The sequence below is a fragment of the Homo sapiens genome, chromosome 2, assembly GCF_000001405.40.
Source record: "Homo sapiens chromosome 2, GRCh38.p14 Primary Assembly".
Taxonomy (NCBI): Eukaryota; Metazoa; Chordata; class Mammalia; order Primates; family Hominidae; genus Homo; species Homo sapiens.
Window position 1 is genome coordinate 189,877,890 of NC_000002.12, and position 526,256 is coordinate 190,404,145.

Consider the following 526,256-nt stretch of genomic DNA (forward strand, 5'->3'; position numbering starts at 1 on the left):
ACAGATTAGATGTTGCTGTCTCTTTATTATATGGTAATTATTGGATTTGGGGGTCAACTTTTGTTGGAATACATGGGAAGACCTAGATTTTTAACAGAAAACTTAGGGGAATTTTTTTTTTTTTAAGACTCTCGCTCTTGTCACCCAGGCTGGAGTGCAATGGCACAGTCTTGGCTCACTGCAACCTCCACTTCCCAGGTTCAAGCGATTCTCTTGCCTCAGCCTCCCGTAACTGGGATTACAGCCGTCCACCCCACACCTGGCTAATTTTTGTATTTTTAGTAGAGATGGGGTTTCACCATGTTGGCCAGGCTGGTCTCGAACTCCTGACCTCAGGTGATCCATCCACCTCAGCCTCCCAAAGTGCTGGGATTACAGGTATGAGCCGCCACACCGGGCCATTAGGTGAAAATTATCTATTGTACATATGCCCTTTCAAAAACCAGGTCCCACAGTGCACCAAAATACCTTTATAAAAAGTTGAAACATGATTTTTAATGAACATATTTGTTGTGTAAAATAAGACATGTTATTCTGGATACGATGTCCCCACACTCACACCATCTCCCATAACTCTCAAAGATCATCTTTAAATTCCTAAGATCCTTGTGTTAAGTACAAATTGTGAAACCTGGATTCTGCCTTTTCTTCTGCCAATATCATCCTATTTTGCATGACCCAAAATACTGCTTCCCCTGACTCTCCATTTCCCCTTTTATAAATGTGAGGTCCTGCTCTGGGAGAGCTTTCTGGGAGTAATCCTTTTAAATTAACTGGGTAAACTGAGGGAAGAGAGGCTCACAGAAGCTATCAAAGATGAAATTTGCATCATACATTTGCACTCACCGTAAGTAAAACTGTAGACTCATTTTTTAGCCAATATAGTCTGTACTGGTCTTACAACTATCTTGTAGATGAAGAAACTCATTTCTCACCAGTTATGAATTGTGTCAAAGCAGGTTGGTAGGAATGGCAGTAGGTATTTACCACTTATTTGCTAGACAGGTTAAGCACTTACCTTGGCTAATCTCATTTAATGTTCACAGCGAATTTAAATTTGTAGTTACTGTTGAGATTCTAATCCCAGAGCTCCTGTTCTTAACCACCATTATACTGCCTGCCATGAGAAATGGGCCCTAAAGAGTTATTTGGGTCAACTAAACATAGGTAGTTAGGGAGTATAAAACACTCCCTGACACCACTTTAACGAATGCTGGAGTAAATCAACTTTAGGATGCAACTTTTTTTTTGAGACAAGAGTCTCGCTTTGTCGCCCAAGCTAGAGTGCAGTGGGGCGTTGGCTTCCTGCAACCTCCGGCTCCCAGGTTCAAACGATTCTCCTGCCTCAGCCTCCCCCGAGTAGCTGGGATTACAGGCGCCCGCCACCCGCCACCACGTCCCGCTAAATTTTGTATTTTTTGGTAGAGACGGGGTTTCACCATGTTGGCCAGGCTGGTCTGGAGGTCCTGACCTCAAGCGATTGCCCCGCCTCAGCCTCCCAAAGTGCTGGGATTACCCACCGCGCCTGGCCGGCAACGTTTTCCTAACGGTGACTGGAGTAGCAGACTGGCGTGAACAGGAATGGGCTTCAGGTGAGGGTCTAGCGTTGCCCCACGGACCAATCCTGGTTGACGAGGCTAAGGGAAGCCTAGCAACCACGCAGAAGCCCGGCAATCTTCCGCAGCGCTCCCATCCTCCACAAGTCCTTACAACAGCCCCAGCACCACCCGCGGGACCAAATGCTGAAGCTGGGAGCGGCGACAGGGAAGCGCTGGCTCCCAGAATGGAGGTAACGGCTGCTGCGGCCTGGGAGGCTTACCCGGAATTAAGGGCGAGGCGAGGAGATCCGAAGGAAAAGGAAAGCTTCACCCCAAGTTACCCATTTGCCTCTTTAGGCTGGGTTGCCAGAGCCCTTGGCCTGGGAGAAGGACTTTTAAGGTATGAGTTCTAAAGTGCTCTTTACACCCAAGTATGTTGCTTAGGATCCCAGCCTTCGCTATAGCCACAGGGCTGACCCAAAACCCTACGGAAGTCAGACCTGCAGGCCCCTCTTGAACATGTTGCTGAGAAGGTAGCCATCTATGGTCTGGCCAGACCTAGGAGGTTTTAGATATTTAACTTATCGAAAAATGTTAGACCTGTATTCAGATGAACGGATTTTTGTTACTTTCATTGGCTACGTGATTCTCTGTGATTTTATCCAGATTTTGTGGCTCAGTTTGTAGGAATTGCAACCCAACCCAGCACAGCCCGCATTTCTCAACTAAAAGTGTAAATAGGAGCCACTTTTCCCTCTCCAAATTCTTACCTGTTTTATTTTCATCTTATGTTCTTATGTCTGCAAGCTTCCTCCAGCATTTTTTGGTGGTTTTTTTGAGGGCAGGAGGGAGCAGAAGCCACTAAATAAACTTGGGCTTGGGTCTACACTGAAAACCAAAAATAGATTTAACTTTTGCAAACCAAAAAGCATCTGAGATAGGTCTCAATAAATTTAGAAGTTTATTTTGTCAAAATTAAGGACATACCCGGGAGACAGGTCTGTATGCCTTTCTCCAAAGATGATTTTGAGAGCTATTTAATGGTGAAAGGCAGGCTGGAAGGGAAGGAGGGAGGATATGGTCACATTACTGAATCCACATGTTGCAAGAGAAAAGGAGCAGGTAAAGGAATAGTCAGTGTATTGTCTGACGCTCAGTAAATTCACACTTCACGTAAGATACTGTGAGATGTTTAACCTTTTATCTGTAGCTATCTGCTTAGGAACAAAGGAAGGGCAGTTTCTTGGATGACTCAGCTTTCAGCTTAATTTTTTCCTTTTGGCATAGTGAATTGGGTCCCAAGTTTTTATTTTTGTTTCACACTCTTTACAGTACCTAATTAATGCAAAGGAAATAATACATTTGGGGACCCCAAATGTTGATCACTAACTTAAACCAAAGTTACCAGGCAAATTAAAATACCAGTAATGATACTAAAATATTTAAATGACTAGACTTGTTCTTGGAGTGGAGCATTTCGGGCAAGCCAATGTTCATGGATTTATAGTGGCTAAAAATAATCTTGAGGTGAGCCAACTAATTTTACAGATGAGAAAATAGAAGGCCAAAGTGACATACGTGACATACATACATGACATACGTGAGCACACACAGCTAATCTAGTGCTCTACTAGTTCCACTTTAAATGTTTATATTACTGTAAACAAAGATAAGTACTGAAAAAAAACAAATTTTACTGCAAAGCCAAATGAAAAATGACTTGAGATTGTCACCTTTCTCCCTTTACAAACATAAATAATCAAGAGTTAACTGTTAACCTTGTGAAAGGAAAATAAATCTTGGGGCTCCTAAATCACTAAGCTAAAGGGAAAAGTCAAGCTGGGAACTGCTTAGGACCAACCTGCCTCCCATTCTGTTCAGAGTCACCCGTCTGCTCACTGAAATAAATGCATATCTGATTGGCGTCTCCAAAGGATTGTTCTCCAAATGATGTTTTTTTCCTAGATGAGTAGATCCTGAGTTATTAGGAAAGCTCATTTTAGCAGGTTTGTGAAGTCTCATGTCCTATGAAGAGAAAATAAGGGGAGGAAGGCAGAAAAACAATAAACAAAAGAACAATCCTGGAAAATCTATATAGGCCACATTGTTCTGAAGTCCATAGATCTGTAGGCAGGTATGAAAGTGGCTTATGTATGTAAGTAGGTTGCTGTTATTTTCTTCTGAAGTTTAAGTTGTCTAGCTTCACTTTGCAGGGCTTTACGAAAGCACAGCTTAGTTTTCAGTGACTGAAAATTAGGAAAAATGGGGAAAAAGAAGGAAAAAAATTGAAAACATTATTTTGCAGTCTTGTAGCCTGCAAAATAGAAAGATTAGAATTCAGTCCAAAGTAGAAAATAATAAAAATTGAAAAACATTAGGCAAGACTAGAATCTAAGAACAGATGTACTACAGTTTTTGAAACATAATTTTTCTCCAGTTTCCCATTTTTATTAAAGACAAATCATGGTAGAACTGATTCACTTTATTAAACTTGTTCTGACTATTTGTATACAGTGCAGCAAGAATAATTATTTGTTTTTACATAGGCTTTTAAATTGGCTTTGATGGAACTTTGTTCCATAGAAGGAATCTCAGATAAAATTTTTTTAAAGCCAAGCCCAGCCATGGATTTGTACCATCAAATACCTATGAGTTGGGTGAATTCCTCTCTGAAGTTCCAAGATAAACTTGGGGCTCCTGGGCCTGTCAGAAAGTGACATTCTTTCTAAATTAACTGAGACCTGTCTCAGATTTTCGGAGTTCACAACTTTATTCTAGAGCTTTCATTTAATCTCACCTAAACGTGATAAGTTTTATTTTTAAACCCTTCTTCACTGTTTCCAGTAATAACTAGTATGAACCTGAGAACATATCTCAATCAATTTAGAAAGTTTATTTTGCCTAGGTTAAGGATACACTTGTGACACAGCCTCAGAAGGTCCTTACGACGTGTGCCCAAAAGTGGTCAGGGTACAGCTTGCTTTTATACATTTTAGGGAGACATGAGACATCAATCAATATGCGTAAGATGTATATTGGTTCAGTCCAGAAAGGCAGGACAACCTGAATCAAGAGGCTTCCAGGTTATAGGTAGACAAGAGACAAAAGGTTGCATTCTTTTGATTCCTTGATCAGCCTTTCATTGAATACACAATTTAATCTGGCTCAGTGAGTCTCAATTTTTATATAAACAATAGGGCAAAGGAAGCAATCAGGCATTTGTCTCAGGTGAGCAGAAGGATGACTTTCTGTCCGAAACCCGTGAGGATAAGCTATCAGTTTACATTGCCAGGGTGAAATTCAACAGAACTGTTTTAGGGTAAAGATCTTGAGGCCCACAAGGAATTTCCTTGTGGGCAAAATATGAGGGAGGTACATAGCTTTTAAAAATCTTTGTAGCCATCTTATTTAGGAATAAAATGGGAGGCAGGTTTGTCTGATGTATTATAGTTCACAGCTTGACTTTTTCCTTTGCTTATTTTGGGGATCCCAAGGTTCATTTTTTTTTTTCAGACTAGCAACACACTATTGGACTGTCACAACTGCTCTCAGAGGTTTTCTCTGCTTACCTGATTTTTGGTCACAATTCCTATTCCTCCTTAAAACACTACAAATTAATGTAGAGATATTTTCTCTAGCTTTTAAAAATTCTGTCCCAGTGGTTATCAACTTTGAGCATAATCAGAATCACCTGGAGAGCTTATTAAGCGCTGATTGTTAGACACTGTGCCCACAGTTCCTAATCTTGAGAGTCTGGGGTGGGACTGAAAATTTTCACTTCTAGTAAGTTTCCAGATGATGCTAATGCTACTTGTCAGGGAGCCACACTTGGAGAACCACTGCTCTATCTCATGTATCAAAGTTCCCCTAACAGTCAATCTCAAGTCAATTTCTATAAGCCCGTATTTCTTACTGACTTCTACTAAAATCTGCCAGACAAAAAACAAACCAGGGCTTAGAAGATCTCAACCTGACTATGCTGTTATAGACATCCATTTCTTCATCTCTGAAATCAAGATGCTGAACTTGATCTCCAAGTACACAATCGTTTCTAACATTCTGTTATTTTGTTTCTTCCTGTTTTTTTTTTTTTTTTTTGAGTGTCAGCAGGATTTGGAACAACCTTTTTCCCCTTACTTATGTCTACTATTAAACATATTTAAATACCTCTGAACTAGCTCACTTTTTCATAAAATCTTTTAAACTAAAGCCGGGAGGGGTAGACTTCTTCCACTCTACTTTAGTTGGACACAAAATCACTATAACAAACTCCTTCATCTCTATCTCCTTTACTTATAGCTACATTTCTTAGTTTATTCAGTGATATTTATTATTACAGCACTCAGTACTACTGAACAGAGAATATAGAGAGAAGACATTCCTTGCCCTCTAGAGGAAACAAAATAAGAGCAATATAATATAAATGTTTTGGTGAGGTTTTGTAGTATTGTTAATCTATATGGGTCTGCAGAACCCTCTTGGAAACCAACCTAAAGTTTCTAGTTGTTCCTTAAATTAAATAGTTTTTTAATTTATAAAGAACTTAAATATTCAGATAGAATTTTCTAGTTAACATTTACACCCAGATGCTTAATAAGACAAAGTAATGACTGGTAATTTAAAATGATCTTTAATTTTGAACTTATTTGATATTTAAGAACTTTCTTATAGGTATTTTAGTTATGTTTTGTAATTTAGATGATAGAAATGAATGAGTTAAGAAACAGGCAAGAAATTGTGAATGGAGCGAACATATTTATGGGGAAAAATGGTATGTTTTCATGTTCTTTCTTTACAGAGGCATTTTTGTTTTTAAAGTGGCTTTAATTTTACTTTAGACACTGGTAAATTACAGCATCTTAACTTGCAAGATGGTGATGCTGTACTGTCAAAAATATATTTTAAGTAATTCACTAATAACAATAGCAAAAAAAAATTCTACATTTTTACATGTAAATTACTAAATACGTATGATACTCGTTATCTATTTTGAAGTTATTTGCACTCTTTTTTGGTCTTTTCTCCTTAGTTTTCTTAGTCAATAGCTGTTGTAGAAGAAACACTTCCCCATATACATAGTAATAATTCTTGATCCCAGATGAAAACAAGATTCCCAGCCACACACACACATTCAGCTTTTAAATTGTCAAAGACTTTATTGAAGCAATTCAGTTTTAGCTGTATTCCCCCATAAAAAAATAAAATAAAATGTCCAATCCTCTGCCCCTAAATTGAAAGGACAGTACTTCATGTTTTGTAGGTTTCTTTGTTATGAGTTTGAGGATACTCTGTTTATGCTAGTATATGAGTATGGGACTTCTCCAACTTTAATGTGCATATGAATCTCTCTGGGCTTCTCTGATTAAGTAGGTCTGGGGTAGAGTCTGATATTCTGCATTTCCAGCAAGTTCTCTGGTGATGCTGATGCTGCTGGTTCAGGGATAACACTTGGATTAGCAAGAGTGCACATAATCCTGAAGCGCTAGATTCCTGAAATAGAATACAGATAGATTTTTAATGCAAATATACACTGAAAATAAAATAATCAGATTAATGAATCTGCTTATGGCTCTCTATTTGGGAAGTCAGATTTATGTTTTCTCATGGGACATCATTCTTTATTTAGAAAATCAGATTTATATATCTCAAAAATGTTATGAGGTAGCTGGATCTGCCATCATTTCTTTATTGTACACATAGGCATACCCCCCATGAAGAGGTGGGATCTGTTCCTCCACTCTCGAATCTGAGCTAGTTTATGATTACTTTGCCCATTAGATTATAACAGACGTGATGCCATACAACTTCCAAAACTACGTCATAGAAACCTTGCAGCCTTCCTGGCTATCTTGAAATGGTAACTGTGGGGAAGCTAATCACCTTGTGAGAAGTCAGTCTACCCTGAGTCTGCCATTGTGTAAAAAGTACAAGCTAGCCAGATAAAGAGACTATGTGTGGAGAAAGAGATATTTGACTAGTTCCCAGTTGTTACAATCATCTCAGCTCTGGTGCCAGACATTGAGTAAAGACATCTTTGGATAACTTCACTCTCAGCAGCCATCTGATTACAACTATATGAGGTAGCTCAAGTGAGAACCACCCAGCTGAGCTCGTTAACCCCCAGAACCATGAAATAAAAATTGCTGAACCATTAAATTTTGTGGTGATTTGTTTTGAAGAGATAGATAAGCAGAACACTTACATTATGCTAATTTGAGGAGTTTTATTACTGAAAGGCCTTTTTGGTCTTCCAGAAAATGATCAGTATAGGGATTGGAAATTCATCTGACGTTTTCTACAAATAATATTATGGTCTTGATTTTTTACATAAATATGTAGCATTTCATTTTTTAAATTAAAATGTTCTAGCATTAATTTTTATTTTATTTTATTTTATTGAGATGGAATTTGACTCTTGTCACCCAGGCTGGAGTGCAATGGTACAATCTCGGCTCACTGCAACCTCCACCTCCCGGGTTCAAGCGATTCACCTGCCTCAGCCTCCCCAGTAGCTGGGATTACAGGTTCCCACCACCAAGCCCAGCTAATTTTCGTATTTTTAGTAGAGACGGGGTTTCACCATGTTGGCCAGGCTGGTCTTGAACTCCTGACCTCAGGTGATCCACCTGCCTCAGCCTCTCAAAGTGCTGGGATTACAGGCATAAGTCACTGTGCCCAGCCTAAATGTTCTAGTATTAATTTATGTATGAGTCATGTCTTATGATGCCTTGGAGATTGGGGATACCAGTATTTTTGAGGCTTCTTTATAGATCTAATTTGTTGCTTTGTCACACAACCACTAGGGTTTTCCATTTTCACCTATCCAGGCAATCAAACTAGGAGTGAGAAAACAATTAATATACTTTATTGAACATTAGCTTTTCTTTTAACTTTGATCCATGTCATGTTTTGTCTAGATATTGCTCCCCACAGTAGTTCTTGAGGCACTCTCCTTTGAGCATTACTTCTTTCATAAGGAATGATTTAGTCCCATTTATAAACTTATTTAGTTACTCAGTATTTACCAAACATCTATCATAAACATCCTGGGAGATTGAAGACACAGAGCAATTCAAAATTAAAACATAATCTGTCCTCAAGAAGATTTTGGTCTTAAGTGAGAAAAGTCCACAAATAACCATAATAAACCAATGTTAAGTCGGAAGAATAGAAATGCAGGAGGGATCAGAATAAATAAACGTCATATCAGCAAGGTGATCAGCTTCATGAAGAAAATGGCACTTGAGCTCAGCAATGAGGGCTGGGAAGGTTTTCTTTTTTGTTTCTTAATTAGAAGTTAAGGCATTCTAGACATAGGGAAGAAAAGGATAGAGGTACTAGGTATGAAACATTCAGAACTGTGCCATAGCAAACATTCAGAACTGTGCCATATGTGCCATAACAAAGCTATGGCAGCAAGGTGTGAGGGAGAAACTCAAGTCCAGTTAGAGGCCTGTTGCAGTAGTTAGAGCACACACACAAAAATGCAGGCCCTGAAAATTAGAAGGAAGAACAAAGATTAGTGGAGATGAACTCAATAAGACTTGTTCTTGCTTTTTTTTAAATTTTTTTTATTATTATACTTTAATTTCTGGGATACATGTGCAGAACATGCAGATTCGTTACATAGGTATACACGTGTCATGGTGGTTTGCTGCACCCATCAACCCATCATCTATTTTAGGTATTTCTCCTAATGCTATCCCTTCCCTAGCCTCCCACCCGCTGACAGGCCCCAGTGTGTGATGTTCCCCTCCCTGTGTCCATGTGTTCTCATTGTTTAACTCCCACTTATGAGTGAGAACACGCAGTGTTCCTGTGTTAATTTGCTGAGAGTGATGGTTTCCAGCTTCATCCATGTCCCTGCAAAGACCATTAACTCATCCTTTTTATGACTGCATAGTATTCCATGGTGTATATGTGCCACATTTTCTTATTCCAGTCTATCATTGATGGGCATTTGGGTTGGTTCCAAGTCTTTGCTATTGTTGACAGTGCCGCAATAAACCTACATGTGCATGTGTCTTTATAATAGAATGATTTATAATCCTTTGGGTGTATACCCAAAGTAATGGAATTGCTGGGTCAAATGGTATTTCTGGTTCTAGCTCCTTGAGGAACTGTTCCACAATGATTGAACTAATTTACACTCCTGCCAACAGCATAAAAGCATTCCTGTTTCTCCACATCCTCTCCACCATCTGTCATTTCTTTACTTTTTAATGATCTCCATTCTAACTGGTGTGAGATGGTATCTCATTGTGCTTTTCATTTGCATTTCTCTAATGACCAGTGATGATGAGCTTTTTTTCATGTTTCTTGGCCACATAAATGTCTTCTTTTGAGAAGTGTCTGTTCATATCCTTCACCCACTTTTTGATGGTTTTTTTTTCTTGTAAATTTGTTTATTTGTAGATTCTGGATATTAGCCCTTTCTCAGATGGATAGATTGCAAAAATTTTCTCCCATTGTGTAGGTTGCCTGTTCACTCTGATGATAGTTTCTTTTGCCCTGCAGAAGCTCTTTAGTTTAATTAGATCCAATCTGTCAATTTTGGCTTTTGTTGCCATTGCTTTTGGTGTTTTAGTCATGAAGTCTTTGCCCCTGCCTGTGTCCTTAATGGTATTGCCTAGGTTTTCTTCTAGGGTTTTTATGGTTTTAGGTCTTATGTTTAAGTCTTTAATCCATCTTGAGTTAATTTTTGTATAAGGTATAAGGAAGGGGTCCAGTTTTAGCTGCATCTGGCTAGCCAGTTTTCCAAACACCATTTTTTAAATAGGGAATCCTTTTCCCATTGCTTGTTTTTGTCAGGTTTATCAAAGATCAAATGGTTGTAGATAGGCGGGATTATTTCTGAGGCCTGTTCTATTCCATTGGTCTATATATCTATTTTGGTACCAGTACCATGCTGTTTTGGTTACTGTAGCCTTGTAGTATAGTTTGAAGTCAGGTAGTATGATGCTTCCAGCTTTGTTCTTTTTGCTTAGGATTGTCTTGGCTTTTCAGGCTCTTTTTTGAAATTTAAAGTAGTTTTTTGTAAATCTGTGAAGAAACTCAATGGTAGCTTGATGGGGATAGCATTGAATCTATAAATTACTTTGGGCAGTATGGCCATTTTCATGATATTGATTCTTCCTATTCATGAGCATGGAATGTTTTTCCATTTGTTTGTGTCCTCTCTTATTTCCTTGAGCAGTGGTTTGTAGTTCTCCTTGAAGAGGTCCTTCACATCCCTTGTAAGTTGTATTCCTAGGTATTTTATTCTCTTTGTAGCAATTGTGAATGGGAGTTCACTCATGATTTGGCTCTCTGTTTGTCTGTTATTGGTGTTTAAGAATGCTTGTGATTTTTGCACATTGATTTTGTATCCTGAGACTTTGCTGAAGTTGGTTGTCAGCTTAAGGAGATTTTGAGCTGAGATGATGGGGTTTTCTAAATATACAATCATGTCATCTGCAAACAGGGACAATTTGACTTCCTGTCTTCCCATTTGAATACCCTTTCTTTCTTTCTCTTGCCTGATTGGAGAACTTCCAATACTATGTTGAATAAGAGTGGTGAGAGAGGGCATCCCTGTCTTGTGCCAGTTTTCAAAGGGAATGCTTCCAGCTTTTGCCCATTCAGTATGATATTGGCTGTGGGGTTGTCATAAATAGCTCTTATTATTTTGAGATATGTTCTATCAATACCTAGTTTATTGAGAGTTTTTAGTATGAAGGGGTGTTGTATTTTGTCAAAGGCCTTTTCTGCATCTATTGAGAAAATCATGGGTTTTTGTCATTGGTTCTGTAAATGTGATGGATTACGTTTATTGATTTATATATATTGAACCAGTCTTGCATCCCAGTGATGAAGCCGACTTGATCGTGTTGGATAAGCTTTTTGATGTGCTGACGCATTCGGCTTGCCAGTATTTTATTGAGGATTTTCGCATTGATGTTCATCAGTGATATTGGCCTGAAATTTTCTTTTTTGTGTCTGCCAGGTTTTGTTATCAGGATGATACTGGCCTCATGAAGTGACTTAAGGAGGATTCCCTCTTTTTCTATTGTTTGGAATAGTTTCAGAAGGAATGGTACCCTCTCCTCTTTGTACCTCTGGTAGAATTCGGCTGTGAATCTGTCTGGTCCTGGGCTTTTTTTGGTTGGTAGGCCATTAATTACTGCCTCAATTTCAGAACTTATTATTGGCCTATTCAGGGATTCAACTTCTTCCTGGTTTAGTCTTGGGAGGGTGTATGTGTCCAGGAATTCATCCATTTCTTCTGCATTTTCTAGTTTATTTGCATAGAGTTGTTTATAGTATTATCTGATGGTAGTTTGTGTTTCTGTGGGATCAGTGGTGAAATTCCCTTTATCATTTTGTATTGTGTCTATTTGATTCTTCTCTCTTTTCTTCTTTATTAGTCTGGCTAGTGGTCTATTTTGTTAATCTTCTCAAAAAACCAGGTCTTGGATTGATTGAGTTTTTAAAGGGTTTTTCGTGTCTCTATCTCCTTCAGTTCTGCTGTGATCTTAGTTATTTCTGGTCTTCTGCTAGCTTTTGAATTTGTTTGCTCTTGCTTCTCTAGTTCTTTTAATTGTGATGTTAGGGTGTCAATTTTGCATCTTTGCTGCTTTCTCCTGTGGGCATTTAGTGCTATAAATTTCCCTCTAAACACTGCTTTAGTTGTGTCCCAGAGATTCTGGTACTTTGTGTCTTTGTTCTCATTGTTCAAAGAACTTATTTATTTCTGCCTTAATTTTGTTATTTACCCAGTAGTCATTCAGGAGCAGGTTGTTCAGCTTCCATGTAGTTGTGTGGTTTCAAGTGAGTTTCTTAATTCTGAGTTCTAATTTGATTGCACTGTGGTCTGAGAGACAGTTTGTTATTATTTCTGTTCTTTTGCATTTCCTGAGGAGTGTTTTCTAATTATGCGGTCAATTTTAGAATAAGTGCAATGTGGTGCTGAGAAGAATGTATATTCTGTTGATTTTGGGTAGAGAGTTCTGTAGATGTCTATTAGGTCTGTTTGGTCCAGAGCTGAGTTCAAGTCCTGAATATCCTTGTTAATTTTCTGTCTTGTTGATCTATCTAATATTGACAGTGGGGTGTTAAAGTCTCCCACTATTATTGTGTGGGAGTCTAAGTCTCTTTGTAAGTCTCTAAGAACTTGCTTTATGAATCTAGGTGCTCCTGTATTGGGTGCATATATATTTAGGATAGTTCTTCTTGTTGCATTGATCCCTTTACCATTATATAATGCCCTTCTTTGTCTTTTTTTAAAAATCTTTGTTAGTTGAAAGTCTGTTTTATCAGAGACTAGGATGGCAACCCCTGCCTTTTTTGCTTTCTATTTGCTTGGTAAATATTCCTCCATCCCTTTATTTTGAGCCTATATGTGTCTCTGCACATGAGATGTGTCTCCTGAATACAGCACACTGATGGGTCTTGACTCTATCCAATTTGCCAATCTGTGTCTTTTAATTGGGGCATTTAGCCCATTTACATTTAAAGTTAATATTATGTGTGAATTTGATCCTGTCATTATCATGCTAGCTGGTTATTTTCCCCGTTAGTTGATGCAATTTCTTCATAGTGTCGATGGTCTTTCAAGTTGGTATGTTTTTGCAGTGGCTGGTATCGGTTTTTCCTTTCTATATTTAGTGCTTCCTTCAGGAGCTCTTGTAAGGCAGGCCTGGTGGTGACAAAATCTCTCAGCATTTGCTTGTCTGTGAGGGATTTTATTTCTCCTTCACTTATGAAGCTTAGTTTGGCTAGATATGAAATTCTAGGTTGAAAGTTCTTTTTTTTTCCTTTTTTTTTTTTTTTTTTTTGAGACAGTCTCATTCTGTTGCCCATGCTGGAGTGCAGTGGTGTGATCTCGGCTCACTGCAACCTCTGCCTCCCGGGTTCAAGCGATTCCCCTGCCTCAGCCTCCCAAGTAGCTGGGACTACAGCCCCATGCCACCATGCCTGGCTAATTTTTTGTATTTTTAGTAGAGACGGGGTTTCACCGTGTTAGTCAGGATGGTCTCAATCTCCTGACCTCATGATCTGCCCACCTCGGCCTCCCAGAGTGCTGGGATTACAGATGTGAGCCACCAAACCCGGCCGAAAATTCTTTTCTTTAAGAATGTTGAATATTGGCCCGCGCTCTCTTCTGGCTTGTTAGGGTTTCTGCAGAGAGATCTGCTGTTAGTCTGATGGGCTTCCCTTTGTGGGTAACCCGACCTCTCTCTGTGGCTGCCCTTAACATTTTTTCCATTATTTCAACCTTGGTGAATCTAATGATTATGTGTCTTGGGGTTGCTGTTCTCAAGGTGTATCTTTGTGGTATTCTCTGTATTTCCTGGATTTGAATGTTGGCCTGTCTTGCTAGGTTGGGAAAGTTCTACTGAATAATATCCTGAAGAGTGTTTTCCAACTTGGTTCTGTTCTGCCCATCACTTTCAGGTACACTGATCAAATGTAGATTTGGTCTTTTCACATAGTCCCGTATTTCTTGGAGGTTTTGTTCATTCCTTTTCACTCTTTTTTCTCTAATCTTGTCTTCACACTTTATTTCATTAAGTTGATTTTCAATCTCTGATATCCTTTCTTCTGCTTGATCGATTCAGCTATTGATACTTGTGTATGCTTCACGAAGTTCTCATGCTGTGTTTTTCAGCTCGTCAGGTCATTTATGTTCTTCTCTAAACTGGTTATTGTAGTTAGCAATTCCTATAACCTTTTTTCATGGTTCTTAGCGTCCGTGCATTGCATTAGAACATGCTCCTTTAGCTCAGAGGAGTTCGTTATTACCCACCTTCTGAAACTTACTTCCATCAATTCGTCAAACTCATTATCTGTCCAGTTTTGTTCCCTTGCTGGCGAGGAGTTGTGATCCTTTGGAGGAGAAGAGGCGTTTTGGTTTTTGGAATTTTCAGCCTTTTTGCACTGGGTTTTTCTCATCTTCGTGGATTTATCTACCTTTGGTCTTTGATGTTGGTGACTTTCGGGTGCGGTTTCTGTGTAGACATCCTTTTTGTTGATGTTGATGCTATTCCTTTATGTTTGTTAGTTTTCCTTCTAACAGGCCCCTCTGATGCAGGTCTGCTGGTATTTGCTGGTGGTCCATTCCAGACCCTGTTTGCATGGGTATCACCAGCAGAGGCTGCAGAGCAGCAAAAATTGCTGCCTGTTCCTTCCTCTGGAAGCTTCGTCCCAGATGGGCACCTGCCAGTTGACAGCCAGAGCTCTCCTGTATGAGGTGTCTATCAACCCCTGCTGGGAGGTGTCTCCTAGTCAGGAGGCACAGGGGTCAGAGACCCACTTGAGGAGGCAGTCTGCCCATTAGCAGAGCTTGAGTGCTGTGCTGGGAGATCTGCTGCTCTCTTCAGAGCTGGTAGGCAGGAATGTTTAAGTCTGCTGAAGCTGCACCCAGAGTCACCCCTTCCCCCAGGTGCTCTGTCCCAGGGAGATGGGAGTTTTGTCTCTAAGCCCCTGACAGAGGCTGCTGCCTTTCTTTCAGAGATGCCCTGCCCAGAGAGGAGGAATCTAGAGAGGCAATCTGGCTACAGCAGCTTTGCCTAGCTGCGGTAGGCTCTGCCCAGTTCCAACTTCCTGGTGGCTTTGTTTACACTGTGAGGGGAAAATCGCCTACTCAAGCCTCAGTAATGGCCGTCGCCCCTCCCCCTACTGAGTTCAGGTGTCCCAGGTCGACTTCAGACTGCTGTGCTGGCAGTGAGAATTTCAAGCCAGTGGATCTTAGCTTGCTGGGCTCTACTGAGCTAGATCAGTTAGCTCACTGGCTTCAGCCCCCTTTCCGGAGGAGTGAACAGTTCTGTCTCATTGGTGTTCCAGACACCACTGGGGTATGAAAGAAAACTCCTGCAGCTAGCTCAGTGTCTGCCCAAACAGCCGCCCAGTTTTGTGCTTGAAACCCAGGGCCCTGGTGGCGTAGGCACCTGAAGGAATCTTCTGGTCTGCAGTTTGTGAAGACCATGGGAAAAGCATAGTATCTGGGCCAGAGTGCACCATTCCTCATGGCACAGTCCCTCAAGGCTTCCCTTGGCTAGGAGAGGGAGTCCCCTGACCCCTTGCACTTGCCGGGTGAGGCGATGCCCTACTCTGCTTCAGCTTGCCCTCCATGGGCTGCACCTGCTTTCTAACCAGTCCCAGTGAAATGAGCCGGGTACCTCAGTTGTAAATGCAGAAATCACCTGCCTTCTGTGTTGATCTCACTGGGAGCTGCAGACCAGAGCTGTTCCTGTTCGGCCATCGTGCCAGCCACCTTTGTGCTTGCTTTTATCTGTACAGCTGGCCCTCTCTAACCATGGGTTCTGCATTCGTAAGTTCAACTGACTGCAAATCAAAACATTTGGGGAAAAAAAGGCAATAAAAAAATAACAATATAGGAGTATGTACATATGTTATATGAAAATACTCTGCCATTTTATTATAAGGGACTTTAGCATCTGTGGGTTTTGGCATCCACTATGTGGATTGGTCCTGGAACTAATCCCCTGGGCATATCAAGAGATGACTGTATATATAAATTTCCAGACATCATAGGCATTACGGGTGACTCAATTTGCATCTATCTGCATACATTATAGTACCATTAGGAAAGGCCACATTATACGGATGGGCACTGGTGGAAGGGTCTGGCTTCAATAAAAACAATTATCTCAGAAAATGTGTTTACCAAATATATATCCTTGTACATTAGGTAATAGACCAAGAATCTCTTTAGATGCTGCTTTTAAAAATAAAAATTAGTGTGATATTCATGTCTTAGAAGAGCAGAATGAATACTTCTACTATCAGATACTTATATACAGAATCTTTGAAAGATAAATGAACTTTGCAGCTTAAGGGTAGATTAAAATAATTTTCTTTATATTATAACACATTTATGAAGTAATATTCAGTTTAATCTCCCTGATCAAATGCCCCTTTCTCTTAGAATGGATATCTGAAGTTGTTTTTCTATCTTACCTATTTCTTCCACAGGTAGAATTTGCATCCACATCTTTTGGGCATCCTCAAATAAAATCTTGTTTATTATTGAGTTAGAAACAAGAACTAAAGCTCACTGAACTCACTGAGTTTCAATAATGCTTGAAACTACCTAATCAATTTTAGACTTTTTTCTTCTCGGATCACCTCATCTGGTCTCTGTCTTCTCATGACCATATCAGACAATTAAATTTTATTTACATAAGTTTCTTTCTACTTTTAGTTTTCCTCTTAAATATTATTATATAGTATTGTTATTTGTTACTACATTATTATATAGTATTAAATGTTAATATATAGAAAAATTAATACATATCATTATGTTATATAAACAATATTTCTTATGCTTGAAATAGTCTCATTTTCTTAATGTGAAAGTTTTTGATGTCTTTTCTTAAAATGCCTCTCATAATATCTTATTTCAAATATCAGGAAAGATTTGTTTTTGTGATTTATATATTTAAAATGTAAAGGCCATACTTAAAAACCTTAACCAAAAAGTACCAATTACAATTTAGAAAATTTAGAATCAAATATAAAATATTGAGTATTAAACATTAATATTAAATATTTAAAACTTCTCAGTACTGAATTCTAGACAATTGAAAGAACAACACTAATGAAAGAAAAAAAACAAAAAAGTGACTTGAACACTATTTGCAAAAAGGACATGCAATTGGTTACAATTAATGAAGAAATAAAATTAGATCACAACCATTAACATAAAAGAAAATATTAAAATGAAAGAGCAAAGGAAAGAGAAAGTGGAAGAAAACAGTCTGATTAGAGAAGAAGAAAGGGAGTGAAAAGGAAGATCACCACGAAACTTCCACCGTTTTCTCCTCTACTTGCATTTTATAAGGTTCTGCACTAGTATGTAATCCTAATGCCTGGATACTCCAGCTGGCCAAAATCTCCTATTTTTATTTTTAACACTGAACTCCTATACCCTAGCACTTGTGTTGACCATTCATTCAGTGCTTATATTAAAGTCAGTAAGTATTGTGACTTTTCTTATATTGCTTCACTTCTCTTTATCTTTATTGCCTAGCGATAATCAAACTAGTCTCTTCTAGTACTACTGGAGCCTAACCCAGAAGGCAATCTATTAATATTTGTATTTTTGAATAAAATACTTTATTTAGCTCTCTTTTTCTCCAGTTCTAACTCTGCAGGTGTTAATGTACCAATACTGGTCTTACTGCCCTTGCTCTCCAAAGGAGAAGCATCATGGGAAATAGGATTAATGTTTTATTTGGGACCAAATATTGAGGGGACTTGAATATCAGGCTAAAGGTTTTCAACATTGGAAAGAGCAACTAAATGTTTTTGAATAGGAAGGTAACACAATCAGAACTATATATAAGGAATATTAGTTTAAAAGCATGCTTAAGATGAATCAGAATGAATAAGAAGAGAGGTGGGAGATCAGTTTAGAAAATCATAGTGCTATTACCCAGTCACGGTGGTACATGCCTATAGTCCCAGCTACTCCAGGGGCTGAGGCATAAGAATCAGGAACTCAGGAGACGGAGGTTGCAGTGAGCCAAGATCGTGCCACTGCACACCAGCCTGGGCAACAAAGTGAGACCCTGTCTCAAAAAAAAAAAAAAAAACATACTGCTAAAATTTCATTTATGTATGTTTTAGTCATCTCACATTCATTGTGTTCTTTCAGTATATTAATAGAAGTTTCTTTAGAAGAACTTGAAGAAGAATTTGACTTTCTTGAGATATACAAATATATTATTTCTAAACTTAAATTCAATCATAGTAAAATTTTAAAGCATATATATTTTTTCAGTTTTCTAGTTCTGATACTTGCCAGTAAAATGTGTTAGTGACTTTGGAGGATGACAAAGATGGAACTTAACAAGAATGTTGAGTTTATGCTATACATGGACAAAAAGATGCTTTAAATTTAATTTTATCTTGATTTTCATAACAACAAATATTCTTATATTTGCCTAGGGGAAAATGTACATTTTGTTATCTTTCTTTGTGTCATGGCTTTCTAGGTTCCTTGTACTTATTCCTGTCTCTGTACTTTTTCCCGCGTTCCATATGGGCCTAAATGTTTCCAGATTATCTCTTATTTGTTCTTTCCCAACTACCAAATATACCTCCCTTTTTCTGAATTTGGTTGATCTTGGCTAAACGTTAAAGGAAAAGGAATCAGATAGAAGTGGTTTATATCAATGCAAATGATATAAAGATGCATTCTATCATAAAGGGAGAAAACATAATATGAATGACTGGAATATTTGGATCTTAAGATTCAGTCTCTAATTAATTGAATTTTAGGCAATATAGGGATATATTTTTGCTGTTTGGAGAATATTATCTACTTTCATATGCATGTAAGATGGGTCCTCATATTACATTTTTCTTTCCCCAAAGGATAAAGAAAGAGAAACTATAAGTGAAGATGGTAGTTCAAAAGAAGCACATGATATGTCAGTGAAATATATTTAATATATATTTTTTAATTTTAACTTTTATTCAAATATAAGGCATATATGTCCTGAATTTCAAAATCAGTAATGCAATATGATGTAAGACTGTGGACTTTGAGGCAGGATAGCTTCAGAACTGAATTCCAGCTCTATTCATTACTAGCTGTGTTACTGTAGACTGTTAACTTTTCAATGAATGTACTTCCTCTATGTTGAATGGGGATAATGTTTACTTTGAAGAGTTTGTAAAGACTGAGAGAAAATGTAAAGCAACTAGTGCAAAGCTTGGGATATAGCAGATACTCAACAAATATTACTTCGTATTTCTTATTTCTTTTTATCTATTTCTTAAGGGAATTTTACAATTAAAAAGCAAATCATTTTTAAAACACAGAGTCTGTCTCTGTGCACCTAAGTATAACAAACCTTGTTATATATAATTTTTGGTAAGCTATTCATCATGACAGTGTTTTAGAATTAGGTACCATCTTAATTATTAGATATTGACAATAATTTGATACTGTAAATTACAGTTAACTTTCTATTAAGCTAATGAAAGCCCCTTTTTAACTACATAGTTAAAATATTATGTATTCTGTGAAGTTTGCTTTAGAATATGAATATTTTTGGTCTGATTTTTTACAGTTCTTCAAAGACAATAATAAGAACATTTTGGAGACCCATCTTAAGCAAATCTGGTAATTTACTGAATTTCTCTATCCTTTCTTCTTAGATCCTTCTCTTACAAATCTATTTTGGAAATAGTTTGCATCAGCTTTCAATGGCATAAAATATCTTTCTAAGGTAGATCTGAAAAACTATCAGTGTAATATCTACTTAGGTTGGTTAAGTTTTATATATTTCTTGGGGCAAATTAATTAAATTAATGAAAGCTTATCTTCCAACTTCTCTTTGTTTTGAATAAACAAATAATCTTTATTTCAGCAAAATGCTCTGAATGGGTAACAGTGTTGAATAATTTAGAAGTTATATGTACCCCAGACATTTTACTAAATCCTCTCTAGAACTTATAATTGAATGAAATAGAAAAGTGAGAGTAGGGCTGGCCTCAGTGGTTCACACTTGTAGTCCCAGCACTTTGGGAGGCTGAGACGGTGGATCGCTTGAGCCCAGGAGTTTGAGACCAGCCAGGGCAACATTGTGAAAACCCCATCTCTACAAAAAATATAAAAATTAGCCTCCCATGGTAGCACACATGTACTCAGAAGGCTGAGGTGGAAGATCTCTTGGCTTGAGCCCTGGGAGGTTGAGGCTGCAGAGAACTGTGATCATGCCAGCCTAGGCTACAGAACAAGACCCTGTCTCCAAAAAATGAAAAAAAAAAAAAGTGAGAGAATAGGAACTAAAGCAGCTTTTGGATGATTCAGGGTAGTAATATAATAGCTAACATCCATTGAAAACTTACTATTTACTAGACACCGTTCTAAGCCCTTTGTATAAACTCATGTAGAGAGCTAGGCATTGCCTGAATTTTAAGTACAGCTTATTGGTGATTTGAAATGAAAATAAAGGCTTCTATTTTTTTTTAAAGCATCCCCACAAACATAATTTCCCACCTACTTTCATCTTTTCTCTCATCCACACATTATTTGTACTGCATTTTGCATATTGCCTTTTTCATTTCCCAGTGTGCCCACATGCCTCTCTACTCATATCTTCTTTTGGCATGTGTATATATGCTTTTAGTTCACATGCACTTATATACACATAATCACCATTATAGAGTCCACCCAAGCTCTCAAGTTGGGAACATGGGAACCATTTTAACATCTCCCTGATTATCTTGTCAGTTCTACTTGAAAGTTTTTGAGTCTCTTTCCTCTTCTCAACCTATACTGCCACTGCCCTCATTCAAGCTCTAATCACTTCTGGCCTCAGTCATTTTAAAAGTCCTCGAACTAGTCCCTTCTAGTACTACCCAGGTCTTGTCTATATCCCATATTGCAACGAAAGAACCTTTCTCAAATGCAAATCTAATCAAATCACTCTCTTGTGTTCCTTGTTATAGTCAACCTTCTTAGTATGATATATCAAGCACTTTATAGTCTGACCTCCATATACATTTTCAGCCTTATTTCCAAATACTTTTTTATCTTCTACATGAACTTTGACATGTTAAGTTGCTTGAACTTATCTAAAATAAGCCTTGTTCTTTCCTGCTTCTGTATACATTCCTTGCTTTAGAATATACATATCCAATTTCCACCTACCTAATCCCTCCTCTACACCATGTCAGTTCTAGAGCTACCCAGCAAACTTCTATTTATCTTACAAGACTCAGAATTAATATTACTTATTGAGAATTCTTTCTTGATTTCCCTAAACAAATTGAGCACCCTCTTCTTTATGTTTTATAAGCTAGTTATTGTTCTGGGCTGACCTCAGTAACACAGTTTTTATAGCTTAGTGATAATGTCACTGCTGTGACTCTTAGCAGTTTGCAAAGTATTTTCATATGAATCAGCTAGCTTAGTAATTCTGTTTTGTATTACCTTTATGTGATCTCCTCTCCTTCATATAGATTCCTTGGAAAATATTAACTCTAATGTTTCCTAAGCTACTCTGTTATTATTTTCATTGAGATAATTGGTAACCATCTTGTCAGAAATGGGGTAATAAATGGTTGTTCAGCCTCCACTCTTTCTTGCTGCATGGTCTCCTTGAGGATCTTTGTCAATGGATTCAAACTTGTTTCTGTAATAAATTTGATTTTTTTTCCTATGGCCCAAACAGTGTATGAATGTGCATACATAAATGTGTGTTTTTTCCTTCATTTGGCTGTTGCCCTTTTTCATCTCTGTTGTCTATGCGACTACTGTCTGCCTTTTGTTTTTTTCCTCATAGATTACCCCTTTGACTATTACCCTCTTTCCTTTCTTTTATATTCTGTTATTATAAAAGTATTATCTATATTTCTTTACTTTTTACCTACTATTTAGTTTTTAGATTAATTCATGAATTGCAAAAATGTTGCTATTTATTTTAGAAATGGTAGAAAATTTTAAAGGAAAACAAATCTAAATCCCTACCTAGATACAATTTCTATCCTTTAAAAAAATTTTGTTTCTGTGCACATATATAGTATTCATGGAAATTATAATAGTATTAAACATCCTCGTCTGCATATTGCTTTTCTGGTTTGTCAATAAACATGAACAGTAAATATAGTCATATATTTTCATGTCATTAATATAGACTAGAATCACTATCTTGCTTGCAGCATATTATTTCATTATATGAATTTGCTAACAACTTAAAACAGTATTGAATTGTTGCAATTTAGTTTGTTTCCAATATTTTTAATTATAAACAATTGTTTATAATGAAATGCATTTTTCAAAAATATATGCCCATTTGTTTGTTTCTTCGGGATAAATTCACAAATGTGAAATTTTTAGAACAAAGAATGCGACTTTTTTTCAAGTCCAACAGAGCCTAAAGGTTAAAAAAAAAGGAATGTGACTTTTTCAAGAAGATGTTTTGCATATTATCACATGTATTCCCCCCCAAAATGATAGTTCTTAACGGTCAGTGGAGATTTTCTTGCACCTTTGCCAACACAAGCTATCTTTGCTCAGCAAGCAAATAAAATATCCAAATAAAATATCTCAGTATTATTTTAATATGCATTTCTTTGATTACTCATGAATATGAAAATATTTTAGTATGTTAATTAGTAATTCTATTTTTCTTGTGAATGCTGTGCTCTGTCTTTACCAGTTTCTTTTTTTTCTGTTTAGAGTGTCAGTATTTTATTATTTGTTAGAACTACTATACTGGGGAGTAAAACTTTGTCCCATATGTTGTGGGTGTCGACTCTCTGGGGCCAATGTCATGTGGGCAGTAAAAAGAATTTACCAAGACAGTTCCAGATAAAGAAAGGCAGGTTTATTAGAGAAAGTATGAAAATGCGTTGCAAGGGCAGTGGGCAAATGGGCAAGACAGGAGCTGACTGCAAGGAGACAAAGGCTTGCTGGGGATTTTATGGGATGATACTTGTGCTTTGTGCTGGAGAAGGCTACGTACGCTACTGATAACACCAAGGTTGCAGTGAGCTAACTTGCATTTTTCTATCAGCCAATGGTCTGGTGATAAGTCAGCTGCAGGACGATTGTGAGTTATTTGCACGGGAGGTCTGTGTCCTGGACCAGAGGAAAGGCAGACTTAACAGCTTATCTGCTTTCTCTTTTTGCTTTCCCCTGCTCCTGTCAGCCTGACCCCTTTTCTCTTATTAGGACTCTACACTATATTCTGAAAAAAAAATTACTAATTTATTATGTGCATTGAACTTGATGGTGGTATATTTTGCCATGTAGATGTTTTGGGGTTTTTGTGTCATCAAATATATTAGAGAGTTTTTTTTTTAAACGATTTTTGCTCTTGGTGTCCTTCCTAAAGAGAATAATCACAATTTAAAATTACGTAAGTAGATATTTATGTTTTCTTGTTCTTCTTTCTTTTCTTTTTTCTGAGACAGAGTCTCACTCACTTGCCCAGGCTGGAATGCAGTGGCGTGACCTTGGCTCACTGCAACCTCTGCCTCTGGGTTCAAGCTATTCTCCTGCCTCAGCCTCCCGAGTAGCTGGGACTACAGGCAAATGCCACCACACCTGGCTAATTTTTGTAGTTTTAGTAAAGACGGGGTTTCATCATGTTGGCCAGGCTGGTCTCAAACTCCTGGCCTCAAGTGATCTGCCCATCTCTGCCTCCCAAAGTGCTGGGATTACATGTGTGAGTCACCATGCCCGGCTGCATTTTGATAAAAATCTTTAAAATTCATATGGAAATTCATTTGGTATAAGAAGGAACATGGGTATTTACCTTTTTTCCCCAAAAATGTTAGCCAGTTGTCCCTCAAACTTAATAAATAATTCCCATTTACTTGAAATGCTACCTTTATCTTATGCTAAATTATTATGTACACTCAGGTATATCTGCTGTTAGCTATATTCCCTTGACTAAGTTACTGTATGTTTGCATTTTTCTTTCCTCATCTGTCAAATGGATATAATAAACTCATAATTTATTATAAGTACTATGTATGAGTCATTAAAATGTAAATATGAATAAAACACATATATCAACATTTAGCACAATGATTAGCCTAGGGTATATGCTCAGTAAATGAGAGTTATTACTGTTATTTATTTTTATTATTAACATTGATGAGTCTATTATATTAGAACCATACTTTTTATAATTATTGCTATGTAATAAATTTTAATATCTCATAGGGCAAAATTTTCATCTTTATGTTTCTGTGAAGACTAGGAGATTATATTCATCTTCATCTATTAAAATTTTATGTATCTTTATTTAGTATTCTCCACAAGGTATGTAGCTATCTGATGAGATTCTAAATCTTGTTCTTAATTATCCTATCTGTTTTTTTTCCTCCTGAGCATTATTGCTAGGCATAGTCTCTTCTTTGTTTTTTTGTTTCCAATGTTATAGTTTCTTAAACTTAGAAATGTTTATTTTTGTATTTTTGGAGGATTAATATGAGAATTAAGAAGTTTGGCATAATTACAAATGAATTCAGAAAACCTCCATGAACTTCTTGGTAATTTCTGCTTTTTTAATTTAAAAGACGTTTTAAATGCATCATTTTGGAATATTTTCTAAGCTGCATAATTAGAAATTTCTCAGAGAGCTTTTCCTTTCTTATTTTTTCCTTAAAGCTTTGGATTCAGTATGTCAACTGGTATGTGGTATCAGTATTAAAAGTATTACATGAGTGCTAATATGCTGTTAAAGTAAACATGTATAGGATATAAATACCATCTATATTAGGTCTCAGAAATTATTCCTTTTTAGTCAAGCCATATTTAGAACTATATGTAAAAACTGTATACTTCGCTTTTCAAATAGGTGCTCTTTTTTTTCATGATTCATTTTTTTTTGCTTGAATTTAGCCAATAGGAAAGAGTAGAAATAAGGAAGGTTATCGGTTTCACTGTACAGCTCGGTGGCATATATTTTCCTCCCCTTTCACTGTTAAAGTGCATTAAATAAAGTAAGTCTTTATTAATAATCTCTTAAAGAGATGATGAGATAAACTACAGAGGAAAAAAAAACTGACTAGCCAGTGGGAGATGTAGAATGAGGGAAATAATTTGGATTAACAGGATAGATATTAGAGGATATCTTAAAATAGTTTTTTAAGTGTCTTCCCTATAGGAAAAATTTGAATTGAAAGCCATCGAGAAATTATTTATAAATGGAAAATCAGAGAGTAAAAGATGGGCAAGATAGCTATATACCTTATATAACTACACATTTTTCTGAATAATTTTTCTTGAGAGGTATGAAAACTTTAAATGCTGAATATGTTATTAGGTTAATTTTAATTATAGTAGCAAATTACTGGTTGAAAAACCAAAATAATATAAATAATATGAAAAATAATGATTGCCATGTATTTAACTTATATTAAACCTAATCTGTAAATTTCTAACCACTAAGCTTAGATAACAATTATTTTTAAAATACTGCACAGTAATTTATATTCATAATGATGATTCTTAGAACAAGGCAAGGTCTTGAGGATTAAATTTTTTTCATTGTAGTTTAAGTATACCTTAATTATTATATTTAGTTTTTGTAGAATCAATAATGAACATTGTTATCACCATTAGATTCAGTAAATATTTGAATGCCATTCATATGTAAACATTAAGTGAATTCAAACTGTTAGAGCATTCCATTTTGGAAAAATGGGATGATACATTGCCTGTAAAGATGTACTTTATTTAAATTTTGACTTTTATTTTAGATACAGGGGGTATATGTGCATGTTTGTTACATGGCACTATTATATGATGCTGAGGTTTGGGGTATGGATAACATCACCCAGGTAGGCAATATAGTACCCAATAAGTAGTTTTCCAACCCATGTTCCCCCACTACTTCCCCTGATCTAGTAGTCCACAGTGTCTACTGTTCCCAAATTTATGTCCATGTGTGCTCAATGTTTAGCTCCCACTTATAAGTGAGAACATGTGGTATGTGGTTTTCTATTCCTGCCCTAATTCATTTAGGATGATGGCCTCCAACTGCATCTATGTTACTGCTGATTATGTGTATAACTTGTAGAAAGTAAACTTAGCATTTTATAGTCATTTTTGTGTGGAAAAATTTGAATTTGCAAGTTTTAAATGAGAGTGTTTAAAAGATTATTCAAAATTTACTTTCTTTGATTTATGTACAACTTTTAATAACATTTGTATAGCTTGAAATAAGTTTAGTTACATATGATGAGTAGTAGTATCTACATCAAGAAATAGAATGAGCAAATCAATAATTACATTGCCTTATATTTATGTAGTGCTTGATGCCTTAGAAATTGCCATCATATACATTTTTATATAATCCTCGCAGCAATACTGTAGGTCAATACTCTGTTTTGCAGATGAAACACAAAGTGCGTAAGTGACCAACCCAAGGTTAGGCCCTTGTAAAATCCCTTTACTCTTGGTTTAGTAGTTTTCCCACCATGCCAGCATTATACACAGGTTCTTACAGAATTATGGTGCCAATTATACTTTGTCATACAGGCAAATTATATGTTTCTTGTTTATCTCTAAATATATTTAAGCTGTTAACACAGAATGGGAAAAGGGTACGTTACTGGATTCCTTAATGTGAAATGCAAAAACAATTTTCTAGGGAGTCATCATCATTATCGTTTTGAGGACAAAAATCTGTTTTTTAAAGTCACTTTTGTGGTAAGATATTTGAAAAGCAATTGTTTTCCAAATTTTTATGCAGTTATTGATGTTAATGAACATCAGTCTTTAATCCTTATGTTTACACAGCCTATCTTGAGAGAAAATATGGCACAAAAGAGATAATTTTATGTATTACAAAAAATACTGGCTCTAGAGTGAAAGAACTATGTTCAAACTCTGCCCTTGGCACTTAGTGACCTCAAGAAAGTCATTGATCTCCTTTGAACTTTAGTTTCTCACTTAAGAAATGAAGGCAAAAATACCAGTTATCATCTGACAAGAATATTCGGAATGAAACAAGATTATATATGTCAAAGTTCTATATAGTTATTTTCATTTATTACCACTAAGAGAATGTATATTTATGTATCTCTTCACTTTTCTATCCAACAGAGAAACATGGGGTTAAATAGGCCCTTTGATTCTAAAATTCTATATTCAATAAGTAAGATTTACAAATAAATGTATTACTCAAGTTTTTACCTAAAAGAAAACTTGTTAAAGTCTTTGATAAAGGTAAGACATGTGTAATACAATTATTTCATAATTTATTTTTTCTAAAATATTTGGATTTTTTAGTCTTTTGAACATAGAGACAGCTACAGTTGTATTTCCTAAGAAGCTGACGCTTTAGTTGCAAACATATAATGTCCTATGTTTCCATTTGTATGAAGCTACTTAGAGAAATATTTTGAGCTTTATTATTTTATTGTAAAGATATGAAAATGAGGAAGTTTACCTCATATTCAACAGCTGACTGAATAAAGGATGTAACAAGAAGTATGTAGTTGGGACAAGTTTGATATTCATAATTTCCCTACCTGCCACACACATTGAAGTCTGAATCTCATAGTCACGGGAAAAGTCTGTAGCAGATAAGGTAGTTTTAGATTCTTATAGTGAAAGGAAATTTTATCCTTTTGTCTTCAAGGTCTGCAGTCTATAGATTACCTTGAATTCATTACCAGTATTGAAATTTTATTTAGTATGTTAAAAAATGCTTCCTCCCCAATCTATAGTCAGTTTTTAGTTACCTGTTTGAGGCAGTACTGCATATGAATTTCCAAGCTCTCATTAGCAGTACGAAGCTTTCATATTTTCCTATTTGGGCAAAAGAAAGCTTGGGAATTTCTCTCTAGAGTTTACACTCAGTTTTAGGAAGATAATTTTTACAGTGCAATTTGAAATTTTCTTTCCATGTTAGGGAAGTCTTTAGGCAAGAAGATACCCCAAGGCCGGAAGGTAGCAATTTGGTTTGCCTTTTACATTAATTTTAGAATGGTACATTTTCCTCTAATTTGAATTGGATTGCAGACAAGAGTGAACAGGGTGAAAGAGTGAATGGCACAGTTTTCATATCCTTTTGAATTGGGTATTCATGGTAGACTTTGCATTTTACCTAAAATATGAATTTAGACTGTCACATTTTCACATTCGTTTAAACAGATTTACCAAGCATTTAATATGTCAGGAACTATGCTGAGTAGCCTCCTACTTCTAATCTTAAGTCATTATGTGAGGACAATTATCCTTCTTTTAGAAGGGAGGAAATTGATATTTAATAGAGAAATTAGGCTAAGAAAGAGCTGGTTAGCAACATGTCAGGCATTTGAACCTATATCTCAATTCTGCAAGTTCCTTAACTTTTACAAATACAAAATTATTTTTAAATTATAACATTAATTCCAGTTCACTGTAGAACATTTGAAGAATACAGAATATAAAAGGAGAAAATGAAAATAGCTATAATCTCACCCCCTGGAAATAGTATTTTTAGATATTTTCGTCTAGTCTTTTTGACATATTTTACATAACTGGGAACAGTTATGTTCTTTCTTCCAGAAAGTAGGAAGTTTTCAGATTTACCTGTTAGGACAAAAGAAAGCTTGAGAATTTCTCTCTAGAATTTACACTCAGTTTACACTCTAGAATTTACACTCTCTAGAATTTACACTCAAAAAGAACAAGACTGTGTGTACAGTGTGTATTCCATTGTATAAGCATTACCCCATGTTTTAAAAATAATTTTGTGTTATTTTAACTAGCTGCATAGTATTCCAACATATAGATATACAACTATTTATTTAAATATTCCCTTATTTTTGAACATTTCAGTTGTTATAATATGTCTAACTTTTTGGTTTAAAGTTTCTATGTATCATGCAACACTTAAATAAATTTACAAGCATAAAAAAAACCAAGAAAAGTATTTGCCTGATACATAATTGCTACCTCTTATGAGAATTTTAAATTACATGAGAAATTTCAATTTCATGTGAAGATAGCAGGGTACTAAGCTGTACATATTTTAAAATCCCAATTATGTTAATTATACACATGCTCAAATGCACAGGCAAAAAGACTGGAGGGAATTACATAAAAGTCTTAAGAGTTGCCCTCATCTCTCACCTAGGTTATTAAAATAGCTTCCTAATTGACCCCTTAATTCCACTTTTGCTTCCTTCTATTCCATTCTTCACACAGCAGCCAGACCAATCCTTGAACTACAGAAATCATTTTAAGTCATTTCTCTGTGTAGACCTTCCAGTGACTTTGTCACAGTGAAATCCATAGTCCTTGCCATGGCCTACAAAGTCTTACATATATATGGGTCCCACTCCCCAACTTTTATTTTCTCTCTGATTTTAATCCTCTACCTCCGATCCCATGTTTCATTTCTCTAGCCACACTGGCTCCTTGGCTGTTCCTTCAAGGTGTCAAGCATGCTCTTTTCTTTTCCAGTTGCTATTCCTTCTGGAATGCTCTTCCTCAGGATACCTGCAGTATTTGTTGACTCACTTACTTGAAGTTTCTGCTTGAATATCATCTTATCAGAAAAATCTATAAATGCTATAAAATCTATCATTCTGTAAAAAAATGCATCATTCTATACTATATAATCTACGTTATTTTATTTTTAGCACACACCTACAGTACGTTTAATGGTTTGTCTCTACTCACTAGAAACTAAACTTCATGATGATAATTTTTTTTAGTTATTGCTGAATCCCCAGAAACCTCAACAGAGCAGGGCATGTAGTAGGCACTCAATAAATATTTGTTGAACAATAGTGATTTTGTCTGAGTAGTAGAATTATAGATAGTTTTAATTTAAAATTTTCATTATATTAAGCAAATATTATCATATATATATAAAACCTAAAACTTTAATACATTACAGTTATTCTCTGGGAATTTACCCATTACCTCTGGGTTATCCAACTTATTGGCATACAATTGTTCATAGTATTCTCTTAGAATCCTTTGTGTTTCTGTGGCATCAGCTGTAATTTCTCATCTTTAATTTCTGATTTTATCTGAGTTTTTCTTTTTTCTGAGTCTAGCTAAAGGTTTGCCAATTTTGCTTATTTTGTCAAAAAAATCGTTCTTAGTTTTGATGATCTTTTCCATTGTCTTTCTAGCCTCCATTTCATTTACTTCTGCTCTAATCTTTATCATTTCCTTCCTTCTGCTAACTTTAGGCTTAGTTTGTCTTTCCTCTTCTAGTACCTTAAGGTGTAAAGTTAGGTTGTTTATTTCAGATCTTTCTATTTTCTTCATGTAGATGTTTATTACTATATACTTTTTTTTTTTTTTGACAGAGTTTCACTCTGTTGCTTAGGCTGGAGTGCAGTGGCATGATCTCGGCTCACTGCAACCTCTGCCTCCCAGTTTCAAGTGATTCTCCTGCCTCAGCCTCCCAAGTAGCTAGGATTACAGGCACGTGCCACCACACCTGGCTAATTCTTTTTGTACTTTTAGTAGAGATGGGGTTTCATCACGTTGGCCAGGCTGGTCTTGAACTCCTGGCCTCAAGTGATCTGCCCACCTTGGCCTCCCACAGTGCTGGGATAACAGGTGTGAGCCACTGTGCCCAGCCCTATATACTTACTTCTTAAGACTACTTTTGCTGCATCGAATAAGTTTTGACATGGTGTGTTTTCATTTTTGTTTATCTTAAGATACTTTCTGATTTCCTTTTGATTTCTTTGACTCATTGGTTGTTCAGGAGCATGTAATTTAATGTCCACGTATTTGGGGATTTAAAAATGTTTGTCCAGTTATTGATTTCTAGTTTCATACAATTGTGGTTGGTAAATATATTTGATATGATTTTCAATTTCCTTCAATTTGATAAAACTTTTGTTGTGGCCTAACATATGCTCTGTCCTTAAGAATATTCCATGTGTACTTTGGAAGAATGTGTATTGTGTTACTATTAGATGGAATGTTCTATGTGTGTCCCTTAGGTCCACTTGGTCTACAGTGTAGTCCAAGTCCAGTGTTTCCTTATTCATTTTCTGTCTGGATGACCTATCCATTCTTAAAAGTGAGATATTGAAGTCTCTCACCATTATTGTATTGCTGTCCATCTCTCCCTTCAGATCTATTAATAGTTGCTTTATATATTTACATGCTCCAATGTTGGGTGCATGTATATTTACAGTTGTTGTAGTCTCTTGATGACTTGACCCCTTTATCATTATATAATTATCTTCTTTGTCTCTTTTTACAATTTTTTAATTTCAAGTCTATTTTGTCTGATAGTAGAATAGTCACACTACGTTCTTTTGGTTGCCATTTGCATATAATATATATATATTTTTTCTTTGCTTTTAGTCTGTGTGTTCTCAAAGCTAGAGCAAGTCTCTTGTAGGCAGCTTATGGTTGGGTCTTGTTTTAATAAAAATTTCAGTCACTGTATCTTTTGATTGGATAATCTAATTTATTTACATTCAAGATAATTATTGATAAAGACTTATTGTTTATCATGTTAATTGTTTTCTGGCTGTTTTGTAGATGCTTTGTTTCTTTCTGTCTCTCTTGCTATCTTCCTTGGTGATTTGTTAATTTTCTCTAGTGGTTTGCTTTGATTTGTTTTTTCTTTATCTTTTTGGTATCTATTGTAGGTTTTTGCTTTGTGGTTACAATGAGGCTTACATGAAACGTGTTATATTTATAATAGTCTATTTTAAGCTGATAACTTTCATTGCATACAAAAACACTATGCTTTTACTTCTTCACCTCTACATTTTATGTTTTTGATGTCATAGTTTACACTTTTTATATCATGAATCCATTTACAAGTTATTGTAATTATAGTTACTTTCAATATTTTTGTCTTTTAAGATTTCTTAATTTTATTAGGCAAAGAAGTCAACGCTGATATGGTAAGGTGTAATATTTACTGTACAAAACATTTGAATAGTTATTTTATTAATGGTCATTTGTATGTTTCTTGTATGTATCATCCACTTTGATGATGAATAACTACTAGTTTCGATAGTGATAATTATGTATCAAGGTGTTTTTTTTCAAGTATAAAACTGATTTCTTTAACACAGGTCACATGTCTATAATGAAGAAATATGCTTTGCTTTAATTTGTGCTTGGATAGGCTTCCTATGTATAAGGTCTTGTGTTATTGGATATATTCTGAATTTAGCTTGATTTCATTCAGTAATTTATCATTTGAAATTGATGGGGCAGACATTTACCTTTGTATTATGAAATTACTAAATAAACAAATGTGCAACTACAAGTGAAAGAGTTATTTAAATTACTTTAGAGCAAACATTAAAAGCCATATTTGCATAAAAGTCATGATAATTTATAACACCTACTTTTTATAAAGGAAATCTTGTAGAACAGGATACGTGGTTTTAGGAACTAGTTTGATAGGCATTAAGGATAACAGTTGCAGCCTTATATCAGCATTGGGTACAGTGTATTACTTTATTGTGGTTTGTTGTTTTGGCTTCACAGTATCACAAAAATCTTGATTCACAGATAGCAGTATTGTTGCTCTTACCCGAATACTTTCCTGAGAGTGAATATGGTCAGGCCAAACTACTATAAACCAAGAGCTTCATGCAAAACTATACTTTCCTAATCAATTGTAGTATCATAAGAATTTGGAATGTGTTCAAAGATAGAAAAAAAAAAGATTTTAAGATATATTCTCTTTTTCTCTTCTTTCTTTTTCTCTCTCTCCCCCCACCACCATCTCTAATTGTAAGAGACAAAGCGTAACCATATTTTTTTGCTGATAATCAGTATTTAAAACTAGAATCAAATTAAATTGCTAATATGGTGCAATATAAGTCACTTACTTAAATTCTCAATGAACGCAACGACACAGCTCTTAGGATATAAAACAAGGTGATATGTAGCATATGTAAACTTTTAAAAGGGTGTTTATAAGGACTATTTTGTAACTTATTACTTATACTAGAGATTGGATGTTATTTGACTTAAGCCAAACCTCAGTATCTATTTTCTTTTTAAGCACTGTTCACATTTAAAGGAGAGGCATAGTTTATTCCATGGATTTAAGTTAAGCTTTTAACATACTTCTCTAAAGGAAATTCCCTATATGTTATTTCTTTCTATGGATTTACATATTGATAAAAAGTTTATTTGAATTGTTGGAAACTAGAAAATGTACATGAGGAAGAATTTTACTCCATCTGAGGAAAGAAAGGTGGAAGGAAAGAAGACTACTTAGGCTTACTACTTAGTGTCTTTAGAATTTACCATATGGATAACCACATCTTGGTTGTAAGAATTACGAGTAACACTTTGGGATTTTTGAAGTTTTATGGGACACAAAAAGCTGAGATGTGTTACTCTTCGTACCATTTTATTAGGACCCATTTGAACATATGGTTATAATTATGTATTTGTTACTAATTTTGGAGGATGTATGTCAGTTTTTGAAATTGAAGTGGAGGTACATGCATTAAGATTACTGAATTTTGAAGGGGATTTCTAGATTTTACTGATCTCTTACTTTCCTAAAATTTTTCAAGCCACAGCTGTAATTTATTATTTGATAAGTGGTTTGTAGTAGCTATTCAAGTACTCTGTAATGTCAAACACTATGCCAGTATTTATCTCATGATTCTGATCATATTTATGTGTGGTAGAAAAATAGTCAAATGTTTAACATAGAAATTTGACCAAATTTATAGTTTACTCTGGAAATTTGACTAAATTTATTGTATACAATATGAATTAGAAAAATTCAGGAAAGGAAAGCTTTTGGTTATTAGAAACATCTATCCTGTAGTTTCTTTAAAGGCTGATTTTTTTAAAAGCATTAAGCAGTCATTCTTACTGTCTTTAATGACAATTCATTTTATCCCTTGGTTACCATTTTGCTTTATTTTCTCTGACTTATTTGGATTAATTGCTTTAGCAAACATTGTTTAAAAATTTTAATTTTCTAATATTTCTTAAAAAGCTCTATTTGTTTTTTTCTACTCCTAGTTTTTTTTTCTATAGTTACCTCAATTGTTTCTTTTAATAATACAAACTGGTTGATTTACCCTTCCTTATGAACATCAGAATAGAAAATAAATATGTAATTACTTTAATATATATGTATATCCAGTTATGGCAACAATTGAACAATTTAATATAATTTTGCATGTTAAGGGAGCTTAGAATGTACATTGTACTTTTTGTAAGTTGGTATACCACACAGCATGTACATAATTACATATAATAAGCCTTATTATTTGTTTTTTTCAGTTGTTTTTGTTTGTTTTTCATAGAACCAATTCAGTTTTTTCTTGATAAACATTCTAACTTATGCTGTTATAATTAAATATGATAAATATTAATATAGCCTGGATATGGCTGGGTGCGATGGCTCACACCTATAATCCCAGCACTTTGGGAGGCCGAGGTGGGTGGATCACTTGAGGCCAGGAGTTCGAGACCAGCCTGGCCAACATGACGAAACCCTTTCTCTACTAAAAATACAAAAATTAGCTGGGCATAGTGGCTCAGACCTATAATCCCAGCTACTGGGGTGGCTGAGGCTGGAGAATTGCTTGAACCTGAGAGGCAGAGGCTGCAGGGAGCCAAGATCGCAACACTGCACTCCAGCCCGGGCAACAGAGCGAAACTCTTGTCTCAACAACAACAATAACAACAAAAAGATAGTTTGGACAAATGGTCACATATAGTAATTTATGAAGGCCAAGGACTTTTGTTTATATAAACAACTCAAATTGATGTATCATGTGATTTATTATTGTCTCTATGCTTTTGATTAATTTATGAATCAGTCAGTCACATAGTTCATGGTAACATGTCATGGTTAACATGTCAACATTTTACTGCATGTTAGGCAGAATTAAGCTTTATTAAATTTTGCAGTAAAATTAGTGTTTTTCTTGATTCTTTTGACGTGAAAAGTTACTTCCTATGTTTCTTTTCAAAACCTAAGCAGCAAACTAAGAATTTTCATTTGTCATAGTTGATTTCCAAAAGGACCAGAAAAACTGTTGTAACATAATAGCTTGGCTGAGGACACTGTACCGCAAAGCTGTAGAGTATTTTATTTTAATTTAAAATCATCTATACCTGAGCTAAAGAGAAAAAGGATCTACTGGGAGAAGATCTGATGCTTTGTTCATCTTGAATAAGCAAATGTATATATTACACTTTACATGTTTTTCCTCATGTATATATTAAAATATAGATATAGTCTCAATGATGCTTTAAATGTACATGTTAATGAACTTCTTTTTCTAAACCTAATTTGACAAATGTCTTTAATAAAAGAAAAGAAAGCAACTGGAACACCTTTGACTCCTTTGATATTCTCCCTTACCTTTTCCTTTCCAAGTTCTGTAATTAAAAGTAAATATAATGGCCAAATTAAAATATTTCACACTGTTCTTTCTCATCAATTCTTTAATGTTTTCATCAATATTGGTTTTGTAATTATTTTTCACTGTCACTTCTGTAATTTATAGATTAAAAATTATCCAGATTTATTAAATTACTAGAATAGTTCTTTTGCCCAAAACACTTTAATATATTTTTTAAAAAAGTAAACAAAAGCCCTCCTAAAACTATATGTTACATTTATTGTATTTGCCAATTTTGATTACTTTGTCATGCTGTAGGGAAGTGATTACTGATCATTTATTATTAAAATATTGGCTTTCCTCTTGGTTCTCTTGGATTAAATACATATGGCTATAGGTTAGCTGGAGCACTGATGAAAATAAATTGTAAGCTCAAACTTCATTATCATTTGTAGCTTAAACATAGTGAATTTGATACAGTGTTACCTCATAATTTTGATGCTCTTTGCAGTAAATTTGATATAGAACAGTTGCTAAAGAAACCCTGTTCAAATGTGTGACCATTTTTATGGAAAACATCTGGGGTAATTATAATTAGTTCAGGATGTGTACTGTTTAAAAATAATCTTGAATTCATGGAGAATGAAGCATATCTTTTCCTTAGTGACTACAATAATCCAAATTAATATGAAAAAAGCCCTTTAGGTTATTGGTAGCTATGCTTAGACTATGCTTTAGAATATTCCATACGGAAATGAGGAGTAACTTTTATGTAAAATGCCAAATTGGCACTTTACACCTGTTAGTGTGTTTCGTTTAGAACAGCTGTGTCTTTTATTATCAGTAAACAGATGCAGAAAGTAATGGAATGTTTTAAAGCAATATGTTAATCCTGTCTTCCACTACTGAACTGTCTCACAATATAGTGATTAAATATTGACTGTGCAGCTGTTACGTACAATTATAGAATTTCTTAGTTAATTTCTCCTTCCCAAGCTCAAATGCTTTAATATTTAGAGATCTAGTTTCTAATCTTAAAGTGTTTCATAATGTAGTTTATTTATTACAAATTGATTTCTGAAGAGAAGTTATTTGAATACTACAGAGACAAATTCATGTTCTTAACATTCTTATTAAATGTTTCTATGAATTGACGAATGTTCTTGGTAGGATAAACAATTTAAAAATTTTATTTGTTTATTTTTCTTCCCTTGTTCATGAATATGAAGGTGATTATTGAATATAACAATTTTGTATGAAACTGCCAGCAGTAAGCTAAATAGGAAATTATGGCTATTTCATGAGACATTTATGAACCAGAGTGTATAATACTTTCTTAGAATGATGAGTATGCAAGTTATTTCAATTATAATAGCCCTTTTGCAGTTTAATTATGTTTTAATTCTTATATTTACCTTGTCAGAGAAGATATTTAAAATGTTGCTTCATTAATTATATGTATTCTTAAGCTTGAGGAACAGTTCTATTAGCTAAGATTGTTATTAATATCTAACATTTATTGTACTCTTAGTATATGAAAGGTATTGTGTGAGGCACTTTATTATAATATTCCTGCCCCATTTTATAGATGAGAAAATTGAAGCTTAGAGACATGAAGTAAATTGACCAAAGTCTTACAGCTAGGAAGTAGTAGAGCCTGGATTTAAACCCAGGCATTTTCACTCTCAAGCCTCTTGTTCTTAACAACTTTACATTTTGCCTGCCATTGGCATCTAATATCAACATTATACTGAGGGGAAATTACGTGCGAAGTAAATTTTGACTGTTCTTTTTTGAAGCCACATTGTTCACTGCAATGTGATTATTAAATCGTTTAGGCAACTTGCCTAAAAAGAAAACGTAATTAAAACATGCATGGAAAGAGAGCTTCACTTCTTGGTATCTCCTCACACAATTACTGTGTTGGTAGTTGACAGTCTACACTAGAACTGTTTTTTTTTAACTCCCTTTATGATTTTACTCTCATTGTACTACTTGCTCAGACAACTCCAGCAATTTATTTGTTCCTCTTCCTAAAAATAACCTTTGCTTCTTTGCCTCAAGAGTTTTAAAAGAGCAGCATGATGTAGTTTTTACCTATGTTACGTTATTTATGCATTAACCAGGCAATATCAGTTATTATCAAAACTTTTATTAAATGACATTCCTCTGTCAGGATAGTCATTACTAACTACTTCTATATTCTTAGTTTGTTATATCATTTGTCATAGGATGTAACCCCATTTTATATATGAAAAAACTGGGACCTAGAGATATTAAGTAAATTGGCCAGGATCCCAGCTAGCAAATGATGTTTGTGTCAATTTGATTTTTTTTCTCAAAAGAAAAAAATTTGAAATTTAAAGTGTACAACTAATCATTTCTTAGAGGGTTTTAAGACTTCAAATTTCACCAGATGGTTACTTAAATATAGTTTCCCTTGACACTGATGAGAATGCTTATAAGATTAACTAGGATCAGCAATGTCATGAGGTATTGCCGGGGGAAATTTAATATATATTAGAAATCCATTATAAGGTAATTCTTAAGGGGCACAATGTTCTTGGTTGCAAGCTGTCTAAAATATAAGAATAGATGTATCTTTGCATGCAATAAGATGAAATGTCATGTTTATAACAGATTTTAAAATGAAAAATATATTTTTTGCTCAATTTAATTAGCTATTCTGTACTTATTCAGCATTATCATTTTATTTAAATTTTTATTAGTGTCTCCATCAAAACTAGTTACCCAACACATAGAATATAAGATAAACAATTAAGCTATCACTTTATAGTGTGTAGCATAGAGCTTTCCCAGGCAGATATAATTATTTGGATTTTGTTTTTGTTTTACATTTTTGAAGTCTTTTAAAAAATAAAACTTTTACTTTGGGATATTTGTAGATTTACATGCAACCATAAGTAATAGAGATCTTACGTACTTTTCACCCAGTTCTCCTCAATGGTAACATATTGCAAAACTATAGTACAATATCATAGCCAGGACATTAGTGTTAATATACTAAAGACAGAATATTTTCATTGATCCCTCATATATTATACTTCTATAATTTTCTATAATTTTCTTCCTTTTTCTTTTTCTTCTTTTTTTTTTTTTTTTGGAGACAGAGCTGTCGCCCAGGCTGGAGTGCAATGGCAGGATCTCAGCTCACTGCAACCTCCACCTCCCAGGTTCAAGCAATTCTCATGCCTCAGCCTCCTGAATAGCTCAGATTACAGGCATGCACCACCATGCCCAGCTAATTTTTGTATTTTTAGTAGAGATGGGGTTTCACTATGTTGGCCAGGCTTGTCTGGAACTCCTGGCCACAAATGATCCACCCGCCTCGGCCTCCCAAAGTGCTGGGATTACAGGTGTAAGCCACTGCGCCCAGCCTATACTTAAATAATTTTCATATGCCTGTACTAGAAGTCTATAATTTTGTTATTTCAAGAATGTTACATAATATGGAATCATACAGAATGTAAACTTTTATGATTGGCTTCTTTTAAACTCATTTTAATTCTCTGAATTGTCATCCAGGTTGTTAAATGTATCAGTAGTTCATTCTTTTTTACTCCTGGGTAGTATTCCTTTGTATGGATGTACCACAGTTTGTTTAGTCATTTATCCATTGAAGGACATCTGAGTTATTTCCAAAACAGAGTAAAATCTGGTTTCATTCACCGTATAATTTATAGTTTTCCGTTTTACTCTTCAGTTCATGATTGATTTTTTGTTTTGTATGAGCTTTTAATTTTTTCATTGGAACAGGATTTGGGGGTGGGGATACTAAATGTGGCAGGGTTCAACAAATTTACATTTTATCAAAATAAGGTTCTTGAAGAATATAATGATAACATATACTGTAACTCTTATAGCACAAACCCTCATATTAATTGAAGGTCACAGAAAAATACTGTAATGATTTAAACAAAAGTTTTAAAATACATCAATGATGCAAGTTTCAAACAAAATGCAGTGATCAAAATACTTAACTGTCCTTTCATCAAGCTTTTACAAACACTGTCTTCGCTGTCTGAGCAAATCAGTTTTGGTTTCTTCATGGTCCTCCATCTGTCTTTTAACATGACACTTGTCCGGTTGTTGAATTTATAATGCAATAGTATTTTAGATCAGTTTCCCTCTCCATATTTCCTCATGCCAGATCTCAAATTCTTGTCTTCTTCTCAAAACCATGTCTGTTTTTTTTCTAGCTCGATGTTTTTCAGGAATTACTGGTTGACTCTTTGAAACAGATATTCTGCTTTCAGGGGCTCTTCTGCTTTCTTTTTTCTTTTTTGCACTTTGAAGAGCTCTTACTCTTCTTTCTTTCTTATTAAGGTCTTATTGCTGGGCTCCACATTTCAACTTAGATAAGAAAAGATTCTTGTGAGACCTTTTTCTTGTATCCAAGTTAGCTTCAGTTTCTATTTCGGTATCATTACCATTAGGTTGATCTTGAGAAGTTATTGTTCTTATTCTTTTACTTTCTACTACTTTTGCTGCTGCCTTCATTAGAAAGGTTGATGAATCCACTCTGCCAATTTGTGTTTTTTAATTGATGGAGTAGGACCATTTACATTTAATGTAATTATGGGCTTTAGCCTGTCATTTTAGATTTTTTCTGTTTCTGCTGTTTTTTATTTATCTGTTTTATTTTTTCTGCTTTCCTATGGGTCATGTCAAAATTTTTTAGAATTCCATTTTGACTTATCTTTAGTGTTTTTAAATATCTCTTTGTATAGTTTTTTAGAGGTTGCTCTATATATTACATTATATATACATAACTTATCATTGTCCACTAGTGTTGTCATTTTACTAGTTTTAGTAAAGTGTAGAAACCTTACCTCCCTTTATGTTTTTTTTACCCTCTCCTATTTATAATTGTCTTAAGTACTCTACATATGCTTAGAGCCCCAGGAGACAATATTATATAGATAATAGACAATATTATACTTGTTGTTTCATCCATTAAACATAACTTACAAAACTCGATAGAATATATAGTATTTATCTATGTTTTTTACTTATCATATTTCTTTCTTCCTGATATTCCAAGGTTTCCTCTTTAATTGTTCTTTCTGGTTAGAGAACTTTAGCTATTCTCATACAGTGGGCCTCCTAGTACCACACTCCCTTTTCCTTCATCTGAGAATGGCTTGATTTACCTGTCATTCCTGAAGGGTATGATTCTCAACATCCAGTAAAAACACCCTAGACTCAATTATATTGACTAGATATCACTTCACACTCACTAGTATGAGTATAATTTTTAAAAGAAAATAAGTGTTGGTGAGAATGTGGAGAAATTGTAACACTCATACATTACTGGTGGGGATGTAAAATGGTACAGCTGTTATAGGAAATACAGTTTTGAGTTAAAGAGTTAAACATAATTACCATATAACCCAACAATTCACCTCTCCAGTATATATCCCAAAGAATTGAAAATGGTAGTCAAATATATAGTTGTACACAAATGTTCATAGCAGCACTATTCACAATGGCCAAAAAGTGAAAACCTAAATTTCTATCAATAGATATGTTGTCCACAAATGTAGTATATCTATAAAATGGAATATTTTTCAGCCATACAAAAGAATAAAGTACTGGCACATAGTATAGTGTGGATAAACCTGAAAAATATTATGTTAAGTGAAAGAACCCAGGTATAAATATCACAACTGGTATGATTCCATTTACCATAGTCCCCCCTTATCCACAGTTTTACTTTCCATGGTGTTAGTTACCTCTAGTTAACCATGGTCCAAAAATATTAAATAGAAAATTCTGGAAATAATTCATAAGTTTTAAATTTTGGCACATTCTGAATAGTGTGATAAAATCTCGAAAGACTATACGTAGGGTTTGGTACCCTCTGCAGTTTTAGGCATCCACTGAGGGTCCTGGGACATATCCTCTGTGGACAGGGGGGACTACTGTATATGAAACTTCCAAAATAGGCAAACCCATAAAGACAGAAAGCAGACGAGTAGTTGCCAGTGGCTGGGGGAAGGGATAGATGGAGAATGACTGCTTAATGGGTGTAGGGTTTCCTTTTGAGCATTAAAAATGTCTTGGAACTAAAAGTGATAGTGGCACAACAGTATAGTGGATGTACCAAATGTTAATTAATTGTGTACTTTTAAATAGTTAATGGTTAATTTTATGTGAATTTTTACATCCTTTTTTTTCTTTATTCTAAAAAAAAAAACAGGATACATGTGCAGAACGTGCAGGTTTGTTACATAGGTATAGGAGTGCCATGGTGGTTTACTGCACCTACTGACCCATCGTCTAAGTTCCCTCCCCTTACCCCCACTCCCCAACAGACCGTGGTGTGTGATGTTCTCCTTTCTGTGTCCATGTGTTCTCAATGTTCAGCTCCCACTTATGAGTAAGAACATGGGGTGTTTGGTTTTCTGTTCCTGTGTTGTTTGCTGAGGATGATGGCTTCCAGCTTCATCCATGCCCCTGTATAGGACATGATCTCATTCCCTTTTATGGCTGCAACATCACTTTTTAAAAAGCTGCTAGAGAAAGCTTCACTTTATGTTGTCTCTGTAGAGTCATCTCTAGCCTGAGTGTGAGCCTGCTTGTGTACATTCCTTATCCCTTCATCTTGCCCCTCCTCCATCCTCTTCCTCTATCTGCCTTCCTTCTTCCTTTTTCTCCCTTCCTCCCTTTCAGGGCTTTGATATAAAGTGGCAAGTAGCAGCCTACACACACAAACATTCTGAGTTTTTCCAACAAATTTCACTACACCTACAATAGTCTATCTTCCATGTTATTGTAGGATACAGTTGTGCCAGATTTGCTGTGGCTTAATCAGGATAATTTACTTTCCAATCTACCATTTCTATGCCCTCACCATTGCTGGTCAACCATATATTCTCAGTTTGGTTCTGGTAACACCCCACTTCCAGTATTGTATTTTATATTAGATTTGTTTACTATAACATAAAAAATATAAGTGTATTCTTCTCTCATGGAGTCATCAATATAGGACTGATATGGCAGTTTGAAGATGTCAGATTCCTGGGCTTCTACACTTTTCTTGCACTATCATTCTCAATATGTAACTTCCATCTCATGGTCTAGGATGGCTGTCCTAGATCCTGCCATCACATTTACGTTCCCACCAGTAGGCAGAAGAAGAAAGGAAAGTAGAGAGCATTATGTTGTTTTCCTTTAAGGCACAAATAGAAGTTGTACACCATTCTGCTCACACCCAGCAGCAAGCAAGGCTAAGAAGTGCAGTTTTTATCTGGATGGATATGCCTAGCTAAAATGTAGTGTTCTATTCCTAAAGAAAGAGAGATGAATAGAGATCTTAATGGATAAGAAGCAATCCTGCCCCAAGGCCTGAGGGTACCACTATTCAATTTATACATTTCTGCTTAATTCCTGTTTTCAAGGCAACAGTTCAGTCCCACTTTCTTCTGTGTCTTGTGTCACAGTGTCTGAAACCTTTTTTGTTCAAATTCTCCAGCCCACAAATTTCTAGCATACTACAGGAGAAAGAAGGAATGGAAGAATAATGACCTGGCCAAGTGGTAGAAAGAGGAAAGATCTTGGAACCCAGTTCTCAGCCTGCCCACTCACCCTGTCTTCCGGTACTTGATGCCTTCAAGGGTTAATGCTTTCTAGGATTTTCAGGGTGTATTGTCTTTCTTCTCATCAGGATAACTTATTCTGGCCCCTTCTGTTGTGCAAAGTCAATTGCTACACCTCCATCTACTTTATATCATCAGGAAATGTGAACTTTCTCACCCACTGATAGACCTTTTTTCTTTTTTCTTTGTCTTTGTGGAATTATACCTTTATGATTCCTTAACTATCATTTCAGCGGAATTTCTGCTAGAAGAAGAAAAAAGCATATGGTCAATTTGCCGTGTTTGCCTGAAAGCTTTATATTTACTATTTTGTGTGAAATGTGTTTTGTAACCACACCATACTTTCTGTTGGTACTGTTTGCCTTAGAACTTTAGTTTTAAAGGTGGTTAGAGGAAGACAAGCAAAGAAGGCTGATAAGAAATAGTTAACAAGAAAAGTCAGGAAAATGTTGTGTCATAGAAGTTGAAAGAAGAAATTATTTCAGAAAGAATAAAATGGTCAGCTGTGTACAGTGCTGCTGAGAGGTCAAATAAGATGAAGACAAACCTGTGACCATTGGATTTGACAACATGAAGTTATTGGTGAATTTGTCAAAAATAATTTCATTGAAGTGATGAAGATCCCCAATATGGTGATTTGTAGAGATTAGGAGGTGAGGGATTAAAGGCATAAACTATAGGTATCCCTTAGAAGATTTTTTTAAAGGAGCAGAAAAATGGATGATAGTGAAGAAAGGTAGAGAATTATGGATAGATTCCATTCATCCTTCCTATTTTTAATATGGGCAATAAATAGCATGTGTATGTGCTAATGGGAATGTTTCAATAGAGAGGGAGTACTTCACAATGTAGAACAGAGAACAGAGTAGACCTAGAATTAGTTTGAGTAAAAGAGTAAGATCATCAGAATTTGTGTAGTATGATCAGCTGGCAGTCAGGAAGGTGTGCAGACATATCACCTTCTCACACATAATGAAGAACTATTAATTTGTTCACCTGACATTAAACAGATATTATGAACACCTGGATATGCAAAGTACTGACTGGGTTAGGCTCTGGGGAAAGGGTGATAGTTGTCTCTGTCCTCATGGAACTAGCAATTCATTAAATAGAGAATTTAAAATGAATTGGTAAGTATAAAGAAAGATAGGGGAAGTATAGGGTGCTGGATGAGCACATAGCAGAAAGGTTCTGGAAGAGGTAACAATAAAGTAGAAATGTGAAGGATTAGTGTGAGCTAGCCAGGTGAAGAGGGAACAATGAAATTGGCAGAAGAAATAGCATATACAAAAGCCCAATAATAAGAGAAACCTTAAAGAAGTTCTGTTTGGCTGAAGCTCACTAGATAAAAGGGTAATAGCAAGAAAGGAGACTGAAAAGACAAGGATCATATCATTGTAACTTTTGTTAAAGTGTTGGCTTTTGCTGTGGCTGGTCATTGAAACATTTTAAACAGGAATTATATCAGATTTTAGAAGAAAAACAATTCTGGCTACTGCTTGCAGAATACATCAAAGGAGAGCCAGAAACAAGGAGACCAGTTCGAAAGCTATCAGCTTAATCCATAACCAATATGAGTTGTCTAAACTAGACATGGGTATAGAGAGAAGTAGGTAGATTCAGCAGATACAGTTGATCCCTGCTGGTGAATTCTGTATTTGCAATTATGCCTACTCACAAAAATTTGCTTGTAACCCCCAAATCAGTACTTGCTGTACTTTCACAGTCATTTGTGGACATACACAGAGCAGCAGAAAAATTTGTGTTGTCCAATGCACATGTTCCCAGCTGAGGTTGAACAAGTCAACATCCTGCCTTCTTTTAGTTCTTATACTGTAAACAAATATCTTTTTTACCTATTACTTATTGCTATGTTTTTCTCATATCTGCACTTTTTATTGGTAATTTTAAAGTTTAACCTGGCCCTAACCATATTTTTAAAGTACTGTCTATATAGTGTTCCTCAGTGCAAGAAGGCCATGATGTACTTTATGGGGCAAGTATGTTTGTTAAGATAAGCTTCTACTGGGTGCGGTGGCTCATGCCTGTAGTCTTAGCACTTTGGGAGGCTGAGGCGGATGGATTGCCTGAGCTCAGGAGTTCAAGACCAGCCTGGACAACACGTTGAAACCTTGTCTCTACTAAAAATACAAAAAATTAGCCGGGTATGGCAGTGTACGCCTATAGTCCCAGCTACTCAGGAGGCTGAGGCAGGAGAATTGCTAGAACATGGGAGGCGGAGGTTGCAGTGAGCCAAGATCGCACCACTGCACTCCAGCCTGGGCGACAGAGTGAGACTCCATCTCTAAAAAAATAAATAAATAGGCCATTTTGTGAAGAGACGAAGACTGAGCGGTTGCGGCCGCGTTGCCGACCTCCAGCAGCAGTCGGCTTCTCTACGCAGAACCCGGGAGTAGGAGACTCAGAATCGAATCTCTTCTCCCTCCCCTTCTTGTTTTCGGCTTTGTGAGAAACCTTACCATCAAACACAATGGCCAGCAACGTTACCAACAAGACAGATCCTCGTTCCATGAACTCCCGTGTATTCATTGGGAATCTCAACACTCTTGTGGTCAAGAAATCTGATGTGGAGGCAATCTTTTCGAAGTATGGCAAAATTGTGGGCTGCTCTGTTCATAAGGGCTTTGCCTTCTTTCAGTATGTTAATGAGAGAAATGCCCGGGCTGCTGTAGCAGGAGAGGATGGCAGAATGATTGCTGGCCAGGTTTTAGATATTAACCTGGCTGCAGAGCCAAAAGTGAACCGAGGAAAAGCAGGTGTGAAACGATCTGCAGCGGAGATGTACGGCTCCTCTTTTGACTTGGATTGTGACTTTCAACGGGACTATTATGATAGGATGTACAGTTACCCAGCACGTGTACCTCCTCCTCCTCCTATTGCTCGGGCTGTAGTGCCCTCGAAACGTCAGCGTGTATCAGGAAACACTTCACAAAGGGGCATAAGTGGCTTCAATTCTAAGAGTGGACAGCGGGGATCTTCCAAGTCTGGAAAGTTGAAAGGAGATGACCTTCAGGCCATTAAGAGGGAGCTGACCCAGATAAAACAAAAAGTGGATTCTTTCCTGGAAAACCTGGAAAAAATTGAAAAGGAACAGAGCAAACAAGCAGTAGAGATGAACAATGTTAAGTCAGAAGAGGAGCAGAGCAGCAGCTCCGTGAAGAAAGATGAGACTAATGTGAAGATGGAGTCTGAGGGGGGTGCAGATGACTCTGCTGAGGAGGGGGACCTACTGGATGATGATGATAATGAAGATGGGGGGATGACCAGCTGGAGTTGATCAAGGATGATGAAAAAGAGGCTGAGGAAGGAGAGGATGACAGAGACAGCGCCAATGGCGAGGATGACTCTTAAGCACATAGTGGGGTTTAGAAATCTTATCCCATTATTTCTTTACCTAGGCGCTTGTCTAAGATCAAATTTTTCACCAGATCCTCTCCCCTAGTATCTTCAGCACATGCTCACTGTTTTCCCCATCCTTGTCCTTCCCATGTTCATTAATTAATTCATATTGCCCCGCGCCTAGTCCCATTTTCACTTCCTTTGACGCTCCTAGTAGTTTTGTTAAGTCTTACCCTGTAATTTTTGCTTTTAATTTTGATACCTCTTTATGACTTAACAATAAAAATGATGTATGGTTTTTATCAACTGTCTCCAAAATAATCTCTTGTTATGCAGGGAGTACAGTTCTTTTCATTCATACATAAGTTCAGTAGTTGCTTCCCTAACTGCAAAGGCAATCTCATTTAGTTGAGTAGCTCTTGAAAGCAGCTTTGAGTTAGAAGTATGTGTGTTACACCCCCACATTAGTGTGCTGTGTGGGGCAGTTCAACACAAATGTAACAATGTATTTTTGTGAATGAGAGTTGGCATGTCAAATGCATCCTCTAGAAAAATAATTAGTGTTATAGTCTTAAGATTTGTTTTCTAAAGTTGATACTGTGGGTTATTTTTGTGAACAGCCTGATGTTTGGGACCTTTTTTCCTCAAAATAAACAAGTCCTTATTAAACCAGGGGAAAAAATAAATAAATAAATAAATAAATAAAAATAAGCTTCATTATGGTATGAGTTATACTGCTGTTAACCATGAGCTCAATGTTAGTGAATGAAAGGTGTGTTTAAACAGAAACACACTTTCTGTCCTAGACAATAATCTCTTCTCATTATACTCATTTAACCTTGAGGGAGGGGGTTTCGCCTCACATTTCTGGCTTCAGAAACCACGTATTGCACATATGAAAGTGAACCCAAAGATTATCCTATCCTAAACTGTTCCTGAGATTCATTCATACCCACAAACAGACCTATGAACATGTCCAACTGGATGTCTTTTAGGAACATCTAACAATGTTGTGTGTTGACTGATTGCTGAAAATCTGTGACCAGAGGCTCACAGGAATGTAATCCTCGGTGGTTTAGTGTTCACTAATTCAGTATTCATAGCAACTTTATAAAATATAACTTATGCAAATAATAATAATCTACTCAAGTAATAGAATATACTAGACTTAATAGTTCCTTAGATGGAGGTAATGATGAATGAGAAATAAAAGATAATTCCCAGGTTTTTGTCTTATACAAGTGATAGTGACATTTATGAAAAGAGGAAGAGCAGTTTTCAGGGAGGCAGTAACCATAGGGGCTAGAGATAATAAGTTTAGTTTTTGACATGTTGAGTTAGATGTTCCTGAAAGACATCCAACTGGACATGTCCATAGGTTCATTTGTGGGTATGAATCTCAGGAACAGTTGAGGATAGGATGATCTTTGGGTTCACTTTCATATGTGCAATACATGTTTTCCGAAGCCAGGAATGTGAGATGAGACGCCCTAACCCAAGGTTAGGGTATAAGATGAGAAGAGATTATGGTCTAGGACAGAATTTTGAGAAATGTCAGTAAAGAGATGACTAAAGGAAGAGGGCATGCAAGGATACTAGAAGCAGAGTAGAGAGAGAAAAAATCAAGAAAATATACATTATCAAAGCCAGAAGAAAAGACCATTTCATGAAGGAAGGTGTTTGTATTATCAAATGTTATCAAGAGATTAAGGACTAAAAAGTATTCATTGGATTTAGTGAAAAGTACATTTATAGATCTTTCTGAGGATAGTCTCATGAAGTAATGATGGAAACTTAATTATACTGGATTGAGTAGACTGTGAAAAAGAAATCTGATTTGAAATTAATCTAGATACTTTTTCTTTAGTTTCTAAGTTTTCTGTTCAACTTTTGCATTATCATTGATATTCGGTTGATCACATATAAGCAAGAGATATAGGCATTTTTTCTTGACTATTTTCCAAGGATGAACCCACTAAATCTCACTGTTTATGGAGCTTTCCATTTCACTCTGTGGAAATGACACAATATGTTCCATCTCTGCACAGATAGAAAGATGCGCAATGATTTTTACACTTTTTTTGTTTTGTTTTGTTTTTTGTTTTTTTGAGACGGAGTCTCACTCTGTCACCCAGGCTGGAGTGCAGTGGCGCGATCTAGGCTCACTGCAAACTCCGCCTCCTGGGTTCACGCCATTCTCCTGCCTCAGCCTTCCGGGACTACAAGCGCCCACTACCATGCCCCGCTAATTTTTTGGGTTTTTAGTAGAGACGGGGTTTCACTGTGTTAGCCAGGGTGGTCTCGATCTGCTGACGTCGTGATCCGCCCGCCTCGGCCTCCCAAAGTGCTGGGACTACAGGCGTGAGCCACCGCGCCCGGCCTTTTTTTTTTTTTTTTTTTGAGACGGATTCTGTCGCCCAGGCTGGAGTGCAGTGGCGCGATCTCGGCTCACTGCAAGCTCTGCCTCCCAGGTTCACGCCATTCTCCTGCCTCAGCCTCCTGAGTAGCTGGGGCTACAGGCGCCCGCCACCATGCCCGGCTAATTTTTTGTATATTTTTTAGTAGAGACGGGGTTTCACTGTGTTAGCCAGGATGGTCTCGATTTCCTGACCTCATGATGCGCCCGTCTTGGCCTCCGAAATTGCTGGGATTATAGGCATGAGCCACTGCGCCCGGCCTAATTAATTGTTTTTCTAAGAGCAAGGATCTTACTTTGTTGCCCAGGCTGGAGTCCAGTGGTGTGATCATAGCTCACTGCAGCCTCAAACTCCTGGATTCAAGTGATCCTCCTACCTCAACCTCCCAAGTAGCTAGGGCTATAGATGCACACCACCATGCCTGGTTAATTTTTTTTATTTTTATTTTTTGTAGAGACAGATCCCTGTCTCTCTGTTGCCCAGGCTGGTCTTGAACTCCTGACCTCAAGTGATCCTCCCACCTCAGCCTCCCAAAGTACTGGGATTACAGGCATGAGTTCCCATGCCCAGCAATGAACTTAATTTTGCAATACCTTTGCTACTTTAAATATTCAGTACTCAGGCTGAAATCTCAGTTCTATGCTCTTTCTTTTCTGCTAACTATAAAAGTTTAGAATAGCTTAATATATTATACACTTTTGGTCAGAGAGTGAATAGTTTATAGAGTATAGAGGAGTTTTTTTAAAAATGAAATCGAATTAACAGTTGAACATTCACATTTCAAGAACAAAGTGAAAAATAGTGTACAAATAAGTTTTAGTGAGAATAATATTGATTTTATGCAGCTATTCTTTTCTTTTTAACTTTTAATGTGCGATAATGGTAGACTTACAAAAATAGTATGAAGAATTCTGTATACACTTCACCCAGATTCTCAAAATATTAACGTTTTACCACATTGCTTTACCATTCTTTCTTTTCTCTGAAACATTTTGAAGATTTTAAGTTGTACACATGATGCTCCTTAACCTCTAAACAGTTCAGTGTTTTTTCCCTAAAAATAAGGATATTCTCTCGTGTAATCTTAATACAGTCATCAAATCAGGAAATTAACATTGATATAGTACTATTGTCTAGTATATAAGCCTGTGCTGTTCAGTCTGGTGGCCACTAGCCATATGTGGCTATTTAAATAAATTAAATACATTAGAAATTCAGTTTCTCATTTCAGGCACTCAGCAGTCCAGTGGTTATTGTATTGGAGAGCATAGATATAGAACACTACCATCATTGCAGAAAGTTGTATTTGTAATGCTCTAGACATTCAAATGTTGCCAGTTGTCCCATTAATGTCTTTTGTAGTAAGTAAAAGATGATTTTTTTCCTGTTTCAGGAATGATTGCGCAATCAAGTGACATTTAGATTTCATGTCTTTTTAGTATTGTTTAATCTGGAATTGTTTACAGAATTAATTTATCTTTCAGGTCCTTAACATTTTTCAAGAGTTACAGGCCTGTTATTTTATGAAATGTGCCTTATTTGGAGTTTGGTGTTTCCTTCAGATTAGTATCAGATATTGGATATTCAGGAACAATACTACAGAAATGCATTTGTGTCTTTTTCAGTGAATCATATTTGAAGGCCCATTGTATCAATTTTTCTTGTTACTGGTAATGTTAACATTGATTTATCAGGTTCATTGATCTATTTCCATTGTAAAGTTGGAGAAGCTTTTTTTATTTTAAAAAAGTTCATTTACCAATTTTAACAATTGAGAAAAAAGTCTGACTATAATACTTGATGACATAGACATCATGTTTAAGTAGAAAACACAAGAATAAAAAAAGCAATTATCACAGATAATATTTCACAACTTCAGTTGTTTCCTTCAAATTTGCTTTATGTAATTGGGTGGATATAAATTAATAAACAGAAATTTAAGCAAGATACATGTAACAATTTAACACAACTTGATACTCTAATTTCTTTCAATTTTTCTCAAATTCATCTTTAAGTCTTTCCATCATGGGGCTCATAAGGAAATTTAACCAACATATGGATACTATAGTTGAATGTCAAATCTTTACAAAGTACTTAAGAGATACTAAATTCCTCTATATTGCAATTATGAAGAAGCTTCATGACACTGTGTTTTGCATGTAGAAAAATGTTAGAGTCCAATATGCAGCTCAACATAAAATAATAAGAAACATTTCTGATTTCTTTGTTAGGTTGAGACCACTTTTCCTTTTCCTAATGAATGATTTTTCTTTACTGTTATGTCACTGAAGTGAAAAAGTAGGTCACCTAGGAGTATATACGAAAAAATAAATACATTAAATGGATAAAACATTACTACTATGTCTTTACCTCTAACACTTCAGAAGCCTAGAGATTTAAAGTATTCTTACATTAAATGGAAGAAAAAATGGAGAAATTCCTTCTTTTTTGAGATCACAACTATGAAGTCATGTGGTTATACAAATTCTGCATTTGTGTGCAAAATGTGAAACACACTTTTTGCTTCTACTTGCTTCATTTTGTCAGTTAGCTAGCAGGACTTAATAGATACCTTTCCAAGAAACAGGGACTGAGATGTGTTTTATGTAACTTCAGTAACCTCAGCATTACAGTAATGAGGGATGCAGTATCTTTTTGCTATGGTTCAAGACAAGAGGGAAGGAGGTCACAGGAAACAGAATAAATCAAAATTGTTACAGCTGAGTAACTATTTCTCATGAGGTCTCACCGTGGTGCCACCTTCATTTTTCATAAACATGGTGGCATAATTCAATCTCAATAAATCAGAATTCTTAATATTTAAAATTTACCTTGATTTTCAATTATCACCATATTAACAACCAAAATAATTAGATAAAACACACAGGAAAGTGTAATATTAAACCCCACTGTAATAGAGTTGGTTTATTGACACTTTTTTTTTTTAATAGAAAAGGGATAGTACATCTCAGTTTGCTTACAAGCTAGGATATCACTTTGAATTCTGCATTTCCTGACTGCAAACAGAATATAGCACTTATAACAGATTATAAATAAACTGGTTTTCAAGCATAGAACTAGCCCAATGATAATAATACACTATTTAAAAGGACCTAAGGCAATGAATTCCATTTCTAATGGAAAAAAATAACTGTGCAAACAAGCTTTAAACTACTTTTTTTGTGTGTGCCAGTGTTATAAAATGCAGCTTTTAATAAAACCTTGACCCAAATGCCAGTAACATCAGAAAAGAATTTGGGGATGGGGAGGGGGAAGAGAAGAAAGTTATTTCATTTAGGAAAATAACTACTATCTTTTGCTTATCTTCAGTACATACAATTTAAACAAATACAGCTGCTGTAACACTTTACACAATTCCTATGTACTGGAGCAATAACAAGGTCTAAATACAGTTATATTTTTGAACATTGGGTCAAGGCCTTACATAAAAATACCATCCTACTTTTCTCTCTAAGTTTTGAAATATCATGTACTTTCCCCCAACATCTGCAGCCATCCAGGAATTTTTAGGAAACTTTTGTGCATGATCTTAATTCCTAATCCCTGGTTCTTTGGGCTTAGTGACAACAGATCAAAACCCCCCAACATGATGGTTCACTTGAAGTCAGATGAGACACCCTGGCTCAATAGTCTAGGTTGAAAGCAGTGCTGCATCAACTGGCTCCATGGAGGAGGGGCACGTGAAGGATCTCATCTACCAGTCATAATACAGTCCAGGTGGTAGATGTACATGCACGGTAGAAATTGAATTGGGGCTGGGCGCGGTGGCTTCACGCCTGTAATCCCAGCACTTTGGGAGGCCGAGATGGGCGAATCACGAGGTCAAGAAATCGAGACCATCCTGGCCAACATAGTGAAACCCCGTCTCTACTAAAAATACAAAAATTAGCTGGCGTGGTGGCGCGCCCCTGTAGTCCCAGCTACTCCGGAGGCTGAGGCAGGAGAATTGCTTGAACCTGGGAGGCAGAGGTTGCAGTCAGCCAAGATCGCGCCACTGCACTCCAGCCTGGGTGACAAGAAGGAAACTCCCTCTCAAAAAAAAAAAAAAAGAAATTGAATTGGGTCCCCATAAACAAAGTCCATCATACAGATCACACACTCCCAGATCTGTTTTACTGATCCATCTCTTCCAGGGTCATAAACTCCTTTAGGCAGATGTTGTATAAGGCCTATTCTTTGAGCTATCCTAATTTGTTAGGATAGGTGTTTGCTAGGTGTTGGATGGTAGACTGGAGCTGGAACCTGTTCCTGATATGGCAGCGGCTCCTGATACGGCTTAGTTCCCTCGCTAAAGCTAGCCCAGTCGGACTGAGACTCCTGAAGCAGGGAGATGTCATCCGAGGTGGGGGATTTGAGGCAGTTCCCCATCTTCTGGGGCCAAGGGGTGGGTGTGTGATCTGTGCACTGACAGTCTTCTCTATTTTCTACCTTGAAATTAATAAGTATGTGGGATACTTTGAGACTATGTAAATATATTGTTGCTCATACTTTCCTCCACTAGTTTTAGCATCTACTGATGATGACTCTTACTTGAAACAGTTATGGTGGTTTGTGAAATGGTGGTTTTTTTTCTTTTTAAATTTTATTTTGAATTAATTTACATTTACAAAAATTGTAAAAATAGTACACCCTTCACCCCAAATGTTAACATCTTACACAATCATAATATAATAATTGTACTGTGTATAGAAAACAGGAAATTAACTTTGATGCAATATTGTTATTATTATTATTTTGAAGACAGAGTCGCACTCTGTCACCCATGCTGGAGTGCAGTGGTGCGATCATAGCTCATATTAACCTCAAACTCCCAGGCTCAAACAGTCCTCCTGTGTCAGTCTCTCTAGTAGCTAGGACTACAGGTACACATCACCACACCTGGCTAATTAAAAATTTTTTTGTGTGTGGTGACAGGGTCTCGCTATGTTCCCCAGGCTGGTCTCGAACTCCTGTCCTCAAGTGATCCTCCTGCCTCAGCCTCCCTCCTCAAGCAAACTCTTGTCCTCAAGTGATCCTCCTGCCTCAGCCCCAAATGTGCACAATCGTGGCTCACTGCAGCCTTGACTTTTGGGCTCAGGTGATTCTCCCACCTCAGCCTCCCAAGTAGCTGAAACTATAGGCACGCACCACCATGCTCAGCTAATTTTTTGTAATTTTTTGGGGAGAGATGGGGTTTCACCATGTTGTCTAGGCTGGTCTCGAACTCATGAGCTCAAGTGATCTACCCACCTTGTCCTCTTAAAATGCTGGGATTTACAGGCATGAGCCCCAGCCCGATACAATATTATTAACTGATTTACAGTCCTTATTTAAATTTTGCCAATTTCCCAACTAATGTCCTTCAAAGCAAAAGAAAAAAGTTCTAAATTTTGCCAGACACCTCACTGTTCTTACTTTGGTCCAGAATCCCTCATCGTGTTTAGTTGTCATGGCTTTCTTATGTGATGAGCAGAGATTAACAGATGATCATCTTTATCCATGTGACCAACAAGACCAAAAAGGGATAATTCCTCAGTCTTTCTTTTTATGACAAATGGTCGTTAAAAAGTGAGGTCAGGAGTTCGAGACCAGCCTGGCCAACATAGTGAAATCCCGTCTCCACTAAAAATACAAAAATTAGCTGGATGTGGTGGCACGCACCTGTAGTCCCAGCTACTCGGGAGGCTGAGGCAGGATAATTGCTTCAACCTGGGAGGTGGAGGTTGCAGTGAGCCGAGATCGCACCATTGCACTCCAGCCTGGGCGACTGAGCGAGACTCCAACTCAAAAAAAAAAAAAAAAAAGTCATTCTATTCATGATAAATGCTGATTCTCCCCCCACCACCACACATGCACACCACTTCTAATATATATACCACATTTATTAGTTGGAATTCTATTTTGGGGAAGAATTATCCCTTCTCCTTTATTTACTACTATTGGTAGGAACTCGTGCACCTTTAGTCCCAGCCACTCAGGAGGCTGAGGCAGAAGGATTGCTTGAACCTGGGGACGTCGAGGCTGCAGTGAGTCAGGATAGTGCCACTATACTCCAGCCTGTGCAACAGAGTGATACCCTCTCTTTCAAAAAAAAAAAAAAAAGAATCCATTACTATCATTAGTTATTTTGATGCTACATTATCCTAGATTTGACCAGTGAGAGCCTTTCCAGCAGGTTTTTATTGACTGAATATGTCTCCTGGTAAAAATGGGATTGTTTTACATTATTGGTAACATTTAATTAAAAGCCACATGGAATATGGCTTTCTCTATCAACTGAGTATCTTAAAGATACTTAAAATATTTGTATCATTGTTAGGGTCCGAAAAAGCAAAGATTACTGATCATATATTGCCGGTAGCTCATATCTAGATTATCCTATGTCTCATGCCCATCACTGAGAACATTATGTCATCACCAGCATCACTTTATTAATGTTTAATTTGGGCAGATACTCAGTATCTTCAGTTTTCAGATTTGAGAAAAAACTTATATAATCAGCATTTAGTTATTAATATTTTCTTGCTTGTTAAGTGCCTTTACTAATGCCAGTGCTTGTGAAACTAGGTTAACACTATATTTGGGTTGAAACTGATAGTTTACTCATGTAACAGAAGTATCTCTCATAAAGACTTCTACTCCTTTTGGGAGGGAGATGTGAGAGTGGGGGCAGAAACAGTGTCTTAGAAAATCAAAACCGTGTACCTAGTGTCTAGCATTATGTTTGTCACACTTAATACTCAGTAAATATTTGTTGAATAAATGAATAATACCCAAGGAAGGGCCCACCTTCCCATTTCTTTTATTTTCAATTCTTTTAGATGATTTTTAAACAGTCATTTTTCATATGTGGGCCATTTTTGTTTGTCACATTTTACTGCCTAAATATCTAAAATTATCAAAGCCTTTCCAAATTGTCTTCTGTGGAAAAATATGTGGGTTGAAATTTTCAAAAAGGGGTAGAGATTTCATCTACAAAAATTAAATTGCTTTCTTTTTTGGACTTAGCTCACAGAGCCTTTAATATGTTAACTACATACCATGAATCTCTTAGAGATGGGAGAATACCCAACATTTTTGAAATTTATTAATGATAATAACCTATTTTTCTCAGTTTCTAAGAGACTATAGGAAATGCTTATCTGATTTTTTAAAAACCTGCTTAACTCTCTTTAGGCTTATTTCTTTGTTAATATTTGATATTATTTTGTCACTTTTGGACTACTTGATATGCCCCAAATGAATTTTCTTTCTCACTAACCTGGACAGCCTTTTCTCAGCTAAATATGGCATGTCCTAAGAAGTCCATTGATTGCCCAAAAAGCTGATCCCATGGATTAGAAATAGCCTTAAGAAGATTACTCATCTAAACATTTGCCACACATTTATCAGAGAAATTTAATGCAATTTTTCTAAGTCATCTAAACTCTTTGTAAGCCATTCTGTACACCTTGGTAGGAGATGTTTCATATTTGTAGAAATTTCAAATATTCAAAGAATGTTGAGTCAGTCTCTCAATTGGCAAAATTATACAGAGTAAGAAAAATGTCCATAGAAATAGAACCAAGAGAAGTCTATATAAATAGTAGTGTGAAGAAGAGTGAATTCCTTTGTAGCTGTAACATCACATTTTTTGCATGTTGCACACATTGTTTAGCCATTTCTGAACACATTTCCATTTACGTCATTTGTAAAAACTGCCTAGCCTCATATTCTGGAAAACTGACAAAATTTGTAATGAACAGATGCAGATTCCATAATTGTAATTGGCCTTTATTCTAAACTAATTTTTGGTTCATGCATTGTTAATGATTTCTATTTTTCTCCATTTTTACCTTAAAATTGGAAAGAGTATATTTTAGAGGGAAACATTTTTTGTTGACTTTTAAAAATCAAGACTTACTACATTATGACCTGTAGGTTCTCCAATTACCTATATTTAAATCTAGAATTTTAAGGGTGCCCTTTTAATATTTCCTGTTATACTTAGTTTTACATAATCTTTTAAATTTTTCTTTTATAATTCCCAGATAAACACATCAGTTTTAAATGAAACCCCTTTTTAATTTTTTTCTATAATTAATACTATCTTGTTTTTAAATAATATATAGATCATTTAGAATATAAAAGATTATAAAGAATTTATTTTATCTATTTTATGTTTTTACAATTCAAGTCTTTCTTAAAGTGAATAATAAATATTAGTAGAGCCTCAAACAGAAAGAAAAAGATATATTCTCATATTGTTTTATTATTGTATGATTTTCTAACAATGCCATTTAAAAGACTGACTTTCCAAAGCAGGACTAATTCAGGTGAATCTCTGATTGTCTTAAAGGGACTATATGATCTGGCTGCAAGCATAATGCATGTAGCGTTTTTAAATAAGATGAGATAAACCTGAAAATTTCTGATCTTTGAACAGCTCCTATGACAGCTTCTGACTAGTGCCAAATTTTGTCAAATGAATGGGGAACATGATATTTATTAATGAAGGAATGGGTTTTTAAAATAATTTTTTTTAGTGTTTATACATCCTTTTTATTAAAGTATGAAATACAGAGCAAGTGTTTTGGCATATTGTTGCTTGTTATAAGGAAGATTTAATAGCTTGTTTTGGACTATTAATATGAAGAGAAGTCATTTGGAGTTCAGACATATATTTAGAACTAGCACGTGTGCAAAAAGATACAAAGTGAATCAAGAAATTCTGGAAAAGATAGTTTGAAGAAAAGAAGTTGCTATTTTCAAGCTAACATTGGTAAAGTAAATATCGAAAAGATAATTAAATATTTTCTTCATTTTGAATATTTTATTAAGGATCCCAAATAGAAACTTAGAATTGACAGAATTAAATCAGTGAAAGTATGAAACTCGTTTTCTAAAATAATAGGTACATAAATATAATTTTCAAATGGAGTCTAGGAAACCCAAAATGCTTACTGCAGTTAGGTATAGGAGATGATTACAAACTTAACAGCTGTCTGAGTTTAGTAACACAAAGCTATTTGTTACTGCTTGTAGCAAATTTAGTTATGTTATATAAATTAGTTTTCTCTGATTTTGAAAATGTCTTTATCATGATTTTTGCATGAAGAGAAAATCTTCACATTTCACATACTTTTTCAGCAAATATTAATAGGAATTCAATGACTTGTTCTTTAACTTTTAATTTGTTGATCAAAAGATGTGTATAATATTAAAAAATACATGCCAAGTAGGTTTGCTTCATGAATTTTACAGCATATAATAAATGAAAACCCTGGTGACCTTTTGGCCTTGTTGGTCACATGCATGAAGATGATTATCTGTTAATCTCTGCTAATCACTAGTACATCCTTTTACAGAAGACAGAACAGTTTTTGGTTGTGTTTCATTTGCTCTTTTGAAAAGTGCTTTAACAAGAAACTTTAGGAAATCATTTAATATTGTAAGATTATAAAATAATGGATATTTTCTATCTAAAGATGGTAAATTTAAAATGAGAATTAGAATTCTATACAGGAGTAATATTGAAAAAAAATTCAACATGTATATGTCTCCATATTTTATTTGGGTATTTTTATGGGTTTGTTTTAGATGCCAATAATAGTTTTTTGAATGTCATAGACTTGAATGACTCTGTTAGACTTGTTGATACACACACACACACACACACACACACGGCTATCTCTCACACACTTTCACATATGCAGTGCATTATTGTTATAACTGTAAAATTTTAAAAACTGTCAGAGAAAAACAGTGCCTCTCATACTTTGATATATGTATGATTTACCTAGGACCTTGTTAAAATCTAGATTCTAAGTCAATAGTTCTAGGGTAGGTTTTGAGAGTCTGGAATTATAGCAAGTTCCCAAATCATGACTATTCTGCTACTCCAGGGTCAGAAAACTTTTTCTATTAAGGATCAGGTAGTAATATTTTAATATTTTAGGCTTTGCAGGACAAGAAGCAAAATCAAGGATATTCTGTAGGATATTTCCTACATTATAGGATAAAGAAACAAATGTCCACAAATTTTTTTATTGATGAAATCCAAGAAATAATTGAGAAATTTTTCATGGTATAGCTGTATACACTACTTAATAAAAAGGAATGATCTGATACACACAACAACAGAATGAATCTCAAAAACATTATGCTGAGTGAAAGAGACCTTACACAGAAACTACATACTATGTGATTCCATTTATATGAAGCTCTAGAAAATACAAACTGGGCCACGCACAATGCCTAATGCCTGTAATCCCAGCACTTTGGGAGGCTGAGGAGGAAGAATCACTTGAGGCCCAGAGTTCAAGACCAGCCTGGGCAACATAGCGAGACCCCTGTCCCTGTCAGTGCACAGAAAATAAAAAAATGTATGTGGGCATAATGGTGCATGCCTGTAGTCCCAGTTACTTGGGAGGCTGAGGCAGGGGTATGGTGTGAGCCCAGGAGATTGAGGTTACAGTGAGCTATGATCATGCGACTGTACTCCAGCCTAAGTGGCAGAGCAAGACCCCCTGTCTCTTCAAAAGAAAAGGAAGAAAGAAAATACAAACTAAAAAACAATAACAGAAAGCTGATGATGGTTATATGGAGACAGGAGTGAAGGGATGGACTGACTACAAAGGAACCTGAAGGAACTGTTTGGATGATGGAAATGTTCTGTATGCTGGTTGTGGTAGTGGTTATGCAGGTGTATATGTCCTTCAGAACTTATTGAACTTGGGAAAGCCAGCTGACATGTTGTGAGGACACTCAAGCAGCCCTGTGGAGAGATTTTATGTTCCAAAATGGTGTAGAAGCAAGTTGGCTTCACTCCCCTTCACAGAAAACCACAAACAAGAGAGCACCGAGATCATCACCAGCAATATCCCAGCACTCAAATATTAAGATAAAACAGTTTGTAGAATCACAGGGAAATCAAGAACAAAATCTTTGAGCAAAACTCTATAGGAAAAAAATCTAATAATCCAATTGAAAAATTGGCAGAAGATTTGAATAGAATCTGAAAAGAAGACATACAAATGGCAAACCGATATATGAAAAGGTGCTCAACATCCTTGACCATCAGAGAAATGCAAATCAAAACAACGAGATATCATCTCATGCCAGTTAAAATGGCTTATATACAAAAGGTGGGCAATAACAAATGCTGGCAAGGATATGAAGAAAAGGGAACCCTCATACACTGTTGATGGGAATGTAAATTAATATAACCACTGTGGAAAGCAGTTTGGAGTTTCCTCAAAAAACTAAAAATAAAGCTACCATATGACTCAGCAATTCCACTGCTCTCTGTATACCCAAAAGAAAGGAAATTGGCATACTGAAGAGATACCTGCATTCCCATGTTTGTTGCAGCTCTGTTCATAATAGCCAAGATTTAGAAGGAACCTAAGTGTTTATCAACAGATAAATGGATAAAGAAAATGTGGTACTTAGGCCAGGTGCGGTGGCTCATGCCTATAATCCCAGGACTTTGGGAGGCTGAGGCGTGTGGATTGCCTGAGCTAAGGAGTTCGAGACCAGCCTGGGCAACATGGTGAACCCCGTCTCTACTAAAGTACAAAAAAATTAGCTGGACATGGCGGCATGTGCCTATAATCCCAGCTACTTGGGAGGCTGAGGCAGGAGAATAGCTTGAACCCAGGAAGTAGAGGTTGCTGTGAGCCGAGATCATGCCACTGCACTCCAGCCTGGGTGACAGAACGAGACTCCATCTCCAAAAAAAAAAAAAAAAGAAAGAAAATGTGGTACTTATACTATGGTGTACTATTCAGCCATGAAAAAGAATGAGATTCAGTCATTTTCAACAACATGGATGGAACTGGAGGTCATTATGGTAAGTGAAATAAGCCAGGCACAGAAAGACAAACATCGCATGTTCTCACTTACTTGTGGGATCTAAAAATCAAAACAAATTAAATCATGGAGATAAAGAGTAGAAGGATGGTTACCAGAGGCTAGGAAGGGTGGTGGGGATGGTTAATGGTTACAAAAAAATATTTAGAATGAATGAATAAGACCTAGTATTTGCTAGCAAAATGGTGACTATAGTCAATAATAATTTAATTGTACATTTAAAAATAACTAAAAGAGTATAATTGGACTGTTTATAACACAAAGGATAAATGCTTGGGGGAATGGATACCCCATCTTCCATGATGTAATTATTACACATTGCATGCCTGTATCAAAACATCTCGTGTACCCCATAAATACATATATCTACCCACAAAAATTAAAAATATTAAAAAATTTGAGTAGATAGTAATAGAATTGGACTTCCATATCTTCAGTGCCCTTCCCCACAATCGGTCCAGCACCAGGCATGTGGAACATTTCTCCTCCTGACTCATGGTTTCTACACTGGAAAAAGTGAGGTTGAGATGGATAACCAGCTTCCCCACCGTCTTGGGTTCCTGACAGGAGACCTGTCCCTGCTTCAACCCACAGGAAGCATTGGGAGTGTGTGAAGGAAGAAATATTCCTGAGGACAGCCAGAGACAAAGCAGGGAGGTGGGACTATCATCCCCAGCCATGGAAACTCTGCTCTGTTACTCCACCAAAGGAGATGCCAAATCAATCAGTGTGGCCTTTCAGTGGCACCATGCTGTAGGAGGTTTGTTCCATCGTTCCCGTGGGCAAAAACCCCTAGCCAGACTTTCTACACGTTACTGGAATATCTCCTGCAGGACCTTCCCAATTTGGGATGGGGAACACTCTGATTGTTTACTAGAAATGAGGCAAATCTGTGCTTAAGGTACCATTTAGTGCCAAAAAAGAGTCTACAACCTAGCAGTGGAAAAAAAAAGTAAATTGCAAAGAATCTCTAAGTAAAGGTATCTAATAAAAACCAAAACATGCCAGACAGAGAACACTGGCATAAATAACCTTCCATCCAAAGACGCAGACATACAGGAAGCAACAACAGAGAACCTCCTCTAATGGATAAGGCAAGGAACCAGTGACTGACTTTAACAAGATGGTGATGTGTGAACTCTATGACTAATCATTCAAAATACAGTTTTAAAAAAACTCAGTGATCTTCAAGATAATACAGAAAAGCAATTCAGAAACTTATGAGATAATTTAACAGAGAGATTGAAATAATTTTAAAAAATCAAATATTGGAACTGAGAAATATATTAGTTGAACTGCAAAATTCACTAGGAACTCTTAAGAGTAGACTGGATCATTCAGAGGAAAGGATCAGCAAGCTGTAAACAGGCTATTTGAAAATACACAGTCAGTCAGGCATGGGGGCTAACACCTGTGGTACCAGCAATTTGGGAGGCCGAGGCAGGTGGATCAGGCTGGTCAGGAGTTCGAGACCAGCCTGACCAACAAGGCAAAACCCCATCTCTACTAAAAATACAAAAATTGGCCAGGTGCGGTGGCTCACGCCTGTAATCCCAGCACTTTGGGAGGCCGAGGTGGGTGGATCACAAGGTCAGGAGATCGAGACCATCTTGGCTAACATGGTGAAACCCTGTCTCCACTAAAAATACAAAAATTTAGCCTAGTGTGGTGGTGGGCCCCTGTAGTTCCAGCTACTTGGGAGGCTGAGGCAGGAGAATGGCATGAACCCAGGAGGCGGAGTTTGCAGTGAGCCGAGATTGCGCCACTGCACTCTGGCTTGGGCGACAGAGCAAGACTTCATCTCAAAAAAAAAAAAAAAAAATTAGCCAGGCGTGGTGGCAGCTGCCTGTAGTCCCAGCTACTTGGGAGGCTGAGACAGGAGAATGGCGTGAACTCAGGAGGCGGAGCTTGCAGTGAGCTGAGATTGCGCCATTGCACTCCAGCCTGGGCAACGGGGGGGAAAAAAAGAAAAGAAAATACACAGTCAAAGGAGAAAAAAGAACAAAGGAACAAAGATTGCCTACAAGATATAGAAAATTACTTCAAAGACCAGGTTTAAGAATTACTGGTGTTTAAGAGGAAGCTGAGCAAGAGCAAGGGGTAGAAAGCTTTCAAAAAAAAACACTCACAGGAAATTTTCCAAAACTTGAGGAGATAAATATTCAGGTATTGAAAGGCCAGAGGGCTGGGCACAGTGGCTCATGCCTGTAATCCTAGTACTTTGGGAGGCTGAGATGAAACCCCACCTACACTAAAAATACAAAAAATTAGCCAGGCGTGGTGGCGGACACCTATAGGCCCAGATACTTGGGAGGCTGAGGCAGGAGAGTGGCATGAACCTGGGAGGCGGAGCTTGCAGTGAGCCGAGATCGTGCCACTGCACTCCAACCTGGGCGACAGAGCAAGACTCCGTCTCAAAAAAAAAATTATTGAAAGGCCAGAGAATACCAAATTTGTTCCAAATCAGACACCCATGGATATAATAAACCCTCAAAGGTCAAGGATAAATGGAGGATCTTAAAAATAGCAAGAGAAAAGAAGAATATAACACATAAAGGAGGTTTAATTCATTGGGCAATAGACTTCTCAATAGAAATCAGGCCAGGAGGAAGTGTAGTGACATTTTCTAACTGCCATCCAATAATACTGTACCCAGCAAAGTTTTCCTTCAATTATAAAGGAGAGATAAAGCCTTTCCCAGACAAATAAAAGCTGAGTAAATTCACCACCATCAGACTTATTTTACAAGAAATGCTAACTTCAATCTTAAAAAAACCAAGCTAACACGTGAAAAGAAAGCATTGAAAAGTATAAAATCCACTGGTAAAATTAAATACACAGACAAACTTAGGATGTAATTGTGGTGTGAGATCCACTCGTAACTCCAGTATGAAGGCCAAAAGACAAGTGTCTGGAAAACAATAATAGCTACAGCAACCTGTTAAGAGATAAGCAGTATAAAAATATGTAAACTGAGACAACATAAAGTCAAAATGTGGGAGGGTGGCGAGAATTTAAACGTAAAGTTTTTGTTTTGTTTTTAATTTTTGTTTTCACACTTTTCTTTGAGATCCAAAGTAAATATAAAATAAAATAACTTTGAGATCCAAAGTAAATATAAAATAAAATAACTTGTCATATCTATAAGATGTTTTTTGTGAGCCTCACATAACCACAATGCAAAAACCTGTAATAGATTCCCTAAAAATAAAAAGCAATGAATTAAACATACTAACAGAAGGAAAAATCACTTAACCACAGAGGAAGACAGGAAGAAAAGAAGAGAGGAGTTACAAATCAATGAGAAAATCAACAACAAATTGGCAATAGTAAGTCCTTATCAATAATAGCACTGAATATAAATGGACTCAATTTGCCAATTAAAAGTCATAGTGTCTAAATGGATAAAGAAACAAGATGCAACTATATGCTGCCTATGAGAAACCCAGTTCACCTATAAAGATGTACATAGACTGAAAGTGAAGGGATGGAAAAAAAGTATTCCATGAAACTGGAAACCAAAAAAGAGCAGGGGGAGCTAAATTTAGATAAAATAGACTACAAATCAAAGACTGTCAAAAGAGACAAAGAGGGTCACTATAAAATGACAAAGGGATCTGATATAGTTTTGACTCTGCCCAAATCTCATGTTGAATTATAATCTCCCATGCTGGCGGGGAGGCCTAGTGGAAAGGTTTGGATCATGGGTGCAGATCCCTCATGGCTTGGTACTGTTTTCATGCTAGTGAGTTCTTATGAGATCAGGGCATTTAGAAGTGTGTGTCACCTCCCCACTCAACTCTGTTTCTTGCTCCTGTTTCATTACGTGATATGCCTGCTCTCCCTTTGCCTTCTGCCATGATGGTAAGCTTCCCGAGGCTCCCCTAGAAGCCAAGCAGATGCTAGCATTGTGCTTCCTGTAAAGCCTGAAGAACCATCAGCCAATTAAATCTCTTTTCTCTATAAATTACCCAGTCTCAGCTATTTCTTTATAGCAGAACAGCCTAACACAGAAAATTGGTACCAGAAGTGGGGCTTTACTATAAAGGTACCTCAAAATGTGGAAACAACTTCAGAACTAGGTAACAGGTAGAGGTTGGAAGAGTTTGGAGGGCTCAGAAGAAGACAGGAAGATGAGGGAAAGTTTGGAACTTCTTAGACACTGATTAAATTTTTGTCACCAAAATTCTGAAAGTGATATGGACAATGAAGTCCAGGCTGCTAAGATCTCAGATGGAAATGAGGAACTTATTGGGAACTAAGGCAGTCATATGTGTTATGCCTTAGCAAAGAGCTTGACTGCATTCTGTTCATGCCGTAGGAATCTGTGGAAGTTTGGACTTCATAGTGATGATTTAGGGTATCTGGGAGAAGAAATTTCTAAGCAGCAAAAGGTTCAAGATGTGGTCTTACTGCTTCTAACAGCCTATGCTCAGATGTAGGAGCAAAGGAATGACTGAAAGTTGGAACTTATATTTAAAAGGGAAGCTGAGCATAAAAGTTTGAAAAATTTGCATGCTGGCCCTGTGGCAGAGAAAGAAAAAGCTTTTTCAGGAGAGGAATTCAAGCAGGCTGTGGAGCAACCACTTGCCAGTTATTCATGCAGCTAAAAGAGAGCCAAGTGCTAATATCAAAGACAATGAAGAAAAGGCCTCAAAGACATTTCAGAGACCTTCACAGCAGCCCCTCCCATCACAGGCCCAGAGGCCTAGGAGGAAAGAATGGTTTTCTGGGCCAGGACCAGGGCTCTGCTGCTCTGCACAGCCTCAGGACAGTGCTCCCTGCATCCCAGCTACTCTGGCTTCAGCTTTGGTTCAAAGGGCCCCTGGTACAGCTCAGGGTGCTACTTCAGAGTATGCAAGCCATAACCCTTGGCAGCTTCCACATGTTGTTAAGCTTGTAGGCACATAGAGTGCAAGAGTGAATGAGGCTTGGCAACTTCTGCCTAGATTTTAGAGGCTGTATGAGAAACCCTGGGTGTCCCGGCAGAAGCCTGCTTCAGGGGCAGAGCCCTCATAGAGAACCTCTACTACAGCAGTGCCAAGGGGAAATGTGGGGTTGGAGCCCCCACACAGAGTCCCCAATGGGACACTGCCCAGTGATGCTGTGAGAAGGAGGCCATTGTCCTCCAGACCCCAGAATGGTAAATCCACCAGCAGCTTGCACCCTGAACCTGGAAAAGCTGCAGGCACTCAACACCAGCTCTTGAAAGCAGCCATGGGGGCTGAACCCTGCAAAGCCACAGAGGTGGAGCTCCCAAGGCCTTTGGAGCCCACCCCTTGCACCAGTTTGCCTTGGATGTGGGATATGGAGTCACTGGAGATTATTTTGGAGCTTTAAGATTTAATGACTGCCCTGCAGCGTTATGAACTTCCGTGGAGCCTGTAGCTCCTTTCTTTTGGCTGATTTCTCCCTTTTAGAATGGGAATGTTTACTCAGTGCTTATACCTCCGATTGTATCTTGAAAGTAACTAACTTGTTTTTAATTTACAGGCTAATAGGTAGATGGGATTTGCCTTGTCTCAGAAGAGACTTTGGACTTTTGCATTAATGCTGGAATGAATTAAGACTTTAGGGGACTATTGGGAATGCATACAAGGCGGGCTAGTATTTTGCAGTGTGAGACGGACATAAGATTTGGGAGAGGCCGGGGCAGAGTGATATAGTTTAGATATTTGTCCATGCCCAGATCTCACGTTGAATTGTAATCCCCAATGCTGGAGCGGGGGCCTGGTGGTAGGTGTTTGGCTCATAGGGGTGGATCCATGAAGGCCTGGTGCTGTCTTTGTGATAGTGAGCTCTCATGAGATCTAGTCATTTAAAAGTGTTCCTGCTCCTACTCTCTCTCTTGCTTCTGCTTCACCATGTGATGTACCTGTTCCCGTTTGCCTTCCACTATGTTTGTAAGCTTCTTGAGGCCTCCCTAGAAGCTGAACGGATGTCAACACTATGCTTCCTATAAAGCCTACAGAGCTGTGAGCCAATTAAACCTCTTTTCTTTGTAAATTATCCCACCTCGGGTATTTCTTTATAGCAGTGCAAGAACAGCCTAATACAAGATCAATTTAGCAAGAGGATATAATAATATATATGCACCCAACACCAGAGTTCCCAGGTATATAAAGGAAACATTAATAGATCTAAAGAGAAAGATAAATTGCAATACAACAATAATAGGGGACTTTAACACCCCACTATCATTAACGAACAGATCATCCAGATAGAAAATTAACAAACATCAAAGTTAAACTACACACTAGACCAAATTGGCTTAACTGACCTTTACAGGACATTTCACCCAAATGCTGCAGAATACTCATTGTTTTCATCAACACATGGAAAATTCTCCAGAATGGACCATATCTTAGGCCATAAAACAATCTCAACAAATTCAAAAATATTGAAATCATATCAAGTATCTTTTCTGACCACCATGGAATAAAACTAGAAATCAGTAAAAAAATGAATGTTAGAAAGTATGAAAACACATGGAAATTAAACAATATGCTCCTAAATGACCAAATGGTCAATGAAGAAATTAAGGAAATTAAAAAATTTCTTGAAATAAATGAAAATGGAAACATAACATACCAAAATCTATGGGATACGGCAAAAGTAGTACTAAGAGGGAAGTTTATAACAATAAGATCCTATATCAAAAATGTAGAAAGACTTCAAATCAACAAACCAACAATGCACCTCATGGAACTAGAAAAGCAAGAACAAACTAAACTCAGAACTAGTAGAAAGAAAGAAATAATAGAGATCAGAGCAGAAATAAATGTAACTGAGACCAAAACAAAACAAAACAGTTCAGAAGCAGCCTTATGGAGAGGTCTATGTGGCTAGAAACTAAAGGCCAATAGCCAGCAGAGAATTGGTGCCTTCTGCCAAGAGCCAGGTGAGTGAGCCATCTTAGATGCAAACCCCACTGCCTCATTCAAGCCTTCAGATGACTTTAGACCCTGGCTGACAGCTTAATTACAACTTCATAAGAAACTTGAAGCCAGAGTCACCCAACTAAGTCATTCCTGAATTCCTATTCACAAAAACTGATTATAAAGCCAAAGACTAAAAAACTCTTCAAACTATTTGCTTTAAATGGATGTACTTTAGTTTCTTGTTTTAAAATTATACCTCAATAGAATGAATTTTTTAAAAGCTTGATTGAGACCATGAGTGAAGAAAATATGTGAAATTACATTGTAAATTATAGATTGGCATTCAAATATGTTATTATCATTGTTTTAAGTACTTCCAGGGGTCCTTTATGTTATGTTATAGTTATGGCAACTAATAATCTGCACCTCTTTCATCAGGAGACTATTTATTCTGAAGTTATACCTACCTGGCCAGTGTACATTTAAGTTAATATTAAGTAGTCATTGCTCTACATATATGTCTGGACTAATTTCTCCAGTAGAAGAGTGGGGACTTCTGAACTGTTTGCTTGAGAACTCAGGGTTTAAACATACTATAGTTGCTACTTGACACTTTCAAAAATGGAGATAAATGAAGAAAGTATGATGGTATAATGTAACAAGTTTTGGACTTTATATCAAGGAAGCTAGGGTTCAGTCTCCACTCCAGCACAAATTCACAAAACTATCATGGAGAAATTACTCAAACTTCCCAGGATACTTTATAAATTTCTTCCTTTATAAAAGTGAAGTTATTAGACTAGGTGGTCTTAACTTCAGAATCCTTGATTGTATGAATTAGAACCCTAAAGGATTAGGGGATTATAATATATAGCGTAAAATAGCATAAATACAGCGTTAAAAGATACTTTTGTTTCTGATCTTATATGAATCTATCTCTTAGGTACTATGAAACTTCAAAGATAGAAGTTTAAAGCTGGGAGCAGGCTCATGCCTATAATCCCAATGGCTTGGGTGGCTGAGGTGGGAGGATTACTTGAGGCCAGAAGTTCAATATGAGCCTGAGCAACATAGGCCCTGCCTCTAGAAATTTTTTTCTTAAAGTTTAGTGCTTTCCTATGACCCTAGTTTTAAAAACAAGTATATTTAAGAGTTTAACGACCTGAAAGTAGCATTGGAACATTGTAGTACCAAAAAAAGAAAAATAATATGATTTTTAGACACTTGAACTTCCTGTTTCTCCTTTTAGCCATTAAAACATTTTTAGTCCCCAAATTCTGAAATTATCTGAAGTTATCTCTTAGATTACTAGATTTTTAGTCACAGTAAATAGGTACATGTGTCATAGGAATATATTTCTTTCTTAAATCTTCAAATAAAGATTTTAAAACAAATGTTTTTATACTTTTTCAAATGCTTTTATTCTTTGGTTTTGCATTTCATACCAGAAAGCTAGCTTTCCCTGATATATAGTTACATAAGAGTAGTAATCAGTGATCAGTACACATAAAAATTATTTTAAAATTTAGCTCATTATTTTCAAATTGTGCTTTCCTACACTGACATTAGCCTATGCTTAGTGCAGCTTTGGGATCATTTAGACCTAGATTCAAATCTCAGCTTTGTCACTTATCGGCCATATATAAGTTGTTCAAACTTTCTAAGCCTCAGTTTCATTTCTTTCTTTTTTCAAAATGGAGTGAAAATATCTGTCTTATGAAATTGTTCATTAAGGATTAAGTGAGCAAACACAAAAGTGCCTAGCACTGATAAATTTTTCTTTTATTCCTAAAAGTTAGCAAATTTAACAGTGCACTATTAGACCCAACAATTGGGTTTTCGTTTTAGCCCATATGAAGAACTAGTAACAGAAAGAAGATCAGTTTGCTCTCTTAATTTCCATCCTATTCCATTTGCACATAAAAGAATGGAAATAACCCACCCATTTCTTTGGCTTGATATATGGCTATTTTATATTTTTTCACATCGTTGGCACTGAATAGTTTTCATACATGGATTATTAGGTAGTCAAATCATTTTTATAAGTATACAATTTTAAACTATTTCACTAGTGCTTAAATTATTTCCATTTATTCTAGCACTAGTAACTAAATTTATAAAATATTTAATGAAAAGGCAATAATGACACTTTGTCACCAGAAAGATGCAGGTTTGAATCCCAATACTGGATGTGATCTTGGGCTAGCTGCATAATCTCTAAGCTTAAATTTCCTCGGCAATTAAATGATGATAATAATTATTTAGCATGGTACATGGAACATAAACACTCAAAAAAAGTTGTATATCATCATCATTATTAAGTGATAATAATATATTTAACCCTATATGGATTATGTATGGATTAACCTTATATGGGTTAAATCTGTAACCCATATAGATTACTCTTGGTGATTTCTAATTCTAACCACTCTAGCTGACTTTTAGTGATTTCCGATTCTAACCAGAGTTTTCAAATCTATGTGAAGAATAAACCTATTATTCAAAAGCACATACTTTGTTGATGGCAGACCAATAATATTATCTTTTTGTTACATGGAAATTTGAAGCAATAGGTTTATGTTACTAAGATTCTTGACAAACAGCTTTACCAAATTCATCATCAGTGTTGGGCTATGCCAGTCTAACTTGGTGGAAAATTTGAATCATGAAATATTTAACGTATAATAAGTACATTTGTTTACCTCCTGTGAGACTTATCACAGCGGTAAGTACATTGTAGGCAGTGTACTAATTACTTTATTAATGTTGACTTAATTTCTATATGTTGGGAGAATTAAAAATGTATAGCATTCTTCATGTACTAGCAAATGGTATTCTGAAAGTTAATAAGAAAGAAATTAATTCATTTTAACTTCTTAGAGGGTCAAAAAATTAATTCACAAATATTAAAAATCATTTTTACCAAGCCTTGTTACAGATTCTGAAAATGAGATTCAGATGAGAAGAATAATTTTCTTTGTCTCTGTTTAGCTTAGAGGACATATGCCTGTTTTTTTTGCATTTAATTTTTACACTTAGCTTTTTAAAAAATAGTTTTTTCCTTAGTACAGTAACGTGTACCTCCCTGAAAAACTTCAGGCAATTTGGAGAACAAAATAAAAATTACCCACAGTTTTGCTCCCCTGCATTACCCACTGTGAACATTTCAGTCTGTCTCTTCTAGGCTCTATTTTTTAACAATGTATGTACATCCACCCCCATAAACATGGTAGGACCATGTCTGTCTATGTTACTACATTAAACTTATAGCGCCACTTTATCAATTGCCTTATGACTTTTTCTATTAGGGTCTTAATTTTTTAGCTTATTTTTAAGTGTTCTTTTATGTCAGACATACATAACATGTCAACATATATATAGCGTATACATAACAAAGTCCTGTGACACTTATTTGTGGTACTTTTTTCCTGTCATACAAATTTTCAATTTTTATTTAGTAAAATCATTTTTTTTTCTTATTTATATGTTTTGGTATTCAGCTTAGAAAGACCTTTCACCTCAAGATTATGTAGGTATTTAAACTTTTTTTTTTAAGTTCTTTTGTGATTTTTGTTTTGTTTTTCTAGTTCTTATGTGGTTTTATTTTACATTTAACTCTTAATCCTTTGCTAAACGCTTAAAGTACTTTGAAGGCCTAATCTAGGAAGTAGGAAAATACAGTTGTCCCTCAGTATTCACAATGAGGATTGGTTCCAGGGCATCCCCCACCTCCCAGCAGACAGCAAAATCTTTGCATACTCAAGTCCCACAATCCTGTGAAAACCAAGTATACAAAAAGCCGGCCCTCAGTATCTGCGGGTTTCACATCAGACAAATACCTCATTTTCCATCTGCCTTCAGTTGCAGATGCAGAACCCGTAGATGTGGAGTGCTGACTGTTTTTATTGAGAAAAAAAGCCGGGCGCGATGGCTCACACCTGTAATCCCAGCACTTTGGGAGGCCAAGGCGAGTGGATCACGAGGTCAGGAGTTCAAAACTAGCCTGACCAAGATGGTGAAACCTCATCTCTATTAGCCAGGCACAGTGGCGGGCACCTGTAATCCAAGCTACTCAGGAGGCTGAGGTTACAGTGAGCTGGGATCAGGCTACTGCACTCCAGCCTGGGTGACAGAGTCTCTGTCTCAAAAAAAGAAAAAAAAAAAGGAAAAAAGAAATCCAGATATAAGTGGATCTACACAGTTCAAATCTGTGTTATTCAAGGGTCAATTATGTATGCATAGGTAAACCCAATAGTTGTTACCTACTTTTTCTTTCTTTTTTTTTTTTTTTTTTTTTAGAGATGAGTCTCACTCTCACCAGGCTGGAGTGCAGTGGCACAATCTCGGCTCACTGCAACCTCCGCCTCCCGGGTTAAAGTGATTCTCCTGCCTCAGCCTCACGAGTAGCTGGGACTACAGGTGCATGCCACCATGCCCAACCAATTTTTGTACTTTTAGTAGAGATGGGGTTTCACCATGTTGTCCAGGATGGTGTCAATCTCTTGACCTCGTGATCTACCTGCCTCGACCTCCCAAAGTGCTGGGATTACAGACGTGAGCCACCACGCCTGGCCTGTTACCTACTTTTAAGTGTCCTGAAATGTAACTCTTCCAAGGTTTGAAAGTCTAAAGTTACAGAATCAATCATGTTATCTTAGTTTTTTGGTTTTGGGTTTTTTTTTTTTTTTTTGAGATGAAGTCTCGCTCTTGTCCCCAGGCTGGAGTGCAATGGCAAGATCTCAGCTCACTGCAACTTCCATCTCCCAGATTCAAGTGATTCTCCTGCCTCAGCATCCCAAGTAGCTGGGATTACAGGTGCCTGCCATGATGCCCGGCTAATTTTTGTATTTTTAGTAGAGATGGGGTTTCACCATGTTGGCCAGGCTGGTCTCGAACTCCTAACCTCAGATGATCCGCCTGCCTCAGCCTCCCAAAGTGCTGGGAGTACAGGCGTGAGCCATGGCGCCCAGCCTTTTTTGTTTTTTTTTTTTGTTTTTTTTTTTAAGGTTAGGTAATGAACCTTAGGTGCAGTAGTGAACATGGGAGCAAGAGAAGAATAAGGAGTTCAATCTGTTAACTGATTGTGAAGAGTCAATTAGGATTAGGATAAGTCTCTACCTTCAGACCAGGCTTATCTTAGTCTTTAGTGTCACCTTTGCTGAAAGTAAGAGAGGGGCTAATGGTAGAAAGCCTTCAGGGTCTGAAAAAGATTAAGGAAGACCACCAAAGAGCAACAATTTACATCTTAATTATTACTTTTAAAAGCTAGCCTTTGTTTATATTTTCTAAAGTCATCACACTACATAAACAAATATTCCAAGACATGTAGATATGAGAGATAAGTATATTGCCTATGTATATAAATACATAGAGTTCTCCTCTATTTTACATTACTTTTCTTCCCACTAATGACTTAAGTTCCCCCAAAGACTTTACATCTTGTCCTGCCATTGAGAAAAGGATTGAGATCTCAACTATTTCCTCCTGTTAACTAGGTCCCTTCTTGGTTTAGGGCTGCCCACTTACCAACCTTTGCCATTTGGCTCTCTATCCCTGTTATTAGAATAAATCCCTGGCTAGTGTACTGACTTAATTTTCAACTTTCTTTCATGCCTGGAGGGTTGGGGTGGGGGTAGTAGCAGAATATGGGGAATTTTTCTGGATCGTTTCTGCACTTTCCTGGAGATAAGGGAAGTTTTGGGGTTGGGTTTGGAGGTATTACCTCAGACCTCTTCCACCATTCTGTTGTGACAATCAAATCAGACTTCCTAGTACCAGTATTAGGTTTTTTCCCTCTACTTCAATAGAAGAAACCTTAGTTTAGTTCTCTGAATCCTCCTTTTTTTTTTTTTTTTTTTTTTTTTGAGACAGAGTCTTGCATCTTCCCCCAGGCTGGAGTGCAATGATGCGATCTTGGCTCACTGCAACCTCCACCTCCCAGGTTCAAGCAATACTCCTGCCTCAGCCTCCCAAGTAGCTGGGATTACAGGCATGTGCCAGCGCACCCGGCTAATTTTTGTATTTTTGGTAGAGACGGGGTTTCACCATGTTGGCCAGGGCTGGTCTCGAACTCCTGACACCAAGTAATCCGCCCACCTTGGCCTTCCAAAGTGCTGGGATTATAGATGTAAGCCACTGCGCCCAGCTGAATCTTCCTCTTCAGTATCTTTGTGGCACTGTTTTCTTCCCTTTCATCAGTTGGTAAATGCTTTAAGTACTTTGAAAGCCAAATCTAAAGCTTTCAAATAAGGAAGTAGAGGTATGGGTCAACACAATAGCCATTACCTATTTTCATTGTCCTAAAAATATTTCTTCACTCTTCCAATACCTAAAAGTCTAAAGTTAGAGAATCATTTAGCTCATCTTCGTTTTAGAATAGCATTTGCTGAAGGCAAGTATAGGAGATCAGAATATGCCACCCCAAAATATGTCACTCTGGCATAAGAATTATTTTGAGCTGAAGGCACTCGAGAAATAGCAAATGCAGGAAGAACTCTGTGACCTCTCAAATGTTCTTATCTAAAAGCAGGTTATAAAATTTCCCATGAGAAAAGTGTTCTTCCTGAACCAGGAATAGAAGAACATTCTTAACACTGGAGACTGGGAGTTACTGCCAAAAGAGAACTAAACAAACAAACTACACAAACTGAAAACAATCCTTATCTTCCACTGGTTTCCCCCATATATTTCCTGGTCACTGCCTCACAATGTACTGCCCCTAGCCTAATACCCTTTGTCTTGTATCCTCACAATTTATCATTCTTTGTTTTAAAAGGTATACACACTTTTGAGCCTAACTGCTTTTTCAGACATTCATTTTCCTTATGAGGGCTCCCATGCATGTAAAAATATTAAATAAAACTTGTATGCTTTTTCCCTGTTACTCTGTCTTATGTTAGTTTAATTCTCAGGCCCAGCCACAGAACCTAAGAGGGTAGAAGAAAGTTTTTCCTCCCCTATACAAGAAAGGGGCTTATTTCGTCTCCTGCCTTAAGCTGGTCAATGGTACTTCACACAGCTTGAGCTTCCAGTCTTCCAAACCAGACCTTTTTGGAACTGAAACAAAATCATATCATTTTTTTTTTCTCCTTGAATGAGTACCTAGATCTTAGAAATAGAAGTCATATTATGAAGATCTTATTTTGGAATTCTAAGCAAGAATTTAGCTCTTTTATTTTAGGTTTTATCTGTTCTCCTATATGAGAACAATATTTATAAATTAGGAGAAATGGTAAAAGAAAGTTAACAATGGGGAGTAAAAAGATCAACGTTTCAATATCTAAAAATATTCTGTTACAGTTGCTTTTATGATCATTTTGAAACAGGATACTTCTACTGCACTTACTGTGTGCAACTGTAGGAGAATTACATGTGACGTATCCTTTTAAGAACTTCTACTTATTTTTTGATCACATCTTCGATAACTTTGAATGTATAGTCTGAGGGTGTTTCCTTTTTATTTTGGCTATTTAATGAATTGGTTCTTATATAACTATAATGATCATGAATCTTCTTTGTAAATAAGTTACTTTCAGTTACACTCATTTAGGACTTGAAAATTGCAGACTGTAGTGATGGAAAGGGGGAAGTGAGAACTAGAGTTAAACAAAACAGAACAAGATTATGGTAATATCAACAGAAATTAAAAATAGGAGGTCAGGTGGCTTTTGTTATCTATGCCAGTTGTAGGGATTGTGTCTTTTCTTGCTGGTTTAGTAATTTTGGTGCCTATTGTTAAATGTGATAACATCCCTGGCCAGATTTTTGTTCAGGGCCCACTTACAAGTCTGCAATAGGGAAAGTGGGGACAGGCTGCATCTAAAAGGGCTTTACTCAAGGCCTTGTCCGTCGAGTTCACTAATATAATCCGAATATGTAGTAGAGTGGTTGGCATATAGGTGCTCAAATAATGATAATAATAAGATTAATAATAAAATCAGCTGACAGTTATATGATTCTTAGTACATATTGAGCACTGTTATAAGACTTTTAGATATAGGCCGGGCATGGTGGCTCACACCTGTAATCCCAGCACTTTGGGAGGCCAAGATGGGCAGATCACCTAGGTCAGGAGTTTGAGACCAGCCTGGCCAACATGGTGAAACCCTGTCTCTGCTGAAAATACAAAATTAGCCAGGCATGGTGGTGCATGCCTGTAATCCCAGCTACTCAGGAGGCTGAGGCAGGAGAATCTCTTGAACCTTGGAGGCGGAAGTTGCAGTGAGCCCAGATTGCACCATTGCACTCCAGCCTGGGTGACAAGAGTGAAACTCCATCTCAAAAAAAAAAAAAAAAAAAAAAAAACAAAGACTTTTAGATATATTGATTCATTCATTTCTCCCAACAATCTATGAGGTGATATTGTTAGTACAGTATCAATATCACCTCATTTTTACAGATGAGGAAATTGATGCACGTAAGTTAAGTGATTTTCCCAAGTTCTAATGGCTAACAGCTGGTAGAACCAAGATACAAACTTAAGCTGTCTGGCATTGGAGTCCACCTCTTAACCACTAAGCTGCATCTTTTGTTTGTTTATTGTTTATGATATTGATTGAATGAATGAATGAAGCCTGCAAGGGTATTGCCAACATGAAAACATTGTCAGAGAGAAAAGAAGTCAAGCTGATAGTTGAAAGAGATGAGGATGTATGTTGAGCCAGACAGGTCAAGTGAAGATGTAGTAGTAAAATGAACATCAAGGTTGGGGAATCCCTGTCAGTGGGAAGGCAAGAGAAGGAGAAAGAGAAGGAAAGAGATACAATCCAGATCAGGTATTTCTCAAAGAAACATTCCGCAAGTCTTTTTTCTTACCCTGTTGGTATAAACAAGTGGCACACCTACTTTATCAGATTATAAGAAAACAGCTATTTTCTCATAAGAAAATTGTTTAATGCATCCACATCCTTACACAATAGATTCTAAGTGGCATTATGATAAATTTGCATATGTACACACACTGTTTACTTAAATTTATGGTAACTATATTTTGCAAATGAAAAGATCAGAACATATGATAAGATCAGAACATATGATAAGATCAGAACATGTGATATGACCAAACTTCTTCTGGTTTGGTGACATGTTTATATAAGAAGTCTTACAAATACATACACATTAATATGCCTAGTGTTCCATTAATGGAATGCTAAGCATGTGGGAGTCATTTATATCCTACTGCTCAAGGTCATCACCAAGGTCTGACTGTAAAAATTCAAAAAATTGCAACCTCAGGCATAAATGGGTTAAATCACATTATGTTTGAATGTTATATATATTTAAAACTATGTTACAACTAACACATTTTTGCATCATTTTTATCATAAGTGACTAATTTTTTCCCAACATTTGTTGGCATATGTCAGAGTAATTTATTTGGAACACTGCAGTTTTATTGACCATCAGTGACTTTTCTGATATTCATTTATCAGCAAAAATGATCTCTGCATCCTTGCTCAGAATTAGACCAGGCAGTTGTACATTTTTGCATACTACTGATGTTTAAATTACCACAATATTTACATGCCCAATATCTTTGACCTCTAAAAAGTTTATCTTTAAACTATTCAGTTAGCAAATTCTTTTTTAAAAAAATATTTTTTATTTATGGACTTAGGGGTACAAGTACAGTGGTGTTACATGGATATATTGCATAGTGGTGAATGCTGGGCTTTTAGTGTACTCATCACCCAAATAGTGTACATTGTACTCCATAGGATCATGTTTCATCTGTACCTGCCTCCCACCCTCCCACCTTTTGGAGTCTCCAGTGTTCATTATTTACTCTGTATGTCTGCATGTACCCGTTGTTTAGCTTCCACTTATAAGTGAGAACATGTGGTTTTTAACTTCCTGAGTCATTTCACCAAGGATAATGGCCTCTAGTTGCATCTGTGTTTCTGTAAAAGACGTTCTTTCTTTCTTGTTTCGTATTTTGTTTTTGTTTTTTGTTTTTTTTGCTAGTATTCTATGGTATATATGTATACCATACTTTTAAAATCCAGTTATCCATTGATGGACACTTAACTTGATTCCACGACTTTGCTATTGTGAATAGGGCTGTGATAAACATACAAGTACAGATTTTTTTGATACAATGATGTCTTTTTCTTTGGGTAGGTACCCAGTAGTGGAATTGCTGGGTCAAATGGTAGCTGTATTTTTAGTTCTTTGAGAAATCTCCATACTGTTTTCCATAGAGGTTGTACTAATTTACATTTCCACCAGCAGTATATAAGTGTTTCTTTTCTCTGCATCCTCACCAATGTTTACTGTTTTTTGACTTTTTAATAACCGCCATTCTGACTGGTGTAAGATGATATTTTATTGTGGTTTTAATTTGCATTTCTCTGATGATTAGTGATATTGAGCGAGCAAATTCTTATTGGGATGTAATTTAAGAACACAAAATTTACCATAAACACCATCATGTGACAAAGTGGGAAGAGAAGTTTCAAAAAAGATTTGTATTTTTGCTAAGTCATCTCACTCAGGGTTGTTTAAAAACCAAATCCAATATAAATATCTTAAAAGTTAAGATAACTCAGAAAATTAACATAAAACTGATCTAAGTCACAGTGAATATTATTGTTTAGCCATTTGTTTTTTCTGGGTTTTTTTGCCTTCACCAAAAATTGTAAGTTTTATGTTCTAAATTTGGGTGTAAGAACAGATATTCGCATATGCTTCTCTATTTTGGAAATAACAGGATCCACAGTTTATTTAAAGATTATCAAAAAATATTTAAGAACAATGGGTCATTTTCAAATGATAATGCTCAAATCTTTGAACTTATTTTTACTAGTATATTTTCTTTTTTTTCTTTTTTTTTTGAGACGGAGTCTCGCTCTGTCGCCCAGGCTGGAGTGCAGTGGCGGGATCTCGGCTCACTGCAAGCTCCGCCTCCCGGGTTCACGCCATTCTCCTGCCTCAGCCTCCCAAGTAGCTGGGACTACAGGCGCCCGCCACTACGCCCGGCTAATTTTTTGTATTTTTAGTAGAGACGGGGTTTCACCGTTTTAGCCGGGATGGTCTCGATCTCCTGACCTCGTGATCCGCCCGCCTCGGCCTCCCAAAGTGCTGGGATTACAGGCGTGAGCCACCGCACCCGGCCTACTAGTATATTTTCAAGAGCACTTAGACTCCCAAATCTTATATACAAACATGAAAAAACTAGTGCTGCACTATAATAAAATCACAGATTTACATCATATACATATAAGAACATATTAATTTTTTTTTGAGATAGGGTCTCACTCTGTTGCCCAGGCTGGAGTGCAGTGGCACAATCATGGCTTACTGCAGCCTTGAACTTCTAGGCTCAAGCAATCCTCCTGCCTCAGCCTCCTGAGTAGCTAAGACTGCAGGCACACACAACCATGTCTGACTAATTAATTTTTTAATTTGTGGTAGAGATGGAGTCTCACTATGTGGTCCAGGCTGGTGGCAAACTCCTGACCTTAAGTGATCCTCCCATCTTGGCCTCCCAAAGTGCTGGGATCACAAGTGTGAGCTACCTCACCTGGCCAGTGTTAATATTTTTATGATAATTTCAATTCAGCTTGAAGAATATCAGACATGCTTTCAGTTATTAAATTTAATTCCGAGTTCAGGAGTTCAAGACCAGCCTGGCCAATATGGTAAAACCTTGTCTCTACTAAAAATACAAAAATTAACTGGGTATGGTGGCCTGCGCCTGTAGTCCCAGTGACTCAGGAGGCTGAGGAGGAGAGTTGCTTAAACCCAGGAGGTAGAGGTTGCAGTGAGCCGAGATCGCGCCACTGCACTCAGCCTGGGCAACAGAGGGGGACTCCATCTCAAATAAAATAAAATAAAATAAAAGTAATCCATGCTCACGATATAAGGTTCAGATGTTATAGAAAGTTTGGATGTGAGATGTTTAAACAAAATCTATTTTCTCTGACTCTTACTTCCGTTACATAGAAATTTTCTATGCTATACATATATATTCCTTTTGGTAGACAAATGACATCCGCTCCATTATTAACTTATATTTTGCAGATGTGTGCTTTGCAACCAATCCTCCCCCATATTTTATTACAGTTAAGACATAAGTTATAGAAAAGTTTTCAGAAATCTATGCCTTTTGTAGCTCTAAGATTTATCATTAGCAAACTAATTTATTAGTTAGTCAGCTTGCCACCAAAACCAGAGAAAACAGCCATTTAACTAGCCATTTGTCTCAACCACAATTTTTCATATGTAATTCTGTAGTTAAATAAGAAGATATTATTATATGATAGAAACCACTATGACAGTTTCCCAATTTCTATGATATAGCTTTTCTAGTTCCTATAGTAAGACTTTTTCAATTTTGATAACAGCTGTGAAAAATAGTTTTGAATAAGGAAAAGATGTTTGAGTAGCATACATTAAAATTAAGAACTCTCATTCATCAAAAGACAAAAAGAGTGAAAAGACAAGCTACTGTGAAAATATATTACATCTCACTCTGTCACCCAGGCTGGAATGCAGTGGTGCCATCTCAGCTTACTGCAACCTCCGCCTCCCAGGTTCAAGCAATTTTCCTGCCTTGGCCTCCCGAGTAGCAGGGACTACAGACGTGCACCACCACACCTGGCTAATTTTTGTATTTTCAGTAGAGACGGGGTTTCACCATGTTGGCCAGGCTGGTCTCGAACTCCTGACCTCAGGTAATCCACTCGCCTCAGCCTCCCAAAGTGGTGGGATTACAGGTGTGAGCCATTGCGCCAAGATATTTGCAACATGTAATTGACAAAGATATTTGCTACGTATAATTGACAAAGGATTAGTGTCTTGAACATATAAAAAATTCTTACCTATAAGTTAGTAAGAAGATGAGCAACACCATAAGGAACTGGGCAAGAGATTTGAAAAGCACTTCGCAAGTGGTTACTGATAATGGCCCATAAACAGTCTAAAAAATACTCAACCTCACTGTAATCAGAGAAGTGCATATTAAAACTACAAGTAAACTTAGCTGCTTGGCTTAAATTTAAAATTCTGAGAATATCAAACATTGACAGGAATATGGAGCAATTGGAACACATATACTGCTGATGAGCGTATAAATTGGTAAAAAGCACATTAGAAAATAATTTGACATAAATAATATAGTAATATTTAATTAAGTAATATTTAATTAAATATATATACACACATAACATATATATATATATATATATAACATTGAAGATCCCAACATTCCACATCTAAATGTGTGTGTGTATATACACAGACACACACACACATCCATTAGAACCTCTTGCATATGTGCACCAGGACAGTTGTGCAAAATGGTTGTAGTAGCACTGGGTAATATAAAGAACCGAAAAAAAAACCTCCAAATGTTCATCAACAGTAAAATGTATAAATATATTGTGATACCTTTATATAATGGAATGCTACATAGCAATAAAATGCATGAATTACAGCTGCATGAAAGAACTTGAATGAATCTCAGCAGTACCATGTTGAACAAAATAAAAGTAAATGAATACTTAAAGCATTATTTAATTAATACAAATTTCAGAATGTTCAAAAGTAAACATAAGTTGAGCTGCAACTGTATGTGGTACAGTTTTTCTTTAGTACCCTAAAGAAAAGCAAGAAAATAAAATACACAAAAGTGAGGAAAGTGGTGACCGCTAAGGGACAGAGGTGAAAGAAAGAAGCTCAGGAAGGGGTACACAGGACTTCAATTGTGATGTTATTTTTTTTCTTAAACTGGGTGATGGAATATAAATATTCATTTTTTGTTATTCATATGTTATATACTTTATAAATATTCTTTCCTGCCTACTCAACATTTAATAAAAATTATAAAAATAATTATATGAAACAAATTTAAATTTAACTTTCTAATATAATCAAAAAACCTGAAAATGATTATCTTGTAAAATTATACATGCTTTCCCTTCCTTAGGGATAGTAGCTACATTTCCTAGAAATAATGCTGTAAAAATGAGTTAGATAACCAACTGCTATTTCAGAAAGATGTGGTTACTTCCTTCATTAGAAATATTCCAAATAATTAGACTTTATTTAACAGATCAATTTATTCTTTGCCATAATTCTTAAATGTACACTGATTTTTTTTCAGAATTATAGTGGTATTTATACATTTCTCATTAGCAGTCCTAAGCATGCTTTAAATCATTAAGAAAATATTTAGAAATTGCCATTCCCAAATACTGATATTTTTCAAAAGTAAGTGCTACTATTGATACATTACTAGATTTTGCTGAGTAAAGCTCTTTCTACACACAAACATGTTGGCCACCTGCAACTGTTTGTCAGTGGACTTGGTTTGAGAACACTAGTAGTAATTGTAAACTTAGGAATGTGTGACAAGCTAACAGCCAGCTGTGCATATCCTGACTTTTCCCAGGTGTTAAAATAAATATGACCATTTGGTTCACTTGTAACTCAACAAAATATTTCATGATTCATTAGCTTGAAAATCCACTTACAGTTTTTTGAGTAGGTAATGTTATATTCATTTGAAATGAAAAACATATACCCAGAAATATTTGTGGTATTATTACTTATAATATTAAATGGTCTTTTCATAAAATGAAAATAATGTAACATTTATGTAGGTTTTTTTCATATTCTTTGTATAGGGAAACACCAGTGAGCCACTTCTGCCTATAGGCATCAAAAAGAATGAAAATGTGTTTCATATTCAATTAGAGTTCAACTTGCCTTGGCAGAACTGAGTTCCAAACTGATCTTACATTAATTACTATCTTTGTTACATATCACGTGTTTGATCATTATCTGATAACAATTATTATTGATTGAACACCGGCTGTTAGGTTGTTAGCTCAAGAGACCCAGATGCCTAAATCTTTCCTTGACTAAACTACCCATCCTTATAAGGTTTCTGAGGGAGAATATACATACAAAAGACAACTGCAACTGGGAAATACAAATCCATTTTACTATTAAATTATCATTGATCTGAAACTCCAAAGCTAGGGTTCCCAGATAAACTGGAGTGAAATACGTGGCTTAGGCAGCTCCTCCCCTCTTCTCCAAATTAATGAACTGAAGAACAGCAAAGAGGATGTAGTGAGCTGAAAGAGAGAAATGAGCTAATAGAGCTCCCTTGCCTCTGCCCCCTTCTATTACACACTTTTATTTCTTATCTTTTAACACAGTGATTACTAGGACCCAAGCTTATGATAAAGCAAGAGTGACTCTACCCCTTGAAAGAGAAGATTCATTCTGGCTTTTCTCAGATAAGAGGATAAGTTATCATAACTGGTCAGATTTCTGGCCCTAATTAAGCTTCTTTAATTTGTGGCAGAGACACACTGTATTTTTTTTTTAAAGATGTACACAGATGCAGCCTGCTTTCTTTCTCTTGAGTGAGATCTGCCATGTGGCTAACCAGAGGATAGTAAGGTCAGGGGAGTAAGGTCCCTGACCCCACCTTTGTGTACTTAACTCCCTTGTTAGTTACCACTGCTTTTTATAAAAGTATACTGGGCCTACAGAGATTCCTTTCTTGGAATCAATTAAAAGAGACTATTGGTTAACTCTGACTCCAGACTAGAAACAAAATGTATGCCCATTCTACTTTCCATTCCAAATATTGCCCAGCTTCACACTCTAGCCTATACCAGATTTTAGAAGTTGGCACTAGGGTTTTGCCCAGTCTTTGAGCAGTATTGTCTTTGATCAATATTTAGAAGTGCATAAATTCTGCCTCATTAGGTTTCAGGGGCAGTATAACATATAAGACAAGTGCGAGAAACAAAGTGGATTCCTTCTACTCCTTTTAATCAGGTCTTCATACCAGTTCCAGCCTTATAGAAGAGAAGGGAGGAACCCACACCCGTGTTCTTTGCACACATACATACCCCAATATAGAATCAGATTAATGTTTATTCCCTGGGAAGTGGGTGGAGAGGGCCAGGAGAAGGTGGAGGGAGCTCAGATATGGTCTCTACCCAAAAGACTAACTCAGTTATGCCAGACACTGCCAAATACACTGGCTTCACAGCATAGGAGTGCACTTATACTAGTTTATTGGTCTCAGAAATATACTTCAAATAAGACTGCCTTTACCATACAGAGAACAGTTTTTATTTTTTTAATACTAAAAGATACACCATTCCTGTTTCTGGGAAAAATCATATATAAATCTTATATAAAGCTCTTTAAAACATATATTTTATAGGTCAAAATTATGGTTTAATTTACCTCATAAGTCCCAGGTTCTTGACATTTTAAGGTGCTTTGTGACCTTAAAGTATCAGACTCGGCTGGGCATGGTGGCTCACACCTGTAATCCCAGCACTTTGGGAGGCTGAGGTGGGTGGATCATGAGGTAAGGAGTTCAAGACCAGCCTGGCCAACATAGTAGAAACCCTGTCTCTACTCAAAATACAAAAATTAGCCAGGCATGGTGGAGCACACCTGTAGCCCCAGCTACTCGGGAGGCTGAGGCAGGAGAATCACTTGAACCTGGGAGGTGGAGGTTGCAGTGAGCCCAGATCACACCACTGCACTCTAGCCTGGGTGACAGAGCGAGACTCTGTCTCAAAAAAAAAAAAAAGTATCAGACTCACCGAGGGTATATTTAAAACCACTTTGAAATTCAATGTATTTTCATACAAATGAATGGCCATTATTCTTGTTACAGAGAATTTTATCAATCTAATGGAAACTGTGAAAACCATATTAAAATACAGTCATGTGACACATAATGCTGTTTCAGTCAACAATGAACAGCATATATAATAGAGGTTCCATAAGATTATAATACATATTTTTACATATTTTTAAATATTGAGATATTTTTAGATACATAAATACTTACCATTGTGTTATAACTGCCTACAGTATTAAGTACAGTAACACACTGCACAGGTTTTTAGTCTGGGAGGAATAGGCTCTCTCATATAATGTAGGCATGCAGCTTATACCATCTAGGTTTGCGTAAGTATACTCTATGATGTTTGCCCAAAGATGCAATCCCCTGATGATATATTTCTCAGGATGTATCCCTGTCATTAAGTGACACATGGCTATATATGAATATGTTACTGTTAGAAACACTAAAGGCTAGAATTAATGATTATCTTCATTTTCAATATCATGATAAAGGAAGAAATGTAAAAAATATTGGAAAAGAAAAAACAAGAACTATTACTAACAGATAACGTGAGTTCTCCTAAACAAAAAATAATCAATTGAAAAACTTTTAGATCTGACCAAATCTAAGATAAATATATACCTTACACTATTAACAGTGGTTACCTCTGGGCAGAGAAGAGAGATGTTGGGTTGGGGGATAAAGGCTGACAATTACTTTTTAATCACTGTATTTTGATATTGTTTGAACTTTTACCATGAGGATGTATTTGTAATATTAAAAACTAAACTAGGTTAACTCTTTACATAACATTTATTTTTAAAATTTTAGCAAAGCACTATGTAAGATGCTTCACTTTGTGTATTGGATATTTTTTATAACTGGGACCCATTATAATACATATATATTACATTTATATGTATATATAATACAATATAGAAGAAATCACATTTTACATTATTTTGGATGCTGTTTGATAGCATTTTACCTGTAGTAAAACTTCTTTCAAAATTGGAGTCAATCTTCTCAAGCCCTGTTACTACTTTATCAACTAAGTTTATGGACTATTCTAAATCCTTTGTTGTCATTTTAGCAATGTTCATAGCATCTTCACCAGAAGTAGATTCCATTTCAAGTACCCACTTTTTTGCTCATCCATAAGAAGCAAGTCTCACCTGTTCAAGTTTTCTCATGAGATTGCAGCAATTCAATCACATCTTCGGGCTTCACTTCTCTTTTTTTTTTTTGAGATGGAGTCTCACTCTGTTGCCCAGGCTGGAGTGCAGTGGCCGCGATCTCCACTCACTGCAAGCTTCACCTCCCAGGTTCACACCATTCTCCTGCCTCAGCCTCCCGAGTAGCTGGGACTACAGGCGCCCACCACCACACCTGGCTAATTTTTTTGTATTTTTAGTAGAGACAGGGTTTCACCTCGTCAGCCAGGATGGTCTCGATCTCCTGACCTCGTGATCTGCCTGCCTCGGCCTCCCAAAATGCTGGGATCACAGGCATGAGCCACCGCGCCCGGCCCAGGCTTCACTTCTAATTGCTATTGCTACTTCTCTTGCTGTTTCCACCATATCTGCAGTTACTTCCTCCACTGACATCTTGAACATCTCAAAGTCAGCCATGAGGGTTGGAATCAACTTCTTCAAACTCCTGTGAATGTTGAGAGTTTGATTTCCTCCCATGAATCACAAATGTTCTTAATGGCATCTAGAATAGGAGGTTGTCAGTTTACTTTGCCCAGGTCCATCAGATAAATCATTATCTATGGCAGCTATAGCCTTCTATAATATATTTCTTTTTTTTTTTTTGAGATAGGGTCTTGCTCTGTCACCCAGCCTAGAGTGCAGTGGTGCGATCACAGCTCACTGCAGCCTCGACCTCCCAGGATCAAACAATTTTCCCACCTCAGCCTCCTGAGTAGCTGGGACTACAGGTGCATGCCACCACACCCAGTTAATTTTTGTATTTTTTCTACAGACAGGCTTTTGCCATGTTGGTCTCAAACTCCCAGGCTCAAGCCATCCACCACCTTGGCCTCTCAAAGTACTGGGACTGCAGGCATGAGCCACCAAAGCTGGCTTTAAAATGTGTATTTCTTAAATAATAAGACTTGAAAGTCAGAATTCCTTCTTAATCCATGGGCTACAGAATGGATGTTGTATTAATGGGCATGAAAGCAACATTAAGTGCCTTGTACATCTCCATCAGAGCTCTTTTTTGGGTGATGAGGTGCATTGTCAATGAGCAGTAGTATTTTGAAGGAAGTCTTTTTTTCCTAATAGGTCTCAACAGTGGGCTTAAAATATTCAGTAACCCATGCTCTAAACAGATGTACTGTTATCAAGGCTTTGTTGTTCCATTTATAGAGCACAGGGTAGATTTAGCATAATTCTTACAGGCCCTAGGATTTCAGAATGGTAAACGAGCATTGGCTTCAACTTAAATCACCAGCTGCATTAGCCCTTAAAAAGAGAGTCAGCCTATCCTTGAAAGCCTTGTTTCCAAGCACTGACTTCGCTTCTATAGCTTTAAAAGTCCTAGATGGCATCTTCTTCCAATAGAAGTATTTTTTGTTGATATTGAAAATCTGTTGTTTAGTGTAGCCACCTTCATCAATGATCTTAGCTAGATCTTCTGGATAACTTGTAGCTTCTACATCAGCACTAGCTGCTTCACCTTGTACTTTTATGTTATGGATATGGCTTCCTTTAAAAAAAATATGAACCAACCTATGTTAGTCTCAAACATTTCTCCTGGAGCTTCTTTATCTCTCTCAACTTTCACAGAATTTAAGAGAGTTAGGGCATTTCTCTGGATTAGGCTTTGGCATAAGGGAATGTTGTGGCTGGTTTGATCTTCTATCCAGACAACTCAAACTTCCTCCTTACTGCAATAAGGCTGAATCACTTATTATTTTTTATGTTCACAGAAGTAGCACTTTTAATTTCCTTCAAGAACTTTTCCTTTGCATTCACAACTTGGCTAACTGTTTGCCATAAGGGGCCTAGCTTTTGGCCTGTCTTGGCTTTAGACCTGCCTTGTTTACTAAACTTAATCATTTCTAGCTTTTGATTTAAAGTGAGAGACATGCAACTCTTCCTTTCACTTGAACAGTTAAAGGCCATTGTAGGGTTCTAAATTGGCCTAATATCAATATTGTTGCATCTTAGGGTATAGGGAAGCCCAAGGAGGAGAGAGACAGGGAATGGCCAGTTGGTGGAACAGTCAGAACACACACAATATTTATTAATTAAGTTTGCCGTCTTATATGGGCCCAAGTTGTAGCATCCCAAAACAATTACAAAAGTAACCTCAAAGATCATTGATTACATATCTCCATAAGACATATAATAATAATGAAAAAGATTGAAATACTTAGAGAATTACTAAAATGTGATGTACAGTCAAAGTGAGCACAGCTATTAGAAAAATGGTGCCAATATCCAGAATCTACAAGGAACTCAAACAAATTAGCAAGAAAAAAACCAACAGTCCCATCAAAAAATGGACCAAGTACATGAATAGAAAATTCTCAAAAGAAAGTGTACAAATGGCCAACAAACATACAAAAAAATCCTCAACAGCATGAATGATCAGGGAAATGCAAATCAAAACCACAGTGTGATACCACCTTACTCCTGCAACAGTGGCCACAATAAAAAAATAAAAAAAAAAATAGATGTTGGTGTGGATGTGGTGAAAAGTGAACACTTCTACACTGCTGGTGGGAATGTAAACTGGTACAACCACTATGGAAAACAGTGTGGAGATTCCTTAAAGAACTAAAAGTAGAACTATAATTTGATCCAGCAATCCCACTACTAGGTATCTACCCAGAGGAAAAGAAGTCATACAAAAAAGATACTTGAACACACATGTTTATAGAAGCACACTTTGCAATTGCAAAAATGTGGAATCAGCCCAAATGCCCATCAATCAATGAGTGATAAAGAAATTGTGGTATATATGTATGTATGTATGTGTGTGTGTGTGTGTGTATGTGTATATATATATGATGGTATACTACTCAGCCATAAAAAGGAATGAATTAATGGCATTTGCAGCAACCTGGATGGGATTGGAGACTATTATTCTAAGTGAAGTAACTCAGGAATGGAAAACCAAATATTGTATGTTCTTACTCATACGTGGGAGCCGAGCTGTGAGTATGCAAAGACATAAGAATGATACAATGGACTTTGGGTACCTGGGGGGGAAAGGGTGAGAAGGGGGTGAGGGAAAAAAGACTACAAATTGGGTTCCGTGTGTACTACTCAGGTGATGGGTGCACCAAAATTTCACAAATCACTAAATAACCTACCCATGTAAACAAATACCACCTGTTCCCCCAAAACCTATGGAAATAAAAAAAGACAATTAGTGCCGATAGACTTGCTCGATGCAGGTTTGCAATAAACCTTCAATTTGTAAAAAATGCAATACCTTCAAAGGACAATAAAGCAAACTACAAAAAATGAGATATGCCTGAATATAATATTTTGAAATGACACAATTTTAGAAATGAAGAACAGATTAGTGGTCACCAGGAGTTTGGGATGGGAAGAGGAGGCAAGAGGAAGGTGGGAGTTGTTATAAAAGGATAACATGTCTTCTTGTAAAGCAACTGTTCTGTAACCTGATTCTGGTGGCGGTTAGACAAACTTACACATCTGATAAAGAAACTAAATACATACACAAATAAGTAAACCTGGGGAAATCTGAATAAGATTAGTAGATTGTATCAATGTCAATATGGTATGCTGGTTTTGATATTGTGCCATGATTTTGCAAGACAGTTCCACTATTAGTGGAACGTGCATAGAGATATATATTACTTCTTACAATTTTATGTGAATCTATAATTATCTCAATACAAATTTCAATTAAAAGGATAGCCAAGAAGTTAAGAAAAACCAATGCACAGACTCAGGTAGCTCAGCTAATCCCTAAGTGAAATAGTAAAGAAAACCTGCAACTAGAATGGTAAGACAGCTAAGTATTCATTCATTAAATTGCAATTTCCCTTTCTGCATAGTAATAGAAGTACCGATACATGGCTTCTCAAATACTCTACATTCTTCATTCTTCCTTATGGGTAAGTGTGACTTTGTACATAATTTCTTACCATTATAATGCTTTCAGCTGGGACCTTGTTTATTTATAAGCTATCTCCATTTTCCTTCCTCCTCCTATAAACCAAAGCAAGAATATGCCTGTGACCTGGTTTTCACCGTGGGTGGCAGAGAAACAAGATAGAAGAAACCTGGGTTCCTGGATAGCAATGTGGACCATAGCCACCTATCAACCTGGAATAGGGAACCTAGGTTGTCATTTTGAACTATTGTATTTTTAGCTTTCCTTGTTGTATATCTACAGTTTCCCTGAACTTGTACACCTAGACACATCAGGGTGTAACTTCAAAACCAAAAAGAAAAGGAAACTGCTAAAGGAGCTATGTTTTTCTGTCAACACAGACTTTGGAATGATATTTTTAATGAGCTAAAATAAAATCACCACAAACCTAAAATTCTACACCTGATGAAAAGATTCTTCAAAAACAAGGGTGAAATAAAACTATCGGACTAAAATAGAGATTATTATGAGAGAATGTCACCAAAAGAAATTCTCACAGATATACTTCATTTAGAAGCAAAATGATCCTATATAAAAGATTTGAGATGCAAAAAGAAAGCAGCTGTGCACAGTGGTGCACACCTGTAGTCCCAGCTACTTGGGAGGCTGAGGCAAGAGGATCACTTGAGCCCAGGTGTTCAATGGTATAGTGCACTATAATCACACCTGTGAATAGCCATTGCACTCCAGTCTGGGCAACATAATGAGACCCCATCTCTAAAAAAAATAAAAATAAAAATTTGAAATTAAAAAAAAAAAAGGAACATTGTCTAAAGTCATAATAAAGTTAAATGGTGAAAAAAGATACAGTTAAAATATTGGAGAGCAATAGCATATAAGTTGGAGGAAGCAAATGTTCTGTGTAATTCAGGAAAAAAAATTTTGATTAACATAAAGTGTTGATAAATTTGCACGTTGTGTGGAATATCACAGTTACCGCCAGAAGAATAAGGAACAGTGTGTTGTAAGTTGAGAGAGAAAAACAGAATGATCAAAAGTACTTAATTCAAAGGTAGATAAAAAAGGAAAGAAAGAAATATAGAAGAAGTGGGACAAATATCAAAGTGATAGATATAATTTCTGAGTTATAATAAGTGTGAACAGATTAAATGATATAGTTAAATATTCTATATTTATTTACTTATTGTAGAGACAGGGTCTTGTCCTGTTGCCCAGGCTGGAGTGCAGTGGCCTGATCATAGCTCTCTTTAGCCTCAAATTCCTGGACTCAGGCAATCCTCTTGCCTCAGTCTCTGGTGTAGCTAGGACTACAGGCAAGTACGACTATGCCTGGCTAAATTTTAAAATTGTTTTGTAGAGATGGCATCTCACTATATTGCCCAGGCTGGTCTTCACCTCGTGGCCTCAAGTGATTCTCCTGCCTTGGCCTCCAAGAACACTGGAATTATAGACATGAGCCAGTGCGCCTGGGCTAAATGCTGTAGTTACATATTTTTTACTGTACTTAAGCAACAAAGATTGTCTGGGATAAACAAAACATAGCTATGCACTACATACAATAAGCACATCTAAAATAAAAGGGTGCAGAAAGGTTGAGAGTAGAAGAATGAAAAAAGAAAAATTTTGCAAATACAAAGGCCCCCTTCATAAGCCCCCACTCCAAAATGTTTAAGACAAGAGCATTACTAGGATTGGAAGGTTTCTATCTAATTTTTAAAATTTCACTTCACCAGGAAGAGTAAGTTTCTTTTATATACTCTAATCAAGAAAGTTTTTTATAAAAATAGATATTTGTTTATTATACAAATAATACAAATTTATCATACAAATAATATTTCCTATAGTATAATACATATTATAGAAAAAATTAGAAAATACTAATATCTAAATAGGAATTCTTTTTCTGTTATCCAAATACCTGCAGAGTCAAATAGTATGAATATACTTAAGGCTTTCAAAACATATAGCACATGTATCATATACAAATATTTACTGTATAGGCAAATATACCATAAAAGCAGTACCAATTTGCCTTTTTACTTTCTTGCCCAGATCCAACTATGATCTAAGTGTTTTTTTCCCCAAAATCATATGTTGAAACATGTCAGCCCAAGGTGATAGTATTAAGAGTAGGTCCTTTGGGAGGTGATCAGGTCATGAGGGTGGAGCCTCATGGGGTCCCAGAGAGCTGCCTTGAGCCTTTCATCATGAGTTTATAGTGAGATGACTGCCTCTATGAAGGAAGCAAGCTCTCACCAGACGCTGAATCTGCTGGCACCTTGACCTTGGAATTCTCAGCCTCAAGAACTGTGAGAAATGTTTGTTGTTTGTGAACTATCTGGTTTATGTTATTTTGGTATCACAGCTTGAACAGACTAAGACACACCCACTCTACCATTACTAAAAATGATAAAATTTCTTGGGAGGCTGAGGCGGGTGGATCACGAGGCCAGGAGTTCACGACTAGCCTGGCCAAGATGGTGAAACCCCGTCTCTACTAAAAAATACAAAAGTTAGCAAGGCATGATGGCGGGCACCTGTGATCCCAGCTACTGGGGAGGCTGAGGGAGAAAGTTGCTTGAACCCAGGAGGCAGAGGTTGTGGTGAGCCAAGATCGCACCACTGCACTCCAGACTGGGCGACAGAGCAAGACTCCATCTCAAAAAAAAAAAAAAAAAAAAAGATAAAATTTCATTGAATTAATGTTATAAACATTTTGACCTAAGTTTTAGAATTATAGGTCCTTCCTTCCTCTTCTCTTCTCTTTTTCTCTTTCTTCTCTTTTTCACTTTCTTCTTCTTCTTTTTTTTTTTTTTTTTTTTGAGACAGGGTCTCACTCTGGTTGCCCAAGCTGGAGTGCAGTGGCACAATCTCAGCTCACTGCAGCCTCAATCTCCCAGGCTCAGGTGATTCTCCTACTTCAGCCTCCCAAGTAGCTAGGACTACAGGTGTGCATACACGGCTAATTTTTTGTACTTTTTATAGAGATGGGGTTTCACCATGTTCCCAGGCTGCTCTTGAACTCCTGGACTCAAGAGATCCACTTGCCTTGGCCTCCCAAAGTGCTGAGATTACAGGCATGAGCCACTGAGCCCAGCCATCAAGATACTCATTTCTATAGACATATGTAGTATATGTAGCATATGTCTATAGAAATATGCTATATGTCTAGCATATAACACAATGAATACCTATATATTCCCTCACCCAGCTAAGACATAAAACATTGCTAATGTTGAAACTCTGTGTAATTTTCCTGGATTATATTCCCTTTCAATCACTTCTCTAGGAGTTACCATTATATTTTATTTGATATTTATCATTCCCATATTTTTAGAATACTTTTATTAGTTATTTATCTCTTAGCAAATGATATTATTTTGCAAGTTTTTAAACTTAAGGTAAATGGCATCACAATGTATGTATTCTTCCACAGCTTGCCTTTTTTCATCAATACTGTGTTCGAGATATATATATATTAAAATGCATAACCCTATTTCATTCATTTTTACTACTGAGTAATAGTCCATGGTAATTTCATAATCTGTTTTTCTGTTGATAGCAATTTAGCTTATCAAGAACACTGCTATGTTAAACAATAATTCTATCAATATTTTTCCACAAATCTCCTAGGCAAGAGTATCTTTTGGTTAATGAGTGGAAATACTGGTCACAGGCTGTACGTATTTTCATAGAATGTTGCCACAGTATTTGTAGCAATTTCCATTCATCAGCATATAAAAGTTTATTTCTATACATCCTCACTAATACTTAGTATCGTCAGACATTTACAAATTTGTCATTTTGGCAGGCATAAAACAATATCGCCCTATGGCTGTAATTTGCATTTTTTGATTACTTATGAGGTTGATCATCTTTTTACTTGTTTATTGACCATTTGTTTTTCTTTTTTATTCTCTTTTTTTATTATTATACTTTAAGTTCTAGGGTACATGTGCACAATGTGCAGGTTTGTTACATATGTATACGTGTGCCTTGTTGGTGTGCTGCACCCATTAACTCATCATTTACATTAGGTATTTCTCCTAATGCTATCCCTCCCCACTCCCCCAACCCCACGACAGGCCCCAGTGTGTGATGTTCCCTGCCCTGTATCCAAGTGTTCTCATTGTTCAATTCCCACCTATGAGTGAGAACATGTGGTGTTTGGTTTTTTGTCCTTGCGATAGTTTGCTGAGAATGATGGTTTCCAGCTTCATCCATGTCCCTACAAAGTACATGAACTCATCCTTTTTTATGGATGCATAGTATTTCATGGTGTATATGTGCCACATTTTCTTAATCCAGTCTATCATTGATGGACATTTGGGTTGGTTCCAAGTCTTTGCTATTGTGAATAATGCTGCAATGAACACATGCGTGCATGTGTCTTTATAGCAGCGTGATTTATAATCCTTTGGGTATATACCCAGTAATGGAATGGCTGGGTCAAATGGTATTTCTAGTTCTAGATCCCTAAGAAATCGCCACACTGTCTTCCACAATGGTTGAACTAGTTTACAGTCCCACCAACAGTGTAAAAGTGTTCCTATTTCTCCACATCCTCTCCAGCACCTGTTGTTTCCTGACTTTTTAATGATCGTCATTCTAACTGGTGTGAGATGGTATCTCATTGCGGTTTTGATTTGCATTTCTCTGATGGCCAGTGATGAGCATTTTTTATTGTGACTTTTGGCTGCATAAATGTCTTCTTTTGAGAAGTGTCTGTTCATATCCTTCACCCACTTTTTGATGGGGTTGTTTGATTTTTTTTTTGTAAATTTGTTTGAGTTCTTTGTAGATTCTGGATATTAGCCCTTTGTCAGATCAGTAGATTGCAAAAATTTTCTCCCATTCTGTAGGTTGCCTGTTCACTCTGATGGTAGTTTCTTTTGCTGTGCAGAAGCTCTTTAGTTTAATTAGATCCCATTTGTCAATTTTGGCTTTTGTTGCCATTGCTTTTGGTGTTTTGACATGAAGTCCTTGCCCATTCCTATGTCCTGAATAGTATTGCCTAGGTTTTCTTCTAGGGTTTTTATGGTTTTATGTCTAACATTTAAGTCTTTAATCCATCTTGAATTAATTTTTGTATAAGGTGTAAAGAAGGGATCCAGTTTCAGCTTTCTACATATGGCTAGCCAGTTTTCCCAGCACCATTTATTAAATAGGGAATCCTTTCCCCTTTTCTTGTTTTTGTCAGGTTTGTCAAAGATCAGATGGTTGTAGATGTGTGGTATTATTTCTGAGGGTTCTGTTCGGTTCCATTGATCTATATCTCTGTTTTGGTACCAGTACCATGCTGTTTTGATTGCTGTAGTCTTGTAGTATAGTTTGAAGTCAGGTAGCATGATGCATCCAGCTCTGTTCTTTTGGCTTAGGATTGTCTTGGCAATGCGGGCTCTTTTTTGGTTCCATATGAACTTTGAAGTAGTTTTTTCCAATTCTGCAAAGAAAGTCATTGGTAGCTTGATGGGGATGGCATTGAATCTATAAATTACCTTGGGCAGTATGGCCATTTTCATGATACTGATTCTTCCTATCCATGAGCATGGAATATTCTTCCATTTGTTTGTGTCCTCTTTTATTTCGTTGAGCAGTGGTTTGTAGTTCTCCTTGAAGAGGTCCTTCACATCCCTTGTAAGTTGGATTCCTAGGTATTTTATTCTCTTTGAAGCAATTGTGAATGGGAGTTCACTCGTGATTTGGCTCTCTGTTTGTCTGTTATTGGTGTATAAGAATGCTTGTGATTTTTGCACATTGATTTTGTATCCTGAGACCTTGCTAAAGTTGCTTATCAGCTTAAGGAGATTTGGGGCTGAGATGATGGGCTTTTCTAAATATACAATCATGTCATCTGCAAACAGGGACAATTTGACTTCCTCTTTTCCTAATTGAATATCCTTTATTTCTTTCTCTTGCCTGATTGCCCTGGCCAGAACTTCCAACACTATGTTGAATAGGAGTGGTGAGAGAGGGCATCCCTGTCTTGTGCTAGTTTTCAAAGGGAATGCTTCCAGTTTTTGCCCATTCAGTATGATATTGGCTGTGGGTTTGTCATAAATAGCTCTTATTATTTTGAGATACATCCCATCAATACCTAATTTATTGAGAGTTTTTAGCATAAAGGGCTGTTGAATTTTGTCAAAGGCCTTTTCTGCATCTATTGAGATAATCATGTGTTTTTTTGTCTTTAGTTCTGTTTATATGCTGGATTATGTTTATTGATTTGTGTATGTTGAACCAGCCTTCCATCCCAGGGATGAAGGCCACTTGATCATGGTGGATAAACTTTTTGATGTGCTGCTGGATTCGGTTTGCCAGTATTTTATTGAGGATTTTTGCATCTATGTTCATCAGGGATATTGGTCTAAAATTCTCTTTTTTGGTTGTGTCTCTGCCAGGCTTTGGTATCAGGATGATGCTGGCCTCATAAAATGAGTTAGGGAGGATTCCCTCTTTTTCTATTGATTGGAATAGTTTCAGAAGGAGTGGTACCAGTTCCTCCTTGTACCTCTGGTAGAATTTGGCTGTGAATCCATCTGGTCCTGGACTTTTTTTGGTTGGTAGGCTATTAAGTATTGCCTCAATTTCAGAGCCTGTTATTGGTTATTCAGGGATTCAACTTCTTCCTGGTTTAGTCTTGGGAGGTTGTATGTGTCCAGGAATTTATCCCTTTCTTCTAGATTTTCTAGTTTATTTGCATAGAGGTGTCTATATTATTCTCTGATGGTAGTTTGTATTTCTTTGGGATTGGTGGTGATATCCCCTTTATCATTTTTTATTGCATCTATTTGACTCCTCTCTCTTTTCTTATTAGTCTTGCTAGCAGTCTATCAATTTTGTTGATCTTTTCAAAAAACCAACTCCTGGATTCATTGATTTTTTGAAGGTTTTTTTGTGTCTCTATTTCCTTCAGTTCTGCTCTGATCTTAGTTATTTCTTGCCTTCTGCTAGCTTTTGAATTTGTTTCTTCTTGCTTCTCTAGTTCTTTTAATTGTGATGTTAGGGTGTCAATTTTAGATCTTTCCTGCTTTCTCTTGTGGGCATTTAGTGCTATAAATTTCCCTCTACACACTGCTTTAAATGTGTCCCAGAGATTCTGGTATGTTGTGTCTTTGTTCTCGTTGGTTTCAAAGAACATCTTTATCTCTGCCCTCATTTCGTTATGACCCAGTAGTCATCCAGGAGCAGGTTGTTCAGTTTCCATGTAGTTGAACGGTTTTGAGTGAGTTTCTTAATCCTGAGTTCTAGTTTGATTGCACTGTGATCTGAGAGACAGTTTGTTATAATTTCTGTTCTTTTACATTTGCTGAGGAGTGCTTTACTTCCAACTATGTGGTCAATTTTGGAATAAGTGTGATGTGGTGCTAAGAAGAATGTATATTCTGTTGATTTGGGGTGGAGAGTTCTGTAGCAGTCTATGAGGTCTGCTTGGTGCAGAGCTATGTTCAATTCCTGGATATCCTTTTTAACTTTCTGTTTCGTTGATCTGTCTAATGTTAGCAGTGGGGTGTTAAAGTCTCCCATTATTATTGTGTGGGAGTCTAAGTCTCTTTGGTCTCTAGGTCTCTAAGGACTTGCTTTATGAATCTGGGTGCTCCTGTATTGGGTGCATGCATATTTAGGATAGTTCTTCTTGTTGCATTGATCTCTTTACCATTATGTAATGGTGTTCTTTGTCTCTTTTGATCTTTGTTGGTTTAAAGTCTGTTTTATCAGAGACTAAGATTGCAACCCCTGCCTTTTTTTGTTTTCCATTTGCTTGGTAGATCTTCCTCCATCCCTTTATTTTGAGCCTATGTGTATCTCTGCACGTGAGATGAGTCTCCTGAATACAGCACACTGATGGGTCTTGACTCTTTATCCAATTTGCCAGTCTGTGTCTTTTAATTGGAGCATTTAGCCCATTTACATTTAAAGTTAATATTGTTGTGTGTGAATTTGATCCTGTCATTATGATATTAGCTGGTTATTTTGCTCGTTAGTAGATGCAGTTTCTTCCTAGCACTGATGGTCTTTACAATTTGGCATGTTTTTGCAGTGGCTGGTACCAGTTGTTCCTTTCCGTGTTTAGTTCTTCCTTCAGGAACTTTTGTAGGGCAGGCCTGGTGGTGAAAAAATCTCTCAGCATTTGCTTGTGTGTAAAGGATTTTATTTCTCCTTCACTTATGAAGCTTAGTTTGGCTGGATATGAAATTCTGGGTTGAAAATTCTTTTCTTTAAGAATGTTGAATATTGGCCCCCACTCTCTTCTGGCTTGTAGAGTTTCTGCTGAGAGATCCCCTGTTAGTCTGATGGGCTTCCCTTTGTGGGTAACCCGACCTTTCTCTCTGGCTGCCCTTAACGTTTTTTCCTTCATTTCAACTTTGGTGAATCTGACAATTATGTGTCTTGGAGTTGCTCTTCTCGAGGAGTATCTTTGTGGCGTTCTCTGTATTTCCTGAATTTGAATGTTGGCCTGCCTTACTAGGTTGGGGAAGTTCTCCTGGATGATATCCTGCAGAGTGTTTTCCAACTTGGTTCCATCCTCCCCATCACTTTCAGGTACACCAATCAGGTGTAGATTTGGTCTTTTCACATAGTCCCATATATCTTGGAAGCTTTGTTCATTTCTTTTTACTCTTTTTTTTCTCTAGACTTCTCTTCTCGCTTCATTTCACTCATTTGATCTTCAGTCACTGATACCCTTTCTTCCAGTTGATCGAATCGGCTACTGAAGCTTGTGCATTCGTCAAGTAGTTCTCGTGCCATGGTTTTCAGCTCCATCAGGTCATTTAAGGACTTCTGTACACTGGTTATTCTAGTTAGCCATTCGTCTAATCTTTTTTCAAGGTTTTTAGCTTCTTTGTGTTGGGTTCAGACTTCCTCCTTTAGCTCAGAGAAGTTTGATCGTCTGAAGCCCTCTTCTCTCAACTAGTCAGTCATTCTCCGTCCAGCTTTGTTCCATTGCTGGTGAGAAGCGGCGTTCCTTGGAGGGGGAGAGGTGCTCTGATTTTTAGAATTTCAGCTTCCTGCTCTGTTTTTTCCCCATCTTTGTGGTTTTATCTACCTTTGGTTTTTGATGATGGTGACGTACAGATGGGGTTTTGGTGTGGATGTCCTTTCTGTTTGTTAGTTTTCCTTCTAACAGTCAGGATCCTCCACTGCAGGCCTGTTGGAGTATGCTGGAGGTCCACTCCAGACCCTGTTTGCCTGAGTATCGGCAGCAGAGGCTGCAGAACAGCGAATATTGCTGAACAGCAAATGTTGCTGCCTGATCATTCCTCTGAAAGCTTCGTCTCAGGGGGGTACCAGCCATGTGAGGTGTTAGTCTGCCCCTACTGGGGGGTGCCTCCCAATTAGGCTCTTCAGGGGTCAGGGACCCACTTGAGGAGGCAGTCTGACCATTCTCAGATCTCCAGCTGCGTGCTGGGAGAACCACTACTCTCTTCAAAGCTGTCAGACAGGGACATTTAAGTCTGCAGAGGTTTCTGCTGCCTTTTGTTTGGCCATCTCCTGCCCCCTGAGGTGGAGTCTACAGAGGCAGGCAGGCCTCCTTGAGCTGCGGTGGGTTCCACCCAGTTCGAGCTTCCTGGCTGCTTTGTTTACCTACTCAAGCCTCAGCAATGGCGGGCGCCCCTCCCCCAGCCTCGCTGCTGCCTTGCAGTTCAATTTCAGTCTGCTGTGCTAGCAATTAGTGAGGCTCTGTGGGCTTCGGACACTCTGAGCCAGGTGCGGAATATAATCTCCTGGTGTGCCGTTTACTAAGATTGTTGGAAAAGCGCAGTATTAGGGTGGGAGTGACCCAATTTTCCCGGTGCCGTCTGTCACAGCTTCCCTTGGCTAGGAAAGGGAATTCCCTGACCCTTTGTGCTTCCTGGGTGAGGCGATGCCTTGCCCTGCTTTGGCTCACACTCGGTGGGCTGCACCCACTGTCCTGCACCCACTGTCCAACAAGCCCCAGTGAGATGAAGCTGCTACCCCAGTTGGAAATGCAGAAATCACCCGTCCTCTGCATCGCTCACGCTGGGAGCTGTAGACTGAAGCTGTTCCTATTTGGCCATCTTGGAACTGCCCCCAACCATTTGGTTTTCTTCCTTGATAAATTGCTTTTTATCCCACATTAGTATTTCATCTTCAAAAGTAGACTGAAAGGCTAGTACAAATTTGTTCATTTAATTAGCAAATAGTTCCTGAGTGCCTTCTATATGTCAGTCACTGTGCTGAATATATAATGTAAGTAACATAGCCACTCTCCTTGCCCTAATAGAGCTTACAAAGTGAGTTACTTTTTTTCTTTTTCATCTTATGGTGTTGAAATATAATTGAATATTTTCCTTTAGACAAACTCAGTTTGATAACCATCACTTTCATTCAAATATCTACTTTTGGCTCCAGGCATCCAGTAGGGTTTCCTAGAATAAAGTCACCTCAGACTGATATTACAATTTCAAATATTGAATGCTGTTCTTGAAAATGATGTTTTTCTAAAAAATGGTGTCTGATATGCCTATTAGGCACCCAAAGAGATAAGCAGTTGACCACTCAGGTCTGGATTTAGAAGATAAATTTAATTTAATTTTGGTAGTCACATGTTTCTAAATGATATTTAAAACTATAAAACAAGATGTAACTGCTGGAGTGGTGTAGGTAGAGAATAAAAGAGGTCTTGGACTGAATCTTGGGGTACTTGAACATTTTGAAGTTGTGGAGATATTAAAAAAGAGAGTTGACAAGCTAAGGGTTATGGAAACACATACACATATTTACAAAGTCCTTGACTTACAATGATTTGAATTACAAATTTTCAACTTTTGCCATAACAGTACACATTCAGTAGAAACCATACTGCTAGTCTTCATACAACCATTCTGTTTTTCACTTTCAGTACAATATTCAATAAATTACATAAGCTGTTCAACACTTTATTATAAAATAGGTTTTGTGTTAGAAGATTTTGCCTAATCATAGCCTGATTTAAGTGTTCTGATCATGTTTAAGGTGGGCTAGGCTAAGCTATCCTATTTGATAGGTTAAGCATATTAAATGCATTTAAAAAATACACTCAGAGGTACATGTGCTGGTTTGTTACACGGGTGTATGGTGTAATGCTTGGGGTTTGGGCTTCTAGTGAACCCATCATCCAAATAGTGAACATAATACCCATTAGGTAGTTTTTCAGCCTTTACCCCATCTCTTCTTCCCTCCTTTTGGAGTCCCCTGTTTTTATTATTTCCATCTTTATGTTCCTGTGTACACATTGTTTAGCTCCCACTTATAAGTGAAAATTTGGGCTGGGCATGGTGGCTCATGCCTGTAATCACAACAGTTTGGGAGGCTGAGGCGGGCAGATCACTTGAGGTCAGGAGTTCAAGACCAGCCTGGCCAACATGGTGAAACCCCATCTCTACTAAAAATACAAAAACTAACTGGGCATGGTGGTGCATGCTTGTAGTCCCAGCTACTCGGAAGGCTGAGGCATGAGAATTGAACCTTGGAGGCGAAGTTTGCAGTGAGCTGAGATTGCACCACTGCACTCCAGCCTGGGCAACAGAGTGAGACCCCATTTCAAAAACAAAATTAAAAAATAAGTGAAAACATGGTATTTGATTTTCTGTTTCTGCATTAATTCACTTAGGATAATGGCCTTCAACTACATCCATGTTGCTGCAAAGGATATGATTTCATTCTTTTTTATGGCTATGTGGTATTCCATGGTGTAGGATTTCCATACATCAATAGCATCCAAGCTGAGAACGAAATAAATAACTCAATCTCACTTATACTAGCCAAAAAAAATTACCTTGTAATTAACTACCTGGTAAAAAGTTACCTGGTAATTACCAGGTAATTAAATGTATACCAAACACTGATGAAAGAAATCATAGATGACACAAATAGAAAAACATTCAATGCTTATAGTTGAAAGAATCAATATCATTAAAATGACCATACCACCCAAAGCAATCTATAGATTCAATGTCATTCCTATAAAATTACCAAAGTCATTTTTCACAGAAGTAAAAAAAAAAAATTCTAAAACCCATGTGAAACCAAAAAAGAGCTCAAATAGCCAAAGCAAATCTAAGCAAAAAGAACAAAGCTGGAGGCATCATATTACCTAACTTCAATCTATACTACAAGGCTATAGTAACCAAAACAACATGGTACTGGCACAAAAATAGATGCATGTATTAATGAAACAGAAGAGAACCCAGAAATAAAGCCCACACCTACAACCAACTGATCTTAAACAAAGTCAACAAAAATATACAATGGGGAAAGAACACCCTATTCAATAAATGGTGCTGGGAAAACTAGCCAGGCATATGCAGAAGTATGAAACTTGATTCCTACCTCTCATCATATACAATAATTAACTCAAGATGGATTAAAAACTTAAATATAAGACCTCAAACTATAAATGTCCTAAAAGAAAAAGTAGGAAAAACTCTTCTGGACATTGGCCTAGACAAAAAAATTATGACTAAAATCTTAAAAGCAAATTCAACAGAAACCAAAATAGATACATGAGACTTAATTAAACTAAGGCATCTCTGTATAGCAGAATCAACAGAGTAAACAGACAACCTACAGAATGGGAGAAAATATTTGCAAACTATACACTTGACATAGGAGTAATACTTAGAATCTATAAGAAACTTAAACAAATCAACAAGAAAAAACTAATAACCCCTTCAAAAGTGAGCCAAGGACATGAACAGACACTTCTCAAAAGAAGACATAAAAGCAGCCAATAAACATGAAAAAATGCTCCACATCACTAACCATCAGAGAAACACAAATTAAAAGTATGATGAGATACCATCTTCTACCAGTCAGAAAAGCTACTATTAAAAAGGCAAAAAATAACAGATTTGGCAAGTATGCAGTGAAAAGGGAACACTTATACACTGCTGGTAGGAATGTAAAGTAGTTCAACTGTATGGCAAATAGTATGGAGATTTCTCAAAGAGCTTAGAACTATCATTCAACCCAGCAATCTCACTAGGGGGCACCTACCCAAAGAAAAGGACATCATTTTATCAAAAAGACACCTGCACTTGTCTGTTTATCACAGCATTATTTATAATAGCAGTCATGGAATCAACCTAAGTGTCCATTAATTGTAGACTGGATTTTTAAAATGTGGTACATATACACCATGGAATACCACACAGCCATAAAAAAGAATGAAATCATATCCTTTGCAGCAACATGGATGTAAATGAAGGCCATTATCCTAAGTGAATTAATGCAGAAACAGAAAATCAAATCCATGTTTTCACTCATTTTTTAGTTTTGTTTTTGAAATGGGGTCTCACTCTGTTGCCCAGGCTGGAGTGCAGTGGTGCAATCTCAGCTCACTGCAACCTTCGCCTCCAAGGTTCAATTCTCATGCCTCAGCCTTCCGAGTAGCTGGGACTACAAGCATGCACCACCATGCCCAGTTAGTTTTTGTATTTTTAGTAGAGATGGGGTCTCACCATGTTGGCCAGGCTGGTCTTGAACTCCTGACCTCAAGTGAGCTGCCCGCCTCAGCCTCCTAAAGTGTTGTGATTACAGGCATGAGCCACCATGCCCAGCCCAAATTTTCACTTATAAGTGAGAGCTAAACAATGTGTACACATTTTGTACGTTGATTTTGTATCCTGAAACTTTACTGAATCCATTTATAAGTTCCAGGGTCTTCTGGAAATCTCTTGATTTCTGCCTTAATTTAATTGTTTACCCAAAATTTATTCAGGTGCAAGCTGTTTAGTTTCCATGTATTTTTGTGGTTTTGAGAGTTCTTCTTGGTATTGATTTCTAATTTTATTTTATTATGGTTCAAGAAGATGCTTGATATGATTTGGATATTTTTGAATTTATTGAGACTTCCTTTATGACAGAGCATGTGGTCAAGTTTAGACAATGTTTCATGAGCAGATGAGAAAAATGTATACGCTGTGGTTTTGGAATAGAGTATTCTGTAGATGTTTGTTAGGTCCATTTGATCAAGAGTCCAATTTAAGTCCAGAGTTAGTTTTCTGCTTCAGTGAACTGTCTAATGCTGTCAATGGGGTTGTTGAAGTCCCCCACTTATTAATGTATGGCTCTCTCTTAGGTCTAGCAGTATTTGTTTTTTAAACCTGGATGCTCCAATGTTGGGTGTATATTTATTCAGCAGAGTTAAATCTTCTTGTTCAATTGAACCCTTTAATGTTACATAATACCCTTCTTTGTCTTTTTTTTTTTTTTTTTTGCTGTTGTTGGTTTGAAGTCTGTTTTATTTGGTATAAGACTAGCCACCCCCACTTATTTATATGACAGATCTTTCTCCATCCTTTACTTTGAGCCTGTGGGTGTCATTACATGTGAGATGGATCTCTTGAAGATAGCAGAAGTTTGGGTCTTGTATTTTAATCCAATTAAGTACTTGTGTCTTCTGAATGGAACATTTAGGCTGTTAATGTTCAAGGTTAATATTTACATGTGAGGTTTTGTTCCTGTCATAGTGTTGTTTGCTAGTTGCTTTGTGGTCACAATTGTGTAATTGCTATATGGGATCTGTGCATTTTGCACTTATGTGTGCTTTTATGGTAGCACATATCATTCTTTCATTTCCATGGTTAGAACTATTTTTAGCATTTCTTGTAGTTTCAGCCTGATGAATTCCATTAGTGTTTGCTTGTCTGAGAAAGACTTTATTTCCTCTAGAATATGTTTATGAAGCTTAGTTTGGCAGGATATGAAATTTTGGGCTGGCTTTTTTTATTCTTTAAGAAGGCTAAAGATAGCCCCCAATCTCATCTGGTTTGTAAGGTTTCTGCTGAGAAGTCTACTGTTAGTCTGACAAGATTTCCTTTATAGGTAATTTGGCTCTTTTCCTTAGCTGCCTCTAAGATTTTCTTCTTTCACATTGACCTTGGATACTCTGATAACTACATCTCTTGGGGATGGTCATCTTGCATGGCATCTTGCAGGTGTGCTTTAAATTTCTTAAATCTGGGTGTTGAACTGTCTACCCAAGATTAGGGAAATTTTCCTGAATTATTCCCTAAAATATATTTTTGAAGTTGTTTTCTAGCTTTTTCTTTTCTCTCAGGAATGCTATTACATTATAGGTTTGGTCACTTTACATAATCTCATGTTTCTTGGAGGTTTTGTTCATTTTTTAAAAATTATTTTTCCTTTATTTTAGTGTGGGTTAATTCAAAAGATTAATCTTCAAGCTCTGAAATTCTTTCTCTGATTTAGTCTATTGTTAAAGTTTTCAACTGTATTTTGAAATTCTATTAGTGAATTTTTCAATTCCAGAAGTTTTCTTTGTTTTTTTCTTAATATTATTCTCTTGTCTTTCATATCCTGAATCATTTTTCTGGTTGGTTTGTATTGGATTTAAACTCTCTTGGATCCTGTTGAGTTTCTTTGCAATCCATATTTTGAATTCTTTATCTGTCATTTCAAACTTTTCAATCTGGTTAGCATCCATCGCTAGAGCTAGTGTGATCCTTTGGAGGTGTCAAGACACTTTGACTTTTTGTACTGCCAGAGTTCTTGTGTTGATTCCTCCTCATTCAAGGTTACTGTTACTTCTTATTTTTGAATTTGCTGTTGTTTGGATGGAACCTTAACTTTTTTTTTTTTTTACATTTTTTAATCCTTTTTTCCCTTGAGCATATGACTGTAGTTTATGTTGTATATGATCATTCAGATTCATTCCTTATTGCTTTTAGGGGGCCAAGGCTCTGTAGGGGCTCTTTGGTTCTGGGTAGTATCTGTGTGATGGCTTTCTCAGATGCTGCTTGTTGTAGTGGTGTACTGGACATATGAGCCAACGTACTGTTGCCTAAAAGGCTGACAGTGTGGAGGTCTCAGGAAGATTATGGACTAGCATTAAGCGCCTCTGATAGCAGGTTTTTTGTTTAGTGGTGCAGTTCAGCCTGTAATCCAGTAGATGGCACTGAAGAGTAAGAGATAGCTTACCCTGGGTTAGGCTAATGTTGAGTGGAAGCACCCACCCTGATTGGGGCTGACGGGTGGAAAGATATCATGTTGGGGTGCATTGAGGTCTTAGGATAAGGGGTGAGGGTGCACAGTTCCTCATCCTGAGCCAGCAGGAACCTAATCTGCTTCCTTATTATGCTCCTGTTGCAGGGCTCACAACCTTCGGTACATAAAGATTTTGTTCTTTGGATCCTGGCCACAGTGTTGCTGCATGCTACAGATGCACCCTCTGAGGGCTACCATCAAAATGGGCTTGTGGCAGCGCCTCTTTTCCCACTCCAGAGCAGGCAACTCTTTGACTTGTCTTGCCTCTATTACCAGGATGCTGCCATTCTATGTAGGGAGGGTGAGTTGGGCCCTACCATTTGTGGAAGCCTAAGCTACCAGGGCTCACTTTCAGCAGGGGTAGAGCTGGCATGAAAAGCATGAAAACACTTTCTCCACGTGCATGCATGCTGGTCTTTAGTGAGAAGAACAACTGCTGTATCTGCAACAATATGCAAGGAAACGCAGTAAATAACCCCTTCCCCACATCTGTTCCCAGGCATAGGTGCTGCCCACTTCAATGATTGGTGCTGCACTTGCATTTCCTTTGTCCCAAGGGAGCTGTGCTCCACCGTCTTTTATGGGTGGCCCATCCTGAGGGTTAGATCTCACAGGGTTCTGCAACTTCCTGGGAACCCATTGGTCCCTTGTGCTTGCAGAAGTCAGAGTGACTTGAGTATGTTTTTGGTTTTGGGGGAACTGCCCCGAAAATCATGTAGGTTCTTTTCTATTTTCCTAAGCGTTGGCAGGCTTGTGAAATAAAGGGACAGAGTACAAAAGAGAGAAATTTTAAAGCTGGGCATCCAGGGAAGACTTCACACATTGGTAGGATCCGTGATGCCCCACAAGCCACAAAAACCAGCAAGTTTTTTTTAGGAATTTTCAAAAGGGGAGGGAGTGTGTGAATAGGTGTGGGTGACAGACATCAAGTACTTAATAGGGTAATAGAATATCACAAGGCAAGTGGAGGCAGGACGAGATCACAGGACCACAGGACGGAGGCAAAATTAAAATTGCTAATGAAGTTTCAGGTACCATTGTCATTGATAACATCTTATCAGGAGACAGGGTTTTGAGATCAACCTGTCTGACCAAAATTTATTAGGCAAGAATTTCCTCTTCCTAATAAGCCTGGGAGCACTATGGGAGACTGGAGTCTATCTCACCTCTGCAATCTCGACCATAAGACACAGGTACACCCTGGGGGGGCCAGTTCAGAGACCTACCCCTAGGTGCGCATTCTCTTTCTCAGGGACGTTCCATGCCGAGAAAAAGAATTCAGCAATATTTCTCCCATTTGCTTTTGAAAGAAGAGAAATATGGCTCTGTTCTGCCCAGCTCACCGGTGGTCAGATTTTAAGGTTATCTCTCTTATTCCCTGAACAATTGCTGTTATCCTGTTCTTTTTTCAAGGTGCTCAGATTTCATAATGCACAAACACACATGCTGTACAATTTGTGCAGTTAATGCAATTATCACACAGTCCTGAGGCGACATACATCCTCCTCGGCTGACAGGATTAAGAGATTAAAGTAAAGACAGGCATAGGAAATCACAAGGGTATTGATTGGGGAAGTGATAAGTGTCCATGAAATCTTCACAACTTATGTTTAGAGATTGCAGTAAAGACAGGCATAAGAAATTACAAAAGTATTAATTTGGGGAACTAATAAATGTACATAAAATCTTCACAATCCACGTTCTTCTGTCATGGCTTCAGCCGGTCCCTCTGTTTGGGGTCCCTGACTTCCTGCAACATTTTGGGGGATCTAGTGGTGCGATGACGCAAAGGCAGAGAATCTCCAGGAAGGGCAGAGGCCCACCAAGAGTACACAAGCAGAGTGGCACCCACCATCTCAGTTCAGCTCTGAGAGGAGTGCAGACACACCTATGCAAGCTGGCCACTCTCTGTCCTTGGGAAAATCTCAAATTGCCACTGATAATGTTGTCCTGGGTCATGAAGGCAGAGGACCTCCCCAACAGTTTGGCAGTTTGGCAGATTGTCAACAAAGTAAAAGGAGCAGAGCAGCAGTCCAATCCACCCTTTCTGTAGGGCTCCAAGTTCTTTGGGGTCAATCTCTTCCAGACTCACTGCTTTTCTTTTCTGCATCCCAACTTCTTACTGTGGGCACTCCAACAGATCCTGGTTCTGTTCCCTCAGTTTTCCATACAGAGCTTGTCCATTCACTTGTATGTTTGAGCTTTTTTTTCTGAGGAGAACTGGCATTTGATTTCCTTAGTAGCCATCATTTTCCATCTTCTTGCATTTTCAACTTACGATATTTTCAACTTATGATGGGTTTATTGGCACATAACCTCCTCATAAGTTGGCAAGCATCTACATATCTTTCTTCAGCTGGTTGCAGAAGAAGAGTCAGAGAGACACTCTCTGGATAGTCGGGAATGCATATGTCCGTTGCTTTGAACTGCCTGTGAAGGCCATGTGGAAAGAACCTGAGAGTGGCCTCTAAGAGCTGAGAATGGCCTCTGGATGATAGCTAACAGGGAAAGGGGAACCTTAGTCATATATCCCAAGGAACACAATTCTGCCAACAAAAAGAATGAGCTTGGAAGCAGATTCTTCCCCAGAACTTCCCTGATAAGAACTCAGTCCAGCTGACAGCTTGAGTTCAGATTTGTAATATTCTGAGCATACCCCTCTGTGCTGTACCAAATTTCTGATCTACCGACTGTAAGCTAATGAATGGGTGTTTTTTAAGCTGCTAAGCTTGTGGTAATTTGTTATACAACAATAGAAAATGAATATAATACAAAAAAGGTACACATAAATTGGCAAACATGTAGGTAAATCTAAACAAACATTGTATAAAAATAAAAAAATTATCTACTTGGGTGTCCTCAAAAAAAGATGAAGTAAAATTTGGAGCAAAAAAATATATGTACAACTTTTATGAACCCATAAAAATTAAAAAGCAATTTACAAAAGCAAAAAAATTTGAGAGAGGCTAGCCATAGTTAAAATATTCTAAGATCTTTATATTTGGGGGGCAGGAATTTGCGGGTGTGGTATCTCCTAAAATCTAAACTACCCTCCTTCTTGGGCAAATGGCCACCAGCCAGAGACCACAGTTCCCTGCCTCCCATTTTGACTAGGTGTGGCCATATCTAAAGTTCTAATCAATGTGAGTTGGAGTCATGTTTGTGACCTTCGCTTTTTTTGCTTAAAGGGAAATTGCTTGCCATGGACTTTTCTCTTCCTCTTTCCTGATGTTTGAAACATGAACAATTTTGACTATACAAATGCAGCCTGTAAGGGATGGGGGAGCAAAAAAAAAACAAAAACAAACAACAAAAACAAAACACAAAAAAGAAAAACAAAAAAAAAAAGGAATCATCTGGGTCCCTGAATGACTAAGTAGAGCAGAGGCATACTGCTAACCTGACTGGATATCCTGGAACTGGAGTGCTACAATCACAGAAATCTAAAATATAGGGGCATTTGGCTTAGCAAAATTTAGGGCTTAGTAGTGAGGCAGTAGCTCTTGTGTTGTTTAGGATACAGAAGCAGTTGGCTTTTCCAGCCTGTAAGGCTCAAATTTCTGGATTCTCTATCCCCTTACTTCTCTGCTTGCAAATTGGCATATTTTTGCCTTAGCTCATCTTTTTCTTATAATACCTTGCTAAAAGCAGCAAGAGCAGCCATTCATATCCTTGTCACTTTTAGTAATGTATTATAAGAAATAGCATGAGATAAGACTATGGCTCAAAACCTTTCCTAAAGCCTCCTTCAAGAAAGGAAGAAAATTCTTTGCAAAGGTCAAATTAAGGATGTTGCCTTCCAACCTAAACCTGTTGTTTCAGATGGCCTCAAAGTAGCCGTTATTAGAATGAGAAAGAAGGAGACAGGAAGCCAAGAAGTCAGGAAAAAGGCAGGCTTAGAAAACATGTCCAAAAAACCCCGTAAAACTTTGATGTAGTTACTGGCATATAAAGGAACAGGAAATGAACAGAAGCCTACTGATATGGTTTGGCTGTGTCCCCACCCAAATCTAAGCTTGAATTGTATCTCCCAGAATTCCCACATGTTGTGAGAGGGACCCAGGGGAAGGTAATTGAATCATGGGGGCCGGTCTTTCCATGCTATTCTTGTGATAGTGAGTAAGTCTCACAAGATCTGATGGGTTTATGAGGGGGTTTCTGCTTTTACTTCCTCATTTTCTCTTGCTGCCGCCATGTAAAGAAATGCCTTTTGCCTCCCACCATGATTCTGAGGCCTTCTCAGCCATGTAGAACTGTAAGTCCAATTAAACCTCTTTTTCTTTCCAGTCTTGGGCATGTCTTTATCAACTGCATGAAAATGGACTAATATACCTACTAAGGTTTTTGGGGAATTACACTGCCAATGGGTCTATAAGTAAGATCTTGTGAGAGGCCATGATCTTTCAGTCCTTAAAGCAACCCTCAGCCTCCCAAATCTGCCTTAGCAAAGAAGTGGGCTATTAAAATAGTGCATTCTCCTATTCCCACTCTGTCCTACCTAAACTCCCTCCAAAATCAGTTATGGCCACAGAAGATTATGAACAAGGATGAAGCTCTAGAAGGCAAAAGGAGATGCCATAAGTAAGGGGATTTTTCTAAAATATCAGACCAGATGTAACCAAGAAATCCTCTCTACTATTAGATCAAGGGGATCTTTATAATTTCTGCCCAGCATAACTTTCATTATGTCTATGAATCAGTGACTCTTCTGTATTTCCCATTCTTCCTTTTGTAACCACCCAAGGGGTTCACCTTGCCCGCTGCCTAGACAGAGCAAATTTATCAGGTCAGGGCAATTGCAATACAGAAAGAGTAATACATGCAGAGCTGGCTGTGCGGGAGACCAGATTTTTATTATTACTCAATTCAGTCTCCCCAAAAACTCAGGGATCAGAGTTTTTAAAAACAATTAGGTGGATGGGGGTGGTGGCGGGGGGCAGTGAATTGAGAGTGCTGATTGGTTGGCTCAGGGATGAAATCTTAGGGAGTCAAAGCTGTTCTCTTCTGCTGAGTCAGTTCCTGGGTGGGGGCCACAGAACTGGTTGGCAGGTCCAGGTGGGGCCATCTGGTTGTTAGAAATGCAAAAATTTGAAAAGATATCTCAAAAGGCTGATCTTAGGTTCACAATACTGATGTTACCTTCAAGAAAAGCCAAGAAGTCAGGAAAAAGGCAGGCTTAGAAAACATGTCCAAAGAACCCCGTAAAACTTTGATGTAGTTACTGGCATACAAAGGAAGGGGAAGTTGCAAATCTTATGACCTCCAGAATGATGATTGTTAATATTTAGAATTCCATCCCCTCTCATTTAACTTGGTGGCTGGTGGCCTTTCATTTGTTTTACAAGAACAGTTTAGCCTTTTGGAAAGGGCTATTATATAAACTATACATTAAATTCTTTCCCAAAGCTAGTTCAGCCTATGCCCAGGAATGAACAAGGACAGTATATTGTTTCCTCATATGAGAAGCCTCATATGGACTCAACAGAGAGAATCTTGCATCTTCTAGATATCTTGGACTTTGGACTACATGGAATATTACATTGTGTTCCATAGAGAGGGAGCGAATCTTTTCTATGTGTGGGACAAAGGTCTGCATGGATATTTGGATGGCCAGACTTCTAGTTTTCCACAAAAGACTGACTCTCCTTCTTCCGAAGTATATAATCTATTTCCCCCTCCTTCCTTGGTACTGGCAAGAGACTACATTTCCCAGTCTGACTTGCAGCAAGGTATTGTCATGTACTAATTTCTCTCTATTGGACAGAAGTTCTTTGTGCAACTTCTGCCTCATTGGCTTTTAAGAAAATTATTTGTACTGATTTTCTCTCTTTCTTCTTCCTTTGGAATATAGACAAGGCAGCAGTCTAGTTTTGACCATGGAGATGAGGACAACATCCTGGCATATGTCAATGCAATGAGATGGGCTAGGGCCCTGAGTAATCTAATGGAGCAGAACTGTCATATTTGCCTAGACTGTTCTTTTAGATTGTTATGTGAAAAAGAAATAAACATTTTGTTAGCCACTATATCTTTGTTAGAGTAGTTTAGTCTTTTCCCTAATTAATTTAGAGGGCTAAGATAGTGTCTAAGCTTAGACTTTATTAAGCATGCATGAGAACATCTCAAGGATAACTACTGAAATAATAGAAATAGTGTATCTAGCTTCTAGTAGAAACAGCTTAATCCCTACCTTCCCCGCAAAAAAAAAGGAAAAAAAGGAGTAGAGCAAAGGAAAAGCAGAACAAATCACACAAAGTAAGATGACAGAAACAAATCCAGAAATATAAGTATTTTCAATAAATGTAATGAACTAAATTCATCAATTAAAACTCCTAAGAGCACAGAAAGATTAAAAATTAAAAAAAAAGAAATGAAAAAATATACTAGGCAAATAACCAAAATGAAGTTAAGGTAGTTATATTTTTGTCAGACAAAATAAGGTAGTTATATTTCTGTCAGACAAAATGTTCTGTCAGAACATACAAAAAAAATTGGGGGTAGAAAGGGTCACAACATAAAATGTTAAATTTTAAAGGAAGATATAACATTTCTAAATGTATATTCTCCTAATAATACAACTATGACAAATATGGAGATTATTTTAAAAGAAGTAGAACCCCATCTGGAAAAGTCTCTTTGATTCAGGATGTAGAAAATCTCAAAGAATCCTCAAAAAAGTTCTGGAATCCTAAATAAATTGAGCAAGGTTGTTCAATAAGTTTAACAAAAGAAGTGCAAGAGTTGAATAGTAAAAATTTTAAAATATTACTGAGAGAAATTAAAGATCTAAATTAGAGAGACATTCTGAGTTCACGGATTGGAAGACAAAATATTGTCAAAATGGCATTCTCTCTGAACTGATCTACAAATTCAATGCAACCCCTATTAAAATCCTAGCAGGCTTTTCCCTTTTTTCCCAGAAATCGACTGACTGATCCTAAAATTTACATAGAAATCCAAGGACTTGGAATAGCCAAAATAATTTTGAAAGAGAAGAAAACACAGTTTACTTTTTCCTTTGCAATCTGATTGCTTTAACATCTTTGTTGCTTGTTGCACTAGCTTTTAGAACCTCCAGTAAAATGTTGATAGAAATACTAAAAGCAGACATTTTTGCCTTGCTTTTTTTGATTTTAGGATGAAAGCATTTACTATCACATATGATTTTACCCTTGAGTGTTTTATAAATGCCCTTTATCAGATTGAGGACACTTTCTTTATTTCTGATCAATCCTTTGCTCCTATTCTTTATTCCAAATCATATTGGATTTTGTAGGATGTTTATGATACATCTACTGAGATGGTTGTGTGGTTTTTGTCGTTTATTCTATTAGTATAGTATATTGCATTAACTCATCCTCAAATGTTAACCAACCTTATATTCCTGAGATAGATCCCCCTTGGTCAGAGTGTATAGTCCTCTTTATGTGTTGTTGGATTCTACCTGATAAGGATGTTTGTTTTAATATTTTTAAGGAATATTTATCTCTATTTTCCTTGTGATGTCTTTACGAGGCTTTGGAATTAGGATAATACTGGCCTCATAGAATAAGTGGAGAAGGGTTATTTCTCTTCTTTTTTCTTAAAGAGCTTATGAAAACTGAGTATTATTTATTCTTTTTAAAAATTATTTATTTTATTTCAAAAGTTTTTTGGGGAACAGATGGTGTTTGGTTGCATGGAAAAGTTCTTTAGTGGTGATTTCTGAGATTTTGGTGCACCCATCACCTGAGCAGTGTACACTATACTCAATGTGTAGTTTTTGATCCCTCACCATCCTTCCACCCTTTCTCCTGAGTCCCCAAAGCCCATTATATCACTCTTATGCCTTTGCATCCTCACAGCTTAGCTCCCATTTATAAGTGAGAACATACAATGTTTGGTTTACTTCACTTAGAATAATGGTCTCCAACTCCATCCAGGCTGCAGCAAATACCATTATTTTGCTCATTTTTATGGCTGAGTAGTATTCCATGGTATTATATATACCACATTTTCTTTATCCACTCATTGGCTGATGAGCATTTAGACTGGTTTTATATTTTTGCAATTGCAAATTGTACTGTTATAAACATGTGTATGCAATTTTCTTTTTCAAATAATGACTTCTTTTACTCTGAGTAGATACCTAGTAGTGGAATTGCTGGATCAAATGGTAGTTCTACTTTTAGTTCTTTAAGGAAACTCCATACTGTTTTTGATAGTAGTTGTGCTAGTTTACATTCCTACCAGCAATGTAAAAGTGTTCCCTTTTTACCATATCCACTGCAACATCTATTATTTTTTGATTTTTAAATTATAGTCATTCTTGCAAGAGTAAGGTAGTATCTCATTGTAGTTTTGATTTGCATTTCCTTTGTAATTAGTGATGTTGAGAATTTTTTCATATGTTTGTTGGCCATTTGTATATCTCTTTTGAGAACTGTCTATTCATGTCCTTTGCCCACTTTTTGATGGGATTATTTGTTTTCTTTCTTGCTGATTTGTTTGAATTCTTTATAGATTCTGGTTATTAGTCCTTTGTTGGAAGTATAGTTTGTGAGTATTTTCTCCCACTCTGTGGTTGTCTGTTTACTCTGCTGATTATTTCTTTTGATGTGCAGAAGCTTTTTAGTTTAACTAGGTCCCATCTATTTATCTTTGTTTTTGTCACATTTGCTTTCGGGTTCTTGGTCATGAATTCTTTGCCTAAGCCAATGTCTAGAAAAGATTTTTTGAAGTTATCTTCTAGAATTTTTATGGTTTCAGGTCTTAGATTTAAGTGTTTGATCCATGTTGAGTTGATTTTTGTATAAGGTAAGAGATGAGGATCCAGCTTCATTCTTCTACATGTAGCTTGCCAATTATCCCAGCACCATTTGTTGAATAGGGTGTCCTTTGCCCAGTTTATATTTTTATTTGCTTTGTTGAAGATCAATTGGCTGAGTCTATAAAAATAGATGAATTTTTATACTCACCTATTAAATAGATTTTTTTTTTTTTTTTTGAGATGGAGTCCCACTTTGTTGCACAGGCTGGAGTGCAGTGGTGCGATCTCTGCTCACCACAACCTCCACTTCCACCTCCTGGACTCAAGCAATTCTCCTGTCTCAGCCTCCCGAGTAGATGGGATTACAGGCACCCCCCACCATGCCCAGCTAATTTTTGTATTTTTAGTAGAGACAGGTTTTCACCATGTTGGCCAGGCTGGTCTAGAACTCCTAACCTCAGGTGATCCACCTGCCTCAGCCTCCCAAAGTGCTGGGATTACAGGCGTAAGCCACCACTCCTGGCCACAATTTTTATACTAGTATAAAAATAACGTGTATGTAGTATAAAAATACCATGCTGTTTTGGTAACTGTAGCCTTGTAATATAATTTGAAGTCAGGTAATGTGATGCCTCCAGTGTATTCTTTTTGCTTAGTCTTGCTTTAGCTATGTGGGCTCTTTTTGGTTCCATATAAATTTTAGGATTTTTTTTGTAGTTCTGTGAAAAATGATGATAGTATTTTGATGATAATTGCATTAAATCTTTAGATTGCTTTTGGCAATATGGTCATTTTCACAATACTGATTCTACTCATCCATGAGCATGGGATGTGTTTCCATTTGTTTGTGTCACTGATGATTTCTTTCAGCAGTGTTTTTAGTTTTCTATGTAGAGGTCTTTCACCTCCTTGGTCAGGTATATTCCTAAGTATTTTTTTTTACAGCTGTCATAAAAGGAGTTGAGTTCTTGATTTGATTCTCAGCCTTGTTGTTGGTGGTGTATACCAGTGCTACTGATTTTTGTACATTGATTTTGTATCCTGAAACTTTACTGAATTCATTTATCAGATATAGGAGCTTTTTGGATGAATCTTTAGGGTTTTCTAGTTATACAATCATATCATTGGTGAACAGTGACAGTTTGACTTCTTCTTTACCAATTTGAATGCCTTTTATTTCTTTCTCTTGCCTGATTGCTCTGGCTAGGACTTCCAGTATAATATTGAATAGCAATGGTGAAAGTGGGCATCCTTGTCTTGTTCCAGTTCCCTGGGGGAATGCTTTCAACTTTTCCCTGTTCAGTATAATGTTGCCTGTGGGTTTTTCATAGATAGCTTTTATTACTTGAGGTATATCCCTTCTATGCGGATTTTGCTGAGGGTTTTAATCATAAATGGATGCTGGATTTTGTCAGATGCTTTTTCTGCATCTATTGAGATCATATGATTTCTGTTTTTAATTCTGTTTATGTGATATATCACATTTATTGACTTCCATATGTTAAACTATCCCTCCATCCCTGGTATGAAACCCACTTGATCATAATGTATTATGTTTTTGATATGCTATTAGATTCAGTTAGCTAGTATTTTTGCATCTATGTTCATCAGGGATATTGGTCTGTAGTTTTCTTTTTTCGTTATGTCCTTTTCTAGTTTTGGTATTAGGGTGATACTGGCTTTATAGAATGTTTTAGGGAGGATTTCCTCTTTCTTTATCTTTTGGAATAGTTTCAGTAAGATTGGTACCAATTCTTCTTTGAATGCCTGATAGAATTCAGCTGTGAGTCTGTCTGGTCCTGGACTATTTTTGGTTGGCAGGTTTTTTTATTTTTTATTATTGTTTCAATCTCATTACTTGTTATTTGTCTGTTCAGTTTCTATTTCTTCCTGATTTAATCTAGGAGGGTTGCATATTTCCAGGAATTTATACATCTCCTCCAGATTTTCCAGTTTGTGCACATAAAGGTGTTCATAGTGGTCTTGAATGATCTTTCGTATTTCTGTGGGGTTGGTCGTAATACCTCCCATTACATTTCTAATTGAGCTTATTTTGGATCTTCTCTCTTCTTGATTAATCTTGTTAATGGTCTATCAATTTTGTTTGTCTTGTCAAAAAGTCGGCTTTTTGTTTCATTTATCTTTTGTATTTTTTTAATACAATTTCATTTAGTTCTGCTCTGATCTTTTTTTTTTTTTGAGTTGGAGTCTTGCTCTGTTGCCAGGCTGGAGTGCACTGGCGCGATCTCAGCTCACTGCAACCTCCACCTCCTGGGTTCAAGCGATTCTCCTGCCTCAGCCTCCCAAGTAGCTGTGATTACAGGCACCTGCCACCACGCCTGGCTAATTTTTTGTATTTTTAGTAGAGACAGGGTTTCACTATGTTGGCCAGGCTGGTCTTGAATTCCTGAACTCAGGTGATCCACCTCCCTCGGCCTCCCAAAGTGCTGGGATTACAGGTGTGAGCTGCCGCGCCCAGCCTGATCTTTTGTTATTTCTTTTGTTCTGCTTGGTTTGGGTTTGTTCTTGTTTCTCTAGTTCCTTGAGGTGTGACCTTAAGATTGTCTGTTTATGCTCTTTCAGAATTTTTGATGTAGGCATTTAATGTTGTGAACTTCCCTCTTAGCGCTGCTTTTGCCGTATCCCAGAGGTTTTCCTAGGTTGTGTCACCATTATCATTCAGTTCAAAAGAATTTTTTAACTTCCATCTTGACTTTGTTGTTGACCCAAAGATCATTCTGGAGCAGATTATTATTATTATTGTTATTATTATTATTATTATTTTTGAGATGGAGTCTCATTCTGTCACCCAAGCTGGAGTACAGTGGTGCCATCTTGGCTCACTGCAACCTCCGCCTCCTGGGTTCAAGCAATTCTCCTCCCTCAGCCTTCCGAGTAGCTGGGATTGCAGGTGTGTGCCACCACACCCAGCTAATTTTTGTATTTTTAGTAAAGACAGGGTTTTGCTATGTTGGCCAGGCTGGTCTCAAACTCCTGACATCAGGTTATCCAACTGCCTTGGCTTCCCAAAGTGTTGGGATTACAGGCGTGAGCCACCATGCCTGGCCTGGAGCAGATTATTTAATTTCCATTATTTGTATAGTTTTGAGGGTTCCTTTTGGAGTTAATTTCCAGTTTTCTTCCACTGTGGTCTGAAAGGGTAGTTGATATAATTTTGATTTTCTTAAATTGAGACTTGTTTTGTGGCCTATCATATGGTCTGTCTTGGAGAATGTTCCAGTTTCTGCTGAAAATAATGTATATTCTGTGGTTGTTGGTTAGAATGTTCTATAAATATCTGTTAAGTCCATTTGTTCTAGGGTATAGTTTAAGTCCATTGTGTCTTTGTTGACTTCTGTCTTGATGACCTGTCTAGTGCTGTCAGTGGAGTATTGAAATCCCCCACTATTAATGTGTTGCTATCTATCACATTTCTTAAGTCTGTTTTATAAATGTGGGAGCTCCAGTATTAGGTGCATATGTATTTATGATTATGATATTTTCCCGTTAGACTGATCCTTTCATCATTATATAATGTTCCTCTTTGTCTTTTTTAACTGTTGTGGCTTTAAAGTCTGTTTTGTCTGATTTAAGAATAGCTACTCCTGCTCACTTTTGGTTTCCATTTGCATAGAATATCTTTTTCCACCCTTTTACCTTAAGTTTACATGAGTCCTTATGTGTTAGATGAGTCTCCTGAAGATAGAAGATACTTGATTGGTGAGTTCTTATCTATTCTGCCATTCTGTATATTTTAAGTGGAACTTTTAGGCCATTTACACTTAACATTAGTAATAAGATGTGAGGTACTGTTCTATTCATCATGCTAGTTGTTGCCTGAATACCTTGTGTGTTTTTTTTTTCACCGTGTTGTTGTTTTATAGGTTCTGTGAGACTTGTGCTTTAAGGAGGTTCTATTTTGGTGTATTTCAAGGTTTTGTTTCAAGATATAGAACTCCTTTTAGCATTTCTTTTAGTGCTGGCTTGGTAGTGGTGAATTCTCTCCACTACCTTCATTTATGAAGCTTAGTTTTGCTGGATATAGAATTCTTGGCTGACAATTATTTTGTTTGAGAAGGCTAAGGATAGGACCCCAATCATTTCTGGCTTTTAGGGTTTCTGCTCAGAAATCTGCTGTTAATCTGATAAATTTTCCTTTATAGGTTACCTGATGCTTTTGCCTCACATCTCTTAAGATTCTTTCCTTCGTCTTGACTTTAGATAACCTGATGACTATGTGCCTATGTAATGATCTTTTGCACTGAATTTCCGAGATGTTCTTTGAGCTTCTTGTATTTGGATGTCTAGATCTCTAGCAAGGCCAGGGAAGTTTTCCTCAATTATTCTCTCAAATAAGTTTTCCAAACATTTAGATTCCTCTTCTTCCTCAGGAGCACTAATTATTCTTAGATGTGGCTGTCTAACATAATCCCAATTTTTGGGGGAGCTTTGTTCATTTTTTATAATTCTTTCTTTGTCTTTGTCTGATCGGGTTAATTCAAAAACCTTCCCTTTAAGCTCTGAAGTTCTTTCTTCTACTTGTTCTAGTCTATTGTTGACACTCTACAGTGCAGTTTGTATTTCTCTGTGTCTTTCATTTCCAGAAGTTGTGATTGTTTTTTCTTCATGGTATCTATTTCTCTGGAGCATTTTTCATTCATATCCTGTATTGTTTTTTTAAAATTTACTTAAGTTGTTTTTCACCTTTCTCTGGTATCTCCTTGAATAAGTTAATAATTAACCCTCTGAATTCTTCATCTGGTAATTCAGAGATTTCTTCTTGGTTTGGATTTATTGATAGGGAGCTAGTGAAGTCTTTTGGGGTGTTATAGAACTCTGTTTTGTCATATTATTAGAATTACTTTTCTGATTCCTTCTCATTTGGATAGACTATTTTAGTGGAAAAATGTGAAACCCAAGGGCTGCTGTTCAGATTCTTTTGTCCCACAGGGTGATCCCTTGTTGTTATGCACTCTGCCTTCCCCTAGGAATAGGGTTTCCTGAGAGCTGGACTGCACTGTTTGTTCTTGCTTTTCTGGGTCTAGCCACCCAGCAGGGCTACCAGGCTCTGGGCTGGTGTTGGGGAATGTCTGCAGAGACTCCCAAGATGTGATCTGTGTTCAGGTCTCCCAGCCATGGATACCTGCACCTGCTCTGGTGGAGGTGGAAGAGGAGTGAAGTAGACGGCAAGAGTCCTTGGTTGTAGATATGTTTAATGTGCTGGCTTTCTCAAATGTTGGTTATGCTAGCAGTGAAGTTGTCATATGGAGAGACTCAGGACCTCTGGTTAGCCAGGGTGTTGCAGGCAGTGGAGTTAGCTGTTGGTTTCTCCTTCTTTGGAGCAGGATTATTCTGTCATGAGTAGCTGTAATGTCCTGAGTTGGTTGGCCTCCAGCCAGGAGGCACTTTCAAGACAGCACCAGCTGCAATATTAGAAGGGGAATATAAGCTTGCCCTAAGTTGGCCAGGATAAATATTTGGGTTTCTCAGGTGATGGATGGGGCCGTAAAGCTCCCAAGAGTTTATGCCTTTTGTGATCAGGTACTGGGGCAGGTAGAGAAATACCATCTGGTGGGGTACAGGGTTAGGCAGGTCTGAGTTCAGACTCTCCTGGGCAGGGCTTGCCACAGCCATTGTGAGGGATGGGGTGTGGTTCTTGAGCCAATAGAGTTATGTTCCAGAGGGGATTATGGCTGCCTCTGTCACTAGGGAAGTGGAGGAAAGCCAGTAGTGATAGGCCTCACCCAGCTCCCATGCAGCTGGCGAAGCTGGTCTCGCTCCCACCATGCCCCACTAACAGCACCAAGTTTATCTCCAGGCAGGCTGTGCAAGAGCCTCAGACCTTGCCCCAGGATATAAACTTTCCTACTGAGAAGACAAGCACAGGTTTCAGGCCTTACCTCTCCCTGTCTGCCCACACAATGGGTGGTGGTCTTGCACTCCTTTCTGCAGCAGTTCCTGTTTGCCCCGCTAAATTCTGCTCAAGAGAGTTTGTTCCTAGTCAAAATTATTACAAAGTTCGGTTGAAAGTTTCTTTCACCCTGCATACCTCCCAAATTCTGCCAGCTGCCTTCCCCAAAGGCCCCTGTGAAATATAGTGAGGGATGGCTTCCCTAGGTTTGAGCTGGAGAATGGGAGTGCCTACAAGCCTCTTCCCACTGCTGCTTTTACTTTTATATTTTGTGCTAAATCTGTTTCAGCTCTAGGAAAGCTTAAGTCCTCCCATAATCTGGATTTTTCCAGTTCCCCAGTGAGTATGTGTTTTTGGAGGTAAGATTTCCCCCTTTCATACTTTGGAAAGTCACAGTTTTTTGTCTGTCTTACAGAATTTCCAGTGGTGTGCACTTCTTTCAAAGAATCTGTGAATTCTCTCAGTTTTCCTGGTATGTTCCTGTGGTAGTTCTTGGAGCAAAAGTCCATGGTGTCAGTCTCCACATGCTGTTCTGTCCATCCAAATGGGAGCTGCATGTTAGCCCTGTCACTTGTCCACCATCTTCCCTGACTGCTGCTATTTCTTCACCGTCTGATAGATTTAACTAGTGCAGCCATCTGGGCCTGGGATTTTCTTAATGAAAAAAAAATTTAATAATTAACTCAATCTCTTTCCTTATTACAGATCTATTCAGATTTTTCTACTTCATTTAAAATTAATTTTTGGTAATTTGTATGTGTGCAGGAATTTGCCCATTTCATAAAAGTTGTCTAACTCATTGGTATAAAGCTGTTTATGAGATTCCTTTATAATCCTTTTAATTTCTCTAGGGTAAGAGTTAATGTACTCTTTTGGTGATTTGTTTCTTCTCTTTATTTTTTGATCAGTCTAGATGAAGTTTGTAAATATTAATGTTTTCCAAAAACCAATTTTTTACTTCAATAATTTTATTTATTGCTTTTCTATTTTTTCTTTTTACTTTTCTCTTCTTTCTTTCTTTCTTTCTTTCTTTTTTTTTTTTTTTTTTTGATATGGAGTCTTACTCTTTCACCCAGGCTGGAGCACAATGATGCAATCTTGGCTCACTGCAACCTCCACCTCCCAAGTTCAAGCAATTTTCCTGCCCCAGCTGCCAAGTAGCTGCGATTACAGGTGCCTACCACCATGCCTGGCTAATTTTTGTATTTTCAGTAGAGACAGGGTTTTACCATGTTGGCTAGGCTGATCTCAAACTCCTGGCCTCAAGTGATCTGCCCACCACAGCCTCCCAAAGTGCTGAGATTACAGACGTAAGCCACCACACCCAGCCTATTTTTTCTTTTATTGACTTCTCTTCTAAGCATTATTATGTTTTTCTGCTTACTTTTGTATAGTTTGCTCTTATTTTTCCAGTTTTTTTTTTGTAGAAATTTAGGTTATGGATTTGAGATGTTTCTTTATCAATGTATGTGTTTAAAGCTAGAAATTTACCTGTAAGCACTGCTTTAGCTGCATCATATACATTTTGGTGTGTTTCGTTTTCATTTATTTCAAGATATTTGCTAATTTACCTTGTGATTTTTAACTTTAACTTCTGGGTTATTTTGAAGTGGGTTGTTTACTTTCCAAATATTTCAGGACTTCAAAGATTTCTTTCCTTGCTGATTTTAAATAGAATTCTTTTGTGTCATAGAATATAACTTTCTGTGAAAAAAAAGATATATTTGGAATCTTTTTATATTAGTACACACATTTGTCACTTATAGTGTTCTTTATTTCTTTTTGTAGATTTGTATTATAGTCTGATGTGACTTCCTTTTCAGCCTGAAGGGCTTTCTTTAGACTTTTTTTGTAAGTAGCAATGAATTATCTTAGTATCTGTTTATCTTGAAATGTTTTTATTTTATTTTATTCTGCTTCTGACTAGTTAATTTCTTTTTTTTTGGCACACTAAGGCATACGTATGAGAAGGTGTAGGGGGCACAAGTCTAGATTTGAAGTCAGTTTAACTGTCCATTTTGGTACCACATGTTCTCATAGTCCTCTTACCATGACAGAAGAATTCTTGGTTTATTACTATTCAGAGCCAGGCATGGATTTTGTCTAAAGTTTAACTTTGTTTTTGGACATATGACGTAATGTGACTCTTATGAAAGCCTCTGAACTAGTCTCGTTATATTCCGAGTTTGGGGCTGCATGCAACGGAAGTTGCTAACTAACGTAGGCAATAAAATGGACTTATGGGTATATACTGATTTGCTCACGGAATCTAAATAAGAGTTAAACAGTTAGACTTCTAGCAGTACAGGAACTAAGACACCTTTGGAAATATTAGAAACAAGGTATCTTGGGCCATCCCTTTTGATATCTCCAGGATATCAATGACTGTGCCATTGGATGACTAAATTATAACTACCTTTTTACCTTGAACCTCAGACCTACTAATTATATTTCCTGGGAAAAGATTGGCTAACTTGGGTAACATGTCCAACTCTGTAGTGAGGATCCTGTGACCAACCATTTCAGTAAACCACGTAGGGGTAAATAAGTTCTACAGTTAAAAATGTTGCTGTTACTAGAACAGACAGAAAAGATGCTGGACAGACAACCAGGTCAGCTATCTTCTAAGCTCATTGTATCAGCTCATCCTCAAACCACAAGTAACCTGACTAAAAGTTTGCTTTGTTATTTTTGCCTGCCCAGAATTCATTTCCTTGCTATTTGTTGGGGAACCCTCTCTATATCCATTTGGTGTAGGTAAAAGTCCAGGCATGTATATGTGACCCTAGCAAGGCCAATTCAAACTGAGGGGTTTCACTTCTATAATGTTTCTTGGAACTATTAGGGGAAACATATTATTTTTCTTCTGAAGGTTTACCTTCATTAATGAAGGTTAGTTCTGTTTGATATAGAATTTTTGGTTGACTTTTTTTTCTTTCAGCACTTTGAATTTGTCATTCCACGGCCTTCTGAACCTCCATTGTTTCTGATGAGAAGTTAGCTTTTAATTGTATTGCTCCTTTGCATATGATTAATTATTTTCTTCTTGTTGCTTTCAAGACTTTGTCTTTCAACATTATAATATGTAGATTAATGGATATTTTTGTATTTATCTTACTTGGGGTTTATTGGGTTTCTAGGATCTATAGATTTATGTAGTTCTTTTTCTGCCCTCCTGTTCTCTTTTTTGCGGGGACTCCCATTACATGTATATTAGTATAGCTGATGTTGTTACACAGGTCTCTGAGATGCTATTCATTTTTCTTCAATCCTTATTCTTTCTGTTCTTCAGATTGTATAATGTATATTGACCTATCATTAAATTCTGTGGTTCTTCTACCATCTTGAATATGTTGGTGAGCTCCTATAGTGAATTTTAGTTTAGTTATTTTACTTCTCAACTCTAACATTTTTATTTGTTTTTTAAAAAAATAATTTCTATAACCTTATTGAGAATCTCTATCTGTTGGTTCTTTGTTGTCATACTTTAATTTTTTCTACATGGTTTCCCTTGGTTTGGTTCTTTGAAAATATTTATAGTGGCTGCTTTGAAATCGTTGTTAAATACAGTATCGGGAGTACCATACTCAGTTTCTATTAACGGCTTTCTCCCCCCAATATGGATTTTACTTCCCTGTTTCTTTGCATGCCTCATAATTTTCTGTGGAAAACTGTACAGGACCCTGATATTTCCCCCCAGGAAATGGTTGTTTTTTCTGGGTGTGTGTTTGTTCCTTTGTTTAGTAGCTTGTCTGGGTTTATTCTGTGAAATCTTTTTCCCTTGTGGAGTATTAGCACTGATGTCTCTCCTTTTGTTTTTTGTTTGTTTGTTTTAGTTTTAAACCTGACTTTCTAGGAACTCCCCATCATCTGCAGAACTTAATAATCTACCATCAATTGGCAGAGATTATTTTTAAACACCTTGATTCAGTAAGGCTTCTGTCATCTGCCAGTTGATCTATGTGTAAGCAGAGGAACACTTTCAGGCCAATTCCACATCTGGCCCAGGTTTTACTTTCCACAGGACCCTTTTAGTCTCCTATGTGCACATATGAGTACATTTTCAGGAGTGTGAATAACTTGGAACTACTACTTCTTCTCTATGCATATCAACAGGCTTTATCAAGAATGTGATTGCCCCTACCAGGACTACAACCTTAGACACGTAGAGTCAAGCCATTGGCCCCCTTCCTCTGGCCAGCCTTTGGGAAATCACTTCCACCAACAATGCCATTTGGTATGGGCATCATCCATCACCCCAAATCAAGTGAGCCCTTTTTGGAGACAGCAGAGAATCGCTGCCATTTCTCACATCCTGCCCATCCAGCAGAGCCTCCCTATAGAACAAGGGCAGGGGATATGGTGGGAGTAGCCTTAGGCCAGACACCACACATTCCTAACGTTCTCATCTGAAGTTTAGCAATATTTCATATATAAATGCTTCTTAGACTGTCATGTGTCATTGTTCAATTTCCAGAGTACTGAAATGGTTATTTTGATAAATTAGTCCAGATTTATAATCTTTGGGAAGAGGATTTGCTTTGCTTGTTATCTTGTTCTGGTCATTGCCAGAAACCTTGACCTTTTATCTGGAACTTCTGTTTATCTCTGTTTTTCTTGTCCTGCTCAATTTTGATTTCACTCCCATTAGTTTCTATTCATTGTGGGGAACTGTCCTGGAAGGCAGCCCTGGTGGCCCAGTTTTAAGAATTCATGGTTGCAGCACACCAACATGGCACATGTATACATATGTAACAAACCTGCACATAGTGCACATGTACCCTAAAACTTAAAGTATAATAATAATAAATTTAAAAAAAGAAAGAAATAAAGAAAAAAAACAGAATTCATGGGGTCTAGATAGCTTCAGCCTCTTCATTCCTTCTTATTGAACTCCTTGTTCTCACTCACTATGGGATTGAACATCTGCTTTTCTTAAAACGCCTAACTGCTTTCCATGAATACCTAATGTTTACTGTGATTCTTAGGACCGTCAGTTGGTCTATTTTTTCCTTCTGTCTCCTACCTACAGAGATGCCAAACTCTTGCAGGTTTTGTGGTCACTTATGGCCTGTTTGATGTTTGGGTTTTCTGGGAATATGTCACTTAGATTTCTTGTAAATGTCGTCCACGGAATTTTGATTTTTCTTTTTAGTTGCGCTATTTTTATGTAGAAATTCAAAAATATTCAAAAAGCATGCCAATACAACTCCATTGCCATCATTTTCTTGTAATCCTGAGGGTTTTTTTAATGTTGTTAATAAAGTTTTCTAGTTTTTCTCTTAAAGGTTTTCAATGTTTCTGACTAGTTTTATTCCTAAATGATAGTGTTTATTAGAATTAAAAGATAACAAATATTTTTCTCATTACGTTTTCTGATAGAACACTATTGACTTGTGTATGTTGCTCTTGAATCTGGAATTCATACTGACCTCTTTTTAGTTTAAAAATTGTAAGTTCATTTTGTATATTCTAGAAATAGAGTTATGAAATATATGTAGATAATGACAATTTTTCATCTCTTATAATTTTTACCTCATATTTTTCCACATCAGTACCAATAAAGATAATTCTTTCTTAATATTTATCTATTACTTATATCATTCTAATTTATATAAACTCTTCTTTTTTGACATCTAGATGTTTCCAAATTTTTGCTATAACCAACAAACTTTTGCATTTATATGAGTCTTTTCATAGATTGAATTCATAAAATAGAATTACTGAGGTAAATAATATACCTATTTAACATTGTCCTTCTATTTCTTTACTTTCAAAAGTGTTTATTTACTTTCTTAATAAACTTGCTTTTTTAAAATTAATATAAAATTGTACTCTTAGGCCAGGCGCGGTGGCTCACGCCTGTAATTCCAGCACTTTGGGAGGCCACAAGCGGCGGATCTCTTGAGACCAGGGGTTCAAGACCAGCCTGTCCAACACGGAGAAACCCCGTCTTTACTAAAAATACAAAAATTAGCTGGGTGTGGTGGTACGCGTCTGTAATCCCAGCTACTGCTCGGGAGGCTAAGGTACAATAATTGCTTGAACCTGGGAGGCAGAGGTTGCAGTGAGCCAAGATCATGCCACCGCACTCCAGCCTGGGCGACAGAGTGAGACTCTGTATAAAGAGAAAAAAAAAAGTTGTATTCCTACTTATTATTTTTAATTCAAATAAATTCTAATCAAATTTATTTCACACCATACATCTATTCTTTCCCCAAATCTCTTTACTCTTAATTTGTAATGTTTCCAGAATCCAATCACTTCTCACAATTGTCACTAATTTGATCTGGCAAGACACTATCATTTTGGGGGAGCCTGGATTATTGCAATGACAATATAGTTAATCTCTCTCTCTCTACTCTAGTGGAAAATTCTATTCTTAGAATGGGGAGGGGGGAGGGATAGCTTTAGGAGATATACCTAATGCTAAATGACGAGTTAATGGGTGCAGCACACCAGCATGGCACATGTATACATATGTAACTAACCTGCACATTGTGCACATGTACCCTAAAACTTAAAGTATAATAATAATAAAAAAAAACATTCTCAGTTTATTAATACATTTAACCTACTAGCCAGTGTGAGCATATGAAAATATGTCAGATATTATCTGTATTTTGCTCAAAGTCCTCCCCTAGTGTTAACCTGATACACAATATAAGTGAAAATTCTTACAGTGACCCGTAGGGCCTTTTACAATCTGCTCCCTTTGATATCTCTACCTTATCACCTATTATTATTCTCCAGCAGATGTCTTTCAAAATTATGTTGTCCTTCCTCTTGAACACTATTTTCTTCTTTTGTGTCAACAAATATTTTTCTTATAAACCTTTTTATTTTTTTTTTTTGAGAGCAACATGTTTTTCACACCTCTGACCTCAAATCTCACCTGGTTTATGTTCTCATCTATCATTATAATCATTTTGAGTTTCACGGAACCTTGCCCTCCCGACCTCCCTTGCAAAGGAATCATAACTAGCAGACACATCATAGGAGAAAGAGCAGAGCATTCTAGTGCAATCTTTTGAGTGTGTCTGCCTTTCACACTCACAAGGGAAAGGCACCATTTTAATTGGATGTTCAGTAGGTTCAAGGTTATGAACACTGTTGTAGGTTCAGTTGCTCACTCTTAAAAGTATTAGGCATACCACTCTGGGCGATATTACTGTGTCCGCAATTCATTCCTTCCCATGGGTTCTTGGTCTCACTTAGTTCAACAATTAAGCCACGGACCCTCACAGTGAGCATTACAGCTCTTAAAGATGGTGTGTCCAGAAGTGTGTTCCTTCATATGTCCAGATGTGTCCTGAGTTCTTTCCTTCCAGTGAGTTCACTGTCTTGCTGACTTCAGGAGTGAAGCTGTGGACCTTCCCAGTGAGTGTTACAGCTCTTAAAGGTTGTGCAGACCCAAAGAGTCAGCAGCAGCAAGATTTATTGTGAAGAATGAATCAACAAAGCTTCCGCAGCATGCAGGGAGACCTGACCAGGTTGCCGCAGCTGGCTCAGGTGGCCAGCTTTTATTCCCTTATTTGACCCTGCCCACATCCTGCTGATTGGTCCATTTTACAGAGTGCTGATTGGTCCATTTTACAGTGTGCTGATTGGTGTGTTTTTACAGAGTGCTGATTGATGCATTTACAATCCTTTAGCTAGACACAGAGTGCTGATTGGTGCATTTACAATCCTCTAGCTAGACAGAAAAGTTCTCCAAGTCCCCACTGGACCCAGGAAGTCCAGCTGGCTTCACCTCTCATTGCCACCTTCTCCTCAGCCTCATTCCACTTCTATCTCATTACTGCCATAAGACTTCTGTTTACCCCAGATGCTGGTCTCTACAGAGCTCTGTTGCATTGCAGTCTTTACATTTTGTCATTTTAGGGCAGACAGATGGATTCCCAGTGGCATGTTTCCTATTGGTCTCATGGTTTTTCTTTTCCTCTAAGTTAGGAGAAATGACCATGGGGTTGGGAGTGTCCTTTATTCTCAAAAGGCAGTGCTGTTTTCTTTGTAAATGCAAATGGCAAGCTTCATTGAGTATATGTCTTTAATTTAGAGCTCTATTAAAATATTTTTCAGTGTTTGTGTCATCTGGCATTCTTCTTTTAGCTTTAAATACCAATGCAACTTTTCCTTATTTTCACATTTTCCTTGGTCAATTTAGTCTGGATTGGGAAGAAGAGAGGCAGACACCATTTATATATTTTTTTGTCCCTTCAGACTATTTTTCTTTACAATATATGCTAATGCTCAATACATATTAATTTCTATTATTATCCAGTGGAGGTGCAAGTGAGCACTCAAAGTATGATACTTAAAGGTGGCCATTTAAACATTTCATTACATCCAGTGAGAAGGCAGACGAATAACACAGTATTCTTATCATTTTTCATGAGATGAATGAGTAATTGATCTGTGAAAAGTTTATATTAGAAAACTTGAGAATCCTCAAGAATTGCAGCTATGAAATTAGCACTTCATGACATCATTCCTGGAGCATAAGAGACTTTTTCTAAGATGGTGCTTCCCCAACCTTACCATCAAATACCTGTCCCAAAGAGTCAAAACTTCCTTCTCAAAGTGGATAATTCAGTGAGCAGCTATCCATAAAAGCTAGTTATGGTTGGGCGCGGTGGCTCACGCCTGTAATCCCAGCACTTTGGGAGGCAGAGACGGGCAGATCATGAGGTCAGGAGATCAAGACCATCCTGGCTAACACGGTGAAATCCCGTCTCTACTAAAAATACAAAAGAAAATTAGCTGGGCGTGATGGCGGGTGCCTGTAGTCCCAGCTACTGGGGAGGCTGAGGCGTTAACCCAGGAGGCAGAGCTTGCAGTGAGCCGAGATCATGCCACTGCACTACCGCCTGGGCGACAGAACGAGACTCTGTCTCAAAAAAAAAAAAAAAAAGCTAGCTATAAGCAAAATTCTAGTGAACAGCATTGGTGCAATGTAGTATGAAGAGATCTTATATGAGAATTTAAACAAGTAGGCCAGGCGCGGTGGCTCACGCCTGTAATCCCAGCACTTTGGGAGGCCGAGGTAGGCAGATCACGAGGTCAGGAGATCGAGACTATCCTGGCTAACACAGTGAAACCACGACTCTACTAAAAATACAAAAAAAATTAGCCAGGCGTGGTGGCAGGTGCCTATAGTCCCAGATACTCTGGAGGCTGAGGCAGGAGAATCGCTTGAACTGGTGGGGCAGAGGTTGCAGTGAGCCGAGATCGCACCACTGCACTCCAGCCTGGGCGACAGAGTGAGACTCCATCTCAAAAGAAGAAAAAAAGAATTTAAACAAGTAGGTCCTCTGAGCTAGGTCTTACTATGAAAAGTTTTAGTAATTTTGTATAAGATTAGATAAGCACAACAGTGTACATTTAATCACAGTAGAGAAGTGGAATGAAATGCACTTTATCAATAATCTTCAAACTGGGGTAGGATACCTTCAAGGGATATGAAAACTTTCTATGGGGTACAGAAATAGGAATCATTTCAAAGGAATCAATGCCTATATTCTCCATTTTCTACTCTGTCCAAAAATTGAGTGGGAACTCACATGACTTCATAACATCCGTTCTCTCACTTTATGAAATGAAAGCACATACATCTCAAATGGTATGCACTCTGGGCTCCATAAATCAAGGGGAAGCCTTTTTTTGATTGATTAATCAAGTTACCACAACCTATGGGGAATTTCTCTGTTTTCTGTATGTTATGGATGAAAAATTGGTAAGGATGCCAAACTTTGGCCCATGTTAGGATGTTTTTAATTTAGATATATGGTAGAATGGGGTGGTGGGACTAATAATGATTTTCATTTAAGGACTGTGCCTCCTCCATGCCCTCAGATATTGTTAATGAATATGTGCACTTAAGGAAAGTACACTAAGAGCAAAGGAAGGAAAGCATTAATAAGAAATATTGAATGCTGGCCAGGCGCGGTGGCTTACGCCTGTAATCCTAGCACTTTGGGAGGCTGAGGTGGGTGGATTGCCTGAGCTCAGGAGTTCGAGACCAGCCGGGGCAACATGGTGAAACCCTTTCTCTACTAAAAATACAAAAAATTAGCTGGGTGTGGTGGTGCGTGCCTGTAATCCCAGCTACTTGGGAGGCTGAGGCACAAGAATCGCTTGAACCCAGGAGGCAGAGGTTGCAGTGAGCCGAGATCATGCCACTGAACTCCAGCCTGGGCAACAGCAAGAGACTCTGTCTCATAAAAAAGAGAAATATTGAAGGCTTACAGCAATCCTTTCCTACATTTAAGAATAAGAAAGTCTTAGCCATACTCATTACCTATTCCCTGGGCATGTCATTAGCTAGAAAGCAAAGCTTCTTGGAAAAACCAAAGCAGTAAAGTTTACTGGTACCGACTTTTTAAAATGTAACTGAAATATCTGTTGGTGCTACCAGATTTTTCAAAACACAATAGATGAAACTCACTAATAAGATTTTCACCTAATTTCTTTCAGATTAGGTGGTATTAAGCAAAGTATGTAAATCCTGTTTTATTAAGTAAATATAATGAATTATTTATTCCAATTATAATCAATCCTAATCATAAAATGTTTCAAAAATTCCCACCTCCTTTTAAAAAATAAAAGGACAACTCTTATACCATTTAATTTATCCCAGTATATACCTTTCTTCATTAAATGAAGAAGAAAAATGTGATCATGGTTCATCTCATTATGGTGTTTTACCAGTACATTTTGTTGGTTTAATTATTATCAAAATTTAAAATATCTTTCTGTCATTTGATCAATTGTATACTAGTAATTATTATAATGATAGCCCAATCCAGAAGATTTTTAATTAGAGCTTTATGATCATGAGTTAAAGATGAAAATAAAAAGTTTAAAATCCCAGCTTATGCACAGTTTTTTATTGTAAGCTCATTCTACATGTATTCACTGAGCACCTCCTTTGTGCTAGATACTTTATGAGTTTCTTGGCTATGTCAGTGAATAAAAGATGTGCACGTGCACACACACACACACACACACACACACACACACACACACACCCACCTGGTCTCCTGAAATTTACATTATGGGGTGTAAGTAAGCAAAGTGTGATATGTGCTTTGGAAAAATGAGTAAGTAAAGCAGAGTTAGAGGTTAGGAAGTAGGGGCTTGTAAAAGAAGTGATATAGGGGATTGCAATTTTAAATAGGGTGGTAGGGAGAGATTGTGCTGAGAGGGTGATATTTGAGGAAAATTTGAAGAATGCAGGGATGTTCCATGTGGCTGTCTGGGGTTCCAGACAGCAGGAACTGTAACACAAAGACTCTAAAATGGGAGAGAGAAGAGCAGTAAAAGGAAGATATCTGGCATTGTGAGGAATAGCTAGAAGACCACTGTGGGTGGAATAAATTCAGGAAGCACAGCAGGAATAGTCAGGGAAGTGTGGTGTCGGGAGGGGACCAGAACATGTAAGGCCTTGTAGAGGACTTTGTCTTTTATTATGACTAAAGTGGATGGCCATTAGAGGAATACAGAGGCATGATATTATTACTCAACTTCTGTATAGGGAATAGATTCCAGGGGGCTAGAAGTATAACAGAAAGTGTTGTTAGGGGCATTTAGGATATCGTGGTGGCTCATACTGAAGCCACATAAGAGGAAATGTTAAGAAATGTTGGATTCAGGATATATATTTAAGGTAGATCCAGAAAGATATTGTGATATATTGGATGTGCTATTGTGAGAGTAGGAGAGGACTCAGGAATATCTGTAAGGTTTTGGTTCTAAGCAACTAGAAAAAATGGAGTTGCTATCAACTGAGATGGCAAAGGCTGCAGTGGAGCAGCTTTGGAAGGAAAGATTAGGAATTTGATTATGGATATGTTGAGTTTGAGATGTCTATTAAAATCCAAAGGGAGCTGTTAAATAGACATTTGGATAATCAAGTCTGGGGTTTAGGAGAAATGTATAAGCTGGCAATTTAAATTTGGGAGCCTTCGTCATAGAAACAGCATTTAAAGCCATGAGACTGGAAGAGATTATGGACAAACTGAGTAGATAGAGAAGAGAAATGGATCAAAGACCAACTCTTAGGATACACCAACATTAAGAGGATGGGGAGAAGGCAAAAAGGCCTGAGACATAATGACCAGTAGGGTCCTAGGATAACCAAGAGAAAAAAAAAAAGCAAAATAAGTGAATAAAATGTTTCATGGATGAGGGAGTAACTTAAAAAGTTGCTGTTGCAAAAAAGAGCAAAGGATTTTGCTGTTGCAAAAAAAGAGCAAGGATAGCTGGTGCAGGAAGTAAAGGCCAAAAATACATTTATTCTGAAGATGGTAGAAATAAACACCATGCTCATGTGTTGACAGAAGTGATCTTCACTCTTTGTAAGAAATAAAACAAAACAAAAATGACAAGATAGGAAAGACAAGGGAGTATTTCTGGATCTATATTCTTGAGTGGGTGAGATGGGATAGGATCTACTACACAAGTGGATAATTTTACTTTAGATCAGAGCACGAATAGTTTATCCATGGTAACAGGCAGGAAAGGAGAATGGGTGCAGAAAACAATTTGTGGAATTTATCCTTTAATTGTGTCAATTTTCTTACAGGAGTAGGAAGTAAGTTTGTCTACTTTGAATGAGGATGCAGAGGAGGTGCTATGACTTGAGAGATACAGTGGGATAATAGTCATCAATGGGAGCAGAAGAGAGAGTGGATTAAGGATGTACTGTATGATTGCTGAGCAACATTCAGGGTAAAATTAATCATGAATTTGAAAATACTTAACACTCAGAGCTTTATAGTCATAAAGAAAAAATAAAATGTAAAATTCCACTTAAAATGCATGTTTTTGTTCTAGATTCATCTAACAAATATTTGAAGATTAGTCATAAATTCAAAGTCACTGTGGTTGTATAGAAAATATGGTGGGTGATATATCAGTCCTCTATTGTCACAGAGGGGCTGCATAACAAAAATATCACAAAATCTCTGCATAAAACAATACATATTTTCATTTTATCTTATTGAATATTGAGAAACTATAATCGTATATATTTCTGGAGTGCAAAGTAATGCTATGATAGATGTATATAATGTGGAATTATTAAATCAAGCTAGTTAATATATCACCTCAAATACTTAACATACAATGTTATGTACCCTTTGACCAACATCTCAGTTTATTTGTTTTCTTGCTATTGAGTCATTTGAGTATCTTATATATTTGGGATATGTGGCTATATATATATTTTTGATATTAACCCCTTCCCAGGTTATGGTTTGTAAATATTTGCAAATATTTTCTCCCATTCTCTCATTCTCTCTCTCTCTTTTTTTTTTTTTTTTTTTTTTTGAGACAGTCTTTCTTGCTCTGTTGCCCAGGCTGGAGTGCAGTGGTGTGATGTCAACTCACTACAGCCTCCACCTCCCAGGTTCCAGTGATTCTCCTGTCTCAGCCTCCCAAGTAGCTGGGATTACAGGCACCTACCAACACATCCAGCTAATTTTTTGTATTTCTTTAGTAGAGATGGGGTTTTGCTGTGTTGGTCAGGCTGGTCTTGAACTCCTGGCCTTAAGTGATCAGGCCTCCTCTGCCTCCCAAAGGGCTGGGATTACTGGCCTGAGCCACCACACCCAGCACCATTCTGTCATTCTTTAGGTTGCCTCTTCACTCTGCTAATTGTTTTCTTTGCTGTGCAGAAGCTTTTTACATGATGTAATTTTTTCTGTCTGTTTTTGTTTTTGTTGCCTGAGCTTTTGGGGTCAAATGCAAAAAAATTATTGCCCAGATGAATGTCATGTCATTTTTCCCATATGTTTTCTTCTAGTGGTTTTGCAGTTTCAGGTTGTATGATTACATCTTTAATCCATTTTGAAGTTTTTAAAATACAGTGTGAGATAAGGGTCTAATTTCATTTTTCTGTATATGGATATCCAGTTTCTCTGACATCATTTATTGAAGACACTCTCCTTTTCCCATTATGTATTCTTGGCACCTTTGTTGAAAATCAATTGACTGTAAATATGTGGTTTTGTTTCTGGGCTTGCTATTCTTTTCCATTGGTCTGTGTATCCATTTTTATGCCAGTACCATGCTGTTTTGATTACTATGGCTTTGCAATAGTATTTGGAGACAGGTAGTACAAAGTCTCTAGATTTGTTCTTTTTGCTCAAGATTGCCTTGACTATTCATAGTCTTTTTTGGTTCTATATGAATTTTAGCATTGTTTTTCCTATTTTTTTTTTTAAAACTCACATTGGAATTTCAATAGGGATTACGTTTAATCTGTAGATCACTTTGGGTAGTATGAACATTGTAATAATGTTAATTCTTCCAATCCATGAACATGGAATATATTTTCATTTTTTTATGTCTTCAATTTTTCTCATCAAAGTTTCATAGTTTTCAGTATACAGATTTTTCTTTTGAGACAGGATCTGGCTTTATTGCTGGAGTGCAGTGGCACAATCTCAGCTCACTGCAGCCTCTGCTTCCCAGGCTGAAGCCATCCTCCCACATCAGCCTCCCAAGTAGCTGGGACCACAGTCACACACCACCACACCTGACTAATTTCTGTATTTTTTGTACAGACAGTTTTGCATACAGATATTTTACCTCCTTGGTTAAATGTATTTCTAAGTATTTTTTTCTTTTTGATGCTTTTTTAATGAAATTGTTTTCTTGATTTATTTTTCAAATAGTTTGTTGTTAGTGTATAGAAATGCTACTGATTTTTATGTGTTGATTTTATATCCTACAACTTTATTTGTTTATTAGTTCAAACAGTTTTTTGATGGAGCTATTAGGGTTTTCTGAATATAAGAGCATGTTATCAGCAGTGACAGTTTCACCTCTGCCTTTGCTGTTTCAAAGCCTTTTATATTTATCTTGCCTAATTACTCTGGTAAGAACTTTCAGTACAATATTGAATAGAAATGATGGGAATGGGCATCATTGTCTTGTTCCTGATCTTAAAGGAAAAGCTTTCAACTTTTTACCATTGAATATGATGTTATCTCTGGGCTTGTCATATATGGCCTTTATTGTGTTGATTTCTAAATTTCTAAACCTAATGTGTTGAGAGTGTTTATCATAAAATCATGTTTAATTTTCTTAAATGCTTTTTCTGCATCTAGTGAGATAAATATATCATTTTTGTCCTTTATTCTGTCAATGTGATGTGTTACATTTGTAGATTTATGTATCTTGAACCATCTTGCCTCCTACAGGTAAATCCTACTTGAATATATTGAGTGATCCTCTTAATGTGCTATTAAATTTGGTTTGCTGTTATTTTGTTGAGGATTTTTGTATTTATATTTATCAGGGTTATATACTGGCCCATAATTTTCTTTGCTTCTAGTATCCTTGTCTGACTTTGGCATCATTGTAATGCTGGGCTCAAAAAGAGTTTGAAAATAATCCATCTTCTTCAATTTTTTGGAAGACTTTAAGAAGGATATGTATTAGTTATTTTTACACTGTTTGGTAGAATTCATCCATGAAGCCATTGGGTATTGGATGTTTCTTTGATCGGGGACTTTTTATTACTGATTCAATCTCTTTACTTAGTATTGGTCTGTTCAGATTTTCTTTCTTCATGATTCAGCCTTGGTAGGTTGTATGTGTCTAGGAATGTATTTCTTCTTGATTATCCAATTTATTGCTTATAATTGTTCATGGTAATCTCTTATAATCCTGTGTATTTCTGTGATTTTAGTTATAATTTTTTTCTCTTTAATTTCTGATTATATTTATTTGAGTCGTCTCTCTTTGTTTATTTGTATTTATTTATTTATTTATTTATTTTTTGAGATGGAGTCTCGCTCTGTCACCCAGGCTGGAGTGCAGCGGCGTGATCTTGGCTCACTGCAAGCTCCACCTCCTGGGTTCACGCCATTCTCCTGCCTCAGCCTCCCAAGTAGCTGGGATTACAGGTGCCTGCCACCATGCCTGGCTAATTTTTTGTATTTTTTTTAGTAGAGACAGGGTTTCACTGTGTTAGCTAGGATGGTCTCAATCTCCTGACCTCATGATCCACCCACCTCGGCCTCCCAAAGTGCTGAGATTACTGGTGTGAGCCACCACACCTGGACTTCTCTTTATTTTTTAGTCTAGCTAAAGATTTATCTATTTTGTTTATCTTGTAAAAAAAACCAACTCTTGGTTTTATTGATTTTTTCTATTGTTTTTCTAATTTCTATTTCTTTTATTTCTGCTCTGATTTTATTTCCTTCCTTCTGCTAACTTTGGGTTTAGTTGTTCTTTTTCTAGTTCCTTAAGGCATAACGTTAGGTTGTTTATTTGAGATCGTCTTTTTTTATATAGGCACTTATTGCTATAAATGTCTCTCTTAGAACTGCTTTTCCTACATCCCATAAGTTTTGGTATGTCCTGCTTCCATTATCATTTGTTTCAAAAATTCTTTTTATTTCCCTTTTAGTTACTTTTTTGATCCATTGGTTGTTGTATTAGTTCATTGTCACATTGCTGTAAAAAATGCCTGAGATTGGATAATTTACAAAGGAAAAGGGTTTAATTGACTCACAGTTCCACATGGCAGGGGAGACCTCAGGAAACTTACAATAATGGCAGAAGGGGAAGAGGCATGTCATATATGGCAGCAGGTGAGAGCAAGTGAGTGTGTGAAGGAGGAACTCTCAGACACTTATAAAACCACCAGATCTCATGAAAATTCACTCACTATTACAAGAATAGCATGGGGGACATTGCCACCATGATTCAGTCACCTCCCACCATGTCCCTCCCTCAACATGTGGGGATCATCAGGATTTTAATTCAAGATGACATTTGGGTGCAGATGCAAAGCCTAACCACATCATTCCACTCCTGGCCACTCCAAATCTCACTTCTTCACATTTCAAAACAAATCCTGCCTTTCCAACAGTCCTCAAATGTCCTTTTTTTTTTTTGACACAGAGTCTCACTCTGAAACCCAGACTGGAGTGTAGTGGCATGACCTCAGCTCACTGCAACTTCCACTTTTCGAGCTCAAGTGATTCTCTAGTCTCAGCCTCCCTAGTAGCTGGGGTACAGGCATTGGATAATTGCTCCCATTCCAAATGCGAGAAATTGGCCAAAACAAAGGGGCTACAGGCCCCCATGCAAGTCTGAAATCCAGCAGGGCAGTCATTACATCTTAGGGCTCCAAAATGATCTCCTTTGACTCCATGTCTCACATCCAGGATGTGCTGATGCAATGGGTGGGCTCCCATGGGCTCAGGCACCTCCATTCTTGTGGCTTTGCAGGGTACAGCCCACCTCCCAGCTGCTTTCACAGGCTGGCATTGAGTGTCTGTAGCTTTTCCACATGCACATGCAAGCTGTCGGTTGATCTGTCATCCTGGGGTCTGGAGGATGGTGGCCCTCTTCTTACAGCTCCACTAGGCAGGGCCCCAGTGAGGACTCTCTGTGGGGGCTCCAAACCCACATTTCCCTTCTGCACTGCCTTAGCAGAGGTTCTCCGTGAAGTTTCCACCCCTGCAGCAAACTTCTGCCTGGACATCCAGGCATTTCCATACATCCTTTGAAATCTATATGGAGGTTCCCAAACCTCAATTCTTGGCTTCTGTGCACTCATGGGCCCAACACCACATGTAAGCCACCAAGGTTTGGGGCTTATACCCTCTGAAACAACAGCCTCAGCTGTACATTGGCCCCTTTTAGCCATGGTTGGGATGCAGGGTGCCAAGTCCCGAGGCTGCACAGAGCAGCAGCAAAGCCCTGGGCTCAGCCCATGAAAACATTGTTTCCCTGTAGGCCTCTGGGCCTGTGATAGGAGAGGCTGCTGTGAAAGCCTCTGAGATTCCCTGGAGACATTTTCTCCATCATCTTGGCTATTAACACTTGGCTCCTCATTACTCATGCAAATTTCTGCAGCCAGCTTGAATTCTTTTCCGGAAAATGGGTTTTTCTTTTCTACTGCATGGTCAGGCTGCAAATTTTTCAAACTTTTACACTCTGCTTCCCTTTTATGTATAAGTTCCAGTTTCAAACCATCTCTTTGTGAATGCATAAGACTTAACACTTTCAAAATCAACTAGATCACCTTTGTAATGCTTTGCTGCTTAGAAGTTTATTCCGCCAGATACCCTAAATCATCTCTCTCAATTTGAAAGTTCCACAGATCTCTAGGGCAAGGGCAAAATGCTGCCAGTCTCTTTGCAAAAGCATAGCAAGAGTGACCTTTGCTCCAGTTCCCAAGAAGTCCCTCATCTCCATCTGAGACCACCTTAGCCTGGACTTCATTGTCTACATCATCATCAGCATTTTGGTCAAAACCATTCAACAAGTCTCTAGGAAGTTCCAAACTTTCTCACATCTTTCTGTTTTCTTTGGAGCCCTCCAAACTGTTCCAACCTCTGCGTGTTACCCAGTTCCAAAGTCTCTTCCACATTTCTAACTATCTCTATAGCAGCACCCCACTCCTAGTACCAATTAACTGTATTAGTTCATTTTCACACTGTTATAAAGAAATACCTGAGACTGGGTAATTTGTAAAGGGAAGAGGTTTAATTGACTCACAGTTCCACATGGCTGGGGAGGCCTCAGGAAACTTACAATCATGGCAGAAGGGGAAGAGGTATGTCTTACATGGCAGCAGGTGACAGAGAGCCAAGGTGTGAAGGAGGAACTCTCAGACACTTATGAAACCATCTTGTGAGAACTCACTATCAAAAGAACAGCATGGGGGACACCAACCCCATGATCCAATCACTTCCCACCAGGTACCTCCCTCAACATGTGGGGATTACGGGGATTACAATTCAAGAGGAGATTTGGATGGGGACACAAAGCCTAATCATATCAGTTGTTCAGAATTATGCAGCTTAATTCCTACATATCTGTGAATTTTCTAGTTTGTGTCCTGTTATCAATTTCTAGTTTCATACAATTGTGATCAGAAAAGATGATAGGATTTCAATTTTCTTAAATTTGTTCACACTTGTTTTGTGGCCTAACATATGATCTATCCTGGAGAATGTCCCATGGGTGCTTAAGAATAATGTATATTTCAATGCAGTTGAATAAAATGTTCTGTATATGTCTGTTAGGTTTATTTGGTCTAAAATGTAGTTCAAGTTCAATATTTTCTAATTAATTTCTGTCCAGATGATCTGTTCATTATTAAAAGTTGGAGTATTGAGGTCCTTCACTACTATTGTATTATTATCTCTCCTTTCACATATATTAATATTTGCTTTATATATTTAGGTACTCTGATGTTGAGTACATATGTATTTATGATTGCTATATTCTCTTGATAAATTGACCCTTTTATCATTATATAATGACCTGCTTTGTCTCTTCTTACAGTTTGACTTGAAGTCTGTTTTATCTGGTATAAGTATGGCTACCATTGCTTTCTTTTCATTTCCATTTGCTTATAATATTTTTTTCCTATGCCTTCACTTTCAGTCTGTGTCCTGAAAGGTGAGGAGAGTTTCTTATAGGCATCATATAATTGGGTCTTATTTATTTATCCATTCAGCTACCATCTTTTTGTTGGAGAATATAATCCATTTATATTCAAAATCATCAATCATAAGTAATGGCATACTACTGCTATTTTGTAATTTGTCTTCTGGTTGTTTTATTTTGCTTTTTTCTGTGTTGCTTCCTTTGTGGTTTGATGGTTTTCTGTAGTGGAATGCTTTTAATCTTTTCTATTTATTTTTTCTGTATCTGCTATAGAGTATTGCTTTGTGGTTATCATGAGGCTCACATAGACATTGTATACATATAACAGGCTATTTCAAGCTGATAACAAATTAATTTTGATCTTACACCACAATTCTACATTTTTACTCCCCTCCGCCATTTTACATTTTTGATGTCAAAATTTATATTATTTTGTAAACTGTCTTCTTTGACAATTTATTTTAGCTATAGCTGTTTTCATAGATTTGTCGTTTAACCATCATACTAGAGATGAAATTGCTTTACACACCACTATTACAGTCCTAGAGTATTCAGAATATGACTCTGTATTACTTATACCATGAGTTTTATGCTTTCTTTTGTTTTATGTTATTACTTAGCAGCATTTTGATTCAGCTTAAAGAATTTTTTTTAGAAATTCCTGTAAGAGGCAGGCTTAGCGGTGATGTACTCCATTACCTTTTGTTTGTCTGGGAAAGTTTTTGTCTCTTCCTCATTTATAAAGGACAGCTTTTCTGGGTAAATATTCTTGGTTGGTAAATTTTTCCCTTCAGCTTTGTATCATCCTGCTCTCTCATGGTCTGTAAGGTTTCTGCTGAGAAATCTGCTGATAGCTTTATTTGAACTACCTTGTATATGATATGTTTCTTATCTCTTCCTGTTTTCACAATTTTTTCTTTTTCTTTGATTTTTGATAGTTTGATTCTTATGTGTCATGGTGAACTCCTCTTTAGGTTGAATTTGATTGGAGATCTCTGGGCTTCCCATACCTCAATATTTGTGCCTTTCCCCAGATATAGGAAGTCTTCAGCCATTATTTATTTAAATAGTTTTCTGGCTTCTTTTCTCTCCTGTTTCTGGAAATCCTATTCTATCAACTTTTTACCTCTTGATGATGTCTTATAATTTCTGTAAACTTTCTTCCTTCTTAATTTTTTTTTCGTTTTGGTCTTCTGCATAGATGATTTACAGTGTTCTATCTTTGAGTTCATTGATTCTTATGCTTTATTGAGCCTACTGTTGGAGTTATTTTGTTGCATTTTTTAGTTCAGTCATTGTATTCAGCTCAAAAATTTCTATTTGTTTTTTTTAAATTGCTTCTATTTCATTGTTAAACTTCTCATTGATTTCACATGTTTTCTATTTGTTTAACTTTCTATGTGTATGTTTTTTGTTCACCTAACTTCTTTAAGAAGATTATTCTGAACTCTTTATCAGTCATTCCATAGATCTTCATTTCTGCAGGGTCTATTTTGGGGGCTTTATTATTTCCTTTTGGAGGAGTCATGATTCCCTTATTTTTGTGATCTTTGTGTCATTGTGTTGGTGTCTGTACATTTGAGGAGACACTCACCTCTTTCACTTTTACAGATGTTATTAAGCAGAAATAGACCTTCACTGTTTCATGTAGCCTGTGATTCTGGATGGGCCAGCTGATAAGAACCCTGGGCAGGCAGAGCTTGCTTTTGGGTTCTCTAGATGGCTGGGCCACTGTCTTTGCTCTGAGTTTAGGTGGGGCTGCCGGCTGGATTCTGCAATCGGGCAGAGCTGATGGCTGGACACCACAATTGTCTCTGATTGGGATGGGTCATAGGGTGTATTTTCTGGCCAGGTGGTACCGCTGTTTGCATTCTGCAGTAAAATAGGGTTGCAGGCTAGGCCCTAAGGCTAGGTGGAGTCACTGCTTAGGATAGATGGCAGCAGCCACTATGCTCAGTAGAAATACACAGTTGAGGTTTGCCTCCCGGCCTGTGTAGGGAATTGAAGTGGGCTTTGAGGTTGGGCTGAGCCACTGTTTGAACTCCCAGGTAGGGAAGGTCTAGCCCCTGAACTTTGCCAAAATGCACCATGGCAGTCTCTTCCTCTGGGAAGAGCTTGGGGTGGTCTCTGAGGCTGAGTCAAGTGCTCTTTACACTTCCATGGGGGCAGATCTATCTTCTGCCCTTTGCCAAAATGGGCTGTGGAGGGTGTCTTTCTCTCTGGGTGGGGCCTTTGGGTAGGGTCAAAGACTGGGCATGAGGCTGGCCATCTAGGGATACAAGCCAAGTAGAACTTCCCACCACTTGTGGGAACAACCAGCTTAGCTTTGCCAGTGTATTATGTATTGGCTGGTACCTCTGATGTGGTGCCACTGCTGGCAGGTACACAGAGCTACAACCAAGATTTCTGTGCTGATCTCTGTGAGCTCTTTTCCTTGCTTTGTTTCTACCTGACCCTAGGTGATCTAGTCATGCCATTACCCTCATTTTCCCCCATGAAGTAAGACTCCAGTGGGCTTCCTGGGAAGCATCTCAGAATACTTTGACAACTGGATATTTGCCTCTAGTTCTCTTTTTCTACTGTAGAAACTGTGGGCCCAGGATTATCCTCTCTGTTTGGTGCTGTGCCAAGTTGGGGAGGTGGGTGACACAGCCAAAGTGAAACTATTTCTCCTACCCTTCTGATGCCATTTTTCACTGGATTCTGTTATCTATGAAGGTGTCTCAGGTTTATTCCCAAGTTTTGAGGTTTTCATAAAGGTGTTCTTGTCTGTGGATAGTTGCTAGTTGAACTTTCTGTAGTGTGTAGTGAGGACTGGGACCTCCTATTCTGCTATCTTGCTTACGCCACTCCCCGAACACATATTTATTTTAGTTCCTGATTCTTTGGTTTTGCTTAGTAGTTTTGCTGAATTAATTTGGGTTTTGGAGATCTCACTCTATGTCGACTGTTAGCACCAAGTCAGCTACAAACTTAACTGATCTTAATAGGCTCTCTTAAATGTCTGGTGCCTTGGCTAGGACAAATAAATATTACAATTAGATAAAATTCTGAGATGAAAATGTAATGAAAACTTGGGACCAAAGATTAAAAGGAAATATTTAGAAAAGAGCTTATTCATTTATTTTTTAAAATAAGTGATAATGTGTATCAAATCTTTATACTATTAAGATTCTTTGAATATGTTTAAATGAGTGAAGTTATAGCTTTATTTCTGAATGTCAGTATTTATAATATACCTAAATTATATTTTTTGCAACTATTTCAACTTCTCATGAACAATTTCAGATATCAAGATCAGGGTCCAGGTTTATTTTTTGCAGATGATTGGCCAATTGAGTCAGTACTATGTATCAGACAAACCATCCTTTTCCTACTGAATTGAGATATCACATTTGTCACTTAAATACTCTGGTTGAGTTTGAGGTTATCTATTCTCTTTAACCTGTTTTTAACTATTTTTAAGTGTACAATTTAGTAGCATTAAGTACATTTATATTGTTGTGGAACCATCACCACCATTTATCTCCAGAACTTTTTCATCTTCCCAAACTGAAACTCTATTCTCATTAAACACTAACTCCCTATTCCCCCTCCTTCCAGCCCCTGGCAGCCACTGTTCTACTTTCTATCTTTATGAGTTTTACTTTCTATCTTTACTAATTCTATCTTTATGAATTTGCATGTTATTCATATGCATGGGTATCCTTTTGTGACTGACTTATTTCACTTAGCATGATATTCATAAGGTTTATCCATGAACCTTACATTAGCATAATGTTATATTAGCATAACCTTGTATTAGCATATATCAGAATTTCCTTCCTTTATAGGATGAATAATATTCCATTTTATCCATTCATCCATCAATGAACACTTGAGTTACTTTCATCTTTTGGCTATTGTGGATAATGCTACTCTGAACATGGATATCCAAATACCTATTTGAGTCCCTGCTTTCAATTCTTTTGGATATATACCCAATAACTGAAATGTTTTGCCTATTGCTATGCCAATATCATACTTATTTCTTAGCATTTTGTGATTTTTGTTTCCAATTAAAAGCAATCATTTTATTATTTATACTTCTAGATGCTTATTGCTATTACAAAAAGCTATTGATTTTGTATATTTTGTTGAACATAATCACCTTATTATAATGATTCCTGTATTATTTACAATAGAATTTTATTATAGTTTCTTGGGATTGTTTTGTTGTATTCCCTAGTAGTTTGTTTAAACTTTATATGTGCACACACTTGGTGTTAGAGTTATGCTTAGCTTATTAAATAATTAACGGGATTTTCCACTGTGGCAGTCATGGAGGGTCACTGTTCTGGTCACCTCTTAAAAAAGAACTTACCATTTGATTGCAAGGAGTGCAGTTAGCTGATAGCCTCCAGCTGTAAGTGCCTTCAGAATCTAAGCTTTTGAGCTGAGCCCATGCTTTTCTTGGGAAGCCAGAGCCAATGACTGGGCATGGTGCAGACACAAGGTCCTGGCCATTTCTGTCCAATACCAGACTTTGCTAATGGGCAGCATTTGCTGTGGAGGTGCCATTTGTATAACTGAAACTCTGTCAGATCTGCATGATAATCTGAGGCTCTCTTTGCCCAATCCTGTTTCCTCCTCATATTATCCTTTTTAGGTGTTGCCTTAGTCTGTTTCCTGTCTATAACAGAATACCTGAAGGTGGATAGTTTATAAAAGAACAAAATAATTTGTTTCTTACATTACGGAGGCCAAGAAGTCCGAGGCTGAGGGGCTGTGTCTAGTATGAACCTGCTTACTGGTCAGGACTCTCTGTGGAGTCCCAAAGCAACAAATGGCATCACGTGGTTAGGGGCTGAGTGTGCTAACTCAGGTCTCTCTTCTCCTTCTTACAAAGCCATCAGTCCCATTCTCATGACAAGCCATTGATCCATTAATCTATGCATTAATTAATCCATTCATGAAGGCAGGGTCATCATGACCCAGCCACCTCTTAAAGGCCCCCCTTTTCAGTACTGCCACATTGGGGATTAAATTTCAACATGAATTTTGGAGGGAACAAATATTCAAACCATAGCAGACCTCTTACACTCCGAATTGAGAGAACTATCTACAGTTCAAGATTATGACTGATATGCAAAAGATCATATACGGATTGGCAGTAAAACACATTTTAAAATGGACATGGGGTGTGTACAAAGGTAAATTCCTAATAATTATTATGAAAATCATGCACCCTACCCAAATATCCCAGGAGTAAATGAACCAGTGAATTAATTTGTATCTTATTAACCAGTTCAAATTACTCTTGCCCATTCTCTAAATATATGGAAGTAATTTCTTCTTGCATTGAATAATTCACTTTCACATTCATTGATTTGTTTTAATACCTAGGATGCAGAACAGGTATTATGGATGAATAAATAGAATTCTTAAAAATTCAGATCCTGCTGCTGACTAGATAGGTGAACTTGGGCAAGCTGTTACACCATTCTGAGGCTTATGCATACAGGAAATATTTATCTGCAGGTTCATTTTAAAAGTTAAATATTATGTAAATAAAGTGCCAGGAGAGTGTCTAGCAAATAGTAAGTCCCAAATGTATTCTATAATTTTTTTTTTTGTTATAAATGGGGTCTCAAGGTCACATACTAAGTGCAGAGCCACTCATGTACTTGTTTCATTACTCCTAATCTGGAGCTTTTTGTTTCATTATGCTGGTTCTAGGTAAGTAGAAGGATAGGTGAGATGTTAGAGTGGTTGGTTGAGGGGACCTCAGAGAAGAGACCTTTAAGAAGGAAGAGGTGATATCTTAACTGAGAATGTTAGGCCAATGTCTCTGGTTCCTTTTGGCTAAAGGCTCAGAAAGGAGAAATGCCCCCAAGCTGGTATTTAATTTATATTTATATTTGAGCAGAAATGCTTCCAAACTGATATTTCATTTTATGTTTATGTCTATATATGATTTACATTTATATTATATGATAATTATACATTTGTTCAAATGTGATTACTACTTTTTTATGCTATATTGTAAACTGCAAAATTATGTGTTTTTATAAACACATTAAACACAATAAACAATAATGTGTTTTTATAAGTTAATCCCATGTTTTCTTATCCAGTTTATCTCAAGTTGAAGAACATCTGAGGTCAGAAAGTAGTAGTGGATCCATAGGAGAAGCATAGTACATCTTTTCCAGGGTGTTAATTTTACTTAAAAATAGTGTAGTAACATAGCATAACTTTTACACTAAAATAAATAAAAGCATATTATGGTGTAAAACAAAATTTACATATTTTAAAATAAAATCTGAAGCTTTGACAAATTTTATGACTATAGAATGATCCTTGTGCTAATGTTCACTCTAAGAGATATTTTGGTGGAATATCTTGAGAAATAGTTGGGAGATTAATAATTTGGGGAAAAATATTTTCTGTTTTTATTCCAGTGTTCTTTTTTTATTTTACAAAGTCGAATTTTTAAAATTTACATTCTTTCTTGTAATCGAATAATCTCTTTAGTTTTAAGATTATCTTGCCAGAAATTTAAGGAAAATAAAAAGTGCTTTGACATCTTCTGGAGCATTAACAGAGACTCAAAATATCATATTTGCTATTCTGTAGGTAATGTGTGTGTGTATATATATATATATATATATATACATATATATACTTTTTCTGATTTATGTTCAAGTAGTTTGAAGTAAAGCTATATTAGTTACATTGTAACATTTTCCAATTGAATTGCAATGACGTCTTTTAGATGTTTAGTGAAAGACTGTTAAAATTTCATCGAAGTAAGGGGAAAAATATCAATTTTTCCTTATAGTAATTTTTTTGTACCTATAAACGTATACCTATTGCTGCCTTATAAAGTTCAACATATCCTCCAGGGGGCAGTAGATGCAATAGTAAATGTATTTATGTTATGCAAATGCAAATGACATGTGGAGAAGTAATGAGATGGGAAGGCAGCATTCTGACACCATGGTGGTCATGCTGGAGTCATTGTCGCTGGACAGCGTCCTGGTAAATGTGTCTTCCTAGGGATGTGAGTCTAGATCAAGCAGTTTGGCTGGAATGCACTTGGAATCTTAAAAGCTCTTTTGAGTGAGAAATCATCAAGGTAAGATTTGCAGAACCAGTATATATATATATATGTGTGTGTGTGTATATATATATATGTGTGTGTGTATATCTATACACACATATATATGTGTGTGTATATATATATATATACATATATATTTTTTCATTTTTCAAGAATTCCCGGTTCATTTCACTCTATACAAGGGAATAGACAAGTAAAGTCATATTTATATATACTCATTGCAACTGTAGAATGGGCACAAATCCTATACAATGCTAAACTGTGCTGAGGATATCTAGGCTGCATGTCCTAAGAGAAAGTGTATGTTCAAAATTATGTCATTGAAGACCAGCACACATATATCATTTGTTCAGGACCTAGGACACAGTCTAGGCTGGAGAAACCCTGATTGGGTACTTGAATTCACTCTGGCTGATTCTAGGGTAAACTGTAAGCCTCCAAGGCAGCCTGAGGAGTCCTATATATTCTAAAATATTTGGTTCTAATCCAATATACACCTAATATTTCAGTCCTTCATTGTTTCTAACCTATTCTATTGATGTGCCATATCTATGTGTCTTTTGCCTCCTTGTGAAGGAAAATCTCTAAATATATTTATAATCACTTTAAATAGCTGTCTAATGCTAGTTGATCTGTATTCACTGCTTATTCAACATCTCAAAATAGAATTGATTTTCTTAGAATGAAACCTGCTCCTTTTAAAGCATTTTCAATCTCAATTCTTGACATCACTGTCTATCTAGCTGTTCAAGGAGGAGGTATATTGTTTTTAGACACCTCTTTGCATTTTAGCTTTCATATCACATTGATCACTAAGATTTACCAGTTTTATCTCCCACATGTCCATTCAGGCCAGCAACCTCATACTTAATGTCCCTGCTTCTAGTCTTGCCTCATTTTCATTAATGCTGTTTGCTAATACAGGGTGTTCTTTCTAAAAGTAGTTGGACTATTTTTAAGTTTCAGTTCTTTGAATTATACACAATTTGTTACAGGATAAGTTTCAAAAATTTTTAGCAGAGCATACAAGGTGTTTCAGGATCTGTCTCTGGTTGCCTTCAGATCCTCATCTCCTCTGCCCATTCTCCATCCCCCCACATCATGTGTGCACAATGAACTGAATATTTTCATGCAGTTTGAGAACATTCACATATGATAAATTAAATTTACTCATCTTGGGGTAGATTTCTATAAATTTTGACAATTACATATAGTAATGTAACCACAACAGTAATTGAGATACAGAAAAGTTTCATCATCCTAAAAAAGCACCTCATGCCATCCCTTTGTAATAAAGCTCTTTGTAGTCTAAGCTTTAGAGCTGAGCCCATGCTTTTCTTGGGAAGCCACAGCCAATGACTGAGCATGGTGCAGACACAAAGTCCTGGCCATTTCTGCGCAATACCAGACTTTGCTAATGGGCAGTATTTGCTGTGGAGATGCCATCGATATAACTGAAACTCTGTCAGATCTTCATGATAATCTGAGGCTCTCTTTGCCCAATCTTTATCCCCAAGCACTGGTGAATTCTGGTCTGTGTTTAGTCCCTATAGCTTTACCTTTAACAGAATGTCAAATAAATGGAGCTGTACAGTATATAGCCTTTTAAATCTCTTTCACTTAGCATAAAGGATTTAAGATTTATTCATATCGTAGTTCTCAATCATTTATATTTACCCCAAGCAAGACAGTCACTCCCACTAACTTCTCATGTCTTCATGACTTTGAGCATTCTTTTGTTTCTGAAATTCCTCGTTAAACTGCTGAACATCTGCTCATTTTAAAAAAATACAAACATCTTCAGCTCATTTGTCATTAAACATGACTACTTCAGGCCAACTTAGATATTATTTTTTCTATAATACTACATTGCATTGCAGTGATTTGTGTAGTTGCTTGTTTCTTCTACTCCAGGGATGGGTAAACTACAGCATGTGGGCTATGTCCACAGGCCAAATCAGCTCACTCCACCAATCTGCCCCCCAGCTTTATGTGACAGAGATAGTATGTGGCCTACAAAACCTAAAAGATTTGTCAAATAGCTCTTTACAGAGAAAATTTGGCATCTCCTACTCCACTTGACTATGAAATCTTTGCATCCCCACAATGTAACTTTATCAGTTAGGGGCTTGGTTAGGAAAACAGAAACGATGTTACATATTTTAACACAGAAAGTTTTAATATAATGATATGGTTATAAAAATGTTAGAAGGGTGGGAGAAGCATATAGGAAATGTATTAACCAGAGCCCTGGAACCAAAACTCCTATTGTCCTTATAAGAGCTGGAAATCAGCACTTCTGCTTTGCAGCTACCAAAAGTAAACAAAAAAGAATGGCTCCTATCTTCTTTCTTCTTTCTAATCTGATGTGAGTACCTCCAAATGACAGAATCTACCAGAAATCAGTTGGCAATGAAGTCTGAGAAACATCATTTTCAAGTTACTACTCCCAGTAGTTCTAGGGAGAATATAGAGATGTGAGTATGTAGGAGCTGAGTGTCAATGGACTGTATTGGGCACACTGGCATACTGTTGTACATAGTAGGTGCTTAGTAAAGATTATTGAATTAAATGAATATTTGGAGCATTTGGTATACTAAATAAGAATTTCACAGAATACCTAGATTAATAAAACCAGTTCTTGCACACTGGCATACTGTTGTATTAAAGTACTTAAGTTTTAAAAAGTAGGATAAATTATATTATTCCATAAACAGAGTAATTTACCTAACAAATCCATACTTCAATTATAAACTCCAGTCTAATCCATGTCCAAAATTCCATGATTAGAATTTCATAGCAGCTTTATTGCAAGTACTAAAATACAAGTTCTTAAATTGGCCCTTGGAAAGATTATGTACCTTAGCATTAACTTTATACCCAACACCATTTGTTAAAAGAGTAATATTTCTTGCCCCCAACCCTTGCCCTCACCTCACATGCCACATTATGTTCCAAATCCAAGCCTGGGACATGCATGCACAATGCTCTACTCTTAATAGAGTCAGTGGAACCATGTGGTGGCTATGTACTAGAGATCAAACTTGACTGGAGGTCTCAACTAGCTAATTTCTCTATCAAGTTTCACATGCTGTATATACCAATCACATTTTGCATAGATGGAGGAGTATGTGTAAATATGGCCTATTAGTAGACTTTTGGTTTCCATTTAAGTGGGAGGAATTATTAGAATGAAGATTTAAAGTGGCATTCTTATTTTAAAATTAAATCATGTACATATAAGTCTGCCACAGTTAGCACCCAAAATTCAGTGTGACCTTTATGGCAGCTGGTGATACTCTAATATTTCTGAGTAGTACATAAAAGGTGAAAGGGTGTATCTCCTTTCAATGTGCATATGTAAGTGCAATAAGTATTAATAGGAGTACATACTTGTAGATAATCCTGGAATGTATATCTAGATTTATAATTAGGAACAGTTATGTGAAACTGATATAAATGTCTGTCATCAGTGGTGTTTGATTATCAATTTCCCTTGTGCATTTTACAAGGACTATAAGTATATGGTAGCTTGCTTTTCTCAGATTTTATAACAGGTAATGAAAGAGTGTTTAGAATTTCTTTACATTCTTTCATATACAATTATATTTGTTTGGCATCTATGAATTTAGATGCAAGGGTGCTTTTTTATTTGTTTTATTTTGCAAAGTCCAACAAGGCATTATAGAATTTTGAAATGTAATTTTGTGTATGAAATTCAATTCTTAACTGCCTTTTTTTAGTAACCCCAAAAGAAATCTCAAATAGTTATTTTATTATATTCTCCTGCTCTCTGCACATATCTCCCTGACTTCCTGGCTCTCTTAATTTTTCATTCTTTGCTTAGCTTTTTTATTATCCTTATTCCCTGCTATATGCTTCAGTTATGAGATATATACAAAAATTCATGAGGAGAAGTAAACATAAAAGGATGTTTGTATGGAGGGTTTCAGATGGTTTTACTTTTTCCTTCATTTTTTCTGTATTGTTTGAGGGGGATAAGCATTAGAAAAATGAAGAAATGATTATTTGAATCACAAAGAAAACTAGCATTAATGTTTTAGGATCTTTAAGAACTTGGTTAGTAGAATTCTTAAGGTACAGGCTCTAAAGACTAGCCTAGTTTTCCCATGAATAGATTAGTTTTCAAATGAATTGGTTTGACTTGTTCAGAATGTTGTTCTTCTTAAGTGTTCATGAAAAAATTCACTGAATTTTGGTAAGATCTTTGCATTTTATATCTCAGACAAAATGATAACTACCTTTTTTTTTAACTGAATTGTCATTGTGAAGGCAGAAACCATACCTGTTTTTTCCTCGGTCATATTCTCTATGCTTTTAGCTTCAGTAGATATTTGTTATTTAACATATAAGTATACTTAGTAATTAAGAAACATTCCAGCATAAAAATGGTAAAGTATACAAAGTACATTATTATGTAAATATAAAGTAGTGCAATGCACAAACACAAATGGCCAATAATCATGAAAGGTGTTATACCTCATTAAGAATCAAATAATATAGATGGAAAAAACCTATATATCTTTTTTCCAAAGATTCAAAATACTTGATTATCTTCAGGATTGGCAAAGGAATAGGGAAAAATGAGCACTTTCATTCTCTATTGATAAAATGAAAATTACTTCAGTTCATTCTGGAAAGCAGTTTGGAAATATGTACCAAAGATAGAAGATATGGAGCTTTTGTTCCCATAGTACCATAGGTAGGAATTTATTTTAAGGAGATATTCGAGTGTGGTGAGGTGTGGTAAGATGTACCTGTAAGGATTTTTTTTTTTTTTGAGACGGAGTCTCACTCTTGTTGTCCAGGCTGGAGTGCAATGGTGTGATCTTGGCTCACCGCAACTTCCACCTCCCAGGTTCAAGCGATTCTCCTGCCTCAGCCTCCTGAGTAGCTGGGATTACAGGCATGCACCACCTTGCCTGGCTAATTTTGTATTTTTAGTAGAGATGGGGTTTCACCATGTTGGTCAGGCTGGTCTTAAACTCCCGACCTCAGGTAATCTGCCCGCCTCGGCCTCCGAGAGTGCAGGGATTACAGGCATGAGGCACCGCGCCCAGCCACATGTAGGGATGTTTATGGCAGCATTCATTATATCATAGAAGAATTCGAGCTCTAAATATTCAAGAAATCTATTAAACAAGCTGTGATTCCTTTATATAAAGAAATACCACACAGCCATTAAATGATGTAGATCTATATTTATTGATCTATAAAAATGTTAATGATACATTGTTGAGTGAAAAAACAGGTTACAATACAGCATGTGTGGAATGATTGCTGTGTATCAGAGGTTGGCAAGCTTTTAGTTGTAAAAGGTCAGGTAGTAAACATTTTAAGTTTTGTGGGTTGTATAGTCTCTGTCATATTACTCAACTCTCCTATTGTAGTGCAAAAGTAGCCAGGGACATGTGTAAAAAAGTGAGCATGGCTATGTTCCAATAAAACTTTATTTACAGAAACAGGCAGCTGCTTAAGTTTGCTGGCCCCTAGGATATATGTAAAAATATGTGTGTGTTTATAAACACACACGTACACACCCATGCATACACACACAGACTGAGCGAGAGAATATACATTTCTAGAAGAATGTTTACCCAAATGTTAACAGTAGATGGCTCTGCATGGGGAATTCTAGGTGATTTTCATTACTTTATATTTTTCTGTATTATATGATTTTTATAGGCACTAGGAAATGTCATAAAAATTATTATTTCATGAAAAGACAGAGCCTATTTACCCTTCAGAAAAACAGATTCATAGTGTAACATCCCAAAGGGTTCTGAGATCTTGCATGTTATATATGTACATATCAGATAAGGTAATATTTAAATATAGTTCACCATTTTGTCTGTGGCAAAATCACCTCATGTCCATGTTATTGTACTTGTTTCTTTAATAATCTCCTTGCTCCTGGTTTTTATAGCTCTTCCCCATTGTGTTACATTCACAATTACCAGATTTACCTAAGAATATTTTTTGAAATCTACAATTGTATTATCTCGGTCTTCTAGAACCTATCAGAAGTAACCCAGTTTTGTAATAGAAAATAAATACACATATGCACACATACACTACTTTCCAGGCTCTTCTGTTTCTGTTACTGCCAGCTTTCTGATTTCTCCTCCTATCCCATTAGTATAGGTGCCACCAAGGTTCTGTCCTTGTTCTCTTCTTCCACTACATTGTTGCCCTTGGTGTGCCCGTGTTTTGCCACCTCATGGGAGGACTCATCTGGAAATTCATGGAAGTAGGTGATAGGTAGCAAACCATGTCTTGGAAATTTACTAAAACCAACACTCACAACAACCAGTTACCCATAACTATTTTCAGCTCCTCATGTAGGCTTTAGCTTTCTGTCAAATTTCTCTTGTAGATGTGACAAATTTGGATTTATTAACTCAGCTTTAACATCTGGATCATCACAATATATAACTTTATAAACCTAGCTTTTCAATGTCAGCCTTGAAAGTGTCATGTTTGTGACTTCTGGATATGTATTTGGAGACACAGAAAAGTAAAAGCAGAGAAGCCAGCTGATCTTACCCATCATATAGGCAAGGTATGTTAGTAGCCCTGACTAGCTAGATTGCTGTGGAAATAAAAAGACGTAGATGCACTCTGGGATTTTAAGAAGACAAATTAGCAGGATTTGGTGATGGACTAGATTTAGAGAGATAAGGTGAGGCTCCATCAAAGATAATTCACGGTTTGCTGGCTTGTGCAAATGGGGTATAATGGCTACCCTTTCCCCCACGAAATAGAAGGCTGTCATCATCTGCTGAGAAACAGAAGTGAGGGGTCAGAAGTCGAGGACTTTGCCAGCCAGGTGACAGGAGGATGGGTACTTTAGGCAGAAGGAGCAGCATTAACAAAGGCTTGAAAGTGTGAAAATGATCAGTGTTTTCTGGAAATTTTGAATACTGTAGTGGAATTAGAACACAATAGTACAGGATGTGGAGTAGGGAAGGGCAGTATAGAGCAGTGAGTTTGGAAAAATAAGCTAAAGCCTGATTGTGTCTTGAATCCCATGCTAATTAGTTTACCTTATCTTTATAATTCAGCTGTTCTCAGACAGTGAGATTCATATACAGCTAACATTTTATATCCAATTGATGGACTAATAGAGTTGCCTTCTTTTATTTTGTAAAGCAATAATGAAAACCATTATCTTACTTAAAATATCAGAGAGCTCTTAAAAGACTTTATTTTTCACTTGACAATGGTGGCAAAATAAATCCTAGAGTCAATATAGAAATTATTATAATTATCATGACTTTATTTTTTAATTAATGAAGAATTGCTGGAAATTAATAAACACTAGATGTCTATTTGAAAAGAGGAACTCAGAAGCTAGTTACTTAACTTCAACACCTTAGAAAAACAGCCACAAATCACCAGTCAAGTGGAGAGCTTGAGCAATGAAGATAGTAGTAACAGCATTGCTGAGCCTTACCATATGATAACATGCTTAAAAGGGCTTGGCAAATGCTGAACTTCCACTGTCCTGGAAAGAATAACTATTTATGCTTAGTAAATTGGACAAATGCTGGGTCAGTTTTTTAAAAAAAATTTCTGAATATGTCTAAGAGAGGAATGAAGTTCATGTGATAGTTTTAGAATTATAAAATTTGTAATTTTAAATGCCCATTTCAAAATATTGATCTTCAGTGTTTATCATTATTGAGAAAGTTTTCTTATATTTTTCTTTATACATGTTTTAAAATATCCATCAGTCCTACTCTTATGGATGATTATATATGAGACTGAATACAATATTCTGAATGATTCAAATATTCTCTTTTTTGCAATATTAACTGTTATTTTTCCTTTTCTTCCACTGTCTATAGTTTTCTGTTAAGGAGGTCTTAAAAAGTGCACACTCAGCATTTTCTAATTTATAAGAATTGTAAATTTACAGGAATTTCAGGAATTGTACTAGAATTGACATAACTCTAAATTATATTAAAGGAAGCTAAAGAACATATAAATCATGCCAAAAATACTTAGGATTGGGAGTACTGGATGCCTCAGGGAATTGGTAATTTGATACAAAGCCTGTCACCTGTTAAAATTTATCCTGGGTCAGTAGTGACTGAAAATCATTATGACCTGACAGGTGTTCAGGATCGTGTGTAAACTGAAGTGGTGAACTCAGTATAGTTCCTATTTGACACATGTATGCATTACTGAAACCACTGCAACATTAATTGATAACTATGCTGGCAATCTTGATTGAGGTGCCAAGGACTAACTGGCCTGAACTCTTTTCACCCCTACTAATGTGCCTTTTAAAATAGGTTCAAGTGTGCTTGTGTAGCAGAAAAGTGTGTTCGGTCCTGTTCCTCTCACTAGATTACTTTACTCCTAAAATTGACCATCTATATTTCCCACAGTGGCTCCCCTTATTATAACATCTTAGAGTTTTGTTTTTTTTTTTACCCCCTGGCAAAATGTTTTGTCTGTCTTTTGAATAATCAAATTAGATAAAACATTAAGTTGCAGGTACCCACAGGTATAAGCAGTTCCATTTCCCTACATTCTTTCCTTGGAATTTAATTTAGAAGCATGAATATGCTCTTAAATATACAAGAATTCACATCAATCTTAATTAAATATTACTGATTTTTTTCAATGCAGTTAATATTTGTTATTCAAAAAATTGTTGCCTTATGTACAAGCGAGTCAGAAATAAAATAAATCCACTCAACCTTTCCTAGCGGTAGCAAGTGGAGGAAAAGAGAAAGAAAAGGATTGATTCTCACTGGTATCATACAGTGAGGAGAACAACTTCTTTTTCCTTGCTAACAGATCATGATAGTATGCAAGTCTACATACTTACATTTATCCCCAGCCATGCCAGCAGCAAGACTTTAGCCAGGTGGGACCATAAAAGAAACAGACCTTTAATAAGAATCTAATAATTTTTTAAATTATATATACTCTAGTGTCTCTCCAGCAAGAACATAATTGTGCTGCTTACAGATGACAGGAATGCTTTTTGTTTAGTCTTCTTTAACTAGCAAACTATTCTCCCTTTTTACAAATCCTTCCAGAATGCTAAGGAAAGTCTGAAAAAAACAAATCTTAAACGTGTCTGCGTATAGGCAAAAATAATGATGGTATGAAATTTAAATTGGTTTTCCAATAGGTGCAATAAATGTAACTATATGTCACAATTTTGCCTCATGGTTAGCAATATATCTTTGCAAAATTGCTAACCAGGGTTATGGGCATAACTTGTGAGGATGGGACAAAACCAATTTATTTGTAGAATGAATTCATGAATTCATTAGCAATATGCATTTATAAACTGAGCAGTTCCTAGACTCGACAGTAACAAATTGGGCTGATTATAACTGAATTATTCAGTTTTGCTTTGCTGCTTTTGTATAATTATACTGGACATTCCCCAAACATTACTTTGTACTCTACCTTAATAGCTTTGGTAGTGCTGTCTTGTCTACCTGGAATCTGCTCTATTTTTTTCTTCTTTGTTCCCTATCCTTTCATCCATACCTCTCGTCTGATCAAGTAAATTCCTAACACATCTTTCAAGGTTTAGAGTATCTGCCATTCTTTTCTAGACCTCTCACCATCTCTCCCCGCTCATATCCAGTTTCCATTATAGACAGTATTAACTTTTCTTTCTACACACTTAGCAGTCATGTTGTGCTGGTTGTACTTTATTTGTGAGCTACTCAAAAGAGACATTATGGTGTATTTATGGCACATGTATACATATGTAACAAACCTGCACGTTGTGCCCATGTACCCTAGAACTTAAAGTATAATAAAAAAAATTATATAAATAAAAAATTATAAAGTCAAAAAAAAAGAGACATTATGGTGTGTTTAACATGTAGTAAACAAAGATGTTTATCAAGTCAATTACTAAATAAATACAGCTTAATTCTTTTCATTTTGTTGGGTTTAAATAAATGTTTTTTCACATGCTTAGATGAGCTCTAAAAGACCTAGAGAAATATCTTAAAAGATACGTTTAAATATTTTTGCTTCTAATGAACGTACTTTTAAAATCCTGACCATAATTTTTTTAATCAATGATGGCCTTTAAGATAGTTTTAATGATTGTTAATTTGTGTATATATGTTGAAAAATAGCTAATAGACTTAAAAAAATCAACTGTTTAGAAGTTCCTCAATTTTATCCTGTGTTCCAGGGAAAAGTAGGGCAGGATCATTTAAGGGCTGTAAGCGGCACAAGCCTAGCAGGCTACAGTGCAAAAAAAAAAAAAAAAAAAAAAAAAATTGGCCAGGCACAGTGACTCACGCCTGTAACCCCAGAACTTTGGGAGGCCAAGGAGGGCGGATCACTTGAGGCCAGGAGTTGGAGACCAGCCTGGCCAACATGACGAAACCCCATCTCTACTAAAAATACAAAAAATTAGCCGGGCATGGTGGCGCATGCCTGTAGTGCCAGCTGCTCGGCTACTCGGGAGGCTGAGGTGAGAGAATCGCTTGAACCGGGGAGGCAGAGGTTGCAATGAGCAGAGATTGCACCACTGAACTCCAGCCTGGGCAACAAAGCAAGATCCTGTCTCACCAAAAAAAAAAAAAAAAAAAAAAAAGGAAAAAAATGCTAATTATGGAAAAGTTTTAAAGTATTCAAAAGTAGAGAGAATAGTTTAGTGAATACCCATTGACCTATTACCCAGATTTAATGTTTATTAACCAATGGCCAGTCTTGTTTTATCTATTCCCTAACTCATTGTCCCTGCCCCCAGATTATTTTTTAAAGGCAGGTTTATTGAGGTCTCATTTATATAAAATGTAATGTATTCATTTTAAAAATAAAGATTGAAAAGTTGGGACAAACAGTTGTATATGTGTTCAAGATTGTGTTCAAGGCCAGGCACAGTGGCTCACACTTGTAATCCCAGCACTTTGGGAGGCCGAGGCAGACAGATCAGGAGTTCGAGACCAGCCTGGCCAACACAGTGAAACCCCATCTCTACTAAAAATACAAAAATTAGCTGGGCATGGTGGCGGGCACCTGTAATCCCAGCTACTCAGGAGGCTGAGGCAGGAGAATTGCTTGAACCCGGGAGGTGAAGGTTGCAGTGAGCCAAGATCGTGCCACTGCACTCCAGCCTGGGCAACAGAGCCAGACTCCATCTCAAAAAAAAAAAAAGATTATCTTCGAGATACAGACTACTTTCATTACTACAAAACTGTCCCTCATGCCACTTTGTTTTGTTCATCACTACTCCTGCACAGCAGGGCTACCCCATGGGCTGTGTGCTGAGAGTAGCCCCCTCATGCCACTTTGTAGTCAGTCTCTTCACCCACCCCCACCTCCTGAAAACCACTGATTTATTTTCATTCCTGGAATTTTGCCTTTTTCTAGATGTCATATAAGTTGGCTCAAAAGCCTTTTGTGTCTGGATTCTTCCACGTAAAGCTTTTGATACTCATTCATGATATTGCATGTATCAGTAATTTATTTCTTGTTGTTGTTCAGTTGTATTCCATTTTATGGATGTACCACAATTCATTTACCAGGCGATAGATAGTTAGGTTATTTCCTATGATGGTCTGTTACGAGTGAAGCAACTCTGAACATTCACAAACAGATTTTATTGTGGATGTATGTATTTATTTTTCTTGGGTAAATATCTAGGCATGGAATTGCTAGATTATGTGATGGGTGTGTTTATTATTATAAGAAACAGCCAAACTGTTTTTCAAAGTAGTGCACTATTTCAGTGAAAAATTCAGTGCACTTCAGTCAGTGCAAAATTTTATGCTGAGAAAACTATTCAAATTTTTTAGCGTTAAATTTCTGTAAAAATTAGTTTTAAGTTACTAATAAATCTTTGATTTAAAGTACTTGGTGATTTTTATTACTCAAGGCAAAAAGATTCACTGAGGCAACTATCAAGACATATGACTGCTTACTGCTGGCAAGATCCTGGCCAGAGTTCTCTTGGATAGACTACAGTATAGCCTTGCCAACTATACGCTCCCCCAAATCACAATGTGGCTGTGAGCTATGGCACAGTACAGCTGACTTGATCTTTGCAGCATGTTTAGATTTAGGAAAGTCAGGGCTTAAATCAGGCTGTATCTTACAAGACTGCAGATCCCAGATTTATTTTTCTGGTTAAATGAAGCTGCCTCTAAAGAAATGCACCTTCTATGTAGAGTTAAAATAGATTCTTTTTAAATTTTTAAAATATCATTGTCATTAAGGATTTTGGGAGGAAACCGTAAACAATGGCATTATTACATTATCCTTTACCCTGGTGAAATACTTTGATTAAGCTAAGACAGGTTTTTGGTAGTATTTTTTTTTTCATTAGAATTTTGAAAGGATTTAAGTCTATGGCATATTTTCAATTTTATTAGAAAATAAAAGGTGCTTTACTTAGTTCTTGCTTTGGTATCGTGTAGAATAGACTCATATATCATCAACATTTCACTTTCAGCTGGCATTTATTGAGTGCCACAGTGAAGCCCTAGACTAGGTCTCTACTTAGTGTATCCCTTAAGCATAACAGATTAAGTTAAAACTGCTGAAATAGCTTCCCAAAAGATTAAGTTCACATCCTGCTTTAACCAGGTGCAACATTATCTAATCTGTGATGTAAATACACAGGAATTACTCTATGCTACTAACCAAATTTTGGCAATTTATAAAAGACAACATTTCTACATTATAATGTCTTTGAAATCTATAGCATAACACAATAAACCAAGGAATTCAGAGGTCTCACTTTATTTTCAGAGAAGGCCAAATAGCTACGTGATAATGATGCCATTCACGATTCCTAGAACTGAAAGAAAGTTCCAATGAGAGCGGAAATGGCTCAACTGCTAGGGCTCAGACATCCTTGAAGTATATCCCCTGGGTAATCAGACTTGGTTTCTTGGGACTTTCTAAGACTTGATCTGATTTTTTGCCATAACTACCCAGAATAGGTAATGAACACAGTCCCACAGTAATATTTATTTGCACCAAATGCCATAGTCATTCAGAATCTGTTTAGGATGTCCAAGAATTTAGACATAGCCTATATCTTCATTATAGGGTTATTATAAATCTTATATTAAAGATCTAAGTCAACCTGAGGCCAGGGCCAAGAATTTGTGAAAGAAATGCTATGCAGAGCTTAGAAGGAGATGTCCTTTTATTTGGACTCTAAATTTTCAAAGTATTGAGACTTTCAAAGACAAAAGCCAAGACAACTCACTTCCTAAATACAATGGTCTGGGACATTTTTAGAGTATAGACTCCATAGCCAGGGTAGGAGTACCTGCAACCAGTAATAAGCGAGGTAAGAACAGTTTAAAAGGACTAAGAAAACCACTTGGAGCCATGTTGGCTTTGCAAGAGATAAGGCTCAGCTAATACCCAAGTTGCTCTTAAGCCAGAGTCAAGCTGCAGAGACTAATAATTCTCTTTCTTCCTTAGGATCCATGGTGTGATCCCATGTCTACCGGGGTTCAATTATAATAGTTGCAGATTAGGATTGAAGAGATATGTCTTTCTTTACGTTCTTTAACTGATCTCATCTTAATAAAACTACTCCCTCTAATGATGAAAAATGCTTGAGCTTGCTGATCAAAGTTACGTGTTTTTACAATGAAAAATTTAGGGTTTTTTTAAATGAAAACTGTATGATTCCACCCATATGAAGTATGTAAAGTGTCCCTCCACCCCCATGTTGCTTTTAAGATAAATTTGGAGCAGAGAAGCTTTGGCATTGCAGAAGAATGATGTGGCCCTCACAGGTTTCATATTGAGATGGTTTGTTTTGCTTAATTTTAAGGGCAGTATATTCTTGTCTTGATGCATCTGCTTTAATTTAGCTGGGCTCCCTGTTGACTGAGTGTCCTACAGGGGTAGCCACTGAAATATTGCTGGCTTCACCTAATTTTTGGAAGCATTGTGCTGGCACCTGCTGTTGATGACCATGCTATTGCCCCTAGTTATGAGATCCCTGTACCTTGTCATCCACATCTAAACTTAGCAGCCAGTCCAGCAGCCTGTTCAACAAGCTGCACCCTCTTGGATACCTGGTGGTTCTTAGATACTTTCTTAGAAACCATCTGGAGAGGTCAGGATCTAGTGTAGATGCCCTTAGTCTAGGCATTCTCATCATTGCTACTCAATCACTCTGGCACCATATTAGATATAAGACTATGTCTAGCAGAGGAATTCTCGTAGAGCTTTCTGACTCTCCACATTACACTAGAATCAGGGCACCATCCTCAATAATCTTTGATTTGCTCAGAGTTGTTTGGGTTTTCTTCTCTAACTCTCTCCCTCAGCCAAGTTTGATCCCCCAAAAGGGAGCAAGGACACCTTATAACATTTTTCACTTTCTCGCTCCCTCTCACTTTCTCCAACCCAGGAAAAAAAATTGATATTATATCCCAATATACTAGGTGGTGCTTTTTCTCCTTTTCCAGGGGAAACAAGCCTTAGCCCCGTGGCTTACCCTTAATGACCAAAAGTCTACCAGGAGAGGAGGGGGAAGAATTGCCAAAAAGAAAAACATTGTGTGGCAAATATTTTACAGGAATCTTCTACTTTGCCTGGGCTTATTTGTAGAGTCCTCCCTCTTTCTTTCTTTCTTTCTTTCTTTCTTCTTCTTCTTCTTCTTCTTCTTCTTCTTCTTCTTCTTCTTCTTCTTCTTCTTCTTCTTCTTCTTCTTTCTTCTTCTTCTTCCTTTCTTTCTTCTCTTCTTCTTCCTCTTCCTCTTCCTCTTCTTCCTCTTCTTCCTCTTCTTCCTCTTCTTCCTCTTCTTCCTCTTCTTTTTTTGTTTGTTTTTTGAGACAGAGTCTTGCTCTGTCCCCCAGGCTGGAGTGCAGTGGTGTGATCTCCATCTCAGCTCACTGCAACCTCTACCTCCCAGGTTCAAGCGATTCTCCTGCCTCAGCCTCCTGAGTAGCTGGGATTACAGGTGCGTGCCATCATGCACAGCTCATTTTTGTATTTTTAGTAGAGATGGAGTTTTGCCATGTTGGCCAGGTCGGTCTCAAACTCCTGACCTCAGGTGATCCACTGGCCTCGGCCTCCCAAAATGCTGGGATTACAGGCGTGAGCCACTGCGCCCAGCCTCATTCTATCTTCCACATGCTTCAAATACATTCTTTTACCACCATTGCTACTGCCCCAGTAGTGGAAAACTGTAAATTTCTGAAGTCAAACTACTTACATTTGAAACTTGGTTCACATTAGCTATGTGAATTGAATGAAGTTTCTTTTTTTTAACTTTTAAGTTTGGAGGTGCATGTAAAGGTTTGTTACATAGGTAAACGTGTGCCACAGGGGGTTGTTGTACATATTATTTACCACCCAGATATTAGGCCCAGTACCCAACAGTTACCTTTTCTGCTTGTCTCCCTCCTCCCACCCTCTCCCCTCAAGTAGACCCCGGTGTCTGTTGTTTCCTTCTTTGTCTTCATAAGTTCTTATCATTTAGCTCCCACTTTAAAGTGAGAACATGTGGTATTTGCTTTTCTGTTCCTGTGTTAGTCTACTAAGGATAACAGCCTCCAGCTCCATCCATGTTCCTGCAAAAGACATGATCTCGTTCTTTTTTATGGTCACATAGTATTCCATGGTATATATGTAACCACATTTTCTTTATTCAATCTGTTATTGATGGGCATTTAGGTTAATTCTGTGTTTTTGCTATTGTGAATACTGCTGCAATGAACATTTGCATGCATGTATCTTTATGGTAGAATGGTTTACATACATCTGGGTATATACCCAGTAATGGGATTGCTGGCTCAAATGGTAGTTGTGCTTTTAGCTCTTTGAGGAATTGCCATACTGCTTTCCACAATGGTTGAACTAATTTACACTCCCACCAACGGCGTATAAGTGTTCCTTTTTCTCCACAACCTTGCCAGCATCTGTTATTTGAATTTTTAGTAATGGCTATTCTTACTGGTGTGAAATGGTATCTCACTGTGGCTTTGGTTTGCGTTTCTCTAATGATCAGTGATATTGAGCTTTTTTTCATATGCTTGTGGGCTGCATATATGTCTTCTTTGGAGAAGTATCTGTTCATGCTCTTTGCCCACTTTTTAATGGGGTTGTTTTTCTGTTGTAAATTTGTTTAAGTTCCTAATACATGCTGGATATTAGACTTTTGTCAGAAGCAGAGTTTGCAAATATTTTCTCCCATTCTGTAGATTGTCTGTTTACTTTGTTGGTAGTTTCTTTTGCTGTGCAGAAGCTTTTAAGTTTAATTAGATCCCACTTGTCAATTTTTGCTTTGATTGCAATTGCTTTTGGTGAAAATCTTTGCCATGAAATCTTTGCCTATTCTTATGTCCAGGATGGTATTGTCTAGTTTGTCTTCCAGGGTTTTTATAGTTTTGGGTTTTACATTTAAGTCTTTAATCCATTTTGTATTGATTTTTGTATGTGGTTTAAGGAAGGGGTTCAGCTTCAATCTTCTGCATATGGCTAGCCAGTTATTCCAGCACCATTTGTTAAATAGAGAGTCTTTTCCCCATTGCTTGTTTTTGTCAGCTTTGTTGAAGATCAGATGGCTGTAGATGTTGGCCTTATTTCTGGGCTCTCTATTCTGTTCCATTTGTCTATGCGTCTGTCTTTGAACCAGTACCATGCTGTTTTGGTTACTGTAGCACTATAATATATAGTTTAAAGTCAGGTAAAGTGATGCCTCCCATTTTGTTCTTTTTGCTTAGGATCGCCTTGGCTATTCGGTCTCTTTTTGGGTTCCATATGAATTAAAAATTATTTTTTCTAGTTCTGTGAAGAATGTCATTCGTAGTTCGATGGAAGTAGCATTGAATTTGTAAATAGCTTTTGGCAGTATAGCTATTTTAATGATATTGATCCTTCCTACCCATGAGCATGGGATTTTTTTAAATTTGTTTGTGTCTTCTCTGATTTCATCTGTGTTTTGTAATTCTCATTGTAGAGCCCTTTCTTCTTTCTGGTTAGCTGTATTCCTAGGTATTTTATTCTTTTGTGGCAATTGGGACTGGGATTGCCTTTCTGATTTGGCTCTCAGTTTGGCTGTTGTTGGTGTATAGGAATGCTAGTGATTTTTGTACATCAATTTTGCATCCTGAAAATTTGTTGAAGTTGTTTATCAGCTGGAGGAGCTTTTGGGCCAAGACTATGAGATTTTCTAGATATAGAATTATGTCATCTGCAAACAGTGATAGTTTGATGTCTTTTCTTCCTATTTGAATACTCTTTGTTTCTTTCTCTTGCGTGATTGCTCTGGCTAGGACTTTCAATACTATGTTGAATAGGAGTGGTGAGAGAGGGCATCCTTGTTTTGTGCCAGTTTTCAAGGGGAATGCTTCCAGCTTTTGCCTATTCAGTATGTTGGCTGTGGTTTTGTCATAGATGGCTCTTATTATTTTGAGGTATGTTCCTTCAATACCTAATTTATTGAGAGTTTTTATGTTGAAAGGATGCTGAATTTTATTGAAAGCCTGTTTTGCATCTATTGAGATTAATCATGTGGTTTTTGTCTTTAGTTCTGTTTATGTGATGAATCACATTTGTTGATTTGCATACATTAAACAAACCTTGTATCCTGAGGATAAAGCCTACTTGATCATGGTGGATTAGCTATTTGATGTGCTGCTGGATTTGGTTTGCAAGTATTTTTTTTAAGGATTTTTGTATCAGTGTTCATCAAAGATATTGGCCTGAAGCTTTCTTTTTTTATTGTGTCTCTGCCAGGTTTTGGTATCAGGGTGATGCTGGCCTCATAGAATGAGTTGAGAAGGAGTCCCTCCTCCTCAGTTTTTTGGAAGAGCTTCTTTAGAAATGGTACCAGCTCTTCTTTGTACATCTGGTAGAATTTGGCTGTGAATCCATTAGGTCCCAGGCTTTTTTTATTTGGTAGGCTATTTATTACTGATTCAATTTTTGAGCTTGCTATTGGTCTGTTCAGGGAATCAGTTACTTCATGGCTCAGTGTTGGGAGGATATGTGTGTCCAGGAATTTATCTATCTCTTCTAGGTTTTCTAGTTTGTGTGCATAGAAGTATTTGTAGTAGTTTCTGATGGTTGTTTTTGTTTCTGTGGGGCCGGTGGTAACATTCCCTTCATCATTTCCAGTTGTGTTTATTTGGATCTTCTCTCTTCTTTATTAGTCTAGCTAATGGTGTATTTTATTAATTTTTTTTTTCAAAAAAACAACTCCTGGATTTGTTGATCTTTTGAGTGGTTTTCTGTGTCTTGATTTACTTCAGTTCAGCTCTGATTTTTGTTATTTCTCGTCTTCTGCTAGCTTTGGGATTGATTTGTTCCTGCTTCTCTAATTCTTTCAGTTGTGAAGTTAGGTTGTTAATTTGAGACCTTTCTTACTTTTTGATGTGGGCTTTTAGTGCTATGAATTTGAACAATGCATAGAATATAACAAGTGCTCAATTAATAGTGGCTATTAACATTAAGACCTTTATCACTTCTGTCCTAGACGAGTCATTTGTTTGTGTGGTTGCTTTACACACTGGTCTGTGTATGACACTGGTCTGCATGTATAAGTGTGTTAAGGTATTAGCTGGCAGTGATCTTTCTTTTCTATATTTATGCTTCTTTCAAAATTTCTTGCAAGGCAGGTCTGGTGGTAATGAAGTCCCTCAACATTTGCTTCTGTGAAAATGATGTTATTTCTCCTTCACTTAAGAAGTTTAGTTTGGCTGGATATGAAATTTGTGGTTGAAGATTTTTTCTTTAAGAATGTTGAATATAGACCCCCAATCTCATCTGGCTTTTAGGGTTTCAGCTGAGAGGTCAGCTGTTAGCTTGATCAGGTTCCCTTTGTAGGTGACCTGCCCTTTCTCTCTAGCTGCCTTTAACATTCTTTCTTTCATTTTGACCTTGGAAAATCTGATGATTATGTGTCTTGGGGGTGATCTTCTTGTGTAGTATCCTGCAGGAGTTCTCTGTATTTTCTGAATTTGATCGTTGGCCTCTTTAGCAAGGTTGTGGAAGTTTTCATGGACAATATCCTGAAATATGTTTTCCAAGTTGTTTGCTTTCTCCCCCTCCCTTTCTGGGATACCAGTGATTCATAGATTTGGCCCCTTTACATAATGCCATACTTCTAGAGATTTTGTTCATTCCTTTTTATTCTTTTTTCTTTATTTTTGGCTGTCTGATTTCAGAGAACCAGTCTTCAGGTTGTGAGAGTCTTCCTTCAGCTTGATTTATTCTGCTGTTAATACTTGTGACTACATTGTGAAAATCTTATATTGTGTTATTCAGCTCTGTCAGAACCGTTAGGTTCTTTTTTATCTTGGCTATTTCATCCTTCAGCTCCTGTATTGCTTCATTGTGATTCATATTTTCCTGGGATTGGGTTTTGCCATCCTCTTAAATCTCAGTGATCTTTTTTCCTATCCATGTTCTGAATTCTATTTCTGTCATGCCAGCCAGTTCAGTCTGGTTAAGAACTCTTGTTGGAGAACTGGTGCAGTCGTTTGGAGGATGTACAACACTCTGTCCATTTGAGTTACCGGAGATCTTATGTTGGTTCTTTCTCCTCACTGTGTGTGGGTGTTCCTTTAAGTGCAGTGTACATTGAGTACAGTCAATAGACTTCTTTTCTGGGTGTTTTCACCAAACCAAGGCTTTGTGCAGGATCTTTATGTGAAGCTGACTTCTTGTCTCTGGTTTCAGAAGGGAATATGTTAGTGAGGTATTTTTGGTGTTAAAACTTTAGGGTGTGATTTAGCAGGTGGCACTTAGGTTTCTCAGTCAGTTGGTAGACTCCTGCTTACTTGTGTGGCTCCCCTGTGTTTCCTCACAGTTGCAGCTGTGTTCCCTCTCAATGCTTTGAAAGTGTGGGTTCCTTTCCCCCTTGAGTGCTGACTGTAGATTATGACTTGGCACTCCTGAGCTGCCCACTGTAGTTCTGGGGTGATCTCAGTGTTTATGTTCCTTCCCCAGCTTGGAGGCAGAGAGGAAGGAATCTTAGTAGTGTTGTGGCTGAGGGTCATTTGCTTGTCTCCTGTGGTCTCCAACCCAGAGAGATACAGGTCAGCAATTGCTCAGTGCAATCAGCCCAGAATGGAGTGTCTTTGTGCTGTGGACCCCAGCCAGGAGTTTACTGCCTGGTGATGAGCAGTGTGGGGCCCATGGGAAATAGACTGGAGTCTCCTTGGGTTAACTGCAGCTTGTTTGAGGTGTGGATAAGACACTTTGGGTCTTTGCTCCTTCGTTAGTCCAAGGGTGTCAAGGGCAGTTCTACTGCAGAGGCAGTAGCAAAGAGGCTTTTAGTTGCCCTGAGAGGCTCTGTCCAGGGAGTTGCCAAGCTGCTACTGGCTCGATAGCTCTGGTGGGGGGTGACTGGAGGCCCAGACCTGGAGGACCTACCTGGTGAGGAGATACTAGAATGGGCACCCATGTAACAGGCTGGTCACTTTTCTGTTAGGCTGCTGCAGTATGCTTGGGGCCTAGTTGCCTAGGCCAGTCCCTAGTTGCCTCATATTTTCCAGTACCTGGAGATATTACCAGGGAAGGCTGTGAAACAGCAAAGATGGCAGCTTTGTCCCTTTTTCTGGGAGCTTTGTCCCAGGGAGGTACAGGTCTGTTGCCGGCCCAAAGGCACCTGTAGGAGGTCACTGGAGACCCTGGTTGGTAGGTCTCACCCAATGAGGAGGAATGGGATCCAGGACCCTCTTACAAAAGCAGTCAGGTCACATTTGGTAGAGCAGCTGTGCTGCACTGGGGTTCCACTTCAGCCCCCAGTTGCTTCAGGCACTCCGAAGCCTGAAGGCTGGAATGTCTAAGTCACTCAAACAGCAAACATGGTGGCCCTCCCCTCCCTCTAAGAGTGCTGTCCCAAAAAGATTACAAATCTCTATCAGCCAGAGGACACTGGCAGGGGTGGCTGGAGGCCCCTTTTGGGAGGTCCCACCCAGTGAGGAGGAATGGGATCTGGACCCGCTTAAAGAAACAGTCTGGCCACATTTTGGTGGAGCAGCTGTGCTGTGCTGGAGGATCCCTTCTATCCCTGGTCAGCTTGGACTCTCCAAAGCCCAAAGGCTGGATCAGCTAAGTCACCCAAACAGCAAAGATGGAGTCCTACCCCTCCCTCTGGAAGCACCGTCCCAGGGGGATTTCAAATTTCTGTCAGCTGGAGAACATGGTTGAGGCACGGCTGAAGGCCCTGGCTGAGAGGTCCTGCCCAGCGAGGAGGAATGGGATTGGGCACCCACTGAAAGCAGCAGTTTGGCCATGTTTTGGTAGAGCAGCTGTGTTGTGTTGGGGGATCCCTTTCCCCCTGGCCCATACTCTCCAAATCCTGAAGGCTGGAATGGCTAAGGCACCCAAACAGCAAAGATGGGAAGCCCACCCCTAACTCCAAGAGCGCCTTCTAAGGGAGGCGCAATGCTCCTACCAGTGGCTGGGTGGAATTTCCAAGCCAGTGGGTCTTATCTTGTGAGGTGCCATGGAAGTGGGGCCTGCAGGCTGTCGCTGCTCAGCAGCCTCAATTGAGCCTCTTTCCTAGTAGTATGTACGGGGGTCTAAACTCCCACTTTGCCAGAGCTGCAGCTACTTTTGTCAGAAAGCCTGAGTATCTAAGGCTCCAGGGTCTCCATGCTTGCCTGAACAGCTGCTCTGCCAAGACTCCACATAGCCGTGTCTGTCAGACTGAAGGCCCTGGTGGAGTGGGTTCACAAGATCTCCTGAGCTGGGGGTTGCAAAGATCCGTGGGAGAAGCATGATTTCCCAGGGTCGCACATTCACTCACTGCTTCCCTTGGTGGGGGAAGTTCCCTGGCTCTGTGTTGTTCCCGGGTGGCCGATTGTCCTGTCTTGCTTTTCTTCATTCTCCATGGGTCAAGTTGTTTCCTTGATTAGTCCCAGCGTGAGTACCTGGATGTTTCAGTTGAGGTGCTGTATTTACTTGCTCCTTCTGTTCCCCTCCAGGAGAGTCATGCACCTTAGCTGCTTCTAGTCAGCCATCTTGGCCACTCCCATTCTGAAGTTTCTTAGTTCTCTGTGATTTGTTTTTTTTTTACCTATAAAATACGTATAATAATAGTCTTACCTCTGCAGATAAGATGATCTAGAAAACACTTTGAACAATGCATGGAATATAACAAGTGCTCAACTAATGGTGGCTATTAACATTCAGACCTTTATCACTTCTCCCCTTGACTAGTCATTTCTAATTGAATTCATTTGTCCCCATTCCCACCCCTAGTCTCTTTCATTTATACTAGTATATAGAATTCAGAGGATCTGAGAATTGGATGGGAAAAAATACATCTTTATTTTGACTTACATTTAACTGAAATTTGACATCTTTCCATTCTAGAAGTCTGATGCTCAGTGCGTCAGAGGCACCAGCATCTTTCCATTCTAAATATAGACTTGAAATGAGAGGATTATTCATAATATCTGTGACCATGTCACTAACAAAAATCACAAGTATCTAATATCAAATTGCAGTTGTTGCAGGTATCTCATTTATGCTTATCACTACTTTTAAGTTATGATAGTACTTTCTACTAGGCGGTGTTATTTATTTTATTAATAACTTTTTGTGCTGTCAGCTTCTATTATATCCCACATTAAAAATATTTTTATAAGTTATAGTTAATATGATTGGTTTCTTTTCTAAAACAATGAATTTAAACCATTATTCTGAGAAGTGATATATAGGCTTCACCAGATTTTAAAAGGGACTTTTACACACACAGAAAAAAAGGGCAACACACCTTATTTAAAGTGAGTTTTTTAAGAAAAATTACACATAACCATATTACTCCCTCCTTAACATGTTTCACTGGCTCCCTTCACTGACAGTATCAAGTACAAACTCCTCAGGGAGACATACAAGGACATACAAGCGGTGTCCATCCACCCCTAAAGGCTCATTCCTTCTCACTCACTGCCCAAGACCCTATCTTTCCAGCCATTCTGAACTTCTCACAGGACCTGGAAGACACCCTGCTCTTCCATGCCTGCATTCATGTGTGTGTGTGTTTGTTGCTTTGGTTTTGGAATGCCCTTCTTCCTTCTTCTTTCCCATTTATTCCTTCTTACTTATCCATCAAACTTTTCTTCATCATTAAAGACATTGCTAACAGACGTCTCCTCCTCTTTAAGTCGTTGTGAACTCCCAGTCCAGCGGAGGTGACTTTCCTCACTTCTCCCGCAGCACCTTGTGTAAGGATCCACATAGTTGTCAGGACAAGTGTCAACTGGGTACTATTTGTCACATTTTATGAGGCTTTACTTTTACTGTTTACTTTTCTGCTCTCATTAGACTGTGTTTCCTTGAGAGAAGATTATGATTTATTCCTCTCCCCTTCTCTCTCCATAGTTCCCGCAGTAGTACAAGTCTTGAACTCAATGAATGGGTGAAGTCTGATAGAACACAAGTATGAATAGAATTGATATGTTACTTCAGAGGGAAAGTACCAGAGATATTCTGAATTGTTCTTGTGCCCTCCTTTTCTGGGAACAGTGGAAGAAAATGTTATTCCTTTGAGAGGCTGAATGACATACCGGGTGAGACTAGTCAACTAATGTAATGATAGGAGAAGTTTTGTGTCTTTTGGGGGAAAGGATGTGTAAATTTTTTCCTCTGCAGTCATGGAAGAAAGGTATCTTGGCTTCAGTAGAGGTGAGGGATGCTGTCCTAGAAGGACTATGTTGTTGTGAGCTAAATGTCCGACACCTGCATTTAAGGGGGTTAAAATATAATGATAGTAGACTCTTCAAAACTTTGATGAAATAAATGGATGAATATGGGTAGGGTTGCAACTAGTTATTTCTGACCAGACAGAAACATCAATCATCATACTGTTTTCGCATTTATCTGATTTGATTATGGTTAGATTTCAAGGAGGTTCTTGATTTTACTCTAGGCATCCTGTGCTATTACTAAATTCTATGAAAATTATGTTTTAGATCTAAGAATTAAGAAAGAAAAACTTTTTATCTGAGGAATGCAAGCTCCTTTTAATTTAGGCCCAGAGAGGCATAAACTATGACGGCATGTAACAGTAGTCACATCTCTCTTCCTCTTTGAGCTAAATAATTATCTCTTGAAGCCATTTGCTATGTAGGCTCTAGACTAACTGACACCAAGTAACCATAGAATGCCATGTGCTAGACACCATAACTCATACCCTATAGTTTAGTTCAATGATGTATATCCAATCACTACTCAATGTTACTTCTATAAACCAGTGAGAATTCCTGTCAGACAACTTTGTATCAGCCCACTCCTTCCCTTTTGCCTTTAAAAACCTGCTAGTACCCATTAACCATCCCCCCACGTACAACTAGTATATATCCATAATAATTAAAAAGAAAACATTTTTTAAAAAACCTTCCTGTAACAAAGGCTGAGTGGAGTACTCCCCAAGGCAACTTGGAAGTGTGTTTAAGGCTGCAGTTCTCAACCCAGGCTCAAATAAATTGCCTATAATAATTTTGCCTCAGTTTCTTTCTTTAGGTCAACAGAATCCATGTGGTTATTAGGAGATGTCCATTGGGCATCATTCTACATTTTATATCAGCAGGGAAAAAATAGCATTATAAATGGTAACAACTAAATAATCATGCTGAAGAAAAATAAATTGGATTCTTCCTTCACACTTATGACAAAATGGAGTTGAGATGAATTAAAGATTTTAAAAGTAAATAACTAAATCATAAAAGTATTAAAATAAAATATAAGATGCATTTTGGAATATACTCCTCACATAGAGGAGTAGGCCTTTCTAAGTATTACCAAAAAAACTGGAAGCCATAAATAAAGACTAAAGTATGTGACATCATACAAATATTTTTAAATTCTGCATTAAAAACGCAAGAAATCATAAAGTCAAAAGAGAAATAGAAATCTTGGAATAAAGAGTTGCAGTTTTTGTCATGCATAAAGGGCTATCTTCTTAAATACATAGATTTCTTTAAAGAAATACCAACAACCTAATAGAAAAAAAAATGAGTGAAGGATAAAAGCAATTACTAGAAAAGGAAGTACAAGCAATCCTTACTTAAATAAGATTAATAACCTTACTTAAAATAAGAGAAATGCAATGAAACTCATGATCTGATGCCATTTTTCACCTATCAGACTAGAAATATAAATGATGAGGGTATGGGAAAATAGGTAATCTCATACATTATAATAAAAATGTAAATTGGCACAACTTCTACAGAGTGCAAATTGTATTGATTAAAATTAAATATAATCATATTCTTTGATTCTGCAAAGGAAATTTTTCACGAACCCACATGCAGTGTGGCTTCCTTTCTTCAATATACCTGGACGTTGTCATGTAAACTGCAGTAGCCATCTTGTAATTGTAGAGACAATATCACGGCCAAACAAATGCAATGAGCATGGCAGAGTGAAGCAGTGGAAAGCATTTAAGCCTTCACTGATATTACTAAGCTACCTATCATTCTCTACCTAGAGTTCCCTTACATCTGAACTTCTATGAGATAATCAGCTTTTCTATTAAGTCCTATTTGAATTGGGATTTCTGTTATTTACAGCTGAATGTATTCTAAGTAGATAAATATGTGTATAGCATGTGTGTACACACATGTATCATGTATATTTAGGGATACACATATATATCTACTAAATCAATTGTAACCATTTTCCTGTATTTAGAATGTATGTTATTTCCAACCTTAAAAATAATAACTCTAGTTTTACATAAATGTTTGCATTTTGGGGGGAGGATAAAATTTTAGAAGTGGAATCACCATTAGAACCCCTAAGGATCTTGTTACTGTTAAAAGAACAACTTTTGAAAAATAAAGCAAGGTTTATTTGAACAAAGAACAATTTGCTAGTCAGGCAGCCCTCAGAACCAGAAGAGGTTGAGAGAGCTCTGCTGTGCAATGTAGACAGGCAGCATTTACAGACAGAAAATTGAAGTGAAGTACAGAAACAGCTTGGTTGGTTATAGATCTGTGTTTGCCTTATTTGGACATGTTGCCTGCCTGAGACTGGCTGAAGCTCAGCTGCTGTGATTGGCTGACATGCAGCTATTTGTTATAAAATATACCCCCAAGTCAGGCTTTCAGTTTGTTTACTTAATAAGTTAGATTGCCCTTCAGTTACATAGGGAGGTATGGAGGTTGCCTCAGGCCAAATTTAGTTTAATGTTAAAAATTGGAAGGTACTGGGCAGGGCCTTTTTACAGCTAATGTACAGTGTAGAGTGTTTATTTCTGATCACGCTTACTAATAACACTAGATATTAACATAAAATTTAGTGCAGTTGTAGGTGAAAGGATGTCATCTCATTTTAAGTTACATTTTTATCATTAGTGAGAATTAATAATGTGGTTTATTAAGAAGTTACATTTTTCCAGGATTCTACTTGTCAGATCAGAATCAGAAAAAAATGGTAGCAAGTGCAAGAGTCTAGGCTCAGGTATCAAATACAAAGAAATAGTAAATAGAGCCAGTCAGTCAGAATCTATTTCTATATCTTTTCACTTAAAGATCTCATGAGCCAATGACAGGAGACAATTTGTTGGGAAGAGAGAGGCTTCAGACACTGGTATTTTTGTGATGCCCTCCCTCATGAGCTGAACTGGATGTAAGGAATTAGAGATATTACACCTCTCCTAGAAGTTCAGACATTTGAGAACGGGGGGATATGGATATTGTACATCATTTTCTGTGTGAGGTCCGTGGAGAGGAGCTTCATTAGAGTGGTTCCCGATGATGTTGCATCTACAAAGTAGAAATGGTGATGTAGCATGAGGAGGCTTCAAGTAAAAGCTGGTCAATTTTGTAAGAAATCAAAAGTTACAGTTTTTCACACCTGAGTTAATGACTGTGAAAAATTGTATCTCTACATTTGTATTTCTTACATTATGTATATACCCATCTTAGTCATTTATTACTCGTGCATCTCTCTGAGCCTCAACTTCCTCATTTCCAAAATGGAGATAATAATTCCTATATAATGTGATTTTCTTCTGTAAGTCATACTCATGGGTCTTGTCCAATTTCCTATAAGTAATTTATTCCTTATTAAGCTGAAGAGAATATATGAGGGCCAAATACACTAACCAGGTAATGTACTAGGTAAGGCTGTGTCAATATATATATGGCCAGATTCCAGCCACTGTCACAATCACTGCCCTGAGATGACACTGCTGTCTTTGGCCAGGATGAGGAATCTTTGGTGGAACATCTGTCTGGTCAAGCTGGATAGGGCTCACTATTCATAGTCCACACACCTGTCTCAGTGAAGGAAGGACTTCTGCTGGCCCTGCAGTTGCAGAGCTAATTCTCCCATAAGAAACTTACTTGGTGCAATTTGTTTCAGTCACAGGTATGCACTCTGGCCAATGAGAAGATAGGAATCTCTTTAGGTTTGCATCAGTCCTTTGCAACTTTGGTGGAATTCTGTCTGGTGCTGTAAGGAACTTAAGTTCACTGTAAGACACAGGTCTTGGTAGATTCTAGACTTTGGGACAATTTTACTGGCGTATCTACAGGCAAGGCATATCTACAAGTAGGGAGGAGTACACTCATCTGCTTTTCTTATTTTTTTTATTTTTTATTTATTTATTTATTTATTTATTTATTTTTGAGACAGAGTCTTGCTCTGTGGCCCAGGCTGGAGTGCAGTGGCGCAATCTCGGCTCACTGCAAGCTCCACCTCCCGGGTTCACGCCATTCTCCTGCCTCAGCCTCCTCAGTAGCTGGGACTACAGGCGCCCGCCACCACGCCTGGCTAATTTTTTTGTATTTTTTAGTAGAGACGGTGTTTCACTGTGTTAGTCAGGATGGTCTTGATCTCCTGACCTCGTGATCCGCCCGCCTCAGCCTCCCAATGTGCTGGGATTACAGGCGTGATCTACTTTTCTTTACTATAATTTTTATCCCATGGCACCTGGCCTCATTCAGAGCCCAAGATGACCTGGTGTTCCCCAGTAGAATTCTTCACCTAGGGTGCAGGCAGCCATATAATTCACTCCATTACTTGAGTTGCCTGAAAAGTATGCAGCTTTTCAGGAAGATATTCTTGAATCCTGAAGCCTAGCGATTGCCTCAATGACCACTCAATTGTTTCCATGTAACAATTTTGATTTTCTGCCATAGTCACTTTAGTGTGCTCAGTAAACCAGTGTTTTATGCTTGATTGTCACCTTCAGAATTCTATCTCAGCATTATCAGGATCTCATGAAATCATGTAGGCATACTTTCTTGTATGGACATGTTTTGTTTTGGGCTGGTTGAGAGGTAATGCCAAGGTTCTGAGTTCCACGGGAATACAGCCAAGAGACATTTGTCTTCTTAGACTTAGTGTCTGTGGGAGCGGACCTGAGAAAATCTTGTGGAGGATCTATGGCCCAAACCGCATAATCAAATTTTGTTCTGAATAGTGTCCTTCATAAGACGTTAAAGAGAAAAAACCCTTAACACTTGTAGGAAAAGGTTTCTCAATAGAGTAATTTTGAATGGTTAGGATAACAAATTAAAGGATTGAATTAGTGATTTAATCTTTTTTACATTTTTGGTTTAAAGTTACCATTAAGATAAATTGAGTCAAATATAGCTGTTAGCCCTTCTCAGGAGACGTTTTCAACAGATCTCATTAGGATCAGAATCTGGTATTATGTTTTACATTTCTATGAATTTATACTAGTGAATAATATTTTGCCTATAGTGCATATATAGAACTAATAAAATGACATTTTATTAAAGTTGATCTTTAAGAAAGTATATGTGTGTGCTTATTTAAAACATCAGCTTTATTATGAAGCAGAAACAATAGCATAATACTGTTAAAAACTTTTCTTTCTTATAGTAATCCAAAAGTGGAATCAATGAAAACAAAGCGTGTGTGTCTTGCATCATTGCCAAACTATACAGTTCCATATCAGGAGTACTTAGTGTAATGTTAAACCTGACATAAGCTAGTCAACCTTTATAAGTTATCTTATTAAGGAGTTGTCTGTCATTATTTTATATACATTTTATGTCTGGGCAGCCTCATATGTAAAATCTTACATTCAAGAACATCTTGCGTTCTTGACAGGATATGATACTATTGAAGTATTTTGATGTGTAATCTAGGAAAAAATATTTAAATATTCCTTCTGTCTAGTGTTTTGAATGGCAACCAAGATAAACTTGCTATAAACCATGCGTGTTATCTAGCGTAAATATACTCATTTTCCAAATACTTCCTCTGCAAAATGCCATCGAGGCATGAATGGTACTAAATTTAGTACCATTTTTCATTGCTCGACATCTTACTCAGGAATGACCAAAATAGTATAGTTTGCTTTGATACGTTTTGCAGTGTGTAAACTGGAACTGAATGACCATGCAAATGAAATTTCAACACTTTATGTCACATGCCAGACAAGTCATGACTTGCCTATCATTGCCTATAGTTTCATTTCTTAGTTATATTATTGGTAGTACTCGTATGTTTTATTTTTAGAAGTGATCATTTGATATTTGAAATGGATTTTATCATATTATAGTTTAATCAATATTTGAATTTAGATTTCTATTTGTATGTAATTAATATACAAATAGAAACTATTGAAATGACATTTATATTAATTATACACTATTTAGCAATATTAACACATAGAATTTTAATTATCTTCCCCATTAAAGTTAGTCACTGCTTTATAACTAAGTTACTAAACTGATGGAGGGTGGAGAGGAGGGATCACTTAAAAAATTTTTATATATGTTATTGCACTTAAGGATTTCTAGGTACTTTACAACTGTTTTGCAATTCAGTTTGAAAATTGGTGCTCACAAAGTTCAGATAAGTGTACCAGTTTCATTAAGTGGTAAGAAAAAAATGTAGCTTCCTTGTGTCTCTGTGGCTTCAGTAGAACTTGTAACTCTAGGACCATATACCCTTGCCAACTGCAATGCATTTGGAAATTGAACCTATGAAAACATATAAATAGTTTTCAGGTCAAGACAAAAACAAGAAATAGGGAAAGGATTCCCTATTTAATAAATGGTGCTGGGAAAACTGGCTAGCCATATGTAGAAAGCTGAAACTGGATCCCTTCCTTACACCTTATACAAAAATTAATTCAAGATGGATTAAAGACTTAAATGTTAGACCTAAAACCATAAAAACCCTAGAAGAAAATCTAGGCAATATCATTCAGGACATAGGCATAGGCAAGGACTTCATGTCTAAAACACCAAAAGCAATGGCAACAAAAGCCAAAATTGACAAATGGAATCTAATTAAAGAGCTTCTGCACAGCAAAAGAAACTACCATCAGAGTGACCAGGCAACCTACAGAATGGGAGAAAATTTTTGCAACCTACTCATCTGACAAAGGGCTAATATCCAGAATCTACAATGAACTCCAACAAATTTACAAGAATAAAACCCATCAAAAAGTGGGTGAAGGATATGAACAGACACTTCTCAAAAGAAGACATTTATGCAGCCAAAAGACACATGAAAAAATGCTCATCATCACTGGCCATCAGAGAAATGCAAATCAAAACCACAATGAGATACCATCTCACACCAGCTAGAATGGAGATCATTAAAAAGTCAGGAAACAACAGGTGCTGGAGAGGATGTGGAGAAATAGGAACAATTTTACACTGTTGGTGGAACTGTAAACTAGTTCAACCATTGTGGAAGTCAGTGTGGCAATTCCTCAGGGATCTAGAACTAGAAATACCATTTGATCCAGCAATCCCATTACTGGGTGTGTACCCAAAGGACTATAAATCATGCTGCTATAAAGACACATGCACACATATGTTTATTGCAGCACTATTCACAATAGCAAAGACTTGGAACCAAGCCAAATGTCCAACAATGATAGACTGGATTAAGAAAATGTGGCACATATACACCATGGAATACTATGCAGCCATACAAAATGATGAGTTCATGTCCTTTGTAGGGACATGGATGAAGCTGGAAACCATCATTCTCAGCAAACTATCACAAGGACAAAAAAACCAAACACCACATATTCTCACTCATAGGTGGGAATTGAACAATGAGAACACATGGACACAGGAAGGGGAACATCACACACCGGGGCCTGTTGTGGGGTGGGGGGAGGGGGGAGGGATAGCATTTGGAGACATACCTAATGTTAAATGACAAGTTACTCGGTGCAGCACACCAACATGGCACATGTATACATATGTAACAAACCTGCACGTTGTGCACATGTACCCTAAAACTTAAAGTATAATAAAAAAATAAAAAAAAGAGAAATGAAACAGATATAACTACTCCTTGCTTTCGTATGTGTAAAGCAACTTGACCAGGACCAATTTAATAGGAATTTAACTCCTGAGAACCGGAGTAGCAGACCTAAAATTCCTCAACCAAACTTTTGTGCTAAACAATTAGACTTTTATAATAAAGTGAAAATCAGAAATCCAGAATTAATCATTAGAATAAAAACTGTTGTGTCTTTCAAAAAAATGTGAAAACACTTTAATATAACTTATACTGTTTCTACAAATTAGATGTAAGAAATAATTTCATTTAGTCATAGTACAATAAATTTGATTAACAAAATCCCAATTTACAAAACAGAAGTAAATAAATGCAGAAATATATTCATTATCAAATTATAAAATAAAAGTAACAGTTATTGTTGAGATAGCATCAGTTTATTCTTCATTTCAGATAATAGAGTCAATTATTTTGGTATACTTAGTAATGTTTTTGCAAGTATTAAAATAATGGAACGTTGAGATTTAAACACAATGACAGTAAACCATTGAAATTTCAAATTCACTTTATACAGCCATCATGAATCCATAAGTGAATGTTAATCATGTAAAAAAATATAAAATGATTGTAATATAACCATCTAATCATTAACATATGGAGTTTTAAGACCACTATTTAATCTGCTAATTTGCTCTGAAATATAAGTAGTTGCTTTTCTGTGATGCATGACATGTCTTTGTGCCTTAGTACTTAATTTGAAATGTCCTTAGTGTAAAAATATACCAAAGTAAATAAAAAAGGAGACACTTATTTACAAAACAATATTGTATACATATTATATAAATGCATTGTTTCAGTCTTTTTATACAATATTGATAGAGTCGATCATTTCTATTATTTTACCATAAAAACTGCAGTGTTGCAAAGGCAGTGTTGTAATTTTCCAAAGACAAAATTACATACTTCTCCAAGTATGTTATTTTGACATTTTGATAAAAACAAACACCATTTGACTGCCTTTTAAGATAATGCAGTTTCTCCAAGTATGCTACAGAATTGAAAGCCAACCTCTAGAAAAATGATTCTTCTTACATTAAAGAAAATCCATTCCTCATTTGGAGGTGTAGGAAAATGCACCTGAAGAAAAGAGAAACTTACTATTTTACTGAATGTTTTTTATGTGATAAACCTGGTAGCCTCAGACATTCAGCCTATCGTATTAGCACCGTTGGCATGGATTGTTAATGTACTGTGTCAATTATAATAGGAATGGAAATTGCATATGCTGCACCATCCCTATTTTTGTGGAATTTTATCTTACCAAGTATACTACCATACAATATAAATTCAAGTGTTTAAGGATGATTCGAATGATGGTATATAACAATCCTGCATTTTACCAATACTGTATGTGGATTTTTCTGTAAATATTAAACAAAACTTTAAAGAAATAGACTTTAAAGCATACTCCTTTAATTCATCAGAACTCAAGGAGAATCGCTTTCATTTCCTCGCCGATGTTGTAATATATAGGAACATAAATGTAATTTGATCTCCTTCTAGCTCAAAAACTCTGGAAATCATAAAACTTTCTTGTATGATTTGTTTGGATGGTTAAATGCCAACCATTGCATATATTCCCCCTTTTAGTTTACATACTGTAGCTTATGCTTAAGTGACTGTAGCATACTCTAGGCCTATAGCCTGTGGTACTTAATTTCACAGCTTCAAAATTGTTGAGGGGAAAACCTTCCATGTTTTAGGAAGTTATGAACGCTTAATATAAATCTCATGAGCACCCACAGCGGTCTACTACCATCGCTGGAATTTTCCCATATATTATTTGTTCTTTGCCATTAAAATATAGCATATTAATTGGAGACATCTTTGTGGGAGTACAGCAAGGGCCTGCTGAACCTCTGGGGTTTGCTTGGTGTACCAGATGAGTATGAGGATATTTTTGTAAAAATACAAATTCACACTCTCCAGAGCAGTAATTGGCCTTATATCTTTTAGGAGCGATAATCCAATCCCATCCAAAAGCTTCAAAATCCACAGTTAGAGGGTAACGACAGCATCGTGATTCTGTTGAGTGCTCATCACAGTCAAGACCAAAATCCCTTCTGGATCTTTTTGGTGTGTCTGTTACCTTGACCTCTAAAAACGGATTCTGTTTGAAAAGGAAAGAACAATCAGTAATATCAATAGGCCTGGAAACACTTTTCTACCTACCTTAAGAAGTTATTGTTGAAGTAATAAACTAATAATTTTGCTCATACCACATTTATTTTTAAAAGGCACAGCATTAAGGAATGTTAATTTACACTAGGCTTGATTTTCCCCTTATGTCTCAAAAGAATTTAACAGCAATACAAATTCCCCTAAGGTCAGTACCATGTCTTTTTAAGTTTTATTTTTCCAAGTTTGAGTACCAGATTGCCTGGCACATAATGGATGTCCTGAAAATATTTATGGGAAGAAAGGGAGGGAAGGAAGAAAGGAGAGAGAGAGGAGAAGAAGAAGTGGGGAATGAAGGAAAGAGCTAACAGCTCCCTCTCTTCTTGCTTCCTGATTAAATATGTTGGCTAAATATGCCTGGTAACTCCTGGAGGGTTAGGTATAGTCATCCATCCTCCTCACTCAGGAAAACTTGGACAATAAAACCAGGGCAAAATAGGGAAGGACAAATTCAGAAGAAGAGACGATGATATTTCCTTTATTCTTTCACTGGAAAATGTTTCTATTCAGGTATTTAAAAATTTGTTGATTCTGTCTCTGCCCCAATCTTTTAATGCATTTGAGACTTTGTTTCCCTTTACATGAAAAAATCTGAGGAACACAACATATTAACCACTGGACATATTATCAATTTTGATCATTAAAATTCTACCTATAAAAAGGAACACTTTCTTAAATAATTGACAGTAGTTTTTAACCCATATCTAAATGAAAATAGCTCTGGCAGTGTTATTTAAGACTGTCAAAAATAATAATATCATTTTGGGAGTCATTAACATTTAAAGTAGCATATATAAAGGAAACTAGATCATTTAGAAAATTGTATAGTCTTTTAGACACCTGCACACGTATGTTTATCGCAGCATAATTCACAGTTGTAAAGATATGGAACCAGCCTAAGTGCCCATCAGCGGATGAATGGATAAAGAAAATGTGGTATATATACACCATGGAATACTATTTAACCATAAAAAAGAGTAAAGGAATGTCTTTTGCAGCAAATTAGATGGAGCTGGAGGCCATTATTCGAAGGGAATGGAAAACCAAATACCATACGTTCTTACTTACAAGTGCGAGCTAAGCTATGCGTACGCAAAGACATACAGAGTAGTATAAGGTACTTCGGAGACTCAGAAAGGGATGAGGGATTAAAAACTACATATTTGGTACAATATACACTACTTGGAGTGATGGGTGCACTAAAACCTCAGACTTCACCACTGTACAATTCATCTATGTAGCCAGAAACCACTTGTACCCCCCAACATATTGAAGTAAAACATGTGTGTGTGTGTATAAATATATATATACACATATATATAATAAAGTAATAAAAATGAAAAAATATTGTATAGTATTTTAAAGAATGTTTTATTTAGAGTAGATCTGATCTGCTAATTATATCATCTTTATAACTAAGATCATTGAATGATTACAAAGGTAACAGGTTTGTTGTTTACAAGTATAATCTTCTTTTGTAAATTATATCAATAGATGAACGTAAAAAGATGTGATCACATTAAGTATTTGAAAACAGAAATTTAGGTAAGCCAGAAGAGTAACCCTAAATTTGTACTAGGAATTAAAATGGTTTTTATTAATTTTTGTGATATATAAGGTATTGTCATTTACTTGGCCTGGTACTAAATTAGTCGGCCTTCCCTGAGTAAATTTTTGCACAAGAATGCTAAGGCAGCTCAGAAATAAGCTAGGTGGCAAAGGTTAACTAGTATGTAACTTGAAATTTTATTAGGAGTATTCCACAAAGAAATATATACACACATCAGTGCATCAACATCCTACAAATAATGAACATATTTATCTTGAGAAACCTTAAATATATTTAATAAAGTATAAGCCTATAAATATCACTCTTAATTTCTCTGAATAAAACATTTAATTATAATTTTAAAAGGTTTATCTGTTTTATGCTAAGCCAAAAATCTTTAACACATTTGGCACCCTTCTGGGAGAAAAAAATAATGTTTGGATTTGTTGGTTTATGTGGTAAAATCCACTATATAGAGTTAATATTTTAATACATACAGTCATGTATCATATTAATGAAAAGCACTTTATATTTCATTCCCAATTCAAAAGGACTTCTTAAGAAGTTAAGAAGTATGGTATAATTGTTTTCTAAAATCTTGATGCAAAGTAAGAGTATCAAGGGAGTGTTTCATAGGATATGAAATTGGACACCTACTTTTATTGGGTACAGGGCTACCGTTGGGGTAAGATACCTTTGTCTAGCTTATGAGCTTAGGGAATTTGTAGCTATTTTCCACTATTGTTTGTTCATATTATGAATAAAAACATAAGGTTATTATAATGTTATTTTCAGTTATCACTTACCAGCCCATCTTCTCCTGGTCCTGGGAAGGTTACAGCAAGATCATGACCATTCTCATCTAAAGCTTTTATTTCAATGCCTAAGTTGGATTCAGGTTGTTTGAGCCAATTTTGCAACACTGTCTTCACATCAATGCTCTGCCAAATACCAGTGCCTGGGTTCATGTCAAGTTTCAGAGATCGGATTCCAGTATACCTTGTACCGTCTTTCATAGGTTTGATGAGTCTCAGGATTTGCACAAACACTGTTGTAGGAGTCTCGACGGGTCTCAAATATATCCATAGTTGGGCCTTTACTACTTTATTGTATTGTATTTTAGAGCTAAATTTAAAGAAGCAACATTTGGGTTTTCCATCCACTTGCATTAGAAAATCAGCTATAAATGAATAAGAAAAGAAAAGTTGCTGAAATTATTTCCCATTAACAAAACCCCTCCATATTAATAGTTGAGCATTTTTTTAAATTAAGATAATGTATGCCTATGCAGTCTTTTAAAATGAAATACCGTGTGGAACTTTATAACTCAAAAAAATGTCAAAGAAAATAATTACCCTAGCTTTTCAGAATTTTTCAGACGTATGTATTTTCAGCTGTTCATCAGGAATCTATTCCCCTTCCAGAGAACTATGGACAAAGGAAGGTTCTATGAAGTAATGAACGCTGAATGAAATTTTAAAATGATGATGATTAGAGAGAACAAGAGACACTGTGGAGGAACAACCACTTAGAATTCTTTGGGAATCTGAGTAGTTACACTTACTGAGCAGCTGTACCAATCAGTCTGGAAGAAGGAACCCTTCCCCCAGGCCTGAATTACCTGGGGACAAGACACACTGAGCAACTTACTGAGCCTCAGGAATTAGTAGAAAACACAGTACATCTGTTACATTTTGGCTTTGGAATAACCTTTTAAAGGAGCAAAACTAAGCAGATAATTAACACAAAAATTTTGATGTTATATTCAGGCTATCTGAAAAGTTCGAAAGTATTGTCTTTAGGGCCAGGCTGTCATGTAAGCACAAGCACTAACAATTTCTTTTATTTTGGTTTTCCAAAATTGTCTATAAAAGGTAAATCTGCTCCAGACCTATTTGATAGCAGAGTCTTAAATGGAAATTCTTTGCTGCATTGTAACCTGATTACTTAATAAGGGAAATAATATTTTAAAACTGTTTGGAGTCTTGTTTAAAGTATATAAAGCATTGTATTAAAGCAAGATAACAGGTAACACAAAATTTTTCTTGCCATGCCTTCTCTGTCAAGGTGCCTGTTTCTCTTTCCTGGAGAAAGTATTCTTTTGAGCTGACTGCAAAAGGAATTGTATGAAATATGTTATCTGTCAGAAGCAGTGTAGATACTACAGGTAAAAGCCCTCCCTCTCAGGAAGAATAAAATATTTTAGAAGGTTATTAAGCACTGTGCCTGCTTGGAAGTACACAAACTGGGTACTCTCAATAATAGTACTATGGTCAAGGTACAAGGAGGACTTTGTGAGCCATAACCTACCCAATTAAAATGTTTATTTCTTAGGCATTTTCTAATATTTAGTTCATGATGATTATTATGCTATGTTTACTTCATTATTGTTCTTACTAACACATTAAGATATTTAATTTTTGCATATTCTTCAGTGTAATAGCTCTCAAAATTAAATTTTTAACTGTGAAGAACAAAAAAATTACTGAGAGAGTTTCAAATAACAGAAATCACTTGAGGTTTTCAGCAGTGCTCAAGTAAGCTTAAACATCCAGCAAGTTTCTTTTTTTTTTTCTGTTATTAGTGAAAAAAACTTATTTTACACAACTAAATACAATTCTAAAATCTAATGTAAGTTTTAAACACTGCTTGTAGTATCTCCCAGTCCTTGCCTTGGTGGTATTATTGTGAAAGCATAAGCATGCTATCTATATTTGCCTTATTAAATTAATGCTATGCAAGTACTTTATTTTTTAGTTTTTTGTCTCTATAAGAAAACAAATAATGCAGCAGATTTTTGTCTCATTAATATATTCTCATGCAATCTTGAAAAAGAGAAACTCTTTTCCTTTCTACTTACATACAGGCCAACAGCTTGTTTAAAAGAGCCTGAAAATAGATCTGTTTCTCATAAACACTAGAACAACAGTCAGCAGAACTGTTGATATACACTAATAGGACTACTTACACTCTGTAGGCATGGTAATGATTGTTTCCGTTGTAGCGTGATAATCGTCATCTTCCAAAGAGCCATCGCTGCTGTCATCCCTCTGGACATCATACTGATCAATCAGTTCCCGGAGTGGAGGAGCTTTGGGTAAAAGTTGTCTTATAACATCTTTGCTGATGTTAGGAGCTGTTTCCAGACGAAGTTTACTGAGGATTTGTATCTTAATGGCTTCTATTCTTGAAGATTTAGTGTTTTGTCTCCAAGTACATGCATTACACAGCCCCTCTTTTTCCACATTTTCTTTTTGCTCACTGTTCTCATTTAGATCCACTGGACCAGCAACAATCAGCATAAACAGGTAAATATAAACACAGAGTTGCAGTTTTTGCATGATTTTAAAATCAATATAATCTTTTTTCTTGTTCTTGTTTCTTCCTTTTACTTTTCTTTTGCTTTTGAGTAATGCCAAGCAAAATTTTAATGCATGTACAGTCTGAGAGACAACTTGCCACACCAGTGAATCTTTTATACTGTATTCCAAGTGGCTTTTTATATTCCAACTTAGATGAGACAAGTGTCGTCAGGATCTATGATTGGCTCTTGCTCCACAATGAATCTCGCTGTCAGAGGTTAAAACCCTGTCTGTCCCAAGTCACCAAGCAGTATTTTGTTACAGTCAAGGGTGAGCTGATTCATTTGACTACTTCATAAAAGAAATAAATCTACAAATAATAAAAGATATTTGTGACATTTGAAAAACAAAAGTCTATGTTGGCAATAATATAAACTGTACTTAAATCTTACTAATCCTCACACAACTCTTATTGTAATTTAAATAAGTCAATTTTAATTTATACTACATATTTAAAATATGAAATATTACTTCCTCAAAAACTAAAATGATTTTATATTGTTTAGGCAAGTATTTGAAGTAGAAAATATTTTTATTTGTTGTATTAAATTATTTTTAGTGCCAAGTAATTAGGAAAATAAAAATTAGGAAGACCTGAATTAAAAGTTAAGATTATGATACTAGTTGAGAATTTTCATCTATAATTTGAGAAACTTGTTTTCTGACTAAATTCTTAGTAAATATTGGAAGTCATTGTTATTATAACATATTGTGCATGGAATTATTTTTACATAGTTTCATGTCTTTTATTAATATGAAAATTATACTGAACTTTTGACTGAGTGCTATTATTTCCTATTCTAAAGATGCAGATTAACATAACTCAGAAGATGTGTTTTTCATTGTTTATTACCAAGAGGGTAATGCCAGCTAGTAGAAAAATCTCTGAACATAGACTAAGATAATGAATTTTATAACTGGCATGGCAGAGATTATTACAGTTTGCCTCAGATTTCCAGCAGTAAATATCCAGAGAGTAAAAAGTGCAGTATCTATTCTCTATAAATTATATCAGAATATTATGAGCACATAAAAGAGAAAGAGCATCATGATAAAGGGGTGACCTTTTGTTGTTTCCCAATACTGCGATATGTTTGCACCCCTTTGCCAATTTCTCATTTTGACCAGAGGGCAGACACCTGGCAGGGATTTGGGGTAAAGTCTGGGAGCAGAGAATAGAGCTTTTTGTTCTCTAAATTTAAGTGGCCTCTGTAGGGATCAAACGTTCAACCTTAGCTTTGGGAGCCACAAGATCTAGTCAAATGAACTATTAAAGAGCTAAGCAAACATAGCCAGCAAGAAACAGAAGATATTTCTAGGCCAAAGGAGATTTCTTTTTCCTACTCCTTTTTGGGAAGCTAAGGATTCCTAAGAGATTTAGTCCATTACTTTTTTTTTCCAAGAGAATACAGTGGCTCATATCAAATATTTATTTTTAAAGTCACTACCATTTTTGCACACTGTACACTAATTTACTGCCTCGGTGCACTAAAATGCAACTCAGTAGCCTGAAAAGTTAATGCATTTTCATCAAATTCTTAAGAGGTATCTACATCTCTTGAGAAAAAAATGGCCTTACATAATGCATTGGATTTGCTCATCATTAAAGATTAAGGAAAACCAGACACAAACCAGATGCCCTGAGGATTTCAGATACTCTTTGTTATGGGACAATATTAGATCTGGCTTCTAAGGTTTTATTTGTTTGGTAAATTCATTTTTCAATGTGTAAATCTTTCAAATGTTATGATCATTGTAACACATGCATCTATACAGTTCCAAGTAAGTCAAACTTTTTTTTTAATATGCTTAGAATTGTATAGCAGTTGAATTGAGAACTCAGGCTCTGGAGTCAGATAGACCTGAGTTCAAATCTCAACTTTGCCACTTCTAACTATGTGATAATGGATGAGATACTTAACTTCCCTAAACTTTAGCTTCCTCATAGGGTTTTGGGGGGATATAATTTAATAATGCATGTAAATTGCTGAATATGGCACCTGTCATATAGTAAGTAATTGATAACTGGCATTTGAGTGCTTGCTCTTTGTTTTATGCAGAAGGGTTTGAGATTATGCTTAAAATTATGCTCCACATGAACTAGAACTGCTTCAGGTCATAGCTGCCAATTATCAGTCACAAAGCCTACTTTCTAGGCCTGTGAGGCAAGTAAAATTTTCTAAGGCAGCCAGGTTACAAGACATGTTCCAGCTCTTTATTCTTATCACCTGGAAAAAAGTGAACAAAGGTTGTCATTTCCGCTAACAGACAATTCTTATTATTCATGATTTCTGTATTCACAAATTTGCCTACTTGCTAAAATTTATCTATGAAACTCAATATTCCTAGCATTTTTCAGTCATTCGCTGGCATTCACAGAGCGGCAAAAAATTTGAGTCCTATCTGACGCACAGGTTCCCAGATGAGGTCAAACAAGGCAGGGTTCCGCCTTTTTGTTTCAGCTCTCATACTATAAACAAATTCCCTTTTTCCCGTCTATTTAGTGCCATGTTTTCACATATTTTGTGCTTCTTTTTTTATTGCTCCTCTTATTGATTTTGCTTTTTAAAAATGGCCCCCAAGCATAGTGCTGACGTGCTGCGTGGTGTTCCTATGTTCCTAATCACAGGAAAGCTGCAATGGAAAGTAGCATGGTGGTTGCCAGGGACTGGGTGAGGCACTGAGGGGTAGTTACTGTGTGATAGATACAGAGTTTCAGTCTGGGAAGATGAAAAATTTCTGAAGATGAATGGTGGTGATGGTTACACAACAGTGTGAATGTGCTTAATGCCACCGAACTGTACACCTAAAAATGGTTAAGATGCTAAATGTTGTGTATATTTACCACAATTTTAAAAGGCTGTGATATGCCTAAGGGAAAAAAGTTCTCATGAAAAAATGCATGTGCTAGATAAGCATCATTCAGGCCTGAGTTATAGTGCTGCTGGCTGTGAGTTCAGTGTTAATGAATGAACAATATATATTAAATAATGTATTTGTAAACAAAAACATACATAAAACAAGGTTATATATTGATTGGGTGATGTAAATGTTATGACCAGAGGCTCAACTAACCCTGTTTTTCCCCTGGGAACAATAGTTCAATATTTGCTAACTCAGTGTTGGCAATGACTTTATAGAACATAACTACTATGAATAGGGAGAATTGACTATATCTAATCAACTTCTCTAGAGAACAGTATTGAATGGGTGAAGAAGAACTGAAGAAATTTAAGTAAGTTTTATTCCTTCTCCAGTGGCAGTGATTGCAACCTTCCTGAGGCCCCAGAATAGAAGGGCTCACCAGCTATAGGAAACTTCAATGTAGTCTGACTGCTGGAGACCCAGTTCTGGCAGTTCTTATCACCAAGGAGACAGGACAGTACTGCATCATTAGGGTGAGTGGGTAGAGAAGAATTCCTCCTAGTTAACTGGGAGAGCTGCGTCTATCAGCTTGTTGGTTTTGTCTTAAGTTAGCCATCTCTAAAAGCAGCTTCTCACAGGAGTCAGAATTTAGGTAGTTAAGGCAGTATCTCACAAGACTGGTATGGTTCGTCTTTGTACTAGGTAGACTGTTGTGGGCCTCACATTTTCTGTAACCGTCAGTAAGGTGGCAAGCGAAACTCTCTCATCTCTGTTACAAATACTCACTGGTTGTCTCAAAACAATGTTGAGGGTATAAACAATATTTTCCAAAAAAAAATTACGGTTTTATTTTTCCAGTGTGAGATCTACTGAGTGTACTAATGTAAAGACTTGCCGGAAGTTTAATGATCATGGCCAAGAAAAGGAGGACGATGAGATTAGGAATTAGCACAAGAATGAATCATGAAAAATTCAACAGTTTTGGGCAAAAACTCAGAAAGTTTTATCTGATACCTCTTGTCATTAACTTGTGTTTACAGCTGTTTGGTATTACTTTATGCTGATTATTCTTAGAGCCAGAAAAAATCTGCATAGTACTCAACTCACTTAACATCATGAGAAGATAATCATCCCACATTGATGATAACTGATTACCCATGCTTTTGATAGTTAGAAGACAAAAATTAACAAAAACAAAAAATATTCTTAAGCTAGGTAGCATGAATATGGGAATAGAAGGCAGGAGACCCAAAATATAGTTCTGGCTTTACTGTTGATGTTTTATGTAACCTTGAATAAGTCAGTTAGCAAACCCTTCATTTATAAATGTATGTATGTGTGAATTCATGTATTAGTTTATGAAATATTTGAATGCCTATTTTGTACCTGGCACTATGCTAGATTCTGAGGATAAAACAGCGAGCCAGACAGACACAATCACTGTCTTCAGGAAACCTATGGACTAGTTTCTTCATATGAAATATGAATAAATTTGATTAGGTGTGCCCTTTCCATTGAGGTTTATCCCCTAAAGCAGTGATTCTCAAAATTTTGGGTCTCAGGATTTGTTTATACTCTCAAAAACTATTTAGAATCCCCCAAATCTTTTTTTGTGTCAGTTATATCATTAATATTTAACACATATATATTAAAACAAATTGTCATGTGCAGGCATATTCAAGCATGCATTTTATTTGCTGACAGAGTCATGATGTCTTCATACATTATGGGGCCTCTGGAAAACTATTGTACACATAAGAAAGAATGAGTGTGAGAAAGGCAAAAAACATCTTAGTATTATTATGAAAACAGTTTTTATTTCATAGACTCTCTGGAAGAGACTTGGGAAGCACCCCAGTGATCCCCAGACTGTACTTGGAGAACCATATGCCCAAAGTAGTACTTTTTACACTACTTCAATTGAATACTTCCCCCTTTAACTTACAGTCCCCTCCTCCCAATACCTGTAGCGTTGCTTTTAATGAGACATCAAACATGGTAATTTTAAAACATTGTTTATTTAATAGTACATAATTATTACAAAAAGCAGAAATGTAAATATTATTGTAATCACCAACTACAAACTTGCAGGCAATCTAGAGGTCATTTGCAAAATATTTGTCAGTTCTAGGGTATAGACTGAAATTAGTAGTCTTAAGGGATTTCTTGTAGATGGTCTTCAGAAGGTCTTGAGGTGACTGTATTCATACTCTGGCAATCCTCATAATAATGTCCTAGTTAATAAAATTGCTGCAATCCATTGTCCTTTAAGAGTAGAATTAATTCAGGAAAACTTCAAAATGCAATTTCTCCTCTCCCTCCTTCCCAAAATGGGAGCTCTAGTCTATTTATTATAGGCTTAAAATTTATCATAGAAAATAAAAATGAAGTTATAATTTGGCTTCCTCATTTTTTCTATTGAAAAAAAGATACTAGGGGCCAGGCACGGTGGCTCATGCCTGTATCACAGCACTTTGGGAGGCTGAGGCAGATTGGATCATTTGAGGTCAGAAGTTCGAGACCAGCTTGGCCAACATGGTGAAACACCATTTCTGCTAAAAATACAGAAATTAGCTGGGTGCGGTGGCGTGAGACAGAGCGAGACCCTCTCTAAAAAAACAAACTAGACTCAAAGACTTGCTGTTAAAATTGTATAGATTGTCCCCTCCTCGATTATTACAATTCTTATATGTTTGTGTTTTAATGTTTCCTTACTTGTCCTCTAATCCCTACCCTTCCATCCCCCAAATAGACTATGAGCTATTTGAAGGCAGGGAATATTTTGCTCTTTTTTGTCTTTTCAGCTCTTGGTCTAGTACCTGGCACATAGTTAGACGGGGAGAACAGTGTTTTTCTTTGTTTGTTGAGATGGAGTCTCACTCTGTCACCCAGGCTGCAGTACAGTAGCAGGATCTCGGCTCACTGCAACCTCTGCCTCCCGGGTTCAAGCGATTCTCCTGCTTCAGCCTCCTGAGTAGCTGGGATTACAGGTGTGTGCCACCATGCCTGGCTAATTTTTTGTATCTTTAGTAGAGACGGCGTTTTGCCATGTTGGCTAGGCTGGTTTCGAACTCCTGGCCTCAAGTCATCCATCCGCCCACCTCAGCTTCCCAAAGTGCTGGGATTACAGACGTGAGCCACTGCACCTGGCCAGAACAGTGTTTTTTAAATAATTAAACCACTAAATGAACAAACAACTCCTTAAATACCAGAAACTCCAACTTTTCAACTTCTCGGCAAGGTGTAGTTAGTGTATTTATAGACTTTCTAAGTGAAAGGGTTTTTAGTTTGTTCTGACTGTAGTTCATAGCATTTCTGTTGACTCCCCTCTTCCTGAAACTGGCAGGAGAGATTAGTATCACAGGTCCCTGTGTTCTTGACACTGCAGTAGTTCTCCAGTGGAGCACTGAGCACTTTGAGTATCCCAGTGCAGCTTTTGCATTTAATGATCTGGGCTTCCTAGATCTATGGCTTCTCACACCGTGTGGCTCTTAACAGGGACCATACTAGGGAGTTGCCATGCTGGCTATGACACCACTGCTTAAGGTGACTAGATCCCTTCCCCAACATAGGTTCATATTAAGTTTAATGAGTCTCAAAGGTAGCCAGAGGGTAGAAAAGAAGTCTCAAAAGGGGTGTGTGTGTGCATGCATATGTGTGTGTGTGTGTGTGTGTGTGTGTGTGTGTGTGTGTGAGAGAGAGAGAGAGAGAGAGAGAGCAAGGCAAAGACAGATCAATCTCCCAGTAGGGAGAAGTATGAACTGAGCATAATAATAAATTTATTTTCATTATATTTGATGACCAGTTTTCTGCATGATGTTTTCACTTACTTTAGAACAAACACAGGTTTCCAGAACAGCTGACAATATAGATTGAATTGGCAAATAATTTGTCTTTAGTTTTAAAAATTTTTAAAGTTAATGTTTCTAGTAACCAACCACTCCCCAAGAGAAAAATCTTACAATTAAATCTAAAAATAATAATTTTTTTGATTTAGATTTTTAAATGTATAGTTGTAAAACCATTTTTAGAAATCTTAACTCTCTTTACTCCATTGGTGGTTTGAAGGTAGTAATAGCCTTAGAAAAATTTAGTTCTTTCTTGGAGACTCATGTTTTATTTCCTTGGAATTGCCTAAAGCGTAGTTTTCCATAATTCACAGAGGATTGGCTTTCAGAGAGTCATTCCATTTCCAAATTCTTTTGTAAATTCTTAGAAAGAAGTATTTTTAAAATATATTCATCTGTTCATTTATACATGTATTTGTTCATTAAACCCTTATTGTGCACCTGGTTTATGATAGGTACTATGCCAGGAATTGGACACAGAAAAAGATGATGCTGTTTTTGCCTAAGGGAAATAAAAAACTTTAGGGCTATAGGATGTTAAGGTTATTCTATCCACTCTATTCATAAAGAGATGGAGAAACTGAGGCCCAGAGAGAGGTTATATGATTTAAATTAGAATTAAATGAAGAACAGTTTATTTAATTTGCAAAGGCAATTTACAGTGAAATACTTTTGAAGCACCAAGTACTTCTTTAACTTCTTTATGTTGAATTAAGAATTTTTTTAATGTTCTAAAATGAACAAATTAGGTCAGCGCTCAATTTCCTGGGTCAGTGCCACAGTGGTGCCCTTTGTTCTTGGACCCTATCCATGGTTCCGGCTTGGCAACTGAAAGATTCAATGAGCTGTTTTTGGCAATTAGTATAGGAGTTTTAATGTCTACTGACTAAATGTACTTTTGAAGCCCATTTGCTCAGGTATTGGGGTCAGTGTTTTGTTATATAACATCATTACTTAACTCAAATTTCAATATTTTAAATTATATATCTATATTCTTGAAATTTAACATTAAAAAGTCAGTAGTTTCTAGTTATTTTAACCACAGAAAGTTACAAGGAGTTATATCTTTGAATTTCTAATTAGTTCAGAACTAGGTACAACCTTGACTTATAGTTTAAAAAAAAAAAAAACTTTCATTTAATTAGATTTAGCATGAACATTCTGGCCCCTGCTGGGAACTCTAAGAACTACATTACTTCTGCTGTCAATTTTTCTAAGGTCATAAGAACTTCAGTTTAAACCTTGAGTTCAGCGAGTTCAGTGTGATATATTTTCCCTCTCTCTCCCCCCCCCCTTTTTTTTTGGTAACCTGCAGAATCTGGCTGAATAAAATATGTAAGTAAGACATTACTATGATTAAGACCCAAAATCTATGTTAAATATTGGATATTTTTAGATGACACATGAATTTAAGTCCCCAGTAATACAACAAATTTTTCTGGAAATCTAATATATTTTTTAAAAATCTCCATTCAAACTCAGAGGAGAAATCTGATGGGAAGAACTGGTAAAATTCAAATACTTGATAAAGTATGGTATAGTAAGGACCCTTTACTTAGATTTTCATCAAATACTTATGAACACCCACTATTTGGTTGTGGGTAAGCATTGAATGTACAGTCATGCACTGCGTAACAATCTCAGCAGACCACATAGATGAGGGGGGTCCCAGAAGATTATAACGGAGCTGAAACATTACTACGGCTTAGTGATGTCTTGATGATCCCAACTGAGTGTGGGCCTAGGCTAGTGTGTGTGTTTGTGTCTTAGTTTTTAACAAAAACATTTAAAAACCTTTTTTAAAAAGCTTATAAAACAAGGATATAAAGAAAGTAGGCTGGACATGGTGGCTCACACCTGTAATCCCAGTGCTTTGAGAGACCGAGGCAGGAGGATTGCTTGAGGCCAGGAGTTCAAGACCAGTTTGGGCAGTATAATGAGACCCCATCTCTACAAAAAATAAAAGTGAAAAATTTAGCTTGTTGTAGTGCCACACACTTGTAGTTCTAGCTATTCGTTTTTTATCTTTTATACCATATTTTTTACTGTACCTTTTCTATATTATATGTTTAGATATACAAATGCCATTGTGTTACTATTGCCTGTGGTATAATATAGTACAGTAACATGCAGTAGTGGTTTGTAGCCAAGGAGCAATAGGCTATACTATGCAGCCTACCTATGCAGTAGATTATACCATCTGGGTTTGTGTAAGTACATTCTATGATGTTCACACAACAGTGAAAATGTCATGTTAAATATGATGTTCATACAACAATGAATTGTGTGCTTCATAAATATTAAATATGAAAATGTGTCAATAATAATACCAGTAATATCTAACAATATTGATATCATTAATATTAATTTGTATTATAAATCTTTGTAAAATTAAAAATTTCTAAATTAAACTTTTATAAAGTGAACGATGGGTTTATAATGTACACAAGATGGAGATGTAGAACAAAATGATTAAGAAACTAGAAAGAAAAAAGTCAGAAAAGATATACCAGACAAATGCTAACAAAAAAGAACTGGAGTCATGATATTAGTCACAGGTTTGAATTTAAGACAGAAAGTAAAAACAAGACAAGGAAATTTTATGATGGTAGAGGAAACACTCCACAGAGAAGATATACCTTTCATAAATCTTAAAGCATGGAACGATTTAATAAAAATACATAAAGAAAAACTGCAGAACTGCAAGGAGAAAGGGTAAGAAACAAAGCAGTAGTAGCAATGCAGCCATAAAAAAGAACGAAATCATGTTCTTTGCTGCAACATGGATGCAGCTGGAGGCCATTATCCTAAGCTAATTAATGCAAGTACAGAAAAACAAATACTGCATGTTCTTACTTATAAGTGACAGCTAAACGTTGGGTAGTCATGAGCATAAAGATAGCAAAATAGACACTGGGGAGCACTGGAGGGAGGAAGCTAGGGGAAGGGAAACAAGGGTTGAAAAACTAACTGTAGGGTACTAAGCTCACTACCTGGATGATGGGACCAATCATACCCCAAAACCTCAGCATCACACAATATACCCAGGTAACAAACCTGCACCCCCGAATCTAAAATAAAAGTTGAAATAAAAAAAATAATAGTAGTAGCAGACTTTAATTCACTTCATGGATCAAACAGTTGAAAATTAGTAAGGATATAAAGTATTTGAACAATTAAGTCAATGAGGTTGATGAAAAAAATTTGTAGTGAATGCTATATCCTGACAATGAAAAATCAATCTTATTTTTTAAAGCCCATGAAACATTTACTAAATTGACAAATATTGTAATAAATGTCCCAAATTAGAAATAATCCAGACCATATTCTCTGATCACAGTATAATTAAACAAAAATGAATAGTCAAAATAAAAAATCAACATCTCTTCTTCTACTTGGAAATATAAAAATTGTTTAAAACAACTTTTGGTACAAAGAGGAAACAAGTGTTATCACAGAATGTGTACAAAATAACAGCTAAAACGTTACATACCAAAACTTATAGGAAACAACTGCTGTGTTTAGCAGATATTCATAGCTTCAAATATGTATTGCTAAACAAGAAAGTATGAAAATCACACACTCTTTAACTTAAAAAGTTAGAAAATGAACCATAAAATAGGCTACAAATTAAAGTGACAGCTAAAACAAAACTAAAAAGATAAAACCATAAATTGAGTCAGAAACAGCAAAGTAATCGAATTGATAATATAAATTTATAACTTTTTTAAAGAGAAAAAACACACTAGCTTAATTTATCAATATAAAGAATGCACAAATACTGTAAATTCAGAGGGAGAAAGATAAATGGTTTACAGACAGAGAATTAAAAGAGTATACTGCAAAAGTATTATGGAAATAAATTTGAAGACCTGGAAGACCTGTATGAAATGAACATATATAGATTTTCCAGAAAAAAACACAACCAGGAAGAAAGTGGAATACTCTGAAAAGTGCCAGTCTATAGATGATTCTTCCAAATCCTCAATGGACAGGTAATGTAGAACAGTATTTTTCAAAACAGTGTTTAGATATAAGCATTTTTTACAAAATAGAGTAAGAATAGAATAGAGTGCATGCTCAGAGTAAAGGGCAAATAGAATTATGGGAAACTTTTTTATCAGTGTATATACCAGGTCTCCTTTTGAAGTTGTGTTATTTACTGTGGGTCGCAATCAAAATATTAATACTCTAAAAGCCACCCTTCTAGAATTAAAATAATTAATAAAAATAAATATAGAAATAAATCTGAAGGCCTGTGTGAAGCCCAGAGAAAAATTTTAGCTACCATACAATACTGAGTCCTCCTATTCAAGAAAAGGGTGTGTCTTTCCATTTATTATTTGAGATTTAATATTTTCTTTATATTATAGGACCAGTGTTTCTTTACCCTGGTTGTACATTACAATCACTTAGTTAAAAAAAAAACTGCAGATATCGGCCGGGTGCGGTGGCTCACGCCTGTAATCCCAGCACTTTGGGAGGCCAAGGTGATGGATCACCTGAGGTCAGGAGTTTGAGACCAGCCTGGCTAACATGGTGAAACCCCATCTCTACTAAAAACACAAAAATTAGCCGGGTGTGGTGAGACGTGCCTGTAGTCCCAGCTACTCAGGAGGCTGAATCGCTTGAACCTGGGAGGCGGAGGTTACAGTGAGCCGAGATTGTGCCACTGCACTTCAGCCTGGATGACAGAGTGAGATTCCGTCTCAGAAAAAAAAAAAAAAAAATTGCAGAATATCTAGGCTCCATCACCAAAGATTTAGTCTGGTGTGGAGCACAGGCATTGTGTATTAAGAGCTTAACCCCAAATAAACCAAACCAAATTTAAAATGCCTTTCTCTTTATTTTATAAATGCAACGTACTTTCCAATTCAAACATCAATACATTTTTAAATATAAATATTTCAGAATAGCTAGGTAAATTTTTATAAGGAAAAGAAATGAGAGGGGAATATCACTAATGGATATGAAAACATTTTAAGGTGAAATAATTTAAAATGCACAGTTTTGAAAGAAGAATTTAAAAATAGAGAAAAGGCCAGGTGCGGTGGCTTCACACCTGTAATCCCAGCACTTTGGGAAGCTGAGGCGGGTGGACCATGAGGTCAAGAGATCAAGACCATCCTGGCCAACATGGTGAAACCCCGTCTCTACTAAAAATACAAAAATTAGCTGGGCGTGGTGGCGCGTGCCTCTAGTCCCAGCTGCTCAGGAGGCTGAAGCAGGAGATTCGCTTAAACCCGGGAGTTGGAAGTTGCAGTGAGCTGAGATATCACACCACTGCACTCCAGCCTGGCAACAGAGAAAGACTTTGTCTCAAAAAAAAAAAAGAGAGAAAAGGAGTGCAAAAGTAGATCAAATCATATAGGAAAACTACAGAAGAGATAAAAGTGTCATTTTAACTTAGGCCGTTAAGTAGATGGACTATATAATAAATGGTATTGGGACAGAAAACTAGCCATGTGGATCCCTGACCACTAAACCGTAAGCTCCATGAAAGCAGGGACAATTTTATATTTATCAAAATTTAAATCTCAAAAATGAAACCAGAAAAGTATGAGAAGAAAATGTGAGTATCATACACTATGATGTAAATGTTGGTGTCAAACATTCTTAAGCATGTAAATGTGCCAGAATTTGTTTGAGGTTCTTTGCCGTGATGAATTTAAAATTAGCTAGGCGTGTTTACCAAGCTTTTCTACTATAGCTTGGTAAATGTATTTAGATAAAAAATTTAAATTCCAACATGGCAAAGAAAACTTCTAAGTCACACACAATACAAAATATTTCGTAATTTTTCTTGTGATTATTTTTTGACCATACTTATTTAGAAGTATGATTAATTTCCAAATATTCAGATATTTTCCAGATATATTTTTGTTACTGGTTTCTAACTTCTGTTGTAATCAGAGAATGTAGTTGGTATTATTTATATCATTTTACATTTATTAAAAATGGTTTTATGGCCCACCTTATGTTCTATCTTGGTGAATGTTTCATGAACACTTGAAAATAATTTGTGTTCAGTTGTTATTGCATGTGTGATTCTTTAAATGTCAAGTCAGGTTTGTTTAAGTTCTATATAGCCTTTCTTATTTTCTATCTGCTCCAACTCTAATGATGAATCTGGCTACTTCTCTTTTCATTTGTCAGTTTTTAAATGTATTTTAAAGCTCTATAATTACTTGCATACATATTTAGGATTGTTATGTTTTCATGATGAATTAAATCAACTCTAATCATTATAAAATCATCTTCTTTATCTCTGGCAATATCCCTTGTCCTGAAATCAGCTTTGTCTGACATTAATATAGCCACCCAGCTTTCTTAGGATTAGTGTTTTTATGTTGTATCTTTTCCCATCCATTCACTTTCAACCTACCTGTGTCTTTATTTTTAAAGTGGTTTTTTTGGTAGACCACATGTAGTTGGGTCTTGTTTTTTTATTCAGTCTTATAACTTCTGCCTTTTGATTGGAGTTTTTAGATTATTTACATTTAATGTAATTTTCAATATGATTTGGTTTAAGTTTAGTGTTCCATCTGTTCTTTGTTCCATTTTTCTTTTTCTATCTTCTTTCAGATTATTTTTTAGTATTTCATTTTATCTCCACTATTGATTTACTCACTATGCCTGTTTTTTATGTAGATATTTTTTAATTATCATAGTCTACCTTCAAATGATATTTTACTGCTTCGTGTGTGATTGCCATCATACATTTTACCTTTACCTATGTTATAAATTCCCTAATGCATTGTTGTTATTTTTGCCTTAAATAATTTTCTATAAAAAGCCTTAAGTATTTATGCATATATCTATATTTTCCAGTGCTCTTCATTTCCTGTGTAGATAAGTGTTTCAACATAAACACTTTGGCATTTTGGGCTGGATTATTCTTTATTGTGGGGGGTTATGCTGTGTATTGTAAGGTGTTTAGCAGCATTCCTGGCTCAACTTATTGGATGCTAGCAACAACTCTCCTCATTTCATGCCCATTAAAAATGCCTTCAAACATTGCCAAAAGTTTTCTGGGGGGCAAGCTCTCCCCAGTGGAGAACCACTGTTAAAGATTGAAGTGTCTATATGATAACATTTTCCTTAAGCCTGAAAGAAATCCTTTAGCATTTATTTTACTTCAGGATTGTTGGGAACAAATCCTCTCAGCTTTTGTTTGTCTGAAGAAGACATTATTTTAATCTTATTTTCAGACATTTCACTGGATATGGAATTCTATATTGCCAACATTTTTCTTTAAACACTTTAAAGATATTATTTGTATTTCAGATTGCATTGTTTTGACAGGAAATCAATATTACTTATCATTGTTCCTGTATATAGTGTGTCTTACTCTTTGGCTACTTTTAAGATTTTCTCTTTGTCAGTAATTCTCAGCAGTGGTATTTGATATGACTTGATGTGATTTTCTCTATGTTAATACTGCTTTGGATTCATTGAGTTTTCAGGATTTGGGGGTTTATAGTTTTCATTAAATTTGGAAAAAGCTCAGCCATTATTTATTCATATATTTTTCTCCCCTCATCATTTTCTGGGACTGTAATGACACATACATTAATTAGACAACTTAATGTCCTGTAAGTCACACAGGCTATGTTAATATTACTGTTCAGTCTCTTTTTCTCTCTGTACTTCAGTTTTGATAGCTTCCATTGCTATTTCTTCTGGTACAACTGATTTTTTTTTCCTGCAGTATCTAATTGCCTATTAATCTAATCAAGTGAATTTTCATTTCAGATATTATATTTCATCTCTAGACAATTCATTTTTATGTCTTCTATTTTTTTCCTTATTATGCTCATATTTTCTTTTAAAACCTTGAGCATATTTATAGTGGCTGTTTTAAAGTTCTTTGCAAATTCCATTATCTATGTCTTTTTTTTTTTTAATTGAGATGAAGTCTCACTCTGGAGTGCAGTAGCATGATCTTGGCTCACTGCAACCTCTGCCTCTTGAATTCAAGCAATTCTCCTGCCTCAGCCTCCCGAGTAGTTGGGATTACAGGTGCCTGCCACCACACCTGGCTAATTTTTTGTGTTTTTATTTACAGACAGGGTTTAGCCATGTTGGCCAGGCTAAAATGTTAAACATTTAAAATGTTAACATGTTAACATGTTAACATGTTAAAAATTTTTTAAAAAATGTTAAAATGTTAATGTTGGTCAGGCTAGTCTTGAACTCCTGGCCTCAAGCGGTCCACCTGCCTCGGCCTCCCAAGTGCTGGGATTACAGGCATGAGCCACCGTGCACAGTCATTATCTATGTCTTATTTATTTATTTGTCTATTTCTATTGACTGTTTTTTCCCCTTAGTAAGTCTAGTAATTTTTTATTGAGTGCAGGGGATTGTAAATATTATGTTGTAGTACAGCTGAAGTTTGTTGTCTTCCTTTGAAGAGTGTTGAAGTTGGTTTAGACAAGGAGTTAAGTTACTTGTAGATCAAGTTAATGTTTTAAAGGCTGACTTTTAAGCTTGCTGGGGTTGGTCTACAGTAGCTTTTACTCTGGGACTAGTTTAGTCTGATTATTAATGCGTGACCTTTCTAGGGTTTTTTAATGCCCTGGGTATTCAACTAGTCTTCCTACTCTGGCTACTCAGAATTTAGAGCCCATTGTGAACTCAAATAAGTGTTCAGCTATTGTTCTTAAGGAGTTCTTTGCCTGGCTCATGAAGTTTCTTTCATTCTATTCATTTACAGCCTATTTCAGATTCAAGGGGACCTCTAGAGCCTTTCTTTGCATAGCTCCCTCCTCTCCAGCCCTTTGCCCCACAATACCTAGTCTCCTCAGCGTTTCCAATTACTGATCTGTTTCCTTGACTTAGCAAGATGGCTTTTCTCTTAGTTTTGTCCTCCCTGTACTGTGATCCAAAATCTGCCTCTAGGACAGTTCTGTGCATCACATCATTTGTTTCCCTTCTCCTAGGAATTATAGTCTTATGCTGCCAGTGTCCAATTTCTGAAAAGTTGTTTCTTATATTTTACCCTATGTTCTAATTGTTTACAGCAGGAAGGTAAATATACTACCTGGTTACTAAATGTGGCCTGAAATAGAAGTCCCCTTAGAATGCAAACATAGCAGAAGGGTGGAAATAAAGCACTTATGATAAGAAAAAAATGGCTTTCTTCTTACCTTTAGCCCAGAACCCTTAAAAATAAGAAGGTTAAAAACCCAATGGAAAAATGGCAAAAAGAAATATATATTTCTGATAAGCCTCTGAAAAGATGTTCAACCTCACTCATAATTAAATAAGAACAAAAATTAAAAGATCAGTGAAATACCATTTCTCATTCAAAATCAGGATAAGCATGAGAAAATAACCCCTTCTTTCCCTCTTGGTGGGAGTATAAATTTTACTTTTTATCCATTTTGCAGGACAATCTGGCACTATCTTTTAAATTTTTAAATATGCCGTTGCATTTGACCCAGCAATTCTATCTTTTAGGATTTTACCCTCTGATCAACTTGCATAAACTCTCAAAGATATTTGTAAAGCATGTAATGTTTCAAGTTGGGAACAAAATATATGTACAACTATTAGAAATTAAATAAGTTATAGTATCTCCAGCTAAATCTATATGTACTGACATAGAAAGGTAAATATCAAATACAAGTAGAAAGGAAAATTTTAGAATCCATTTTATAACTATGAAAAAAAACATTTCATTTATTATATGTATGCTTTTTCCATAGATATTTCATCCAGCTCTCTGACTTTTAACATTAATTTTCTGCTGATCTGCTCCAGACTCATATTCAACAGTCTATTTTACACCCCTTTTGGGTAGTTAATAGGAATTTTCAACTTAACATGTCCAAGGCAGAACTCTTGATTTATCAACACTACCCTCCCCACCCAATCTTCTCTATTTCAGTAAATTGTGCCACAGTTCAACCAGTTGCTTGCTCATGTCAGACATCTGAGAGTCAAGAAATTTTTCTCACTAAACTTCCTGCTCCACACCATTTAGTGGAAAGAGAGGAATCAGAAAGCTAGAAGGTTAAAAAAGTGTGGTCTAGTGTGGGCCACCAAACCCACAAGTATCATAAGTAACTACCACTTTTTTAGCTGGCAATGAATTTGTCACTGTCTCAAGCACTTCATATACATTATGTCATTTTATCTTCACAAAACTCTGTGAGTGTTCTCTCCCCATTTTATATTTGAGTTAACGATTTTGGGCTGGGCGCAGTGGCTCACACCTGTAATCCCAGCACTGTGGGAGGCCGAGGTGGGCGGATCACCTGAAGTCAAGAGTTTGAGAACTGCCTGGCCAACATGGCGAGAGCCCGTCTCTACTAAAAATACAAAAATTAGCTGGATGTGGTGATGCATACCTGTAATCCCAGCTACTCAGGAGGCTGAGGTAAGAGAATTTCTTGAACCCAGGAGGCAGAGGTTGCAGTGAGCCGAGATTGGGCCACTGCACTCCAGCCTGGGAGACAGAGCAAGACTCCATCTTAAAAAAAAAAGATTTTGAGCAATAATGCTTTAGGGAAAAATGAGGGGTGTGTGTGTGTGTGTGTGTGTGTGTGTGTGTGTGAGAGAGAGAGAGAGAGAGAAAGAGAGATACAAATCTTCTCATCCTTCTCTTTCTTGTTGTAGCCTATTGGACCTGCCAGCTGTTGGTGACCAGGTGAAATAGATATCCTGAGCACACCTGTTTGATTCCAAGGTAGGTGCTAGTGGCAACATATTACGTATTTCTTGTGAGGTGCTGATTCTCACAGCTGGTCTGTGCAGATATTATAGAATTCATTCTTCCTCGGTTATATAGAAACTCCCTTTCTTTCTCAGTTATATAAAAATTAGCTGGCTTTTTGTCTAGAAGGATGTAGTTTTTTAAATAAATATATTCAGTGTGACAGTTAGCAAAATCGCAAGACTGTTTTACAAATTAATTTCATCATGTTTGTGCTATATACCATTCACACAAAAAAATTAATAAAGACACAATGCCCCTGATGACCTCATATTCCAGTGGGGGAGACAGACTTGTAAACAGATATGTTAACATAGAAGGTGGTAAGTGCTCTTCTGAAGATTGAGCAAAGAGCTGTCAGTGCAAAAGCACAGAGGACTTTGTTGGAGGGAGTCAAGGTTTAACAGAATAGGTGACATTTGAGCTGGATCTTGAAGGATGGGCAGGAGTTTGCCAGGTGAATGAGGTGATCTCTATATAAAGTGCCTAGTAAAGGGTCAGGCACTTGGTAAGACCCAATAAATGTTCACATCTAGTTCCAGCTAAAGAAGTGTTCCAGGCAAAGGACATAGGTCAGTTCAATTCAAGGAACATTTATTGAGTACTTTGTATATGTCAGGCATTGGTCCAGGTTCTTTGGCCTTATGTGCCAGGCACATCTTGTGAAGATAGAGAATTATACAAGGGTCTGGTGTGAGCCATATTCAGATCAACTATTTATAGATTTTGTTGTCAGAATGGAGCAGGGATGTTTTAACACTGCTGACACAATGCATCTTGATTACAAACCTCTACTACTACAGCATTGAAGCACTGAGATGTAAGTAGCTAATGACTGTACAAGATTCCATTTCATGAAGGCAGTGATGACAATCTAGCCTGGCTTCCCCCTGTGTTCTGGGTCACTTTGATCTTCACTAGGGGATCAGGTTCAGGCAACAGCTCTTCCTAACAACACAGATGTAAAGGAAACTAAAACTATTTTACTCCAAAATATACTTAAAAAACATATTTTAAGATGGATACTGAGAGGGTCTGCAGAAAGGAATGGCCCTGCAAGGTTGTCTTTTGGTGGAGGAGATTTGTATTTGTAAAGAAAATGTTCATCAGTGAAATCAACAGCCATGCTTTCTCTGAGCCAACCCCCATCCCCCCATCCTCCCATCCCCCCATCCCCTGCCACAACTCCTTCCCTGGATCTAGGAAAGATTAACTCAAGCACAAGCTACCATCTATTTTTTCTGAGGGCATCCCTGACATTACCTGAGATATTTTCATCTGCATTACAAGACCTCCTTTAACCCATGCCTTTCCTCTCCTCTCCCTCCCATACCCTGTGACTCCATGTCCGCCAGAGCCCAGAGGAACTTAGTTCCAGAGAATTGTTTTGTGGGCTCATTCTTTTCCCCTGAAAATTATTTACTCCTAACCCGCATCTTACCTCTCCCCAGTGAGGCAAATATTTAAGCATTAACCATCTTGCCTTTTTTGACTTTTTCATATTTTGCATGACTCCTGTGCATACATGAGCATGTTAGTCAATTTGCGTGCCTTTTTTCTGTTATTCTATTAGTTTGTTTTATAGACTTAAATTATTAAACCCTTGGGGGAAAAATTTAAACTCCCCTATAGATGGAAGGGCGAGATGCCTGCATTTCCCTTCCAGCTCACTAACTCAGTGGGTTCCACTTGCCCTCTCCTCAGTAAGTCTCTTCATTATATCCAGCCACCAAATCTTGAAGCTTTATTCTATGGTATAGTAGGTAAAAATAAAAATGAAATCCTAAGCACCCCCCATTCCACAACTGACTTAACAGAACCACATCTTTCGGCCAAGGGGACCCCAGAGAAACTTTGAAAACTGAGTTCCCAGCCATGATGGGATGGGCTTTCTCCCCTAGGGGCTAAATAGAAACCAGCCCTTTCTGAAGACTCTACCACTGATACAGCTATCCACCTGACATTTTCCCTCCTTTTTACCTGGTAAGAGACCACTGAGTATGGAGTGGTTCTGGCCAGTCTGTGGAGTATGCACAGTGAGGGTTTTTGTGCCCTCTACTTTACCTTTTGATGCCAGAGGGCTGAAAACTCCACCCTTGGATCATGCCGACAGCCATTTTTCTAACATGGATCCCATGAAGAGGCATGAAGTTCATGTGGGCATGCATATGTTTCTCCTTTCATAAATATTCATGACTTTTCCTATAGCTTATTGAATATGCACATTTGGCCACCCCATTCAGCATAAATTCCTGTCTTACTCTTCTGACCCTTGAAGTATCTGTTTCTGGCTTCTGGCCAGAGGCCATGCTTCCCAGCCTGTCAGGATGGCCACCTGCAGGCTACAACCCTTTATGTGAAATAAAGCTCTCCTTTCCAAATTTCTGAATCTCATCATTCTTCAGTTGATATAGTTAATAGTATAGGATAAATAGAATTTATTCTGTTATATACATTTATTACACTAAACATAGAACCTATACATGCCCACATCGAAAACAGAACATTTCTAAATATAAGGAATATTCTATGACTGTTTTCACGGGCAGTTTTACTAGTACAGCTGGATTGCAAACAATAGAAGTAATGTGCTAGATGTTTTACAAATGTTATTTCATTTAATTCTCATAGCAATTCTTTAAAATAGGAATTATTCTAACCATTATACAAATTAGGAAGCTAAGGCACAGAACGTTTAACTTATCAAAGACTAAACATGGTAGAAATGGGATTTGGAGCCAGGTATATCCAATTCTAAACCCACTTTCTCTCCACTATAGCAGTTTTCCAGTATTAATGCTACCATTTATTGTGTTTCTACTTGTTCCAAATGTAATGTGAGATGCTCAAATACATTCTCCCTGATCCTTATAAAACTTAACACTTTTTAAATTGACAAGTAAAAATTGTATATATTTATGGTAGACAACATGATGTTTTGATATATGCATACATTATGGAATGGCTAAACCAGGCTATTTAACATATGTATTATCTCACATATTTATTTTTTGTGCATGGTGAAACACTTAAAATCTACTCTCTTGGCAGGGTGCGGTGGCACACCCCTGTAATCCCAGCACTTTGGGAGGCCAAGGCGGGTGGATCACTTGAGCTCAGGAGTTTGAGACAAGCCTGGGCAATATGGCAAAACCCCGTCTCTACTAAAAATACAAAAATTAGCCAGGTGTGGTGGTGTGCACCTGTAGTCCCAACTATTTGGGAGGCTGAAGTGGGAGGATCGATGCCTGGGAGGTGGAGGCTGCAGTGAGCCGAGATCGTGCTACTCTCCAAGCTGGGCGACAGAGATCCTGTCTCAAAATAAAATTTTAAAAATCTACTCTCTTGTCAACCTAAAGGAAGAAGCTGAGGCACTAAATATAATTTTAATGAGTTTACTTGAGCCAAGATGAGGACAGCTGCCCAGAAGACTCAGACCTGATAACCTTGTATAAGAGTTCCATTTGACCTTTGTGAAAAGTAGGTTTTTATAGGCAAAAAAGGAAGACGGTGGGCTGATACAAAGTTGTTTTTCAGGAATTCCCATTGGTTTACAGAAATGACATTGATTAGTGATTAGCTATACATTGTTGAACTCTAGGGCGTGAGTTATGGTGTCCATCATGCAACATTGTTAGGTTAACTTACAGCTATTTGCAGCGACAGTCAGTCTAGAGTCCACATAGCAAGAAGCTTCAAGAGGTGATGAGCTCAAGCAGGGAAAGTGGGATGTCACTGCTGCCTTACTCCCATGCCTCTTTGGGCCTGATAATTTAGAGGAGGCTTACATTCCTCAGAGAAGGTTTCTTTTCTTTCTCACTCTTAAAACAATTAAGTACCTTGCTTGTTGAAGTCACACAGCGAGCAAGTTACGGATCTTGACTTCAAGCCTAGGTTTGAGACTCCGAAGCCTATTTTCTTTATAATATATTATACCAGAGCTTCTGAACCTTGGGCATACATTAGAGTCAAATGGTTAAATTTGCACAAAGCCCTACCCCCAGAGAGTCTAATTTAATTGGTCTGGAGTAGAGCTCAGGTTTTTTTTTTTTTTTTTTCTGAGACAGAGTCTGGCTCTGTTGCCCAGGCTAGAGTGCAGTGGCATGGTCTCTGCTCACTGCAACCTCTGCCTCCTGGGCTCAAGGAATTCTTCTGCCTCAGCCTCCCACGTACCTGGGATTACAGGCGCCCACCACCATGCCTGGCTAATTTTTGTACTTTTAGTAGAGACAGGGTTTTACCATGTTGGCCAGGCTGGTTTCGAATTCCTCACCTCAAGTGATCCACCCACCTCAGCCTCCCAAAGTGCTGGGATTACAGGCATGAGCCACCTTGCCCAGCTAGAGCTCAGTTAATTTTAAAGCTTCTGGGTGATTTTAATGTGTTGGCTGGTTTGAGACCACTGATGGGAAGTATAGTTTATCTATCATGATAAATTGGTGGAAAATGCCCCTTATTGACTATTTTTTTGAGGCTGTATTATATAACTCTTTAATGTATTCACGTAGTCAAAAAACACAATAAAATTCCTTTAATCAGATTACAGTCTACAGACTAAACAACTGAGATTCAGTCATTTAATTAACTGACATCCCTTCTTCTAACCCACTTGTCGACTATTTTTAAGGTGATTGTATTTTCCCAGAAAGTACTGAAAAACATACAGGAAGGGACACGGGAGTACGATAACCTAACTTTCAACCTTGGCTTTGATATTTTCTTGCTAAATGGACTTTGACAAGTTACTTAACATTCTGTAAAATATTGATTATGAAAGAAGTAAAAGGTATTCTTGAAAAGGGTTTTATCTGGGGACAGATGGAGGGAATGCTGCCTCTGGTGGCCTCCTGTTGGGGTCAGATGCATATAGTGCATTGAAAAGGCCATGGGAAAACTTTTCTAGTTTTCCTAGTCAGCCTGGCTGTAAAGCCCATCTTCTACTTTCTGCCCCTGCTGCCAACCATTTCCCAAACCACCCTTCTCTTTACACCTAGTCAGGGGTGATTCCTTCATTGCCAGACCACATGGCATTATTGGGAAGTGGCCAGGAGAGGAGGACTCCCTTTTAACCATAGATGCCAGGGTAGGGAATATGTGCTTGAGGGGAGGGAAAGGAAATGGATATTTTCAATCTCATATTAGATTAGACATGAAATATATTTTACCATAGGAACAATCTCTGGATGGTAATTAGGTTTCCTGGTTATTCAATTAAAGCCTATTCATAATTTTGCCAGATATTTACAATATTTTATATGCAAATAACAGTGTATTTCAGTAACATTTTGGGTTCAATAGGCCTTGAAGAATTAGTGTGAAAGCTTAACTGTCATTTTTAACACCGCTTCTGTGAGAAATACGAGATCAGTACTTAGCACTCCAAGAAATAGTTTCTCTCGTCTCTAATTCAGCTTAACAAATATAGCGTTCACTGATCATCTAGTGAAGAGGGAATGAGGCAGCTGAAAGAATCCCATTTCCTCTCTGAAGTTTAGCAGAACTCTTTTAGCTACTGATTATAAGATCACAACGTACTTGAGGCCATGGGCCATTTCTTTCCTTCATTTGTGTTCCCCTTCCCCCTGAACAACTTATCACATAGTATGAGCACGTTGTAGATGTTAATGTATACATAGATTAGATTTGAAATTGGTAATGACCTCACTGTCAATGGAAAATAGGACACTGATCATCCATACCATACAGTGACAAAACATTTCTTAAATGATCAGCTTTTGTTGCTGGTAACCAGGTGCCTCTCAGCAGCAAGGCTTAAGAGATGAAGTAACTGGTGCAATAAAATATTATAGTGGAAATTATGAGCACGAAGGCCATGGGAAAGGTTCTGCTTGCACTAGAAACTACCTAAAAGACTGTCTTGTTTCTTGTACCAGTGGGGCTGAAATAGCCAAAAAACAAACCTAAATTTGCTTCTACAGCTTTCAGCATTACAGTGCAGCCTTTCTAGGCATAGGTTAGTAGAGTGGGATCCTGTGAATGGAAATATTTGGGTAGGTTCTAATGAATCCAACTACAAATCCTTCACTTGTGTTTCCCTTCCTCCAAAGAAATCTATCACATAGTATAAGCACATTGCGGATGTTAACATACACATAGATTAGACTTGAAATCAGTAATGGCCTCACTATCAATGGAAAATAGGATACTGATAATTTGTACAATGTAATGACAAAACATTCCTTAAAATATCACCAATTGTTGCCTGAATTAACAAACTCCACTGAGTCTTAGTTGTTAGTAGGAGCAGTCCTCCTCTTCCATCTGATAACCTGTAATAATTTCACCTGAGGTGGTTTATTTGCAGGAAGATGACGAATCTCCTAAATGTTAATTCTCACTACTTATCACTTCCAGACCCTGACCTATTCCATAATTAGGTTCAAATCCTCAAAGACCTCAAGGAAGATGGGGAAAGAGAAACATTAGAAAATATGCACGATGGTTGCAGTCTACACAATTTATGAGGCCATAGTAGGTATTTGTAACTCCCTCTTCCACTTCCCTTCCCATGCTCCCTTTGCTCAGTTATCATTTTAGCTAGGTGTTATTATTTATCAGTCAGAGTGACCTGAACCTTCATTCCTGAAATATCTGAACCATTGTGGTTCTTGCTTGGCTTGGTTTGCTCTAATCTTGTAAATTTTACCATGGATATGGAAGGAATTGCTCAGATATGGATATGAAAGGAGTTGCTCAGAGAATGTCTTGCCTTTGAGACATGGTCTTCCCTCTGTTTTGTAGTACCACCACTTTTCCCACTTTATGATTAGGATTAATTGTCCCAGCGAATACAGTAATCCCTTTCTTTCCTTGTTGGTTCAGTGCCTTGAAGACCTCAAAGTGGCTGATGTGGCAGTCTCAGCTTCCATTCAAAGGAACCCTTCTAGTGTTTCCTGGAAAAAGTATTCCTTCCATGGAAACTAAGAGCACAACATTGTGAGGTTGGAAACAAAAGTTATGTGAGTAGGTCATTAGGAATAATAATGGAACCACCAATACTTTTACACTTTCATTTTCAGATCTAAGTATTCTGGCTATGGAAGAAATAGCATTATATATTAGTTGCTGGCTTGGGAAATATACAATAACTTGTGGGACAGCAACCTAGTCTTACAAGTGGCAACATAAGTTGTCAATAGATTATTCTACCATTTAATCAAGTCAGATTTTTCCAACAGACATGAAACCATTTCTTCAACTCAGATTCCTTAAATCTCTCATCAGTGAGACTAGCCAGATCATAGTGGGAGAAAAGAATCCTATGTTCTTAAGCCCACACGTGATCAACATGCCCGTTGCTAGGGCCAAAGTGTTCATGGGCCCATTGTACAAGCGCCAGGGTAGCTAGGGGAGGCAGCTAACTGGCATCCACAGGATTGGCCATACTCTTTACTTGATTACTGAGAATCTGTTTTACAGTGGATGCCTTTTAGTAAGCATTAATTTGGGACACAGATATTCTCACTCTGCTTACTCTGAGAGGCCCGTCCTAAAACTCTTCCTCAGGCCTCCCTTTAACCATTCCTCAAATTCTGTTTTCCAACCCGCTGACTCCTTGGCCAAAGTGCCACTTGCCTGTGAATCAATGTCGATCTCTACTTCTGTCTGTCTTCCAGTTAGGTTTTGAATCATACATCATGAACCCTTCCACCCTGAGGTCTTTCCACCCTGCTCAGGGGCATCCTCAGAGCAGGCTCTATAGTGTTCCCAATTGGTCATGAAACCAATAAACCTCTATAACCTTTCTAGTCAGAATGGGACAATCTTCTATCTTGTTCTTTTTACTTAAAGCCCTCTTCTCCCTTCCTTCTCCAGGGCTCCTACCATAATCTTTTGTATAAAAGATAAGGAGTTTTAAAACCTCAGATGGCTTAAGTTTTCCCCATGCAAAAAATTCCGGACACACACAAAAAAGTAGAAAAGAACCTGGCTACCTGCTTGAATAATTGGAGAGGAAAAAATTACAGAGATCATCCCTGAAACACTGTAAAGTATGTATAGCTGATATTATTATACCTATTTTAAAGATGGCAGAAAGGAAATGTGGAAGGAGTAAAGTGACTTTGCCAAAGCTTCCATAACTACCTAAGAATATGATCAGGGACCAGGATTATGCCTTCTGGTACAGTGAGAGGAGAGTGAATGCACAAACCCCATGATCGTGATATGTCTGGGGACCTCTGATTTAAGGAGTGGAGAAAGAGAAGTATTGATTGGTAGAAGAAAAATGAAGATGCAAAGAGCACTCATGAGTGGGTGGTCCCAGAGCTCTGAGTAGAGGGTAAGAATCAGAGTCAGGCCTTCCAGAAAATCCCAGTATAAGGTCCTTTACCATCGTTTCCTTTTTGTCCCTTTGCTTAGTACATTATCAACAAGTTTTAGAGGCAAAGAATGGAAAAGGACGTAAAAAGAATATCCAAATAAATATTTCAAAAAGATTAAAATAGAGATGTGGAACATAGGTAACCTAGTGAAGGACAGAACTACTTAACATTCCAAAAATAAATTTGAGTCAGATACAAAGTTGTATAAACTCATAAAGGCTAAAGAAAAAAAAAGTATCATGTTAATATCAATTAGAAATTCTCTCTTCGGCAAAATTGAGTTTTAGTTAACTAGATCAAGTGAATATTTTAAAATCAGTGTAAGAGATTTTTCCTGGACATCTCATTTTGTGTGTTATAGATACTTTTATTAGTTGTAACAGAAAACTCCACTGATGGAAACAGGCCCAAGAATTGAGGAGACATCTTTACATTCTGGTAATCCCAGCTGTGTGACCTAAAGCAAGTCATTTAACCTCTCTGGGCCAAAGGCCTGTTTCATCAATTATGAAGTAAGGAGGTTATGCTAAATGTCCTCTAAGCGTTCTCCCAGCTCTCAAAATCAGTTTTTCTATGAAAATTTTAGTTATTCTCATGGAAGCCCTGACTTAGGTTTTTAGTTTAAAAGATAGGCTCCAGCAGGGGTCACTATAGCCACATCGAGCTTTGAGTCCAATGCTCTTTCATGTTGTAGTTGATTGTGTGCAAATCACAGTTACCCTTTGTCTTGATTTTTCCATCTGAGACATAGACTCTCTTTGTACCTAAATGTAATCCAAATCGATCTTCAAATGTACTCAGCATGTCCATTTCAACTAGGTTTTGTTGTTGCTGTTTTTGTTCTCTGATTCTTTTCATTTATTTATTTATTTATTTTTACGCTGAAATTGGAGATCATTTACTTCCTTTGACTCTGGGGTCCTTCAGAAAAATATATTTTATTTGATTAGCTATGTTTAATTTTTTGCCTCTGAGAACTGTGATGAGTAAGTATATTTCTTTAAATATATGAGATTACATTAAAACAAAACACAAAATTCAGTCCTATCCTGAAGGTTTTTAAAAATTCTATGTACACCTGAAAAATGTATTCAGCTCCTTTAGAACCCCTTTTTGAAAATTCTAGAATTCTTCTAATGGCTTCTACTCCTCCATAGTTAACTTGCTACGTACATGAAGCCAGAATAGACTAGTTCATATATCCAAGAGCAGGGTAAGGATTTCAACGCCAGTTCTAATTTCAATATTACATGTTTTTGCCCTAAAAACTTAGTGACTGTACATACACCATAAAGAATTTGAGGATCACTGTTGATGCTCAAAGGTAGACATTCAGCAAAGTGTTACTCCCGAAAAACCACAGGACTCCCCAGAGTCCTAAGTTTTAAGAGTAAGTCTTGAGTCTTACGTCCTAAGTCTTAGGACTCTTGAGGACTATGATTCAATTTAGGACTACTCCAGAGGGGTTCAGTCTGCCCCAAATGCCCTCCACAAATTCCATATACTATGCAAAACCTAACACTGGTTCAATTGTGCTAGGAGTCAAGGAGAGTTAACTTCTTACACCATGCAGAGCAGTGTTTCTAGTCCTTTGGCCTGGTATATATGCCCCTTTCCCCAAACTACTCTACTTAACCTAGAGTAGTTCTTGTAGGTGTATGGTGTGCAAATGTAATCTCATTGTCCCTTTTTTCTCCTTATAACTACCTGCCTGCTCCTTTGGGAGAGACTGATATTACCCTTTTCAATTGCAGCACTCCTGCTGCTGCTGCCATTTCCAATATTATTGTGTTAAAGTCCTCATCTAGGCAGGTAGTTGGGTTTATTTCTAGTTGTTAGCAAGCGAAGAAAGCCTTCTATACACTCCTTTCACAGTAAGTAGGGGATGGCCTGGTGACAAACACAGTGAAAGTGATGGTGTATGACTGCTGAGACTAGGTCATAAAGGGCATTGCAGCTTCTGCCTTGGTCTCTTGGATTGCTCACTGAGAGCCAGCTGCCATGCCTCAAACAGTGCCATGGAGAAGATCTGAGGCCTCCTGTCAATAGCCAGCACCAATTCGCCAGGCACATTAGTGAGATAGCTTCAAAGCAGATTCTTCCCAAGTGGATTGAGTCTCCTCTCCAGACTTCTTCAGAACAGTCTTTTTTCTACTTATGTATAGCCTCAAACAACCACCTCAGTCTTGATTTTATATAACCAAGTTAGCTGCCATAGCTAACTGATCACGTGTCTTTGAGTCCTAGCCTGTGTAAGGTTTGTATCCCTTGCCTGATCATGTGTGAAAGATGGAGGTACATAGTTCAGACAAGGCTCTGATAAAAGGCAGAAGGTGACTCCCAGGGAAAAGTGTGTGAGCTGAACAGGTCCCTCAAATGGTTTCTATCAATGTCCTGTCCTACTTCTCCCCTACCACTAGTACTTTCTTATCACAGTACTAATACTTAGCGCACTGTAGTCTAATTGCCTGCTTATTTTTAATGTCCGCTCTTTTCTGTAGGCTCCTGAAGGGCATGGACTCTAGCTTATTACAGACATACCCTGGCATCTAGCACAATACCTGGCACATAATAGGTAATAACATAAATTTTGTTGTAATAAATGAATAACTTTGTTTCAAAGGTGTAAGCCTTATAAAAAGACTTTGATATTTTTACTGTAGAGTTGCTAACACATTAATAGAAGAACCATCCACACAATTTGAGAACTGAATTTTACTGTTTACCAGTTGACACTTTGCTTCATATTTCTAAGAATAGGAAATGCCTATAAAGTTCAACAATATACTGCCTTTAAAAAGAAACTTTCTAATGCCATGTAAATCAGATAACTTGTCAGCACGTCAGTGGCACATGTCTACATTCAGGGACTGAAACAGAAACTCATTTTAAATTTAATTCTAAAAGACTGAAAAATATTATTACAGAAAGTTCCAGTTTGACACATATGAATTTATTTCAGAAAGTCTGCTATCTCACAGGAATTCTAACACTAGGATACTTTGATAATAACTGAAAGGAATTTATTCAAACTGTACTAAAATATGCTACAAGAGTGACCTACTTTTGAAAGTAAAGAACTGTTTCCTATGTTTCTTAAAGTAGAAGAGAACTTATTTGTATCAAATTAGTAGTTTATCCTCTTTTGTTAAACACACACACACACAAGTAGCCCAAATAGAACCATTTTAAGAACTGAAGAGGCCATGTAATCTACTTTATTGATTACAAAGCCTAATTGATTGTGTAAATTATGTCTTAAATTTCTAGAGGCCAAACTTTCGATCTTGAGTTTGTACCAGAATATCCCTGTGATCCCTTTCAACTACAGAATTTTAGGATTCTAATTATAAACACAGAAAATATAAATGTGCTTAAAATTCTTGGTTTCTAAAATAGTTTTTAATACTTGAAATAATATGATTACAAAGTAATACATATTCATCACAGAAAATTTATAAAATATAGAAAACACAAAGCCAAAACTAAAAATCACTCATAATTCCTTTATTCAGGAGTAATTAATATTAATATTTTTGTTTATCTACTCAGTAAATAAACAAATTGACTGACTACAATATCTTCCTCAGAAATTAAATATTTTTACACATTTTTAAATGACTTATCATTAAACATGACTATACTATATTGTATTATGTTATGTTAATATATGGCAATTTATTTCATTAATATTCTACAGTAGGACACTTAGATTCTTTCAGATTTTTGTTATAATAATATTCAAAACACATACTTAATGGCAAATCTTTTTGTAAATATGTGTGTGGAGGCTAAAGCAAAATTATCTGGATGCTAATTTGTCATGTTGACTGCTGATTAACTCCAGTTCCAAGAAGGCCTCTAAGATTTCCAGTTTATTGATTGTTCCTTGTGTAAGAGAATGTACTTACTGTAAATCCTGCCCTTAGGTCAAAATGACCTTGATATTATACATCAATTGTCCTACACATTCCTTCTGAATCACACATATCTTTTCCTTATGTTCTATAAGTCCTGGGTCTCGGGGGTAAGGGCACAGGGATCCACCGTTTTGTCTTGCCACTCCTGAGACACAGGCATGGTTTCTGTTCCTAAGTCCCTATCAAATGTTTCTTTCTCAGAAACTGGGTTTGTCAGCCTCTTTCTTTGGCCTCTCTGCTTCCTTGGACTTTCTGGGGTAGGTTTGCATAGACCTGTCCACCTCAGAACAATATGTATATGTACTATTTAAAAACATACACATTAATACACATATTTTTAAGAATCTGAGTCAATTTTCCAAATTATCATTCAGAAAGATGTAGTGATTTAGAAGTCTAACAGAAGTATTCAAAAGTTCCTGTTTCCCCCAAATCCTTGCCAGTCCAGAATAATAGCCTTTTAAGAAATCATTGTCGGTCTGATCTGTGAAAAATATTATTTCCTTGTTGTGAGGATAATTTTATACCAGATCAAAGGAGAGGAGTAGGTATTAAAACTAGAGTTCTACTGACTAATTCTAAACTCTGTGAAGAGTTTTACTTACAGCGAGTCGATTGCTAGAAGCAGAGGAAAAGGGAAATACCAGAAATACCCTGTTGTAAATTTTTCTTTTTTAGTAATATAATAATTTATATTCATGAAGATGATGCTTTTCTGGACCACACGTCTGAAGAAACTTCAAACCATAGGTAGAAAGTATATAGTTAGTATAGCTATAAGTATCAGGGCACTAGATGAATGTTTACAGTTTAAAAAGTAATTAAGGCCGGGCATGGTGGCTCACGCCTATAATCCCAGCACTTTGAGAGGCCAAGGCGGGTGGATCACCTGAGGTCAGGAGTTTGAGACCAGCCTGGCCAACATGGTGAAACCCCGTCTCTACTAAAAAAAAAAAAAAATACAAAAATTAGCCGGGAGTGGTGGTGGACGCCTGTAATCCCAGCTACTTGGGAGGCTGAGGCCGGAGAATCTCTTGAACCTGGGAGGTAGAGGTTACAGTGAGCCAAGATTGTGCCACTGCACTCCAGCCTGGGCGACAGAGCAAGACTCTGTCTCAAAAAAAAAAGAAAACAAGTAATTAAATACTAAACTAAAATAGTAATGTATAGGGCAAGAATCAGAAAATAAACATTGTTGGGTGACTTATAGCAGAAGTAGAGGAAAATAGAGTTTAGTTTAACATTATAGAAATAAAGATTTGTACTCTTGGCCTGGTAAAATTTTAAACTGTTGCCTCTAATAGGATAATGTTTTGCTCTCATATTTCCCCTTCTTCATCCATAATTTCATTTCATTTTGGATTATTTTTATTTATGTGATCTCTTCGCTTTCATTCAGTCTTTTGGGAATATGACTTCTGCAATGTGAAGGTGAAATTTGCCCGTGTGTAATTTTGAAAGGTTGTTGATAGATTCCAAACACAGCTGTCAGTATATTTTTACTTTGGGAATTTCTTGCCTTGGTAGCTTGACCACAATCAGGAAGGTAGAAACATGGCTAGCAGCAGTCAGAGACGAAAGCAGTCTACTCACCCACTCACCTCCAACTTGGGCCAAGAAGGGCCTACCCTCTGTCCTCATCTGTCTTGTGACCAAGCACATGGTGCTGTTACGAAAGCAGCAGCTCTTTTATTAAGGACCAGAGCCTTGCATTTTCTAAGGCCCCACACCCCTGCAAGAGTGTTTATCCTCTCCACAGCGACAGAGTAAGCTCCTAGGTTGCTTTAGTTTGACCTCCCACTATGTGGGAAAAGATTGGTAAATAGGAGTCTTGTGGCTGGAAAGCAAGATGAGTGGGCTTGAGCAACAGGAAAGTATATCTCCATTTGTAGGGATTTTCTAGGACATCATTTTCAGAGAAATAATATTTTTAAAGGTTTTTTTAAAAAGGGGAAACATGCTGTTTAAAGCATTCCCCTAGTGCCTTTAGTGTACCAGAAGTTTTGTGTATTATTTCTGATCTTTTCAGCAGTCCTATGAGGCTGATACTGTTACTGCCATTTTGTAGATAAGAAAACTGAGCTTCTGAAAAGTTAAATCATTGGCTTAAAGTCACAGAGGTAAAAAAGGCCGTGATTGAAACCCAAGCCTGATTTATTACAAAATTCCTTACTCTTTCCATGCAGCTTAGGTTTTGCTTAAAAACAGCAGGGGAGTGGAGTTCAAAGTTTGCAAGTGTTTATTCTTCTATTTCTGTTTAGATATGCAGTATTACTTGATTTTTTATTTGAACCATGTTTTTCAGCAATCAAAGGATTTATTACAGGATGTTTTCCTGCCGGCAAAGTCTATTGAGCTGAATCACAAACACTGCCTTGCCTTCTGTCACTATTCATAATTTATAGATTGTTGGTTCCTCATTAGCATTATATCCAAGTCATGTATTTTGAACGATCCTTTCAAGGCTTTTGTAAGGATGATAAGGGAGAGGTGGGGCCAGGCATTTTATAGATAACTTTAAGTAGGAAACAAATGATTACTTTATCTGGATATGGATCATTACAATTCTGCTGGTTCAAGAAAAATAGTATTCAAAGAAAGTGAGAGATAAGTTGAAAGAGTAAATAGGCCGGGCGCGGTGGCTCACGCCGGTAATCCCAGCACTTTGAGAGGCCGAGATGGGCGGATCATGAGGTCAGGAGTTCGAGACCAGCCTGACCAATATGGTGAAACCCCATCTCTACTAAAAATACAAAAATTAGCCGGGTGTAGTGGCCCATGCCTGTAATCCCAGCTACTCAGGAGGCTGAGACAGGAGAATCCTTGAAACCAGGAGGCGGAGGTTACAGTGAGCCAAGATCACACCACTGCACTCTAGTCTGGGCGACAGAGCAAGACTCTGTCTCAAAAAAAAAGTAAATAACCAGGACAATGATCCATGAAAAGCACTAAATGTAATTGCTATAAATCAAGAAATTGAAAAATACCTTTGGTAATATCAGTGCAATGGAGTGAATGTTTATGTCCCTCCCAAAATTCAGATGCCAAAATCTGAATCCCTGATGTGATGGTATTTGAAGGTGGGACTTTTGGGAGGTGATTAGGTCCTGAGAGTGACCTCACGAGGAGGATTAGCGCCATTATGATGGACACTCCAGAGAGCTGTCTTATTTCTTTCTACCATGTGTGAACACAATGAGAAGACAGCAGTCTGCAGCCTGGAAGAGGACCCTCACCAGAACCTGACCATCTTAGCACTGTGTTTTGGACTTCCAGGCTCCATAACTGTGAGAAATAAATTTCTGTTGTTTATCAGCTACCCAATCTATAGTACTTCGTTATAGCAGCCCAAATGGACTGACACAATCAGAAACATATATGGTGGGAACTCAGGATTCAATCAGAGAAGAAGAGTGGATGTATACATTTCTATATTGTCTTATAGTGTATTATATATGATATACACAAAGGAATTTATCACAATAATTTGACTTTATGTAACTGGGGAGTCTCTGTAAGGCTGCTGTCTTCACATCTGATGATGGAACTTGTAAGTCTACAAGACAGGTAGGTGAGAAGGAAAGATAGATGTAAAGAAAGGGGGAGCAAGAACAAGCTGGACCCCACAAGCATAAATAAGGTGGAGCCCACAGGACAGACTGAAACCACATCAGTTCTTGTCTTAGACCTCGGTGGTGTGGGTGGCCTATAGAAGCTGGGCTTTTCTTCATGGAGCTAAACACCCATCCTGGTCTCAGGAGTCAAAGAAGCTGAAGGAGTATCTAGGAAAAGGTGAGGCAGTTTTGGTAGTGTCCACGGCCTCTAATACTTCCTAGATAAGTGACAACATGGTTGGGCTGCAAAATGGCTGCCACTTCATGTCTGCCCTCCATGTCTCCCACGAAAGTCTCCTGTGGCCCAACCTAACAAGAGAAACATACAGGAAAGGGAAACTTGAGAATTTAGTTCAGGCTAGCCATGTTGGTACATTACAAAGTTACCACAGTAAAAGAAATGATTATTATGTGTATAGCACTAGAATAAAATGGACAAAATGCTTTTGGCCAAAATAGAATGAACTCTTCATGAGATGAATTCAGATGCCTTCTGACTAACGTAACACACAGCCCTTCTTTTTAGGGGTCTTGCTGTCTCCCTGCACCTTTAGCAGGTATGAAGCCTAGGTCATATAGCCCTATTTCAGGGAGTTTGCTGCCTGTCTGTGTGTTGGCCTGGAGAGCATGGTGCTGGGCTTTTTTTGCTGCTGTTAACTAATATTCATGCTATCATTGACTCTGCTCTCATATTGCTTCCCTTTCTTCTTCCCTGATAAGTGATGTTTTAGTCCATGTATGCTACTATTACAAAATATCACAGATTAGATCATTTATTTTTAAACAATGTATTTTCTCACAGTTCTGGAGGCTGGGAAATCCAAGATCAAGGCACCAGTAGGAGTCAGTCCTCTCAAACTCTGCTGTGGCTGTGTATAATATCTAGTGAGGGCCTGTTCCATCTATGTCATCTTCTCATGGCATCCTCACATGGTGGAAGACAGAAAGGCGAGAGACAGCCCAACTCTCCCTCGGATCCCATCCATGAGGGCAGAGCCCTTGTGGTTCAGTCACTTCCTAAAGGCCCCACCTCTTGATACTGTTACACTGGGATTAAGTTTTAATGTGCATTTTGGCGAGAGACACAAACATTCAAACCAGAGCAATTCCCTTCTCAAATTTCCAAGTCTCAAAATTTTTTTTTCAAATTTTAAGTTCAGGTGTACATGTGCAGAATGTGCAGGGTTGTTACATAGGTAAATGTGTGCCATGGTGGTTTGCTGCATAGATCAACCCATCACCTAGGTATTAAGCCCAGCATCCATTAGTTATTCTTCCTGAGGCTCTCCCTCCCCCTAACCCCTACCCCAACAGGCCCCAATGTGTGTTGTTTCCCGCCATGTGTCTATATGTTCTCATCACTGAGCTCCCACTTATCAGTGAGAACATACAGTGTTTGTTTTTCTGTTCCTGCATTAGTTTGCTGGTGGATGGTCTTGCCTAGATATTGATGGCAGCTGACTGATCAGGGTGGTAGTTGCTGATGGCTGGAGTACCTGTGGCAGTTTCTTAAAATGAGAAAACAATGAAGTTTGCCACATAGATTGACTTTTCCTTTCACAAAAGATTTCTCTGTAGCATGCAGTGCTGTTTGATAGCATTTTACCCATCAAACTTCCTTCATTTTACCCTTAGAACTTCTTTCAAAATTGGAGTCAATCCTCTCAAACTCTGCTGCAACTTTGTCAATTAAGTTTACGGAATGTTCTAAATTCTTTCTTTTATTTCAACAATGTTCACAGCATCTTCATCAGGAGTAGGTTCTATCTCAAGAAACCAGTTTCTTTGTTCATTCATAAGGGGCAAGTCCTCACTAAGTGTGGTGGCTCATGCCTGTAATCCCAGCACTTTGGGAGGCCAAGGTGAGAGGATCACTTGAGCCCAGGAATTAGGACCAGCCTGAGCAACACAGTGAGAGCTGGTTTCTACCAAAAAAAAAAAAAAAAAAAAAAGAAAAGAAAAGAAAAGAAAAAGAAAAAAAGAAAGAAGCAGCAGTAAGTCCTCATCTGTTCAGGTTTTCTCATGAGATTGCATATCATCAGGTTGTAGTTCTCTTGCTATTTCCATCACATCTGCAGTTACTTTCTTCACTGAAGTCTTAAACCCCCCAAAGTCATTCATGAAGGTTTGAATCAACCTCTTCCAAACTCCTGTGAATGTTGAGAGTTTGATCTCCTCCCATGAATTATAATTCTTAATGGCATCTCGAATGGTGAATTCTTTCTACAACATTTTCAGTTTACTTTGCCCAGATTTATCAGAGGAATCACCGTCTATGGCAACTATAGCCTTATAAAATATATTTCTTAAATAGTAGACTTGAAAGCCAAAATTCCTGCTTGATCCATGGGCTACAGAATGGATGTGTTCACAAGCATGAAAACAACATTAAGCTTCTTGTACATCTTCATTAAGCTCCATGTATATGTGAAGATGTACACCAATGCTCTGGTCACCGAAGAGCAATGCACCAATGGTGCATTGTCAATGAGCAGTAATATTTTGAAAGAAATATTTTTTTTTTTCTGAGAAGTAGGTCTCAACAGTGGACTTAAAATAGTCAGTAAACAGAGATGCCATCATCCAGGCTTTGTTCTTTCATTTCTAGAGCACGAGCAGAGTAGATCTAGCATAATTCTTAAGGGCCCTAGGATTTTCAGAATGTCAAATGAGCATTGGCTTCAACTTAAAGTCATCAGCTGCATTAGCCCTTAGAACAAGAGAGTCAGCCTATCCTTTGAAGCTTTGAAGCCAGGCATCGACTTCTCCTCTCTAGCTATGAAAGTCCTAGATGTTATCTTCCAATATAAGGCTGTCTCATCTACATTGAAAATCTGTTGTTTAGTGTAGCCACCTTCATCAATGATGTTGGCTAGATCTTCTGGCTAACTAACTTACTGCAGCTTCCATATCAGCACTTGCTGATTCCCCTTGTACTTTTATATTTTGGAGACTGCTTCTTTCCTTAAACCTCATGAAGCAGCCTCTGCTAGCTTTAAACTTTTCTTCTGGCACTTCCTCATCTCTCTCAGCTTTCACAGAATTGAAAAGAGTTTGTGTTTTGCTCTTGATTAGGCTTCAGCTTAAAGGAATGTTGTGGCTGGTTTGATCTTCTGTCTCAACCACTCAAACTTTCTCCATATTGGCAAAAAGGCTGTTTTGCTTTTTTGTCATCTGTGTATTCAATGGAGTAGCATGTTTAATTTCTTTCAAGAGCTTTTCTGTTCTATTCACATCCTGGCTAACTATTTGGCATAAGAGGCCTACCTTTCAGCCTGCCTTGGCTTTTGACATACCTTCCTCACTAAGCTTGATCATTTCTAGCTTTTGATTTAAAGTGAGTCACATGTGACTGTTCCTTTCACTCAGCCACTTAAAGACCATCGTAGGGTTATTAACTGGCCTAATTTCAATATTGTTGTATCTCAGGGATCAGGGAGGCCTGAAGAGAAGGAGAGAGACAGGGTAATGACCAGTTTGTGGAGCAGTCAGGACACATACAACATTTATTAAGTTCACTGTCTTATATGGACACGGTTCAAGGTGCCCCAAAACAAATACAAAAGTAACATCAAAAAATCACTGATCATAGATCACCATAACAGATATAATAATAATAATAAAATTTGAAATCAATTGCAAGAATCACCAAAATGCGACAGAGACACCAAGTGAGCATGTTGTTGAAAAATGGTGCCAATAGACTTGTTTGATGCAGAGTTGCCACAAACTCAATTTGTAAAAACCACAGTCATTGTGAAGCACGATAAAGTGAAATGCAATAAAATGAGGTGTGCTTGTGCTTAAACATTGTAGATGCTCCATACTTTTCTTGATAAGTAAATACATTTTTTGAAACTTTTCTCAGACTTACCATGATATAACATGAGCTGATGGGAATGAATCCTTAACTCTTCTGCTCTAAACATAGAATAACATATGGCTAAAACTTCTTTAGGTATGAAGCTGAGTTTGAAATCAAGAAAGAAAGTCCCCCTAGTATTAGAATTAAAAAGGAAACTTCAAGTCAGAGTGCTAAGCAGAATCTTATGCCCAAACTGCTCATAGAATTGTTGCAATCAGATACAGGCCTTAAACACTGGAGTTGGTTCTACTAATTGTCTCCCTGAAAGGAGATTACAGGCTTCAGACTGTAGGATTAAAGCTAAAACAGCTATTTAGATAAATCCGGGAGTCATAAAGGGTTGGGCTGACTTTGAAATGGAGACTAAGGGAACTCTGCCCATCAGCCCAGTTAAGCAACAAGAAGGTTTATTAGTATCCCAGGATGATGAATGAGAAAATATCACCTGCAAGAAATAAAAAAAAACCAGTATGTGCCATGCCAAGATGGGGAGTCTGAAATCATGCTGACTATGTGGAAGGACTTTGAAGCCAGGAAATCAGCTAAAAAGGGATCCAATTCGTTTTTGTTGCTGTTTTGGTTTGGTTTGCTTTTCAGACCTGCTCCTTCTGTAAGGAATCCAGTTCTTTCATGCAAGTTGAGACAAAGAAAAAGTATCCTATAGGCTACTTTTCCACAGAGAACTCTCTTCTAATGAGTAGGTCATAGTCAAACATTGTAAATCATACCATAAAACAAATAACTACGTTTGAGACTCAGCAGATGAAAGAAATGGAAGCCAAGGCTTAAAAAAGTAGAATAACCTGACAGAAATATTTACAAAGTATGTTTAAAATATGCACAGGGGTGAAGGAAGGATTATAAACCATCAGGGAAGAAAATAACAATTAGAAATTTTTTTTTCCAAGACAGCTGATTAGAGGGTTTTAGCATGTCTCAGCCACTTGGAAACAGCAAGATAGTACATAAAGATCAACTGTGAGCTTTAATTCAAGAAGGAAAATCAGAATCCACTGGAATTGTGAAAGATACTCCAGATCCCAGGGAGGAGAACACTGGCCCCATGATGGTGTCCAGCTGATAAAAGTGAGTGAAGCCCCAGTAGGTGAGAGAGGCAGAGAGCCTCCCTCTGTAACTCACCCTTCCACTGGGGCTCCAAGCACCCCAGGCTGAGAAAGAAAACTTTGTTCCTCCCAAGCTCTGGAGCTAACTTGGGGAGAGGCTTGGAGATGCTATGAGGGAAAGACATCAGGAAAAGCTGCAGTCAATTTCCCAGACCCAGTGTTGAGAGGAGGATGCCATTTTTAATCTAGGCACATGCAAAGTCAGCCATTCTTTGGCATCCTGGCAGTGTGGCCACGCAGACATGTTTGTCTCAGGCCAGAGACTGAAGTGCTTGCTCTGGAGTGAGATAGGGGCCTCCACAGGCCAGAGTTGTGGAAAGTGCCTCACCACTAGGCCCTGGAATTGTGTTCTTCCCTGTCACAGGCCTGTGGCAGGAGGAGAGCTGCTACAGTTATGGCTTCTCCTCGGCAACAAGGCTTGCAGCCAGGACCAGCTCGGTAACCTGGAACCAGTCTGTGTGTGCCATTGCTGGGTACCCTATCCTGCTCCCCTGAGAGGATAGCAGCAGGGCTCTCTCCACTCCACCGCCAGGCAGAACTCCAGGCATTCAGAGCACACATTTGCCTGGACCAGCAGCCTGAGCCTCCCACCCTTCCTGGAGCAGCAGGGCTCTTTCCCCTCTATGCTCAGGCAGATCACCAGGCATTCAGAGGTCAAAAAGGACAAAGGTCATTACATAATGATAAAGGCTCAACAAGAAGACTTAACTATTCTAAATATATATGTACTCAACATTGGAGCACCCAGATTCATTTAGGAAAAAAAAAAAACTACTTCTAGTATATAAAAAGACTATAAAAAGACTTACACAGCCACACAGTAATAGTGGGGAACTTGAACACCCCACTAACAGCATTAGACAAATCATTGAGGCAGAAAACTAACAAATACATTCTGGACTTAAATTCAAAACTTGACCTATCTAATCTAATAGATATTGACAAAATACCCCCACCCATCAACCACAGAATATATATATTCTTCTCATCTATACATGAAACATTCTCCAAGGTTGACCACATGCTCTGCCATAAAGCAAGTCTCAATACATTTTTTAAAAATGGAAATAATACCAACCATACTCTCAGATCACAGTGGAATAAAAACAGAAATCAATACAAAGAAGATCTCTCAAAGCACACTAATACATGGAAATTAAACAGCTTGCTCCTGAGTGACTTTTGGGTAAACAAATTAAGGCAGAAATAAAAAATACCTTGAAATAAATGAAAACAGGTATACCCAAATCTCTGGGATGCAGCAAAAGCAGTCTTAAGAGGAAAGTTCATAGCACTAAACACTTACCTCAAAAAATTAGAAAGACCCCAAATTAATGATCTAACATACACCTTGAGGAGCTAGAAAAACAAGAACAAACTAACCCCAAGGCTAGCAGAAGAAGAGGAATAACTAAAAAAAAAGAGTAGAACTGAATGAAATTGAGACCCAAAAATTCACACAAAGAATCAATGAAATCAAAAGTTGATCCTTTGAAAGGATAAACAAAATCAATAGACTGCTTGCTAGATTAACAAAGAAAAAGAAAGATCCAAATCAGCACAATCAGAAATGACAAAGGCGACATTACAATTGAGCCTACAGAAATACAAAAGATTCTCAGAGACTACTATGAACTCCTCTATGCTCACAAACTAGAAGATCTAGAGGAAATTGATAAATTCCTGGAAACATACAACCTGCCAAGATTGAATTAGAAAGAAATTGAAACCCTGAACAGACCAATACTGAGTTTCATAGTTGAATCAGTAATAATAAAAAAAAAGACCTACCAACCGAACAAAGCACCAGAGCAGACAGATTCACGGACAAATACTGCTAGACGTACAAAGAAGAGCTGGTACTAATTCTACTGAAACTATTCCAAAAAATCAAGGAGGAAGGACTCCTTCCTAACTCATTGTATGAAGCCAACATCACCCTGAAACCAAAACCTGGCAGAGACACAGCAAAAAAAGAAGACTGCAGGCCAATATCCCTGATGAACATAGATACAGAAATCCTTAACGAAATGCTAGCAGACCAAATCCAGCAGCACATCAAAAAGTTAATTCACCACAATCAACTAGTCTTCATTCCTGGGATACAAGGCTGGTTCAACATATGCAAATCAAATGTGATTTACCACATAAACAGAATTAAAAACAAAAGCATTATGATTATTTCAATAGATACAGAAAAAGCCTTGGATAAAACCTAACATCCTTTACTGAAAAAAACCCTCAGCAAACTACCCATGAAAGGAACATATCTCAAGATAATAAGAGCCATCTATGACAAATGCACAGCCGACATCATGCTGAATGGGCAAAAGCTGGAAGCATTCCCCTTGAGAAGTGGAACAAGACAAGGATGCCTACTCTCACCACTCCTACTCAACATAGTATTGGAATTCCTTGCCAGAGCAATCGGAAGAGAAAAAAATCAAAAGCATCCAAATAGGAAAAGAAGAAGTGAAACTATCTCTTGTTGCTGACCATATGATTCTATACTTAGAAAGTCCCAAAGACTCTGCCAAAAGGCTCCTGGAACTGATAAATAACTTCAGTAAAGTTTCAGGATACAAAATCAACGTACAAATATCAGTAGCATTTCTATACACCAATATTGTTCAGGCTGAAAGCCAAATCAAGAACACAGTCCATTTATAATATCCACAAAAAAATAAAATACCTACGAATACATCTAACCAAGGAGGTAAAAGATCTCTACAAGAAGAACTGCAAAACACTGATGAAAGAAATCATAGATGACACAAACAAATGGAAAAATATTCCATACTCATAAATTGGTAGAATAAATACTATTAAAATGGCCACACTGCCGAAAGCAATCTACAGATTCAATATTCCTATCAAACTACCAATGTCATTTTTCACAGAATTAGAAAAAAATTCTAAAATTCATATGCAACAGAAAAGTGCCCAAATAGCCAAAGCAATCCTAAGCAAAAACAAAAACAAAAAGCCAAAGGAATCACATTACCTGACTTCAAACTATACTATAAGGTCACAGTAACCAAAACAGCATGGTACTGGTACAAAAACAGACACATAGACCAATGGAACAGAATAGAGACCCCAGAAATAAAGCCTCACACCTACAGCCATCTGATCTTTGACAAAGTTGACGAAAATAAGCAATGAGGAAAGGACTCCCTATTCAACAAATGATGCTAGGATAGCTGGCTAGCCATATGCGGAGGAATGAAACTATACCCCCACATTTCACCATATACAAAAATTAACTCAAGATAGAGTAAAGATTTAAATGTAAGACCTCAAACTGTAAGAATCTTAGAAGAAAACCTAGGAAACACCATTCTGGACATTGGCCTTGGGAAAGAATTTATAACTCAGTCCTCCAAGCAATTGCAACAAAACCAAAAATTGACAAGTAGGATGTAATTAAACCAAAGAGCTTCTATAGAGCAAAAGAAACTATTAACAGAGTAAACAGGCAACCAACAGAATGGGAGAAAATATTCACAAACTATGCATCAGACAAGGGTCTAATATCCAGAATCTATAAGGAATTTGAATAGTTCAATAAGCAAAAAACAAATAACCCTGGCCAGGCACAGTGTGTCACATTTGTAATCCTAGAAATTTGGGTGGCCAAGATGGGTGGATCTCTGAGCCCAGGAGTTTGAGACCAGGCTGGGCAACATGGCAAGACCCCTTCTCAACAAAAAATTCAAAAATTAACCAGGCATGGTGGTGTGTGCCTGTAGTCCCAGCTACTCAGATGGCTGAGGTATGAGAATTGCTTGAACCTGGGAGGTTGAGGCTGAGTGAGCCATGACCTGCACCACCGCACCCTGGCTTAGGTGACAAAGCAAGACCCTGTCTCAGACACAACAAAACAAAACCTATTAAAAAGTGAGAAAAGAACATGAACAGACACGTCTCAAAAGAAGACAAACAAGTGGCCAACAAACATGAAAAAATGCCCCACATCACTAATCATCAGAGAAATGCAAATCAAAACTACAATGAGATACCATTTCATGCCAATCAGAATGGCTATTATTAAAAAATGAACAAACAGCAAATGCTGGTGAGGCTTCAGAGAAAAGGGAGTGCTTATACACAGTTAGTGGAAGTCTAAATTAGTTCAGCCACTGTGGAAAACAGTTCGGAGATTTCTCAAAGAACTTAAAAGTACTGTTTGACCCAGCAATTCCATTACTGGGTATATATCGAAAAGAAAAATTGTTCTACCAAAAAGACACATATACTCATATGTTCATCACAGTACTATTCATAGTAGAAAAGACATGGAATCAACCTAGGTGCCCATCGATGGTAGATTGGATATAGAAAAATGTGATATATATATCTCAAATAATTATTAATAGTCTCTTTCACTCTTTTTCACTCAATTTGAGTAATAAGTTGTATGAATACCATAATTACTGGCTGATTGATTTATTGAATCAAAGTACCTAATTTGTGGTCTCCCTCTATTCCTGCTCATAAAATCTCATTGAGACTCCTGGTTTATTGGATTCCTCTTATTTTATTCTAATTTACAAACTGTCCCCAGACATCTTTTAGCCTTATTTCTTACCTAGCCAGTTTAGACTGAGCTCTTTGTTGAAAAGTACCCTATATTTCACGATTCCTCTTTTTTTCCTCTGCCTTACAACCTTTCAAATCTCTGTCTGAAATAATCCACTTGATTTCTTTGCTTCTTTACCTGAATTGATATATTTTGTGATTTTTCTTTAGCAGCAGAGTGAGTCGATGTCACTATGAATTCATTGTCTCCCATCTCAGCTCAGCCCTCAGGGCTTCCTGGTAATGCTCCCATGTGGTTCCTGTCTCTGAAATCCTGGCAAATCTCAAACATGACTCTGCCCTAGCACTGATCACACTGTATTGGGGTTTGGGTTTGTAAATCTGTTTATCACACTAAACAGAATTCCTTGGGGTTAGGGCCCTTCTCTTATTCATCTTTATTCCTCTAGCATCTAGCACATTTCCTAGCACATTGTAAGTGCTGGAAATAAGTGCATGAAAAATGAATGAATGAGGACTGGAATGAATAACAAGGCACTAATGCAAGAAGCATAAGTAAGAAAAAAGAAGTTAATTGCAATTTTCATATTGTGTGACAAGATTAACACCTGACATAAACTTTTCAAACTATGGCAAAAGAGACAAACATACATTTTGTTTCTTATTTATAAGGCATGTGAGACATAATAATAATTGAAAGTATAGATACATCAACATAGGATTTAACCGTATTTTTGTGCTTACATCTAAATGGCCTCATATGCCTCTATGATATCTGTTCTGAGGAGCCTAAATTACATTGAGACTCAAGGATATCTGAACATTTTGTCACTGGAGGTTGCTAGCTTATATATTCAAAATACACTGTCAGCCTTGTAAAATATATTCAGTTTTACTGAGTTGCTCTGCTTTCTACCTTAAGAAAATCTCTTTCCTACATTTCTAACCATGTGGGCCATTATGTGGAAGTACTCAGGCTAATCCTAATCCTAATTCTGCTTGTCCACTGTTCGTTTGCCCTATCCTACCTCTGGTGACTTTCCTGTTCTTAATTGTTTTCAAGCACTTGACCATTAGTAGTCTTAAATTCCTGGCCTCTCTCCTTACCACCAGTTATCTAAATTTCTAGATTATTCTGAATTTGCTATCCATGGGGCCTTTATCTCTTTGATAGAGATTAATTCTTGTCTGTGCAAATCCTAGTCATAGTCCAACTGAGGTATCTTATAGCAATCATCATCCTAAATATCCAGGAAATTCAACAGATTCAACAATATGCTTTTCAGTGACTATATTATTTGTCTGTGTCTAAAAATCTAAAAAAAAATAAGTACTACTACTTCACTATAATGTGTTTTCTCATTAGGATTTAGGGCAAACAATTGTCCAGCAACTCAAGAAGTGTGTTTTTTGTTGTGGTAATGTTAAGTGGTGACCATCACTGAGGAACAGCTTAAATTCACCAACTGAGGAGATTCTATTCCTAGATCCTACTATTCTGCCAGCAAGAAACATAAGCTGGAGAGAGAAGACTTGAAATTAGAGACTGCCAAGTAATCTTTGGCAATGATGTGGGCCACATCTAGGTGTACTGAGGAGAAGGGCCATATTTATATGAAATAATGCTCTTCTTACTCAAATGTCTGTGGTATTCTTCTGTGATTTAATATTAAATGTTTATTACTCAGTATCTAAAATGTGAGAGGAGGGTGATGTAGTGGAAAGAACCTTCAGAATGACCTGAGTTCTGATTCTGACATTTACTAGGTGTGTGACTTTTAGGAAGCCACCAACTTTCTCTCAGACTATGTCTTTATCTGTAAAATGGGAAAAATAATACTCACTTCACTGGCTTGCTAAGATAATAAATTTAAAAAGAAATTCAAAGTACCTGACAGAACATCTGGTACAAAATAGGCAATTCTTAAAACAAGTTTTCATTCAAGTTGTGATTCCAGTATTTTTTTTTTCTGTCTTCTTACTCATCCACATGTACTTGGTCTCAGCATTTCAAGTTGGAAAAGGAAGTTAAATGATTTTCATTTTAGTTTAAGAAATATGGAATTGGGCCGGTTTGCCAATAGGAGTAGGCTATTTAGATGAGTCTATTTGATTTCAGGATGATGTCCAGCCTCATCCTTCAGCAGCATGAGTACTGCTTGTTCTAGAAGTGTATTGCTGAAAGAGTGGGGTCATACAAAGTCAGGCGTGGGTATCTCAAGAAATTAATGCCAGGGCACAGTTTTGGAAACATGGTCATCCAGTAACATTTATTGGTATTCTGTGCAAAGAAACGTAACTAGACAATGTGAAGTTATGCAAAAGAACAGATCGAATAATATAATTTTATAGCATCAAAAATATTTATGTTTGGACTAGACTACCTAGATTTTAAACATTATGAAAGATCAGAGTCCAGTGCCTTCCTTGAAGCATCCAATGCCTTCATTTTGTGGATGAAGAAAGTGTGGCTTAGAGAAGTTAAGTAACTTGCTCAAGTTAACAAAGGCAGTTCTCTTTACTGATAATCCAGTACATTTGCCATGCAACTCTTCTGATGACACAATCTGGTCCTTGTAGAAATTTAAGAAGTTGTCCAAATTTTACATAAGGAAACTCAAAAAGATAATAAACTAATGCAATCATTTCTAGTTATATAAAGGTTGTTAAATTTATTATTGTAAAAAAATTCTGGTTTGTTGTTGTTATTTTTTGAAACAGAGTCTCACTCTGTCCCCAGGCTGGAGTGCAATGGTGCAATCTTGGCCCACTGCAACCTCCACCTCCCAGGTTCAAGTTATTTTCCTGCCTCAGCCTCTTGAGTAGCTGGGATTACAAGCATGCACCAACACGCCCGGCTAATTTTTGTATTTTTAGTAGAGATGGGGTTTTGCCATGTTGGCCAGGCTGGTCTCACACTCCTGACTTCAGGTGATCTGCCCGCCTCAGCCTCCCAAAATGCTGGGATTACAGGCGTCAGCCACTATGCCCGGCCCAAAATTTCTTATAAATGTTTGCAAAGACCGCAAGCTATTGTCTATGATTTGCCTGGGAATTATCCTTGGTGCTTAAATGGCAGATTCTCCCTGTAGAATATGGCTATCTCCTGAAAGAATGCTCAAGTGATTTAAATGACTGGATTCAGGGGCAATGAGTATGAGAAGGTCTCAAATAAGATCTTCATCTTGGCAGCCTGGATATGAAATCCATAATAAATCTCTAAGAGTGGTCTATTGGAATCAGAAGGAGAATGGGAGATTAAGAAGTTAGAATGGAAAGGAAGTGATAGAGCTGGTGGTAGAGGCTATTTTGCCTGTTTGCGGTTTTTTTTTTTTTTTTTTTAACTTCTGGAATTCTTAGTAAAATTCCATAAAGGCCTCATTTGAAGATATAGGAGAAAATATTTTCTCTAAAAAACCTTAAACAGAAGACTAACTTACAAAGAAAAGTCAAAGACTTCATAGGTTGGCAAAATTCTTGTGTGAGATTTCTGCTTTCTTTGGCTCTGATTACTTCATAGATGTTGGTTTATAATATTGTGGGAGAAATGAAGGAAGAATCTGTATTAATAAGAGATGTCTTCATAGTATCCTTGACTTAACTGTGATATTATATTTTCTACCTTTCAATTCTCATTGATTTTGCATATGTTATGCCAGAGCCAACGGAAAAGATAGGCATGTTGTAAGCTATAATTCCAACTCTAGGCAATCAAGAGTTAGAATTATAGGTCAACAAACTAGAAGTGAAAGAATTTGTGTTAATGAAGCATTTCAGCAGATGTAAACAGTATATCTAGGTTTCACCAGTCTGTGGGTCCAACATTTATTTATGATGTCAACATTACAATGCCTGCAGCCACCAACCTGCCTTTAGCCTCTATATTTTCTCAGCTTTTTTTTTTCTGACAGTGTCAGAAAGAGAACTGTCACACAGACACCTTCCTAATCAGACCTCCATGTTGCCCCCTCCGCTGACAGTGGCCTCATGCAATCCCTCCGCATGGGGTAGACAGTGTCTTTCAGAACTCCAGAACTCCAGCAGATCCTCTGCTGGGGATGGTGCTCCACCATATGCCTGCCTCTTGGGAGGGGGACTCTTGCCGATTTGGTCACTCTTCCTAAGCAGGAAGAGGACCTTCCCTCCACTCCTCAAGACCTAAATAATCATCAAGTGCAGAGAGAAGGAAATAATCCCCACTCACCTGCAAGCTAAGGTGTCTTGGTCGCTATTGCCTATCTCAGGATCTGCCTGTTTCTAAAGTCCTTAAAATAGTACTGTCCATTTTCTTCTAAAGAAACCTATAACTTCAGAGTGTGGACTTGCCCTGTGAGCCCTAGGGAAACAGGGCTCACATAACAAAATGAAATAATCCAACATCAGAAAATCTGGTTCACTTAGATATCCATGGTGCTACTATTAGGTGCCACAATTGAAGGTATGATTGGCCTAGGGCAGTAGCTTTCAAACTTTAGTATGCATCAGGATCACCTGGAATGTTTACAAAATAGAAATCCCTGAACCCCAGCTCCAGAGCTTCTGATTCAGTAGGTCTGGGGTAGGGTGAGAGAGTTTGTATTTTTAACAAGTTCCCAGATGACACTGATCCTGATGGGTCAAGAACCACATATTGAAAACACTAGTCCTGGTGTAGATGAGACCTAGAGAAAATCACGACAAAATGTAATAGTTCAACATCAGGATGTCTGGATTACTCAGTGAAACATGCTGCTTCGTAAGTGTCACATAGTGAGGGTATATTTAGCCAAGGAATGTAAAACTATATTGCAGTAAGTTGAAAACTACCTTTATGAAAACATTTCAGATAAAATATCACAGTATGAGATGGTGAATCATCTCAAAAACTGCCAAGCCTCCCCATTGCATCAACTGTATTCAAATTTTCACAGAGAATAAAGAACATTGTTTTCCAGGGCCATACAAAACAGTGGTCTTTGCATTCTATTGTAATACTATTTTCCCTTGTGTATCAGGAAGTGAATTAAGCATGTTTTTCTTTAAAGACTCTTTCCTAATAGCTAATCCTGGAGTTAGCCCAGATTCTGCTCAGATGTAAGGTGAAACCAGAGTTACAATAAAGAGAATAAATAATAATATTATTGAATAAATTCAGTTGTAGATAACAGAATGGTAAGAAAACTTAGCCATTTATTTCCTACTCTTACATAGGACAATTATGTCACTTCAATAACATCACTATTTATTATCACAGATTTACCTTGTCTCAGGAATGATCTAGAAGTTGTAACCAGTGATACATAGGAAGATAAAGTTGGAGAATGAAATGCTTCTGGCCATGTCTTATAGCTGTTAATGTATGCTGGCACTTTCCGATGCCGTGTTACCCATCTCTGAGAATGTCCTTCGTCTCTATTACACAGTCTAAGTCTACCATAAGGAGGAGACGAATAATGTAGGGCGCTGTCATTGTAGGGCGGAGAGCTTTCACTGTGCCCCAGGTGCTAATCTCAAAGCACTCAGAAGCTTAAAGACAGGGTGCAAGATCAGAACTATTTCTTTATGACTCTTAATCTTTCTAAAGGGAATCGGTAGAGAATTGGAAAGCAGTGATTCTAATTTTGTGCCAAGGGCAGGTGATTTACTCTTCTGGGAGAGCACAGAGCCCCCCCAGAGCACAGGGAAAGCCCTGACGCATACATGGGCATAGCAAGGGGATTGCTAGCAGCAAGGAGGTTACCAGTTGACAGAGGCATAGGATCTACCAGGTGCCCCAGATATCACATGAAAATGCCTACTTTGAAAACAAAACAAAACTTGTGTTGGAACATATCTGTTGCTTTGCTTCTTTCCACCCCGGAAATGAAATCAGATTCCTTCTCATGGCTGAGTCCCAATACTGGGACTCAGTAATCAAATTACTGACTGGTACATCATCTCAAATAGAAGACTGAGCCTTAGAGTGCCCAGTGTCCATTAGCCATCAAGTGATATTACATTAATAAACCTAAATAGAGGTATGATATTACACTGTAAAGGCATTGGGAGGATTTTTATTATCATTCTAACCTAATGAATATGCCAGCATAATCTCTTTCAACCTTAGATAAACTGAGCTAGGTATTTTGAGAGATTAAGTCTTCCAGGACCAGCCTAGGTTACCATTTAAGGCACTTATGCAGGCAATAATAAGCCTCCCTGCCTTAAAATTAGATAGATAGACAGACAGACAGAGAGACAGAGAAAGAAAGAGAGAGATGTCAAGAGGCTGAGTTCTCAGGATCTATATCCTGGGGTTGGGGGGGAAAGAAGCAGAGTTCATACCAGAATGTGCACATATACACACACACAAAACCTAAAAACAATTGTTTTTTGTGTTTGTTTTAAATTTTACACACATTATATACTTTGTTTCTGTTTATTATTTTATTCAACATCATGGTTTTTTTGTTTTGTTTTTTTGTTTGTTTGTCTTTGAGATGGAGTCTCGCTCTGTCGCCCAGGCTGGAGTGCAGTGGCACGATCTCAGCTCACTGCAAGCTCTGCCTCCTGGGTTCACGCCATTCTCCTGCCTCAGCCTCCTGAGTAGCTGGGACCACAGGCACCTGCCACCACACCCAGCTGATTTTTTGTGTTTTTAGTAGAGATGGGGTTTCACTGTGTTAGCCAGGATCAACATCATGTTTTAAAATTTTTTCATATTGCTAGATTTATAAAAAACTATTTTCTTCCCACTTCTGCATGAGAACGTGGTGTACCCCTCCATTTATATTGGCCTTATTTGTAACCTTTAATATAATTTTACATTTATTTATTGTTGATTTATGTAGGGAGACTTGTTAATATTTTTGTTACAGTTGTAAGTGATATCTTATTTTCTAATTGTCAGAAAGAGGAACACTATAGATTCTTATATGTTGATCTCATATTTACTTCTTATTTCTTTGTATTTACTTAGTTTCAGGCTTGTCTTTTGTTGGCCAGGACCTACAGTATTCTGTATCAAAAAGAAGTACCTGTCTTATTCCCAAATGCTGAATGTAAAGGGAATGCTTTTAAAGTGTTTCTATTAATATGATTTTTAATAGGTTTTTGATAGATAACTATCAAAGTAAGGGAATTCCCTTCCATTTTTAATTTTCTTATAAGCTTTTTATTATATGTAGTTGTTGAACATTATCAAATTCTTCTTCTACATCTGTTGAGTTGGTCAAATGACTTTCCTCCTTTAGATCTGGCCTTTCTGATTTTAACCATACTTGATCATGATGTGGTGTTATTGTTATTATTATTTATAGCATTTTGGATTCAGTTAATATTTTTAGGATTTTGCATCTATGCTTATATGTGAAATTGCCCATAATTTCGTTTCTTCTCTTATCTTTGTCAGGTTTAGTGTGAAGACTATACTAGCACTATAAAATGAATTGAGTAGCTTTCCCACTAATGGGGAACACTGTAAAACAGTCTAGACTTGGCCAATTTTAGCAGGTCTTTTTTTTTATTATTAAATAACTGGCCAGATTTTCTTAGTTCCATTAGTCTATTGAAGTTTCTTTCACCTTGGGAAATTTAGAAATTTAGAAATTTTATTTTTTTCTAAAACTCGTTTCTGTTTCATCAATTTTTTTTTCTAATTTACTAACTTAAAATTCAGGGTATTCTCTCATAATTTAAGAAAACCTGTAAGTCTTTCAGCTATTTTCACTTTTTTGTGCATTATATTGTTTATTCACACCTTCCTTCCTTTTTCTCTTGGTCAGCGTTTTCATTTAGTTTGAAGTCTTTTGAAATTTTCCTCATGATATTCTCCTTAATTTGCTATCTCTTTAATCAGTAACTGAGACAGGGTCAATCTAATACAATGGGCAAGAGTTTCAAAAAAGACACTCAACATATATTTATGTGTGTGTGTGTTAATATTTTTGTATGCATTCTTCAAAGTTTAACATAGTACTGCATTTCTTTAACAGTATGATCAGTTGAGCCCATTAATAGCGTTATAATTATTGCTGTCATCTTTTGGGTCATCATTTTACTCCAGACAGCATATTGTCTCAACTGCACTATGGATCTCTAGATTTCTACTTCAGAGCTTCTTTATCACCACTACCTGGCATACCTGCAAGAACCTCTCACCCTTATGACATATGGATAAACCAAGAAGTGCAGAGGAATTAAAACCCATGGATAACCGTTAATCAATGAAGTATAGGAGCTAGAAGATAAATATTCCTCTTTTCTATCCCAGGAGTAGACAATTCTGGAGTGCATTCTGCATGACTCCTCAGAAGTCCCTCCCTGGTGGATGGAGTCCTAGTTTGCCCACTATGGTAAATCAACTTGAAGCACCCATAAATTGGCTTTCCTTCCCTGTTTCACTCTTCCCAGTCCCCTACCCCTGTTCCTTGAGATACTTTTACAAAGTAATCTGCCTGCATACAAGACCTTGATTCAGGCTCTCTTTTTAAAGGAAACTAGGATAAGACACTGCTTTCTTCCTGGGTTTTGTTTCTTTTTTTCCTCTCTTACCATCTACTGGATAATCAATTTGTTTCTGTCATTCTGAAAGTTACTCTTATTTTACTTTTATTCTTCTGTTGGTTACTCTTAGGTTACTATACCACCTAAGAGTAGGGAAAATAGCTAAAGCTTATTGATATCTCAGTCTTTTCCGCAAACAAATCAATGAGCTTCACTGGTTCTTATCATACTTTGATCTATATCCATATACCCCAAGTTCCTGTTTGTGTCATTTAGCATTTTAATTCTGGATTCATAAAGATTGAATGGGTTTATTTGTAGTAATTTCTCATTTAGACAATAAGAAAGTCTAATTCTTTACTCATTCATACTTTTCATATCTCACTGCCTACTCCTGGATTCATTTCTCTTTTTCCTGGAGAATGGCCTATAATAGTTATTTCAAAAGGGATGTATAATACATTTTCTGAAATTTATTTCTCCTCACACTTAAATTATAGTTTAGCTAGAAAAGAAAGTGTTTTGTTTGTTTGTTTGTTTGTTTGTTTTTGAGACGGAGTCTCGCTCTGTTGCCCAGGCGGGAGTCCAGTGGCGCGATCTCGGCTCACTGCAAGCTTCACCTCCTGGATTCACGCCATTCTCCTGCCTCAGCCTTCCGAGTAGCTGGGACTACAGGCACCCGCCACCATGCCTGGCTAATTTTTTTGTACTTTTAGTAGAGACGGGGTTTCACCGTGTTAGCCAGGATGGTCTCGATCTCCTGACCTCTTGATCCACCCATCTCGGCCTCCCAAAGTGCTGGGATTACAGGCTTGAGCCACCGCGCCCAGCTGAAAAGAAAGTTTTTAAGAGTAAATGTATTTTCCTTCCAAACTTTGAAAATATAATTGTCTTCTAACCAGTGTTGCTATTCAAAAGTCTAATGCCTAATTTGTATTTTTTTAATGTGATCTTTTTGAAATTGTTACCTTCTTTTTGTCTCTGGAAGCTTTTAGAATTTTCTTTTAATCTTTGATATTGTTAAATTTTGTTGTAATTTGTCATCTTTATTTCAAAATGCTCATGTTCCTTAGAGATCTAATTGTTTTTCACCTTAGGATCATCTTTATTCCTTAGCATAATCTACTCCCTTGGTTAATGACATTTACCTGGAACAAAAGCCTAGGCTTTGGCTTATGGGGGGCAGGGGATGAGAGAGAGGGAGAGAGAGAGAAAGAGTGTGTGTGTGTGAGTGTGTGTGTGTGTGAGGGGGAGAGAGACAGAGAGAGAGAGACAGAGAGAGACAGAGAGAGAAGGAGAAGTAGAAAGGAGAGGGAAGGAGAGACAAGGCAAGAAGCATATATATATATATATATATATATATATATATATATATATATTTTTTTTTTTTTTTTTTTTTTTTTTTTTTTTTTTTGAGATGGAGTCTCGCTCTGTCGCCCAGGCTGGAGTGCAGTGGCGCAATCTCGGCTCACTGCAAGCTCCGCCTCCCGGGTTCACGCCATTCTCCTGCCTCAGCCTCCCAAGTAGCTGGGACTACAGGCGCCCGCCACTACGCCCGGCTAATTTTTTGTATTTTTAGTAGAGACGGGGTTTCACCGTTTTAGCTGGGATGGTCTCGATCTCCTGACCTCGTGATCCGCCCGCCTCGGCCTCCCAAAGTGCTGGGATTACAGGCGTGAGCCACCGCGCCCGGCCAAGAAGCATATATTTTAATCTGGATTCCATTATTTCCTATTTTCCCTTTCAAGGGTCTACTTCTCCCTTGGGATATTCTCAGTCCCTCCACTAGAGACACTGTTCATGTCTCAGAACAATGCCTTTCTTTGTGATGTCCTTTCCTGGTCAGAGAATGAGGTGAGGAATGGGAGAAATGGTCAGAGGCCTAATGGGCACTACCTCTTCTGACTTCTCACTCCAGCTAGATCCAGGCTCTATCCTATTTTCACATGGCTACGCCCAGTTGATACTCTTGCTTTCCGTCTTCCTGAGATGAAAGTAATGGGCAATGTTCTAGGAAGTTCATACTCATGCACTATATGCATGTGTATGTGTACGTGTTGATGCATACCAAATGTCCTGTTTTGCACAGCTATAATTTCTACGCAAACCTGCAAGCCCTTGTCAAACTTTCAACATTAAATAGAAGAGGTATATTCTCACTCCGGCCACAGCTCGACTGATTCTGATTGTACCTCCAGTATTGTGATATCACAGGAAAAAAGGGGAAAAATAACAATATGCCATTAGCACTCTTAGTCCATTTTGTGTTTATATTAAAAAATACCTGAGACCAAGTAATTTATAATGAACAGAAATTTATGGGCTCATGGTTCTGGAGGTGGGGAAGTTCAAGATCAAGGAACTGCATCTGGTGAGGGCCTTCTTGCTGTTATTCCCTGCCAGAAAGCAAAGGGGCAAGAGAGTGCATGTGAGAGAGTAAGAGATTGAACTCACAGCCTCAATCTCTTTTATAGTCATCATTTATCCATTCATGAGGGTGGAGCTCTCATAAACCTAAATGCTTCCCACTAGTCCCCATCTCCCAACACCGTAGCATTGGGGATTAAACTTCCAACACATGCCTTTTGGGGGATACAGTTAAAACTATAGCACATTTTCTACCTCAATCCATATCCCAGTTGTAGCCTGCTAGCCCTCCCCTCCATCCTCACCGCCATTTTCTGTCTACATTGGGAGTACTTTTTAATTCCTAAGGACCACTCACAGGGTTTGTTTTCACTGCTGAGCATGGCTCTGGGTTTTATAAATTTCCATTTCTCTCTTCTGGTGTGCCCAGAGTTGGGTGTGAGGCAGGAGCTGGCAGCCTGGTCTTAGTTTCCCATCTGGCCCAGAACTGGTTTTGATTTATTCTTAAACTCTTGTATGGCTATTCAACTTTCTAGGAATGTATTTAGGCAGATTCATACTTTTTCCCCAAGACCCATCACCCTACTCTACTAAATGAATTAAAAAACTAGCTTACTATGGAAATAATAGATCCAGCTGAAGAGAGGCAGTATAGCCTAGTGATTAATGGTATGAAGGTATGGTGTCAGATGGCCAGGGTTCACATCCCAGCTCATGAGACTCACTAATGGTATGACTTTGAATGAGTTACTTAATCTCTCTAGATTTCAGTTTTCTGATCTCTAAAATGTAAGTGGCTAATACAGATCTTTTCTCCTTGTTATTTTTCTTTACCAGCTAGGCTCTGTTGTGGACCTTCCATATCATGTAGGCAGCAGTCAGGTGGCAAGGTGTGGTGGAGCTGAAATATAGTGGCTTTCTTAAAGAGAAAAATAAAAAATTATAAAAGGCCTTGTGCAAGTAAGAACCCCTGAGACTGAAATCTTCATGAGCCTCACTGCAAATTTCCTAGGCTACAATGGGAATGAAAATAGATTCTAACTTAGTGTTATCCTATAATGTTATTGTGAAATATTTTTAATTAATATAGACCCTGGCAAATAGTAGTATACAATAGGTTAGCTTTCATTATTCTTGAAGGAAAAAAAAAGGTAAGTAGGGTTCTGTGTTTAAATTCATGTGGAAATGCTACACACAGTCTTTCATTCTTAGAGTTTCGCAATACATGTTAACATATTGTAATAGTAGCACAGTAATTTAAGCATGCAGATAATTTGTAGCTTCTTTACTTTGTAGTTGATCTGGTCTTCCAATGCCCATCACCCACTGCTTAGAAGAATGAAACAAAAACAATGCCCAATCCAATCTAAAGTTCTATCCAATATTTTAAATAATTCTTTTAGATAGCAATAAACTTCGCTTGCATAAAATACTATCTCTTATCTAGCCTCTGGCTCCCCGAAGAAAGCCAGATATATGAGGAGAGAAGTGTATGGCTTGTAGAATCTGAAGACATATGGGAAGACAGACTCTTTGGATCCACAATGAATGTGCTACACTCACTGTCTCCTTTCTAGGCTGGGAAGGTCCCCTTTTTGTTTGGTTGCTAACGTAGGCTGCTGGTACTTTTGGATTAGGCAAAGCTGGTTTTTTGAAAAGATCAACAAAATTGATAGACCACTAGCAAGACTAATAAAGAAGAAAAAAGAATCAAATAGATGCAATAAAAAATGATAAAGGGGATATCACCACCGATCCCACAGAAATACAAACTACCATCAGAGAGTACTGTAAACACCTCTACGCAAATAAACTAGAAAATCTAGATGAAATGGATAAATTCCTGGACACATACACCCTCCCAAGACTAAACCAGGAAAAAGTTGAATCTCTTACTAGACCAATAACAGGCTCTGAAATTGAGGCAATAATTAATAGCTTACCAACCAAAAAAAGTCCAAGACCAGACAGATTCACAGCCGAATTCTACCAGAGGTACAAGGAGGAGCTGGTACCATTCCTTCTGAAACTATTCCAATCAATAGAAAAAGAGGGAATCCTCCCTAACTCATTTAATGAGGCCAGCATCATCCTGATAGCAAAGCCTGGCAGAGACACAACAAAAAAAGAGAATTTTAGACCAATATCCCTGATGAACATCGATGCGAAAATCCTCAATAAAATACTGGCAAACCAAATCCAGCAGCACATCAAAAAGCTTATCCACCATGATCAAGTGGGCTTCATCCCTGGGATGCAAGGCTGGTTCAACATATGCAAATCAATAAACGTAATCCAGCATATAAACAGAACCAAAGACAAAAACCACATGATTATCTCAATAGATGCAGAAAAGGCCTGTGACAAAATTCAACAGCCCTTCATGCTAAAAACTCTCAATAAATTAGGTATTGATGGGACTTATCTCAAAATAATCAGAGCTATTTATGACAAACCCACAGCCAATATCATACTGAATGGGCAAAAACTGGAAGCATTCCCTTTGAAAACAGGCACAAGACAGGGATGCCCTTTCTCACCATTCCTATTCAACATACTGTTGGAAGTTCTGGCCAGGGCAATCAGGCAGGAGAAAGAAATAAAGGGTATTCAATTAGGAAAAGAGGAAGTCAAATTGTCCCTGTTTGCAGATGACAGGATTGTATATCTAGAAAACTCCATTGTCTCAGCCCGAAATCTCCTTAAGCTGATAGGCAACTTCAGCAAAGTCTCAGGATACAAAATCAATGTGCAAAAATCACAAGCATTCTTATACAGCAATAACAGACAAACAGAGAGCCAAATCATGAGTGAACTCCCATTCACGATTGCTTCAAAGAGAACACCAGGGTTCTTGGTCTTCATGCCAGTTTAGATAAAATGACACGGACACACATGGAGTGGTTTTAAGGAGCAGAAAGTTTAATAGGCAAGAAAGAAAAGAGAAGGCAGAAGGAAGAGGCTCCCCTATACAGAGATAGAGCGAGGCGGGCTCCAAAGCTGAAAGAGGGAACCCCGCGCTTAGGTAGTATCAGCCAGTTATAGGCGATGGCTGGAGGAGGCGGTGTCTGATTTGCATAGGGCTCAGGGGATTGGTTTGACTAGGCATGTCATTCACGTAGCCCCCAGAAAAAACTGGCCCTCCCACCTTAGTCTTTTAACACGCAAATGCAGGGCACTATGAGTTCTGCACACGTGGGGATACGTGGGGGTGGCCACGCTTCCAGGCACATGTGGGGGCAAGGGCAAGAGGACAACCGTGAGAATCGCTATGTTGGGTGGACCCAGTTTCTAACGGCTTGCATTTGCATATTAAAGGTTGCCAGCTAGGGTGTAAGAGCCAGGGTTTTCATGCTAGACAAGAGCTGCGAAAAAACCTTCCAATAACCCTTTTTTCCTCTCTATCTGCCTAAAATAATTTCTTATTAACTCCTACCACAGTTAGTGTTAACTCCTTGGCTCCCAGTAACAATCCCATGTGACATTCTGAAAAAAACAGATATTTGAAAGAAAAAATTGGCCAAAAAGATGAAGTGCAGCAAAGAAATGAAAAGTGGTAATGCTGGAAATGAAATGCAAATTGAACATAAATGGAGTTATAGGAGAAATAGTAGACTGAGGGAATGTTGACATTGTTGCCATGTGAAAGACCCTGGATATATAACCAGAGGAACTTTGTAAAGGCAGACTTATCAACACAAATGAGTAAAGTAGTTGTAATGGAAAAGATGAAGCTGTCTCAAAGCAGGGGTCCCCAACCCGAGGGCCGCGGACGGTACCAGTCCGTGGCCTGTTAGGAACCAGGCCACACAAGAGGAGGTGAGCAGCGGGCAAGTTTGTTTACAGCCTGAGCTCTACTTCCTGTCAGATCAGCTGCAGCATTAGATTCTCATACGAGGGCAAACCCTATTGTGAACTGCTTATGGGAGGGATCCAGGTTTCGCGCACCTTATGAGAATCTCCTGATCATCTGAGGTGTAAAAGTTTCATCCCGAAACTAACCACCCCACTGCCCTAATTTTTTATGGAAAAATTGTCTTCCGCGAAACCAGTCCCTGGTGCCAAAAAAGCTGGGGGGGGCCTGTCTCAGAGGAAGTGATGCTGGCAAGAAAACTTCACATTAAAGGCAGTCTTAGAGATATTTGATGACACTGAAAGCATAAAGGATAAAATTAATGCTGATACAAACTTAGAAAGGAGTATAACAATTTGCCAAGGCATAGAAAAGACACGGGCTCTATATTGTGTTACATGACAGGAGAAACAAGGCTGGAACCACTCAAACTACTCTCGATTATTTTTGAAGAAATAACTCACTTTAATTCCCTATGTTTTTGATGCTTTAAGTTGCAGTATGCTAACTTATTTGTTTTATAAATTTTTAATTTCCCTATATATTTATAATCAGCAGTAGGAAAAATTTTAAAGTTTTGACAGAATTTTTTGAAGTTGTAGAACAACTGTAATTTTTGCCTTTGATTATTAAGCTCTCTTGGCACAGTTTCAGGTAGCACAGTCATTTTTAAAGTCCCACACTTCCATGCAAAGCAGAGATTGCTTGGATGATAAAGGAATTTACCTTACAGGATTGTTGGGCAGATTAAAAGAAGTGGTGCATGTCAACACCAACTATGAGATCTGACATATAGTAGGTTCTTAATGAGTGTTCTCTATTTTATGTGACTATTACCAGCTGCTTATTCTTTTAGGAATTTGGGGGAGTTCGTGTGATTATGTATGACCTATTTTATAATTAAAATTTGATAGATTATTAATGTTGGAAATTTTTTTTAAAAGTGTATTCCAAACTAAAAATCTAAGTCTTTTTTTTTTTTTTTTTCTTGACAGGGCTTTGCAATGTCACCCAGGCTGGAGTGCAGTGGCATATCATGGCTCACTGCAGCCTTGACTTCTTAGGCTCAAGTGATCCTCCCACCCCAGCCTCCCAAGTAGCTGGGACTATAGGCATGTGCCACCACACCCAGCTAATTTTTTAATTTTTTGTAAGGACAGGGTCTCTCTATGTTGCCCAGGCTGGTCATAAACACCTGGGCTCAAGTGATCCTCCTGCCTTGGCCTCCCAAAGTGCTGGGATTACAAGTGTGAGCCACCAGACCTGGTTTATTATTTTCTTCAGAACAATTTTTGATAGCTATCTACCCCCTCCAAAATATTCACAAAACTTATGAGTCATTCACAGACTGGAAACACCACATTTATGGGCACTTCCATTAGAAAAGTATTCAAATGAATTATAAATATGATATTGTTTCATTTCCTTATTTTATTTTCATCTATCTCTGGGTTTTCCCTTTAAAAATAAAAAGTGCCAAGTTCCTTTAAAATATGCTTTTGGGGATTAAGGAATTAATATTACATGAAGCTCATTTGGGAAACTACTAATGGAAGTACCATAATGATTATAGACAGGTAGACTTTTCAAAGGAATCAGTTCAGCAAGACTGATTCTTATGTGGGAATTTTAAGACCCAAGAAAAGCAATGGAAACAGAGCAGTAAGTATGTACTTATTACTTAGAGGTTGGTCCTATATTGAAACTAGAGGCTTAAAATACCCATGGGATTTTTTGTTTTTGTGTTTTTTTGTTTGTTTGTTTGTTTTAACTAAGTGATGATGTGTTTTGCTGATGAATGAGAACTTCTTTGAGGGGGAATTTGTGAGTTTTAATGCTCTTGAAAAACAATGTATCTGTTAATGGAATCTAGGCAGGTTACTGAACTGATTGATAAACTGAGTATGGCTTGTATCAGCTTTTGTCTTAAGGGAGAAGTAAAAATCATTTAACCAATAAAATGGCAAAGTACTTGTCGATAGATATTTTAAAAGAAGCAGTTGAGCTAAGACTGCAACCTAGTGGTGAGTTTGTGACTGAAAAACAGTGACTGCATTCATTCTAGGCCATTGATAAAAGGGGCATTTGAATTCAAGATGAGAATGAACAGGCAGAAGTCCATTGTGCCCTTGTGAAGACTGATCTGAAATCATGGTGGAGCAGGGCTAAAAATGGGGAAAGATGGCTGTTACCAGATCCTTGAGGCTGTTAATTTTATGTATTTTCTACTTTATCTGAAGCTTCTGCTCACTTATGTCAGTTTCTTTGTCTCTTTAAAGATGAAGACCTTGTCAAAACCACTGTAGTTTATCTTCTCACACTGGTTGCACTAACTTAGTTTATTTGTTTAATCAGTTTCACTTTAGGGCAGACTTCTGTTTCCTTTTATTTTTGTAATTAAGGCAATTCAGATCATACTCTTCTTTAATTCCAGTAAGTTTTTCATGTGAGAGGATTCCAAGATGATTCTAAATGTCATTCTCATTCTTTGACTCCACAATAGTGCTTGGCTTTTTACTGTGTAATGTAGCCTTTATTCCTTACAAATGCTTATTAGAAACTATATTTATTACAGTTTCACATTGCATTGTATTAATATGGAAAATATTATTGACATGGTAATGCTCAGACTTTGTTCTTTTAATGATGATCACCTCTCTCTCTCTCTTTTTTTTTTTTTGTTAGAGACAAGGACTTGCTCTGTCACCCAGGCTGGAGTGCAGTGGCATGATCATAGCTCACTGCAACCTTGAACACTTGGGCTCATGCTATCTTCCTACTTTGGCCTCCTGAGTAGCTGGGACTGTAGGCATATACCACCATGCCTGGCTAATTAAAAAAATTTTTTTGTAGAGACAAGATCTCGCTATGTTGCCCAAGCTGGTCTTAAACTCCTGGCCTCAAGTGATCCTCCTGCCCCAGCCTCCCAAAGCACTGGGATTACTAGCATGAGCCCCCCACACACACACTAAATATAGAATATTCAAGAAATATAGCATAAGAACTTGAATATTTTAATTGTTATATAACTTATTCTGAGTTTTTAAATCTGCTTGTATCTTTTCTCATTTTCTCATCAATCCTTTTTAAGCATATATTTAAGAATTTGTTCAGTGTTTCTTGATTTTTATTGTCAAATCATCCTTGTTCTTAGCACTCTGACTTTTAGTTAGCTTATATTAACTTTCTTTTATATAGTTTTATTTTACCTGCAAAACTACCTGTGATTTGTTTGTTTCCCCCTTCCAAATCTTTTTCCCTGGCAAAGCTTGATATTTAGGTGTGAAGGTTAGTTATTCTGTGTGCTGTAAAATCAGTCCTGTGCTTTCATAAGGATTATCAAAAGATAATATTATTAGCTTTTAAATTCTTTCTCCACTTCAGGTCTTCCACATTTAATTTAAGTGCATTTTCAGAAAATGTCAAATTATCTCAAATGTATATGCTTCTAAGTTTTGAAGATGTGAATCCATAGCTTCTCTGATCGCTCAGGATTGCAAGACTCACCACAGTAAATTGACTACAGAAAGCCCACCCCTGTCAGTGAAATGATGCTGTGATGGCTAATTTTAGGAGCCAACTAACCTGGATTAAGAAAAATCTAGAAACCTGGTAAAGCATTATTTTTGGTTGTGTCTAAGAGGGTGTTTCCAGAGGAGATTAGCATGTGAGTCTGAGCGCATGTAGGTGGAGAAGATCCACCCTCAATGTGAGTGGCCACCATCCAATCAGCTGGGGACCTCATGAGAACAAAAACAGAAATGATGGATGTATTGATCTATCTCCTGGAGCTGGGATACACTAATATCCTACCTTGGACAACAGAACTCCAGGGATTTCTGGACTCAAGTCCTTTGGACTCAAGGATTTACACCAGCAGCCTCCCTGATTCTTAGGTCTTCTGCCTCATACTGAGAGTTATATGATCGGCTGCCCTGGTTCTGAGGCTTTCAGACTATGAGCCATGCTACTGGCATCTCAGGGTCTCCAGATTGCAGATGGCCTGTCATGGGACTTCTCAACCACCATAATAGTGTGAGCCAATTCCCCTGATAAGTCCCCTCTCATACCTATGCAGTCGTGTCATCCAACAACAGATGTATGTTCTGAGAAATGCATTGTTAGGCAATTTCATTGCTTTGCAAACATGAGAGATTATACTTACACAAACCTAGATGGTGTAGCCTACTGCACACCTAGGCTATATGGTATAGCCTATAACTTCTAGTCTACAAACCTGTACAGCATGTTACTGTACTGAATGCTACAGGCAACTGTAATGCAGTGGTAAATATGTGTATATCTAAATATACAAAAGGTACTGGAAAACTACAGCATAAAAGATTTTAAAATGGCAGGAGCGCAAGGCCAGCCTGGGCAAAATAGTAAAACCCTATCTCTACAAAAAATAAGGAAATTAGCCAGGCATGGTCATGCACACCTGTAGCCCCAGCTACTCAGAAGTCTGAGATGGGAGGATCACTTGAGCCCAACAGTTCGAGGCTGCAGTAAGCTATGATCAAACCACTGCACTCTAGCCTGGGTGACAGAGACCCTGTCTTTTAGCTTACTGTAACTTTCTTACTTTATAAAAACTTTTTAATTTTTAAAGATTTTTCTACCCTTTTGTAATAATTCTTAGCTTAAAACATAAACACATTATACATCTGTACAAAAATATTTTTTCTTTATGCCCTTACTCTATAAACTTTTTTCTATTTTTTAAATTTTTTATTTTTTACTTTTAAACTTTTTTGTTAAAATCGAAGACAAAAACACACACATTAGCCTAGGCCTACACAGGGTCAGAATCATCAATATCATTGTTTCCACCTCCATATCTTGTCCTCCTGGAAGTTTTTGAGGGGCAGTAACACACATGGAGCTGTCATCTCCTCTGACAACATGCCTGCTTCTGGAATACCTCCTGAAGGACCTTCTGGAGGCTGTTTTACAATTAACGTCTTTTTTTTGGAAGTATAAGGAGTACACTCTAAAGTAATGATAAAAAGTCAGTGCAGTAAGTTTGTTTACACCAGCACCACCACAATCATGTGAGTTGTGCATTGTACTATGACATCAGCATGGCTGTAATGATATCCCTAGGTGATAGGAATGTTTCAGCTGCAGATAATCATATGGGACCCTCATATACACAGTTCGTTGTTGACTGAAACATAGTTATATGGTGCATGACTGTGTCTATGTCCAATTGGTTCTGTCTCAGTGGAGAACGCTGATACAGATGCCCTGTATGTAATTCAGAGATTATATCCAGTGATATAATCCAATGAAACTGTTTTGGATCTCCATTGGTCTTTAGAACAGCTTTCTACAAAGTATAGATTTTTTCACTTGATTTTGGATTTGATCTAAATGAGGCAAACCAAGGAACCAGCCACTCTGTAATCAATGCAAAAATCAGTGCTGGAATAGTGAATTGTCTGAAGTGCTTTCTCTTTTCCTACAATTCCGTTTATGAAAAACAGTCCGGGATCTTTGTTGGGAAATCTGTCACATAAAGATCATGATGGATAACATGGCACTCTAAAGGCAGTTTCTAGTGAAATAAAAGTTAATGGAGCAAAATGCCTTTCTATAGAGTCATGAATGTAATACTGAGGGGAACAAAATAAATGCTTCCCCACCATACTTAATTAGGTTTTGGAAGGAAGAGGCAAATTAATAAAACAGCACGGCAATTCCCAGAGGTATAGATTTTCAAGATATTACTTATATAAAGCTATAAAAATGCATGGCATGAGATATTTTTAATGACCCTTAAAACCTTTTTAAAAACAATAATGTTTTTAATAATTCAGATTTATTAATTATCACAGAAGTAATGTATTAAAAATGAGAGTATAGGCTGGGCACAGTGGCTCACACCTGTAATCCCAGCACTTTGGGAGGCCGAGGTGGGCAGATCATGAGGTCAGAAGATTGAGACCATCCTGGCCAACATGATGAAATCCTGTCTCTACTAAAATACAAAAAATTAGCCGGGCGTGGTGGAGCACACCTGTAGTCCCAGCTACTCAGGAGGCTGAGGCAGGGGAATTGCTTGAATCCTGGAGGTGGAGGTTGCAGTGAGCTGAGATTGAGCCACTGCAGTCCAGCCTGGCAACAGAGCGAGATTCCATCTCAAAAAAAAAAAAAAAAAAAAAAAAAAAAAAAAAAAGGTGTATATTTTGTGCTAGAAATTATCACTATATAGGTACAATTTTCTTAACAGAAAATTCTGTTGTGTAAATATGTATAAGATAGCATAGTTACCTGAAAGTATCCTTTACAATATCCTTGAGAAGAAAAAAAGCTTAATCCTTGAGTAGTGCCATGATTCTCATATGAGATAAACCTACAGAGTTTATTTTTCCGGTCTTAAAGAGCTTTACCTCACATTCTAAATACATATAAAAGAAATGTAAGAAATGCTGTTTTATTTTATGTTCTATAAAAATAAAATCTTCAGTTGGTGATTAATTTACTTATCTACAATAACTCTTGAATACATAATTGTTTAAGAGCACATTATTAGGACTTTAGGTAAGAAAACATAAAGCAAATAGATTTTGACCCACAAAATTACAGATTTGGGGAGGGGCAAGAGTGACAGGAAAAAGTAAAAAAAAAACAAAGTGAAGATGGTTTTTACTTAAATGATAGGCATAAATAAAAGACATCAAAAGACTTGTCAAGTTCTCTCTCTCTCTCAACTTTGTAAGTTTAAATAGACTATAGATGTTGGGAAAGAAGATGTACACACACACTCTCCTCAAGTTTCTGATGTACTTGGCTAAGGACAGACAAGCTTAGTGGAAGCCAGCTGGCCACATCTTCAGCATATTTCAGTACAGCTTCCTTTGGCCACCAGAGCACCCAAAGAGGGATGTAGAGCTGTAAACAAGGTGTAGCACTGTTAAGGGATATATAGCTGCACAAAGTAAGTCTTTCCAGATCTGGAAAGCTTAATTTTGTCTTATACTTTTGTATACCAGGGATGTAAATTACTATTTGGAAAGAACTTAAGCAATATGTGCCCTGACTGGAAAAAAAAAAAAAAATAAGACATCTGGAACTCTGGTTCTCAAGCCAAACTTGGCAGAAAGCTTATTCAGAGGAAAAAGCAGAATGAATGCTCATATATCGGTGAATGGTGTCCTGACTCTAGCTTTCTAGGATCTTGGGAAGCCCATTTCCACCAACACAGTTTTTCCTCCTCCAACCGCACATCCCCAAATGACCACCAAGAGCAATAAGTAAATGGGATATTGAGAAGTGAATAATGGATTTATGGATAATATATCTTGGACAAGCTGAGTACTTGTGCATATTTGAGACACATGGCAAATACTAAAGCTGTCTAAATGTAGCTTTTATACTATTACAAAATAAAAATATATGTGAAAAAACACCATAAAGTTTATTAGCCACTAAAGATCTGTAGGAGGAAATTATATTCAAGTATTATATTAGAACATGAATAATGTGTTAATCTAAATCTGAGTCAAACCATACCAAGAAGGCAATGTTTACTACCATTGAAGTTATTTTTTAAATTGAGTTATATTTTTATAAACTTATATCAACATCATTTTTGTTTCTTATCTTTTTTATTTCTCCCTTCTCTGGCCATTCCACCAACAGTCCCAGATGGCCTTAAACAGTGTTTCCCAAAGCATGGTACACACAGTGCTGATGGTACCTGAGATGGTTTTATGTGGTTCAAGGAGGTTTTACTTTTACAGTCTCTATATATAATAAAACAATATAATGAAACCCATCAACCTGAGAATTCACAGATATAAAATTTAAATCACAGATATAAAATTTAAATAAGTTTATACAAAATAAAATGAGTCAATTTAATAAAGTAATAAGGAAATAACAGTAGGGGTGGCACTCAGAGGGGAAAAATGTGAGGGTGGCACTCAATGTGGAAATACAGCTATATATTTTAAGAAAAGAAACTGATTCTTAGTATGAAATAGCATTGTGTCTTTTTCTTCTAATGGAGCTAATGTCTCTTTAAGGAAGTGAAATAGCAGTTTTCATTGGGGTTTTAGAGAACATTATTTAATGGGTCCACACGCCCTATCAAACTGGTAAAAATCCAATGAGAGGTCACAAAAGAAACCAATCCATCTAAAGAACCTAAAAATGCTTGGAATATACAGAGGGTGTTTTTACAGGGAATCTGGACATGGTAATAACCAAGAGTGTTTAGAGCTAAAGATGGATTAATCAGAAATCTATCCACAAGGCACAAAAGGCAGCCAAACTCTACCCAGCTAATCTATGGTCTTGACACAGGGCAAGTGCTACAGGAACTGTAACGGAGAAGGAGAGGGAGTGCAATGGTACCGGAGTCTAGTGCTGGTTCTGCCAAAGATTAGTCATATGCCCCAGGGCAGCCCATTTAAATCAGGATATCTTAAACACACAAATAATACATGTTTATGATGTACGTCTTCAATGAATGCTTAATAAATATATTGCTTTTCCTCCTACCCAGAATTGCCATCATAGATTTTTGGTTTGTTTACATGCTTCTTTGCATGTGTTTATGTTCATAAAATTGATGTAACACGTATTATACAAAACAAAACAAACAACAAAACCCTCAATGTAGAAATGTATAAAGAAGAAAAGTCTCTAATAGTATAAAAACCTAAACTTAAGAGCTATGTATCCTTATAGGATTTCCATGTTGCATATCCCCCTTAAGGGGATGCCAGTCAATTGATTATCATAGAAGACTATGAATGATGTCTCCTTGCACTTCAGAAAACACCTACATATGGTAGCTCTGTTTATGAACCTGGAATATTTTTTAATGATATGACGTAAGCATATATGTGTATACCTGTGTTTACCACAATTGAAATTAGGTTGTACATAACATTCTACAACTGGCATATATTTCAGTTTCTTAGAATTCAGCACATGTACATCAACTGGCATATATTTGGCTTCTGTACAAATCAGTACATGTATATCTGCCTCATTTTTTAATAGCTGTAGAGTACTCCATTTACTGATGCCTCATAATTTAATTAATTCCTTATTTATGGATGTCTGGATTATGTCTAAACTTTTTCTATAAAAGTGTGGTTGCAACCATGAAAAGTTATGCTGGAAGATTTCAATTAAAAAATTGGACCCATAAATTATTTGTGTAATTAAAATTTATTCACAGACAAAATATAAATGATTTTGTGAATATCTTTGTAAAATATTTGATAGTCAGAATCACTCCCATCCCTCAACATACTTATTTTTAAAAAACAAATAAATACTTGCCATGTGCCCTGATTATGTTATGTTCTTTAATAGAGCAGTCCATTTTAATTGGTTGGGTTTTTCCTTTTTCAAAATAACCAGCTCACAGGTGTCCACACAATACTGAAAAATGAAAGTATTTTCTAAGGTGATGAGGGGGAAAGTAATTAATGTGGGCATAGTATAGTCTAATGTTGTTCTCGGTGGGTTGCAGCATCTGTTAGAGAAGAAAACAGAGGCAATAATATTAGCAAGTAACCAAACCAGACAAGTGGAGAGGTAGAGAGATGTGAGTCTTGTGTAAGTCACCATGATCAGAAGATCCTATAGCTAGCAGGACCTTCAGAATACCTACATGAATAATCTCACAAAGATAGACCTATCTCTAAAGAGAACTGGCTGTAGGTACAACTGTGGACCTGGTGAGACAGGCCTTCTCTGTCCTTCTTCCTCTGAGTGCCTCTCCTCCTTTTAAGAGATCCCTTCCCATCCAGCCCAGGATATTTTTCTATCTTGTGGTTACTTGGTTTACAGAGGCCCTCTTCTATTTTACTATGTTTATTCATTCTTGTAAACTGGGCTGGATTTGGGGCCTGAAGATGTAGTATGTTACAACAGGAATAGACTTCTAGTCCAATTTTTCATATTAGAGATGAACAAACTGAAACCAGGGCAGGCTAAGTGACCCTATCACAGATCACACAGAGAGATTTTATAAACTATTTTATAACTAGTACTCTATCATTCATTCCAGCTATTTTTCTCACCCATCTACTGAAATTCCTTCTCAGTTTCTCAAAGAAGGAGTATAAGAATTGATGACTAGGTCTTTGTGTCTCTAAGGCATTTGAATTTTAACTGGGGAAAAGGCCTTGACCTGGAAATTTTCTAATACTGCAATTGAAAGTTAGATGTTGGGAACAAATAAGGAGGAAGACACATTGGAGACAGAGAACATCAAATCCTAGTCTTTTCATTCATCAGGCCAGCCATATTCAAACGTATCATTTTAGTTAGATACAAGTTTCTAATTTAGTAGATACATACAGTAGTTGCAATGCAAAAAAATTTTAAAAAGCTAAATCCTGCTAGTTTTCTTCTCTTACCCCTGCAGTATGGTGGAATATAGGTGTTGTTGGTAAGATTCAACTACCTCATGTAAATGTTTTAGGATAATACTGTATTGATGATCAAATGTACAGAGAGATTAAAATAAAGCCTCCTGAGGATGTAATATCTATAGAAAATGACTGGCTTGAGAAGGACCTGGATCTCGCTAGCTATCAGTTTATTCCTATGCTAAATAGTTCTGCACAAGTTTATCATAAGGTACAAACAGCGGTAGATCAACAGAGAAAGAGAATAAGCAAATCAGTGCCAGAATACGAAAATGTATATAATGGATTTTTAGGGAAAACTCATTGTTTCTTTAAATCTACCCCTACCCTACACTGGCTTCTCTAAATGTTAGGTATTTGCTATATTTGTTGTATAAATGTGACACTAAATGTAAATGCTCAGATAGATATGATCATTTTGCTGTAAGGGGTCCATGGCCAGAGACCAGAGTGAAGGCTGTGAAATTATAAGAAATATATGTATTGGTCTCTGCCCCCATTCCTTGTAACAGGGCTCCTGAAATCCTTGTAATTTCCTGAGTGATAGGGATGCTAGAAGAATCTTTTGTTCTAATATTTGGTCTTTGACCCTGGTTCCTGACACAGCGATCCTAAATATCCCTTGTAGTTTCCAGGGTGATAGAAGCATCTTTTGTTCTAATGGGGCAACTCTTAGTGGGCACCTAGATGGGGAATGATCACCAGAAAGACTAAGCCATAGTTCTAAGGTTGGAGCTTTCACTCTTCTATTCCCCATTCTCAGGAAAGGGAAGAGAGGTTGGAAATGGAGTTAATAATTGATTATACCTACGTGATGAAACCTTCATAAAAATCCCTGAACTATGGGGTTTGGGGAGTTGCTTCTGGACAGCAGAATGGATAGTGGAGGTTCCTGGAGGTTGAAGTGGCTTGAGAGGGTATGGGAGCTCCATGTGCCTTTCCACATACCTTCCTTTATGCATCTCTTCCATCTGGCTCTTTGTATCCTTTCTTTATAATAAATGAGTAGAGGTAAATAAAGTGTTTCCCCAAGTTCTGTGAGCTGCTCCAGCAAATTAATAGAATTCAAGGTGGGGGTCATTGGAAGTCCAATTTATAGCCAGCTGATCAGGCCACAGCCTGGGGTTTGCAGTCGGCATCTGAAGTTGGGCAGTCTTGTAGGATCAAACCTGTGGGATCTGATACTATCTCCTGTGGGATAGTATCAGAATTAAACTGAATTAGAGCTGGTGTCTGCCACAGAATCTGCCAGAAAATTGCTTGGTATGTAGAGGAAAAAAATATCCACACATCTGATGTCAGAGGTGTTGAGTGACTGTGAAAGTAGAGGTAGGAAAAACACTCGGGTTTTTCTATATCACAGCAGTCTCATATATAGAAAACCTTAAAGACTCCACCAAAAAAAAATTTGCACTAAAAAATAAGTTATTTTGCAGGATACAGAATCAACATATAGATAATTATAGCATTTCTTTATACTAACAACGAGCTATCTGAAAAAAATCCAGAAAACCAATTTAAAATAGCTACCAAAAAAATAGGAAGAAATTTAACCAAAGAGGTGAAAGAACTGTACACCGAAAGCTATAAAACATTTATGAAATAAATTGAAGACACAGAAAGATATCTTGTGTTCATGGATTAGGAGAACTGATATTGTTAAATGTCCATATTACAAAGCGATCTACAGGTTCAACATAATCCCTATCAAAATTCCAATGACAATTTTCACAGAAATAGAAAAAATAATACTAAAATTTGTATGGAACCACAAGAGACCCTGAATAGCGAATGCAATCTTGAGCAAAAAGAACAAAGCTGGAGGCATCACACTGTCTGATTTCAAAATATAAGGCAAGGCTACAGTAATCAAAACAGCATGGTACTGACATTAAAAACAGACACACAGAATAGAGAGCCCAGAAATAAATCCACGCTTTTACAGTTAATTTATTTTTGGCAAAGATGTCAAGCATATACAATGGGAGAAAGAACAATCTCTTCAATAAATAGTGTAGGGAAAACTGAATATCCACATGCAGAAGAATGAAATCAGACCCTTATATCACACCATATAAAAAATCAACTCAAAATAGATGAAACACACTTAAACATAAGACCTGAAACTGTAAAACTACTAGGAAAAAACACAGGGGGAAAGCTCTATGACATTACTTTGGGGGATGTTTTTTTTGGAGATGACTCCAAAAGCACAAGCAACAAAAGCAAAAATAAACAAATGAGATTACATCAAACTAAAAAGCTCTGCACATAAAGGAAATAATCAACAGAGTGAAAAGACAACTTACAGAATGGGTGAAGATATTTGCAAACCATGCATCTGATAAGGGGTCAATATCTAAAATATATAAGCAACTCAAACAATTCAATAGCAAGAAAGCAAATAAGCCAATTTAAAAATGTGCAAAAGGCCTGTAATCCCAGCACTTTGGGAGGCCAAGGTGGGCGGATCATGAGGTCAGGAGATAGAGACCATCCTGGCTAACACAGTGAAACCCCGTCTCTACTAAAAATACAAAAAAAATTAGCCGGGCGTGGTGGCGGGCGCCTGTAGTGCCAGCTACTCGGGATGCTGAGGCAGGAGAATAGCGTGAACCCAGGAGGCGGAGCTTGCAGTGGGCCGAGATCACGCCACTGCACTCCAGCCTGGGAGACAGAGCGAGACTCTGCCAAAAAAAAAAAAAAAAAAAAAAAAAAAAGTGCAAAAGAACCTGAATAGATATTTCTCAAAAAAACACATATAAATGACCAAACAGGTATATGAAAAAAACATGCTCAACATCATTAATCATCAGGGAAATTCAAATTAAAACTCTAATAAGATATCACCTGACACCTATTAGGATGGCTATTATCAAAAAGATGAATAAGTGTGGAAAGTAAAGGAACTGTTATATACGGTTGCTGGGAATGTAAGTTAGTGTGAAAAGCAGTATGAAGGTTCCTCAAAAAACAGATCTACCATATGATCCAGCAAAGGAAAGTATGTTGGTGGGATATCTGCACCCCTATGTTCATTGAGCACTGTTCACAATAACCAAGATATGGATTCAACCTAAGTGTTCATCAACAGATGAATGGATGCTATTCAGCCTTAAAAAAGGGAGTCTTGCCATTTGCAATCACATGGATAAACCTTGAAGATATTATGTTAAGTGAAATAAGCCAGGCACAGAAACACAAAAACTACATGATCTCACTTAAATGTGGACTCTAGGAGAGTTGAACTCATAGAAGCAGAGAGCAGAATGGTGACTGACTGGGTCTGGGGTTGTAGAAAGTGGGTATTGAGGAAATGTTGGTCAAGGATACAAAATTTCGGTTATGAGAAATAAATTCAAGAGATTTCTTGTACATTATGGTGATTGTATTTAATGAAATGTATTATACACTTGAAATTTGCTTAGAGAGTAGATTTTAGGTGTTTTCGTCACAAATACATGAGGTAATACATATGTTAATTAGCTTACTTTAGCCATTCCACAATATATACATACTTCAAAACATTATGTTGTATACCATAAATATATATATTTTGTGTGAATTTTTAAAAAATAGTTGTAGCATTAGGACTGATTAGTGAGAGTGTACAAATGAAACCCATGAGCTAAAAACAGAATTAAAAGACATGGTAAATAGGAAAGGTGTTTGAACTTATATGGGCTCTCGTTCATTGAAAATATAAAATACTACTGTTAAAGGTGAACCCTGCTAGAAATTGATGTTACTCCTGGGACCAGGGATGCAATAGTTTTATTAAATGATGCTTTGTGGGATATAGCTTTAAAATAAACTATACAAATTGAGAAAGGATTAACATAGAACTGGTTGGTTTCAGTTTATCAATTATTGGTATTTTATTAAATGCTCTTAAAAATGTATTTATTACCAAAGATGTTGAATGATTAAAAATATATTTATAACATGGGTATCTTTTAGTTTAATACTTAATGTCATAAGGTTATTATAACCATTACATCTTATAATTATTTACAGAGAAGCCAGTAATAAAACCTTTAATATTTTTAGAAAATTCTTAAATTTTAAATGGCATAGTGAATTAGGATGAATTTAAAAATAAGAAGCTTATTTCCTATTCCCAGATCTCCAATGGTTATTTAAGTCTCTGCAGGGAAGTTAACTTTAAATGTGTGTGTTTTAATTTATCCTTCTGTTAAGTTAAATTAGATCTGTTTTCTTAATCTGCATTTTCCCAAGGGTGCATCTTACTGTATTACTATTCTATATTGTTAAATACTGAAGTTGCTTACAGTTGTTTATAAATGACTATGAACAGTGATAAGTATCAGTGTGCATAAATATTTTTCTTTATTTGGAGTATTTATTATATATTCCTATAAGTAGAATAATTGATATTATAACTCTTCAAAGCTATGGGATCATTTAAATTTCAGGAACTTTCAGGATTTAAAATTTTAACAGGGTCTTCACTGAAGGCATCTTATTTACTATTCATTTGTCACCACTTTAATAATCAAAAACATTTTAAACAACTTTTTTATGTTAGTATTTGGATTACTAAAAGGTGAATTTGTTATCTATTTCGGCATGAATAATTTTAGGGTGATTGAAAATGAGGTAGATTTTTTTCCCAGTAACTTCTCAGTCACATTTTCTCCCTCCTACCTACTAGGCCAGATGCACTGGATGTAGTAAGTAAGAACTGAGTTCCAGTCTCAGCTAGCATTTCCCTTTGTTCTTGCTACTTAAGGTGTGGAACGTGGTTTTTAAAATCAGTATCATGGGAGCTTGTTTGAAATGTAGAATCTCAGCCTTCATCCTATACCTATTCAATAAGAATCTGCATTTTTAAGGATCTCTGCGTGATTTATATGCACACTAAATTTTGAAAAACTCTGCTTTATGCAACTTTCAGCAGTTCACTGAATCTCTCTCCTCCTTGGTTTCTCTTCAGTCAAATGATGGGGTTGGCCAAATAATGTGTAGAAATTTTAAAACTGGAAGGAACTCATAATAAGGATTATTGGTTTAGAGCATGGGTTCTGAAACCAGTGTTGTCTTGAGTTTGAGTCCCAGCTCTACGGCTTACCGTGTTACCTTGGGCAGATCATATAGCATCCCTGTGCTCCAGTTTCCTCATTTGAAAAATAGGGATTATAATGGTATCTATTTCAAGAAGTTGTGATATTTAAATGTAATAGATGTAAAGTATGTAGATTAGTGCTTGGCACAAAATAAGCACTATACAAACATGAACTCTTCATGATTTAAGATTCTTGATTGACTAGCATTCTAGAACACATGAAGATGCCAATTTACTTGAAAGATACCAGTTGGGGCATTCTCATTATTAGTATGAGTTTGAAGGACTAAAGAAAGTGCCATGGAGGAAGTGGGAATTTGGAACAGTTTTATGGGATAACTAAATTTGAGACTGATTAGAAACAAAAGCATTAGGGGCATTCCAGGTGAAACAAAAATTCCTGGCATGTAGTAGACACCGATGTATTTATTTGGTGTCTTCCTTCTAAGGAACCAGCAAATATATGGGTGTCTACTACATGTGAACAAATAAATATATGGGTGTCTACTATGTGCCAGGAATTTTGAGGAAGGGATAGAGTGGCTAGAATCAGAAAGTTTGTTAGGCAGCTAAGGAGCTAAGATTGAATCCTCTTAATTCCAAACTTAAAAATGTTAGCTTTAACTGCCAGGTCTGTCCCACAGACCCTGGCCCAGCAATGGATGAAAGGAGTACTCAGACACAGGTATGCAGTGTAAGAGCAGCTAGGTGACTGCCTGGCACTAGCAGCCCAAGAGTGAGCAGTCTTGATAAGCTGGAGCTGCTTGCTTTCATTCAGCATAGACAAAATGCCAAAAGCCTGGAGCAAACACAATCTGCAGGTAATTAACATTATTGTTTCCCATTTTAGGGAGCAGTCATGCACGCAGATGATCAAAGGTTGGTTTCTGGACAACATAAGTAAACAAGCCTGTTTGAGATAAATTCCCCTACACTTCCTTGTACCTACTCTTTGCCCTCTGCCTCAGGGTCAGAGAACAGCTGCCTTCAGCTATTCTCCCCCAAAGGTATGCAGAGCCAGAGCCTTCTGACCTTTCAGAAGGCCTGTTTCTTTACCTATAGTTTCTCCCACCACTCTGACCAATCTCCCACATTTAACTGTGAGAAATAGAGAAATATTCTTTTCTGGCAAATAGAATAAAGTAAATACAGAAAAGCATTAGTAGATGGAATGGGTTAGTAGAAAAGAAAGCAAAAGGATAAGAACCAAGATTTGGTTATTAGATTTTGGAGAATATGTACTGCAGGAAGCAATTATGACTCTAAGATTTTAAGTCTGAAGGACCAGGAATGTGCTTTTGGCAAAAATGGGAATATGGTAAAAGCTCCTTTGAGGAAAAGATTGCTTTTGGAAGTGTTGAAGGTAGTACATCCAGTAAATGTGTCGACGTAGCAGAATGCACTTCATTCAGAACAGGGACAATCATACTTTTACCTTTTATCACATTACTAGAATCAAACTTTTAAAATTGTCATATTATGTCATCCATATCATCAATAAGCTAGGCAATCCAGCTTTGCTTTATCCTAATAATGTCAATTTTGTGCAGAAAATGGTTGAGTCTATAAAAATTTGAACTCCAAATTTTTGATAAGCAGTAAGAAAATATAAAACAAAGGAAAACTTTAAAATTCTGGAATGATTATATCTTTGTGTCCTTTATATAGTTCAAATTCTCAAATTCTGTCTACCTAAATATTTTTTAAATGAATTAAATTGAATGGTTTGCAGTATTGGCTTTTTGTGAACCAAAAAAAGAACTTGAAAGACAGTAAGTTTCAGCTCTATTATTTCATTATCCTGGTCCCTGGATAACATTTATACTCAGCCTGAAATAAATTAAGAACAAATGAAATATGTAGCTTTCAGACTTCTCCAAAGCACTCCTAGACCTAGATGACAAAGGTCTTCATCTTTTTGTCCAGGAAATAGCCTAGCATGGTTTACTGTCCCTGAGACTATTCGCCATCATAAATAATATTTACCAGAGTCTTTTGCCTTTAAACTACACAGGAGCAGAAAAACTGATCGGAGGGTGGCATGTGTGTTATAATACTGATTATTGGGTGAAAAGTGCATTTGTGAGCAAATGTGGTGCTGCCTAGCAACTGCTTCTAGGCAGAGTGGCTGGGAGCCAGCTGTTGTCATCATTCAGGAGCTATCAGCCTATTTCTACATACTTTATATCTGTTTTGGATTATTTGGATTCCAGTTGTAAGGTACAGTTTTTCTGAGCAACTCCTAAGGCAGTACTAAATATTTTGCTTTTTAGTGATTGACACACCAAACCCTTACTTTCTACCCATCTCTGAATGTAAAAAATACACAGCTTTTTAACTATAATGGAATATATGTCTGAAGTTGGGTACTTTCGTATTTTGAAAAACCATTGACATCCATTCCTTTTAGGCCTAAACTCTGGCACATTCTTAAGTGGTCTAGGATTACACCCAGGTTTCTACCTACTACTGAGAATGTAAGAGGTGGTATGAAACATGCTTCAGAAACTTTTAACTCATCTTCTGAAAAATTCATTCCTGGCCTTCTTTGTGTAGTTACTACTTTCACTACTGATCATGATTTATTTTCTTGCCCCTGACCCTTGCAGCAGGATAGAGCTAAGTTAACAGAAGTGAAGCAGTAGATGGTAGAGTAACTAGAGGTTATGCCAGAACTTGATGAGGAGTAGATAGGCCATATTAGTGGAGTAGAAGTCCCTCCAGGGAGAAGAGTGCTCACAAAAATTGAAGGAGTATACAGTAAGTACTATAGCCTAATACTGTTTGAGTACTTCCCGATACTCCTAGGCAGTTCAGCTGCTCTAATTCTGTCCAAGCTTCTTGTTCACACAGTCACTAAATACTTAAGTGTACACTTGCATTCAGTCAACAATGCATTCATCCTTTTATCCCCATGGCTGCTGAGAAGTCTCATCCACTCTCCTTGCTCATTTTCTTACAGCTGTCCAGTCTCCTAACTCATTCCTATTTATCTGCAAACCCACTTCCTCTGTGCCCTCAACCTTTTAACAGGGCACTCCATCACATCTTTTAAAATTGAAACCCCAAGGAGCTTACTTCATTTTCAGTTCCCTCCAACAGAGCCTGTTCTTTGTCCATACCTCATAAGCCAAAGCCAGGAGATAGGTTTTTATCATCTTTAGCTCCCTATACCACTTCCAGGCCATTTTCACGAGAAGACCCTCTTCATTTGGGAGACAATATAGGACTTAAGAGCATAGGATTTGGACGTAGACCCTTATTTGGGGATGTTAACCTTTATGAGCCTCAATTTCCACATCTGAAAGGAAGGATAAGAATATCATTTGGCAAAGTTGTTATGAGGATTAAATTTATGCATTCTTTTCACAAGCCTTTGTGGATTACTATGTGCTAGGCACTTTTTAAAGTACTCAACAAAACAAATAATTCCTACTCTCATGAAGCTTGTAGTTTCATGAGGGGGAATAAAGTCTTCTTTAAACAAGTAAATACATAAACACAATGATGAAATCTGATATGAAAGAAAGTATATCAAGTGTTTAATTGGAAGTAAAATTTAGATGGTGGTGAGCTGGTTAGGAGAAAGGTTTGGTTAGGAGGTGACATTTAAAGTTACAGTAGAAGGATAAGTAGGATTTAGGCAAAGGAGCAAAGGATAGAGGGCATTACAGAAATAAGGCAGCTTGGCACTTTCTAGAGACTGAGAAAAGGCCATTATGAAAGGGAGAGGTGTTACAGAGTGCAGTCAGAGATGTAGGATGGGGCAGAATTTATAGGACCTGAATATGAAGGCTATATTAGTCCATTCTCACACTGCTGTGAAGAAATACCCAAGGCTGAGTAATTTATAAAGGAAAGAGGTTTAATTCACTCACTGTTCTGCAGGGCTGGGAGGCCTCAGGACACCTACAATCATGGCAGAAGGGGAAGCAAACACATTGTTCTTTGCATGGTGGCGGCAAGGAGTAGTGCTAAGCAAAGAGGGAAAAGCTCCTTATAAAACCATCAGATCTCATGAGAACTCACTATCACAAAAACAGCAGCATAGGGGTAACTACCTCCATGATTCAATTACCTCCCACAACATGTGGAGGTTATGGGAACTACAATTCAAGATGACATTTGGGTGCAGACACAGCCAAACCATATCATTCCTCCCCCGGCCCCTCCCAAATCTCATGTCGTCACATTTCAAAACACAATCATGCCTTCCCAACAGTGCCCCAATATCTTAACTCATTCTATCATTAACCCAAATGTCCAAGTCCAAAGTCTCATCTGAGACAAGGCAAGTCCCTTCCATCTATGAGCCTGTAAAATCAAAAGCAAGTTAGTTACTTCCTAGATACTATGGGGGTACAGGCATTGGGTAAATACACCTATCCAAAATGGGAGAAATTGGCCAAAATGAAGGGGCTACAGACCCCATGCAAGTCTGAAATCCGATGGGTCAGTCAGATCTTAAAGCTCTAAAATGATCTCCTTTGACTCCAGGTCTCACATCCAGGTCACACTGATATAAGAGGTGAGTTCCCATGGTCTTGGTTAGCTCTACCCCTGTGGCTTTGCAGGTTATACTCCCCTCCTGGCTGCTTTCATGGGCTGCTGTTGGGTGTCTGTGGCTTTTCCAGATACACGGTGCAAGCTCTCTGTGGATCTACCATTCTGGGGTCTAGAGGACAGTGGTCCTCTTCTCACAGCTCCACTAGGCAGTGCCCCAGTGGGATCTCAGTGTGGGGGCTCCCACACCACATTTCCCTTCTGCACTGCCCTAGGAGAGGTTCTCCACAAGGGCTCCATTCCTGCAGCACACTACTGCTTGGACATCCAGGCATCTTCTGAAATCTAGGCAGAGGTTCCCAAACCTCAGTCCTTGACTTCTGTGCACCTGCAGGCTCAACACCATGTGGAAGCTGCCAAGGCTTGGAGCTTGCACCCTCTGAAGCCATGGCCACACTGTACCTTGGCCCCTTTTAGCCACAGCTGGGACACAGGGCACCAAGTCCTGAGGCTGCATACAGCAGGGAGGCCCTGGACCCGGCCCATGAAACCATTTTTTCCTCCTAGGCCTCCAGGCCTGTGATGGGAGGGGCTGCTGTGAAGGTCTCTGACATAGCCTGGAGACATTTTTCCTATTGTCTTGGGAATCAACATTTGGCTCCTCATTACCTATGCAAATTTCTGCAACGGGCTTAAATTTCTGCCCAGAAAATGGGTTTTTCTTTTCTATCACATTGTCAGGCTGCAAATTTTCCAAACGTTTGTGTTCTGCTTCTTCTTGAACACTTTACCACTTAGAAATTTCTTCTGCCAGGTACCCTACGTCATCTCTCCCAAGTTCAAAGTTCTGCAGATCTCTAGGGCAGGGGAAAAATGCCACCTGTCTCTTTGCTAAAGCATAGCAAGTGTGACTTTTACTCCAATTCCCAACAAGTTTCTTATCTCCCTCTGAGACCACCTCAGCCTGGACTTCATTGTCCATATCACTATCAGTATTTTGGTCAAGGCCATTCAACAAGTCTCTAGGAAGTTCCAAACATTCCCACATCTTCCTGTCTTCTGAGCCTCCCAAGTCTCTGGGAAGCTCCAAACTTTTCCTTATTTTCCTGTCTTCTTTGGAACCCTCCAAACTGTTCCAACCTCTGCCTGTTATGCAGTTTCAAAGTCGCTTCCACATTTTTAGGTATCCTTATAGCAGCACTCCACTCTACTGGTACCAGTTTACTATATTAGTCTCTTCTCACACTGCTGTGAAAAAATACCTGAGACTGGGTAATTTATAAAGAAAAGAGGTTTAATTGACTCACAATTCTGCAGGGCTGGGGAGGCCTCAGGAAACTTACAGTCATGGTGGAAGGAGAAGCAAACACATCCTTCTTCATATGGTGGCAGCAAGGAGCACTGCTGAGCAAAGAGGGAAAAGCCCCGTGTAAAACCATCAGATCTCATGAGAACTCATTCACTATCAAGAAAACAGCAGCATGGGGGTAACCACCCCCATGATTCAGTTACCTCCCACAAGGTCTCTCCCTTGACATGTAGGGATTATGGGAACTACAATGCAAGATCACACTTGGGTGGGGACACAGCCAAACAATATCAAAGGAGTTTTACTGTTATTGAGCAAAGGGGGCTTGCTGCCCAATGTGCTAGAAGCCAATATTATGATACCCGGTTTTTGAGAGAAGCTTTATATTGCAAGTTGACTCACAAGAGACACAAGTCAAGCTGAAATCTTTCTCCTCGTGCTGACTTTAAGGCAGTAATTTTATTTAAAAAGGCTTAGCGGGAGGATTCTGGGATTAGCAGGTGATTGGCGGAAGGAAAGGTGAGGTCTGGAAAGTCCTCAGGCATGTGCAGTTACCTCTTCATGCTACTTCGTGGGTCCCATGTGCATATTCAAAAATGAGTTAGTATGAAACATGCAGTGGAAATTCAGGCTGTGATGTCAGCAGGCTTGTTTTGTGCAGACTCCAGTCGGTCATATTGGTTCCAACTGATTTCAGCCAGCTTCATGATCTTACAAATGGAGGGAATTTCAGTGTTTCAGCAAGTTGTTTCTCTTATCTGCCATCCTGCAAACTCAAGAATTTCTGTTAGTTATGGTGTCTTTAACTCTTTGTGGCACAGTTTCATTACTTCCATTTAAAATGTCATTAGACACAATGATTTTAAGTAAAGGTATAATATCATTTATGCAATTAAAAGATCTCTGAGGACAGTGCTTGGAACACATTACTTACTTGGTAAATGAAGTTATATTCACATGGGCCTTGCTCTCCAATATTTATGAGGTATAATGTATCTGGGTCACAGTTTTGCTCTCTACCCCAAACTCTTGCCACCACTCTTTGATTAGCTCAGCCAGTGTTCCCACTTCAGAACTCCTTGACATCCACAATTCCAAGGGGCCACTCTTTGGAGCTTCTCTGGACCAGAGGCTTCCCTATCTGTGAAATCTTATATGCCAGTAAACTTCTAGGCCTCCACAGTGGTAAGAAATGAGGATGAAAAGAAAGCCAAGTTGTGAAGGGTTGCTTTGAGGCTAACAAACTGGTACTTTTGATACCAGCGGGCTGGGGGAGGTCCCCAAATGCTGGTGGGACCTTGACTGCAGCCACTGTGCAGGCTCTTGATACCATCGCAAGAGTGAATTCAAGGACAAGTCAGAAAATAGTGAAGGTTACAGAGATTAATTGCAAAGGGAAAAGTACACCCTCAATAAAAGGCAGTGTGGGTGTCCTCAAGAGAGTCACCCACAAGGGGGTTTGGGGCTGCTACCTTTATGGGTTTCCTTAACCAAGGGGTGGAATATTCATGAAAATTCCTGGAAACAGGTGCAGATTTCTGAGAACTGCAGTACTACCCATTTTTATACTAAATATGGATGTTCTTGGAACTGTCATGGCACTGGGGGGCGGGGGTGTGTGATTTAGTATGTTAATGACCATATAATAAGGTCCTATTTGTGAAACCTAGGTAAAATCCAGTGCCATTTTGGGTCCAGTCAGTCTTAGCCAGCTTGGTCCACACCTTGTTTTTCAGGGTTTTATCAGCCCATAGTCTCTAGTCATGTGTAACTGCTGCCTGGAGTTTTTTTTAATTCTCTTGCAACCACCCTGTATTATTCCTGTCAAACTTTATCCTGTAGGAAAAAAAAAAAAAAAAAGCAACACTGAACTTTATAGTTCCCTAAATACCATGGAACATGCCGTTCCCTGTGCTTGAAATGTCCCCTCTTTCCAGGATCACCTTCAAGCTCCTAGTCATCCTGTAGATCTAGCTTGGCTCTCATCACTTCTAGGAAGCCTTCCTTGGCAAATGAAAGTAGTTAATCACATTACACCTTGTGTATAGCTCTTGGTGTTCTTGTGCCTTATCATCATATGTTTATGTTTTTGGCTCCCTGATTTGAACTCTTTGAAAGCGAGAACTTCTATCCATATTATTGTGTTCTCAGTGTCTGACCTAAAGGATTTCTTCAAGAGTTTTTGAGTTCTCCTAGAAATACCATTTGACCCAGCCATCCCATTACTGGGTATATACCCAAAGGACTATAAATCATGCTGCTATAAAGACACATGCACATGTATGTTTATTGCGGCATTATTCACAATAGCAAAGACTTGGAACCAAGCCAAATGTCCAACAATGATAGACTGGATTAAGAAAATGTGGCACATATACACCATGGAATACTATGCAGCCATAAAAAATGATGAGTTCATGTCCTTTGTAGGGACATGGATGAAATTGGAAATCATCATTCTCAGTAAACTATCGCAAGAACAAAAAACCAAACACCGCATATTCTCACTCATAGGTGGGAACTGAACAATGAGATCACATGGACACAGGAAGGGGAATATCACACTCTGGGGACTGTGGTGGGGTGGGGGGAGGGGGGAGGGATAGTATTGGGAGATATACCTAATGGTGGATGACGAGTTAGTGGGTGCAGCACACCAGCATGGCACATGTATACATATGTAACTAACCTGCACAATGTGCACATGTACCCTAAAACTTAAAGTATAATAAAAGAAAAGAAAAGAAAAAAAATATTAATAAAATTATAACTTAATAAAAAAACAATTAACAAAAAGGCTCTAACAGAAAAAAAAAAAAGAGTTTTTGAGTTCTCAAGTCCCACTAAAAAGAAAGTACCCTAATAAAAAGTTGGCAAATTGGCTGTAAACAATTGGCAATTTCTCTGTATCATAATCTAAACCACGTTACTTTGCTGAAGTTTATTCAGATATCTTTGCTCTAAAACTTGGCACCAAATTCTAAGAAAATATTCTATTTTATTCATTTTAATTATTTGATTCAAATATAAAAATATGTTAAAAAACACATAGAAATCTCATTCCTCTATTTGCATTTCCACCCTTTTCTCTCTAGTTGCTATAGTTTAACGTTTGTATTCATGTATTTTTTATCCTCCCAGTATTTCTTTATGCAAATATAAATGCATCCTTTTCCCTCCTGTCTCATAAAAGTAGTCTAGAATACACACTGTTTTATTCCTTGCTTTTGTTTTAACATAAAAATTTATTCTGGGCCGGGCATGGTGGCTCACGCCTGTAATCCCAGAACTTTGGGAGGGTGAGGTGGGCAGATCACCTGAGGTCAGGAGTTCGAGACCAGCCTGACTAACATGGTAAAACCTCATCTCTATTAAAAATACAAAAATTAGCCAGGCACGGTGGCACACCCCTGTAATCCCAGCTACTTGGGAGGCTGAGGCAGGAGAATCACTTGAACCCGGGAGGTGGAGGTTGCAGTGAGCTGATATCACTGCATTGCACTCCACTCCTGGACAACAAGAGTGAAACTGTCTCAAAAAAAAAATTATTCTGGAAAGGCCAGGCATGGTGGGTCACATCTGCAATCCATCCCAGCACTTTGAGAGGCTAAGATGGGAGAATTGCTTGAGCCCAGGAGTTCAAGACCAGCCTGGGCAATATAGTGAGACTTCATCTCTACAAAAAAAGTTTAAAAATTAGCCAGACGTGGTAGCCCACGTCTGTAGTCCCAGCTACTCAGGAGGCTGACATGGAAGAATCACTTGAGCCCAGGACATGCAGGTTGCAGTAAGCAGAGATCACATGACAGAGTGAGACCTTGTTCCAGAGATGTTTCCAAGTCAGTAGTAGATAGAACTCTTCCTTTTTCTTTTTTGCAGATGCATAGTTTTCTATTGTATAGATACACTGTGATTTATTCAACCAGTTCCCTACTGCTGGATACTTGTGTTCTAATTTTTTGCTTTATGAACAAAAAAATTGCAGTTGATTTTACAACTATCATATTAGCACAGATAATATCTATATAATATACAGTCATGCACTGCATAATAATGTTTTGGTCAATGACCGACTGCATATACTATGGCCATCCCATAAGATTATAATACCATATTTTTACTGTACCTTTTCTGTGTTTAGGTACACAATTACTTAGTGTTATAATTGCCTGTGGTATTCAGTACAGTCACATGTGGTACAGGTTTGTAGCCTAGGAGCAATAGGCTATATCTTACTGCCTGAGTTTCTAACTAGGTTTGTGTAGATACACTCTGTGAGTTCACACAATGACTGAATCTCCTAATAATACATTTCTCAGAACGAATTTCTGTTATTAAGCAACTCATGATTCTCTCTCTGTATATATAGTGGGTGTAATATATATATGTATATGTATGTGTGTATATATAAAAAGAAATATATATATAACTATATATATATATATAAAGAGATTCCTAGAAATAAATCAAAGGTAAATGCATCTGAAATTTTAGTATATATTTCCAGAAACCTCTTCCTGATGGTTATTCCATTTTTCTTTTTTTTTTTACATTTTTATTTTTATTTTTTATTTTTCCATAAGTTATTGGGGTACAGCTGGTATTTGGTTACATGAATAAGTTCTTTAGTGGTGATTTGTAAGATTTTGGTGCACCCATCACCCGAGCAGTATACACTGTACCGTATTTGTAGTCTTTTATCCCTCACCACCCTCCCAATCTTCCCCCAGGTCCCCAAAGTCCATTGTATCATTCTTATGCCTTTGCATCCTCATAGCTTAGCTCCCAAATGATATTTGGTTTTCCATAACTGAGTTACTTCACTTAGAATAATAGTCTCCAATCTTATCCAGGTCACTGCAAATGCTGTTAATTCATTCCTTTTCATGACTGCATAGTATTCCGTCATTTATATATATCACAGTTTCTTTATCCACTCGTTGATTGATGGCATTTGGGTTGGTTTTGCTATTGCGAATTGTGCCAATTTTGCTATTGTGAATTGTGCCGCTATAAACATGCATGTGCAAGTATCTTTTTTGAATTATGACTTATTTTCCTCTGGGTAGATACCCAGTAATGGGATTGCTGGATCAAATGGTAGTTCTACTTTTAGTTCTTTAAGGAATCTCCACACTCTTTTCCATAGCAGCTGTACTAGTTTACATTCCCATCAGCAATGTAGAATTGTTCCCTTTTCACCGCATCCATGCAAGCATCCACTGTTTTCTGATTTTTTGATTATGTTCATTCTTGCAGGAGTAAGGTGGTATTGCATTATGGTTTTGATTTGCATTTCCCTGATTATTAGTGATGTTGAACATTTTTTCATGTTTGTTGGCCATTTGTATATCTTCTTTTGAGAATTGTCTTTTCATGTCCTTAGCCCACTTATTGATGGGATTGTTTATTTTTTTCTTACTGATTTGTTTGAGTTTATTATAGATTCTGAATATTAGTCCTTTGTCAGATGTATAGATTGTGAAGATTTTCTCCCACTTTGTGGGTTCTCTGTTTACTCTGCTGACTGTTCATTTTGGCGTGCAAAAGCTCTTTAGTTTAATTAGGTCCCAGCTGTTTATCTTTGTTTTTATTGCATTTGCTTTTGGGTTCTTGGTCATGAAATCCTTGCCTAAGCCAATGTCTAGAAGGGTTTTTCCAATGTTATCTTCTAGAATTTTTATAGTTTCAGGTCTTAGTTTAAGTCCTTAATCCATCTTGAGTTGATTTGTGTATAAGGTGAGAGATGACAATCCAGTTTCATTATCCTACATGTGGCTTGCCAATTATCCTAGCACCATTTGTTGAAAAGGGTGTCCTTTCCCTACTTTATGTTTTTGTTTGCTTTGTCAAAGATCAGTTGGCTGTAAGTGTTTTGGTTTATTTCTGGATTCTCTATTCTGTTCCGTTGGTCTATGTGCCTATTTTTATACCAGTACCATGCTGTTTTGGTTGACTATGGCCTTATAGTATAGTTTGAAATCAGGTAGTGTGATGCCTCATTTGTTCTTTTTGCTTAGTCTTGCTTTGGCTATGCGGGCTCTTTTTTGGTTCCATGTGAATTTTAGAATTGTTTTTTCTAACTATGTGAAGAACGATGGTGGTATTTTGGTGGGGATTGTGTTAAATTTGTAGATTGCTTTTGGCAGTATGGACATTTTCACAATATTGATTCTATGCATTCATGAGCATGGGATGTGTTTCCATTTGTTTTTGTTGTCTGTGATTTCTATCAGCAGAGTTTTGTAGTTCTCCTTGTAGAGGTCTTTCAATTCCTTGGTTAGGTATATTTCTAAGGTTTTTTTTTTGTTGTTGTTGTTGTTGGAGCTATTGTAAAAGGGGTTGAGTTCTTGATTTGATTCTCTGCTTGGTTGCTGTTGGCGTATAGAAGAGCTACTGATTTGTGTACATTCATCTTGTATCTGGAAACTTTGCTGAATTATTTTTGTTCTAGGAGCTTTCTGGAGGAGTCCTTAGGGTTTTCAAGGTAAACGATCATATCATCAGCAAACAGTGACAGTTTGACTTCCTCTTTACCAACGTGGATGCCCTTTATTTCTTTCTCTTGTCTGATTGCTCTGGCTAGGACTTCCAGTACTGTGTTGAAGACGAGTGGTGAGGGTGGGCATCCTTGTCTTCTTCCAGTTCTCAGAGGTAATGCTTTCAACTTTTCCCCATTCAGTATTATGTTGGCTGTGGCTTTGTCATAGATGGCTTTTATTACACTGAGGATGTCCCTTGTTTGCTGATTTTGTTGAAAGTTTTAATCATAAATTGATGCTGGATTTTGTCAAATGCTTTTTCTGCATCTATTGAGATGATCATATGATTTTTGTTTTCAATTCTGTTTATGTGGTGAATGACACTTATTGATTCACATATGTTAAACCATTCCTGCATCCCTGGTATGAAACCCAATTGATTATGGTGGATTATCTTTTTGATATGTTGCTGGATTCAGTTAGCTAGTATTTTGCTAAGGATTTTAGCATCAATGTTCATCAAGGATATCAGTCTGTAGTTTTCTTTTTTGGTTATGTCCTTTCCTGGTTTTGGTATTAGGGTGATGTTGGCTTCATAAAATGAATTAGGGAGGGTTCCTTCTTTCTCTATCTTGTGGAATAGTGTCAAAAGGATTGGGACCAATTCTCCTTTGAATGTCTGGTAGAATTCTGCTGTGAATCCCTCTGGTCCTGGACGATTTTTGTTGGTAATTTTTAAATTACCATTTTAATCTTGCTGCTTGTTATTGGTCTGTTCAGGGTATCTAATTCTTCCTGATTTAAGCTAGGAGGATTGTATTTTTCCAGGAACTTACCCATCTCTTCTAAGTTTTCTAGTTTATGTGTGTAAAGGTGTTCATAAAGTAGCCTTGAATTATCTTTTGTATTTCAGTGGTGCCAGTTGTAATATCTCCTGTTTCGTTTCTTAGTGAGGTTATTTAGATTTTCCCTCTTCTTTTCTTGGTTAATTTTGCTAATGGTCTATCAATTTTATCTTTTCTTTTCTTTCTTTTTTTTTTTTTTTTTTTTTTTTTTTGAGATAGAGTTTCACTCTTCTTGCCCAGGCTGGAGTGCAATGGCACGATCTCGGCTCACTGCAACCTCTGCCTCTCAGGTTCAAGCGATTCTCCTGCCTCAGCCTCCTGAGTAGCTGGGATTACAGGCATGTGCCACCACACCTGGCTAATTTTGTATTTTTAGTAGAGATGGGGTTTCACCATGTTGGTCAGGCTGGTCTTGAACTCCCAACCTCAGGTGATCCACCTGCCTCAGCCTCCCAAAGTGCTGGGATTACAGGCAAGAGCCACTACGCCCATTATTTTTCAAAGAACCAGCTTTTTTTTTCATTTATCTTTTGTATTTTTTTGTTTCAATTTCACTTAGTTCTCTGATCTTGGTAATTTCCTTTCTTCTGCTGGGTTTGGGTTTGGTTTGTTCTTGTTTCTCTAGTTCGTGGAGGTGTGACCTTAGAATGTGAGTTTGTGCTCTTTCAGCGTTTTTGATGTCGGTGCTTAGGGCTATGAACTTTCCTCTTAGCACCACCTTTGCTGTATCCCAAGGTTTAGATAGGTTGTGTCATTATTGTCATTCAGTTCAAAGAATTTTAAATTTCCATCTTTATTTTGTTTTTGACCCACTGCTCATTCAGGAGCAAGTTATTTAATTTCCATATATTTGCATGGTTCTGAAGGTTCCTTTTGGAGTTGATTTCCAGTTTTATTCCACTGTGGTCTCAGAGAGTGCTTGATATAATTTCAGTTTTCTTAAATTGATTGAGGTTTTATGGCCTATCATATGGTCTATCTTGGAGAAAGTTCCATGCACTGTTGAATAGAATGTATATTCTGCAGTTGTTGGATGAAGTGTTCTGTATATATCTGTTATGTCCATTTGTTCCAAGGTATATTTTAAATCCACTGTTTCTTTGTTGACTTTCTGTCTTGATGGCTGGTCTAGTGCTGTCAGTGGAGTATTGAAATCTCCCACTATTATTGTGTTGCTGCCTATCTCTAGGAGGATTATGGCTGTCTCTGCAGGTTGTCAGGGAAGTGGGGGAAAGCCGGCAGTCACAGGCCTCACCCAGCTCCCATGCAAACCGAAGGGCTGGTTTCACTCCCACTGTGCCCCCTGCAACAGCCCCCAATCCGTTTCCAGGCAGACAGCATGACAGGCTTGAAAACTTGCCCTGGGCTACCCACCTCCCAGCTGCAAAAGAAAAGAGCTTGGCTCTTCCCCCTCTGTGGAGTCTGCACACAGGATTTGCGCCCTCCCCCGAGTTCTGGCCAGGAGGCTTCTCACCCCATTCGAATTGTTACAAAGTTCAGCTAGAGATTTCCTTCTCCCTGTGGAGTTTCACTCCCTGCTCCTCTGGTCACCCTCCTGATGGATCTCTGTGGTGCCAGGCAGGAATGGCCTGCTAGGGGATGCAGCGAGATCCCAGGTCCTTTCTGCTGCTTCCTCTACCACTGTTTTTCACTCGGCTCTCCAAATTGACTCAGCTCCAGGTGAAGTCAGAAATTTCTCCCACAAACAGACCTTCAGCCTCTCCAGTGGGAGGTGTTTGGGAAAGGAGGGTCTCCCTTTCCCAATTCTGCAGTTGGGGGACTTACAGTATTTGGGTCCTGGGTCCTGCAGGAGCAGTCCACTTCCTTCAGAGGGTGTGTGGGCCCTCTCAGGATTGCTGGTTTGTTCTTGCAGTCAGTATGGAGCTAAAATTCAAATGCGAGCTTCTGCAAACTGCTCTGTCCGGAGCTGCAATCTAGTCCTTTGGACAAAGTATGATCTCTGTCCTCCCAAGAGGAGATCCTCCCATGATCTCCTGCTTTTTTTTTTTTTTCATTATTCCTTTTTTCTACTCCCACCAGCAATATTTGAAAGCGTTTGTTTCCCCATAGCCTCTCCAATAATGTACTATAGGAGTTTTGGATTTTGCCAGATAGTTGAGGAATTCTATCTCAGTGTAATATTAATTTGTATTTTTATTGGTGAAGTTTAGCATCATCTCATTTTTTTAGTGGATATTTGTATTTTTTCTGTGAACTATTCATTCATATTCTTTGCTTACTTGTCTATAAAATTGGCCTTTTCATTCACTATTTCTAGAAGTTTTTATATAAGAATACTTATAAGCACTCAGTTTGTGCTATGAATTGCAAATGTCTTTCCTATTTGTCATTTCTGTTTTGATTTTGCTAATGGGATATTTTTGACATACATAAATGTTTGGTTGATTTGTGTTTACATTTGACTATTATGCTATCCAGATTTTTTTTAAATTTTAAGTTCTAGGATACATGTGCGGAACGTGCAGATTTGTTACATAGGAAAACGTGTGCTATGGTGGTTTGCTGCACCTACCAACCCATCATTTAGGTGTTAAGCTCCGCATGCGTTAGCTATTTATCCTGATGCTCTCCCTTTCCCCATCCCCCCATGACAGGCCACAGTGTTGTTCCCCTCCCTGTGACCATGTGTTTTCATTGTTCAGCTTCTATCTGTAAGCAAGAATAAGCAGTATTTGGTTTTCTGTTCCTGTGTTAGTTTGCTGAGGATAATGGATTCCAGCTCCAACCATTTCCCTGCAAAGGACATGCTCTAGTTCCTTTTTATGGCTGCATAGTATTCCATGGTGTATATGTACCACATTTTCTTTATCCAGTCTATCATTGGTGGGCATTTGGGTTGATCCCATGTCTTTGCTATTGTGAATAGTGCTGCAATGAACAAACCAAGCAACTATCCAGACTTTGATTTATAGTTAGAAAGGTCTTGGCCAGGCCGGGCATAGTGGCTCACGCCTGTAATCCCAGTACTTTGAGAGGCCAAGGCAGTCAGATCACTTGAGGCCAGGAGTTCAAGACCAGCCTGGCCAACATAGTGACATCTTATCTCTACTAAAAATATAAAAAATAAGCTAGGCATGGTGGCAGGCGCCTGTAATCCCAGCTACTTGGGAGGCTGAGGCACAAGAATTGCTTTAATCTGGGAGGCGGAGGTTGCAGTGAGCTGGGATTGTGCCACTGCACTCCAGAGCGAGACTCTGTCTCAATTAAAAAAACAAAAAACAACAACAAAAAAAAAAAACAAAGAGAGGTCTTGGCCAGGCTCCATGGCTCACTCCTCTAATTCCAGTGCTTTGAGGGGCTAAAGTGGGAGGATCGCTGGAGGTCAGGAGTTTGAGACCAGCCTGGGCAACAGAATGAGACTCCATCACTACAAAAAATTAAAAAATATTTTTAATTTAAGCAAGAAAGGTCTTCCCATGATTCTAATAAATATCACCTATGTTGTTTTCTAATACTTTTATCATTTCATTTCTTTACATTCAAATTGTTGCTCCATTTGGGCCTATTTCTGTATCCCCATAACATAGCATGAGTACAGAACTGGCTTTCTTTTCTTTCAACTTGCCACTCCATTTCCCCAACACTATTTATTTATTTAAAAGTCCATCTTAACTTTGATTTGGCATGCAGTCTTCATTGTGCACTAAATCCCCATGTGCATTCAAGTCTTTCTCTGGACTTTTTCTACTCTGTTTCATTAGTCTGTCTTTTCATAAGCCAATCCTACATTCTTAATTATTGATGCATTATAGTATGTTTAAACCCCTAATAAGAATAGCACTTTTATTGCTTTTATTTATCAGAATTTCATAGGCTATTTTTTGTTCACTTTTTCCCCCATAGGAATTTTATAATTGGTTTGTCTAGTTCCAGGAAAGAAAATCTGTATTTTTTGTTATTATTGTTCCTTAGTAACTTATCAATGTAATACAACTGCTTTATGATAATGAGTCTTTCTGTTAAAGAACACAGTCTTTACATTTGTCTAAGTTAACTTTTATATCCTTTTTATTAGAAAGTTTCTCCTCTAGGTTCTGAACATTTCTTAAATAATTCTTAATACTTTGTCACTTGTTATTATCGATGTGGGATTTACTCGCCCATTCTTTCTTTTTTTTTTTTTTGAGACGAAGTCTCACTCTGTCGCCTAGGCTGGAGTGCAGTGGCGTGATTTCAGCTTACTGCAAGCTCCGCCTCCCGGGTTCACGCCATTCTCCTGCCTCGGCCTCCTGAGTAGCTGGGACTACAGGTGTCCACCACGACGCCCGGCTAATTTTTTGTAATTTTAGTAGAAACGGGGTTTCACCGTGTTAGCTAGGATGGTCTCGATCTTCTGACCTTGTGATCTGCCCACCTCGGCCTCCCAAAGTGCTGGGATTACAGGCATGAGCCACCGTGCCCGGCCACTTGCCCATTATTTCTAAGTCATTGTTTACATATATGAAGACTATTAATTTCTATGTATTAATAATTTTATATCCTGCTACTTTGCTGAATTTTCTTATAATCATTTTCATTTGGTATCTGTTGGATTTTTCAGGTATACAATCATACCATCTGAAAATATAGAAATATATTTTTTCCCAATTTTTATACCTCTAATTTTCTATGGTATTGGAGGTACAGCCAATCAATTAGACAATGTTAACTAGTAGTGGTGATTTTGGGCATCTTTGTCTAGTTCCAGACTTTAGGAAGAATATCTTCAGTGTTTCTCCACTAGGAAATGGGCTAGCCTTAAAGTTAAGATAAAATATGTATAATAGTATAATGTTTTCATCAATTCTTATTTTGAGTGCTTTTTAAAAAATCAAGAATAGTTTTGGTTTTTATTAAATTCCTTTTAGCAACTATAAATATAAAAATAATTTTCCATCATAAATTTATTAATATGGTAAATTACATTAATATATTTTGTATTATTGAGTTATTCTTGCATTCTTACATAAGCATTGAGAAGGAATCTCACTTGATCATGGTATATTCTCTTAATGTGCTAATTTGTTAATATTTTAGTAAGTCTTCTCAATTGACATTCATAACTAAAGTTGATAATTCTTTTTTGCAGTCTATAAGGCTTTAGTATCATCAATGTTATAACTTATAGTCTGGAATTTTTCATTTTTCTAAAATTGGAACAGTTCAAATAGCATTACCTACTCTCTAAAGATTCCTCTGTGAGACGAGATGGGTACATTTGGGGGTTGAGGAGATATTTGCAACATATGTAAGCAATAATTAAGCTATTTTGCAACCTCTTCTTTAGGATTTCCCTCTATTTCAACACGAAATTTCAGTATTATCTTACAGCATTTAACCTTGATATTTTTAATTGTGCTTATGCTTCTATAATCTACTAATTTCTATGGTAATTGACCCCTGTGGAATTTCTGAGTCTGCTGGGGTGACTTTTGAATGATTTAGTTTTCCTGGAAAAATCATTTGTTTCATCTTCCGAGTTTTCAAATTTATTTGCACAGAGTTGTGCAAAGCAGCTTCATAATCCCTTTTGTTTCTGTTATTCTTTTCATTTCATATTTTTTAATCATTTGCTGTATTTTAGTTTGGAAAGTGAATTAATCTGTCTTATTTTTAGTGTATTTCTGTTTCTCCTTGTATATTCTATAGCTTTGACTTCATGCAAGTAATTGCTAAGCTGTTTGGTACACAGATATTCATAACTAATCTTCCTTGTGAATTCTCATACTTAGCATTTTTTAAAAGTCTTTATAAATCGCTTTTGGGTGTGAGTTCTATATTTACTGATTAAAATCACTGCCTGTGCTTTATTTTAGTTCATATTTGCTCATACTGTTATCTTAATTGAGTTGCATTGTCTTAGAAGTGTCTCTTGTATACAAGACAGGGCTACATTTTGCTTTATGATAGAAGTATATGACTTATTTCATGCACACAAACCCCAAAATTCACATCTAACTATGTTCCACTGGCCAAAGCAAGTTACCTGGCAGTCTAGATTCAAAGAGGAGAAATAAACTTCACTCTTAGGGAGAAGTTACACAATACTGTGGCCATTTGGGTAGGGAACAGACCTACTGCAGGCTGTGAGGTGGACTGCCTGTGTAAGAGCTAACTGGGGAGTGTAGAAGAGATCTGTGTTTGGAGGCAGGTCTCCTACTTGAGTGAAATGTGCAGTTGGCAGACACTCCCACCGCTTTTCTAAGGCTTACTTAAGAACCATACATGCACTGGAAGAGAAAGCCAGCATTTGAACTTGTGCTCCTCAGAGTACATGGATGGCTATTCAGTGTTAGCCACAGAAGCAGGGACAGCCAACATAGAGGGCTCCAACTTTCTCCAGTCAAGGAGGGGGACATTTTCTCTCCCCCCTTCCCCTCTTTTGCCCCAATTACAGAAGAGCTACAACAGAGAGAGTAAGGAGGTATCTGGGAACCAGACCCTTGCCCTTCATTCTCACTCTAAGCTGATAGAACCACAGCTTTTGCCTAAGTTAAGGGAGGGTAGGAGAAGAACTAACAACAGAATAAAGTATTTCTGATGGTTGAAAATGGCTGAATGGCTACAGAATCTGGCCAAGATATCATTAAAGGAGCCTCTCCACAGGAAGAAAGAATTTAATAAAGTGCAAAGTATAGACAAGAAAAAGAAAATAGGAAGCAGAGGTGGTAGGTGAAAAAAAGAAGGGGGCAAAATTAATACAATATAATGAATAGAATAACTATTAGATTAGACTAGAAGAGGGTAAGGTCCTAGAGGAAGCTGAATGGGGTGGGATCAATGCAGCCTGGACTTGACCAGGAGGAAACAAACTTCATCTTTTAAGACTGGAGGAAAAGGTACTAAGAACTGATATGAACAGGTGATTGTGCAGACAGGAGTCTGGAAAGCTAATAACTTCAATTTTTTTAATGAAGTAGGAAGTAAGAATGTCTAGTGAGAAAGAGAGTAGCTTGAACAATGAGGAGCTTTAGAATAGTCATTGGAATACTAAGGTTGAAATTAATCAAAGGTGGATAGATTAAAAATATTTTTCTCTGTGCTAGCAACAAGCTATAAAAGAGGAAAAAAATTTTAAAGGACCTCCTGAAAAATAATAGAATGATACATAAGGACATTAAATAATAAATTTTTAGGTATACTTAGTATAAAAACATGAATGCTCCCCCAAATCAAGTAAATGTAATACAATTCTAATTTAAATTTGCCTAGGGTTTTGGGGAATTGGATAAAGTGATCTTAAAGGCTATATGGAATAATTAATGTAAAAAGGAAAACTGGTGAGGAGTGACCTGCCTCACTAGATTGGAGCATATCGTGACCTCCTTATAGGCTTTGGTTTTGGCTTAAAAAAAGATAAGTCAGAAGAATAGAATAGAGGGCTCAGAAGTAGACCCAGTACATGTGGATATTTGATATTTAATAAAAATGGTATTTCAGTTAAAAGGAGAAAAGATAGGTTATTTTTAAAATAGTGCTGATCCAACATCCTATTAATCTGGAAAAAAAGTATTAATATATTGAGATAAGTTCCAGATTGATTAAAGAAAAATGAAATAATAGATTTTATATACATACAAACATCCTTCAAATTGTTGATTAACCAAGATAGGACCTAGAAGTTATAAAGGACAAGACACACATAATTTCCAAATCTGTGTGACAGACGATTAAATTTAAATCAAAAGAAAATGAATGCTATGCTTTATTGAAAAAATTTTAAAAAGGGAATGATAAATTAGGGGAAATTATTTATTTGAAACACATGATAGAGAAGATTTGGACTATACTAAAGTGCTTACAAATGAATAAAACATAAATAACCAAAAAGAAACAACGGGCAAATTAGATTTGCAGAAAAGGGAATCCAAATGGCCAATAAACATGAAATCATGCGCAGCCTTGCTGGGAGTGAGGGAAATGCAAATAAAATAACAACAATATATCATGTCATAGCCATTAGACTAGCAAAAATTGACAGTGAAAATTGCTGCTGAAAAGGTTTGGGGAGAAGAGTACTCTCATATATGTGGAAATGTTCATTGTTTCAGTCTTTCAAAAATGTAATCTGGTATTATCCATTGTAATTAAAAATACATTTACCTATCCCATCATAGGAATCTATCCCATGGAAATAAAATCACTACTAGGTAAGGCATACACACATTTATGTTTATTGCATCATTGTTTGTACTAATGGAAGACTGGAGACAGAGTGAGTGCCCCTCAGTAGACAAATGGCTCAATATACTGTATTACAGCATACTCATATCATTAGTATCATACAACCATTAAAAGAAATCAATTCGGTTCTTATTAAGGACTTCCCTTGAGCTAGGCCCTCTTTTGATCCTCACCACAACCTTATGTGGTAGGTGGTAATAATTTTACAGGGTAGGAAACTGAAGCACAGAGAGTTTTTAAAAACGTACCCAAGGCCTCACAGAACTACATTCAAAATCTCTCTATTTTCTCTTTATGCCAGTAGATTTGGAGACATTTTGAAATATATTGTTCATCAGTATGAAAATCTTAATACAGAGAAGTATATAAAATAAGATCACAGTATTATAAAACAAATGACTCCCTAAACTTGTATACACACACACACACACACACACACACATATCACAGGATGCTATATATCTAGAATAGGTTTCTACTCCAGAAAAGAAGGTTAAATATTAGGTTGTTAACATTTTAACTTTTGGAAGAACTACATTTACTATTCATGGTAAAAAAATTATGGATATAATTTCATAAAGCTATGTATAAAGGAATGAACACCTTTCATGATTATCTGATGGGGGATAGATTTTATATGATTTTTATTTTTACCTTTGTTTTTAATTACTTAACTATTTTTTTAAATGAGCACAGATAATTGAGGGAAGGGGAGACTATATCCATTGTGGGAAAAATTTACATTAATGGAGACATAATAATGACAATCTTATAAATTCGCCTCAAGACTATGTCTCACATGTCTCTAGAACTCAAAACAAATTAATGCTAACAAGAAAAGGTTTAGTTATTACATATAAGACTTAAAATGTAATGCTCCAAACATCAGGTCTTGAAAGTGAGGGAAGAGAGAGACCCTCTCATATTGTTTTATACTCAGTACCTGTTTTAAGAAAAAAACAAGGAAGTGAAATCAAAGACAGGCAGCCCGGCGCCAGGCCCAAAATCAGACCTGGGCCTGCCTGGCCTAAACCTAGTAGTTAAAAATCAACTCATGGCTTAGAAACCGATGTTATTCATAGATTCCAGGTATTGTATAGAAGAACATTGTGAAACTCCCTGCCCAGTTCTGTTTCTCTATGACCACTGGTGCATGCAGCCCCTGTCACGTACCCCTTGCTTGCTCAAATCAATCACGACCCTTTCATGTAAAATCTTTAGTGTTGTGAGCCCTTAAAGGGGACAGAAATTGTGCACTCGGGGAGCTCGGATTTTAAGGCAGTAGCTTGCCAATGCTCCCAGCTGAATAAAGCCCTTCCTTATACAACTCAGTGTCTGAGAGGTTTTGTCTGCGGCTTGTCCTGCTACAAAAGCAGGGTGTTTTTAGCAGAAGTAAAATTCAGTCTATATTTCAGTGTATGCAGACCTCTCAAGCAAGCAGTTTCATTTAAAAAATTGGTGACGTATTTCTCACATTAACAAATTTGAAGTAAATTTAACAGTGTGTTTCACCTATTGAATAGGAAATGGTAAGAATTTATATATAGATTCTATGTAAATATTTATATACTTTAAATGAATTTTGCCATAAACAAGCTGTACTTACATTACTTTTAATGATATTGATTAAATTGTAAATTCCTGAGGGGATTCATAGTATCACGTTATCATTTAAGAGATTTTTTTCTTTTTTGATTCTGTTCTCCCTGGCTATCATCATCTTGGCATTATGCAGACTTTGTGGTGCAGAGAAATAGTGGACCCAGGTCCCAAAGTTCTCCCTGAATGGCAGAGCATGCATAAGAGGCAGATCTAAAAGTGATGAGGCAGAACAGATATGATCACAGGGCAGAAGCCTCACAGAAGCAGGGGAAACATCCCTGTTTGGAGTTGGGAGTGGGCAGGAGAATTTCTGTTGCTATCCATTTGGAGAGAAGGCTGCAGGAGAAGGGCTATCCTCAGGGGAGGCCCAGGATTCCTGTAGGGCCTGGAGGTGAAGAGACTTCTAAGACAGGATGAGGATGCAGGAAGTTGATTAGCAAGGGATTAGGATTCCAAAGGCTGCAGTGGAAGGGGCTGTGATGCAGGATAATTGTGGGAGTCACCAAAGCTGAGAAAATGCAGAAGGGCGTAGGGAACTAGACAAGGTAGGAGGTCTGAGCTGGGATTAGGCACTTGCCTTTCTCCCTGTAAAGGAAAGTTATGATTAGTAGCGACTGGCCTCCACCCAACTAGGTACAAATTATATTGGTGCCATAACTGCCTAAGGGTCCCAGGCACTTGGACCTGCCTCCAGTATTTGTTATATGGGCATGGTGACAGTGGTGGAGCAGAAGGGCAAAGTCCCCCAGGAGGCTCACTTGAGTTCTGGGTTGATGAGTACTGTTGTGCTGAGCCTTTGTATTCTCACCGTCTATATAATCACTTACAATGATTATTTTGTGAATATAAAACATCTACTCTCTGGTTATGAGTTAAACTCTTCAGACTCAATTTCTGGGGATTTTTGGTTTTCTTCCCTGAATTCAGGACATGCCCTACTTCAACTTGGGATGCGGACTGCTAGAGTGTTGTGGTTCTGTCATACTTGGCTGTGAGTGAGACTCATTTCTTTGAGCTCCCTTTGTTTTGTGAAGCTCAGTGTTCCAAGTTCTCTCGTCCCTAAGGTCCTTGGCTGATGACTGCTTCGTAACCACATTCTTCTAGCCAACATGATGTAAACTAACAGAGCTTGCCAGTAGCTCTGTGATCTCTGAGAGATCACTTTAAGAAAAAAGGCTGAATTCATTGACTCACAAAACCAGTCTTTTGGCATACATGGAAGCCAATGAAGAAAGTATGTGAAAAGACAAGTTGCAACAATCCATTCTTAAGAGCCATTGTTGGCCCTTTCTAAATTTCTGTTCTTTTAACTTTTGAAACTGCTGTCTTTGTATCTGAAAACATTAAGCTATTATGAACTAGAATTTGCCAATGCCAAATTGAAAGCAATTTTATGAGTTTAAAATGTCATTGCCAATAAAACGTTACCAAATACTTTCTTTTAGTATTTCAGTGTAGAGTTGAAACATTTCTTTAGATACAGGCAGGGGAAGTTCATTTTTGAAGATATAAGTTATGAGCATTTTAAGAGGGACAATCACGACCTAGCTGAGGTTTTCATGGATCTAGTTTTGATGTGACTTTCAATCTTAGGTTATTTTGATCTTTTCTTTCTATTTCTTAAATTAAGTTGCTTTGCAAACAACTACATATTTAATGGTCTCAGAATAGGTAAATAACATGGTCATTTTATGGGCTGCTATTGGACATTGTTCTAATATCCCCAAACTCTACTCCTATCTAATTTTCCTACCTGTCTGGATGGCACTAGGCTTAGAATAAGATTTTTTTTTTAACCATGGTCATAGTAATATTCGTCCATGTTTCTCTTTCGTGATCCCTACTTCAAAATGCCAAACCCAAATATTAGTCTCTTGGCCTTTTGTTTATTGTTCTTATGAAAATTGCATAGCTTATCTGTGCTAAAAGGGTAGACTTTAAAATTTATTTTCTCCCATGAGGTTTATAAAACATGACTAAATGAAACTCATGTTTTAGCTTTTGGAATGGGAAACAAATTGGAATATTGGGATATAATTCTTTCCCATTTAATGAAAGTATGACTAGACTTTTGACCTACACTGATTCAGGAAAGTGATATTAAGGCAAAATGTTTTAAGTAATTAGCTCTCTTTCTCAATTTGCGATTTTTTTTTAAAAAAGAAGAAACTTTGAAAAATTAAAGACAGATACTAAATATTAACTATAAAAGGATTTCAGTATGAGGGATAATAAATGTTTGAAAGATTCCAAGACAGATAAAGTATAAGAATTGCATGGATAAGTAACTTTTAATTCATAATATAAGTGACATTTTCTTATTTACATTTACGTGAAAGTCTAGTCATACTTGCTTTAAATGAAATCTAATCGAGTACTTACAGATGAAGAACGCTAAGTGTAACTTTATATTTGGTCTTAGATGATTCATTAGAAAATCCTTGATTTATAGATAAGCAAATTGTCTCTAAGAGACTGGAATATTTTTTAAAGCTCCCCAAATTTTTAGGGCCAAAACCAGAGTTTCAACATAGTTCTCTGGATTATTAGACATCATTAAATTAAACTTTTTTTTCTAAAATATACATAGTGGAAAGAGGCTTCCATGAATTGCAGTAAGGTCTTTGTGCTGGTGCTTGAAGAGAGACCTCATGCTAGGAAATTCTTGCCTCCAGAAATTACCAATATATCATTTCCTGCAGTGACATATTAATTTGTCACTTTATTTGCCTTAATCAGTCCTACATGGATGGTCCAGTAGGCCTGAACTCAGAATGTAGTTTATACCAGCTTTTAAAAGGCATTTCTTTACCCTATCAAGTAGCATACCTATTAATAGGCATCTAAAATCATACCAAATTTATTTTCCATAAACAGCACATCCCAGCTTCTCAGGCCCACATTCTAAACAAGTAGCAAGTAAGTAGACTCTAGGTATAACCATTCCATTATTTACTATTGTCATGTCATCTTATAGAGAGATCTCTTAGACTCAACACAAAATATCCTTCTTTTTTATTTTTGTTGACCTTTCGACAGCCTTTGACTCCTGGCTTAGAAATCAGTTATAAGACAAAATGCAGTAGCTCAGTATTGATCCCCCTGTTACAGACGCTTATGCAGAAGCAGGAACTGAGGAGTAGAAGTATTCTCTTGTTGGATCAGAAAATATTTGCCAGTTCATTAAATAGGAATGTGTTCTGGACTTACTTTTGGATAAACAAGTTGCATTCATTTTTTTTCCCTCTCAGCCACGAAAAAGAAAAGACCCATATTCAGATGATATGAGTTTATTATCTGGAACTAGGAGTGACTTAGAGACTACTGGTTCTATTCTCTAATCACTGCCAGACAAAAGAACATGGCTTCAGATCAACTATCCCAAAATCAAGGTGTTTATTTTTGGTAGACATTTCACCTAGTTTATAATTGACATCTCTATTAATCAAGTTTCCTCAAAGTAATTGTGACCTAGGATGCTCCTTTCTGGTGCAAAGGACATGACATTTAAATCCGGAGAATACCTCTGGATTAAGATGATTATGTGAGCAAACGTGTTTTCTTCTCATAATTTTACCCTTACCTTCTTTATGACTATCTAGTAGAGTAGAAGATTCATAAGCAAGATTAATTAGGATAGCTTATAGGAAATAGAGAAGTTATTATCTTTGTAAATATGAGTAATTTAAAAATTGTAATACAGTAATATTTTAAATTGCTTATACACATATTAATTTTATAACTTTCTGTTTAAGCAGAATATTCTTCTCCCCAGCCACTCTAGGTAATAGTAGTCTAAGTTGGGGAAAAACAGAGTTAAAATCTTTTGAAGGAAAACAAGGCCCAAAATAACGTTGAATATATACAAAAGAGAAGCTTGTAATTAAAAGTCAATGAAAATAAGCTTTGGAAAAAAAGTATAATTGCTAATAGTGCCACAAAAACAATACCATGCTTCTCACAAAAGAGAGAAGCAAATTCTACTGTAATCTCTGCTACTACATTTATGACTATTGAGGTAAGGCAATAAGGATTTATTTCTTTTGGGTTCTCCATCAGTAAAACTGAAATGATAATATTCCCATGTTTACTTAATAAAATACCAGGAAAATAGTAAGCTGCTTATTTAAGAGCCTTATTTAAGGTTTAACAATAATAAATACAATTCAAACTTAAGCTCCGATGGACATATCAGAGGATTCCTTTGGAGTTTTCTTATTTAAGACTTTGAGCACATGGAAGCAATTTTTTTTAGGAGATATTTTAATGAGAATATTTCTTGCCTGGAAAAAAAATGAAGGTAAATTTAAAGCTGAGAAATTATATATTTGTCTAGATATTTGAGAGTAAATCTATTTTTCATATTCCACCCAAAAGAAAAGAATAAAAGTTCTTATATAAGCAAATACTGTTAAAAAGCAAGTGGAGTGCATTATATTAAATATGAGTAAGCCTGTTTCAGGATTGACCTCGCCAGATTATTGGATCATCTTGATGTAAACATTATGCAACCGATGTGTTTCTTAACTTTATAGTTTTAGAAATTAGATTTTTATTAGGTCATCCAGGAGATATCAAGTCCTATAAAACTGAGTCTTGGCCGGGCGCGGTGGCTCACGCCTGTAATCCTAGCACTTTGGGAGGCCGAGACGGGCGGATCACGAGGTCAGGAGATCGAGACCATCTTGGCTAACACGGTGAAACCCCGTTTCTACTAAAAATACAAAAAATTAGCCGGGCGTGTTGGCGGGCGCCTGTAGTCCCAGCTACTTGGGAGGCTGAGGCAGGAGAATGGCATGAACCTGGGAGGCAGAGCTTGCAGTGAGCCGAGATCGCGCCACTGCACTCCAACCTGGGAGACACAGCGAGACTCCGTCTCAAAAAAACAAAAAACAAAAAACAAAAAAAAAAAAAACTGAGTCTTGCCCTGTGATTTACAAATCTGAGGTCTTAGCCTGAAATTCATAGTACTTCCTAAAATATTTATAACTTCCTTTAGTTTTCATCTATTTAACAGACATATCTTGAGTTCCCACTAATTACCAGGCACTCAACTAGGAATTGGAAATACTTAGAAGACATCATTTCTGCCATTTGAGTGAGGATACTAAATGCAAACAATTTATTATAATTATTTATTGTTATGGATACATACATAAAATGTAGTAGGAAGATAGGGGAAAGATCTAAATCAATGACTTAGTATAACTAGGCCCTTTGTTACGAGCTCAATGACCCATTTCCCCATTTTCCAGAAAGAATATGCATGAATTTTAACCAATAACATTATACTAAGTTCCATGTACTCATATGTTTGCATTGTATAAGTTTTTAAACCAGTTATTTTAGGATTAAGATTGCATCTATTAAATCTTTTTCAGCCTCCATTTAGAAAGGGAGCATGAGAAGCACTGAAAAGTAAGGCACTGTGATCTACACGGAAACCATATATTGGGCTCACAGCTACTGAATGAGACCGACTGGTGGAGACAGTTTAGTGAACCTGGTAACTTCAGGGTTTTCTTACTTTTAACTGTGAGACAGAATCGGTTAATTGGTGATTTATAGTGAAAAAATACATTTAAAAATTGTTTCATCTCCTTACAAGATATCTATTTGAAAAACTTAGTCCTGCAATTCAATAGGAAGAAAAGGCTTTATTACAGTATGATAAAAGTATGCCTGTTAAAGGCAAATCGGTCAGATGTGTTGGCTCATGCCTGTTATCCCAGCACTTTGAGAAGCTGAGGTGGGCGGATCACTTGAGCTCAGAAATTTGAGACCAGCCCGGGAAACATGGTGAAACCCTGTCTCTATTAAAAATACAAAAAATTAGGCATGCGTGGTGGCACTGTGGTCCCAGCTACTGGGGCGGCTGAGGTGGGAGGATTGCTTGAGCCGTGGGGTGGAGGTTGCAGTGAACTATGATTGCATCACTGTACTCCAGCCTGGGCAACAGAGCCAGACTCTGTCTCAAATAAATAAATAAGTAAGTTAATTAATTAAAGGCAAATAAAATTTATTTATAATTTATTTAGAATATTGGTACTTGAAAATAAATTTTTTTCAGTGATTCAATCTACCATAAATTTTTAATAATGCTTCAGTTAAGAATTATTTTATTTAGTCATTTTCAAATATATTTAATCTGATATTTTAGAGGAATGCTATTAGTTCTCAGATGGGCAGATTTTTGGAATATACAAAATATGGAAAAACTTTCATAGGCTAAAAAAGAATAAAAATAAAACTTACATTCCTTGAGTGCACAATATTTGCCAGATATTCTAATGCTAGCAGGCATTTCCAGTTTGGGAGCTACTGTAAATACAGATGCTATGGATAGTCTTATCTCTTGGAGTACATGTGCATGATTTTTGTTGGTTATACATCTAAGAATGATCATTTCTAAGTCACATCATAGGTATGTATTAGCTTTAGGTGATAATACTAAACATTTCCCAAAGTGGTTGTCTCAAGTTTTCCTCTCATTTACAGTATAAAAGAATCCCAGAAGCATTTACTTCATCTTATAAGAACCAGAACCCTGATTATATTATTAGCATTAGAATTAAATTTAAAAATTTTAAACCAAATAGAGGCCAGTCCTGGTGGCTCACACCTGTAATCCCAGCACTTTGGGAGGCTGAGGCAGGTAGATCACTTGAGGTCAGGAGTTCGAGACTAGCCTGGAAAACATGGTGAAATCCCATCTCTACTAAAAATACAAAAATTAGCTGGGCATGGTGGTGGGCGCCTGTACTCCCAGATACTCGAGAGGCTGAGTCAGGAGGATCACTTAAACCTGGAAGGCAGAGGTTGCAGTGAGCTGAGATCCTGCCACTGTACTCCAGCTTAGACAACAGAACGAGACTCCATCTCAAAAACAATACAATACAAAACAAAACAAAAACTAAAACCAAATAGAATTTCAAGAAATGAAAAAAAATACCGTAACAAAAATTAACCCAAAGCATGAGCTAAGTTGAGAATTAGACATAGCTGAAGACAATTTATAGAACTTTCAATTTACAGAAATTATTCAATATGCAGCACAAAGATATAGAGATGGAAAAATGTGAGCAATTAAGAGACATTGAAGGTAGAATGGGAAGGTCCAACATATGTCAGAGAGGAGTTCCAGGAGGAGAGAATGAGGGGAGGCAATAGTCAAAGAGATAATAGCTGAACAGTATTTATGTTAGATGATAGACATTAATTCTCAGATTTAAGGAACTCAACAAATTCCAAACAGAATAATTAAACACCCATACCTACACATAAAACTTTAGAGCACCAAATATAAGAAAGAATATTAAAGAAACTATAAAGATTACATACAAAGGAATTGAAGGAATGGAATAATATCTTCAAAGAGCCAAGGGAACATTCCTAGCCAGCTAAAATATTTCAGAAAGAATGTCAAAGAAAGTTGTATTTAGAAAAAGAGTGAGTTTACCACTTAGATCTTGACAGAAAGATTACTAAATGATGTACTAACTGCAGAAGTAACTTAAATCTAGAACAAAGGAATATAATAGAAGAAGCACTGGTGAACAAAGAAATTAATATTATAAGTAAAAAAGAGAAATATGCAAAGCAGTTATTTAAAATATGAGAGAATAAAATGAGCAATGTAATGCTGATAGACTTTAAAACTCAGGGAAAATGGGAAATCTTCTGGAAAAATAAAGATTTCCAAAATTGACCCAGCAAGTGTGAAACTTGACTATGTGAAGGAATTAAAAAAAAAAAATCCACTCTTTTTTTTTTTTTTTTTTTTTTTTGCTGAGGTCTGCTACACTTTTGCAAAACAGATTGTTCCTATCTTATATAACCTGTTCCAAAGACTAAAATAAATGGAGTGCTTTCCAACTCATTTTATAAAACCATTATAACATTAATACCAATACAGGAGAACTGTTTAAAAACTATAGGTCGATATCACTCATGAACATAATACAAAAATAAGAAAATACATGTGCAAACCAAATCCTGCAATGTATTAAAAAGAATTACAACCAAGTTTGGTTTATTCTAGAAATGAATAAATGATTTAGCACTTGAAAATCTATATAAGTTATCACATTAACAGATCAAAGTAGAGAAACCATTTGCTTATCTCTACAGATGGAAAAAAGCATTAAAAAATCACCCATTCATAAAAAATATCTTAGAAAACTAGGAATAGAATGGGACTTCCTTGATCTGATTTTCTTAACTGCCAAGCCCTACAACAAACATTGTAGTAAAACATGGAAATAGTCCCTTTAAAAGCAGGAACAAAAATAATTCTGCCATTGCTACTGCTATTCAATTATAGCCAGCAAAAAAAGAAAAAAGAAAGAAAAAAGAAAGAAAAATGAATGACATGAGGACTAGAAATGAAAGACCAATTATTTATTTGATGGAACATTGTCTACATAGAAAATTTTTAAATTATAGATCATCTATTAGAATTATTGAAAGTTCAGCAAGTTAGGATACCATCCAAAATGTAAGAAAAATATAGGGTATTAGTTTGTTTTCACACTGCTGATAAAGACATACCCAAGACAGGACAATTGACAAAAGAAACAGGTTTATTGGACTTACAGTTGCATGTGACTGGGAAGGCCTTACAATTATAGCGAAAGGTGAAAGGCACGTCTCACATTGTGGCAGACAAGAGAAAAGAGAGCTTGGGTAGGGAAACTCCCCTTTTTAAAACCATCAGATCTCATGAGACTTACCACGAGAACAGCACAGGAAAGACCTGCCCCCATGTTTCAGTTACCTCTCACTGGGTCCCTCCCACAACACGTGGGAATTCAAGATGAAATTTGGGTAGAGACACAGCTAAACCATATCATTCTGCCCCGGCCCCTCCAAAATCTCATGTTCTCATATTTCAAAACCAATCATGCCTTCCCAACAGTCCCCTGGAGTCTTAACTCATTTCAGCATTAATTCAGAAGTCCACAGCCAAAATGAGACTCTGAGACAAGGCAAGTCCCTTCTGCCTATGAGCGTGTAAAATCAAAAGCAAGTTAGTTACTTCCTAGATACAATGAGGGTAAAGGCACTGGGTAAATACAGCTGTTCCAAATTGGAGAAATTGGCTGAAACAAAGGGGCTACCGGCCCCATGCAAGCCCAAAATCCAGCGGGGCAGTCAAATCTTAAAGCTCCAAAATGAACTCCTTTGACTCCACGTCTCACATCCAGGTCATGCTAATGCAAGAAGTGAGTTCCCATGGTCTTAGGCAGCTCCACCCCTGTGGTTTTGCAGGGTACATCCTCCCTCCTGGCTGCTTTCATGGGCTGGCGTTCAGTGTATGTGGCTTTTCCAGGTGCACGGTGCTAGCTGTCAGTGGATCTACTATTATGGTGTCTGGAGGATGGTGGCCCTCTTCTCACGGCTCCACCAGGTGGTGCCCCAGTAGGAAATCTGTGTGAGGGCTCCAACCCCACATTTCCCTTCCACGCTTCTCTAGCAGAGGTTCTCCATGAGGGCCCTGCCCCTGCAGCAAACTTCTGCCTGGACATTCAGGTGTTTCCATTATATCTTCTGAAATCTAGGCAGAGGTTCTCAAACCTCAATTCTTAACGTCTTTGCACCCATGGGCTCAACACCCTGTGGAAGCTGCCAAGGCTTGGGGCTTCCACCTTCTGAAGCAACAGCCCCAGCTATACCTTAGCCCCTTTTAGTCATGGCTGCAGTGGCTGGAACGCAGGGCACCAAGTCTCTAGACCACACACAGCATGGGTAGCCTGGGCCTGCCCCACAAAACTATGTTTTCCTCCTAGGCCTCTGGGCCTGTGATGGGAGGGCCTGCTGTGAGGGCCTCTGACATGCCCTGGAGACATTCCACCCCCACCCCCCCACCGCCCTCCCCACTCTGTTGTCTTGGGGATTAACATTTGGCTCCTCATTACTTATACAAATTTCTGCAGCTGGCTTGAATTTCTCCTCAGAAAATGGAATTCTCTTTTCTATCGCATTGTCAGGCTGCAAATTTTCTGAACTTTTATGCTCTGCTTCCCTCATAAAACTGAATGCCTTTAACAGCACCCAAGTCACCTCTTGAATGCTTTGCTGCTTAGAAACTTCTTCCACCAGATATCCTAAATCATCTCTTTCAAGTTCAAAGTTCCATAGATCTCTAGGGCAGGGGCAAAATGTCACCAGTCTCTTTGCTAAAACATAACAAGAGTCACTTTTGCTCCAGTTCCCAACAAGTTCCTCATCTCCATCTGAGACATCTGAGCCTGGATTTCATTGTCCATATCATTATCAGGATTTTGGGTCCAAGCCATTCAACAAGTCTCTAGGAGTTCCAAACTTTCTCACATTTTCCTATCTTCTTCTGAGCCCTCCAAACTGTTCCAAACTCTGCCTGTTACCCAGTTCCAAAGTTGCTTCCACATTTTCAGGTATCTTTTCAGCAGTGCCCCATTCTACTGGTACCAGTTTACTGTGTTAGTCCTTTTATGCTGCTGATAAACACATATGCGAGATTGGGTAATTTACAAAAGGATGAGGTTTATTGGACTTGCAGTTCCATGTGACTGGGAAGGCCTCACAATGATGGCAGAAGGTGAAAGGCATATCTCACATGATAGCAGACAAGAGAAAAGAGAGCTTGTCCAGGGAAACTTTCAAGACTATCAGATCTCATGAGACTTATTCACGGTCAGGAGAACAGCACAGGAAAGACCTGCCCCCATGATTCAATTACCTCCCACCGAGTCCCTTCCACAACACATGAGAATTCAAGATGAGATTTGGGTGGGGTCACAGCCAAACCATATCATATAGCATTCCTGTATAGTCTTTTGTATCCTGCAGCTCAAGCTGGTGAGGTGGTCTGAATGTGAGGGACTATCTCACTAAGAGCATGAGGCACTCTGATAAAGATACGGAAGATTAGGGCCTGACCTTCTCAGTTTCACTGATAACAGAGTAACTAACACTTGCTGTGATTTATGAGATAGAGAAAAGGTCCAAAATTTGACATTAGAGAATTAGGTAGCCAGGCTTCTTATGAACAAATAACAGGGAAGCCAAGTTGGATATTTGCATTTCCTATTCCACCACATTTTAGGAGAAGATGTTTAAGCATTATGAAATATGATCAGCTACTCCCTCAGTGAGGTAATATGCATTTGCCTTTGGGGACTCGGGTTAGCATGACTCCACATGGTAACACTGATTAGGCTTAGCTGGTTTGGGCTTAAGATACAGCATATTAGCTGGATGCTTTAAGAGTAGAACAAATGGCTTTAAGTGGCAAGACTTATCAGATGTGATTCTGTGGGAGAAGTATTAATAGCCTTAAACTGGTACAGGTTGTTTTGAAATTAAGCCTGCCAAGACACTTGTTTGTCCTTGAAGATGAGAACATAAGATAAGAGCTGTTAAAATGTATTTTTGCCATTAAAAGTAATGGCAAAAACAGCAATTACTTCTGCACGAACCTAATGTAACAAAAATACCACAGGTTGGGTGGGCTTTAACAATGGAAACTTATGTCCCAGTTCTGCAGGATGGGAAGTCGAGATCATGGGCGACAGCACAATTGGGTTCTGGTGAGGGCTGTCAAGGAGCCAGGGCAAGCAGGCTCTTGGGTTTCTGTTTTTATAGGGGCACTAATTCCATCCTGAGGGCTTCACCCTCGTGACCTAATTACTTCCCAAAGGCCCCATCTCTAAATATGATCACATTGGGGATTAGGGTTTCAACATATGAATTTGGGAGCAGGGGGGAACACACTTAGGCCATCATAGACTTACAAGGCTGAATCCTAGCTGAGTTATTTGTTATTATCAGATGTGGTACAGATTTTCTCCATCAGTGGCATATTGCCAGGACCATCAACTTTGGAACTGGGAAGAGACATACTTAGCTCTCTGAACTGTTTCTTCATCTTTATATATGCATATATTATTACCTGTTTTTCATGGTTTCAGGTTTTTACTGTTGGGGATTCAATCCCAGCAATGTTAGTTTCCTTATGTTTCTGTCTCCTCACCCGCTGCCTCCCATCCCCCATCCCCAACCAGGACCCAAAGATGGACTATGTCATATTGATGGGTTTTAATTTTGCTCTTAGAAAAGAGAAGATAACTGATATTAACCGTAGAAATTCCTATGAAGCTTTTTTTTAATGAGACAGCAGCCTAATTGTTCACATGTAATCTCAAATTGGGATGATGTATTGTGGTAAAGAGGTTAGATTCACTATTTTCTTATCGCTTTTTGTAAATTAGATGTGCAGAGTCACACTCAGTTCTTAGATCAGGCTGGTTGGGAGTCTGGAATGTTGATAAGAGACTGTGTACATTGAACTTCCTTGTACATAAAAACTGGATAGTCTTAGATCAGATAAAGTAGCAATGTCTCAAGAATTGAACTCTCTGGAACTGAGCTAACCACTCTCTTGGGAAATAAAATTTTAATTTAACTATCTGATGGGCTCCCAGGAACTGTCTTTAATTGGTGGCTAGTCCTTTAAATTGAGATGGTAATTTAGTTCAAAACCAGGAAGTATATTTGGGTTCTTAGAAAGACCTCTAGGAAGCCAATCAAACAAGCACTTTTCTCCTTTCATATAGAGCATGGGTTATCCATAAATTGCCTCTTGTAACCATAATTCCAATTCTTTATTACAAAATGCAAGTAAAATAGAAAAAAAGTTAAAAAAAAAAACAAACAGTGCAATTCTCATACTATTTAAAATATTTTACTGAAGGTGAAGGAAGGCCTGAAAATGAAGCCAAAAGAGGTAGGAAAACTGCACTAGTAGCTAATTCCCACCTAACAACCCCTTAAAATGATCATGGTTTTCTTAGAGGTCCTCCAAAACTATTCTATTCAACTTTTCAAAATGAAAATCATTTTATTGGACTTTTTTTCTGACTACAAGTATAATCAATCTGCATTGTAAAGTTTTTTTTGTAAGTTCAAAAAAATACAAGCCTTTCTCTAAAATTCTTAGTTCTCTCAGTCTCAGCTAATAACCTTACCTTGCTTTACTGAGCACTGACGTGATTCCATTTTTCTTCAACTCTACTCAATAAATATATAATTGGTGGATATTTATTTCTCTTTTTTTGGCCAGAAAAAATTTCATATTACTCAAAATACTTAAATTCAATGGACAGTGTTTCCATTAAGTTTTAAGAGCTTCAGATCTTGGTAGTTAGTGGCAAGAATACCCACAAATAGACTAAGTTTATGGGGGGAAAATAACTTGCTGGGGAAAACAAAACATTTTCTTTGAATTCTTTGTTATTGTCTCAGGCATTACGGTAGGCCAGGTCAATATACTTTTTCATCTGGATTTCTGTGGCATGATTGGTTCATGCCACTGATCTCTACCCACATGTTCAGAGTTGCCAAATTTACCCTAGATCTATTCAAGAACAATTTTTACATCATTTTTACAATTTAAGAATTTTCAACGGGTGTCTGTTCCTTATCTTAACAAATCACCCTAGCTTGGCACCAGCAGGTTGAACATGCCTTGCTAGTTATTCTCTCATAGACTCATTTTTTTCCCATCCATATGTATTCTATCTGCTCCATGCTCATTGCCACGCCTGTTCTTTGGCATAGGCTATATGCACTCATTCCCTTCTTTCAACAATTTAAATGGTAGGATTGTCTCATGGTTCAGATCCAAACTTACCCACTTTTCATTGACCTCCTGTTATTTGCATTTTACAGTATTTTCTGTCCTCTCCCACTATTATGCATTTACTAGTTTGTTTACTTATAGCTATACTTTAGTTATTTTATAACTATCTTATCTCTGTGGCTGGCTCTATGTTGGAATTGCCAATGTAATATGAAATATAACATCCATGGTATAGATCGTTGTCCAGAAACACAGAAAACCTAGAAAATATCATTGTTCTGAATACTTTATCACCCTATTCAAGCCAAATATTCTACCATCAGAAGTCCACCAGTTTTGTTGACAACCCATCATTTTTTCAAATCTCCATACCTTTACAATGGATACTGCTCATGACAATTAAGGGATTAGGAATTAGATAGGAGGTTTGCTGCCCAGAACTAGGGCCAGATTTAGCAGGCCATTCTGAGGACACCTGAGATGTTGGAAAGCAACACAGAATAATAGAAGGAGCACTGGCTTTGGACTCAGGCCTGGTTCAAATTCAAGTTCTAGCACATATTAACAGTTACCTTATTTTTTCCATTTTCTCATATTTAAAACAGAAATTATACATACCTCACAATGCTAGTGTGACAATTAGATGAGATGGCATGGCCAAGTGCAGTGGCTCACGCCTGGAATCCCAGCACTTTGGGAGGCTGAGGCGTGCCGATCACCTGAGGTCAGGAGTTGGAAACCAGCCTGCCCAAAATGGCGAAACCCCGTCCCAACTAAAATTACAAAAAAATTAGCTGGGTGCAGTGGTGGGCACCTGCAATCTCAGCTACTCCAGAGGCTGAGGCAGGAGAATCACTTGAACCCGGGAGGCAGACGTTGCAGTGAGCCGTGATCATGCCACTGCACTCCAGCCTCGGTGACAAAGAGAGACTCCATCTCAAAAAAAATAAAATAAAATAAAAATGAGATGGCATGTGAAGGGCTGTTATGGTTCTCAGCACATAGTAGATGCTCAATAAATAGTAACTATTATCTCTAAGTTAGAGTTAATTCTCTACTACATCTGATGAGGTTAGCAGTTAAGTGAAATATCACAAACCATAAAATATTCGTACATAGATAGTTTCTTATGTTGAATTATCTGGAATTCATGAGTACCAATTCATTCAACATTTGGCAGTTGGTTTGCTCTCTAAGAAAAAATGTTCAAAAGATTGAAAGCTGCCTCCTTAGCCAAGGACCACAGCAGAACTCACTCTGTCCTCATAGAGGGCATACACTGTAAGACGTCAAGATAATGCCTGTAGTACTGGGGTGAATGTAGTTCAAATGCCAAGTGCACGTGAATTTATATTGTGAAACAACTCCTAAAATGATAGAATCTTGGCTTTGAGAAATTTTATTCTTTGTAAAAATCTCCCTCATAGCTTCCCAGATAGATCATCTGACTTCTGGTTGAAAGGGAAGCTCACCATTTCACAAACCAGACCATCGTCTTCTAAGTTATAACCAATAGACAGTCCTCTCTTAATTAAATCCAGAACTCCCTGCTGGAGGATACAGTAAATTCCTCTTCAAAGTTTAGCCTGTTAACTTCCTTTAAAATTCAAGATCGAGAAAATTGTTAAGTACAGTGAGTTCTGAGTTTCTCTCCAAAGAACCAATATGTCAGTATGTTCAGCTTCCCTGTTCTTTGTTCTCCATCTTAAAGTCTGACTTTCTTGTTCTTTACGTCTTCTTGCCCCTAGTTTCAGTAAACAACCCCCTCCTAGCTTCTGTCACCTGCTCTGTCCTTAGTCACCTGCTCTGTCCTTAGTCATCCTTAGTCACCTGCTCTGTAACCATCCCTCCCACCAAAACTACTCACCCTGCCACTCCGGCTCCTACCTTTGCTCTCTTTAAAATAGCCCAGTCAGAATTAGCTTAGACTGTGTGGTCCAACCCTAGCCAATAGGGGAAAAACATAGCAGTAGGGACTAGCTGCATTAGGAATAAGACCCCCTTCCCCCACCGTGTCTGGTGTGCTCTCGCCATTGCTCCATCCACAAAACACACCCTTCTATAGAAGTAAATTGCCTTGCTGAGAAAACTTTTGCCTGAGGACTGTTTTCACTTGGTGGCACTGAGCATTTACTTCCAACACTGCCATGACTTCTTCCTGCTGGTTCTCGTACTGCCCATCAGAGCAGCGCAGATTAAATACAGTCCCTTGTCCATATGAATACCCCTCAGATTTCTCTTCTCATTCTCCTTAACTTCTTCAGGATAAATATTCTAATGTCTTCAGTTATGTGGCTATGCCCCCTTTCAAGGTATATTAGTCAAATATTTAATTTAAAAATCATGAGCTAATAAATATGTGAAAGTCCATAATTCCAGGGAGAAGCTAAACTATGTTGATCAAATTGGGACAGATTGTTTTTAACACCCAAGGCAGTGAAACAATGGAAAGTGACTCATACTGAAAGGCACATATGCCCTAAGTAAAAAAAACAGAACATACAATATAATATGAAATTTGAAATAGCAAATTTTGGACCAATGGTTATTGCAGTATTTATATGACTTTTAACAATGTCTTATACTCACATTTGTAAGCAAATAAAAGTTGGCCCCATCTTGATGCCAAAAATGGTTATCAAAATAAATGCAGGTGAAGACTTATAGAAGCTTGGATTCATGGGCCCAAGCAGTAATGTTCTTCTCTGTTTAAACTGAGATGAAATTATATAAAGCACCAAAGCAAAGAATCATGCCCAACTCCACAAACATTTCATGCCTTCCTTGTGTCAGGTGTTGGAAATAAGCACATAAGATACATAGATTACATGGAGTACATAGTTCCTATCCTCAAGATGCTCAGAATTTGGTGGTGGGGGTAGGGGTGGTAGAATAAATATAGGTAACCATAAAAGACAACAACAACAACAAAATCAGACGCTTATTTATTTCCAGGCACGTCTACCTCTTTGGGGATTGTTAAATCTACTTATACCATAGAAATATAGTGTCTATTAATGATGCTTTAAAGACTTCAAAATGTACTTAAGTTCAGCGTAAAGATCTTTTGACAGATCTTGTATAGGAAGATGAGGCTTGTTTACGGACAGATGCACATCAGTAAACTTAAAGACCAAACTCAACACAAAAAGGAATGCAGAACAACTTTAAGAACCAAACAAGTGAGAAGAAATAGACTGATGGTATAGTTGACAGCTTATATAGTTGTAAATATAATGAACAGAACTGGATTATACATTACACGGTCAGGAGATACTATTCCACAATAGTCTCATGCTCTGCATTAAACTCTTATTTGGAACTATTCCCTAGTTTGGGTTGCCGGACATTTAGTTACACCTGGAGAACCAGAATGGGTCTAGAGCAGCCTAACAAAATGTGAGTAAAGGAAATTCTGTGAGAAAAACTAAAGAATTTTTTTCTTCAGGAGTGAGAAGCTTGGAGGGGCTATTTGATTTTTGTCTTCCACATAAGGAAGATAATGTCAATCACTTCTCACTTCAGTGACATAATGAGTAAGACTACAATGGCCTACAGTACCATTTGGAAAATTTAATTCATAAGAGCTTTTAAGCATATCATGATATATATTAAAATATTATAATGGCAAACTGCCATGGTTTGAATGTTCCCTCCAAAATTCAGATGTTGCCGATGTGATAGGATTAAGAGGTAGGGCCTTTAAGAGGTGATTAGGCCTTTGGAGCTGTTCCCTTGTCAATGGGATTAAAACCCCTTTAAACGAGGCTTCTTGTGGCATTTAGCTAGGGTTCCCCACCTCTGGAGGATCCAGCCCTCACCAGAAAACCTACCAAACCTGCTTGTGCCATGATCTTGGTCTTCCCATCCTCCAGAGCAGTGAGAAAACACATTTCTGTTCTTTAAAAATTATCTTGTCTTAGGTATTCTGTCACAGTAGCACAGAATGGGCTAGAACAGCAACTCTGCTGGTAGGTTTACATTTTCACTTGTTTGGCTATATAGGTAATCTAATGATTTGCAATTTGATTCTGGGAAAATGGTAAACAAGAAGAGGTCTTTCCCACAGTGTCATTAAGGTTCACAACAAGGTTTTAAAGCCTGCTTGGGCATAGAAACAACTAGGAGTAGTAAAAAATAGTTCAGGAAAAGTTTCAGGAGTAAAGTATGAGACATTTTCTTTTTTTCTTGACACAGAGTCTCGCACTGTCACCCGGGCTGGAGTGCAATGGTGTGATCTCGGCTCACTGCAACCTCCACCTCCCAGGTTCAAGCGATTCTCCTGCCTCAGCCTCCGGAGTAGCTGGGATTACAGGTGCCTGCCACCACACCCGGCTAATTTTTTTGTATTTTTAGTAGAGACGGAGTTTCAGTATGTTGGCCAGGCTGGTCTCAAACTCCTGACCTCGTGATCTGCCTGCCTTGGCCTCCCAAAGTGCTGGGATTACAGGCATGAGCCACGGCATCCGGCCAAGACATCATTTTCATACCCACTCCTAGTTCTTCATCAAGAAACATTTTTAGGTGTCTTGAGTTACAGAAAGTGTTAAAGAATCAATACACCATTTCTGCTTCTGAATTTTTAAAGCTTTGTATCCTAAAGCCTTAATTAGGGTCTGACATGAAAATGTGTCTGTTGCCTACTCAGAGAAGATATCTGGGCCTCTCAGCCAAATCCGAATAAAATCTTAGCAAATACGAGGTAAGTTCACTGTTTTGGAGAGGCCATTTTAGATTGAACACACAAAAACTAGCACATAAAACCTGAATCAGTGAGAAATATATGTAAGAAATAGCCATGTTTTCCAATAACCACTAAAAGATTTTTTTTTTCCCTAGACCAGTGGACTGTTATTATATGAGAAACAAAGAGGTAGAATCTAAAAATGAGTTTCCTCAATGGTCATACCTATGTGCTATTCTATCAGGGTTCATATCCCATAATGGTATTTTTTTTCTGTCTCCTCAGTAAGTTTATCTTGTTTGCATTTACATTTTCCTCTACCCACTCAGTTGGCTTTGGCTTCTTATTTTGTAACCTGAGATAAGTTCTAGGGGTAGGGGTGGAGGTGGTGGGAGCAGGTGGGGAGTTAGTGTCATTTTCTATTCTTTATAAATCTTTTCTGTGATTTGCGTTACCTCTCTCTAGCGTACGTGAATTCTCTAGCCTCCATGTGAATGAACACTCGCAAACTATGCCATCCCCCTCTCCAGTCCTCACCACTTCATTATCAGAAAACCAACTGAGACATTTGACTCTCTGATATGCTTGTAAGAGCCCCAGTGGCAGACAAGTGAATCCCAGGGCCCGGATCCTTCCTGACAAGGCCACATCATCTCACTGCTTAGAGTACTTTTAGAAAGGAGGTCCCTTCTGCCTCGCCGGCATAACCTCCCTTGCTTCTCCCAGAGGTGCAAGCTCTGACTGGTCTGCCTGAGGCAAAAATGGAAGTTAAAGGTGCTCGTTTAAGTAGAGAAACCAGTGGCGGGAGTCAGCTATGTACCTCTGTGGTCTGTCTGTCTGACGTGGAAGTTTTATGGGGCTGGGGATGGAAATGGGAGTTCTTTACAGAGCAAAGAGTATGTGAGTGCCTTGATTTGATTCTGCTAACTGCAAGTTTACTATTTAAAATGCAATCCTCAATCCAGCTCAGTATTTGTTTCCTGTCAACAGCATGGACCCTAGGGTGAGATTGCTTATGTTCAAATTCCAGGATTTTATCATTGCTGTTTTTATGAGTTTTACTTCTATGAACTCTGGAGAAAACAAAACCACTAAACACTTGCTACGGCCCCTCACCCTAACCACATTCACCTCAGGCCATCGCTGGGTCCTTCGTCACCCCTTTCACTTCATTCCCCAGCTTTTAAAAAGTTATCTCAGCACTTTCAAAATCCTGCAGTTTGTCTCTGCCACCACCAGTTTGAGGAGTTCTTGGTTCCTGTTGCCTCTATCCTTGTTCAAGCCCAGGTGAGGACAGAGGGGCAGAAATGCTATGCCCTGACTCCCAGTTCTAGGCTGGGCAGCTGGGAGGAGAGCCAGCTTTCCCGAATCCCAGGGGCAGAGGGCGCCAAGTTCCCTCGACGCATCTTCCCTCCAAGTCTTACATGGCACCATCTTGACCAGAAGCATGGCCTGCAGTCCTGAGGAGAGAAGTCAAGGCTATTTTCCAGGCCCAACCTGCAAGTACCTGTTCACACTGGCCTGGACCTGAGAGAGGCCCCACAGAGAGGAGAGCAGAGAGGGCCACTCACAGAAGGGTGGTGGTGCGGTCTCCCCACCAGCCCCAGGCTTGTCCCTCCTGCTCTACTCTCTCCAGTGCACACCCATGAGGGCAGCCGGGCAGATGGCAGAGGCCACGGGCTAGGTCCTCCCTTAGTCATCCCTGCCAGACCTGACCTGGGTCTCCCCCACCAGCTTGGCCAGCCCTATGATGGCGAAGGAAGGGTCAGGCTCCAGCCTGGCAGGAGCAGCTTGGCTCGGTGTGTAGGCCTCGCTCCCTCATGGCCCGCTTCATCTGTAGACCAAAGGCTGGTCCAATTTGTTCTCAAACTGAGTGAAAGAAATTTTCAAGTTTATGGGTTTCTCTTCTGATGGAGGCCAGAGACTCTCACCCACTTTTTCTTTCCTTCTGACCTGGTAACTGGGAAGTAAAAAACACAAATTTCTAAGTGTCTCCTCTGCCTAGATCACATCAAGAACTGACGCCATCCCCTCAGTGTGGAACCCAGGGGTCTCCTAAGGATGATTCCAGCACTAGGTTGATAGAAGTTTAAAGCTGGGGAAGGAAGAGCACAAGAAAATTACATAACTTAAGTGAAGAACTAGGCCTAAAAGTGGAACCTTGCATTTGAGCATAATTATTTAGCATGGTGTGCCTGAAATATGTAGAACTGAATAATTTGTTTTATGTAAGTATAATCAATTTGTATACATTAAAATTGATACTGGCTGGGTGCGGTGGCTCACACCTGTAATCCCAGCACTTTGGGAAGCCAAGGCGGATGGATCACCTGAGGTCTGGGGTTCGGGATCAGCCTGGCAAACATGGTGAAACCCTGTCTCTACTAAAAATACAAAAATTAGCCTGGCATGGTGGCAGGCGCCTGTAATCTCAGCCACTCAGGAGCTGAGGCAGGAGAATCGCTTGAACCTGGGAGGTGGGGGTTGCAGTGAGCCAAGATTGCGCCATTGCACTCCAGCCTGGGCGACAAGAGCAAGACTCCATCTCAAAAAAAAGAAAAAAAAAATGATACTTATCAGAAAAATCAATTAATATAGGTATACTTACATTCTATGATTGTCAGGATGTACCAACTCCAATCCCATTAATCATACTAGCATGAAGAAAAATTACATTTCTGGGCCACTGGGTTTGTATATAACCTTAGCTAATTTAAGCCTGGATAAAAATAAGAATGCTTGATTCATTTAAAATCTGAGATTCTGGGATAGATTTTTGTGTAACTTAAACTTCTCAACTCTTCTGCAATCTAGGTTTATTTTTTACTATAATGTACCTTCAAAGAGCTAAGTCTCAGTTTATAGATTGTTAGTTTTTTAAGTTCCACTCTCTTTCGTTGTACTGCTGAACTCTGGGCCTCTGTGTCCTCATCTGTAATGTGGAGTCAAAATTATCACTAAGGTCCCTTCAAGCATGAATTTCGCATTGACTAATCCGTTGTAGAACACAAGGAAAATAATGGTTCTTTTGTAGTTCTCTTGGGACTTTTACTATTGCTAGAAATCATGCTGGGCAGATGCAGGCATCACATGGACTGTGCGGGGAAGTGTAACTCAATAATGGCCATGTTTTGAGGCAGTGGTATTCAATGCTTTAAAGAGTGAGAAAATGGCCTTTAGAGATACTTTGTTTGAAAGAGAAACACGCTTGGAAAATGTTCTTGAGTATTTCTGTATGGAAAAGTATAAAATGGATATGTCCTTTAAATGTTTAAGTACTTCCAACACTTTTGCTCTGCATACTCATGGTGCAAACGAGGTGGGAAGGGCGGAATCCCTGGCCTAGCTCTGCGAGAGTGGGGTTTCAGGTCAAAGCAGGTCTGGCAGCTCTGCCCGGCCCAAGCGCAGAACCCTTAGCTGGGAAGGCCGCGGCCAGGCTGCGGGGCCCCCTGCAGGCGGGCTCAGTGCCCCGGCCCAGCACCTGTTGTCCCAAGGCAGGCCCCGCGGGGGAGAGGCCTTGGAGGGCAGCGCCCCCTCTCACCAGGGCGGAGCTCAGGAGAGTTCGCAGCCCAGGGGGCCGAGACCAGGGGCAGGGCCAGCGAAATGCCTCGCTGGCTCTTACTTTCATTGACCTCTGCGATGCCTCGCTGGCTTCTGCTTTCATTGACCTTTGCGGGTCTGTTCCCGCTGCGGCGCCGGCAGCTGCTTGGTAGTTGCGGGGGGCGTGAGGGCGGTGGCCCAGACCAACCGGCTGGCAGCCCAGCTCCGCTCCGCCCGCCCCTGCCTCGGACCCTGCGCCTGAGGAAGTATCGAGGCAACCCTCTGCCACCCGAAGTTCGTGGGTCGCTCCCAGAGGGCGCGCCCTGGAGCCGAGCGCCCTTGGGCGGCCATCTGGAGGCCAGGTGCGGGCCGCGAACCCGCGAGGAGCGCGCGGCGGGCGCGGCGGCGACGGCAGGAGGAGGGGCCGGGAGCCCGGGCGCCGCCGAAGGACGCCCCGTCCTCCACATGCTGCCACTTGGCTGAGCCGGGCGCCGGCGAGAAGGCGGCGCCGCTGCCCTGGCAGCTGGACTGCACTTTGCCCCCGCCCGGCCTCAGCTGCCGCCCGCCCAGACGCCAGCAAGCCCCCCTCCCACGACAGGGCTGCTCCGGGAGCTTCGGAGACCCGCCCCGGGCCTGAGCGCAGGCTGCCTCCGGGACCCCACGGCTGTCCGGACGTGCCATGGGCGCGCAGCTGCCGGGCAACGTGTTGTGTAAGTGAACATCTGGGAGGTGGGTGACTGGTGAAGGGCGGGTGTCTGTCGGTCTTTGCTTGTCAGCTGTGCCTTTTAGATTTTTCAATGGCAGAAACCCATGAGTTACAGGAGGCTTTAATTAAACGAGACCGTTCTCAGCCAGCTGCCGTGGATAGAGCCTCACATCTCCGTCCCCTAATCGAGAAGAGTTAGCCCCTACCCCTTCAATTTTGTTCTGGGCTTCCCAGTGAAAGGTATCTCATTATGAGTTGCAATTCCACCCTGCTGCCTACCTGAAGAGTGAGTGAAGATTTTCAGGTAAGAGATTTGCCCGTGAACATTGCATTGATATGCCAAGCTGTCAGGCTTGTGCTCTGAATGGCATATCATGAGCAAAGTATTAGCTCTCGTGCTCTTTGGAGCTGTGGGAGGCTGAATATTGAGGTGAAATGATGCAAATAAGAAATTAAGAGGAGTAGACGGGTAAGATCCTTTAGCCATGAGTTAAGGGGTCAAAGAAGCAAAGCGGAACAATTGGAGTTGTCTCTCTTGTCTCTGGTCTGACACCAGCCCTTCCCCTATCCTTTAGGGAATTAGGTTAACATAAAATTGTAAACTAGTAAATGTTCTTATCAAAGACCATCTTTTTAGGATCTAGTGTATGTGGCAGCTCTCTCAGGGAAATTTTTAGATAAGAATTCGGAGGAATAGGGAATCTACTTTTATTATGACAAAGTATAAATCAAACCAAGATCAACAGTTGGCTATTCCTTTTTCCCTTTGGATGAGGCTGTTTTCAAACACCTAACATGGCTATCATAAATAGATGGCAAATAACATTATTTAGGCATTCTGCTTTCAAGCAGAATGGTCTGGAAGAATAATTTCAGTTTTTAATTTTGTTTTGCCATTAAACAAAAATTATAATCATTACTTATTTAGGTCCACACAATGTTGTAACAAAAGGATGCTTTAAAATTGTAGACCAACCTCCAATCCATTTTATTATCTCCTCTGTAGCACTCCTGACAGGCCAGCCACATTTTGATTGAACACTTCAGTGACAGGAAGCTCATTACATTTTGACGGGTTCCTCCTTTTCTGTTGTTAGCAAGGCCTTGTTTACGCTGAACTGACAATCACTTAGGAAGCAGTACCTGTTTCTCATTAGTCCTACCTGGCCAATAGCGCTCCAACTGTGAACTTAGAAACAAGATTTTTCTGCAAAAAGGATCTGAAACTTTAGTCAGTCTGAAAAGGGTCCATGACCCAAAAATAGTTAAGAAATGAAAGGTCTAAAGTGATACAAAATAATATTTTTGTCTCCTTTGCTTGACAGCCTTTCAGATCCCTGAGCCTCAGTTTCTCATCTGTAAAATGGGAATAATATACTTTGTCTAACCCTAGGGTTACTGTGAGGATTAAATTAATAATATTAATAAAGTACTTAGTAGAGGTGCCTAGGAGTCAGTAAATGTTAGTTATCTTCAATAAATACTAGTTTTTATGTTTCCTTCCTTACCTAAGACCCCTCTCTGTGCTAAAGATCCTTAGCCCAAAATTGAATTCAATAAGTCAGTTTAACCCAAACAGTGCAGGGTGCAATGAGCTGCCATCTTCAAATAAAATAATCTATTGCTTAATTGGCATTTGTAGTAAATACTCAGAAGTTGACTAAAAACCTCACCTCCATACCCCGTGTGCTTTGCTGTCAAGCAAAGGAGACAAAAATAAAGGTAGGCTTTATTAATTTTTAAATTATGCAGTTAAGCATTTCTTGAATCTGAATTTCTTTTTTCTCTTGGCTTGTATTACTTAAAGCCTCTGTATGGTTTGCAGTTTGTTAGATAGACGTTTTAATCTTATGTCATTCATCATGTTAATTCTACTTTTCAGTTTTGTGTCACCTACACATTTGCTGAGTTTATTCACCAGACATTCAAGTCACTGATAATAGATAGGACAAGTCCTTTTACTGTGACCGTGGTACCTCTAGAAACCTGTGGCACAGTAGGAATGGTCCTGGATTTTTGGAGGCTGGTTTTGGAGTCTGGCCCTGATACCTATTAGCTTTGTGACCTTGAGAAACTTCAGTATCAATAAAATGAGGTAACATCTGCCTTTCAGGGTGGTTGTTAAAATTCAAAGTATTGAAAGTGCCAAGTACGATAATGGCTGGAAATCTAGTTGGCCTTCAGTAGATTTTGCTTGAACTAATGAATTCGCTGGACTCAGCCCTTTCTTATCAAACTATTCTAGTCCATAGAGCAGTCTTCTCCATAAGGACATTATGAGAAAAATGTCTTGCTGAAAAGTAAAGATCTTGCATATTCCCTGATCTACCACAAAAGTAAATAACATTAGTTTAAAAATGAATGATTCTTAGCAAATTGTTAGTTCCTAGAAATCCGCAGTCTTTTCCTCCACCCCTCATTTTTCCTTGTTTAATGTTTAAGTTTCGAATTTTGCCAGAGATAGATGTCAAACTATTAGTCTGTAAAGTCTAGGAATTCTAATTCTTTCTTTTAATTTTGAATATTAAAAATAAAAACACTGGGGGAAAAAAGTTCTGTTTGAATCTCTAGTCTCTTGAGACTGCCCTTCTTCTCCATGTTTTTATAGAGGTTGTCAGAATAGTTCTGTGCTGACATCTGCAGGTTCTTTTGGTACCCTGGAATATAATTCACCAGAATGTGAAGGCATGGACTATTTTAAAATGACCTCTTCTGCTTGCACCTTAGTTCTCTCTTAGTGAGGTTTCCATACTTTCCAGCTTGAAAATCATTTGCTTTTAAGGGAGCAAAATGTTGCTGAGCAGTTTTGTTTTCTTTCTCATTAGAATACGCTATCTATCCTTGGATTTGAGAATTTTAAAATGAGCCTTTCTTACTATACTTTCCATATAGTAAGTATACTATGCACAACATGCACTAAGTCGGTGGTTGAGAAGTAGAACCACTCATGGTGTTATAATGTTAAAAGTTTTGGCAGTAGTAAATAACTCTAATCAGTATCTCACATGGGAAGAGCCTTGTATTTTAAGAATGAATTTATTCCTTGTAAGTTAAAAGTTGTGAAATTAAGAGTGTTTCACAAGGGGCTGAAGGTAACATAAATTAGTGAAGCTGAATGGGAGGGAGTAACAGATATGTGACCCAAAGAGTGAATGCCTAGCTTAGAAATATTCTAATTCAGAACAGTTTCAACACTGCATTGGCCCAACAAAACACTGGCCCAAACACTACTGCAAGTTTGTAGTCTTTGCATGTAAACAGCCTGCAAGAGGCAGAACTATGTAAATTTCACTGTGTTCTTCCCAACATCTAACATACTATAGGCACATGGATAGTTGATAAATAGGAAAACTTTAGTAAGCATTCATTAATCGCCTTGATGTAGAGAACTGTTCTGTACAAAATAAAGAAAAAAATAACTCCTGCCCTTGAGGAATATCTAATCTCATTTGGGGAGACAGCATTTATAAATTAAAGACTAGACTTCAGTTCAAGAACAGAATTCTGAGGAAGGGCGGGAGGAGGACTAGGAAGTCTGCAATAAGGAGATACGGCTTCCCCTATCCTCAAAGATAGTACTTGGGTTTAAGTAAGGAACAGGGGAAAGGGTGCTGGGTGGAGATAAAGGCGAGGTGGTGTGTTTCAACTTAAAGGAGGACTAGGAGTAGGAAATGAGAATGGGTGAGCCAAGGAGACTCACTTGATGGGAGAGGAAATTTCCTTGTATTAGTGAGAAATTAAGTCCATTGGGTAAAAACAGGGCTTTAAAAAATGGTTACATTAAATGTACCTCTCTTCCCCCAAGACACTGTACTGTTAGGCCACAGAAAATAGGAACCATACAGTAACTCTTTAGGTAAAGATGTGGAGTATATGGATCATGAAAGAACTATGAAACTTTAAATGGCAAAATTTTCTGAATTTCTTGGTCCTCTGACCTAGAGTCCTAGTGAATTTGAACACTGTTCTTCCATGTCTCTATACCAGAGTAATGATTCTTTTCAGTGCTCAAAATTACATATACTGCTGCCTAGAATTTAATTCAGTGCACAGCACTTAACACTCTTTTATTAATTTATGCCTCCTACTTGTTCTAAAATGAAGTGGTTTTACTACATAAAGACTAATAGAAATTGAATTTGTAGGGGAGGAAAAAAGCTGTCCTCTACCCTCTTAGGTTTGTGACCAAGGCCTGTGAATCAAACTGATAAAAGAGTAATGGCATAAATAGAACAGATTTAAACACACGTATGCACAGGAGTTTGCAAAAGAAATGTGACTGGAGGAGGTGGTTAGAATTTGGGGCTTATCTACCAACTTAACAAAATGATAAAGCGGGAAGAGGTTCTAGATCAGATTTTCTTTACTAGTTGGTCAGAGCTCCTTTTCATTTTTCTGTGAGGATTTATATTATGGTGCTGGAGGAATTGCTGCAGATTGAAGGTCAACATTCATGGCCATAAATAGGAGTGGCCAGATGAAGCCACCTGGTAGCCAGAGTGAAGCCCAGAAGGGCTTAGGGAAATACCTGCTTGTGTATGTGTGTGGTTTTTTTCCTCTACCTGGAGGACCTGGTAAATGAGATGAAGTATTGATACCTGGACTTAAGACATCTATCGCCTGTTCAACAGTTAGTCTATCATCTAATTGTTCAAAATCCTAAATTACTGTTGTCATTCTTAGATTATAATTCTCTTTCCTCAATTATAATCTGGAGATATAATACAACACTTAATAATTAGATGTTAGTAGCTTTAGGAGACAATCTGGAGAGATAAGAAATGGAAATAACACAGAACATGTTCCACGTTCCAAGGGAAGTTCTAGATGCTTTACATATAGATTCACAATTTTTATTTTTTTGAGACAGAGTCTTCACTCTGTCGCCCAGGCTGGAGTGCAGTGGTGCGATCTTGGCTCTCTGCAACTTCTGCCTCCCAGGTTCAAACGATTCTGCTGCCTCAGCCTCCCTAGTAGCTGGGATTACAGGCATATGCCACCACACCTGGCTGATTTTTTTAGTTTTAGTAGAGATGGGGTTTCACCATGTTGGCCAGGCTGGTCATGAACTCCTGACCTCAGGTGATCCACCCACTTTGGCCTCCCAAAGCACTGGGATTACAGGCGTGAGCCACCATGCCCAACCAAAATCACAATTTTTAGATGACTGAGGTAGAGCCCAGTTCACAGATAAAATCATACCATACCGCTTTATTCAGGTTTATTAGAATCTCAAACATTGTCTCATTTCTTAACAATGTTATTTTCTCTGCCTCTCTATTGAGAAATTTTGGCCCCAAGTGTGACCACATGGAGTCATCCTGAGCCCATCCTGTCAGTGACCAGCTGTACAGTGTGTGTGCTCTAAGTGCCTAAGGATGAAACCGACTTCTCAGTTTCTAAGGTCCCTACAGTAGTGTTCTTTCGGTGACCTTCATACTGACCAAAGTCATATATACAGTATTTTGTAGCTTTTCCTTTTTGGTGAAAGACAAAGAACACTACATTTAAATTATGTCCATTTCTGTTTGCCTGTTTAACCAATGTCATTTGATCCTGTTGTGAATTTATAGTCCAAGTGAATGATTCTCAATACTCCCAGTACAAAGACCTCCACTTACTGTCCAGTTTTCACGGAGCCCTACAAGAAAGTATATTCTTAGTATCCATTATTAGAGAACATATAATGACAAATATGTTACTAGGAACTGAGATATATGTATTTTTTATAAACTTATTTTTTATTTTTTTTGAGACTGAGTCTCACTCTATCGCCCAGGCTGGAGTGCAGTGGCGTGACCATGGCTCACTGCAACTTCCGCCTCCCAGGTTCAAGTGATTCTTGTGCCTCTGTCTCCTGAGTAGCTGGAATTACAGGCACCTGCTACCATGCCCAGCTGATTTTTGTATCTTTAGTAGAGATGGCATTTCACCATGTTGGCCAGGCTGGTCTTGAACTCCTGACCTCAGGTGATCTGCCCACCTCGAGTTATGTTTTAATGAATTGGTATTTTTATTAATCACATCTACACTGAAATTTGAAAGACATTTTATATATATATGCATAAAACTTTTTCAAAGACCACAACATGGTTTTTTTATATATTTACATTAATTCAGGGTGAGACCAATTTTAAGCAATAACTTGAGATATAAGGCATCTTAGAAACCTGTGTAAAGGCTTAAGAATATGACATAAAATGGGACAATGGTAAAATAAACCATCCCTGTTAATCCAGTGTTTAAGATGGACTTCTGGGGAGTTAGCAGCCTATTCGTTTACACAGCAGATTTTAGAAGTTACTTTTTTTTTTTTTTTTTGCTGGTTTTGTGTTTGGGTCCAACTCATGTCCAAATTATGGCCTTTTTGTGATACCTTCCACTGGCATATTCCCAAGGAATTTACTCCTTTTGATGACACTGCACCCAGAATGGAGGAACACAGCTACAAAATGAACTATAAAGAAGGGCTAGGCAGGCATGGTGGCTCACACCTATCATCCCAGCACTTTGAGAGGCCAAGGCAGAAGGATCACTTGACGCCAGGAGTTCACAACCAGCCTGGGCAATATGGCTGTCTCTACAAACAATATAAAAAATAACGTGGGCATGGTGGCACGTGCCTATAGTCGCAGGTACTCAGGAGGCTGAAGCCAGAGAATAGTTTGAACCCAGGAGTTCGAGGCTGCTGTGAGCCACAACTGGCCACTGTACTCCAGCCCAGGCGATGGACTGAGACCCTGGCTCTAGGAGAAAAAAGGTGGGTAGCTGCAGTAAATCACATTTTTTCTTTGACGGACCCAACAGAAGGCCCAGTTGTTGCTAGATCTCTTCCTGAGGATAGTGTCAGGGCTCATTCTATATTTTTAGAGCTTTGAGCCTTCAAATAACATTGAAACATGTAAAGGGGCTTTCTTTTCCTCATGTATGACTGTCATGTGTATATATGTGTCTGTGCATTGTGATTTGAGGGGTAGGAGACAGAGGGAGAGGGAGTGGTGGGTGGAAGGGCACTGTTAGATTTTAATACTTATAGCCTGAATAAATTATATTCTCTTTCTCCTTTTGATTTTGTTAATTTTGGAAGCACTTACATTCTATGGGCGCAGGTTCTAAACACATAGTAGACACTCAATATAGACTGGTTGGATGGTTAAGGGATGCTCTGATAGTTCTTTTGTGTATCTTGAGAACTAAGGTATAAAAGATTGATTTAAATATTTTTGAGAAACTGTGTTTTTTAAACATTTTATATTTCTGTAATTAGCCAGTTAAAATGACAAGAAGGCCAAAACACTTCCTGGTTGATATGCAGCATTTAATGTATCACACCTTCAACTGATGACCATAGTCACTTCCCAACCTGACAAATGAATAACAGACTAAAAATTAATTCAGGACAGCTGATCACACCTGCTATCTTAAGGCTAATCATAGCTGCCTAACCACTGACTTGCATTAATGGCTAACATTGTTGAAACTTTATTTCCTCCTTATGAATCAACTATCTTATTAGGAGTGATTGAAATTATACGAAGTTTGTTCTTCACTGGTGTGCAGGCTTATACTGTAATTGCCTTTTAAGTATTTAAAGTACTGTATTGTAACTGCCTTTTAAGTATTTAAAAGTATTTAAACAGCTGCTATTATGAACAGTAGATGCTTCACATGAACTTTTTTTTCCCTCTTGGCTCTTACTTTAAGGATGATGCTTTTTTATTCATGATAAATCTTGAGGCTTCTGTGGGATGGAAACTATAGCATGAAAATCTGATTAACAAATATGTGGGGGCAGTTTACTAATCCATTCAATTAGGGCAACTGCACCTTCTCAGCATGCCATGAGCAATTCCATTAGATAGCTAGTTACTGGACCAGATGATTACCTAATTACATGAATATATCAGTGTCATTTTTCCCAACACAGGACTTGAAGGCCAGATTTGAGAACTAGTCCTGGGGTAGTAGTACCCAGAGACCTGTTTGGGAGACTGGGAAGGTCTGGGCCATCACGTTCTTGCTGATAGCCCAGAGATCAGGTCAAGGACAGGGGCAATGAGAAGAAAGAAACAGAGACCCTGGGAAGGAGCTATCTTGGTCTTTACCGGCAAGAATTAACTTCAAAGATGGGACAGAGGTTCTATAAGTTCAAGAAAGGGAGAAAGTTAACACTTAAAAACATAGGCTGGATTGGATAAAGTACCGTTGGAGCACTTTTATTCCAAGAAGAAGCTGGAATTCGGAGTGACAGCTCCATTCTTATTTGCCATGTGAACTCTGGGTCAGCAAGTGGAAGAGCCAGACCTATCTGCCTGTTTCATCTATTAGATGGGAAGAGATGATAAACATAACATAAATTAGTAAGCAGATGTGATAAGTAACTGAAGAACAGTTGTTTTCTATCCTTAATAGATACGGCTAAACCAGCTGAAGGTTAACAACATAAATATTTTAATATCTAGGTATTTTTGATGTCCTATACTCTAGAAATATGTGCAAATTAAAGTGTGGTGGGGATGAAGTATTACTAATCTATTTCCTTGGATAAGGTTATATATCCCTCTCTCTACTCTACCCTCCTTAGCTACAAGTTCAGGAACAACACAATAAAGGACAAAAGACTCTCACATCCAATTTCAAATTGGTTTCTCATTTATTGCCATCATTCTAAATCAAAGCACTCTACCTGTTCCCAAAGGAAGTGACAGATAAAGCCCTTGAACTGGCAACTGGAAGAACTAGAAGTAGGCTTTTGCTCTTCGGTAGGCCCAGAAGATTATGACCACTGAGTTGGGCTGGTTTCAGGCCAATGTAGAAAGGAAGCAGCAGGCCTCACACTGGAGTCCTCCAGCACAGGGAGCTGGTCCGCTCTGGATGCTGCCCATAGGCGGTCTTTTTCAGATAAAATACATCAGTCCCCTGGATTTAGGTGCCCCAGAATGTTCTCAAAAACTGTTCTTATATCTTATTAAAGTAAAAATTACAGTGAAATACAGTAAACAGATGTTAAAGGTACAATCTAACATGTTTTAACATATACCTCATGTAACTAACATACCAATTAAGATATAGAATTTTTTAATAGCCTAGAAAGTTATTTCAGGGCCTCTTCCAAACAGTCCTTACTTCTTCCCACCCAAAGGGAATCACTACTATGATTTCTATTCATAGGGTCACTATTGTCCAATCTTGAAATTCATATAAATATGATCCATCTTTTTTATCTGGCTCAACATGTCTGAGATTCATCCATGTGGTTTGACATACCAATAGTTCATCCTTTTTTAATTGTCAAGTTATATTCCATTTTGAGGATATCCCTAATTTGTTTATCCATTTGATTTGCCTACTGATGGACATTTGGGTTGTTTCCAGCTTTGACTATTGTGAATAAAGAGGCTATGGATATTGGTATACAGATTTTTAAAATACCTGTGTTTCCATTTGTCTTAGATAAATATCTAGAAATGAAATGGCTGGTTCACAGGGTAAGTGTGTGGTTAACTTTTTAAGAAACAGCCAAGGAATTCTTTAAAATGGTTGTACCATTTTACATTCCTTCCAGCAATATATGCGTTGCATGTCCTCACCAACACTAAGCACTGGGGTTTTTTAAATTTTAGCAATCTTAGTGTGGGTAATTATATTGTGGTTTTAAAAAATACCTTTTTAAAATTTTTAACATACAGTAAAGCTGACTTCATTTTGGTGAACAAGTCTATGAATTTTAACGCATGTTTAGATTTGTTACAGCCACCACCACAATCGGGATAAAGAATAGTTACATCACTCCAAAAAAGGTCCCTCCTGCTGCCCTTTTGGTCACAGTCTACCCCCAACCTCCTGTCAACCACTAATCTATCATCTGTCCCTATAGTTTTGCCTTTTTCCAGAATGTCATATAAATAAGTAACCTTTTGAGACTAGCTTGTTCAATCAGCATGCCTTTGAGTCATCCATATTGGTGTACATTAACATCTTTGTTGTCAACTTTTGGCAATTATAAAGCTGTGACAGACATTTGCATACAATTTTTTTTCTTTATTTTTTGAGATGGAGTCTCACTCTGTCACCCAGGCTGGAGTGCAGTTGCGTGATCTCAGCTCACTGCAACCTCTGTTCTGCCTCCTGGATTCAGGTGATTCTCATGCCTCAGCCTCCCAAGCAGCTGGGACTACAGGTGTGCACCACTATGCCCTGCTAACTTTCTTGTATTTTCAGTAGAGACAGAGTTTCACCATGTTGGCCAGGCTGGTCTCAAACTCCTGACCTCAGGTGATCTACCCACCAAGGCCTCCCAAAATACTGGGATTACAGGCATGCGCCACCGTCCCCAGCCAGCATACAATTTTTTTATGTGAACACAAATTTTCATGTATCTAGGGTAAATTTCTAGGAGTGGGATTGCTGGGTCTTCTATGTGGTTATTCCAACTTTGTGAGAAACTGCCAAACTTTTCCAGAGGCCATGTCATTTTGCATTCCCACCAGCAATGTATGAGAGTGCAGTTGCTCTGTATATGCACCAGCACTTGGTATTATTTTTACCCATTCTAACAGCTACATAGTGGTTTCTTATCATGGCTGTAATTTGCATTTCCCTAATGGCTAATGATATTGAGCATCTTTCATGTACTTATATTTGCTATCTATAGGTGGTACCAAGTGAACTGCCTAAATCTTTCAAATCTCGTTTTCTAAACTGGGTTGTTGTCTTGCTATTGAGTTTTGATACTTATATATTCTGGATTCAAGTCATTTATTGGCTAGATGATGACTTGCAAATATTTTTTATATTTGCTGTTTTTTTTTCAATCTTTTAACTGTGTTTTTTTTTCCAGAGCAAATCTTTTTCATTTTGATTCAGTCTAGTTTACCAGTTTTTTTCTTTCATGGTTCATGCTTTTGGTATCACATCTAAGAACTCTTTTCCTAACCCAAGATCGCAAATGTTTTGTCTTCTTGTTTTATAGTTTTACATTTTACATTTAAAACTATGATCCCTTTTGAGTTAATTTTTCTATAAAGTATAAGGTATAAGTAGATTTTGGTGGGGGGAGAGTATGTGAATGTCCAATTGTTCCAATCCCATTTGTTGAAAAGATTATCCTTTTTGCATTCATTGTTTTTGGACATGTCAAGTATCAGTTTACCATATTTTTATGGGTGTATCTCTGGACTTGTTTCTGTTTCATAGGTTTGTGGCTAGCCTTTTGTCAATATAGCACTAATTACTGTAGCTTTATAGTCATTCTTAACATTAGATAATAGGAGTACTCCAAATTATTGTTCTTTCTCAAAATTGTTTTGGCCATTCTAGTTTGTGTTTCCATGTATAATTCAGAATCTGTGTGTGTGTGTGTGTGTGTGTGTGTGTGTGTGTGTGTATCTATATATCTATATATATAAAACAAATCCTGCTGGGATTTTGACTGGACTTTTAGAATCCATTTGTCAATGTCTACAGAAAAGCCTGCTGGAATTTTGCCGAATATACATGTTAATTTGGGGAGGACTAAGAATATTGTCTTTCAGATCATGAACAGCATTTGTCTGTTTGTTTAGGTTCTTTACTTTTTCTCAGTAACATTTTGTATTTTTCACGTACAACGTACACAATACAAAATGCAGTTTTCCTTCATATGCTTTGTTAAATTTATCCCTAAGTGTTCATGTTTTTGATGCTATTGCAAATGGCATTAATTTCATCTTCTGCTAAGTTTGTAGAAATTACTTTTTATATGTCACTTTTATATGTTAAGACCTTGCTACAATTATTCCAGTAAATTTTTTTTGGGGGGAGGCCATATAATCTTTAAAATTTTCTCTATACAATTTTGTCATCTGCAAATAATGGCAGTTTTCTCCTTCTCTCAATCTTTATGCTTTGTATGTCTTCCCTTCCTCATACTCAGTGGGACTTCCGGTAAAATATCAAACAGAAATCATGAGAATGACTATTGCTGCCTTGCTCCTGTCATAGGGAAAAAGTGTTGTCTTTCACCACTAACATTACTTTTGAGGAAGGCCTTCCTATTAATACTTTGCTGGGATTTTAAAAATAAAAAATGGTATTTTATCAAAATTTTTTTTCTGTTTCTACTGAGGTGATCATCTGATTTTTTTTATGTTAATATAGTGAATTATATCTATTGTCTTTGGAATATCCTTGAATTTCTGGTATAAATCCACTCAGTCATCATGTTTTATCCATTTTACACGTTAGATTCAATTTGCCAACTTCTGGGTCTATGTTCATGAGGGATATTGGCCTGTGGAGTTTTGTCTTCTTGGTAATACTGGCCTCATATAGAATAATTCGGGAAATCTTTCTTTCCTCTTTCTCTCTTTTCTGAAGAGTTTAGATAAGACTGGTATTACTTCCTCGTAATGGCCTTGGTAAGAGTTCTCTAGTGTAGCCATTAGGGCCTGGAGGTTTCTTTTTGGAAAGATTTACAATTTCTTTAATTGATGTAGGGCTATCATTTTTTTCTTGTGCCAATTTTGGTAATTTGATATTGGCATAAAATTGTTTATATTATTCCTGTTTGCCTTTTAAACGTATATAGATGTCATAATGCCCATTACACATCTTAATATGTGACTTTTCTTGATCAGTCTGTATAGAGATGTATCTATTAGATCTTTTTAAAGAACCAGCATTCATTCTGTTGTCTCTATCGTATGCTTCACTGATTTCTGTTCTTACCTACTTCTGTCTACTTATTTTGGGTTTAATTTGCTTTTCTTTTTTTAGCTTAAGGTGAAAGCTTATATCACTGATTTAAACTTTTCTTCTTTTCTATTATAAGCATTTAAGTATATAAATTTCCTTCTAAGCTCTAAAACTAATGCATTTCAAAATTTTGATGTTTTGGCTTTTGTTTAGTTGAAACTATATTTTAATTTCTCCTGTGATTTTCTTCTTTGTCCCATGGGTTATTTAGAAATATGTTTAGTTTCCAAATATATGAGGCTTTTCTAGATATTTTACTCTCTGGGGTGGTTAGAAATTGTACTGTGTAATGTTTTAAGCCTTTGAAATCTGCTGAGACTACCAATAGTCTATCTTGGTGAATGTTCCATATGCACTTGATAAGAATATGTAATAGTTGTTGGGTGTAGTGTTCTGTGAATATCAACTCAAGTTGGAGCATAATGTTGTTCAGAACACGTATTTTTTCTTTGACTATTCTAGTAATGTTTTAAGTCTCCAGCTATGCTTGTGGGTTTGTCAGTTTTAAGTTGTGTATCTTTTATAGATAGCATATAGTGGGTGTATTTTTTAAAAAAATAATAGACTGTTTTTCAGAGCAGTTTTAAGTTAACAGAAAAATGGAGCAGGAAGTAGTGTTCCCACGTATCCTGTGTATACACACACACACACACACACACACACACACACACACACACACGCAGCATCTCCCACTAGACACATCGCAATCACCTGAAATCCACGTTATTTTAGGGTTCATTCCTGGTGTTGTACAACCTATGGTTTTTGACAAATGTATGACAGAAATCCATTATTAGTATCATATAGAATAGTTTCATTGCCTTAAAAATTGTCTGTTCCACCTATTCATCTCAGCCTCTTCCATAACCCTTGGCAACCACTGGTCTTTTTACTGTCTCCAGAGTCTTGCCATTTCTAGAATGTCATATAGTTGTAATCATACAGCATGTACCCCTTTCAGATTGGCTTAACTTAGTAATAAGTATTTGAGGTTCCTCCTTTTCTTCCCATGGCTGGATTATTATTTTTTGAGGTGGGGTCTTGCTCAGTCACCCAGGCTGGAGTGCAGTGGTGCAATCAATCTTAACTTACCACAACCTTCAATTCCAACTCCTGGGCCCAAGTGACCTCGGCTTCCTGAGTAGTTAAAACTGTAGGTGTGCACCACCATGCCTGGCTAATTTTTTTCATATTTAATTTTTTTGTAGAGACGGGGTCTTGCTATGTTGCCTAGGCTGGTCTTGAACTCCTGGGCTCAAATGATACTCGCCTCAGCCTCCCAAAGTGCTGGGATTGTAGGCGTGACTATGCCCAGCCTAACTCATTTATTTTTAATGCTGAATATGTTCCATTGTTTAGATGTGCCACAGTTTACCCATTCACCAAGAAGGACATCTTGCTTGCTTCTAAGTTTTCAAAGTTATGAATAAAGCTGCTACAGACATCCATATGCAGATTTTTGCATGGATTTAAGCGTTCAACTTATTGGGTAAATACCAAGAAGCAGAACTGCTGGATCATACAGTAAGAATGTTTCACTTTCTAAGAAACTGCCAGACTGTCCTCCCAAGGTAACCGTACCATTTTGCATTCTCACCAACAGTGAATGAGAGTTCTGTTGCTTTTGCCATTATCTCACTGTTTAAATTTACAATTCCTGAATGACATGATGTTGAACACTTTTCCATACGTTTATGTGCCACCTATATGTAAGAAGACTTCCGTGAGGTGTCTGTCCAGATCTTTTGCCCATTTTTCAATTAGCTTGTTCATATTTGTATTGTTGACTTTTAAAAGTTCTTTGTATACTTTAGATAACAATCTTTTATCAAATATGCTTTTGCAATATTTTCTCCCAGTCTGTGGCTTGTCTTCTCATTTTCTTGACCATGTCTTAAACAGAGCAGTTTTTTAGTGAAGTCCAACTTATCAATTATTTCTTTAACACATCATGCCTTTGGCACTGAATCTAAAAGGTTGTCGCCAAACCCAAGGTTATCTGGATTGTCTCCTATGTTATCTTCTAGGAGTCCTATTTTATATTTAGGTCTATGATCCATTTCAAATTAATTTTGTGAAGGGTTTAAGAACTGTGTCCAGCTTTTTTTTTTTTTTTTTTTTTGGCATATGGATGATTTGTTTGTTCCAGCACTCGTTGAAAAGACTATGTATGTGTGGTTTGGATTTTTAAACTAGTCTGATCATCTCTGCCTTTCAATTGTTATTTTTAGTCCATTTTCTTTCAGGTAATTTTTCACATGGAAGGCTTTTTCATATGTTGGTTTTCTAATTGTCCCTCCCCAACCCCCAATGTTCTTCCTTTCCTGTCTTCTTCTGGGTTAAACGTATCTAATTCCTTTCCTCATAAGTCATACTTGCATTATCTCTTTAGTGGCTGCTCTATGTTTTAAATCTTTTCCCTCCATTTTTCAGATTGGACACATCTATAGATTTATGTTCAAGTTCACTAATCCTATCTTTTCCAACATTCAGTAGTCCACACAATGAATTTTTCATTTCACATCTTGTACATTTCAGTTACTGATTTTCCATTTTTATTTTACAATTTCCATTTCTCTGAGATTCTTTTTTTGTTCACTAGTTTTTCCTTTATTTTCTTGGGTATACTTAAATAGCTACTTTAAAGTTCTATTATTAATTTCTATTAAGAAATGCTGGGTCTTTTTTTTTTTTTTCCCTTGATTATGGGTCAGATTTTCCTGCCTCTTTGTATGGCTAGTAATTTTTTAATTGAATGGTAGGCATTGTGAATAATACCTTGTAAGGCATCTGGCTTATGTTATCTTCCTTTAAATGGTATTGTTTTATTTCTTGTTAAAGAGGATTATTTCTGTTTGAACTTAGTCAAATGTGGTCCATAGGCTGGCTATTTTTGTAAATGAAGCTTTATTGGATATAGCCATGCCCATTTGTTTAATATTAATATATTATCTGGCTTCTTTTGTGCTATAATAGCAGAGCTGAGTAGTTGTAACATAGACCCTATGTGTCTTAGTCCATTCAGGATGGTATAACAAAATACCAGAGACTAGTATGGAGTATTTAGAAGACTGGGTGTTTATCAATCAGTCACACAGATTTATTTCTCATGGTTCTGGAGGCTGGGAAGTCCAAGTTTAAGGCATGAGCATATATGGTGTCTTGTGAAGGCCTGCTTTGTGGTTTACAGCTTTTCACTGTGGCCTCACATGTCAGTAGGGGCAAGGGAACTCTCTGGGGTCTCTTTTATGAGAGCACTAAAACTCTAATATCATCACCCAAAGGCCCCACCTCCAAATACCATCACGTTGGGGATTAGGTTTCAATATATGAATTTGGAGAAGCCACAAACATCCTAGCTCACAAGCCTAAGTCATAGCCCTTTAAGAAAACACTTGCCAAACCTTGTTTAGGGTATACTACTGATTCCTAAGGTGTCGCATTTCTTGAGTAGTAACTAAATACGAAAGTGTTCAATGAGATTGCTCCACTCAGGCTGCAATTCCAAGGATTCTAAGTACTGTATAACTTCTGGTGTCACTGTTCAACTCTTAAGTCCTAGAGGAAGTAATCGTTTGCTAACACTTTGCAGATCCTTATCCTGGACATGCACATCCCAGTACCCTTGCCAAGTCTCATGCAGATTTCTGCCTCTCTTCCCAATCTTGAACTCTATCTTATAAATTCCAGCTGTTTTAGTAACCCTAACCTCTGTTGCATCAGAGTTGCCACTCTCTGACTCTCCTGGGGCTCAACTCCCACGGTAATGCTGGGAGATACCCCCAGGTAGAATCCCACAATGACCATCTGTGGGATTTAACATCTTGTGTTTTTCTTCTCTCAGGGATCACAATCCAGTGTTGCTTGTTGCTCTATGCCTGAAAATAATGGCAACATATATTTTGTCTGGTTTTAAAACTGGTTTTGGCAAATGCACAAATCTGGCACTACTTTGTTAGGGTAAGAAAAAGCTGCTTTTGCAAAACAAAAGGTCTTAAAAAACAGAATATTCTGATGGTTCCACTGATGGTTCCACTCACAGCCTTTTATTTATCTGACACTCATTGAGTTCTCCAAGTAATTTTTTTCAGGTTAACCATGTCCAATTCCCTTAACCATCCCTCACAGTAAAAACTAGACACTATGAAAAATCATAACATGCTGATGATTAACAACCAAGACAGTCCCCATCTTCAGTTCAGGCTAGTAAACAAGACAGACACCACACATAACTTGTTTCCCTTTTAAAATTAACATCTCTGAAGTATGCAGCGTGAAGCAGGGCATACAGAACTAAAGGTAATTAAAAGCAGAAGACTGCCTTTCCTTTCTTACCCTCATATCACTCTTATTAGGGGTAGGAACAGATGTAGTATTATGAGAAACTGGGTAGAATTTATAGAATAATATATGGTGGTAGACCTGGCAAACATCACCTCCTCTGGACATCCTTAATTACAAACTATTAAAAAATGAATTAGATGCACGCAAGCTTTTGCCTTAAGATCAGTGGTTTCAGGCCAGGCACAGTGGCTCACGCCAGTAATCCAAGCACTTTGGGAGGCTGAGGTGGGCAGATCACTTGACCCCGGGAGTTCAAGACCAGCCTGGGCAAAATGGCAAAACCCTGTCTCTACAAAAACTTAGGTAGGCATGGTGACTTGTGCCTGCAGGCCAGCTACTCAGTGGGCTGAGGTGGAAGGATCACTTGAACCCAGGAGGTCCAGGCTACAGTGAGCCGTGATTGCATCCTTTACTCCAGACTGAGTTAACAGAGTAAGACCCTGTCTCAAAAAAAAAAAAAAAAAAAAAAAAGGTGTTTTCAGAAACAGATTTTATGAATTTTTAGAGCTATGTTTTTAGTCCCAAAACTAAGATACAATCAGGGACCATTAATCTCATTCATAGAGATTACCTGTGCTTCTTACACTCAGTCCTCTTTAAAATGAAGCTGTCTTGTATTGTTTTAGTTATCCTTAAGTCCCTTAAGAGGAGTTCATTCTGTGATAACACACACTTGGGAGGCTTAGAAGGCACATCACAAGCATTGTCATCTATTTATTGACCAAACATCAAACAAGGGTAGGAATGAGACATTTAGGAGGAAAAACCTTTAACCTTAATCTGAGCTTCTGTACAATTTCACAGGGAACAGTCAATAGGTGGCTTTGCTATATGTAACCTATATTGTTTAGACGTGGCACTAGAGTAAAGCCAACATTGTTTACTACTCTTTGAGTTGTAAATATGTGACCAGGGGATAAAGCCAGACTCTAACAGTAGTCCAAGATCTGTAGGTTCATGAGGTTTGGGGAGGAACAAAATTTTGATGTGCTTGTTTTGCTTGACAGTATAGATCAGGACTCAGCAAACATTTTTTGTAAAGGGTCAGATAGTACATATTTTAAGCTTTGTGGGCCACATGGTCTGTCACAGTTATTCAGTTCTGCTGTTGTAGTATGAACGCAGCCATGGACACATGTAAACACGTGAGCATGGCTGTACAAAAATAGGTAGCTGGAATTTGGCCCAATGGTTTGCTAGCCCTTGGTATAGATAAATCTAAGCTAGCAAAAATTGAATTGTTTTGGTATAGATAAATCTAAGCTAGCAAAAATTGAATTGTTTTCAGTTTTATAAAATATGCAAGATCTTGAAAAAAAGTTTTCCTATTTTGCAAGTTGCCATTTTTATTGAGTGATTATCTTTTTCTTCTACTGATAAGATAAAGCTGTTTGTTTTTACCTCAGATTTCTTCCATGTGACCAAAGTGATGAAAGGATTTTTACATGCCACTCAATCATACACTATTTTGCATTCTGTAACTTCAAAATGAAACCTACCTTCTCTTGACAGGTAAACACTACACGTGAAGAGTGGTGAAAGGGAACATTGATTACTGAAGTGCCCTGGAGAGGGAAAGCACTGGTCAACATCACATGGACAAATTTCATTGTTTTCTAAAGATGGCCTGGAAGTAGTCTTTGCCACTGCTTCCTCCACAAACAGCTCTTCATAACATGGGCTGCATGAAATCAAAGCAAACTTTCCCATTTCCTACCATATATGAAGGTGAGAAGCAGCATGAGAGTGAAGAACCCTTTATGCCAGAAGAGAGATGTCTACCTAGGATGGCTTCTCCAGTTAATGTCAAAGAGGAAGTGAAGGAACCTCCAGGGACCAATACTGTGATCTTGGAATATGCACACCGCCTGTCTCAGGATATCTTGTGTGATGCCTTGCAGCAATGGGCATGCAATAACATCAAGTACCATGACATTCCATACATTGAGAGTGAGGGGCCTTGAGGCTGTAGGATGACAACACTTTGACTGTGGAGGTGCTAGTTTGAATAAATGTGACAAAAGCAAAAACTGGTGTGAAAAAGTACAAATAACTATCTGGATTTAAAAATGTGTCTACGATAATGTCACTATTATAAGAACAACTAGGATGAAATGCATTTTAAGTACTTCTATGTTAACAGCAATTTCTGTTTAGTCTTAGATTTTAGTCATCTGAAGGGCTGAACAGAGGTCCTGTGACACCCAATAATCAGCTGAATGTCACAGCACTTCTTCCTAAGTAATGGCATCACCAAAGAAAATGCTAAGGAATAAAAACTGCCCCAAATTCCAATGGTTGAAGTTTATCCTTTAAAATAACAATTTTTGTTTGTTTATACCCAAAAAAAGTCCAGATATGAAAAGGGCTTTTCTAAAATTTCTTGGCGAGGGAATGGCACTCAAATCATAGTGATTAACAGTAAGTCTTGTTTGTTTGTCAAGGATCTCTACTTCTTGACACAAATGAACCCTGTCTTTAATAAGATAAGATATTTATTTTTGTAGATGAGAAGTGTAACTACCACCTTGGACCTCAGGGCCCTAACTAATTACAGCTGTTACTGGACGACTCAGACTTTGTGCCTAAAGCCATCTTAGAGATAACAGTTTATAGAAGCCATGACATTAGTGTTTATTGCATTGAATTAAGCCCAGTGATATAACTATACAAGAAAACAAGTAGGGGTACCTTTTACAAAGAGCAATCCAATAAATCTTAAAAATAACAGAAACTTAGTCTGCAAGGTAGAAAGTTTCAGTTTTAATTCTGTATTAAGCTTTACTATCTCAGAGGTACAGAGGGCTGGAATATGGGCATTTATTTCCAGTTTTTTCTTGACTAGTAAGGCGGTCACCATTAAAATAGACCAGATAATGCATGAAGATTTACAGTTGTATTGCAAAACGGAAAAGATAAAACTGTCCTTTGAGGAGAGTACTCGTTTTCTGGGTTTTTGTTATTTTTTAGTGGTAACACAAGCCTATAGGGCATTTATAGCCACCTATTATACTGTTTCCATAAGCCTGGCTACCTTTTAGGGAAGCTATTTTTTCTCTTTCATTTTTACTGTCACAGCACATACACACACACCTTTTTGTTTTAAAGGATTAAGTACTGTTTGAAGATCAGTGGTAACAGAAAATTTGGGAGGGAGAAGAAGAAATTAAGACATGACTTGTTAGAAAATTAAGACTTCAGTTTCTAGAATTATCTTTTCATCAAGATTTGGTAGACATTGAGTTTAAATGGAAAGGAAATTATTTAAGCCTGTGTATGTTAGATCCACAATACACCATTGGTATTGAAATATAAAGGTTAAAAAAAAGGCTTATGACCTCTTTAATGAGATAAATATGTATTTGTCTTGTAAGCAGGCAGAAAATCTACCTCTAATTTTAACACTAATACTTTGAAACCCACAATCAAATAGAGTGAATTCTCCAAGTTACATAAGCAAGGAAAACATTATTTGAAATATGCCATGTTTTCGTTGCCTTTGGACACCTCATCATTCAACTCTAATTTTACCGAGTCCCGGGATTTGTACTGTCCCATTGTACTTGCAATCTACAATTTATATAATAGAAAAACAACCAAACCCATTCATACAAGGATCTGAAGTTATAAGGTTAAGGGCAGAAAGTTTCCCATAAGTATAAAACATTTCCAGGTCATGAAGAGTAGTTTAGGTTGAGTGACAAAAGCCTAGGTGTGGTTGTTTTTCATTCATTTTGCATCTCACACCAAGACATTTTTGCTGCAAGGTCATCTGCTGCTTAAAATGTACAATTAGGTATATAAAATAAGTACAATGGTGAAAACACAAAGCCAGGTAAAGCAGCATGCCCCACTAAACTTTTCAGTATACATAGGGACAGACAAGTGAGTTTTGGTTGTATCTAAATATTTTAATTTCAGGTTCCTTCTGTGCCCTGGGCCACTATTTCCCAGGGGTGTGACAGAGATGCCTGCCAGATCCATATCAACTAGAAGTCTGATTTCTGTTGCTGCCCTTCCTCAGCAACTATGGCAGTATACTTTTATCACCAAGCACCACTCCCTTGTCCCTGAATCACATTTTAATAGAGTACAATATCTTCTGTACAATATTTCTGAAACACTTATGTCTGAAATATATGCTGTATTGTATGTTAACCCATGACATATATGAACTACAAGGCTTGCATAATCAGTGAGCTAGTGGATAAATCAAGACAGGAGCAAATGGGAGAAAGATGAATAAACAAATGAAAAAAGATGAATAAATGAATAAGAGAGATGAATAAACAAATTTACATTACATGTGATAGTTATCATGGTATGGCCTTCATGACAAGATGGATGAGAATATCACTGATAGGATATTAGCCTTCTTTCATATCTTTATATTGAAATATGGGCTTTACTTCAATTTGAAGGTCTTTCATGAACAATAAAAGAGAGTAGAAGGACTGTCTGAGAAGGCAGGAGACATATAAAACAGATGACTGAAAGACTGACTAGCTCCTGGAAAGGGAAACATTTGGAACATCCAGAGTAAGGGCAAATGGGCTTCTACCAGCACAACAAAGAGCCTCCAGGTGGCAACATGGAAGCAGGTTATCAGAGAAAATAAATGTGCAAATTCCTTATTTACAATGACTCACTTAACCCCACAAACATGTTTCACTGCTGCCTTCCCCAGTTGTCGCTTATGTACTGTTGTTACCTTTCAGTTACATGCCTTTGATCCTAAAATTCTCTACTTTTGTTGCCTTATCAGTTCTTTGCAATCTGCCTGTGGTTATCAGCACTTAAAGCACAATTTTGAAGGGGAAAAAAATGATAATCACCTTAGTCCCAAAGAAATAATTTGTCAAACTGCCTTATTAGTATTAAAAACAGACACACTGAATGAAGTAGCATGATACGCATATATCCTACTCAGTATCATTGGCCTTTTATCAAATGGGGAAACTATACTTTTGTATTACATAGTTTTAGAAATCGAAAGTTAGAGACTCTTTATAAGTAATGTCAAGGAACAGTAATTTAAAAACAAAGTTCTAACAAATATATTGTTTGCTTAATCACAATGCCCTCAACTTGTATTTGAATAACTAAATAGGACATGTCTTCCTTGGAGCTGTGGGCATTAGTTCAGAAGCACTACCTGCATCTTAATTTTCAAAACTTAAGTTTTATTAGCAAATCCTCTTCTCTGTAAGACTTAGCTATGAAGTGGTATATTTTTTCCAAATATTTTTCTGAAAACATTTGTTGTTGTAACTGCACAATAAAAGTCCAGTTGCAATTAACTAGTGTGAGCTCTTATTTAACTGAAGCAAATGCTTTCTGACAGTGTGTACTTTGAATTTTTTAACAATATAAAAGACAACATTTTCTGCATTGTTAACAAATATAGAGAACAAAAATCCATTTATACAAATAATTTCTTGGATCATTCAGGTCCAATTTAGGACCTTTAAGAGTATAAATGTAAATGTATCCGATATCATGGCATCTTTATTCCAGATCTGTTACTGAATTATTTGAAAGAAAAATGCTTCACATAAAACAGATTAAGAACTGAGAAAACATAAAGCAATACCTTCTGGGCTGCCATTTCCTCATCTATGAGAAGGGTGCAGGACATGATCTTTAATGTCTTTTTCAGTTCCGTTGGCTTTTTATTCTTACAAACCTGAAGTTCACTTAGTTTCTAAAGAGTATGGGATGAAGGAGAAACTATAACAAGTTACAAAAAATTTATTTTGTTTATAAACAAAAATTACAAACAAAAAATTATAAATTTTGTTTGTTAATTTATAAACTTACCTTTAAAATTAAACAAAAATTACAAACAAAAAACAAAATCATAAATTTTGTTTACTTTGTTAATTTATAAACTTACCTTTAGTTTAAAAATTATTCTTGCCTAGAACTTTAAGGTTCTGAGTCTGGAATACCTTTTAGTTCTTTCATACCTTAAAAAGTACTTACTTCATTAACAATATCAATTATTGAATATATCTTTTGAACAAAAGTCTTCTTGCTTTCAATTAATTTTTTTCTCCTGACTTGAACCTTGTTTGTAAGGATAATTATCACACAAAAGTCTTACGTAAATTATAAAAAAACAGAGTGTCTCTATCTAAGAGATTGGAGTTTCCTAATTTCTCATTCTACCAGATTAACAAATATCACAAATAACAAGAAAATAATCCTTTCAGTTTCACCATGGGATGGTATTCTGATTATTTTAGGGAAGACCAAGTCTGAGTTAATACTGAAGAGGGACGTTAATAAAAATCTTTTCTCTCTGCCCAAGGTTTCTAATGTTTATAAAAGGAGCTCTTCTGCTACAGTAACTCAGTTACTTTAAAACACACTCATATATGGAGAAAATTCTATGAGGCATTAACACAGTATCCAAAACAAAAATTCTATGAGGCATTAACACAGTATCCAAAACAATTTTCAGGGTCTTTATTTTTTATATTGTATACCTAAGTTGATTTCATCAACATACAAGCCAAACGAAGATCCCATTTCAATTAGATATACCACTCAAGAGAATCTCCAAAGATCTTCACATTTTTCCATCTTCTAAAACAAGGATTGACAAACTTTTTTCTGACAAAAACCAGACAGTAAATAATTAGGCTTTGTAGGCTTTACCATCTCTATTGCAACTACTCATTTCAAAGCAGCCACAGATAATATATAAACAGATGAGTATAGCTAGTTCCAATAAAGCTTTATTTGTGAATTCTGATAATTTTCACGTCATGAATTATTAGTCTTTGATTTCTTTTCCCAACCATTTAAAAATGCGGAAACCATTCTTAGCTTACAGGGTATATAAAAACAGGCAGCAGGCTGGATTTGGCCCACATGCTGTAGATTGCCAACCCATGCTACAAAATATACCTTAAAAGCCTGTCACCTCAAAATTTCAAATCACTGCTTCCCAAAGACTTAAAGTGATTATTCAAATCTTCCTCAGTAACTTCTTTTAGATCAGCTGGTTTCCATTTTGGACTCTGGTCTTTATCAATTAAAACTGTCAAGAGAAGATACAAATGTTAATACCATTATTTTTGTCTAATATTGCTAGATTTTACTTACTGAATTGACAGAAATTCTTATACTAGGCACATTTTTCTATCATACTTTTTTCCTGCAAAATTTTTATATGTATTCTATTTTTCTTTTAAATTAAATCTCCAGGGATGGACAGCAATATACTTTTGATGACTGGGGTGGATATTTTCTAACTTCCTAAGCCTCATGTCTTAGCTTTAATAAAGCCTACTGAATTAATCCAGTGGTTTAAACATTAGAATTCTTTTTTTCTTCTTGAAATAAAATTGCCAGTGAAACCTCCACATTACAAAACAGGTAAAACCAGTGGTTTAAAGTAAAGGCAGGGGAGGGCAGAGGGACCAGATGTGCCTTCTAACCTCCTCCACATTGAATTTTGGGAGGAAATTAATTGCTTAAGGTAGAGAAAAGGGGACTTCATGCATAATTAAATGTGGATACTGTTGTTCTGCTGAATCCTCCAGTTCAGACAGCTCTGGATTTAAAAAAATCAGGTTATCATGAAACCGTCTAGTTCTCCTATTTCAGTGTAGTCATCACTCATCATAGCCACATAGTATCCCCACAGGATTATGAGGCAATCTGTAACTTCTCCGAAAAAAAAGGGGGAGGAATGTCCAGTATACTGTAGTTACACACACGTTATCATTTGGGAGACTGGGTGGAAGGTATGCAAGATCTCTATATTATTTCTTACAACCGCATGAATCTACAATGATCTCCAAATTTTAATGTTATGGTTGTGGCAGCAAATTTCAACCATGCTTAAAATGCACATAATTCTTGTGAAGAATGGAAATATTTAAATGTGCAAACTATAGTGAACTAGAAAAACCTAATTTAGCATTTAAAGGCTAAAATAGTTAAAGAAGCAGTATGGGAACCAAGGAAGAAGACTGCCTTGGTAGGTGGAGGGAAGCTTTTACATACAATTAAATGCAGATACGGGAGGTTTGTTTTTAAGATTTAACTGCCTACTATGAGATTCTGGTATCAGATCAGTGGCGATATTAAATACTGATGTTCTGATCCCTACTATTTGAAAGTTTTATATTCCGTGGACAGTGTAAACAAAGAACAACCCCGGCACATTTTTTCCACAAGAATCTCTCTCACTCTAAGTCTTCTGGTCAATACTACCTGTCTCCTTGAGATCCCACTGAAGGACAAGAGCAAAGAGACTATTAATCAAATTTGTTATTTTATTTCAAGCTAACAATTTTTTTACTAGAATACATACAAGTTCGTGCCATGTAGGCAGCTCAGGTTTTGCAAGTCTCCTGAGATAGCCACTACATGGAGTTTGAGTGGGTATCCAGCTCCACTAAGATGGTCTTTTTTTCTTCTTCTATAACCACAAAGTAGTAATTTGTTCTAGATGTTAACAGTAAGAATTTTTAACAACTGTTAAATTTGCTAACTTACTTTAACTTGCTAATATGTTTTTATTATTAGCAAACTGCAGCAAACATTTGACTATGTAAAGAACACAACAGTTTTCAATCTCAGAACAGACGCTGCTTTCTGAAAGAGGCGGCAATATACTTTCTCTTCATTAAAAAGTAGCATAGGCCAGGCGCGGTGGCTCAGGCCTATAATCCCAGCACTTTGGGAGGCTGAGGTAGGCGGATTACGAGGTCAGGAGATCGAGACCATCCTGGCTAACACTGTGAAACCCCGTCTCTACTAAAAATACAAAAAAATTAGGCGTGGTGGCAGGCGCTTTTAGTCCCAGCTACTCGGGAGGCTGAGGCAGGAGAATGGTGTGAACCCGGGAGGCGGAGTTTGCAGTGAGCCGAGATTTTGCCACTGCTCTCCAGCCTGGGTGACAGAGTGAGACTCCATCTCAAAAAACAAAACAAAACAAAAAAAAGTCGTATAATAAGCACTTCCTTTATGAATCAGAACTTTGATGCTGATTGGTTTCAACATTTTTTCCTCAAAATAACAGTATTTATCTAAAAACAGTATCTTTCTTTTTAAAGAAGGGCTATTATAACATATAATGAATACTTTAACAATATAACCCTGTATGCTTACAGGTCCTCTAAAATCAGAGTTCTAGGCTGTAATCCACATGCAGCAAGAATTTGCAGAGAATTTGTGAGGAAAATGCCTATGTTACTTAGTTTCTACAAGACACACTGCCATCTCCTCTGATCAGCTCCATGTGCTGAATACTAAAAAGATTTCAATCAAGTCCTTATTTCTGATATTGTATCATGTCAGAAATGAAGAGAACTCTATGAAGAGTGATTGTTTATCAAAGCTTAAGAGCTGAGAGAACATAACATAACCTTTTATTCAGATAAAAAAGTATATCCAGGCTGGGCACGGTGGCTCATGCCTGTAATCACAGCACTTTGGGAGTCCAAGGCAGCCAGATCACATAATATCAGGAGTTCAAGACCAGCCTGGCCAACATGGTGAAACCCCGTTTCTACTAAAAATACAAAAATCAGCTAGGCGTGGTGGCATGGGCTGGTAGTCCCAGCTACTCAGGAGGCTGAGGTAGGCAAATCACTTGAACCTGGGAGGTGGAGGTTGCAGTAAGCCGAAAGTGCACCACTGCACTCCAGCCTGGGTGACAGTGTGAGACCCTGTCTCCAAAAAAAATAAAATAAAATAAAAAAAACAAAGGATATCCAGAGTCTGCACTATAGTAAAATAATTAATAAAAACAGGAACATTAGATATGCAAAATACATGCAGAGGGAACAACTCATTTTATACAACATAAATAACAGCTTTTTATAAGGATAAGAATTATGCATAAAAAGGAATTGTTGCAAGTATGCTAGAAAAAACAGTCAAGCACGTCAAGCACTTCACTTGCTTTTTCTAAATATGCTGACATTGGAGATTATAAGCAAAATGGAAAGTATTAATAAGACAATCTGCAGATGTTACTAATGACATCATATGGTCTTTTTCCCCAGCAATGTTTAACTGCTGAGGTACAGGCAAGAAGGTGGAAAGTAGGGTTAGACCACTGGTCAATTTTGCCAGGCCAGCACGAAAGAGGGAGAAAGGGTAGGGGATTTGAGGGCTTTTTGTAAGGTAATAAATGCATGTTTCAAAGGCCACAGCAGCAGGATGGCAGCAGGATGAGTTTACAAGCTCAATGCTGCACTTATCAGATGCAGTCCATGATTGTAGGGGCAGGATTACCTTATATATAAATTAGGAAACAGTGGCCAAGTTATGTGAATTTTTAAAACAATTATCAGTTTCAAAGACTGATCTTCCTTTTCATATCCCAGATGGTAACATATTCTTTAAAAACATACACAACTTTGCAATCTTAATAAAAGTTTAATTTTCACTACTAAAACAACTATAGGTTGAGTATTCTTTATCTGGAATGCTTGGGATCAGAAGTGTTTCAGGTTTGATTTTTTTTTTTTTTTTCAGATTTTGGAATATTTGCATTATACTTATGGTCCAATGAACATTTGAGTGTCATGTTGGTGCTCAAATAGTTTCAGATTTTGGTACATTTTGGATTTTAGGATTTGGGATGCATAATCTGTATCTTCTTTAATTAACAGCATATGCTCACAAATCCCATTTCCCCAAAATGGTAAGTTCCCATTTGCCACTTACCAGCTCTAACGCCTTCATGAAAGTCATGACCTCTCTGAAAGAAAATTGAGATTAAATGGGGATAATTTCTGGGTGTCCTTATTCTGGGTTATTTTCTCTCTCCTCTATTCACTTCAGCCTTCCACTCCCATGGCCACAACCTGAACCATGACATTCAGAGACTGAACCACCTCTGATAGCCCACTCTCTGATCACCACCTCCTAAATCTTATTTGCTCAAGTATCTCCACTGCTACAAATCATTGATCTTACTGAGGTCCACAGATCCTATGACTTTCTCCCCATCTGTGCTGGCTTCACTTTGCTCTTCATCCAGCCCAATTTCACCAGTCCTTTAATATGGTCACTTTCCTGTCAAAATGTCATCATCTCCCTCAAACCTTTTTTCCTTTTTTACAATCCTAGCAAAATCCTGGCACCAACTAAACCCTATCACGTACCCCTGCCTGCACTTCAGCAGCTAAGTCTTGCTGCAGAAAATCATACAACTGTGACTGGTTTCATTTAAAATTCATGATCAAAAATCTCAAACAGGCACAGAAAACTGCCAAACAATCCAAGATCTCTTCCCAACTCCCCAAGATAATGATTTTAAGTGTTTTCTGCCTTCTCAACCTCTACCCGTAGAGCACACTCTTATTATAGTCTCAGCCAGTTACTTAACCTCTGACTTCTTTAAAAATACGAGAAGCTCTTAGATATGAAGTCTTGTCTTCTCACCACTAAAACACCTGCAGGCAACTGTGGCCATCTGCACCTGCCTTCTCTTTCAATGCCGTGGAGGAAAGGACCATCCCTTTTTCAAAGACCAGTCCTCCCTTGCATTCCAATTCACATCCCCTCTTGCCTTCTCAAGGATGGACTTTGCTTGATGTGGTCATTCACTTTTATTTTCCTAGAATCATCGATGTAGGCAATATAGCTGAGTTCAAATGTCTAGGTTCACATCCTGATAGCTACATATTAACTATGTGACCTCGGACTAGTAATTTCTCCAACCCTAGTTTCTTTACATGAAAAGGTAATTTATATATCCATCCTAGGATTATTTTAATCCACATCCAAGCACAGTGTCCGACACTAAGTGTTCAGTAAATATTAACTACCATTAGTATCATCAACATAATCTTGTTTCTCTATTGGATCATTCCCAATCATTTTTAAACATGTTCTAGTACCTTCCATCTTACAAAATAAAAAAGGAACTTCATTTGATTCCACAGTCCCAGCTTCTATCCTATTTCACTTTCAAGAGTATTCATCTACACATATTCTCTCCACTTCTTCACATCCCATTTTTCCTCTCCAACTTACTACACTCTAACTTCTGCCCCCACTCCTCTAAAATGGCTTGCCAAAACCACCCATGACATCGGCATCGCCAAGGTCAAATGACACTTCTAACCTCGTCTACACTTTGACAGCGTTCAACACTGTCCATTACACCCTCCTCCCCGAAACATTCCTCACTTTCTTTTGTGACACTACACTCTCCTGGTCCTCCTACCTCTCCATCCTTTTTTTCCTTCCTACTGCTCTTTCTCTACCACACCTCAAAATGTTAGAGTTCCTTAGGGCTCAGGTCTGGACTCTCATTTTCTTTATAATATGATCTTACCTATTCAGTGCTCAACATAGCAGCCTGAGTGATCAATTCTTTAAAGTATAAGATCATGGCATTCCTCTCCTCATAATCACCTAGTGGCTTCCCATTTTACTCAGCCAAAGTCCTTAGAGAGACCTTCAAGGCTCTGTATGCTCTGCACAGCCTTTCTCTACACTGTTTCCTCTGACCTCATCTCTCACTCACCACAACCTCTGCCCCCCATCCGCTTCCACACGGCCTCTTTGTGGTCCCTAGCACAGGCAGTCATGCTCCAGCCTCACAGCTTTGTTCTTGCAGTTCCCACTGCCTGGGATGCTCTTCCTCTAGATAATGGCATGGGCTCACTTCCTTACTTCTTTCAGGAATTCACTCAAAGAACATCTCAGTGAGGCCTTCTCTGGTCATCCCATCTACAATTCATCCCCCTGTTACTCTATATCACATATCCTGCTTCCTTTTTCTTGTTAATATTTATAATCATATAATATATATTTTATGTATTAATCTTGTTTACAGTCTATTTCCCCATTATAAAGTAAGTTCCATGAGGGCAGGTGTTATCCTACTCCCTACTCCCCAAGATAATGATTTAAACTGTTTTCTGCCTTTTCAACCTCAACCCCTGGAGCACACCTATGTACCTGGAACCTATGTACCTGGGTACCTCTAACAGTGTCTACGACATAGTAAGCACTCTTGTTTAGTAAATAACGAATCCCCAAGGTTTTCTTAATTGCTGTTGGTGTCTTTCAGATTTAAATCTCCAACTCATTCCTCTAATCTCTAACTCCTAAATGCATTCCTTCCCTCACATCCAGCAAGTCCTATCTATTCTATCTCCTACATGTGTCTCAAATCCATTTACTTCTCTCAATTGCCACCATGCTTGTCTCAAAACTACTATTTCACACCTGGATCACTGCAGGAAATCTATATCTGGTCTCTAAACCGTTCTTGAACCTCTCCAACCCTATCTCCACACAGCAGCAACAATTTCCTTCTTAAAGCAAATTGAACCGAATGAAATGAAAAATCAAATCACCTCCTGCTTAAGCCCAAGAGTCTTCTCAACATACTCCTTTCTCATCCTTTAGGTCACAAATGAAGTGACATCACAAAGATGTCTTCCCTGATCTACTTAAGGAGGTTTCCCATTGCCCCCCAACTCCCTCCTGTCCCTGCATAATCTCTTCTATCACCAACCCTGTATGTTTTCCTTTAGAGTACTTATCACAATTTATAATTATTTTACTTATTTTGTTTACTTGTTCTTTGTAGTCTCAGTAGACTAAACCCATGAAAATAAAGGACTGTGTCTTCTTATTCAACAATATAAGGCTAACACTGAGCACAGTGCCTGGGACATAGCTAACATATTTGCTGAGAGAATGAAGGCAAGAATCAATCAATCTAGGCAGTGCACTAAAAGTGTAATGAAAAACATGGAATGTGTGAGGTATACAGGAGAGTGGTCAAGAGTGCAGGCACTGGAGTAAGACTGCCTGGTTTCATATGCCATATCTCTGTCACTTAATAGCTGCACAACCTTAGGCAAGTTACACCACTATATAACAATTTCTTCATCTGTAAAATGGAGTCAATAACAGTACCTATCCTTCTAGAGATACCATAAGATTTAATGGAGCAAATGCATATAAAGTGCCTAGCGTAGTACCTGCACATAATAAACAATAGACGTCAGCTGCCATTTACATCCCTCAAGGAGTGACTTTAAGACATGGCTAACAGAGTTATTTCTAACTAGATGAACTACATTGAACATCTTAATAACTATTACATTAAAGTCATTAGGAATGTCTCCTTTCTGGCTATTAAGCCAAATAGTCCCTTTAGTCCATATATTAGTCTAAATAATAAGATGCTTCTTAAGGGTCCTCTGAACATAAAGGATGATTCTGACTTTAAAGAGTTTATCATCTGGAAGAATAAATAAATATAAATATGAGATGTTTCATGAAATCAATATTCTATGTGATTATTGTCCACTTTATGTTTACAATGGTACTTTAATAATGCTCATTATTTTAAACACGTAACAGACTAATAACTTCCATTTGTGCATTTACTTTATATATATATCTGCTTATAAATAATCCTCTTCATTTTACCAATGAGGGAATTCACATTTACAGAGTTTATATGCCTTGCCCAAGGTCACAGAGACCATCGCTGAAAGACATTAATTTCTATTTTGAATTCCTCTAAGATGAGGTTAGAGAGCTTCTTACACTGACATGCAAATGTAATTGCTATTTTATAAAGGCTTAATAACAATCTGGGTAGCAATACTTCCACACATCTAAAACTAACTGGCCTGTTGTGTTTTTGTAGAGTAAATTTACAGGTGGTTTTAATTTTCTTGTTTGCACTTAGTGTATTTTACAAGTTCTACAATAAACGTATGTTACTTTTAGAACTAAAAAATGACATTTTTTTTTTAAATTCTTACCATACAAGCTTGACTTAGCCGATACTCCATAGTTAGTACTTCTTGCAAGGTCTTTGAAGACCCCTCCATGAGTTGCCTTAGTGTGATCTTTAGAGATGTTGGAGACATTTTATTAATTACCTTTTGGAGGAAAAAATTTACTACTGTTAGTCCAATAGTTCCTTTATTGTCTATAATAAATGGGCAGAGTGTCTATGTAAATAATATTAAAATATGCCAAAATCTCATAAAAGATTATACCCTAGCTTAATCCTGCCAAAGCACCAAACAAAACTTTTCTAATCTGCTACAAAAACAAAACATCATTCCACAAGTGGAATAAATTCTGTAGCTGTGACTAATAAAATAAATCCATATTTGTAGTTTGCTTAGCATAAATTATGCCAATTGGCTAAGCAAACAGCAATTACACTTAAATAAAATCAATACACACCTTACAAACCAATCATATTCATGGAGTATAGAAAATAACGCATACAGTGGTCCATTTCCGGGACAAAGTGTCTTGAATCGGCATAGGTCAGCAAACTACAGAAGAAACAGGATACTAGGCCCCTGCTTCAATAGCCAATGCCTGCTTGTCAGCCTCCCGCTTCGTCCCCTTTTCCCCCACTTAGCTGCCCTCACCCGAACCAAAGAAGTTTAGCCTAGATACTAGTCTGCAAAATAGCTCACTTTGTCTGTTCTTATCATCCTGCCCAGCTACTTAGGTCATAAGTCAAATACTTCAAGAGCCCCTGAACTAACTAGGATTGCAATGCATTGTGGGCTGCAACAAAATGCAGCAAGACAACCCTAAAAAAAAACACCTAAAGCTGCTACCTAACACTCAACAGGTGACGTCCGGGATGACTGTGACCCTATAGGACTCAGCCTATAAGGAACCGGGGGAGGGACCTGTGCACTAGGAGGTTAAGTTGCTTGTTAAAACTGTGCCGGGTGTGCCTGCACACCAGACACCCAATCTTGCAAGACCGTCATTAAAAGTCTCGCTTTTGCTACTGTCCGGGTCTCTGAGTCCATTCTGTGGGTTTGGACGGGTGAATTGTTTCTCACAACCTGGTGGCCCATACGGCTATCTCTGTGCCTGTATGGAGTTAAGACTCCAGCCGAGAAGGGAGACGCACCCCACTTGATTTATGTGGCCTGCTCTGGACATCTTGGCTCCCCGCAGAAGCCACAGACAAACCCAAGTCTTGTTCAGGAGACAGCGGAGGTGACACAAGGAGAAAAGCAGGCACCATGGCAACCAGCCAACCTCCTGCATGATCCAAGGTAGGAAAGTTGGATTATCAGTACTGCCTTGGTATTGGGGCATTTTCAGAGAACCCGGAGTGTGCAAGAAACCTCCAGTAAGGGGGGCTGAGTACACAGCAAAAACCTGACACAGAGACTAAGTGAAAATGGGAAACAGGAATTCTAGGCCTACAGAACAAAGGAAAGAGCGAACTAAAAAGACCCCCTCTGACATTCTCCCAGATAGTCCCTTGGGGAGAATGTTGCAGGTTTGAATGGATAATCCCCAAACCAGGAACAAGGAAAAGCAAAAGATGATAGAGTATTGCTGTTTTATCTGGCCCAAAAAGCCCATTTGTCAGCCTTTGGTCTTTTGGCCTAAGTTTGGCTCAGATGAGGACTGGGTGTGCCAAGCTTTAATTCTCTACGTGAATGATAAAACCCATACTCACAGAGGATGTGGGTTATGTTCTTTGTTGGATTAGTGATTTAACCCCATGTTCCCCCTTAAAGAGGAAGAGCACAGTAAAGAGCCCTCACCCAGTGAAAAGCCCTGGGATCCCCAACACGCTTGCCCCTCCCCCAAACATCTCACAAGGTAGAGGACAGGGAGATCGGGGGCAAGAGGAAGGTCGAGGAAAGAGGAATCTGGGGATCATGAAGGAGCTAAACCCAGTGCTCCCTTAAATCCTTATCCAAACTTGAGGAAAGAATTAGAACAATGTAAGAAGGACATTGAGAATTTCCCTATTTCTTCTGAACAGTAGACGTCTAATAAGTACTCTCTTAGAGAAGTCCCTATGGGACAGGGAGGAGTTGGGTTTGTGAATGCACCTCTAACAAGTACTGAGGTTAGGAATTTTAAAAAGGAAATGAGGCCATTCTTGGAAGATCCCCTCGGTTTAGCAGAGCAAACCTCAGCTTAGCAGAGATCCCCTCGGTTTAGCAGCTAGATCAATTTTTAGGACCCAATTTTTATACTTAGGCTGAGATGATGTCAATCATGAATATTGTGTTTACTGGGGAAGAGAGGGGAATAATTATAAGGGCAGCCATAACCATTTGGGAAAGACAGCGTCCTCCCAGGCAAGAAGTCCTGCCAACTGAGCAGAAATTCCTAAATGCAGATCCTGGATGGGATAACAATAAAGAGATCGGGCCCAAATGCAGGACCTAAGGGAACTAATAATTAAAGGGATTAAAAAGTCCACTCCTAGGACATAAAATGTCTCAAAAGCATTTGAGATTCAACAACAAAAAAGGAGGAGACTCCCTCTGTGTTGCTGCAGAGGCTCAGTGATCAAATGCGAAAATATTCAGGATTAAATCCAGAGGACCCAGTAGGGCAAGGCCTTTAATTTTAAAGGTTAATTTTCTGACTAAAAGCTGGCCTGATATTACTAAGAAACTGCAAAAGGTTAATGGATGGAATGAAAAACCAATTAAGGAATTACTAAGGGAAGCTCAGAAGGTTTCTGTAAGAAGAAAGGGGGAAACATCGATGAAAAGAAAGGAAATCAGAAAGATAAAGGGGAGGAAACAGCAAACGTAGAGGGCCAGAGAAAGAGTTAAGCTGCTGACCCTGAAGGCAAGGGAAAGCCTGGTGCACAGCTGTGTGTGTGGGAGCCACTGGACTAAGCAGCCAAGACAGGGAAGGCAGTGTAAGACACTGTGCAGGTGTGCTGGTGCCCAGAGAAAAAGAGTCAGAACTGTCTGTCAGACACGGGGGAGCCAGGGCACAGTTAAGGCTCAGCTCATGCCCAGAGAGAGAAAGAGGAAGAAACTGAGTTTGAGGGAAAAAGGAAACAGGGGATGACAGAAAGAGAAATAAAAGAAGAAAATGAGCAAGAGAGAGACTGGAAAAGACAAAGATCAAAGAGACACAGAAGGTGAGACTGGGGAGAAAAATAATGTAAAAGGAAGAAAGAGTACAAGAGGAGGTGAGAGGATGTGGAGAGATTGGCAGGGCTGGGGGAAGGTTCTAGAGGCTCAAGCAACAAGGAGGTGCAAGCAAAGGGTGCAGTGTGGCCACTGAGGCGGGACAGAGCCTGGGAACCGGGCGATGCAAATGAGAAAGGGATGTGGAGGACAGTTTAGGATCAGGAGCAGTGGGTTGCCTATGGATGGCTGTCAGAAGGCGGCAGAAAGGATTCAGATTATGGAAGGGTAAATGGATGAAATGACCATTAAGGTTTTGTTGTTGTTTTACTGAGAGGCTGTAAGTCCACCACGGGCAGCTGTCAGTAAGGCTGCAGAAGGTCTGGGGGGCTATATAAGTTAGATCAGAGGGTTGTAAACTCAAATGACTACAGGGCCAGTAAATGATGAGAAGGAGGGCTGCAGGGCTGTGTGGGGACTGTGGCTAACTGAAGAGGGCACACCCTGTTAAAGGGGCCACAGCTGCTCAGCTGTGATGCCAAACTGTCTGCTTTGTCAGAGGCCAGAATTCTTTTTATCTAAAATGGGATTTTTAAATGCTGGTTATCAGTTCAAAAAACTTAAAAACCCAATAGAGGCAAAAGAGGATGCCAGTTTGCAATCCCTGAAGTAGAGAGAGCTCGTGCTGGGGAGAAGTCTGCCAAGACGCTTTGAGGTGGGATGTTTAAAAGTTCTGTTTCCCAGAGCTTGGCTGGGCTGGGGGAGGATCCCTGCAGCTGAGGAGGAGGAAAAGCCACTAAGTCCCCTCCCAGAGCGGGACAAACCAGAGACCCTTTGCAGTTGCTGGGTCACCAGCAGGGGTGGTGTGGAATACAAACAGTACAGCTCTCCGCCTGCCAGGGAGAGGAATGGTGTCTTCAAAGCAAACAATGAGGAAGTGAGGGTGGAGCCAGGGATGCTTTTGCTAATGAAAGTGCCCCTCAGGAAAGGTGCCACAGGCTGTTAGCTCTTCAAACCAGCAGCTCTTGGCCCAGTGCCAGACCCAGCAGGGCCCGACCAAAGGCACCCTGGGAAGCCAGCTGGTCAGTCCCTTGCCTCCCCAAGTTCCTCCAGGGGTCAGTGGACCCTGGGGAAGTGCCTCACCTAACTCCAGCCTGTAATCCCAACACTTTCTGAGACTGAGGCAGGTGGATCACCTGAGGTCAAGAGTTCAAGACCAGCCTGGCCAACATGGTGAAACCCTGTCTCCACTAAAACTACAAAAATCAGCTGGGTGTGGTGACACATGCCTGTAATCCCAGCTACTTGGGAGGCTGAGGCAGGAGAATAGCTTGAACCCAGGAGATGGAGGTTGCAGTGAGTTGAGATCACACACTGCACTCCAGCCTGGGCGACAGAACGAGATTCTGTCTTAAAACAAAAAAACAGACTACTGGAAAAAGACCTCCTGGGTTAAGGCCATATTTAAGCAGGACTACTAACCTTTCTACTATGAAAATCAAAGACCAATTTTTTAAAAATTATACACTGGGCATATCCTCTACCCTGTCATCCCTTAGGTTAAAAAAACTTCTAACTCGAACCCTGCCTCTTGAGTTCACAGTTCACCACTTCCAGGCTGGCAACTCGGTGCTAATTAAAACCTGGAAAGAAGACATGCTCCACCCAAGCTGGGAAAGTCCGTAACAAGTGCTCCTAATCACTAAAACAGCCACATAAACAGCTGAACCGGGGTGAGCACATTACACTCGGGTCAAGAGACTGGTAAAAGAACCCCTGAAAGAAAGGGAAAAGAGTGAATAGGGAATGTATAAATCACCTAAGAAACCCTTAAAGCTAACTCTAAGGAAAACCTAAAGGAAGCTATGAGCAGGCTCCGTCATTGGGGGTGGATACGGTTAGGATTAATCCTAACACAAGGGGTAAAAGGAAACCCTATTGGATAGGGCCCAGTACTAGGGGTGGAAAGTAGGAAATATCTAATCAAACTAATAGTCAACATAACTAAAACCTCCACCCCCACCCCCCAAACTATAAAATTTAATGCCTGCCAAGTCTTACCTTGTGGGAATTTACGGAACCAAAGGCAGTTGTCACAAGCAGACAAATATCTATGTCCTAAAACAGACCGTTATTGGGCCCTCTCAAAAAAATCTCTGTGCTAGCTGGAATCAGGTCTGGTGGACCACACCATATCAAGGCCAGCTGAGTCATTCTTCTGAAAACCAACCGTTAAAAAATAAAATATAAGGGCCCCATGCTACCTAACTGTAAAAATTTAAAATGCAATCCTATATTAATTACCATAAACAACCCAGCTACTCTAGACCAGGAACCCTGGAGGTATACATTAGGAATAATTATCTCAGGAAGGGATTCCATGGGACAGTTAGCTCTTAGGCAAATCACCAATTCCACCCCCAAGCCCACCCAGAATTACTAGAACTCCTGGTCTTACTACTTCCTTTAACCCACCAGACAATGACCCTTAAGACACTAACTTTAAGGCAAACTAAAAATTAAAAATATGGGGATGTAACTGCCTGGGTTGAATGGGTCAAATTTTCAGTACTAGCTCTTAATAGAAGCAACAGTTACGCATGCTCTGCTGGGCGGCCTCAAGCACTGGTAGCTGCGTTTCCCCTAAAATGGGATACCAATCCCAGAGGAATGCATTGCATGTTGGCTCTATACCAGGACAGGGATGCATGGGGAAATGAGACTTGCAAAAGTTTATTATTGCTCTTTCCCACCTTGCAAAGGTCAAATCCTAGAGCGATCCCTTCTTTCTCCATAGGGAATATAAACCACTCCTCTTGCCTCTCTAGACAGGGGACAGAGTTCAGTAAGCCCGTGGGAAAACTCTCAACTTGTACCCACATCCTAAACGTTACTGGTAAGTCAAACAAAGGCAACTACTCAGCTCTTCATATACCCCAGGCTAATGTCTGGTGGTATTATGGGAAAGGGAACCTCCGTAACCTGTTACCGTCCAACTGGACTGGGACTTGTGCCTTAGTTCACTTGGCCATTCCATTCACCTTGGCATTCCAGAAGATCTCCAAGAATCCACATGGCCCTGAAGTTGGAGAAATCTAACAAATTCTTTTAATTCTAACACTTATATTAACTCAATAGAAGTCCCTAAAGGAGGACCTAATAAATTTAAGAACTAAAGGACACAAAAATAAATGCAGAAATGGAACAAATAGTAGTAGAAAGAAAAAAAGGAGAGAATTGAAGGAAATAACGTATACCATGGTTCATTTCCAAAACAAAGTGCCCTGAATCGGCTTAGGTCAGCAAACCACAGAAAAAACAGGATATACTAGGCCCCTGTTTGGATAGCTGATGCCGCTTGTTGGCCTCCACTTTCTCCACCACTTAGTTTCTCTCACCCGAACCAAAGAATTTGAGTCTAAAATAAAAGTTTATTAGTCTGCAAAATAGCTCACTTTGTTTGTTCTTATCGGCCTGCCCAGCAACTTAGGTCATAAGTCAAATACTTGAAGAGCCCCTGAGCTAACTAGGATTGCAGTGCATTGTGGGCTGCAACAAAATGCAGCAAGACAACCCTAAAAACACACCTAAAGCCCTGCCTAACAATCAATAGGTGATGGGACCTACAATACTCAGCCTATAAGGAACCGGGGGAGGGTCCTGCACACTAAGGGATAAATTGCTTGTTAAAACCATGCTGGGTGTGCCTGCATGCCAGACACTCAATCTTGCAAGACTGTCATTAAAAGTCTCGCTTTCGCTATTGTCCAGGTCTGAGTCCATTCTGTGGGTTTGGATGGACAGAGGACATTTTATTTTACAATGTAAAGAAGATGAAGGAGTAGAAATACAGTAGCTCTTTCCTACTCTGTGACTCCAGAGAAGTGTCTTAACTATAGTCTTCACCTAAAAATAAATCTACTCACCTTGGAAAGAGAGAAGACAATTCAAGATTACGTACAGCACTTGTTTACAGCATTTAAGTATTTAATAAAATAAGAATTACAGATCTGACTTGTTGGCTATAATGCTATGCCACTCCTTTTGAAATTAAAGGTGCTATCACTAGTTCCAAGATGTATCTATGATCGTGACTTCAACAGCTGCTGCAAGAGGTCATTACATGCTGTGTACATCTGATGCCTGTGCTTTCCTTTATAATCACAACAGATACTTTTCAAGTTTATTGTTGAATAACTATTTCAAAGGTTTAGACTTTACCTGAGTTCAAGAATTCCCTACTTCAAGATTCTGTGTTCTCTGTAGCATCCTTAATTCTGGCAACCAGATTCAAGGAACAGAGTAAATGGATAGAACAGTATCTTACACAGCAGTTGCCAGAGCTTTGAACAGATGACTTCGGTACAGGAAAAGTTCAAGGAAAATCAGTATCCTACCTACAGTCACGGTGCTGCTGAAGAGAAAAGATGAGAAGGAAAGAAAAATGATTAAGGGCACTGATAAAACTGGTTCTTCATGGGAACTCATTCTTTGCCCTAGGTGCTTTATGAACATTCTCCCATTTAATGCCCCCGATTACAGGGTACTCCACTGGCCTTTCTGGTTACAGGGCATCCAAGGCAGTCTGCATACTGTGCTAACAGGCCCCACCCTTTCCGTAGGCAAGCAGAAGACACTGAGTCCATTTTGCTGACAAAATCACTAGTTTTCTTTAGCAGGGAACAGTACCATCTATTACCTTAGGTGAAAACCTGGAAGAACTTCATTGACAATGCTAAAAGGTGTGTATAAGGGAGTGACATGACCACTTTCTGGCTTCATATGCAAGGTCAATGAAGCTCCAATTCCCTAACAGTGCTGCCAGGTGCAAGCACACAATTGTTCCTCAGCACTACCATTATGGTTTACTGCTTATGGTTTCCATTTCTTGGTTTGGCACTTTCTATGTAACCTGGATTTCTCAAAACACAGAAATCTACCTTTTGCTATATTTCCTCAGTTGGTTATCAATTAATTTTATAAGAAAGGCCGCACAGGACCCGTTTATCTGTGCTTGTTTCATACACACACAAACACACACAAATAGGAAGAAAACTTTATTTAAAAAGTTCTGTTGGTTCAGAGATTTCATAAAATTCTAATTAAGAATCCTTGCAGTTTCTAACAACTCTTAGTATGCTGGCAATCTAGCACAGAGTCTTCGGGTTTGGACTCTACCGTCAGAGAGTGCTGGGTTAGAATCCTAGGCTTCACCACCTTCTAGATGACTGACCATAGTATCCTCATTTGTAAAACAGGCATAATAATACTGCCAACCTCGTAAAAATGATATGGCAGTGCATGATGGTGCACTGAAACCAGGCAAAACAGGTACAAGAAGAAATATTTATTAAACACATTTCCCTTAGCTTTCATGAGGATACTTTAACATGTTTAATCACAATCTGGGAAAGGGCATGGCAGCATACAAATTTTACAGATGAGGAAACCTGGCTCTGATACTGATAGGGACAGGAGGCACAGAAATTCCGGGAAGAGGGTGGGTCCCCCAGTAAGGGCCCCACCCTCAAGCGTGAAACCACGGTCCAAAGTGAGAACACACATTCCTGTTTTCCTGCTCGAATGTTGCCTTTTCCAGAATCACCCTTGGCCTGCCCCACCCCCCATCCAGTGCCCATAAAAACCTCACCCAGCAGAGAGAGGAGGAGAAGTAGCAAGACGACGGAGACTACGGTTGGACATTGGAGAGAGGCAGCTTGACTTCAGAGGGATGGCTTGACAGCAATGCTTTGGAGAGGAATCTGGCCAGGGATGGCCAGACTCCAGGGGAAGATTGTCTTCCCACTCCATTCCCTTTACAGCTCCCCTTCCTTGAGAGCCACTTTCATCAACAATAAAATCTCCTGCATTTAACATCTCCAATATGTTCATGAGACCTCATTCCCCCTGGATGTCGGACAAGAACTCACTCAGGTGAAGGTGCAAAAGTCTGGCACACTGACCCTCCACTGAGCTGCTAACACGTAAGCCATCAGCAGATGGCAAAGCTAAAAAAGCACTGACTGTAACACTCTTTCTGGGCTTCAGGGGTCATAGGCACCCCCTAGACGCTGCTGCTGGGCTGCACAGAGTTTTGCTCCCGTCAGTGCCCAAAAGCCCTCAACCCAGCTTCTGCACTCACTCACTTGTGTTCCCCACCTCCTGTGAGGGGTGGAAAGTAGCAGGACCAAGCAAATGGAGTCTGTCCCTGCTGGCACAGAAACGGCCGGCTAGTCCTAGCACCTGTGCACTACAGTTACTGCCCATGAAGGTGTCAGGGAAAATTTCCTGCTTCCATATGAATTTGTCTAAGGTTCAAGAATGTCAAAGGCTGAAGAAGTCAAAAAGGAGGAAAAAAAAAAAACCCAAGAAGAGAACATTGCATCAAGTAATAATTAGAAGTGAATATCTCAAAAAAGACATTTATGCAGCCAACAAGCATATGAAAAAATGCTCATCATCACTGGTCATTAGAGAAATACAAATCAAAACCATAATGAGATACCATTTCACGCCAGTCAGAATGGCGATCATTAAAAAGTCAGGAAAAAACAGATCCTGGAGAGGCTGTGGAAAAATAGGAACGCTTTTACACTGTTGGTGGGACTGTAAACTAGTTCAACCATTGTGGAAGACAGTGTGGTGATTCTTCAAGGATCTAGAACTAGAAATACCATTTGACCCAGCAATCCCATTACTGGGTATATACCCAAAGGATTATAAATCATTCTACGAGAAAGACACATGCACACGTATGTTTATTGCAGCACTATGCAAAATAGCAAAGACTTGGAACCAATCCAAATGTCCATCAATGACAGACTGGATTAAGAAAATGTGGCACATATACACCATGGAATACTATGCAGCCATAAAAAAGGATAAGTTCATGTCTTTTGCAAGGACATGGATGAAGCTGGAAACCATCATTCTCAGCAAACTATCACAAGATCAGAAAACCAAACACCACATGTTCTCACTCATAAGTGGGAGTTGAACAATAAGAACACATGGACACAGGGAGGGGAACATCACACACTGAGACCTGTTGGGAGTTGGGGGTTAGGGGAGGGATAACATTAGGAGAAATACCTAATGTACGTGACAGGTTGATGGGTGCAGCAAACCACCAGGGCACATGTATACCTATGTAATAAAACTGCACGTTCCGCACATGTAACCCAGAACTTAAAGTATAATAAAAAAATAAATAAGAGACAGGGTCTTGCTATGTTGCCCAGGCTGGCCTCAAACTCCAGGGCTCAAGGGATCCTCCCACCTCAGCCTCCTGAGTATATGGTACTACATGCATGCCACCATGCCCTATTAAGTAACTCCTTTTTTTCACCACTATTTCCTTAGCTCCAAGAACAATGCCTGATAAGTGGTAGTCACTCAAATATTACTGAGTCAGGATGGTAGGCGTGAAGAAAAACAGAGTCAAGGAAAGGCTTTGTGATTTGTTTACAAAAGCTTTCTGAAAATAATGGTAGAAGAAAATGTGCCAATAACCCAAGAAGGCAAAATTGAAGAAACTCAAAGAGGGAGAAAATTAATATAATTAGTTCTTAGAGGAGGCAGGAAAGGATAGAATGAGAGCATGGAAAGGGCTATTGCCCTTGGCAAGGAAGTGAGGAACATGTTAGAGAAAATCAAAGAAGGGAAGATAAAGAAAGCTAAAGGAGCTCATGTAATATACCTTCAATTGTTAAAAAGAGAACACAGAAGATGGCCGAATAGGAACAGCTCCAGTCTACAGCTCCCAGAGTGAGCAATGTGGAAGATGGGTGATTTCTGTATTTCCAACTGAGGTACCACGTTCATCTCACTGGGGCTTGTCAGACAGTGGGTGCAGTCCACAGAATATGAGCCAAAGCAGGGCGGGGGATCGCCTCACCTGAGAAGCAAAAGGGGTCGGGGAATTCCCTTTCCTGGCCAAGGGAAACCGTGACAGACGGTACCTGGAAAATCAGGACACTCCCACCCTAACACTGCACTTTTCCAACGGTCTTAGCAAACGGCACACCAGGAGATTATATCCTGCACCTGGCTCAGAGGGTCCCATGCCCACGGAGCCTCACTCACTGCTAGCACAGCAGTCTGAGATCGAACTACAAGGAGGCAGCGAGGCTGGGGAAGGGGCGTCGGCCATTGCTGATGCTTGAGTACGTAAACAAAGCAGCAGGGAAGCTTGAACTGGGTGGAGCCCACCGCAGATCAAGGACGCCTGCCTGCCTCTGTAGACTCCACCTCTGGGGTCAGGGCTTAGCAAATTGGATAAAGAGTCAAGACTCATCAGTGTGCTGTATTCAGGAGACCCATCTCATGTGCAGAGACACACACAGGCTTAAAATAAAGGGATGGAGGAAGATCTACCAAGCAAATGGAAAACAAAAAAAAGCAGGGGTTGCAATCCTAGTCTCTGATAAAACAGACTTTAAACCAACAAAGATCAAAAGAGACAAAGAAGGCCATTACATAATGGTAAAGGGATCAATTCAACAAGAAGAGCTAACTATCCTAAATATATATGCACCCAATACAGGAGCACCCAGATTAATAAAGCAAGTCCTTACAGACCTGCAAAGAGACTCAGACTCCCACACAATAATAATGGGAGACTTCAACACCACACTGTCAACATTAGGCAGATCAACGAGACAGAAAGATAACAAGGATATCAAGGACTTGAACTCAGCTCTGCACCAAGTGGACCTAACAGACATCTACAGAACTCTCCACCCCAAATCAACAGAATATACATTCTTCTCAGCACCACATCAGTTATTCCAAAAGTGACCACAAAGTTGCACTCCTCAGCAAATGTAAAAGAACAGAAATTGTAACAGTCTCTCAGACCACAGTGCAATCAAACTAGAACTCAGGATTAAGAAACTCACTCAAAATCGCTCAACTACTTGGAAACAGAACAACTTGCTCCTGAATGACTACTAGGTACATAACGAAATGAAGGCAGAAATAAGATGTTCTTTGAAACCAGTGAGAACAAAGACACAACATACCAGAATCTCTGGGACACACTTAAAGCAGTGTGTAGAGGGAAATTTATAGAACTAAATGCCCACAAGAGAAAGAAGGAAAGATCTAAAATTGACACCCTAACATCACAATTAAAAGAACTAGAGAAGCAAGAACAAACACATTCAAAAGCTACCAGAAGGCAAGAAATAACTAAGATCAGAGCAGAACTGAAGGAAATAGAGACACAAAAAACCCTTCAAAATATCAATGAATCCAGGACCTGGTTTTTTGAAAAGATCAACAAAATTGATAGACAGCTAGCAAGACTAATAAAGAAGAAAAGATTAAAGAATCAAATAGACGCAATAAAAAATGATAAAGGGGATATCACCACCGATCCCACAGAAATACAAACTACCATCAGAGAATACTATAAACACCTCTACACAAATAATCTAGAAAATCTAGAAGAAATGGATAAATTCCTGGACACATATACCCTCCCAAGACTAAACCAGGAAGAAGTTAAGTCCTTGAATAGACCAATAACAGGCTCTGAAATTGAGGCAATAATTAATAGCCCACCAACCGAAAAAACTCCAGGACCAGACGGATTCATAGCCGAATTCTACCAGAGGTACAAAGAGGAGCTGGTACCATTCCTTCTGAAACGATTCCAATCAACAGAAAAAGAGGGAATCCTCCCTAACTCATTTTATGAGGCCAGCATCATCCTGATACCAAAGCCTGGTAGAGACACCACAAAAAAAGGGAATTTTAGACCAATATCCCTGATGAACATTGATGCAAAAATCCTCAATAAAATACTGGCAAACTGAATCCAGCAGCACATCAAAAAGCTTATCCACCATGATCAAGTTGGCTTCATCCCTGGGATGCAAGGCTGGTTCAACATACACAAATCAATAAACGTAACAGACCCAAGGACAAAAACCACATGATTATCTAAATAGATGCAGAAAAGGGCTTCAACAAAATTCAATAGCCCTCCATGCTAAAAACTCTCGATAAACTAGGTATTGATGCGACGTATCTCAAAATAATCAGAGCTATTTATGACAAACCCACAGCCATTATCATACTGAATGGGCAAAAACTGGAAGCATTCCCTTATGTAAACTGGCACAAGACAGGGATGCCCTCTCTCACCACTCCTATTCAACATAGTGTTGGAAGTTCTGGCCAGAGCAATCAGGCAGGAGAAAGAAATAAAGGTATTCAATTAGAAAAAGAGGAAGTCAGGCCAGGTGCGGTGGCTCACGCCTGTAATCCCAGCACTTTGGGAGGTCGAGGCGGGCAGATCACCTGAGGTCAGGAGTTCGAGACCAGCCTGACCAACATGGAGAAACACCATCTCTACTAAAAATACAAAATTAGCCGGGCATGGTGGCACATGCCTATAATCCCAGCTACTAGGGAGGCTGAGGCAGGAGAATCGCTTGAACCTGGGAGGTGGAGGTTGCAGTGAGCCGAGATTGTGCCACCGCACTCCAGCCTGGGCAACAAGAGTGAAACTCCGTCTCAAAAAAAAAAAAAAAAAAAAAAAAAAAAGAGGAAGTCAAATTGTCCCTGTTTGCAGATGACATGATTGTATATTTAGAAAACCCCATCATCTCAGCCCCAAATCTCCTTAAGCTGATAAGCAACTTCAGCAAAGTCTCCGGATACAAAAATCAATGTGCAAATATCACACGCATTCCTATACACCATTAACAGACAAACAGAGGGCCAAATCATGAGTGAACTCCCATTCACAATAGCTTCAAAGAGAATAAAATACCTAAAATCCAACTTACAAGGGATGTGAAGGACCTCTTCAAGGAGAACTACAAACCACTGCTCAACGAAATAAAAGAGGATACAAACAAATGGAAGAACATTCCATGCTCATGGATGGGAAGAATCAATATCATGAAAATGGCCATACTGCCCAAGGTAATTTATAGATTCAATGCCATCCCCATCAAGCTACCAATGACTTTCTTCACAGAATTGGAAAAAACTACTTTAAAGTTCATATGGAACCAAAAAAGAGCCCACATTGCCAAGTCAATCCTAAGCCAAAAGAACAAAGCTGGAGGCATCACACTACCTGACTTCAAACTATACTACAAGGCTACAGTAACCCAAACAGCATGGTACTGGTACCAAAACAGAGATATAGACCAATGGAACAGAACAGAGCCCTCAGAAATAATACCACACATCTACAACCTTGACAAACGTGACAAAAAGAAGAAATGGGGAAATGATTCCCTATTTAATAAATGGTGCTGGGAAAACTGGCTAGCCATATGTAGAAAGCTGAAACTGGATCCCTTCCTTACACCTTATACAAAAATTAATTCAAGATGGATTAAAGACTTAAATGTTAGACCTAAAACCATAAAAACCCTAGAAGAAAACCTAGGCAATACCATTCAGGCCATAGGCATGGGCAAGGACTTCATGACTAAATCACCAAAAACAATGGCAACAAAAGCCAAAATTGACAAATGGGATCTAATTAAACAGCAAAAGAAACTACCATCGGAGTGAACAGGCAACCTACAGAATGGGAGAGAATTTTTACAATCTACCCATCTGACAAAGGGCTAATATCCAGAATCTACAAAGAACCTAAACAAATTTACAAGAAAAAAAATCAAACAACCCCATCAAAAAGTGGGCAAAGGATATGAACAGCCACTTCTCAAAAGAAGACATTTATGCAGCCAACAGACACATGAAAAAATGCTCATCATTGGCCATCAGAGAAATGTAAATCAAAACCACAATGAGATACCAACTCATACCAGTTAGAACGACGATCATTAAAAAGTCAGGAAACGACAGGTGCTGAAGAGGAAGAGAAACAGGAACACTTTTACATTGTTTGTGGGACTGTAAACTAGTTCAACCATTGTGGAAGACAGTGTGGCAATTCCTCAAGGATCTAGAACTAGAAATACCATTTGACCCAGCCATCCCATTACCGAGTATGTACCCAAAGGAGTATAAATCATGCTGCCATAAAGACACATGCACACATATGTTTATTGTGGCACTATTCACAATAGCAAAGACTTGGAACCAACCCAAATGTCCAACAATGATAGACTGGATTAAGAAAATGTGGCACATATATACCATGGAATACTATGCAGCCATAAAAAAGGATGAGTTCATGTCCTTTGTAGGGACATGGATGAAGCTGGAAATCATCATTCTCAGCAAATTATCGCAAGGACAGAAAACCAAATACCACATGTTCTCACTCATAGGTGGGAATTGAACAATGAGAACATTTGGACACAGAGCGGGGAACACCACACACCAGGGACTGTTGTGGGGTGGGGGGAGGGGGGAGGGATAGCATTAGGAGATATACCTAATGTAAATGATGAGTTAATGGGTGCAGCACAGCAACATGGCACATATACAAAAGTAACAAAGCTACAGGTTGTGCACATGTACCCTAGAACTTAAAGTATAATTAAAAAAAAAGAGAGAGAGAGAACACAGACTGTTCTAGAAAATTTGATAAATTATTGGGACTTGGATCTTTAGCTATGCAAGAAATGTGTATTGATATAATTTTGTACCCATACAACCTAGTGAACACATTTCTACTTCTTATGGAACACTGGTAAGTGGCTCAACCCATTTATCTGACCCTTTAAAGATTTGTTTAAAGATTAGGGGGAAGGAAAATCAGTTGTCTCCTATTGTCAAAGAGACAACTTCTTTTCTCCTTTATCAAACAATTCATATTCTCATTTCAATTCAAAAATATTGCTGAGCACCTACAATGCACTACAGGGGAGACAATAACAAAGAGGACGTGATTCTTGCACTTAAAGAGCATTATCAGAATTATAATCACTGCCCTTTGGGTAACACCCCAAAGAACCCTTCTTTTGACAAGTTTTATCTAGACATGGGAAATTTCTAACAAAAGGAAAACTCAGGATATTGCCTTTGCCACTCCCTTCAAAAGTCTCCCAGAACACCCAATAATATACAGTGTGACATGCCTACTGTATGGGGTATGCAAAGGTAGAGGCTATATCCTGAGATTTCCTATGTATCTCCTATTGGTTCTATTTCTCTGGAGAACCCTAATACAGAACTCTAACTGTTTGGAATTCATGTATATTTAGATCACTTTACTTTTAAAAAATGCATTAAAAACAGAACTGATATTGACTTCCATTAAGTACAGAGTAGAGACAATGAACAGCAAATGAGGGATTAAGAGCCTAATTAAAGAAAACAAATTGGCTTATCTCCTATCCAACTCAAAGGAATGCTTAAAGGTGTAGGAAGAATATACATGGGTGTAATTTTGCTCTCCTCTGAATAAAGGCTGTAGCATATTTCCAATCTGCTAACATGCTGTGAGATAAACTTTCTAATCCTTCAATTCAGAAACCAAATTCACTATTTCTAAAAACTTTCTTTGAACTGCTAAAAATACCATCAAGAAAAAAGTGTAAGCAAGCCACAGATGGCAACCAATGAAGTAATATTCAATGTTCTTTCCACATTACAGAGGTCAGAGGGGAGGATAAAGCATTTGTTCATATTATAGTACAGAAATAATATGAATTGCAAATTTTTTTAAACACTTGCAAGGCACAAGAGAAATAAATCAGTGCAAAACAGGTCAAAACATACACTACCTGAAAGCATTTTCAGCAGAAACAATGTTTTCTACAAGGGCAAATAGTGCACAGAAAATAAAACTAAACTAAGAGACACTACTATTAGAAGCATCTTATATGGCTGGATTTTTTTTTTTTAAGGAAAATCTAAAACAGTCTATCTAATCACTTTTTTAACAAGTCCGTAAAAACGTAACAGTTAAATTGACAGGTAGCAAAAGTCCAAAATAATGAATTTCTATTCTGCATTATGGTTGGTTACTGTAGAGAGCTTGTAATGAAATCTCTCATATATGCCTGCTCACAATCTTCTGAATACCTTCTGCACATTTTAATAGTTGCCTCTGTTGTAAGCTCCCCATTCTAATCAGTAAAATTAAAGGGTTTCTGTTTGGGTCCCCTACACTTTTGTAAGCTGTCTGTGCTGTCTGTGCCCCTTAATAAAACATTTTCTGCTTAAGAGTACCTGGTGTGAACTCTCTTTTCTACAACTAAGAATTCTGACCAATAAAGAGCCTGAAAATATAAAGATGGAAAAATAAAGTAAATGGGGATGGTGGGTGGAAGAGAGAGAGAAAAAAAACAGTAGTAGTAAAAAAGGAATCATTACAGGTACCACAGACATCAAAAGATATTACGAACAACATTTCCAATAAATCTGACAACTTAAATAAAAGTCACGTATTCTTTATTAAAGAAATATAATCTTGGCTCACGCCTGTAATCCCAGCACTTTGGGAGGCCAAGGCGGGCAGATCACAAGATCAGGAGTTCGAAACCAGCCTGGCCAATAAGGTGAAACCCCGTCTCTACTAAAAATACAAAAATTAGCTGGGTGTGGTGGCGCGTGCCTATATTCCCAGATACTAGGGAGGCTGAGGCAGAAGAATCGCTTGAACCCAGGAGGTGGAGGCTGCAGTGAGCCAAGATCGTGCCGCTGCACTCCAGCCTGGGCGAGAGAGCAAGACTCAGTCTCAAAAAAAGAAATATAATCTATAAATTACAAACCTTCTCACAAAGGAAACTTCAGTCCCAGATGGCTTTACTAATAAAATTTGTATCTTAAATTTATATAAACTTTTCCAGAGAACAGGGAAAACAGGAAACCTTTCCTACTTTGTTGTATGAGTCTAGCATAACCTTATTACTAAAACTTGACATGACAATTACAAGAAAAATTATAGACCAATCTCTCATAAACATAATGCAAAAATCCTAAACATACTAGCAAATCAAATCCAACAATATGTAAAACACGTATCACGAAAAAATAAGGCTTCTTCCAGAAATACATAATTAGTTCTTTCAAAAGCCATTGTCCCAGAAACAGACTCCCATCTATCTACAATGTCATTTGATTTTTGACAAAAGACACCAATGCAATCCAATGGGGAAGAAAGAAGTCTTTTCAACAAACTGTGCTGGAACAATTATATAATAATGTGGGAAAAAATTAACCTGGACTTCTATATTTTACACTACGCACAAAAAATTAATGTGAGATAGATCTAGACCTAAACAAAAAAGCAGTAACTAGAAATCTTCCAGAAGAAAGCACAGGAAGATATTCTGCAAGTAGCTGAAGTTTTCTTAGGACACAGAAATCAATACTGATAAAAGAGAAAAAGATAAATCAGACTTCCTCAAAATTAAAAACATTTGATCATCAAAAATTACTGTAATTTACATTAATAAAGGGCAAAAATCATATGATCATCTCAATAGACGCAGCAAAATAAGCATGATAAAATCCAACTCTCATTCAAAACAGTAATTACCGAAAAAGCTCTTTACCAACTAGGCACAGAATGAACTTCTTCACACTGACAAAGAATATCCACAGAAAACCTACAAAACTCAACATTTTTAATGTTCTTAAAAGCTTTCCCCTTAAGACTGGGAATAAGACAAAGATAGCTATCATCACCTCTACTGAACATTTTGCTGGCAGTGCTAGCCAGTATAGGAAGCTGGTGAGAAGGGAGAAATAAAGGGGGTATGAGACGGAGGAAGGAAGGGAGAGAGGGAGAGGAGAAGAAAAGGAGAAGAAGGAATAAAGGAAGAAGGAAATATGACATTATGTATACAAATGATGAAAATTCAACCTAATCTGCAAACCATAAATAACTCACTTAAAAAAAAAGTGAGTTTAGCAAAATCATTAGGTATAAGGTCAAAACATAAAACTTAATTTCAGGGCAGCATGGTGGCTTACACATGTAATCCTAACACTTTGGGAGGCCAAGGTGTGTGGATCACCTGAGGTCAAGAGTTCAAGACCAGCCTGACCAACATGGTGAAACCCAGTCTACTAAAAACTACAAAAATTAGCTGGGCATGGTGGCGGGTGCCTGTAATCCCAGCTACTTGGGAGGCTGAGGCAGGAGAATCCTTTAAACCCAGGAGGTGGAGTTTGCAGTGAACTGAGACTGTGCCACTGCACTCCAGCCCGGGCAACAGAGCAAGACTCCATCTCAAAAAAATTTTTTTTAATTTCAATTTTATTTCTATATATCAAAAAATAGAAAATTAAATTTTAAAATGACACCATTTAAACATACATCAAAAAACACCAAATATCTAGGGATAAATCCAATGAAATATATGCAAGCATAAGTCTTCCACAAAGAAGATTCAACACCTACTTCCCTTTTGGCAGTCTGGAATTGAGGTATGTGCTAAGCAGAGTGCCTACACTACCAGTCCCCAATAAAAGTCCTGTGTGCCAAGTCTCTAATGCACTTCACAAGATCTCAACTAGTTGCTGGAGGTGCAAGTACCCACTGGAAGAGGACTCTTAGGCGCTTACACCTGGTTTCCTCCAGATTCCACCATCTGTGCTTTTCCCTTTGCTGATTCTGGTTTGTATTCTTTTGCTACAAGAGTACAACTATACGTTGGTGCAGAAGCAATTGTAGTTTTTGCCATTACTTTTATGACAAAAAACATAATAATAGAGGCCGGGCATGGTGGCTCACGCCTGTAATCCCAGCACTTTGGGAGGCCGAGGCAGGTGGATCCCGAGGTCAGGAGATCGAGACCACCCTGGCTAACATGGTGAAAACCCATCTCTACTAAAAGTACAAAAAATTAGCCAGGTGTGGTGGCGGGCACCTGTAGTCCCAGCTACTCGGGAGGCTGAGGCAGGAGAATGGCGTGAACCCGGGAGGCGGAGCTTGCAGTGAGCCGAGATCATGCCACTGCACTCCAGCCTGGGTGACAGAGCAAGACTCTATCTCAAAAAAAATAAATAAATAACAAAAAACAAAATGTAATAATATATATATGCTGAGTCCTGTGAGTCCTTCTAGTGGGTTGCCAAACTCAGGAGTGATCTTGGGGACCCTTGACACAGAGGGCAATGAACCATTGCCTTTTAGCTTCCAATATTGTTGAGAAACCTGAAGCCTTCATATGTAACATGTTTTATTCCTTAAAAACTTGGAGGAACAGTGATTTCTTAAACAGGATATAAAAGAACTATAAAGGAAAAAAGGATAAGCTGGATTACATTAAAATTAACATTTTCTGCTCATCATATGACACCACTGAGAGAGAAAAGGCAAGTCACAGAAAAGAAGATGATATGGTTTGGCTGTGGTCCCCACCCAAATCACATCTTAAATTCCCACGTGTTGTGAGACAGACCCAGTGAAAGGTAATTGAATCACATGGGCAGATCTTTCCCATGCCGTTCTCATGATAGTGAATAAGTCTCACAAGATCTGATGGTTTTATAAAAAGGAGTTTCCCTGCACAAGCTCCCTCTTCCACATGACTTGCTCCTCCTTGCCTTCTGCCATAATTTTGAGGCCTCCCCAGCCTCAATGAAATATAAGTCCATTAAATCTCTTTCTTTTGTAAATTGCCTGGTCTGGGGTACATCTTTATCAGCAGTGTGAAAAGAGATGAATACAGAGGATAATATATGCAATATGTATTATCAGACAAAGGATTTACATCCAGGAGGATTCCTACAAATTAATCATAAAGATTTAACAGGAACTTCATAAGAAAGACTACCCACATGGACGATAAATATATGAAATGGTGCTCAACTTCATTAATCAACATGGAAATGCAAATTAAAACCGTAATGTCATGCTATTTTATATATCCCAGAAAGATTAAAATGAAAAAGACAATATCAAATGTTGGGCTGGGTATGGTGGGTCACGCCTGTAATCCCAGCACTTTGGGAGGCCAAGGCAGGTGGATCACATGAGGTCAGGAATTAGAGACCAGCCTGGCCAAGATGGTGAAACCCCATCTCTACTAAAAATGCAAAATTAGCCAGGAGTGGTGGCACATGCCTGTAATCCCAGATACTTGGGAGGCTGAGACAGGAGAATAGCTTAAACCTGGGAGGTGGAGCTTGGAGTGAGCTGAGATTGTGCCACTGCACTCTAGCCTGGGCAACAAGAGTGAAACTCCATCTCAAAAACACCACCACCACCACCAAAATGCGGGTGAGAATGCGGAGCAACTAGTACTTGAATGTAAACTGATACAACTATATTAGAAAATTATTTAACAGTAACTACTGAAGATGAATATACACCTACCTGATGATTTTATAGCACTACTTCTGGGTATATAACCCATAGAAATGTGTGTCTATGTTATCACAAGGCCAAAACTGTTTACAGCAGAATTATTTCTAACAGTAAAATCCTGCAAATAACTTCAAATGTCCAACAGTAGAAATGAATAAGTGAACTGCAATACATCAAACAATGGAGCATCTTAGAATGAACAAACTACTGTCATGTAAGTACAATCTGGATGAATCTCACAAATATAGTGCTGAGCAAAAGAAACTAGACACAAAATGATACAATTTCATTTATATAAAATTCAAACAATCACACCTGTAATCCCAGCACTTTGGGAGGCCAAGGCGGGTGGATCAACTGAGGTCAGGAGTTCAAGACCAGCCTGACTAATATGGTGAAACCCCATCTCTACTAAAAAATATAAAAATTAGCAGGTATGGTGGCGGGCACCTGTAATCCCAGTTACTCGGGAGGCTGAGGCAGGAGAATTGCTTCAACTTGGGAGGTGGAGGCTGCAGTGAGCCAAGATCACTCCAGCCTGGGTGACAGAGCAAGACTCTAAAAAAAAAAAAACCTCAAACAAAACGTATGGTGTGAGAAGCCAGTATAATGGTTATGTATTCTGGAGAAGAGGTAGTGAGTAGGAGGGCACACAAGTAAGACATCTGGGGCACTCTGTAAATGTTTCTTTGTGGCAGACTGCCACAATTACTACTTGAGACCTTCACTACAACTGTTACTACTTGAGACTGTCATTACGAGACTGAGTGAAGGGGGATGAACTAGAAATGAAAACTTAAGACAAAAGTAACTGTTTTAAAGGAAGGGGCCAGGGGAAGAAGAAGAGGGCTCCCTGCTTCTAGTGAGCAAAGGCAGTGCCTGAGCTTCTACAGCCCTTCGTATTTATTGGGTAACAAGAGCAAGGAGGAAGAGGTAATGATTGGTCAGCTGCTTAATTAATCACAGGTTCATATTATTACTAACAGGCTTCAGATGTACCGAATCTCAAGAAACATTGCACTTGGGACATGACTGCCCTCAGCATTCCTTATGGGTGGCATACGCAGTTTGTCAGTTTGCCAACATTCTGCATTTATGAGAACAGTTTGTTGTTTACTCATATAGCCTCCAGTGGTAGGATACTGAGTTAATCACGACCCTCAATCTTTCAGCCTCCAACATTTCTTTAGTTCATGTGTGAAAAAATATTGAGGTATAAATATATGATTTCTGTATTTTTCTGTATGTTACAATTTAAAAACATGAGTTCTTAAAATATGCATACTCAGAAAAAACTCACAGAATTCAAGCAGTTAAGTATAACATAAGGACCATTACAATCTGCCCCCAGTCATCTTTTTGGCCGTATTTCCTGGTATGTTACTCCTTGTTCCTTGCTCTGCACTTTCCAAACATTTGTCTAAGTATGTGGTATTCTCTCTGGAATACCCTTTGGCACCTGGCAACTCACATAGACTTTGCTCAGATTACACTTCCTCATGAGGCCTCTCAGAATCCCTCCATCGTTTTATGGACATCCATAATAATTTGTGCCTCTACTTTAGACACACTTGCCACACTGCATTGTAATTGTTTATGTGTGTGTTCCACTAGATTGCAAACTCCCTGAGAACAGATACTGGATTGTCATTTTCATACTTCAGTGGCTGCTGTGGCACCATTCATTCATTCATCATACCTATCATATGAAATACTTTGTCATAGGTGCCAGGAGATAAGGGTTAAGCAAGCTTCCAGGAGTTAATGGTGTGTGCTAGATATCACTCAATAAAGCAAAAGGTAAGAGGTTGAGAGAAAAAGACGTAACAGAATGGAGACAAGCAGACAGAGGTGCACACACCTTCATGGAGTAACTGCCATTTTAAGGTATTTTACAATATTGCCACTGAAGATCTGGAGCTGTGTTGTGTTGTTGTAAGGCTTAAATGGGAAATATCTCTTGGCATTTGTCCTCAGGGTTAAATGAAACTAAGCTGAAGGTAAAATTTAATTCACAAGTATTTTAATAATAAGTCACATCATCTGTTATATTGAAACCAAGTGACAAAAGCTCTATTATACTCTGTTAGTTTTTAATTTTTTAAGCTAGTTTAAATCAAACATATTTAAGAGTTATGTTCTGCTTTGAACTGTAAATATTTTTCTAAGTAATCATCTTAAACCTTACAAACATATATCTATAAATCATTTCCAGAAGTGTTCCGACTGACAATAAACCAATACAAATACAAAATATTTAAAACAAGAACAAGTCAATGTCTATTTCATTGACTAGTGCAGTTTCACAGAAATATTTCTATTTTTTAGTATATTTTCACCAATCTGAAATGTCATATTACTATATAAAGACCAAAACAGACCTTCAAAACATGGCACTAATATTCTTTTTTGTATCTACAATAAAAGGCTTAGAGCCAGTGCAAGAAGGCTGCCTTTTGCAACCTGATCTTAAGACTTTTCTGGTAATTTCTTAAAGGCATTAACAATTTATATAAAATGAAAAGATACTATCTAAAGATACAAGTACTACTATTTTATGTTTCCTAAATGCCAATGGTAGCATTTAAGGGTCGCTAAGGCCCATCAGTGAACTAGAAAACTGTTTTCTCTTCTGTCTACATAAACTGATGCATTTTCCCCTTTATCATACTCTTTCCCCAAAGCACAATGTATCCATCAACACTGGCATTAAATTGCTCTTATTAATAGCAATAAATGGTATACTATAATGGGTACATTCAGCAAATACAATGCATACATCTATAGGCCAACTGTCAGTATGTCATTTTATTTTTTAAATAGTTCTACTGATGTTAAATTATATATAATAAAATTCACTTAAGTGCATAGTTCTATGAGTTTTGATAAGTGTATACAGTTGTATAATTAGCCCCACAATCAAGATATAGAACATTTCTAACACTCCAAAGAGTTCTCCTTACCCTCTGGCAACTGATCTGTTTTCTATTCAAATACTTTTATCTTTTCTAGAATTTCATAAAAATAAAGCCATACAATGAGTGGTCCTTTGCATCCACCATCTTTTGTTGACATACTGCTTCCAAGATTTATCATGCTGTGTGTAGCAGCAGCTCATTCCTTCTTAGAGAAGTAGTATTCCATTGTATAAATATATCACAATAAGTTTATTCAGTAATTAATATGCATTCAGCTGTTTCTAGATTTTGGCTATTATGAACAAAGTTCCAATGAACATGTAAATATAAGCATTTGTGTGGACTCGTGTTTACACTTTTTTGGATAAATCTCGCAGAGTGGGGCTGTTGGGTCTTGGTGAGTTTATGTTTAACTTTGTAAGAAACTGCCAAACTGCATTCTTGCTGCAATGTGTAAGTTCTAGGTGCCCCACATTTATATATATATTTATATATACGTGTGCAGAACGTGCAGGTTTGTTACATAGGTATACACGTGCCATGGTGGTTTGCTGCACCCATTAACCCGTCATCTAGGTTTTAAGCCCCTCATGTATTAGGTATTTCTCCTAATGCTCTCCCCCTCCCTTTGCCCCCTACCCTGATGGGCCCCAGTGTGTGATGTTCCCCTCCCTGTGTCAATATGTTCTCACTGTTCAACTCCCACTTATGAGTGAGAACATGCAGTGTTTGGTTTTCTGTTCTTGTATTAGTTTGCCGAGAATGATGGTTTCCAGCTTCATCCATGTCCCTGCAAAGGACATGAACTCATTCTTTTTTTACAGCTGCATGGTATTCCATGGCGTATATATGCCACATTTTCTTTATCCAGTCTCTCATTGTCAGGCATTTGGGTTGATTCCAAGTCTTTGCTATTGTAAATAGTGCTGCAATAAACATACATGTGCGTGTGTCTTTACAGTAGAATGATTTATAATCCTATGGGTATATACCCAGTAAAGGGATTGCTGGGTCATATGGTATTTCTGGTTCTAGATCCTTGAGGAATCGGCACATTGTCTTCCACAATGGTTGAACTAATTTACACTCCCACCAACAGTGTAAAAGTGTACCTATTTCTCTGCATCCTTGCCAGTATCTGTTGTTTCCAGACTTTTTAATGATCTCCATTCTAACTGGTGTGAGATAGTTACCTCATTGTGGTTTTGATTTGCATTTCTCTAATGATCAATGACAATAAACTTTTTTTCATATGTTTGTTGGCCGTGTAAATGTCTTTTGTTTGTTTTGAGATGGAGTCTTGCTCTTGTCACCCAGGCTGGAGGGCAGTAGGGTGATCTTGGCTCACTACAACCTCTGCCTCCCAGGTTCAAGCGATTTTCCTGCCTCAGCCTCCACAGTAGCTGGGATTATATATGCACTCTACCACACCTGGCTAATTCTTGTACTTTTAGTAGAGACATGGTTTCACCATATTAGTCAGGCTGGTCCTGAACTCCTGACCTCGTGATCCGCCCTCTGTGGCCCCCCAAAGTGCTGGGATTACAGGCGTGAGCCACCACGCCCGGCCACAAACGTCTTCTTTTGAGAAGTGTCTGTTCACATCCTTCACCCACTTTTTGATGGGGTTGTTTTTTTCTCGTAAATTTAAGTACCTTGTAGACTCTGGATATTAGACCTTTAGATGGATAGGTTGCAAAATTTTTCTCCCATTCCGTGAGTTGCCTGTTCACTCTGATGAGAATTTCTTCTGCTGTACAGAAGCTCTTTAGTTTAATTAGATCCTATTTCTCAATTCTGGCTTTTGTTGCAATTGCTTTTGGTGGTTTAGTCATGAAGTCTTTGCCCATGACTATGTCCTGAGTGGTATTGCCTAGGTTCTCTTCTAGGGTTTTTATGGTTTTAGGTCTTATGTTTAAGTCTAATCCATCTTGAATTAATTTTCACCTAAAGTGTAAGGAAGGGGTCCAGTTTCAGTTTTCTGCATATGGCTAGCCAAGTTTCCCAACAACATTTATTAAATACGGAATCCTTTCCCCATTGATTGTTTTTGTCAGGTTTGTCAAAGATCAGATGGTTGTAGGTGTGTGGTGTTATTTCTGAGGCCTCTGTTCTGTTCCATTGGTCTATATATCTGTTTTGGTACCACTATACCATGCTGTTTTGGTTACTCTAGCCTTGTAGTATAATTTGAAGTCAGGTAGCATGATGCCTCCAACTTTGTTCTTTTTGCTTAGGATTCTCTAGAGTACACGGGCTCTATTTTGGTTCCATATGAAATTGTTTTTTCTAGATCTGTGAAAAAAGTCAATGGTAGCTTGATAGGAATAGCACTGAATCTAAAAATTACTTTGGGCAGTATGGCCATTTTCATGATATTGATTCTTCCTATCCATAAGCATAGAATGTTTATCCATTTGTGTCCTCTCTTACTTCCTTGAGCAGTGGTTTGTAGTTTTTTTTTTTTTTTTTTTGAGACAGAGTTTCCCTCCTGTTGCCCAAGCTGGAGTGCAATGGTATGGTCTCAGGTCACTGCAACCTCCGCCTCCTGGGCTCAACTGATTCTCCTGCCTCAGCCTCCTGAGTAGCTGGGATTATAGCCATGTGCCACCACGCCCAGCTAATTTTTGTATTTTTAATAGAGACAGGGTTTCACCATGCTAGCCAGGCGGGTCTCGAACTCCTGAACTTGAGTGATCTGCCCGCTTCGGCCTCCCAAAGTGCTGGGATTACAGGCATGAGCCACCGCACCTGGCCTTGAAATATTTTTTTATTGTTGTGTCTCTGCCAGGTTTTGGTATCAGGATGAGGCTGGCCTCATAAAATGAGTTAGGGAGGAGTCCCTCTTTTTGTATTCTTTGGAATATTTTCAGAAGGAATGGCACTAGCTCCTCTTCATACCTCTGGCAGAATTCGGCTGTGAATCCATCTAGTCCTGGGCTTTTTTTGGTTGGTAGGCCATTAATTATTGCCTCAATTTCAGAAATTGTTATTGGTCTATTTAGGGATTTGACTTCTTCCTGGTTTAGTCCTGGGAAGGTGTATGTGTCCAGGAATTTATCCATTTCTTCTAGAGTTTCTAGTTTATTTGTGGAGAGGTGTTTACAGCATTCTCTGATGGTAGTTTGCATTTCTGTGGGATCGGTGGTGATATCCCCTTTATCATTTTTTATTGTGTCTATTTGAGTCTTCTCTCTTTTCTTATTAGTCTGGCTAGTGGTCTATTTTGTTAACCTTTTCAAAAACCAGCTCCTGGATTCACTGATTTTTTTGAAGTGTTTTTTTTCTGTCTTTATCTCCTTCAGTTCTGCTTTGTTATTTCCTGTCTTCTACTAGTTTTTGAATCTGTTTGCTCTTGCTTCTCTAGTTCTTTTAACTGTGATGTAAGGGTGTCAATTTTAGATCTTTTCCACTTTCTGATGTGGGCATTTAGTGCTATAAATTTCCCTCTAAACACTGCTTTAGCTGTGTTGTGATTCTGGTACGTTGTGTCTTTGTTCTCATTGGTTTCAAATAACTTATTTCTGCCTTAATTTCATTATTTACCCAGTAGTCATTCAGGAGCAAGTTGTTCACTTTCCATGTATTGTGCGGTTTTGAGTGAGTTTCTTAATCCTGAGTTCTAATTTGATTGCACTGCGGTCTGAGAGACTGTTATGATTTCCGTTCTTTTACATTTGCTGAGGAGTGTTTTACTTCCAATTATGTGGTTTATTTTAGAATAAGTGCTATGTGGTACTGAAAATAACGTATATTATGTTGATTTGGGGTAGAGAGTTCTACAGATGTCTATTAGGTCCACTTGGTCCAGAGCTGAGTTCAAGTCCTGAATATCCTTGTTAATTTTCTGTCTCATTAATCTAACATTGAAAGTAGGGTGTTCAAAGTCTCTCACTATTATTGTGTGGGAGTCTAAGCCTCTTTGAAGGTCTCTAAAAACTTGCTTTATGAATCTGGGTGCTCCTGTATTGGTGAATATATATTTAGGATAGTTAGCTTTTCTTGCTGCATTGATCCCTTTACCATTATGTAATGCCTTTGTCTTTTTTGATTGCTTTTGGTTTAAAGTCTGTTTTATCAGAAACTAGGATTGCAACCCCTGCTTTTTTGCTTTCCATTTGCTTGGTAAATATTCCTCCATCCCTTTATTTTGAACCTATATGTGTCTTTGCATGTGAGATGGGTCTCCTGAATCCAGCACACCAATGGGTCTTGACTCTTTATCCAATTTGCTAGTCTGTGTCTTTTAATTGGTGCATTTAGCCCATTTACATTTAAGGTTAATATGGTTACATGTGAATTTGATCATGTCATCATGATGCTAGCTGGTTATTTTGCCCATTAGATGCAGTTTCTTCATAGTGTTGTTGGTCTTTGTATTTTGGTATGTTTTTGCAGTGGCTGGTACCAGTCTTTCCTTTCCATATTTAGTGCTTCCTTCAGGAGCTATTGTAATACAGGCCTGGTAGTGACAAAATCCCTCAGCATTTGCTCATCTGGAAAGGATTTCCTTTCTCCTTCACTTATGAAGCTTAGTTTGGCTGGATATGAAATTCTGGGTTGAAAATTCTTTTCTTCAAGAATGTTGAATATTGGCCCCCACTCTCTTCTGGATTGTATGGTTTCTACACAGGGATCTGCTGTTAGTCTGATGGGCTTCCCTTTGTGGGTAACCCGACCTTTCTCTCTGGCTGCCCTTAACATTTTTTCCTTCATTTCAACTTTGGAGAATCTGAAGATTATGTGTCTTGGGGTTGCTCTTCTCAAGGAGCATCTTCGCGGCGTTCTCTGTATTTCCTGAATTTGAATGTTGGCCAGTCTTGCTAGGTTGGGGAAGTTCTCCTGCACAATATCCTGAAGTGTGTTTTAACTTGACTCCATTCTCCCGTCACTTTCAGATACACCAATCAATCCTAGGTTTGGTCTTTTCACATAGTCCTACATTTCTTGGAGGCTTTGTTCATTCTTTTTCATTCTCATTTCTCTAATCTTGTCTTCACATTTTATTTAAGTTGATCTTCAATCTCTGATATCCTTTCTTCTGCTTGATTGATTCAGTTATTGATACTCGTTCTTCAAGAAGATTTATGTTCTTCTCTAAACTGGTTATTCTAGTTAGCAGTTCCTGTAACCTTTTATCAATGTTCTTAGCTTCCTTGCATTGGGTTAGACCATGCTCCTTCAGCTCAAAGGAGTTTGTTATTACCCACCTTATGAAGCCTACTTCTGTCAATTCGTCAAACTCATTTCCGTCCAGTTTTGTGCCCTTGCTGGAGAGGAGTTGTAATCATTTGGAGGAGAAGAGGCATTATGGTTTTTGGAATTTTCAGCATTGTTGCACTGGCTTTTCCTCATCTTCGTGTGTTTATCTACCTTTGAGCTTTGATGCTGATGGCCTCTGAATGGGGTTTTTGTGTGGGTGTCCTTTTTGTTGACATGAGGTGCTTGCTGAAGACAAAGGGAATACAGAATGGGTAGTAGGAGGAGGTAGTCATCAATACTAGCTACAACCATGTGATCAGCTGCAGAAATGGAGACTGTGATTGTCATAAATATTTCCTCCATCTTTTGCTAAAAACATGTTTGTGCATGCATATACTTGTACTAAGAAAATATCTTTATTTCCTTTTCCTTTATCATGTGACATAAGATTTACTGACTTCATATTGGCATTTAAGTACTGCTAACTTTATGTAATGGTATTTGGGTTGGGAACTGGTGCATTTCTGGTCGTACAAAGGGTAGTTGCATTATGTTAGGCATAATTATGACCTTATTATTGTCTTTATTTGAAGACTCAGGAGATGTGTATGGGTTCAAGTTGACAAGGGGTGGACTTGTGATGGTGAATACTGAGTGTCAACTTGACTGGACTGAAGGATACAAAGTATTGATCCTGGATGTGTCTGTGAGGGTGTTGCCAAAAGAGATTAACATTTGAGTCAGTGGGCTGGGCAAGGCAGATCCACCCTTAATCTGGTGGGCACAAACTAATCAGCTGCCAGAGAATATAAAGCAGGCAGAAAACCGTGTAAAGGAGAGACTGGCCTAGCCTCCCAGCCTGTATCTTTCTCCCATGCTGGATGCTTCCTGCCCTTGAACATCAGACCCCAAGTTCTTCAGTTTTGATACTCAGACTGGTCCTCATTGCTCCTCAAGCTTGTAGACAGCCTACTGTGGGACCTTGTGATTGTGCAGGTTAATACTTAATAAACTCCCCTTTATATACATATCTCCTATTAGTTCTTTCCCTCTAGAGAACCCTGATACACCAACTTAAAGTCGGATTCCTTGAATTATAAAATGACTATTGATGTAAACATTCCTGGAAGTTGTTAATATTAACAATCTACTTTTGTGAGTTAGGCAAATAAATGGCTGGTCTACCTGCTCTAATTTATGCCCATCCTTGAAAGTTAACAAAATTTTAATACTGTATAAGATCCCATGGGAGAAATTAACTTTGGATTTCCCCCTTAAGAATACAGTAAAAGGCCGGGTGTGGTGGCTCACACCTGTAATCCCAGCACTTTGGGAAGCTGAGGTGGGTGAATCACTTGAGCCTAGGAGGTCGAGACCAGTCTGGCCAACATGGTGAAACCTTGTCTCTACAAAAAAATACAAAAAATTAGCCACCCGTGGTGGCACACGCCCGTAGTCCCAGCTACTCAGGAGGCTGAGGTGTGAGGATTGCTTGAGCCTGGGAGGCTGAGGCTGCAGTGAGTTGTGATTGCACCACTGTCCTCCAGCCTGGGGAACAGGGCAAGATTCTGTCTCAAAAAAACGAAAACAAAAAAAATACAGTGACAATGGAGGAAATGTTTTCACCTTTACAGGTAAGACTATCAAAATTTTTTCTCAATATGTTTCCTGACAACTGAAATGCTATGATTACATCTATAAATAGAAAACATTATGGAATCATGATGTGGAGCCTAATATATATATATATATACACACACACACACATATATATACGAAAAATGCTATCAGATGAAGACAAGCTAAAACACCTTTTAAGTATAAGGAAACATACCTTTTCTTTCCTTTGTCTAGAAGTCTGAAATACTCCAAGTCTCATAATCATACTAGAGGTCCACGAATGTCAATACCTGGTATGTACACATTTATACAAAAATGGCTCTTCTGCTGTTAACAGTTATGTGTCAAAAAGATCAAAGTGTACCTAACACAGAAACACTACATAAGACTCAGCTATGGCAAGAGATAGAGTCTCTTGCTTGTTTAAAAAAGATCACTTTTTAATTAAACCTCCTGTTTAGAAAGACCATATTAAGTAGAATTTATAGATCAATGTCCCAATTGCAATGTATCATAAGGTGACTAATCTCCAGTGACCCAGCCCTTCTAATTAAAATGTCCCTAAAACCTTCCTCCATAGGACAAGGAGGACTATTTGGAAATGAAGCATGCTTACTAAAGTCCTCTGTTACATTCAAAGGACATAAAACTAGATTGGCTTTGCCCTCAACGACCAGCAGGTAGACACGGCACTTGGATTTAGGTCAGGGTTAGTGGAACTGATTTCTGAAGCTCACCTAAATTTGGGAAAAAAGAAAACACAATGCATGGGCTATGTCACCACCAATGGAGCACTAATACCCCCTTAGAGAGGCTTCCCTGTCACCGGACTTCACTATGTTCACTCAGGGCAGAAAGGATTCCAATATTACCTTCAATTGCTCTAGGGCAAAAGATGAACCATCTTGCTGTAAGTTTTCAATAATTTCTTCCACAGTATTGGCTGAAAAACAACTATAAAAAAAGGAAATGTGATTTCACCAATGTGTAAGTGATTTCCTGTTTCTAACATACGATGAATCTGAACATAGGCTTTCCCCCACCTCTGTTTCAATAATGAAAAATTGTCTAACCTCTTTAACAGGACGTGAAAAGAAAGAGAGCATTGCTTCCCTGGGTAAGCATTTGCCGTCTACCTTCACTAACATAAAATAAAATCTAAATTTTATTTTTTCTTTTGCATCTGTTATATTTCCATGTAAAGAAACAATTCAACAATGAAAAATCGATGCTTCTAAATTGTAGAGATGGTTGTCTTATTTTCTAATACTTTTCCTCCTCTTGTTTCCCAAAGCCAGTTTGTCAATCTCTCAAATCATCACACAAAACCTTTTTTGCTGATCGGCTTGATAAGACCTTCAGAGAAGATGAATTTAAAAAGGTAAAAGTTAATTCAATTATTATTTTCTAGCTTCTCTTCTCCACTTAAAAAAAAAAGATATTTTGCACTAATATAAATTCAAATCACTGCACAAAATCTTTTTGCTGTTCAGCTTGGTAAGATCTTCAGAAAAGATGAATTTACAAAAATAAAAGTTAATTATTATTTTCTAGCTGCTCTTCCCCACTTTAAAAAAAAAGGTATTTTGTACTAAGATGAATTCTCATGGTAGATTACTTAAATATAATGAATTTATTTCACCCAGAAAGAGAGGGAAAGAAGCTACTTTCAAAGGTAAGTGAAAAAAAAACCCTATGCTGGCCAGGCATCACGCCTGTAATCCCAGCACTTTGTGAGGGCGAGGAGGGTGAATCACCTTAGGTCAGGAGTTGGAGACCAGCCTGGCCAACATGGCGAAACCCTGTCTCTACTAAAAATACAAAAGTTCGACAGGCATGGTAGCAGGTGCCTGTAGTCCCAGCTACTCAGAAGGCTGAAGCATAAGAATTGCTTGAACCCAGGAGGCGGAGGCTGCAGTGAGCTGAGATTGCACCACTGCACTCCAGCCTGGGGGATAGAGCGAGACTCTGTCTCAAAAAAAAAAAAAAAAAAAGGAAGGAAAGCTCTATACTTTCTGATCTCAGAATTCAGTGCACTATCAAACACAATGTAATTAAAATGGTAATTATAATGTTAGCAAATTCATTTTAACATAGTCTTTCTAAAGGAATATATAACTGAGATCTCTTTTTAGGTACCTGTTTATTTTGTCCATGTGTTCCTCAAGTATAAAAGACTTGTCTCGATCAATCTTAGACTGTTTGAAAAGAAAAATCTTTTAATAAATTTGAACACAATTTTTTAATCCTTAAAAATTCATATTTAATGATACACTTTGTGAAAGATTGTCACTTGTCACTTTCAGTCAAATTACATCTAACTGTCTCATAAATAACTACCGCTGTATGATCAAAATTCAGACAGCATGTAGAACTCTAGACTAGCTCTTAAAAGTATCAACGGCAAAAATGTTCTAGTATTTTTATTTACATGTATAAATATATGTAACCACTATTACATTTGACACATTATCATTAAAATATATCTGTGAATATGTAAGGGACCTGAAAGGTCAACCTGCCCAAATTTCCATCCTAGCCAGAAATTCACACCATATACCTGGTATGCCTGCAGCTGTGACCTTCAGGGAGAGAAAGCACCTCTCAAGGAGGAGTTCACAAATGCTAGAACAACTGAATAATTAGGTTTCTGTTGTTGTTTTAATTCTGGAACAAAAACCAATGCTAGCATGTTTATAGTTCTAGTTAATCTCTTTCACCTTAACCACTTCCCACATGACACAGTTTTGTGTCCCCTCATGATCCAGGTCCTTCTCATGGACAAGTTCCAGTTTATCAAGGTCATTCTTCAAGTACGGGACACGTATCTTAGCTGCAGGTGTGGCTGGATGGTAGCAAAGTATAAGAGGGTTCTGCAGGCCCTTGATTGCTTTGGATATACTTTTCTTAATTGGACTAACTCTGAGTTAGTGTTGAGACAGGCCTATGATTGCAGCTGATTCACACTAAGCTCCAATTAAATAAGACTTTTTTTTTTTTTTAAACCTGTGCCATTGTAGGCTGTGTTTCTCCTATTCTGTACTTATGAATTTAGCACTTTGGGTTAAAACACAAGATTCGCACTTATCTTTATTAAATTTCACATTATTACTATTGAGCAGATCACTCTAAACTCTAAGGGTTGTTTTTTCATCCATATTCTTTTTCCTAATTTAACTTGTTTTTCTTAGTTCTAAATCAACTTGATCAAAACGCTATCAGTGGTCACCAAATCACTTGAGAAAAATGCTGAATAAGTCTAAGATGACTTCCCTACAAACTAACTCCTATACATTTAGTAGAACTCTTTGATAAGCCCCTTCAACCACCGCAAAGCATAATTCATCACATATTTACTCAATTCGACAACAGGAGACTATCAAATGCTCTGATAAAAACAAGTGAAATCCTCATGTGCTCTGTATTCATATTCTCTCCACCAAGTACTTGGTGGCCCTGCCAATCTGTACTCATGTTCTTCAGTTCTGGGTAATTTATTTGGTACTATTTCTCCAAATATTTCCTTCCCTCTATCTTCTTTACTATGAATTCCTAATGATTAGATTTTGGACCTCTTGGAATAATACCTCTAGTTTTCCATTCTCTCCCTTTTCTATTTAATTATCCTTTTCTGTTAGAGTTTTCCTCAACCACAGATTTTAATCTGTTCTGGGTTTTTTATTCCCAACTTTTGTTATCATCTTTAAAATTTTACAGGCATAACCACTACCAAGGTCAGCCAGTAGCCATCAACATCTAGGCAAGGCCCTCCAGCAGCAAAACAATTATGACTCACCGAAAGCTCAGATGATCATTAGTATTTTTAGCTAAATTATTTTATAACTATAAATTAATAAGATACGTACTTGTGCTTAGAAATGATGCTCCTGCACACTTAATAGACTACAGTATAGTGTAAAAGTTTTTATGAGCACTGGAAAACCAAAACATTCATGTGACTAGCTTTATTGCCATGGTGTGGAACCAAATTCAGATTCTCTGAGGCATGCCTATATTATTCTTTGAATTACCTTTATAACATCTGTTGTTGTTTAAGAGGTAAAATATTTTCCTCTTAAGTTAACAGTTATAGATTGGTATTTGTCTAAGTTTCCTTCTTCTTGCATTAACTGTTTCCTTCCAGTGCCTTTGTTGTTTGTTTTGGCCTAGGAATATTTGTTTTTCTATGCAAAGCACTAAAATTAGGAAGCTTTGCGTCTAATGTCAGTTGCAAGTTATGGGATTCTCAATTGTGTTACATTATAAGATGATCAGGCAAGATGTGTTATTAAGGGGTCCATGAATTTCAACGTCTATGGGTTTTTTTTTCTTCCAATGTATTGCTTAGGAGTGGGGTGGGATGCAGCGGTTCTGCAAGCCAACTAGGGAAAAGGGACAGAGGTCTTCCAACTTAGTATATCTCACCTCTCATCAGTACAGTACTTCATCAGTCTCTACTGTCAGCTAGACCTGCCTGATTTGGTTTCTCTAAGGAGTAAGTATCTACTCTTCTGCCAGGCTACTGGAAGATAGCTACTCTCAGTTGTACAAGAAGACTTGTGGAAGGGCCAGGTGCAGTGCTCATGGCTATAATCTCAGTACTTTGGGAAGCTGAGGAGGGTGGATCATTTGAGGTCACAAGTTCAAAACCAGCCTGGCCAACATGGTGAAACCCTGTCTCTACTAAAACACAAAAATTAGCTGGGCATGGTAGCACACGCCTGTAATCCCAGCTACTCGGGAGGCTGAGGCACGAGAATCGCTTGAACCTGGAAGGCAGAGGTTGCCGTGAGCCAAGATTGCGCCACCGCCCTCCAGCCTAGGTGACAGAGCGAGACTCTGCTTCAAAACAAAAAAAAAAAACAAAAAAAAAACTTATAATAAATCCTCCTGTTTTTCTGCCCCATTCTACACCCTAGTCTTCAGAGGGACCTAGTCCCTTTAGAAGGGTCTACAGCAACAATCAGCTGACTTCTTATTGGCTTTCAGAGTTCTTTGGTTTAAGTTAGCAGCACTCATCCTGCTGATTTCAAGCTTCCAAAATACTAACATCTCATGTCTGCCACTGTCTCCTCTTCCGTTCTACTTGTCTTTGTGGGTTTATGCCTTTTCTTATTCACTTATTACAATTTTGAATGGTGTTTTAGGAGGCAGCATGTATTCAATCATGTTTAACTAGAAGTTATGGAGTGTTTTTAAAGATTCTTGGCTCTTATAAGAAAATTCAAGTCAGACAACATAAGTAAGGAATTAAAAATACATGCTGCAATAAACTTTATTAAATATAAATAAATGTCAAGAGTTTGCATCTCCACAAATAGTGTTAACATTGAACACCGTTTACAGAAATGCCAAAACCCTTGCAAAGAATGATCACAAGGCTATGCACTGAAGTTAACCAGCAGTGGGAAGACAGCTATGCAGCTGCACAGGAAAGAAGTCATCTTATTAGCTGGCTATACTAACAACTGTGAAGCACTGATTCTTCTGCCACGCTTTAAAGTAAATAAATCCTTAGTACATTTATTTATATTTACAAACTATAATATTCACCAACTGCCAGTTTTTTAATCACTTCCCCTCCCCATGAATTAAAACCTGAGGTTAGAATATTAACAAGATTACCTCTGTATGGTAATTTTCTAAGACAGATGCAATATTTTCTTTTGAAGGAGATTTCAAGGCTAACAAATCTTCCTCTAACATGGCCAACTAAAGGGGAGGCAGAAAAAAAGGAAAGATCTTAGATCCAATAGAAACATAGAAAGCTTTATAAAAATCTCATCTTCTTTTTTAGAATTCTTGACTTTAAATTATGAAGCTGTCTCTTCAGGTGAATCACTGAAAGAAATTTTGACTTAAGTTGAATGAACAGGTATTCCCACACAGCAAATGTAGCCTTCAAAGGAATGGATAAAGATGGAAGAAATTAAGAAGGAGAAATAGAGACTTTTGTTTCTCAGCCTATTGAGTACTTGGAACCAAAGACCTACATATAAATTTTATTTTATTTTTAATTAATTTTAACCAAAATTGCCACAAATTATTAGTGGCTACCACAGACAATGCACAACACTATAATATAGCTTCACTTATTTATCCATCTAATCCCTCACTTAATCTACCCTACACTGAGCCAAACAGGACTTTTTACTGTTCCCAGAGCATAGCTAATGCTTTCTTGCCCCTGTGATTTCATTAAATGTTTCCTTTACCTGACAATACCTTTTCCTGATAATACTCACCTTAAGGCCGGCTGTACTGCAACCTTCATAAAAAAGCTTCTAGTCCTTTCTTACAGGTAAGCTCTTCCTCCTTTCAATTCTTTGAGTATTTTCTTTGTATTGTTTTTACACTTACCATACTTTACCTCTGCCAGATGAGAGAGATGGTTATTTATCTTTTGTACCCACTTCTAATCGCATCCCCAAAGTATATTCCTCTTTTTCATATCCTCTACAGCCCTGAGAATGTCTGTCTACTCATTGCAGATACTAGCATTGAACACATTGACAAAGAAAGGGGTTATGCATCAGCTCTCTCGTATCCTAAATTCCACTGTAATCAAGGGTGTCCCTTCCAGACAGGATAATCACATGCCCATGTTTCCTTCCTGTTATAGCTCAAGGGAAGCATGAGACTACTCAATGTGACTGAGGATGCCCACAACACAGAGAAAGATCTGAATCTTTGGCCAAACATGATAGAAAGGCCTTCATAACAGTTTACAGAGACAATCTTCAATTTTGTATGCTTCATACATTTTACAGAATCTGTAACAGTGTGAGAAACAAGACCAAAGCTCATCAACATAAAAATTTCCACAGCCAATTTATAAAGTTTATGAAGAGAATTCTATTAGTGACCAAACAGTACATTTTTATGCTATCCAGCTGTTTTACTTCAATGGCCAAAGAGGACGTGTGAGAATAAATCATCATCATTTGTAAAAAGTCCTTGGGGGACTCACATGATAGTCTAACTGTCAGTATAATCTCTGGCATCCTTACCCAAAACAGAAGAATGTTACAGATATGAGGATAAAAAGGGCCATCCTTTGTAACATACAAGAGACTCTCAATGAAAAATCCGGCAACCTCTAAAAATATAAAACTGCATTAAAATTATTAATAATAGTTAAATTTTGAGTGTTTACTATTTGTCAGTTACTGGGCTAAGCATGTAACATAAATTTTCTAATTTAATTTTTATAGCTTTCCTTGCCGTATCCTAAAACACCCTTCCCTTAAGATCTGATCAGCTATTCATCTGATGACCATGTGCTTCCTTGAAAGCTGACTTTACCCCACAGATTGAAGGACAGAGTGTGCATTACCTAGGATAGGCCAGTTGGTATATTCTACCTACTCATACGGTTCAGGAATAAGATAAGCCAGTCCAGTCAGAGTGAACCAAACCAGGTGAAGCAAAATACATCCTAAGTCTCTTGCTGGGAATTCTGAGGCAAAACTACCTTGAATTGGGTCTTCTGCCACATGTAACACAAGGAGTTTCAACTACTATGTAATAGTGTCATCTCCATTCTGCAGACGGGAAAATGGGGGGCAAAAGAGGCTAAGTTCCAATTAAGACTTAAACTCAAACTATCTATATATTCTTTTCCACTATGTTATCCTGTGCTGAGAAAATTGGCCACATTGTTTTTTTTTTAAAAAAAAAAAAGCAAAGATAAGTAACGTGTTCCTTGTAACAGATGTGTTTTAGAAAAGTCAAATGCAATTACTTTCAATGCGCTAGGGAAACTCATAACCAAAAGAAGCCTTCAAAATGTCCTCATAAAATAAAAGGCTATCTTTTTATATATAAATTTAGATTTGTACATATTAGACTTTCTTAAGGTAGGCATGATTTTTTTTTTAAGAGACTCTAATTGTTCACTTAAAAATACTCACTGAAGGTGCCAACCCTGAATCCAGGTATCATTATCTCCAGTTTGCATATGAGGAAACAGAATTAGAGAGCTTATGCACTTTCTCCAAGGTAACACAGCTATAAACTAATAGGTCCAGGATTCACACCACGATTTCACCAGAAGTCTGTGGCTCTCAACCACCCATTGTACCTTCCCATGCACTATTTTGTGTTGTTATTCCAACAATACAAAATGCAAACATCTGAAAAAGTACCTTTTCAGAATCTACAAAGTGTGTAGCAATTCCTGCTCTGTACACATCTCTTCCTTTTAGTCTGAATCCTGTTAATGCAAGGAAGTAACCAAGTTTTCCTTGGAGTCGTGGCAAGAAATAACCTCCACCCACATCAGGGAACAGTCCTGTAATTAAATGTAACAAAAAGAGATAATGGTGATTCAAATGAAAAAGATAAATATAACCTTTTTGCCGTAGATCACACAAACCATTTCTCTCTGGAGCTTGAATATACATTACAAACATTATTAAACTAAGTACTATACACTGCAATCAATATCACAAAAGACTTGCTATGAACTGTGCTAACTTGGGTATTTTTCAAAACCTTCATGTCTCATTTCTATAGAAGTCAGTAAAGTATTTGATGACACAATGTTTTGTATATTAGAAGTACTCAATGTTACCTAAATTTTCTTACCACTGATCTACTTTTGAAGAATCTCCAAAATAGGTAAAAATTTCAAAAAAATTTATTTCCAAATCAGCACAGGAAAAAAAAATACATAACCTATGGCCTATTATAGCAAAATTATTACCATTTAAATCATGTCCCAACCTTAGTCAATTATCTAATATTCAAGATGTTTAAATATTGATGCAATAATCACAAGTCCTACTAAATGAACAGGTTTATACCTAATAAAATCATTTGCATTTACCCTTTTCTTAACCATCAGTATTTAAAAATTATCTACGGGTAACAACTGAAAATAGCATATAAGGCTAGGCGCGGTGGCTCACACCTGTAATCTCAGCACTTTGGGAGGCCAAGACAGGCAGATCACCTGAGGTCAGGAGTTCAAGACCAGCCTGGCCAACACAGTGAAACCCCGTCTCTACTAAAATTCCAAAAATCAGCCGGGCATGGTGGCGCATGCCTGTAATCCCAGCTACTGGTGAGGCTGAGGCAGGAGAATCGCTTGAACCCGAGAGGCAGAGGTTGCAGTGAGCTAATGCCACTGCACTGCAGCCTGGGCAACAGAGCAAGACTCCATCTCAAGTAAAAATAATAATAATAATAAAATAAAGAAAATAGCATACATACAAGTAATTACCAGCACACTCCTTTGGGTGTTTAAGATCTTAAACAACTGTGACCCTCTAGTTTTATAATTTATGTATCTGTTCTAAAGTTTCCTTTAATTATGTTGGGATAAAAATGCAAGCACTAAAATTCTCTCCAGTTCTACTTTACAAAAAAGTTCTAGACTTAAAAGAAAAAGCATCATGCTCCTGTAAACAGAAATATCTCTTAGTATCTCAAACTAGCTAGGTCTCAAGTTAAACTCATAACCTCCCCGCGCCAGTCCCACAATCTTCCTCCAGCATCACCTACCTCAATAAAGGGTGCACGTATACAGCCTTGACACCTTCTCGCACCATCCCCTTAATCCCCATCAGTGACCACATCTTATTGATTTTCCCTCTGAACTGTTCTCCACACAATAGCCAAAGTGATCTTTTAAAAACACAAATCCTTACCAGAGTCTTGCATCCACTGCTTAAAACCCTCCCATGGCTGCCTATTTCTCCTGGATTAAAACAAACACCTTTATCAAAGTCTTCAAGGCCCCTTACCACTTTTTCCACTACATCCCTTACTACTCACTCCCAATACTCCAGCCACTCTGGTCTTCTTTCAGTTCCCTAACATTCTACACTCATTCCTGCCCCAGAGCCTCAGCAGCATGCTGCCCAAGTGGAAAAACCCTCCATCCTGACAACACGTTCTTCTCTTCCAGGGTACCACATTCTCTCTTTTCTCCCCCTTCCCCCAATTCTGCTTCTTTCCAGTCTCCCTCACAGACACCACCTCCTCTGCTTGACCTCTTGCTCAAGGTGCCTAAGCTCCATATTAGGCTACCTCCTCTTTCCTATATATACATTTTCCTTAACTCCTATGACTTTAAATAATATCTATATGCTGATTACTCCCTGCTATGGACTGCATTGTGTCCTTCCAAAAAGTCCTATGTTGAAGCCCTAACCCTCGATGTAACTGCATTTGGAAGCAGGGCCTTTGAAGAGGTAATTAAGTTTAAGTGAGGTCATAAGGGTGGGGTCCTAATCCAACAGGACTGGTGTCCTTATAAGAGGAGGAAGAAACACAGGGATGCATGTGAACAGAGAAAAGGCCACATGAGGACAGAGCAAGAAGGCAGCAGTCTATTAGCCACAGAGAGAGGGCTCAAGAGAACCATCTGCTGACACCTTGATCTCAGCCTTTCAATCTCCAGAACTGTGAGAAAAAAAATTTCTACTGTTTAAGCAACCAAGTTTGTGGTATTTTGTTATGCAGCCCTAAAAGTTTAATACACTGCGAAATCACTCATGCCTTCTCCCGTGAACACTGAACTCTTAGATCTGCCACCTAAACAGAACCACATAGATAATAAGTATCTCACATTTAACATGGCAAAAGTAGAACTACTGATTCACAAACCTCCAACTACACTGCTCCTTCCCTCATCAGCCTCATCCATCAAAGTAGCACAAGTTAAATACCTTGGAGTTATTCCTGATTCATCATACCAGCAAGTCAGTTAAGCCCAAAACATGTTTCAAATCTATTCACTCTTTTCAACTCTATACCTCCAAACTACTCCAAAGCCAAAATCTCTCCAGACTGTGCTGTCCAACAGAACTTTCTACAATGATGAAATCTATAATTTCTGCTGTCCAATAAGACAGCCACTAGCCATATGTAGCTATTAAACACCTGAAATGTAGCTGGTGTGACTGAGGAACTGAATTTGTTTTCTTTAAATTTAATTAATTTATATTAAAATTTTAAAAGCCACTTGTGGCTAGTGGCTATACAGTATTGGACAGTGTAGCTCTAGACTAATGTAATAACCTATTATCCAATCTCACTGCTTCTACTCTGCTACCCCTACAATCCATTATCCTCAAAGCAGCCAGAATCATGGTACTACAATATAAATATAAACTAGATTATGTCATTGCCTGCTTTATACTCTTCCACAACTTCCCATATTTAGGTTTAAATCTTAACTCTTCACCAGAGGCCCCCATGTACCCTTTTGAGAGCATGTTACATCACTCCTGCCCTCGATTCAGACACAGATTGCCTCCATTTGGTTCCTTTAACAGGCCAAGTTCATTCTTACCTAAGGGTCTTGAGCTAACTTTTCTTAATGCCACAATATTCTGCTCTCAGTTCTTCATGTAGCTGACTCTTGCTATTCACATCTCAGCTTAAAGGACAACTCCTCTGAGAGCATCTTTAATCATCCAATTTAAAGTAGCCATCTGGGAGACTTATACTTTGGACAAGATAGAGTAACAGGAACCAGACTTATCCCCCTACCTGAAACAACTATAAAAACAGACACAATATATGGATCAATAGTGTTTTCAACACACTGAACATCAAGCAATAAAGAAAAGTGGTCTCTGAATATCAGAAAACAAGCAAGGTAAATTCTACAACAGCTCCAACTTCATGCCTTGAGTGAATTCCCAGGCCCAGCACAGTGCCTCATTTGAGAAGATGAAGCTGAGTCTAGGGAAACCAAGACAGCTAGAATTCCCACAACAGAGTACCAGAGCGGAGAGAGCTGCAGAGAGAAAGCTCTGGAGATCTGCAGGGTGTCTCTTTTAAGTACTTAGCTTAGGAATGGAGAGAGAGAGAGAGAGAGAGTGTGTGTGTGTGTCAAGAAACTACATGATTAGTCAGTTTTCACACTACCCGAGACTGAGTAATTTATAAAGGAAAGAGGTTTAATTGACTCATAGTTCCAAATGGCTAAGGAGGCCTCAGGAAACTTACGATCATGGCAGAAGGCAAAGCAAGCTTGGACCTTCTCACATGGTAGTAGGAGAAAAAAGAGTGAGGAGCAAAGGGGGAAGAGCCCCTTATAAAACCATCAGCTCTTGTAAGAACTCACTATCATGAGAACAGCAAGGGAGACACTGCGTCCATGATCCAATCAGCTCCTACCAGATCTCTCCCTGGACACATGGGGATTACGGGGATTACAATTCAAGATGAGATTTGGGTGAGGACACAACGCCTAACCATATCACTACATGAGACTAAGGAAAGAATCACAGAAAATGATTATAGAGAACAGTACTGGGAACCCACACAGGACTAAAAACAGCATGTTCCCCACCATCTGGACTAGAAAAACTCATGATTGATGTCATGGGGCACTGTGCAGAACACAAAGCAAGATCTTGCCCCAGTAGTGGGAAATAATTAGCCCTAGTTGGACCACTGCTCCAATTCTGCAAAAAAAAAAAAAAATAATAATAATAAATCTTACAACACTTGAAAATATTAAGATGTTTCCCAGGAATTTAAATTCATCTCAGAAGAAATCTCAAAAATACTTAAAAGAATACAAAAATATCCAGCACCCGACAAAGTAAAGTTTACAATATGTACAATTCAATAAAAAATTACCAGCTATCTAAAGATGCAGGAAAATACTAACCATTAAAAGGGGATTTAAAAAAATAAGAACCGACATAAATGTAAGAACCAGCAGACAAAAACATTAACACAGTTATCACAAACATAACCTATATATTCAAGAAGTTAGAGACACAGAAAATTTTTCTTTTCAGAAAAAGAACCAAATCATACTTCTAGAGATGAAAACTGAAATGAATGTATAAGCTGAAAAATACCTGGATGAGATTAAGGGCAGATTAGATCTTGTAGAAGAGAAGATTAATGAATTTAAGGACACAGGAACAGAAACTATCTAAAATGAAAGAGAGAAAAAAAATGTTTTTAATGAATGAAGCATAAGTGAGCCTTATAGAAGTATGACCAGAATTCCTGAAAACGGAATGGGTGGAAAAAAAGTATTTGTAGAAATAATGGCAGAAAATTTTCCAAATTTGACAGAAGTTATAAACCTAAGTAGCTCAATAACCACAAGCATTAGAAATATGAAGAGCACCAAAGCACATCATAATCAAATAGCTTGAAACATGTGATCAAGAGAAAATCTTAAGAGCAGCCAAAGAAAATAAAAAGACACAGGAACAAAAATAAGGAAGAGAGAAGACTTTCTGTAGGAAATTAAATGAGATGACAGTGTAGTAACATCTTTAAATTACTGAAATTAAAAACCAGAGTAGAATCGAATTCCATACCCACATCTCATACAAGTGAACTCAGGTTTCACCTGAGGAAATGAAAGAAGAGCAAACAAAATCTAAAATAAGCAGAAGAAAGGAGGAATGAATACTGGAGCAGAAATCAGCAAAATAAAAAATAAATGAAAACAAAAATCTGTTTAAGATCAATAAAATTAATAAACCTCTAACTAGATTGATCAGGAAAAAAAAAGAGAAGACACAATGACCAATATCAAGAATAAGAGAGCCAGAAATCACTAAGGAGTCTACAGATATTAAAAAGATAATAGGGGAATATTATTGTCTTAGTCCATTTTGTGTTGCTATGACAGAATACCACAGACCGGGGTAATTTAGAAAAAAAATTATTTCTCACAGTTCTGGAGGCTGGGAAGCCCAATATCATGGTGCCAACATCACACGAGGGCCTTCTTGGTGCATCATCCCACGGCAAAAGGCAAGGGTGAGACAGGACAAGAGAGCAGAAGGAAAGGGGGCTGAAGTCATCCCTGTATCGGGAACTAACCTGCAAAAACTGGAAGAGCCCCCATGAACCACTCACCTCTTAGTGGTACCAACTCTCAACACTGCTGAGTTGGGAATTAAGTTTCCAACACGTGAACTTCAGGCGACACATACAAAAAAGCAATTATGAACAACTTTATGCTAACAAATTGACAAATTTCTTGAAAGGCCCTGATATGGTTTGGCTCTGTGTCCCCATTCAAATCTCATGTTGAATTGTAATCCCCAGTGTCGAATGAGGGGCCTGGTGGAAGGTGATTGGGTCATGGGGGCAGATTTCCCCCTTGCTGTTCTCATAATAATGAGTGAGTTCTCATGATATCTGGTTGTTTTAAAGTGTGCAGTACTTCTCCCTTCACTCTCCTGCCAGCCACGTGAAGATGCACTTGCTTCCCCTTCATCTTTGGCCACGACTGTAAATTTCTGGAGACCTCCCCAATCATGCTTCCTGTACAGCCTGTGGAACTGTGAGCCAATTAAACCTCTTTTCTTCATAAATTACCCAGTCTCAGGTAGTTCTTTATAGCAATGTGAGAATGGACTAATACAGCAAACCGGTACCAGAGAAGTAGGGCATTGCTATAAAGATACCTGGAAATGTAGAAGTGACTTGGGAACTAGGCAACGAGCAGAGATTGGAATAGGTTGCCTCTTTACTCTGCTAATTGTTTTCTTTGCTGTGATTCTAGAAGCGTTTTACATAATGTAATTCTATTTGTCTATGCACAGACCTTGGGAGCCACCCCTTGCATCAGTGTAGCCTGGATGTTGGATAGATTCAACAACATGTGTATATACGACAACAATCGTATATTTTTGTTTTTGTTGCCTGAGCTTTTGGCGTCAAAGCCAAAAAATTATTGACCAGATTAATGTCACGTCATTTTCCCATATGTTTTCTTCTAGTGGTTTTGCAGTTTCAGGTTGTATGACTACATCTTTAATCCATTTGAGGTTTTTTTCTAAAATATAATATGAGGTATGGGTCTAATTTCATTTTTCTGCATATGGATATCCAGTTTTTCTGACATCATTTATTGAAGAGACTGTCCTTTCACCATTATGTATTCTTGGCATCTTTCTTGAAAATCACTTAACTGCAAATATATGGATTTGTCTCTGGGCTTGCTATTCTTTTCCAGTGGTCTACGTATTCATTTTTATTCCAGTACTATGCTGTTTTGATTACTAAAACTTTGCAATAGTGTTTGAAGTCAATACAAAGCCTCTAGCTTTGTTCTTTTTGCTTAAGATTATCTTGGCTATTTGCAGTCTTCTTTGGTTCCATATGAATTTTAGAATTGTTTTTTCTATTTTTTTGAAAACTGACATTGGGATTTTGATAGGGATTACACTGAATCTGTAGATCACTTTGGGTAGTAAGAACATTTTAAAAATATTCTTCCAATCCATGAACATGTAATATCTTTTTATTTATTTGTGTCTTCTTCAATTTTTTTCATCAAAGTTTTGTAGTTTTCAGTATACAGATGTGTGTGTGTGTGTGTGTGTGTGTGTGTGTGTGTGTGTGTGTGTGTGTCTGTCTGACTGACATGGTCTGGCTCTATTGCCCAGGCTACAGTGCAGTGGCATGATCTCAGCTCACTGCAGCCTCTACTTTCAGGGCTCAAGCCATCCTTTTATCTCCACCTCCTGAGCAGCTGGAACCACAGGCACACGCCACCATGTCCAGCTATCTTTTGTTATTTTTGTAGGGATGTCGTTTCGCCATACAGATTTTACCTACTTGGTTAAATTTATTTCTAAGTATTTTATTCTTTTTGATGCTTTTGTAAATGAAATTGTTTTCTTATTTTTCAAATAGTTTGTTGTTAGTGTATAGAAATGCTGATTTTTATGTGTTGATTTTATATCCTACAGCTTTACTGTATTTATTAGTTCAAACAGTTTTTTACTGGAGCTGTTGGAGTTTTCCATATATATATAAGAGCATGTCATCAGCAGTGACAGTTTCACCTCTGCTTTTCCTGTTTGGATGCCTTTTATTTCTTTCTCTTGCCTAATTGCTCTGGCAAGGACTTTCAATACAGCATTGAACAGAAATGATGAGAGCAGGCATCATTGTCTTGTTCCTTATCTTAAATGAAAAATATATACCTTAACATCAAACTTAATTGGTAGAAGACTAAATGCTTTCCCCTAAAATCAGGAACAAGGAAAAAATGTCCACTCTCACCACTTCTATTCAACATTGTATTGGAAGTTCTATTCTACGCAATAGGGCAAGAGAAAGAAATAAAAGGTATCCAGATTAGAAAAAGGAAAGGAAAAAGTAAAACTGCTCTTACTTGTGAATGACATAATTGTCTCTTTAGGAATTCCAGTAAAGTAGAATCGAATTCAAATCTAAAGCAACTAAAACTAATAAGTGAGTTTAGCAAGTCTGCATGATAAAGGTAAATACAAAAATCAACTGTATTTCTTTAGACTGGTAACTAACAATTCAAAAATATCATTAATATGAAATACTTATGGATAAATATGACAAAAGATAAGACCTATAAACTGAAAACTAAAAATCCATGCTGAGAGAAATTAAAGACCACTTACATAAATGAAGAATTATATCTTGCCCACAGGTCTGAAAAGACTCGATAGTGTTAAGATGTCAATTCTCTCTAAATTCATCTGCAGGCTTTTTTGTTGAAATCGACAAGTAACTCTAAAATACATATGGAAAGATAAAGAACCTATATAGCCAAAGCAACTTGGTAAGATACAAAGAACAAAGGTGGAACATTGTCACTACCTGATTTTAAGACTTAACTATAAAGCAACACTAACCAAGACAACATGGTGTTGGCACCATGATTGACATCTATAGACAACTATAACAAAGCTACACAGGCAATTCAGTAGCAAAACAATACCCTTTCAACAGTTGGTACTGGAATGATTGTATTTCCATATACAAAATAAACTTTGACTTATATAGGTGATCCACACCCCTCACCATATACAAAAATTAACTCAGAAGTGTCATATGATAGTTTTGATCACAACTCAAAACTGCACAGATCTAAAGGCAAAAATATATTCCCTTAATGATATTTTATCTATAGTGTTAATGTTTTATTTATAGTGTGTTAATGTCTCCTTTAATGTTCTCAGTTTTGTGTTTTCAGATATAATCATTGAGCTAATATAGACTTCAAAGTATCTTCCTATTTAATTTCTTTTTTAAAATCCTTTCATTGTTGCATCTCACACAAGAGTCCATCAATTCCTTCAACAACAGTAAACTCTGAAACATATCAAAAGAAGATGATGCTAAAAGTAATTATAAAAAAAATTCTGGTTGTTTACCTATTGCAGTTTCTGGCATAGCAAAAAGACACTTTTCTGTAGCCACTCGAAATTGCCCATGGACTGAGAGACCAACTCCCTAGAGAAAAAAGGCAAAAAAAGAGGCGGGGGGGAATTAAACATATTGTTAAAAAACAAGCAAATTCACACACTTACAAAATTACAAAGCAAGTAAATTATCTTTATACTCCACAGGAACTTGCTTCAGGGAATAGGTTGTCCCCACCTCTTTCAATTAACTTTGAATTCCACAAACAGCACATGACTATATTCCCCTTTATTAAACATTTACACATAAAGTCTGATCACACCCCCATTCTTGTCTGGTCATTCTCTTCCTCCACAGAGACACATAGCTATTATCCATTTGGTAAGTAACCTACGATTTTTTTCCCTATGTATTTCTTATATATGAACAAATGTGTCTATTTATCTGATATATATTTTATATATAAGAATATATACAACTATACATATATAAAATTCACACTCTATTCCATGGCCTGCAAGGCTCTATATCACCTGGCCTAGCTGACCTCTTTGACTTTATCTCCCATCACTCTTCCCGCACTCGTTCCACTAGCCATGGGGGCTTCATGCCATTCCTCCAAAATTTTAAGCTTTTACAATTTCAATTAATCATAAAACTTCTAAGGTAAGAAGAAAAACTACTAGATAAGGCCACTGCCTGCTCAATCACTGCTTTTTCTCTAAGGGAATCTGCTCTGCCCAGAGACTCTCTTTTCCTTTCCCCAGGAGGGGCTGAACTAGGGATTGGCAATGGACCCAAGGGCAGCCAATGGAGACTAACCAGAATTCAGAGGCCTGGGGAGCAAAGAGGCAGGGGTGAATTAGATAAGGTTCTTCTTACTCTTAGGTACTTAAAACTAAAACACAGTGCACAGTTGTCAGTCGATGACAGGCAGTGAAGCTTAAAGGTCATCTGACATTTGAGCTAAAGATGACAATGACAGCCAAGTAAAAGCTGGTTTTATATGCGGTAGAGACAAAAAAAAAAAAAAGAAAAGAAAAGAAAAGAAAAAAACCCTGAGAATGCTGCAGTCTGTACAAGACAGAAAACAAAACAAACACATAAAAAGAAGCAGAGATAGAAAAATAAACACACAACTTAAATTTGCCTCAAGCCCACACCTGCAGTCCAATTTTCAGGAACATAAGCAATGCCTAAGGTCCCTGAACTTGTCTAATAACTGCCCCATTCTCTTTTGTGGATCTTTTTGAGTGAGTCTCTGTTCTTTCCAATTAAAATGTCTCTTCACCACATTTTCAGTTAGAACTAGACCTAGATCCTGCCATCAGCATCACACAACGTAAGTCTTTGGGCCCCCAGTATATATTCACTGCAATACTGTTCTGTGCTTTTCCTCCCAACACAACCTCCTAACACTGCTGTCCCTGACTAGTCATTCCCATCACATCTTCTGGAATCTTCATTCCTTTACAAAGGAACAACCTAACAGACCAAATTCTCTACAGAGGGCCCTCTCCACCTCCTGAACTCTATGGAAAAAGAAACTTAAAAACCCCATATTACTTCACATAGAAGCTACAGATCCATGCGGGGTAACTGATTCATTGATTCCATTTGTTATCTTATATTACATAGAGTATGTTTTATTTTAGCATTGGCTGATAATAGTGAATTAAAGAAAAGACATCAAGATTTGAGCAAAAAGTTATTAATGAAAAACTATCAGAATAAGAGACCACTGACATAAGAATCATTAAGAGCCAATTTTAAAGCCTTTCAATAAAGATGAAGGTTCAGAATAGTCAAGCCACTTCACTTGAAGATACTAGGAATACGCTGAACCATTTCGAATGGGGTATAAAACCCTAATGGCAGATTCGTAACTAATTTTTCTATCTTACATCAAAGAATCTATTATAGGTTACTTGTAAGCAGCCCTCTTAACTTCTGAAATTTGATTTTACATTTTATTTAACCATTAATCTTAGCTGATACTTCTTTGCTAGACTAAAAAGGCTCCAAAGTCTTCAAGTTTTATTGTATTAGCTAATTTTATACAGATTCATTCTCCAAATATAATACTTTATTCCAATTCCAACTCTCCTCAAATCTCTCCCCCAAACCTACCAAACCCAGTAGTCAAATCTCATTTTTCACCAAGCTGAACACTAGCTAAATAGCTCAGTAATATTTGACAGTTGCTCATTCCTACTTTATGAAATGCTTTACTGGGCTTTGAGGCACCATACATTCCTGCTTTAAAATCTAACTCATTAGTTACTCTTTCATTTCTCCCTGATATCAAAGTGTTGACCTGCCACAATAATTAGATGTCATCCTTCTACTCCACTTCACTCTACCCCACTGTACTCTGTCCTGTCTACATGCATTCCCTAGGAGATCTCTTCCAGCCCTAGGATTTTAAGCACCACCTAAAACACTAATAAATTATTTCCCCATCCCTGATTTCTCTACTCAGCTATTTAACGTCTCGTCTTGAATGTCTAATAAGTATCTCAACCTTCACACATCAAAAGTAAATCTCTTGATTTCTCCTTAAGTGTGCTCCTCTCTCTGTCTTCATCTCAGTAAACAGCATCACAATTCACCCAGCTGCTCAGGCCAAACATCTCAGCATTACCTTCTTTCCTTTCTACCCCACAATGTAATCTATGAACTATCCTGAGAGCTCTAACTTAAAAATATATCCTGGACTGGGCCACTTTTCACCATCTACACTATTACGACCCCACAATGTAATCTATGAACTATCCTGAGAGCTCTAACTTAAAAATATATCCCGGACTGGGCCACTTTTCACCATCTACACTATTACGACCCTACTTGAAGCCTTTATCCTCTCTTGCCCAGGCTGGTGTATCTTGCTTCTATTCTTGCCACAATCTATCATCTCTATACCAGTCAAAGCACGCTTATTAAAATGTAAAACATATCACGTCATTCTCCCGCCCAGAAGTCTCCAGTGACTTCCCTTCACACTAAAATATTATCATGGCTGATATGGTCCCATATGATCTGGTCCCCTTCTACCTTCCTGATTTTATAGTCTACCATTCCCCACTTTCTCACTTCCCCTCCAGCAAGCCACACGGGCTTTCTTTCTTTTTTCTTTCTTTTTTTTTTTTTAAACTCTCTTGATGTATAATATCCACTTAAAGGTACACAAACAGTAACAAATAGTACGTTCGCAAGCATATAGTTTCAATGAATTATCCTCAAATGAACACACCCATGTAACCAAAACCCAGATAAAAACTATCAGAAATTGTGCTATGCACTCTGTCAGTCACTACACCCTCCATCCCTCAAGTAGCTACTATCTTGACCTCTAACAAAGGATTAGAGTTTTTTCTGGTTTATCTAGATATAAATAGAATCACAGAATATATATTACTATCTTACTTCTTTCAGTCAACATTATGTTTGTGAGATTTTATGTTCTTGCATATAGCAGTAATTTGTTCTTTTTCATTGTATAGCACTGTATGAATAAACAATTTGTTAATCCATTCTAATATAAATGGCTATTTGGATTGTCTCCAGTTTTTGGCTATTTCAAGTAACAATTCAGTGGCCATTCTTCTGCATATGTTTTGGTGCAAAAGTGCACACATTTTGGTCAGATATATACCAGGGAGTAAAAGTGTCAGGTCAAAGGGTATTAATCAGCCAGGTACAGTGGCTCACGTAATGCCTATAATCCCAGCACTTTGGGAGGCCGAGGTGGGCGGGTCACCTGAGATCAGGAGTTCGAGATCAGCCTAGCCAACACGGTGAAACCCTGTCTCTACTAAAACAACAAAAATTAGCCAGGCATGGTGTCATGCGCCTGTAATCCTAGCTACTCGGGAGGCTGAGGCAGGAGAATTGCTTGAACCTGGGAGGTGGAGGTTGCAGTGAGTCAAGATTGTGCCACTGCACTCCAGCCTGGAGGACAGAGCAAGACTCCGTCTCAAAAAAAAAAAAAAAAAAAAAAAAAAAAGTATTGACTCATTCAACTTTAAAATATATCAAAACAATTTTCCTAAGTGGTAGTACCAATTTCTGCTCCACTAGCTGTATATGAGTTTGCTGTTTCTACATCCTCACCAACACTTCAAGAGGTCTTTCACATTTTAGCCATTCTAATGACTATATGTTAGTATTTCACTGAAGTTTTAATTTGCATATCCTTGATGATTAATACAGTTGAGAGCTTTTTCAGGTTTATTAGCTATCTGGGTATCCTCTTTGTGAAATGTCTGTTCTAATCTTTTGCTGTGAAACGTCTGTTCCAATCTTTTGCTCTTTTTTTTTTTTTTACTGGATTTTTGAATTGGTAGAATTCTCTATATATCCTAGACAGGATTCCCTTATCAGCTGTATACCAAATATGTTTTCAGTCTGTGGCTTGCCTTTTCACTGTTTCAAGGATGTCTTGGAATGAACAGAAGTTCTCATTCTTAACACATTACAATTTATTCATTTTGCTTATGGTACATTTAGTGTATTATTTAAGTAATCCCTCCCTAACCCCTGGGACTGAAATTTTCTTCATAAAAAGGTTTTTAAAGACTTACTTTCATTAACAGTTATGGATTATAATTTGTCCATTTCATCAAAATTTTGAAATATATGACCATAAAGTTGTACATAACATCCTCTTGTAATCTTTTTAATGGCTATGGGTTTTATAGGGATGTGCTATTTTTCATTTCCGTATTTGTAACATACTTTGCTTTTATCTTTGTCTTTACCAACTTATCACTAAGGATTTATCAGTTTTAATAGTCTATAAAAATAATTTTCAGCTTTGATATTTACTGTTTACTGATTTTAAATCTTTTTTTTTTTGTATTTTGATCATTTCATTGTGATGTCATATAAGGTTACTGCTTATGTTCCAAACATTTGGGATTTCCCTATTATCTTTCCATTACAGATTGCAACCTTAATTCCACTGGGGACAGATAATGTATTCTGTAAGATTAATCCTTTAAAATATATTAAGATGAATTCCAAGGCCTATTTTGGCAAGTGTTTCATACACACATGAAATGAACGTGAATTCTGCAGTTACTGAGTGCATGTTCATTAGGTCAAGCTTATTAAACAATTTTCATTCAAATAATGTGTGTGCATATAAAATATGTGCATGAAAATATACGTACTCAGTATGTCTCTGTTTTATCTGTTATTGAAAGAAATATGTTCGAATATTTCTTATGATTGTGGTTCTATTTCCACTTTTAGAGCTTTCCACTTGTTTACAAGATTAGTCATTTTTACTTATTTATTTATTTTGAGCCAGAGTCTCACCCTGTCACCCAGGCTGAAGTGCAGTGGCGTGACCTTTACTCACTGCAACCTCAGTCTCCTGGGCTCAAGTGATTCTCCTGCCTCGGCCTCCGGAGTAGCTGGAACTACAGATGTGCACTGCCACACCCAGCTAATTTTGGTATTTTTAGTAGAGATGGGATTTCACCATGTTGGCCAGGCTGGTCTCAAACTCTAGGCTCCAGGTGACGCGCCCGCCTCGGCCTCCCAGAGTGCTGGGATTACAGCCATGAGCCACCGCACCTGGCCACAAAATGAGCCGTTTTTATTTTTAATTAATTTATATTTTTGAGACAGAGTCCTGCTTTGTTGCCCAGGCTGCAGTGCAGTGGCACAATATCAGCTCACTGCAACCTCTGCCTCCTGGGTTCAAGCAATTTTCCTGCCTCAGCCTCCCGAGCAGCTGAGACTTCAGGCGCCCACCACCACACCAGGCTAGTTTTTGTTTTTTTAGTAGAGATGGGGTTTCACCACGTTGGCTAGGCTGGTCTCAAACTCCTGACCTCAAGTGACCCAAATGCCTCGGCCTCCCAAAATGCTGGGATTACAGGCAGGAGCCACTGTACCTGGCCAAGATTAGTCATTTTTATTTTTATTATTTTTATTTTTTATTTTAGAAGACCAATTCTGTCCACAGTGTATGAATGTTCTAGGTGAAGCTGGGGTGATGGGGAGAGTGAGGTGAAGACAACATCTACAAATCTCATGACTTTTTGTTGTTGTTGTTTTGTTTCATTTTTTGGAGACAGAATCTCTGTCACCTAGGCTGGAGCACAGTGGCGTGACCTTGGCTCATTGCAACTTCTGTGTCCTGGGTTCAAGCAATTCTCCTGCCTCAGCCTCCTGAGTAGCTGGGATTACAGGCGCATGCCCTGCTAATTTTTGTATTTTTAGTAGAGACGGAGTTTCACCATGTTGGTCAGGCTTGTCTTGAATGCCTGACCTTAGGTTATTCATCCACCTCGGCCTCCCAAAGTGCTGAGATTACAGGCATGAGTCACCACACCCTGCCAAGATTAGTCATTTTTAAATGTTTGAAAATATCATACCAGTAGAGTTATTTCAGATAGGCAAAGGTTTGTTCCTATGGTTTCTCCATTTTAGTGCTAGTGCCATATTGTTCACTATGGAACTCATTAAGTAATTCAGCTTCATATTTAGTTATAAACCGAGGCTTTTAGACAAGTATTTATAAAGTATCTTTCTGCAGTTGAGTACAGTCAATAATCAGTGATATTAAAATGGTAAAAAGCTGAATAAAGTTTGAAACAGATTGAGCTAAGCCATATCTTCTAAAGAAGCAAAAATGGAAATTTAGGGCTTGCCAAGTTGGGCCCCTAAGGGGACCTCAGGAACTAGATAGCCTAGATTCAAGCCATCATTCTAGGATGACCTCGAATTAAGTCCAGCTTCAAATTCTCTGAAGTCCTGACTAGACTGAGATGATCTGGGACTGCTAGTGCCCTTAGCCTGAACACCTACCAGAAACAAAGGTCCATCTTCTTTGGAGAGAGAACATCATCCTAGGACTCAAAAATATCTGCATTTTAAATACTCAATTAGAAATAACTCAGAAATAATCAGACATATGAGAAAAGACCACAACTAAAGGCACAATAGATACAGACTCACAGGGCATTAAAATTTAAATGTACTATCTAACCATTCTACAATTATGGTATGTCCTACCTCAAATAAAGGTTTTTGCCATAAAACGTACGTCATTGGATATTTAAAAAGTTATACCACTTTCCTTTAGTTAGTGTGGTATGCTATCTTAACCCTTCTGTGCCTTATATTTATGGTGTCCCGAGCACTCTGACATTCACTGTTTTTTAACTGCGTTATTATTAAACAATCATCTTCACATAGTAATACAATCTACTATAAACAATGTTAATATGGACAAGCATAACATTTGAACAAAAATGGAAAAAGCATGTGAATGTAGTCAAACTCCTACTCTGTCACTGTAAAAATGACTTCCTATTTAAGTTTTTGGCATCCCTAAAGGCAAAATTTAGGCAACCTAAGACTTTACTTTTTAATTAAGAAACCTAGCTAGATGAGTTTTCAGACTGTTCCAATAGGAGAAGAAAGCTGACACAGCTCTGTTTTTGGCTTTAAAAGAACATCTCATTATAATTACTTTAAAAGGACAATTAAATCCATTCAAACATATAAATACGTTAATCTGCAACTAGGAATCAGCACTTGCTCCCATATTTCCAGATATTACTATTCTAGACAAAAAGCAATTTTTTTTAACTGCTCCTTGTGGAGCAGGGCTAACCCATAGGCAGCATGCCCAGAGTAGCCCAATATTAATTTTCAAAGACTGATAATTATAAAGATATTTAAAGTAACCAAAACAGCATGGTACTGGTACCAAAAGAGGTATATAGACCAATGGAACAGGACAGAGCCCTCAGAAATAACACCACATATCTAAAACCATCTAATTTTTGAGAAACCTGACAAAAACAAGCAATGGGGAAAGGATTCCCTATTTAATAAATGGTGCTGGGAAAACTGGTTAGCCATGTGCAGAAAACAGAAACTGGACCGCTCTCCTTACACCTTATACAAAAATTAACTTAAGATGGATTAAAGACTTAAACGTAAGACCTAAAACCATAAAAACCCTAGAAGAAAATCTAGGCAATACCATTCAGGACATAGGCATTGGCAAAGACTTCATGACTAAAACAGCAAAAGCAATGCCAACAAAAGCCAAAATTGACAAATGGGATCTAATCAAACTAAAGAGCTTCTGCACAGCAAAAGAAACTGTCATCAACGTGAACAGGCAACCTATGGAATGAGAGAAAACTTTTGCAAGCTATCCATCTGACAAAGGTCTAATATCCAGAATCTACAAGGAACTGAAACAAATTTACAAGAAAAAAAAATCAAAAAGTGGGTGAAGGATATGAACAGACTCTTCTCAAAAGAAGACATTTATGCAGTCAACAAACATATGAAAAAAGCTCATCATAACTGGTCATTAGAGAAATACAAATCAAAACCACAATGAGATACCATCTCACACCAGTTAGAATGGTGATTATTAAGAAGTCAGGAAACAACAGCTGCTGGCAAGGCAGTGGAAAAATGGGAACACTTTACACTGCTGGTGGGAGTGTAAATTAGTTCAACCATTGTGGAAGACAGTTTGGTGATTTCTCAAGGATCTAGAACCAGAAACCCCATTTGACCCAGCAATCCCATTACTGGGTATATACCCAAAGGATTATAAATCATTCTACTATAAAGACACATGCACACATATGTTTACTGCAGCACTGTTCACAATAGCAAAGAGTTGGAACCAACCCAGATGCACATCAATGACAGACTAAATAAAGAAAATGTGGCACATACACACCATGGAATACTATGCAGCCATAAAAAAAACAATGAGTTCATGTCCTTTGCAGGGACATGGATGAAGCTGGAAGCCATCATTCTCAGCAAACTAACACAGGTACCGAAAACCAAATGTATGTTCTCATAAGTGGGAGCTGAACAATGAGAACACATGGACACAGGGAGGGGAACATCACACACCGGGGCCTGTCGGGAGGTGAGGAGCAAGGGGAGGCAGAGCATTAGGACAAATACCTAATACATGCAGGGCTTAAAACCTAGATGACGGGTTGACAGGTGCAGCATATCACCATGGCACATGTATACCTGCACGTTCTGCACATGTATCCCAGAGTTTAAAGTAAAATAAAATTTAAAAAAATGTACTAGTAAAAATAAATTTAGTTATTACACCTTTTTTTTTTTTAAAAAAAAAGATATTTAAGGTTATTTTAAGGCATAGTTAACCACCCATGATTTATACTAATGGCAAGATTAATCCCTCAACGCATAAACACAGACACATGTAAACAATTCAACTTGGTGCTCAAAAAGTAAATATTCCAAAGTAAACAGTTGATAACCACAGTAAAGAAGACAAAAAACTCAGAAAGATACACAATGGGGTGATGTGACTGATGTTTACAGAAAAAGTCATGGATTTAAATCTAACCAGGGAGAATGAGTAAGCTCCTGCCCAGAATAAACACTGCATCACAGTATTAGAGAGTATGTGATAGCCTATCGCTATCACTCAGGATAAATGATGCTTTGAAATAGCACCATTTCAATTTCTTTTGTTAGAAATTCAAGTAGATTTGTCATCGCACATGCTTTCACTATGGCATAAAAGTTACTATTATGACTATTAAATAAGTTTCTTAATGTATCTCTGGGACCACATACATTAGATTAACAGAACAGCAGGCTGCAAAGTAAAAACAAAGATTTTTACTATGTTTCTCATATTAACGGGCTCATATTGCATCTTAATATGTATATTGATTATATAATAATGTATTTTAATGGACTAACACATAGAGATTAGCACCAAACAGATTTTTTTTACCCTGCTATTGGGTATGTATAATTCATGTTATTTTTAGACAAAAATGATATTCAACAACAAATAATTGAGAGAAAATATTTAACTTATTTACATATTATTATTAATTATTTACCATTCTAGGAGGTCCAGCTCAAAATTAAATTCATCTCCCTTCACTCTCCCCAGCCCACCCCATAGCTACTCTTCTCAAATCTTAGTAAATAGTGCCACCATTTATTCCATGGCCCAGCCTAGACACCTGAAAGTCATTCTTGCTCCACTTTATCCATCACATACAATCCATCATCAAAACCCATCAAGTCTTCTCCAAAATCTCCCTATCTCCCTCTTAAATCTATCTACCCATTATCTCTACCCTACTTTTTTTTTTTTTTTTTTTTTTTTGAGAGGGAGTCTTGCTCTGTCATCCAGGCTACAGTGCAGTGGCGTGATCTCAGCTCACTGCAACCTCTACCTCCCGGGTTTCAAGCGATTCTCCTGCATCAGCCTCCCAGGTAGCTGGGATTACAGGTGCGCACCACTGGGCCCAGCTAATTTTTGTTATTTTCAGTAGAGACGGGGTTTCGCCATGTTGGCCAGGCTGGTCTGAGACTCCCAACCTGAGGTGATCCACTGCCTCCACCTCCCAAAGTGCTGGGATTACAGGTGTGAGCCACTGTGTCTGGCCTCTACCTTATATTTAATCACCATGATCTCTCACCCGATTCCCTGCAATAGCTTCCTAAATAATCACTATACTTCCAATCCCACCCTCCTAAAGTCAATTCTTCCCACCAGAGTTCTTTCTAAAATGCAAATCTGTTCTAGTCATTGCCCCTGCTAAAAAGCACTTAATTAGCTCTCCATATTGATCTGAAGATCAACTACTTAACATGTCCTATAAGAGAGCTGATCTGGCTTCTTGCTTACCTCTATGGCCTCAGAATTTAACCCCTATCTCCTTCACAGTATAAAATGTAGGCACACTGAACTTTGCTCAAATATGAATTCTCTCTTATCTCATTTTCACATATGCTATTATCTTCTCACCCACACACTGTCGTTCAACACTGCATCGAACCCTTACACAATTGCACCAACCACATCGCATTCTTTTACTACTCTCAGCTTTTCTTCTCTGGTTAATTCCTCCTTCCTTAAGCCTCAGCTTAAATATAACTTCCTCCAAAAGGCTTTCCCTACACTACCCCCATCACTACACTATTCGCACATACACACAGTTAAGGCTGGTATTGTTTAATGTATTTCCAGACTACCCCATATTTGCCTGTTTGGACAGTAAGCTCTAGGAGAAAGGAAAACATGTCTGTTTTGTTCACTGTTTTATCACCAGAGCCCAACCAGTATCTGGCACATCTAGACATCCAATAAGTTTTGCTGCTTGGGTAAAATAGTTGAGAACAATCTCAAATGATGGCTAAAGTCATAATGAGCCTCTAGTTAGTTTCGAAGCTCACATATCCATATATCCTTAGGGGAATGAGCTCGTTTTATGGGCAAAGAGCTCTCCTCCGCTTTTCTTCTCTGAAATACTTTCACGCCTCAATAAGAAACAGAAACCTCTAGACCAAAAATCATCCAAACCAACATGGTCAGGGCAGAAGGCCAGATGAGAAATGCACAGGGCAAAAGGTGCCTGCTACTTGACCTTGAACCTAGGGTGGTTTCATATTACAAATGAAAGGAACCCAAAACCTGACCAATATGGCCAAAGGAAATGGCCAAGGGAAAAAAAAAAACTCCCTGTAGATCTCAGAATCTGTAAGTTTGTCAAAGTTGCCAAGAATATCTATACTCCTGCAAGTCAAAAATTTCCCAGAATGCAATACCTTAATGGGGGGGCAGGGAGACCGAAGGTAGTGAGGTCAAGTTCTTGGTAAGAAAATGAAAGTACTCTCCAACTTAGATATCCCTGGGCTAAAGGGTAGATGGAAATGGGGTATAGGAAGCTAAAAAAAACAAGGGCTCTATCTAATAAGACAGACAAGTAGTAAAATACAATTAAACAGACCATCTGTGGTATATTGCCAAGCAGCAAAGGAACATCACTTAGATGATAATCCATTACATCTTGAAAAATCAATATAACCCAATGCTTACCTGTTAAAAAGAAAAAAAAAGCTCATTAAGAAACTAAATGACCCTGAAATTTTACTATAAGAAACTACGCAACTCAAAGCAATCCTACGGCCAGGCGCAGTGGCTCATGCCAGTAATCCCAGCACTTTGGGAGGCTGAGGCAGGTGGATCACTTGAGGTCAGGAGTTCGAGACCAGCCTGACCAACATGGTGAAACCTCAACTCTATTAAAAATACAAAAATTAGCCAGGTGTGGTGGCACGCGCCTGTAATCCTAGCTACTCGGGAGGCTGAGGCAGGAGAACTGCTTGAACCCAGGAGGTGGAGGTTGCAGTGAGCCAAGATCACACCACTGCACTCCAGCCTGGGTGACAGAGCGAGACTCCATCTCAAAAATAAATAAAAATAAAAACAAATAAATAAAAGCAATCCTAACTCTCCCCTAATAAGACAGAAGGAAATCTAAAAGAATCTCATCTGGGGATGAGAGGAGATCTACCGCTCTCTATCAAAACAAGATATCCATCCACACTTGGAGAAAGTTGAATAATCAATATAGATAAAAACGAATGTATATAAACATACACCCTATACACTTAGAAATCCAAGGGAAATTTCCCTCTATTTTTCCTCTCTCAGCTCCTGCTGTGTTACTGATATTTCATTCTTAAAGAAAGCTCCTTTCATATCTTCCAGTTTTTTTAAAAAAAAAAGAGATTTAAATTACATAGGTGGGTGGGAAGAAGTATACCAAACGAAGCTGAACTCAGAAGTTTCTCCAAAAATCTTAATAAAATTATTTCATCTCTTCTTTCATAAACTCTCAGGTTCTCTTTTTTTTCCTGCGGCAGGGTCTCAGATGCAGTGAGACAATCATGGCTCACTGCAGCCTTGAATTCCTAGACTCAAACAATCCTCCCGCCTCAACCTCCCAAGTAGCTGGGACTACAGGCATGCACCACCATGCCTGGTTAATTTTTTGGAGACACAGAGTCTCGCTATATTGCCTAGGCTGGACTTGAACTTCTGGTCTCAAGTGACTCTCCCACGCTGGCCTCCCAAAGCGCTGGGATTACAGGCATGTGCCACTGCGCCCGGCCTCTCAGGTTCCATACTAAGTAAAATAAATGTTGTTATGAAAAACCCGGCACTTTATTATTTAATTAAAAAATGGTTTCTTAAAATGTCTTCTATTCAACTGTCACTAATAGCAAGAAACAGAACACCTTTTAAAACTGAAAAAAGGTACCCATTATGTCTAACAAGTCTTTGCAATATACTAACATAATTCAATCTTTGAGCACTGTTCATTCTTTTTATGAAAATAAGAACATGTCTTCAATGACATTAATCAGTGGATAAACATAATCTGATTCAGTAGTTCCCATTTAACAGAGCACTAGTCAACTTTCATGTGGGTAGTTTGTACTGCAATAAAGTCATTTGGGTAATGTATACGCTCATTATTTTTATTCCATTCCAATTCCCACTTCTCTAGTCATGACAACATGCTCTTTCTAAAATACACTTTAAAACTTAATTTTCTATTATTCATTGTGTGTGGTGGGGGAATTTTCCCTTTACCTTTCTGAGTTCTTAGCTGGGACTGCTCCAACAAGACAGACCAACAAGAGAAAAACAGTTTATTAACATGTATACCTCATGTATACACAGAAGATTATCCAGGGAGAAATAAAAACTCTCCAAGAGGGAGCCTAAAACTCCAGCTTACATAGCAACTTCAACTCGAAAGGATGTGAAGGAAGGTTACCACAAAAAGCATGGTAAATAAGAGAAACGATTGTTTTGCAGATTTATGTTGTTATCTCTGTTGATAGGAGTCTCTTGCAATTTGGTCATCCTTCTCTTCCCCAGAAAGGGAGACACTCTTACAAATAGAGATTTCCTTTCTAGGTACACATTTCTCTTACAAAAAGGTAACTTGTGCTGTTTTCAGAGATGATCCTGTATCTGCTGGTTCTCAAAATAATCTGCTCAAAATAATCATTATGCCAAAGTGGCATATTTAGGGTGGCATATTGTGGTCTCCTATAATCAAAAAACCCTCTCACTAGTAGCATCTTAAGAGCATTTTGAGAAACACAAAAACAATACCTTACTGTGCCATATTTTGAGTTAGGTTGGGGAACCAACTTCATTTCTATTCGAAAATGCAAGAGGTGGTGGAAAAAAAGGAAGACTAGGAGGGAGAGAGAGGAGGAGAGAAGAACCTAAAATGTTCTTTAAATCCAATTCAGTTGGGGAGGGAAACAGGAGTGGTACTACATGTATGAAACAAAAATTTAAGGATTGTCCTCTGTTCTATATCTACTTAATTTTATATTTAAACAAATCTGTAATTGTTATATTCAAGGAATCTTCAAAAAGTTCACGGAATATGCATTATTATGAAAAAACTATGCAAGAACTTCAAATTTTTTTGTATGAAAATCAACTCTTACTAATTTGTCATAACATACCAGAACAGGATCTAGCTTGAGGTCCTAAGAGGGATAGGACAGCAGTCTGAAAGGGCCCCTATCAGAGCAATATGAATTACGCTAAAATTGAAGCAAGAACAAATATCAAATTTATGGTAAAGCTTGTGTAGAAGAAAAGTAAAATCACTGGTGAGTTGTGAAAAGTTTGTGAGGAAAATGCCTCAAAGATATCAACAGTTTACAAATAGATAACTCTTTTAAAGAAGGCATGAGACAATGTTCAAGATGCCCACAGTGGCAGACCATCCACATCAATTTGTGAGGAAAAAATTTATCTTGTTCATGCCCTAATTGAAGATGATTGAGAGTTAATGGCATGAACAATAGCCAATGCCACAATTCTTTTATAATTGGTTCAGTTTACACAATTCTGACTGAAAAATTAAAGCTGAGCAAACTTTCCATCCGATGAGTGCCAAAACCATTGCATCCAGATCTGCTGCAGACAAGAACAGAGCTTTCAATGGAAATTTTAAGTAAGTGAGATCAAGATCCTGAAGCATTTCTTTGAAGAACTGTAACAGGAGATGAAACATGGCTTTACCAGTATGATCCTGAAGATAAAGCACAACCACAATGGCTACCAAGAGAGAGAAGTGGTCCAGTCAAAGCACAAGCAGACTGGTCAAGAGCAAAGGTTGGCAACAATTCTTTGGGACGCTCAAGGCAGGTTGCTGGTTGACTTTCTGGAACACCAAAGAACTATCATGAAAAGTTAGCCAAAGCTTTAGCGGAAAAAGGCCCAAAGTTTCATCAGAGACTCCTCATACACTATGTAAATGCCCCTACTTACTCCGCTCATCAAACAAGGGCAATTTTGAGAGTTTCAATGGGAAATTATTAGGCATCCACCTTATAGACCTGATTTGGCTCCTTCTTACTCCTTTATGTTTCCTAATTGATATAGATTGGATATCTGTCCCCTCCAAATCTCATGTTGAAATTTATTCTCCAACATTAGAGTTGGGGCCAAATGGAAGGTGTGGTCATGGGGGCAGATCCCTCATGAATGGCTTGGTACATCCCCACAGTAACGAATAAGTTCTCGCTCTATCAGTTCATACAAAAGCTGGCTGTTTAAAAGAATGTAGCACCTTCTCTCTTTCTCACTCCCTCTCTCGCTATGTGATATGCCAGCTCTCCTTCCCCTTCTGCTATAATTGGAAGTTACCTGAAGCCCTCACCAGAAGCAGATGCTAGTGCCATGGTTCTTGCACACCCTGCAGAACTGTGAGCCAAATAAAATACCCAGCCTCAGGTATTCTTCTATAGGAACCCAAACAGACTAACACACCAGTCTTTAAAAATCTGTAGATGGCACCCATTTTTCTTCAGTTACCAATATAAAAAACACTGCATTTGCATAGTTAAATTCCCAGGACCCTCAATTATTTAGGGATGGACTAAATGACTGGTATCACTGCTGACAAAAGAAGTACCTTAAATTTGACGGAGCTTATGTTGAGAAAAAAAGTTATTTTTATTTCTATCTTAATTAATTCCATTTTTCCACAAACTTTTTGACGTCCCCTCATATTAACTTAAGAAAATGCAACCCCAGATGTTTTATATAAATGGCAAAAGAGATAAAAAAATTTGTCTTCCCCAGAAACAGAATAAATTTAGTCATTTAAATATCTATTCATAAAAAAATTGTTTCTCTTTCAGAAACACTGGAATAATTTTACATAATTCTGATCTACCATGTGGAGAACCACTCAGTAACATTCATTTTTATTTTACTGTATTTCAAAATACTGAGTAAATGTTTGAATTTCTAAAATATTAAAGATACTGTGCTACTCTTCATGGTGGGTAACAAGAGAAAATAAAACTGTCATTTTCTATACTGGAAAAAATAAAACCTTCTATAACAAAAACAAAAGGAAAGCCGTGGGAACCAAGCTCTGTGGCGCCATCTTTTGGACTGTACAAATTCTTAACAAAATTCTTTTACATTATTGTAAGAAAAAATTTATTGACCAGAATCAAGCAAGTACTATTCCTATGCCTTTTAAGCCCTGTTAGCTCCACGTTATTCTCACACTTCTGTACTAGGGTATGTTAAATAAGCAGAAGCCATTGAACTGAGACTGTCTCTCTGCACTTTGAGTTCCTTCATAATAAATTGCAACCTTAGTAAGAAAATAAACTGAAACCTAATTTAAGAGTATAGTTTTGTAACAAACAGCCATGTTTCAGCCAATCATAGGCAGCCAACTGATCAGACCACACCCACAGAGAGTAAATATCTCATCACACCATGCCCAAATAAGGCAAATGCCTTGCGGTAGCCAATCAGGTAATTTCTCTAATTTGCTTCCACATTCAACCTATGGAAGCTCACTGCTCATGCTGCAAGGTGGAGCTCTCTCAACCTCTTCTGGTTCTGCATGCTGCCAGATTCATGAATTGTTCTTTGCTCAGATAAAGTGTTAAATTTGTATGAAGATTTTCTTTTAACAGATTAAAAATGTATATATACTAAGCCTACACTAAGCAATTATGTGTAATACTAAAATTCTACTAAAAATTCTGAAAATAAAGGCTTTCTGAATAACAAACTGTAGTCTGAACACCTTACAAAAATTGTTCCTAAAGTGAACTCCCCTCCCCCTAGAATCATCATTACCTGAGAACTTGTTAGAAATGCAAATTCTTGGGCCAAATTCCAGACTAAACTAGAGATGGGGCAGGGAAAGAATCTGCTTTTTTTTTTTAAGATGGAGTCTCGCTCTGTCGCCCAGGCTGAAGTGCAATGGTACAATCTTGGCTCACTGCAACCTCCACCTCCCGGGTTCAAGCAATTTTCCTGCCTCAGCCTCTGGAGTAGCTGGGATTACAGGCCCCCGCCACCACATCCAGCTAATTTTGTATTTTTAGTAGAGAGGGGATTTCGCCACGTTGGCCAGGCTGGTCTTGAACTCCTGGCCTTAAGTGATCCGCCAGCCTAGGCCTCCCAAAGTACTAGGATTACAGGCGTGAGCCGCCGTGCCCAGCCTAGAATCTGCTTTTTAACAAGCCCTCCAGGTTACTCTGATACAAACTAAAATGTGAAGAACAGTCTTTGGGAGATTTAGAAAAAAGTCACAGGAGACACAACCACACACAAGAACCTGTAGAGCAGCAGTTTTTAACTTTACCTTCACATTGGTAACACCAGGGAGCTTTAAAAATGCCTAGGTCTCATAGCACCACTGCACTCCAGCCTGGGCAAAAGAGTGAGACTCCATCTCAAAAAAAAAAAAAAAAAAAAGCCTAGGTCTCACTCCACTGTCCACTATCCAATTTAATGATTATGGGAGATAAGGTAAGCCTAGGCACTGGAATTTTAAAAAGACTCCCAAATAATTCTAAAGTGCCAACAAGGTTGAGCGCCAATGATCTAGAGGATTACATTTTCAGAAGCTAGAGTTCATAAAACATCTTATATTAAGAAATGCTGGTGTCTTAAGTTTTCTGTTGCTGTAACTGAGTATCTGAGACTGGGCAATTTATAAAGAAAAGGAATCTATGTCTTACAGCTCTTCTGGAGATTGGGAAAGCCAAGGTTGAAGGGCCATATCTGTTGAGGGCCTTCTTGCTGGTGGGGACTCTCTGCAGAGCCCTGATCTGGTGAAGGGGCAAGAGCATGCCAAACTGGCTTTTAAAACAGACCCATTCCCATGGTAATTAAACCATTCTTCCTGTGATAACCTATTAATCCATGAATGGATCAAACTACTCTACCCTCATGACCCCATCACCTCTTGAAGGCCTCACTTCTTAATACTGTTACATTCAGGATTAAGTTTCAACATGAGTTTCGGTGGGGACAAATATTCAAACCGTAGCATTCCATCCCTGACCTCCCAAACTCATATCCTTCTCACATACAAATACATTCACTCCAGCTCCATATCCTCAAAGTATTGTTTCAGCACCAACTCAAAATTCCGAAGTCCAGAGTCCCATCTGTGAAGCCTGTGTAATCAAAACAAGTTATCTACTTCCAAGATACAGTGGTAGGACAGGTATAGGGTATACATTCCTGTAAAAAGTAAAGTAGAGGATCCTCTTCAAAGAGACTTTCCTCCCTGTCTAATTAGGAATAAATAGTAAATTCTCTTAGAAGCAAAATTTATTCAAAGACCTGTGCTAACATTCTTAGATATCTGCTAGCCTTAATAAAGAAATCAATGTACTTCGTGTTCTTAGCTCCCACATTTAGCCTAAATATTTGCCCTGGCATGCTTATACTGGTCCAAGCAAGCATTAGGTCATAGCCTGTTCCTCTTCCTTATTTGGAGGTGTTTTTACCTTTCTCAGCATTCCACAAGTTACTTCCTCCTTCCTTTGTTCTCCTCTGCCTTTGCCTCTTTTAGAAAGTTCTAAGTTGCTATCCAATTGGGACAAATACAGAATGTGAGGTCCCGTTCCAGCCAATGGAAACCGGACACAGCAGTAGGGTGAACGCGTCAGGTTATAAATTACCCTGTCCCCTTTGTTCGCTGTACTCTTGTAGCAAAACTGCCGGCAAGTGTACTCTTTCTGCAGAAAGTAAAAATGGCCTGGCTGAGAAAATTAAATTTATGTTCAAGTGCTATTTCTTTGCGGCACCGGGGAACAAGGATTTCTAACATTCCCATTCTAAAAGGCAGAAATAGGCCAAAAGAAAGGAGTAACAGGCCTCAATTAAGTCTTTAAAACCCTGAGAAAGAAGACATTAACTCTTAAAGCTAGAGAGTAATCTCCATTCCATGTCTGAATCCTGTGCACACTGGGATGGGGTTGGAGAGGTGGGCCCTCAAGGTATCAACCCTACTCCTAGAGCTTTCTGGGCTCAACCAGTTAAGAGTAGGTAGCTAGGCAGACATGAGCAGGGCAGAGAGCTCCCCCACACCCAGAATGTCAGGTGACCATCAAGTGATGGTCAGGTGGTTGTTAAACTATCTCCCTAAAATAACTGGTCGCAGCTGGCAGCAGGGAAAGGCAGTCTCCCAGTAGACAGAAAACACCTGAAGCTCGTGATCAGCCGCTTCCCATTAAGATCTCAGGAGCTGGGCGAGTGGGCCCAAGCATGTGCATTTAGATGCAAAATTGCAGAGTTTAACTGGTATATAACCTTCCTCTAAAAATGTTCAACTTAGCAAGGGGGAAAATGCCTCAAATGAGCATGCGCACAACTTGAGTAAACACACTGAGCATATGGCCCCTCGAGTGCTGGCAGGCCACTGCACATGTGGACAGCCCACCCCAAGGAAAAATCAAGGGAGAAGAAACTCAAACCCCGGAACCACGCCAGTGTATAAAACCCCAAGTCAAGGGCCAAACAGAACACTTGAATCTCTCAAGTTGCTTGCTTGGCCCTCTTCCAAGAATACTTTACATCCTATTGTTCCTGTTCTAAAACTTTTTAATAAACTGTCACTCCTGCTCAAAAACTTGCCTTGGTCTCTCACTCTGCCTTATGCCCCTTAGACAAATTCTTTCCTTCAAGGAGGCAAGAATCAAGTTGCTTCAGACCTGTACGGATCCACCACTAACAAGCCCACACTTCAGCTCTCTACAGTTGAAGTTGCAAACTGGTGCCATGCTGCCAGTGGGTCAACAGTTCTAGAATCTCAAGGGCAGCTCTAGCTCTGACCTCACAATTCCACTTGGCATTCTCCAGAATGGACTCTCTGTGGTGGCTCCACCCCTGCAACAAAGCTCTGCCTGACACCAGACTGTCTAATATATCCTTTGAAATCTAGGGAGAGGCTCACATGCCTTCCTAGCTCTGCTTTCTGACAGCCTGCAGAATTAGCACCACATGGATGCCACCAAGGCTTATGGCTTATATCTTCTGGAGCTGCAGGTCAAGCTGTACCTGGGGCACTTGAGCCATAGCGGGGACAACTGAGGAGCACTGTGCTGGAATTCTGGGAGCAGAGGCCCAAGCAGCCCCGGGCGGTAAGCTTATAGGGGGAGGCCCAAGTCCATCACCCAAAACCATTTGTGCCAGAGCTCTGGGCCTGTGATGAGAAAGGGAGGCTCAAAGGTCTCGGAAATGCCTTGAGGGTCTTTCTCCCATTGTCTTGATATTCCCTTCCATTAAGTATTACTCTCTTTAGCAAAAATTGCTGCGCCACACCTTGGTTTCCTCTCCCAAAAAGTTTTTTCACTCTTTACATGGCCAGGCTGAGAGTTTTCCAAATCTTTCTGCTTTCTTTCCCTTTTGATTATAAATTTCATCTTCAGTCATTTTTTTCCCTCTCACAGCTTTATGTAAGCTATTAAAAGTAGCCATGCAGCAGCCTGAATGCTTTGCGGATTAGATAGATCTTCTTCCAGGCATTCTAATTCATGGCTCTAAATTCCTGAATTCCATAAAGCCCTCAGACATGGACACATCCAGCCAGGTTCTTTGTCACTTTATTACAAGGATGCTCTTTACTCCAATATCTTGTTCCTCATTTTCATCCGGGTCCTCATCAAAATGGCCATTACTGTCCATATTTCTATTAGCATTCTGCCCATGACCACTTAAATAATCTCTAAGAAGTTCCACATTTTCCCCAGCCTTGTCTTCTTCTGAGCCCTCACCAGAATCACCCTTAATGCTCCGTTCACAGCAATACAGGTTTTTTTCTATCCTGCTCCTCCAAATTCTTTCAAGTGTCTATCCATTACCCAATTCCAAAGCCACTTCCACAATTTCAGGTATTTGTTATTAGCAACACTTCTCAGTATCAATTTTCTGTCTCAGTCCATTTTGTGCTACTGTAACAGGATACACAGACTAGGTAACTTATAAAACAAAATTTAAAAATGGGTTTATTTAGGTGATGGTTCTACAAGCCAGAAAGTTCAAGATTGAGAGGCTGCATCTGGCAGCTTCTAGTGAGGGCCTTATGTTACATGAAAACATGGCAGAGAAATAGAAGAGGTACCAGGCACATGTAAAAAGCCCAAAACATAGGAAGCAACCTCACTTTACAACAACCTGCTCTCGCAGAAACTAACCATTCCCATAAGAACTAACCCAGTCTTGCAAGAAAGATACTAATCCATCTTAACAACATAATCACCTCTTAAAGGCACCACCTCCCAACACCACCACACTGGGAAACAAACCTCAACATGGGTTTTGGTGGGGACAACCCATACTCAAATCACAGAAGTTTGTAAATCAGACATGAAAAGTGTGGCCTTCCAAACCAAGATAAATACAAAACCCCACTACTAAAAAAAAAGAGACTGTTCACTTCCAGCCTGTTGTTTACTCTTTCAACGGCTATACAAGATGTTTATTATTTAGGGTATAATTGTTTAAAAATTTCTCTATAACTGTATATTCCTAGTTGTTACGAGAAGGCCAAAAAAAAAAAAAAAAAGGTAGGATAATCCTTGCCCTTTCCAGACCATCTAATACAGTTGGAAAGATGAGATATAAAGTAACAATAAAGTACAAACACCAAATTTAGAGTACAGACTGAAAGCACTGACTCAATGAAAGAAGAAATCACATCTAATTGTAGTGTAAGTTGAGCATCCTGAATCCAAAACTCTGAAATCTGAAATGCTCCAATGAGCATTTCCTTTGAGTATCATGTTGGTGCTCCAAATATTTCAGATTTTGGAACATTTCCGATTTCAGATTTTTAGATTTAAGATTTGTTAGATATGAGTTCTAAATTTCTCTTCAAAGAGTCAATGTCAGTATGTTCAATTCTTTGCCTTCTACTTTTAAACTTAACTTCCTCATAAAGCAACCTTTTTCGATTACCTGCTCCACCCTGACTCATTCCAATTTACTGCTCTGCCATAACCATTTTTTCTGCCAAACCACTCACCCCATCACTCTCTTTAAAGTAGCCAATCAGAATTAGTTTAGCCTGTGCGGTCTAACCCTAGCCAATAGGGGAATGACACAGCAGCACGGGCCATGTGCATCAGGAATAAGAACTCCTTTGCCTCCCTTGTCCAGGTGTATGCTCACCATTGCTCCATCTGTAAGGGCACACCCTTCTATAGTAGTACATTTCCTTGCTGAGAATTAAAAACAAAATGTTACATTCGAGTGCTATTTCTTTTGCGGCACTGAAACTTTATTTATAACATATTGTAAATATTCCAAAATCCAAAACACTCCTCGTCCTAAGCATTTCAGACAAGAGATGCTCAATCCATAATATTTATGGCTATTAAAAAAGAGGGAAGAACTTCAGTCTTTAAGGATGCATGTGGTTGGGCATACCTGATGGAAGAAAAGACACAATATTTTTAAGGGAGCTGATAAAATATAGTATAAAACAAACTTTCTCAGGGGTTCCTCATCTGAACCACAGATCACTGCAAATGATGTGATTATATTCTCAATTCTCCCAAGGATGGTACATAACTAGTACCATTCGAGAAGCACAGGACAGAAATAGGAGCTAATTTATTACATTCAAGGGATGGCTTAGAGCCCTAGTTCTCAAATTAACATGACTCAGAATTACTTGGAGAGCTTGGCTTGTTCAAACAGACTGCTAGGCCCCAGCCTCGAGACTGATTCTCTAGGCAAACCCAAGAACATTTTAGGGCACTAAGACTTAATCCTCTGGTGGAGTTCTGGTTAAGAAAGGCTGATATAAAGTATATCTTTATTTGAAAGTTATTTATGTTCTTTAAATACTGAAAACAGAGACCAGTATGAAGAATCAGCAGCATCTTTACTTCATTTATTCAAGACAACATTATCTTGATCTGTTTCACTGCAGTCTTTTCTTTTGAAATAAATATTCTTGGTTGTTACATATGAGGAATATATACAAACATTATACCAACCTATACAAGCCCCAGAACTGAAGAACATGGCCAGTGCCTTCAGAAATGATGTGCTAGAGCAATATAATTCTCAGGCTTCTGTAAAAAAAAAATGGAAGTTCTGCCCACTTATAGCACCAAAGGGCAGCTTACCAATCCTTTCATATCAGAAGGAGTCTTGAGTTATAACTTTAAGTGATCTCTTGGTCAACTAGACCAAATAGTTACTGAAATATTCTCAGTAATATGTCAGCAATATATTTACCATTTCTGATAATATTTTTATTTTATATTTATACTAAATAACGACTTAGTTGGGGAGAAAACTCTTGGATCCTAACTACTTCACAACTTCTCAACCCATTGACTTCTGTCACATTGTGTAACAGAGAAATCTGAAGAAATCTGTATATAACGTATATCACTAATCACCCCATTTACCTTGATTCCTTGGCCTGACTACTCACAGTTAGCTTTTTTTTCTTAAGGCTTATAATTTTAAAAAATTTACCTGAGCTTTTATCTAGGTATGGGTCTCTTTTCACTTATCTGAAATTTCGTGTTTCCTTTAATTATACATATCTGAGTTTGGGAGTATTTGTTTTTACTTAAAGTCTTATTTCATTATATCTGATCATCATTTCTGTTCCAAGTATCTGATTTACTTTCAGTGGAGTACTTATCACTCCTTTGTTGGGTTCCCAGTAACTTTCTTTCATAGTCATTACCTCAAAACATTCATTTTCATCACTTATATATTTTTTTGAATGCTTTGTGAGAGTTTCTCAAGTTTGTTCTCCACAGATACTTCACTATCTGTAATATTAAATTCATCTCTTTCTAATCTACTGCCATTAAAATAAAATGTCAGCTTTGCTACTGTGTATTAGTTCCCAGTCATCCTCCCTGTTTCCTGTTTCCCTTTTTCAACTTGTAGCCCTTTCATCTGAGTTTGCTCTATCCTTATGGGATTTCTTTCCTGTTTTAATGGGGTCACATTTATTTTTACATGCTGTTGGGTATGCCCATTGTTTTTGTCTTCATTTTTTCCTGGTTTCTTTCACATTCACAGGGCAGCTCTTCCTTCAATGCTTCAGATTCTTTCCCTTCCTCTTACTCTGCAGTACTTTTTTCAGAGAGCTTTCCTTTTCCCCAGGTTAAAGCACAACCAACCCACGCTCAGTTTCTGCCAAGCAGAGGTACAGATCACCCTTGCTAGTAGAATCCCTTCCCAAAATGATGTGCAAGATCTAAGCAATTCCCGGTCCTTATTTAGGGTGGTTCTACTAGAACAAAGGGGGAACTTCCTGTATTCCAAATAGTTAAGTTCCTTAAAACATTGAACAGGTGGAATTTCAAAAATTCCACCTTTTGGCCTCATACTACCTACCTACCTAGGCTCTACCTACCTGGGCCCTACCTACCTATGTCCTACCTATTGTCACGGCTCAGGATATGCTACCCCAAACTACGGCCACTTGGAGGCCACTGTGACCTCCCCCCGCCTTTCTGTGGGACAGCTGGCCGTAAAGAAGTTCTCTAACCTACCTCTTCTGAAAGTATGTCTTTTTGTTTTGTTTTGTTTTTTGAGACAGAGTCTCACTCTGTCACCCAGGCTGGAGTGCAGTGGCATGATCTCAGCTCACTATAACCTCCCGGGTTCAAGCAATTCTCGTGCCTCAGCCTCCCCAGTCACTGAGATTACTGGTGCACACCATCACACCCAACTGATTTTTGTAGTTTTAGTAGAGATGGGGTTTCGCCATGTTGCCCAAGCTGGTCTCGAACTCCTAGCCTCAAGCGATTTACCCACCTCAGCCTCCCAAAGTGCTAGGATTACAGGCATCAGCCACGACACCCGGACTTGAAAGTCATTAAACCCTCATGTGACAAGGGCCCCATCCTATACCTGGAGGAAAGGAATGTTACACACAGAGGCCAAGAAGAATCTCAACAAACAAGCCTACCTAAGTTCCCCCATTTATTACTACTGAATAATACCGTTTTTGTCCAATCATACTTCTATATGACTGTCCATTGTTCACTGAACTTACACACAAAAACAGTTTTTCCTGGATCTGTGGGTCTTTGGGTCTTCTTTTCTGAAGGCTCCCATGTCATGTAAAACTTTGATTAAACAAATTTGTTATGCTTCTCTATTGTCAATCTGTCTTTTGTTATATGGATACTGGCCATGACCCCTGCAATCGGTGAGGAAAAGACATTACTTTTTCTCTCCTCCACTACCTTTCTAGGCTCAGTTCAATTCACCATCTTCTCCATGCAGCCCTTTCCTGCCATGAAGACCAATTCTGACCCCTCACTTCTTCAAAGGCTAATCTTTGTCAGTACCATACAATTTACCAATTGTTTTGTAATTATTTCATGTTTTCTCTAACTCCAGGTCAAGTTAATCAATGCCAGTTACATTTTAGACTTCTCTGTAATAGCACAGAGGCAGAATATTTGTCAACTGACAGAAATGCAGTTACAGAGAACTTCAAAAAGAATCCAAACACTTCCACTAAGGTGAAATTTTGAGTAACAGGTACAATTTAGGCAACCAAATCTCTAATACTGAATTTAAAAAAAAAAAAACTCAACATTCTAGTTTCTCTTCTGAAGTTTCTGAAAAGAATCAGTTTATTTTTAAGTAGAAAAAAGGCTCTATATATTAAAAGATAAAAACACAATCAGTTTCCATTGCTTAAAAAAACTTGCTAATTCAAAAAGTTAAAATAGCATATAACGTGTGTGTGTGTGTGTGTGTGTGTGTGTGTGTATACATATATTTTTTTGTTTTTGAGACAGTCTCACTTTGTCACCCAGGCTGGAGTGCAGTGGTGCAATCTCAGCTCACTACAAGCTCCACCTCCTGGGTTCAAGCGATTATCATGCCTCAACCTCCTGAGTAGCTGAGATCACAGGTGTGTGCCACCATGCTCAGCTAATTTTTGTATTTTTAATAGAGGCAGGGTTTCGCCATGTAGGCCAGGCTGGTCTCAAACTCCTGACCTCAAGTGATCTGCCCACCTTGGCCTCCCAAACTGCTGGGATTACAGACGTGAGGCACCATGCCCGGCCATATAACATAACTAAGAACATAAAATATTCTTTTGGGCTGGGATAGTCTAAAAGTGCTATAAGCAAATATTATATCTCAAATCTGTCAGGATCCAAAATCCACACAATTATGTTTCAATGAGTTCTATTATATTACATTCATCAGCTCACTTCTGTTTAATAATTATTAACTTATTTTTAATACAACTCACTCATACAATGATCAGAGTAAAAAGTCTACTTACCCCACCCATTGTAATTCCATGAATAAGTGCAACATAAGGTTTCTGGCAAGAACCTGAAAGAAACAGAGCTGTAATTTTAGTTACAGTGTTTAAAATACATTCCCTTTTTCTTAAAAAAAAACCCACATTATATATACTCAAGATTTTCCCTAGGAAATTTTAGCAAGAAACACCAAAGACGACTAAATGTATGGCTTATAAAATACATATTTTTAAATGTCAATCCAACACAATCCTATCTATTCATTATCATTTAACAACTTAACCTTCGATTTTAAACAAAAGCCAGGGCCCAGTGTGGTGGCTGACACCTGTAATCTAACCTCTTTGGGAGGCCAAGGTGGGAGGATTGCTTGAGGTCAGCAGTATGAGACCAGCCTGAGCAATACAGCAAAACTCCCTCTCTTAAAAAAAGTATAGCCAGGTGTGGTGGCAGGCACCTGTGCTCCCAGCTGCTCAGAAAGCTGAGGTGGGAGGAACACTTGATCACTTAAGCACAGGAGGTTGAGGCTGCAGTGAGCTGTGATCATGCCACTGCACTCCAGCCTGGGCAACAGACCAAGACCCTATCTTTTTTTTTTTTTTTTTTAAAAAAAGGAAGAGCTATGTCACATTATGGTTGGGAACATTCAATATCAAAGATGTCAATTCCCTCCAAATTAACCCATAATTCATTCTAAGTCTAATCATAATCTCAGTAGAAACTTTTGTGAAACTAGATAAAACAATTCTAAAATTCATATGGAAGATCCAAAGTCCAACAGCAGCCAAGAAAAAAGACATGTAGAAAAAGCATCTTAAAGAATTTGGAAACAAAGTAATGATGCATAAACACTATGATCTATCCATTCTACATATTATTTCTGGAGAAACTTTTGCACATGGGAAATAAGGGACCACATACTAGATAGAGTACAACTATCTATGTTAGTAACTACTGGAAGCTAAAATATCCATTAATGTAGAACAGATAATTAATGTGGGATATAATCATAATATTGGATACCACAGAAGAGTTACATTCCATGTTGTTAAAAACAATTTATGGAATGGTTACACAGTAAGATAGTATTTATGTAAATTGCTAAACACAAAGTAAAAATCTTTTAGTTCAAACTTAAAATAAAAGCTAAAAAACAAAAGGAATTGGAAAGCTTAAAAAGCAGCGGCCTCTATTTGTCTACTTTGCTGTATAAAATATGATACAATGCTCTGCATTTCTATTTTGTCTTTAAACTTACACCACACCAGGTGCGTGGCTCATGTCTGTAATCCCAGTACTTTGGGAGGCCGGGGCAGATGGATCACCTAGGGTCAGGAGTTCGAGAGCAGCCTGGCCAACAGGGTGAAACCTGTCTCTACTTAAAATACAAAAATTAGCAGGGTGTGGTGGTGCATGCCTGTAATCCCAGCTACTCAGGTGGCTGAGGCAGGAGAATCACTTGAACCTGGGAGACAGAGGCTGCAGTGAGCCAAGATCGCACCACTGCACTCCAGCCTGGGTGACAGGGCAAGACTCTCTCTTAAAAGATAAATAAATAATAAATAATAAAATAAAAATAAACTTATGTTTTACTATTTTAAATACTTTAATGTTAAATGAGTATACAGCTTTTTTCATCACTTAGTAATTATTTTCATCAATTCATATTTTTAGAAAAACATATATATCCCCATGTGTTTAATCTACTAGATATTAATTCATGTTTTTATGCCAATATATAAATGTTTATTTGTCTAAAAGGCACATGACAAAAACTGAATTTATTTTTCCAACTATATGTCAAAATACGTTAATATCATGTATTCAATCAAATTCTAACTTAAAATCTTTTAGTTCATAAATATTTAGTAAAAATGTCAAATATGGTCTAGGAGAATACACTAAAAATTAATGACAATGGTTGTTTTTGAGGAGGGATAAATGGTTGCTTCTGGGGAAAGTAATGGCACTGAGGAAAGCAAAAAAATGGGCTGAAATGTAACTTCCAAACTTGCAGTATTATATTTCTTTTGGAGAAATTTTAAATCATCAAGCAAAAACAAAATATTGACGTCTGTTAATTCTGGGCTGGAGGGTACACAAGTACTTATTATGTTATTTCCTGTATCTTAACTTCGCATGCTAGATAAAAGTACTGCTTCACCTCCAATGAAACCTAGAACCTTGAATATAAAGAAATTTTTATTCCTAAGAATTAGGAAATGATACTATACTTCATTTCATAGAGAAAACTGGAACCCAAGTTTTTTCCCCCAAGAAAGCTACCACATGATGAGAAATCCATATTTTCATATTGATTTATTTTTGAGACGGAGTCTCGCTTTGTTGCCCAGGCTGGAGTGCAGTGGTGCAATCTCGAATCACTGCAACCTCCACCTCCCAGGTTCAAGCTGATTCTCCTGCCTCAGCCTCCCGAGTAGCTGGGATTACAGGCACTTGCCACCGCACCCAGCTGATTTTTGTATTTTTAGTAGAGACGGGGTTTCAGCACGTTGGCCAGGCTGGTCTCAAACTCCTGAACTCAGGTGATCCACCCACCTCAGCCTCCCAAATTGCTGGGATTACAGGCGTGAGCCACCATGCCTGGCCTCATATTGATTTTATAACAAATAGCAGTTAAGTATAGCCTACTAATATTAAAGGGTAACTGTTCTGAAATAAGCACTTAAAATAGTTTAATCAACTTTACTTATGCCTGGCACATGGTATTAAAAGTTTAAGTAAGGATGCCTATTGATTGCATTTTTAACAAAGTACATACTGTCCACCTCATTTCTTTATTCCATTTCCAAAGCTCTGAGCAGAATACACATACCAACAGCATTATTCAGCATATATTCTTCTCTGAAGAAAACTGGAGCTATCTTCTGTTTTGCCTTTTCAGCTTCCGAGATCACTAGGAAGGAAAGATTACAAATAAAAAAAAAAAGATTTAATAGTCAACATTGTCAACTAGATCAAAAGTATTATGAAAATTAAATACTGGGGGAAGGGAGTACTCTAAAATGACTTGTTAAAAGTTTTGAAGTTGCCCCTGCCACAGACATTATATTATAGTCACAGATCCATAGTCCAATGTCAAAGCTTCAAGGCAAAAATTCCTATTCTTGTTTTCCATGCTTCTTACAAAATGTTAGATTAGAAATTATAGGCTGGGCATGGTGGCTCAAACCTGTAATCGCAGCACTTTGAGAAACCAGGTGGGAGGATTCCTTGAGGCCAGGAGTTTGAGACCAGCCTGGTGAAACTCTGTCTCAACAAAAAATGTTTAATTAGCTGGCTGCAGTGCCACATGCCTGTAGTTCCAGCTGCTCAGGAGGCTGAGCCGGGAGGATCATTTGAGCCCAGGATATTGAGGCTACAGTGAGCCATCATCACACCACTGTACTCTAGCCTGGAGAGAAGAGTGACACCCTGTCTCCTTAAAAAAAATAATAATATATTGCAACAAGCTACATTTTCTTTTGATTATTTTCTCTAGCACTTAAATTAACATTTGCTAGACATACATTTCCTTTGGTAATATGTCTTAATACAAAATGTATTATACGTGTGTGTATAGTGCTACAACGTATCCCATGTCCTTAAATATTTCTGCCACATTCATTTCCCCCATAAAACATTTATTGAGCACCTACTACATACCAAGTAATGTTTTAGGTGTTGCAGATAATAAAGACAGCAACACAAGATGGCTGTCCTGGAGTTTAGACTGATACTAAAACATATTCTTTGTCCTGTAAGGATTGGGGTGCTGTCAGAATGGGAGCAGGAGATGTGTAATTAATTAAAAGAAGGCTTCCTAGAAGAGGTAACCCTAAGCCAAGTTGGAAAAGGTAAATAGGAATTTCCTAGAAAATGACAGAAAGAAAAATTCTGACTAGGGGAAGCAGTACCCTACAAAGCCTCAAAGTCAAGAAAGAAGAGTAAAATCAAGAATCAAACAGCTTTAAAAGACTAAAGGGCAAAGGGAAAAGGTGAGGCTAGACAGGTAAATAATATACTGACATTCTTATTTATTAACATCGATAGAAATGTAAATTCTCAAAGACATTGCTACAGCATACCACTGCCTGGCTTAAAAAACAAATGCTCAGTAAATATCTACTGAATAGTGAACACTATCAAATGGTTTCACTTCTGTTGCAATCTTCTATTACCCAGAGTTCACATCTCCTACCATATTCCTCCTCCAGTCAATCTCAAGACTGCTATCAAAGTTTCCTCTTCTATATACTGCAACTCATATGCCTTTCTTGTCTTTAAGTCCTATGAGATTTATCTATTAAAACACAAACTAAACATTTCATAGATATGTTTCCTCTTTTATGGGAAAGTATTACATACAAAATGTTGTCTACCAATTCTTACACTAACTCTAGAATTCTCTTGTTTGTTTTTTGTTTGTTTTGAGACAGAATCTCGCTTTGTTGCCCAGGCTGGAGTACAGTGGCACAATCTTGGCTCACTGCAACCTCCACCTCCCAGGTTGAAGTGATTCTCCTGCCTCAGCCTCCCAAGTAGTTGGGATTACAGGCATGTGCCACCATGCCTGGCTAATTTTTGTATTTTTAGTAGAGAGGGGTTTCACTATATTGGCCAGGCCGGTCTCGAACTCCCAACCTCAGGTGATCTGCCGGCTCGGGCCTCCTAACTCTAGAATTCTGATATCTCTTCCTTCAAAATGTTCCATATGTCGACTTCTTTTCCTGGTTTTTTGGGGTGTTTGTTTTTGAAACGGAGTCTTGCCTTGTCACCAGGCTGGAGTGCGGTGGCATGATCTCAGCTCACTGCAACCTCCACCTCCCAGGTTCAAGCAATTCTCCTGCCTCAGCCTCCCAAGTAGCTGGGACTATAGGCGCATGCCGCCATGCCCAGCTAATTTTTCTTTTTTGTATTTTAGTAGAGACGGGGTTTCACCACATTGCCCAGGCTGGTCTCGAACTCTTGAGCTCAGGCAATCCTCCCACCTCGGCCTCCCAAAGTGCTGAGATTACAGGCGTTAGCCTCTGCACCCAGTCCTTTTACTGGTTTTTAAAAGAAAGATCTGACACCTACTTTTATCATTCTGAGGTTTCACTTATACCTAAACAAACAAACAAACAAACAAAAAATGACTATCTTTGTTTATCATCTTTTATTCAGCTCTTATCACTGCTTACCAATTCTAAAAGGAAAGGAATGTAAGTTTTATCGCCTTTGGAATGAAGCTCTTTTACCTCAAAAACCTTCTCAAATTTCCTTCAAATCTTTTTCTGATCTAATTTTTATTCTAATCAATTAGTTCCATCTAAATTAAAATTAAATGTCCTTCACAATCATTTTTTGAAAATTTTCTGAGTGTCCACTTATTGTCTTGGACTATAATCTTTCAAGAAATTACATTTCCTGGACTTGAATCCACTGCTTTATATGTGTAAACTACAATAATTCTACAACTTGTAGCTGTTATTTCCAAACATCAATATAAAATTAGGCCTATATGCAGAAATAGCTCAGTCAGAAAAAGCTAATAAACTCAATACATAAAGCTCTGCCCACCTGTAAACTGACGATCACAGGCCAGACGAAAGGCTAATTCAAGGCTGAAAAACAGTATTTTAAAAATATGCATGTTGTTGGGAGGCCGAGGCAGGCGGATCGCCTGAGATCAGGAGTTCAAGACCAGCCTGGCCAACATGGTGAAACCCTGTCTCTACTAAAAATACAAAAAATTAGCAGGGCATGTTGGCAGGCACCTGTAATCTCAGCTACTCGGGAAGCTGAGGCAGGAGAATTGTTTGAACCTGGGAGGTGGAGGTTGCAGCGAGCAGAGATCACGTGACTGCACTCCAGCCTGCGCAACAAGAGCGAAACTCCGTCTCAAAAAAAAAAATAAATAAATAAATAAAATAATAAAAAAACGCATGTTGTAGGCAAAACAACAGATTCAAAAACAATTCAGTTAACAGATCAGTTTAAGTAATCAAAGTTTTCATTAAACTGCAATTTTAAAATTCATTAATAAGTATTTGAAATTATGTCCTGAATCCAGCTTTTTTCCTGTTCCTAAGGTAATGGTTTACGTAAGTTTGGTGAACAAGCCCAAAGACTGTTGTCTTAATACAACAAACAAACAAACATATAAAATTAAAACACAAAGAAAAAAACCATCCCTGAACCCTACCAAATCCACAAGAAACAAGATACAAAATGTAAAAAGTTTTCAATATACTGTACATATAATATGGACAATTATAGTGATTATAATAAATACATGACACTGATGCTGAGAACAGACATTTCTTCTCTTTTGTCTTTAACATTTAAATGTGTATAGACAGACTGACCTGAACAATTATGAAAAATAAAGAGAGTTTCTCTTTTTATCTCAGCATGTTTAAACACGTAAAATATACTTACAATATATATTTTGTAATATATATTTTGTGTGTATATATATATATATATATATATATATATATAGCAACAGGATAAATGCTATAAATAAGTACATAGAAGATGGTTGCTTTGGGATCTTGAATAGTGGGAAGCATAGGAAAAGTTATGGAAATATGTGAGAGCATGTCATATTTGAAGAATGGCAAGTCAACATGGCCAGATAGTCAGGTTATAAGACCAACAGAACTGCTTAATATCAGCTCTTCTAAAATATAAAGTGGACCCATATACCCTAACTGGACATTTTGTTTGTGATGATTCAGGGAGAGAGACAACATATTTAAATTTCAAATGGGTATTTGTGTAGTGAGAAAAAAAAATCTGCTATTCTCATTTGCTAATACTAACTGCAGAAAGTAAGTCTTTAAATTTTTCTTTTTCCTAAGAATGTATTAACTTTATAATAAAAAGTTCTAAAAAGTAAAGCAAATTATAAATTATTACAAAAATTTGACAATACTTGATCAGTTCTAGTAGGGGGAAAGAGCACTCAGGTGAAAGGGAAAAGTCTTTACCTCTGATATCACCCCCGGCACAGAAAGCCTTTCCTCCTGCTCCCTTTATAATGATCAGGAAAGTTTCAGGATCTTGTTCCCACTTCTATTCAAATGTAACAGAAGATGGTATAAGCATATTATAAACACAAACTCATTAAAGTTATATGCATATGCACATATATTCAATCATATATTCATATACATATGTGTTTGTGACAGTACATATTCTTCTGTAAGGGATATCCAGAAGAACGAATCTCATCCCATTCCTTATCAAATGAACTTCATATGCTTTTCCCAGATAAAGTAGAGGCTATTTCAAAAATGTTGCTAGATGAGTACACTGTGTGATCCAAATTTCAAGATGGCACCTGAAATCTTTGCCATAACTTTGATACCAAGATGAACAAATAAGGGCATAATAATAATATGTTACATAAACGTATAAATTTGGAGAACAAATCAACCCAAAGACTGCTGATAAATATAGCAATAACCTTTCTACTGTGCTGATACAGGGCTCTCTTACTCTTAATACGTAAGTAACATAGTGAAACCACTTATAATATAAAAAATCCAAGTCCTTTGGGATTGGTAAAGACAGCTAATAAATAAGTAGGATGAAAGAATCAAGAGCCGATGAAAATGTGAAAGTCCAGAACAATGGACGAAATGAAAAATTAGTTACCCACAGACAGAAAACTTAACAGGGGTTCTATCAATCTATACAGGTTGAGTATCCCTTATCTGAAATGCTTGGGACCAAAAGTGTTTCAGACTTTTTTAGATTTTAGAATATTTGCATATACAATATGAGATATCCTGGGGATTGGGAATTCCTTTATGTTTCATATCCACCTTATACACATAGCCTGAAAGTAATTAATTTTTCCCATAGGGACCCTGAATAAACAGTGTGTTGTGCACTTGTATTTTGACTGCGAGCAATCATGAGGCCAGGTGTGGAATTTTCCACTTGTGGCATCATGTTGATGCTTAAAGAGTTTTTGAATTTTATAGCATTTTGAATTAAGGATGTTCAACCTGTACTAGAGAATAAATATGTAACGCACAAGGAAGATGTAGCTGGAAAGACGTGATTGTCCAAAAGGTTCATGCAATACCGGACTACATTAATTACATTAATAGAGATGTTATTCTAACATGAACATTTCTAATTTCTTCCACTCTGGTCCAACTTTGATTTGCAACATTTGGCTTATTTCTATGTATCACATTTTGGGACATATTATAATGGTATCTCAAACAGAAACATAAGAATGGAAGACAGACTCATCAAAAGAAGAATTAAGGAATTGGTAGCCAGGGGAAAACTAGTATTTGTTAAACATCTACATGGCAGACTGTATTAGGTACTTATATATACTATTCACTTAATCTTTACATATCATCATCCCCATTTCAGAACTGAGGAGATTTGAGGTATGGAGAGATTAACTTTCCCAGCCTACACTGTTAATAAATAGAAATCCACGTTTCAAACCAGACAGTCTGACTTTAAGTCCTGTTTTTCTACTATTCCATGCTGCTCACTTAGGAAAGTTTACGGCCTTCTCTGAGAAAAAGCAGGCAGTTTAAAAGCAGCTGTCTGGCCGGGTGCGGTGGCTCACGCCTGTAATCCCAGCACTTTGGGAGGCCGAGGCAGATAGATCACAAAGTCAGGAGATCAAGACCATCCTGGCTAACACGGTGAAACCCCGTCTCTACTAAAAATACAAAAAATTAGCCGGGTGTGGTGGCGGGCACCTGTAGTCCCAGCTACTCAGGAGGCTGAAGCAGGAGAATGGCATGAACCCGGGAGGTGGAGCTTGCAGTGAGCCGAGATGGTGCCACTGCACTCCAGCCTGGGCGACAGAGTGAGACTCCTCCGTCTCAAAAAAAAAAAAAAGCAGCTGTCTTCAAATGAAAAGGCCGTCAGGTGGAAGCAGATTCGATTTGTACACTCATCCTCTCAGAGGCAGAACCAGTATCATTGGTTTAAAGGTCAGAGAAATACAGAGTGACAGAACACAAAAAGAAACTTGCAAACAAATCAGTGCTATATAAAAGTCAGAGTCTGTCTCAGGAGGCAGTAAGCTCCCTATCACCAGGGATGCTCAAGAATAACTGCACAGGGGAAGCACTGAAACCTCAAGAATTGATGGGGCTTACTTAGATGCATATCCCAGAGAATTATGTGATTCTATGGGAGAAAATACCAGAAATGTCCTATTATGATATACTTTGAAAAGAATCCATATAATTGCAATAAGAAAATTACAAACCTTTAGCTGTGGATAAATCTGCCGAATCATATTAAGAGTCAGTGCATTGAGGAACTTTGGTCTGTTTAGTGTTATGACTCCCGTGCAACCTTTTTTTTCCAATAGCACCTCTTCTGCTGCATCTGTGTGCTTGGACATTCTCTGTATAAACAAAGAATAACTTTATGACAAAATTTCTTAAGTTTTTATCACAAGCCAACATCAAAACATACATATCAAATGCAAATCTTGCATATTAATGGTAACTAAAGGAAAGAATAACTAGGTACACCTTATAAGTTTCTGAAGTTATTTAGATTATGTAGACGAACAATTCCAAAGCAAATCATACACACCTCCTAAATTTTTATTTCTGAGCTAACTGAATAAGCTGACTTATTATATAGAGCCCAGTCTAGAATTTCTTGGACTTTGAAATACCCTTAAATATTTTAATTTACTACTGTATATCAAGTTCTATGTTACATACTGAGAAAGCAAAGATGAATAAGAGAGGGCAAATAATTCTGACTATTGTAGCTATGGTCAACTTGAAAACAAAGATGATACTTGAGTTGGGGCTTGATGTATCCCAAGAAAAAGGGGAGGTGAGAATTCCAGGCAAAGGAAACAGCACATGCTAAGCCATAAGCAATGACTATTTGGAAATGTTAAGATGTTAAAACATTAGTGGAACAAAGGCTGGCTGAGGAAACGAGTGGTGAGAGGGTAGGCAGAATAAGTAGTTTGCAGCCAGATTATAATATGACATACTTAATAATTGTGAAGAAGTTTCCTGTATACTGACTTAAAGCCTTGCACAATATAACTTAATCACCAGGTCTCACTGCTTATGTATTTTGCAGTATTAACTAATAAAACACCTGTAAGGAACACAGTTTTAACTATACTGTGATTTCCCAGGACTCTGCTATACCCAACCATCAGGACTCATGGCATCACTATTCTAAGTTCTGGGATACATGTGCTGAATGTGCAGGTTTGTTACATAGGTATACATGTGCCATGGCAGTTTGCTGCACCCATCAACCTGTTATCTAGGTTTTAAACCCTGCGTGCATTAGGTATTTGTTCTAAAGTTCTCCCTCCCCTTGCCCCCCACCCCCCAACAGGCCCCAGTGTGTGATGTTCCTTTCCCCGTGTCTGTGTGTTCTCATTGTTCAACTCCCACTTATCAGTGAGAACATATGGTGTTTGGTTTTCTGTCCCTGTGTTAGTTTGCTGAGAATGATAGTTTACAGCTTTATCCATGTCCCTGCGAAGGACATGAGCTCATTCTTTTTCATGGCTGCATAGTATTCCATGGTGTATATGTGCCACATTTTCTTTATCCAGTCTATTATTGATGGGCACCTGGTTTGGCTCCAAGTCTTTGCTATTGTAAATAGTGCTGCAATAAACATATGTGTACATGTGCCTTTCTAGTAGAATGACTTACAATCCTTTGGGTATATACCCAGAAATGGGATTGTGGGGTCAAACAGTATTTCTGGTTCTAGATCCTTGAGGAATCGCCACAGTGTCTTCCACAATGGTTGAATTTACACTCCCACCAACAGCGTAAAAGCGTTCTTATTTCTCCGCAGCCTCACCAGCATCTGTTGTTGCCTGACTTTTTAATAATCGCCATGCTGACTGCGTGAGATGGTATCTCATTGAGGTTTTGATTTGCATTTCTCTAATGACCAGTAATAATGAGCTTTTTTTCATGTTAGTTGGCCGTATACATGTCGTCTTTTGAGAAGTCTGTTCATATCCTTCTCCCACTTTTTGATGGGTTTTTTTTTTCTTGTAAATTTAAGTTCCTTGGAGATTCTAGATATTAGACCTTTGTCAGATGGGTAGATTGCAAAATTTTTCTCCCATTCTGTAGACTGCCTGTTCATGTTCACTCTGATGATAGTTTCTTTTGTGGTGCAGAAGCTCTTTAGTTTGATTAGATCCCATTTGTCAATTTTGGCTTTTGTTGCAATTGCTTTTGGTGTTTTAGTTATGAAGTCTTTGCCCACGCCTATATCCTGAATGGTACTGCCTAAGTTTTCTTCTAGGGTTTTTACTGTTTTGGGTTTTACATTTAAGTCTTTAATTCATCTTGAGTTAATTTTTGTATAAGATGTAAGGAAGGGGTCCAGTTTCAGTTTTCTGCATATGGCTAGCCAGTTTTCCCAGCACCATTTATTAAATAGGAAATGCTTTCCCCATTGCTTGTTTTTGTCAGGTTTGTTGAAGATGGCACCACCATTCTTAACACATTCCTTTATGTAAAGGCAACACTTAAAACCTCACATGGGAAAAGTGTGCAATGTAAAATTGAAAATTGAAATTGGAAAATTTTAACTGGAGAATGCCAATTAAAACTAAACAGCACACTTATTAGCAAAAATCTAATAGAACCTAGAAGTACATATTTTGACTGCATTAAGCAACACGTTTATATAACGTTTAAGTTCTCCTTTATGAAATCAAGTTGCATATTTAATATTGGAGTTAATTTTTGTTAAAATTATCAGATAAAAATAGAAATAATTTATATTCACTTAAAGTTACAGGAACAATTCTTAAACAACAGAAAAAGTTGTGTCTTTTCAATTTCATTTGAATTTCTCAGTTTCTCTAACGAAAAATTCAAATAAAAACTTTAGCAACAGTAAGATATATTTTGTAATCACATTGACAATGATCAAAGTCTGATACACACACACACACACATATCTGATATATTCTTGAGTATAAGTAAACAAACATACTGGGGAAGGATAAACTTACAGAACCTGAAACAGTCTGACACTTTTTTTTCACAGATAGATACACATGGCTTTTATTTTTCTAAATGCTAGGAAACAGTGTTAAGGTTTTGTTTTTGTTTTTTTAACTTTTATTTTAGGTTCAGGGTACATGCGCAGGTTTGTTATATAGTTAAATTCATGTCGTGGGGGTTTGTTGTACAGACTGTCACATAAACCTAGAACCCAACAGTTATTTTTTTCTGCTCCTCTCCCTCCTCCTATCCTCGACTCTCAAGTAAGCCCCAGTGTCTGTTGTTTTCCTCTTTGTGTCCATGTGTTCACATCATTTAGCTCCCACTTATAAGTGAGAACGTGCGGTATCTGGTTTTCTGTTCCTGCATTAGTTTGCTAAGGATGATGGCCTCCAGGTCCCTCCATGTTCCTGCAAAGGACATAGTCTTCTTCTTTTTTATGGCTGTATAGTATTCTATGGTGTATATGTATCACGTTTTCTTTATCCAATCTGCTACTGATGGGCATTTAGGTTGATTCCATGTCTTTGCTATTGTGAAGATCCTGCAGTGAACATACGTGTGCATGTGTCTTTATGGTAGTACAATTTATATTCCCTTAGGTATACACCCAGTAATGGAACTGCTGGGTCGAATGACAGTTCTGTTTTTAGCTCTTTAAATCGCGACACCGCTTTCCACAATGGTGGAACTAATTTAAACGCTCATCAACAGTGTATACACGTTCCCTTTTCTGCACATCCTCACCAGCATCTGTTATTTTTTGACTTTTTAACAATAGCCATTCTGACTGGTGTGAGATGGTATCTCATCATGGTTTTGTTTTGCATTTCTCTAATGATCAGTGATACTGAGCTTTTTTTTTTTTAATATGTGGTTGGCTGCATGTCTATCTTCTTCTAAAAAGTGTTTTTTCATGTACTTTGCCCATTTTTTAATGGGGTTGTTTTTTTCTTATAAATTTAAGTTTCTTATAGATGCTGGATATTGGACCTTTGTCAGATGCATAGTTTGCATGTTCTCCCATTCTGTAGGTTGTATGTTTGTTGATAGTTTCTTTTGCTGTCCAGAAGCTCTTTACTTTAATTAGATCTCATTTGTCAATTTTTGGTTTTGTTGCAATTGTTTTTGGCGTCTTCGTCATGAAATCTTTGCCCGTTCTTATGTCAAGAATGATACTGCCTAGGTTGTCTTCCAGGGTTTTTACAGCTTTGGGTTTTACATTTAAATCTTTAATTCATCTTGAGATAATTTTTGTATATAGTGTAAGCAAGGGGTCCGGTTTCCATTCTCTGCATCTGGCTAGCCAGTTATCCCAGCACCATTTATTGAATAAGGAATCCTTCTGTCATTGCTCCATTAGTCAGGCTCGTCAAAGATCAGACACATGTCTGTCTGAATGGCTGTAAGTTAGTCAAAAGAGAAATCTACACGAATGTTGGAAATGGAAGTGAAGCAGCCACCCCTGCTTACCAGGGGCATAAGCCATAAGAAAGATTAACTTAAAATGTTAATCTTAGTTAACATTTCCCACTCTCTTGCTGAACTTTCCTCCTGGAACCCAACCAGGCTAGGATGACTGGAGCCAGAGGTGCTGGCTCAGGAGGGAAACAGAGGTCACTGCTAAATCCTTTCCCTTTATCTCCCATACAGAACAAAAGGCTTTATCTGCAGGGAGGGGAAGGAAAACCCTCAAGCTTGTAGCCCTAGGTCTATGATAAAGTCTCATTCTAGTGGGGGAAGGAAATAGAGGCCTACTAAATAAAAGTCTTCATCTCAAAAGAGAAGCACTTCAAGACCATAGCCTAAGGACCTTAGTGTTTGTCAACAACAGCTGAAGAAAAGGAAGTGGGGACAAAAGAAAAGGAAAATTTAAAAAGGCAGTCAATCTCAATCCCCAGAGGAGGGAGAGGGAGTTGGGGGAAGGAGTAGTGCCTGACTACAAAGGGGAAGCATGGAAAATTTTAGGGGAATGGAACTCCTCTGCATGTATTGGGGTGGTGGGTACATGCTTTATAAATTTGTCAAAACTCACAGAAATGTACATCACAAACACAACTGTCTTAGTCCATTCCTGCTGCTACAGCAAAATGCCTTAAACTGGGTAATTTATAAAGAACAGAAATTTATTTCTAACAGTTATAGAGGCTAGGAAGTTCAAGATCAAGATCAAGGCAAGTTCAAGTTCGAGATTCAGTGCCTGGTGAGACCCCATTTTGCATGAGTTCTGTGTGTCCACACATGGCACAAGGAAGGAAAAGGGCAAAGACGCCTAGTTGACTCCCTTCAACCTCTTTTATAAGAGTACTAATCCTGTGACAGTGGGGTGCTCACGACTTACCACTTCCCAAAAAGCCCCACCTCTTAATACCATCACATTTGGTATTAGGCTCCAACATACAAATTTTGGAGGGACACATACATTCAAACCATAGCATGAGCTATCTTTTAAAAAGCAAAAAAATTACCTAGGATATCAGGGAATTCCAATATGGAATGCAGACTATGACAAATGAACTGTCAACTGAAGAATCAGAAGATTCATAAATTTGGAAAAGAGAGCTTTACTTCTCCTAAAGGGCTGCAGCCTGCAGGCTGACCATCCCACAGGCTGGGAAACACAGCCTCTGGCAGAAGCCAAGAGCAAGCACTTCTAGTGAGGGAAACAGGAATTTATGCTGAACTGGCTGGCTACATAAACATATTCAACAGCTTACAGGAGGGGCTATGAATATTCACGAACAGGAGGCACATGCATGTATAGTAAGCTAACATGTATGCACATGCATGCCATGTTAACTCTGGGGTGGAGACTTAACAAGTAGTATCACAATTAGGCCCTATACATCAAAAGATGAAGCAGAGGAAATGGAGGCCCACTGTGTGCAGCCTCCCTACATAGACTGGCCAGAACCACTCCATCATCAGTGGTCTTTTATTAGGAAGGAATGCTGGTCAGTTGCTGTGTCAAAACTGCAAAAAGAAGGAACAACAGTCAGGTAGTTGCTTGAAATCAGCAGGGGAAAATTTCGGCTGGTTTCTGTTTAACTCTTAGGGAAGAAAGACTAATGGTGGCTAATAAGGGAGGAGGTATTACAAGGTGTGTCCAAGCTCTCATTCCATCTTGGCCAGGAACTCATTTTTAAGCTTTCTCTGGGGTCCCCTTGGCTGAGAGGGGAGTCTAGTCATTGGGGGGAACAGGATTTTTTCCTTCTCAGAACCTAACTGAATTACACATTATGACATAACCTCAGTGAAGTGACTGTGGTGATAAGGAAGCTAACTAACTTTGGAAATCAGTGAAATGACTGAAAACTGTATGGATGATAAAGGAACTGTACATCAACAGTGTACTCTATCAACATGGCTTTTCATGGTAGCAAGGAGCAGGTAACAATTCTGCAACTGCTTTGCATATATACTAGGTTTAAATTAGTAAGTAATGGAGCCTGGCTCTCACTGTCAGGAGTAGAGTTACAGATAGAACAAGAAGGGAAAGACAGAATGAACCCTGACCTATGGTACTGGATTAAAGACAAAGACATCACTATGAACTCATGTTTAGTTTAATACACATATACAGAAAAAGTACAGAAACAATTAGAGATATGCATGAATACATGGGTAAGTACATAGTGTATATGCATTCTATTACAGATACATACATTACCCTAGCTCTATCCTCTGAGAGAAAGCCATGACACTCAGCAGCAAAGAGCACTCCCAGAGTCTAGATCTTGATTTCCAAATGCAATTCTCCAATAAAGGCAACCAGAGCTCCTTAGAGAAAAGGCTGATTCCAGCACTAAGATAGGGAAAACACGAAATGAGTCCAGAGCATACCTTCTAGCACCAGAAAGGAAATGTTCAAAAAAAAAAAAAAAATTAAAAGGATGGGGTCATATGAAAGAAATACAAAAGCCAAAATGAAGGAATTCCTAATGGCCAGAACTGGAACAATGAAGCAATCAATAATGTGATATTAGATGATAGCCCAAAGAATAAATATCCATGAGTCCACACAGAAAAAATAAATGGAGGAGAAAAGATAATCTTCCTCGCAGAATTCTAAATGACATATGTAGTTATCTCCCTTCCAAGAGACAGAGCTTTGTCCCCTCACCTTTTGAGTTTGGGCTGGACTTACTGACTTGCTTTCAATAAGCAGAGCATGAAAGGGAAAAATAGCAACTTTATAGTGGAAAACAATAAATGGCACTTACACAAAAGGATAAAAGTTAGCATTACCAATGATGTCATGTAGATACCATGTACTCCCTGATGCATTTGTCAAAACCCACAAATACTCCCTGATATGATGAGATTAGAAGGGCACTTTTCCTCTGTCATATTCTTGCCAAAAACCTTAACTCTAGCCTAATTATGAAAAAAACAACAGACAAGCCCAGATGAGATGGTATTCTACAGGCTACCTGACCACTACTCCTTAAAATTGTCAAGGGCATGAAAAATATGGAAAGATAAGTTGAGAAACTATCACAGACTAGAGGAAACTAAAAAGCATGACAAGTGAATGCAGTGTCATTGATTTCTGGAACAGAATATTAATGAAAAAAAACTGGTGAAATCCAAATAAAGTCTGGAGTTAACAGTAATATACAAATTGCCTTAGTTAAGTTTCTGTTGCTCACACCAGAATACCTGAAACTGTGTAATTTGTTAAAAAAAAAAAAAAAAAGGAATTTATTCTTTTCCTTAGTTATGGAGGCTGATGTCCAAAGTCAAAAGGATACATCTAGTGAGGGCCTTCTTACTGGTGGGGACTCTGCAGAGACCCAAGGAGGTACAGGGCATCATATGTCAAGGAAGCTAAGCATGCTAGCTCAGATCTCTCTTACTTGTCTTATAAAGCCACCAGTCTCACTCCCATAACCCCATTAATCAATTAATGGATTAATCCTTCGTGAGGACAGAGGCCTCGTGACCCAATCACCTCCCAAAGGCCTTACCTTTCAATACATCCACACTGGGGGTTAAATTTCGAAATGAGTTTTGGAGCGGGCAAATATTCAAACCACGAAACCAATATTCTCAGTTTTGATAAGTGTACCATAGTAAGAATAGTAGGCAGTTTGCTAGGGCTGCCATAACAAAGTACCACAAATTAAATGGCTTAAACAACACAAACTTATTTTTTTTGTAAAACCAGCAGTTTTATTTTAACCAACATTTGTTTTGATTTCCAAGTTTTATGATCTCTTCTACCTCCAAAAGAAACTGAAGCAACTTATAGATTAAAACAAAGTATAAAGAACTAAAGCATTTAGAGATAAAATAGGACGAATAATGTATCCCTGTGCTGGAATTTATAAGACACAGTATGCTTTAGTAAAAAAAGTGTTAGAATTGAAGCACAAAAAATCCTGGGTTCTAGCCTTAAGTCTCTCTAACTGTGTGGTCTTGTGTAATCTTTATTCCATTGGCAAAACAAAGTCTCTAAAACTTTTTCAATGTAATTTTGTAATATATTTAAAAAATAATATGCTAGCATTAGTATGTGAGGCAAAATGCGGTGGTTGAGGTTGTAGAGGAACCAGTTAAGAGATTAAAGAGTGATTAGGTACAGAGGATTAACAGTAGGAATAGAAAGAAAAGGAGGGGGGAATCCTTTTAAGGAAACGTTTGACAGAGCTTGGAAGTTCACTGGAAATGAGAATGAGCAAGATGAGTCCGAGATGACTTTGAGTCTGAACAACACAAACTTATTGTCTCACAGTTCTGAAGGCTGCAAGTCTAAAATCAAGGGGTCAGCAGGGCAATGCTCCTGCTGAAGGTGCTAGGGAAGGAACTATCCTAGGCTTCTTTTCTGGCTTCGGATAGTTCTCTGGCTTGTGGCAGCATAACTCCAATCTTCACGTGACATTATCCTGTGTACATGACTATCTGCAAATTTCCCTTTTATAAGCATACCAGTCATATTGGATTGAGGCCCACCCTACTCAATTATGACCTTAATTACATATACAACAACCCTGTTTCCAGATAAGGTCACATTCTGAGGTACTGGGGACTAGGACTCCAACATATGAATTTTGGGGGACACAATTCAATCCATAATAGCAATGTAGGATCACATTAGGGGAAACGGAAACTGGGTGAGAGGTACGTAAGAACTCTGTACTATCTTTTTAACTTTTCAATAGATCTAAAACTGTAAAATAATAAAAAATTATCTTAAAAACTTATTTCTATAAAGTCAGGTAATAAAATATAACATTTTCTTAATAAGCAGAATAAAGAGATTTCCCACATCCAGCTGAACCCATAATCTCAGTAAGATTTTTTGTTTTTAATTAAGGGGGCAACCACAGGTAAAATGGTGAAAACCAAAGTTGCCCTGGTTTGCAACACTACTGATTTAGTGTCTATCTTTCTCAGGCACTTTTCCATAAACTATTAGCAAAAATGGAATGCCATACCTTATTCTGCACCTCCCACTGTTAATTCAGCAACTTGCCATGGTCATCTTCCCATGTCACTACTACAGATAAAGCTGTCTTATTTTTTTTCTATGTTTCTATGGTAAAACAAAACACACACACAGACAACCACCGAAAGTATAATATAGAACTTAGTCAATTACTATAATGCAAAACTCTTGTAACCACTACCTAGGTCAAGAAATGGAATTTAGCCGCTGAGGGATGCAATCTGGCATAAGCGCTGGAAATTTCTCTGTACCTTACTGCTGGGTGTGCTATGAATAGGTATGCCATGAACCCAAGGGCCTGACCACTCCTTGCCTGGGTCATTTTCAAGGTAGCCACCATGAAGAAAAAGGTCTTTTGCTGTAGACTCCACGAAGAAGAAGGTTTTTGCTGTGAGCCACCATGAAGAAGAAGGTAATGTCTTCCTCTGGGACAGACAGCAGACTTATTTACAGCTTACTAAAACCAGCAGGTTTCCCAAATTGCATGACAGTTGTACTGTCATGCAATATACTGCATATGCAGGCACTCATATAGGTCCTCTGTATCACTCCCCTGAGGCTTAAGCAAGAGAAACCTTGCTCAGTGTTGCTCGCTGTGCCACTCATAAAAAATTCTATTTTTTCTAATCCAAGAGTGTCACGTCTTCTGCTAGCACCCATGAAATATTAAGAAGCTAACTATTAGCTTGTATAGTACTACAGACTGAATGCTTGCATCCTTCCAAAATTTGTATGTTGAAATCCTAACCTCCAAGGTGATGGCATAAGAGTGGGACCTTTGAGAGGTAATTAGGTCATGTCAGCCCTCATGAATGAGATTAACGCCCTTATAAAAGAAACCCTGGAGAGCTTCTTCACCCCTTCTACCACAAGAGGACAGAGAGATAAGATGGCCAACAAGGCTGTCTATTAACCAGGAAGCTGGCCATCACCAGACACCAAATCCGCTGGCCCCTTGATCTTGAACTCCCCAGCCTCCAGAACCATGAGAAATAAATTTTGTTTTTTATAAGCTACCCAGTTTACGGTTTTGTTACAGCAGCTCAAATGGACTAAAACACTATCATCTACTATATTCTTGGGAACTAGGAATCTAGATGTGGAGGAAAAGAGATTCAGATATAGGATTAAAAGGACTATTAATAATTCTAGGACACCATCTGGACATCATAATAAGAACATGTGTACTGTCATGAAAATGATATACACAGTATCATTTCATGCACTCCAAACACTATACCCTCAATACTGAATACTACTTTCTAAAAGGACAAAAAGAAAATGAAAATAGAAGTTTTCTCCATATCCAGGTCAAAATTAAATGAGCTTTTGCATATTAAATTAAAATGCTGTTTAAGAATTTAAAATAGACCAGCATGGTGGCTCACACCTATCATTCTAGCACATTGAGGGGCCAAGGCAGGAAGATCATTTGTGCCCAGAGGTTCGAGGCCAGTCTGGGCAACACAGAAACCTCATCTCTACAAAAAATTTAAAAATTAGCTGGGGTTGGGGTTCATACCTGCAGTCCTAGCTACTCGGGAGGCTAAGGCAGGAGGATCACCTGAGCCTAGGAGTTCGAGGCTACAGTAAGCTAATGTCACTACACTCCAGCCTGGGCAACACAGCAAGACCTTGTCTCAAACAATAACAAACAAAAAAAGAGTTTAAAATAGATTATGGAGAAAGAAGAAAAAAAAATATTTCCCTGAATATTTTCATAGTAAGAATATGTCCAAATTAGTCTACAGATAGAAATGAGGCCTCACTGACAGGTTCCACTGGCTTTCATTAGCTTGACAAACCTTATATGCAGAAATGCAGAATTCTGTCCTCCCTTCTGGGTTCTATTCCCTACCTTCTATCTTGGAAGGGTCACCGTGAATGTCACACTATAAACACAAAATAATCCTGTCCACTTCTCATAACTCTGCCTGCAATACTGCCATCAATGGCATACTTCCATCACTCCACCATGAAATAAAAAGGATCTCTCCCTCTCTTTCTCTTTCTCTCTCTCTGTCTCAGAAAGGCCACAGAAGAATTGCTTGGGATACATCTTCTCTACCCCTGAGGCACTCATAAAAGCAAACACTGAGATTCAGAATTATTCAACCCCCAGGCCCTGAGAGTCTTTATCTTCCTTCCAGGTGTCTTCTGCCCCATGTCACCATAGTCCTCATATGATCTGGATTCTGTCATGTCTTCCCATTCCACCTTTGTACTTATGTCTGAGTCACTGACACTGCTCCTAGTTTTTTTTCTAGGAAACTCCTCAACCTCCATGTATAACAGCTGAATAAAATAAGTAAGGGTAGTGCTATGGTTCGAGTATTTGCCCCCTCCCAAACTCCTGTTGAAATTTAATCCACACTGTGGCAATACTAAGAGGTGAGTGCTTTAAGAGGTGATTGGGCATGACAGTTCTGCTCACATGAACGGATTAACCCATTCATAAATTAATGGATTAATGAGTTAATGAACCAATGGGTTATTATGGGAGTAAGACTGTAGGTTTATAAGAGGAAGAGGCAGACCTGAGCTAGCACACTTAGCCCCCTTGCCACATGATGTCCTATACCGCCTTAGGACTCTACAGAGGTCCCACCTGCAAAATGGCCCACACCAGATGCAACACCTTGACCTTGGACTTCTCAACCTCCGTAACGATAAGAAATAAATTCCTTTTCTTTACAAATTCCTCAGTTTTAGGTATTCTGTTATAAGCAACAGAAAATGGACTAACACAGTTAGGAAGGGATATGCCAGGCTTCGTATCCCCATCTCCACTTAGGCTTAACAGAGGCACAGTTGCAATAGTTACGTAGTGCCCACTCTGTCAGAGGCTATAGGGCGTACAAAGTAAATCTATGAAAACAGATAGCCAGGATTCAAATCACACCTCATAATTACTAGCTGTGTGACATTTGGGCATGTTACTTAGCCTCCCTGTCCCTCAATTTCTGCCCTGTTATATAGAGATAAGGCTACAATCCCTTAATTCCTAAAATTTTCTAGATTTTGGAAAATAGTACATACTAAATACTTCATAAAACACCCCAAGAGAAGTCTAGGTCCTTGTAATACTTGATTACATAGTAATAAAGGGTTTTTATATTTATGCACCAAACCATAAGTGTTTACACTAGTTAGGATAAAAACTAAAAGAGCTTCAAGTACATCCAGGTCAGATTTTGCCAATGTATTTACCACAAACTAACAAAAAACTTTTGGTTTTGAGGTTTTAGAATTGCAAATAAGAGATCTGTAGTATGTACCCCAGAGGACTATCATGAAAATTAACTGAGCTAACCCATGACAAGTACTTACAATACCACCTAGAATACAGTGATATCAGATGACTTGTTATTTTTATGTGCAATTTACTTGTCAGCCTCTATAAGAGATATAAAAGTGAATAAAATTTATTTCTTCCTTATAATCTGATAAACTTTGGATATTTAACTTTGCAAGGTACCATTACAGTAATAGCTAACATGTATAAAATGACTGTCATATGCCATGCACTATGCTAGATTTTTTTTTTTTTTTTAAGACAGAGTCTCGCTCTGTCGCCCAGGCTGGAGTGCAGTGGCGCATCTTGGCTCACTGCAAGCTCTGCCTCCCGGGTTCACGCCATTCTCCTGCCTCAGCCTCCTGAGTAGCTGGGACTGCAGGTGCCCGCCACCATGTCCGGCTAATTTTTGTATTTTTTTTTTAGCAGAGATGGGGTTTCACAGTCTTAGCCAGGATGGTCTCGATCTCCTGACCTCATGATCCACCCACCTCGGCCTCCCAAAGACTATGCTAGATTTTTTAATGCATTATTGTGATGGTTAATATTGACTGTCAACGTGATTGGATTGAAGGATGAAAAGTATTTTTCCTGGGTATGTCTGTGCAGGTATTGCCAAAGGAGATTAACATTCAAGTCGGTGGACTGGGAGAGGCAGACCCACCCTCAGTCTGAGTGGGCACCATCTAATCAGCTTCCAGAGTGGCTAGAATAAAAGCAGGCAGAAGTTGGAAGGACTTGACTTGCTGAGTCTTCCAGCCTTCATCTTTCTCCGGCACTGGATGCTTCCTGCCTTCAAACATCAGCTTCCAAGTTCTTCAGCTTTTGAACTCTTGGACTTATACCAGTGGTTTGCCAGAGGCTCTTGGGCCTTTGGCCACAGACTGGAGGCTGCACTGTCAGCTTCCTAACTTGTGAGGTTTTGGGACTCAGACTGATCCATCACTGGCTTCCTTGCTCCTCAATTTGCGGACGGCCTATCATGGGACTTTATCTTGTGATCATGTGAGTCAATTCTCCTTAATAAACTCCCTTTCATATATACATATGTCCTATAAGTTCTGTCCTTCTAGAGAACACTGATTAATACAATTATCTTATTTATCATTTATAAGCACTCTAAGGTAGATATTATTATTATTCTCACTTTATACATATCAAAAGGGAAGCTGTAAGAGACCAAGTAATCCACCCAAGATTAAGTAGTGAACCCATTATTTAAACTCAGGCATTCTGACTTGTAAGAACCATGGTTTTAACCATAATCTTATGCCACCTCCTACAAGGTGCGTGTGCCATGTCTTGACACTCAGTTGAGAACCATGATGTACCTAAGGTCAAGGAAATCTGCCATACCAGTATTTCTCTACTTCTCTAACAATGACATTTTAAGTTACACATACAAATAATGCCAGCAAAACAAACACAATAACTTACCAAATGGTGCAGTATGGTATTAGTCCTTTTGAATGCATTAAACCTGAAACAAATGTGGAAAACAATGAGAACAGTAATGTGGGTAGTCATGTCTCAGTTGACAAATAGTATATCACCTTTTGTTTCAGCCTCTTCTAAAAGGTATTACCAGAACAAAAAGTTTTAAAAGGTTTAGCTCTCATTCACTGCTGGTAGGAACATTAAATGGTACAGCCACTTTGCACATGAATTTTATGGTAACTTTATTCATAACTGCCAAAATGTGGACGTAACCAAGATGTTCTTCAATGGTTGGAAGACAAACCAATTTCAATACAACCATATAAAATATTATTCAGCCATGAAAAAAAGAAAAGAGCTATTATGCCACAAAAAAAATTGGACGAAACTTAAATGCATACATACTACTAAGCAAAAGAAGCCAGTCTGAAAAGGCTACATACTCTCATTTCAACTGTATGATATTCTGAAAAGGGCAAAATTATGAAATCAGTAGAAAGATCAATGGTTGCCAGGGGTTTGGGGGACGGAAGGAGGGATGAACAGTTGAAACACAGGAGATGTTTAGGGCAGTGAAACTAATCTGTATGATACTGTAATGGTTGATACATGTCCTTATTATTTGTCAAACTTTTCTGCTCAAATTTGCAGGTCATTTTTTCCATCAACTTATAACTACTCTAAAAAATAAAGTCATTAATCTTAAGAAAAAAGGTTTGTTAAAGATGCAATACAAACAGCATTCTCAGACACTAGAGAGAGGTATAAATTGGTACTGCCTTTCCGGTAAACAGTCTGGAAATACAAATCCACAGCCTTTAAAATGATCACACCCTTCAATCCACTAATTCCGCAAGCATTTGCACTAGGGAAATCTCAGAAATATGACCAAAGTCTGATTGATAAATATGTTCACATTATTTACAGGATGGAAAAACTGAAAACAAAGTAAATGTCTAAGAGTAGAGCATTATTTTAAAGACTGTGTCTATTAATACAGCCATTACACAACCACTAAAAATACTAACATGGAAAAGTAGTGACAAATCACAAAAGGAGAGCAGGCTACAAAACAATAAACACAACACACTTCTATTTTTTGCTGTCTTAAAAGTGCTTGTTGGGCTAGGAATACAAAGCCTGAGACACAGCTTGACCAAAGTGACCACTAATAATGGACATGAGAATGGTGAGGGTGGGGGCACCTGGGAAGGGGCATGAACAAACACGGAATGTTGGAAATTGTCTCTATCCCAATGCTGATTACAGGACTGCAGGTATAAGTTCACTAAGCTATAAACTTCAGAACGGTGTACTCAAGTGCCTTATGTAAATTATAATAAGAAAGTAAAAGACAACACCGGGAACGGCAGTGATTGAGAGAGGCATGAGGAGGGCCTCTGGAATGCTTGTTTCTCGATCCAGGTGCTGGTGATTTAGGTATGTTTCATTTGTGAAAATTCATCAAGTTGTATCATTATGCTTTGGGCTTTTTAAAAAATGTCCTAAAAGACATAGCTCTTGCACTCGAGAAACCCACAACGTAATGACAGATGTGCAAATAAAAACACTATAGTTAGAATATACTAAGATGCATGCTTTTTGTTTAAGAAGCTAAATTTAAGATCTATGGAAAGAGGTCAAAGCTAGAATCAGTAGCTGCAGCAGCCTGATAAGGGCTGTGCACATGTGCAGATACATATACCAACTAATGGAACTGATAAACTGACAATCTGTTAATTTTTCAAGAATACTCTGAGATTATATGAAGACCAACAGCCTGAGGTTTCACAAAAGGCAATATCACCAGTTACCACTTGTAACAACTTGGATGACTGAATTTATAAAAATATTTGTAATCCAACTTGCCTTTCAGAATTTATATGACTTTTTTATATTACATTCAAATTGAATAATACTATACAAAAGAGAGAAACAACCTATTTGTTTAAGTCAGTTATAATTCACATTCCTGAACTAGCATTTTCTGAATTTGTCTCACAAGTAAAATGTAGCCCAGTAATTCCAAGACTGGTCTGTACATTAGAATCACCTGGAGACTCGGCTGGGCATGGTGACTCATGCCTGTAATCCCAGCACTTTGGGAGGCCAAGGCAGGCGGATCACCTGAGGTCAGGAGTTTCAGACCAGCCTGGCCAACAAGGCGAAACCCCGTTTCCACTAAAAGTACAAAAATTAGCCAGGCATGGTGGTGGGCGCCTGTAATCCCAGCTACTCAGGAGGCTGAGGCAGGAGAATAGCTTAAACCTGGGAGGCAGAGTGTAGAAAGTAAAAAGTTTCCTCTTCAAAGTTTTTCTTCCTGTTAAAGAATAAATCATAACTGTTAGAAATAATAATTTCTTTTAAAGACTAACTTTCTTCATGCCTCCTTGCTTTGTGCTAGTAACTCTTTGTTAAGCCCTATCCTACGTAACTATTGGACATGCTCACGGGCATGTTCGAGCTCACAGCCTATTCCCCTTATTTAAAAATGTTATTGCTTCCTTAAACCTTTCATAAGCAACTTCTTTGTTCTTCCCTACACTTACCTATTTAGGCTATTAGCATATTGGGTATCAGTTTAAGAGTGTGAGGTCCCACTCCAGCCAATGGATGCAGGACACAGCATTAAGGACAACCCAAATGCGTAAGGGATAAATATGTCTGCTTTTCCTTTGTCAAGTGTGCTCTCGCCATTGTTCCATCTGCAATTGGGGACCCTTTCTGCAGAAAGTAAAAATGGCCTTGCTGATAAATCTTTTGCCTCCGTGCTGACTTTTCTTCACAACACCACTTATCTAACAATTTTGGTATTTCTAACACAGAGGTTGCAGTGAGCCGAGATTGTGCCACTGCACTCCAGCCTGGGTGACAAGAGACTCTGTCTCACAAAAAAAAAAAAAAAAAAAAAGGAATCACCTGGAGACTGCTAAAAATTCCAAAGCCCAGGTCACACCCAAGACCAATTAAATCAAACTCTGGAGGTGGGGCACAGGCACAGATACTTTGTTTGAAGCTCCCCTAAATGATTTCAAAGAACGAAGCTGTCATTAAAAATCAACACTAACACTTTATAATTATGAAACTGAAGTGACAGATCATATCTTATTTAGGGATACTTTCTAAATAAGGTTTTCATAATTACTTTTAAAGTGTGAACTACACTACCCTAAAACACCACGTCTAAAATGTTTTCAACTTGACTCAATTTTATCTTTCTGGAGATTTTAAGCATAAAAATCCAGAATGACTTTGGATTCCTTAATGAGGCCAGTACCCAAATGTAGGTTCAAGGTTCAAGAGGGTGTTGCCAGATTTGCAACTATTATGTAACAGTGTAAGTACTAACTGCAGTGTTTTAACAAGTAAACAAAGAGAACTCAGGACTAACTCCAAGTCCCAGTTTTATATATAAGACAGAATTTTATTTAACTCAAAGAAAGTTAATGTAAACCTATCAAACAAAGCCACTGTACACAATATTTATAGGTCACAAAAATCTGTGGACCAGTTACTACAAAAAAAATATATATATATGTATATATACATATATATGTGTATATATATGTATATATGTATATATACATATATATGTGTATATATACGTATATATATACGTATATATGTGTATATATATGTATATATATACGTATATATGTGTATATATATATACACACACAACCAAATTCCTTGTCAAATACTATATAATCACATTGCTTCCATTTGGTTGGTTGGTTGGTTTTGAGACAGAGTCTTGCTGTGTCACCCAGGCTGCAGCGCAGTGGCACGATCTCAGCTCACTGCAACCTCTGCCTCCCAGGTTCCAGCAATTCTCCTGCCTCAGCCTCCCGAGTAGCTGGGATTGCAGGCATGCGTCACCACACCCGGCTTATTTTTGTATTTTTAGTAGAGACGAGGTTTCTCCATGTTGGCCAGGCTAGTCTTGAACTCCCAACCTCAGGTGATCCGCCCACCTGGGCCTCCCAAAGTGCTGGGATGACAGGTGTGAGCCACCGCACCCAGCCCATTCGTTCTAATTCAAATTCAGCTGTCACTTAAAATTTGATATTAGCTTTTATACCTCAAAATGTAATTGAGAATTCAGTGTCCCCAGGTAATTCTGAATTTATGATCTTTCTTTTCTATTGGTTCCAAAACTGCCATCTGGTGGAGAGGAAGAGGGCATGCACCTCTCCGCTCCTTTTTTTTTTTGAGCCTGAGTCTCTCTCTGTCGCCCAGGCTGGAGTGCAGTGGTGCAATCTCGGCTCACTGCAGGCTCTGCCTTCCGGGTTCACGCCATTCTCCTGCCTCAGTCTCCTGAGTAGCTGGGACTACAGGTGCCTGCCACCATGCCCGGCTAATTTTTTGTATTTTTAGTAGAAACGGGGTTTCACCATGTTAGCCAGCATGGTCATGATCTCCTGACTTCTTTCTTGATCCGCCCGCCTCAGCCTCCCAAAGTGCTGAAATTACAGGCATGAGCCACTGTGCCCGGCCTGCTACTTCTAATTTCTTAATTAACTTTATCAGGCTTATTTCCTTCAACTGATGTCAACTTGGCTTTTTAGAACAGTTATTCTCAAAGTATGGTTCTTGGACAAGTACCATCAACATCCCCTGGAAACTGACTAGAAACTGAAATTCTCTGCCCCACCCCAGACCTACTGAACAAGAAACTGTGGGGCCCAGAAATCTGTGTTTAACAAACCCTCCAGGTGGTTATGATGCGTGAAGTTTAAATAAACAACTGTCTTAGATGAGAACTTTATCACTCAGGAACTTTTTGCAATTATCCAATAAAACAAACATGGCCTCACGAAATTAAACAACTACATGAAACTGCTTAAGCAGGAAGAAGACATCACAAAGTAGTGCTTAGTGAAAATTATTATCCCAGAAGTAGGCAAGGTGTGAACAGAGCAGAAAATCAAGTCCAGGAGGCCAATAATTTAGGCATGGGGTGATGAAGAACAGCAGATGTGGAAACAGAAGGGAGTGATATTATTAAGAGTTTTTATAAAGTAAAAACTCAATGGAAAGGAATGTCAAAAATGACTTTAAGATTTCAAGCCAGGACAACCAGGAGAATATAGAAAAGACAGGGAAAGAAGCTAGCTGGTTTGCAGGACGAAATACAAATTCAATTTTTTGAATTTGAATTTGTACTGACATAAGCAGAAATAGTCAACAGAAGAAAGAGACTAGAGGTTGAAAGAAAAGTTAGAACTAAAGGTATATCTTATGCCACATGCATGTACAATCACTGAGACACTGGAATCTCTCAGCTTTCTGTAAGGAATAAATGAGAAGGCTGCAGTTGAAAACTAATTGCCAGAAAGATGCCAACTGTAACTGTGGTATTGGTCAGCAGCATTTTATTTTTGTATTCTATTTATTTATTTATTTTTAGAGACAGGGTCTCACTCTGTCACCCAGGCTGGAGTGCAGTGGTATGATACATGGGCTCAAATGCAGCCTCAATCTCCTGGACTCAAGCCTCCTGAACAGCTAAGACTACAGGCGCACACCACCACACCTGGCTGATTTTTAAATTTTTTGTAGAGAGACAGTCTATGTTGCCCAGGCTGGTCTCAAATTCATGGGCTGTGATCCTCCAGCCTCAGCCACCCAAAGTGCTGGCATTACAGACTTGAGTCACCATGCCCAGCCGAGCAGTTTTAAAACTACTAACATTATCTGGATGGAATGGTAGAGATTAAAAAGAAGAAAAACAGAAAAAAACTACTAACATTTAAAAATCAAGACATTTCACCTAAAACTGCACTTTTTCCAGGTTTTCCAGAAAAATCAGTAATAATGGAAACCCTGGGTCTATATTCTATAAGGGCAACAATGGCTGGGGCTGAGAAGCTGCCTCCTCTCTAGAGCACTCTCTCCAGTTCACCAGTCCCCCATGCTGCCATCTAGCCAGCATCTTTCAATGCTTCCTTCTCAGCCTCTGCATTCAGGCTCATGATTCCTAACACAGAAAACAACCTAAAAGAGCAACAAAGATTGAGCCTTTGATCAACTAAGAAACAACTAACTAGAAGTAAAAGAGAAGACAGGCAAAGAGCAAGAACCAAAACAATACAGTTCAGCAGAGGATGGAGGAGATGGAAAAGGCAATGAGGCCTATTAACAACCTAAAAGTACCCTCTTCCTGTTATTTCTATTTTTAGAGACTAGGTTTTTCCATGTTGCCCAGGCTAGAGGGCAGTGGCACAATCATAGTTCACTGTAAACTTGAACTCTGTGGCTCAAGTGATCCTCCCACCTCAGCCTCCCAAGCTGGAAGGATAGGCGTATGCCACCATACCCAGCTAGTTTTTTTATTTCTTATTTTTTGTAGAAACGGGGTCTTGCTATGTTGCCCAGGATTGTCTTGAACTCCCATGTTGGCCTCTCAAAGTGCTAGGATTACAGGCATGAACCACCACACCCAGCGAAGAGCAACCTCTCTGATGAGGCTTCCTGACTCCCTCTCCCTATCTAAATCTGGCTCTCATAACTGTACTTGTCCCTTAAGACACTTACCAGAATTGGTAATCAAAAATTACTTTTGTCTAATTATGTGTTTCCTATCTGCTCTCCTTTCAGACTCCAAGGGCCCTACATAAGGAACAGTAGGAAAACCAAGTAGTCCAGAGTGGCTACAGGATAATAGAAATGCCTAGAACTGTGCTTCCCAGCAAGTAGAACAGAACAGTAGGTAATTGTTCATCCATGAATATACTGGGGCCAAATCTGTGAAATCCAGACTGGTAAAACTGTATTTAATTGCATAAGCAGAAGGGCACCTCTGTGAGATTCTGAGAAGAATGGCAGGCACTGAAGTAAAACCTTAGCGAGATTAACCTGGCAATCTTGTACAGAAACAATTCACACTGGGAAGAGGAAAAAGTGATTAACTTTGAGACTACTGTTGAAACCTGAATCCACAGGAAGAGGTTAAGGTTTGGGAGTGTGGGAGAACTTAGGTAAGTTTGAGAATCTAGAAGAATGATAGTGCCAAGAGAGACAAAGAGTAAGGGTTATACTTACGTGCAAATTTATTTTTCTTTTCCTTTTTTCCTTTTTTTTTTTTTGAGACAGAGTCTCACCCTGTCGCCCAGGCTGGAGTGCAGTGGCATGATCTCGGCTCACTGCAACCTCCCCCTCCCAGGTTCCAGCAATTATCCTGCCTCAGCCTCCCAAGCAGCTGGGATTACAGGGCCCTGCCACCACACCCAGCTAATTTTTTTGTATTTTTAGTAGAGACGGGGTTTCACTATGTTGGCCAGCCTGGTCTTGAACTCCTGACCTCAGATGATATGCCCGCCTCGGCCTCCCAAAGTGCTGGGATTACAGGTGTGAGCCCCCGCGCCTAGCCCTTAAGTGCAAATTTATATATGAGGTGCAACTGAGGCATTCAGAGGGTTGTGACCAGCATTAGAGCTCAGGGCAAGTCAGGTTAGACAAAAATTTGAGTTACCCTAAGACAGATGATTTGGGAACCAAAAAAAAAAAAAAGTCCAAGAGCTAAACTGGCACTGGGGTAAGGAGAGGCGGTGGAGAGTGGCATTAGAAAAGTAGGCCAGTACCGAAGAAGCCAAGGGAGGCCAGAGTTCAAGTGGGGCTGCCCAACACTGTCAACCATGGCCCAAGGCCTTTTTTCCTCTCAGAAACACTTTCCGTGGCACCCTATTCCCTTATACAGTTGTGGGTTAGGGTATTGTGGACTGGACCATCTTGGCCTCTGCTTTCTAGGATAATACCCACTTCAGGGCTGAGTCTGGAAAAGGCATCTCAGATCAAAGCCCCCAAAATGGTCCTGGCCTCACCTACAGAGTACTGCATCTTGGAACGTGGGGTGGAAGAAAGCCAAGCTGAATTGTGGAAATGACAGATCCTTTCCTAAGTCAGCTAACTTTAACAAACATGTCTTTCCAGTTTGTTTCTCTATTTGCTATTTGCTGACAACACTGAAAAAGCGGCAGTAACGATTACGTGTACTGATTTTCTTAGCATTTACTAAATCTCTCCATGAGCTGGTGCAAGGACAACTAATTTTAAGGTATTAAAAAAACAAACAGAAAAGCAACTCTTAAATGTATAACAAAAATTTACTGAGAATTAGGTCTGTGGATACAGTGTTAGACATCTAGACACTTTCCCCTGAAACTATTCTTCTTAAGTCAAGGAAACACCTCCATCCCTTTTCAGGAAACCCAGAAGGCAAACTCTAAGGCTTAAAGAATCCAGTAATTTAAGTCGTCCTTATTTTAAAGAAATAAGGACGGTTCTCCCTTCAAGTGGGCGCAGCTGCTACCTGGTATGACAGTACAGGGCCAGGCAGTGGGCTGTTTAAGGCGCATGCAGCCTAAAGATGATGGCTACCAGATTTCCTAGGCTGAGCTCAAAGCGCAGTGAGGGGTACTTTCAAAAAGTTAAACAATGTTTGCAAACATGCTCCCCCATGCCACGTTAAATGTCCCTCAACACTAGCCTGAAAGTTCCAAATGCCTATACTGACGCTGCAGCCATGCAAGAAAGCTGAATAAAATCACACCACGGGCAGAGAGAGGTGCAGCAACTGGCAAAGCACCTGTGTGTGCTGGCTGCACAAAACATGCCGCACAGTTCCGCTAAGCTAAATCTGTCCGTGTCCCCAGACTGCACCCAACTTTTAAGAAAGGAAAGAAACTGAGGCCAAAAGAATTAAAGTCGTGTGGGGACAAGCCTGAATTAAGAGCCAGAGTGGCAGAAAACCAGAGTGCTGCTGCAAAGAAGATGCTAGAGGGAGAAAGGAAAGACAGGGACGGGGGCTGGGGCTTGGGGAGGGCCAAGGTTGGGGTCTCACAGCGGCGCCTCTGAGCGCGACTCGAAACTTCGAGGCCAGCAGTCTCCACCCCCGGCCCTTTTCCCACTGTGGCGAGTGCCGCTGAAGAGCCTGCCCTTGGCCCCTCGCTCTCTCACTCACCTCGACATGAGCCTCCACATCTCGCGCTGCCCCATCGCCAAACACTCCGAAGCTAAAGCAGCAGAGCGAGAATCTCCCGGACCGTTCCAGCGCCTCGCGTGAGCCCCGCCCACCGCCGTCCTGCGCCGCCGGGCACAGATGACAAGTCCTCCAGGAAGCCAGAGCGACCGTTTCCGCTACGCGACGGGGAAGGGCGGGGCAAGAACGACGCCTGGAGGAAATAGTTGAGGGAGAGGAAGGGATCGGGGACCGGGCCAGGGAGAAGGCGGAGAGCGAGCTGAGGCGGAGCGGGAAGAGGGAGGATAGAACGGACTAGGGCGGATTCGCAGGAAAGGAGATTGCCCTCTAGAGGCTGTCTTAGCCCAAAGCGCAACCTGTTGTCTAGGCTTGGCCTGCCAATTTGACCAGCAGGGACTGATGTGAAAGACTTTTCTGGAATTTTAGTAATTTTTTATTAAAACGTAAACTTAGTATTCTTTGAGACTCAAGTAGAGGAATTACAGTTGATAAAGGACATCGATGTAGTTTATTCATTCCTAACCCAATACAGCCGAATTCCTTTAATATTAGGATTGAGACATTTTCATTTTTCTTGGGAAAAGTTACAGATCTCCCACTCTTCCTCAAAGACACACAAGAGTTGTCTGATTAAGACATAATAGATATGTCTTCCCAACTAAAGTAAAAGTTGCTGTTATCAGTGGAAGCATAATTACATTCAGAAAGTAGCTTACTCTTAAATGAAACCAACATTTAACTCAACTACTAGGATCCACTGTTAAATTGAGGAAAACGTTCCTCCGCTTCCAGATCCACCCAGATGTGTAGCAGAAGACATTTCATCGCCACTATTAAGTATTGACACATTTATCAGAAAGAAGAAATCCGGTGACAAATTTCAGAGAGGACACATGAAAGGAGTTATTCTTAGTACCTTGATATTTAAAGAGATACACTGTTGAGACTTTGATCAAAAATTACGTTGCTAACCTAGGTCAAATGTAATAACCAAATGCCCACTGAGAAGAGGACAGACAACAGACATCACAGAAGGAACTCCTTACCTGCAATTTGGTTTTTAACTGGCTACAGGACATCACCATCTGACATCACCATCATGCCTCATTCACTGCGCACAGAAATGAACCATTCATCTGACCTAGCATGGTTTACTGGAAAAAGCATGGGCTTTCCTGTTAGTCAGACTGAGATTCAAATCTTCCTTGCCGCCCTAGCTTCATGTGTGTGAAACCTGAGTCTCACAAGGCCTCATCGTTAGAAGGGCCCTGTGCTTGTTTTAATGCTGTGCTATTAATAATTTTTGAACAAGGAAACACAAATTTTCATTTTACACTAGGCCTGCAAATTATGTAATCAGTCCTACCCCTAGCACACTAATAGTTTAATGACCTTGAACAAATTATATAGCTTTTCAGAACCTCCATTTTCTCATCTGAAAATGGATGTGCTGATGATTAGAGGTGTTTGTGAAGATCCATTGAAATATAGAAATATGTGCATAAATTACTTAGGACTTCGTAGGTATCAAGACCTGTCAGTTATGCCACACCTTCCACCAAGCTGTCCTTCCTATTCCTAAATTCTCTATTTCTTCTAATGATGCTATCGTCTTCTGGCTTCCCGCTCTAGAAACCTCAGTCCTTTAAAGAAAATTATCTTAACATTCTATTTTGAAGATTTTCAAACATATAGCAAAATTATAAAAATTTAAAGCAAACGCCTATGTGCTCACCACATAGATTCTACCTAGATTTACATTTTATCTTGCTTTATTCCTTATCCCAAATACCTTATTTTTAAATGCATTTCAAAGTTAATTACAAGCATCGTTTTACTTCTCCCAAAATATGGCATGTGTCTTACTACCTAGAGTTAAATATTTGTTTACATATTTTCCCTTTTGAGACAAAATTTACATACAACAAAATGCACAAATCTTAAGTGTACATTCACTGAGTTTGACAAATGTATACACTTGTGTAACCAAAATTCCTTAGATATAAACCATTGTCATCACCCCAAAAAGTTTCCTCTCACGATTTCCCAGACATTCTCTGCCTACCACTGCCTTCCCCACCCCAACCCCCGCCCCAGAAGCAACCACTGTTCTGTCTCGAGAACCACTGTTTGTTTTGAGACAGGGTCTCACTCTATCACCCAGGCTAGAGTACAGTGCCACAGTCATAGCTGACTGCAGCTTCAACCTCCCTGGGCTGAAGCAATCCTCCCACCTCAGCCTCCTGAGTAGATGGGACTACAGGCACATGCCACCACACCCAGCTAATTTTTGTATTTTTTTTTTTTTTGCGAGATAGAGTCTTGCCATGTTACTCAGGCTGGCCTCCAACTCCTGGGCTCAAAAGATCTCCCCGCCTCGATCTCCCAAAGTGCTAGGATTACAGGTGTTAAATACTGCACCCAGTCTGATTTTTCTCTACCATCAATTAGTTTTGCATCTTCTGAAAATTCATATAAAATGGAATCATACAGTGTGCGCTTTTTTTGTATAGCATTTTTCACTTAGCAAAATGTCCATATCGTGTGTATCGGTAGTTTCCTCCATTTTATTACTGAGTAGTATTTCATTATATGAATACCCCATAGTTTACTGATCTGTGCTCCTCCTGATAGATTCCTGGGCTGTTGCCAGTTGGGGCTATTATGAATAAAGCTGCTGTAAACATTCTTGTGTAAATCTATTGTAGACATATGTTTCCTATTCTCTTGGGTAAATATCTATAAATAGAATGTCTTGGTTATAGGGTACATCAATGTTTGGTTTTATGTGAAACAGCCAGACCCTTTTTTCAAGAGTTTGTATCATTTTGGAAAAGAATTCTGGTGGCATACAATCCACAGAATGAGGAATAATGTTTATAAATGATATATTTGATAAAAGGCTATCTAGAATATGTAAAGAACTATCACAATTTAAATAACCAAATTTTAAAATGGATGACAGATTTGAATATACTATACAGCTCTCCAAAAAAGATATATGAATGATCAATACTCATATGAAAAGATGCTCAACATTATTAGCCATCGGGAAATACACATCAAAACCACAATGACTTCACACCCACCATAATTTTTTAAAAAACAAGTGTTAGTGAGGAGAATTTGGAATCCTCAGACACCACTGGTGATGTACAACAGTACAGCTATCTTGGAAAAATGTCTGGCAGTTCCTCAAATGGCTAAACAGAGAGACCATATGACCCAACAATTCCATACCTAGGTATTTACCCAAAATAAATGAAAACATAGTCCTCACAAAAACTTGTACATAATGTTTATGGCAGCATAATTGCCAAGAAGTAGAAATAACTCAAATGTCCATCAACTGATGAATAGGTAAAAACAAAAGTTATATATCTGTACAATGAAGTATTATTTGGCAAGAAACAGAAATGAAGTATCGATACATGGTACAACATGAGCAAACATGGAAAACACTGTGCTAGATGAAAGAAGCCAGTCACAATAGACCACATATTATATGATGCCATTTACATGAGTGTCTAGAATAAGCAAATGTGTACAGATAGAAAGTAGACGAGAGGTTGCCTAAGGTTGGAGAGGAGGCAGGAGAATTGGAGAGTGACAGCTAAGCGGCACAGGGTTTTCTGGTAGAGTAATGAAAATATTCTAAAATGAATAGTGGTGATGGTTGGACTACACTGAAATGAAAATATTCTAAAATGGATAGTGCTGACAGTTGGCTGAATCATATACTTTATATGGGTGAATTGTGTGGTATGTAAATTGTATCTTAATTTTTAAATAAAGAATTCTGGTTGCTCCATATTCTCAGCCACATTTTGTATTATCAGGCTTTTAAATTTTAGTCATGCTGGTGTGTGTGTGGTGTTATCTCCTTGTGGTTTTAATTTTCATTTTCCTGGTGTCTAATGATGTTGAGCACTTTTTCATATGCTTATTATCTTCTTTTAATTTTCTTGCCCATTTTTAAATTGGGGTTTTTGTTGTTGTTGTTTTGTTTTTTGTTTTTTTTTTTAGACAAAGTTTTGCTCTTGTTTTCCAGGCTGCAGTGTAATAGCACAATCTGGGCTCACTGCAACCTCCACTTCTGGCTAATTTTGTATTTTTAGTAGAGATGGGGTTTCTCCATGTTGGTCAGGCTGGTCTCGACCTCCCAATCTCAGGTGATCCACCTGCCTCGGCCTCCCAAAGTGCTGGGATTATAGGCGTGAGTCACCGCACCTGGCCAAATTGGGTTATCTTTTTATTCGTGTTTGATATTGTCTTTTTTTAATTATTGTTCAATTATCTATTTCTGTTACAAATTACCCCTAAAATTTAGCAGCTTAAAGCAACCAACATTTATTGTTTCTCAGAGATTCCAAGGCTCAGGAATCAGGGAGAGACTTAGCCAGGTGGTTCTGGCTCAGGGTCTCTCATGAGGCTGCAAAGCGTTGGCTGGGATTGCAGTCATCTGAATGCTCAGCTTCCAAACTTATGTGGTTGTTGGCAGGTTACAGGTCCTTTCACGTGGGCCTCTCCATGGGGCTGCTCACAGTGTGGCAGCTGGCTTCCTCTGGAGAGAAAGAGCCCAGAGAAAGAGGCACCAAGACAGAAGCCACAGTACCTTATAACTGTCACTACTGTTTATTTTATTGGTCACGCGGACCAACCCCAGTACAGTATAGAAGATTTTACAAGAGTTTGAATACTCGGACACAAGGATCCTTTCAGGCTGTTTGAAGGCTGGCTATCATACTTGATTTCATTTTTTTCTTTCCTCATTGCCAATCAGTCATGAAGCCATACTAGTTATTTCTTTGAAAGATCTCTCAGATTTGTTCTATCCTCTCGACACCTCCACTGCTACCATTCTAGTACCCACCTGTAACTCATTCCAGATCTAACTTCTCTCTTGTCCCTCAACCATCACACCCTTCAATTCATTCTGCATTTCACTGAAAAGAAATTTTCCTAAGATACAACTTTTGATGTATTATTAAGCTGCTAAATAATCTCACAATTGTCTATAGCTATGTTTTCCAAAACTAGACACAGTTGACTACTGTGCACTTAAAATGTGGCTAGTATAACTGAGGAACTGAATTTTTAAAAATTTACATTTAAAAACTAAAGCAGTGTTAAAATTTTTATATTGATTACATGTTAAAGTAACAGTATTTTGGATGTATTGGGTTAGAAAAAATATATTATTTAAATTAACTTTACCTGTGTCTTTTTACCTTTTCAATGGGGCTACTAGAAAATATTAAATTACAGCCGGGGACGGTGGCTCACGCCTGTAATCCCAGCACTTTGGGAGGCTGAAGTAGGTGGATCACCTGAGATCAGGAGTTCGAGACCAACGTGGCCAACTTGGTGAAACCACGTCTCTACTAAAAATACAAAAATTAGCCAGGCGTGGTGGCACATGCCCGTAATCCCAGCTACAGGCTGTTCCTCCCAGGGCTGAGGCAGGAGAATCTCTTGAACAGGGCAGGTGGTGGTTGTAGTGGCCGAGATTGCGCCATTGCACTCCAGCCTGGGCAACAAGAGCAAAACTTCGTCTCAAAAAAAAAGTTAAATTACATGTGCAGCTCACATTCTATCTGTATTAAACAACAGTGGTCTAGAACATTCCCTTCAAACTGACTGACTTTTGAGGCAACAGAAACAAGGCTTCACCTTAGCTATCCAACCTTATTTACCATTTACCTGTTCTTATTCCTGTCCCATGCATCTCTCCTGGATGTCTCTGAGTATATAATGTTGATTTTCTGCCACTGCTCCTCAGCCCATGCAATTCCTTATACCAGGAAAGCCATTCTTCTTTTATCTTCCTCTAAAATTTATTCATCCTAAAGGCTCAAGACTTATCTTTCTGCAGTAGTATTTTACTGTGACCTCTACTGAACTCTCCTACCTGAATTTCAATTACACTTCTAATTCATAGTTCATTACTTCTCTCTCTCTCTCTCTTTCTCTCTCTCTCCCGTCCCCCCACCCCCACCCTTTTGAGATGAAGTCTCACAATGTTGCCCATGCTGGACTCAAATTCCTGGGCTCAAGTGATCCTTCCACTTCAGTCTTCCCAGTAGCCAGTACTACAGGCACACATACTGCACTTGGCTTATGACTTACTTCTTACATGATTTTTTGTCGTAATTTAATGCTAATTTTCTCTCTCAAATTGTACATTCCTTGAGGATAGGAACTGTATCTTATATTTTGTCTGAATCTTTCAAAAACCTAATGCTGGGACATGGTAAGAGGGCTTACAAATTTCATATACTAATTATGAAGGAAATGTTGTATACAAATAACTTTGTTATCTTCTAACCAGTATAAACCTGGCATTAATGTGGAAAAAATAAGGTTGTAAAATTTATTTGTCAAAATGCAAGTGCTCTTTGATATAAGTACCCATAACATGTGAAAGATTATCCAGGAGCCAGCAAAAGGGCTGAAGGATGGAAAAGTAACTCCCTCCTGCTTTCCTTTGTTGGAAATCAATGATTGGCAATCAATGAAGGCTCTGGAGAAACTGCCAAAAAGTCATTCTTGTTGGACTGAGGCCCCTCAGCACACCCAGCCCTGTCCCATCCCCCTCTCCCTGAAGCTCTACCACCAATCAAGGATGTCTGCGAATGCCAGGAATGAAATGCAAGATGCTTATTTTAATTGTCCCAATAGCCCACTCCTGGAAGAACTTCTGAGATCCTGCCTTTTCCTAACTCTAACTGGCTGCGTTACCTAGTCAACTCTACCCTGCCTCCTCACTCATGGGGTGAGTAGGAAATCTCAAGACTCAGCCCTCTACCCCTTTCACGCCTCTTGGAAATGTGCTGCAACCCACTCGTTTTCCTTCCTTTGCATTTGTGATTTTTCTAAAAATTTACAAAATGGTCTTTTGAGTGAAGAGTGTGTTTGACGCCAATGTGCCTTGCCAAGCCAGAGCAAGGTTCTCTGACCCACAGTGAGCTCATTGGTCCCCACCCCAAGGACATAAGCATGGAAGTCTCAGAGTTACTCCTTTGGCCAAGGCCAACTGCGGGATGCATGGATGCACAGAATGTAGACCACCTGCAAGAAGTCCCTGGTGTCTTCCCAAACAAAGAGACCTGGGTCATACAACTAAAGGCCAGAAGTAGGGCATTGCCCAACTACAAAGACAAGAACTGGGGAAAATAGAACTTGATTCCCTGACTCCAAACAGCAGTGTTCATTTCAATTTATCAGTCACAAAATGGTGTTATAGGATACTGTGACAGCTGTAACCCAATAGCACTTAAGGGATTTACCATTTCCTCCTTTGCACTATGGGCATGAATGAGTATCCTTATGGATCCCAAGGTTTTGGAGGTACCAGCAGTTAGGTAATGAAATCCTCTGGATCCTTTCCCTTCCTTTTTGCTTGGTATCCAAAGCAAGTTAAATCAGCCCTGTTGCAAGGCTAGTATTCATCAGATAAGCATCAGTATGGCTATGTGATTGTTAAGACATTGAAATACTTCCAAAATGATTGGTAAATAGCCACTGCTCACTGCCAGACAACCTATTTCCTTGGGCCCAAAGGATTCCCAAGAGGGTACTGATGAAGAAACCAACCTGGCACCTGCCAGGTGACTGGCCATAGCTGACTACACTAGACTCCATCCCATGTGCTCATAGTGGGCCCAGATCCTTTCGGAGATGGCGCTCCTTGTGATAGTGCTTGCATACCAGAAGGGATCCATGGTGTCCATCATGCTGTTCCTTCCAGGGCTGAGACCACCTGCTGCAGGCTGGCACACACAGACTTACCCCCAGGGCACTTTAGTGTACCATAGCTCTTCAGTATTTTGAATATTACTCTTGCCTTTTTGTATGCTTGTGCTAATTATTTTGTGCAACCCAAAGAACAGGACTGGACCCATGCATTATGGTGGAAATATTGAAAGGATCACATAGGTTAAACTGGGAACTGAAAGTATTTGGAAGGGGAGCCACATCTGGGGCCCTTTCCTTTCTATCTCCCTCTCTTGTTGGCCGCATGGAACCTCATGCAAACTTGCGGAATGTCTGCTTCTATTTGGTGCTTTGTCTAATCATGGAGGGGCTATTATGATCCAGCTGCCGTGTTAGTGTTAGGCTCTGAAGGTTACATGGAGCCATGGAAGCACACAGTAGGGCCACCTGTTATAGTGTTGGAATCAGAGAAAGCTTCCCAGGAAAGGTAACTGTTTTAGATAGAGAAACTCTGCGCAGATGAAGCATAATAGGTGACTCCAGCATTTTGACAGTGGCACAATAGAGGTAGGGAAGGGTCAGGTCTCTAGGGACTATGAAGCCTGTCTAAGGGTATTTAAGCAGAAAGATGACATAATCGGATTTGACTTCTATCAGTATCACTTTGAAGCAGGGCCAGCAGACCAGAGAAAACTGATCTCCCTATATGTTTTCTGTACCTTCATACTAATTTGACTTCCAAGAGATTTTTATTTGCCTTCGCTTGTCTGATTCCAACTCTACTTCATGACATCATCTCATAATATTGCTTTTAAATAGTTATTTTTTACATTTCTATTTTGCTTTTATCACACTTGCTAATTGATTAATCTGTTTCTCATTTTCTGAACTCAGCAGAGCAATCTGATTAGCCTAGTGTAACTTTTTTGAGCTGTGAATGGACCAACTTGGATCAAGAGGCCATGGAGTTTAATCATCCATTTACATACTGGGAATGTTCGTGAGTTCCAAGATTATGTGGGTCTGGCAGGCAATTATGGCTTATTTCTCAGATCATCAACCAGTATCCATGCTCAGAGTGTTGATTCAAATAGCAGCTGATAAGCATAGGAGCATTTATAAAATTGGAAAAATTTTAAATAAAGATAGTTCTGTTAGACCAAAAAATGTGTGTATACATGTGCAGAAACATTTTAGAGAAATGCACACCCAAAATGTTAACAGTGGTTATGCACACCCAAAATGTTAACAGTGGTTATCCTTGGGGGATGGTGAAAATACGAGTGACTCGCTTCTTCTCTATAATTATTTACATTTTCTATTGTGTCACTTGAGACTAGATAGTTGTTTTGTAACAAATATAAAAGTGGTTTTTAAGGAAATCAGGGAGCATTACACATATCTGCCACATTTTTCCTTATGGCTAATTCCCAAAATACCTTTTGGACAAGTTTTGTCTTTACTACATGCACTTGATTTCTAGTGAGTTGCCACTAGATGGTGAATATACCACATCAAACAAGATTGAAAGGCTTCCATGTTTTCAATAAGCTAATCCCTCCAAATGAAATTTCTTAGAAAAAAAAGTCTTAATACATTTTTCAACTTTGAGATATGGCATACCAAAATATGTCTCTAAAGATTGAAATAAAAATACATACGTAACACATTCACAACATAACACTGACATTATAAAGACTTTGTACTGTATTTTCCAAGAACACAAGCCTTGGTGCATAGAAATAGTACAATGTCCATTTGTAGATTTAACATAATTTACATATTTCTAGTATGCAATGTCAAATTATCTTTATTATTTAAAAATATTCATTTTATGTAGATACAGTCTTGACCTCACTTTAGCAATAAATATTTAAATTTAGCATTAAAACATTCCCAAATGAGTAAATTGATCTGTCCTGCTAAGTTTGATAAGTTGGTTTACAAATTCTATGATGTTCTATGAAACTAGTATCACCCCGATACCAAAATCAGGCAAGAACACACAAAAAAATTAATCTCTACAGGCCAATATCGCTGTGAACATAGATGCCAAACTCCTCAACAAAAATACTAGCAAACCCAACCGAACAGCACATAAAAAAGATAATTCATCATGATCAAGTGGACTTTATTCCAGGGATGCGAGGATGATTCAACATTCTCAAATCAATAAATGTGATTAACCACATCAACAGAATTAAAAACAAAAACCATTTGATCATCTCAACAGATGCAGAAAAAGCATTTGATATAAACCATCATCCCTTTATGATAAAAACTCTCAACAAACTAGATACCTCAAAATAATAAATGCCATATATGACAAACCCACAACCAACTGATACTCATACTGAATGAGGAAAAGTAGAAAGCATTCCCCCTAAGAGCTAGAACAAGACAGGGAAGTCCGCTCTCACCACTGCTATTCAACATAGTACTGGAATTACTAGCTAGAGCTATCAGGCAAGAGAAATAAATGAAGGACATTCCAACAAATTATCTCTGTTCATTGATGACATAATCTTATACCTAGAAAATCCTAAAGACTCCTCCAAAAAGACTCATAGACTTGATCAACAACTTTAGTAAAGTTTTAGGATACAAAATCAATGTGCAAAAATCAGTATCATTTTTATGCACCAAATATTTTCAAGCTGAGAACTAAAGCAAAAGTTCAATCCTATTTATAATAGCCACAGAAAAGAATAGAATACCAGAATATATTTAACTAAACAGGTGAAAGATCTCTACAAGGAAAACTACAAAACACTGATGAAAGAAATTATACATAACACAAACAGAAGAAAAAAATCCCATGCTCATGGATTGAAAGAATCAATGTCCTTAAAATAACCTACCCAAAGCAATCTGCAGATTCAACACAATACCTATCAAATTACCAATGTCATTCTTCACAGAATTAGAAAAAAACTATCCTAAAGTTGACATGGAACCAAAAAAGAGCCCAAATAACCAAAACAACCCTAAGCAACAAAAACAAAGCCAAATGGCCTTACATTACTTCAAATTATACTATAAGGCTATAGTAACTAAAACAGCTTAGTACTGGTACAAAAAGACACACATAGATTAATGGAACAGAATAGAGAACCCCAAAATAAAGCCATATACCTACAACCAGCTGATCTTTGACAAAGTCGACAAAAATAAACCACGGGGAAAGGGCACCCTATTCATTAAATGGTGCTAGGAAAATTATCTAGTCATATGCAGAAGAATGAAACTGGACCCTTATCTCTCACCATAGACAAAAATTAACTCAAGCTCGATTAAAGACCTAAATGTAAGACCTGAAACTATAAAAGTCCTAGAAGAAAACCTAAGAAATATTCTTTTGGACATTGGGTTAGGCAAAGAATTTATGACTAAGACCCCAAAAGGAAATGCAATGAAAACAAAAATAGACAAATGGGAATTAAACTAAAAAGCTTCTGCACAGCAAAAGAAATAATCAGCAGAATAAACTGACAACCTACAGTATTACCTAAGTAATGAGGTACCTTATATTACAGAAGGACATTATTTAACAAATTAAAAGACAGTATAATCACCACATGAGAGATCTATTTCTTATCTCCTCTTGCCCTTTCAGTCTCTTGTAGAAACTATTTGCAAATTATGCCTCTGACAAAGTACTAATATCCAGAATCTACAAGGAACTCAAACAAATCAACAAGAAGAAAACAAAAAAATCCCATAAAAAAGTGGGCACTTCAGGAATTTGAGGCTACAGTGAGCTATGATTGTACCACTGCACTCTGCACTCTACACTGGGCGACATAGCAGGGCGATCTCTTGCCAACAAAAAAAAAAAAAAAAAAAAAAAAAAGTTGGTAAAGGACATGAACAGACATTTCTCAAAAAAAGACAAACAAGAAGGCAACAAACACATGAAAAATGCCAGTAAGAATAGCTATTATTAAAAAATTATAAAACAACAGATGGTAGCATGGATGTGGAGAAAAGGCAGCCCTTATACACCATTAGTGGGAGTGTAAATGAGCACAACGTCTATAGAAAATAGTATAGAGATTTCTCAACCTACCATTCAACCCAGCCATCCCACTATTAGGCATCTACCCAAAAGGAAAGAAATCATTATACCAAAAAGCCACCTGCCCTTGTATGTTTATGATGGCACATTCACAATTGCAAAGTCATGGAATCAACCTAAGTGTTCATCAATGGATGAATGGATTTTTTTTTAATGTGGTATATATATACCATGGAATACTATGCAGTCATAAAAAAGAATGAAATCATGTCCTTTGCAGCAACATGGATGGAGCTGGAGGCCATTATTCTAAGTGAAATAATTCAGAAACAGAAAATCAAATACTGTGTGTTCTCACTTACCGATGGGAACTACACCAAGGGTACACATGCACATAAAGATGAAAATAATAGACACTGGGGACTCCAAAAAGGGGGAGGTTGAGATGGGGGTAAAGGTTAAAAAAAATTTACCTATAAGGTACAATGTTCACTATTTGGGTAATGGGTATGCTAGAAGCCCAAACCTTACTGTTTTGTAATATATCCATGTAACAAATCTGCACATGTACCCCTGAATCTAAAATAAGTAAATAAACTTTTTAAAAGAGAAAAAACAACCCAATTCTCTGATATTAGCAAGTCCCAGGGAAGTATAATCAAGAAGATCTTCTGTAAAAATTATGGCCATTAAGCTCCACTGGGTTTCCCTATAATTGCTTGCATGTATGTATACATAGCAATAATAATATGTAAGTAGTATATAATTTTTTATGGTATGTTACAGTATATATATATATATACTTCCCTCTGATGGACCCTAGATTCCTCAATATTTGATATTTCTTTCAGGAAGGGGAAATAAAAGCAAATGAGTGTTGAAATGGTATGTTTTTCCACTTATATGGGAAAACGTTGAGTCCTTTACAGTCTCATTTATATTGTCCTGGTATTTAAGTGGCTGAGGCTTTCTACTATTCTAAATACTATATTCTCTTTTCCTATGGCAGATAAAGAAGGAGGTAAGGAAAAAGAAAATAGTAAAAATTGATATTCTGTTTTCTGATATTCACCTACGAGGTTCAGAAACCCTCCTTTGAAACTCTTGCCTCAAACTCCTAAATTAAAAAGGAAAAATGACCCATCCCACAATACTAGTGGTAAAATTAATTTAAATTTGTATAATTTCTGCCTACATTTAGGAGCAAAAACTCAGAGCACAAAGACAGTGGAAGGCAAGACAGCAATGTTTGATATGTGTTACTAAGATTCAAAGTTGCCGGGCACAGTGGCTCATGCCTGTAATCCCAGCACTTTGGGAGGCCAAGGCAGGCAGATTATGAGGTCAGAAGATCGAGACCATTCTGGCTAACATGGTGAAGCCCCATCTCTACTAAAAATGCAAAAAAAATTAGCCGGGCCTGGTGGCAGGTGCCTGTAGTCCCAGCTACTCAGGAGGCTGAGGCAGGAGAATCGCTTGAACCTAGGAGGCAGAGGCTGCAGTGAGCTGAGATTGCACCACTGCACTCCAGCCTGGGCAACACAGCAAGACTCTGTCTCAAAAAAAAAATTCAAAGTCAATGAGGTAGGAAATAATTTTCAGCTGATGAAAGATTTATGATAAATGGTAATATCAAAGCTTTTTTCCCCCAGTTTTGAAAACAAATTAGACAGCTGCTGCTGTACACTGTCTCCTAGACTCTGGAGTCAAAACCTCTGTACTCATCCGTAGATAAGACTGTCTAAACGAAGAGAACGGGAGACCAGAGATGCAGTGAAGTAAGTGGTAACAGGGAATTAGCTTCCTTTTCCTCATCTTGGTATCAAGCAGTGGGTCTCCAACTTTCATTTAACTCCTTGATCCTCACAGAAGTAACTAATAACTGCATTTGTTGCTATTTCCAAGATAAAATTTAACCGCATATGTCAAGTAATATATGGTTGACCCTTGAACAACATGGATTTGAACTGCGTGGGTCCACTTACAAGTGGAGTTTTTGCAACCAAACACAGATCAAAAATACAATATTTGAGGGATGTGAAACCCGCCTATAAAGAGGGCTGAATTTTTGTACACACGGGTTCTGCTGAGTCAGCTGCTGGGCTTTAGGATGCTCGGATTTTGGTATCCACAGTGGGAGGAGTGTTGGAGATCCCGGAACCAAGCATCCCGTGGATATCAAGGGACGACTATATTTAACCTTTCTTCATAACCTTGTGGAAAGAGTAAAAGAAGGAAAAAATGTGTATGAGGGAGTAGGGGGGTAGGGGGAATGTTAGGAAGAAAGAAACTATGTGAACTAAGTTCAAAAATAACCGTGTGTGTTCTTTCTGATTTTCCAGTGTTTTCTTTCCATTTATAACAGTTCATTTGTGGAAACTCTAGATTAATCACAATAAGCAAACATTTCACTGTTGGCACATTCTATTACAAGACTTGTGAAAAGCATTTAGGATCAAATACTCAATACGTATGAAGGGATTTGAAAGTTAAAATTGTTTTTAAGTTGTGAGGTGTTAGGAGTAACAGTACAATCCCATTTTCCCAAATATATTTAAAATGTCTCTACAGTGTTAACTAAATGACACACCTTATATCACAGAAGGAAATTACTTAACAAATTCATAAGACAGTATAATCAGCATATGAGAAATCTACCTCTTCTTGTCTCCTCTTGCCTTTCCAGTCTCTTGTTGGCTTAAGTTTTTACCAGAATGATTTGGTAATATCAGGTGTGGAAGAGATAGAATGGGTGCGGTTTAGGAAAATAATTTGATTCTGTGTATTGGACATTTTAAAGAAGGCTCTTAAGGCTCAATTTTTAATGCTTAAGAAATTAAATGACTTTTAAATGCACTATTCCCTATGAAATTAAATACATACTCATACTTGCCACAAAATATCAAAAGATAGACTGCCAAAATATTCCAAAAATAAAGGTAGGCAAACTTGTTCGAAAGCAAAATACACAAAATGGGGTAAGCAATCAGGATGTAAATATTCAACATAGCAAAGTATGCAATAAAATCATTTTACAAACTAAAATGTATCAGGGAGGATCCAAGAATAAGTTGATTTTAGAGTGGTCTGTGGAAAACTAAAATAAACAAGAAAATATCTAGGGAAGTTTAAGAATGGGAGGAAATGAGTCATTGATAACATGCTTGCTCCAGAGGATAACCTTTGTACCAAACGGCAGAGAACTGACATCTAATCAGCAGAGGTTGGCCTTGGCAGTTTATGAAGGAACGTCCAGAGGGAGCACAGGAAAGGCAGTCCAATGATCCTTCCCTGAATTTTTTACTCTTCGATGTCAGGCTTTAATTCCCTTGAGATGGGGGAATTCAAATCCTAAGGATTCGTAAACTCCAAGGCTTTGGCATTTACTATATTTAACATCTGCGAATTTAGTAAACAACACTTCTGTGGAAAGGTAAGGGAAAAAAAAGATAATTTCCATTTTATGAAGTTTAACGTATATGCAGTTTGTGTGTGTATGCATATGTGTGTGTGGATAGAGTGTGGTAAAATAAAGATTAAAAACTCAAGGCCCAATGAAAGCTTTTAGAGAGATGCCTATATTCCCATGCCTTCATGACTGTAAATATATCCGCTATGACATACACTAGAAATTTATCCTTTGCTTTTCATATCTTATCTACTTGTATCACTCAGGACCACATTCTACTCCCACTAGTTTACATAGGTTAGTAACCTTGCACCGTACCTTAAAAACACTCAGAGTTTTAAATGTTCTATCACAAATGTTAAGGATTCCTTCCCTGAATCATAAATGTGCTTTGCTTTCATTATACAATCTTTTCTAAGGCAGGTATTAATGATTTATATTAGTTAATGATTTAAAAGGAACACAAAAATAAGATTGTGCAACATGGAGTTAGGAATCTCTTACAACTTTATCAGTTCAAGTCTGGTCCTTGTTGTGAGTCAACCACATTTTTAAACTACCTAATAGCCTATGGTCAAGTCATTTTTACATATGCCTAACAAAAGAGATATAGGTGACAAGTGCTGTAAAACTATTTTTTTTTTTTTTGAGACAGGACTTCACTCTGTTGCCCAGGCTGGAGTGCAGTGGCACAATTTCGGCTCACTGCAACCTCTGCCTCCTGAGTTCAAGAGATTCTCCCACCTCAGCCTCCCAAGTAGCTGGGACTACAGGCACATAACACCACACCTGGCTAATTTTTGTATTTTTTGTAGAAATTGGGTTTCACCATGTTGGCCAGGCTGGTTGGTCTCGAACTCCTAACCTCAAGGGATCCACCTGCCTTGGCCTCCCAAAGCGTTGGGATTACAGGTGTGAGCCACCACACCCGGCCTGCAAAACTTATTATAGTCCAGTGAACTACAGTCAACACCAATTTCAAGTTTCCAGTAGCTGATTTCAAGTTATGAGGTGGAGCAATGGCAAGCCCCACAGTGCTGATCCGTGTGACAATTGGTAACTTCAATTCTAGTTTGATGTGATTGACATGACTGAGGAAAGGATATGACTGAGTCCAGAAGGGTTGAGAGTTGCCTACTGACATTGCTACCATTCACCTTCCTTATTCTAGAGGTCTTGGCTAATGTGTCATTAAAAAACGTATTTCAAAGGAATACTTCATGACAATGAAGTGCTCATATGTGGTGATTAGACAACAGCTTACAAAACAATATGTTTAGTAATATTTGCAAAAACAATACATACGTACACACAGAGAGATGACTGGAAAGTTATACCCTGAAATGTTACAACTGTAGTACATAGAGTAGGTTTTATTTCCTTCTTTATACTTTTTCACATTTTTCAGTTTCCACAAATTTTTCTTCATAATGTGTTACTCTTTTATTTATTTATTTATTTTTACTTTAAGTTCCGGGATACATGTGCAGAATGCGCAGGTTTGCTAAATAGGTATATGTGTGCCATAGTGGTTTGCTGCACCTATCAACCCGTCATCTGGGTTTTAAGCCCCACATGCATTAACTGTTTGTTCTGATGCTCTCCCTCCTCTCAACCCCTCTCCCACAGGTCCTGGTGTATGTTGTTCCCCTCTCTGTGTCCATGTGTTCTCATTGTTCAACTCCCACTTATGAGTGAGAACATAAGGTGTTTGGTTTCCTGTGTTAGTTTTCTGAGGATGATGGCTTCCAGCTTCATGATCTCATTCTTTTTTATGGCTGCATAGTATTCCATGGTGCATATGTACTACATTTTCTGTATCCAGTCTATCATTGATGAAAACTTGGGTTGGTTCCATGTCTTTGCTATTGTGAATAGTGCAATGCATTACTTTTATAAACACAAACAAGTCACTTGAAAAGAGTAAATAAATTTCATCTCGAGGTATAAATATTAAAAATATTTCGAAAAAGTGAATTTGAGCAGGAAATTACCCTATTGTTATTAAAATGCTATGCCATTGACACAGTAATCCAAAGAAGGATGAATGAAACTAAATAGAGGATCCAGAAATACGGCCTAGTGCATAAAAGAAGTTAATTTATGATACATCAATCATCACAGAATTGTGGGAAAAAATGTTTGCTCAATAAAACTTAAATAGTAAATAGTAAAAAAAAATTTGAGGAAATATAAATGAATATTGATCTGATCTTTGATTTAAAAGGATCTTAGGCATATAAACAAGAAAAAAATCCAGAGATTTGACTAAATAAAAACTTTTTAAATTTTGTAAATAATAAAAACACGTAAAACTAGGAGGCAAACTAAGAAAAAGTATTTGCCACAAATGTGATAAAAGGTTGTGACAAATGATTAATTCAATTGTTAATTGGATTAAACAAGATAAATAATAAGACTACAATATTGCTACTCTGTGGACATCATGAAAGCACAGACATAATGTGTTGTTCATTAAACCATTAGCATAATGATCAGAACATCATACAAGGAATTCTTATGTATTGATGAATTGAGAAATGGTCAAACATGAAAGTATGACTAAAAAAATGTAGAAGGTGTTGGAGGAGAAGGGAAAGTATCAATGGCCAAGAGACGTGGGAAAATATTTTATCAGTAATGAAAATGCAATTAAAAGTATGATGAGAAGTCAGGAGAGGTTTTTTGGCATTCCGCATGTGGTAACAGATGCAGTCATGAGATGGGTCACATCATTCACAGTGAGGAGTGTCTTGAATAGGTAAAATCATATTGTCAACCGAAATTCTAGGAATCTAACCTAAAGAGATACAACAGACACTTGATACTTAGGAAGGGTATATCTTCCAGACTCTAGGATTTTCCAAATCTGTGTTTTCACACTGTGTTCCAAGGAGCCCTGGGGTTCTGCAGAGGCATCCCAAAGTCGGCTTCAAAGATAGGAAGAAGGTTTCCCCAATGCTGCCTCAACCAGAGCAATTTGACATTTATCTAATTTGTATGTTAGATTACATGTAAGAACTTTTTCTTAAAGATTCCACTGAAAACATCAAAATGTGGACACCACTGTACTGTATATATAATTTCTTCAATAAAATGCAATGGAGCATTACTTCTCAAAAACTACCGGAGAAGTGGAGAATAGTCAGAGTGTTATATTCCCAAACACTAGCCTCACAGCATAAACTTAAATCCCTGTTTCAGGAAATGTGTAAATCACTCTATAATTACCTTGCAAATAGTTCAAAGCTCGGATATAAAATCTGCAAATATCCAGGCCCTGTTGCAGTAAGGATAAAAGATTTGTGTTCTATGATGATCAACTGTTTCCTTTAGTATATTTAGTCTGTCATAACAGGAATCAATTTCCACTCAGATGTTTCAGCTGAAGAGACTTTATTGCGGGAACTATTTATAGAAGTTAGGGTTAGGGTTGGATGAAAGGAAACAAGAAACATGGAGGTACCTAGGAGTTAGCACAGCTAGGCCTGAAGAAATAAGGGGAGGGAATCACGTTAGTAGAGCCCAGTGAAGGCTGGCACAGTGGAGCAGGGCTGCCTTGCAGGAGGAGCCTTCAAGGGACAAAGCCACCATCAGAACCCAGCCAGAAGCAGGAAAAGAGGTGGTGAAACATATCCTAACCTTTTTTCCTTTTCCATCCTCCAATCTACTGATGGTGTTACCCATTGGTCAAAACCAACTGGCATGAGACCCCAGCTGGAATAGTTTATGAAAAATTCCACCTTCTGAGGCACAGAGTCTAGCAGAGAAGAGCAGAAGATGGCACTAAAACACAACAAGTGGAGAATAACCAGCATATTTATAACAGAGAAATACAAGTCCCCCCTTACCTGTGGGGGATACGTTTCAAGACCCCTCATGGATATCTGAAACTGCAGATAGTACTGAACCCTTTATATACAATGTTTTTTCCTATACATATCTATCTATGATTAAGTTATTAATATAAATAAGGCACAATAAGAGATTAACAACAATTACTGCTAATAAAATAGAATAGCCAGGCACAGTGGCTCATGCCTGTAATCCCAGCTCTTTGGAAAACCGAGGCGGGAGGATTACTTGAGGCCAGGAGTTCCTGGGCAACAGAGTCAGACTCCATCTGCACAAAAAATTAAAAAATTAGCTGGGCGTAGTGATGCACACCTGCAGTCCCAGCTACTTGGGAGGCTGAGGCAGGAAGATCACTTGAGCCAAAGAGTTTGAGGCTGCAGTGAGCTATGATTGCACCTTTGCACTCCAGCCTGGGTGACAGAATGAAGCCCTGTCTCTAAAAATAAAACAGAAAAGTAAAATAAGAACAGTTATACAAATATATTTTAATAAAAGTTATACACTGTGGCCATAACTTTTGCAGTTTGAGGTACAACAGCAAAACTAACGTGAATTTCTTTTTCCTTCACAATTTCACAGGTAGAAGATTCATTCTTATCATAGATCTTAGCGACCTCAGCATATGGATTTTTTTCTTTCCTTACTAATTCAAAAACTTTTGGGTTTTCACTTAAAAGAAGCACTTTATGACTTTTCTTTGGCATACCCAAATTGCCAACATTACTACTCTTGTGTTTAGGGGCCATTATTAAGTTAAATAAGTGTTACTTGGACATAAGTACTGCAATACCTTGACAGTAGGTCTGACAACCAAGCCAACTACAAAGTGACTAACAGACAGGGGAGCATCTACAGTGTGGACACACTGAACAAGAGGGATGACCCATGGCCTGGACAGGATACAGCAGGATGGTGCACAATGTAAAACTTATGAATTGTTTTATTTCTGGAATTTTTCATTTAATATTTTCAGATCTTGGTTGATCATAACTGAAACCTTGGAAGCAAAACCACAGATAAGGGGAGACTAGTGTACTGGGAACTCAGATGTTCGATAATAGAGGAAACCTTAACTAAATAATGATATCAACCATTCTGCTATTAAATAAAAGTGCTCAGAAGAGCATTATGTAATCAGGGAGTACAGAAGAGAGAGCAACCAACTCCTTACAGAGATTGTAATAAAAGATTTTCCCAAATTAACAAATGAGGTGCTTTGTTGTCCCCCAAGCAAAGTTTCGTATATTTTTTAATTATATAAACAATACATTTCATTATGGGAAACATATACATAAAACAAAAAGCAAATATCTACAATTCCATCCCCTGCCCTAGACCACTATAAATATCTGTTTATATCTTTCCAGATTTTTTTCTATGCATTTATACACACATGATTATGTTGTTTTCGGGATCACACCATATTATTTTGTAAACTGTATTTTCCACTTAATAAATCATAAATACTATTTTATCCAATAGATACCATTCTGCAACATTTTAAAATTTTAACACTTTTTAAAAACTTGCCTCCGTGTATCTAGTTGTAACTAATTTTTATTCTCGGACATTTAGTTTGGTTTCTCTTTTGGCCATTACCAAATGTACTGTGATGAGACTTTACATTTTGGGGGTGATACAGTTTGGATGTCCCATTCAAATTTCATGTTGAGATATAATCTCCAGTGTTGGAGGTGGAGCCTGGTGGGAGGTGTTTGGATCATAGGGGCGGATCCCTCATGAATAGCTTGGGCCATCTCCTTGGTGATAAGTGTGCTCTCACTCTGAGCTCACAGGGATCTCATTGTTTATGTGGCTCCTCCCCCCCAACTCCTTCTTGCTCCCGTTCTCACCATGTGAGACATCTGCTCCCCATCACCTTCCAGCATGATTGGAAGCTTCCTGAGGCCCCCCCAGAAGCAGATGGCATTATGCTTCCTGTACAGCCTGCAGAACCATGAGCCAGTTAAACCTCTTTTCATATAAATTAACCAGCCTCAGGTATTTCTTTATAGTAATGCAAGAATGGCCTAACAAGGGTGGGGGGAGGGGGGGCAGTTTTTTTTTTTTTTAAACACACACACAAAAGAAAAGCCACAGAGACATATGTGGCCTTCAAAGCCCAAAGTATTTGCCATCTGACCTTTTATAGAAAATGTTTGTATTATAAATTTCCAGGAATGTAATTTTTAAGTCAAAGTGTGTGAACATTTTTGACGCTTTCACTACATTCTGTCAAATTGCTCTCCAGAATCGTTGAGCCAATTTACACCCTTCTCAGTAATGTATGAGTTTCTTTAGTTGCTATACATCCTACTCCAAGGGTCACTGGCCCAAATTACTAGCTCTGAGTATTATTTTATTCTCAATTTGATGGTGCATTATCGTTTTAAGTTTTTACTTCTCTTAAAAATGTTTGGCCATTTACATTTTTCTCTCATGATGACGAATTTGCATTTTGCTCATTTTTAGTAGGCTATTTTTTCTTTCTAAGTTCTCTTTAATGTTATGCTTATCTGTCATGTATATTGCAAATTTTTTGTAATTTTTACTTGTTTTTAAATTTTATTCTATGGGGTTTTTTTTTGGATAAAAGAAGTTAAAAGTTCAACAGTCAGATCTGTCACTTTTCCTTTGTAATTTCAGCCGTTGTTTCATGCTTAGTTTGAGATTAAAAGCAATTCACTTGTATTTTCTCCTTGCCCTTTTAAGACTTAAAAACATTTAAATCTTTTAATCCTGTTCAAATTTAGTGTCTGGGAAACATTTTAGAAGGATGAATAGGTAATATTATGTTAGTCCTGGAGTCAGATTGCTGGGTTCAAATTTAGCCTCACCAAATACTACATATTTCTGCAAATCACTTAAACTCTTTAAGTCTTAGTTTTCTTGTTTATAAAATGGAGATAACAGTAACATTTACCATAGGGTTGATGTAAGAATTAACAGTTATAAATCACAGAAAGTACTTAGCACAGTGTCATTAGCTATTATTATAGCAGCAAGAGAATACTCTCCCAGGCAAAAGCAATAACATGTATAAAGGTGCAAATGTATGAAATCTGTTTGCATATTCAGGGAACTAGATGTGGTGTAGTAAAATGAGGTGTAATATTCAAGGGGCAGAGTTGACAGATGCGAGGGGTGATGGGTCTTGAATGAGTTGTTCAGGAACTTGCTCTTGATATTATCAGAGATTGGGAGCCAATGAAAGCTTTTAAGCAAGCAAGAAACCCTGCAGATGTGTGGTAGCAAAGTGGAAAATGGACTAGATTCCGCCAGGTGCAGTGGCTCACGCCTGGAATCCTAGCACTTTGGGAGGCTGAGCTGGGCGGATCCCCTGAGGTCAGGAGTTCGAGACCAGCCTGGCCAACATGGTGAAACCTCGTCTCTACTAAAAATACAAAATTAGCTGGGCATAGTGGCAGTCACTTGTAATCCCAGTTACTAGGGAGGCTGAGGTGGGAGAATCGCTTGAACGAAGGAGGCAGAGGTTGCAGTGAGCCAAGATCATGCCACTGCACTCCAGCCTGGGCGACAGAGTGAGACTCTATCTTAAAAATAAAAAAAAAAGAAAAGAAAAGAAAAGAAAAATGGACTAGATTTATATCCCTTGCTCCACCCTGTCTTCCCCAAATTTAAATTCCTGCTTCCTAGAGGCAAATTCTTTCACCTTCTATGTCTCTGGTATTTATCTCCTTACTTTTAAGAATCATGTTTAAATTGTTTCTTGATTTTGCCATCATAGATATGATTATGAGGCTAATTAAACAGTAATCCTAACCGCTCTGAGAATGGACCTAAGAAATGAATGTGAGAAAGAAAGTAGAAGCAGCCCACTTGCTAGTGAGTGAAAGCCAGGGAAGGGTGGGGGGATGCGGGGAGAAATTGTCTCAAGTTGGAGAACCCAGGTGCAGGCTGGGAGCAGTACCATGAATTCCATTCAAGAAGCCAAACGTTTTAAGCACCATTTCCTGGAGTTTGCCAAGTTGAGTATTGACCCAGCCTCCTGTCTTGTTGGTTCCTCACTGCTGAAGAAGACCAAGTGTTGACAACTCAGTGAGGCAGTCTCAGCTGGAGTGGAAAAATGTAGCTAAGAAAACGTGCCAGACAAAGCTTTAAGCAGAGCTTCCCAACTGGATGCCGTGAAACGAATGACAGGGATGCAGATACAGCATGGGTCTTCCCAGCCCTCCAAGTGCAAGGGCTTCTGCAGGAAGCCTTCTGCAGGAGCAGCCTCTTCTGTTTACCCCCATTTTGACCCTTGTAATATCATCCTTTCCTACCTGTGCCAAGAAGTGAAAAGGTGTGTGAAGCGCCGCTTTAGAAGGCCCAGTACATTCACAAACATCAGCTTCTGGGCGAGGCTGCTTGGCCTCTTCTATTCAAAACTTTGTGTTGCCCTTTTAAGGTTTCTATTCCCCCCACCCCCACCCCGCCCACCAACACCCATTCCTACCTAGGTTCAACCCAAACCATCCTTAAGGTACACTGAGTATCACAGCACCAAAGGCTGGAGAGAGATAAGTTCCCCACCCTTGATGCGCTTCCTGTCCAGGTGGCCCGAGGCCCACTCCTTAAGAGGCAAGGCCCAGAGACACTGCTGTGTCTTGAGGAACATCCAGTACACCTGACATTTCCATTAGAACAGTGGGACCCGGATACCACTGGCAGGAAGTCCATCTTCACAGCTGCCAACCCATCTGTCAAACCCGCAGTCCCCTATGAGAGTACAGATGAATGGAGGAGGAAGATTTAAAAGTGAATTCGTGGGCGGCGACAAGGAAACAGCAGCCGTGGCCAAGCTGACCCCAGAGCCCTTCCCTTCCTGGCCCTCCCTCTGAATCATCGCGCTCCACTTGTGACGTCGCGGACGCCCGGCTCGGGCAGGCGTGGGGGGCCCGCGCGTCCCGGGAGCCCCGAGGCGGCAGCGCGCGTTTCCACGCCGCGGTCCCGCGGGAAAGCCGGGGGCGGCGGCCTGGCTGAGGCCAAGCTCGGATCCGGTGCCGAGCCAAGCGGGGCCGTGCGTCGCCGGGGCTTCGCCTTCGCTCGCGTGACCTCCGCCGTCCTCCCCAACCCTCGTCCTCTGGCCGCGCCTGCGGCCGCACGCCCAGCGCCCCTCGCCTAACCTCGCGCCCGGGCCGCGCCTCCTCCTCCTCCTGCTCCCCGCCGCTTCCGTTTCTCGAGGGAAAGGCTGCTGCCTCCTGCTCTGTCCTCATCCCCGGCTTAGGTAACACGTTTTCCTCCTTACGACACCCACCACAGGGTCCCCGCGCCGCTGCCCCTCCTCCTTGGATCTGGGGCCCGGGCTGGTGAGCGGCGCGCGCCGTCGCCTCTCCGCGGGTAGGTGAGTCGATGGCGCCGGGAGGGTTCCTCGCCTCTGCGCGCCGGCCTGCGAGGTCCCTGCCCCGGCAGCGAGGCCGCCCCCGGCCGGGCCCGGCCAGGCATGCCCGGCATCGCCGCTGCAGCCAGCGCGGAGGGGAGCTCGTGAGTCCCGCGGCGCCCTTGGCCCTGCCCGAGCGGCCCGATGGGGTTGGGGGGCGGGAAGAAAGGGTGGCAAACAACGATTTTAAAAATCCAGTCATTAGTATTTGTAGGACGAAGAAGCTGATCTGACAGTTGTCCAGAGCAGTGGCCCAGCTGCAACAGGTAGATGGCGCAGCTGTCAGTGACCCCTTGGTCTCAGCCTTGGCTTTGAGAGATGCATCTGAGTGTCCCTAGCTGCCAGCTACCTCCAGTGACCTACTTGATGAGTGTGAAATAAATATGATGGGACTATATTTAGAAAAATCTTTACTTCCTTGCTGTTAATTCTCTCTGCATTTTGAAAGGTGGTTTTGTGAGGTGTGCATAATTAGTTGGTGTGTCCAGAGTGGTAGCTGGAAAAAAATATTTAACCTGGGTTTGGCCCTATCATGTAGACGGTTAGGCGCAAAGAGTGTGAAAGGAAACGCTTACTTTAGTACATCTGTGAAAAACACTTATAAGAAACCACGGCTTGTTTTTTGGAGATTTCTCATTTTAAAGGTATTTTTAAAGTGTTGAATAAGCAGAAGTTTGCCCACTGTATGATGGTGTTCACTTCAAAAGAACAGTGGGTTAAAAGTATGGACAGACCACTTAAGTGGATCCCATCTGTTGAGTAAAAGATTTTTTAGCCCTTTTACACTGATTCCTAGCTTTGAAGCCAGAAAAGTTGATAAGGATCAGCCCTGCTCAACTTGATAATAGTATAAGGATGAAAGTAATCCACTGAACTACTCTTGATTGGTGAATTAGCTAAGTGATCTCATTCTTACCTTTTAAAATAGAGAACATAAGGGAAAAAATAAAGGCAATGGAAGAATTCATTTTTTCAATACAGATATTTGTTTCCATTCTTATGTAGAGCCTACTTTATTTTTAAGTTTTTATGGATTTTTATACTACTTTTGAAGTCAGCTTAGTCATGAAGAGAATTATGTCAAATACATAGAGTTACACTGTACTTTTTGTGTAGAATAAGCTACCACTTTTCAAGCTTTTGGACTAAACCACCGCTTGCTTGGAAATTGCAGCTTTGACTAATGCCCTTTAAAATGATATACCTTATTATAGATTTAAATTATAGCTTTCCTTGTTATAGTCCTGAAAAAAATGAAAAGATAATTTCTTGTTTGACATAGAAGGCCTGTGAGACAAAAGTTATAAAGGTTATTATATATTTATTTTGCTTTTTAATTCTGTCTCTAATAACAGTTAGAAAATGTCTCATTCTATTTCATGTTATACAGAAATTGCTTAAAAGATAATTATGTTATATAAAGTGATCAATGAAAACAAACGTCATCTTCATTTTTTAAAGGTGAGGATGGTGTATATAAGCACTTTTTCCCGATGTGAGTCCTTATGAATGTTCTTGTTAAAATACTTTGAATCTTGTAATGAAGTTAATAAAACTATGTTAATGTGTTTGGCTGAGAGCTTAGAAATAAAGGCTCTGGCTGGCGTGGTGGCTCACGCCTGTTATCCCTGCACTTTGGGAGGCCAAGGCAGGTGGATCACTTGAGGTTAGGAGTTCGAGACCAGCCTGGCCAACATGGTGAAACCCCGTCTCTAGTAAAAATACAAAAATTAGCCAGGCGTGGTAGCAAGCACCTGTAGTCCCAGCTATTCAGGAGGCTGAGGCTGGAGGATCCCTGGAACCTAGGAATCAGAGGTTGCAGTGAGCCCAGATCGCGCCACTGCACTCCAGCCTGGGCGACAAAGCAAGACTTCATCTCAAAAAATAAAAATTAAGTTAAAATTAAAAAAATAAAAGTTCTGCTTCCCGTCTCCTGTGATTGATGTTGGGTACTGTTTCTCAAACTTGTCTGATTGTAAAATTCCTCAGGGTAGTAGGCAAGTCGGGGAGTGGGTAGAGTATAATAGTGGTTTAAAAGATTCCCAGATTGCAACTTGAGACTTCCTGGATCAGAATTTCTAAGAGAAAGGAGATATTTCAAATAGACAAAAATGATAAAATTTTAAAATAGTCAACAACAACAAAAAAGGTGAGTTTGGGAAATGCAGGTGGGAAATGACTATTGTTGGAATGAATAGTTGATAAAACTTATTAGGACTCCTGTACATAAAATGTTCATATATGGAAACTGATTTTATTAATATGATGAGGCCACTCATTTAGGAAATCTGAAACTTTTATATTTTTTTCTGGTCAAGCTTCTGCTGATCAAATTTAGCAAACATATTTTTGCATGTTTAGTCTTTTTTATGTGGTATGTAATGTTAATTCAATTTCTTGAATGTGATAAGAGCATTTTATTAATGGATGACTAATGCAGATTACTGTAACTAGTAATCCACAGCAAAATATTGTACCTAATAATTTCTCTTTCTTTTTTTTCTTTTTTTCTTGAGAAAAGGTCACACTCTGTCATCCAGGCTGGAGTACAGTGGTGTGATCATGGCTTATGCAGTCTCCACCTCTCAGGCTCAAGGAATCCTCCCACCCCAGCCTCCCGAGTGTCTGGGACTACAGGCACGTGCCACCATCCCAGCTAATTTTTAAAATTGTAGAGATGGGGTCCCACTATGTTGCCCAGGTTGGTCTCAAACTCCTGGGCTCATGACATCCTCCTGCCTCAGCCTCCCAAAATGCTGGGACTACAGGTGTGAGCTGCTGCACCCAGCCTAATTTCTTTCATATTATAGATTTATTTGTTACCTCTTCCATGTGCCTGATTAAATAATTATAGGCAAGACAGGCATGCAAATTTGAATACCTTATTAGTAGCTTTTTTTTTTTTTTTTTTTTTTGAGACAGAGCCTCACTCTGTTGCCCAGGCTAGAGTGCAGTGGTGTGATCTCGGCTCACAGCAACCTCTGCCTCCCAGGTTCAAGCGATTCTCCTGCCTCAGCCTCCCGAGTAGCTGGGATTACAGGTGCCCGCTACCACACCAGGCTAATTTTTTGTATTTTTAGTAGAGATGGGGTTTCACAGTGTTAGCCAGGATGGTCTCGATCTCCTGACCTCGTGATCCACCCGCCTTGGCCTCCCAAAGTGCTGGGATTACAGGCGTGAGCCACCACACCTGGCTCCTTATTTGTAGCTTTTTAAAAAATGACTCTCAACCCCATTCAAAAAAGAAAAAAAAATTTATTTGGCCCTAAAACTTGGTCAGTTATATATAAAAAAATTAAAGAAATAGAATATTAAATACCTATAAAATAATTTGACAAGATGAGTTACCATAATGGAAAATGTCAGAATTTATTTTCCTTTTCCTTCTTCCTCTTTACATTGCTTTTCTTTCTCCTTTTTTGGGGGGGGATGGAGAGTGTGTGTTATTTGCTCATTTGTTTTTATTTTTAACCAACTAAATATTTAAAATATAGTAAATTATCCATGTTTAAATTAATTTAAATATTTGCCAACTTTACCAATAGATATTTAAACTTGCCCTTTTCCTCTAAAGTGACAGTGGTAGGCTTTGCTCAATGCAAATGAGAGTAATAATTCATATCAAAGGAGTTAAATTCAAGTGACCAAAGAAAATTGTTCTTTTAACATTGCTTAAGGAAAGCATAACTTAAATTGATGCCATAATTTTTCATTATCAGCAACTCTTAAAATGAGGATGGAGGCTGGGCATGGTGGCTCACGCCTGTAATCCCAGCACTTTGGGAGGCCAAGGCGGGTGGATTACCTGAGGTCAGGAGTTCGAGACCAGCCTGGCCAACATGGCGAAACCTGGTCTCTACTAAAAATACAAAAATTAGCTAGGTGTGGTAGCGCGTGCCTGTAATCCCAGCTACTAGGGGGGCTAAGGCAGGAGAATCGCTTGAACCTGGGAGGCGGAGGTTGCAGTGAGTCAAGATCGTGCCACTGCACTGCAGCCTGGGCAACAGAGCGAGACTCTGTCTCAAAAACAAAACAAAACAAAACAAAACAAAACACCGGTGTGGTTGCTGTATGAAATCAACTTAAATAGCCTAGTGCCCTTCTTTAAACCTAATTTTCCTATCGCTACCCCCACTTGTTTTTTAAAAATATAAGTCAACAAATATTTATTATGCCCTTATTATGTAGATGATAAACATCAAAAGCTTTTGAAATGTGCATTTCTTTGAACCTGTAATTTTTTGTTTTTTTTTAACTTTAAAAAAATTGTGGTAAAAGATATCTAATATCAAATTTACCATTTTAACCGTTTTCAAATTACAGCTCAGTGGCATTAAGTACATTCACTTTGTTATGCAACCATCAGCACTGTTCATGTCCAGAATTTTTTCATCATCCCACACAAAAACTATACCCATTAAACAATGACTCTACCCTCTCTTCCCAGCCCTAGTAACCACCATCCTACTTTCTGTCTCCACGAATTTGACATTCTGAGTACCTCATACAAGTGGAATCATAGAGTATTTGTCTTTTTCAGTCTGGCTTATTCATGTGCCATAATGTCTTCAAGTTTCATCCATGTTGTAGCATGTGTCAGAATTTCCTTTCTTTTTAAGGCTGAATAATATTTCCCAATCTCATTTATATGAGAAGTAGATATAAAAAACAGAGAAGTTTTGAACTGGAACAGATCATAGAAATCATCCAATCCAACCTCTCTGCCCCTGCTTTTCTTTTCCTTTTTTATGTTTACAAAATGGGGAAAACAAGTCCTTCAGAGCTTACATCATGTGGCCGAGTTTATATACCTGATTGGCAAAACAGAGCCTAAGAACCAGCTCTCCTGTATCCCAAGCAAGGCTCTTTCTACCGCACACCCTGCAGGCCCATCCAGGCCCATCCAGACAATAAACAGTAAGTGTTAAAGGAGTTGGTGTCTCCAATTAGTATGGCATGAGTTCTAAAGGAAAGATAAATTGACTTTGGAATCTTCCTTAATTAATGAAAAATGTTACATTCAAAATAGATTGAAGATTAAGGCTAGGTGTGGTGGCTCACGCCTGTAATCCCAGCACTTTGGGAGGCCGAGGTGGGCAGATCACCTGAGATCAGGAGTTTGAGACCAGCCTTGCCAACATGGTGAAACCCATCTCTACTAAAAATACAAAAATTAGCCAGGTGTGGTGGCATGCACCTGTAGTCCCAGCCACTTGGGAGGTTGAAGCAGGAGAATCACTAGAGCCTGGGAGGCGGAGGTTGCAGTGAGCTGATACTGTACCATTGCACTCTAGCCTGGGTGATGGAAGCGAAACCCTGTCTGAAAAATAAAAATAAATTAGTAAGATTCTAGATTCTGATTAGCAGTGATCAAAATTATAAATAATATTCTATTGGAAAATATTCTTGCTTCAAACCATACATCTGACCCTTTTTTCTGCCTTGAATTTTGCATCAAATTTGTATTTTTAAAAAATTTATTCTTTCTGATAGTTAAGATAGTTACATTGCATCTGCTTCTATTTGTATACTATCTGATTTCAGGTTTCATTTGTGGCAACAGGGTTCTAAAAACATCTCTTAGCATACAAAAACTTAAGCATATACTGTAGTTGGAACACAGCAGAAAAAAAAATATCTAAATGAACAAAGTTTCTCTTTAGTGAAAATATTTCCAACTATGGAAAAGGGAGTTTAAAAAATAAGGTCACTATCAAACTTTAAAGTTTTTGTCGGTTTGTTTGTTTTTGAGACAGAGTTCACCGTGTCACCTAGGCTGGAGTGCAGTGGTGTGATCTTGGTTCACTGCAACCTCTGCCTCCCAGGCTCAAGTGATTCTCCTGCCTCAGCCTCCTGAGTAGTTGGGATTACAGGCATGCGCCACCACGCCTGGCTAATTTTTGTATTTTTAGTAGAAACGGGATTTTGCCATGTTGGCCAGGCTGGCCTTGAACTCCTGACCTCAGGTGATCCACCCACCTCAGCCTCCCAAAGTCCTGGGATTATAGGCATGAGCCACCATGCCCAGACAAATTTTAAGGTATTTCTAAATGGAATACTTTTTCACAATTTTCAGATGAGTTCTGAGAAGTATCCGAAATTCATCCTTTATAAAATTGTTACGTTACTACAGAATACTTACTATGTAGATCAACTATTTTTTTCCGAGCATTTAATTTACTTTACAAAAAGGCAATATAAGTTGACTCTTAGTGGAACAAGGCTCCCTGTTCTGTTCTTAAGCAACCAGTGAGTGTAGAGCTGACTGTTGCACCTGTTGTTTCCTTAAATTGTTGGATAAAAATCAGCTGACATTCCCCTTTCTAAAAGTCTCTATTTTTAATGTGTCTTACTTCTTGATCTTAGCTGATTTGGAAAACACAGCTTTAGCACAGGCTTCCATATACAAGCTATCAGAACAGCATTTGAGAACAAGGGACATCTTTGTAGCCTATTGCTTTGAGCAGCTTCAGTGAGCAAAAATGTAGGCTAATGTGGTCCATTGGTACACTTGCTCACAATAGAGCAAGTGTAGACTGACCAGCTTAGAGTAATGTGTATGTCATCATCATTTGAGATGGAATTGAAGTTTGAAGGTTAGGGAGGAAAGAGAGAGAAATGTTAGGGTTAAATAAAAGATTCACATATACCATATTTAATATCTTTTCTCACAAAACCAAATTAAACTCACTATTTTGAGTGATTTAATTAAATTAATCTTGTCACAGATAGGTCACCTCTAGATGAAAGGGGATAATTTTAGATTCTGATTTGGTGCTCCAAAAATGTGGTTCAGTTGCTAGTTATTCAGATACAGCCTTGGTTTGTTCTTGTAAATGAATACAGAATATATGTAGACTTTTATACAAATATGGGCCTGTATGTCTAATGCTGATAAAATCCAAGTACAATAAACAGTGTGACAAGGATGAATTCTGTATTCACAAAGCTAAGGGAAAATTCATCAGCCAACATTTATTGAACACCTCTGAGTTATGCAGTACGAGTCCTAAGACAGCAAATGCATTTAAATCTCTTGTTAGAGCATAAACAAGTAAACCAATGCATAGAGTGTTGGAAAGCTGGGATAGAGATTTGGCCCATCTCCATTCCCCCATGGCCCAGGTGCCTAAGATGGAGGAGGAGTCAGAAATGTCTCCTGAAGGAGCCAACAGTTGAAATGATTCTCCTTTTGCACATACATTTTTAAAAAACAAACCTTTTTAGTGAATTAGAAATATACACATAAACATTAGGAATCTCAGCAGTTAGCTAATAAATTGATACAAAGTCAACCCACTCGTGTAACCATCACTCATATCCAGAACATTACCAGAGCTGCCATCAGTAACCCCACCTTCTTCTCCAAGGACACCACCATTGTGACTTCCAACGTTGCTATAGGTTGGTTTTGCCTGTTTTTGAACTTTAAATTGATTAAATGGCACAGCATATATCTTTTGTGCCTGACCTCTTTCACTTGACAGCATGTTTTTGTGAGATGCATCCATGTTGTTGCCTATTGTCGCAATTCATTCATTTTCTCTGCTGTATAGCATTTCATTACATGAATATGCTGCAGTTTATTCCATTTTACTATTGATGCTTGTTTGGGTTATTACCAATGTTAGATTATTACAAATAATGCTGCTCACAAGTACGTGTCTTTTAATCCATACCTGCATGAGTTTTGTTGGGTAAATATCTACAAGGGAAATTAAATTGCTGGATCATAGATTATACTTATAGTCAACAAATTACAAATAGTTTTCCAAAATGATTATACCAATTTCATTCATGCCCGCAGTTCATAAGAGTTTCTGTTGCTCCATACCCTTAGCAAAACTTGAAATTTTCAGTCTTTTTTATTTTAGCTATTCCATTGGATACATAGTGGCACCCTGTTGAGATTTTAAGTTGCATCTTCCTGATGACTAATATGGTAGACTGTGTTTCTGTATGTTTATTGGCCATTTGGATATCCTCCTGTATGAAGTGCCTATTCAAGCTTCTTGCCCTTGAACTGATTCTGAGAAGGTGAGTGAGCATTAGGTCGAGAAAGCAGGAAGAAGGGCGTGTCAACCAGAGGGAGCAGCATGTGCAAATTTACAATCTTCCCAGAGCAGGAGAGCAAATGGATAGTGCAAAATCAGCTACTAAAAGGCTAAACTTAATCAGAGCCCATGAGGTAATGACAGCAACATCACCCGGATCAACATGAAATAAGACCCAGGAAGTACAGGCAGTCCCAAACTGTAATATTTATTGGATCCTGAGAAATGTTTGACAGTCAAATATCTGAAAGTTGAACATGGCTTATACACTGGGAAAACAATTTAGTTTTCAATGAGCTAAAAGGCAGTATTGCAAATCTCTAGTAAGGCTTGTAGTACAGTTTCCCTCTGGCCTCACAGGAATCTCAGGGGAGGCTACCATTAGCAAGTGACACAACACAGCGAGCCCCCCCTCCATATTTAGTGTGGGCCCACTTCCATTCCCCTGTCCCTTCTGCACAAACAACCTCCAATCTTTAAAACTACTCCCCAAGGCAGCCCTTGAGTATGGAGCAAAGGAGAGGTGGGACGAAGTCTATGTTTCCCCTACAACAGCAATGTGATCTGAATAGAACCTTGGCCACTGCCATCATGTGGCCACCTACACAGACTCCTGGACAGCTGTACCCCCTTGGAAAAGGTCATGAGAAACACCTTCTTGTAAAACACCCAGATATTTCACGGAAGCTTGGCCTTTTCCACTAGCAGCAATAGCTGTCAGGCAGGCCCACCACGCAATAGCTTCAAATTGCCATTCCTCAGAAGATGAGAGCCAGAATTCAGGATGTGAACCGTGGGGGTGGGGTGGAGTCAATGCGCAATGGGCAAAAATGTGTACTCTGTAAAGTGTTGAATTATCTGCCGGAAGAGGGAAATGTCAACAGAAGTGCTTTGACCCGCTTGCCTATTGATTAGAGAGCAGTTCTGTTTTGTGGCAGGCCCTTATCTATGTCATCACCCTTCTGTCACTGTGGACAACAAAAGGGCACAGCCAGCTTCTGCTACAACCAGGCTCTTCACATGAGAAGGAGCACTCTGGGCCCTAGAATCCTCACAAAATATCTCCCTTGACAGAAAAATGGCTCTCCCAAGCCAGTCATAGACTGTCTACCATGAAGCCAGAGTAGTCTCAGCCTCTAGGAGCCAGGGTTTCCACCCAGATGCCCAGAAACTGAAGCAATCAGATCTGGCCGACAAAAAGGAACTTTATTTGGGTTACTCAGAGAATTGCAAGTAGTTCCCAGGCTTTGGATTTAATGGAGTAGTAAGTTTTAAGAAAAGGTTTCAGTGACCCATATAAACTTGCCAACCTCTTACTTTCTCAAGTTAAGACATGTGACTGTGGTTTCTGTGAGGTTGTATTTCAGAGTCATAGCTATCATTTATTATCTGCCATGTGTAAAGCTCTGTGCTCTGTGATATTTTTCCAGAAATATCTCATTTGATCTTCACAACATCACTGCAAGGTAACTATTAATCTTTATATTAAAGGTAAAGAGAGAGTCTCAGAGAGGGTAAGAAAATACCTGATGCCACACAGCTAGTTAGTAGCAGAGTTATGTTTTGAACCCAGGCCTTTCTGATTCAAAAGCCTGTGTATTTTCCACTATATAGTTTATCCCATCTGAAATATGTCTAAATTATTCAGATAGGATTTTTAAACCTCTGATGTTCTGATAATGGCTGGAAATTTGAGATTTATCTTTGTGGAGAGGTTTGGGTTTCCAAGAAAAGTCTTAAGAACCTTTTTTCCTTCTGACATACTTCAATTCCTTTAGTAGCTCTCCAACTGGACTAGACAATCCTACAAAAGCAAAAGAGACCCTAATTCTATCTGACATTGTGACACAATTTTATGTTAAACATATAGATACGTACATTTGGTTTGAGATGGAAGGAATGAAACTTCTTTAAGCCCATTTTGCTGAAATGTGACTTGAAATAGATTGTTACAAAACAAGGCTTATGAGAGGTTCAGTGCTCACTGCAATATTAATTACTTGGCTGTTAAAGCGAATAGCTTTTAGTGGGAACGACTGCCTCACAGATGTTTCTTATTGACGACATAAATGGGGAGGAAAACACTATCCCATTTTCACTTTTGGCCAGAAAACAAAAGACAAAGGAATAGATTGTGTCAGCTAATAGATTGGGTCGCTAAGGTAACCACGGCCTGTCTTTCAGGAGAGGTTTTAGGGGCTAAATTATGTTACTTCAAAATTCACATGTTGAAGCCCCAACCCCCAGTACCTCAGAATGGGACTGTACTTGCAGATAGGACCTTTAAAGTTTATGTGAGGTCATACAGGCGGATCCTTATCCAGTCTGACTGGCGTCCTTGTAAGAAAAGGGAGACATGCCAGAGATTAACGCCCACGATGGAAAGGCCAGGTGAGGCCACAATGAGAGGGGCCGTCTGTGAGCCAAGGAGCAAAGCCTCAGGAGAAACCAGTCCTGCTGACACCTTGCTCTTGGACTTCCAGTCCCCAGAACTGTGAGAAAGTGCGATTTTATTGTTAAGCTACCCAGTCTTAACAAACTAACACCAGAAGAATTAGGTATTGGGCATGCCCCCTGCCATCAATGCCATGACAGTTAAGGGAGACATCAGTGGAACTTAATAGATGAGCTTTTACTACCCAGAAGGGTCCTTAACAGAGGCTGAAGATCAGCTGGAGAAAAGGTTTTTCTGAGAGTAAAAGGGAAGTCAAATAGTGACGTATAATGATCAAACCTAGTGACAGATATCAACTAGGGGTGTGTGTGTGTGTGTGTGTGCATTTTTTTTTTTTTTGCTATATAATGTACCTTATAATACTAATGTACTTATGATTATTATCCAACAATTACTGATTTTCCCTTATTTTAATAGTTAACAATTGATGAAAAGATTTCACTGGCTAGAGTACTGGTCAACAGTGGGGGCTTCTGCCAGCTTGCCTAGGTTTGAATCTTGTCCCACAACTTCCTAGCTCTGTGATTTTCAGTAAACAATCTCCTTGTGCCTCAGGTTCTTCATCTGTAAAATGGAGATAATAGTACCTACTTCCTAAGGTTATATAAGAATTAAATGAGTTAATACATGTAAGGTGCCTAGAAGGATGCCTGGCATATAGTAAGCACCTAGTAAATGTTAGCTGTTTCAATTTTAACCTATCTCTGCACAAGAATAACAGATAGCAAAACCATTGTACCTACATTGTTTCACCAAGATACCTGCCAGCAGGTGCCAGCTGCCACTAAAATTGCCAGCATAGAGGTAAAGAAAAATAAGCAACCTGGAGAACTGGAGCTATTAAATCTGTGTTTAGAGTTATACAGGTTGCTGACAAAAATACAGATTCCTAGGGCTTGTCTCCAGAGATTCTGATTCACTAAGCTGGGGTAGAGTCCAGCAATCTGTTTTTTTAGAAGGCCATCTTGGGTAATTCTGATACAGGTAACTCTCAGAACATCCATTGAGAAATACTAATCAAAAGGAATTTCTTCTATAGTCAAGGCTATTAAATTATGGTAAATGCCATAACTTACTAATCATAAGTCTATAATAATTTTTATTTAAAGTACAGTGTTGAAATAAAGTGGTCTTAGGTGAATGATGAGTATGTAAACTTACTTTTTAAAAAATCATCTACTTCATCACGCAGTTATCAAGCCTAGTACCCATTAGTGATGAAAGAATCTGTACAACAAACCCCATGACATGGGTTTAGCTATATAACAAACCTGCACATGTAACCCTGAACTTAGAATAAAAGTTGAAAAAATAAATAAATTAATTAAAAAATCATCTGAAAGATAATTTCCATGAGTTTTAATAAATGTATTGATAAAATGGAAGAATAAATTCTGCATTAGATGTAGCCTTCAGTTTCTCCATAGACAAATTATTTCAAGTTGAGCCATTCAAGGTTAGGATGAATTGTGCAATGCTTCCTTCAGGTTTGTGGCCTGCCTGTGTGAACTGAGTTGAGGATACATGGAGAGCCAGGGCCTTGGAGAAAGGGAAGTAGCTGAACAAATGCTGGGCTCATTAGCATGGCTGGTGAAAGTGGTTTCAATCTGAAACTGGGCAGTTCAACCTGGAACTTGACAAAATATGACAGTGTTGCCTAGGGCCAAAACGAAGAGTGAACTCTGGGATAACCTTGGAACTGAAAAACCTGATTATTGTGTTATGAGAAATTCCTAAAATCGGTAGACCTGTTCATTACAGGGCTGCAGTGAATAGCCAGTACTTCTTTCCCATTGGTCAAGTTGCTGTGCTCGCTAAGCAGCAACTGCTCAGGTCAGGTGAGAGTGGTCATTATTGAGGAAATAAAGGTTGGGCCCAAAGAGGACAAATTCCAGATTACTGCAGCATTTGTGCTGAAACTCACCAGGGTTAAATTGATGAGCTTTCTGCGTGAAAGAAGGGAGTGGTGGTGATTTCCGGAGCTTGTAGCCAGGGTGATTAGCTCGCCTGAGTGTTATTAGGGTGTTATAAGGAGTGTTTCTTGGTTATTCAACAGTGTAGTTAGTATCGTTTCTTTTAAGAAAAAAAATTGATTTTAACACTTGAATAAAAGAAACACTGCTGATATTGTTTATCTTGAAAGCTTTCAAATCGGACTCCTTGAGATCTTCACGCTACTGTTAAGGTAAAGAGGTATTTTGATACTGTTGATTCATTGATTCTTCTGCCTTATAACCACAGAACATTTACTAAGAAATAAAAATTAAGGTTACTGAATGTATACTTTTGTGGCCATGTATTATACTGAGATATGTATGCATATCTGTGATTGTATATTATACTTAAGTTATAATTTGTGGTATATATATGTCATATATGCCATCAATTATTTCTAAGGCAACGTGCCGCAGCTTTATTAACGCAGCTGTTTTTCCTAATGTTTAGATTCAAGTCAACTAAAGTAAATCTTCCTACATAGCATTCATTCCTGAAATAAAAGGCATTTAAGTAGGCAGGTGCTTTTGTTTGAGTTTTCACTAGATCTTTTCTATCACCTGAAAGCTTTTTGCATTATTACCGCAGTCTCATTTTATTTAGACATTTGCCTCGAGGGGCTGAGACATTCTTATACCTTCATACTTAATTCCCCAAGACATTTAAAAATGTAATTTATTATTATAAAAGCACTGTATATTTCCTGTAGAGTATTTGAAAATTATAGAAAAGCATAATAAAAAATCATCCATAATTCCATTACTCAGTTATAACTACCATTAAAACATCACCTACTAATCTTCCTTTCAAGCTCTTTCTCTCTGTGTATGTGTATAAACACAAATGGATAACATACTCTCAAATTATATATGGTCATAGGTAGTTTTTCCACTTAACATTAGTGCATTGACATATTTCCATATTATTAAATATTCTTCAAAAACATGATTTTACCAACTGTATAGTATTTTGTTTTACCAATATTTCAGATTATTTTCAACTTGTTGTAATATTAATCCTCCTTGTGCAGAAATATTTTAACTCAACTCTGATTGCCTTAACACAGATTGAGGGAAAACTGGAGTTACTGACTAAAGGCAGTGACATCTGCAGGGATCTTGACACATTTTTGTCAAATTGCCCTCTGGAAACCTAACTTGTTTGCGTGCCCATTAGCAGAGCATCTGTTTCACCACATCTCCAAGAGGGAATGTAAACTTTAAAACATATACAATAGTCAAAGAGGATGTCTCGTTGCTTGTATGCCCTTTTCTTTTATTACTACTGAGACTAGACATATTTTCTCATAGTGGTTGACCTATAATCTTAAGGAGAGAACATATTTTTTAGCAAAATTGTTTAAGATCAACTATTACAAATTACATCTTACTCCCATTGCATCTATGTCTTCAGAGTTGTACTAATTCTCAGCCTCCCAGAGTCCATTAAGGGAATTTTTTTTTTTTTTTTTTTTTTTTTGAGACAGAGTCTTGCTCTGTCACCCAGGCTGGAGTGCAGTGGCGTAATCTCGGCTCACTGCAACCTCCGCCTCCCAGGTTCAAGTGATTCTGTTCCTCAGTCTCCCGAGTAGCTGAGACTACAGGCGTGGAGCACCACGTCTGGCTAATTTTTGTATTTTTTTTTAGTAGAGATTCACCATGTTGGCCAGGCTGGTTTTGAACTCCTGACCTCAGGTGATCCATGCGCCTTGGCCTCCCAAAGTGCTGGGATTACAGGCATGAGCCACTGCGCCCAGTCCCGGCTAATTTTTATATTTTTAGTAGAGATGGGGTTTCACCATGTTAGCCAGGCTGGTCCTGAACTCCTGACCTCAAGTGATCCGCCTGCCTCGGCCTTCCAAAATGCTGGGATTACAGGCGTGAGCCACCATACCTGGCCTATTAAGGGAATTTCTTTTAATGAAGGAAACTGTATTATGATAATAAATAGCCTGGGCTTGTGTGCAGGAGCAATGCCAAGCCTTGCAGTTTAGCCTTCTGTAACCCTGAAGAAGTTACTTAACCTTGCTATACTTCAGCTTAACTATAAAACAGGGTTGATAATACAATAATTCTCATGAGATAGGAATTTTTCAAGCTTTTCCAGTAAGAGGTAGCTATTATTAAAAATGAGAACTGTTTCTCTCCTAATTGCAGGAAAGCCCCAACAGATATAATCAAGGTATGATAGCATAACACTCTTAGAAGCCAGAACTTTTCAAGTCTCAACAAGTTGCATGTTTCACCTCATTATTCAACCGTTTACTGGGTAAAGGAGCAGCATAGATAGTGGGACTTTTTTTTAACGGGGTGTGAGGAAGTTGGCAATGAGATGGCTTGTGCTACTAGCCTAAGAATGACCTCAGGGCCTTGCAGGACACACAGTGCTTGCTGGTCTGAGGCTGGGCGCAGTGGCTCACACCTGTAGTCCCAGCACTTTGGGAGGCCGAGGTAGGAGGATCACTTGAGCGCAAGAGTTTGAGATTAGCCTGGTCAACATGGTAAAACTCCATCTCCACAAAAAATACAAAAATTAGCCTGGCGTGGTGGCATGCATCTGTAGTCCCAGCTACTCAGGAGGCTGAGGTGGGAAAATGACTTGAGCCCAGGAGGTCAAGGCTGCAATGAGCTGTGTTCACACCACTGCACTCCAGCCTGGGTGACAGAGTGAGACCCTGTCTCAAAAACAAAAACAGCAAAAAAGGTGCTAGCTGGTCTGGTACTTAGTACTTTAGAAAAGTTGCCCTGGATAACACGGTGAAACCCTGTCTCTACTAAAAATACAAAAAATTAGCCAGGCATGGTGGTGGGCGCCTGTAGTCCCACCTACTCGGGAGGCTGAGGCAGGAGGATGGCGTGAACCCGGGAGGTGGAGCTTGCAGTGAGCGGAGATCGCACAGCTGCACTCTAGCCTGGGTGACACAGTGAGACTCCGTCTCAAAAAAAAAAAAAAAAGAAAGAAAAAAGAAAGTTGCCCTGGAACTGACAGCATAAGTCCTCATCCATTTCTTCTCCCTTCTTCCCACAGGGTGAAAGAAAGCACTACTTCAATATTGCTGCTAAGCATATGATCATTCTAAGGTCATTACAAGAATTTGACTTGCCTTTAGCATTGTGCTTGTGTGTCCATCTGCCTGTCTCTCTAGGGATTTAGATTTTCATTCAAAGATTTTTCTGTCACTGAGAATTTAATTCTTGGTATATTTTTGAGAGTGTAAATTTTTTTTCAAGATTTAAAACAATAAGCTTCAAATGTTAGATTGTATCTAGAGTCTTCCACACTGAGGATGTGAATATGATATAGACTAGCTGTTCACCAGGCTGACCAGGTTGACTGCCAAATGGGTTGTTAGTAGTGCCAGAGGCACCCTGACATCACTCTCTGAACTGCTTTCTCTTTCACATTCTTGTATTTTTCCAGCTGACGGCCCAGAGGGTGGGTGCCAATTCCACCAGCAGCTGCAACTGAAAAGCAAGGTTCAGAAATGTCAGATATCCTCCGGGAGCTGCTCTGTGTCTCTGAGAAGGCTGCTAACATTGCCCGGGCGTGCAGACAGCAGGAAGCCCTCTTCCAGCTGCTGATCGAAGAAAAGAAAGAGGGAGAAAAGAACAAGAAGTTTGCAGTTGACTTCAAGACGCTGGCTGATGTACTGGTACAGGAAGTTATAAAACAGAATATGGAGAACAAGGTAAGAAAGGTCATAGCCAAGGTAACTGCAAAATAGTTGCATCTGTGGCTTTCTCCATCATAGAATAGCATGCCTTTTGCTCCTCACCCCTATCAGTATACTAGCACCTTGATTTCAAGTAAACATCTTGGATTTTCTTCCTCCTTGTCATGATTACAGTATTGATAAAATGTTCATTGCAGGAAATCTTTAAAATACAGAAAATGAAATAAGAAAATAAAAATCACTCACAATTCTAATACCTAGAAATAAACACTTCAGTATAGAACCTTCCACTTACTAATGAATTTCTTCTTAATAAATAATACATGTTTTCTGGAAAATAAGCAAAAATAAGAACCCTCTTAGTCCCACCACTGGAGAAAACCACAGCTATGCTTTGATAAATATTATAACATTTTCCTTCTATGTGTATGTGTGTACATGACACATACAATGTATTGCAACAGAAATAAGAGCACACTGCTTTGTAACCTGTTTTTTTTTTAACTTGATATGTTAAGTCCTACCTTGTGGATCTCATCATTTATCTAGTGGTTTCTTCAGTTATGAGATTGTAGCTGGAGACTTAAAGTCTCCTTTATTCTAGTAGAAAAATACTGTTCTTTGTTATAAACACACAAAGATGTTTATATGTTAATATAACAATGATTACGACTCTTTCTGGAGCTGACTAGAGAAACCGTATTAATAAGTAGAAATAATAATACTAGCAGCACTTATAAATGCTATGTGCCAGCCACTATTCTAAAGTCGTCGTTAAATATATTAACTTATTTAGCTCTTATAACAATTTGATGAAGAACTACTATTACAATGCAATGGGTGAAAAAAGGGAGGCACAGAGAGGTTAAGTAACTTGCCTAAGGTTGCACATCAAGTAAATGGTAGGGCCAGTTTTTGAACACAGGCAGACTGGCTCCAGAGTCTGTGTTCTTTGCAATATTATATTGCCTTTTATATGATAATCTAACCATTACATTTGGGAGAATAGAACTTTATGGCAGAAAGCATTATAAAATATTGAAATAATTTCTATGAAATTTTCAAAATATTGAGAATCATTTAGAATCGTTTCAGTGAAATCTTGACCACAGGCGAAGAGATGAAATGCCATCATGAAATCTCTACAAACTATACTTTTTCATGTCATATAAAATCTTGCTCCGATAAACTAAATGAAGCAAATTTATTTTTCTTTTTTACTTATCAATATAGTTGGGTGCAAGGGATGGTTGAGCAACTGGATTAAAAATGTATCAACATTAATTTTTATGGGCTAATATTTGCCTCAAAGCATTATAAAAATTTCAGGCAGTTGTTTATTCATGAGCTAAAATAAATGATATTCCATTTTAGCTGTATAAAATATCTTTATTTCATGAGGCTTTTGTCTTGTAATCTCAGAACTGGTCTTTAAGCAGGCTTGGGAGACTGAGTTTCAGCCCTTGATGAATGGGCTGGTTGCCAGCCCTTGTTGATTTGTACTGTCCCACAAAATAATATGAATAATAAGTGTTGTGGGCATTATTAAAGCTATTGGTCATCTGCAAATGACCGAGTTCAAATATTTGAAGCACGTCCTTGCTTTTGTTCCCTGAGAATATGTGTATCAAAATTTAGGACATATTTTGAGAAAAATTATCTTTATTACAGAGAGGATCAGAAGCAAAATGCATCAGAAAGCTTCGTGATCATACAGAGATGACAGAAGATTCTTACTTGACTCCATTTATTCACTCTATATATTGATACTTAAATTATTGGCCAATAAAATCTTTCTCTTTTTTCATATCCCCTTCCTAGCCTGAATGATGATACATCTGAGAGTGGGGAAACAAACGCCTGAAAATAAAAACAAAATCGAATGTTATCTATCCTCTAATTCCTTCTATCCAGTCTCAAGTCGTGCTTTTAGATACTTGATCAACGAAATTGCCTTGTATAAGCTACTGGGATGTTGTTTAAGAGCAATAGTTAAAACATGTCCTTTGCAAATATTCGAATTCTATGGCCCTTAAGTAGAAGGATGAAGTTTCTAGAAGTACTTTTGCAAACTAAACAGGACATAAGGGAACCAGGCATCTACCATGATTTTGACTTTCTAGAGGGGCAAAAGAACAGAAAAATATTAGAAAATTAAGCACTGAGCCAAGTTGACTTCGTTTTTTTATACTTGGATTGGTTTCTAGAATTGGAAATTTTGGAATTTCAGTTCTGATTGTGCTATTTAATTTGAAATATAAAATTGAAATCTGTTCAGAATTGAGCATATGTGTGGGTTTTTGTTTTGTTTTTCGTCATACTCTGAATCATTCAGTTTCCAGGCTTGGAAAAAAATATTTTTGGAGAAGAATCCAATGAGTTTACTAATGACTGGGGTAAGTATAAGAATCTTAATGTGTCTTTGTAATTTAATTATCATATGGTATTCTAGTCTCTAGTTTATACCATGAACTAAATGTTTGGAAGCCACTTACTGTAAACAACATAATATATTTGAATGTTAAGGTTCATTCAATTTCTACCTCAGAATATCATGCCATTTAACTTAAGTAGAGAGATGTGGTATCTTAGAATAATTTAGCAAGTCCATGTATCATTTTAGATATAAATCTGTGGCATTTAAGTAACTTATAACTCAAGCTTTGGGAAAATTGCATGGCCCTTTGGGAATCTAATGTAAGTTATTAATGCCCCAAAGATGCCCATCTACAAAATTATGCAGACAATTTCAGATCCTAGGTTTAAACCCATCTGTGCGCTCTTGGGGGAAGTCCATGGACCTTGGCTAAAAGTACAGAGGTGGCCATGGTTCTGAAATACTGTGTGATCTTGAGCAAATTAACTCATCATTTCTCTAAGTCTCAGAACCTCTGTGAAGTACTTGGATTAACTAAAAGATTCCTTTTAGTACTAAGTTTTTTGGTTTGTTTGTTTGTTTTTGAGACAGAGTTGCTCTGTTGCCCAGGCTGGAGTGCAGTGGCACAATCTCGGTTCACTGCAACCTCCACCTCCTGGATTCAAGCCATTCTCCTGCCTCATCCTCCTGAGTGGCTGGGATTACAAGCATGTGCCACCACACCTGGCTAATTTTTGTATTTTTAGTTAGAGATGGGATTTCACCATGTTGGCCAGGCTGGTCTCAAACTCCTGACCTCAGGTAATCTGATTTCTTTCAGAGAAACAATTTTTTTTTTTAGTTTGTTTGGATTTAATAGTAGAAGAATAAAATAGTGAACATTAAATACTGATCATGTGACAAATACTTATATATCTAGAAACACAATTACAAAGAAAAAATGAGTTTCTAGATTAACTCTGAAAATTTTTTAGTCTCCTTCATGCACCACATATTAAGATGCAGTTAGTTCTATGTTAGTAATACGGGAAAGAAATCTTTTAAACCTCTGAAGGTTAAAAATAACACTTATGCCTGACTTATAAGCAATCTTACATTTAAAAATCTACGCTTGACTACTTCACAAACAGCTATTTTAATACATCATTTGTCTAGAATTATAGAGGCAAAAGGCATAGCCACATCCATTTTCCTGTTTGTTAAAAGGGCAGAGAAATGTGGAGAGAGGAAGAGGAGAGATGGTGATGATGATATTGCAGGCAAGACCAGATCATAGGAAGGGATTTAGATTTCCCTCTCAGTGGGATGGGAGGTCTCTGGCAAATTTCAAGCAAAGGAGTGATATAATTTCTTCCTTTGAATGATCCCATAAGTTTTACTGAGCCCAGAGTAGGTGTGCAGTAAGTAGCCATTATTAGCTTTATTATTCCCCAACTTTAACAGTCTAATTTACTTTGAATTAAGTTAATTTAACTAAATTTGACTGTTTCTTGCTGATTCAGTCATCACTGTAATAGATGTATATTGTGCTTCCCACACTTTACTGGTCATGTAATCGCCTCAGGATCTTGGTTAAAATTCAGTAGGTCGGCCGGGCGCGGTGGCTCACGCCTGTAATCCCAGCACTTTGGGAGGCCAGGGCGGGTGGATCACAAGGTCAGGAAATTGAGTCCATCCTGGCTAACACGGTGAAACCCCGTCTCTACTTAAAAAATACAAAAAAATTAGCCGGGCGTGGTGGCGGGCGCCTGTAGTCCCAGATACTCAGGAGGCTGAGGCAGGAGAATGGCGTGAACCCGGGAGGCGGAGCTTGCAGTGAGCGGAGATCGCACCACTGCACTCCAGCTTGGGTGACAGAGCAAGACTCCGTCTCAAAAAAAAAAAAAATTTCAGTAGGTCTGGGGTGGCATCTGAGGTTCTGATTTTTTTTTTTTTTTTGTTAGATGGAGTCTCCCTCTGTTGCCCAGGCTGGAGTGCAGTGGCACAATCTTGGCTCACTGCAGCCTCCGCCTCCCAAATTCAAGCGATTCTCCTGCCTCAGCCTCCCAAGTAGCTGGGATTACAGACATGCTAAGCTACCTGCCACCACGCCTAGCTAATTTTTTTATACTTTTATTAGAGACAGGGGTTTCACTATGTTGACCAGGGTGGTCTTGAATTCCTGACCTCAAGTGATCTGCTTACCTCAGCCTCCTAAAGTACTGGGATTACAGGCATGAGCCACCACGCTCAGCCTAAGGTTCTGACTTTCTAATAAGCTCCCAGCTGATATAGACACTGCTGGTCCTTGGAATAAGAAGGGTAGAAGTAGCTACCTAGATAGCTACTAGATAGCTAGGAGTATCTAAAACGTTCCAAAGTGCCATGTTTTCTTAGTTTTTAAGATTTTTTTTCCTCCACTGCTGTCACTTCTTGTTGCTATTAACTTGCCTATTTTTTACCAGCCTCTTCCCTCACTTCTGTCAAGGGCTGAAACCAGATTAATCAAGGGTCTAAGAAGCATGTTTAAAGCGATGGTAAAGCACCTGGCCTCGGTAACTTATCGTTTCATTTGAAGAAGCAGCTTTGCTTATGTTCTGGTTCTCAATGGGCTCCACAGAGGAGAGCTATTTATATGTATACCATTTAGAGGCATAAAGTTTTACTACATTTAAAGATTGGTATATACCATTTTATGTTACTTAGCATAAACAATTTTAAGTTAAAAGCAATATCATATAAGGAGGTAGAAGCACTTCGGTGTGTTGAAAAACCTCCATTCTTTTCAATAACATATTCAGACACGGACAGGGTGACTTAAGTATATAAAAAGTCAAAAGACAAATTTTAAAAAGATTAATGATCAGGAATTCAGGAATTGTTAACTGGCCTATGTATCCCTTAACTGGGATACAAAATTGTGCCCACATGGGCATTTTTCTAGGGAGGTCTTTTGATTCCTGAAACCCATCTCTTACTATTCAGGTTAAGTGCCTGGGTAGCCACTGAGCATCTGACTTGATGAAGCCCCACCAGGTGATTCTGGCAGTCAGCCAGGCATAGGAACTGCTGGGATGGATATATTGCCCTCAATCTAAGTGCACAGCTTTTGATTCACTCTCTCACTGGCTCACTCTCTCTCTGTCTCTCTTGCTTGCTCTCTCGCTCTCTCTGTCTCAATCTTTGTCTCATTCTCTCGCTGTCTCTCTCGCTCTCTGTCTCTCTTGCTCTGTCTCTCTCTGTGTCTCTTGCTCTGTCTCGCTCTCTTGCTCTGTCTCACTGTCTCTCGCTCACTGTCTGTCTCACTCTTTTGCTCTCTCTCGCTCTCTCGCTCTGTCTCGCTCTCTCTCGCTCTCTCGCTCTGTCTCGCTCTCTCTCGCTCGCTCTCTGTCTCACTCTTTTGCTCTCTCTGTCTCTCTGTCTCTTTCACTCTGTCTCTCTCAGTCTCTCCCTGAATCTCTCGCTCTCTGTCTCGCTCTGTCTCTCTTGCTCTCTCTCGCTCTTTCGCTGTCTCTCTCGCTCTTTGTCTCTTGCTCTCTGTCTCTTGCTCTGTCTCGCTCTCTCGCTCTGTCTCTCTCTTGCTTGCTCTCTGTCTCACTCTTTCCCTCTGTCTCTTTCACTCTTCCTGTCTCTCTCTCGCTCTCTGTCTCTCTCGCTCTGTCTCACTCTCTCTGTCTCACTCTCTCGCTCTGTCTCTCTCTTGCTTGCTCTGTCTCACTCTTTTGCTCTGTCTCTTTCACTCTCCCTGTCTGTCTCTCTTGCTCTCACTCTGTCTCACTCTGTCTCACTCTGTCTCACTCTCTCTGTCTTGCTCTCTCTGTCTCTCGCTCTTTTGCTGTGTCTCTCGCTCTCTCTGTGTGTCTCTCTCTCACTCTCTTGCTCTGTCTCTCTCGCTCTTTCGCTCTGTCTCGCTCTCTGTGTCTCTCGCTCTCTCTCTGTCTCTCTCTCTCGCTCTCTCTGTCTCTCTCACTCTTTAGCTCTCTCTCTCTGTTCTTTCTCCACTGAAACTCTTGAAATGTAATGGCTTATCGTGTGGCTTTACCCTAGGGGAAAAGATTACCTTGAGGTTGTGTTCAACAGAGGAGGAAACAGCAGAGCTTCTTAGCAAAGTCCTCAATGGTAACAAGGTGGCATCTGAAGCATTAGCCAGGGTTGTTCATCAGGATGTTGCCTTTACTGACCCAACTCTGGATTCCACAGAGATCAATGTTCCACAGGACATTTTGGGAATTTGGGTGGACCCCATAGGTAAGTATAGGAAAGTATGTTTGTTCTTATTTGCAATCTTTTTTTTGGTGGTGGGGTTGGGGATGGGTGTTGGAAAAATAAAAATTATTGAGTGTAGTTTAACTCTGCTAGAAGTTTTTAAAATTTTAAAGTTTTAAAACAATGAGAGTTGAGGTGTATGTGTCATGTGTTCTGTATATATACATATATATTATAGCCGTGTGTATATATATACATATCTATAACAGGTGTGTGTATATACACACACATACATACAGGCACACATGCAAAGATGAATTAACTTCTCTTCAAAAGACTTCAGGGACCAGACTGGTAAGTAAATGAGAGAATGAAGTGAGAGCAGTTATGACCAATTGAGCACACATACCATTTAAAGAGCACTTAGCTTTAGCAGATTGTTACCATATGGGAGTACAGGCCAGCTCTTCAGATTTTTAAAGAGAAACCAAAATCCAAGGTTTTCAGCGATATATCCCAATTTCTAACCGTTAGCTACTAATTCAGTTAAAGAAGGAAACAATCAAAAAAACACAGTACAGGTCAAGCAAAAAGCTGAATGTGACGCATGAGCAGTTTGTGAGCCCTGCATGAGCTCTACATTTTTTTTGGTCATGATTGTGATAGAACCATAATGTATAATCCATTGTTTTGAAAATGTAACCCTTTTTTTTGAGACAGAGTCTCGTGTTGCACACAGGCTGGAGTGCAGTGGCACAGTCAGAACTCACTCACTGCAGCCTTGTCCTCCTGAGCTCAAGCAATCCTCCTATCTCAGCTTCCCAAGTAGCTGGGACCCAAGTAGGTGGCAGAGTTGCATGCCACCTCACTAGGCTAATTTTTTATATTGTTTTTAGAGAAGGGGTTTTTACCATGTTTCCCAGGCTGGTCTCGAACTCCTGGGTTCAAGCGATCTGCCTGCCTTGGCCTCCTAAAGTGCTAGGATGATTACAGGCATGACCTACCATGCCCAGCCAGCCTTTATCTTCAATGATGCTATTAATACAAGTTCTAGGTAATAATTTTAATAAGCTCCCCCTTCCTTTTTTTTCTTCCCCACCCAACACAATGGGACCATTCAAGGACCAGGCAAACTCCTCTCTGGGCCCTTCCCATCCTACAAGTGCATTCACAGGATGATACTGAAATGGGTTTAATCTTCAGATAATTATATCACATTCAGCCAGTGGATGATATATGGAAACTAAAAACCTTTCCCCAAATCTTTGATCATTTAAGGGTAAATTGGCATCAGTTATAGTTTCTGAGGGACAGAGATCTCCTGTTTCTTGGTTCCACCCTGAATTGATTCTGTTTTTGAGCTCTTTGAGTCTTTTGCCAGGCACATCCTTAGCCGTGTGTTGACTCCCTAGACGTCAGCAGTCAGCTGCTGGCATGTACATCTCTTAAGGGGAAACCTAGTTTCTCTGCCTCTGTTTCATAGGAGCTCCGTTAATTTCTTTTTTTGGTGCCACCATCATTGTCTCTTTCTTCCTTCTAACTTGAGGGACCAAATAATAATAGTAAAAGATAATATTACCTGTGACCTATTACAGGAGGGGGGCTTTTCTTTTTTTCTTTTCCTTTTTAAAATGTTTGTGGGTACATAATAGGTGTATATATTTATGGGGTAGATGAGATGTTTTGACACAGGCACACAATGTGAGATAAGCACATCATAGAGAATGGGGTATCCATCCCTTTGAGCATTTATCCTTTGAGTAATAAACAATCTAGTTACACTCTTTATTTTAAAATGTACAGTTAAGTTCTTATTGATTATAGTTACCCTATTGTGCTATCAAATAGTAGGTCTTTTTTTTTCACCCATTGGAAGGAGGCTTTTCCATCTCACATTGTACTAGTCCTCTGATTAGTAGTATTTCTAAAATAATCCCACCAATTATTCTGGTTATTACTTTTTCAATGCTTTTGATAAGTAACAAATATTTGAATGCCTGTTATATACAAATTGCTATGCCACAGGAACTATAGACACATCCTCTCCCTTCAAGAGTTCTCACAGTCAGGAAAATGAAACACAAGCAATTTAAAAGTAAAGTACAAGAGGCCAAATAACAATTCAATACAGTGACATCCAAAGGTAAAAAATTATTGGTTACCAAATCAGTAGAAGAGAGAAGTCATATGGAACAGAGTCTTCTAAATGATCTTTACCTGAATCCAAACACATTTGTTTCCTTTTTCAGATTCAACTTATCAGTATATAAAAGGTTCTGCTGACATTAAATCCAACCAGGGAATCTTCCCCTGTGGACTTCAGTGTGTCACCATTTTAATTGGTGTCTATGACATACAGACAGGGGTTCCCCTGATGGGAGTCATCAATCAACCTTTTGTGTCACGAGATCCAAACACCCTCAGGTAAAAGGCAAATATTTTTGGTATATTATGGTTGTTAGAACTTACGACCTCAGCTTTGCTTGTTGTTAGGATTATCACTATATGACATTCCCATGACTTAACACATGGGAGTGTTGCCATTGAAAGTCTGCGTATTTGAATTAAAGTTCTATTTTCAATCTTGGATTTGCGTAATTTTATTTCAGGCCAAGTGCATGCTGGTAGAAATTTTAAAATTAATACTATCCTGTAGAAATCATAGTTTTACATTTGGAATATAGTAATCCTGTTCCCTGTTTCTAGAATCCACTCAAAACCAGATAAGTAGAGTGGTGGTAACACTGCCTTCCAATACATTGGGAATAAGACAGCTGCCATCGCTGTATAGCCAGTTGAACTTTGGTATAATTTTAGAAGTTCAAAACAAAATGTGAAAATTATCCAATGAAAAGATTGGTAGGCATGGCCAGGATCAGAACCTAACTCACACTCCCTTTCTGCCTCCTCCCTTCCACTCTTCCATGCACTCTTAAACAGAGCGTAGAAAGTGGCCAGGACTCAGCTGCCTCTGATCCATGGCCTGTGCTTTGGGGTTGACTCCAGGGCATGGCAAAGTCCAGGTGGAACAAGCAGTTCAGCTTTTTATTGAAATAGGTCATATTTTTTCACTTATATAGGATTACATATTTTTATTGAACCTGAGCTGCTTCAAGTAACAATCATTTGCTCTTTAATAGTCATAAGTTTATACCTCTTAAGTTTTAATATTTTCCCCCTACCCCCACCATCTTCCAAACTAAAAATAGGTTTCTGCTATCTTTAAAAGGTTAATAAGAAATTAAAAAGAATTGGAACAATATGCAGACATAATCATGGCCTAGAAATGGAGGTGGTCAACAAAATAGTTTATGGCACAGATTCAGAGTGAGACTTTGTGGGTTTGAATGCAGATTCTACCACTTTCTAGCTGAGTGGGCCTCAGCAAGCTACTTACTTTCTCTAAGCCTGTTTCCTTATCTGTAAATATGTAACAACATAGACAGTAAGTTAAGCATTGATAAAGGGAAGGTGCTATAATTATTGTGGTTGCCAAAACTAATAACATTGAGTCCATCTTTCTTTGTGTTGGAAGCCAACGTGAAACTAGTGAATAAGAGAATGAAAAGGAGTTACCAAATAAAGAAAAACTTGTTATAGGGATTGTAGAATATTTGCAGATCAAAAAGAGATATCACTTTTCTATTCCTTTTTCCCTACTAAACTTTAAATACTAAAAGTTGTAATGAAATTTTGCAATGGTTCTGGAAGCTGGAAACCCCATAAATGTTTTAGTGTTGTCCTAGATTGATGTGATAATGCCATAAAATTGAAAGCATTTCTAATTGCAACAACTCAGGCAGCTGCATGCATATAAGTAACTTTCTGAAATAAACTAGCTACCTGATATCTATTCCTAGACTTAAAGGTGTTAAGATTCACCATGTTATGATGAATTGTGTATTTCTTCGTATCATTAAGTTTGAAAGTGACATGAGTAATGAAAAACAAATGTGATAATCATCACCAATTGAAATTTTTCTTCTACAGGTGGAAAGGACAGTGCTATTGGGGCCTTTCTTACATGGGGACCAACATGCATTCACTACAGCTCACCATCTCTAGAAGAAACGGCAGTGAAACACACACTGGAAACACCGGCTCTGAGGCAGCATTCTCCCCCAGTTTTTCAGCCGTAATTAGTACAAGTGAAAAGGAGACTATCAAAGCTGCATTGTCACGTGTGTGTGGAGATCGCATATTTGGGGCAGCTGGGGCTGGTTATAAGAGCCTATGTGTTGTCCAAGGCCTCGTTGACATTTACATCTTTTCAGAAGATACCACATTCAAATGGGACTCTTGTGCTGCTCATGCCATACTGAGGGCCATGGGTGGGGGAATAGTAGACTTGAAAGAATGCTTAGAAAGAAATCCAGAAACAGGGCTTGATTTGCCACAGTTGGTGTACCACGTGGAAAATGAGGGTGCTGCTGGGGTGGATCGGTGGGCCAACAAGGGAGGACTCATTGCATACAGATCCAGGAAGCGGCTGGAGACATTCCTGAGCCTCCTGGTCCAAAACCTGGCACCTGCAGAGACGCATACCTAGAGGAACTCTAACCCCGGTGTACCTGTATAAACTGAACTGTGAAACTGTTTCGGTTATCTCTGTCTTTTGAGGATGGCTTTGTCCTGTTGCTGGTTAACATTCACCTTCCTCTTTTGAGGAGTATTTTTCCATTATGTATTCATAATAATGTTAATTTCAATAAATGACATTCATGCAGCAATTATATTGGTGTATGAAATTCTTACAGTGAATATTGTGCTGTTAGTGCTGCTTGAAACATTTCAATAAAATATTGACCAGGAGCAGTGGCTCATGCCTGTAATCCCGGGACTTGGGGAGGCCAAGACGGGCGGATCACGAGGTCAAGAAATCAAGACCATCCTGGCCAACATGGTGAAACCCCATCTCTACTAAAAATATAAAAATTAGCTGGGCTTGGTGGTGTGTGCCTGTAGTCCCAGCTACTCAGGAGGCTGAGGCAGGAGAATCGCTTGAACCCGGGAGGCATAGGTTGCAGTGAGCCGAGATTGTGCCACTACACTCCAGCCTGGTGACAAAGCGAGACTGTCTCAAAAAAAAAAAAAAATTGATGAACGAGGAAAAAATCCTGTTAAATTAGTAAAACTATGCTAAACATCTAAGCGATAGAAATTTCTCTGAAATATAAGGGAGAATACAGGAGGGGTTTGCTTGAGTTTTGTTTCCTCTCGAAGGGAAAAATCTGCAATTTTAGCCTGTTGGCAGAACATTTAGAACTTAATCTGCGTAAGTTAGCCAAGTTTATGTACTTTTAACAGTATTCTTGTATTTCTTATAGGAAGTAAAGCCTGGAACACTGTGGGCTCCCCCTTTGCAGAGACAGGGAGAGACAGGGATACACACACACACACACACACACACACACACACACACACACATACACAGTGAAAGACACAGACAAACAGAAAGACACATATACACACACAGAAGCAAAAGAGTACAATGAGTAGAGGTTTCTGCAATTTTTGCATATTTACTACACTTTACCAAAAACCAGAGGTGGACTTTAGATATATACAACCCTTGTGTACCAGCATCCCACAGTGAATGTTCTCTGAAGTGGACATAAAGTACTTTTTCTGTATTCTCTGTGGCAGGCCTGGTAACCAGAGAGTGCCAACTGCAGGGATCAAATCCTCGGCTCTGACTTCATTCTGCCCTACGCCCCCTGGGGGCCAAAGGATGTTTCTACAGATCCTCTATTTACAAATGCATGAAAATAACAATCTTATTTTCTAATGTCCTTACACTTAAAAATTTTTGACAAATTATGTTTATGTCATATGATATGATGCTTTGACATATGTATATATTGCAGAAGGGCTAAATCAAACTAACATTACCTTACATTTTTTTGTGTGTGTGTGTAGTGAGAACACTTAAAATCTGTTAGCAATTTTCAGGTAAACAATACGTTGTTATTAACTATAGTCACCACGTCATAGGATCTTTTGAACTTATTCTTCCTGTTAACTAGGATTTTCTATCCTTTGACCAACATCTCCCAAACACTCCAGCCCCTGATAACCACCATTCTACTCTCTGCTTCTGTGAGTTTGACTTTTTCAGTTTCCATGTGTAAGTGAGGCCGTGTGGTATTTGTCTTTCTGTGCCTGGCTTATTTTACTTAACAATGTCCTTCAGGGTCATCCAAATGACAAGATTTCTTTTTTTATGGCAGAATAGTATCCATTGTGTATACATATTAATACCACATTTTCTTTACCCATTCATTCATATCTTGGTTGATTTCATATCTTGGCTATTGTCAATAATATCAAAATGAGCATGGGAGTGGAGGTATCTCTTTAACATACTGATTTCTTTTCGTTTTTTTTTTTTTTTTTTTTTTTTGTTTTGTTTTTTTTTTTGAGATAGGGTCTCACTCTGTCACCAGGCTGGAGTGCAGTGGAATGATCATGGCTCACTGCAGCCCCAACCTCCTGGGCTCAAGCGATCCTCCCACCTCAGCCTCCTAAGTAGCTGGGACTATAGGTGCATGCCACCATGCCTGACTAATTTTTGTGTTTTAGTAGAGATGGGGTTTTGCCATGCTTCCCAGGCTGGTCTCGAACTCCTAGGGCTCAAATTTCTCAATTGGAGGGGTCAAAAGCTGGATGGAAGAGGGAATCATTATATTCTGTGAACATCTATAATGTATATTATTCACCATCAATCTTTGCAGAAAAGCCAAAGCCCTTTCTTTAAGCATGTGCCTCTGATGGGTCTGCATTGTTTTTCTTGCAGAAGCCACAACCAGGTGACTATGATTTCTAGTTTTATTTTCTGTAGAGGAAGAACTTAAAAATATTCCATTTTTACAGTGGTGTTTGTTTTTGAGACAGAGTCTTGCTCTGTCACCCAGGCTTGAGTGCAATGGCACGATCTTGGCTCACTGCAACCTCTGCCTCCCAGGTTCAAGTGATTCTCCTGCCTCAGTAGCTGAGCATAAATCTCAGCTACTCTCCTGAGTAGCTGAGATTACAGGCACTTACCATCATGCCCGGCTAATTTTTGTATTTTTAGTAGAGACAGTGTTTCGCCATGTTGGCCAGGCTGGTCTCGAACTCCTGACCTCAGGTGATCCATCCACCTTGGCCTCCCAAAGTGCTGGGATTACAGGCATGAGCCACTGCGCCTGGCCACAGTTTTCTTACCAACTAATTTTTTGGTTCACCTTTACCCACACTTACTAAAGCCTCCAATTCTTTGTTTTCAAACCCACACTCCATTACTTTACGTTATATTAATTTAATTATTAGAAATAAAATTGGAATATAGAGTTGTGGAAAGAAGTAAACAATTTTTTTTTTTTTTTGAGATGGAGTCTCACTCTGTCACCTGGGCTGGAGTGCAGTGGTGTGATTTTGGCTCACTGCAACCTGCACCTCCCGGGTTCAAGCAATTCTCCTGCCTCAGCCTCCCTAGTAACTGGGATTACAGATGCCTGCCACTATGCCCAGCTAATTTTTTGTATTTTTAGTAGAGACAGGGATTCACCACGTTGGCCAGGCTGGTCTCCAACTCCTGACCTCGTGATTCACCCGCCTTGGCCTCCCAAAGTGCTGCCACTGCACCCGGTCAACAATTCTTGGTATGCAGGCAATTTATCTGATGGGAACAGGAGTTGGAGGTAGTGATGGAGGGGTGTTCTACAGAGGAGCCTCTTGGCCATGAAAGTCAAGTGTCTTTTGCATCAGTCTGTGTTTTACAGGAGGATGGATAGAGAGATTAGTCTGCCAGGTCACTTAGACACAGAGTAGTACAAAGAGAGCCTCAACTGCACATCAAGAAGAGCAGTCTTTGGGAATCCAAGTCAACATCCCTTCCTTTCTTGCTCTCACAACCTATATGCAATCACTCAGGAAACTCTCTGGTCTCCACTTTCAAAAATATATCCAGAATTCAGCTATTCCACATCACTGTCCTATACCCCACCCTGCTCCATGCCTTTTTATGCATCACCTGGATTATTGCAATAAACTTCTAACTTGCCTCCATACTGTTCATTCTCAAGACAGAAGCCAGAGTGATCTTTTTCAAACACAGATCAGATCATGTCCCTCTTCTGTTCAAAATTCTCCAAAGCACAATAAAATACCATCTTACACCAGTCAGAATGGCCATTATTAAAAAGTAAAAAAAACAAAAACTGATGTTGGCAAGGATGTGGAGAAAAAGAGATGCCTATACACTGATGATGGGAATATTAATTAGTACAACCTCCATGGAAAAGAGTATGGAGATTTCTCAAAAAACTAAAAGTAGAACTACCATTCGATCCAGCAATCCCACTATTGGGCTACCCAAAGGAAAAACAAAATAATCACCTCAAAAAGACATTTGCACTCATGTTTATCACAGCATTCTTCACAATATCAAGGTTAAGGACTCAACATAAGTGTCCACCGTCGGAGGAATAGATTTTTTAAAAATGCGGTATATACATATAGAATACTACTCAGCCATAAAAAAAAATCATGTTTCTTACAGCAACACGGATAGACCTGGAGGCCATTATCCTAAATGAAATGACTTAGAAACAGGAAGTCAAAACTGCAGGTTCTCACATAAAGGTGGGAGCTAAATAATGGGTACACATGGACACACAGTGGAATAATCAACATTGGAGACTTAAAAAGGTGGGAGTGTGAAAGGAGGTAAGGGATGAGATGCTACCTATGGAGTACAATGTGCACTGTTTGGGTAATGGGTACATTAAAAGCCCAGACTTCATTGCACAATGTATTTAAATAACACAACTGCACTTACGCCCCTAAACCTATAAAAAGAAATAAATTTAAAAAGGAAAGGCAAAAAATGCTTCCAAATGTTTCCTCGGCTCTCTTAGGGAAAAAGCCAAAGTCCTCATATAGCCTATAAGGCCCACATTCCACCCTTCCTTCTCATCTTCTCTTACTCTCTGCTATGGTCTAAATATCTGTATCCCTCCCCTACCAAATTCATATGTTGAAATCCTAACCCCCAGGGTGATGGTATTAGGAGACAGGGCCTTTGGGAGGTGATCCAGTCATGAAGGTGGAACCCTTATGACTGGGATTAGTGCCCTTATAAAAGGGGCCTGGGAGAGAGCCCTTGACCCTTTCACCACGTCAGGGCCAGCAAGAGGTGCAGTCTGTAATCCAGAAAGCAGGCCCTTACCAGACACTGAATCTGCTTAGATCTGGGACTTCCCACCCTTCAGAACTGTGAGAAATAAATTTCTGTTGTTCAAAAGCCACTCAGTTCATGACATTTTGTTATAGCAGCCCAATAGGCTAAGATTGTTCACATTGTTACAGCCACACTGCCTTTCTTGCTGTGCCCTGAACTTGCCAAGCATGCTTCCTCTGCCTCAGGACCTTTGCACTTGCTGTTCTAACTGGAAACCTTTCTCCAGATATCAGCACATTTCCCTCCCTCATCTCCATCAAAACTTTGCTCAAATGTCACTGTATCAGTATGATCTTCACTTATTGCCACCCACCTTTCCCCACCCCATCCTGCACATCCCATCTCCTTCCCTGTTTTGCCCTCCATAGTACCCATGGCCTCCTTATAGAAGTTAATTTGTCTTGTTAGTCTCTCCCTCTAGAATGTTGGCTTCAAAAAGGCAGGGATTTTCATATATTATGTATCTCCATTGCCTAGGCACATTGTCAGTGTTAAATAAGTGGGGACAGAAGGAATTAGGCTCAGAAGCTGAACAAGAAGTAATATGCAGTATCAACTACATCTTTACTTCTACCCATTATTTCCAAAACACTTCAGAAACCTTTGCTATAATGCTGAGAATTAGTCCTACAGTTGGTCAGTTAAATTCTCAATGTCAAACAACCACTTTAATGTTGAAAGTAAGCCATGGACTTTTGTGACAGAACAAGCATTGGCATATTACCAAAGCTAATATTCAAGTCCTGGCTATCAGCCCTATAAAGAGGTAAGAGGGGAAAGTAATGGTTAAGTCACTTTTCTTCCACTCTCATGGAACAGAGAAAGAATGAGAGCTTACAATAACTAGAATACAAGGAAACTGGCTATTTCTCCCTATAGCAAAAGCTCAGTCCTTCCAGCTGGATTTGAGAATGGGTTGCCTGAGACGCAATGTTTAAATTCACCCACGTTGGGTCAAGTATTTCTAAAAGCAGGAAGCTCTATGTCAAGATGGCTTATCACCCTCAATCTTTCAAACAAGCTCAAACTATGACCATAGTAAATTAGTAGGACAGGTGTTGGGACAAACTCATCATGTGGTTAAATAACCGTATCAAGGTAGGCAAAATAATGAAAAGACAGAGTTCATACATTATTTCCCTTAGGATATAGGCAGGAGTGTCATTAAACTCGGAAATTTGTAGCTGTTTCTTTTTCCACCAAGACAGATTTTTAAAAATCAATTTATCACACTAATATACCATGAGGTAGGCCATGCATGTGGCAGTTTAGTGCTATGGTTCTTTAAATTCTAATGATTATGATCTGATTATGCAGATTATCCTGAGAATCATTATCTAATCTACAGGTAATCTAGATTTACACTGCCCAAATGGTAGCCACTAGCCTCAGGTGGCTATTGTGCACTTGAAATGTGGCTAGTCTGAATTGAGATGTGCTGTGAACATGCACATTGGATTTTATTTTAAAATAATGTTTAAATTTTATTTAAAAATAAGAACATCATAATTCTTTATATTGGTTCTAATGTGAAATGGTATTTTGGGTATGTAGGGTTAAATCAAATATATTGCCACAATTAGTTCTACTTGTTTCTTTGTGCTTTTGTGAATATAGCTACAAGAAAATTTAAAATTGCATGTGTGGCTTGCATTATATTTCTATACAGCACTGATTTAAACCCTCAATTTTTGTCTGTTAGTGCCTGACTCATGTCCATTTTACTTTTTTTTTTTTTGGTTCTTTCAATAAACCACCCAGCTAAAGAAAAGTATAAAACCCAAATCATTCAGATTTGCTTATCTTTAAGCATCTTTGATAATTTTTTTTTACTTAAAAACATATTTTGTAGAGACAGGGTCTTACTGTGTAGCCCAGGTTGTTCTGAAATTCTTGGGCTCAAGTGATTCTTCCATCTTGGTCTCCCAAAATGCTGGGATTACAGGCATAAACTACCACTCCCAGCCAGGTTTTTCACTTAAAAAAATTGTGGTAACATATACATAACCTAAAATGTACCATTTTAACCCTAAGTGTACAGTTTAGTAACATTAAGTGCATTCACATTCTTGTACAACCAGTGACATCATTCATCTCCAGAACTTCTTCATCTGCCGAACTCCATACCGATTACATAACTCCCTATTTCCCCCATCCCCCCACCAGGCACTGGCAACCGCCATTCTACTTTCTGTCTCTATGAATTTGACTATTCTAGGTACCTCAGATAAATGGAATCATACATTTGTAGGGTTTTGTTTTGTTTTGTTTTGTTTTGTTTGTTTGTTTGTTTGTTTGTTTGAGACGGAGTCTCGCTCTGTCGCCCAGGCTGGAGCGCAGTGACGCGATCTTGGCTCACTGCAAGCTCCGCCTCCCGGGTTCACGCCATTCTCCTGTCTCAGCCTCCGGAGTAGCTGGGACTACAGGCGCTGCCACCACGCCCGGCTAATTTTTTGTATTTTTAGTAGAGACGGGGTTTCACCTGTGTTAGCCAGGATGGTCTCCATCTCCTGACCTCGTGATCCGCCCGCCTCTGCCTCCTAGAGTGTTGGGATTACAGGCGTGAGCCACCGCGCCCAGCCTTTAATACATTTTCTACACTTCCTTTTGCCTGTTACTCCGCCAGCCATCTGCTTCTACTTAGCATCATCTCTGACTCAGCCCAACTGTTCCTAAGGACTGGGTCCTACACTCAGTAGAGTCTGAAGATCATTGTACTGGGTATCAGTTGCCAATCTTTTGCTGTGGCTCCTGACCCCTTTTGTAACAGGCTCCTGGCATGAGATTGTGAAGTGCCAAGGCATGAGTATTTTCGTAAAGGGTTTTCTGCTGTGTTAAAATGATTGGAGTATGAAAAACAAACTATTGAACCTCAATGAACACAGGTCCCTAAGGGAGCCCTGTGTTCGGAGGAAGTCCAGCAAGAATAAGTCTGCAGTAATACTCTGTATCAGTAACCAATAGGCTTATCTAGGAGAGGCAGAAATGACAAAATAACAATGGCCTAAGTAAGATAGAAGTGATTTCTCCCTCGCTTAAGGGAAATGGAGTGGTAAGTGCGTCCAGAGCTGAAAGGCGGCTCTATCCTAAAGTCCTCAGGAACTCACGCTCCTTCCATCTCACTGCTCTCCCATCTCCAGACTGTGACAACAGGATCTGCATTTTGGGCAGCAAGATAGAGGGAAAGACAAAGAACAAGAAAAGGGTGAATGATTTTTCATTCCTTTGGCCAGAACCTTGTCACATGAGTACACGCGGCTACAAGGGAAGCTTCCATTCTCAGAAGCCATGTACGCAGCCAAAAACTAGGAGTTTTAGCACCCAGGAAACAGGCATTTGAGGACAACTAGCAATCTCTATCACTCACCACAACTGAGCTGTCCCAGCTTTTACCCTCTGATTACATCCCTTGGACTTATCACTGAGGTCTCATGACATTCATAGCCCGATAATTTAAACTCTTACCCACATTGACTTATCTACTTATGATGCATTTATCCACTTCATCTCCCAAAGAATTAAAAGTGCCCTAAATATGTGCATTCATCAAGATGATAAGGAAAAGGAACTTCCTAGCAACAAAAGCATAATGGAAATAAAAGAGAAATGCAAGTACAGTTATTCCTCTCATGAGACCTATGAGAAATCGCTGAGAATCTTGACCCTGGCAACTCGCCTGGACGCCTGCTGACCCCTCCTCTCCAACCACACCTTCTGCCTCTGTGTGTTGAGTGCTCAGAATGCAGACGAGCTTATGTCACATCTCTACTGTGTACATACACTCTGCTGAGCCATTCCACTTAAGGAGTCTGTACACTCAGCGCAGGCCACAAACTGGGCATGACTCCTGGCCTCATATTCACAGCCCGGAGTATGCTGTTATTTTCATCAGCCTTTAAACACCCCTACTGTACCAAAAACAGCACTGCCCATCCCATGGCAGAAAAGATAAAATACGGAGGCACACATTTGCTGTTTGCCCAAATGGGAAAGAAACAAACAAACATTTTCTACATTTTTCTTCCTATTTCCAAGTTTTCTTCTTTATGTTTTTCTTTAAGTGCTAAATGCAAAAAGAGAGCATAAACAGTAAGTTGTTACCTTTACCATTCATGCTGAGCAGCTCTAATTGTACCTGGGTTGGCAGGTAGGTTGAAAAACATGTTTCTAAAGCAAACTTAAGTAACTGCAAATGTCCTCCTAAAATGCCAGGGAACTCAAAGCCTGGGTATGCATGCAAATAGACCTTTGAAACTGGTCTGATGGAGCGGCTGTTTTGATCATGGACACCTTTAAAAAAGGTTTTTTGTTTGTTTGTTTGTTTGTTTTTTTCAGATGGAGTTTCGCTCTTGTTGCCCAGGCTGGAGTGCAATGCCATGATCTTGGCTCACTGCAACCTCTGCCTCCTGGGTTCAAGTGATTCTCCTGACTCAGCCTCCAGAGTAGCTGGGATTACAGGCATGCGCCACCACACTTGGCTAATTTTTGTATTTTTAGTAGAGACAGGGTTTCACCATGTTGGTCAGGCTGGTCTTGAACTTCTGATCTCAGGTGATCCACCCGCCTCAGCCTCCCAAAGTGTTGGGATTACAGGCATGGGCCAACGCGCCCAGCCAAAACAGGTTTTATGTATTTATTATTTCTATCTGATACTCAAGGCTAGCCCAAGTTCTGGCTCTAACAAAATGCCTATAATTCTAAATATGATTTTTCTTTTCTAGCCTGTATTTTCAAAGTTCCTCATCTTAAAGGAGCCTTGAACATGTAGGATTAAGAGCTTTCTCCCTTTACCCATTTGCAAAAAGCAAACCAGTCCTGGGCTGGCTATATGGTCTTATGACCTGTGCCGGCTCACAAAGCTCCACCCTCAAAAATGTGCCATGCTTGGTTCTGCTATTGCCATGTTGAAGTTCTTAAAAATTTTACCTTCAAATTCATAAGTTTTGTAAGTGAATGGAGGGGCAATGGAGCATGTGCATGAATGGAGGTGTTACGTAGCTCTGAAAATATTCCAAACACTTTCTGCGTTAAGTGACAGATGTTTTGCTGTGATAAGAACATGGAGCATAGTCCCCTTCCCTGTCAGAATGTTACATCACACTTTTCCAGACCACATATGTGAGTTATTGGCCTCAACGACTAGACTCCAAAACACATATAAACCCAAGATTTTGGCAGACAGATTGAGAGCTCAGGCTGCAACAGGGCTAATCTCTGTCAGCCTTTGAGCTAGCTTTCAAAGCCTCGCCAGCCCACACAGCACTGGCACCACTTGCTAGTGTCCAGGGATCTTACAAGTTGTCTCGGATCTCCCTCACATCCACAGAGGCCTACTTCCATTCTAAGCAACTAAACTGTAATCACTGGACTTGAAATGAAATTATAACTAATTATGTGGATAATGTACCTCATCTGCGGAGTATAATCTCTGCGAGATTTGTTCTTGTTATTTCCCCCCTCTTTGAGCATTAAAAAAAAGAATCTCTTTGTATGGCAATAAACCATGTGATTCCTGAAATCATACTTTGATCATCTTCTTATTGTAGCCATACCAAATAGGAGGAGAAATGTACAAAATGTGTGTGCTTCGTCCCCTTGCAGTTCTGGTCACATAGGGTTCACAGCACCTGTGAGCACAGAATTCTTGTGGACCTATGTTGTATGGGGGTTCAATGAGACTCAAAGCAAGTGCATGGTAAGTGCATTACATTGCTGATGACTGAGCAAGTGGGGGCACTGACAGTTCCCAGAACCAGAACCTGCTTCCAAAGCAAAAACAAGGCAATGGCATTCTAAGAAACAGGAAAACTAAGGAAACCTCCCATGTCCTTTCTTATTTGTGCTATTTTCCTATATTAGCCAATCACATAGGCTGAAATGATGGCACAAAAGGAAAGGTAAAGATAGGACCACACATAGTTCCTTTCCTTTTCAGTTCCTTGCCAGTAAGCTGAAGGTAGGGAGGGCTGGTAGAATGCCGGGGTATCAAGAAGTGAAATAAAAAGAGTTGAGTTAGTTTCCTGCAATGTTTTCACTGTTATGGTAAGAACAATATATATATTCATGTGTGAACTGTGAAAAATGATTTATGTAATTTTGGTGATACCACATATGAGTTAAATACTCTCCAATCTGCATTTAAAACTGGCATTGGGCTGGGCACGGTGGCTCATACCTGTAACCCCAGCACTTTGGGAGGGCGAGGCGGGTGGATCACTTGCAGTCAGGAGTTGGAGACCAGCCTGGTCAACATGGCAAAACCCATCTTTACTAAAAATACAAAATTAGCTGGGCGTGATGGTATATGCCGGTAGTCCCAGCTATTCAGAAGTTTGAAGTGGGAGGATCACTTGAGCCTGGGAGGCAGAGGTTGCAGTGAGTCAACATGGCACCACTGCACTCCAGCCTGGGCGACAGAGCAAGAAGAGAGAGAGAAAAAAAGAAAAATTGGCATTGCATGAGGTAAACATGAATATTAAAGTTCAGACTAATCATTAAAATTGTTATTTTTCTTTATCTATAATGATATCAAACAGCAACAAACAAACACAAAACAACAAAACTCCCAAAACCCAAAAACCATGTCAAGTTGAGAGAGACCATGGAAGAGAGTAAAACTCTTTTTCCTTTATGTGCCTGTAAGGATACTTTTCTCCCTACTTTTTGAACAAGGAGCCCCACATTTTCATTTTATACTAGGTCTCACAAATTATGTAGCCAGCCCCAAATAAGTCCCAGTTCTACTTCTGAATTTACTGTCTTTTGTTCTATCTAAATTTTTGTCATATTTGCTAGTGAGGCCCAAACACAGCCCACTTGCAAGCTAGGCTTGCCCCATCTGAAGGCTCTTTCCAGTTATTTGAAAGCTGAGTTAATAAGGGAACCAGGATGTGCATTAGTACATTTCTCATCTTGTAAGTAAGCAAGTACATTCAGCACATTCTAACACTTGCTGTAAACCTATCAACACTCTCCACCAGGTGTCTCTAGCAGATTTGTGCAGGTGCAGATGCAACATTAAAGGCAAATTGTGGCAAACATCTTGTCTTGGCTAACTTCTTCAATGGGTCACTTTTTAACTGCATCATGTTTTTTTGTTTTTGTTTTTGAGACAGTCTGGCTTTGTCGTCCAGGCTGGAATGCAGTGGCAGGATCCCTGCTCACTGCAATCTCTGCCTCCTGGGTTCAAGTGGTTCTCCTCTGCCTCAGCCTCCCAAGTAGCTAGGACTATAGCCAAGAGCTACCACGCCCGGCTAATTTTTTGTATTTTTAGTAGAGATTGGGTTTCACCAAGTTGACCAGGCTGGTCTGGAACTCCTGAGTTCAGGCAGTCCACCCACGTAGGCTTCCCAAAGTGCAAGGATTATAGGTGTGAGACCGCGCCCGGCATTTTTTTTTTCTTCTTTTTTTTTTTGAGACAGAGTCTCACTCTGTCACCCAGGCTGGAGTGCAGTGGTGTGATCTGGGCTCACTGCAACCTCCACCTCCCAGGTTCAAGTGATTCTCTGCCTCAGCCTCCCGAGTAGCTGGGACTACAGGCACGTGCCACCATGCCCGGCTAATTTTTTGTGTATTTTTAGTAGAGAAGAGGTTTCACCATGTTGGCCAGGATGGTCTCGATCTCTTGACCTTGTGATCTGCCTGCCTCGGCCTCCCAAAATGATGGGACTACACAGGTGTAAGCCACCACGCCCGACCCTTTTTTTTTTTTTTGAGACAAAGTCTTGGTCTGTTGCCCCCGCTAGAGTGCAGTGGTGTGATCTCTGTTGGCTCACTGCAACTGCCACCTCCCAGGTTCAAGTGATTCTCTGCCTCAGCCTCCCGAGTAGCTGGGACTACAGGCACGTGCCACCATGCCCGGCTAATTTTTTGTGTATTTTTAGTAGAGAAGAGGTTTCACCATGTTGGCCAGGATGGTCTCGATCTCTTGACCTTGTGATCTGCCTGCCTCGGCCTCCCAAAATGATGGGACTACACAGGTGTAAGCCACCACGCCCGACCCTTTTTTTTTTTTTTTTGAGACAAAGTCTTGGTCTGTTGCCCACGCTAGAGTGCAGTGGTGTGATCTCTGTTGGCTCACTGCAACTGCCACCTCCCAGGTTCAAGAGACTCTCCTGCTTCAGCCTCCCGTGTAGCTGGAATTACAGGTGCCCACCACCACATCCGGTTAATTTTTGTATTTTTAGTAGAGACGGGGTTTCACCATGTTGGCAAGGCTGGTCTCGAACTCCTGATCTCAAGTGACCCACCCACTTTGGCCTCCCAAAGTGCTGGGATTACAGGCATGAGCCACGGCGCCCAGCTTGCATCATTTTAAATAAACCATCTTCCTTAACCAATTCGTTCCCTTTATTGTGTTTTAAATTGTCATTAAATAATCCTTAAAAAACTGGAAAAATATGGAGAAGTAAAAAGGAGGAGAAAAATCCAACATTCAAGCATAGCTACTGAGAACATTTTAGCCAATGTTCCTAGAATTGTTTTTCTTCTATGAGTAAAAGAATAAAGATTCAAACCACAGAATGGCAGAAGATATTTGTAATACATATCTGATGAAGGACTTGTGTCTAGAAGAATAATTAAATCAATTCAAAAGTTTACAAGAAATAAAGAGCCAATGAACATGCTTGATAATGTACATACTTGAACAATTCTCTGTTTCATTAAGATAAATGTTTTTATTTGTGTTTTTGTTTTTTGAGATGGAGTCTTGCTCTGTCGCCCAGGCTGGAGTGCAGTGGCACAATCTTGGCTCACTGCAACCTCCGACTCCAGGGTTCAGGCGATTCTCCTGCCTCAGCCTCCCAAGTAGCTGCAATTACAGGTGACTGCCACCATGCCCAGCTAATTTTTGTATTTTTAGTAGAGACGAGGTTTCACTGTGTTGGCCAGTCTGGTCTGAAACTCTTGACCTCAGGTGATATGCCTGCCTTGGCCTTCCAAAGTGCTGGGATTACAGGCATGAGCCACTGTGCCTGGCCAAGATAAATGTTTAGAGGTAAAACTGCTAGATCAAATATGTACATTTTAAATGTGGGTACCTATTGACAAAGGGCCCTCTAGAAAAGGTACACCAATTAACCCTTCATCAGTCGGGTGTGGTGACTCATGCTTGTAATCTCAGCACTTTGGGAGGCTGAGGCAAGAGGATCACTTGAACCCAGGAGTTACCAGCCTGGACAACATAGCAGCAAAACAAAACAACCTCTCATCAACAGAGGATGAGAATGCTCGTTACTTATATCCTTGCCAACACTAGATGATATCAGTCTTTCAAAATCTAATACGTAAAAAAGGTAAATCAGGTTGTTTTAATACTCTATTGCTTTCTTTAGAACTAATCATATGCTGATGAGATTAGTTGGCCAATTGTATGTAATTAGTGAAGGCCACTGTGTTACTTGACTTGTATGATTTTATGATGCAAAGTAGAAAAAAGTTTAAATAGTTGTATTTTACAGTCAGTGAGAAACATTATAGAGAAGTGTGAACTCAATAGAAGTTTGAACTTCAAGAAGCTTTCGAAGGATTTGAGCTGTCCAGCCACACAATGAGCCACATTCTAACTGCTGTTAATCCTACAGATATTAGACACATTTAAGTAAAATCTAGATGACCTTTTTTTCTGGGATTCCAGCCGTGATATCTAGTATTCATGATGAATCAGATACCCTATATTAAATTTTTTAAGTATAAAATTATTTTTGAGACAGTGTCTTGCTCTGTCACCCAGGCTGGAGAACAGTGATGTAATCATTGTAGCCTCAAGCAATCCTCCCACCTCAGCATCCCAAGTACCTGGGACTACAGGTGCATGCCACCACACCTCACTAATTTTTAAATATTTTTTGTAGAGATGAGGTTTCGCCGTGTTGGCCAGGCGGGTCTTGAACTCCTTGGCTCAAGCAATCCGCCTGCTTCGGCCTCCCAAAGTGCTGGGATTACAGGCATGAGCTTCCACTCCCAGCTGTAAAATTCAAATATGTATACTTTTATTTTATTTTATTTTATTTTATTTTATTTTATTTTATTTTATTTTATTTTATTTTATTTTATTTTATTTTATTTTATTTTTTGAGACAGTGTCTCGCTCTGTTGCCCAGGCTGGAGTGCAGTGGCGTGACCTCGGCTCACTGCAACCTCTGCCTCCTGGGTTCAAGCGATTCTCATGCCTCAGCCTCCTGAGTAGCTGGGATTACAGGTACACATTAACATGCCTGGCTAATTTTTATATTTTGTAGTAGAGATAGTGTTTCGCCATGTTGGCCAGGCTGGTGTTGAACCCCTTACTTCAGGTGATCCACCTACCTCAGCCACCCAAAGTGCTGGGATTACAGGCGTGAGTCACTATGCCAGGCCTAATATGTATACTTAAAAATATATACATTCTTTATGCATTTTCACCTAAAGATACCATCTATTTCTGCAGCTTCAACTATGACTATATATTTGATCCCCAAATTTATAAAAGGAAGAAAGGAAGGAAGGCATAAATTGGAATAGGAAAAAGCCCTAATCTCTCTTTTCAACTCCAAACCCACATTTCCAACTGCCCACTGGCCATTTCCACCTCCATGTCTTGCCAGTCCATGGAACACAACAGGTCCCAAAGTAATCATCTTCCCTCTCCCCCTCACCCTGGCTCCCAGTTAGACTCCAGTATTATGGTTTTCTGATCATAGATCTCCCCTTTATATTCTTCCCTGAGGAAAAATTCTGAAGTTCTGTTCTCATGTAGGGGCTTTCTCCCTGCTCTCTCCCCATTTCCTGACTTTCAACATTTTTTCTTCATTTCAACTTCCACATCACCACTTTGGCAAGACCTCTTCTTGCCTCTGACCCATGCTAGTACACTGCTACAGTCTGAATGTATGCGTCCCTCCAAAATTCATATGTTGGAACTTAAACCCCAAAGTGACAATATTAAGAGGCAGGGTTTTTAAGAGGTTTTAAGGAGTTATGATAGCTCTGCCCTCATGAGTGGGATTAGTGCCCTCAGAAAAGGAGTCAAGGAGCCAGGTGCGGTGGCTCATGCCTGTAATCCCAGCACTTTCGGAGGCCAAAGCGGGTGGATCATTTGAGGTCAGGAGTTCGAGACTAGCTTGGCCAACCTGGTGAGACCCTGTCTCTATTAAAATACAAAAATTAGCCAGGTGTGGTGGCACGCACCTGTAATCCCAGCTATTCGGGAGGCTGAGGTAGGAGAATCGCTTGAACCCGGGAGGCAGAGGTTGCAGTGAGCCACGATCTCACCACTGCACTCCAGCCTAGGTGACACAGTGAGATTCCATCTCAAAAAAAAAAAGTCAAGGGCTCAAGGAAACCAGGTAGGCCCTTTTTGCCTTTTTGCCCTTCTATCTTCCTCCATGTGAGGATGCAGCAACAAAGCACCATCTTGGAAACAGAGCACCACCCTCACCAGACACCAAATCTACTGGTGCCTTGATCTTGAAATTCTCAGCTTCCAAAACTGTGAGAAATAAATTTTCTTTTTTGCAAATTACCTGGTGTTAGGTATTTTGTTATAGCAGCAGAAACATACTAAGACACACACACCCACTGCCAGCAGGGCTTTGAGCATCGGCAGTCGTTTAAGGAAGCCTACATTAGGGGTTCTGCTGCCGTGGATGATATATGGCTGTAGGTGGGGCACAACTCTCTGTGTTACAGTCTCTTCATTAGTAAGATAGTCACAAGAGGCCCTTCCAATGCCAACATTGTAGAACTGATTCTTAGGCCCTTGTTTCCCTAATAACTCTGGTGACTTTCTGCTAGCTCCTAGGCTTTAGCTTGGCATTCAAGGCCTTCTTCCTGCTCGACCCCATCCCCCACAAAAAAGGATTTGAAAGAATAACAGGTAGGCAGTGAAACTGCAGGCAGAGCACCAAGCTCCTGCTCTACATTCCCCTTTTCTCTGAGATCTGAAGCCCTTCGATGTTGGCTGCTCAAAGTCCCTAAACTCCAATTTCTGTCTCACCAGGCCAGTGAGGCAGCTGCAAGCAGGAGTTCTCTTTCTCTGTCTCTAAGTCCCTCAATATGAATTTGCAAATGTCTTGGGCTAGGTAAAGATTTTTTAAGCAAAATACTGAGCACTAATCATAATGAAGAAACAGGAAATAACCTTGATGATCATCGATAGAAGAATGGTTGAAATAAAATGTCTAAATATAATGCTATATTATACAGCCAATAAGAAAGAGGAGTTAGATCTAGATGCATTGGGATGAAAAGATATACATGGTATACTGTGTTGCTAAGTGAAAAAAGCAATTTATAGAAGAGTGATCCAGTTTGTAAATTTAAAAAATATTTTTAAAAATCTAAGTATATACAACAAACTACTCACAGTAATTATGCCAAAGGGAGGGCCTACAAAAGTATCTTCATTTTCTCTATTATGGTTGTTGTTTGTTTGCAATAAGCAAGAATTACTTTTATAACTAGGGAAAACAGTGATATAAAAGTTGATACAACATTTCATTTAGAAAAAAGTAACATTTGGGCTACAAGTTATATATATTCTCTGGAATATAAACTTGATGAGAGTAGAGACCTTGTCTGTTTTATATATGGCTGTGTTCCCAGCACTTAGAACAGTGTAAATCACAAAGTAGATACTTGGTAAATATTAGTTGAATTAATAATTGAGTGAATGAATATGACCAGAATTATTTGACGTGAATGTTAAGACACTGGAGAGAGTTTCCTATATCTAGTTATCTTCAAAGGAGTATTACATGTGGTATTATGCAAGAATATTTTAAGGGGGATTACTTGAATACTGATATGTACTTTCCCCCAAATAAACATTCCTGGAATATGCTTTATTTTTATTTTTATTTATTTATTTTTTTGAGATGGAGTCTCACCCTGTTGCCCAGGCTGGAGTGCAGTGGCGTGATCTCAGCTCACTGCAACCTCCGCCTCCCTAGTTCAAGCAATTCTCCTGCCTCAGCCTCCCGAGTAGCTGGGATTACAGGCATGCACCACCATGCCTGGCTAATTTTTTTTTTGTATTTTTAGTAGAGACGGGGTTTCACCATATTGGCCAGGCTGGTCTCGAACTCCTGACCTTGTGATCCACCTGCCTCAGCCTCCCAAAGTGCTGGAATTACAGGCATGAGCCACCACTCCCGGCCTGGAATATGCTTTAAACATATTTATTTATCTATTTATTTCTCTGCTGAAACTGCAATTTCCTTAATATCATGGCGTATTCTTTCTGTGCTCTGTATCACCCCATTTCAATAAGGACTGTACCAGAACTTTGGGTGCCTAATAATTAACTGAATAATTGCTCAATTATTGATATTTCATTACTTATTTATTATCAATGATAAAAAATGATGCCTTGGGGCCAGGTACAGTGGCTCATGCCTGTAATCCCAGCATTTTGGGAAGCCAGGCGGGAAGAATGCTTGATTGAGCCCAGGAGTTCAAGACCAGTCTGGGCAACATAGGGAGTCCCCGTCTCTACAAAAAATAAAAATAAAAAAATTAGCCAGGCATGGTGGCATGCAGCTGCGGTTGCAGCACTCAGGAGGCTGAGGTAAAGAAATCACTTGAGCCTGAGAGGTCGAGGCTGTAGTTAGCAGTGGCCGTGATCATGCCATCGCACTCTAGGCTGGGTGACAGAGCAAGACCCTGTCTCAAAAAAATAAAAATAAATTTTGAAAAAAATGTGTTGGTATTTAAGGATGGAAACTTTATTTCTATTTGATTTTGGCAACATTAAACTTAGTAGAGTGTCAACTTTCAATCAAGCTGAGTGAGGATGGAATATGGTTCCTTTTACATTCTCTATGTGCCATATCATAATATTTTTAATATAGGATACACAGAAAAATGTTGCTATTAACAGTCAAATTTTCAACAATAGCAACAACACAAAACTTATGTTTACCACTCAGGGCTTTTTGCTTTGAAGGGAAACTTTATTTACTGCAAAATATTTTAAAACCAAGAAGATGAAAACACTTGATTTATACAGATTATGGAGAATAGTAAAATTTTTAGCTGAAGAGACCTTTCAGATACCAATTCCCAGCTTATTTATTTTATATTACAGCCTCTCAGACCTAGAAAAGTTGAGTAATCTGTGCACAGTGAGGGGACTCAGTGCCCTCAGACTAATGGTCTCACCATGAACAGTTGTTATATTTTTAATAATAAATGTTATTTGATTTTAAGTAATCAAAGCATTTTTAATTGTTTCAGGCTTTTATGTTGATATATATTTTAAAATATCATGCAGTAAAAACATCCAAATTCTATTTGCTATTTGTACAAGTCAGTGAGTATACAAATATCTGTTTCCTTATTGTTAAATCTGCAATTATTAAGATATTGTTTTACCTACACAGCTCCTCCTGAATTATATAAGTCTACTATCATATAGCAAAATATCTAGTTTGAAGAAGGATCATTTAAGTTTAAAGTAACTCAGTAAATTCCCAGACAACCAAATGGTAAGATGAATCAAGCCATAGCTTATGGCATATAGAACATTGTTCTATGTGATTTCCTGAATGGAAAAGAAACCAGTGTATTATGCTGAATCGATAGGAAATGGTGACACTCTGGATATCACAGCAATAGGTTCTCCAGAAAGAAATAATAATAAATACATTTTAGTTTATTGCCAATATAACACTTTGAGAGGGATACAGAAAAACTAGAAAATATCTAGAGAAAGTGACCAGATAGTGAAGATTTTCTTGTTATTCCAAATGGTGTCATTTCTCCCCATCCCACACCTACAGTGTTTGTTTTAAAATAATATTTAGGAAATACTGAATTCTATATATTAATCTTGTGCCTTGCTATGTTATAGAAATCTATTAATTTTAATAATTTTTCAGTTTGGTTCTCCTGAATGTTCTAGATATATAATCAAATAGCACAAATAATTTTGTTTCTTCCTTTCCAACATGTATAATCCATATTTTATTTTCTTTGCATTGGCTAGAAGTTCTGGAAGAATGTGGAAGATGAGTTTAAGTAGGTACAGTTTTCTGGCTCCTTAACATGCACCGATTATCCTTAGTAATGAGAGCTTGTCATGAAAAATAAACTGTAACCTTATCTAGCAAGGAAGGAAAATTTCCTAATTTGCTGTATGATATCTTGGGTCCTTTGGTAGCATTCAACATGTGGCACTCCTACTGGACAGAGGTTTTCTTTTTAGAGTCAGCATCTTGCTCTGTCACCCAGGCTGAAGTGCAATGGCACGATCACGGCTCACTGCAGCTTCAAACTCCTGGGCTCAAGCAATCCTCCCACCTCAGCCTCCCAAGTTACTGGGACTACAGGTGTCAGCCTCCTCCCCTGGCATGGGTGGAGTTGTGCTTGGCTTATAAAAAAGATATGGTCCAGTCAGTAGTGACAAGGAGAAAATGGGATGATTTTACTCAAACAAAACACGAGTCAAGCCCCCCACCAGCTGTACTGAATTACAGTTGACATACCATAAACTGCACATAAAGTATACAACTTGGTAAGTTTTACCCCTGAAACAATCACCACAATCAAGGTAAGGAACATATCTATGATGCTCCAAAATTTCCTCATGCCCCTTCGTAATTTTTCTCTCTTTCCCCTCCCTACTCTACCCTGACCTCCATTCCTGGGGAACCACTGATCTGTTTTCTGTTCCTACAGATGAGTTTGCATTTTCTAGAGTTTTATAAATGGAATTATACCGGACTCTTTTTTGGGATGTAGTGGTGTCTGGCTTTCTCCACTGATGATAACTATTTTTATATTCATCTGTGTGTGTTTGTTTATTCGTTAATGCACTCATCAGTAGCTTGTTCTTTTTATTTCTGAGTATTATACTGTATGAATATACAATTTGCTTATCCATTCACATGTTGGTGGACATTTGGCTTGTTTCTAGTTTTTGGCTATTACAAATAAAGTTGCTATGTACATTCATACATGTCTTCATGTGAACATATGCCTTCATTTCTCTTGGGGATATACCTGGGAGTGGAATAGCTGGGGTAGATTTATGATTAACTTTTCAAGAAACTGCCAAATTATTTTCCAAAGTGGTAGAATCACCAGCTTTGTCTGAGGTTCCATTTGTTCCACATTCTCTTCATCACTTGGTATGCTGCTTTTTATTTACCTATTTCTTTATTCACCTATTCTTCTTCATATGTACCGGTATCTCACTGTGGTTTTGACATGTTTCCCTAATGTAGGTTTCTTACCTTTATCACTATTGACATTTTGGACCAAACAATTCTTTGTGGGGAGGGGACACTGCCAAATGTATCTCCAGACACTGCCAAATGTATCTGGCATGTAGAGGCAAAATTGTGCCCAGTTTAAAATACTGCTCTAATGACCACTGATAATGAACAACTTTTCATGTGCTTATTTGCCATCAATATGTTTTCTTTGGTAAAGTGTCTTTTTATTGCTAAGTAGTATTCTACTGTATGAATATACAATTTGCTTATCCATTCACATGTTGATGGACATTTGACTTGTTCCCAGTTTTTGGCTATTACAAATAAAGTTGCTATGTACAATCATATACGTCTTCATGTGAATTTGAAAAAATTTTGTTCATTTTTAAACAAAAGAATAAAATTTGTTGTTTGTCTTATTACTGTTGAGTTGTGAGAGTTCTTACATATTCTACATAAAAGTCATTTGTTGGATATATGTTTAAAACTAATTTCTCCCTTTTTGTGCCTTGCCTTTTCATTTTTATAACACTGTATTTTGAAAAGCAAACATTCTTAATGCTGATGAAGTCCAATGTATTGATTATTTTCTTTTCATACTTTTGTGTTTTTATATCCTATTTAAGAAAGCTTGACAAAGGTAACAAGTTTTCCCCTGTGTTTTCTTCTGGGAATCTGATGGTTTCAGCTATTATATTTAGGTCAATAATTTTTTTGCACAATTTTTTAGATAGGGGTCTTGCTATGTTGCCCAGGCTGGTCTCAAATTACAGGGCTCAAGCAATCCTCCCAGCTCAGCCTCCCAGGTAGCTGAGATTACAGGCACATGTCACTGCTCCAGCTCTCAGTTAATTTTCATATATGGCATGAGGTAAAATTGAGCTTTACTTTTTAAATAAGAATATCCATTTGTCCCAGCACTTATGTTGAAAACATTATCTTTCTCTATTGAATTGCGTTGGTAGCTCTGTTGAAAATCAATTGACCATATATATTTGTAAGTCTGATATCTGGACTCCCTGTTCTATTCCATTGATCTCTTTGATTGTCTTTATAGTAATATTACAGTATCTTGATTACTGTAGGTTATAATAAGTTTTGAATTTGGGCAGTGTATGTCCTCCAACTTTGACCTTTTTCAAAGTTTCTTTGAATATTCTAGAACATTTGAATTCCTTTTTTCTTTTTTTTGTTAGGATCTCGCTCGTCACCCAGGCTGGAGTGCAGTATAGCGATCACAGCTCACTGCAGCCTCAACCTCCCAGGTTCAAGCAATCTTCCTACCTCAGTTTCCAGAGTAGCTGGAACTACAGGTGCATGCTACCATGCCCAGCTAATTTTTAAAGTTTTTTGTGGAGACAGGGTCTCCCTATGTTGCCCAGGCTGGTCTCAAACTCCTGGACTTCAGCAGTCCTCCTGCCTCAGCCTCGTAAAGTGCTGGGATCACAAGTGTAAGCCACCACACCTAGCTGACCCTTTGAATTTCTATGTACATTTTAGCATCAGTTTGTCAATCTCTACAAATAAGCTTGCTGGGATTTTGATTGGGATTGTGTTTAATCTATAAATTGGAAAAGAAATGGCAAGCCTATAATCCCAGTACTTTGGGAGGCCGAGGTGGGCGGATCACAAGGTTAGGAGTTCGAGACTAGCCTGGCCAATATGGTGAAACCCCGTCTCTACTAAAAATACAAAAATTAGCCAGGCTTGGTGGCATGCGCCTGTAGTCCCAACTACTCAGGAGGTTGAGGCAGAAGAATCATTCGAACCTGGGAGGTGGAGGTTACAGTGAGCCGAGATTGTGCCACTGTGCTCCAGCCTGGTTGACACAGCAAGACTCCGTCTCAAAAAAAAAAAAGAAATGGCATTTTAAATAACATTTAGGCTTCTAATCGGGTAATATGATGAATCACTGCCATTTATTTAGGTTTTCTTTAATTTCTTTCAACTATAGTTTTTAGTGTACAGGTATTTTCGATACCATGTAAAATATGTTTTATAAATTTAAATTCGTGTTGTTTTTTGTCTATATAGAAAAGTACACTTGATTTTTAAATTGAATTCTGTATCTTGCAAACTTGATACTCTCACTTATTAGGTCTATTTGTTCTACAGACTTGTTTGTGGATTGTTGAGGATTTGCCACATAAACACATTATCTATGAATAAAGTTTTAGTTTCTCCTCATCTAGATGCTATTTATTTTTGCCTCATCACATGAAATAGAATCTCTAGTTCAATTTTGAAGAGACACTGGATTTTTATCAAATGTTTGTTCTATAGTATTGAGATGATAATATGATATTACCTTTTTGTTTTGTTAATATGGAAAATTACATTGATTTTTTAAGCTTCCATTCATGAGATAAACCCAGTGGATCATGATGTGTTATGCCTTTAAATATATTGCTGGATTCAACTTTGCTATAATTTGATTAAGAATTTTTACATCCGTGTGAGAGCTATTGGCCCTGACAGATTTTCTCATACTATCTTTGGTTTTGAGATCAGGGTAATGAATTCATAAATTCATTAAATTCATAAACTTCATAAATTAAGTTGGGAAGAGTTTCCTTTTCAATAATTTTCTGGAAGAATTTATACAGAAGTGGTATTATTTATTAAATGTTTGGTAGAATTTAATAAAACCTTCTGGGCTTAGAGTTTTCTTTGTGGTAGAGTTTTAAACTGCATATTCAATTTTTTAATAGACATGTGCATATTTCTATTATGTTATCTATTTCTTGTTGAGGTAGCTTTGATAGTCTGTGTCTTTGAAAGAATTTGTGTGTTACATCTAAATTGACAAATGTATTAGCTTAAAATTGTTCATATTTTCTTATTATCCTTTTAATAGGATCTGTAATGATATCTTCTCTCCCATTTTTTTGTATTAGTAATTTGTATATTCTCTATCTCCTATCCAATCTGGTTAGACACTTATCAATTTTATTGATCTTTTCAAAGAACCAGCCTCGAATTTTACTGATGTGACAAAGATCTTTTATATATAACACCAAAGCCATAACCCATAAAATAAAATTGTTAAGTTTGACTTTATAATAATTAAACAACTTTGCTCTGCCAAAGAGAATGAAAAGATGTGCAATGAACTTGGGGTAACATCTGCAAATCACATACCTGCTAGAGGACTTGTATCCAGAATACGTAAACAGCCTTCAAAACTCAACAATAAGAATATAAACAACCCCATAAAAAATGGGCAAATGATCTGAACAGACACCTTACTAAAGAAGAGACACATGTCAAATGGTGCGTGTAAAGATGCTCAACATCTTTAGTCATTACAGAAAGGCAAATTAAAAGCACAGTGACATACCACTGTACACCTATTAGAAAGACTAAACTCAAAACACTGCAAACAACAAGTATTGGTAAAGATGCAGAGGAACTGATACTGCCATGTATTGCTTGTGGGAATGAAAAATATTACAGCTACCTTGAAAACTGGCTGTTTGTTACAAACTTAAAACATATACTTATCATGTGCCCCAGCAGTCCCACTCTTAGATATTTGCTCGAGTGAATTGGAAACACTTGTTCACACAAAACCTGTATGCAGATGTTTACAGAAAGATTTTAACAACAACCAATAACTGGAAACAACCCATATATCCTTCAACCAGTGAATGGATAAAAAATATTGTTCTGTATATACAATGGAATACTGCTCAAGCAATAAAAAGGAATAAACTACTGTTTCATACAATATTAATAAACCTTAAACAGATATTGCTAAGTGAAAGAAGCCAGACCTGAGAGACTATATTTTATATGATTCCATTTATAGTGGACTCTTGAACAACACAGGTTTGAACTGTGTGGGTCCACTTACATGCAGATTTTCCTCCCCCTCTGCCACTCCTGAGGAAACATACCAACCCCTCCTCTTCCTCCTCTTCCTTAGCCTACACAACATGAAGATGATGAGGATAAAGACCATTATGATGATCCACTTCCACTTAATGAATAATAAATATATTTTCAGTTCCTTATGATTTTAACATTTTTCTTAGCTTACCGTATTATAAGAATACAATATATAATACATATACAAAATTTGTGTTAATCAATTGTTAGTGTTATCAGTAAGGCTTCCCATCAGCAGTAGCTATTAGCAGTTAAGTTTTCCAGAGGTCAAAAGTTGCATGTGGATTTGTAACTGTGTGGGGGTTGGTGTCCTTATCCCGGAGTTGCTCAAAGTTCAACTGTATTTCACTTTTAAACTGTTTATGTTTTTTTTTCCTGATCATATGAGAACTCTTGAAGGGATAAGACATGTCTATAGTTTCTATGGCATCTAGCATAGCACCTTGCATATAATAAGTAATCAAATAGTTACATTTTGGGGGAGCAAAAAGTTATACATAGATTTTTCAGCTGCAAGGGAGAAGGGAGCTGGCACCCCTCATTGCCACGTTGTTCAAGGATCAACTGTATATGACATTCTGGAAAAGGCAAACTATAGGAACAGGGTACCAATACACGGTTGCAGGATGGGGCAGGTTAACTATAAAGGAGCATAGCACAGGGAATTTTTGAGGTGATGGAACCACTTTTTAGGTTACTGTGCTGATGGATGTAAGACAGTGCATTTTCACAATCCATGGAACAATACACCAACCAGCATCACTGAATTGTATTGTATGCAAATAAAAAGTAGGAGATGAAATGCAGAACTTTGGCAAATGAATCTAATTGCTTTACAGATGAATCCAATTACATTACACATGAATGACTACATTGAAAGGTTAAGAAAGGAGCTGATCTAAGTAACTTTGGAAAACAGTGTTTTGATTGGATATTACAGAGCTAAAAAAAAATTATTCCAAAACACAGTACTCTAGTTGGCAAATTTGTTTCACACAGAGGTACTGGCGAATGACTCTGAAACTACTTGATGTGTATACTAGGTTTGAACAAATACTTATTCTGCACACAATGCAAGCCAGGTTTCTCACTGATAGAGAATAGTTACAAATAATCAAAGAGAGAATGTAAGAATAAACTCTATGATTCTGGACTGGAGTTGGAGGTATTAGCATGAAATCATGTTTTGTTTTATTTTTAATTATATATAGTTAGGAAGGTACAGAAATAAATATTGATATGTATGTATAAATAAGTTAGTATATACATACATTTTCTCCTCTGTCCACTGAATGGATCTAGAAGCAGTGATACCTCACTTAATAATGAGCACATCTAGTTCATTCCTAATAAAAAGAACCAAGGTTCTCTGGAGACACGATTGATTCCAGTGTTGTTGCAGGGCATCTTGTGATGTCAACCCTCCTTAAAAATATAAATAAATAGGCATGTAAAAAAGACACAGACATAAACAAAATGTGGTATATACATATAATGAATATTATCAGCCTTAAAAAAGAATGTAACTCTGACACATGCTGCAACATGGATGAGCCTTGAAGACATGTTGAGTGAAATAAGCCAGACACAAAAGGACAAATATTGTGTGATTCCACTTACACGAGGTACCTAAGGTAATCTTGAGACAAAGTAGAATGGTGGTTGCCAAGGGCTTGGGGGAAGAGGCAATAGGAAGTTGCTGTTTAATGAACACAGAGATTCAGTCTGGGAAGATGAAGAGGTTCTAGAGATGGAAAGTGGCGATTTTTGTGCAACACTGTGAATATACTTAGTGCTATTGAGCTATACCTTAAAAATTGCTAACGTGGGCCGGGCGCAGTGGCTCACGCCTGTAATCCCAGCACTTTGGGGGGCTGAGGCGGGTGGATCAAGAGGTCAGGAGATCGAGACCATTCTGGCTAACGCAGTGAAACACCGTCTCTACTAAAAATACAAAAATTAGCTGGGCATGGTGGCGGGCGCCTGTAGTCCCAGCTACTGGGGAGGCTGAGGCAGGAGAATGGCGTGAACCTGGAAGGCGGAGCTTGCAGTGAGCCGAGATCGCGCCACGGCACTCCACTCTGGGCGACAGAGTGAGACTCCGTCTCAAAAGGAAAAAAAAATGCTAACATGATAAATTTTATGTTATGTGTATTTTACCAAAATTTTAAAAACAGTTTTACAATGCAAGTCATATGAAGACTAATTTGCAAAGATATTTTGATGAAATCCATGGCAAAATTATCCTTTTTGTAAGTTTAAAATTCTGCTGAAATTAATAAATTAGACTCAAATTCCATCCTGAGAGAACAAAAAGGAGAGTAACCAACCTGAGTCACCATGGCAAAAGCTGGAATAATTTAAGCAAGAAAATAAAAGTATTAGATTTTAAGTCAAAGAATAAAATAAGTATTCATTACTTCATACAAATATCAAGTATTGAATAAGTAAAGAAAGAGAGAAAAGGGAAAAATTTTTCTGTGTAAGAGAATTTCAATTAACAAATATAAAAGGAATGAAGAAAATAGAAAATCTCAATTAGAATACCACAGTAATGATAGCTGCAGGCAAGAACAATCGATGAATGCTAAAATTAACAAATAAAAATTTAAGGAGAAATAACATATCTGCAGAACATCAAAAGTGTCTCCTCCTAAATATTGTTGATTATAAAGGGAAAGATAGTGACTTATCTTTGTCTGTTTGTGCTGCCTATAACAAAACACCTGAGACCAGGTAATTTATAAATAATAGAGATGTATTTCTCACAGTTTTGGAGGCTGGGAAGTCCAGGATTAAGGTACAAGCATTTGGTGTCTGGTGAGGACTGCTTTCTGCTTCCAAGATGGTGTTCTGTTGCTGTATTTTCTGGAGGGGGCAAGTGCTGCATCCTCACATGGCAGAAGGAAGGGAAGGGCAGAAAGGGATGAAAGGAGTGAACTTGCCCCCTGAGCCCTTTTATAAGGTGCTGATTCCATCCATGAGGGTGGAACCTTCATGGTCGAAGCACCTGCTGAAGGCCCCACCCCTAAAGACTGTTGTATTAGGGATTAAGTTTCAACATGAATTTTAGAAGGGACAAAAACATTCAAACAATGGCAGTGACTTTACAGCAAAGAAACTTAGTACACAGAACTTCAGTGAGGGGATTAAGATTCACATTGCAGGTAGTGGAATATATGATGAGTGTGCTCTTGATATGATCTGAGAAGGGCACATTATCTTTGTGACATTCTTCCCAAAAATATGTGGCCCTGATCTAACCATGAGAAAAAATCAGTTAACCTAAATTGAGGATCATTCTACAAGCTACCTGACCAGCATCCTTTAAAAGTATCAAGGTCATGAAAGACAAGAAAAGATTGAGGAGCTGTCACAGATGGAGGGAGACTAAAAGGACATAAATGGTATGTGGAATCCTGAATTAGATCCAGGAACAGAAAAAGGATATTGGTAGAAAGACTGGTGAAATCCAAATAGGGTTTGAATTAGGGTTTTGTTAGGGTATTGGTAGCAATGTTAATTTCTTAGATGTGATACTTGTACTATGGTAGAATGCTAACACTGGGGAAAGCTGGGTGAGAGATGTGTGGAAATTCTATGTTCTGTCCTTGCAACTTCTCTAATGAATGCTAAAATTAACGAATAAAATTTATTTTATTAATAAAATTAATAAGCATAAATTATTTTAAAATAATTTTTTAAAAAGAAAAAATACTGACAATATAAGGTGAGGGCAACTATGTGAAACAAGAGAACTGTCAACAAGAGTATAAATTCTTGCAAACACCTTGGAAATTGTTCGGTATTAACTAACAAAGGTGAAAACCTGCATATCCTATAGCTTAGCTATTACAGTTGTAGGTATATACAATAGAAATTCATACCTATGTGTACCAAAGACAAGCACAAGGATGTTCATAGCAGCATTATTTGTAAATGCCAATGAATGGAAATAATCCAAATATCCATCAATGAAAGAATAAAAGAAAATAAAGTGAAATGTTTGTATACTGAAAATGAAATAACTACATACAGCAATATAATTTTGAGCAAAAGAAATTGTAGTAGGCCATTCTTGCATTGCAATAAAGATACCTGAGGCTAAGCATGTGGCTCCTGCCTGTAATCCCACCACTCTTGGGAGACTGAGGTGGTAGTATCCCTCGAGCCCAGGAGGTCAAGACCAGCCTGGGCAACATAGTGAGACTTTGTCTCTGAAAAAAAAAAAAAAAAAAAAAAAAAAAAAAGGCTGGGCGCGATGGCTCATGCCTGTAATCCCAGCAGTTTGGGAGGCCGAGGCGGGTGGATTGCCTGGGGTCAGGAGTTCGAGACCATCCTGATTAACATGGTGAAACCCCATTTCTACCAAAAATACAAAAAATTCGCCAGGCGTGGTGGTGTGCGCCTGTAATCCCAGCTACTCGGGAGGCTGAGGCAGGAGAATCGCTTGAACCCAGGAGGCAGAGGTTGCAGTGAGCTGAGATCACGCCATGGCACTCCAGCTTGGGCAACAAGAGCGAAACTCCCTCTCAAAACAAAAAAAAATAAAAATAAAAAAAAATTACCCAGGCATGGTGGTGCACTTGTAGTCCCAGCTACCTAGGAGGCTGAGGTGTGTGGATCGCGTGAGCCTGGGAGGTCAAAGCAGCGGTGAGCCATGATTGCACCACTGCACTCCAGCCTGGGTGACAGAGCAAGACCTTGTCTCAAAAAATAATTTAAAAAATAATAAAAGAAAAGAAAAGGAATTCTGTAGACTGAGTGATTTATAAAGAAGAGGTTTAATTGGTTTACAGTTCTGAAGGCTGTATAGGGAGCATGGTGCCAGCATTTGCTCAGCTTCTGGTAAGACCTAAGAAGTTTACAGTCATGGTGGAAGGCAAAAGGGGAGCCCCAGTATCACATGGTGAGTGCAGGAACAAGGGGAGGGTGGAGGGTGGAGGTGCCATACATATTTAAACAACAGATCTTTTTTTTTTTCCAGGCTGGAGAGCAGTTGCACGCTGGGCTCACTGCAACTTCCACCTCCTGGGTTCAAACGATTCTCCTGCTTCAGCGTCCCAAGTAGCTGGGACTACAGGCATGCGCCACCATGCCCAGCTAATTTTTGTACTTTTAGTAGAGATGGTGTTTCACCATGTTGGCCAGGCTGGTCTTGAATTCCTGACCTCGTGATCCACCCACCTCAGCCTCCCAAAGTGCTGGGATTACAGGTGTGAGCCACCGTGCCTGGCCAACAACCAGATTTTGAGAGAACTCAGTATCACAAGGACAGCACCAAGTCATGAGGAATCCACCCCCATGACCCAAACACCTCCCAATAGCCCCACCTTCCACACTAGGGATTACATTTCGACATGAGATTTGGGTGGGGACATCTAAACTATACCAGAAATCAAACACAAGGCCAGGTGTGGCAGCTCACGCCTGTAATCCCAGTACTGTGGAAGGCCAAGGCAGGAGAATCATTTGAGCTCAGGAGTTCAAGACTAGTCTGGGCAACATAGCAAGACCCTGTCTCTAATTAAAAAAAAAAAAAAAGAAATCAAACACAAAAGATTTTATACTCTTTGATTCCACTTATATAAAGTTCAAAAACAGGCAAAACTACCCTGTGGGGTTAGAAATCAGAATGGTGGTTACCTTTGGGGAGAAAGAAAGAGGTAGTAATTTGTAAAGGTCACAAGGGGATCTTGTGGAGTGCTAGTAATGTTCAGTTTTTTGCAATTAGTGGTGATTACACAGTTTTTATTATATTTATTGTAACTCAGTTGTACTCTTATGATCTGTGTACTTTTTTGTATGTATGTTATACTCTAATAAAAAATTTTAAAAATTAAAATATAATTTGTTTTTTTTAAAACCACATAACTGAGATACATTTGAAGTGCCTTGCTTACTATTAGATAGGTGCAAGGCTGGAAACAGGGAAGCCACTATGGAGACAGCTGCATTAGGTCCTGAGTTGGAGTGGTGTGTATAGGGATAGGGTAGGTGAAACATAGCAATGCTGAGAGGATACAATGGGCAGAACTTAGTGTTTGATTGAAGATGATTAAAGATTTTGGACTATCTGCTTTAAGCCATAGGGACCAAATGGATTTTTCTTAGGGGAGGAGGAACACGGTAGAAGAGATATTTTTGAAAAGTTAATCTGCGTACCACTCATAGCATATGTTGCCTGCTATTATAATTATGTTAATTATAACTGATCTATTTGTAGACATGTCCCTGTTAGTAAATCACAAGCCTCTTGATGGAAGGGACCTGATTTTATACTTCTATATCCAGGGCCTAACTCTCTGCCTCACTAAAGTAGATTTATTGCCATTTAAGTACATAAATAGTAGACAATAAACACCACATAATGTGGAACTGGATTGGGAATGAACAAGAAAAAAAAATCTTAGAGAGTACATGAAGGAAATGATATTCAAATATGTATTATTAATTTTTAAAGATTGTATTAAACCATATATAGAAAGATTCTTGATTAACCTAGTGAAAAATAGCTATGTCAAAACAATAGCCAGCCTCATACTCAGTGGCAAAGCAATAGAGATATTTGTAGTAAAGAAAGTAGTAAGAAAAGGAACAATTGTTGATCATCACCAATATTTACTATTATTTTGTCAACATAGTAAGATTTTAAATATAGATATAAATATTGGAAAGGAGACTAAAGTATCATTGTTTGTAGTTTAATATGATCACCCACCTAGAAAACTCAAGAGAATTAAGCAAAAAAGATATCAGAATAAAAGATTTAAATAAATTAGCCTTCTTTCCTTCTGTTTACATAACTCATCTTTTTGGTCTAGTGAAAGTCCCTCTTCCTTCATAAGCCAATGCTGAGGAGGGAGGGTGGGAGAGGGAGCTAAAAAGAATTCACCTCATCACTACTGTCACCATTGGATTTATCCATTTATTATCATCCATTCAGTCAACAAATAATTTATAACTCTCCTTCCATGCCCCTTCCATTTCCTCCCCGCAAGGTAATTAATGTCAAGAGTGGGGTGTTTATCCTTCCTTGCCTTTCTCTATGCTCTACAAGCATATTCCAACAGTCAGGCTCTATGATACAGTTACAATGGTATATCAGGGCTGCTGGTTGCACCCAGTGTCTGTTCTCTTCTTTCACAGTCATAGAATTTTTATCTGTGTACATGGATACTGAGTTAAAGACTAGATTTCTCAGCTTTCCTTGCAGATAGATGTGGTCATATGAGCAAGTTCTGCTACTGGAATTTAAACGAGTAATATGTACATATGTACAACTTCTGGTCATGTTCTTTTTCTTCTTCTTTTTTTTTTTTTGAGAAGGAGTTTCGCTCTTGTTGCCAAGGCTAGAGTGCAGTGGTGCGATCTCAGCTCATTGCAACCTCCACCTGCTGCGTTCAAGTGATTCTCCTGCCTCAGCCTCCCAAGTAGCTGGGATTACAGGCAATTGCACCATGCTTGGCTAATTTTTTGTATTTTTAGTAGAGACGGGTTTTCACCACGTTGGCCAGGCTGGTCTTGAACCCCTGACCTCAGGTGATCCACCCGTCTCGGCCTCCCAAAGTGCTGGGATTACAAGCATGAGCCACTGCGCCCGGCCCATATTCTTAAAAGAAAGGAAAATGCCTTCCCCTTCCCCTTTTCCCTTTTGCAATGGCTGGAATGTGCACATGAGAGTAAGAGTTGGGGCAGCCATGTTGGGTTTTGATGACAGAGCAACAAGATCAAAAGAGCATAAATCTCGAGTCCCAACACCATGGGCTCACTTATTTACCTAAACTTTTTAATTTTATGATTTTTTAAGTTCCAGGGTACATGTGCAGGATGTGCAGGTTTGTTACATATGTTTACCTAAACTTTTATATGAGGGAAAATCATACTTTTTAAAAAAATTTAAACCACTGTATGTGGGCTGTTCCAATGGACTACTGTCCATGCTAAATAATACAAATGTTGAACAACATAGTGTTTCC

At 38.2% G+C, this 526,256-nt stretch overlaps 5 protein-coding genes and 3 pseudogenes across 23 annotated transcripts, besides 10 other annotated features; 3 read left to right on the plus strand and 5 right to left on the minus strand.

Moving 5' to 3' along the window:
• Positions 1,673 to 325,595, plus strand: AKAP19 (A-kinase anchoring protein 19). Of its 7 annotated transcripts, XM_047446008.1 has the most exons (7): positions 1,673 to 1,789; positions 19,622 to 19,674; positions 202,065 to 202,134; positions 213,008 to 213,081; positions 217,630 to 217,713; positions 286,047 to 286,171; positions 321,808 to 325,595. In XM_047446008.1, exon 7 carries the CDS (start codon positions 321,972 to 321,974, stop codon positions 322,257 to 322,259), a length of 288 nt encoding a protein of 95 aa, XP_047301964.1. In that variant the 5' UTR covers positions 1,673 to 1,789; positions 19,622 to 19,674; positions 202,065 to 202,134; positions 213,008 to 213,081; positions 217,630 to 217,713; positions 286,047 to 286,171; positions 321,808 to 321,971; the 3' UTR covers positions 322,260 to 325,595. The 7 variants fall into 7 exon arrangements, with proteins under 7 accessions (XP_047301964.1, XP_047301965.1, XP_011510285.1 ...); XM_047446009.1 differs by lacking the exon at positions 19,622 to 19,674; XM_011511983.2 differs by lacking the exons at positions 1,673 to 1,789; positions 19,622 to 19,674; positions 202,065 to 202,134 and adding an exon at positions 212,494 to 212,763.
• TERF1P6 (TERF1 pseudogene 6) lies at positions 39,165 to 39,869 on the minus strand (annotated as a pseudogene).
• Positions 45,280 to 47,001, plus strand: HNRNPCP2 (heterogeneous nuclear ribonucleoprotein C pseudogene 2; annotated as a pseudogene).
• RNF11P1 (ring finger protein 11 pseudogene 1) lies at positions 50,472 to 53,153 on the minus strand (annotated as a pseudogene).
• Positions 75,261 to 75,330: an enhancer, noted in NCBI's record as "active region_16858". NCBI's record gives its function as "activates an Ori minimal core promoter by ATAC-STARR-seq in GM12878 lymphoblastoid cells {active_cell/tissue: GM12878}" and the evidence as "EXISTENCE:reporter gene assay evidence [ECO:0000049][PMID:35858748]".
• Positions 177,811 to 184,840, minus strand: MSTN (myostatin). Its single transcript, NM_005259.3, has 3 exons — positions 184,335 to 184,840; positions 182,173 to 182,546; positions 177,811 to 179,749 (listed from the first exon to the last, which is right to left on the minus strand). The coding sequence occupies exons 1-3, from the start codon at positions 184,705 to 184,707 to the stop codon at positions 179,369 to 179,371; spliced, it is 1,128 nt and encodes a 375-aa protein (NP_005250.1). The 5' UTR covers positions 184,708 to 184,840; the 3' UTR covers positions 177,811 to 179,368.
• Positions 302,330 to 302,429: a silencer, noted in NCBI's record as "silent region_12174". NCBI's record gives its function as "represses an Ori minimal core promoter by ATAC-STARR-seq in GM12878 lymphoblastoid cells {active_cell/tissue: GM12878}" and the evidence as "EXISTENCE:reporter gene assay evidence [ECO:0000049][PMID:35858748]".
• Positions 302,700 to 303,149: a silencer, noted in NCBI's record as "silent region_12175". NCBI's record gives its function as "represses an Ori minimal core promoter by ATAC-STARR-seq in GM12878 lymphoblastoid cells {active_cell/tissue: GM12878}" and the evidence as "EXISTENCE:reporter gene assay evidence [ECO:0000049][PMID:35858748]".
• Positions 302,700 to 303,727: a biological region, named in NCBI's record as "H3K4me1 hESC enhancer GRCh37_chr2:191045543-191046342".
• Positions 302,928 to 303,727: an enhancer, noted in NCBI's record as "H3K4me1 hESC enhancer chr2:191045543-191046342 (GRCh37/hg19 assembly coordinates)". NCBI's record gives its function as "activates a minimal SCP1, AML or CMV promoter by ChIP-STARR-seq in naive H9 embryonic stem cells {active_cell/tissue: H9 hESC(naive)}" and the evidence as "EXISTENCE:reporter gene assay evidence [ECO:0000049][PMID:30033119]".
• Positions 311,846 to 441,937, minus strand: HIBCH (3-hydroxyisobutyryl-CoA hydrolase). 6 transcript variants are annotated; one of them, XM_047443905.1, is made up of 15 exons: positions 441,827 to 441,937; positions 432,865 to 432,907; positions 418,924 to 419,064; positions 416,657 to 416,741; positions 412,516 to 412,596; positions 409,697 to 409,749; positions 383,267 to 383,345; positions 374,273 to 374,418; positions 371,751 to 371,837; positions 368,265 to 368,323; positions 366,998 to 367,079; positions 335,067 to 335,186; positions 330,991 to 331,024; positions 327,211 to 327,343; positions 311,846 to 325,999 (listed from the first exon to the last, which is right to left on the minus strand). In XM_047443905.1, the coding sequence occupies exons 1-14, from the start codon at positions 441,859 to 441,861 to the stop codon at positions 327,228 to 327,230; spliced, it is 1,161 nt and encodes a 386-aa protein (XP_047299861.1). In that variant the 5' UTR covers positions 441,862 to 441,937; the 3' UTR covers positions 311,846 to 325,999; positions 327,211 to 327,227. The 6 variants fall into 6 exon arrangements, 5 of the variants coding, with proteins under 5 accessions (XP_047299861.1, NP_055177.2, NP_932164.1 ...); XM_011510953.3 differs by lacking the exon at positions 311,846 to 325,999 and adding an exon at positions 326,745 to 326,913; NM_014362.4 differs by lacking the exon at positions 311,846 to 325,999 and having other exon boundaries at positions 326,031 to 327,343.
• Positions 399,734 to 400,028: an enhancer, noted in NCBI's record as "tiled region #4599; HepG2 Activating non-DNase unmatched - State 14:Gen5', and K562 Activating DNase matched - State 5:Enh". NCBI's record gives its function as "activates a minimal TATA promoter and a strong SV40 promoter by Sharpr-MPRA in HepG2 and K562 cells {active_cell/tissue: HepG2 | K562}" and the evidence as "EXISTENCE:reporter gene assay evidence [ECO:0000049][PMID:27701403]".
• Positions 402,088 to 403,059: an enhancer, noted in NCBI's record as "H3K27ac hESC enhancer chr2:191144703-191145674 (GRCh37/hg19 assembly coordinates)". NCBI's record gives its function as "activates a minimal SCP1, AML or CMV promoter by ChIP-STARR-seq in primed H9 embryonic stem cells {active_cell/tissue: H9 hESC(primed)}" and the evidence as "EXISTENCE:reporter gene assay evidence [ECO:0000049][PMID:30033119]".
• LOC124906109 (serine/arginine repetitive matrix protein 1) lies at positions 460,367 to 467,160 on the minus strand. The gene has a single exon (XM_047446773.1). It carries the CDS (start codon positions 466,425 to 466,427, stop codon positions 465,549 to 465,551), a length of 879 nt encoding a protein of 292 aa, XP_047302729.1. The 5' UTR covers positions 466,428 to 467,160; the 3' UTR covers positions 460,367 to 465,548.
• Positions 465,686 to 465,995: a silencer, noted in NCBI's record as "silent region_12176". NCBI's record gives its function as "represses an Ori minimal core promoter by ATAC-STARR-seq in GM12878 lymphoblastoid cells {active_cell/tissue: GM12878}" and the evidence as "EXISTENCE:reporter gene assay evidence [ECO:0000049][PMID:35858748]".
• On the plus strand, positions 465,700 to 493,776 carry INPP1 (inositol polyphosphate-1-phosphatase). Of its 8 annotated transcripts, XM_024452875.2 has the most exons (8): positions 465,700 to 466,072; positions 470,999 to 471,142; positions 481,757 to 481,809; positions 482,150 to 482,417; positions 484,738 to 484,798; positions 488,806 to 489,006; positions 491,214 to 491,388; positions 492,955 to 493,776. In XM_024452875.2, exons 4-8 carry the CDS (start codon positions 482,214 to 482,216, stop codon positions 493,511 to 493,513), a joined length of 1,200 nt encoding a protein of 399 aa, XP_024308643.1. In that variant the 5' UTR covers positions 465,700 to 466,072; positions 470,999 to 471,142; positions 481,757 to 481,809; positions 482,150 to 482,213; the 3' UTR covers positions 493,514 to 493,776. The 8 variants fall into 8 exon arrangements, with proteins under 8 accessions (XP_024308643.1, XP_047300148.1, NP_001122400.1 ...); XM_047444192.1 differs by lacking the exon at positions 481,757 to 481,809 and having other exon boundaries at positions 465,700 to 466,189; NM_001128928.2 differs by lacking the exon at positions 481,757 to 481,809.
• Positions 466,066 to 466,395: a silencer, noted in NCBI's record as "silent region_12177". NCBI's record gives its function as "represses an Ori minimal core promoter by ATAC-STARR-seq in GM12878 lymphoblastoid cells {active_cell/tissue: GM12878}" and the evidence as "EXISTENCE:reporter gene assay evidence [ECO:0000049][PMID:35858748]".
• Positions 482,048 to 482,427: an enhancer, noted in NCBI's record as "active region_16859". NCBI's record gives its function as "activates an Ori minimal core promoter by ATAC-STARR-seq in GM12878 lymphoblastoid cells {active_cell/tissue: GM12878}" and the evidence as "EXISTENCE:reporter gene assay evidence [ECO:0000049][PMID:35858748]".
• Positions 493,777 to 526,256: the final 32,480 nt, after the last annotated feature.

What these genes read in the sequence shown, in the direction of transcription:
- INPP1 (XM_047444192.1), top strand. Translation starts at nt 482,214, where the DNA reads ATGTCAGATATCCTCCGGGAGCTGCTCTGTGTCTCTGAGAAGGCTGCT. An exon ending in TGAGTTTACTAATGACTGGG is followed by an intron (nt 484,799 to 488,805) that starts GTAAGTATAAGA and finishes GCTTTACCCTAG; the next exon opens with GGGAAAAGATTACCTTGAGG. An exon ending in AATTTGGGTGGACCCCATAG is followed by an intron (nt 489,007 to 491,213) that starts GTAAGTATAGGA and finishes TTCCTTTTTCAG; the next exon opens with ATTCAACTTATCAGTATATA.
- LOC124906109 (XM_047446773.1), bottom strand. Translation starts at nt 466,427, where the DNA reads ATGACTGGATTTTTAAAATCGTTGTTTGCCACCCTTTCTTCCCGCCCC.
- MSTN (NM_005259.3), bottom strand. Translation starts at nt 184,707, where the DNA reads ATGCAAAAACTGCAACTCTGTGTTTATATTTACCTGTTTATGCTGATT. An exon ending in CATTACCATGCCTACAGAGT is followed by an intron (nt 182,547 to 184,334) that starts GTAAGTAGTCCT and finishes ATTCATTTATAG; the next exon opens with CTGATTTTCTAATGCAAGTG. An exon ending in GACCAGGAGAAGATGGGCTG is followed by an intron (nt 179,750 to 182,172) that starts GTAAGTGATAAC and finishes CTTTTCAAACAG; the next exon opens with AATCCGTTTTTAGAGGTCAA.
- HIBCH (XM_047443905.1), bottom strand. Translation starts at nt 441,861, where the DNA reads ATGGGGCAGCGCGAGATGTGGAGGCTCATGTCGAG. An exon ending in ATACCATACTGCACCATTTG is followed by an intron (nt 419,065 to 432,864) that starts GTAAGTTATTGT and finishes TTGTTTATACAG; the next exon opens with AGAATGTCCAAGCACACAGA. An exon ending in ATGGAATTACAATGGGTGGG is followed by an intron (nt 383,346 to 409,696) that starts GTAAGTAGACTT and finishes TTTTTTCTCTAG; the next exon opens with GGAGTTGGTCTCTCAGTCCA.
- AKAP19 (XM_047446008.1), top strand. Translation starts at nt 321,972, where the DNA reads ATGGGCTGCATGAAATCAAAGCAAACTTTCCCATTTCCTACCATATAT.